The sequence below is a fragment of the Myodes glareolus genome, chromosome 14, assembly GCF_982192425.1.
Source record: "Myodes glareolus chromosome 14, mMyoGla1.1, whole genome shotgun sequence".
In the NCBI taxonomy this organism is placed as follows: domain Eukaryota; kingdom Metazoa; phylum Chordata; class Mammalia; order Rodentia; family Cricetidae; genus Myodes; species Myodes glareolus.
In genome coordinates this window covers 12,237,515-12,806,607 of record NC_142039.1, presented here as the reverse complement: position 1 = coordinate 12,806,607, position 569,093 = coordinate 12,237,515, and the positions used below count along the sequence as shown (strand labels likewise).

At 41.0% G+C, this 569,093-nt stretch overlaps 3 protein-coding genes and 1 pseudogene across 21 annotated transcripts in view; 2 read left to right on the top strand and 2 right to left on the bottom strand.

The window, feature by feature from the left end:
- Positions 1-8,871: 8,871 nt before the first annotated feature.
- Slc39a12 (solute carrier family 39 member 12) lies at positions 8,872-129,714 on the top strand. 4 transcript variants are annotated; one of them, XM_085699057.2, is made up of 13 exons: positions 8,873-9,287; positions 10,025-10,359; positions 16,505-16,786; positions 20,493-20,700; positions 31,108-31,277; positions 36,096-36,270; positions 44,273-44,445; positions 67,412-67,564; positions 68,243-68,350; positions 74,206-74,272; positions 78,888-79,046; positions 81,047-81,234; positions 128,358-129,714. In XM_085699057.2, the coding sequence occupies exons 2-13, from the start codon at positions 10,051-10,053 to the stop codon at positions 128,388-128,390; spliced, it is 2,025 nt and encodes a 674-aa protein (XP_085555183.2). In that variant the 5' UTR covers positions 8,873-9,287; positions 10,025-10,050; the 3' UTR covers positions 128,391-129,714. The 4 variants fall into 4 exon arrangements, with proteins under 4 accessions (XP_085555184.2, XP_085555183.2, XP_085555182.2 ...); XM_085699056.2 differs by lacking the exon at positions 128,358-129,714 and adding an exon at positions 82,816-82,978; XM_048461118.3 differs by lacking the exon at positions 128,358-129,714 and adding an exon at positions 104,794-105,378 and having other exon boundaries at positions 8,875-9,287.
- Positions 129,715-202,580: 72,866 nt separating this feature from the next.
- On the top strand, positions 202,581-559,826 carry Cacnb2 (calcium voltage-gated channel auxiliary subunit beta 2). 13 transcript variants are annotated; one of them, XM_048460678.3, is made up of 14 exons: positions 202,581-202,915; positions 212,776-212,868; positions 453,135-453,254; positions 529,212-529,334; positions 530,986-531,122; positions 534,419-534,495; positions 538,737-538,756; positions 542,235-542,315; positions 542,709-542,767; positions 549,965-550,074; positions 554,059-554,210; positions 555,624-555,719; positions 557,081-557,266; positions 558,090-559,826. In XM_048460678.3, the coding sequence occupies exons 1-14, from the start codon at positions 202,808-202,810 to the stop codon at positions 558,579-558,581; spliced, it is 1,854 nt and encodes a 617-aa protein (XP_048316635.2). In that variant the 5' UTR covers positions 202,581-202,807; the 3' UTR covers positions 558,582-559,826. The 13 variants fall into 13 exon arrangements, with proteins under 13 accessions (XP_048316635.2, XP_048316634.2, XP_048316630.2 ...); XM_048460677.3 differs by having other exon boundaries at positions 557,078-557,266; XM_048460673.3 differs by lacking the exon at positions 538,737-538,756 and adding an exon at positions 538,459-538,592 and having other exon boundaries at positions 202,582-202,915.
- Positions 502,156-502,333, bottom strand: LOC148119759 (Nuclear RNase P; annotated as a pseudogene).
- A 3,727-nt stretch (positions 559,827-563,553) lies between the features above and the next one.
- Positions 563,554-569,093, bottom strand: part of Nsun6 (NOP2/Sun RNA methyltransferase 6) — a 40,073-nt gene continuing 34,533 nt past the window's right edge. For all 4 annotated transcript variants that reach the window (XM_048460681.3, XM_048460687.3, XM_085699054.2 and 1 more), the window contains one exon: positions 563,554-564,075. In XM_048460681.3, the coding sequence (XP_048316638.3) occupies positions 563,851-564,075 (225 nt within the window). In that variant the 3' untranslated portion in view covers positions 563,554-563,850. The remainder of the gene's footprint in view (positions 564,076-569,093) is intronic.

The window sequence follows — 569,093 nt, the reverse complement described above, 5'->3', positions numbered from 1 at the left end:
GAGGAACTGTAACACTTTGTAAGGGGAGACTTCCTGTTGCTGGAGCAGAGAGGAACTGTAACACTTTGTAAGGGGAGACTTCCTGTTGCTGGAGCAGTTGTTGCACTTTGGGAGCTGAGCAGAGTTCTCACAACCTCACTGGGGAAACCCTCTCCTGCTGGGACAGAGTTATTATGCTTGCCTTAGGGAAACTTTCTCTGAAGCTTGCTGTGGAAACTCTTCCCTGCTGGAACAGAGCTGTAACACTTCTGTTGGAATACCTTTCCCTTTGAAGAAGTAGGTATTCCTTGGCTTCTGACTGCCAGGATACCTTTCTATCAGAGCTGTAACACTTACAATGAGGACCCAAACTATTGAAGATAATCTCTTTTATCTTTGTTTTTATCTTTGTTGAATAAGTGATGTTTTTAACCTACTCATTTTTTTTTAGAAATTTTAATTTGTAACCATGCTAATTTCTACATGGAAAAGAAACACTATTAGAAGGTCACACATAAAATTCATAGCTTTATCATTTATATCAGCTTTGAAAGGAAATGCAATTCACAGGGCAAATTCAATGCAACTTGATGTGTTTCTAAGTATTAGAAATACTATGACTTTACAATGTCACAGAGAGGTATATGTGACTGGTCCCTACCCGTGGACGCTTTCTGATTGGATAGTCCGCTCACTCCATTATAGCCTGGAATGGTTATAAAGTTTCCTAAGAAGGCATGGTTCACAGCTGACAATGCCAGTGAGATGTAACTGGATGATGAATATGCTGACCTCATCAGTGGATTGTTCTATTGAGTTCATGGCTGGATGGGGCTATCAGGAAGTAGAGCTGACTGGTGAAAGTAGGTTAAAAGAGGTGTCTTTAAAGGGTATATTTTGTATTCTCTCTCTCCCTTCCTTCTTCCTAAACATCATGATGTAAGCCGCTTCCATGCTTCCTTTTGCAGTGTTCCACCTTGCTACGTGCAGGCCCATAAACAGTGGAGCTAAGATAACCATGGACCAAGATCTCTGAAACTGAAAAATAAATATTTTATCTCTCAAGTAGCTTTCTTAATATTTTATTACAACGATAAAAAACTAGCACATACACAAAGATAACTCTTTAGAGAAAGAATAACATTCAATTTGATTAATAGTATGTAAGTAGTAATAAGTATGATAGCAAGGATTACAAATGATATAAGCCTTAAATCATATTTGTTTGGAATTTCTATCTACAAATTGTCTTTCTCTGAAAATACTTAGGTTGAAGGGGCAAGAAGACAAAATGTAAAGCATAGATTGTTATTTCCTTTGCAATGTATTCTCATGGTGCCCATGTGACCAACTAAAATCTACTTAAAACCTGAGAGGACTTGAAAAGGATTTCTAGACACAAAGATACAGGGATTAACACAACTTCTTGCTGTTTGCTGGCTGCATGCTGCAGATCCTTTAAGAGAGGTTTTTTTTTGATGCAGCAGCAGCAGCAGCAGCAGCAGAAAAGCCACTCCATTTTAAAATGCTGACTTTCTGAGCTGTGCTGTCAGTGTGAACTCTGGCTCTTTCAGGAGGCCAAGCATTTAAATGGGATTTGTAAGCAGAGTGCTACAACTTGCTTAATGACAACATAGACCCTCTGTGTGCCTAAAAATGGGGCAATGTGCATGGCTCTAAGAGGCAGAACAGCTCCACCATGCTGGACTGTGCAGAGTAAACAGGAAGTACCGTATATACTCTAGTAATGCTGCAGCTTTATTTTTTTAGAAGCGCTTAGCATTTTAATAAGTAGTCCTGGTCAGAAAATAGTTACAGATACACAATAAAGACAAATTCAGATAGAAAAGACTTCTAAATGGGTCACAGTGTTGGGTAAATGTATTTAGGCTTGGGAGAGAGAAGAAAAAGAATATAGACAGTTATAAAAAGAAGTAAATGGTTTAATAAAGGTAAAGTCTTTAAAGAGACAGAGTACAGACAGTCATAGATTGAAAGGATTAAAGAAAAATAAGCCATGAAAAGATGGAACGTTCACAGATAGTCTGGATTATGTATATTATTGTGTTTTCTTTGAATTTTTTGACTGTAAAGGAGCTAAGTACAGAGAGACATTTCATTGTTTGGCCTTCTAAGCTACCAGCATTTATATTATAAAGGTATCTTGACTTCAGAATTTGGGTCTAAGGATATGTTGCTTTGGTAAAGAGGTTCTTCTTTTGTTTCCACAGAAGATGAGAACCTGTGAATTAATTCCAGAATAATGTGGTTTGATGGACCAAGACCCCTGAAAGTTCACTGTGAACACCCCCCAAAATTACTTCACCCAACTGCTGACAGAGTTGAACCTATCACAATGATATACTATAAAAGACCTGAATGCAAGCAGAAAGTAGTCTAGAGAACTATGCCCAAATTCCCAAATACTGTTTATAAATGTTTGTTTACATTTAAAGGGGGATATGCTATAGAGATTTGCATTGCTATGGATCTTGGTTTATTGATACACATTTAAGATCAGTTTTGTTTTCTGTATATTTCTGCTCTTGATTATGGTATTGTGTTTGTGCAACTCATTAAAAATGTAATGTATAATTAAGAAATAGAGGCTAATGGATAATCGTCAAGCTTGTAGTCATGCTAGTTAGATTTTCTAGAAATACAGAGATGTATTTCAGATAGTTAGGTTTGCTTCAAATCTTTCAGAGACCTTCAGAATATGGCATTTAAAATGTTTTAATAACTTACTACTTTTTATGACAATGAGATACATCTGCTCCTGGCAGCACCAATCTACTTCAAGAGGAAGTTGGGCACTGACGAGGCTCCTTATGGAGTTTACTAGCCTTTTTGGCAAGAAATTGCTCTTGCCTGGACTGCTTGATGCTATACTCTATGAACTGGACATTCAGGACTCACAGAGAAATGACTGCTGAACTTGACTAAAGGTGAAATGGTCCTTCGGGGTTTCTGCTACAGAAAAGAGTCTGCCAGACATTCTGCACAACACAGAAAAAACTGCCAATATAGGTGGAACTGTCTTTGAAATTTTCTGCCTCATGGTAACATCTGCTGGATACTATGGGCCCATAGGCTGAAGAAGGATGCCCCAACAGAACAGAAGAACTTTGGGTGAATGTCCAGACAGCGAGATGTCTCTGTCAATTCTAAAGTTTTGGAAGTTGCTTGCTATGTACTTCATGTTTATTTAGGCAATATTACATCCTTCTGGAGTCTTTGGTGGAGTTGAAGAACAGATAGATAGTTATAATTATAGTTTTCCTTAATTATGTCAAAAGATAAAGTAGATATAAATATTGTAACTGTAATTCTTACTTGATACCTGTTTTGTTATATGTAATTTTACTATGTTAAAGTTAAAACCTTTCTTTTTATTTAAACAGAAAAGGGGAGGTGATGTGAGATTCCCCTCTGTATTCTGTGAATACCATTAGTTAATAAAGTAAATGCCTTGGCCTTTTGATAGGGTAGAGCATAACTAGGTCAGGAAAACTAAACTGAATGCTGGAAGAAAGGAGGTGGAGTGAGAGAGAAACCTCATAGCCCCCACCAGAGACAAGTGATAGAAACTTTACCCAGTAAGCTACAGCCATGTGACAATATACAAATTAATAGAAATGGGTTAAATTAAGATGTAAGAGTTAGGTAATAAGAAGCTAGAGCCAATGGGCCAAGCAGTGATTTAAATAATATGATTTCTATGTATTTCAGGAGTCTGAGCTGTCAGGCAGCTGAGAAACAAATAAGTGTCCCCCTTACAACATCTTAGCACTTTTGATGCTGTGAAGAACACCATGACCATGCCAATTCTTAGAAAGAAAACATTATTTAGGGTGACTCACTTACAGTTTTAGAGTTTTAGTTCATTTTTATTATGGTGGGGAACATGGCAGCATGAAGGCAGATATGGTACTGGAGCTGAGAGTGCTATATCTTACAGGCAACAGGAAGTCAATTGATACCCTGGTTGGTATCCTGAGCATAATAAACCTCAAAGCCCACCTTCAAAATATCACAGTTCTCCTAATAAGGCTGTACCCACTCCAACAAAGTCATACCCACTAACAATACCACTCCCTCTAAGATTATGGGGGCCAATTACATTCAACTACCACACATGGAACCATCTGTCTTCTGGATTGTAAATTTGTCTATTATCTACATGCAATTTGGGAACTTTAAAAAATATGGGTGAAAAATAGATCAGCACCCACCTATACTTGGTGGCTGATAACTATCTATAGCTCCAGTTCCAGGGGATCTGATGTCTGTTGTGGAACAATCTTTGTACATTATAAACATGTATTGCTCCCAATTGGTTAATAAAGAGCTGGCAGGCCTATAGCTGGGCAAGGGAGATTGGACAAGAGAGACAGACTAGGAGAATTCTTGGAAGGCAAAGGGTGGAGTCAGAGGAGTTACCAGGAGATACAAATGGGGTAAGACATGCTGGAGGACAGGTAAAGCCATGAACCACGTGGCAGCACATAGATTAATAAAGCTGAGTTAATTTAAGGTGTATGAGCTAATTAGTAATAAACCTGGGATATTGGGTGAGCAATTTATAAATAATAAGTTTTCATGTGGTTATTTGGGAACAACTGCAGAGTCACAGGGAGACTCCACCTACAAATGACGTTCCAATGTGGGGCTATAATTTCCACATCAGACCCAACAAAGCTTAAAAAAAATTATTCTAAGCACACAAAAATGGAGTCAAGCTTGGATTCTTGGTAACCACCCTTTCTCAGGATCTGTTTGCTGACAGTAAGCAGAGGCGGGGGTCCTTTAAGAGACAGCTTCTAGCTTCCAGGCTCAATGCTAGCAGCATAAACAGGCCTGACTCTTTTAAAAGGCCCTGTTTCCGAACACTTAAATGGGATTTATAAGTAGCAGGCAGTACATTACTTGGTGGCCCTTGACCGCATGACTCAAAACTCCCCAGAGTTGGGATGGTAGTGAAGCTAGGCTCTCAGGGAACCAAACAGGGTAGAGTAAGCCACCAAAACAGAAGCACAGGTCCTAGGTACATTGCTTAGCAATTTAAAGGCTGATGTAGTCAGAAAAAGATTACAGATATGCAATAAAGACAGATTTAGAAGAAAAAATCTGTAAATGTATTACAATGTGTTTATAAATATACATAGGTTTTGGAGACCAAAGAAAAAGGATAGAGACAGTCAGAGATTAAAAATATTTTAAAAATATTAAAATAAAGTCCTTAAAAATAGAATAAAAATTAGAATAAGTTGCATAAATATGGAAAATACACAAAAGGTCTGGATTCTGTATGTTATTTGTTGTCTTTAGATTTTCTGATTGCTAACGAAGGAACAACAACTGCTAAAATACACTGGATTCTGACAACTGCTGATTAAGCCAACTCATACATTTTAAAAATGTCTTGACTTCAAAATGGAAGTCAAAAAATATGTCACTTTGGGGAAGAGGTTATACCTTTATTTCCACAGGATATAAGCCTATGGATTCATTCCTAGATAAAGAAAACCGGGTTTGATTGGGGAAGACCCATGAAATTCTAGCTACAGACATAAAAATAAATAAACCTCGAAGAACTGCAAGACATGTAACTTATATTTTACGTATTAAACAGATATATTTTGATAGGTAGATGATCTTCAAACACTTCAAAGGCCCAAATAATATGGCATTTAAAATATTTTATTAGCATAAGACTTTTCTTGACAGTGAGATATGTCTGTTCTTCGCAGCACCAATATACTTCAAAAAAGATGATAGGCATCAGAGAAACTCCATATGGAGTTTGCAATTTTTTGGCAAATGCTAACTCTAGGCAAGAAACTGCCCTTGCTTCAGCTGCTGACAATATGCTATCCAAATTAGACAAGCAGAACATAAAAGAAAGAGACTGCCAAACTTTGCCAAGACAAGGTGAGAAGTCCTTAAAAATTCCTGCTTCATTGTAAAGTGTGTCAAATATACTAGGCCTGCAGGACAAAGTTGGATGTCCAACATTGCAGAACTTGGAGTGTCTGTCTAGAGAGCCAGATGTCCCTGTTGTTAGGTAACATTTTACTCTTCTAGGGTCTCTGATGGACTTTAAGACTAGATAGTCATAGTTAAAATTTTCCTTAGTTATGATAAAAGGTAGATTAAGTATAAAAGTTTAGATTTACAAAGATAATATAAATAATAGAGTCTTTTATCTAATTTTGCCAAATAGAAATGGGCTGGATATTGTAACTGTAATTCTTACTTGATAACTGCTTTTATTGTATATAAAATATACAAATTATTTGTATATATATTTATATATACAAATTATTTGTATATATAAAATTATATTGTATATAATTTTGCTATGTTAAAGTTAAAACCTTCTTTTTTAACTAGATAAAATGGGAAATTTTGTGGAACAGTCTTTGTACACTATAAATATATATTATTCTCCCTTGATTGATAAAGAGTTGTCTGGCCTATAGCTGTGCAGGAGACCCAGACTAGGAGAACTCTGGAAAGAAGAAGGGTGGGGTCAAAGGAGTTGCCAGGAGAAACAGAGGGAGCAAGGACAGATAAAGCCATGAGCCACTTGACAGCACATAGATTAATAGAAATGAGTTAAGTTGTAAGAGCTACTTAGTAATAAGCCTGAGATAGTAGCTGAGCATTTATAAATAATAATGTTTCCATGTGCTTACTTGGGAGTGACTGCCAAGACTCAGAGAAACTCTGCCTACAGATGCCCTCTTCTGGCCTCTGTGGCACCTGCACACACATGATTCACATACATATCATCAGGTAGGCATACACACACACACACACACACACACACAAATAAATCTTAAAAAACAAACAAGCCCTGGGTCACGTGAAAACCAGTGGTTGCTTGGCAGGGCATGGACTAACTCTGGTGCAGAAAGGCTTAGAATTCTGGCAACACACACTAACTGTGTGACCCTGAGCATTCTCAAATAGTACACTGAAGATTTTTTGACATTTATCACTTCTTCATGATGAAAGTGCTGGTATAATACTTAAACATAAATGGATGCTTGAAAAAGTCAAGAGACACCATTACAAATGACATCTAGAAGGGATAGAATTTTAGAAAGAAGAAAGGAGGCAGCACAAATGAATGTGGGGAAAAGTACCAGAGATACCTCTGTAGGGACAACTGGGTGCTCAGGAAAAGAAACATCTTCTGCCACAGCATTGAATCTAAATGTACAATGTGTGAATTATCAGAAGTCTCAATACATCTATATGTCTTAAAAATCTGTCATAAGGCTTATAGAAGTTCAGGATTATTATGGAAGTGAGACTCAATTCCTAGAGTGGCTTACATCGATGACTACATGGTACCTCAGGACTGTACCTCCAGGATGTCTCAAGCCTTGTTTGAGTCTCATCTTAAATCACCATTCTTTTACATTTTAAGAGGTCCTTAAGTTCTATCTTGTTTACAGAACATGTGTAAATACACTGTATGGCAGAGTTTGAAGCTCAGAACAGAGGAATAAGCAAAGAACTGAGCGAAAGAAAACTAGTCAGCAAGACTCAGCCCCCTCTCCACTGCACCTTCCTATGTCAGCACAAACAAACTTTTCTAAGTTAGGATATACTACATCAGATACTGCATTGGATGAGATGTGTCATAAATGTGAACCAAATATCTCACATTTTTTCAATCAAAAGTTAAACATCTCCTTTATGTAGCTAATAACCACATGAAGTTAGCTTACTGGAAATTAGTCTGGATTCCCCCCAAAACAAAAGAAAACAAAAAACAAAACATCTTTAAGCCAGGTAGTGGTGGTGTACACCTTTAGACAGAGGCAAGCGGATCTCTGTGATTTTAAGACCAGTCTGATCTACAGAGTGAGTTACAGAACAGCCAAGGCTACACAGAGAATCTCTGACTCAAAGAAAAAAATTAAAAATAAATAAAAACCAAACAAGAACAAAACAAATAAACCCAAAAAACAAACAAAAAGGAAAATGAAAACACATTTAAGAAAGATTAATTTTAGGCTGGCCGGGAAAACAGAAAGGGTGAACATAATGGGTGTCAGCCACAGCCCTGAGTCAGAGAACCAGAGGCCATGTATGACTTTCAGGCCGGACAATGGCAAAAAGGAGCTAGGGAGCAGGTGAAAATGCTCTTGCAAGGCCATAGTCTTGAGAATACTCGTCAGAGCAAAGCAGAAATTAGTCTTGGAGCAATGGGGCAGGTAATGCTATGGGAGCTTGTATACTTGAGGATCTGTTTTTTATAACTTAATTAATTAATGAGGATATTAAGACCAGCTAATTTATTGCATAAGAAGTAAACTATTATTTTTTAGTGGCTTTTTTCCCCCTCAAGCTCTTGAGAGTGGGTAGACCAAGACTTTAAAGGGTGGTTCCTCCTGCCGGGACAGCCCACTGGGGATGAGCATGTGATGTTAGGGAGTTTTGGTCCAATGTTCTGTAGTCTGAAGCCCACAGCCTGCCAGTTCCTCAACTCTTGCTGGACCCTCAGATTGAAAGTCTTTGGCCTGACTCCTTGTTTCATGGCTGAGTCCAGCCTTTAACTCCAGTTAATACCACCATGGAGCTCATGAGAAAAAGGCCAGGTCCCTTTCTTTGACATTTGAGACAAAACCCATGTACACAGTGGATAGCTAAACAGAACCGTAGTGTTTTCTGAGTACTGTTCATCCAAAGTCCATCGCCCTACAAACTTTCTCACACCCATGTGCCCAGTTTTCATATTCAATGAGTGATTAGCATGAGTTTCCCATTTGTAGTACTAATGCTGCTTTTGAAGTCCTAACATTGTATAAACATTTGCAGCTTGTGAAATGAAGTCTTAAAGGGCCAATCTTTCCGGCAACTTTTGGTTTAAGCAAAAGTGAAAGAGCGATCAGCTGGACAGGAGACTACCTTATCGAACACTAATCTCTTTCACTTTGCAATGCGGAAGTTTTTGACCTAGATTCTGTCTCTTGAAAGGCAAATGACTGTGGATAATTCTAAAATACCGTGCTAACTGTTAATATAAAAGGTTAACTCCGTAACCACATTTATTTGACTGTCCGAAAAATCTGTCAGCCAGAAACTGTCCGCTTTTATCCACCTTCGTTTTTACCTTCTGAGCTGCCCTCTCCATAGCAACTAGAAATGTCTCTGGGCTGAAATAATCCTCTCCAGCTCCCAGCGCACAGTCAAGGAATTTTAAAAACAGAACTTTGGAACCGCAAAAGGCTCTCAGAGATTTAAAGGCCCAGGGAGCTCAAGATAAATATCCATTTCTCTTTCTTGGGGTAAGTACTGGAGTTACAAAGTTTTGTGTTACCCTCTAACTTTATTTTAAATACTAACATAATAGTCTGAAACTGTTTTGTAAACCATAAAACTAATTTCAGAATCTGTTATTACCCCCAAGGTCATTATTGGCTCATTTCTGGATCCTGCAGGAGATACTGCTAACATTTTATACTCCTTGAACAGTCAACTGAGGATTTTTTTTCTCCATAAATTCTGATTGATTCGGAAATCTCTTCCCCTGCTCTCAGAGACTCTTGAGTGCAGAGATTTATCATTCTACTGGAGTCTTGAAATGCTCTCGTTTTTCTAAGATACTTCATTCTCCAGAGACTTGATTTCCATTAAGCTAAAAACTAACAAGTGTTTCCCAAATGTAACTTGTTTTTTTTTTTTTTTGAAAGATTCTAATTTGGTGTGAGACTGGAAATTTATTGGAAGTCATTTTCTCTTGAACTTTCTTCACCGACTTCACAGGATTTGTTGACAGTGGTGTGTCTCAGTCCAGGTTTTGTGCTGGGCACTGCCTGCAGACAGAGCAAATGTGCCTCTTCTCAGCATTTGACTCTGTGCATTTAGTTCAGTCCAGTTTCCTGGCTGGTCATTGGGGTTACATGCTACATACAGAGCCCCTGTTGCTGCCACTGCAAATCAGCTTAACCACCCAATTAGTGAGTGCTCTCAAATGTGCTTCAGGCACAATAATTGAAGGCTTTTCTTCTCCTTACCACCACAGAGTTTCCTCTGGTTGGAAGGTCTCCTATGCACAGCCCTCACCGCAGGCCAGCTCAAGCCAAAGGAAGAGAGAACATGTGTACCCTGACAAATCTTTCAGTGTTGATGGAGCTACTACTAGCCTACCTCCTCTGTCTTGTTTCCCCTACTGAGGCGGGAAAGGCCCTCACTCAGAACACCAGCAGTGCTGGGAGTCAAGGCCTGCTAGAAGTCCTAAGGGGCCTCTCTGTTGGTGCCAACCAGTCCCTCAATCATCCACGAAGCCTCATCAAAATTCTGCTTGAGAAGACTGGGTGTCCACAGAGGGCAAATGGAATACAACGAGTCTGCAAGCTGGTTAGTAAAATAAAGAGGGATTGGGTGCTAAGAATGGCTCCAATGGGCACAGTGGATTTCACAGAGATCCTTTATCACAGTGAATGGCATGGCATGCAAATCTCTTCATATGCGAGAGGGAAGTTCAGCCTGGTATAATAATGTCTGGGTCACTACAACTCATTCAGCATCCCGCAGGGAGCTCATCAAGACAAGGGCTTGTTTTATCATTGGGAAAATAACACTTAGGCTGTCTACACCTGATCTCCTTATTTAGAGCTGCTGACTTGCTGGCACGCATGTTCAGTCCTTCCTCCTTTCTGCTTTGCTGAGATCGTTTTTTATTTTTATTTTGTAAGCTTGCAGTGAACGTGCACAGATGTTAGACAGAGGCGATTGCCCCTTTCACCAGATAATCACAGCATTCTGACATCTGTCTAACATTCAGTCCCTGGGTGCCCTCTCCTAGGTGCCAATGGTGTTTTCTGATTTTGTGCATGCATGCGTGCATATGTGTACGTTTTGTGTGTGTGTGTGTGTGTGTGTGTGTGTGTGTGTGTGTGTGTGTAAGGTAGTTAACACCTCGATAATCATTAGCAGTAAGGAATCAGCTGCGGGAGAGCAATGCTTTAGCTAGAGCTGAAACTGGACCACGCCTCCGGAAGCCTGATCCACAGTCTCTCCGCAGTCTTTTATTCCTCTCATCTGTCAAGTGAACCAGAGCTGTCTACTCACAGAGGCGGTGGTGCAAGCCTCATGGCTACTCCATCAAGACTTCCCTCTCCCCAGACTGAATCTGGATTTGCCTAGGATGGGTTTTTGTTGGTGGTGGTTTTCTGTGTTTTTTCGAGACAGGGTTTCTCTGTGTAGCTCTGGCTGTCCTGGAGCTCACTCTCAGCTAGCCTCGAGTTCACAGAGAACTGCCTACCTCTGACTCCCAAATGCTGGGATTAAAAGTGTGTACCACCTCCCCCTTTCCCAAGGATTTTTTTTTAAATCTTCTCCGGATTGCTGTAGCATGATATTGCTGGAAATTGGTGGGTACTGAGAATCCATCCCTCATTAAGGTGTTTGGGGGTCACAGGAGAAGATCCATCAGATTCCACTATGGGTCTGTGCATATCACAGGAGGAGGTCCATCAAGTCCCACTGTGGAAGAGAGCCTGGATTTTAAAATAACTGCTACCAGAATCCCTCTTTGTCTCCCCATTCCAGATCAATAATTATTTTAATTTTTATTTTTTAAAAAATAAAACAAACTGTATTTTTTCATTATACATACCCAATCCAAGTTCCCACTCCCTCGCCTCCTCCACTTACCCCCCCATCCCCATCCACTCCTCAGAGAGGGTAAGGCACACTGCTTTGTGGAAGGTCCAAGGCCCTCCCTACTATATCCAGGCTGAGCAAGGTATCCATCCAAAGAAAATGGGCTCCCAAAAAGCTGGTACAAGCAGTAGGGCTAAATCCTGGTGCCAATTCCAATGGCCCCTCAGTCTGCCACAGCCATGCAAATATCAATTACATTCAGAGGGACTAGTTGCATCCTATGTTTGTTTCTTCCCAGTCTGTCTGGTGTTGGTGACACCCCCTTTCAAATTCATGGATAAGTAAAACTGTAAACAAGTTTAAAACGAAGCACATAACTTCTTCCAAAGTAGGTTTTGACTGGGTTTCTCAATCCACCAGAGTTCCAGGGTGGGATGAGGCAATGCATTTCCCAGCCAAATATTTTCTGGTTTTGCCCCTCTTGTGACAGAAAGGGTCTTGCACAGATGGAATTTTCCCTCTGCTCTTTGCAAATGATAAATAACTCTATAATTATGAAAATGCCCAATGGCTCCCAGAGGAGATGTGTTATAATAATAGGCAGCTCGTCTGTGATGACATTATAGATAGTAACAACAGACATCCCACTGGAAATAACCAGGAGCCATATCTTATTAATGTCCTCTGAGAATCTGCTCTGGGGCCATGTTCTCCTCTAATAACGTGACGCGCCTTATTAAGGTGATGGAATATTAATTTTGCTGGGTGAAGATAAACAGGCAAGACTGTTTTCCATGTTTGAGGCTGAGGAGTGAGTAGTTGTTTTATGTTGTATTTTAGTTATATCATCAAGGGTTTGGCCAGTTTTCCTCCACTTGAATTCTATCTATTCCCTGGCTCAGTCTAAGAAGGTTGTATGCACATAGCTACTCTTCTTCGCCCCTGGGAAACTAAGGAGAAGGGAATGTGGTAGGAGGGGGTTTGATCCCCCTGAACATTGCTTCTGTAAGGAGCCTAAGAAAGGTTTTCTTGTCTTTCACGAGAGGCTAGTGAAAAAAATCCCACAGTTTCACAGACACTCAGGTTCTTGCCCCAACCACAGGGTTTGGCTTGTTGTTGAGACTCCTCACTGATTTTAGGTGTATTCTTGACAAGTGTGGCTTGTGTGAGATGCTCTGGGATAAAGCACAAGAGCAAGAGGGCGGGTTTGCATCTCTCAGTGTCTGAGAAAAGAAAGACTGAGGTCGGTGGGGCTGTTGAATTTGTGAGGAGGAAAAATGTAAAATGGGACTAGAAAAATCACTATGAGGTATCCGAGAACTGAGACATTTAACAATAAATCCATTTATGTTGTATTCTTTAAAAATGAAGTTTGGTTCTGATCCTGGATTTCTTTATTTTTTAAAAATGAGAATAATTGCAATGTTTTTGCTGGGAAGAACTGAACTTGAGACTTCATGTATGCTAAACAAGAGCTCTGCCGACTACCCTGTATTCCCAGCCCCTAGAATGGAGTTTTAGTAGACTAACAGAGCGATTAAGTAACCCCCATAGAATAAGCCATCTCACAGTGGAAATCAGAGCCTTGCATACCTTCTTGGAGGGGAAATATCTCTCTTCTGGAAACTTCCGGCTATTGAAGCAGATTGAACCTCCTTTTCTAATCCTTAGTCAAAGTAATGAGTCTCCTCTGGGCTACCACTAGAGCAGTGATTCTCAACCTTCCTAATGCTGCAGCCTTTAATACAGTGACCCAACCCGAAACTATTCTTACTGCTACCTCATAACTGTAATTTTGCTGCTGTTATGACTCATAATGTAAATATCCATGTTTTCCGACAATCTTAGGCGACTCCTGTGAAAGGGTTGTGACCTCCAAAGGGGCTGTGACCCAGTGGCTGCTAACTGCAGCTCTATAGGATCGCATAGACGCAGAGGTATGTGCTGATACACAAAGGCTCCCCATGCCTTCAGTCCCCTTACAGTCTCAAGGCAATGAATGCTCCTTTTCCCGAGACTCTGGAACAGCACCATTCCTCATAAACCCCCTTCTGTCTACTCGAGATATTCCCCTCATCTGTTTCAGATGCTTAGGATTTTAACTCACGTTTTCAGGCAGTTATCCAGCCTTAGCTAGGTTATATCCTGAGGAATATCTGAGTGTGTAAAGTGCTTAGCATGGTGTTAGACACAAAGTTGTCCCTCAGTTATAAGTGTATGTGCACAACTATTCAGTACACAGATGAGTTTTATCATGATAGTTTAAGTCCAGCAACTTTTGATGTCTTGATTTCAGCCCTATCATCAGCCACCGATGCACATGCTCACTGTGGGACATGGGCTACTTACGCAGTGCAAAAGGGTTGCTGTGGATTCATGTAAAGCGTAGACTTTCATGTGAACTTTGTGTGTTCCCAGAAGTTGAACTGGAGAGGAAGTAGACTGCAGTGTATGAGGCTTTGGGAAGAACACCTTCGTGCTCTGCTTTGAAGATGAATGTCTGTAGTTTTTTCCTGATGTGTATGGCATGTACCATCTGTTACCCAGCCTGTCACATGAGTCATGTCATCAGACCCTCCCATTCTTACAGTTCAGAGAACATATTAAAAGATCCTGGGGTAATTATTCCCACAGTAGGGTGAGCCTCCCTGAAACTTGAGACATTCTTCAATGCTTCTGCTTGGGGTTGTTGCTAGGCAACAGAGCTGCTTCTCAGATACTGAAAGACCTATCCCTGACTGTAGTTTTTCTCTTATTGAGAAAACTTTCTAGCCACAATTTCTGTCATTTTTTCCCACTATCCAGTGATGTTACTTTGAACTCCTCGTGTCACGTGAGTCTCTCTCTCAGTTAGAGGATCTGCATCGCTATGGCTTGTGGCACAGTGCACCAGAGTGTAGGGTCTTTCCAACCAGTCTTGGAGTGTTCTGAGATGAAACCAAGTGACTTTAACAGAAAAAAAGAGAAATTAACAGGAGAAAAATGTGTAAGTTTTATTTGTATTGCTACGGTGAAGGCAGCTGCCACAAAAGACAAGGATGCCCTCAAATAAGTAGGGCACATATACCATTGTATCAACATAGCAACAACAACAACCCAAAACAATGAATTGTAGAGATGTGACAAGAGGAAGGAAAATGGCTTAAGGGTAGTAAATTGTGAGGACTTATTAGGAAATATAAAAAGGAAGCTAAAAGATGCTAGGGGTAATTTAGGAAGCCCATGAAGTTTATTAGGATTGGATCAGTTCCCTGAGATAGGGATGTTCTGCTCTTGGCACATAAAGGACACGCTTCTCAATGGAATTTTCATCCTTGGTTTCAGGAAGAAAGGGAGAGGGCAGAGGGCAGAGGGCACTTCCATCCTTACTGTTTCCCATTTGCCCTTAGCTCAAAATTGTCAACATGCCCCAGTGATACGTTTTGGGATGATATGTTCTGATTTCCTCCAATGGACACATTTTTGGCAACTCTCTTAGGTCAGAATAGAGGAGGGACAGGGGATCATTGCATTTTTAATACCCCCTAAGTACCAAGTTTTGTGCCAAGTGCTGAATGTAAGGCCTAGAAACCTGGCCAAATAAACACTTGTTCTTGTTGTGGAAAGACAAAATACCCAGGCCAACAAAAGAGTTTTATAATACAGCGCTGTGAAGAAAATGCGATTCTGGAGGTTTGCTGCCCAATACAGTGTCTCTAGCTACATGTAACTGCTAAGTACTTGGTAAGTGACTGTATGAAGTAAGATGTGCTAGCAAATGTACACTAGATTTCAAAAACTTGTGCTTACAAAAAAAAGCTCATTAAGTATCTCATTAGTCATTTTTGGCTTTTTGATTGCATTCTCAAATAATTGTATCTGTAATACGTAAAATTTTTGTAAAGTATTAAAATGAATATCATGTGTTTATTTTCTCTACTGAAAACATGGTTGTCTAGAAAACTTCAAAGTCATATGTGTCTTGCAGGCTGTTTCTACAGACCAACACTATGAGGGACAACACAGGTTGAGAGCCTTGTGCAAGGCTTTTGGAAAAATAACATTTCTGTCTGTATGCTTCCTTTTTTGTTGTTGTTGTCTTTTGATTTTTCAAGACAGGGTTTCTCTGTGTGTTCCTGGCTGTCCTGGAACTCACTTTGTGGAACAGGCTGGCCTTGAACTCACAGAGATCAGCCTGCCTCTGCCTTCTGCAATCTGGGTGCCACCACACCTGACTAAGAGTGACATTTTAAGACCTGAAAAATAGGAGACCTCTAAGTCAGTGGAAAGATCTTGATGTAATGTCACAGAGATGAAATCACAAGAGTAGAGTTTAGAGAGAAGGCAGAGAAAGAAGAAAACAAGGTAGAAGGGACAGTATAGGTGGAGAATCAGGCCAGGAGAAATCGGAGGGTTTGGGTTGAATGCAATGGAGAACGGGGCATTTTTTTTCTTCCCCCTCTCCTCCTCCCCCCCCTCCTCCCTCTCTCTTTCTTTTTCTTTTTTTCTTCTTTCTTCTTTTTTTTTTCCTCATGGTTTTTGAGACAGGGTTTCTCTGTGTAGCCCTGACTGTCCTGGAACCCACTTTGTAGACCACGCTGGCCTCAAATTCAGTGATCCACTTGCTTCTGCTTCTCAACTGTTGGGATTAAAGGTGTGCGCCACCATGCCTGGCCAAGGAGTTGATTGGTTTAATGCAAAAGAGCAAATCAACAGCTTGAGGACCCAGAGGCCACTTGTACAAAAAGGGGTCCTTAGGAAGAGATGAAGGTCAGATAACAGTCTCACTGTGACTCAATCTTTGAGTGAAGCTGCTAGGGCCGCCCGCCTTGCCCTGCATTCACAAGGCACAAGCACTTGATGAAGCTCAGGAGCTGTGTGTAAAACTCGACTTTGTCTTTCTTGCTGTCCCCCACAGTGCTTGGAGACGGATGCACTGTTGCTCACGGCTGGAGGAGATTTCGAGGATGAGCTTCGAGAGGAAGAGGTCCAGAGAGTTTCTCTCCTCCTCCTCTATTACATCATTCACCAGGAAGAGATCTGTTCATCAATGCTCAACATGAGCAACAGAGAGTATGCATTTTACCTGCATAGCCTCCTGGGCCTCAGGCAGGATGAAGACTCCCATTTCCTTTCACAGAAGGAAACTGATGACATCTTGACGCTCACCAGGAAGTACTTTGGCACTTCTGGTGGCCAGGTAAGAGGTGAGGAACTGCCGTCTGTGCAGGACATGGGTGAACTCCTAAGAGAGATAGGTATTTCTGGTCTGAACTACAGGATAGTAGATAGTAAGTGACGTAATTTAAAATTACACATGGAAATGAGATCATTAAATGGAGGATGACTTTTCGACAGAAGCTGGGTGGGTGGATGGGTAGGTAGGCAGGCCAGGTGACAGGGCAGCTTTCATCTCCTGAATAACAGTGACTCAAAAATTTGATCAGCGTGGTGGAAGGCCATGTGTCTGCCTTGGCTTCCGGCCAGGGAAGAAGGCAGACACAATTATGAGATGCATTTATCATCGGTGATTTGATTGATAAAATGGCACTTGTCAAAGCACTACTTGCAATAGTCAGCCCTAAACAGCAGCCCCTTTGCTGCTTAGTGTTTTGTTTCAATGCACATGCTTCTCAGTGCCCCCCCCCATTTCCCCCTCTCGGCAAAGGGGCCCCTGATCTTTTGTGGCCTTCATTATTGTTCTAGGAAAGCTGGCCTTCCAAGCAGGCTTTAAGTTTCAGTAGACAAAAGAATCTGAACATAAAGTTTATGCGTACTGTTCTCATCCTATGGAGCTGGGCAGAGGGCTCATGGGTGAAGCGCTTGAAGCACAAACAAGGACACCTGGGTTTGGATCCCTAGCACCTCTGTAAAAGCCAAGTGTTTCAATCACTCTTGAAGTCCTTGGGGTAAGAGGAAAACAGGCAGCTACCTGGGACGTGTGGTCAGCAAAATGGCAAGCTGCAGGTTCAGTATCAGACACAGTCTCAACAAATAAAGGTAGAGTGTGATAGAGGATGACAACGGACATTGACCTCTGGCCTCCACATGAGTACACACAGGCCACATACAAGCTTATATACCTATGCATACACCACACACATGCCCATCATCATCATCATCATCATCATCGTATTAGCGACTGAACCTAGGCCTTTGTGCATGCTAGGTAAGAACTCTACCACTGAGCTATACTCTCCAACTCAGAAATCTTGAGCCGTATTTCAAGAAGAGTTGACTGAGGATTCATTCCACACCTTGAAGAGGTGTGAATATTACTTATGAAATAATGGCCACGACTTTTCTATCTTTTGAATTATTCATTGATTTATGAAAATAAGCTTAATTCTTAGTCTCTATTTTGTTTTTCAAGAGCCAATGGTCTCTGCTGTCCTGTTCCAGCAAGCACCCCTCCAAAATGCTGCCAATGGGCTTACTATCTCCTCTTATTGGTATGCAAACTATCTCCTCTTATTGGTATGCAGTGAAGAACATATTTACTAATCACCTTGCAAAGATCTTTATGGCACCTCCAATCCTGTGAATATCAATCTTCAGCCCATTGTTTCTGTTTCTACAAAGGTTCCTTGGTGGAATTCAATTTATACCTTGAGTTAGGAGGTATCCCTATATGTAACAACTTCATTGCAAATTCTCTATGGCTTAAATTACCCACTAGGATTTTAGGCATCGTTCACATTTGCTGCCTTTTGAGGCAGATGAAACAGAAATGGAAATCCAGTTCTTAAAGTCAGATGATGGGTAGCAGTGGGTTTCTGGTTATGCCGTTCATACATACGGTCAATGTTCAGACTTGCAGTGTTTGTAAGATCAAATATTTTTAGAGACTAAGATCACAGTATATAGAAAACTACTTTTTCCATAGAGTTATCAAAAAGTAAACTACGTCGTGAACCTTTTCTAGGTTTTAAGGCAGTTGTCTTCCAGAGATGCCAGTGTCTGTGACTCCTAGGAGGGTACTGTTTACCTACATCATCTAGGAAGTCGGTCAGTCCAGACTTGGCAGAAGGCTGATGACATCTTTCTGCGGGCTGCTGCTTTGTCCTAGACAGCATAGGAGCTGCTCACCACCCTATCAACCACTCACTTTTCCAGCTCTTAATCTGCACAAGCCTTGGCTCCCACAGGTCAGCCCCCCTAGTGGCCATTCTAGTGGTCCTCAACACACCTGTAGGGGAGGTCTTTCCATCCCAGTGTCCTCATTCCAGTCACACCCCAAGACCAGAATATAGACATTACCCTGTTCCTTCCCTCTCATGTGCATGAGCAACTGTGTCCTGTTGTCTTTAATCACTTCCCAGGGCTCTCACCGCAGCAGTTCTTTCTGCTGTTTTCTGGGTCTATGGTAAATGTACCTGGATCTGCTCAGAGCGCATCCTAACCCTATCTCCTCATGAAAGATAGATATTCACTATAATCCTAAGGACTTCTTTGGCCAAAACAATGGCTGAATTTCTCCTCTATCCTCAACAGAACCTCATGACTATAATCTTTTCTTTTCTTTTTCTAAATAATCTCTATAAAAATTCACCGTGAAGATCATACTATTATATCTCAACTAGTTCCCCTCACTCATAGTACTTCCCAAATATGTCAAAAGTGAGGTAACACTGCTGGGGATGTAGGCTGGAGAAGAACTCCTGCTTAGCCTAGGCGAGGTCCTAATTTCCATCCCCATATTTCCACTTTTGCTGTAAACAAACTCCTGTCTAGAGGTTGCCACTAGACCTCAGAGAGATTAACTCCAATAGACCGTTTTATGCCTTCTCCAACATCACAAGAAGTGAATGTTGACACAATAATTTATGCTAGCATCCTCCTTTATTGAACCAGACCACCCAAGTTCATTGACAGGGGATTTATCACTGTACATGGCATATAGCAGATATTTTAACCAATGAGAGAGAACAACAATAGGTTTTAAAGCAAAATTCTGCCTTTCCACTTGTACACAATTTAATCAGAAAAAACTAACATACGCACACACACACACACACACACACAAGGTCACAAGGTCACATATCCTAGGTTCTGTAGAAATTCTAAGAACACAGGCATGATGCTCAAGGGTACCACACACTCACTATAGTGAACACACACTGAGCTTGGGACTCAAGGCGATGTAGAAGTCAAGGTGGGGTCTTGATTGCTTCTCTGCTGATGAACACCTCAACAAAAGCAACATAAGGAAGAGTTGGTTTGTTTGGGCTTATAGTTCAAAGGATAGCCAGCATGACAGGAAAGTCAGGGTAGCAGGAGCTGGAATCACTTGGCCATACTGAGTCCAACAGTCAGAGAGAAGACAGCGACAAGTACTTGTGATCAGGCTTCCTTCTCCTTTTTGTACAGTGCAGAATCTCAGCCCCAGGGATGTGTGCTGACTTTAGTGGATGGATTTTTCTACTGCAGTCAACTCAATCAAGAAAATCTCCCACAAGCACATTTAGAAACCCTTCCCCCAGGTGATGGTAAACCCTTCAAAGTTGACAATTAAGATTAATCATTGCAGATTCCAGTGTGCCACCAAGGCTAGGATGCAGAGTTGAAAATCATCTAGTTTACAAGAGTCCTAGAATCTGGGAGAAAAGTCACCAAAGCAAAGAACTCAAGATGTAAGAGCAGGGGATCCCCTTGAAAAGAGTGTATTTTAAAGACAGCCATCAGGAAGTGTCGATAACTGAGACCCAGGAGGGTGGGATTAGATTTGAAAAGTTCAGAGAGTTCATAAATTGAGTGTCCTCTGGGATAGTAGAACGGCGACTGACATTCCTACAAACCAATTCTCTTTTAGATGAACAATTCCTCATGCTTGCTGGGGAATTTCAGAGGAGATTTCTTCAGTGTAACTCCAGAAGCTGACATGTTCTCTTTGTCTTTGGCTTTAGTGTATGGACACTAAGACTCTACAGAGGAAATCTGGCATTCAGAGCAGCGATGGTGCTGATGAAAAGTCACTTCCCCAGCTGGCTGCAGCCATCATTGCCCTGTCACTCCAAGGAGTTTGCCTGGGGAGAAGAGATTTGCCTTCCCCAGATGACTTCACAGACTATATTTTCAGTTTCTTGAATACGACCAATTCCCTCCTCCTATCCGGTAAGGCTGTTTTTCATGAATTTCATTTCCACGTCATATCCGTCTAATGAATAGTGCCGAAAAAACAAAGGCTAGAGCATTTTGTTGCCTGAATTTTCTCAGGTCTGTTTTAAACACTGTTTTATCTTGGCACGTGAAAAGAGAGCACAGATGGCTTCTCAGGGCAGAAGTCTATCGGCTGACGAAGCATAAACGTGAACTTGGCCCACTGTGTACGGATGGAAATATAGAGTCAAATGGACAGATTTTAAACTAACTAAACAAAAACACTTTCTTATTTGATACATAACCTTGGTCCTGAGATGTCAGAATAATGAAATGGTATTCAAAATGGTTCATGCGAGTCTTTAGCAGCTTGAGTGTGACCATAAAAGTAAACCGTTTGTGTTTGCACATCAGTAGCTTGTGGGCTATCATTCATTTACTTTATTTCTGATAAGCAATATTTGGAGGCTCTGACGTGAAACAATGTCAGGAAGGAAATGTGAATATTCATTTTTGTATGTTTCTTTGTATTTAGTTTGGAAAATGGCTTGATAAACATCTGAAATGGTTTGACAGTTCCTATATCTGAATTCAAGTATCTGTAGGTAGATTTTTATTTCCAATCTCATTATACAATATCAACCAAAAAGTAATCACTTCTCAGGTTTGAAGAATGTTGGATCACATTTTCCTTAGTTTTAAAAATATTTTTATTTTTTAATTGAATCCGGATCCAGATAAGATCCACAAAAGGAGTAGGAAGTTGGATCAGTGGGCAATGTGCTTTCCATGAAAGCTTCAGAAGTTGAGATCCCAGTATCCAAACAGCACCAGGCATTGTAATGATCTGTGAACCCAATGTTTCTATTGCAAGATACACAGACAGAAAATCCCCCAGAAGCTCATGGGCCAGCTAATCTGACATACATAGTGGGAACAAGAGAACAAGAGACCCTGTTTCTACCAAAGTAGAGAGTAAGGACTGGCACCTTAGACTTCCTCATGTATGACATGGATGTGTGTGCCTACACCCAAACAGACACACACACATGCACACACACACACACACACACACACACACACACACACACACACACTAACTAAAATCCACAAAATGTAAAATGTTAGTAGATTTCTTATTTCCTTTACAAGTGGCATATCCCTCCCATTCTGTCTATTTTATCACAAATAATTTTGTTGTGGCGAGTAAAGGGTGTTTACCCTGAGAACTGCTGAGTACATTCAGAGTTAACTTGTACTTCTATGCATCACCTCTCTGTTGGTGCTTGTATGTGGTGGAGATTATATTGATTTTCAGTTATTCAGTGAAGAGCACCTTTTTATGGTTGGTGACCACCATTCGAAGACTTGGAATATTTGCTTCTCTTTTGTATGAGATTCATAAGCTTCTGACAGATGGGTTATTTGAAGCTTATAAAATGATGTTCTAATGCTCTCATTATGGCCTCCCCACTGCTCTCTGGTCTTTTGATCTACATTGCAAGAATTCATAGGAGAAACACATAGAATAGAAGACAAGCAGAGTTTATTTTAGAGTAGAAGAAGGTACATCCTCAAGTGATGACAATAGACAGTAGACAAAGGAGCCATTGTGAACAGAACACCCACAGGGTGAGAGTAGACAATGACCAAAGATCATTGTGGCAACCTACATTGTAGGTAAGCTTTACATTATTATTTTTGCAATTCTTTTTATTATTGTTTTTATTGAGCTATATATTTTTCTCTTCTTCATTCCTTTCATCCCTCCGCCCCTTCTGCCCTCTTCCATGATCCCCATACTCCCAGTTTACTCAGGAGATCTTGTCTTTTTCTACTTCCCTTGTATATTAGATCCATGTATGTCGCTCTTAGGGTCCTGATTGTTGTTCAGGTTCTCTGGGCTTGTGAATTGTAGGCTTGTTTTCTTTGTTTTATATCTAAAGTCACTTATGAGTGAGTACATATAATATTTGTCTTTCTGGGTCTGGGTTACCTCACTCAATATGATGTTTTCTAGATCCACCCATTTGCCTGCAAATTTCAAGATGTCAATATTTTTTCCTTTGTGTAAATGTACCACATCTTCTTTATCCATTCTTTGGTTGAGGGGCAACTAGGTTGTTATTTCCTGCCATCTAGTTCTCTGGGAGAGTTTGCTTCTTTTTGTTCTAGAGTTTTCGGGTGTTCTGTTAACTCACTAGAGTGAAAAATTTCCAACTTCTTTACATAGGCATGCAGTGCTATGAACTTTCCTCTTAACATTGCTTTCATTGTGTCCCATAAATTTGGGTATGCTGTGTGGTCATTTTCATTTTAGGAAGTCTTTAATTTCTTCCTTTATTTCTTCCTTGACCCCTTGGTGACTCAGTTGAGGATTGCTTAATTTTCCTGTGTTTGTGGGCTTTCTGAAATTAGCGTCCGTCACATTCTAATTTTAGGCCATGATGATCTAATATATATATATCATATTATATAGATATATATCATATATATCAGTATATATATAACATGAGGTTATTCCAGTTTTTTTGTATTTGTTGAGGTTTGCTTTGTTACCTAGTTATGTGATCAATTTTTTAGAAGGTTCCACGAGGTGCTGAAAAGAAGGTATGTTCTTTTATGGTTGGATCGAATGTTCTATAGATGTTTATTAAGTCCATTTGCGTCATGACATCTGTTAGTTCCCTTATTTCTCTGTTAAGTTTCTGTCTGGCAGACCTGTAGTGACTGTGGGTTGTTGACATCTCCCACTATTAGTGTGTGGGATTTAATGTGTGGTTTAAGCTTTTGAAGTGTTTCTTTTACATATGAGGGTGCTGCTGTATTTGAGAGTTCCTCTTGATGGATTTTTTTCTGTAACTGATACAAAATGTCTTCTTTTGATAGATTTTAGTTTGAAGTGTATTTTTTTAGATATTAGGATAACTACACCAGCTTGTTTTTTAAGTCCATTTGATTGGAAATTTTTTCCCCCATTGTGGAGGGCCGGACCACATTCTCCATTGCTTCTAGGAACAAAGGTAGAGATTGACCTCTGTGACCCCAAGGTGTGGCGGCACACGCCTTTAATCTCAGCGCACGTGCTTTGTAACTCTCTACCGCTGCGTCCCTGCCTACTCCCGAGGTTTCACCTGGGACTGGGAGCAGTCAGCCAATCAGAGAATGACACGTCCAGAGCGGGGTCTGTTTCCTTTATAAGGGATGGGTTCCATCTTATCTGGGTCTCCGCCATGTGGCTTATGCTCTAGCTCCCAAGAGACATAAAGTTTTACTGCAGAAGGATCCTATGTGTACCGCGTGGTTCTTGCTGGCGAGAGGTAGCGCGGGACATCTGGTGCTGATACCCGGGAAAAAGAAGAACTTTGCACCACCGGAGACCCCTTGGACACAAGGAGGATTCAGAACTGTAGGCATGCGTGCTTAGAGAGGTACGCTCTAAAGTCCAGAGAGCATATCAGAAACTGAGCAGCAGTGGGAGGTTGTGCGCGCACCCAGATAAGTTAAAAAGGACCCCCGGTAAAGAATGGGGGAGACAGAAAAGAAAATAAGTTAAAAAGGACCCTCAGGTAAAGAATGGGGGAGAAAAAAAAATAAGTTAAAAAGGACCTCCCGGTGATTTTGGGAGAGTGGAGATGGGGGAGAAGGCTGATTTACAGGGTCGAAGGTTTTGTGTTGTGTTGTTCGTGTTGTTTTTTGTGTACTGGACAGGAGAGGGATATTTGAATTTGGGAGCTGCTAAAAAAGGTAGTTTAGATTTAAGGCATGGCCTTGAGAGTGTGATGTTGTGGGGGAGAGGTTCTGTTTTCGTCTCCACGGAGGGGGAGAGCCTAAGGGTGTACTTGGGATTTATGTGGTTTGAATCACCGAGACCTCCTGAAATGTTGTAATGTATACCCCTAAAATTCAGCGGCCCAATAACAGCAGGAAGCAGCCAAAGAGACTAAACGACGCCCAAATTCCCTTAAAGATTAAATGAGGTCCTTTCAAGCCTGCTTCTCTGAGTTCAGCTTTGCTCCGTGCACCGGTTTGGGCTCGGAGTGGGTGCAGCTGGGGCTGGAGGGCGGCTGGAGCGGAGCTTTGCTCTGTGGCTATGGTGGGAGGCATATTGCGCAGGCTCAGTTGGTGCCTGGCCTGGAGGGTATCACAGCAGTACCGAGAATGAGAACGGTGCCACAAGCTGCCAGGTCAGAAGGCTTGCAATGTGCCTGAAACTGTGAGGGGCTCTGAGGCTGGAGTGGCTTCTGTTCTGCTTGGCTGAGCTGAGCTGTGCTGATCCTAGGTAACAAAGGCATAGCCTGGGGTAACGGGCGGGGCGAACAATGCTGGCTACTAGCCCGAGAGATTTTCCATCTGAATAAGGAACTGAAGAGATAGCATAGGGGTTAAGAATGCTGCCTGCTCTTCCAAGGGTCATGAGTTCGGTTCCCCAATGACCACATGGCAGCTTACAACTATTTGGTTTTAAATCTAATGTTTCAGGATCCACAGGGAGGTAGATGCAAAAAGCCCTTAGATTTTTAAAGTGATTGGGTCGTTGGCTGGGTCTGTGAGAGTTTGTTTACAGCTGCTTTTGCTGTGGCACAGGTGTTGAGAGTTGGCTAGTAGGAAAGCGGCCCTGTTCGCCGCCTCTCCCAGCGGCCCCTTGAGCCACAGCGGCTCTGGCGCGGACCTTGAGATGTTGCTGCCTGTGCCGCCACGGTCTGAGTGTCGGCTCCCGCCACACTCCCCCACCAACACAGCCGCCGTGGAGGACTAGGCTAGCCCCGCGGGAAAGGCTGGGGCGCCTGGGGATGGAGCCACCACTTCCTGGCCTGGGACACAGGGATCCCCGCAGCAGCAAGCAGGCCCAGGGCCGCGCACAGCACTTGGATGGCGGGCGGACTCTGGAGCCCGAGGCCACCGTACCAGCAAGAAATACGGGAGCCAATAAATCTTAAACCTAATATCAACAAACAGGGCCTGGGTTTTTCCTAGGCGCCACTGGGACAGCACGGCCTATATCATAAAAAACAAAGACCCTCAATCAGTTATCTACCACAGTGGCTATAGCCCTGGATCAACAGGCTACCATAGATACATCTATTAGAGGTAGAATAAAGAACAGGTGGATATCTTATGGCAGCTGCCCAATTGGGCTGTAAATGGAAAACTCCAGCCTTTTGTGTGACCAGTGTACCATATGAGAACTTTATAAAAGTGGCTAACTTGTCCCGAGAATTGTCTTTGTATCTTGCAGGAAAATTTTGATGATTTGCTGTCCTCCTTGAGATGGTCCATCGTGACAATCAACTCCACACGAGTGGACATAAGCCTGGCCAAAGGATTCCAGTCCTGGATTGTGTCCTTCATCCCCTACTTCAAAGAATGGGTGGGGGTTGGAATGTTTGGAACGGTCCTGCTATGGAATAGTGTTTCTCCTCTGGATGGTCTGCTGACTCAAATCCCAAAGTCTGAGGGACAAAGTGGTTTTTGCACAAGCGCTGGCTGCCCTGGAACAGGGGGCCTCTACTGATGTGTGGTTATTTATGTTAAAGCAGTAAGGTTTAAGCCAACCAGCTCCTGCACCCCTAGGACAATGGTCCATTGCACAGGGTGGAGTGCTTGGCTTACTAGCCCTGAAGGTTGTCGAGCTGAAAAGCATCGCACAGAGAATGGCCCTCTCTGAGAGATAAGTCGCTCTGCTTAAGGGTTTCTTGCCATATATTCCCTTTCCCAGAAAATTGGCAGAGGGCAGGCCGGATAGGTTCCAGGTGTCATGAGCCTAGGGACAGATTCCGTGTAAGCCCATTTTTATGTTTTCATTTTGGGAAGTGCGACCTCTATCTTTACCTTCCTAGGGAGTTGCCTTTCTGCAAAGAAGTAAAAAAAGGGGGATATGTGGAGGGCCGGACCACATTCTCCATTGCTTCTAGGAACAAAGGTAGAGATTGACCTCTGTGACCCCAAGGTGTGGCGGCACACGCCTTTAATCTCAGCGCACGTGCTTTGTAACTCTCTACCGCTGCGTCCCTGCCTACTCCCGAGGTTTCACCTGGGACTGGGAGCAGTCAGCCAATCAGAGAATGACACGTCCAGAGCGGGGTCTGTTTCCTTTATAAGGGATGGGTTCCATCTTATCTGGGTCTCCGCCATGTGGCTTATGCTCTAGCTCCCAAGAGACATAAAGTTTTACTGCAGAAGGATCCTATGTGTACCGCGTGGTTCTTGCTGGCGAGAGGTAGCGCGGGACACCCCATCTCTTTACTCTAAGGCAATGCCTGTTTTTGAATTTGAGGTGTGTTTCTTGTATACAGCAGAAGGATGGATTGTTTTCATGTCCAATATGTTAGCCTGTGTCTTTCTATAGGTGAGTTGAGTCCATTTATCTTAAGGGATATTAATGACCAGTGATGACCAGTTCCTGTTGTTTTCATTGTTGGTGATGTTATTGTGTGTGTTTTCCCCTTCTTTGAGATTTGCTGCTGCGAGATCATCTATTATCTGTGTTTTTGTGGTTGTAGCTATCTTCCTTGGGTTGGAGTTTTCCTTTTAGTACTGAGTTTGTGGCTAGGTATTGGTTAAACATGGTTCTCTCATGGAATATCTTGTTTTGTCCTTCTATGGTGATTGAACGTTTTGCTGGATATAGTAGTCTAGACTGGCATCTGTGGTTTTTTAATGCCTGCATAATGCTTGACCAGACCGTCTGGCTTTCATTGTCTTCATTGAGAAATCAGGTGTCAGTTTTTATATTATTTTTTAAGACTGGAATAGACACCTTTCCTGTGGGATATTTTTTACTCCAGTAAGTGAATGAAAGGCCCATTTGGATTGACCCTGACAGGAGAGGGTAGTGATCCAGCCTTGTTCTTTATCAGAATGCTTCCTGCCAGATGGTAAATTTAGGAGGTTTAGAATTCATAGAACCAGTTATAGATTGTTGTCAACTCATGACCTTGTCGGACCTTTGGAATGTCACACTCCTCTCCCAAGAATGACTCTGGCCTTGAATGAGAGTCTGTAGTTTCAGACCTTGCTGTTGGAAGCTGTTGATAATGAGTGAGGCATACACCTATGGTACCCTTCAAGTCTGATAATATCTAGCTACCTATTTCTTGTTATTATAATTCTATAATGAAAATATTTCCTTCCACATTAATTTTGTTTTGCTTGGGATCTTTATATTGCATGTGTATCTATGAGTGAAATGTACATGCATTCATGTTCACATGTGTATATACATATATGTGACACACACACCACACACACACACACACACATATAATCATGCAGAGGTCAGAGATTGATGTTGGGTACCTTCCTTGATGACTTTCCACCTTAAATGTTGATTCAGAGTCTCTTGCTTGAACCCAATATTCACAGACACAGCTAGTCTACTTAGTTAGCTTGCTCTGGAGAGTCCTTGTCTCTGCCTTCTGAGTACTGGGATAATAGGTGAGCTACTACCCTAACTGGATTTTCTTGGGTACTGAGGTTCTGAACTCTAGTCCTCATGTGCAGTCATTTCTGCACCTCTTTGCTGATGTTCTCAAAGGAAAATAATAAATTATTTTCAATATTTTCCTGGCTTGTCTGTTGATTATAACTAACATGATTAAATTTTTGAGCCCTCCTTCAAAAAAAATAGTCATGCATACATACTTATATGTGTGCGTTTCTATAAATACTTAGAGAAAATGACATTTATAACATGTTACACATTATATCCCATAATGAAATATATCTTTCAACTTGTTTGTGCTCACATGTGTGTTTTATTATTTGTATGACATAAGTTTCTAGATGCCTCTTTTTTGCATTGATGTTTAGGCAGCTCACTTTCTTCCTGGCCATCTTAAATGAGGTTTTCTTTTATGTATCTTCTGGTTAGTGCTTATATTAGTGAAAGCCACTGACTTTTATAGATTAATTTTATAACCTGCTCCATTAAAACTATTGTTTTTACATTGCTTTTCTGAGGAGTTTCAGATATATATTTTCATCATTTCCAAGCAGTTATGGCTTTGTCTCCTTCCAGTTCCTGTACTTTTGCTTTCTCTCTTACATACCTGCTTTAGTTAATAATTGAAATACAATATTAAGTAGTATTGTGGGTGACTTGTGTTTCTATGGTTCTGAGTTTGAAAGAAAAGAATGCAATGCGTTCTCATCAAATATATATTTATAAATATAACTACAGAATTTCTTTCATTAACCTACAATTTCATGTTTCCAAAGCTCTCCATTCTCTATAATAAAGTTGAACAACCTGGACATTTTACCAAAAGGAAACTTTGAGTCATTTCTTTACAGTCGGAAAAATTTCATTCTGGTGTTGCCAGGAAAGCTCAGTTGTTAATAGGTCTTGCTTGTTTTTCAGAAGACTGGAATTCTGACCCCAGCATCCATATCAGGAGGCTTGCAGATTGCTTGAAAAACCAGCTTCAGGGAACCCAATGCCATCTTCTGACCTCTGTAGGCAACTGTATACACATATACATACTTAGACACACAAACACATATATGCATATAAATATAAAAACATATTTAATTCTGTATTTTTGTCATATATGGATATTAGCAAAAAATTCTACCATTCACTGTTTACCAGGATTTTGGTGTTTTTTTTTTTTTTTTTTTTTTTTTTTTTTTTTTTGCTAATTCATTGTGAGGGACTATTTTGCTGGATATAAAACCATTGATTGACAACTGATTCTTTCAGTTCTTTGACTATGTCATCCTACTATTTGGGGGAGGTGGAACCTTCATTGTTCAGATAGGAAGTCAACCATCTGCTGCCACACATATATGAATCATTTTAGCTTGATAAAAATCTTTGAAATCAAAGATATCAGTTTGACTATAATGTGTCTGAACATGAATGTTGACTTATTTAAATTGGTTGGTGTTTAATACATTTCCTGAAATGCTAATGAAGCTTCTTATAACACACTTGAGAAGTCTTGGCCATTCTTTTCGTCAGTTTTTTTTAAATTATCCTTTGTCTCTCTTTCTATGGCTGTCAATCCATGTCTGTTGATAATAACAATTCTTTTCTAAGTCTCTGAAACTTATTCTAATTTTTCTTTCTCTATTCTTCAGAAAGGATTATTTCTGTTACCCACTCTAAATGATCAGTGATTTTTTTACCTTCTGCTTTCTCACATATATTGTTTAGTGCTTTTTGGGATTGTTTATTTTAAAACTATATAATATATTTGGAACTTTATATAATTTTATCTACTTATTGAAAAATTCTTTTACTTATTGCCATTCTTCACTTTTATTATTTAAGTATGATTTTCTTTAGTTCCTTAAACATACTTTTGCTAACTTCTTTGAGGACTTTGAAACTAAATCCAACATCCAGTACTACCCAGAGATGTATTCATCATTTGCTATTTCTCCTTAACACCAGTCACTCTTTTTCAGTTATCTTGAAAGCTCATATTATTTTTTGTTGCTGAAAATTGGTCATTTACAATAAAATTGCTTGGTATAATTTTATGTAACTAATTATACTGTTTAAGAAAATTACAAAGCTATTTTATTCACAGATAAGCAGAAGAGTAATGCCATATAGACTGACTACTTTATTTAATCATTCTTTGTATAAATAATTTTAAAAGTGTAGAAATGAATTGATGGAACTGAACTGCAATATATGTGTGACATCAAGAGCAGAATTTTAAAAAATTAGAATCTAGTGAACCTCTCTAACCTTAGCTTGATTTCACTTATTTCCTTTGTTCCGCATATGCCTCTAAAAGGAAAGTATTTTCATTGGTTAATGTACAATAAAGAAATATACAATTCTTTCTGATAAGGATGTAGAGTGCCTTCAGGGTGTAAATGTTCTGAAGATCAGGTCAGTTTCTACTTTACATTTTCTAGTTTGAGTTTTTATTACATTGTACTTATTTTATGTGTATGTGTGTGTGAGTGTATGAGTATGTTTACATGTATATGGTTGTGAACATGAGTGTGCCACAGTTTAAAAATGAGGATCAGAGGAAATCTTTCTAGAGTTGGTTCACTCTTTTCACCATGTGGGGCCTGGGAATCAAACTGAATTATCAGGCTTGGCAAACCCTGAGCCATTTCTCTCTCCCCTTCATTATATGATTTATAGCAAATAAAATACATGTCTCAACAAAATGTATGTTCTCTGGATGCTCACTTTTGCTATTTCTAGGGTATAAAACTGTAGGATTTTTTTCTGGGATGATTCACTTTTCATCCAAGTTTAATCAAGGTCTCTAGAGGGAATCAGCACCCACACTAAGTACAAATACTCTTTAGCTTTGTTCCATTATAACCATTTTCAGTAGAACCAAGTTTACTTTGTAAGAAGTCTGAGCTGTTGACTTGGAAATTGTGACTGCTCAAAATGTGACCTGTCTATTCCATGTGACACTAGATTTTATTTGAAATTTCTAGAACTAGACCAACTCCTCAACATACTCTCTACCAGAAGAGCCTGTGCCAAAAAGGATGCCCTCCATCAACACCAAAGGAAAGAAAGCATGATAATACACAGTTGGGGAGATCCCGAGACATCTATATCAATGGAGAAAGAGTCCGATGACCCTTATGTTTCCTGGGATCAGGTATTTTCATTTTTTGTGATGTCATTCTTTATTGCTGAAGGAAGTTATAGTTCCGTCAGAATTATTAAAATCTTATGAAGATAATACACATTTTTCTTTGTGGTGTGTTTATAGCTTTCTTTTTCTGTACATTGATTTCTAAAGACATAGAAATAGAGCTAAAATATTTAGGGTTTCTCTTAGGTCCATATAAAACATATGAATAATTAATTTAGAAAAGATACACTAAACATTTATTATGCGCTAGTAGTTACCTTGACAGAAAGAATGCCATACTGGGTGAAGATAGGCCTAGCCCTTAAGAATCATACAAATCAGTGGAGGATTTAAATATTACATAAGTAAGAATGATGATAAGCAGTCTAGAACATACACACTTGTTTGAGGTCAGAGGAAAACTTAAAGGATTCAGTTTTCCCCTTTCATTTTGTAGGTCTCAAGAATTGATTGAACTTAGGCCTTTGAAGCCTTGGTGGCAAGCACTTTTACCCATTGAGCTACTTGGCTGGCCCCATGACTTGTATTTTTTTTGAAAACATAAATACTTATTGTTCCTAACAATACTAGATGTTGTACCCATAGACATTTAATGCATTATTGTGGAATATCAAATATTCTTATGATTATGTCTTTGAAAAAGTCATTTTTCTAAGTTAGAGATGTCTCTTAGCAATAGATTATCTGCTTAATGCATGAGAGGTCTAGGATTCAATCACCATCATCTCTTTTTGTTTTCTATCACCTCTGCTAGGCATCAAATGCATCTGTCAGACTTTACTTTTTCAAATCATATCTATGATATTCTTCCAAAGATGACAAACGTTTACCTCCATGTTAATCTTTCCATGTACCCTTTTTTGGTAGTTTAAATGAAATGACCTCTATAGGTTCATACGGGAGGCACTATTAAGAGGTGTGCCCTTGTTGGTGAAAGTGTGTCACAGGGAGTGGGCTTTGAGGTCAAATGTTCAAGCCAGGCCCAGTATCGTTTTCTCTTCCTGTAGCCTTTGGATCTGGATGTAGAACTCTCAGCTACCTCTCCAGCACCATATCTACCTGCATGCCACCATACTTCCAACTATGATGACAATGGACTAAACCTCTGAATCTATAAGCCAGCCCCATTTAAATGTTTTTCTGTGGGTGGAGGCTGCTCAGTTGTTTCCCAACTGCTCAGACCTGAATAATCACCCAGAAACTGTATTAATTACAACACTGCTAGGCCTATTAGCTTAATTTTCTTATTAACTAAGTCTTACATCTTAAATTAACCCAGTTCTATTATTCTGTGTATTATCACAAGATTGTGGCTTACCAGGTAAAGTTTTGGTGTCTGTCTCCTTCGACTGCTACATGGTGTCTCTTTGACTCCTCCTATTCTCCCTCTACATCTCTTCCAGCCTGATTATATTCTGCCCTGCCATTGGCCGAAGCAGCTTCTTTATTAACCAATGGTAATAAAACATATTCACAACATACAGAGGGGAATCCCACATCATTTTCCTTTATGAGTTGACATGACCAGTGGTGTCTCTTCTCAGCAATAGAGACCCTAACTAAGACACCCTTAAAGGCTACTTCTGTGTCGGTGTAACACAGCACTGGTCCCCAACCAGAATAATAGGAGCATTTGTATTTCCTTGTACAAGGTCATCATTGATCATTACTCTTGGCATTCTCACACAGAATGTGATGGTTTGGAGGGTCATTGGGCCCGCACCTGAGTGTCTAGCCACTCTTCCCAGGCATCTGTATGCTTTGTTTCCTTAGCTGGATGTGTTCTGCAGTTTGGGGAAGGGGGTAAAACAAACAGGCTTTGGAAGACTAGGGGATGGGCAAGGGGATTCCATCTAGTTATCCATGGGATAGTCATCATCCAGGCGGGGTGCTATTGTAGCCCTTTCCAAAGCTTTGGACTTGTCAGCATTTATTGTTTGTATTATAGTGCATATCAATGCCCAAGTCACCTAGAGTTGTACCAGAATACTGTTCTCGTCTATGGACTTTAACTAGATTTTCTTTCATTTGATACCATATTCTGGGATCTAGAGTGCCATTTTGAGGAAACCAAGGATTATATTCTATTATTAAATCTCAGTATTCTTGCAGCTGAGCTTTAGACACTGTGACACCACTCTTTTCTATGAAATGATGTATCAACTCAATACATGGTGTTGGTTTTCCTGCTTTTAGCCACACAGTGATCCCTGTTTATCTTTCAGAGGTCCTTGCATCCTCTCTTAGCTTTTCATTCAGGTTCCCAATTCAGGCACCAGTTGTTGACTTCACAGACCTAAGTAGATCTGTCTGTGAGACCTTGGATTCGAAGACCTTAAAGAATGGGATGGAATGCATCCCATTCTTCAGACAATTTTACTTCAGTTTCAGTGTACTGAATACACTAATGGAACAAGAAAATCAATGAGCCAAGAAGGTTGATTGTGTTTAGAAAAACATGATCGTAAAAACATGTAAATGTCAATAAGCATATACTAAATAATAACAGAGCAGCCCTTTCTCAGAACATTCTCAGGATTGATCAATTTAGACACAAATGTCTGGCACGTACTGTAGATTCTATCTGGGAAAGCATGACAGCCAGGCAGAGGCCATATCCAGATTCAGGGCACACTGAGGACAGCATTAACCACACCATTTCACCAGATTAGATTCTATAGCTATGTTCTGACATCCAACAAGAATAGACATGTCTTAAAAATTGAATGCAAATACTTGTCACAGAAGGCATGGAGTCACATCCAGGAACAATCCAGGGAGCAGAATGCACTGAGATAAAAGCCCTCTGCCTTCTTTCCTGGAGCCTCTCTCACAGTTCCCCAAGGCATTGTTCACCACGTGTCATCCTTGTGACTGTGTTTTGACAGCGCTTTACTAAAAGGTCACTTTAGAGTGGGCACTTGCATGGCTATGTGTTTATAGAATAAGAGGACCATACTGGGAAAAGAAACACACACACACACACACATACACACACACGCACATGCACATGCACACACACATGCATACACACGCACACACTCACACACACATGCACATACACACACACGCATGTGCACACACAAACATGCATACACACACACACACACACACACACACACACGGAAGCATAAAGAAGAAAATACCTGGCATCCAGGAGCAAGCATGTGTGTACATCTTAATATTTTGGCATGTAGGGAAAGGCATGTATATGCGCCTTTGGGTCTTTGGGATGTAGGGGCTAGCATGAATGTGCTTCTTTGTTTCTAATTTTTCAGTTTATATTTGGATTTTTCTTTACACTCTAGGTTTTCCTTTTGTATTCATAGGTGATATTTTGTATCATTCTATTGTAGGCTCCTCTTAGTTTTCTTTTTTGTGTAGCTTTTCTTCCATGAAACCAAATATTTCCTGGCCATAGTAAAACCCACAAAGTCACCACCAAAGATTTTGATATGGGGGAAAAACACTAAGTGTTTCTTCATTATTTCTTGATTAACATGTTTTTACTGAAAACTTCTTATATCCTACACCATAGAAAATCAGGCCAGACTTGTAAGTCATTGATTTGTTTCCCTAAAAATCCTGTACTGGTTGTAATTAAAGTTCATCAAGGCACTGGTTTGTTATTTCAACAAAAATTACTCATATCAGAGCTATATTCTATTCTCATAAAACTTTTAGGACATGAGAAGATGAGAAGAAGGTGTAACATTCTTATCCCACAAATCTGAGGACTGGTGCTCAGATACCCAGAACCCATGTAAAGTCTACCGGCATCATAACCCACCTACAGTGTTGGAGAGCTGGAGATGAGGATTCCCTGGCTAAACTGTCTGCTGGACCAACTGAAATGAGGAGTTCAAGGTTCAGAGAGAGATGAGAGACCCTGACTCAGTACTAAAGGAGAGCAATAGAGAAAAATACCCAGTGTCAGCCTCATATACAACATGTATATGCTCCCACATATGTACACGTGTCTACACATTTAAACACAAATGCACTCATGCACACACACACACAAACACACACACACACACATGTCCCAAACTTTTTAAGTTGTGATTTTTGATGCATACAACTCTAGCTTTTACTTTTAAAATGTACAAATACCTTATGACAGATTTTAAAGGCATGTTGCATTTATTTGAGTTTTGTCTAAGCATGTCTATGCAACATAAAAAATTCATAAAATTGTATATAAGCCAGGTAAAGTCAAGCAAAAAAAATAACAGTTATTTCTGCTATGTTTTGTAGAGAATGTTAATAGAGGTAGGTCACCCTACTATTTAATATGCATACTGGCTACCTGGCTATCTGATATCTGCATTCCCTTCTAAATTTAAATTTTCATTTCTTTTGAAAAAAGAAAGCATGTTTCTGGCTCAGGCTTGTTAAGTGAGATGGGTCCAAAGCCAGAGATTTCATTACTACCAGGCTCCTTTCCATCATGCAAAGTCACAGCTTTATCCATACAAAGCTTCTCCCATTTTTCAATAGGAGAAAGGGAAAGTCTGAAAACTTCTGAGGGATCGCTGGCTAGAACACCATGCAACACGGTGAAAATCAGTCTCTAGTTACCAGAAAGAAAAGATATATGCCAGGAATATGGAATGAATCTCAGAATAGAATAGACGTACTTCAGATTTTTTTAAAAAAAAACCTTGGAAGGTAGCCAAAGGTTATCAACACAAAGGTAGCAAGCAAACTCATGATAATGTATCCATGAGCTGTCGCGGTCCTGTGCAGTTTGGACTCCTTGAGTGACTGCTGTGCCTGATTGAAGGCTAAGGTTTGTAACTGCGTGTTTTCTTCACACAGGCTTGCTTCTCTGCTAGGCAGCTGGTGGAGATATTTCTACAGAACCACAGTAGTCTATCTATTTCTAAGGAGGACTTTAAGCAGCTAAGTCCAGGGATTGTCCAGCAACTATTCAGCTGCTCTTGCAAAACGCCCAAGGACCAGCAAGAAAAGCCCCCACCCACCACTCTGGAGAGTAAGTCTGGGTGCCTCACCAGTGTGCACAATGCATGTGGTAAGAGCAGGAAATGCAGAACACTTACTGTGTAGAAGGAGCGGTCCTAAGCACTATGCATTTTCCAACTTATTTAGTCCTTATGTAGTGAGGAGTGGCCGCTTTCTTTCTCATTTTACAGATGAAGAAGCACAGATATGCATATGCTAGGCCACAGCTTAGAAATTACACACATGATGACATTGGAAGTCAAACCTGAGCAAGTCAGTCCTGGAGTCCTTGATTCTGTTGCACTGATGTTTTCCAGTGAATTTTTTTGACACCTTTGAGACAGAGATTTTCTCTGTAACTCAGATGGGATTCCCCCTGCTTTGTTTTCCCAAATGCTTGCTGGAATTATGAATATGTACCAACATGTGAAATTGTTTTTGAAGAATATTTAATATTTTGTATATGATTCATGTAAATTGTTTCTGTCCTTCATATTTGACTAAATCATGAAGCAACTTAAAATTCTACTATTCTTAAGGGGTCTGAAGAAAGATGAACCAGTCAAGTGCTTACTAGGGAGGCAAGGGAACCTGACTTGGGTTCCTAGCAGCCAAGCGAAAAAGCTGGTGTAGCAGCATGTGCCTGCAGCCTCAGTTCTGGGGAAGCAGAGGCATGAGTAACCCAGGGCTTGAAGTCCAGGCAAATGATGAGTTCTAGGTTCGATGAGAAACCCTGCTTTAAAAAATAATACAGAGCGATTGAGGAAGACACCGTGTTGATACCAGCCTCCACATTATTGAATGTGCGCGCGTGCGCGCGCACGCACGCACGCACGCACACACACACACACACACACACACACACTCTCATGCGCGCTCCCATAGTTTACATTCCATCATGGTTGAGAAGTGACAAGGTAAAAGAGAAAACATATCAGTATTGGAATCGGAAATGTATACTTGAGACATATCCTTTATTCTCAGGAACTGTGTGATCTTAAACAATTTCTACTTCCACTTCTTGGGATTGGCTCTTTTCAACTCACTGGGAAGTGTTATTGTACAGGACTTTCAACCATTCACACATCCTGGAACTTGTGAAACATGAGGGCATATTGGGGTAAATAAAGGCAAATGAGCTGGTCTGTGTTGGAGGTGCCCAATCCCAGGGAGATGGCAGCCTTCTAGGAATGGGTCGTGGCCTTAGCAGTGCAGGGATCAATAACTACACTCTCCTGGGTCCCACTGAGTTACTATAGCAGTGACTCATTTATTTTTATAGGGAACCTACAAGTTCAGATTGGATAGATTTTTATAAAAATGTGTGAAATACATTGAAAAGCTATGAAAAGTTTATGACCTTTCCCCAAAGTGGTGACGGAGAATAGTTATGATATAGTGAAAATATAAACCTTCAAGCACTTTCATTAATATGACCATACATTTGATATATATGAACATATATGAGTATACATATTTAAAACATGGTCTCTGTGATAGACTGCAATGCCTACAATTTAAAAACTGAATTATTCAACTACTCATCCGTAAACTACAATGGATTCTTGAGCAGTAGTAGTTCATTTTGAAGGTTTATTGTGAACAAAAGCATGCTATGTTTAAATACCTAAAACTTCATAGTTACTGGGAGGAAAAACACTTCATGAAGGCGAGAAGCCCAGAAACTCGACATGTGTACTCATTGATGCCCACAATGATGGGGACAGTAGTGTGATACTTATGAGCACCTGTGGGCATATTCAGACTCCCACCACCCAGCATGGTGCCTGGTGTATACAAAAAACCCATTATAGAAAAGCTGTAGGAACCTAAGATCTGTGAAAAATAAGGTGAATGATTTATCCTCTTTTTTTTGAACTTCTAGACTCTTCTAGGGAAATCTTCTTTAAAAATATACCATTGATAGTATACAGTAAAGAACATGTTTTAACAGCTGTCTCTGCAACTTAAAATGTGGCATTATGTAATTAACATAGGCTTTAAAACTTAGAGCAATGTAAGATGTTGCATTAAAGTGGGAGGGATACAGGGAGACATTAATAAGGAAACAGAGTTCAATGGGTTTTAACTTAAGGACCACCCTCAACTTCATTTCTAGGAAGGACAATATGACTGTGTTCAGATAAAGTTTCAGACTTGCTTTAAGTGGCTGCTCAGACAAGGCCAACAATCTAGTGTGCAGTTCAAGTTCTGTCACAATGGGAAATGTTGAGACAGAAACTCTTGTTGGATTATCAGTCACCAATCAAGATACCATGCTTGGCCTGGGGCTGAGGGCAACAGCAGTCCGTTTACAACACCTCAGACAGTTTATGATTTCTGAACTATCCCACCTGCAAGAAAGATGGCAAAATCTAACTCAGTGAGGACCTAAAGAGACTTTAAAAGCTCTAAAGTTATGGAAATGCCCATTTTCCTGCAGCATCGCTTTGTTGTTGCCCACAGGACAAAGAGAACAGGGGGATAGGATGTGAGATCCGTCCAGACTCTAATGTGCCCTATGAGGTTTTCTTGACACTTTGTGGTCTTTTTTAGGTACTATTAGAAACCTTGAGTTGCCCATGTTGAAATTCTAATAACTTTGTGTATTTAGGTGAGAATAATGGTACTTGTGAATAATGTCCTGCTGGGAATGGATGGGCTATAAAAATCTTCAAAGATGTTTTAATAGCATGGGAGTCCTTGTGTTCTTAATAAATTAGAAATAAATAAAACATCTATGTAGGTATATGACCATCCTAGCCATCCTTAAAGTTATTAAAATTAATTGTTGTAAAATATGCACACCATAAAATTTATCTTCACTCCTTTCTTTAGATACAGAGGAAGGGAGCCAGGCCCCGTGAGTTCTAAGCACATGCTGTACCACTTGGCCTGTACTCCCGGCTCCTAATTGCTTTGCTTTGTATAATTCAGCAGTGCTCTGTATACTCACAAAACTATGAAAAAGCTAAGTTTTTGTATTTCCAAATCGAGAAAACCAGCTCTTCATTGTCCCCTGGGCCACTGTGGAGAGGCGACACAGTGAAGAGGTAACAGGGGAGGTGAGAAGATTGATAACTGACAATTTCTTTCCTCTTCTTGGTACACTACCAACGCCCTTGATCCTGATAAAGTGAGAACTAGTAATATATAAAGCTCCCTCTTACCTCAAGCTTATTACTGTGTGCCTCTTTGCATCATTAAAATGATCGAATGTGAAGGGTGAGCCTCCTAGAAAACCTAAGTGTGATGGGAAAGGAACATTACTTAATAAATTTATATTTGTTCTTTGACAATTTTATGCTTATGTAGAATGTATTTTGTTTATAGCTACTTCTAGTTCTCCTCTTCCACTAACCTGAATCCTCAACACATCCCCCAACTTCCTGTTCTCTTCTTTAAAAAATGTAAACAATAACAAACAAACAAAATAACCAGGGGGTCAAGTTAGTGCTGCCCAGATGCTGATGAGCCATTCAGCTGAGCTTGGCAGAACTACCAGCAGTCACATCCCTGAAAGCAATGACTACCTCTCCATCCCCTCAGCTAGGAGTGGGGCCGCGTGGTCGCCTCCCCCAAGATTCTTCCAATATAATAAATTTGAAGAGAATATTTTGTTCAAGACTACAGTTGAGTAGAGATACCTAGGCAGGAAGGACCACGCACAGCTCTAATAGAGGACCCAGATTTGGTTCCCTGCACTCACATCAAATGACTTACAACTGTCTGTAACTCTAGCTCCAGATAATCCAACACCTTTGGTCTCTGTAGGCATCTACACAGTGATGTACATAAACATAGATGTAGTCACAGGCTGCTCGTTTGTTTCCTGGCCGCCCAGACCCCAAATAATAACACAGAAACTATATTAATTGCAACACTGCTTGGTCTGTTAACTTAGGCATCTTATTAACTAACTCTAACATCTTAAATTAACCCATTTCTATTATTTTGTGTATCGCCACAAGGCTGTGGCTTACCAGGTATAATTCTGGTGTCTGTCTCCTTCAGCAGCTACAAGGCATCTCCTCGACTACACCTACTCTCTCTATATATCTCTTCCAGCCTGACTATATCAACACTGTGATCCACTCAGAGGTCTTTTTCATCTGCATCTGTCTTTATCGTGTGCATGCATATCTGTAATTACTTTCTGACCAGGAGTGCTTTTTTTTTTAAAATGCTAAACAGACATGGCTTTGACCAACTCCATTTTCCTGTCTCCTTGCTCCACCCAGTCCAACATGACAGAGGCATGTTCACTGCCTCTGAGCCATGAGCACACTGCCCCAGCTCCATGGTCACAGTAGGTCTATGCCACCATTACGCAATTTGTAACATGCTACTCACAGACCCCATTTAAGTGCTCAGCCTCCTGAAAGAGCCAGAGCTGTTTGTACCACTAGTACAAACCAGGAAGCCCTCTCCTAAAGAAGCCTTGCAGCCTTTGCAGCCAATGCGGAGTCAGGAAGACCTCTCTTAAAGGAGCTGCCTCTGCTCAATGTCAGCAAACAGAGCCCATCTGAAAAAAAAATGTGGCTACCAAGAAGCTGTTCTAAACTCTGTTTTGTGTGTGTGTATGTGTGTCTAGAATTCCTTTTTAAGCTCTCTCGGGATTTATATGTATGTAATCATTCCACATTGGGCGCCATTTTGTAGCCAGAGACTGCTTGTTCATTTCCCAGCTGCCCAGACCCAAAATAATAACACAGAAACTTTATTAATTGAAACACTGCTTGGCTTATTAGCTTAGAATTCTTATTAGCTAACTTTCATTTCTTAAATTAACCAATTTCTATTCTGTGTATGGCCACAAGGCTGTGGCTAAAGTAAAGCTTCAGTATCTGTCTCCTTCAGCAGTTACATGGTGGCTGCTACATGGCATCTCCTCAACTATGCCTACTCTGTCTATATATCTCTTCCAGCCTGGCTATATTCTGCCCTGCTATAGGTCCAAAGCAGATTTTTTTTATTAACCAATGGTAATAAAACATATTCAATGCATACAGAAGAGAATCCCACATCACATAGACACTTGGTATCTATGTGCCTCACCTCCCTAAATGGTGGGGATTTGATAGGTCCTCTCCCCAAGGCAGGGGGTTTAATAGGTCAGTATTGACTCTGATGAAAATGAAGTTTATATAGCTCATTTCCAAATGGATGATTTGGTGTACCAAATAGGCAGGATTACAGGAGCAGAACATAAGTATAACAAGTTAGTCACAATGACCTCCTGAAACAAAGACATGATTTGCAAGATGGTCAAAACAAGATGTAGTGGAAACAAAAGTAGAGTTGTAAGATGGTTATTAACCTTTTCAAACAAAGACATGATTGTCATTCCTGAGTAAGGCCATTTATAACCATTTTTAGTTAAGTTTACAGGAAAGCATAGCCCAATCCTTGAGAAACAGAGATTTAGTCATAAACAGGAATGAACCTAGTCATCTTAACTATGAAATGTTTTTTAAGCTTAAAATGGAGGCAGGCTTGTTTCTCACCCCACCCCCAAGCAGGAGGATCCACACAGGTGGTGAATAAAGCTTGGGATAATGAAATTCAGGGCAGTACAATCTCTGTGGGAACTGGTTAAGACCCCCTAGGGACTTACCTCTTGGCTCTTTTTCTTACACATTTAAGTGTAGTAGAACTTGTGACCTGAGACCTTTATAATAGGAATGTATTCTCTTGGCTGATGAACAGAGTTCAGGGCTAGGGCCTGGAGGAAGGATCTGTGATTAGCATAAGGATAGATTCTACTCTTGATCTTAGCCAAAAGGCCGATAAGCCATACAATGGTAGATTTTATTGGTGGAGGAGCAAAGTACTGCGTTGCAGAATAAGGGTCTACACAATGCTCAAGATATTGGGGAATTCAGGTGGAGGCTGGCTCCTAATAGAATAGCAAAGAATCACCAAGTGGATTGATCAGTTCTCACTCTGACATTCCAGGTGACTAGGAGTCATTCACTTGTTCAAGAAAATAGGCCTGTGTGGTTGACAATCCTGGTTTATTCAATTCTTATGCTAAACTGTGCTTCCTACACATATGTGCACCATTAAAAACAATAAAAATAAAATCTTTAAAAGTACAATTAGTTTTAAGCATTGTGATAGCTGAAGTATTCAATTTCCTTCTTGACTTTTCCATACACATAAGTCAATTTTTAAAAATAATCTTATAATCTTGCTTTTATAGTTGCTGTGAGTAGCTTCCAAGGGTAGCATTTAAAAAAGAAAGAGCTTGCTTTGACTCAGTTCCAGGGAGCAGGCTGTCTTGGTGGTGTGTGAGGTTCTGATCACATTACATATGAAGTCAGAAAGCAGGGAGCTCAGCTTACATTCTCCTTTTTAATCCATTCAGGATTTCATTCCATACGATGGTGCTGTCTACACTTAGGATGGATCTTTCTACCATGATTCACTTAAGTTAGAGTCACTCAGAGTGTTGTCGTCTAGATGATTCAAGGCTCTGTAGGTGGATAACCAATGCAAACCAGCACGTTTCCTTTGCTGATTATTAAAACAATATTTGGAGGCCGAGATACATGAAACAAATTTTAGAGGTTATAAAAATTCTTGTAAGAGTCTAAAATATAGGCTGTTAAAATGCATATTATCAATTATTCATATTGATGGATCAGCTTTAAGCTATAAAACCATTTATTTTAGTTACTGAGAATATCATATTTTTTTCCATATGCAATAGCTTTGAAAGCTTTAGGAGAAAGTTCTGCTGAAGGGTGTGCTCAGTTTGTTCATAAACGCTGGTCCACAAAGGAGTCACACTTCATGCTCCCTCATCACAACTTCCTTGTCTCTGAAGTGTGTAAAATGAGGTAGGAGCTAGTACTGTGTCTCTCTGGAATGTTGCATTGGGCAGTAGAAGACATGCCTTTCTCTGTGGGTGGTGGGAAAACGGGAAATTTGCTTGCTTTGGAGACTTGAAATAAAATATTGGGTAACTCCGCATGAACACCTGCATCCCAGAAGTGGGAATCAGATCCTCTATCAGATCACAACAGATGGTTATGGCCAGCATGTAGTTGTTGGCGATTGCATGCAGCACCTCTGGAAAAGCAGCTGCTAGTGCTCCCAACTGCTGAGCCATCTGTAGGATCTCCATGGCTTGAGGCAGCAGCAGGATATCCAAGGGGAGTTTTGGTAAGGGTCTGGTGATGATGGTGTGCCAGGGGCCTTGAACCAGACCAATGACTCATTGCAGTCAGTGGGTGGGGCTGATTGGGCACAAGGGTACCCTGTGTGACACACTACAGCTCCTGAAGCCATTAGGATGAATGAAGAGGTGTTGGAAAGACAGAGGAGTGAAGTGGGTTTTTTTTTTGTTTGTTTTGTTTTTAATTAATTTTGGGGGGGATTGTGCTACGGGCAGATACAGAGGGACTGGGAGGTGAGTGGAGTTGGGGTACATGATATAAAGTTCCCAAAGAATCAATAAAGAGTTATGTTAAAATAAAACAAAGAAACATGGGGTGGCTTCAAAGCCACAGTAAAAACTTAGTCTTTGATGTAGCGAAATAATCTGTTGAGTGATAAACAATAGAAATGTATCTCTCCCAGTTCTGAGAGGCCCAAGATCAGTGTGTTGGTAGATGCTGTTTAGCCGTGATGATGATGGGGCCTAATTTCTGGTTCATGCAATGGGACTACCTCACTGTCTCCCTCTGCTGGAAGTTCCTTATAAAGCACTTTCCTCATTCTCTTGGACAGAGCCCTCAAGACCTAATGACCTCCCAAAGGCGTCTCACTTTCTTCATCCTGTCACCTTTGGGGGCTGGGCTGGGGCTGGGGCAATAAACATTTAGACCACAGCAAATCATAGGTGATCCCAGCAGTTCACCCTTTACCTGAAAAGGGAAAGTCATCCTTTATCCCCTACAAAACGTCTAAAATCATTGTATGTTCCAGTAAATTTACAGTAGGAGGGTGGATTTGGAATTTCTGCTAGTTGAGGCACGAGTAGACAGCCATGCACACTGACAGCCTTTGTCACCTCCTTTGACTAGAATATGGCTACAGCACGGTGGCTGTGACGATCCTGACGTTGGGCTCGATGCTTGGGACGGCGCTGGTCCTTTTTCACAGCTGCAAGGAGAACTACAACCTTGTTTTACAGCTGTTCGTGGGCTTGGCTGTGGGCACCCTCTCTGGGGATGCCCTGCTCCACCTCATCCCTCAGGTAATCGTCTCCTTTTGGTCGCAGATGGGTGCTGTCTGGTTTTCCTTTCCATTCCACAACTTGAGATATTTATGCAAATTTTTGGTGTGAACCTCAGTGAACAAATACAATGGCTGGTGGAAAGAACACCTCTTGCCATGAGTGACTTTGCACCCATGGAAGAGAAGAGATAAACAGATGTTGAGTTCAGTCCCATTATCTTTGCTTTCGAAATGAAGGTGGTAAGGATTTGGATTAAGAACAATTCAGGAGGCAACTATCACAGGCAGGACACACACACACACACACACACACACACACACACACGCACGCACGCACACACGCATGCGTGCACAGTCTGCGAGAGCGATGCTGGCTTTCTCAGCTCCTTCCTTCCACCCTCATGCATCAGATCCGTTTTTCTCTGCTCTTGGGTTCTGACACAAAGTTTGTTTCTTCGCAGATTTCTTGCCAGTTGGATTTTTGCTTAGTTTCTGCCAAGGGGAAGCACCAGTGGAAAATCAGGAATGAAGGAACAGGGGCAATAGCTTTCCTTTTTTTTAAAAAAAAAAATTTATTTATTTATTATGTATACAACATTCTGCCTCCATGTATGCCTGACACGGTAAGAGGGCGCCAGATCTCTTTACAGGTGGTTGTGAGCTACCATGTGGTGGCTAGGAATTGAACTCAGGACCTCTGGAAGAAAACAGCTTGGCCCTGACTCTGGCTCTCACAGCTGCTCCAAAAGTAGCAGATATACCATCAGGTTGTATCTGGAGGCTTCCTCCACAGCATCTCCTCTCTTGAGGTTTCAGCAATGTCATTTCGTACCTTTGCCTCGTTAGAGCTATAGTGAAAATAGGTTCTTGGATGGCTGTTCTCTGGGTGCCTTGTTCCTTGGCCCTGCGTAAGTCTCTGCCATAGTGTATTCATTAGCAATATTGTCATTGTTATTGAGCCCCCAGAATAATAGACTTCTCTTCTTCATTGTAATAATGGTGTTTTGATTTCTTCCTCCTTTTCTTCCTCTTCCTCTTCCTCCTCCTCCTCCTCTTCTTTTTCTTCTTCCTCGTCCTTCTCCTCTTTCTTCCCTTTCTCTCTCTCTCTCTCTCTCTCTCTCTCTCTCTCTCTCTCTCTCTTCCTCTCCCTCTATCTGGTGTGTGCGTGTGTGTGTGTGTCTACATGCTGTGTGTGCGTGCACCTACGCCACTACATTCATGTGTTTGGGCATGACTGTGGTTGCTAGATATTACTACCAGTGTCTTCCTCAGCCAGTCCTCACCTCACTGTTTGAGGCAGGGTCTCTCACAGAACCTGGAGCTCACCATTTGGTCAGACTGGCTGGCTGATGAGTTTCAGGGAATCCCCCTGTCTCAGCTTCCCTAGGCCTGGGATTGCACATACATGCTGTGACCCTCAGCTTTTCATGTGAGTGCTAGAGATCTGAGGTCGGGCCCTTGCTTTTGTGAGATGAATCCTTTACTGACAGCCCCTGGATTTCTTTCCTTAAGAAGTCAGAAGCACCAGGCACATGGCTGTCTGTTGAAGTCTTCTGAGGCTCCTTTCTTCATGAGAAATGAAAGGACAACGACTTGAGATGGAACCCAGGTGAGGCAGGAGGCGGTGCGAAGGAGGCCTGCTGTTTGTTCTTAATAGAAACAGTGACGGGGGACTAATGATCAAGCCTCCTGGGAAGTAGGAAATGGTAAAAAAAAAAAAATCCACAAGCTGCTGGCAATTTCCTCGAGATCACTGCTGTTGCTTAGAGATTCAACAATTATTTGGTATTCAAAAAATTGCAAAGTGAGCATTGGAGAAATTAAACAAGGCCCTATTGGTTTTAATTTCCCTCATAATCTAATTTTCTGGAACTATTTCAAGACTCGTGTATTGGCTCTAGGCAATGGCCACAGCCGTTTTCTAGGTCACTGCAGCAGATACAGAGATGTTTGTTGCCTGGGATCATGGGAAACAGCAGGAGGTTGCTTGGGTTTCCTCCAAGGAGTAGTGCACAGCTGGGGAGCAAGCCTGGACTTGGGGTGCATAGAAAATGCTACAGATCTGTGCAAAAAAAGTTAGCCTATATCCATGACATTTGAAGGCACAGTTTTGTCTTGAGGAAAGAGATGAGGACAAGAGCTACTGAACAGAGAATCTAGTGTAAAGTGCGGTGGAGAGCTAGAGAAACCTGTGGTCCCTGGATGTGATCTGCATTTTCAACCATCTTTACTCAAGTTAGAAAATACCACTGCTTGATCGACTTTAAAACTGATGAATTTGTTCACTGTGAAGATCTGTATTTTCACCTGAGATTGAGTTGTTCTTTTATTTACTTGTATGATATTATAATTCTCCTCAGTATATGAAATGTCGATTGTGTGAGTATGATACATACATTAGTGTTATTACCAAACAAATCAGTACAAGGAGACCAGCATATTCTGGGTTTTAGTTGTAACTACACATATGTGCTTACACATGCATACATGGTATCCACTGGGTATTGGTTCTAGGACTCCTGTGAACACAAAAACCCACACACATTTAAGTCCCTTTGTAAAAAATTGTATAGAACTTGCATAAATCCTATGTATAGCTTGTTACTTTAAATCGTTTAGATCACTTACAATATGTAAAATACCTGCAATACTATAGTACTCAGAAAATAATATAGTGAGGAGAAATTCAGTTAATTTTTTCTGAGTATTTTTGTTCTATATTTGGTGGATATATATCCCAAGACTATATTACATAAACATAAATGATCTATATGCATTTCTTTTTTTCTTATTTGACTCAGAAATATCTTACTTCTACAAACCACTGAGCTATTTCACAAATTGATATCTTTTGGGAAAGGAATGTAGTAGGTGATAATTACAAGCAGTTATAAAGGCAGTCAGGAACTGAGTGGATGGGATGAGCGAGTTAACTGGAGGGATGCTCACAATGCCCTTCGGAAAGATGATAGCACTCCTGGTCACACGGTAGGTGCAATTTCTCTGTGTTCAGGCAGTTCTCTGTCCCTCCAGCAGGCTCCCAAATAACTACAGAGAGTTTTTATTAGTTGCAACTGCTTGGTGGACAGCTTAGGCTTGCTTTTAGCTCGGTCTTATAACTTAAATTAACCTATTCCTATTAATCTATGCGCTGCCCTGAGGCTTGTTTACCTCAGCTGCATACTGCCCATCATCTTGCTCGCTCTGTGGCTTATGATGTCTCCCTCAAGTCTCCACCTTCTTCTCCCCAGAATTCTCTCTGCCCTGAAAATCCTGCCTAGCTACTGGCCGTTTAGTGTTTTTTTTCCTTAATTAAGCTAATCACACTGACATATATTCACACAGTATAAAGGATTATTCTGCACATACACAGCATATACTTTGTGATGTGTCGACTTTCAGGTAGATTTCTCTATTCAGGGAGAATAGAGTTAAAAGTTTAATTGCAGTGGGGTATTAGGACACATTGACATGGGGCACACCTTGCATGTGTTCCATGCAGAAAGCATATCGATGTCTTATGAAGCATTACAACACACACACACACACACACACACACACACACACACACCTCCTAAAAAGAAACCAGCTGAAGACAGAATGTGTGAAAATGAGCCAGGCACTACCATAAAGGATTGACACCCATCTGTTCATTAGTGAAGCTATTCAATGTTTGCCTTTATTTTCTATTGCTCACATTTTTTTTGATGCTAATCACTGTGTAATGCAGGTATTCACATACCCTACAATACCCTGAAATTTGAATGACTTTGGTTGTCATGGCATTTCATAGACTGAGAGTTGAACTCATTCAACTTCTAGATTTGCTCTTTGATATTTAAGTCATTGAAAGATATTTCTGTTTTCATTTTTTCCCTAGATTTTTTTCTTACATAATGCATCTTAATTATGGTTTCCCTCTAGTCTTCCCAGATCTTCCCCCATATCCCCTCTCATCCATATCCACCCCCTGCTTCTGTCGCTCCTTAGAAAACAGTCTTCTATGGGATACTAATAGAGTATAATAAGATGCATCCTTAACCATCAGAGAAATGCAAATCAAAACAACTCTGAGATTCCATTTTACACCTGTAAGAATAGCCAACATCAAAAACACTGATGGCAGCTTATGCTGGAGAGAATGTGCGATAAAAGGAACACTCCTACAGTGTTCGTGGGAGTGCAAATTGGTACAGCCACTTTGGAAATCAGTATGGCAATTTCCTAGAAAATTAGGAAAAAAACTTACCCCAAGACCCAATAATACCACTTTTGGGTGTATACCCAAAGGATGTTCAATTGTACCACAAGGACATGTGCTCAACTATATTCATAGCAGCATTATTTGTCATAGCCAGAACCTGGAAATAAACTAGATGCCCCTTAACTGAAGAATGGATAAGGGAAATGTGTTACATTTACACAGTGGAAAAAAAATGATAACTTGAAATTTTTAGGCAAATGGATAGATCTAGTAGACATCATATTGAGTGAGGTAACCAAGACCCAGAAAGACAAATATCATATGTACTCATTCGTAACTGGCTTTTAGACACAAATCAAAGAAAATCAGCCGACAATTCACAATCCCAGAGAACCTGGACAACATGGATCTAATCTACATGGGAAGGAGAAAAAGGCAAGATCTTCTAAATACATTGGGAGTGTGGGGATCATGGGAGAGGAAAGAAGGGGGAAAGGGAGGAAGAGAGGGGAGTAGAGAAAGATATACAGCTCAATAAAAGGAATTAAAATTTTTATTATTAATAGTAAAGTATAATGATTTAAAAAACAGAAATGAACACATTGGAATTGAACAAAGCAAACAGAAGAAAAAGAACTAAAGAGAAGGCACAAGAAACAAAGACTCAATCATTGTATACTCAGGAATTCCATAAAAACACTAAACTGGAAGCCATATATGCAAAATAATGTAGGATAAAGAGAGAGAGAGGCAAATAAAAAATAATATAAAATTATATAGGACATGACATTATAAGACAGGGAACCTTCAAAATGCATTAAGTTCATTTTCAATTGGCAATCTATTGCTAGGCATGCAATCTTCTCTTAAGAGTAGTTTACTTCTCCAGTGAGACATCCTTGGAGGAAATTAAACTTTTATTTGCAAGTGGTTATCATTTGGAGAATCTTCTGGGTTGGGCCATGTGACCACTTCTCCATTCAGCTCTAGGACTCCAAATGGCCCAGACCCTGTGCATGCTGCTGCAGTCTCTGTGAGTTCATATGCACATTGATCACGATGATTTGGAGGGCTTTGTTTTCTAGGTGTCCTCAGTACCTCCTCCTAGCTCTTATACTCCTTCTGCCTCCTCTTCCAGAGGGTTTCCTGACCTTGAGAGGTGAGACTTGATGGAGACATCCAATTTAGAGCTCAGTGTTCTGAGGTCCCCCACTGCATAATGTCTGGCCATGGGTCTCTGAATTTGTTCCCATCTGCTGCAGGTGGGAGCTTCTCTGATGATGGCTGAGTAAGGTACTGATCTATGAGAATAGCACAATGTCAGTAGAAGTCATTTTGTTGCTACTTTTTTTTTGTTTTCTTTTCTTCTTTTTCTTTCAGAACAATAGTATTTGATTTTATCCAAGGTCAATCCTGGGCTACCTAGTGTCAGGTTCTTGCTCATACAAGCACTGTTGGGTGTGGGTTCTAGCTCATGGAGTGGGCCTTCTGTCAAATCAGATGGTGGTTGGTTCCTCTTACAAGATTTGTGCCACCACTGTCCTAGCATATCTTCCAGATGGGACATCATTGTAGATCAAAGCATTTGGCACTGACTTAATGTTTACATTTCTCTCTTGTGGCATGGAGAGTACTTTCTTGTACCAAAGATGGTAGAACATAGGGAGGAAGACTCTACAGAGGCACCATCTTGACTTCTCCGTGTTCAATGAGTTATTTAGGTATTCTCTTCAGCAATGGGGCTTGACATTTCTTTGTGGAGAGCAACCTACAGTCTTGGCAAAATCCTGGTTTTTTTGAGGATTCCCATGGAAACTCTCTAGTCAACAACTCAATTAGATGTAACCCAATTCCAGTACTGGAAGCTTCATTTGGTGACAGAAGATGGCCAGTTGGGGCTCTGTCTCTCCCATTATTTGGCAGATTCATTTAGATCACCTTCATATATAGGAAGCTTCTTGTGTATTAGGTTTCCATGCTACCCCTCAAATGGCTCTTAATATTAGTTGTATCTTCACAAATTTCCTCCTTTATTCCCCTCTTAACCCCCTCCACTTGATACACCCATTCCAATCTGCTACATCTATCCATAACTATCTATTCTATCTCCCTTTCCGAGCGAGATCTATCTGCCTACCTTACCCCAGCCAGTCCCTTACTCTATTTCTAACTCTGTGGGTCTATAGATTATAGCTTCGTTATCTTGAGTTAACAGCTAAAATCTACATATCATGAATACAAACCATATTTGTCTTTTGGGATCTAAGTTGCCTCACATAGGATGATATTTTTATAGTTTCATCCATTTACCAGTCAATTTTATGTTTTTCAACGGATAAATGATGGTCTATTGTATAAATATTATAAACATTCCACATTTTCTTTATCCATTCTTCTGTTGAGGGACATATAGGTTGTTTCTACTTTCTGGCTGTTATGAAGAGACCAGCAGCAGTCATGGCTGAACAAGTATCTCTGCGATAGGATGAAGCATCCTTTGGGTGTATGCCCGAGAGTGGTTGTGTTAGTCAGGGTTCTCAAGGGTAATAGAACTTACAGAATAAATCTCTCTATATAGAAAGATTTATTAGAATGACTTACAGGCTGCAATCCAACAGTGGCTGGCTGCAATCGGAAAGGTTAAGAATTCAGTAGTTTTTCAGTCCAAAAGGCTGGATGTCTCAGCTGGTTTTCAGTATACACTGGAATTACAAAGAAGTAGGCTCCAATGCCAGTAAAGGAATGGAATTGCTAGCAAGATGAGGGCAAGCAAGCAAAGAACAAATTCTTTCCGCTTCCATGTCCTTATATAGTCTTTCAGATTAAAGGTTTGTCTTCCCTCCTCAAGATCCAGATTAAAGGCAAACCTTTGCCAGGCTCAAAAGATCTGGATTAAAGGTGTATTGTCCTGCATTATATATCTAATCAGATCCTAACATGCTGTAACTGTCCTTTGTACAACCATAATGCATTATAAATTTAGAACAAGTGTCAGTGTCCTTTGGGGGGATATTCTTTTAGTATCTCAAACTTAAATATGGCAGCCATTGATATTTTCTTAATTGATGTTATAGCACATGATAAAGAAATTGAGGAAAACCCACAAATATCTGTACAAATACATTTTTTAAAAAAATAGAACAGAAACACCCATGCCAATTATAACACTCATTTCTGTAACTGCTCACATGGATTTAGCCAGTATTTACAACTACCTTTCTCTACTGCCCGTTGTGTATTTCTTTCACAATCTACAAGCACCTCAGTATATCTTGACTCTTTTCCTGGAGAAGTGACCCAGCTTCATTCCTCATGGGTCTGTGTCCTTTGTTATCCTGCCTGGATTAGGCTGTGGTAGTTTCCCATTGATTTGAGTCATTGAACACGGTAGCACTAAGAGATGCCCTAAAACATCTCCTGCACGTGACATATAATTTTCCTTACCTCATTGTGAAAGGAAATCCAATTTCTCCACGGCAGTCTGGATCAATCGCCCTTCGTAAAACTGGTATTCTGTCTTTAGCCTGTTGACGGAAGGGCTTCAGAAGCCCAAAGTGGCCAGGGGAAAGTCTGAGCTTCCAGTTCAATGGGATGTTTGTTGTGGCTCCTGGAAGAAGTGCTCTCCTCTCTCGAACCCAAATCTAGGGAAACAGGATTTAGCATCCAGGAAACAGGAAATAAATATTTTCCTAGTGGGCCACTAGGGGTGATAGTGAGTAAAACCAGTCCCTTTTCCAGGCCTTCATTCCTGGATCCTTGGATCCCACCTATGCTAGAACTCATACCATGCATTGGATGCTGATTCAATGCACAGACCACTTCTGAAGAACCCTGACCCAGACTCCTGAGCTGCTGCCACCTAATTGGCACTGTAACTGTGACTTCAAGAGTCCATTCCATCTTTCTATCAGGTCAGCTCCTTCAGGATGGTAAGGAGCATGATAAGACCAATGGATTCCATGATCCTGGGCTCATTACTGTCCTTCTCGGTGTGTCAAGTGAGTTCCTTAATGAGGAGCAATACTTTGTAGAATACCGTCATGGTGTTTTTTTAGTAGAAGCATTACATGAGGGAAAGGGAACTCCATAACCAGAATGAGAATCTCTTCTAGTAAGGACAGCATGTTATCCTTTCCATGGAGGAAGTGATCCAGTACAGTCAACCTGCTACCAAGTTGCTGGCTGATCACCCTGGGGAATGATGCAGTATCTGGGGCTCAGTGTTGGTCTCTGCTATTAGCAGATCTGGCATTGAACAGCAACTGTAGGCAGGTCAGCCTTGGTGAGTGGAATACTATGCTGCTGGGCCCATGCATAAACTCCATCTCTGCCACCATGGCTGCTTTGTTCATGAGCCCATTGAGTAATGATAGGAATGACCGAGGGAAGAGACTGACAGCCCTCAGAACATCTTATATATTTGGTTATTAAACTCCTCCTTAGCCGAAGTCACCTTTGGATGAGCATTGGGCATAAGCATTATATCTTCATGTTCTTCACCTATTTTGGAGCGATCTACCCATGCACTTCTTCCCCAAATGTCTTTCTCACCAATTTTCCAATCATGCTTTTTCCAAGTTTCTGAACATCCAGACAATACATTTACTAGAGCCCATGAACCAATAACCAATTGCCTGTCTTGTCATACTTCCTTCCATATAAACTGTGACAGTGTGTCCTGCCGGAAGTTCTGCCCAATGTGAAGATTTCATTTTACCAGTGTCTTTCAGCCTCATCCCCAGAAAAGGGTTGTAAGGATACAACTTTCCACTTCTGGGTGATTTCTGCATAATGTGCATAACAATCAGTAAATCAGTCTTTTTATCTGTCCGCAGATCATAGGGAACACTCCATGACACTATCAGTGTTTACCTGGCAGCAGATAACATTGTAGTGGGAGTAGAATCCATAGGCATTTGGGTGACTTCTTCATGCAACTTACTTGTGCTAAGGCCCAGTCATGTATATACCACTCACATTTATTAATAGATGGTTGCTGTGCACCTCCTACTTTGTGGCTTTGTGGACCAGATAACACCCAGCTCATGATAGGTATCAGGTCACATGATAACTTTTGACTCATCGTGAAAGGTTCAATTTTCACTATGTCCCAATACTAGGCCAAGATCTGTCTCTTTCAACGAGAGAACACTTTTCTGCAGATGATGGTAGAGCCTTACACCAAAGCTGGGTTGAGGTAGATCAATTCTCATCTTCCTGAGGTACCAACACATTGATTTACATAGTGCTGTATAACTTTGCAGTCCCACCAGCAATGGATAAGAGTTCCTTTTACTCCACATCTTTGCCAGCATGGGCTGTCTTTGGTTTTATTGATCTTAGCCATTCTGACAGGTGTTAGATGAAATCTCAAAGTACTTTTGATTTGCATTCAATGATGGCTCAGGACATCTTTAAACATTCATTTAAACATTCTCTAAGTGTTTCTTAGACATTTGAGTTTCCTTATTGAGACTTCTCTGTTTAGATCTATATCCCATTTTTAAACTGGATTATTTGTCTTCTTTATATCTAGTGCTTTGAGTGCTTTATATATTTTAGATATTACCTCTCTATCAAATTTGTAGTTGATAAAATTTTTTCCATTATGTAGGCTGTTACTTTGTCTAAGTGATGCTGTCCTTTCCTGTAGAGAAACTTTTCATTTTCATGAGGTCTCATTTATTAATTATTTATCTTAGTGCTTGTGTTAACAATGTTCTATTTATAAAGTCTTTTCCTGTGTCATTTGTTCAAGGCTATTTTCCACTTTCCCTTCTATCACATTCTGTGCATTTAGTTTTATATTGAGGTGATCAATTGGGAGTTGAGTTTTGTGCAACGTCATAAGTATGAGTCTATTTGGGTTCTTCAACATGTAGTCCTCCAGTTTGGCTAGCATCATTTGTTGAAGATGCTGTCTTTTTTTCCCTGTTGTGTATTTCTGACTTCTTTATCAAAAATCAGGTGTCCATGGCTATGTAAATTTATGTCTGGGCCTTCAATTTGATTTTGTTAATTGACATGTCTGTTCTTGTGTTATCATGGTTGTTTTACTGGGAGCATGCTTTTTTTAATTACTTATAGTACTACTTAAAATCTGGGATGGTGATACCATCCATAGTTCTTTTATTATCCAAAGTTGTTTTAGCTATCCTGATTTTTTTTTATGTTTCCACATGACACTGAAAATTGTCCTTTTAAGATCTGTGAAGATTTGTGTTGGAATTTTGATGGGGATTGCATTGAATCTGTACATTGCTTTTGGTAGGATGGCCATTTTTACTGTGTTAATCCTACTGATTGATAAGCATGGTGATATTTCCATCTTCTGATAGCTTCTTCAGTTTCTTAAGGTTTTTATTATACATGTCTTTCATATGCCTGGTTAGAGTTACCCTAGGGTATTGTATATTATTTGAAGCTATTATAAAAACTGTTGATTCCCTGATTTCTTTCTCAGTCTATTTATCATTTGTATTTGTGAGGGCTACTGATTTTTGTGAGTTTATTTTGTATCCAGTTACTTTGCTGAAAGAGTTCATCAGCTGTAAGAGTTTTCCAGTGGAATTTCTAGAGTCATTTAAGTGTAGTATCATGTCATCTACAAATAAAAATACTTTGACTTCTTCACTTCCAAGTTATATCCCCTTGATCTTCTTTGGTTGTCTTATTGTTCTAGCTAACAAACTCATTCTGAGGATTCCTGGAGGCAGGATCGCTGTTTTGGACTTAGGTAGAGGTAAGAGCCAGTGGCTGGCTGTTTTGCTTTCCTGGCCTTCAGGTTGAACCCCAATATCTGTCTCTGGGTTTTTTATTAATTGTACTACACTTTGATTACTATATTAAATAGGTATGGGGAGAGAGTGGGCAACCTTCTCGTGTGCCTGGTTTTAGTGGAATTGCTTTGAATTTCTATCTATTTAAGTGGATGTTGGTTGCAGGCTTGCTGTAAACTCCCTTTATAATTTAAGGTTTGTCCCTGTATTCCTAATGTTTTACCATGAAGGGGATTGGGTTTTATCAAAAGCTTTTTCTCTACCAAATGAGATTATCATGTTCTTTTTTTTCAGTTTTTTTTTTAATGTGGTGGATTACGTTTATTGACTTACATATGTTGAACCATCTGTGCACCTCTGGAATGAATTCTACTTAGTCATGGTGAATGATCCTTTTGATGTGTTCTTGGATTCAATTTGCAAGTGTTATATTGAGAATATTGGCATTTATGTTCATAAGCGAAACTGGTCTGTAGTTATTTCTTTCTTGGGTCTTAAAGTGGTTTGGTTATTGGGATAACTGTGTTCTCCTAAATGAGGTTTTATGCCAAAACATTGATAATGTTCCTTCTGTTTCTATTTTATGGTATAATATGAAGAGTATTGGCATTAACTCTTCTTTGAAAGTCTGGTAAAATTCTGCACTGAAACCATCTGGGTTTGACTTTGGAGGCTGAATAGGAGACTTTTAATTACTGCTTCCATATCAATAAGGGTTATAGGTCTGTTTAAATTGCTTATCTGATCTTGATTTAACTTTGGTAAGTGATAAGCACTGAGAAAATTTCTTTTAGATTTTCCAGATTTTTGAAGTACAGGTTTTTAAATATGTCCTTGTGATACTCTGGATTTCTTTGGTGGCTGATGTTATGTCCCCCTTTTCATTAATATTTTTGCTAATTCATACATTCTCTCCCCTTCTTTTTGCTAATTTGGATAAGGTTTTGTCATTCTTACTAATTTCCTCAACAACCTTTGGAAAGCCTTGCTGCTCAGAGCTTGCAGTTTATCATGGCCTGGCAACTTTCCCCAAAGCTTGGCAACATGAGGACTCCCTCCCCACCAGGGAGACTTTTTGCTCTCTACCTGCCCTTATGTAGAGAATGTCTCTGGGCTGGGCGGACTGGCCTTTTCTGACATCTGTCTCTAAGCCTGTGTAGAGTGACTGTTGGCACAGTTTCCTGATAGAAGTCTTTCTCCTCCTGCACAGATGGTAACTAAGACTTGTACTAGGAGCTTTGCTATAGAACCCTGCTGACACATACAAAGGCTTATAATAGGAGTGCGCCACTTAATGCAAATTAGGATTTGTCTCCAGACTTCCCAATCCTACATATTTTGTATACACTGGAATAAAGTGGAGCTGGTTCACCAAAGTCGTTCTCCAGTGATTTCTTTCCGGTAACGACAGCCCTCTGAGCCCTCCTCCGTGCTTCTGCTCCCTCCATCCTTGTGAACCGACATACCAAGAATCTCAAGAAAAAAGCAGAGTCACAGAACCAAGTGTTTGTTTTATTTGTTTTGTATTGTTATGTTTGTTTTCATGTTATTGATCTTGTACCTGAATTTGATTATTTCTTGCCCTCTACTTCTTTTGGGTGTGATTTCTTCTTTTTTGTTCTAGAGCTTTCCACTAGGTGTTTAAATTAAATTTAAATTTAAATTAGAGATCTCTAATACCAGTATTGATAGCTCTAATTTTTTATGCAAGCACTTACTATCTTCATTGTGTACCATAAGTTGGGAAATGTTGTGTTTTCATTTTCATTCAATGCTAGGAAGTCTTTAATTTCTTTTTTTTTAATTTATAAAAGTTTATTAATTTATAAAAGTTTCCATTTCCGCCCCTCCTCCCAACACCCCCTCACTCCCCCCATTCCCTCTCCTCCTCCCTCTCCATCCCTAAGAGCAGTCAGGGTTTCCTGCCCTGTGGGAAGTTCAAGTTCCTCCCCCCTCCCTCCAGGTCCAGGAAGGTGAGCATCCAAACAGACTGGATCCCAAAAAACCAGTACATGCAGACGAAACAAGTCCCAGTGTCATTGTCAATGGCTTTTCAGAAAGACCCCGTGCCAGCCACATTCAGAGAATCCGGCCACATTCAGAGAATCTGTTTGGATCACGTGCTGACTGATATTCACTTGGTAGAGAACTCTTCAATTTTCAGGAGTCTGTAATTTTCTGTTGTTGTTGATATTCATCTTTGATCTGTGGTGGTCTGGTAGGATACAGGGTATTATTTCAGTGTTCTTGCATCTGTTGAGACTTGCTTTGTGTTTGATTATGTGGGACAAAGTTCTATGAGGTGATGAGAAGGCATGTTCTTTTGTGCTTGAGTGAATGTGTTTGACTTTTGTGCTTGGTTTATGACATCTGCAAACTCCAGCATCTCTCTGTTTAGTTTTTGTCTGGATGACAAGTCTATTGACAGGAGTGAGTATTGAAGTCTCCCATAATCAACATGTGAAGATCATGAGATTTAATCTGTAGTTGTGTTTCTTTTATGACCTTGGGTGCCCTTGTGTCTGGTGCATAGATGTTAAAAATTTCAATGTCCTCTTGGTGGATTTTTTCTTTGTTGAGTATGTGGTGTCATTTTATATCTCTTCTGATGAGTGTTGTTTACGTAAGTGCACCAGCTTACTTTTTAGGTCCATTTGCTTGGAATACTTTTTCCATCATTTGCCCGATGATGATGTCTATCCTTGATGTTAAGGTGTGTTTCTCGGATGCAGCAGAAGGATGGATTCTGTTTAGCATCTATTCTGATAATCTGTGTGTCTTTTTTTTATTTGGGAATTGTGGTTATTGATGTTGAGACAAATTGTCAAGGATTTTGATTACTGCTGCTTTGGTGTTGTGTGTTTGTGTGTGTGTTTCCTCTCTTCTGATTTGCTGGTCTGAGATTACTTATTTTTTGTGGGTTTTTTCTTTGGATGTGGTTAACCTATTTATTCTGGAGTTTCCCTTCTAGCTCTTTCTGAAAGACTGGAGTTGTAGATAGATATTACTTAAATTTGATTTTATCATGAAATGTCTTTTTTTCCCCACCAACTATGATTGAAGTTTTGTTGGGTATAGTGGTCAGGGCTGGCATCTGTGGTCTCCTAGAGTTTGCAGCACATCTGTCCAGGTCCTTCTAGCTTTGATTTTCTATTGAGAAGTAAGACATTAGTGTGATAGGTCTGTGTTTATATGTTACTTGGTCTTTTTCCCTTGCAACTTTTAATATTCTTCCCTTTTTTCTGTATGTTTAGTGTTTTGATTATTTTGTGCTGAGGGAACTTTCTTCCCCCATTCCCATCTGTTTTGGTGTTTTGGATGCTTCTTGTGCCTTGATAGCCATCTCTTCTTTAGACTAGGGAAATTTTCTGGGCCTGTGACATGGGTTTATTCTCCTTGGCTATTCTTATTAGTCTTGGACTTGGTTTTTTCATTGTTTTCCAGATTTCCTGGAGGTTTTGTGCCATGAATATTTTAGATTTAACATTTTTTCTCTCATATATTCAATGCTTGAGATTATTTCTTCAAATATCTTGTATTCTGTTGGGGATGCTTGTCTCTGAGGTTCCTGTTTGAGTTACTATTTTTTTTAATTTATTAGAAAATATCAATCCAAGTTCCCACTCCCTCCCCTCCTTTCATTCCCTCCACTTACCCTCCCACCCAACCCCCACCTAATCCTCAAGAGGGTAAGGCACATTGCTTTGTGGAAGGTCCAAGGCCCTCCCCACTACATCTAGGCTGAACAAGGTATACATCCAAAGAGAACAGGATCCTAAAAAGCCAGTCCATGCGGTAGAGATAAATCCTGGTGCCATTACCAGTGGCCTTTCAGTCTGCCCCAGTAATTCAACTGTCAACCATATCCAGAGGGACTAGTTTGGCCTCATGCTTGTTTCTTCCCAGTTTGGCTGGAGCTGGTGAGCTCCTATTAGCTCAGGTAAACTGTTTGAGTGGGTGAACCCATCATGGTCTTGACCTCTTTGCTCATATTCTCTTTCTTTCCACTCTTCAACTAGACCTTGGGAGCTCAGTCCAGTGCTCCGATGTGGGTTTCTGCCTCTATTTCTGTCAGTTGTTGGATGAAGGTTTTATGGTGATATTTAAGATATTCATCAGTCTGACTAAAGGGCAAGTCAAGATCAAGCCCCCTCTCCTCTATTGCTTAGTGTCTTAGCTGGGGCCATCCTTGTGGATTCCTGGGAATTTCTCTAGAGCCAGGTTTCTGCTAACTCGATAATGGCTCCCTCAATCAAGATATCTTTTTCCTTGCTCTCATTTCTGTCCTTCCTCCATTTCGACTATTCCATTCCCTCAAGTTCTCCTCAACTCTCCCCTACTTCTCTCCTCTTCCCCTCTACCCTCCCTTCTCCCTTGCCCCCATGCTTCCAATTTTATTAGGCAATATTGACTGTTTCCATTTTCTAAGTGAATCTATATCTGCTTTTCTTTGGGTTCACCTTATTATTTAGCTTCTCTAGAATCATGAACTATAGGCTCAATATCCTTTGTTTATAGCTAAGTATCCACTGATGAGTGAATACATACCATATTCATCTTTTTGGGTCTCGATTACCTCACTTGGGATAGTGTTTTCTAATTCCATCTATTTGCATGCAAAATTCAAGATGTCATTGTTTTTTTGTTTGTTTGTTTGTACCACTGAGTAGTACTCTAATGAGTAAATGTGCCACATTTTCTTCATCCATTCTTTGGTTGAGGGGCATTTGGGTTGTTTCCAGGTTCTGACTATTACAAATAATGCTGCTATGAATATAGTTGAGCAAATGCTTTTGTAGTATAATTGAGCGTCTTTTGGGTATATGCCCGAGAGTGGTATTGCTGGATCCTGAGGTAGGTTGATTCCCAGTTTTCTGAGAAACTGTCATACTGATTTCCAAAGTAGTTGTACAAATTTGCATTCCCACCAGCAATGATGAGTGTTCCCCTTACTCCACATCCTCTCCAGCATAAAGCTATCACTGGTGTTTTTGATCTTAGCCATTTTGACAGGTATAAGATTGCATCTCAGAGTAGTTTTCATTTGCATTTCCCTGATGGCTAGGGATGTTGAACATTTCCTTAATTATCATTGGCCATTTGAGATTTTTCTGTTGAGAATTCTCTGTTTAGTTCAGTACCCCATTTTTTAATTGGGATATTTAGAATTTTAATGTCTGATTGCTTGAGTTCTTTATGTATTTTGGAGATCAGTCTTTTGTCTGATGTGGGGTTGGTGAAGATCTTGTCCCATTCAATAAGCTGCCTTTTTGTCTTACTGACTGTGTCCTTTGCTTTACAGAAGCTTCTCTGTTTCAGAAGGTCCCATTTATTTATTGTTACTCTCAGTGTCTATGCTACTGTGATTATATTTAGAAAGTGGTCTCCTGTGCCCATACACTGAAGACTACTTCCCACTTTCTCTTCTATCAGGTTCAGTGTGGTCAAATTTATATTGAGGTATTTAATCCATTTGGACTTGAGCTTTGTGCATGACGATGGATATGGATCTATTTTCATTCTTCTACAGGTTGACATCCAGTTATGCCAGCGCTATTTGTTAAGGATGCTTTCTTTTTTCTATTGTATAATTTTAACTTCTTTGTCAAAAATCAGGTGATCATAGGTGTGTGGATTAATATCTGGATCTTCAATTCAATTCCATTGGTCAACCTCTCTGTTTTTATGCCAATTTTCATTACTGTAGCTCTATAATAGAGCTTGATGTCAGGGATGGTGTTGCCTCTGGAAGCTCCTTTATTGTGCAGGATTGTTTTGGTTATCCTGGGTTTTTTGTTTTTTCATATGAAGTTGATTATTGTTCTTTCAAGCTCTGTGAAGAATTGTGTTGGGATTTTGATGGGGAATGCATTGAATCTATAGATTGCTTTTGGTAGGATTTTTTTTACTATGCTGATCCTACTTATCCGAGAGCATGGAAGATCTTTCCATTTTTTGGTATCTTCTTTGATTTCTTTCTTTAAAGACTTAAAGTTATTGTCAAATAGGTATTTCACTTCTTTGGTTAGTGTTACCCCAAGATAGTTTATACTATTTGTGGCTATTGTGAAAGGTGATGTTGCTCTGATTTCCCTTTCAACTTCTTTATCATTTGTGTATAAGAGGGCTACTGATTTTTTTGAGTTGATCTTGTAACCTGCCACATCACTGAAGGTATTTATCAGTAGAAGTTCTCTGGTAGAGTTTTTGGGGTCACTTATATGTAGTATCATATCATCTGCAAATAATGAAAGTTTAACTTCTTACTTTCCAATTTGAATCCCCTTGATTTCCTTTTGTGGTCTTATTGCTATTTCTAAAACTTTAAGAACTATGTTGAAGTGATATGGAGAGAGTGGACATCCTTGTATTGGTCCTGATTTTAGTGAAATCGCTTTGAGTTTCTCTTTATTTATTTTGATATTGACTGTCGGCTTGCTGTATATTGCTTTTATTATGTTTAGATATGTTCCTTGTATCCCTGATATCTCCAAGACCTTCATCATGAAGGAGTGTTGGATTTTGTCAAATGCTTTCTAAATATCTAATGAAATAATCATATGTTTTTTTCTTTCAGTTTATTTATATGATGGATACATCGGTAGATTTTCTTATGTTGAGCCAGCCCTGCATTTCTGGGATGAAGCTGACTTGATCATGTTGGATGATTTTTTGATGTGTTCATGGATTCAGTTTTCCAGTATTTTATTGAGTATTTTTGCATCCATGTTCATCAGTGATATTGGTCTGTAACTCAACCTTTCTTGGGTGAATCTTTGTGTAGTTTTGTTATCAGGGTAACTGTAGCCTCATAAAAAGAGTTTGGCAATGTTCCTTTTGTTTCTACTATGTGGGACACTTTGAGGAGTATAGGTATTAGCTCTTCCTTGAAGTTCTGGTAGAATTCTGCACAAAAACCATCTGGCCCTGGGCTTTTATTGGTTGGGAGGTTTTTGATTACAACTTCTCTTTCCTTTTAGTTTATAGGTCAATATAAATTGCTCACCTGGTCTTGATTTAATTTTGGTATATGGTATCTAGTTAAAAAAATTATCCATTTCTTTTACATTTTTCAGTTTTGTGGAGTACAGGTTTTTGTAGTATGACCTAATGATTCTCTGAATTTCCTCATGTTGTTTTATCCCCCTTTTCATTTCTGATTTTGTTAATTCGGATGTTGTCTCTCTGCCTTTTGATTAGTTTGGATAAGGATTTATCTATCTTGCTGATTTTCTCAAATAACCAGTCTCTGTTTCATTCATTCTTTGTATTGTTTTCTTTGTTTCTATTTTGTTGATTTCAGCCCTCAATTTATTTCCCATCTTCTACTCCTCCTGGGTGAGTCTGCTTCTTTTTGTTCTAGAGCTTTCAGGTGTGCTGTTAAGTCACTAATGTGAGCTTTCTCCGTTTTCTTTATGTGGGTACTTAGTGCTATGAACTTTCCTCTTAGCTTTCATAGTGTCCCATAAGTTTGGATATGTTTACCTTATTTTCATTGAATTCAAGGAAGACTTTAATTTCTTTCTTGACCCATGGGTGGTTCATTAGTTCACCGTTCAATTTCCATGAGTTTATAGAATTTCTGAGAGTAGTAATGTTGTTAAATTCTAATTTTAATCCATGGTTATCTGATAAGACACAGGGGGCTACTCCAATTTTTTTTGTACCTGCGGAGGTTTGCTTTGTTACCAAGGATGTGATCAATTTTCAAGAAGGTTCCATGAGGTGCTGAGAAGAAGGTATATTCTTTTGTGTTTGGGTGAAATGTTCTTTAGATGTCTGTTAAGTCCATTTGAGTCATGACATCTGTTAGTTTTCTCATTTCTATGTTAAGTTTCTGTTTGGTTGACCTGTCCATTGGTGAGAGTAGAGTGTTGAATTCTCCTACTATTAGCGTGTGGGGTTTGATATGTGATTTAAGTTTTAATAAAGTTTCTTTTACATATATGGGTGCTATTGTATTAGGGGCACAAATGGTTAGGACTGAGACTACATCTTGGTGGATAGTTTCTGTTATGAGTGTAAAGTGTCCTCTATCTTTTCAGACTGATTCTAGTTTGAAATCAATTGTGTTAGATATTATGATAGCTATACACACTTGTTCTTTAGGTCCATTTGATTGTAAAACCTTTTCCATACCATTTACTCTGAGGTAGTGTCAGTCTTTGAGGTTGAGATGTGTTTCTTGTATACAGAAGAAAGCTGGATTCTTTTTCATATCCATTTTCTTAGCCTGTGTCTTTTTATAGGTGAATTGAGTCCATTGATATTAAGCAATATTAATGATCAGTGGTTGTTATTTTTCAGTAGTAGTGTTTGTGTGTTTCCCTTCTTTGGGTTATGCTGGTGGGGGTGTTATCTGTTACCTGTGTTTTTCTGGGTGCAGTTAACTTCCTTGGGTTGGGATTTTTCTTCTAGTACTTTCTGTAGGCCTGAGCTTGTGGGTACGTATGGTTTAAATCTGTTTTTGTCGTGGAATGTCTTGTTTTCTCCATCTCCACTGAAAATTTTTCTGGGTATAGTAGTTTGTTTAGTAGTCTGGGCTTGTATCCATGGTCTCTTAGTGTCTGCAGCACATCTCTCCAGGACTTTCCGGCTTTCACGGTTTCCATTGAGAAGTTGGGTGTAATTCTGATAGGTTTACCTTTATATGTTATTTGATCTTTTTTCTTTGCAGCTCTTAATATTCTTTCTTTATTCTATGTGTTTTATGTTTGGATTATCATATGGCGAGGGGATTTTTCTTGATCCAGTCTATTTGGTGTTCTGTAAGCTTTTTGTACCTTCATACGAATATCCTTCTTTAGATTGGGAAAGTTTTCTTCTATGATTTTGTTGAATATATTTTCTGTGCCTTTGAGCTGGAGTTCGTGTCCCTCTTCTATCCCTATTATTCTTAGGTTCTGTCCTTTCATGGTGTCCCAGAATGTTTTGTGTTAAGAATTTGTTGAATTTAATGTTTTCTTTGACCTATGAGTCTATTTCCTCTATAGTATCTTCAGCACCTGAGTTTCTTTCTTTTATCTTTTCTATTTTGTTGGTTATACTTGTCTCTGTAGTTCCTGTTCATTTACCCAGAGTTTCCATATTCAGAATTCCCTTGGTTTGTGTTTGCTTTATTATTTCTATTTCAGTCTTCAAGTCTTTTTTGTTTTTTGGTTTTCTTATTTTTTTTAAAAGTAATTTTATTAAATTATAAAAGTTTCCATTTCTGCCCCTCCTCTCACCACCCTCCCACTCCCCCCACTCCCTCTCCTCCTCCCTCTCCATCCCTAAGAGCAGTCAGGGTTTCCTGCCCTGTGGGAAGTTCAAATTCCTCCCCCCTTCCTCCAGGTCCAGGAAGGTGAGTGTCCAGACAGACTGGATCCGCAAAATCCAGTATATGCAGAGGAAACAAGTCCCAGTGCCCTTGTCAATGGCTTTTCAGAAAGACTCCAGGCCAGCCACATTCAGAGAATCCGGCCACATTCAGAGAATCTGGTTGGATCCCGTCTTCGTTCAGTCCCAGTCCAACTGGCCTTGGTAAACTCTCATTAGATCCGTCCCGTTGTATCAGTGGGTGATCGCATCCCTCGCAGTCCTTATTTCCTTTTTCATTTTCTTCATCCTTCTGCTCCTCATTTGGACCTTGGGGGGCTCAGTCCGGTGCTCCAATGTGGGTCTCCGTCTGTATCGCCATCCATCGTCGGATGAAGGTTCTCTCTGATCTTGCCTTCTTTGCTCATGTTCTCTTTCCTTCTGCTTCTCGTTTGGACCTAGGGAGTTAAGTCCAGTGTTCCGATGTGGGTCTCTGTCTCTATCTCCATCCATCGCCAGATGAAGATTCTATGGTGATAAGCAAAATATTCGTCAGTATGGTTATGGGCCAAGGCCGTTTCAGGCACCCTCTCCTCTGTCCAGAGAACAATCTGGGGATCTCTCCTTGAACATGGGATTCCATTTATAAAAAAGTCTCTTGTAAACCCTAAAATGACTCCCTTAGTTGAAATATATTCTTCCCTGATCCCATATCCATCCTTCCTCCCTCCCCCTCCCATCCCAGTCCACCGAGCTTTCCCCATTCCTCCCCTACTCCTTTCTCTCTAACCCTCTCCCCTTCCAACAACCCTCCCACCCCCTCAAGCACCCGAGGTTACCTGGGACTCTTGTCTATTTCCAAACTCCAGGAGGATAGCTACAGAATAGCCAAACTCAAAAACACCAATGATAGCCTATGCTGGAGAGGATGTGGAATGAGGGGAACACTCATCCATTGTTGGTGGAAATGCAAATTTGTGCAGTTACTGTGGAAATCAGTATGGCAGTTTCTCAGGAAACTGGGAGTCAACCTCCCTCAGGACCCAGCAATTTCACTCTTGGGAATATACCCAAGAGATGCCCTAACATACTACAAAAGCATTTGTTCAACTATGTTCATAGCAGCACTATTTGTAATAGCCAGAACCTGGAAACAACCTAGGTGCCCCTCAATAGAAGAATGGTTAAAAAAGGTGTGGAACATATACACATTAGAGTTTTACTCAGCGGTAAAAAACAATGACATCTTGAATTTTGCATGCAAATGAATGGAAATAGAAAACGCTTTACTGAATGAGGTAAGCCAGACCCAAAAAGAGGAATATGGTATGTATTCACTCATAAGTGGATTCTAACCATAATTAAAGGTCTTTGAGCCTATTATTCGTGATCTTAGAGAAGCTAAATAAGATGAACCTGATGAAAATCATGTAGCTATCCTCCTGGAGATTGGAAATAGACAAGAGTCTTCAAGTCTTGAACTGTTTGCTTCACCTGTTTGATTGTTTTTTTTCTTAGTTTTCTCGGTTTCTTTGAGGGATTTATTAATGCTGTCCTGATTGTTATTTTCTTTTTACACTGGTATCTAGACATCTGAGTTTTGAAGACTGTAATTCTAGGTGCTGATAGCTGGTCTTTTCTTTGTTGGTTGAGTATTTTGTTCCTTGGTTTCTGTTGCCCTCTCTGGTTTTTAGGTTGTGGTGCTGTGTGTTGCCTGGTAAGAAATCCTTCTGAGGTATGACAGGTGTGGTTACTGTGGAATCCTGGTAAAATGTGTATTAGGAGGCAACACTTGGACAGGGAGCTAGAGGGATCCACAGGAGAAAGGCAGGGTATTCCACCAGGATTTGCTTAGTCCCCTGGCAATGGGGATAGAGAGTAAGTGAGGAGATGCTAAAAACAGTCACTAAGTATCTGAAGATGAGGTGGGAGACTGGATATGAAGAAGAGGAGGGGACATAAAGATCTGAAGGCTTGCCTACCTGATTCTCTGGTAGGTTTGGCTGGTGGACTCCTAGAGAAAGCCTGCTGGAGGTGGGGCTGGAATTACAGAATGAGCGATGAGGAGGTTAGAGGAGAAGATGACTTATCAGCTGGAGATAGGGACAGAGAGAGGAGGGACAGTAGATGGTTTGCCACAGAGGTAGTGATGAAACTAAGAGTCTAGGGCATTGGATTTGGAGGAGAGGATGAAACCATGAAGAGCTCCAGTTAGGTTACCTGCTCTCCTGGCTGGAGCAAGGACTGGGATAAAGTGGTAACTGGAATGAAGAAAGGTTGGAGGAGAAGATCTGCTGTGTTCAGGTGAAGACGGGGGCAGGGAGAGACATAAGGATATGGCCTGAGGTTTATTACAAAGCTGGGGGTGCCGAAGGAGGGTTGGATTTGGAGGAGAGTAGGGAGAATAGAGTTAGTCTACCTGCTTCTCTGGCTGGAACAGCTGTGGGTTCCCAGGTACTGCCTGCTGGAGTTGGGGTCTGTGATAAAATAATGAGTAGGAGTGGGAAATTTGGCGTGGGAGATCTCCATGATCCATTGGAGATGGGGACTTGGAGGAAGTGAAGCCACAGTGTCCTGCCATGAAACTGTGGCTAAGGCTAAGGGTTAGATTTGGAGGAATGGAAAGAGAGGCGAAGCTCTGCTGTTAGCCTACCTGCTTCCCTGGACTGAATCTTCTCTCAATTTTTTCTTTTCTTTTTTTAAAGGTTCTTGGTTTACATAAGAAGGAAGCCCTGGATCTTGGACATTTCCATGAAAGCCAAGGTCCTATTTGGAAACTGTTAGGATTGCTTGGAGGCATTCATGGGTTTTTCTTGATAGAAAAATGTTTTATCCTCCTCGTGTCACCAAATACCAAGGTATATGTCTCCTTTATCAACTGCTTGAAGCTTTATTATATTCATATTGATTTCATAAGTACTCAAATAACTTAAAAGTAAGCAGTACGTTGTAGTGCCTGCCTTTCACCCCAGGTACTTGAGAGGCTCACAAGAGGATCACAGTTTCAAAGTCAGCCTGGGTTGCAGAACAATACTCTTTCTCAAAATACAAATAAATAATAAATAAAAAGGGGGACTAGGGATGTAGTTCAGCTTAAAGCACTTGCAAAGCTCTGAGCGCTTGAGCATCAGCATAGATAAAATGAGCATGATGTTACATGCCTGCAGCTCCAGCACTTGGAGAGTGGAGGATGGAGGATGAGTTCAATGTCATTCTCAGCTGTAGAGAGTTCAAGGGAGAGAACTCTCTGTAGAGAGTCTCAGCTGTAGAAAGTTCAGTTTGGGCTTTCTCTAACTCACTAAATTAATTTGCTCTCTAAATAATTTAAAGAAAAAAAGATTAAAGAACTGGGGTTCGGTTAGGGGGTAGAGTGCTTGCTCAACATGTGCATGAATCAGGATTCGACTCCCAGTACTGGGGAAAAATTCTTTCCAAAACTTTGATAATCAAAATGATGAATAGAGCATGGAGCTGAAAAAGTTTTTGTATGTATGCTTCTGGCCTCTGACTCCTTTTGCGCTGTACCCATCCTGCAGGGCCTGCCGTTGGTTAATGGACATGTGGGACATTCCCACCATCTTGCATTCAACCCTGAATCAAATGACCAATCAAGTGGAGGCAAGTCTATTTCGACCATACAGCTGGTAGGTCTTAGGTCTGAAGTGGTCTACAGTCTCAGCTGCTTTTTCTTTACTCTTCCGTGCACAGAGGACACTCAGTGGGGGAAATGAGCAGGACTTACTCCCAATTTGCCTGCTCTTGACCACGAGAAACACTGTTTGGAAAAGTTTGTCAAGCACCTCAAATCTACTTTTCTTTTCCTTTCCTTTCCTTTCCTTTCCTTTCCTTTCCTTTCCTTTCCTTTCCTTTCCTTTCCTTTCCTTTCCTTCCTCCCACTCCCTCCTTCCTTCCTTCTTTCCTTCCTTTCTTCTTTCTTTCCTTCCTTCATTTCTTTTTTATACAAAACACATTATCCACAGATTTTAGTCACCACAGTCTGCATTGTTAAACACCCATGGATCAGACTGACATAATAATTTTCATCATTTCAGTTATTTGTTTTCACAGGCCAGTTGACCTATGGGTTTTCCATTTTGTATAAGCCTCAGTTATTTCTTGTTTAATGCAAATAAATGTTGGGCAAGTGATTGGTTGATTAGTCTGTCTAGGTTGAGATTGTTTATTTTATAATCCAGGAGAGAACCAGTTTTGTCTAGGGTTGTGTGCCATAGTAACTACCTTTGATGCAAATGGATATCTCACAACATTTTCCATATTAATTTTTAAAATAAAATTCCAATCAGGTTAAAAAATATTCCCATTTCTAGTCTTAAACAAAAGCATGTAGCGACAAACCAAATGGGAAGTAGCACTCAAGTGTAAACTTGTGAGCATGGCTTTCATATGGGGTTGATGCTGAAGGAGAAGCCCTAAGAGAAGAGATGCTAGAACAAGTGTAACAGACACACAGCATGAGAAATGCAGCAGGAGGCTGCAGATCTAATGTTAACTCAGAGATAAGAAAATAAGAGTTCCCTTAAAAACGATTTTAATTCCCTCTGCGATTGTGTAGACAGCTGTGTGGCTTGGTCTATTTGTGAAACTCCTGGTAATTGGAGCAGGCAAAGTCCCTGGTGCTTTGGATGGCTCTTGGGAATTGTGTCCTCATGCTGGATTGCCATGCCCAGACCGAATACAGGGAGAGGTGCTGGTCCTTATGGCATCTTGATAGGTCATGCTTTACTGATGCACAGGAGAGGGCTGCCCCTTTCTGATTAAGTATCGAGTGGATGGGGAGAGGGGAGGAGGGAGGAAGGAGTGAGAGGAGAGAACCTAGGGGGAGGCTGGGTTGGAATATAAAATGAATGGATGAATGAATAAATGAATGAATGAGTAAAATAAAATTATTTTAAAGCTGGTCATGGTGGTGCACACCTTTAATCCCTAGCACTGGAGAGGTAGAAACAGGTGGATCTCCTTGAGCGCAAGGCCAGTCTGGTCTACATAGCTATTTAATATAGTACTTGAAGTTCTAGCTAGAGCAATCAAACATCAAAAGGAGATCAACGGGATACAAATTGGAAAGGAAGAAGACAAACTTTTGCATTTGCAGATGATATGATAGTATACATAAGTGACCCAAAAAATTCTGCCAGGGAACTCCTAAAGTGGATAAACACCTTCATTAATGTGATGGGATACAAGATTATCTCAAAAAAAATCAGCATCCCTCCTATAGACAAGTGATAAATTGCCCAAGAAAGAAATCAAAAAAACATCACCTCTCATAATGCCCACAAATGTTATAAGATAACCTAGGGTAATTCTGGCCAAACAATGTATGACAAGAACCTTAAATCCTTGAAGAAATAAATTGAAGAAGATAGAAAATAAAAATAGCTCCTATGGTCTTGGTTAGGTAGGATCAACATAATAAAAACGGCAATCTTATCTAAAGCAATGTACAGATTCAAAATCTCAACACAATTTCATAAACCTCAAAAGAACAATAATCAACTTCATATGGGAAAACAGAAGTACAGAATATCCAAAACAATCCTGTACAATAAAGAAGCAATCCCTGACTTCAAACTCTACTCTACAGCTTTAGTAGTAAAAACAGTTTATACTGGCATAAAAACAGGTGCATGGATCAATGGAATAAAATTGAAGACTGTTACATTATTCCACACATCTATTAGAATCTGATTTTTGAAAAAGAAGTCAAAATTATACAATGGAAAAAAGAAAGCATCTTCAGCAAATGGTGCTGGCATAACTGGGTGTTGACATGTGGAAGAATGCAAATAGATCCACACATTGCTGTGCACAAAACTCAAGTCCAGTTGGATCAAAACCTCAACATGAATCCAAATACACTGAAGAGAAAGTTGGAAGTATCCTTCAATGTATTGGAACAGAAGACCACTTCCTAAATATAGCACCAGTAGCATGGACACTGAAAGTAACAATTAATAAATGGGAACTACTAAAACTGAAAAGCTCTAAGGCAAAGGAAACAGTAAATAAGACAAAATGGCAGATTAAAGAATGCAAAAAGATCTCTACCAACCTCACATCTGACAGATGGCTGATCTCCAAAATATATAAAGAACCCCAGAAACTAGACATCAAAATACCAAATAATCCAATAAGGAGAAGATAAGGAGAAGATTTAAAAGTAAGGAGAAGATCTAAACACAGAATTCTCAACAAAGGAATCTCTAATGACTGAAAAACACTTGAAGAATTGCTCAACATTGTTAGTCATCAAGCAAATGCAAATCAAAATGACTCTGAAATACCATCTTATACCTATCAGAATGGCTAAGATCAAAAACACTGATGACAGTCTATGTTAGAGAAAGTGTGGAGTAAGAGGTATACTCCTCCACTGCTGGTTGGATTGCAAACTTATATAATCACTTTGAAAGTCACTATGGTATTTTCTCAGAAAATTGAGAATCAATCTACCTTAAGACTCAGTGATACCACTCTTGGGCATATACCCAAAGGTTTCTTGATCATACCGCAAGGATACTTGCTCAACTATGTTTACAGCAGCATTATTCATAAGAACCAGAACCAGAAAAAAAGCTAGATGTCCCTCAACTGAAGAATGGAAAATTAAAATGTGGTATATCTACACAATGGAGCATTACTCAGTTGAAAAAAAAAAGACAATGACATCATAACATTTACAGGCAAATGGATGAAACTAGAGAAAATCATCCGGAGTGAGGTAACCCAGACCCAGAAAGACAACCATGGTCTGTACCCACTCCTAAGTGGATACTAGATGTAAAGCAAAAGATAACAAGACTACAACCCACAGTTCCAAAGAAGCTAGGTAACAAGGAGGATCCTAAGAGGGACATACATGGAGGGCCCTAGGAAGGGAAGATAGGTAAGATCTGGGTAAACTGGGACTGGGGAGGAGAGGATTGGGGAAGGGGGATAGAACATGAGTGAACAGGATGATTGAGTTGGGGGAAGGATGAAGAGGGAGAGCTATGAAAGAAATATCTTGGAGCTATTATGGGGTTAGTGAGAAATCTGGCACTAGGGAAATTCCCAGGAATCCACAAGGATGACCCCAGTTAAGACCCTAAGCAATAGTGGAGAGGGTGCCTGAACTGACCTTCCGCTGCTATCATATTGGTGACTGCCCTAATTGTCATCATAGAACTTCCATCCAGTAACTGATGAAAGCGGATGCAGAGATCCACAGCCAAGCACTGGGCTGAACTCCTGGAGTACAGTTTAGGAGAAGGAAGAGGGATTAGATGAGCCAGGGTGGTAAAAGTCGTGATGGGGAAACTCACAGAGACTGCTGACCTGAACTAGTGGAAGCTCATGAACTCTGGACTGACAGCTGGGGAGCCTGCTTGGAGCTGAACTAATCCCTCTGAATATGCGTGACAGTTGTATAGCGTGGTCTGTTTGTGGGGCCCCTGGCAGTGGGACCAAGATTTATTCCTGGTACGTGAACTGCCTTTTTGAGCCCATTCCCAATGGTGGAATACCATGATCAGCCTTGGTGGGGAGGAGCTTGTCCTGTCTTTACTTGATATGCCAGGCTTTGTAGAGTCCTCAGGAGTCCTTACCTTCTCTGAAGAGTGGATGGGAGTGGCAGAAGGCAGAGAGGAGTAGGAAGAGGGGAGGGAGAGTGAAACTGTGGTTGGTATGTAAACTGAACAATTTTTTTTTAAAAAAATTATTTTTAAAACAATCTATTCTCATTTTACATACCAATCCCAGTTCCTACTCCCTTCCCTCCTCCTGCTCCTCTATCTTTTTCCCACCCCCTATCAACTCCTCAGAGAGGGTAAGGCTTCCCATGGGAGCAAACAAAGTCTGACACATCACTTTGAGGCTGGACCAAGGCCCTCCCTGCTACACCTAGGCTGATCAAGGTATTCCTGCGAAGAGAATGGGCTCCAAAAGGCCAGTTCAAGTACTAGGGATAAATCCTGGTCCTACTGCCCGTGGTCCCACAAACTGCTCCAGCCATACAACTGTTCAGAGGGCCTAGTTTAGTCCTATGCAGTATTCCCCAATGTTAGTCCAAAGTCAGTGAGCTCGCACCAGCCCAGGCCAGTTGTTTCTGTGGGTATCCCCATCGTAGTCGTGACCCACTTGCTCACATATCACTCCTCCCTCTCTTCGACTGGATTCTGGAAGCTCTGCCTAGCACTGAGCTGTGGATCTCTATATCTTCTTCCATCAGTTGTGAGATGAAGGCTCTATGATGACAGTTAAGACAGTCATCAATCTGATCACAGGAGAAGGCCATTTTAGGTACCCTCTCCACTACTGCCGAGGGTCTTAGCAAGGGTCATCCTTGTGGATTCTTGGGAATGTCCCTGGTGCCAGGTTTCTCACTAACCCCGTAATGGTTCCCTCAATCAAGTTATCTCTTTTTTTTTTTTTTTGCTCTCCCTCTTTGTCTTCCCCCCATCTCAGTCATTCCTTTCCCTCATGTTCTCCTCTTCCCCCTCCCAACACTGCCAACTCCCAATTTATTTTCTCAGGAGATCTTGTCTATTTCCCATTCTCAGGGAATCCATGCATGTCTTTCTTAGGGTTCTCCTTGTTACCTAGCTTCTCTGGGGTCATATAGGCTGGTTATTCTTTGCTTTGTGTCTAATACCCACTTATGAGTGAGTACATAACATTTTACTTTGTCTTTCTTAGTCTGGGATACCTCCCTCAGGATGGTTTTTCCTAGTTCCTTCCATTTGCCTTCAAATTATAAGATGTCATTGTATTCTACTGCTGAGTAGTATTTCATTGTGTAAATGTACCACATTTTCTTTATCCATTCTGTGGTTGAGGGACATTTAGGTTGTTCCCAGGTTTTGGCTATCATGAATAAAGATGCTATGAACACATTTGAGCATATGTCCTTGTGGTATGAATATGCATACTTTGGGTATATGACCAAGAGTGGTATTGCTAGTCTTGAGGTAGATTGATTCTTGAGGGGGAAAATGTGGTTGGTATGTAAAATGAATAAAAAAGTAAGAAATAAAGAGAAAGAGAGAGAGACGGGGGGAGGGGGCAGTAAAATAAGGCATTGGGTTTGCTTGGATTTTTCTCCTCTACCCAAAGCACACCATCCACTTATGGATTGAGAGATGAATCCAAGGACAGCCTTCAGAAGATGTGCCAAATTAGGTCAAGGACCATTTTCTAAACTTTTGTCTTTAGTAAAGGCTTATGTAACTTAAAGGGTTTGAATGAACTACAGGCTGGCTCAGAAGACTGCCTCTGTGAAGGATATGGTTTTCCCCTACCCATTGATACTACAAAGAATATGTTCTCCTCATAGACTTTGTTCTACTTTGTATATTGTATATGTAAGATGGCAGTTCTAGTATGTAGGTAGAGTAACAAAATTTCTTTAAAATGTCAATGTAACTTTTTAGATGTTTCAGGTTCCAACCTTATGTGACAGTTACTCACTTTTCATTAATTATATTTTAATCTGACATAGAAAGGCCCAGAAGATTCACAGACAGCTGAGCTACCCATTGGTGATGTGCCAACCTCCAACAGAAAATGTGAGTCTCAATTTTACAGTTAAAATTTAAAAGTAAAAAGTGACACAGAAAGTTATGTCTGTTTTTAAACAAATATGTCAAAACCAACATGGATTGAATAGTGCATCTCTATTTCATGATGAAAAGGTTTGCAATAAGATCTACGGCAAGTACCCATTCTTGTCTGCCTCCCAAGAATACCACAGGCCATATTCCATTCATTACAATTGATCTCTTCAATTATTTAATCTCACTTTCTGAAATCTTAAATTAGTGTATATGCATATGTATTTTATATGGTTCTTCTAAAATCAAACTTCGATGGTCTTCTAGACCTTTCATTCACTATTACTTTTGGAGGCAGGGTTACATTTTTATTTTCTTCCATGATTCATCTCATTTGTTGCACTGTCAATGAATGCAGCATCCCAGTCAGTGGTTTTTGTGCACATCTTATTTATTTGCCTGATAGTTAGCTAGCAATATTTATTTCTGTGATTTCCCCAGTTAAATTATTTCTGTTATTGGAAGAAAGATTTTATGTGAGATAGGGTCTCACCACTAGCCAAACTGGCCTGGAACTCTTTATGCAGGCCAGTTGACCTGTCACTCATGCCAACCCTCTTGCCTCGGCCTCCCAAGGGCTGGGCATACAGTCATGAGCCATCATGCTTTGTGTGTTTCTATTATTTCTGAATTTAGTTATGTACTTTATAAATTCATTTTTCTTTCCTTAGTTTATGGATAATTGAAGTTCGTGTTTGGTGTGATTTTCATCAGTTACTTTTATACCTGCCCTTCTCCAAGTTTTGTCACTTTTCTGTAACAAAAATGTCATAATGTTTGAATGCTAGCCAGTCATGACTAGTTAGTCCAATTCTACCAGAGTAAATTAGATGATCAAGTATAAAAGTTATCATGGAATGAACCCTGCTTGTATGCCAGGTACTGTGATAAACATTTAGTATGGATTATTTCACTTGACTCTCCCCTAGCACAATGAAATTCAGAATTAGTATTCTGAAGTTATAGCAATGAAGAAAGCAGTTACTGGAGAGATTACACAGCTAGTGAGCTCTAACATTCACAAGCATAGAAAATGCAGTTGTATCAAAATTTCCTTGTGGTTATTCGTGCATACATAGACGAATTCTCTCAATTTTTTTTATTCAAGATGTACTTTGGGGAGCTGAAGCTGTAGCTCAGTGGTAAAACATTTTCTGGGCATGTATACAGCCCTGAATGTGATCACTAGCATGGATGAGGTAGTCTGAAGATGTGCTATGATTGAGGCTTTGTGTATATACTGGATAATAGAATAGGCCTGAGTTCATTGTCTGTAGTTTGCCATGTAGCTTGGAATGTAAATACTAATAAGAATAAATACATATTGCCACTATCAATATTACTATAACAGTACTTGCTTTGTTCTAGCTATACTGTCTTGTAATTTACTCATTTGATTAAAAATATATAATTTAATATTCTTTACAATTCTGCTTCCAGAATGTTGTTTAATTCTTTTGTAAATATATTTTAAGTTTTTTATACATGTGAATATTTTTTTCTGCATGTATGTCTGTGCTCCTCATGAGTGAGGTTCCCTTAGTGGTCAGAGGAGGGTATCAGATCCCCTAGACCTGGAGTTAAAGATGGTTATGAGCCACCATACAGGAACTGGGAAACAAACTTGGGTCCTCTGGAAGAATAGCTAGTGTTTGTGACTGCAGAGCCATCTCTACAAGAACTCAAGGATACTATTTAATCCTTGTGTAAATTTCAGTTCCAGATGAATTTGGAATATTTGGCACCTAGCAGGTCTATGTCAGACTTTGTTGGTTTTACTTTTGAAATAAAAGAGAGTGGGGGAAAAGATATGCCAAGTCAAATTAGGAGCAGAATGTGGAAACCACACCAGGGAGCAACAGCCTTTTCATGCAAATAATCCTCCCACTGCAAGTATCATGCGTGGCATTACAAATGAACAAATCCAAATTAGAACACTCAGCTGCTGTTTGCCGGGAAAATACCGAGTTAGCTTTGACTTTGTGATCAGCTCTTTCGTATTGCCTCATTGGTAGGGCTCAACTTTTCTTTCAAAAGACAGGATGTGAAAATCCTCTCCACAGTCTGATTTAAATAAACAACACCACTAATCAGATTAGTTCTAGCCCACGCTTCATGGTGGACAATCTCAAATAGTTCAGACATGTGTGATTCTGTGCCAGGAACATGAAGAAAGGTGAAATATTACATTTTGGTGTCAAGTATATTAAACCATCAGCAAATACTATCTTCCATTAAATGCATAAACGATCTTGCTAAATGTGCATAGATGCATGGTGTGTAGTTTGTGGTTTACATGCAAATGTTTATTTGCCTTGTGTCTTCTTACATTTCCACACCGTGACATTTATAAACCTGTAACCAGAGATAATCAAGTAATAGACAATGAAAATAGGCCATACAGCTTCCTAGAAAGGGTTAGAGCACAGAAAATCTTGCATTTGTATGCATTCTATTAGGATCAAACCTGCATGTAGGCATAAGGAAAACATAATCCTTTATTTGCAGGCAGCTGTACCTTAATATATCACTTTAAATTATTTTTTAAAAAGAAATTTGTTGTTGAAAACTGGCAGGAGCGTCTAAGTGACATAGACTTTAGACGTTAAAGCCTCTCAGTCGTTAGAGGCTGAGAACTTTCAGGCAGTGTTGGAGTGAACCTCCTGAATCCAAAAATTTGGTATTTATCCTATGTGTTTATGATCACTTCCTGAACTTTCTCCAGTTTTAGCAAAGGATGAAGTAAGTTAGTCCCTGAAAAAGGTGAAAATTTTTTCTATACTCTTCTTTTTCAGACAGGAGATTAAACCTAGTCCCTCATACAGCCAGACAAGAACTCTACCACTGAACTATATAACCTGACACATTAATTCAATTCTTAATATTTACAAATATGTATGAGCTTTAGAATTAAATTACATCGGCCATCTTTGTAACACAGTCACGGCAACTGTCTCCTGCCTGAAAACAGGAGCTTCGTTCATCCCTTATTTATGTATCCAGTGTCTCATCTCACCCACTGTCCTACTGTGAAATCCAGCAGGACCTCTCGTTCCTGGGCCGCGAACGGTCATTATCTGAGAGACTAACCTCTGCCTCTTTCCACCACCTCTTCAGAAAACATTCTCGGTGATAGTGGCAGCAGCTTCTGCTTCCACCGCTTCCACAGCATATTTGAAGCAGAGGAATAAAGCTTTAGTCTGTGGTAACTGGTCAATGTCTATTCTTATTGACTAAAATAACCCTGGACAATAGAACACAACCCTATGTAAAGGAAGCTTCTCTTTATTTTGTTCAGTGTTTAGCTGGTCTGTTTTGCAGAATGACAGTACAGTGAGTAATTGCTACAAAGATAATTTGGGAGCCAGAAGAGTTGATTGTGATTCTGTTTGCAGACATGGTTGGGGAGCAAAGAAAGCAGCTTAGAAGGGTTGTTAACCCCAGTCGGGTCAGGCAGCGCAGTGATCTCATGATGACAGAAAGTACACTGAGCAGACTGGTACAGGAGCATCAGGGTGGAAGCAGCAGCTCTGGATGTTCATCAGCACACCAGTGGTACCCCACAGGGAGCCTTGGCTCAGTCCACTAACATTGCTGTGCTCTAACAGATGTCTTTATGTAGGTAATTTATAGATGATAGAAATTTCTTTTCCAGTGTCTAGAACATGAAAAGCCAAAGTCAAGGAGAGGCAAGGTCCATCATTCTGGTTCACTGATGGTATCTTCTCACTGTGCCCTCACATGGCAAGCAGGATATAGCAGAAGCCCCAGCTCAACAGCTAACGACTTCCCTAAGGCTCTACTTCCCCATAGCATCACATCAAAAAGCCAAGTTCCAGCATATGAGTCATGTGAGGGTCGTCAGCATCGTGCACGCAGCAGGGTTCTTAGGATATCTTAGAATTCTTACAAAGACCATGTCAGGAAAGGCACTGGGAGCATTTTGGGGGTTTGTAGCACTGCTTTAGGGTTCATCTTTGGCATATGTATTAGTTACTTTTCTATTCCTGGGATAAAATGCCATGGCCAAGGCAACTTATAAAAGAAGAAATTTAGTTGTACTTATGACTTCAGAGAGGTAGAGTGCATGATGGTGGAAGAAAAACATGATGGCAGGAACAGCAGAGAGCTGTAGAAGTAGAGAGGAGCACCCAGAATAAAACGAGACTATCCCCAGTGACACCTCCTCCAGTGGAGTTGTGCCTTCCAACCTTTACCAGGCAATTTCACCAACTGGGGACCAAACATTCAAGCATATGAGCCTATAGGGTCCATTCTCATCCAAATCACCATAGCTTAATTCAATTAAATGAAGAAACCAAATATCAGCACATAATATATTTTATAATTGGTCAAAGCAGCTAAAAATATAGTGGTCATTTTGAGTTTATTGGGTACCATATTTCATTTCCAGTTCTGGCTTATCTTCAATTCTGAATCTAATAGGGCTGTTTGATGAGGTGCAATGTAAGAATGTCAGGGTGAATGGGAAAGGTACTGGGATGGGAAGGAACCCATGACGTCTGTAGTTCTTTATTAATACTTCTCATTCCTTCATTTGGTTCTTTAGGCAAAACTGTCAGCTTATTGGCAATCATGATACTGGTTGGGGACAGCCTGCACAACTTTGCAGATGGCCTAGTAATAGGGACAGCCTTCTCCTCTTCATTGGAGTCAGGAGTAACCACAACAATTGCTATTCTGTGTCATGAGATTCCACATGAAATGGGTAAGTGTTCCCGCTTCTTTGGGGTGTCCTACTATATCCCCAGCAATTGTTTGCTTGGATTCTTCTCTAGACTTTAAAACATAGAAACATTATATTTCAATCACTTTCAATTTTTAGTTTATTTAATTCTTAAGCAAATCAAATCCAAACAAAAACCAACCAACTAAGCAAACAAATGCATTGACCTTAGATAAAGCTTAAGAGGGCTCCTTATCTTCTTTCCCAGGGTCAAGAATTGTGCCCCACATTCCAGCTAATTCAGTATAGAAGAGAGTCATTCAGAGAAGTCTCATTCTAAAGAACTTTGGCAAAGTTCACAAAATATTGCATGTTAATCATAGTAAACATGTTAAGAGAGAAATCATTGTGTCAGAAAATGGGCCTGTGAGATAAAACAGCATTCAAATTAAAAGAAAAACATGAGTTAACCTGATTAATACAGAATAATTAAAACTCAGCATAAAATTGAAGCAACAGTTGTATGGTATCAGATACACAGAGGACTTTTATTGTAGAAACTTAGTATCCAACCTTGTACACCAATCCCTAGGAACCAAGACTGAATAAAATAGAGATTTCAGAAACAGGTCTAGAATTAGTGGAGTGAGTGCTGCCTAGATAGATGTTCTAGAGAGAGGGAGGCCTCTACCCTATTAGCTTTTAATTGTCATTTTGACACAGCCTAGAGCCACCTCAGAAGGGTGCAAACATAGAGGGATTGACTAGATGAGGTTGGTGTCCTGTCGGCATGGCTCTGAGGGATTGCCTTCATTGATGGGCTAGGAGAGCCTAGGCCCTGGTGGGCTGCACCATTCCCTGACAAGGTGGTCCTAAGCTGTATAAGAAGGCTAGCGAAGCATGAACTGGAGTGTGTTAGCAAACGGCATCCCTCCTGCGTTAGCAAGCGGCATCCCTCCTGCGTCAGCAAGCGGCATCCCTCCAAGGTTTTGCTTGAGTTGCTCTGACTTCCTCAACGATGTATTGTGACATGGAAATATGATACAAAATAAATCCTTTCCTCCCATAGGTTTTCAGCCAGAGTGTTTAATCAGAGCAAGAAAGAGGAAACTGGGACAGGCTCATTCTTTCTGCTTTCAATTTCAAGTTCACGTTGTCCCATGGGCCAGCCATGCCCTCTTGTGATCAATCTCCGTTCCCCAAAGTCCCATTACCAAGTTATTATTGACCCACTTTAGCTAAGGTCCTTTCTGAGTCCAGTGAAATTGAGCTGTTCTGGGACTCAAAGGCTATGGTCGTGTGTTAAGCTACTGCGCTAGTGGTGTGGTACTTGACCTTCAACCTCAAATCATGGGGCCGTGTAGCAGTGTGCAGCTGGCCAGTATGGTGGCATCGTGAGCTATTTCTGGGACCGGTTATGCAATGGAATAAGTGAATAGAGCCCCACATGTTATCTCTATTCCACTTCATCCTCTGTTTGGTGATGAGACTGAACACTAGATCTTCTAGATTTGCAGGTAAAGTGTTCATCTTCTGGCACAGAAGTATGGAAAGAAGGGTATGCTCTGATTTTGATCATTGCATGAAAGCATTTTCTAAAGAAAGGGTTCAATTCTCAAATCAACCTTTGAAGGATTTAAAAATCTCTGATTCAGCCATTTCTCTCTTTCCCTACAATATGCTCCAAGTAAGTAAGTCATAAAAGCCTGTATAGCATCACGATTCTCCTAGCAAGGATCCAGACCAAAGCAACAACAGAAATGAACTGAGAAACTCCAGGCTAGAGGATAGCTTTACTTTGCATTTTTCTGAGTTGAAAATGCTGCAGGGTATCAGAGACTGGAGAATGTGTCACAGACCTTTCTGGAAGGGCTATATTTATATATTTTGAGCCTCAGCTCACCTGGGCAGCGAGCCCCAGAGGTGTAGGTGGTTGTGTTTTACTAACTGATCATAATTCAAAACAAACTAGTAGTGCATTAATTTGTCAAAAGCATCTTCAAATAAGTGGTGGTAACTTCCCCCTCCCTGTGAAACTCCAGGAGATTTTGCTGTGCTCATAAGCTCGGGACTCTCCATCAGGACTGCCATCCTAATGAACTTTCTAAGTGCCCTGACCGCCTTCATAGGACTGTACATTGGTCTCTCCGTGTCTGCTGATCCATGTGTCCAAGACTGGATCTTAACAGTGACTGCTGGAATGTTCTTATATTTATCTTTGGTGGAGATGGTAAGATTTATGGGTTTTCTATTTTGTTTTGCTAACACCGAAAATGTAAAAACCAACGAAAAACAAGGGGAAAAAAGTCAACTAAAGGGAAGAGTGGTAGGAGCCGAAGAATTAGATAGGTAGAACAGAGATAAGTAAATACTCCGTGGAAATCAAGAAGGCACGTTGTAGGCAGAGGTCACATCACTCAAGACTGAGAAAATGTTGATGTTCTGGCGGTGAGCTGAGAGGAAGGTGCCCTCTGTCATAGTCCTCAGCTGGGCAACAGACCAGTGTCGCAATGCTGCATCTGTCCAAAATGCCTAGACTTACAGCTAAAATGGAAAGTTCTCTCAAACAGCCATCCTGCCTATATAATGCACAATGGTTGAACCAACATTTGTCAGGAGATTCAGAACTGTTGGACTAAGTTAACAACCCATATGCTCAAAAAATATGATTTTATTTTGAAATATGGAAAGACTTATGAAGTAAGAAAGATTGTGATAGCTATTTGCTGTGTAAAACTGCAATGCAATTCCTTAAGAGATCTTTGTTAATAATAATGAAAACTTTCTCACTAATTTTCATTCTCTATAATATTATTTAAAAAATAGACCCTGGGAAAATTTCCCCACTCTTCCCCTGCCCACTTCCTTACTTGCTTCCTGCGTTCCCTTCTTCTGTCCACTTCTCTTTATTTTCTTCTTTTCTGTATAATTTTGCTCTCCATAAAATAGTCCATTTTTCTTTCAGGTCACTATTGATTGTATTTGTTCAGATTTTGAATATCTTTAGGATAGGACTGGTGAAGTAGCTTAGTTGGTAGCGTGCCTGGCTAGCATGCACAGAACCCCAAGGTCAGTGCCCAGTACTACAAAAAGCTGGGCATGGTGGTGCACACCTTTTACCCCAGCACTTAGAAGATGGAGGCAAATGATGAGGAGTTAAAATTCATCCTTGGTGCATAAACCTAAGCTATAGGCCTTGTCTCAAAACCAAAGCAAACGTTTTTAGAGTAAAACCTTAATTATCAACCCTTCTTGTGAGTTAGAAGACAGCAAAAAAAAAAAAAAAAAGAAAAGAAAAGAAAAATAAAGAGAGGAAGAAAGAAAAAAGGAAAATAAATGGATGTCTAAGTCAGCCTGAACAAAAGCAGCTTCTGTTATTCCCTGTATCCTGGAGAAGATAAAGCAAAATAAACAGCCTTGAAGGTGATTTGTGGAGCAGATCCCTGGGGATTGACTAGCGATGCGGCAGAACCCAGTTATTTACTGTCTAGGAAGTAAGCACAGAGAGCCGTTTCATGAGAAAAAATAAGGGAACAAGAAGTGGCGCTTCTACAACCAGAGGACCAGAGCATCCTGAAGGCAGATTTCAGAGAGGTTCCCATGGCAAGAGCCAAACTGAACCCTGTGCTTCTGAACTCTGGCAGCTTTTCTGAATTACTGAGAGTTAAGTGGACAAAGCCAACACCAGGCATGCTCTATGTTTACAGATGTTTTAAAACATTATTTGCCATGCTAAGCAAATATTTTCATTTTGGTAATGAAGCTAAAAGTGGATCAAATGCTACCTCTGACCTCTGTCTCCCAACCTAAGGTCAGTGCCGCTCCTGTGTTCCTTCTGAGACAAAAAGTCCAGATTTCCAACCTTTCGTAAGTTGGAAAACACACCACCACTTCCCAACAAATGATGTGAGCTTCCCGTTGTTCAGATGCCTCTGTTGGTCTTCAAGTTCACTTCTGAGCCTCCCTCTTCAGTGTTCCCTTTTATCCTTTATGGGGCAGTGCAGTATTCCTTTGAAGGTCACTTTGTTTCTTCACCTCGATTGAATTGCTCTTCAAGGTATGATGGATGTGTGTGTGTGAAAAAGTCAATCCCTTTTCTTTGTTGTTTATATATTCCTCCAAGAAAGATCTGGGAAGAGTATTCGTCCCATCAGTCATGAGGAAGCCTAAGCTAATGCTGTCATTCTCCTGCCATTGTTTCTACTGTATCTACATAAGGGTAAGAGAGAGAGCAAGGTGGCTGGTAGCTCAGGCGAGCACAGCTAGCATAAGTTTTGACCTTACTGCAACTTGCCATTGGCCAAAGAGAAGCCTGCTTCCTGGCAAGAAGACAGGCAAGAAAATCCTGTGAATTTCCTGGGGCGGCTTCTAAAATCCAGGTCCCTTGCTCTCACGGCCTTCAGAGCAAATCCTAAACAAATACAGCTCTTTCACATAGCGGCGACTTTAACTGTTGCTGTTCTCTGGAGCTATGCCAAAGAAAATAGTCTGCCATTTAAAAAGAGGAGAGCATGGCTCAGAGACTGTGTAGCGGCAAAGAAAATAAATGAGAGTAACAGAAGGGTTGAGGGATTATCTTAGGGTAACGTAGTTTGCTAATCCTTTATGTTCACCGGGCACCTTCCCAGGAACGTTAATGTGAAAAGAGAAGCTATGTGTTTGGCTTTTTGTTTCAAAGAAATGGAACTCCTAAAGAGACAGGACTGTGGGCAAAAAGGGGCCATTAGCAATGGGGTCAAGTTAGAAGAACGCCTTCCCTAGGGAAAACTGCCAGCCTTCATTCTCCCAAGAGGCATGGCCTTCTACAAATACATGGACTGCAAGTTGTGTTCAATCCTTTCTAAAAGACGTGAAGAGCTGCCACAGCTCTGGGTGGCCAAAGCCAGGGGAATCAACATTCTGGTAGGAAAACTGGTGTCCCAACTGGGTTTTCCTCAAAGCAAGGACAAAAACACATGAGAATAATTCATTTAGGAAAAGACCCAGAGCAAAAAGCAGGGGGAGGGAGCCAGAGAAGGAGACAATTCATTAGAATAGGGCTTCTATTAAGTTGATGGCTGCATGTTCCACCACCTAGAACCTTCTGAAGCTTAAAACATGCCTCGTAGTTCTTTATCTGAGACAGGAAGGAGGCTCTCTGTCTCTGTCTCTCCATTTCTTTCTCTATCCTCACTTTCTGTCTTTTTCCTCTCTCTGTCTGTTTCTGTCTCTCCATCTCTCTCTCTCTCTCTCTCTTTCTCTCTCTCTCTCTCTGTGTGTGTGTGTGTGTGTGTGTGTGTGTGTGTGTGTGTGTGCACATGCGGATGTGTGCTGGAGGTCAGAGGTCAACCTCAGGTGTTATTCCACAGAAAGAGTCCATCTTGCTTTTGTGGCAGGGTCACTCACTGGGAGCTGGGGCCCACTGATTAGGCTAAGTTGGCTGGATAGCAAGGCCCAGGACTCTACCTGTCTATGCCTCCCAGTGTTTGGATCACAAGTGCACACCTCTGCACCTGACTTCTATATGGGTACTAGGGATGGCGCTTGGGTGGCAAGCATTTCACCAACGAAGTTATCCCCTCAGCTCTGAAAGAAGGTGTGATTTATGGGCCTTTCTCACATTGTCCAAAGATATTTATATTGCCCTTCTTTCTCTGCACTTCGGTGCCGGAGTGACAAAGATGTTTCTGCAGGAAGCCCAAAGCCATGGCATCAAGAACCCAGAACAGAGGGAAGGATGAGTGTAGGAGCAGAGCCAGGAGCTGTGCGAGGCTGATCGTGCTCTGGGATCTCTGCTGCAGTGCTTGGACAGGAGATGGGACTGGGGGAGGATGAAGTGTGACAAGTAACATCCATCAGCAGGGTCCCCGTCCCCTTCAGAAGCGCTCATGCCCTCATTTTAACTTCAGGTTCCGTATATCTCAAGGTTTCTCTCTGGCAGCAGTCAGCCAAGAAGTCATCTAAGACTTAACACATGCACACACACACACACACACACACACACACACACAGAGAGAGAGAGAGAGAGAGAGAGAGAGAGAGAGAGTCATAAAAAGTGCAAGACATTGCTGCTCTTGAGGTCCTGTGTGCTACTTACCTTCTTAGTTTTCCAGAACACACGCTTCTTTCCCCTTACTTCCATACAGCCTGTGGGCCAGTTTGGGTTCCCTTCCGGATAGAAGGCACAATCCAGGTGTCACTGAGGGGTCTGAGCCTTTATCATTACCCTAATGGTTCCTTTAGTGACCTGCTCACTACTGCTGGGCAGAGATGGCCAAGCGATGCTCCAAGGAGTCTCCCAGTTTCTGGGTAGATTATTTCCAGCAGAAGCCCAGGCTGCTTACAGTGGTCAGCAATGAGTACTCCCATCACCATAGTAACTTCGAGCTGCTTTATGAATTCCCCAGATGTTCAAATTGTATTCATAGCTTCCAGTTCATTGGGATCTGCTGCACTGCATCCAGAAACAGTCTCTGGCTTGGTGCTAAGTTTACAGGAGCAGGAAGGACAAACCTAACAAATAGAGAAACCAACAGTAACAGTTGAGGTATGAGAAGTTGTGATTTGTGTTGCTGCGTCTGTGATAATTTCTAGTATTTCCTTCTTTATGCCTTGAATGTAATTTTTTCTTTATTTTCCTATTTTATGAGGTAGAATGTAATATCTATCATGGGTTTTAACTCCTCTTTTCTAACACTAGCACTTAAAGCTATCAATTTCCGCGTGAAGTTTCTCTTCACACTCACATGTATTTTGTACTTTCAGTGTGCTCCTTTGGAATTTTCCGTGTAATTTGTTTTCTTTTTTTGTCGCATGGATTGTGTATAAGTATATTGTCTAAGCAATATTTGGAATAAAAATGCCTTTATGTTGCCATTTTAATGAAGTGCATTTTTAGGACAGGCATGTTTTCTTATATTAGTGCAGAGGAGTGTTTGGAGACTTGTATATCACACAGTCTATTTTGATGAGATATTTATTAGATACAGGGTTCTGTGAGCATCAGTTAAGTTGACTTGATTAGTAGTATGGGTCATATTTTCAAATTAATTCCTGATTTCTCTCACTGACTTAATTCTGGATTCTCAGTACCTGTCTGTAGGTTTGCCTGCTTCTTCTCTTGGTTCTGTTGATGTTGAATATTTTCTTTGTCATTTCAGGCTGCTATGACAAAATGCTTCTGTCTAGGTGGGCCGAGAAATAGCCGTACAGCCTGTGAAGTTTGAGATAAATTTTTGGCCTATTTGGTCCCCAAGAAAGCATTCTTCTTGGTTTTCAGACCGATGTCTTCTTGCTATGTCTTTATGGGGGATGGGACATTGAATGGGAATTGGAGAATTTCAATCTCTCATCTCTCACAGTGGTGTTAATTCTACCACGATGACCTCACACTCGTGACCTAATTAATTTCTGATGTGGTTTTAACATGGTGTGTGTGTGCCTTGGGTTCATATATTAACTGCTTGGTTCACAGCTAAGTTGAATGATGAGAGAGGTGCCAGGACCTTTAAGAGGTGAAGCTTGACTCTAGGAAGTCAGATACTGAGGCATGTCTTTGAAAGGTTTAATTGCCCCATCCCCTTTCTATCCCCCATCCCCTCTCTACCATAGTCCTGTCCATCATGAGGTGAAAAACTCCATATATTGCCCACTCCATGATGTTTGCCTCAGCATGGACCCAGAATCACAGAACCATGTGTCTATGGGATCAATGCTTTAAACTCTGAGCTAAAACAGGTCTTTCCTTTCTAGAAGTTTTCAGTGTTGGATATTTTGTTTACAGTTGTAGAAAAGGAGATGATAGGCATCTCAGAACTTCATCTTCAAATACTTTTATAGTAGATATTGGGGTTTTAACCAATAAGCTCTGGGGAGACCACACCTAATTAACTCATATCTCTGATAAATTGATATTTCCACCAACTCTATCTGGGAAAATCCTTGACTTGATGTCTGTTTTCATTAACTGTTTCTGGGGTGTCCTTTCTGTCTTTGTAACTTTCATTTACCTTTTGGGAGCTAAGTGGTACAGATCAGGTAGCATGTTTGATGGGGGGGGACTATGAAAGTTTTAACAAATGTACATAATATCTAATTCTATACAAGTATATGGTATTTGACAATTTCACATACTTAACACATATATAATTATATTAGTCATATTTCTGCAGGGGAATAGAACCTATACAAGGAATTTATATACTCTGCATCTAGAATCTCTATCTGTCTGTTTGTCTATCCGTCTATTATCTATCTATCTATCTATCTATCTATCTATCTATCTATCTATCAGATTTGTTAGAATGGTTTACAGGGGTGATCAGCTTGTCTAACAGTCTAATAATGGCTATCTACCCATGTAAGATTCAAGAATCCAGTAGTTGTTTAGTTCATAAGGCTGGATGTCTCAGCTGGTGTTCTGTACATGCTGGAAGTAGGCTCTAATGCCAGTGAAGACTTGCCCATGATAGCAAGCAGGCAGAGTGAAAACCTCCTTCTTCAATGTCCTTTATGTAGGCTACCACAAGAAGATGTGGTCTACATTAAAAGTGGACCTTCCCATCTCAAAAGATCCAGATAGAAAAGGATCTTCCCACTTAAATTGATTTAATTAATAAAAATATCCCTCACTGGTTCACTCAGTCACTTGAGTTTTACTTAATTTCAGATGATGTCAAGTTGACAACCAAAAGTAGCCATCTAAATAATATTTGACAATTTCTTACATATATAATAGTTGATACTTTTAAGGATGTTTATATGACTTTATATATATATATATACATACATACATACACACACACATATATATGTTATATTATAGTCATACTATTTTTCTACCCTCTCATCTTTCTCCTACCTCCACTACTTTCCTCAAACATTGTACCCATCCCACTTTCGTTTCTTTTTCTTTTGTTTTCCCTTTGTGACCCATTAGTTTTCATCAGGATCCCTCACGTAGGCATGTGTATGAAGCTGTCCACCGGAGGATGAGTAGCTCATTAGTGGCTGTATCACTAAAGACAATGACTTTCTCTTCCCCAATAACCTTGGATAGTCATTAGGTCCCTTGGGTAGTATGGGGGCCCATGGCCCCCTCCCTCATCTCTGGGTGAATGCTTGCGGGCTTTGTTTTATGTATGCCATAGTCATGCCATATTCATAAGACGGCATTTTATAGCCCCTTCCTATTATATGGATCTTTTATTCTTTATGCCCTTTCTTCTTAATAATCCCTGAATCTTGGAGGAGGGATATAGTGTTGACTAAGACTTTTCTGTCCTGCCCAGTTCCCGCAGCCGTTAAGTCCCAAAGAAACCACACAGAGGTCTACATGCGTTATAAACTGACTGGACCATTAGCTCAGGCTTCTTATTAGCTCTTATAACTTATATTAGCCCATTATTCTTGACGATGTTAGCCACGTACCTTATTCAGCGAGGCAGTCATACTATGGGTGTCCAGTTAAATCAGGAGCAGTTAATAGTGGCCAGTTCTCAGCATCCTGGCCAGTCATAAATCTTTGCTTTAGATCCTGTTTTATACAACTTTTTAAAAATGATTTTTATTAAAATAATTTATATTCATTGGTGTTTTACCTGCCTGTGTGCCCTGTGAGAGTCATTGAATCCCCTGGAACTGGAATTACAGACATTGTGAGCTGCCATGTGGGAATTGAATCCAGGTTCTCTAGAAGAGCAGTCAGTGCTCTTAAACACTGAGCCATTTCTCCAACCCCGACTTCTATTTGCTGCAAATGGAAGTTTTTTTTTAATTAATACCTAAGATAGCACGGGTCTATTGATATAGAGACAATTTGACAATATGTCCTTATAGTAAACAATCATAGTAGGTTTACTCCTAGTACTGATAAATCTTCCCAGCTATGAGTCTTTGTGATCAGGTATTCTGTATTACACGTGAACTCCTGTGGAGTAGTACTCAGATCTAACCAGAAATATGTTGGTTTCCTCTATATTGATCATGCTATTATTGCACCAGTAAGTTCTTGCTTTGCAAGTTGGTATTGTAGCATACAAGGGCTAATATTGGGAAAGATCATTGCTAGCTCTTCTTCCCTACATGTCCACATAACAACGTCTATTACTAACAGAGGCTAGTCATAAGGCAGAAAGCTTCTAGTTCAGTTCTGCAACCATGATGTGTGATATCTTCAGAAATAGACTATAATCATCTAGTTCTGGTAGACAACTAATGACAATAACACATCCCATACAACTTTTTGTGGACAGAGGGTTCTGTGGCCTTCCTAGCCAACTACTCCTAGGGAAATATCCTATGTCTGGCACTGGGTTTTTCATTTAATAAATCATGGATTCTGGGATCAGCACTGTCTGTACATGCATGATACTGTCACAAAAAGTCTTTCTTTTAAGCTAATTGTTTTAAATTATCTTATAAGGTATGAGTTTCCATATGGCTTCTTTATACATCCTTAGTTTCTCTTCACTACCTTCCCATGCTCCATATTTTTCCCATTTCTGTTTATACCTAACCATCCCCAGTATTCTTTTCTTTTATTTTCATAGTACACATGCTCCAAATATTAATTATAATTAGATCTATTGGTTTGATGACTTTTTCACAGTCCTGTGTTTGCCACAAATATTTTATGAAGTAATATATATAATATAAAATATTATATAAAAGTCATATACATATAACTCCTCCTAATCTGGAGGAGCCTTGACTCTGTTAACTAATGCCAAAAGGGACTTGGAAATGCTATTGAGGTCGAAACATTTGAAGATGAGTCTTGGAAATAGGAAGCCATGATCTGTTATAACCTTCCATGATCAGGGGGTAAAAAAGCTAAAATGATGAAAAGAAGGTCAGAGACATGTAGCACTGCTGACTTTAAAGACAGTGGAGGAGGCCAGGAGCCCAGGAACATGGGTGCTCCCTAGTCTAGAAGGTGGAAAAGACAAGAAAATCGACTCTCCTCCAGAGTTTTAGAAAGGAGTCCAGCCCTGATGGCACAGGAATCTCAGCCTGGCAAGACTCATGCTTAAATTGGGAGTTACAGAACAATATGATAGTGCATTCTTATTGTGTCAAGGCACCCAGTTTGTGGTCATCTGTTAGTAGCAGCTGTTGAAAACTAATCCATCCCTTGGTATCAACGCATGTTTAGATGTAATTGGAAAAGGAGACAGCTTTGTAAACGCATCTTTTTCTGTCTGAGAAACTAAAATCTCTCTGAGACAATTCTCAGAATTGAAAGTGCTTTGATTTCTCAAACTCTGCATCTCTCAATTTAATACATTGCTTCGATGCGAGGAGGAGCGAACGTTTGAAGTATCTCCTTCAGTAGCTTGGATAGAGAGGCTTCATTTTTTTAGCGAATATCATGTATTCTATGTTGCATAAATTAGTGAATTTTTAAAGACATACATGGTTATGCCAGGGAAAGTTTATTTCTGGAGCAAAGTCTCAAACCTTCAGGCATTTTTCCTAAGGTTTTAGATCCTGCAGGCAGTTTCTATAGCAACAAGTGAGTAGAAACCTCAAGGGACTGCCTGCACTGTAACTGGAGATGTCCCTGGAATTGGGGGAGCTGGACCACTGCCCAGGGTCCACTATGTTAATAGAACTCCAGTGGCTGTTGGAAAGCTCAAACTCTCTGAGGTGGCAGGGCAGAAGGAAGTAAAAGTAAGAGTTTAGACCATTTCCATGAAAATCCTAGGCAAATCAGTCAAGGATGGAGTCAGTTCTTCATAGCTGTAGTTTCTGTAGTTGGGAGTCGGTTAACCACAGACCAGGGATCCCAGGAAAGAATTTCATTTGCACTGGACATTGGTATTTCTCTTGTCATTGTTCTTCAAAGAATGCAAAATAACAGTTATTTACATGTTGTCTGCTCTATGTCAGTTCTCTCTATATCTGCTTTCTACACAGTTTATTTACAGTATAGAGAAAGATATATATGTCGATAATATACAATTATTGAATTACTTAATGTAAGGGGCATGAGCATCTTCAAGTTCTGGTATTAGAGACAATTCCTGGAATAAGTGTCTCCTGGATGCTGAAGAATAACTATATGCCCAGTTTTCTATCCCAACCCCCTGCACACTCACCACCCACCAATCAATATATCACAGTTTTTAAAATCATCTTCTCTGCTCTCATCACACAATTTTTTTGGATGTTTCTTTTCAATAGTTCATCCTTCTCAAGATTACCAACAGTTTTCCGTTAAAAGTATGTCTCACATAATAATAGATGAAGAAAAGCCACAGGGAAGGGCATTGTTTAGAGGAATTTACTGGGTTACTACTACCAAACTCAAGAAAGGAAGTGTCTCTCAGCAGTGACATCACAGCCAGAGTTTGTCTTGCAACATTTTCCAGTTTCCAGGGAATGTTCTCTGTGAAAGGAAGGGACAGAATATTTTGAATTTGAAGCTTTAAACCGATGCAAAAATGTGAAAAAGGAAGCCTGGTTATTACACTCAGCTAGTAACCCGACAGCTGGTAATTTTCTAGGCTACTTCATGATTGCAACAGCTCAGCAAATGTTGCACTTACAGTGACTGTGCAAATGATACACTTAGAGTTACGGTCACCACCATTTCAACATAGGGAATCTGATGAGAGGAATATGAAGCAGACATGTCTAGTCTGCACTTCAAATCACGTGACTACAAAATTGAACTGGATTCTATGTTTTTAGGATTTTGATTTAATTGTATCCTTAACATTATTTTATTTTACTTTGTGTGTGTGTGTGTGTGTGTGTGTGTGTGTGTATTAGGTGATACATGTTCACGTTTATTTGTGTAGGTATCATATGTATGCATGAGCATATAGAGACCAGAGATCAACTTTGAATATGATTCTTCTTTTGTTTTCCTCACACACATATGCATGTGCATGCACACACAAATATATATATATATATATATATATATATATATATATATATATTTCTCAGTTAATTTACTATTACTTGTCTGTATATGATTTCAGGACTGATCCTGTGGGATTGGATAACCAATTAGAGACCTCTTCCTGGGGAACTCAATTTCTCCTATGTTGACTGAGTTTTCTGTCTCACCCCGTTCCTGCAATAGTTAAGTCCCATAGAAATCACACAGAGGTTATAACCTGATTATAAACTGATTGGCCCATTAGTTCAGGCTTCTTATTAACTCTTATAACTTATATAGTCCATTATTATCCCATTATTCTTATCTGTGTTAGCCATGTGGCTCAGTACCTTATTCATCGGGGCAGTCACATCTTGCTTCTTCTGTGGTGGCATCAAGACTGTGTCCTCTTCCCAGAATTCTCCTGTTCTCCTTGATCTGCCTATACTTCCTGTCTGGTTGTCCCGCCTATGCTTCCTGCCTGGCTACTGGCCAATCAGCATTTATTCACAATATAATTGACAGAATACAGACCATGGTCCCACACCATTCATGCTCTAAGCAGTTCTTTTGTCTATACTTCCTTTTTACTTTACTTTTTGATACAGTCTCTCCCTGGAGCCTGGAACTCTCTGAAAGGCTTGGCTGACTGGCTATGGAATCCCAGGGATCTGCCTACCTTTGATTCACCAATGCTGACAGTATACACATGTATCAGTACATAAAGCTTTTTATCTGAGTGCTGGGGATAGAACTATGGTCCTCAAGCTTGAGTGCTGATTGCTTTGCCAGCTGAGTTATCGTTCAACCTACCATCCCTTCCTTACCTTTTATTTCATTGAACTTTATTACTTAAGAGAAATGCAATGAAATTCATTTGGTATTTACTACCACCAGGTTGTCTGATATTATAAGCCCTTTCATATCTGAAAGAAATAGTAAATTATTTTTTTCTAGAAGTTTGACAGTATGTAAGTGTAATTCTATGGGCTGGTATGTAAGTGTAATTCTATGGGCTGATATTCATCAACAGAAAGGGAAACTTTAAAGGCATGTGAGGTATCCTTTATGTTGCCAGAGGTTTCTGTCCTGCCCAGTTGTGCAGCCATTCAGTCCCAAAGAAAACACACAGAGGCCCACATTAATTATAAACTGATTGGCCTATTAGCCCAGGCTTTTATTAACTCTTTCTTGCGTCTCGAATTAGCCCATAATTCTTGTCTGGGTTAGCCCATGGCTTGGTATCTTTTCTCAATGAGGCTTTCTCATTTTGCTTCCTCATTTTGCTTCCTCTGCATCTGGCTTCCTCTGGGAAGACTTCAGACTGACCCTTGCCTCTTCTCAGAATTCTCCTGTTCTTGTTGTGCCACCTCTAATTCCTGCCTGGCTACTGGCCAATCAGCATTTTATTAAAGCAATACAACATAAGTTTAAGGTTACAAGACCATTATCCCACAGCAGTATCTACCACCACCAGGTTGTCTGAAAGAAATAGTAAATTATCTTTTTCTAGAAGTTTAACAATATGTAAGTGTAATCACATTAGCTGTTATTCATCCACAGAAAGAGAAATTTTAAAGGCATGTGAAGTGGTCTTTATGTGCATGTTTTTTTTCAACAAATGTTAGACAATAAGTATTGCTACAGAACTTCTTTAGCCACTAGCCTTTAAGATACCAGCCCACCTGGGCATGGCCTCTTATACTATTAATGCTGATATAAAGTGTGCATCACTCTCCCTTCTGGCTGTTGGTTATGGCTCTTGTTTCCCTGTTGTGCAGAGGACTGTGATCTGTGGATCTACTCCTAAATAAATACCCTTTATTATACTCAATTCTGAGCTAGTGTGGAATGTCTTTATAGTGTCCATCTTTGTAGCATCACTGTCCTTGTATTGAGAACTCACTGAGAATATGTACCCAGCATTCATAACCCACTTCAGAAGCAAAATTAAGATTATTTGATGTTGATAGTTCTTTTCAGAAGAAAGAAGTATGAATCCTTTCTATCAACAACTTTGAAAGACTTCTGATATTTCTGTAAACCAACAACAAATCAATTAAATATACTTTCTACATTATCTACTGTGATACTAACATATCAAATACACTCTGTAATGTAGGGAACCCAGGTCCTGGAAATGTTGATATTTTCTTGCTTATAACATGTCTTAGTTGCTCCTTTAAACCACACTGTGAATGCCTGAACACACTCACATGTGCACACTTTCCAGAGTATCCTTTTAAAAAATAATTTTAATTAATAAATACTGGTGTTACTATTAATAGCTTATTCTGGTCATCTTAAAATATCAACTTGACTCAAACTACTGAGAGCAGTGTCTCAACTGGAGAATTGTGTGGATCAGATTTGTCTATGGGCATGTCTGTGAAGGATTGCTCATTAATGTGGACTGTCCTAACCCACTATGGTTGACACCATTACTTTGGTAGGTAGTTCTGAACTGTATAAGACAGTTAGCTAAAAGTGCAAAAATTAATGTTCAACCTCCAAGCTCCTGCTTGAGTGCCATCCCTGACTTCCCTCAAGGATAGACTCGTGAACTGGGAGTGTTAGTCAAATAAATTACCCTTTCCCTATGTTGCTTTTGGTAAGAATGTTTTATCACAGCAACAGAGATAAAACCAGAATGGTAATTCTTTTCATATTATGAGATAAAACATTTTAGCTAAATCTATCTGAGACTATATGGTAACAGATGACTTAAATCATTATATGTAGACTGGACATATTTCTAGGAGTGGAATTTCTAGGCAGTATGGCAATTTGACAGTTAATTTTATCGGGAATTGTCAGACTAGTTTCCTTTGTGGCTGTACCAATTTTGATGATCACAACCAACAGAAAAAAGACTACAATTTCTTCATATCCTCACCTACATGTGCATGTTCACAAATGTATTACTTATTTTTTTAAAAGTGATTAGCTATTATGGATTACATATTAGCACCTCTGCAAAATCTACGCTTTAACTTTAATCCCTAGAATGATGATATTAGGAGAGATGGCTCTGATGGTATCAGGTTGTGGATTCCCACCCAAAGGGACAGATCCCCTTAGATTGCTAGGATGCAAATGGAGTGCTATACTTCATTTTTAGGTTTATGTGTATGTTTTGCCAGTTAGTATGTATAGCACATGTATTCACACCCTCAGAGGTTGGAGGGTAGCTAGAGTTGATGGGATCAGGTGGATAGAGCCTGCATAACAGGCTTGGACTGAATGTCTCATAAGGAGAGAGTGAAGAGGTGCTCTCTATGCTATGTGAACATATAAGAGAAGGTAGAATTTCATAAACCATTACTAAACACAGAATTCCACAGATTCTATAGGTGACCTGGTTTTGGATTTCCCAGGCTCCAGAACTTCATGAAATACTGTTGAAGATGCCCAACCAGTTAGTATACTAGAGCTGCCCTAGCTGACCCACAGAAGAGACAGTTTGCAGATGTAGATCTGTTTTCCTGCGGTTTTCACATGCCTTTCCTTAGAGAGGAGTGACTCTAGGGAGCATTTCCTGTGGTTATTAGCCATCTGTATATCTTCTTTGACAAGTTTCTAGTCAAGTTGTCTGCCTATTCCTGCTATTACATTTTGAGCTCCTTACGTATTCTGAGTATGGTCTTTATTGAACACGTGGTTTGCAAATATTTTCCTATTCCATTGACTGCCTTTTAAATCTGCACAAAGATTATTTTTAATTTATAAAAACTGCATTTTAATTTAATGCTTTTGGGAATTTCATACAGTAGTACTATTTTTACATCATTTCCACACATTCCTTTTTCCCTCCAACTCTTCCACATACTCCAACTACCTCTTAAATTATTGTCATTTCTTCTTTAGCTATTATTTTTGCATACATACATGTACATGTTCACATGCACATATATGTATCCTAATAAATCCATTTAGTGAATGGATTATTCACATTATCCATGTGAATGTGTTTAGGGTTGACCACTTGTGATTGGAAAACCTTAAAGGAGCTCACTCCTAAAGAAGACTGGTTCTTCCCCTACCAGTCACTAATTTCCTATAGCTTTCCTTCTAGGGGTGGAACTTTATAAAATTTCCTTTATCTGTGTTCCATGTCAACTGGTCACATTTTATAGGGTATCTTTAGGGAACGGAATTTTCAGATTTCCTCTCATATGCAGAAGGTACTATTTTGCAACAGTTATTCTGTTCCTCTGGCTCTTGCAGTCTTTGTGTCCCTCTTCTAGGGTGTGCCTGAGCCCTGAGAGGAGGAGATGCACTGTAGATGTACTGATTGGGTTTGGACACCCCCTGATCTGTTCTCTGTGTTTTGACCAACTGTGGATTTCTTCAGTAGTCTCTCCTGCTGTGAAATGAAGCATCTTTGTTGAGAGTGAGAACTATAATTCCCTCTGAGTATAAGGATAAATTTTGATTATGTCCATTTTACCTACTTTTCTTGAGAAGTTAGCTCTATTTGTGAAATAACCAGGCTAGCTTAAAGATAAACAATTATATTTTTGCTTATCATAAGGGGAAACTCATGCCACACCAATGGAAGGTCCAGAGAGAGTGAGCACCTGGTTCATTCCAGTTTTTTTCTTGGGCTCCAGGAAACCACGCCTTAATAGGTTCCACTTCTTAAAGATGATCAATTAATAAAGCTTCCTCCATCATCTCCCCCTTTTGTCTAAACAAGATCGATCCAAACCCCATACAACTATCTACAATAGGAACAGATACCAAGTATAAAATTACAAACAACATAAGCAGTATTAAGCAAGGAACACATGACAAATGTTTTAATAAACATTCTATTTCAAGGAATCTAAATCTTGCATCGGAAATAAGCTTGGGTAAGTCATGAGGAAGGTAACTACGACTATCTAATTTTCAACCCCATGGAAGGCCTGAGAAGGTAATAATATTACTTGAGCAGGCAAGAGTGCAATCAAGTAGCTTTCAAAGTGAGCAATATAGATGGAGACAATTGGCTACCTGAGCAATCACCCAAAATCTCATTTGCAATGTTGAAGCAACCAACTTTGGCTAAGGCCTAATGTACCTGACAGACCATTTTCAGAGGCAGGAATTTTTTTTTGAAAAAACTGTCATACCCTGTCTTGGCAAGATTTGATAGTCTTTTTCTTGTGTCCTGCTTATCCATTCCAGATACCATGAACTTTGTCAGTGATTGAGGTATGGACAGTTCCTTTCCCAAAGGCCAGTTTTGCCAAGAAGAAAACACGCTCCACATGGAGTGTCTTTGGTGCTCAACATTCTCTCAGGAATAGATTGGTGCTGTCATGAACAATCATGTCTCATGTCAACAGAACCCTAAGTTATTTAAATACCGTGTTCTACAGAACCTTGAACAGCTGAAGATTACCTATCTAGACAGAATATGTTCTCTGTATATCTAAAGAACCTAATTGTACAACAAACTTGAATAACTATTGACCTATAATAGTTAATACCTATATAGCTTAAAGACTAAAACTTCATGTCAAAATATTAAATAATCTATAAACAAATGACAAAAACCTCAAAATGTAAACAATCTATAAGTATCTTTATCAGAGGTAGAAGTAATATATAATACAATATGAAACTATATCCTAAAAGTTGTATATACAAACTGTCCTAAGCAATATACAAATATAATATATATGTATATATATATATATATGGAAAATATATCCTAAAAGTTGTATATACAATCTGTCCTAAAACAATATACAAACTGTCCTAAGCAGAGATAAGAACATACATATATACAATCTGACAGAATAACTTTGTATAGATATACAAATAATGTAAACAAAAATAAGAAATATAATTTAAACTTGTATCAATATACAAAAGCTATACCAATGTAAATTATCCATGAATTATAGCTCACAAGTATTCACTTTATTACCCACTATTACTATCCCCTCTTTTTTTTTTAACAAACATAGTTTTCACCCCAACCATCTATCTAATGTAAGTAATAATCAGCAACCCCTAAACAGTGTTTCCAGCCCTATGAGCTGTAGAATGAGCAGCGGGTTGCGTTCCCTCCTGGATCCCAGCTAGCTTACCCCTGAAATAATTACACGGAAACTGTATTCATTTAAACACTGCCTGGCCCATTATCTGTAGCATCTTATTGGCTAACTCTCTCATATTGATTCAACCCATTTCTAATAATTTGTATCTCATCATGAGGTCGTGGCTTACCAGGAAATATTCTGCATGTCTGACCTGGCAGCTTCAGGGTGGGCAGCTCTCTGCCTCTGCCTGACTCTGCTTATTTCTCCCAGAATTCAGTTCTGTCTTCCCCGTCTTCCTATGTTCTGACCTATCAGGCCAGGCAGTTTTCTTTATTAATTAACCAATGAAAACAACACCTACATCAATGGCCCAACATTTTTGAGAGTGGAGGCCTCATCCTCAGAGGATTTATGACTTTTCTCTGACTCTGCTTTCTTTCTCCCAGTGTTCAGTTCTGTCTCCCTGCCTACCTAAGTTCTGCCCTATCACCAGGCCCAAAGCAGTTTCTTTATTAGCCAATGAAAGCAACACAAATTCGGAAAGACCTCCTACACCACTTTTCTCTTCTTGAAGTTTTATATCTTAAAAAAAAACAGTGATAAATCAGCTTTCATGAATCTTCCAAATTTGCTTTTAAGAATTTTGTAATTTTGAATCTCATATGTTTAGGTATTTGTTCAATTTTGACTTAATATCCTGACTCAAAGTCTAAATTTTTCATTAGTTTTCATTGTGAGTCTTCTGTGTCCATGGATTTTGCCAAATATATATGATGGCATGTATCCATCACTGCCATGTTATAAGGAAACTTTCACCTCCGTAAATATATTCGCACTCTCTCTGCTTATCTTCCCTTTCTTTTCTCACATATGGAAACCACTGTTATCTTTTACTTTCTCTGTACTGCTGCCTTTTCCACATCATTATGTAATTTTCTAGTATACTGCCTTGTTAGTTTGTGTTCATAGACTCAGAAATGCACATCTAAGACACTGTTCATGATAACTGATAGAACTTCACGGTCTGGGTCCAGCTAAGGAAAACAGATTCAGGTGCCTGAGAGATGCTTTTGGAAATAGGCATTATGAACCCTTTTCCCTATAGTGAATGGCACATGATTATGGGAAGAACATCATATTTATAACACAGTCATCATTTGAGATGCATTCAGAAACTTTCCTTGCATATGCATGGACATGCAGTGCATGCATGTGTACATGTGTATGGAAGCATATGTGCATCATGTACACATGCATGCGGAGACATGAAGTTGATGTTTGTTTTCTTCCTCTATCACACTCTATTTCACAAGAGTATAGTTTCTCTTTGAACCCAGAGCATAGCAACTGAATAGTCTAATTGGTTGTCTTACTGTAGGAATCACCTGTCTTTGTTTCTTGAGTTTCAAGACACAGGTAGCAGCTACACCTACCCAGGTATTATGGGAGATCTGGGAAGCTAAACTCCAGTTCTTACACTTGCATGGCAAGAACTTTATCCACTGTGTCAGATTCCCTATCTCCTATTGGTTTTCTTGATGTTAGTCATCCTAATTAGCATGAAATGAACTTTATCTCCAAAAATAAGTCAATAAATAAATTCAGGTAGTTCCAATTTGTACTTCTATGATAGCTAGGAATATCAAATGTCTGTTTCACATACCATTTCATATAGCCATTTACACACACACACGCACACTCACACACACTCACATTGAGAACTGTCTGTTCAGTTCATTTACCCATTTATGGATTAAATGATGATTTAGAGTGTTTGTTTTGAGCTCTCTCTCTCTCTCTTTTCCTCTCTTTCTCTTTTTCTCTGTATGCTTGTGTGTATGTTTGTGTGTCTATATATGTGTGTGTGTGTATGCTTGTGTGTGATATGTGCATATTTGCAAATATGTGTCCGTGCATTCATGTACATACACTTGCTCTACATCATTTCCTAGAAGCAGAGTCTCTCATTGAATCTAGAGCTATGCTGGCAGTCAGCAAGCACCACTGTACTCCATACAGTGCTAGGGTTGTGGTGTTTTAATATAGGTGCTGGGAATTCAAACATAAGTGTTCCTGCTTATGTAGCAAGTACTCGCAACCAGAGTTCTTTGTGGATTCTAGTGACTAAGTCTCCATCAATGCGTATGTCTGGCAATGACTTCTTACCATTCGGTTGGCTGTTTCTCCACAGTCAGCTTCCTGGCTGTGCAGAAGCTTTTTCATTTTACACAGCTTCACTTGTCAGTTCTTCTCATTATTTTCTGGGTTATTGGAGCCTTTTCAACAAGTCTGTGCTGGTACTTGTGCTCTGACGTCTTTTCTCTTAACAATTACATTCAGGTCTTTAATCCATTTCAAATAGATTCTTTTTTTTACAGTGACAGATCAGAGCCTAATTCCATTCTTCTACAGGTAGATGTAGTTTTCCTAGCACCATTTGTTAAAGAGGCCATCATTTTTATTTTTATTTTTGGCATCTTTGTTGAAAATTATGTGAGTTTATTTCTGGGGCCTCTTTTATATTTCAATTTTCACAAAGTTTTTATTTCACACTAACATACTCTTCTGTAACTATAGGTCTACAGTATTAATTTAATCAAATGTTGTGTTATCTCCAAAATTGCTCTTTCTGCTGCAGACTGACCTGGTTGTTCATGTGATCATTTATATTTTCATACACATTTTAGCTTTTTCCTAGTTCTGTGAAAAAGTCATTGGAAATTTTACAGAGATTGTATTTAATTGGTAGATCAGTTTTCATATCATAGACGATATGTGTTCTGCCAATCCGCAGGCTTGAGAAGTGTTATGGTATCTCTTTTAGTTTCTTTCTTCATTGTTTTTAAAGTTTTCATTGTAGAGCTGATTTATTTATTTGTTTAGACTCATTTAAGGTTTAAAATTTAAGTTTTTGTAAATGGGAATCTTTCCCTGATTTCTTTCTTATCAGTTTGGTGTTTAGGAAAGTTACTAATTTTTATATGTAGAGCTTATATTTTGCTATTTTACTGTGTTCCTCAGACCTAAGAGTTTTCTGGTTGAGACTATTGTATCTTTCAGTATATTATCACATCATCTTCTTTTCCTGTTTGTGTCGTTTTGTATTCCCTAGCTCTAGCTGCATTTTCAAACATTATATTGGGTGACTGGAAAGTGGATACCACTCTCTCAGCCTTGATTTTAGACTTAACACATCCATTTCTCCTAGAATGATGTTGGAAGAGACAGTACTTTAGGAATTGTTATATAAAATAATATTCAATCCTAGTTTTCATTGCTATGATAAAGTACTGACCAAAACCAATTTGAGGGAGAAAGGAAATTATTTGGATTACACTTCCATGTCACTGATGTGGGATGTCCTTCTGTAGATGTGTTGATTTTATTGGTTGATGAAAAAAGATGCTTTGGCCAATAGACAGCCGACTATAGCTAGATGGGAATCTAAAAGAAGAAACTGAGAAGGAAGACAGAATGAAAAGACGCTGTGTAGCCACTGAAAAAGTAACATGTCTCACTGGTAAGCCACAACCCTGTGGCAATACACAGATGAATAGAAATGGGTACTTTAAATAATTAGAGCTAGCCAGTAAGAAGCCTAAGACATTGATCAGACAATTGTGACTGATAATAAGCCTCAGAGCAGTTATTTTATAAGCGGTTGCAAGAGCTAGTGAGCGGGACCTGGAGAGAAACCGGCCCAGGGGGCCAGCAGGACAGAAAGTACTGATAGTTACATTACGCAGTTCATCCTTAAGGGACATCAGGGCAGGAACTCAGCAGGAGCAGAATCAGAGACCATGGAAGAATACTGCTTACTGGTGTACTCAGTTTGCTTCCGTATACAACCCAGGACTTACCCAGAGGTAACACTACCCACAGTGGGCTGGGCCCTCCCACACCAATCATCAATCAAGAAAATGCCTGAAATACTTGCTCATGAGCCAATCAAATGGAGGCAATTTCTCACTTTTCCTAGATGACTCTAGAGAATCTAACTTGCATCAAGTTGATAAAATTAAAAGACAAACAAACTAACAAATACAAAAAGCCAACTAGCACATATTCCTAGTATCATGTATCATAAAGGGATACTAAACATTGTCACAGGTTTTTTTCTGTGTCAATTTGAGATAATTATGTCATTTCAATACATAAATATATGTATTACTATATTACACTTAATGATTTGCATATGTTGAAACATCCTTGCATTTTTGGGATGAAGCTAATTTAATCATGGTATATGACTTTTTAAAATGTGTTGCAAAATTTGACTGACAAGTATTTTGCTGAGAATTTTGAATCTTACATCCATCAAGAAAATGATCTATATGCTTCTTTTTCATCTATCATTTGTTAATTATTTTAGAAATTCATAGAGCTAGGTTGGTAGTGTTCCTTCCTTCTCGACTGTATGGGACTTTCTTTAAATCAAAATTTTATATATACAGATTAGAATTTCACACATGAGTACCATATTTATATCATTTCTAATTCTCTCCAATTTCTCCAGGTCTTCTCCTCAAATTCATGAACTTTTCTTTTAACAGTTGCTATAGACATGTATGTAAATATACATCTAAATACATACACATTCACACATCCTGCTGAGCCCAGTTAATGTTGCTTGTATATGTGTGTGTGTTTATGGCTGACTACTTGGAATTGGATAAGCTGTCAGGGGGCTCGTCCTTTGAGAAGACTGATTCTCTTTCCTCAGCAAACATTAACTGCCTGTAGCTCTTCATTTAGGGATGGGACCTTGTGAGACTTCTCCCACCCATGTTGGCATGTAGTAAAAGTCTCGTTTAAGTGACCATATACTTGAGATTTCACTGGTGAAGCTTTCCTATTGTTTGTAGATAACATGATGTCTCAATAGACCACGTGGTCCTCTGTCTCTTACAGTCTCCGTGCCCCCTCTACCACGGTGTTCCCTGACCCTAGTCTAGGGGTTGTACTATATATTTACCAGTTGGGGTTGATGCCTATTGTTCTCTGCACTTAGTGGGTTGTGGATTTCTGTGATAGCCTTTGTCTGCTGCAAAAGCAAGTTTGTTTGATGAGGAGGGAGGAGCACCTTTTAACACTGTTATTTCCAATCTTTTGTTCTAATGCCAGAGGAGGAATTTTCACCACCGGTAAGCGTGAATTGCCAACAGAGGTGGCCTTTGTACTCCTGAAGGAGCTGACTTGGCTCTGCCCTGGATCCAGTTTCACATCTGTAGAGACGTTGGTTGCACATACAGGGCCTCAGCAATTTATCTCTCAGAGGATTGTGAGGAGTAAGGGAGGCAGAGGAAACACAGGAGCGATATTTAAATGAGGGTATGTGTAGACCAAATAGAATGTACATCCTATTTTGTAGTGTAAGCACTTTAAAGGTATATTCTATGAGGACGCTGTTCTTGGAGCATGAAGTATTTGCGGTGTTTGCTCGAGCAGAATGCCATCTGCATCGAATACAGGACTAATGAAGTCTCACTGGTGGAGGTTCTGTGGCTGATACAGACAGGTGCATTCCTCTCTGCCATGTGTTGGACACTCCAAGTAAGCAGCAGGTCCGTAGGCCTAAGTTAATAAAGAACAGCAAGAAATTAAACACCTGCTTGAATTTTTGTGACTTAGTTTTTGAGACAGTGTCTCACTCTATACAGTTGAAGATGATTTCTGATCCTACTTCCTCCACTTCCTACATACTGGGGCTACAGGCACATGTCACTAGGCCTGGAGTGTGCCGCTAATTCAGCCACATACAGTCAGTGACAACTATCTTATTTGCAATCTAAAGAAGAAAGGGAATCTTAGCTCAGTATTTGAAAATAAGTTTGTTCAAAATATAAGCCGTTAAGTGACCACGGGTGATGTAATTGAAATATTAATTATGTATGTTGCCTAGCTTTGGAGTTAACTGGCAAAAACTGTTTTAAACTATTAACATTTAAAGATGTTAGGTAAATTCAGTTAATGTTGTTAATTCTTTAAGAATACCACCAAATTTAATCTCTTATGAATAAATAATGTCCACTATACATATAAACTAATATAATCTGGATGTATATTAATTACCACAGTACCAGAAAAATAGTTTTCTATTCCTGATTGTCATTACAAGAGGCCCAAGGTGCCCATGACATCTAGACTAACTGCCATCTAGTGGAAGGCAAGGACACAACTAAGCATTCAACAGTGGCTCTCAGTGATGCCAACATTAAGTTCGATGAGTTTATATACTGACCTGAGTCTATGTATTCCAAGGGAAACAGTCTTGCTTGTTGCTCTCTATGGCCTTGTTAGGGTAAGGAATTTGATCTATACAAACCCAAACCACACTGGGCTCTTTCTACAGAAGCCTGGATGCACCTTTTCTTCCACATGGTGCTATGATGTGTGATGGGCATGAGGCTATTTCCACTTGTCTCTTTGAGAATAAAATACAGTCCTAGGAAATGATTTCTTTGTTGTTCTAAAGGTCAGGGGGACCTTGGGCTTCTCTTTGACGGTAAATAAACACGAGCGCTTTGCAGAAGCTGGCGCATTTAGATGTTTCATAAGCCTAATGGAGCAATCGGAAATTGTACCTTTCATGCCTTGTTTATCTCACATTTAAACATATTCTGAAAACAAAGGGAAAGTTGGCTTCCGTTGACAGCTGTGTCATTTTGAGACTTCTGCCAATGCGAGAGTCCTTCCAGTCACCAGCGAGTGGCTCCATTTAGCTTACATTTCAAACTAATGGCAGGAGTAGGTACCAAACATTGGGTAACTGTTTGGGGAATTTTGAAGATTATTGAGTTCTGAATAACATGTTTTCCCACCAAGCTTTTCTCAGCAGTTGAATATATCTGGATCTTATTCTGGGTTTTCGTTCTTTTTTTAGCTTCCTGAAATGACTCATGTTCAAACACAACGACCCTGGATGACGTTTTTCCTGCAGAACGTTGGATTGATCCTAGGCTGGCTTTCCCTTTTGCTCTTAGCTGCATATGAGCAGAATATTAGAATATGAGTTAAGATGTTTCAATGTCTTCCAAAATTATATCTCATTTCTTATGTGTTCTCTATGCTGATTACTAAATTCAGTATTTTTATTTTAGGCAAAGAATGCATTCTGATGTAACTTATTAATTACATATTGTAATATTTTTAGAAATATATAAAGGTAAACCTGTCCTGCACTGAACTGTTTACTTTGGTTTCTGATCCTGTGATGAACCGCAGTAATGGTCAGTGTTGTTTGTAAATTCTGAATTCTAGTCAACTCTAAAAAATGTTATTTCTCTAAAAAGAATGTTTATTTGTTGCATTTGAAACAGACAGGTGCCTGTTGGTATAAAAATCAGCTGCAACAGTTTTGTGAGTTTTTATGTTAACAATACATTTATTTTCTATGTGATCTACAAACCATAAGCAAATAGGATAATAGAAGTATAATAAAGGCTAGTTTGAAAGTGCTGGTTTCAAACACCTTCTGTTACTTTATATGCAGATCCTCTCTTCCAAGCTGGTATAGCCTGGTCACCTGGAAGAATCAAGCCCTGCTTTAGCACTATATCTGAACAGACAACTTGAGAAGCCCAAAAGATATGTCAGAGTATCTGTCTGTCCCTCTGTAAATGTCAGCACGTCTGTCCTAGGCAAGGAGAAGTGGTGATGCTCCCAGATTAGTAAGGTAACGAAGAATCAGGCAGGAATCTAATGACTCATCTCTCATAGATTATATAACAGATTCGGTCTCTGTCTCTCTGTCTCTCTGTCTCTCTGTCTCTCTCTCTCTCTCTGCCCCCCCCACGTGTGTGTGTGTGTGTGTGTGTGTGTGTGTGTATGTGTGTGTGTGTGTGTGTGTGTGTGTGTGTATGCTCTTACTAATAAGATATGCTTGCATTATTTCTGGGGTCACTTTAAATGGGAAATCAGCAAGTGAATTTATGAACAAAGAATATTACTGGTAACCTAGAATATTATTGAAATAGAAAACAACCCTAGCTTTAATCATTTTGTCCCTTGGAACACGGATGCCTGCTATTTTTCTTCGTTTTTAATGATGGGCCCTGACAAGGGAAAGGTCATTTGCTCTGACTGTGACTCATGGCACTCGGTTACATATTTCTCCCACCTCTTACTTGCCAGCTGGTAAGTGTTCTTCGTCAAGCCCCAACCCAAACATAATCTTTTAAAGCTATGTTGCTTTGATCACAAAATGAAGTGGACCTCTCTAGCTCTCTTTTGTGCTTGTTCAGAGACTTTGGACCATGTGTATGAGAACTCAGCGTACACCAGGAAGAGCTAAAGCCTCAACTACAGAGAGAATAAATGTCTGCTTTCATCAGAACCTCTGCCTCTGTGGGTCTGAGAGAGTCCTGAGATCTTGACTGAGAACTCTAAGGTATTGCTAAGGCAGCTGGCTGTGGCCAGACCCTCAATGCCACTGGTGAAAGAAGTCAATAGGCCCGGCTTTGAGAAAAAGCAGAGCACAGGTCTGTGACCCAAGAGCCGTGTGCTTTTGACTATGTTGGTTAACACTTCTGTACTTTGATATTTTTCCTGAGAGGAAAGTAGACTTGACACATAGAGCTTCAGCCTTCTGATTGCAGAGAGTAGGCTAAACTGAACAAACACTCCTTTGTCCAGGCCATCCTGGAGTAGAGGTTACATACAAGACGTCCCAGACGCTATCTGTGTTTGGTTTCAATACCCAGGTTCTGGTTTTAACATTTAGCCATCATGAATGCTAACTTAATTGGAATATCTCTGATGGATGACTGTGGCTCTGGTTCAAGGTTAGACGAGTCATGGCTAAATTAACATTTGAGCTGTGAGCTGTGTGCTCTGCAATCTTCAAATTAGAGCGATTTTGATACCAGTGGAGCTGGGAATGGTGTACAGAGGACTTTGGATGGAGCCAGCGCTTAGGACACGTTCTGAGAGCTTGCTAGCTTGTCACTGGTGTTCTCTGATAGAAAACAGAAACCCAGCCACTCACAGGGCTGTGGATGGTGGGACAGTAGCTTCCGGGGACATCTTCTTGGGTTCTCCCTTTCTCCCCTTCACCTTATCATTGATTTGTTGATAATCAAAATTGTGTTCCAGACAGCATGCCTCCAGTAATCTCGGCAGGGAGATGACTAAGTGTCAAAGGCACTTGCTACATGAGCCTGAAAACCTGAATTGGATCCCAAATCGCACATGAAAGGCCAGAAATGGTGGCATGCATCTGTAATCCCGACACAGCAAGATAGGGGACAGAGACGGGAGAACTGATTTTTGCATTCATGGGCCTTCCAGCCTGGAGTGACAGACCGAGGGAGACCTGCCCTCAAAGCAAAGTGGAAGATAAGCAATTCCTAAAATTTGTTTTCTGGTCTCGTTATGTGTAGTGTGGGAACTGTGGACTGATATTCACACTCACTTTTTACTTTACTAAAATGTTTCTATTCCTCAAAATTGAGTGATAATAATAAAAATATGATGACAATTCTGTGCCCTCTGAAAATGAATTGAATCTAAATTTGGGACTGGCTGACAGTAGTTTCTCTTTAAGGTAAATTGCATTTTCATTAAAAGCAGATTTTTCAATAATGTTAGAGTGTCTGTTTCCTAAAACTCAATTTAGGTTTCTACTGTAAGTGTGCTCAGAGATTCATTTGTTTCTTCCTCCTCCTCCTTTTCTTCTTTTTTTTTTCTTAAATCACTGAACTAGAAATGTTGCTGGAGAAAACTCAGAGTGGACCATGCAGTTTTCTTATTTAAGCATCTATCATTACTGACAGGTCTGTTTTTAGAGACAGAGGAATTGGCCCGTGGTGCTGTGATGCTGTCTGGGAAAAATGGCTTCATCACTATTGAAGGGTGAACAGTCCCAGAGTCTTAGGCAAATGTCCCTGTTAACAGGGCCACCTGCAACTCCTCTGCCCTCTTCTGCCCTCTTGTATCTCAAGACATAGCACAGTTACGTTACGTTGTTTCCTCTTTGAAGATAAAGGTCATGGTTACAGGATGCCAATTATGAATGCTATTTGGGGCTCTTCAGTTGAGTCACTAAGAATTCAGGTGTCAAAGTTAGATCTAGGTTCAAATCCTACTTATACAATGATTTCCTTTTTCCCATAAAATAATGTTATGGTGATGTCATATAGAAAATTGCTTGTGAAACACTTTGCACAGAGCCTAAAAATATTATTAATAATAAAATGTATTAAGCACCCCTCCTCCTTGATATTTTGTTTTTCTAATAGTTTCTACTCTTTCTCAGTTTTGTAACCTTCATCAGGAAAGTTGCTTTGATTTTTTGTTGGTGTAGAATGGGGATTAAACATTTCTATACACCTGTACTCCTGGGCTTGAGTCTCCACAATACAGAGCTTGTTTGCTTAGCAGATAGAAGGCCTTAAGTTCAATTCTCAGCATCGAGAAAAAAAGTATTAAAAATATGTATCCATCTATAATTCTCTTTAAAGCCTCCAAGCTGGCATTCCCCATACAGAATCAATACCATCGTGTGTGTGTGTGTGTGTGTGTGTGTGTGTGTGTGTGTGTGATATACATATAAGACGGCAAAATAAAATAAAGCAGAGATGTAGTTATGGAGGCCAGTGTTCAGACTCAGGGCTAAACCCTAAGATTTAATCCTGAGATTAAGCTGGCTTCCCTGCGCAGCATTGTCAGTACAGCCCCCATAGAATCTTAAGGGAATGCAACTGAAAATCTCACAGTTCAGAAGACTCTCCAGTGAATGGCAGAATGTGGGAGACAGGAATAACAGAGGAAATGCTCTGACAGAATGCATCTGTAGAGATGGTAGGCAGAACATAAAGCATAACTCTTGGCCAGATAACCCTAAAACCCTTCCAAAGGCCTTATCCATGCCACTTCACTTCCTTTCATCCAGTATGACATGTTGGCTCTCATCACAAAATTACAAGATGGTCAGCAGGGCAAAGAGAACATACGTAGAAAGAAAGTGCAGGCATCACAACCAGACTCAGACTGGAGACTTAAACAAGTGGAATTAATATGACTAAAGCTTATGGTGGGGAAATGGACCATCTGTAATGCAGAGAAGAGGATGCCATTGAAGGTAGCGGCACACAGCTTTAATCCCAGCACTCAAGAGGCAGAGGCAGATGGATCTCTGAGTTTGAGGTCAGCCTGGTCTACAGAGTGAGGTCCAGGACAGCCAAAGCTACACAGAGAAACCTCTTTTTTGAAAAACCAAAAATAAAAACAAAAAACAAAATAAAAAGCAGAGAAGAGTAATATAAGCAGAAATGACACTGTGAAGAATAAATAACCAAACACAGAGGCTAGAGGTACATTTCTGGAATATTACTAGCACTAAGGAAGGAGAGATAGCAAGATCACCATGAGTTCAGTCCAGTAGTAGTTCTACACAGTAGTAGAACAGCCAGCATCCAGTGTGACTCTCAAAAATGTTCAGAGGGTAACTCTTTCTCAAAAATGAGAAGGGGGGCTTGTTATAAATTTTTAAGGGAGAATCCAGAAGTGTGAAGAATATCTTGAGTGGTCCTTTAAATCAACAAACATGTCCAATTAATGAATCAGTCATCTTGAAGGAGTGTCCCTGTAAACATCCAGACCTAAATACAGAGAAAACTGGAAAATACCAAACAGAATGTCCTAGAGCTGCGGATCAATTAGGGAAGACGTGACATGCAGGTAAAATAAGATGATGCAGAGGAGGGGAAAACAAGAAGAAATGCAGAGGTGTTTGAAACAATGATGGTCTAGAAATAATAACATCCCAAGCCATGTACTCAGGAAGCTTAAAGAGCATTGCATGTGATGAGTAGTGACGTAAAAACCTACACCTGGACATGCCATTTTCATGTTGCAGAAAACCAGAGACAGAAAATACTTTGAAAAACCCTGGAGGCAAACTTTGAAAGAAGAGAACTCATTGACTCCAGACTGACAGCTGAGGAGCCTGCATAGGACTGAACTAGGCTCTCTGAATGTGGGTAACAGTTGTGTGGCTTGAGCAGCTTGTGGGGCCACCGGAAATGGGACCAGTGTTTATCCCTAGTGCATGAACTGGCTCTTTGGAGCCCATTCCCTATGGAGGGATACCTTGCTCAGCCTAGGTGGGGCTCCAGGGAGTTGGTCCTGTCTCAAGTGAGCTGACAGACTTTGTTGACTCCCCATGGGAGGCCTCACCCTCTCTGAGAAGTGGATGGTGGTGGGGTCAGGGAAGAAGGAGGGAGTAAGAGGAGGGGAGGGAGAGGGAACTTGGATTTGTATGTAAAATAAAAAAAGAATATTTAAATAAAATAAAGAAAACAGAAAAAAACTTTAAAAAAACAACAAAAAATTAAATAGGAATTATCAGATTCTCTTCAAAATCCACGTGAGGTAATGGACAAGACAGGATTTAGCTCAGTGGTAGAGTTCTTAGAATGCACCAAACCACTGCTTCAATCCTCAGTTATACAAATGAGAATTCAGTAAAATATTTTATTGTTTTAATGTAATGAGACAAGGTATCTTTATGGCCCTGGTTGGCCTTGAGCTCACAGACATCTGCCTGCAAAATCATGCACTACCATGCCCGATGCCACATATTATGCCATAAAGGACAGAAATTCTCAACATAGCTACTTCATCCAATGAAACTATCCTTAAAAGTAAAGGAGAAGTAATTTTCTCCAAAACAGATGTTGAGAGGATTCATTTTTCATATACTCTTCTTGTAAGAAATTTTCCAAAGAGATTTTCAGAAAGAAACTGTGGTTTTCAACAATAAAAAATGTAAAGATGAAATGAATAAAAGCACAGTGAAATCTTCCTTGCATTTTTGCATTTTAATTGACCTTTAACATCTGCTTAGATGATTTCCCAAGCTTACATATAAATAAATATATATATATATACAAGAGGCTAGATCAATTTTACTAGGTTTTACCAAAACCTAAAAGCAGTGAGATGTTTTCAGTTGGCAAATGAAGGAATAGACCCTGAGATAGCCATCGGATTGAGTATAACTTAGCAGTAAGAATGAATGAGTTATCAGGGCTGGAGAGATAAGTTCGTTAATAAAGTTCTTGCTGTGTGTGCATGATGGCCTAAGTTTAGGTCTCCAGCACCCATGTCAATGTCAGGTGGATGTGGGGGTCCACCTGTCATCCCAGTAGTCAGGACACAGAGACAAGGGATACACGGGATAAGCTGGTCCCAAATATAAAAATAGCCAGTCAATGAACTCTTGGTTCAAATGACTGTCAATAAATATGATGCAGTTTAATGCAAGTGGTAAAATAATATGAAGAGACCACATGAAATAAAGTCTTTCTGGTTGTGATTTTGATGTTTTTGCAAAGACGTGTTTGTAAAGGCATATGTAGAAGTTGGGTTTAAATAATAAATACTAATAAAGATTATTTATTGAATATTTGTAAGGTCCTCACTAAGTACTCTGTTATCGCACTGAAGTCTCACACAGAATACTTTCGAAATGAACAGCTTGCGTCAGAACACATCGGAAACTTTCCAAGGACCACAGAGTTAGGACACCACAGTGCCATTATGATTCTGTTGTCGCTGATGTCTCCCATCTGACATCAGGTAAGAGTGAAGGGAACAGACAGTTTGTATCCGCTTCCTAAGAGGGGTACAAGCTGCTTTTGTATGGGAGGGTCCCCCAGATGGGGAGGTTATTAAACAGATGGGAACCTGGAAATTTCTAAGGCACCAAAGTCTGGGAACAGACGCAGCTGCAAAGGCAGACTGGAGAATGAAAATCTATTTGCCCTGTGAAGACACAAACTTTGTTCTACATACAATTCAGAAAAGGGAAGTATTTTCCCATGTATTTTTGGAGCTGTTTGGGGCTTGCCAACTCTATGTGAATATGCTCTTCTGAAATATTCGCACTACTGTCTTATCACTCAGTAGAGACTCCAGTTAACTCTTGCTTGTCTTTGTCCCTAGACTTGACTTAACTTCTTGTAAACATAATAATAACAACAAACATGCCAACTCCCATGAATCTGTGTTGTCTTGGTAGTGAATGCAAAATTAAGATATCTAGAAAACAATCCAGGTCGCATGATTCTCCTAATCAAAACATTTCATTTCTCTCTGCTGCATTCCAGACATAACCTTGTTGATTTACTAACATGAAATCATGAGAGTTGTCTTCCAAGTTCTCCTGTAGCATGTCCCATCTTCTTCCTTGTGTTTTGCAGTCCCACAAAATTGCATGCCTGTTTGTTTTGTTTGCACACCTGTGGCTTCTCACCTCTGTGTGAGAAGCCAAGGGGGCCTCTTGTTTACATGATTTAGGCACTTCCTCCTCTGTAAGTTCTCTGAAGTCTGTAGCGATCACCAAATCTAGTAGGTTCCTCCCTCATGAGAACCTCCATCATGCCTTCTTTGGTCTACTATGTATCACTTTTTACACAGAGAACACACAGAACAACTGATAGCCTCCAGCTGCCAGCATTTTATTAATGTGAGAATTCAAGAAAATGTCTCAACACTGTATCATAAAATTGGCTTTGTGCCATATGATTTTGCCTACTTACGGGCTGATTACCAGTTGGTTAAGGGAGAACTGCTTGACTTATGAAGTTTGGTATGTGGGATGTGTTAAATGTACTTTTAACACATAATTTTTTCAATTTATGGATTTATTAGTGCATAAACCTATTAAGTCAAGAAGAAGAATTTATAGTCCATTTACCAGTACTGTATTTCAATTATCAGTCCCAACGTTCACAGACTGAGTAGTGAGAGAATGTAAGTCTTCAATTGTGCCTCTGATATTGCCTGTGTTGATTTGGGTAAATCTTTTTAAGTTATTGGAGCCTCAGTCCTCATTTTAGATATAAAACTTCTAATTTGCAAAATTTATATATGTAAAAAACATGTGTTAGTCACCTTTCCATTGCTGTATCAAAATAATCAGAAGGACAACTTCAAAGAAGAAAGGATTCTTTTGACTCACGGTTTCAGAGGCGTTAGTCCAGGGCTGGCTCCATTGCATGGGCACGGCGAGGAAGAGTATAGTAGAAACATGTGGCGGTAGAGAACTCACTGGGAGGCAGCCAGGAGGCAGGAGAGCGAGGAAAGGGGCTACCTTCAAAGGCAAGCCCCAGTGAACCACTTCCTTCAACTAAGCTCCACCTCATAATTTCCATCACCAACAAATAATGCCACTGGATTATGAATCTGCACGTGGATTAGTTCGTTGATTATCTTAGAGCTATCACGGTCCTATCAGGTCTCCGTGTTCTGTCTCTGAACCTCGTCCTGGGAGGGGTCTTCAACTCCTGAACTTTTGGAAGTTATGTCATATCCTTATTCTAACAGAACCTATCATGACTCTTGCCACATATCGAGCAGTTGATAAGTTCTAACTGTTGTCATTGTCATTGCAAACATCAGTGACTAAAGAATTATCGGGAGTAGTTTCAGCCACATAGCCTGAGCTGTGTGTGTTTATTAAAACAGACAGGGATGGATCTATTTTACCTGATTTCTCAGTAGGAAAAAGCAGCTCACGTGGTCCAAGTTGGTCCAAGTCATGGGGCTGGAACATCCCTCAGAACCTGTTCTGATGTTTTTCCAGACGGCCGTGATGGTAATGGGGACTGTGACTCACCGGTTGAAGGGTTACCTCTTTCCTCAAATAGTACTTTTCAATCCTCTAACGTGTAATTCTGTCTGTTCATTAACCTGGGCTTCTACTGAAATGAGCACAACTACATGGCCTTCTTTTTCTGATCATTTTGAGACTATGAAGAAGTACTGTGCCCTGTCAACCTAACTGCAGTTCAGATAGATGCCATTTCTACCCCCATTGTGAGTTGTAGATCACCTAGATTTGTACCTCTTCTTTGAGTTTCTGAAACAGTCCTGATTCTCACTTTGCAAAGATCTGTGCCTTCCTCTAGTGTCCTCGGGACCGCATTTCAGAGAGCGTGCAATTCTGTTACATAACCACACAAGAGAAGCACAGCACACATCTTATCATATCAGTCCCGTGTCCAGAGTGCCAGGTCTTGTGACAGATTGTGCTCATCTCATTAGGACGGTGCTTTTTCTTTTCATCCGAACAGCCTATATTTAGCACATTTACACAGAGAGTGTTTGTGTTCAGAGTCTATTACTTTGATCCATCTGATAAGAAGCTCACTATCAGTTGAGTACACAGCTTGGGGGCCTGCTTCGCTTTTCAAGTACGGTACGTTCTTAAACACAAGTGAGATGAGAAACATATTGCACATCCCTTGGGGACTATTTAAAATGTAAAATATAAATATTTCTCCTTTGAATGTACTTAACTTGGTGAGGCTGTCTCTGGTTTGTGTTCTCTCAGGCATCACATTGACACTGTGTTTGCTAGGCCTTCATTTAGCGGAGTTGAAATGAGCTGGGCAGCGGGCAGAAGCACCACAGCCATCAGCTCCACAGCCCTTTCCTCTCAGCAGGGTCTGTGTAGGTTGCCAAGTCTCCTCTGATCACATAAGGCCTTTCAGAGAAGGTCAGCACTGCAGTAGGCCTGGCCTCATGTTAGTGTTTTATGGTGACAGATATGCTGGCTCCAAGTTGCCTGGATTGTACAGGGAAAACTGAAAGCAAAGCAAACAATCAGGGGCCCCATATGTCCCTTCTCTTGGGCAGAACCTGGGGACTTGGGTACAAGAACTTTGTTGGGCTGACTCGACACCACCTCATACTGCTTTTCTGTACAAGCTGGGGGTTTGAAGAGGCTCTAAAGACCTGAGGAAGCATCCTCCTCCTGCATCCTCCTCCTGCCATCTTCCTCCTGCATCCTTCTCCCGCCATCTTCCTCCTGCATCCTTCCCCTGACATTTTCTTCCTACATGGATGCAGTTCTTGTCCATGCCTCTCAGCTTTCAGCAGTCACTTTTTCTGTCTTAGGATTTAGGACAAAGAACATGAGACCTCAAGGTCTGTGGCTGAGGCATTAGATAATGGGTGCTTCTGATCTAAAAGAATGAGATTTTCCAAATGTCCTTTCCTCCTCTCAAGTTGCTGTGTGTGTGTGTGTGTGTGTGTGTGTGTGTGTTCATGTGTATATGCACACATTTGTATAAAGGGTGCTCATGTACCTGTGTGTACATCCATGAATGCCGGGCATCCATTTCAGGCATCTACCTCATTATTTTTTAAGACATAGTCTCAAACTCATAACTTGTGCTAGACTGGCTGTTCAATGAGCTTCAAGGATTTGTATGTCTCTGCCTCATAGCATTGGAGCTGCAGACACGTGCCATTATACCTGGCATTTCACATGGGTGCTGAGGCTCTAAATCAAGGTTCTTTCTCATCTTTGAGCCACTTCCCTAACAATCTTTTGTTATAAAAAGTGAATTAGTTACAGAAATTTCATTGAATAAAAGAACATTTTTTCTTTGTTAAAGACTCCAAAGATAGGGTTTGTTGGGAAGGTGGCTCTTCATCTCCTGGATACAGTGTCCTTTTCTCAAACAGGGAATCATGAGGAAGCTCCATTGCTAAAGTGATTTTTCTAAGTAGCAGGCAAAGAAGCCAGTGATGTTTTGGTCCATGGTGACTTGAATCCCATGAACTTGGAAAGAACATCATGACAGTGGAAATATGTGGCAGAGGAGAGCCACAGAAAAACAGAGAGGAGGGAGCCAAGGGCAAGCCAACCCCAGGACCTGCTTCCATTCACTAAAATCCTCCAGATAAGAAGTACCTCCCTGTAGCACAAATAATAAAAACTTAGAGACAGATATTGAGGTTCAAGCTTAAGATCAGAAAAGTAAAGCAGCCAAGCCCCTAGAAAGATCTTACCTCTACCAAGTCTCAGACAAAACAATGGAGAGATTCACCAATGCTCTCCACCACCTCAGACTCCACTTCCACTGAGTTCCTGTCTCTTTTCCTTTATATTCCTGTTTCTGCCCAACCATATAACTCCTGTCTCCACCTCCCTAGTGCTGGGTGGGATTAAAGGCATATGATCCTAAGTGCTGGGATCACCTTTTTGTGAGCTGTTTCTCTTTTAGACAGATTCAATCTTGAGTAGCCCAGGTGGCCTTGAACTCACAGAGATCCATCTGCTTCTGTCTCCCGAGTTCTGGGATTAAAGGAGTATGCCACCACTCCCTGGCCTGTATTGCTGACTGGTATGACTGCTTTGCCCTCTGATCTTCAGGCAATCTTTTTTCATTAAAATACAAATAATATACCACTTTATTTCCCCTTTTTTGTCTAAAAAGAAAATAAGGTTATAGCTAATATAAGAAAAACTACATACATTAAGTACAATATATACAATATACAGGCAATAAATACATCAACAATGTCTAGTCCATTTGCATTTGACAAATTCATAGAAAATACTCCTTATCTATTCTATCTTGGGGAGTCCAAAGTCTTCTAACTAATTCACTTTCTGTCATAACTTGCTTTCTGCACCTGATAAAGAAGGAAAACTATAGCTATCTGGTCTTCAATGCCCTCAGAGACCCAAGAAGGGAATAATATTAACTGAGTAAAGAGAAAGTGTAAGCAAGTGACTTCCAAAAAAAATGTGAGAAATGACAGAAACAGCCAACTGGCTGCCTGAGCAGTCACCCAAAGTTCCACTGTAAAGCTAGGACATCCATATTTGGCCTACAGGCTTTGCATTATCTGACAGACTTTTCTGTGAAGCAGGATACTCTGAAGGGCTGTCACTCCTTGTCTTGACAATATTTTGCAGTCACGTTTTTGTGTCCTACTTGTCTAATTAGGCAGCTTATTGTCAGCTGTTGAGGCAGGGACATTTTCTTGCTCAGTGGCTCACATTTGCCGCAAAGAAAGCAAACTCCATATGGAGGTTCTTCAATGCCCATCATCTTCATTGAAGTAGATTGGTGCTGCTAGGAGGAGACATGTCTCGTTGTTATGAAAACAAAAAAAAACCTATGATATGAAAACATCTTAAATGCCATATTCCATATATCTCTGAAGTGTTTGAAGATGGCCTGTCTATCTAAAATATATATTTTTGAGCCTGAAAACATACCTAATGTGACTTCAAGTTTGACTATAATAGGAGATTAACTACTAACCTGCAGTTCCTTATTATCCCAAACAGTTGGTAATGATTATAATTTTCAAGGACTAGAAATTTATACTACATTGTTAAGTTAGTTATACAGGTACAACACTTTGAACAAAAGTAGAAATGTATGTACAGTATATTCTAACAAAATTCATCTCAAATTTATATTGATATACAAAATTTGTATACAAATACAATATAAAAAATCCAATCTAATGTAAAACATTTAAAACTATTAGCTTTTTAATGTCTACATAACACTTAACCATGACTTTCTGGCTGTCATTGTCTCCAAAGAAAAGTCAGGTGTAATTCTGATAGGTCTGCCTTTATATGTTACTTGGCCTTTTTCCTTTGCAGCTCTTAATATTCTTTCTTTATTCTGTATGTTTAGTAATTTGATTATTATATGGCAAGCAGACTTTTATTTTTGATCCAGTCTGTTTGGTGTTCTGTAAGCTTCCTGTATCTTCATAGGCATATCTTTCTTTAGGTTGGGAAACTTTTCTACTATGCTTTTTTAAAATATATTTTCTGTGCTTTTGGGTGATGGCATCTTTGGGGATCTTGAAAAGGAAAATTTGGGTTAATTTTCAAGTCCTGGGAGAGGTAGCTGTATCATTTGTTGTCCAGTCTCTGTGTATTAGGAAAATGCAGTTCTTGTCTCAAATCCTGCCTATTGTAGTTTGTTAGGCTGAATCATCTCAGTTAGCCACCTGGAAATTTTTCTGAGTAGTTTGTAGTCTAAAGCCAGTCTTTAGGTTGTGTTTTTAAGCTTAGTGGTGTTATCACAGTCTTGGAGGAATTGTTGTTGTGGGGCCCCATCCTCTTTTTGGAGACTTCAAATGTCACTTTTAGGTGTGCTCATGGTTCACTGTAGAAAACTGACAGAGGTTCAAACCCAAAATCCTGTAAAGGAAAGTAGATGAAACCTTCTTATTCAATTAGCTAGTACTGTATATGACCATTAATATTATGACAAAAATGGAATATATATGCATGTAGTAATCTTATAAATTTTATACCTTAAGAAAAACTGTTAAAGAGTCAATATAAAATGAAAGGATTGTGAGATTAGTGTCAATAAAACAGTTCTTAAATATTTGTTCTTCTTCTGTCTCATATCAGGTGGCTCTTCTGACATAAGACAGAGATTGTAGATTTTACCTTAATAAGCATGCTTGAGTTTAGAGAAGAAGAGAGCCACACTCCAACTCCAAAGAAATTAATCTTTAATTGGACTGGGGCTACAAAAAGACTACTTGTATTATATGTCTGTAGAGACTATCAGAAAAAACATTTGGAAAGATTTATTAAATTTTATCCTGTTGGAAATGTGACATACCAATAAGCCAATTTACGCTTTTTCTTGAGACCTTTTCTCTGGATGATTTGTTCTTTTTCTTCAGATGTCTCATTTGTCCAGTGGTCTTCAGATTTATTAGCTGGATACCTTTATTCTCCTGAAAAGACAGAAACAAAATCCTTCCCCAACCCTAATTTTAGGGAAATTCTCTTATGGCAAGTTATATTTGATCAAATGAAAAGCATTTGTTAGTTTTATAGGTTGGTTTAAATTGAATCATGTCTCTTGTTCAAATCAAATCTTTATCAATTTTTATGGTCTCTATAGCTTTTCCTCTCCTGTGGAAACAAAAGCAAAACCCCTTCCCCAACATAACATATGTCCTGGTTTCCATTCTGATGTTAGTACATCTTTAAAATATACCAACTGATTTAGTTATGTAATTTTTTTCTACTATCCAATGTCTCCCTGAACCTGTTGTCCATTTCTCATTAGAAATTAGAAAATTCAAACTTAGTCAAACATTATTCAGTCTATTTCTAGGGGAAATTATCATTCCTTTCTATTTATTTAATATATCCTTTAGCATTTGATTTAATCTTTCTATAACTGCCCACACTGTGGGATTGTGTGGTATACCTGTAATATACTTAATATTATAATAAGCAAAAAGCTGTTTCATTTTCTTAGAGACATATACTGGAACAATTGTTTGTTTTTATCTGTACAGTTTATACCCATGATGGTCATACATTTTAGCAAGTTTAATTACCAAATCAATTCTCCAAACTCAGAGCAGTTGCCCATTGAAAACCCGAATACATGGCACGAGAAGATATAAGTTGTATGTTATACATATTTTAGTTTTCCAAATTCTACAAAATAGAACGTATCCATCTGCTAGATTTCATTCCGTTTAGTACTCTGTAGGGTTACTTCCTGCAGGTAGTGGTGTTTGGTTGCATAAAGATCAAGTAGGGCATTTCCTTGGCTTGTTGCCACATGATGGAAAACTCTCTTTTTAAAGTTTTGGTATTAACATGATTGTTTATGAAATTCTGAGGCCTTCAGCACATTTCTAATCAATAATACATTTATTTCTGCATTACCTTGTGTTAGAGGACTTGGCAGACCCATATGAGATCAGATGTATCTTATGTATATGGAATGATGCCTATTCCTGATTGTATCTTGCAACTGAATAAATAATAAAGTCAATTTTGTATCGTCTGTTACAAATTTAGTAGTTTCTTTTTTATTTTTTTGTTGTAAAGTTTTATTTTTTATTAGATTTTTTTAAAGAAAATACCAATCCTGAATTCCCACTCGTTCCTTTTCTCCCATTCCCTCCATACATCCTTCCATTCTACCCCATTTAATCCTAAGAGAGGGTAAGGCACTTTGCTCTGTGGAAAGTCCAAGGCCCTACTACATCTAGGCTGAGCAAGGTATACATTCAAAGAAAATAGAATCCCCAAAGGCCAGTACATGCAGTAGAGATAAATCCAGTACCACTGCCAGTGGCCCCTCAGTCTGCCCCAGCCATACAACTTTCAACCATATTCAGAGGGACTAGTTTGGTTCTATGTTTGTTCCTTCCCATTGCAGCTGGAGATGGTGAGTTCCCATTAGCTCAGGTAAACTGTTTCAGTGGGTGAACCCTTCATGGTCTTGACCTCTTTGCTCATATTCTCATTCTTTCTCTTTTTGCATATTGTGAATCTGTACCTATATTGACAGGTTCTTTAAAATCCCTTAGTACCATAAGCAGAACATATAATTCTGACTTTGGGACAGAATCATAAAAAGTTTGATCCACTTTACTTAAATTTTATGATTTGTAACCCACCTTTCCTGATTTATTTGTATCAGTATAGAATATAGGGGCTCCAGTTATTGGTATGTTCCATATAGTGCTAAAAAGGAACAAGTTAATTCTCTTTATAAGTTGAATTCTCTTGTTTAAGGGATAGTTATTGTTAATCTCACCCAAATATTTACTACAAGCTCTTTGCCAGGGTTCATTTTCTTCCCATAATTTGTCAATTTTTGTCATTATTAAAAGGCATTATAATTTCTGCTGGGGTTATTCCTGCTTATTGACAAGGTGTCGATTTTCCTTTTAGAATTAACTCAGGGACATTTTCCACTTAACTTTTTAATTTTTATTCAGTTAATGTGGCAAAAAGATCATTCTAAGATAATATATTCCCTCTGTATTAAATGTCCTGTAGGGAAATACCTGGAGGGCAATATGATCAGAATGCAGTTAAGATTCAAATCCACATTATCCATAAGTGCCTTCTGTAATTTCTCTTCAATCAAAGTCAATTCTCTCTTAGCTTCATCTGATAACTCCCTGAGACTATTTAAGTTAATGTCATCATCCAAAGTTTCCTTTAAATTAATCAGTTTATCAGGTTTCATCCAAATAGTGCACCATAGATGGGAATTGTCTCCTAGAAATCTTTGAAGAGTCTGCAAATAATCTCTCCTAATTTGTACCTTTTAGGTGTCAATTTTTTGTAAACTTATTTTATAGCCTAAATAATTAATAGAATCTCCCCCTTTGCATTTTTCAGAAGCAATTAGTAATCCCCAACAAGGAAAATTTTTCTTCTTCAAACATTCTTTCTAAACTACTTACATTTGAATCAGATAGTAAAATGTCATCCATGTAATGATTAACTATAGGTTCAGAAAATTGCTTATGTATTATTTCTAATGGCTGACTTACAAAATATTGGCACAGGCTGAGGGTATTTAACATTTCCTGTTGAAGAACCTTCCATCAATATCTCTTAGCAGGTTGGAAATTGTAAGTAGGTATTGTGAAGGTAATTTTTTTCTGTCTTTTTCTCATAAAGGTATAGTGAAGAAACAGACTCATAAGTCAATAACTTTAGAGGTCATTCTTTAGGCAATAGAGACGACAAAGGAATGTCAGATTGTAGCGAACCCATTGATTGAATCACCTTATAAACGGCTCTTAGATATGTTACTATTCTCTATTTTCCCAATTTCTTTTTAACAACAAATACTGGAGAATTTCAAGCAATGCTTGATTCTTCAGTATGCTGACCACTTAGTTGCTCCTGTACTAGCTGTTCTAAACCCTGAAGTTTTCTCTGTTGTTAAAGGTCAATGACAACCAATACAGGTTTGTCTGTAAGCCGCTTTAAAGGTAGGGTTGCTGGTGCCTTTGAAATATCAGCAGCTGTTTTGCCCTGTTTTTGTACAACCTGAATGTTCAGTGACTGTTCTTTAAGATGTCTTGTAATATTTTTTCCAGAAACATATATTAATTTATGGTTTGTTTATAAGATTTGGGGAATGTTGATCAGAGTATCCCACTGCTGTAACAAATCATATACCCACAAATTCATTGCTATGTTAGCTACATATGGTTTTAATATTCCTCTCTGTCCTTCTGGCCCTATATATTTGACCCATTTCATGCACTTCTTTATCTGAGATAAAGTTCTGATCCCTAAAACCTGAGCATTTATGTCCTGTAGAGGCCAATTTGGATGCCAAGGTTCTGATGAAACAATTGTTGCATCTGTACCTGTGTCTATCAGACTTTCTATGGCAATGTCATTTATTCATATTTTTAATTTGGTCTTGGTTCATTTATAGAAGTTTGTCAATATACTCACTTTATGATTTCTCCTGAATTTTTTTGTTCTCTCTTCTATAGCTCTTCTATTATCCAAAGCAGTATGGTCTCTCATAACAGGCATTATGTTTTTTAATTGTTCTGGGAAGGAGTTTCCTCTATGATGGCAGGAAATTACTGAAACATATTTGATACAGGAGCCTGCAAGAGGCCCTTCATGGAGTTTCCAGACAGCAAAGGATTACCTGGAATATTTCTTAATGACCTTCATTCAATTGTCCAATATCTGCCTTTACCATACCTACTGCATAATCCAGAAGGTAGGGGCATTCTGAATAGATTATGCTTAGAAAACATTGTTTCCAGGATTGCCCTATTTATGATCCCTTTTAAGGTGACCTTGGTTGCTTCAACTGAAACACTTGACATTTCAACTTTTCTTCAAACCTCTGGAAATCACCTCTCCTATCCAAGTATCATCATGGTCATAGGATTCAATATTAATTTTATCTTGGATCTATTCCTCCAAAGGTGCTGACATTGCCTTTAACAGCCTAATTATCCTTTTGCATTGAGAGTTAGCATTTTCAAAAGTGAGAAATTCAATTATTATTTATCTAGCTTCTGAATTTGGTATCATTCTACTTATTGCTGAAGTCAATCTTTGTAAGAGATCTGTAAAGGCTTCCTTTGGACCCTGTATAACTTTTAGTAAGTGACTGAATTTTCTTTCCTATTTCTCCAGTTCCATCCCAAACACTCACAGCTGCTGCATGGCATAAATCCAGGGTGTGGTCATCATATACAGATTGCCTTTCTTTACTAACATACTCTCTTTCTCCAAGAAGTAGATATTGGAAATTTCCATGCTCCATTGTTCAATAATCTTTACCTCTTTTCTGAACCAGGAACTCCATTGTAATTGTGAACCAGGCTCTAAAACACCTTTAACTAATTCTATCCAGTCTTTAGGAATAATCCTATTACAAACTGACTACAAGTTTAACATTTACTTCATAGAAGGTGAATACATGTCATATGAGACTATTGCTTCTTTGAATCTCCTTAAATCTAACAGAACAGAATCCTGTTAGCTGTAACAGAGCCTCTACAATTGGCAATTACTGTAAGGCTACTGGATATATTAAGTTTGTTTGAAAACCTTAGACTGTTCCTCTCTAACCTTATAATGCAATGCTTCATTAAATTCCTATGTCTGGTTTTGAATGTCTCTGTGGTCTGTTTTATGAAGTTTTTCTAAGGACTGTATTTTAGCACTCAAATGAACCAACTTTTAGTGATGAAGCAAAAGTGATAATGCTGACAATGTTTACAATTGACATTACATTATGTCCAATTTAAATTAGTTATCTTTTCATTTAGTTGTTTCATTTGCAAACTGTCTAGCATATTATCATAAAGTGACCCAAATCCCTCCATTGTAATGGTTTTTCCCATTTTTAATGTGGGAAAAAACTCTGTCTTAAATAATTTGTCTCTTTAAGAATTCTCAATTGTCTTATTAAACCTGCTGATAATGTTGATGAAAATGTGAGGCTTATTGCTTCTGCATAGAACAGTAAAAACCTGACTGACTTTCAAGGCACCAACCTAGTTTGGGAGCAGCCTGAGCAGGGAGTTTAGGAAGAACCGCCAGGAGAGGAAAAAGAAAAACCTCACCAACAGGGCTGTGATTCTGACTGCTTATAGCTTTTTGGCTTATGCCAGTAGCCATAAACCCACAGACAAATGTTTTTGTGTGTGAATTTCTACCCCAATCATTGGGTGCCAAATTTAGAATGAATAATAAAAACCCAGACACAAATATTAGGGTTCAACCTGAAGATCCGAAAAGCAGAACAGTCAAGCCACTAGCAAGATCTTGCCTTGACCAATGCTCAGACAAAACAAACAGGAGATGTAACAGTGCTCTCCACCAACCTCAGACTCCACTTCCACTGAGTTTCTGTCCCTGCCCAGCCAAATCACTCCTGTCTCCACCTCCCTAGTGGAGGGATTAAAGGCATGTGATCCCAAGTGCTGGGATCACCTTTGAGTGAGCTCTGTTTCTCAGACAGATTCAATCTTGTGTAGCCCAGGGTAACCTTGAACTCACAGAGATCTGTCTGCCTCTGTCTCCTGAGTCCTGGGATTAAATGAGTGTGTTATCATTCCCTGACCTGTATCAATGACTTGTATAGATCTTGCCCTCTGATCTTCAGGCAAACTTTATCTATTAAAACATAAATAATATACCACTATACCTCCTAAAGTTTCCAGATTCCCAAGTAAAACCACCAGTATTCACAAGTCTTTGAAATTTGACTCTTTGGGGAGGGGTCATTTCATATTTAAAAGAACAGAGTATTACTGGTGGCTTACACAATGAAGCTGTGGTTGACAAATCTGTATATATCCCTTCCAGTTCCATGTCACTTTTAGAAAATACTGTTAAAATTATTAATCGATATGCAATATATAGGATATAGAGTAAAGCATCAGTATATCTATGCAGGTATAATGATTTTATCAACTTAATTGACAAAACCATCCCCTCAAACATGTATCACTTCTTTGTGTTGGCAATATTAAGAACACTCTATGCTACCTATTTTGAAATGTGCAATTAAGTATTGCCATCAATGGCCTTCCTACCCTGCTACAGAACATTATCAGTTATTTCTCCTTTCTAACTGCAACTCCATGGATATCTCCCAGAGATTTTGTATAAGATAGAGGAAAAAAATAAGTATCCAGAGCCCCATCTTGTATCCAACCAAGGCATATGTTAATCCCGTCAACAGAACACATGCCTACTGATCTTCATTTTGAAAGACTGTTTACTCTACTCTGTGGAAGAAACATTGCTAGTCATCCCAGAGTTTATCATCTGCCAGGGAGGTGGAGCGAGTGTGTGAGGAGCTAACACAGTGATGCCAGGTTTGCTGAGCAGTGTGATCAGTCCTGGGACTCTGTGAAGGGAGCAGGAGATTCCAGCTCTGAGATTCAGTCCCAGTTGGCATACACACCAGTGTGAACCTGCTCTTTAGCTTCCTATCTTATCTCACCCATCTGGGTTCTTTGTCAAGATGCTTTTGTTGCTGTTTCCCTGCTCTTAGTTTAACTTTCTTGTTTTAGAAATCCAGCTTTAAGTCACTTTTTCATGTCTTCCCTGTGTTCAGCCAGGATCTGACTTCTGAGCTCTAAGTTTGGCACATAATATACACAGAGAGTCCATTCTGTATGGGCCCTGCTCCAAGACACTTGTGTGGCTATCCATACTGGACTCAGTCCTTCCAGACAGTGTGGTCACTTGGTATGTGGGGAAGAAGAAGGATTTTATCAACTTCTTTGAAGGTGAATGGTTGCTAGACACGGATGGATTTCCAGGTGAAGGGAATGGCCTTTGAAAACATAGGACAGGGCAGAGGTGTAAGTTTGGGGTATGCTAAGTACTTAGGTTATGCCATAGAACAAAGAGGTGAATCTTAGATGATAACTTGGGAAAGTAGAACTGTGTGTCCTAGTTAGACTTACTGTTGCTGTGATGAAAATACCATGATCTAAAGCAAGGTGGGGTCAAAAGGGCTTATTTGGCTTACACTTCCATATTGTAGTCCATCATTGAAGGAAGTCAGAACAGCAACTCAAACAGGGCAGGAACCCTGAGGCAGGAACTGATGCAGAGGCCATGGAGAGGTGTTGCTTAATAGCTTGCTCCTCATGGCTTTCTCAAACTGCTTGCTCACTTAGACCACCAGTCTGAGAATGATACCACCCATAATGGACTGGATCCTCCCCAGTCCATCACCAATTAAGAAAAAGCCCTATGGATTTGCGTATAACCTGATCTTATAGAAACATTTTCTCACTTGAAGATCCCTCTTCTTGGATGACTCTAATGTGTGTTAAGTTGGCATGAAACTAGCCATAATACTGTGGAAACAGCAGAAATCTCAGCTAATGGTTTGACATTTCATTCAAGACAGAATATGAAGCTTCTAAAACTTTCTAAGTGAAGTTTCTTATTTTCCTTGTGAGATGCTTGCTGCTTCACATCACTTAGTGATGGTGTATAGCTTTTTTCATTGTTAAATGATTTAATGTTTTGTTGATAAACTTTGCATCTATGTTCATTACTGACCTTGAAGCTCACTAATGTAGCTGGAATGGCTGGCCAGCAAATCTCAGGCATTGATCTGTCATAATTACCCCAATTCTTGTGCTAGGTAATACTGACCTCATACATATATTGGGAAGTATTACCTCTGGTTCTATCTGCTGAATGATTATTATAGAGAATTTTCAAGATATATTTCTTAAATGTTGAGTAAAATTATCTGTTGACCTGTCTGGGACCACTACTTTTACTTTGGCAGGTTTTTAACTATGGACTCAGTTTCTATACTGGATATAGGTCTTTACAGGTTGTCTGTTTCTTTTGTGTAGATATTTAGCAGATTGTATTTTTCAAGACTTTGGTGCATTTCATCTAAGCTATCAAGTTTGCAGGCATGTAATTTTTCATTAAATTTATTTGCTTGTCTTCTAATATTTGTGAGATAATTATTTCCTCTCTTTTATTTTTGAGCCTAGATATAGGTTTAACTCCCCCCAAAGAATCAGATTTTGTTATTGGAATTTTTCCTACTGATTTCATATTTTCAATTTAATTGAGTTTTGATCCAATATTCATTATTTTTTCTGCTTAATTTGATTAGTTTTTCTTTTTCTAACTCCCTAAAACAGTAACATAGATAATCTGATTTATATTGTGAGTGTGGGATGTGTGTGCATGTATGTGTTTGAGTGCGTGCCCAGGTATATGTATATATACACATGCTTTTGTACACTTGTGTGAAAACCAGAGATTAACATTAGGTGCCTTCTTCAGTCACTTTATACCTTTTTTTTTTTTTGGAGACAATATTCTTACTGGACACGGAGTTTATAAATACAGCAAGACTGGCTACCCACAAGATGTAGAGACTTTGTTTCTGTCCCCAGTGCCTGGGTTACCGATGTGTACGACCACACCAGGCCTTAAATGTAGGTGTTAGGGAGCTGAGCTCAACTCTTCACATTTGTGCAACACTTTACTGAACCTCATCCCTTGATTTCAATTTTTCTATCTATGAATTTAATAAATATTGTGATTGCAGATATTGTTTATGATTCAAACAGAGCCAATCAAAATGTTCAAGATCTTTGAAATATAATTCTATTTCTAGCATGTATTTGGGACATATACATATATTGTTACATTTCAGGTTTTGTAGATTTATTCTCTTATCTTACCTTGGTTTATGTCTGTATACTGGCAGCAATACCAACCCAGTATAATTGATTTTTGACACTGGACATATAACATTGTATCGCGTGTTATTTCTAGGAAGCTGTACTTAGTTCTTTCTATCCTTTAGGTTTTAATAAAACCAGTTAATCGACTAGTTTTATAATAACTTGAAGATAATACAGATTATCAATAAAGAATCATAAAAGATTTTAATGTTATTAACAAGCCTTTGTATTTTTCTATTTATAAGATTAAATAATATTTTATGACAAAAAGTAATACTAACTTTACATTGAATTCCTTTTATTACTCAACTTTATTGTTTTTCATTTTTCTGAAAAGTATTTTATCTAGAGAAAAGTATGTTGCTTAATCTCCAACTATTTAGGGACTTTCCTGGTAGCTTTCTCTCTTATTTGTAGGTTAATTCCATCATAGCCTGAGAGCAAGCATTGTGTGGCTCTTAGCTTTAAAGTTTATTCATATGTATTTTATGAATATAACATGCCTGTCTTTGTGACTATTCCACATGAGAATAAAGCAATGTGCCCAGACCTGCTAGATAAAGTTCTCTTTAGATGTTGATTGCATCCTGTTGGCTGACACTGGATTCACCTTAATGATTTCCTGCCAATTGGATCTATTTCTTTTGCTGTTATTGTTCCAACTCTTTTTTTAAAATTAATTAATCTTTTTTTTAAGAAAACGATCTTTCTCGTTTTAATAAATTGTCCTGATTGGAAAAAATTACAGATACACAATAAAAACAAATTCAGATGGAAAAGACATCTCACTGGGTCACAATGTTGCAGAAATAGACCTAGGCTTGGGAGAGAGAAGAAAAAGAATATAGGCAGTTATAAAAAGAATTGGTTTTTAATAAGGTAAAGTCTTTAAAGAGACAGAGTGCAGACAGTCATTAATTGAAAGGAGTAGAAAAATAAGCAGCATAAAGATGGAATATACACAGAGCATCTGGATTATGTGTGTTATTGTGTTTTCTTTTAATATTTTGACTGTGAAGAAGCTAAGTACAGGGAGACATTTCATTGTATAGGCTGCTAAGATAAACCAACATATATGTTTTAAAGATGTCTTGATTTCAAAATTTGAGACTAAGGATATATTGCTTTGGTAAAGAGATTCCTCTTTTGTTTCCACAGAAGATGAGAAGCTATGGATTTCTTCCACACTAATGTGGTTTGATGGATCAAGACCCCCTGAAAGGTCACCTTGAACATCCCTCAAAAAATTACTTCATCCAACAAAAAGCAGGAAGTAGTTTGGAGAGAACTATGCCCAAATTCCCTAAATGATTGTTTATAAATGTTTGTTTACATTTAAATAGAGATATGCTACAGAGATTTGCATTGGTATAGATCTAGGTTTGTTGATACAAACTTAAGATCAATTTTGTTATATATATATAGTTTTGCTTTTGATCAAGGTATTATGTTTGTCCAGCTCATTTAATAATGAAATGTATAATTAAGAAATATAGCTTAATAGAGAGTCATCAATAACAGCCAAACTTGTAATCTTATTAATTAATTTGTCTAGATGTACAGAAATATGTTTCAGATAGATAGGTATTCTTCAACCACTTCAAAGAGCTGCAGAATATGATATTTAAAATGTTTTAAGAGTTTAAGACTTTTCATGGCAGTGAAACGCATTTGTTCCTGGCAGCATCAAGATACTTCAAGAGGAAGATGGGCAACGAAGAGGCTCCTTCTGGAGTTTGCTAGCCGTTTGGGCTAGAAACTGCTCTTACCTGGACTGCTTGATGAACTGGACATGCAGGTCCCATAGAAAAATGACTAATGAACTTGCCTAAATGTGAGATGATCCTTCAGGGTTCCTGCTTCATGAAAGAGTCTGCCAGACATTCTGCAGGACACAGAAGAGAGTGACTGACAAACTGCCAATATAGGCAGATGGATAACCCAACGGTACAAAAGAACTGTCCAGGCAGTGAGATGTCTCTGTCATTTCTAGAATTTGGAAGTTGCTTATTTCTTGTTTACTTAGATAATATTATATCCTTCTGGAGTCTTTGATGGAGTTGAAGAATGGTTAGTTATAGTTTTCCTTAGTTTTGATAAAAGATAAAATAGATATAAATATTATAACTGTAATTCTTGTTTGATAACTGTTTTTCTGTATGTAATTTTACTATGTTAAAGTGAAAGCTTTTCTTTTTTGTTTAAACAGAAAAAGGGGAAATGATGGAGGAGGGTTAACTGTCTATGTGTTACTTTCATTGGTTAATAAAGAAAACTGCCTGGCCTGATAGGTCAGAACATAGGTAGGCGGGGAAGACAGAATTAAATTCTGGGAGGAAAAAAGAAGAGTCAGAGAGCTGCCCGCCATGAAGCTGCCAGATCAGATATGCTGAATATTTCCTGGTAAGCCATGACCTCGTGGTGAGATACAGATTATTAGAAATGGGTTGAATCAATATGAGAGAGTTAGCCAATAAGATGCTACAGATAATGGGCCAGGCAGTGTTTAAATGAATACAGTTTCTGTGTAATTATTTCAGGGGTAAGCTAGCCAGGATCTGGGTGGGAACGCAGCCCGCCACTTTCCTTTTACATCCTTTTCTGTTTAAATAAAAAGGAATGTTTTAACTTTAACATAGTAAAATTACATATAACAAAACAGTTATCAAACAAGAATTATAGTTACAATATTTATATCTATTTTATATTTTATCATAATTAATAAAACTTTATCTACTTTTTATCTATTCTTCAACTCCATCAAAGACTCCAGAAGGATGTAATATCACCTAAGTAAACAGAAAGTACACTGTAAGCATCTTCCAAAACTCTAGAATTGATAGAGACTTTTTGCTGCCTGGACAGTCACCCAAAGTTCTTCTGTACCATTGGGGCATCCATCTTCAGCCTACAGGCCCATAGTATCCAGTAGACTTTTCCACAAAGCTAGAAATTTCAAAGACAGTTCAGTCATTATCTGCTGTGTCCTGCAGAATGTCTCGCAGACTCTTTTATGAATCAGGAACCCCGAAAGACCATCTCACCTTTAGACACGTTCAGCAGTCCTCTCTCTGTGGGTTCTTTATGTCCAGTTTATGCATCAGTTCAGGCAAGAGAAGTTTCTTGCCCAAATGGCTATCAAACTCCATAAGGAGCCTCTTCATTGCCCGTCTTCCTCTTGAAATAGATTGGTGCTGCCAGGAGCTGATGTGTCTCATTGTCATGAAAAATCCTAAATTATTAAAACATTTAAAATGCCATGTTTGGGTGCCCGCTCGGGATCAGGAGGGAAGTACTCTGAGACCATGCCAATGGCTCAGCGCTGCCCGCCTGCACCTGGGCAGTCGGCCGAATCAGGCTTAGGCGGGCGGGAGAGCATGGCGGATTTCTGCCGCCCATACACGGAGATGTTTCCAGGCTGTGCAGTGCTCTGCGTGTCAGATTTGGCTGTAACTTGGATGAAAAGAGTTTCTATGCCGCATGCTCATTCTCAGAGTTAAACTGCTGAGTGCAGCTCCTACCTGGCGGCCCCAGAGCTAGCAGAAAATGGTACGTCCACCATTTTGAAATTGGAGAGAGGTGGACCTGCAACTCAGATGCTCTGTAGCTCAGAGGAGCAACTGGTTCAGAGTCACAAGTGGTTCCACCATATTGGACTGGGCACGGCAAGCTGGCAGTACCTGTTTTTGACCTAGGAATGTCACAGTTTAGATTCTTAAGTGCTTAGTGATTTAAAAGCACAAAACAAAAAATCTTCCTGGACAGTAAAAAATTACAGATTCACAATAGAACAGATTCAGACATAAAAGACCTTTAAATGGGTCACAGTGTTAGATGAGTGTACATAGGCTTGGGAGAGAGAAGAAAAGGAATATAGAGAATAAAGTTAGTGCCTTAAAAAAGGGTAAAATCTTTAAAGAGACAGAGTACAAATAGTTATAGATTAAAAGAAATAAATAAAAATAAGCCACGTAAAAATGGAAAATTCACAGAGAGTCTGGATTATGTACATTGTGTTTTCTTTAAAATTTTTGACTGTGAAGGAGCTAAGTACAGAGAGACATTTCATTAGATGGGCTGCCAAGCTAAACCAGAATGGATATCATAAGGGTATATTGACTTCAGAATTTGGGTCTAAGAATATGATGCTTTGGAAAGGAGGTTCTTCTTTTGTTTACACAGAGGACGAGACCCTGTGGATTGCTTCTATTCCAATATGATATGATAGACCACACCCTCATGAAAGGTTGCAGTGAACACCTTCAGAAAATCCCTTCACTCAACTGCCCACTGAGATGAAGCTGGCACACAGGATACACCATAAAAGACCTGGTTAACAATGCCCCTATACAGCAGGAAGAGAGAAATAACTACGGCCATATTCCCAGATATTGTTTATAAACAATCTGACATTTGAATCTTTTAGCAAGGTTAACAGAACTATGAAGAATTGTGTGCTGAAACTGTCAACTTAAAGGCTCAGTTACTTCTATAATGTGCTGTTTTTCAGAATAACATTGGTGGGATTTAAGTAGCACATATGATGTGTAGAAGCTTACACATTGTATGGCTGTGTGTAAGTATATAATGCTTATTTTATGTGCTAGAGTGGGTCATTATTCAGAGCAAACAAAGCCAGGCACACACAGATTCAGAGTGTTAAAGGCTACAAGGAAGGCTGGACAGATCTTGAGGATTCTTCTCTTGTGTTGATAAATTGTCATTCATTTGGGAAAACTAGTATACTTGTTCCCTTCCCCTAATTTCTCAGCTGATTTTTCTCAGGATTCTGAAGAACACATCTAAGAAATTCTAGGAATGAATTCTTGCATAGTGACATTAATTAGAATAAGACTGGAGATTTCCTCCCTCCACCCCCCCCCAAAAAAAAAACCCCAAGAAAACCTCAGGAGAGAGGTTGTGTTCACATGTGGTTTATTGTAATGCATTCAATTTCTGTTTAATTAGTCATTAATCTTCTGATGTGCCTAATTTATAAATTAAATTTTATCATAGGTATGTATATGTAAAATGATATATAGTCTATATAGGATTTGGTACTGCTGAAGTTCCAGCTACTCACTAAGGATTTCGGAATGCACCCCATGTGGGAAAGGAGGTTCACCTGTGCTGTGGGAACGAATTCTGCTCCTTCAGCCAATAGTCTTTAAGATACCAGCCTACTTGGACATGGTCTCTTATACCGTAAATGCAGCTGTAAAGCGTTCTCTCTCTCTCTCTCTCTCTCTCTCTCTCTCTCTCTCCCTCCCTCCCTCCCTCCCTCCCTCCCTCCCTCTCTCTCTCTCTCTCTCTCTCTCTCTCTCTCCCTCTCTCTCTCTCTCTCTCTCGTTTCTGGCTGCTAGACTCCATTCCTGTTCCTGTTTGTGCAGAGAACTTGTCTAGGACAGAGATCTGTAAGTTTTCCCTAAAAAAATAACCCGTTATTATTCGTAATTCTGAACTAGTGTGGGATTATTTTGTGCCTTCCAACTTCACACCTGTGCTCACAAAAGAAAGAAGGAAAACATGGCATCCATGGGAGCTAACAAAGTGATTAAGTGATTAAGCATGAGACAGACAGATTCAGTTCAAATCCTAGCTCTACCACTACAATATGTGTGTGCTACTTCCCCTAAGAAGTGGGTTTATTGATCATATCTCAAAATAATGATAGACCGAGTATTGTGTGGCTCTATAAAGAAGAAAAATAAGCAATAAAATGGTGAAGATGAGATAAAACCATATATTTGCAGTAGTCAAAATAATATCACCCTAAAGATGCTCATATTTTAATCCCAGGAATCTGTAGGTATGTTATCTTATATGTCAAAGAGACTGCAAAGATTTGTTTATGTTTTGAATCTGAGAGGACGGCAAAGGGAATTTAAGTTTGCAAATAAAACTAAAGTTATGAATCAGATGATCCTAAATATGGAGATGTTACTGAGTTGCCCATTTAGGTCCCATGTAAACAGAAAATTTCTTAAGAAAGGAAGAGGGACAGAGGAAGAAACCTAAGAAGGAGTCTGTATGAGAACTTTATCTTCCAGAGCCAACTTTGGAACGGGAAGAAGAGGTTAAGGAACATGGATGGCCTCTAGAGGCTGGTAGGAAATGGGGTTTCCCTGAAGCCTCTGGAAAGAAACCATAGTCCAAATTCCACTTTCAGCCCTGCAGGAAGTGTGTCAGAATTGGAATTTACAGAATTCCTAGATATCAGAGTTGTGTTCTTCCAAGTCAAAAGGTCAGTACTTGCTGCATGTTATCAGCAATTGGTGCCGCCTGAGAGACCCCAATGAAGTCCAGATACAGTGAACTGTGGACAAATGTGATGTTTGCACCATATGTTGTACCATAACTAGGGAATGGGGATGCTGAATACTTGCAAATCTTCTAGTAACTCAGTTTTATCTAGGGTTGCAAAGCCTTTCTAGTGTCCAGAACTGAGCTTCAAACCTAAGATTGTTTCTTAAATATATACAGTCATATCCAGGGTTTTCATATCTGTTTTACCCTTAGTCATATTGCCTGAAGAGAACAGTGGTACATTATACACATATAAAATATACATTCTATATATGTATGTATGTATGTATGTATGTATGTATGTATGTATGTATATGTGATAAACCACGCCTGAATCACGGTGATTCCAGAGAGAAAGGTTAATTGTCTCACTGGTTGCCACATTTGAAGGCAGACTCCCAGTCCTTCAATCACCCGTGGATGGTGCTCTCAGCTCTCCAACACATCTCCTACATACCTGGGGCCACTGCCTTCTAGAAAACCTTCCACAATGTTCTATGGTGACTTTGTTGTTGTTATTGCTATTCTTTTTTAATTCTAATTTCAACAAAATTTCAGAATTTTACACAAGAGTACTATATTTAACACTATTTCTACACCTTAGTCTCCGCCTCCAACGTTTTCTCCCATTTTTACCTCTTCTTTATTATTGTTATACATAGACACTTGTGTGTGTGTAGCCAGCTGAGCCTATTTAGTTTTGCTCCTATGTATATGTTTATTCTGGCCACTTAGGTAACCTGTCCAGGAGCTCGTCCCCATGGCCTGTGAGAAGAACTAATTCCTTCTTTTTCAGCAACCATTTGTTGCTTAGAGCACTGCATCTAGGGTTGGAGGCTTGTGAGAGTCCACCCTCACTCACATTGGCTTGGCAACCAGTACAGTCGTTTGACAGGTCTTGTTAGATGACCACTGTGACTTCACGGGTGTCCCTTCCCTGTCAGATATGGAAGATACTACCTCACAGCCTGAGTGGAGGAGTCAGTTGTTTATGTGTCAGCTGGGGTTGGGAACCCCGCAGTTTCTGGTTATCTGCCTTTTGATTTGTTGTGTATTTCTGTAATAACATCCCTCTGCTAAAAAACAAAAACAAACAAACAAACAAGCTTCTTAGGCTTGAGACATACATCTTCATGTGGGTACAAGGATAGGAATTTCAAATGCAGTTAGAAATTATACTTGTTAAAAAAAATGGCTATAGTAGTTTCTCTTCTAGGGTTGATGACCTCACCATCCACAGGTAGTTGGCTGGGTTTACAGTACCAAGCATGAATTCCCTCCTCTTGAGCAAGCCTTTAGTCTAATTAGACAGCTTTTGGTAACCCCCAAGATGAGTCACTATTGCATCATTGTGGATAGCTTGCCATACTAGTCAATGTTGTGGTTGGTAGGCTTTACAGCTGGGTAGAACTACTGATTTTGGTTCTTTCTTGGCAGCTTGCATAGCACATTCCAGTGTGATGTGAGCTGGTTCTCAAGGAGAAGGCTTCTAAGTTAGCTCCAGCTTGATTCATCCAAGTGCTATGTCCCAAGTATATGGTGTCTTCAGCAATAGGGTCTTACTAACAAGTTCTGGGAGGCAGTCAAGGGCAATGACAAGAGGATATATAGTTTTAGGGGTCTCTTGGACCTTCCTAATCACTAACTTGAAGGGAAGATTCTTATGCCTGGTACTTGGGGGTTTGTTTCTGGCTCTTGGAGGGGACATTACTTCACCTTCCCCAGTTTTCTCAATTCTCCTCCTTCTACTATCTCCCCCTCAAGGGCTCCTCTTCCCCTTCCCCATGGTTCCTTTGTACTGTCCTGATTCCTGTGGCTACTCTAGGCTATATGCTCATTTCTAAAGATTTGGAGCTAAAACTTACAGACAAAAATTTGTGGCATATGGTAGTTTAAAAAAAAGAAGAATATGTGGTCATGTTACCTTTGTCACGAGGGCTTCAGTGATTTTCTAACACTTATAAGAAAAAGTCCCAATTTACAGGAGACTTTCAAAGGGTTCTGAAGTCAACTGTCAAATACCTTCCTTCCTAGTTTGAGATGCTACATCTGCTGTCGAACTTCGTGCTCTATCCCACCAGGACAAGTACAGAATCTCTAAGTACAGCTTGTACTGACTTAAGGGTACATCCTGCACTTAATGCCCCTTGCTTTTGATGTCCCTCCTCCCATTATCTAGCATCACAAGTCTAAGTCTTACTCATGCCCAGGCTGTGCAAATAGACCCCTGGCCAGGAGCAGTCTCTTCTGTGTTCACAGATACATCACAGAGCTCAGTTGGGGCTATTCTCATCTTTGAAAAAAAAAAAAAAGCTGACTGACGTAAGAATCAGGAATGATTTTGGTTCTTTTTGGAAAATAGAGACCATCATGTTGTAAGTGGTGTGGTATTGTGGCTTGGTAAATAATAGCAACACCTTCTGACTTGTTCACTTTATGGATAGCCAGGAAATAGAGAATTTGAATGGTCAGAACCAGAGTTAGTTATAACTTTCAAAGCTTACCTTCAGTGACCCACTTCTGCTATGTAGGTCATATGTCCTAAAGATTCCACGACTTCCCAAGACAATGTCACCAGCTGGGAACCCAATACTCAAACATATGAGCCTGTGGGGGATACTTCACATCCAAACTGAAAGTGCTACCATCTAGAGTGGTGATTCTTTTTTAAAAAAATTAATTAATTTATTTATTTGATTGTTTATAAAAATTTCCACTTCCTCCCCTCCTCCCCATACCCTCCCATTTCCCCCACTCCCTCTCCCCCCCCCCCTCTCCTCCTCCCTCTCCAGTCCAAAGAGCAGTCAGGGTTTCCTGCCCTGTGGGAAGTTCAAGTTCCTCCCCCCTCCCTCCAGGTCTAGGAAGGTGAGCATCCAAACAGACTAGAATCCCAAACAACCAGTACATGCAGACGGTGATTCTTATCCATGTTTTGGCAATCTTGAGGATGTATTGCTTCTTGTTCATGAAAGGCCATCACGTTAAACCACGTTTATTATACCCATGGAATTTACTTGATTAGTTTGTTTGGAGATTTTTGTCAGATATTTGGTACAGAGGAATTAGTGACATATATTCAACTCTCTAAAACATAGATTATTAACTGGGCCTAGGGGAGTAAGTCTATAATCCCAGGTACTTGGAGGGCTGAGAGAGGGAAATCACAAGTTTAAAGTCTTCTTGGGCGATTTAGGCCATTTCAAGAGAAAAAGTTGTAATAAAGTTTAGAATGTAGTTCAGTGACAAAGCGCTTACCTAATTTGTACAAGCCCTGGGTTCCATACCCCAACAACAACTGTAACACACACAGACACAGACACACAAACATACACACACACCACAGACATGCAGATGTATCACACAGGCACACAGACATAACACACACACATGGATATCACACACACACATACACACACGGACACACCACAGAAAAACAGACATACCACACAGGCACACAGACATAATACACACACGGACATACCACACACACACATATACGGACATACCACAGACATACAGACATACCATACAGACCACACGCACGCATGGACATACCACAAACAAACACATGCGTGCGCGCGCACACACACACACACACACACACACACACACACACACACTTACTTCATGGTAAAAACCCATGACACGTGACAGACAGGTTCTTTGCAAAACCCCAGTTTTGAAATACTCGTCTCAGTATATTTATACAAAGATCAGAATTTGGGACAGTTTGGTAAAAAGGAAAATTATCTTTCTAATCTAAGATAGTGTCAGTTGATAGGAATCATATAAGTTAAAGTGAGTTTTTCAATCCCTGAATGTGGCAAACAAGAAGCAAAGCTCAGAAACACACACAGAGTGGATATTTGGAGTGATCTATTAATAAGACGAAAAACATCTTTTAAATGAGTTCCATGGGATCAAGAGTTTTGTTGCTTTTATGTGACACTTTGAAATGTTTGAATAAAAGAACAAAATAAAGAATAAGGAAGCAAATATAGTCAGAATAAAGATTTCTTTGACATAAAAAATAATAATAAATATAACAGTCCTTCCTTCATTGCCTTGTGCTCTCTGTCCACAAATAACAATTTGATAGCCACCCAGAACTAACAGAAGATAAATGTTTCTTTGGTAATATTCCAGCATAGAAGTTTCTCTTGGTATTGACTCCAGTGATCTCCAGAGAGCTCCACTGACATGAACTGCTTGTTTCTCGTGTTGGCCTGGGTGTGAGGCAGTGGATACAGCCACAGAGAGGGACTTGTGTTAGACTTCTATGCAGAACAGGGAGAGAGGGAAGCTCTTCCTGAACCTCTTGATTGTCAACTACCTTCCGTTGTAAGCAATACCTTTGCCGCTGATGTCCTGATCTGGGGTTGCCATAATCTGATACCTTTTGATGAAATATTAGGGCTTTACTTTTTGTTGTATGTCTACTGGTGGTCCTGGGTCTTGAACCCAGCACCTTAAAGATGCAAAGAAAATCTTCTACAGACTTCCATATACCCCACGTCCACTAGGTGTTGATGTGTGGTGATGATCCAGGTTTGACGGAATCACTCATTCAGGTATGCAGTCAGTGCACACATGTTGGGTAATAGAGAGCACACAGCTCTCTGACACACTCAAACCTGCGGGGCTTAGGTATGGAGACAGAGCGAGTGAATGCAGCGCCAGCGAGCCAGAGGGTAAGAATGCATGTGATCGGAAAGGGGAAGTGAGCACAGCAGGGTGAAAGGTCTGTTTTCTCCAAGCAAAAGCTGCAATGCGGTGCTGAAAATCCTGAGCGGTGCTGTTGTTGTTTTCCATGGCTTCTGACCAATCTGGGCTCAACAGTCCTGTGACTCAACAGCCATTACTGTCAAACAACAGACTTTGCCAGCAAATTAGTCTTCACTGGAAGCTACACTCAATAAACAGATCATTTGGTGATATCCCTTCGGTTAAAAATATGTCTTTGAAAGTTTTACCAGTTCCTTGTTTTCTTCAGAAGGAGAAAAAAACCAATGGAAATTAAATTATGCTTATACCCAGTAATTTATTTCTACACACACACACACACACACACACACACACACACACACACACACATATATATATATATATATATATATATATATATATATATATGAGATTTGGTGGTTAGTGCCAGCCCATGATGGTGCATACAAGTAATCCTAACACTTGGATGGCAGGAGACAGAAAAGTCATGATGTCAAGACCGGCCAGTGCCATATAGCAAGACCCTATATCAAAACAGCAAGTAAATAAATATATAAAACAGAAAACAATAAAACTTATTGATGAGAACTATTTAGGAGCGTCTCTGAAGGCTACTACAGATTGTGATTTGTTATATATGCAGTCCCCTGGACAGAATTTTATGCGACAACATCTGTTCGCTGTGTGAAAATGCAATAGCTGGATTCGTTCAGTTATTTCGATGCCTCCAGTAAATCTTTTTCTTCGAAGTTATCCATGCTCGCATGCAAATTCTCACAAGAACTCAAACTTATGCAATAGGCTTTTGTTGACTAATTACACACAAATCTAAAATCTGCCATTTTTTTTTCACACCGCGTGATGTTCTGCACACCCATTATACCCAATCTCAAATCTGGTTCAAATAAACTTACCTTTCTTAAGCTGTCAGTCACAGACAGGATCTCTGTGAATTAATCAGTTGCCCCTGGCAACGTGCAAGTGCAGCATGTTTCGAGGAAATCAGCATGGCTCTTTGAAGTAAATGGGTAATTTTCCATTCTTTTTCAGAATGCTCGGTGCCAGCAGAAGAATCCAGCCTCTGTGATGGCCATATAAATGTGCTGCTCTTTAATCGCCTCTGACTCAGTTGTGATGAACAGGGGAGAAAAAAACTCTTTTGTGTTAAAGATCTTCCTGTGATTTTTGGGTGGGCCATCATGGGTGTGAGGGCAAATGGCAGCATGCATTCAGGACAGCTGTGCAGGTGGCCCTTGGAGAAGGGAGAGCTAGCTCTGACTGACCTTTTGTTCTGCACGTCAGGCTGTTTCTTCTGTTTGCAGAGAATATAGTAATTACTTGAAATTACTGCTGAAAATCTTATCTGTGACCTCATCTTTTCCTCTTTTAAAACCAAAGGTCATTTTGGAGCTAGTAGTACTTACAAACAGATTCCCACAATTACTTTTTATCTAGTCCCATTGTGTTTCCTGCCCCCCCAACCTGGGTCCTTCAGTCTGCACTGAGATTCTTTGTCGTGTGTGTAAGTACACATAGAGGCCAGCACAGCCTCAGATGTCCTCTGCCTACTTGATTTTTCTTGCTGTTGTTTGACACAGGGACTCTTACTAGCTCAGCGCTCACCAAATAGATGAAGCTGGCTGACCGAGAACCTTTAGAGACCCAGCTGGTTCTGCCTCCCCAAATCTGGGATTACAAGATTAAGACACCACTCCTGGTTGTCAACCTGGGCCACAAGCCCTTAACCCACTGAATTGCCACTCCATCCCTGCGCCGTGATTCTTTTGCGAATCTACTTCACTCTCCCACCTCTGCCTGCCATTTTGAAGGTAACAAATATTGGCTTCCAGCCCCAATCTTTGTTCTCACAAGACTCAAGCCTTTCTAATGACAAATCTCACTTGAAGTAGAGCTAAATATTCCTCATATAGACTTTCATCTCGACATTCGTGCACAGAAAGATACTGAAATATGATTAGGCCTCTTGAAGTATATGTGTGTCTTAAGCAGCCTATGCTTGGGACCACTGATATTTCTCTCTCTTGCCTCTCCGCCCTTGAGGTCCATGAGGACCTGTGTAGTCTGCCTTCTTTCTTTCTCTCCAAGTCTACATATCCCCTCTTCCTTTCCGGTTGCAGTCATACTCCCTTCACCCTCTGCCTCAACAGTTGCCGTGGGTCCCCAAGTGTAATTGGCTCTAATGTTGCTCACAATTGACCAGTTAGTTCATCCTGTATAATGCCAGCAAGACATAGTTTGTGCTCTAAGATTTATAAAGGGCTCTGAGCCAAGCCCCAAACTTCTGTCCACAGACTTAGAGAGGTTTACTGATATATTTTTAGAGCTCTAAACAATTTTTGTTTTCTTCTATGTTGATGAAAAGGTGTAGCATTGTATATTGAATATTCTGTGTGCTGGCAATTTCATTTGGATAAGTAGTTTGTGAATCCACAATTTGTTTCTGAGCTGATCTGTCCCCTACAGAGCCAATTAGAAACAGCGCACTTTTCTCCCCTTAAATTTGTGATTAGAGTGATAAACATGTTTGAGAGTGTAAAAATGGCTATTTAGGCAAAAAATGGACATTTTTCAGAATGGAGCCATGTCTTTACAAGCTCTATGAGGATTGACTGTAATCATTCCCCATGGTGTGGGTTTTGTTTGGGGACTTTGTCTTTTTTTTTTTTTTTTTTTTTTTTTTAGCTGTCTCCAGCATTCAGAGCCTCTATCCATTGGGTGTTAATTATATTTACCTCCCCTCCCCAGTGCAACATGAGCCAATGTGCCACATCCTATAAGCTGTCCTTTGATTTTCTGACAGCTCAGTAAGGGTGGTATTCTGTCAAAAGCACTGTGATTGATGCTTAAGGACTCGGAGCTTTATTAAACGCTTCCCTGCTGCTGCTCCTTGGTGCTTCCTCCCACTCTTGTTATCTGCTCTCAAAGTCTAGTCTAGATACACTTTTCAGAACAGTCACACACACACACACACACACACACACGTACCGCCACTCTGGCTCCTCATGGCTGGTGGCTGTGTCTCAGCTGCAGATCATCACAGTTACTTCTTTTATTTTTCCTTCTGGCTAGGAGATGGCTGATGTCGCCACTGTTTCTTTCCAAGAGCCCCAGGGCTTCAACGGGAAAGAAAGGTAGAAGTGGGAAGTGAGTTGTGGTCTGGGAAGGGGCGGGAACCTGTATAGATTTGTTCGTTCTTCTGGAATATTCTGGAGTATTTGGGAATGTCCTCATTTTTTAAGTCCTGGTTTCCTTGCTTCTTCACTTGCCTACCTTCCCTTCCTTCCTCTTCATATTTCTCTTTCTCTGCCTCAGTAAAGCAACCCTCACAGCCATGTACACACTCAGATTAGGATTTAATAAATCCTCTTGGTTTAGTTTTTGAGGCACAGCCTCATGTAGTAGAAGCTGGCCTTGAACTCCCTATTCAGCTGAGGATGATCTTGAACTTCTGATCCCCCTGCTTCCATCTCGCAGGTACTAGGGTTGTAGATCACAGCCTGTTCATCTGTTGCTTGGGACTGAACCCAGGGCTGTGTTCATACAAGCCGTGTACCAACTGAGCTTGTCCTGTCTGTCAACCCATTGCTTTTTGACTGGCTGTTTTCTCTTATGTGACAATATATGAAAAATGAAAAGAAAACAGCTATGAAATATGCAGTCTTTTGTAGTTGGCTTTTGCACTTGGCATTTGGGGGTTGTTTGGAGAAATGTTACCCTACTGTTCATGGGAAAGGGATTTTGCTGACTCCTTTCTATGTTTTAGTGCCACAGTTCCTAACATTCTAATACATTTTGATTGATACTCCAGGAATCTTTAGGAATAACAGACTAGCTACTCTGATTTCAGTCCAAATGCAAAGTAGTTGAGATTTTACATTGTCTTCACCTGAGTCTAGTACCCATCTGAGCACTGATCAACACGCACAGTGATGGGGGTATCTCTCACCAATGTATTCATTCTCTCTTGTGCATGTGGGGAAAACAAACGCAGGTAGGAAGAAAAGGGGAGAATCAGACAGGTCATCCTAGGAGCCACTTAATCAACAGTGTAGCAGATGACAGTCTCAACAGCCATGCTAGAGCATCATTACTATTTCCACTTTGCCAGTCAGAGAAAACTTGGAGGCATAAAGCTACCCTGAAACAAATGGTCAATCTCATCAAAATGAGTAAATTCCTACTTCCACTGTGGTGTAAGGTACACAATGCTTGAATGGACATGTAATAAAATAAAGAAAATTTTATATAGTTTGTATCTATACTCTGAACACCATTAAAAGTCACTAATTACAGCTGGTTACATTTCTAAACCCAAATAATATATTTAAACTACAAGGGACTCAGATGTGAACCTCTTTCTCCCAAATCCTATGAGATTCCAGCAGCCTTTGCCGTCTAAACATACCTGATTCTCTGCTCCTACCCTAAGCTCTCAGCTCTAGTTTCTGAAGAATTCTACCCGTGTTCTTCATTTTTGACCCTCATCTTTATGCTCTGGTTGTAGTATCACTCCAGCGGGCACCTGTATGATATGCAGGTGTTACCTGCTCAGACACACTTGCCCTTGTGCCAGGTTTGTCAGGATGCTCAACTACCTGAGTCCTATTGACTGATGGCTTCTCAGTAGCCCTTCCAGTTTTGGCTCCTGCCCTCTTCTCCTCATGGTGACACTTACCTCTCTACTGAGCCAAGAATAAACACTTCTTCATGTCAACCCTCTCCTACCAGTTTCATCCTTTCATCCAGCCCTTGCTTCTGTGTACTGATGTATATTTTATATAATTCATGATTCTGAACCAGTTTCCCAACCTTGATATCACTGCATAGCTTGTGTTTTTCCCTTTGTTTCCCATCTGCTGCAGGAGAAGTCAATGAAAGCACTTGTTGCCTTGAATCCTTGACCTCCCATTTTTTCACCGTCATTTGGAGTGAGTTCAACTTCGCTGTCCCTTTCAGCTTCTACACCTTGTTTACCCTTAACAGGTATTCTCATCAATGATAGCATAAGGAAAATTGAGGTGTTTATGTGACATTCTGGTGTATATTCTGTTAAACTCATACTCATTGCAAAATCAGAAGGGACGAGATGACTCTGCTGTCTGGAATTGTCTCTCAAACTTTGGATTCTATGGATTCCACTTTTTTTAAAAAAAATTGCTTCTACCTAAACTTTCATAATTTCACATATTTATCATAATTTAGAAATAGTTAAAACCACCAAAATTTAACAGTCTAGGTACCTGTCTTTCATAGACTCATTACAGATTTTCAGAATAAAATGGCAACACCTTAATAATAAATATATTTTCTCACTATGATCCTTGACCCTTAGTAGAAATATATTGATCAATGTTTAATAAAGTGACTAAATGGATGCATTACTTCAGATGTTTGCCTTGATGATAGATTTTTAAAACAGGTCAATCTGATATCACAGAAAGCTAGATTTTACTTATTTATAAATGGTAGGTGCTAAATTCTTTTAAATATTTTGTCAACTAATATTAGTATAGATATACAAATACAGTATGTATATGATTTGTTCCTTTTGAAGCATACATTCTCATAGCTGCTAAAGAATACCATTGCTCACAGATGTAGAGAGATGATTGGGGTTTAATCAAGTCAACAATTTCTCACAAGAAGTGGCTCTTAGAGAACAGCTTGCCAGTGCAGCAGCCAGGAGGATCCTTCAAAACTCTGTCATAGCATGACACTCTGTTTCTCAAAACCACCACGTGTTCCTGTCTTAATACAACACAGCCCAACTTTTCTGTTGAGTTCTCTCTGAGCCCTGCTCTGACTCCTGAAACCATGGCTCTGCTTTCCCCTGTCCTTGTGAGCACGCCAAGCTTGATCCTTGTAAGGGCTCTGCACTTACTTCATTTGTCTCAAAATCTCATGCTCAGAGAGCCGAGTGGTTCATCCCCTTACTCTCCTTCACTCAAAGACATATAGGAAGCTCTTGCTACAGATAAACGACTGTACGCTGAGTCTTCCTACTTCCATGGTCCATTTTCAAAACAACCTTTTTGATTTATTCTCTTCACCTCCACCCTTCCATCATAGCCTCTTTTTCTTCAGAGCAACTGGGTTTTCTGTATTGAATCTGTGGCTGCTAAATATTTGCTGTTTATTTGAAAGATCATCTCACTTGTTGATACAGCCAAATGTTGGATCTTAGATTGCAGAACTCTTTCTGACTGCGGAGAATCCTTTTAGGATGTGGCTCTTCTTTGGACACAGTCTAAGGTGACTGTAAAAGCACATGAATCCTTCCCTGATGCTGCTCAGGCAAGCTGTGATGTGTGAGCAATGTGCTTCCAATGCTATAAAAGGCATTTTGTTGCTACATGGAGATTATTTTAATGTTTTTTTTGTGCATGTAGGTACGTGTGTGTTGGGCACATATGTGGAAGTCAAAAGGTGCCTGATGGGAGGTAGTTCTCTCCTTCTACCATGTGCGACCTGGGGATTGAACTCAAGTTGCAAGGTTTGGTGATTAGTGCATGTACCTACAGAGCCGTCTCCTCTGCCCAGTTTTGAGATTTTAATGCTAATTATGTTCCAAATACCATCATTAGGTTTCTCATTTTATAATTGTAGTTTTTCAAATGCCTTTTTTTGGTAAAGTAAAAAAAAAACTGTTTCATTTAACTGGGACTCTTCTTCTTCTTCTTCTTCTTCTTCTTCTTCTTCTTCTTCTTCTTCTTCTTCTCCTCCTCCTCCTCCTCCTCCTCCTCCTCCTCCTCCTTCTCCTTCTCCTCCTCCTTCTTCTCCTTCTTCTTCTTCTTTTCTTTTTTTAAAAACTACCTCATTAGTTTTGAAGTGTAGAGTTTGATTATTGTGTCTGAAGGATATACTCTGTTTTTGAAGGAAATAATTTGCCAGACTAGTACAACTTCTCCCAGGCAGTCTGACATATGGGAAGCCAGCTGTTACTCTCCCAGGAACGTTCAGTAACAATTAAGGAAGGGAAACTGGCAGGGAATGGGCCCTGTGCCCTCGTTCCTGGGGCAAGACTCTTTCCAGGAGAGAGATCTCAGATGGACTGAAAAGAGATCTCAAAACCTGGTGGCTAGCCCCGGAGCAGGAAGCCAAGATACACAGAACACTTCAAACCAAGCCCAGCTTCATCCTTGAGAAGTCATCTGCTGGCCCCTGGCCAGAGGAAGATATGTGGGACTCCCGGGAAGTGTGCCCAACTCAGAATCCAAAGCTTCCTGTTTGAACAGACTCCGAGTACCAAGAGATAAAAGGCCATCCTCCTTTTAGAAGAGACGGGGGTGCTTTGCTTGGCAGCCCGGTCTTGAAAGGTTTCGGAACATGCTAGTCTTCCTGTACCTCCTCTTGGTGTCTGCTGCCTTTAATCATTAGCTCCAGCCGGGCTGTATTTGGGGTGGCCTTCACAAAGTATAATAGCTGTAGAAATTACAGAGCAGCCAGAACAAAGGCTTTATGCAGAAAGGAACAGTTGTGTTTAAGTTCTCATAATGTAAGTTGCCCTAAATGATAGGATTCTGACTTGGTGCATAGACTGATTTCAAACTGGATTAGGGGTTTGGTAATACTTCAAGTTGCGTGGGGCAGAGTAAAACTCCACTAAAATCCAACAGTAGATCTGAATTGAACCTCTGGCTTTCGTCTTCCTTTAAAGATGGACAGATTGCAGCAGTGATCTATTCTCCACTCAGTGTTTGGCTTGAAGCTTATTAGCAGCATGAGGAGGTGTGGGAGGGAGGCCAGTGTGTCCTTGATATTAACAATGGTCAAAGAATAGAAGGCAAGTGAGAGCTTTGTTTTTCAAGAATAGAAAGAATGCCTATGTTTTGTTTTGCAAGTCCTACCAGAGCTTGCAAAGCGGAAGGATTTGGAGGAGGGAGACAAGAATGGAAGAAAGAAATGAGGATAAAGAGGGAGGGAAGGAGAGAAGGAAGAAGGGAGGGAGAGAAGGAGAGAAGGAGGGAGGGAGGGAGGAAGGGAAGGAGGGAAGGATGGAGAAATGAAAGAAGGAAGGAAGGACGTCCCCTTGCAAATAAGCCTGGGAATGTACATCAAGAACACATGAACATAGCTTTGCAACCCTAGCCAAGGGTGCCCCTTCCCATGTCCTGTGTTGGTTTAGGCCTTGCTATCTGTTTTGTTAAGTCTTTACTTTGCCTATTTAATCTTGTCTAAGCTGGCTTGAACTCCATCAGTCTACCATGAATTCCCATTCAGTAGGCTCTTGAGTCCTGTCTAGTCATCTTTCTGCCAGGAGATGGAGCTGATAAACAAATCTGGATCTGCCTGCTTCTCTTGTCACCTATCCTTACTGTATGCTGGACCTGTGTCCAGCCTGACCCAGACTTAGTGATGCTGGTAGTACACGGGCATGATAGGCATGATTGGACTGTGTTCATTGAAGTGAGAAGTCTGGACAGGATCCATCACTCTCTGTGTCTTGAGTGCAGATGCAAAGGGACCAGGTCACAATGGACTGCACCCTTGAACTGTGAGCCTAAAATAAACCCTTTTACTTCAGAGTGTTTCACCACAGCAACTTAAAAGTGATGGATCCACTGATGTTCTGTGCCATTCGATCTAAGGTCTATACACAAATGAAGACTGTGAACTTCAAAAGTCACGTACTGTCAGGACCTACCCATATCTCACCGAGAGAGCTGTGAGGGTCCAGTGGGGCTCATGGAGTGCAGAATCATGGGGGAATCTCAACTACAGGTCTGAGAAGCTCAACCGGAAAGAGGAATTTCCTGGAGTGGTTTCTAGAGCCCTTGAGCTCTGAATCCATTTCTCATTGTCCTTTCCATACACTGCATTTGCCCAATCCTAAGGGTCCTCCGAAGTAAATGTTTCTATTTCTCCCCCTCTTTATATTGCATACAAAGCATTTTATTTGCTGTTAAAAACTTCTCATCCTGTGTTAAGAGTCTCCCTAGAATGAAGCAGCCAATCAGCTTATATGGATTGCCTGCTCTATGCCAAATCCTGAAAAGTCCAGACTGTATGCCAAGTCCTGAGACTCAGTCCCTTCCACAAGGGGATCATTTAACCAAGATATTACAGCCAGTATAAGGGAGCCTTAAGTACTGTAGGGATTCAAAGGAGATGAACTGTGTAAGGACTGAGCTAGGGTTTAGACATGTACCGTGAGAAGTCAAACATAAACATGTACCGTGAGAAGCCAAACATAAGACAGAGGGGCAGCAATGAGGCTGTATGTGGCGATTTAAGGATGGTGCGGCTACCTAGGGTAGTTTATGTAGCTCATGACGAGATGCTTCTACCTGACGATTGTTCAGAGACATTGTTGTTCATTTCAGTTCCAACAAGGCTTGGATGATGATTATATTATAGTTTAATATATGATATTAATATATACAATAATATATATATATATACAATATGTAAGATATTATAGTCAGAGAGGGTAAGGCACATTTACTTTGGGGAAGGTCCAAATCTCTCCCTACTATATCTAGGTTGATCAAGGTATCCATCCAAAAGGAATACGTTCCCAAAAAGCCAGTACATGCCATAGGGATAAATCCTGGTGGTCCCTCAGTCTGCCGCAGCCATGCAGCTGTCAGCTACATTCAGAGGGACTAGCTTGGTTCTATGCTTATTCCTTCCCGGTCTGACTGGAGTTGATGAGCTCCCATTAGCTCAGGTAAACTGTTTCAGTGAGTGTACCCATCGTGGTCTTGACCTCTTTGCTATTTTTCTCATTCCTCCTACTCTTCAAACTGAACTTTGGGTGCTCAGTCCAGTGCTCCAGTGCAAGTCTTTGCCTCTGTTAAGAAAACCATTTAATTGGGACTGGTTTATAGGCTCAGAGGTTTTGCTCATTATTGTCATGGAAGGAGCATGGTGGCATGCAGGTAGACGTGGTGCTGGTGTAGGCCGAGAGTTCTACGTCCAGATTGTCAGGCTGTAGAAAGTGACTGTGAACTGCTATGACGGGTTTGAGCTTCTGTGACCTAAAAGGCCACCCCCCACCACGGTGAACTTTCTCCAACAAAGCCACACCTACTCTAACAAGGCCACACCTGCTAATAGTACCATTCCTTATGAACCTACGCAGGCCATTTTTATTCAAACCACCACATACCACTCCCTGGTGCCTGAAGACTTGTACACATATCATAATGCAAAAGGCATCTGGTCCAGCTTCAGAAGTTCCCGTAGACTATCACAGTCTCCACGCTGTTTAAAAGTCCAAAGTCTCTTCTGAGACCCACAGCAATCTTGTAACTCTAGTCCCCTATAAAATCAAAATAAAAAAGCAGACTATGTATTTCCAGCATATAATGGCACAAGGTGTTCACCACTGTTCCAAAATGGAGAAAAGGAAGCGTAGTGAAGAATTACTGGACCAAAGGAAGACAAAACCCAGCTAGGCAAACTAAACTCTTCGTCTCCGTGTCTCTTGTCAAAGTGCCCCTCAGATCTCCAAGTCTTTTCAGCTCTGTCGACTGCGACATTCTTCTTTCCCTTGGGCTGGTTCCACTCCCCATTAACAGCTTTCCTCGGCTGCTGATTTACCCCAGGGCTTTGGCATCTCCAACATTTTGGGGTCTCCGGGCTTTACCTTCACTGTTTCACTCAACGGCCTCTCTAGGACTCCGTGCAGGGACACCCCTGACACATGCCTGATCTCAGCAGCTTTTCCTACATATAGTGGGAGATTCCTTAACCCCTTCTTTCCCTGACTCTAGAGCTAGAACCATGTGCTAAAGCTGCCAAGTTCTGCTGCTTGCTGGGGCTGACCCCCATTCAGTTTTATCTTTACCAGCTTTCTCTTCCTAATGGGTCCTTCACTGCCTAAACTTGGCTGTCCTGGTACTTACTCTGTAGAAAAGGCTGGCCTTGAACTCTGCCTTGTGAGTACTGGGATTATGCAGCACCACACTTGGCCCTAAGCTTTTCTTTATTTCCTTTTCTTAACTGGAAGCTTAGTTGGGTAGGGTCTTGCCCTGAGGTCACCTTGCCCTTTATTTCACTCTCTGTCAGGCTTTTCTTTAATCTGTTTATCTTTTTGAACTCAAAACTTAGCTCAATTCCACTTCCTGGTGCTTCTTTTCTCCTTGAATTGTACTTTTCGTATTTTTCCTTGCTCAGGTTGCTTCTTTTCATCACAAATCTTCCTAAAAGTGAATATAATAAGCACAGGACAGAATCAATACTAGGCTGTTTTAAAATTTCTCTACCAATGCACTTAATCCAAAACTCTCAATTTAGTCTCAGGAAGACCTTTTAGACAAGAACAAAATATTTTTTGCCAAAATAGCCTGAGATCAGTCTGTAGGCTACATATAAATATTCTTCTCCGAAACCAGGTCCCAACAGTTGAAGTCATCCTCAGCATTATTGTAGTCCACGCTCCTACGTACATGGTCCATTAAGCAACACTGAAAGTTGTCCACTGCAAAGTCCACATTCCTCCAAACAGAAACATGGTCTGGCCTATCACAGTAATACTCCAGTCCCCGGTACCAACTTCTGTCGTGTTTAGGGTTTCTATTGCATGACCATGGCAACTCTTATAAAGGAAAACATTTATCTGAGGCTAGCTTAAAGGTTCAGAGGTTTAGTCCACTATCATGACAGGAAGCACTGTGGCATGCAGGTAGATATGGTGCTGGAGAAGGAGCTGAGAGTTCTACATTAGATAGGCAGGCAGCAGGACGTGACTATGAGCCACTAGGCCTGGTAGGAGCTTCTAGGGCCTCAAAGCACACCCCTTAGTGATGAACTTCCTTCAACAAAACCATACCTACTCCAACGAGGTCATACCTCTTAAAAGTGCCTCTCCCTGTGGATCTATGGGGGCCATTTTTATTCAAACCATCGCACCATCCTCAAGTGGAAGCTAAACATTCTTCCTATCATAGTTGTAAGAAATAAGTATGTGTGATAGAGGACCCCTTTCCTCGTGTTCTTTCAGAATGTTTGTGAAAATATGAAGAACCCACTAGAGTTTAGCACCAAGTCATAGACCATGGATGGACAAAAAATAGCTGTAGACTTTATAGAAGGCATCTGTCATCCAAGTTGTAACATCATGCCACCATTTAAATGATCTGTACAGATGTATTTCTGCAGCTCTGCTTCTTATGTGTAACGTTTCTGTCTGCCCCTTGTACAGATAGTAGACTTTGAATGTAAGGAAGCTGAAAAAAAAAAACAGGAGGGACCAGGGAAGATAGGTGTCTGTAAGTGTGAAGACCCTGGAATCCACATAAAATTTCGGGTATGATAATGAGCACATACAGTCCCAGCACTTGGAGGCAGGGACAAATGGATCCAAGAAATTCATTGGCCAGCCAGACAATGCTAATTGCTAAGTGTTGATCCCCAGATCCTAGTGAGAATTTCTTTCTTAAAAAACAAAGTAGTTGGATCCTGAGGAGCAAGACCTGAAGTTGTCTTCTGGCTTCCACATGCATGTATATATGTACATGAGTCACTCTACCATTAACACATGCACACACACACACACCAAGGAATATAGATCCATATTACCTAGGAACAAATTCAATCATTGGTTTCTAGTGCTTCTTCCTTAGCCAGACATTGAGTTGACTTTCCTATTGAGTGCTTTGTATTTGTTATAATGATCCTGTAAATAAATTTCCCATTCATAAGTGAGTGTTATTTTTCCAACAGATAACAGCCAATAAGTTCTGGTGCTACAAGTTTGAGAATTTATCTTGCTACATTCTGGGATACATCAAATATATAGACATGAAAACTCAGAAACACCATGATTGAATTTCATTTTAGTTTTCTGGTTGAAATTGTCTCAGTTACCAGGCACGTTTTACATGCCTCAGCTTCCCTACTAGCAGGCTAAGAAGAGAAGACAGACTGCTGGCAGGGGCTTGGGATATGAGCTTTTCTTGCTTTGCAAGTCCTCCTGAGTAAAAGGTTAGCACACAGTTCATAATCTAGAGAGTGAATCAGAAATCAGATAAAGGTCTTACAGGGGATGGGGAAGAGAAAAAAGGGGAGAGGGCAGGAGGGAAGGAAGGAAGGTTGGTCGGTTGCCAGTTTTTGTGTTTGTCGAAACTCAAAGAACAGGAATTTACTGATGACTACTGTGTGCCAAGGGCTAAGAATTCCCAAAGAGCCTGAGCGCTTAAGTAAATGGAAGAAGCTTTTACTGTGAAAGAAGACAGCTTTGTACAGACATCTCTAGCAAGCTAGCACACCGCGCATACAGAAGCACACTCTTTATGTGGGAAAATACCCACTGGCTCTTTAGATGTGATTAACAAATTACAGAATTAGTCATGAAGTAAAAGAATGAGAGAGATTCACCTACTGTTAGAGGAGAGAAGGAAAATATGTGATTAAGGAAATCAGTGGAGGTTGCTGGAGAAGCCCTTCCAAGGCAGACCATTCTGTGAGACTCTATGAGAACCAGGCTTAATTACAGAGGACTGGGGAGTTCCAAATGAAATGATGCTGAAAATCAAGTTCTAGGTTGTGCCTAACTTTGTTTTGTTATGCGCCTACACAATATCACCTTTTAAAAAATTCTAATATTTGAATAAAATAGATTTAAAATAATATGTTTGGATATTTGGAAAACATAGGAGAAAAATATCCATTGAAATCAATGAATTTAACACTTTAGTGAGAAAATACTGTTTCTCAGTATCAAATATTCTTTGCTACTTCCACTTTCTGAGTGAGTGAGTGGTGTGTGTGTGTGTGTGTGTGTGTGTGTGTGTGTGTGTGTGTGTGTTATGGTCTGTGGTATAGGCATGATAGTGTCAACATGTAGAGATCAAAGGACAGCTTTGGGTAACAGTTTTCCCTTCCACTTTGTTTGAGACAGTGTCGTCTTGACTGCATATATCAGACTATGACATCTATGGATCAAGAGCTTCTGGGGTTCTCCCTTCTCATACTCCTATCTCCCTGTAGGATTGCAGGAGTAATAGAAGTATGTGTTACTATGTCCAGCTTTTAGTTGGGATCTTGTGGTCCAAATTTATTTCATCAGGCTGATGTGATCCAAACTTTACTCACTGAGCTGTGTTCTGCTACTTTTTCTTTTAACATACGTGGATGCTTTGCTTACATGTAAGTCTATGTGCCTGGTGCTTCCAGAGGTCAGAAGAGGATGTTGGATACACCAGAATTAGAGCTATGGAGGGTTATAAGCTGCCATATAGGTGCTGGTAATGGAGAAAGGGTCCTCTGGATGAGGAGCCCATGCTCTTAACTGCTGAGCCCTCTCTATAGTCCTGCCCTCTTTAAAACTAACCTTTTAGAATTCTGTGAATATGGAACTTGCAGTGATTGTTCTTGTTTATAAACTGAAAATCATACAGATGTGTAATTACCACCAAGTGGTTTAGACTGGCCCTGGTTTCGGCCCCATCTCCTGGTCCCCGAGGATGTGAATACATGACTGTTTATTCTTACTGCTGTGCCTTCCTCACCATGACAGGCTACATCCCTTGACATGGAAGCCAAAATAGAGCCTTCCTTCCTTCGTTGATTCTTCTCAGGTATTTGACCACAGTGACAGGAAAAGTGACAGTTATGCAGTCGTAATGTCACAGGCCCTTAGTAGAGGGATATGGAGCAAGAAGACAGAAATCAGAAGTGTCCCTGTGGCCTGGTAAAAATAGTCAGTGTGAAGCCAAACAGACGTGGCTTCTCATCCTTACTCTGACTACTCAGACTGCAATAAAAGTTCTCGCTTTCCCTGAGATGTTGCTCACATAAAAGACTAAATGAAAGTGCTAATCTTGAGGGATTGTTGGTGGATAAAAGAGACAAGATAACACATAGAACTTGGCATTTCGGTTATTGTTCACTCTTATTTCTACTTCCCTATTTGGCCAGCTCAAAAGAATGAGCTAGATCTGAGTCCTTGAAAAGGAATTTTAGAGAAAGGGAGAATGAGTCCTAAGGCTACAGTGTTTACATTGTCTCTTAAAGTCATGATGAAGCTTAATCCCCCAGTACAGCAATATGAAGCTGTAAGGCCTGCAGCGTGGGATTAAGGCCCTCATAAAGGGACCCGAGAGAATGAAGATTTTCTTTTCTGTTGTGAGAAGACACAGAACTCAAAACTCTGCCCCCTGACAAGCATAGAGCAGCCCTCAACAGAGCCCACACCTGCTGAAGCCTTGAGCAGAGACTTCCCAGTCTCTGGAGATCGAGCAGCCAGTTTCAGGGTGTTCTGTTTTCTCTGGTCTCAGAAACATCGTTCTAACTGCCTGAGGATTAAGGATTAGCAAACAACACTTTTTTTTTTAGAGATATGATAAGAAAAGATAAGGATTCAGGAGCATGGATGTTCTTGCCTTTCACAAATAGCTTTATATCCCAGATTTAATGCATGAATGAATGAATACAGTGGCAACAGACATGGTTTCATTCCTCATATTTATCTCTAGGCTATGAAAAAATCATCCTGATTGGTCAATAGTCGGCTTCCATTGCTTATTTATGACTTACGGACAAGGGGGCTGTGCTCTTGGTATTCTGGCTTTTAAGCATCTAGAATAGTGGTTCTCAAGGGGTGGGTTGCAACCCCTTTGGGGTCGAATGACCCTTTCACAGGGGTCATCTAACACCATCCTGCATATCAGATATTTACACTGCAGTTTACAACAGTAGAAAAGTCACAGTTACGAAGTACCAATGAAAATAACTTTATTGAATCGGGTCACCAGAACATGAGGAACTGTATTAAAGGGTCACAACATTAGGAAGGTTGAGAACCAGTGGTCTAGACAAAAGAATTACAAGTTGCTGGAGGATACTAGCTGTCTTTGGTCCCACTCTTCAGAAACGAGGCCCCTGAGTTTCTATCGTTGGTGGTAGGCTCAGTCTCAAGACTCTGTCACTCCCACAAGTCATCCATTTGACTCCTGCCCACAGCACTGCTCCTTGCTGGGAATAAGACCTTCTCCTGATGAGCAAGATGACTCAGCTCTGAAAGTTTTTTTCCCTGACAATTTCTGGAGCTTTGACTTCTGCAGCCTCACGTGACAGCTCCGCTAACATTCCTCTTCTCATCCCAGCACCATCTGTAAACACAGGGCTATTTCGTTGAGTGGCATCCCAAAGCCAAGGCTAGGAGAAGAATTTCTAGAATGTCCATGAGAAGGTAGCATTTTAAGAGGATTCCCAGGAAAGGCCAGGAGCACTCCGTGTTTGGGTTTCATGTGTCCTTCTCTTTAGCATTCTTTGTGAATCTTTTCAGAAGCTATTTCTGTGGGAATGACAGCCCAGGGCTGGCCTTGGGGGCTCCTGATGCTGGAAGGAAAACTTCTGATGTAGTTTCCTTTTTCTGTAGAAAACTTTACCTATTGCTTCAGTGCCCTGATTTCTAAAGCTAAGATGATTTGACTTGTGATAATGCTTTCTCCACACATGCCAGGGAAGTCTATGGAGGCCTTTGATCACGTGTCCACATAGCACCCTCATGGGCAATACCAGCATTTCAGCTGGGAAACTGAAGCCTAGAAAGTTTGACTTTTCTTGGGTCACCCAGTTTTCAACACAGAAGTCTGAATCTCGTTCAGTGGCTTTACTCTGGGCAGAATAAGATGACTCAGTGGTTAAGGGCGTGCACTATGCCAGAAGACCTCCAGAGGACCCACATTCTGTTCCTAGAAACCACATTAATTAAAGTTACCATGTCGATAACCCTAGCTCCAGGCTTGAGTTTCTGTTGACACCACCCCTACATGCAGATACTTACACATAATTAAAATTAATAAAAAGTATTTTTTAGAAATTACTTTTACTTCGCTTGTGTTTATGAGGATCAAGATGTGATCTTGCAAAGCTCGTTTTATGTTCCATACCTGCTGTTAAGTAGAAGGTTTATCAGCACAGATATTTGATTAAAATTTTTCATTGTCCCAATTTTTCATAAATTTCTAAAGATAAAGTCTATCTAAAATTGAAAAATAAGAAAAACAAAATAGCCAAAAGAGATAATTCATTTACAGCCCAATGTGGAAGAAAACATGAGCTTACTCCGGTGTTTTCTGGAGTAGTGTGAGCTTAGCCTGTGACTTTACGGTCACGGCTCCTACAGTTAAGCACTTCCTTGCTCGCGACATTTCTAGGTGACAGATTTTTTTTTTTTAACTTTAGATAACCTACATTTAGTCTGATTTCCATGTCCAGGAAGTTCATCAGACTTAAAGGTGACTTTTCTCTGTGCACCAGCCTTATAGAGAAACTTTCAGAAGGTCACATTCCTTATTTCCCAGTCCTTGGTCACTGAGTACCGAGCCTCCCATCTAGGAGGACTGTTCATTTCCCTAGAACCCTCTCAACTTTACCAAGGAACATTAGAATGCTTGTCTGTTTTGCGTCTGACTCTTTATTAAAACTCAATGATTCACCAAAGCACAAAGGAAGTTCTAGGTGGCGCGGAGTCAACCTAAATATAATTCATATTGACTTTGACCTGTGACCACAGATATTGGGCCTGAATGAGACCACTAAGCCAGGTTGAGATTTACTTTCCAAAGCAAGAGTGATCCTTTCTAGCATAAACATGAGGCATTACTAGACTGGGAAAGTCATTGAGACTGTGACTGAAATATTTCTGTTTAGTGAATCCAAGCCAGTAGTAACACTGAGTCCACAAATGGAGACTGTTTCTAGAATTCACATATTTCAAAATAGTATCAACAGTTGGGATCAGCTACATTTGCAAAACTACCTGACATGAATTGGCAATCAACCAAGTGCTGATGCTGTTCCAGTCTGTCCTCCAACAAGGGTTTGTTTGTCAGATGCAGGTCATTTACAAGAGCTTAGATACCACGGATTGAGGACCAAGCAGCAAATAGTCCTCACCTTGCAGAACTATTTATAATGTAGTTTATAGCTATGAATTAGGCAACATATAAAGTATAGTTTCCAACTCTAGCGATGTTGTGGACTCCCTGGAGAAGTGGCATGATTTAATGAAGTACCTCCTGTTCATGAATGAAAATATGCTGTGTGGTGACAGCAATGTGCCAAGTCGAGCTTTCTGTTGAAAGAAGGAAGCAAAAGCAAGATGCAGTGAAATCTCCATCAGCCTCCAAATCAGAGCACAAGAGTCAGTGTGATCTTGTTTATTTTTTTATTGATTTTATTGAGCTATACTTTTTACTCTGCTCCCCTTTCTTCCTCTCCCCTCCCCTTCCACCCTCTCCCATTGTCCCCATGGTCCCCATGCTCCCAATTTACTCAGGGGATCTTGTCCTTTTCTGCTTTCCATGTATTTTGATCCTTGTATATCTCTCTTAGGGTTCACATTGTGGTCTAAGTTCTTGGGGATTGTGAATTGTAGGCTGGTTTTCTTTGCTTTTAGTTTAAAAGCCAGTTATGAGTGAGTGCATATGATATTTGTCTTTCAATATGATGTTTTCTAGATCCATCCATTTTCCTGCAAATTTCAAGATGTCATTATTTATTTTTCTGCTGTGTAGTACTCCATTGTGTAAATATACCACATTTTCCTTATCCATTTTTCGGTCGAGGGGCATTTAGGTTGTTTCCAGGTTCTGGCTATAACAAACAATGCTGCTATGAACAGAGTTGAGCACATGTCCTTTTGGTACGATTGAGCATCCTTTGGATGTATACCCAAAGGGTCTTGAGATAGGTTGTTTCCTAATTTTCTGAGAAATCGCCATACTGATATCCAAAGGGGCTGTACCAGATTGCACTCCCACCAGCAATGGAGAAGTGTTTCCTTTACCCAACATCCTCTCCAGCATATGCTGCCATCGGTGTTTTTGATTGTGGCCATTCTTACAGTTGTAAGATGAAATCTCGGAGTTGTTTTGATTTGTATTTCTCTGATGACTAAGGATGTTGAGCATTTTCTTAAGTGTCTTTCAGTCATTTTGGATTCCTCTGTTGAGAATTCTATGTTTAAGTCTGTACTCCATTTTTTTTAAATTGGATTATTTGTTCTTTTGATGACCAATTTCTTGAGTTCTTTGTATATTTTGAAGATTAGTCCTCTGTTCAATGTAGATTTGGTGAAGATCTTTTCCCATTCTGTAGGCTGCCCTTTTGTCTTGTATCCTTTGCTTTACAGAAGCTTTTTAGTTTCAGGAGGTCCTATTTATTAATTGTTTCTCTCAGTGTCTGTGTTACTGGGGTTATATTTAAGAAGAGGTCTCCTGTGTCAATGCGTTCAAGTGTACTTCCCACTTTCTCTTCTATGAGGTTCAGTATGGTTGGCTTTATTTTGAGATCTTTGATTCATTTGGACTTGAGTTTTGAGCATGGTGCTATATATGGATCTATTTTCATTCTTCTACATGTTGATATCCAGTTATGCCAATACCATTTGTTGAATATGCTTTCTTTTTCCATTTTATATATTTTGCTTCTTTGTTAAAAATAGGGTGTTCATAGTTCTGTGGTCTGATATCTGTGTCTTCAATTTGATTCCATTTGCACTCCTGTCTGTTTTTATGTCAAATATCAGGCTCTTTTCAGTACTGTAGCTCTGTAGTAGAGTTTGAAGTCAAGGATTACTGCCTCCAGAAGTTTCTTTATTGTTCAGGATTGTTTTGGCTATCCTGGGATTTTTGCTTTTCCATATGAAGTTGAGTACTGTTCTTTCGAGGTCTGCAAAGAATTATGCTGGGATTTTTATGGGTATTGCATTGAATCTATAGATTGTTTTTGGTAAGATTGCCATTTTATTACGTTAATTCTACCTACCCATGGGAGATCATTCCATTTTCTGGTGTTTTCTTCAATTTCTTTCTTCAAAAATTTAACGTTCTTGTCATACAGGTTTTCCTCTTATTTGGTTAGAGTTATTCTAAGATATTTTATGCTAGTTGTGGCTATTGTGAAGGGTGATGTTTCTCTAATTTCTTTCTCAGCCCATTTATCATCTGTGTAAAGGAGGACTACTGATTTTTTTTATTTATTTAATCTTGCATCCTGCTTCATTGCTGAAAGTGTTTATAAGTTGTAGAAATTCCTTGGTAGAATTTTAGGGGTTGCTTATGTAAACTATCATATCATCATCAAATAGTGAGAATTTGACTTCTTTTCTCATTTGTATCCCCTTGATCTCCTTTTGTTGTTTTATTGTTCTAGCTAGGACCTCAAGAACTATATTGAACAGATATGGAGAGAGTGGACAATCTTGTCTTGTTCCTGATTTTAGTGGGGTAGCTGTGAGTTTCTCTCCATTTAGTTTGATGTTGGCTGTTGGCTTGCTGTATACTGCCTTTATTATGCTTAGGTATGTTCCTTGTATCTCTGCTGTCTCCAAGACCCTTATCATGAAGAGATATTATATTTTGTTGAAGGCTCTTTCAGCATCTATGAGATGACCTTGTGGTTTTTATTTTTCAGTTTGTTTATATGGTGGATTACATTGACCAATTTTCATATGTTGAACCATCCCTACATTTCTGGGATGAAGCCGACTTGATTATGGTGGATGATGGTTCTGATGTGTTCTTGGATTTGATTTGCCAGCATTTTATTGAGTATTTTTGCATCAATGTTCATGAGTGAGACTGGTCTTTAATTCTCTTTCTTAGTTGAGTCTTTTTGTGGTTTTGTTATCAGGATAACTGTAGCCTCATAAAATGAGTTTGGCAATGTTCCTGCTCTTTCTATTGTGTAGAACAATTTGAGGAGTATTGGTATCAGTTCTTCTTTGAAAATCTTGTAGAATTCTGAACTAAAACCATCTGGTCCTGGGCTTTTTTTGATTGGGAGACTTTTGATAACTGCTTCTATTTCTTTAGCAGTTATAGGTCTATTTAATTTGATTATCTTGTTTTGATTTAATTTCGGTAAGTGATATTTATCCAGAAAGTTGTCCATTTCCTTTAAGTTCTTCAATTTTTTGAAGTACAGGGTTTTGAAATATGACCTAATGATTTCTGGATTTCCTCTGTGTCTTTTCTTATGCCCCCCTTTTCATTTCTGCCTTTTGGTTAGTTTGGATAAAAGTTTGTCTATTTTGCTGATTTTCTCGAAGAACCAGTTCTTTGTTGCATTGATTTTTTTGTATTGTTTTCTTTGTTTCTATTTTTTTGATTTCAGCTCTCGATTTGATTATTTCTGACCATCTCGTTCTCCTGGGTAAGTTTGCTTCCTTTTTGTTCTACAGTTTTCAAAAGTTCTGTTAATTCATTGGTGTGGTATTCTTAAAGCTTTTTAATGCAGGCATTTAGTGCTATGAACTTTCCTCTTAACACTACTTTCATTGTGTCCCATAAATTTGGGTATGTTGTGTGGTCATTTTCATTGAGTTTTAGGAAGTCTTTAATTTCTTCCTTTGTTTATTCCTTGACCCATTGAGCTTTAGGTGAGCATTGTTTAATTTCCATGTGTTTGTGGGCTTTCTGGAACTAGTATTGCTGTTGACTTCTAAATTTAAGTCATGGTGATCCAATAAAATATGTGGGGCTATTTCAATTTTTTTATTTTTTGGTATCTGTTAAGGTTTGCTTTGTTACCTAGTATGTGGTCAATTTTTGACAAAGTTCCACGAAGTGCTGAGAAGAAAGTATATTCTTTTATGTTTGGATGGAATCTTCTACAGATGTTTGTTATGTCAATTTGAGTCATAACATCTGTTAGTTACCTTATTTCCCTGTTAATTTTTTGTCTGACTGGCCTGCCCAGTGGTGAGAGTGGACTGTTGAAGTCTCTCACTATTGGTGTGTGGGGTTTAATATGTGATTTAAGCTTTAGAAATGTTTCTTTTACATATGAGGGTGCACTTGTATTTGGGGCATAGATATTCAGTATTGAGATTTCCTCTTGATAGATTTTTCCTGTGACTATTATGAAATGTCTTTCTTTTCTCTTTTGATAGATTTTAGTTTGAAGTCTATTTTGTTAGATATTAGGATCGCTAATTAGGACCAGCTTGTTTCTTAGGTCCATTTGATTGGAAATTTTTTTCCCAACTCTTTACTCGAGGCAATGTCTATCTTTGAGACTGATATGTGTCTCTTGTATGTAGCAGAAGAATGGATTCTGTTTTCATATCCAATCTGTTAGCCGGTGTATTTTTATAGGTGAGCTGAGTCATTTTCAGTAAGAGATATTAATGACCAGGGATTGCTTTCTCCCGTTATTTTAGGTTTTGTTGTTGGTGATGTTATTTTGTGTGTATTTCCTTTCTTTGGGATTTGCTTCTGTGAGATCATCTATTGTCTGTGTTTTTGTGGATGTAGCCAACTTCCTTGGGTTGGAGTTTTCCATCTAATACTTTGTGTAGGCCTGGTTTTGTGGCTAGGTATTGGTTAAATCTGGTTCTGTTATGGAATATCTTGTTTTGTCCTTCTATGGTGATTGAAAGTTTTTCTGGATATAGTAGTCTGGACTGGCATCCATGGTCTCTTAATCTCTGTATAACAATTGACCAGGACCTTCTGACTTTCGCTGTTTCCATTGAGAAGTCAGGTGTAATTTTGATAGGTCTGTTTTTATATGTTACTTTGGTTTTTTTTCCTTTGCAGTTCTTAATATTTTCTGGGGTTATAGGCTCCTGCAGTCATGTCAGCTTTACAGATGCTGGGGTTTGAGCTCAAAACTTTATGTTTAATTAGCAAAAGCTCTTGCCAAGACATCTTTCTAGATCCAGCCTTACTCTTCATATGTTTTATTCTTTTTAAGTGAGTTGTCATGGTTGTGGAATTTGGTCATCAAAACCAGCAGAGCTCGGTTACAAATATGACCTCTATTTACTACATCTAGTGAGTGGAAACAGTAACAGTCATTTTAGCCACAGAAAATGTTCTCTGTGCCCATGCACATTGCTTACACTCACGTTGCTTACAGGACATTGCTTATAGATCATCTATTTTCAGAGGTCTTGAAGACCTACATCTTTCTTTACGCCTGAATAAGTGAACTTTTTGCTATGTCTTGAAAACATAAACATATTTAAATACACAGTTTTCTATTTCTCATTTCTTTTCTTTTTAAAACTTATCTGTCTATTTATATTTATCTGTATATCTGTCAGTCTGTCTGCCCATCCATTCACCCAACTATCCATTCATTCATCTACCCACCCACCTACCTGCCTATGTGTTTATGTGTCCATGCACATGTGTAGAAGTCAGAAGACAACTTGTGGGACTTAGTCCTCTTCTTCCACCATCTAGGTCCCAGGAATTAATCTTGGGTTTTCAGGCTTAGTAGCAAATACTTTTCCTACTGAGTTATCTTTTGCCTATCTTTTTCTTTATTTACTTTTTGTTTCTCCTCAATGTGGTTAAATCAGACTTTACTAGAAGTTGGCTTTCGAGTCTGGGTCTCATTACCTAGCCCATTCTGGCCTAAAACTATTTATGTAACCCAGACTGGACTTAAAGATGCAAAAACTTTCTGCCCCAGTCTCTCAAATGCTGGGGTTTTAGATATGCAACACCAGTAACATGCTGTTTTCTAAGTAACGTTTCCACTGAAAAGAACTTGGGATTTTTTTCATTGATGTGTCAAAAACTTGACCAATAACCTTGTGGTGTTCTCTCCGGGAGAGCAAAGTTTTCTTCTGACATCCCTAAATATGTTCAGTCAACAGGAACATTTCCTTTGACAGATGTGAACCACTGCTGTCTTTTTCTTGGTTCTTATTTGCTAAAATGTAAACATATCCCTAAGATGAATTCCTGCAGTGATTAAAATGACTATCATCCTTGATAGTCTAGGGAGAAGCCCTTCACAGAGATCAAACAGTCCTCATAGTAACCTATGAAGACAGTGTAAGTTCCACTTATAATGAGAAAACACAGGCTTCCTGGCAGGAAGCTACGTGGCCAGCGCAAATGCCCAAATAGTGGCTAAATTTTTGGAGAATGTTTAGACAAATAATGAAAGGTTGTGTGTGTTGTTTGTTTTTTAATTTTTGCTGATTCCACATAAAAAGACAGTAAAATGCTTGCCCATTTTCTTTTTTTTGTTCTCTCTGTAATCAATTAATGCTACCGTAGTCAAGAATGTTGACAAGTCAAGAATTTTATTGACCCCCGACTCTTAAGTGACTTAATGATATATTGATTAATTCATTCATTTAAGATTTGATTTGTACAGCCATTTTCAGATTTTTAAGTGACAGGCTCAGTTTGAGTCCACCTTTTTGTTGGTATTTGCTGCTTTTCTTTTTTTATTTAATTTTTTCATTTTATATTTCAATCCCAGTTCTTCCTCCCTCCTCTTCTCCTGTCCCGCCCCCACCTTCCCCCCTTCCTACCCCCATCCACTCCTCATAGGGGGTAAGGTCTCCCTTGAGGAGTCAACAAATTCTGGCATACCAAGCTGAGGCAGTATGAAGCCCCTCCCTCCTGTATCAAGGATGAGCAAGGTATTCCACCGTAGGGAATATTTGACCCATTTTTTTATGTAAAACCTTCCTTAGTTTTTTATTTTTCTCTACAACCACTTATCTGCAATTTCTTGGCCTTTCCCCCTTTCTCTTCTATTTTATTTATTTATTTATTTGTTTGTTTGTTTAATTTCTCTCTCTCTCTCTCTCTCTCTCTCTCTCTGTGTGTGTGTGTGTGTGTGTGTGTGTGTGTGTGCAAGAGAGAGAGAGAGAGAGAGAGAGAGAGAGAGAGAGAGAGAGAGATCATTGCTTTGTAGTCCATCCTCTGGTCTTGAACTACATAGCCCAGACTGGCCTCTAACTCCAGAGCTTCCTGCCTTAGGTTCCTGAGTATTTGTTCTTACAGGTAAGTGCCACTATGCCTGGTGATATTTGTTATTCATTTACTCCTAGAATACTTTAATTAATGTATTCCATTTATTCCATTGAGGACACATGGGCTGCTTCTAAGTGAAATGCAGGTGAATACTTTTAATAGTTTTGACATTAAATGGTTTATTTTTTTTAAAAAAAAAAAAAGCCAGCACCAGTGCATAACCTTCACAAAGATTTTCCTAACAAAGTTAAGTGTTTTTATACCAGAAAACATTAAACAAATGACGGTAGAGTTGAGCATAGTGTGTGAGTTCTGAAATCATAGAGATCTTGAGATTTATCACATGCTATGGGACCTATGATGTTTTAAAATGTCCAGTTGCTAATGTGAACATTTTATATTTTAGATAAAAAAGAGCATTGACATCATTAACACCAGATAACTTCTGTGTGTTGTACAACACACTGAGATACTTTGTTTTGAGTTTTCACTTAACAGCCCTGTGAGGTAGAGACCCCTGTAATCCACTTTTCCATTTACATTATTGCTTCTGGTGTGCTGACAATGAGCCCCAGAGCCTTCGGAATTCTAGGGAAGCAGTCCACCACCGAGGCCACCCACACCACTCTTAAGAACCCATTTACAGAGAAGAAAACCTGGACTCAGGAGAGAGTCAGAATGTGCTGCCCTATGGTAAATGATTATAAACAACACAGTCAGGTTAAAACCCAGATCTGTGAGATTCCTGAATTTATCTTCTAACCACTTCACTCTTCACGTAAACACATTTGTCAAGGTTATAACTTATTCAGAGAAGGAAGACGTAGTAGGCACAACTATAATCCCAGGACTTGGAAGCTCCAGCATGAAAATCACAAGTAAGAGGTCATTTGATTTGTTTTAAGGACCACGGCATGATCGGGAACCCATGCCTGACACTGCTCGGGCGCTAGGAGCCTGAGCCTGATAGAGCACACCAGGGTGTGCTGGTGCACACCAAATACTGTTGTTCTGATTAATAAACAGAACAACAAAACAACTCCTAACAACATTCTGCTATACATATATATACTGGCTAACCAGTATCAGCCTGACACAAGCTAGAGTCATGGGGAAGAGGCCTTGGTTGTGGAACTACCTCCATGCGATCCATGAAATTCATCTGTAAGGTATTTTCTCAATTAGTGATCAATGGGGGACCAAATGTAGGGACCAAACAATGCTCTCCATATGCGGGAGACAGGGGTAAAGCTTGAACTATCTGAAGGGTCCCTGGTAGTAGGGCCAGGATCTACCTCTAGTGTATGAGTCAGCTTATTGGAGCCCATTTCCTATAGTGGGATGCCATGCTCAGTCTTAATGCATGGGGGAGGAACTTGATTCTGCTCTAACAATGTGCCAGACTTTATTGACTCCCCATGGGAGCCCTTACCTGTTGGGAGCTGTAGAAGGAGGCTATGGGGGAGATGGGGGGTGGGATGAGGGGGAAGTGGGAGGGGGAGTGGGAAGAGAGAGGGAGAACTGTAGTTGGAATGTTAAAGTAAATTTAAAAAATAATAGAAAGAAAGATAAAAAATTTTATTTTCAATAGAGATAAATAAATAGAGCTTTCTGTTTTGTCTAACAATGCAGTACGTATTGAGAAGTACAAAGACACAGTGGCCTTCTCAGGAACTCTGTGTGGACAGAGGGGAAGTCACAGGCACATGGTTCTTGTGTAATTGTTCCCCAGAGACAGTGGTCCTTGGAAAATGAAAGGGTTCCCAATGCAATCCTTGCCCCAGCATACACACAGACAGACAGACAGACAGACAGACAGACAGACAGACACACACACACACACACACACACACACACACGGGGAGGGAGGAATTTTATCTTTACACATGAAAGTGAAAGTTCTGTTTGTAAACACTTGGGTGTACAGGCCGTGCTAGTTGGGAGCATGACTCTCTTTGAGAGCACAGTCATTCGGAGAGTAGCTGCTGATTTCCTGCAATGCCTTCATCATTCCTTTGTTCCCCCAATTCCATTGCTTGAACTAAGGCCAAGTTTCTTCCTCATTCAACAGAAGTTAAGAAACTCAAATTGCTAGATTCTGTGTTGATTTAGGAAATCAAATTTTCCAAACACTTAAAATCAGATTAACATCACTTAAAATCCTTTACATTTTTTAACAGAACAACAATCTTTCACCTTTTGTTGAGCTCTTGTAATCGGTTGAGATTCTTGGTACACAGAAATTTTGGGAAGTGATGTGTAATACCCTTGGCTATCCCAAATCATTACCATCCTCGATTTATTCTGAAGCGGGAGTACTGAGCAGTTCTGGAGTAGGTAGTCTCAGCCCACATAGATTCTCCATTCTGTTGTGAAGGACTTCAAATTCCACATACAGTTACATGTAGCCCTAGATTTTCAGGATTCCTTACAAGCTATACAACTTATAAGCCATGGCTGTGAACTTTTCAGTGTTGGGCCCATACTAAGGAATCAGTAAATATTGCTGAATTTAATTTTATAAAAGTGATATTAGAGTGACACATGTTTTTGATACCAACACTTAAGAGGGTGGCTAGTCATGAATTCAAGGCTAGCCCGAGCTACTTATCAATTTACAGTTTAGACTAGGCTACATAGACAGAAGCTGTCTCAACAATAAATAAATCATAATTTAAACATTTTCTTAGTAAGTAAAGCTTATTAGAGCCAAAGAAGCACCTGAAGAAGGAAGATGAGCAGACTCCATATCATTTGCTTGTCTGGGATCCTAGAGATGGGTCTGGCGACTCCTACCTGCTGCTTAGGCATTCTACCCCTAAGTCTGCCCTGCCCCAATGGAACTTTTGTTCCTGTACTCCATCCTTAAAGATGGATGCAAATAAGACAAGAAAGATACACAACACGCTGCACATTAGAATAAATATCATTGTACTGTGCCAGAAAAGGCTCTAGAATGCTCATCCTCATTTTTATGTAAGATGCTAAAAACATTTCCACAATTATTAAAGTGGGATGTTAGAAAAATCAAAAAAGCACCATCATTAGAAATTACCATAAATTAATAGTACTTTGAGGTACACAGATTTGAAGAATAACCTTTGAATGTGTGGAGTTTGGAGGATGTGTTCTTTTCCCTTTGCCAAAAATAACGTGAATCCCTTCTGGTGTTTATGGCAAAGAGAATAAATGACCTTCATCTTTTCCTTTGTCAGAAACATACTCAATCTTTTGGGATTGTTTGAAGTAGGTCCGTCTATTTTTAGTCCTGTTTTCTTGAGTGTGTACTCTCCTCTCAATAGGGGAACACTTTTGGTTAAAAAGATGTATTACCATATTTTATTTTGTGATTCATGTTCCCCTGCGCATCCAGCAGTCTTGAGGGACCCATAACACTTTGTGAAAGTGACAGCCTACCCTTGACTTTGGCATTCAGCCAGAAACTGGCTAACACTGAACATCAAAGTTGTGTTAAATAAAGCTAGTGGAAGCTATGTGCTCTGCACCTAAAGACAGCACAATACCTCCACTTCTGCTTTCCCTGCCTGCATTGTGATCCTACCTCTGTGTTTTAGTCATGTCTTCCATGAACACATCTCTATCATCTGTCACACTGAGCTCTGCTTGCCTGGCCTGGCCTTGCTAGGAGAGAAAATGAAAAATAATGGATTGGGACTATTTCTCCTAATGGGTATGACCCTTGGGTACAGCTATTCTAAAAAAGCCCCAGTCTATCAATCAAAAGTGTCATCCATCCAATATATGAAGGGGTTCTTGCTCCTTACTAAGCACCAATAATGAACAAACCACATGTACTGCTGCTTGAGAAATGCCCAGTCTTTCAGAATGGGCAGGGTGGGAAATTTATAACTCAGTAAGAGTGAATTTATACTCAGTGCAATACTGATCTTCTTAAATGCGATTGTGTACTAAGTTGATTTTCTTACATGCTAGAAAAGGAATTCCATAATAGTCTCTATTATTTGGCAATCTAAAAGTGGTGTAAGTCCATATCTTTGCAGTACAAGGTGTAGACCTCCTCCATGGCTTCTTTGGAATATTCTTGCTGGTAGTTCCTTGTGTGACAACCTGGGCATGCAGATTAAATGTGGTGAAGTGTGAGACCCCTCTTTTTAGTCCATAGTTAGACACTCTGAATCATTAAGATGTGTCTAGAACAGCAACCTGGTGCTCCAAAAGCCTTTGCTATTCCACACTTTCTGACTGCTATTCCTTGGTGTGGGAGAATTCTCTGTATTCTGTCAATCATATTTTAAATAAATGCTGATTGGCCAGGCAGGAAGTATAGGTGGGAAACCAGACAGGAAGTAGAGGTGGAACAAAGAGAATGGGAGTATTCTGGGAAGCACGAAGCTCCCTTCGCATTCTCGCCCAGACCACAGAGAAGCAAGATGTAACCTGCCCCTCTGGAAAAGGTACTGAGCCACGTGGCTAACATAGATGAGAATAATGGGTTAATATAAGCTACAAGAAATAATAAGAAGATTGAGCTAATGGGCCAACCAGTTTATAATCTTAAGGAGTCCTCTGTGTGATTTTCTTTGGGGCTTGCCGGCTGTGGGGTACAGGGCAAGATAGAAACCCCAACAAGCCAGCCCTCAGGTTACAATTCCTTGTTCCAACAATCCACGTAGGTGACATATTTGTTTAATAAAAACTTAATAGCAAGTTAGTCCTTTGCAATTATATTAAAGCTATGGCCATAACTTAACTTCCAGGTCTTGACGATAATCTAAACATCTAGGTAGCATAAGATCAAAATACAGTCTGATGCTGGAAAGGTAAGTATGATCTCAAATGGGCCCTGAAGAGTTTTTAAGAATCCTAAGGTGGTAATGTTTCTCTCTGGTTTATTTCATTTTCAGTTTTCATGGTTGTTTCACTCCCCACCCCCATGTGTGGATCTCCTCGTGTGTAGATGTACAAAAGGGCCTGAGGATGACTTTGGGATTCTCAACTGCTCACTTCTTATTCTCTGGGGCAAGTTCTCTAGCTGAATCTAGAGCTGGATGATGTGGGCTAGCGTACCTAGATGGCGCCGGGGATCCCTTGCCTTTGTCTTTCAAGAACTGAAACGGTAGAGGGGCTACCATGCTATCTAGCTGTTAAATGTGTTCTGCGGACCAACCCCAGGTTCTCATACTCGCATAGCTAGTGTGTTATCTTTCCCCTGTGCTGTCTCCCTACTTTATTTTGCTTTTCTGAAGTTATTGGACTTGCAGTTATCTTATGTAATATAATATTTGTTTGACTGATAGAGTCATAGAAATGGCAGAGTTAGGTTTGGGGTCATACTCCTTTAATCGCAGCACTCAGGAGGAAGAGGCAGGTGGATCTCTGTGAGTTGGAGATCAGCCAGAGCTACATAGTAAGATCCCTTGGAGACAAAAAACAATAAAAATGAAAAATATCCCTTAAATTATTCCTGTTCTACCTGTTCCATAAAAGGATTAAGTTTTTCAGAAGCTTCAATTAAAACTCTATAAAGCAAAATAGAAGGAACTTAGCTACATCATAGTGTTTCTCACGCATCTTTATTTGCATCAACCATTGCTTAGACATTTTTTGTCATACTTCAGTAGAATATGCTTGTCTCATCTCCATTTATGTCGCTATTTAGTTGGGATTTATCATATCCATGAAACTGAGATCTCTTTATTCATATCTTAATAAAAATTTCATATTGTATTTTTACATATGATTGTGGAATTTCCTTGAAAGAAAGAAAGAGAGATGGAGGGATGGAGGGAGGAAGAAAGGAAGGAAAGAAGAAAGAAAGAAAGAAAGAAAGAAAGAAGGAAAGAAAGAAAGAAAGAAAGAAAGAAAGAAAGAAAGAAAGAAAGACTTGAATGAGTTCCAGTATACTGAGAAGAGAAATTCTTGTACCTTAATTCATTCTCTAGGTTCCAAAATTATTCCTTTTGACTGCCATTTATTATTTCGCTTAGTCATAACAAGTAAAATGTTCTGTTTGAGTGTTGAAAATATAACCCAGAATCTTAAATAACAGATGTAATTAAATTGTCCTTCATTTATTTTAATGGGAAAATGTCCCTGTGTAAACAGACCATTTGTATGACCCCTGAAGAAGGTATCTGAAGATTCCCTATCAGAATAGCCAGCCTGACTTGGGGAATGGGATCCTTTTTTGGACATGGAGGGATGGCTTAAGTATCAGCACTTGCACATTCCATGATAAAGTGAAAAGGACTGAACATTTATCTGAATTAGTGCAACAAAAGGCAGAAGAAAGGGCTGTGTCCACAGAAATGATCGTCTTTCTGTTTTGAAACATTATTTTTCTTTCATAAAACAAATAAATACGGGCTTATTTATGTGACTATGACCACTTCATCAGCCTCCTCCTTTTCTAAGATTTTTTGTTTTTGTTTCTTTTGGCTGTGCTGGAATTCTCTCTATAGACTACATCTTCAAATCTTATCTTAAATACCAACATTGGCTGCTTATATTATTGTGATTTTAATTCCTTGTTTTAGTTCTTGTTTCTTATAAAGGCATACACACAAATTATACACATATAATCACACTCACATAATATGATGTGAACTTAATCTTCTTCATCCAATTGGATGTCCAACCTTATTCATTGAGGAGTAAGAAAAAGCAAGGTAAAGACAGAGGGAGACATCATTCACATGCAAATCATTTTTCTGCTACTTTGAGGTTTGACTTTTTGGAATTATGCAAGTTTCCACTTATTATTAATAATAGAAATTTAGAAACCTACAAAGTTTGTAACACATTAGTGTCGTACCTGGCCTTAGAAAAAAACTGTTTATTATTGTTGTTATTTCTGGTCCACGGGAAGGAGCTGGTATTCTGGAACTAGCATCGCTTCTGACAAGGTGTTTTGTAAGCATCTCAGAATGGAGTGTCTTCTGTAGTGTCTTCCGAAGCCTCTTGAACCCTTTATGTCTCCAGTCATTCTAAGGCAAGCTTCTGAGCATACCTCATTCACACTGCTGCCTGTAGAGTTTTACTCCCTCACTTTCCTGCTGTGGGCGCCACACAGGAGCATCTCACAATCCTGACTGTCCTTACATCTCTCGTCTCCTTTTCCACACTGTCCCTGGGTGTTCATGTTTATGCTAATGTGTTGGATTCCGACATGTTAAACAGAAGTGTCAGAATCCCAGTCCCCAGTACTCCCAAGCATCCCATCCACACTCTGCTGCCTCGTCTGACATCTGCTTTGAATGTCCTCTATGCTTTTCAAACCCAATCTTTTTAAAAGATTTTTAAAAGCTGAGCACACTTCTCATTTACATTTTCCCCAGCTGCTACCATTGTGTCTCTGAGTCCATTTCCTTGGACAGTCGTGCCATCATCTACCTTAAACATCTAGCTTAATTCTTCAGAGGCATTGTGTGAATCATCTCATCTGTTGCCCCCACAGTTAAATCAACACTCAGTTCTGCAAGTCCTTAGGAGTTGAAGTTTCTTAGGACAAGACACATTAAACATGCCAAAAAGATGTTCTTGCTCATCTTCATTTTTCCTTTGTCTAAAGCCTTCATCATCTCTCTTCTTTAATAATGGAAACTCCAAATTGTTCCCAAGCATAGTGTAGATCTGATTATTAATTTCCCACTTACAAATGGAAGTGGCCCTCCGCTGCCATGGTGATATAGTTTAAAATCTTTAGCACCATAGACTTATGTCTCCATTTCCAGCTCCAGTGCCGATGTCTAACTGCAGTACACAGAGACATGACTCCATCAAACAAGTCATCAGCTTGCCCTGAGGCTAGTCTCAACTCAGTATTTAATTAAAATTTGCCACTAACTGATTTTCTTTCTAAAGTCACTGGCTGTGTTGCTGCTCTTCCCTGGAGTCTTCCAGTAGATAAAGAAAATTCTTTGCAGAGCTCAGAAGTGTTTTCTCTCCAAACCACAGCCTTCGTGGAAGCTGTTCAATGTCCCTCTAGCTTCTGCCTGCTTGACTTCTGGGCCTTCTTCCTGTCATCACCCTGGCTTTGCTTATCCCGCTGTCCCGTTCCAGCTGGGCATCTTCTTCTTCACACTTCCTCAGATCAGAACTGCAGTTGTAACCGTTCCGTATGAGAGAGCACCGAAGTAGAAAACCAGCAGCCAAGAGGGGAGGAGGGAGGACGATGGAATGTTTGACTCCTCTTTCTCAGGGTTGAGTGTCGACTCTAGGGATGCACAGAAAAGAGGCAGAGCAGAGAGACTTGTTAGGGGCTGTCTGAGTATTTCCAAAGGAACAGGGATTGTTAGGACCATAACGGTAGAGAGTCAGATGTCTTTTGATAGCCAGAATCTGGATATATACTGAGAGCCATGCCATCAGTAATTTAAGAAAGAGAGATTGGGACATTTGGGGTTGCAGTCTGGACAACAAGGAGGAATTCTCTTTTTTGCTGAGTATAACTGTGTGGTGGATATGAATATACATATGCATGTTGTCATGTGTGCAGGCACATATGTGCACTTGGGGGCCTGAAGTTGATTTACAGTGTCTTCCTTGATCACTCTGTATTTTTATTGAGAGAGGGCATTTATTTTTCTAAAGTCAGAGCTTATTGGTTCTGTCTAGTCCAGCCAGCCAGGTTGTCCTTGAGATCCCCTCTTTTGTCCTCCATGACTACTGCCATTACAAACTATTGCCACATCTGCCCAGTATGTGGTTCTGAGGATTCTTAAATAGCTCCAGTTTATTCATCCATCTACCTCACCAATCCTATAACTTTCTATTAACTGGCAAAAACAATTGAATAAAATTAGCTTGAGATATCAGTATCTCAATGTGGGACATAATACATCGGAGAAGTCCAATTTACATACAAGAGGATATGTCCAGTAGACATTTAGGTATGGAAGTATGGAAGAGAAATTTGAACTGGAGATCAAACTTGGGCATCACTAGTACATATCTCTGTTTTTCAACCTGGGGGTGGTAACCCATTTGGAGATCAAGCAACATTTCCACAGGAATTACATATCGGATATCCTGTGTATCAGATATTTGTACTGCAATTGAAAACAATAGCAATATTACAGTTATGAATATAATTTATATTCAAGGAAAATAATTTTATGGTTGGGTCACCACAGCATGGGAACTGTGTTAAAGGGTGGCAGTGTTGGGGAGGCTGAGAGCCGCTGCTCTAGACGCTATTTAAAGCTGTGCAGTTGGAGAAAGGATCACTATGCCGACAGAAGAGGGAAGATGGAAACCAGAGGGGTCTTGGCACCTTCCATCATTACCTGGTCAAAAATACGTGGGAGAACCAGAGGGAAGGATGATGAACCAGCAAGGTGCAAGGAAACCGTAGAGAGGGTGGTGTCCTAGGAAACAAAGGAAGGGATCATCCGGAGCAAACAGCAATTACCATGAAAGAATGGAAGAAGAAACCTGATAAAAATGGATTCTGGAGACCATGGGAGAAGAGCAGTTGTGAGCCATGAGTATAAACAGGTCTCCCGAAGAATTCTGATGAGAGGAGAAGAGAAATTCCTAGAGACCAAGGTTAGAGAAAATGAATTGAGGAGAGTTTGCTGCTGCTGCTGTTGTTGTTAATCTTGTCATTTGTTTTAAGATGAGTATGTTTGTGTGCTTATGAGATGGGCCTCAGGAGGACTGGGGATTATCAAAATATGAACAGAAAATTCCTGGGTGAGCAGGGGATGATGGTGCAACGTAAGACCCCAGCACTCTGGAGCCAAAAGCAGAAAGGTAGTGAGTTTGAAGCCAGATTGGGCTATATAATAAGATGCTATCTTATATAGAAAAAGAAAGAGAAAAAAAGGAAGGGGAAAATAATAAAAATAAAAAATAAAAAGAATAAAAGAGTAAAGTTTCTGGACTACATCTCTGAGCTGGTAAAAGAACACAGAATCTGTAGTGTGTGCACTGGGTGTATTAGTCTATCTGTATTAACAGAATCATCTTTATTTGCCTTAAGTAGAGAAAGCTTTACTCATGACTGATGTTGAGTGTATAGCTAAGAGTTCGTCCTTTCATTGCTGAGGACGAGGAGGAACGCTTGTGCGTGTTTTCTGTCCTTCCCTCTCTTTATCCATAGCACACATGCTGTAGCTCTTTTCATTGTATCACTGAGCATTCTCATAGGAAAGAAAGGGGCTGAGGAAGAGATGGGGAGGACAGGTGAGGAGAGAACGTCATAAAACCATCGTTTGTTTCTATGACAGACGGAAGTCAAGCCCACCTGACAGGGTGGGGTCCAGGCAGATGTAAACATAGCCTAGCTGTCAACTGGATGGCCCTTGCCTCTTGGGGCTTCATCACTGGTGGAGGGAGCTTTTTCCCACCCACTGCTCTGATGTAACAATGTTTACTTCTCTTTGATTCTGTTCTTATGTTTCCAACTGTCTTTCCACCCACACACAGAGCAGATGATTTCTTCTATGAGACAAAAATTTATTTGCCTTATAAAACTTAAATGTGCTTTGTATTCCTAATTCACTTCCTGTCTATATAGACTATTCTATATAGTGGAGATGGAGCCTTCTTGGAAACTTCCCTTTCTAACATTGTTCTCCAAATAAATATCTTCATTATTTATTCCTTTTTTTATATTAAGGAATCAAGTGAGACCACTTCTAGCCTACCTGAAGAATACTTTAGCAGGAGTGGTATGCATTGCTGCTACCAACTGGTTGAGTTTTGATGACCTTGAGTGGCTGATAAGGGGCACAAACTGTGGGAAAAGTTGTGCTACGTCATCTGTCCATGTCCTAGGGTGACATTCCATGGGTAGGCCATGGAATTCCAGAGAGGAGCTTATCCGAGCTATTTTAAGATTTCCCTAAGCCAGGCCTCTGAATTCAACAGTCAGAGAGTACGACAACCAGAGAGCACAAGCTAGTAACGTTTCTGTGCATCTCCAACTTGCTCTAACTTGAAATATTCAGGTTCTTGCCACATTCTTATGTAACTGAATAATTAGTGTTGCATGCACTATACTTCAAAATATGACCTTTCAGCCCAATGCTGGGGACCTTTGTTGAACTAGAGATGGCAGAAGAAGCTAGTTGGGGTGTGTCCTGTGGGTCCTCCCGAGTTATGATGAAATACACAGCACAAGAACAGTTGTTTCATAGGGTTATTATGTCACCTGACACATTAGAAAGTTTGCAGTTTGAGCTTTTTTTCCCTAGCCTTGTATTTTAAAAGTGAAATGTTAAAACAATTAGCTACAAATATGAGAGAATCTGATAGTTCCATGAAGGTAGGAGTCTCCATAGGAACTGTCCTAAGCCAAGGGTACCAAGTTCACAGGGAAATGACCTCATGGGTAGTGTGAACACCTAAGGGTAGAGAAGACCATGAGGCCATAGCAGAGAGGCCTTCATATTAGGCCAAAGAATTAACTAGCTATGGGGGAAGCTCTAGTATCCAGGGCCTCAAGTGCTTATATAAGAAAAGGAAAATCATTCTGTAAATGTAAATCCACTGAAGACTCTCTCAGATCCCAGGTTAAACCCACATTGGTCATAGGCTTTGAAATTCTAATGCTATTGGGTTCATGGAAAATCAGTCTGGCCTAATCATGAAACCGTATTGGTTTCTAACAGTATCAAAAATCTTTCAAGTTGCTGAGCTTTCTCAAAATAAGCATCATCTGCTCTGTGCGAGATCTTTTACAACAGAGCTTCCTTAAAACACATAATGTGGGCTGTGGAAAGAGCTCCCTTGATAAGTAAGTCACTTGCTTCACATGTGTGCAGTCCTGAGTTCAGATCCCCAGAATCCACTCGAAAAGCCAGGTATATGGGTCATGCCTATATTCTCTGTGATGGAAGGAAGGGAAACAGAGACATAAGGATCCCTGGACCTAGATGACTCCTTAGCTTTTAGTATTTTTGGTAAATCTGGAGTCAGCTGGCTTGCCAACTTGGTAAGCTTTCAGGGCAATGATAGACCGTGTCTAAAACAAAAAGGTGAAATGTGGCATTAGGAATGACATTAGAGGTTGTCATCAAATCTCAACCTTTGTGTGCATATAGATGCACCCACACACACACACACATGAACACCCCCATGCACACACACAGTCATTATCTGATGCTCACATTAAATAGAGTGAGAGCAATGCAAGCAAATTGTATTTGTTTTTCTTATTATGAAAAGAACAACATTAAATGCACTAACAAATCTACAAATTAAAATTTGATTCTGTCTGTCATTGAATAGTAATGCAGATAGTATCCTACAAAATATCCTACAAAGCATTGAGATAATATTATGAGGTTTTAAGTTGCTTTTTATACGTCATGCATTTATTTGGAACTAGCCTGCTATAGTATTGAAGGGAAGTTACAGAGAGGAAAAAACAGTAAAAGGAGAGTCAGTAGGGAAGCGTTATGTTGAAGCTCGGTCCAGATGGATGTGAGGCTTTATCCTCATTGTATATTGTAGCTTTAGGGCTTAGTGACTTTTGCTATTGCTGTACCAAAATGCCCTGGCACAAGCAACCTAACAGAGAAAGAGTTCATTTGATTTCATAGTTTGAGGGTACCAGCCACTCTGGTGGAGATAGCCTGGTGGCCAGAGCTTGGACAACCAGTTGAATTGCATCCATAGACGAAGAGGCAGGGAGATTGATGCCCCTGCCCAGGCAGCTTTCTCTATTTTATGCAGTATAACACTTGAACCAAGGCGATGTTACTGCCCACTTTGGGCGTGGGCCTTCTTATTTCAGTTAACCTCAAAGATAAAATCTCACGTGTGCCCAGAGGCTTGACCCCTAGGTGACTAAAGATTCGTCAAAGTGATAATCATTATTAACCATTACAGTTTAATATAGTTAAGTGACAATTTTTTCTTTATGGTTAATATATTGGGATCCTTTTCATAAATAGAACCATCCCAAAGTAAAAGATCAAAATTCTTATTTTATTCTAGAATCTTGTGCTTTTCCTTTTATATTTATCTCAATAGTCTACCTTAGGACAGATTTGTATTATTATGTAAGGTACAAATCAAGATTAATTTCACATTCACTTCTTCATATATTATTATTAACCCTAGATATTTATTGAAAAACAGTTCTTCCAGGGTTGGAGAGATGGCTCCATTGGTCAAGTGCTTGCCACACAAACATGAAAACCTGGGCTGGATTGGATGAAGCCAGAAAGCTTGTCTTAAAATAAAATGGATGGTGTTCCCTAAGGAATGAAGGCTGAGGCTGTTCTGTGCCCTCCACATAAGGACGTGCATACGCTGGATACGTGCATGCTCATGCACACACGCCATCGGATCATCATACAGATGTTCGTGCCATGATCTAAATCTTATTCCCCCAATTCATGATGAAATCTAACACTCATTGTGATCTTATGAACTGGGGCCTTTGGGAAGGAGTAAGTGATCATAACTCCACTCTCATGAATGGATTGGTGCTTTGAGGGGGAGATTTAAGGAATTGAGGGAGGTGGTACATGTATGTAATCTCAGCACCCAGGAGTCAAAGGAAAGAAGATGGCAAACTCGATGACAGCCTGGACTAAATATGGAGACACTGTTAAAAAAAAAACAAAACAAAAAACAGCAAAGATCCCCAGGGAGATCACTACCCACTCCTGTAGAGTGTCAGGTTATACATAAGTCACTACCAGCTAAAAACAAGCCCTCAGCTCATATGCAAATTGCTGGTACATTAATCAAGATCTTCTTGTCCACCAGAACTGTATAAAATACTTTTCTGTAATTTTTTTCACTACCCAACTCAAGGTATTTTGCTATAGATACCCAAGTAGACTAAGGCAGTAGATCCATTTCTAGACTGTTCGTTTTGGTTTGGTTTTTTTTAGGTTTTATATATAGGGGAAACACCAAGTTTCCTGTGACTCTAATAATACATAAAAAAAGCCACAGGAAAAGGAAGGATACTTGTAAATAATATGAGAAACATTGCTTGTACCCAGAATTCTTACAAATAAATTAAAAAAAAAAACAAAAACAGAAGAAAAAAAAAACCAGAAACATAGAGAAGAGCGGAACACACACTTTTTAAGAAAGACCACACAAATGGCTATCACCATGGTACTCGTTTTCTTTTTCTTTTATTTTTTCTTCCTTTTATTCAAGAGATTTTTCTCACATAATGCATCGTGATTACAGCCTACCTTCCTCTTCTCCTCCCAGTTCCCCCCACCTGCCCTCCCATCCAGATCCCACTCCCTTTCTACCTCTCGGGCTTCCCCCATTGTCACACAACCCCTTGTTCCTTGGTATCATTTGCTTTGCCTTGCTTCTGCCCTTGGAACTTGGGCCTGGAAACATGCTATAAAGTATCAATGCTCTGATTATTATTATGAAATAGTACGCCATACTTCATCTGTAACCAAGGAGCATTTTGCCTTCCAGGCTCTGTGAAACTCTGGCAAGCTAATTAATTTCAGTGCAGGGAAAAAAATCCCAAATCCTTTTATATTTTTGATACGCTGTGCTCTCTGGACTAGCTAAAAGTAAGGAATCTGGCATCCAGTACTGGATAAGATATAAACCAGATAAAACTCCCTGCTTGGGGAATCCAGATGGACACATCCACACTAGAGAACCGGAAGGTAGTTAGTTTCTACTAAAGCTGGGCATCATCAGTTCTGTGTGTTATTCAATAACGTATCTGTATGTTTACCAAAACCATGCTCAGGATTGTTCACAGCCACAACTCTGATAGTATCCCGTGTGTTCTTCAACCATAATGACACAGGAAAATTATGCTGTCTTTGAGAATAGCATTTCTTCCTAAGAAGCTCAGGTGGGCTTAATTCAGAGAGCCGGGGTCCCAGAAATAGAACAGCCACCAAAGCCTTCCTTGGCCACTGACTTTCAGGTTGTCTCAAGAATTTAAAGAATAAAATTCACAGCCTACAGAAAGTGAGTGCCCAAAAGAAATGCAGAAGTATTTATTTTTGGGAGCCTATGGGAAAGAAGGGAGAAGAGAGAAAAGAGAGAGGGAGGGAGGGAAGGAGAGAGAGAGAGAGAGAGAGAGAGAGAGAGAGAGAGAGAGAGAGAGAGAGCAGCACATGAGAGAGCACAGTGCTTCTGTATAGCAGGAAGAATCCCAGGAAATAGGATACTATCAAGTTGCCAGGCTAGGGTCTTTATAAAGCCTTTGTGGCCTCAAATAGTAAGATATGAGACAGGAGATGAGCTTGTCAGTCTGTATGGACCACCTTGGTGTCCAAGTGCCTCCTCTAAGTGTCAGTCACATAGTCACACACAGCCTCCTAAGTGCTCATTGTGGAAAGAAAGAAACAGAAACCAGAGCTCCTCCTGACTCTCGTGCCCTTCAACACGGACATTCTCAGAGCACCTACTTTGGGGACCCTACCTATCTGACAATTTCTATCTCCTGATCTCATCAGTAGAACCAACAGATAATTCATCAATGGAATGCTAGAAGTCAATGAGTGTGAATACTGCTCTCAAGGGGAGTGTACGTTATTCCATAGATGAAGCGCCAAACTTAACCAAGAAAAGCTATGCCGACAAGCCTGCACTGTGGTATATTCTGAAACCACAAAGCTAATAGATCGTGGTAGAGTCTGGACAGGGGTTTTTCTCCTGCAGGGAGCAGCAGCAGTGAGGGAGTGATGTCTTTCCTAATATGCTAATATATTTTCTCTAGTCATGATATAGGCCAGGCTGGCATCAGATTTGTGGTAATCCCCCTGCCTCAGCTTCACAAATGCCAGAATTACAGGCCTGCAGCCTCAAAGCCGAGCACAGGGCACAGTATCTGTTCTTTGTTATTTGAAAATGCTTCACGCTGTGCTTTAAGGACTCCTGTGCTTTCCTGTAAGTAGGGCTGCATTTCAATGACCACAGAGTGGCGTGGTGGGGGGGGAGGGGACACATAACTTGGAGGCTTTTCAGAGTGCTGTGTTACTTCAAGATAGTAATTCTATCTATTTATTATCTCGTTTAAGATAAAACTGTAATTTGGAGCTCCAGTGGCTTTAGAAGACATGTTCAAAAATTCCATAAAATCCCACAATAATCACAGTGGTAAGATTGCCTTAGGTTCAGATGCTTTTATTCCTCCCCCCACCCACCCCCTATCCTTGTGAATAAACCACACTTCTCCCACTGACATGCTGTAATAGATTAGAGAATGAATAGAGAATGAATGATGACAACTCAGATTGTAGCCATGAAGACAAAACCCAGTAAGTTCACGTAGAACAAATGAAGATGCATGGATTTCGACTTCTTTTTAAAATTGTTTTACATTTGAAGCACATGGCGCTTTGGCTGCACGTATGTCTGTGCACCACATGCATGCAGCACCCTCAGAGTCTAAGAGAGGACCTCAAATACCCTGGAACTGGAACTCCTCAATGCTAGCAACTGGACCCTGGGTCTTCTGTAAGAGAAGCCAGTGTTTTTAACCACTGAGCCATCGCTCTAGGCCCATCCTTCATTTCTTAATATGCAAAAATAATAACCATTACTATGGGTTTCCTATGTTCAAGTAACTCCAATCACTGAAAAATACCATGCCATTCTTCAAGCTTTATAAGAACCCCACGGTGTTCTGGAGTCCTGGAACTCTGCACAGCCCATCCTGCAGTGGGAACAGCAGCTGCATCATTCATCACTTTAGAACATCATCATATATAACATCATCATAAATGAACAGAGCCAGAGGACAGCACATCATGTAAGGGTCTAAAAAATGAATTTCTAGTTTAAAAAAAAATGGTGAAAGCAGCTAGCATTTCTCTAACCCATTCTCCGTAGAACTCTGAAGTAATTATTCATTAGGCTTACTCATTGTGTCTGACTCATTTGCTATTTCAAACCGTTAGACAGAGGTAGCATCACAGACCAAGCTTGTCAAACTGGACAGTACAGAATTGTCTGGACTAGTAAAAAATCCTTATTTGGCAAGACTAGAACTTACTATTGCTTGCATAATATTAAATAAATGAAGTAATTAGCATTTCCATCACACTGTTTCAATGTGCTCCTTTGAGCTCCCCATTTTGGGATTTGGTGGTAGAGGAGTCTACATGTTTCTAATTATCCTTATTTTTTTATTTTGAGGATGACAACTTGACACATCTGGGAAGAGGGAATCTCAACTGAGGAGCTCCCAAGGTCCAGTTGAAGAGTGGAAGGAGTGAGAATATGAGCAAAGCGGTCAAGACCATGAGACAATGTGCCTGAGCTAATGGGAGCTCACCAATTCCAACTGGACTGGGAATGAACGAACATGGGATCAAGCTGGTCCCTCTGAATGTGGTTGACAGTTGGGGCAGACTGAAGGGCCACTGACAGAGGCACTGGGATTTGTCTCTACTACATATACTGGCTTTTTGGAGCCTATTCTATTTGGATGGTACCTTGCTCAGCCTAGATGTAGTAGGAAGGACCTTGGACTTTCCACAAAGCAAAGTGCCTTACCTGCTGTTAGGATTAGAGGGAGGTAGGGTGAGGGGTGTGTGTGTGGAGGGAATGGGAAGAGGGGAGGGAGTGGGAATTTGGATTGGTATTTTTTTTAAAGTAATACTAATAAGAAAGAATCTTGGGGTAATCTCTGTAGGTTATGTGTTAAATGATGGGGTGGATAATGTACCTGAAGTAATAGGCCTAAAGAGTTCACAATCCAGCACTGGCATTATTACAAGATGCCTAATGTGCAGAACTGGGTAAAATTTAAAAATTGCCTCTGAAAGACCATGATTCATACTTCCTAAATGCCTTCTTTATCTGTTTGAAAGACTATTAATCCCATTCTGGAGGTGCCATCTTCATGACCAAGTCACGTCCGAAAATACCTCCAAATAGTATTGCTTGATGATTAGGATTTAAGCATGCAAATTCGGGGGCTAGTACAAAAACATTCAATCAATGGTAAGGACTTCTACTCACCACCCAAACAGGCACACAGGCAAAGTAGCCATGGAGAGATGTCAGAGCCTGTGGGCCCCGTCACATGTCCTCCACGAGGTTCAGGCTGTTCTTTTGTTCCAGGCTTTATCTTACTGTGTTACTATCTCCAGAGACTTAATAACACTGACTACTTTTGCAGTTACATTAGTAACAAATTTATATGCATCTATTTTTACAATTTATTTTCTTGCAACAGCCCCTAAAATAGTGAATGTGATTCCCATAGAGCATGACTTATTACAGCAATAAAATAATTTGCCTCCCCAACATTTTAAAGTCATTCTGTCATTGCCCATATAATTTACATTTCTTTAAATCAAAGCATGAAGATGCAGGCATGTAAGATGATTCTGTGTGGAGTTTGCCTGAGTCAGCGGAGGGGGAAATGTCAAGTGCTTTTCCTTTTAGCTGGCTCCTTCACTCACTGATAAACCAGCACGTATGAGTACAACGTGACCCAAACAAGCAGAGGTGATGGCGGTGGGACCAGGGTTGTAAGGTTAGTGGATCTATAAGGCTGAGAAGACAGGGGGATGGAAGAGTGGACTGGGACTCCCAGCATCGAGCACTTGTTTCTCACATACCTTAGACTTAGCACACACACTGCTTTGTGGTGCACTGATCAAACCCAGGGCCTTGCTCTACCACTGAGGAATTTGCCCAGCTCTCATTTTAGAGGATTCTATTGGCAGGGTTTAGGTGTGTATTCTAAGAGAAGGCCTCCAAACTGCTGCATTCCAGAGGTTTCCAGATCGTGAGCAAAGGAGCATTGCTGTTGATTCAGTGACTACAGGGGAAGGCGAAAAGAATTCCTCAGGTGGTTGTAGAGGGAGAACTCTGCCATTTGCTGTCTGCTGAGGGGGCTGAGAGGAGAGAACCAGCGGAGGCCTCGGGCTGAGACAAGCCGAGAACAGCTCCTGTTGTGGAAAAGGCAGTCCAGAGAGTCTGGAAATAAACTTTATTTTAGGTATTTTCAGGTGGCTTTTGTTGTTGCTTTATTCTGATTTCACTAACTTGTCCAGCAAGTGAAAAGAAAGGATATTTTAGTTTTTAATCTGGGTCTTCTCTAAGATAACAATTAAAGTGAGTGTTATGCATTATAAATCCTTGGTGGCTGCTTTATTCTATATGTAGAGTGTAGGGCGCCAAGGTGCCACAACCCTGCTGTCATTTCCTGCCTCTCAAGCAGCTTCGGCCCTGCCCCAGGCGCTTGGCGCGCTTTCCCTGAATAGCGCGATCCAGCCGCCAATCGTGAGTCGACGCGTAAGATCAGGAGCGGCCAGAGCCATTCAGACTCGGACACGTCTCAGGCTTTGTTCTGCACGGTTTATAAGCCATGCGCGCCAGGGTCCGGGGTCATTTGCCATCAACCTCAAGTTTGTGCGCTCCCAATAAAAGTACGTTCTGAGAAGAATCCTGTTGTGGCCGTCTCTTCTGCTGGCGGATGCGGCGTGCCACAGTAGAGAAGAAAAATTAATTCTTTTATGAATGCCCCTTTCCCTACTCTAAATCTTTAAGGTTGAGTTTATGACAAGTCTGTGGTGTGTGATTGCTATGTGGATATTATATGTGTTGGGTCACTGGTGTGTGTCAGGTGTATAGTGTGTAACATAGAGGCACCGTGTTATCATGTGTGGTTAGCATCTGCAAGGTGTAAGCTGCAGTGATATTTTGTTTGTGTTTTAACAAATAAAATTTGCCTGAAAATCAGAATGCAGAGCTAATCCATTAGAAACCAGACAGTGGTGACACACACCTTTAATCCCAGGACTCTGGAAACAGAGGCAGATGGATTTCTAGTAGTTCAAAACCACCTGGGGCACATAAACCGATCCAGTCTAAAAGAGAAGTAGAGCTCACACAAAGGCGACCCTAGCACTTGGGGTCACATGCCTTTAATCCCAGCACTATGGAGGTGGAGACAGAAGTGATGTGACTGGGTGGAGAGAGGATAGAAGGCAAGAGGAGGCAGGAAACCAGTGTAGTCTGAGCCACAGTCAGTCTGAGATTGCAGTCTAGACAATCTGCAGTCTGAGAACAGGATCAACCTTTGGTCTGAGCATTGGTAGAGGTAAGAACTCTAGTGGCTGGCTGCTCTGCTTCTCAGATCCTTCAGTTTTCACTCCCTGATAGCTGACTCTGAGTTTTTATTGTTAATAACAATTAGAATTCGTGCTAGAGTAAGCTATATGTGACAGAGCATTAGAGGGACACAGGTAGATTGGAAAGCAAAGCAGGTCATCTGAGATGTTGGCTTCTTGTTCCTGGAACACAGTATGAGGAGAAAAGGCAGGAAGCACAGAGGTAGGTATCTAAGTAGGACCAACAGGGGAAAAGGAAGGGCCCAAGGACACTATACAATACCCAGGACAGTTAGTTAATTTATGTCTCTCCAGTCCTGAATGGACAAAGCCTTCCCTTTCTCCATTGTTCAGGATTCTGTCTTTCCTAGACATTCAACTATTTGTTTAGGGCTGAGCTCAGTGATTCCCTATCTCAGTGGTTCTCAACCTGTGGGTTTTGACCCTGTGAGTGTTGAACGACCTTCTCACAGGGGTCTGCTAAGACCATCAGAAAACACAGAACCTTTACATCATAATTCATAACTAGCAAAATTACAGTTACGAAGTAACATCCATAATTTTATGGCTGTGGGGTCACCACAACACAAGGAACTGTGTTAAAGAGAAGCAGCATTTGGAAGGTTGAGAATCACTGTCTTAGACGATCACCAACAGCCACTACCCCAGTCCACCCCATTACGTATGTGAGGTCTGCATGAGTGCCTGTGTTGAGTGTTAGCTGTGTATGTAAGGTAGAACTGTGTTTGTATCATGTGTGGTTGCTATTAGTGTGTGAGATGTGTGTATGTTGAAATATATGTGCTTGTATAGTTTGTCTGTTGTATGTATGGAGCATGTATGTTGTATTGTGATATATGGAAGTGTCTGTGGGTATGATTAGAATGTTTAGATTTTATGGTTTGTGTGATGTGTGTGGTTTGCCTACTATATATGATAGAAGCACACATGTATCATATATGTGGTTAGTGTTTATATTTGTGAGGTATATGGCATATGCTATCTATGTGAAAAGTATGTGCTGTATGTAAGGTAAAAGTATATCTGTGTTCTTTGGTATCTGTGTGTGAGCTATGTGGTATATGTTTAGTATGAATAATATGTGTGTATGTTGTATATGAGATTGGTATGATGTGAGATGAGATATATTTTGTATATATTATGAGATATGTGCTTGCATGAGGTATATCTGTGTGTGGTATGTTTCGCATTTGTGTCCCCATGTCACATAGACAGCTGTGAAGTCACCAGGGTTTCCTTTTTAAATCATTAGGTACAAAAAGGAATACTACTCCAACATTTACAAACAGCTTTCACTGTATAAAGAGTTTAGCATTGGGGGCCAGCAAGGTGACTGCCTGCCATCAAACCTGAGAGTGACCTGAGTCTACTCACTGGGATGCACATGGTGGGAGAACTGACTCTGCACAGTGTCCTCTGAAGACACACAGGGTGTGGAGAGTCTATGTATCTAAAGGGTGCACTGCTACAAGCCAGCCAATGATTTCAGAAAAGACAGCAAAAGAAACAATTATACGGAATGACTCACATGAGCTTACTGGCTGTGAATTTCATTTATCTCTTCACTGTTCCCACATGTAACTGAATGTTGATTATTCTCTCAATAAGAAAACAAAAGGGGAAGAATCATCTTTAATTCTTATTATGAGTGACCTCTTGATAACATGTTTCTATTCCTGCAACTTCAAAACACGGACATTGTGATCCGAATTCACAGGACCTGTGCTTCAGAGAGGTCTCGGGAGTTCCCCGACACCACAGGGAACAGGGAGGTGTTTGAGGGGACTTTAAACCCAGGCAAGAGACACTGTAACCCTGATGCAATAAGATATTTTTAAAACTAGTTTTAATTCATATGGAGGGCTTAGGTGTTTAGAGCCAGAGTTATTCATAATGAAGCCAATCAAACAGCACCATACATTAAACAATGTGGCAACACACACACCGTTCTCCCTCCTTCCCCTCTTCTCTCTTTCTCATCTTCTGTTCCCCTTTTCTCTCCCTCCCCTATAAGTCTCCATACCTGCCTCTCATGCCCCTTTGTTTCAGAAATTAAAATCCAACTATGAGGTTCAAAGATGGCCAAATTTCCATAGTTTTGTTTCTTTCTATTTTTTTTAACTAGGTGATGACACCCAGGTCTCTACCATCAGTATCAGGGATGTTTACATTACAATCAATAGGCACACATACATAAATGTATGCATACACATGTTAATATTTGTTACCAATGATCTGTTTAAGCTTTGAGCGTGATTGCTCACATTGCTAGATAGTTGCGATATTGAGATAATAGTGGGAGCATCATGCTGTCAGAGTTGTGAGGATTAGACTATGAAACGCTTGTATATAGATCCTGGCACACAGTATGGAGCTAGCAGGTGCTGTGAAATATTCAAGTTGTGCACACATTCTGTTAAATGTGTTATCTTGCTAATGTTTAATTTGTCTACTTGTTTTTGTGAACGAGTATCTCCACATTGCCAGACTGTTCTTACCTCTATGTTGCTGAAGAATTTATTACAGCAGTTTCAAATAAACACAACTCAAACGGTTATCTCATTTTGCTGTGTCTAGTCACAGGTACACTATGTTCTCGGTGAAAGGGTAGTATGTAAGCTTGTTTATTTGTATTTATAAAACCCTTGAGATATTTCAAGATGAAAGAATGGTACTTTCTGCTATTACTGCCATCTAGTATTTTATTTCTGTGACTTACTTGGCCCCAGATCACTCTTTCCAAAATCTTCGATGTGTGGTGTGGAACTTAGGTCTCAAAATTTTAAATTAATTCAATATGTAAAGTTCTTAGAAACACGTGGATTTAATGCTTTGTATCCATATACTATGTTGTTATTACTGTCTAACTATCAAACTCTTTTAAAAGATTCCTCTTTAAGTACAACTTAGACATTTCCCTTAAATACAGGAGTCAGAGAGTTAGGAATTCTGATGCCTACTTGCTTATTAGACCAATGTAAAATGCTTCAGAATGTCCTGAAGGGCTTACACATCTTAAGCCACAGAAAGAAACCATTGGGCTGAAGTCAACATTCCTTGATACTTCTACATCTGCACCTTCTTATTCAGCATTGTAATATAATTTTGGGCACAATTTGCTGGTTTATTTGCATCAAGCATAGATGCAGGACTGTAGACCCATATTTTTACATGGTATGGTGTCCAAACTTCCAGGCCATAGTTTGCACCTGCCATACAGGAAGGGTCATCCCTAACAACGGGTCAGAATATGCTAATGTCATTCTGCTCCTTCTTTGTGATTTGGAGGATGCCTGAAAAGAGATGTTAATTCGGCCTATGTGACAGAGCTGGCATACAGAGTAGGAAGCCATGACAGAGCAGGCATAGGTAGATGTGGACATGACCACAACCATTCACCTACTTACCTAGGAAACAGAATGCTAATGAATTGACCCCTCAGTTTATGTTTTGGTATAAAAGCTGATATTGGAGAATAAACAGGGAAATTTTCAGGATGTGAACTCAAGATTTCATGAGGGATCACTGAGAATCTCCTTCCCCATAAAGCCATGTGAGTTGTGTCTTTAATCCCACACCTCCCCTCTGGTTCAGAGAAATAATTTAGGGTCCCGACTGGCACCGGACCCCAACAAAGGACTAGATTGCTTTTTGCAGAATCCCCACTGTAACAGGTATCAATAAACAGGAGGATGAAAGAACAGAAAACATGGTGGTCGAGGTTGTGTTGCTGGTGGTAAGGATCTGAGGCAGGCATTTCTAGGTTTTTGGCGTTTTAGCCACAGTATTAAAGTAAGCTCACACAAATTTGCAAAACAGTAAGAAAATCTTATTAAAAACAAAGTGATAGTACAAATTAGAAAGAAGCATGTTGTCAAATTTGATGGTAGGCCACATGAGACACTCAAGGGTTCTTGTTTGGGACTTTTGAGGTTCAAACAAAAAAGAAGTTTAGTTGCTAATAAGGATAGTTTTGATATAGTACCTATTCTGCTTGACAGATTAAACTATAAAACCATTTCTCTACTCTGTATATTCCTTCCTGTAATGCATCTGATTTTAGTTTATATGTATGATTAATTGTATATAAGTATAAGATTAGTAAACAGGATATTCTCCCTAAAAGTTCGCTTTGGGAGACAATTTTGCCTTCCTTAATACTTATGTGCCTAAAAACAGTTCAGGCACTATTCCATTCTTCTACCTATACATCTGTCTAAGTCTGATGGTCATGAGAATAGAATAAACTTGCTTATAGTGGAGTATGTACACAGCTCAATGCAGATGAGGGTCCAAGATTGCTAGGTACATTGATAGAGTGAACTGTGTGGACATACTATGTGCAGGCAAGGGTCTCAGACTGCCAAGTACATTATATGAAGGGCATATGCATAGTCCACGCCAAGCAGAACCCCACATTGGCTAAGCTATTCCCTATGTTTTTCTGCCTCAGAAGGACTTCATTTGCTTTCAGCTTCTCTTTATGTAATCAGTATTTCAAGCAAAGTAGAAGCCAGAAGGGTCATGCAATTATACTATATAGTATAATTACCAACAAGGAATGGTAAACTTAAGGAGCGGAAATCATTCTTGTCAAATGTAGAATTTGCTCTTGAGCGTTTGAAGCGTGGTCAGTACTCATCATGGGGATACAGCCAAAGGTAGGTTGTTCATTCCCCAGTGGATTGCCACACACCCATGTACATGTGAGCAGTACTAATTGGAATCAGGGAGCTATAAATAACACTTGAAAAAGAGAACATGAACCTGTGAAGAAGATGAGGCAGGGTACCAAGGCAAGTTGGAGGCCAGTGGTAGGTGGAGATGATTGATTATACTGGATAAATATAAGAAACTTTCAAAGAATAAGAAATTATATAAAACTAAATTATTGTGAAATATTTTTCAATTGTTCCAAAGATACTCCTCCAAATTCAACAAATGGACACAGTAGATCTTCTTAATGGATAAAACTTAATTAGTAACATTTTTTACAATTGAATTTTTATTGTAAAAAATATACATTAATAGACTTTAATGGAAACAGTGAAAAATAAAATGCCTTCCAAGTGTCATGCACTTGAAATGCATTTTGAAATGTGATAGCAATTCTAACTATTTTTACCTGGTGAAATAATCATTAAATCATTGTATTAAACTATAAACATAAGATATATAAAGGATGTCATTTTGGTGCCAATTTTATCTTGGGACCTGAAATTAGTTTCATACCATGTTGACCAGAGATGAAAAATTGAAGGTCTTGCCTTTGGTCTCCAGCTGGTAAGTGTGAGGGCTGAAGAACTTGGACCAAAGTTGGAAGTGCCGGCTACTACTTCCAAGGATCGAGCCCAACAGTCATGTCAGTCATACCAACATTTGTTTTCCTATCATTTGAAAGATCGCATGTGATAGTTTTTAATGAGAACGACTATATAGACTCATATGTTTTAATACTTGGTCCGTAGGTGGTAAAACTGTTTAAGAAGAGTCAGGAGGTGTGGTCTTATTTGAAGAATTGTGTCATTAGGAGGTGGACTTTAAAGTTTCAAAAGACTCAAACCATTTTGAGTCTTTCTGCCTTTTGCTTGTGAATATATGTTCTCAGCTACTGCTCCAGCATTATGCCTGCCTGTTACCACATTTCCCTTTATGGTGGTCATAGACTCTAACTTTCTATAGCTGTGAGCCCAAATAACTCTTTCTTTGTAAATTGCCTTTATCATTGTATCTTATCACAGCATCACCTATGATGTTTAAGCTTGACTTGTCAGTTTGATGGAATTTAAAACTACCATGGAAACAAATCTCTAGGCAAGAATGTAAGAAGTTGTCTAGATTTGCCTAACCAAAGTAGAAACAGCCACCCTAAATGTGGGTGCTAGCCTTCTAGATATAGGGACCCCAGACTTAATAAGCAGAAGAAAGCAATTTAAGCACCAGCATTCATCAGCCTTTGCTTCCTAATTGTGGATACAATGACCAGCTTGTACTTAGCACAGTGACTGTATCCCCTAGAACTGTAAGACAAACAAACCTTTCCTTCTTTCAGGAGGTTTTGTGAGGTATTTGTGCCATGGTGAAACAAGTAACTCATAAACTGTCTCCATTTCCATTGTAAGTCTGAGACAGTTATATTGATGGTATGCTGAAGAGTTAGTTTGGACAAGGTGGTATATTTCTCAAAATCCCTTATGTTTTAAGTACAATCCTTCCCCCCCCCAAAAAAAACCACAAACAAACCCTCAACTCTAAGACTCAAAAACATGATCCTAAATTAAGCATAAAATTAAACAAGGGAACACAAATAACAAGAATAAAAAATCTTTAAAAATGGCAAAAATAAAAGAATCACAAAATTAAATTTCTCTTTAACAATGTTCTATTTGTATTATTTTACATATTTCAGAACTAGATAAAGATTCCAGCTATGTAAGAAGTAATATCAAAAATGTCACTGTAAAATGATTTCATGTGAATGTTGCCTCCAAAAATAAGGTAGCAGATTGCCTGTAACCCTAAAATGATAACAGAATGCTCAGGAGCTGGGTTTGGTTCACTAGCTATCAGGCAGCTCTACCTGTAATTCCAGTTCTGAGGGATTCAATGCCACTTGGTTTCCATGGATACTTGCCTGTATGTAGTGCACAGTAACTCACATACGTATACATAAATAAATATCTAAGACAATACACAAAGCTGGGCATGGCGGCACATGCCTTTAATCCTAGTACTTAGGAACCAGAGATACACAGATCTCTGTGATTTTGAGGCCAACCTGGTCTACATAATGAGTGCCAGAACAGCAAACACTACATATATATATAAAAAAACTGTCTCAAAAAAATAATGACCACAAACATTTCACTAAATACTTATTTTTATGGGAATGTGTTCAGAGATATAGAAACTATTAGAAGAAGTCTTAGTCTATGCAGCAGAGTTAGAACCAAACTGTAAAATTAACACTGTGACTCTGACTGCATGCGTAACATTTTGTCATAGATTGGCTTGCTAATATGAGTAGTGTGACCAGCTAAAATTAAGCATAATGAAGGCATGTTAGCTAGTGCTAGGAACACATCTGTAATAAGATAGAGTCTGAAGCAAGAAAACTGGTCTGTTTCATTGCTTACATAAACGGGCATTTGTTCCAGTCGTATTGCAATTGAGATAAATGCTTGCTTAACTTTTATAATGACTTCAATGGTTATTCACTACATATTTGGAAACAGGAAGTACCTTTTCTGAGCCTCAGTTTCCTCTACTCTAAGCAAGCATCAATCCTCCCAGGGCGAGGGGACAATTGCATGAGATGGTTTATGCAAAGCAGATTGCCTGGCATAGAGAAAACAATTATTAAACAGTAGGTCTGTGATTCAAAGGCAAATATGCTATTGTCTAAATTATCTCAATGGGGTTTCTGTTCAATAATACTTTTACATTTTTTGTGGCTTTTGGTGGTGGATACATGAAGGATTTTTTTGTTTTTGTTTTTGTTTTTTTTTCTTTTTTGTAGAGTTGAAAACAGAAATTAAACCGGAGTCCCCTCCTGTGCTCCAAGGGATGCACACACGCACATGAAACCTTATGGAGTTGAAAATTATCGTCAATAGTCATCTCCAAATAACCACATTCCTCTAACAGTTTCTCAGGAACATCATGTTCTAATTATTTAGCCATCTACAAAGACTCAAGACTGAAACTGCGAATGTTGAGTTCTGTGTTTTGACTGTGTCTGATTCATTTGAGGTCTTTATGTCTTGACTTGTTCTCCTTTCATTTATGTAATGAAGGAGCAATCCAGTTATCCCCTGTGAGCAAAATGAGAAGGGATACTTTTGTACTATTTTGAAATTAGAATTTATAAAGGGATTAAAGATGTATTGTTATGTGAGTTGGGGAGCTGGGTCAGTGAAAAAGATGGCACAGAGGGGAAGAGCACTTGTGTGAGAAACTGAGTTCAAATCCCTAACATCAATGTAAAAACTCAGGCATGGCCATGTATGCCCATGACCTCAATACTGTGGAAGACAGAGACAGGAGAATGCTGGGTCTTGCTAGCCACTGGCCTTGCTCCAGGTTTAATGAAAGACTTTGTCTCATGGGAATAAAGTGGAGAGAGATGACATAGTACACCCACGGTGTTTTACCAGGTTCTGCATGTATGGTCCCATGTAATCCCCCAACACACATATGCCTACAAATGGTGCCCAAATATTTGGCAAGAATCTCCACGTTAAGCATGAGAAAGATTAAAAAAAAAAAAGATTCTAGATGTCAAGCATGGCTTCTTGGTAGCAGTGCTGCCTCAGGTGGACTCTGTTTGCTGGCAGCAAACAGAGGCACTGCTATTTTAAGGGGGCTTCCTGACTCCGAATTAGCAGGAAAAACCATGCATCTAGCTCTTTTAAGAGGCCCTGCTACCAAACACTTAAATGGTGTTTATGAGCAGCCAGAGGCATGCTTCTTGGTGGTGGTATGGACCTAGAAACTCCACAGAGGTGGGGGGGGGGGGGTGGCAACCATCAGTACCTCCACCATGAAGCTATCAAAGCTGCGGCTTTAATTCTAGCCATGTTACTTAACAAATTAAAGATTCATGTGGTCAGAAAAAGAGAGATATACAGTAAAGACAGATTTTGATGAAAAAAAATCTCTAAATTGTTTACACAGTGTTTAAAAATATATGTAGGCTTGGGAGAGAAAAGAAAAAGGATAAAGTCCTTAGAGAGAGAGAGAGAGAGAGAGAGAGAGAGAGAGAGAGAGAATAGTTGGGTGGCACATTCCTTTAATCTCAGCACTTGGGAGGCAGATAAAGGCAGATCTTTATGAGTTCAAGGCCAGCCTGGTCTATAGAGTGAGTTACAGGACAGTCAAAGAAACACAGAGAAACCATGTCTCAAAAAACCAAAAATTAAAAGATAATAGAAATAGAGTGAGAAAAAAAAGCCATGTAAAGATGGAAAACACACAGAGAGTTTAGATAGTATATGTTATTGTGTTGTCTTTGAATTGCTTGCTGAGGAAGGAGCAACAGCTACTAAAAGACATTTGATTACAAATTAAATTTGGTTATAAATACTGTTGGATTAATTCAACCTATATATTTTGAAAATGTTTTGACTTCGAAATTTAAGTCAAAAGATATGTAACTTTGGAGAACAGCTTTTGCTTTTGTTTCAACAGGAAATGAAAGATTGTGCATTTATTCTGGGTCAAGAAAAATAAGATATGATAGTGGAAGACCCCCTGAAAGATCTCTAATAAGAACAAATGTCCCAGATGATCCATTTCAGAGAACCTCTGTCACAGTTTCCTTTGAGTTTCACATCTATAACAGTTACAAGTTGGCTGCTTGAGGTGATCCATCTTCACAGAATACTCTAGTCAGGACTTGACCATCATCCTAAATTTTCTTCAGGTCCTGATAAAATTATCAGCACCCCCAATAAGCAGACAGTAGCCTAGAAAAGTATGCCCACATTCCCAAGAGGTAGGGTGGGTGGGTTTTGGTCATTCAATGGATTATGGATGTTTGTCTTTGTTTAGAATGTTGGTTACAAGTTGTTAGGGATAATGACTGGGGAAAAAAGCTAAACAAAGGAGATTAAATTCAAAATTCTTGTTTTGAAAAGAAAAGAAGGAGAAGTGTTGTAGGATAATGCTCTTGTACCCTGTAAAGATTTGTCATTTATATTGGTTTAATAAAACACTAATAGGCCAGTAGCCAGACAAGAAGTATAGTCAGGGTGATCGGACTAAGAAAATTCTGGAAAGAGGAAAGGTTCAATCTGCAGCTGCCACCAAACACAGAGGAAGCAAAATGAGAATACCTCACTGATAAAAGGTACCAAGCCACATGACTAACACAGACATGAATTATCAGCTAATTTAAGTTGTAAGATCTAGTTAATAATAAACCTAAGCTAATAAACTGAACAATTCATAATTGATATAAGCCTCTGTACATTTCATTGGGACTGAACAGCTGTGGGACTGGGCAGGACAGAAACTTCCGTCTACACAGACGCATATATATCAAATACACAGACATGTGCACCCAGACATATTATTATGAGTTTCTCCTCTCCGAAATCACGTTGTTAGTGGGGATTCCCAAAACTAACATCTATCATTTCAATTTGAGGAAGTAAATAATCAATAACAGCAAATTTTTGGAAATCTAGACTGCCAATTCCAAAAGAATATGAAGGTACTGATTTCAAAAGTTCACAATATGGAAGGAGAGAACAAACCTCCAGTTGTCCTCTGACCTCCACATATTTTTGCATGCATTCCCTACCAACATACATATCATGTACACACATATACATAAAATAAGTAAATAAGTGCTTATTAAAATTCTAGATTACCTATGCTGAGAAGAAAAACATCATGAACTCATGTTTTAAGGTTGAAACAACCTTAGGAACAATCATCTACTGACATTCTATGTGTATATTGCAAAACAACATCTGTTAGCAGAATAGAAATGAATGTTCAGAACAGATGATACAGGAGTCTACATTTTACCCCTTATTCTTTATATGGTGGGACATTATGAAATTTCTCAACATTTTCAATGAGCATATGCCATTTTAGGATTATTAGGTGGATTAAATGAAATAATCTACTTAAGAGCTTCTTGCAGTGCTTGGTATGGTTTGATAAGGGTTTGATACTGTGAGAATACTTGAGTAAAATACACATTTTAAATGTAGAGCCCCTGCTGCCGTTGTTCACATAGGATTTCAAAATTAGAATGTTATATTTCTCTGTAAGTACTAGCTGAATTAACAACAAGTACAGCAACCTTTGTGTGGATTCTATCCAACCCAGCTTGTTAGCTCAGCTAAATAAAACTATATGAATACTATCAAGGAAAGTGATAACAAAATGAGAATTATGACATCAGTCACTGACTTAGGAAGGTGACATGCTGATCCCACAACTTAATATTCATCATGGTCTGTGGAGAACATTAACCTGTCCCATAATATTTGAAGGCAGCTTACTTTTTCAGTGTAGCTCCCTAGAAGATTAGCTGTTTGGAGAGGTTTTCTGATTTTTAAAATTATATTCAGCTTGTGTGTGTGTGTGTGTGTGTGTGTGTGTGTGTGTGTGTGTGTGTGTTTGCATGCACATGTTTTAGGACCCACATGTTAAGATCAGAGGGCAACTTTCAGGAGTCTACTTCTCCTTTTATCTTGTAGGTCCCAGGGCTAGAACATCAGGATTTGCAACAAGCACTTTCGCCTGCTAAGTAAGCTCTTTGGTCCAGTTTTTTCTGATTCCTGGACATTGAAGATACCACAAAAGATAAACCTGAGAGGAGGGGCCAGTTCAACCAGATTCCTTCTTGTCTACAAAAACCATATATATTAGAGGATCAGAATTAAGCTTTGCTGTTTTTAAGAATCCAACGTCACTTAGATGGGATATTTAATCACTAAATGATCATCGCCCCATCTTATGAAGGTCCTGAAGGCTCATTCCCCTTCTTGTTGTTGATGATTGTCAATCCTGGGTGATTTCTTTTCCTATATGTTTGGTGAACTCTGGAGAATTTTTAAGAGCAGCCTGTGTCATTGAATTAAAGGCATGACTTTGTACATAGGCTTTTCTGATATTTTTGCTGGTAACCACAGGACTAATGCCATGGAGCTAGCTGGAACCACCCTGTCCTATTCCATTCTAGTGTGGTGATAAAACACTTTATTCAAAGGCAACTTGGTGAAGGAAGCATTCATTCGGCTTAGATACTCAGGTCATTACTGAAGGAAACCAGGTCAGGAACCCAGAGGTAGGAACCACAGAGGAACACTCCTTACTGGCTCACTCTCTGGTTTGCTTACTGATTCATGTTCAGCTATATTTTTATACAGTCCAGGCCTCTAGTGCTAGGGTTGTTGTGATGCCCATGTTGGTCTGGACCTTCATCCATCAATGATCAATCAAGGCAGTCTCTCACAGACATGGCCATAGGCCAATCTGATATGGGCAGTCCCTCAATTGAGACCTCCCCCTCATGGGATTCTAGGATGTGTAAGGTTGACAGTTGACAGGCTATCTGGGATACACCCTCATCTCAGAAAAGAGGACACCTCATTTAAGGACTCTCTCAGCACTACTGAAGCACAGCCTATAATATGTGCTCTCCTGTCATCTGCATCTCAGGAAAAGACATCCATCCCACCTTAAGTTCTGTGTCTATAAAAGAGGAAACCCCAGCTTCCACTGCTGCTGTGTTACTGGGGACACATTGTACCAGAATGTGTGGAGGATCTGGTTAGTGAGAGCACTTATGTAACGGAGCAAAAGTAATTAACTTGTCACAGCCTTTCTTTCAACAGAATCGGGGAATCTGTTTTCTTGCATCCCTTTATATTCTGATTCTTAAAAATTATTATTTATTTATGTGTGGAGATTTGTTGTTTGTGCATGTATGTGTGTGTTTGTGTATGTGTGTGTATATGTGCAGATGTATGGAAGTCATGGGGCAATTTGTTGGAGTCAATTCTTTTTTACCACCATGTTTGTCTTAGAGACCAAATAAGATCACCAGACTTGGCAGTAGGAGCCTTTACTCCACTTGGCTTCTTGTTAGCTCTTTCTTTTCTAATTCTTGATTCTGAAATGTAGAAAAATGTAGACTGATGCCTGTAATAATAGTCTATGGTGATCATGAAAACTTAATAACATTAGTCAACCAAATTTGTTCTTAAATTTGGATATCTGTATAAGGGTCTATGTATAGTATACAAAATGAGAAACTAATTCTATAAGATATATGGTAAACATGAGAATTATAAAGAATTTTAATTAGAAATATTTTATCACTAAACCTCAAAATGATAAAAAGCTAGATTTTTCTAAAATATTTTACTTAGAAATTTATTGGTTAAAATTTATGCAATTATTTTTATTTAGCATGTTTTTTAATTTTAGGAGAAAATATTTTATAAAACTAAGTAAACTAGGTTTTGTATTTTAATATTTATTTTTGTAGAGAATTTTAAATTTATTGTATATAGTATTATTTAATCTTTTAACTAAATGTGGGCAATCACTCATCATTTAAGTGTTCTTAAAAATTGTTTAAATAATTTTTATTTTTTGAATATTTAATTTATTTTAAATATGCATATTTTAAATATTTAATTGCCAATAAAATGTACAATCAAAGTTAAAATAGAAGACTTTGCTAAAAGACACCAGCTAAGAACCTAAACAAAAAGAAATAAAAGATGGAAAATTGGAAGATAGATGTAAATTCAAGTGTGGTTCTCAATAAAGGGCTTTGAGACACACACACACACACACACACACACACAGAAGGGGGGAGGAGGGGGAAGGGGAGGGAGAGGGAGAGAGAGAGAGAGAGAAAGAGAGAGAGAGAGAGAGAGAGAGAGAGAGAGAGAGAGAGAAAATATGAATGGAGGACGAATGTGTTCTATTAAAAAGAAACACTGCCAGGGAGATGGCTCAGCCTGTGAAGTGCTTCTTTCACCCCAAGCATATAGACCTGGGTGTGGATCCTCCGAACCCAAGGAGAAGCTAGATGTGACCCCCTGCATCTGTAAAATTAGTTCATGGGGAGCTCACTGGGCAGCCATTCTAGACAAACGTGAGCACCAGCTCAGTGCAAGAGCTGTCTCAAAAGATAAGGTTGAAAGCAATTAGTGAAAGACACCCAGTGTCAGTCTGGAGAGGTGGCTCGGTGGATAAGACCACTTCCTGCTCTTTCAAAGGCCCCAAGTTCAGTTCCCAGCATCCCAGTTAGGTACCTGTAACTGCAGCTACAAGGAATTCAGTGCCCTCTTCTGGCCATGTGCTTACACTCACATAGACAAAAGCACATACACATAAATTTTTAAAATGTTGTTAAATCTTAAAAAAGAGATGTTGTTAACCCCCAGCAACAACACACTAAAAATAAAAACAAAGCAAAGCAAAGCAAAGCAACAACAACAACAACACACACACACATACACACAAAATCATGGGAGACCACACACCATTTGATTCTTGTTGTTTTGTTGAAACACAGGTTTGGTCTGCAGGATGGCAGCAGAAGATGGAGATGTGTGAGTAGTTCTCAGTCAGAATCTCAGTCTGTCACTCCTTTATTTTCCAACTCAATGTTTAATCTGCACTGAAACTTTCCCTTCCATTTTCATGTGTTCTGTCATTTTTGCATAGAACATTTCCCCCTGTTCTTTGAATTGTCACCCACAGTATTTTGCAATCACAGTTGTCATCCTGTGACTGTGTCTTCTTGGCTCTACTGAGTGCTACATAAGTACATAAGGCATGCCTTGATCAACACCGTTCTCCCTAGAACCCTGGACTACAATAATCCCTTTTCCTCTTCCTCTCTTTTTCCTTCCCTTCCCCGTCTCTCCTCCCCTTTTCTCTCCCCCTCCTTCTGCCTCTCCTCTCCCCTCCTCTATGTTTCCTTCCCTGCCTCTGTCTTCCTCCTTTCCTCTCGCTTGTTTCTCTCCATGTCTCCATATATGCACACACAAGTATATTACACAATGGCATAAATTGACAAAATTTCTGTACTTCAGAGCTATTTAGGAGACTAGTGCCATTTCTTTCTTTTATATGTGCATGTGGTGGGTGCACTCCCCATGAGAGCACATTTACAGGCTAGAGGTTATTAGCCTTATTTTTTCATTTATTATCATCATCATCATCATCATGTAGAGGTCAGAGAACAATTTTGTGGATTCATGTCTCTCTTACATGGTTTTAGGGGTCAAGCTCGGGTATCCAGGTCTGTGTGGCAAGTGTCTTTACCCACTAAGCCATCTCCCTGATCCAATCATCTTATTTTTTGTTTTTCTTTCTTTTTTGAGATGACTTTTACATGTGCCTGGGTAGTTTGATTATATATACTACATCTCTGCCTAGGTGCTCAAGGTCAGAAGAGGGTGTTGGGTTCCCTGGAACTGGTGGAGCTGGAATTAAGGTCAATTATGAGATGCCACGTGTGTTCTGGGATCTGGACCTGGGTTCATTGCAAGAGCAACAACTACTTTTAATCTTTGTACTACAGAGTCCTCTCTCCTGCTCCCCACTCACTTTGTATTTTGTGTCAGGGACCTCCGCTGAACCAGAAGCTCACTGTTTCAGCTAGACTGGCTTCCCACCAAGCTCTAGGGACCTCCGCTGAACCAGAAGCTCACTGTTTCAGCTAGACTGGCTTCCCATCAAGCTCTAGAGTCTAACTGTCCCTGTCCCCCAGCACTGGAGTTATAGATACTCGCCACCATGCCCAGCTGACTGTCCCTGTCATGAGAGTTACAGATACTCACCACCATGCCCAGCTAGAACTAAGGATTCAAACACTGTGTCTCTCGGCTTATGTTGAAAGCGCTTTATGCCCTGAGTCATCTCCCCAGCCCCTCAGTCCTATTTTGTAGCAATCATGTTGCTGTAGACAAGATGGAGTGCCAGTGAAATATGCATTTGTTTCAACTCTCTCCATAGGTTACCACAAGGCCTGCTGGGATACAGCAGACAACCGTTGGCTGAGAACAAAGGTGAGAATTGGGATTTAGAAGGCACCTGATTTCTGCCTTTGCCAACAATGAGTTACTGAGGATTGGTGAAGCCAGTCTCTGTCAGCTCTTCAAACCCACTCTTTCTTTCCTCCTAAGGCTCACAGCTGGACCATATTTATCAGCGTATCCACTGGTTGAATTCTAGCTAATGTAAGTGGGAGTGATGTGGACGTTCCAAGCCTGGCAAATAAGCCCTTACATACTTCACCTACTAACCCAACCCACGTTCCATCATTCTTTTTGAGCCTTCTCCTTCACCCAGATGGAAATGAATACGCTAACACTGGGAGCAAGACTAGAAGCCATTTTGGTAGTTAGTTACTTAAACCTTGGTGTTCAAATGTGAACAAGAAGCAGAACCACTTCCGACAGAGTTACCCCATTCAGAGGAATCGCTTCTTTGCAGTGCATCAAGCATTTAGGCTTCACTACTGGATTTTGACTTCACCTCATTAATGTACAATATAATAACATCTATCACACAGACAAAATAATGTCTACAAGTCCTTAACCCAAAGTCTGATACCTCTTTTATAAACAAGAGTGTGTACTGTTGTTAACAAGATTCAGTATGAGTCAATCAGATGTTCAATGAGCTGAGAAGTGATTGGCAAATATTGGATTGTCCGGAGTTCTTTTTGTAGGGTAAATCTAAGAATTCATGGAATTTAAATCCTGGGAAATCTTTTATAAGGAAAAGAAAGAAACTTTACCTTTTCCACTTGCGTATTTTAGTTTTGGTCTTTCACTCTGCCTATATAAATTTTTTGTATTGGATTTACTCGTACTATAATTTATTTTAATAGAATATTTTGTAATTCGTGGCCTTCATTTAATATTATAGCTTTAAAAACAGCCTATGTGTGACATCACAGAATCCATCCTACTAAGTTAGGACTGTGGTCAACATCGATCTATTTTATGCAGATGCTCTTCAAAATGGCAGAAATCCAGAACTTTGAGGTGAAAAACCGGCTTAGTAAAATGAGAAATCACACATGGTGAGCTTCCTTCCCCAAAAGCATTGCTCCAAGGTCTTAAATGTAGTCACAAATCTTCAGCTGGAAAAGGGGAGGTGAAGGAATTGTCATGAGGGATTCTTTCACGTACTACAGCAAAACTTATTCTGAAACTGTTACTTCCTTGACAGTGTTCTTCCCAGTGACCCTTTCCGTATTTCAGAGCATGCCCAGAATATGCTTGCACATTGAAAAGACTAATGAGCACGGGATGCTACCCAGCAGCTTGGAGAGCTCAGTCTTCTGCATTTGAATGCCTCCAGTAGTGATAAGCAGAGAATTGCTGGTGTTTCTTGCATTTCTGTAGCTTTCAATGTGATAAAGATTAGGCTTTACTTACCAAAAATCATTTTCACCTTTGGTTTTTGAACATTACACCAAGTCGAAGCATGTTAAGAATAAGAAAATTGGCCATAATTGGAGGCATTTAATGATGACTAGGAAGGGTTTTCTAAACCTTCTTATTTTGTTTTTACTCATTTAAAGGAGACACATTTTGTTATTTTTTATTTGACAACTTTTATAAGCCAGACAAAAGTCTGTATTTTATGTTCATTATATGCTGATTAAGTTAGCATGGGTTATAAAGGAAGAATTAATGTTCTCACAAGACTCATGATAAAGTAAGTGTTGTCTTCATGTGTTTATACAATGTTTTAAAACACATGAAGACAGATCATTCATTATTCATTAATTTATCTATGAATTAAGTTTTCCTAGCCACAGTGCACTGCAATTCTTGGTCATAGGGATAAAATGCAGTGACTTCAAGTAGTGTCTGCCTAGAGTTGGAAAGAAACATAAACTTAAAAAACTCAGTACCACAGAATATACAAAACAAATATAGTATGTGACATTTGAACATTTAAGCATAAAGCTATTACCAAAGTTCATCTAACATTTTCTGGTCTCTTAAAAATCTGATGAAAAGAGAAAATTCTATTTCCCAAATGGCTATAATTGAAAGAGAATGACAGATAATTAATGAAGTATCCATAGGATTTTAGGCCAATGACATGGGAAACCACTACATTGTATCAATTCTGGGGGTTTGGGCTGTTTGTTCCAGCTCTCTATGGAGCCCAGAATCTCAACTGTCTTGCCAAGAGCTGGAATTGTAGATGCATGCTAACACACCTGATAAACCCATAGTTTTGTAAAACTACTTGGAAGTTCATCCTTCATTCACTCAGTAAACATACTAATTAGCTTCTAAGTATGCATAATACTGTAAGCCCCAAAGGGCCAGCGTCCTGATCTGTGTTGGCTGTGGTCATTTGGAAGCATAAATAGGCTCTTAGTTTGTACTTTGTTAATTACCCATTGAAAGAACTTGGAGTACAACTACTGTATTCTGAGTGTACCTTGACCAACAACTAACTATGGTTCCCACAATACAGAGCTTCCAGTATGGTAGACAGAGTGCTGTCCCTGCGACTTAACAGACTCAAGAAAACTCACCAGTGAATAAAGAAACAGGGTCAGGACAGTGAGAATACTGTCGGCAGACTGTAGGTTGACTGTAGACTTTAACTGGAAAGCTTTCAAAACAATTTCTTTCCCATTTTCACACATATACATGGCATGGTCAGACATAAATATAACAATATTGCTGATTGTCATAAGTGAACTTAAACAAACCCCAAACTTGTCAGAGTGCTGGGAAAGCTTCTGGCTGGCCATGGCTATAAAACAGAATCTCATGCCCTAAATGTACAAACTCTCTACTCCCTGCCTTGTTGCCTTTTGAATTAGGTCACCCTTCAAATGAGGCAAATAATTGTAAGCTGAAACTCTAATGCTTCTACTGAACATTTAGTGAGATGTAATTAAAAACAGCATTAAGACAAAAGATTAGGAAAACTCACGGCACTTTGTATATGCTTAAATCTTTAAACATACCAAGATCTGTTTTTCTTTTCCTTTTTTTAATAAGTCTGACTGAATCCAGTGTATGGCAGACATCTGCTTAATTAAAACATCTCAGTTATCCTTAAGAAGAGCAAGTACTGCATTTCATCACTACAGCCAAACACAACATAAAAAGTTTCCCTTAGTAAAAGGTCTTTGTGTGTATTGCAGCCTTCACAACTATGGTGTTGCTACAAAATGATTGATAGACAGGAAGTTTGTAATGTAGATTTCCAAGGCAGTAAAAGTCATCAGACCAGAAGAACCTTACAAAGCGAAAAGCTATCTTATGAGGACTATTAGAATGGATTTTTTTCTCTCCTCCTCCTCTTTCGTTTCTTTGTTTTTGAATTAAAAGGTCGTACAACATTCTATTTATGGTTTCCTCTTCCATCTCCTCCCTACCTCCCCGCCCATCCTATTCTAAACATCCCAGCTTTAGTTACTTATCAAGCATTTCAGGGTCTTTAGAAATGTGCGTACTTTTGTCTCAAGGGTCCTATTAAGACTTATCAATCGCGTAGGAAAGAAAACAAAAACAAAGCCAAAAAACAAACAAACAAAAAAACAGTCTGCTAGCAACGAAGTGGTACTAGCAAAGACAACAAAAATAAAACAGGTCATCACCAACCAAAAAGCTAGGGCACAGGTGTAGTGGAACTGAGCCAACTGTCAGCTCAGGATCATGGGGGAGGAAGCCTTAGTTCATCAATGGCACTTGCTTTCTGACTCCTCAAGGGCTTTCACTGATGCTTTTTGCCGAGGCTCCAGAGTCTGTCTGCAGCCTGTTCTGAATCATGGAGACTTTCAGTTTAGAGACCAACCCTGTGGATCCTTTGCCTCTCCTGGTCCTCGGGAAGAGGAGGTGAGCTGAGCAGCTGGGCCAGTTACCTCCCCAGGGAGCCCCGGCTGGCTTTAAAAACTTTCCAGCGCGAGGGCCACGGCGACGGGCGGCTGCTGAGTCGGAGCCCACGCGGCCCGCGCCTCCCGCGAGGAACTTTTCGGAGTGGCGGTGGCTTGTCACTCTCGCTTTCAGACGCGCCTCCCCCTGGCTCGCGCTCCCGGAGCGCCCTCCCTCCTGGCGGAGACCTTCCCGGGAGACCGCCCGCCCGGCAGTCCGCGTCTCGGCGGCTCGCTGGTCCCAAGGCCCCAAAGAACGTGCGCCCCTCTCCCTGGCCACCCAGCCGAGTACCCGCGCCACCGCCCCTAGGCTTTGCAATATGCTTTAGCTGCATTCCGCGCACTGAGAGCCACCGATCATAGGGCGAAGAGGAGCGGGGGACCCGGGGCGTGGAGGAGGGGACCCGTCGCCTTGGATCCGACTTTTCGCCGATGGTCCAAAGCGACACGTCCAAGTCGCCTCCCATAGCGGCGGTGGCGCAGGAGAGCCAGATGGAGCTGCTGGAGAGCGCGGCTCCCGCGGGGGCGCTCGGAGCACAGGTAGCCACAGCGCCGCGCCTTCTGCTGGCTTTGTGAGCCTCAGGGCTTCGACCTCAGTCCCTCCCGCCGCCTCCTTTTCCGATTGCAGACCTCGCTTGCCCCTTGCTTGGGTCCCCTTCGCCACTTCCTCCCCCATCCCCGGGCTGACCGGGACCCTGCCCCTGCGCGCCTTCCCCGGTTCTGCTCCGGCTTCCATTTTTTTTTTCTCTGCTTTCTGAAAAGCCAGTGGGAAGGGGCGAGGACGACCTGCTGCTCCGCCCCGGCTTCTCCCGGGCCACGCCGCTCGGCGGTCCGCGCCCCTGCCCGGGAGAAGCACATGGAGAGCAATGGACCAGGCGAGCGGACTGGACCGGCTCAAGATCGTGAGTCCGGGCGGGCGGGAAAGGGTTTTCGCACCCCGCAGCGCTGTTTCCGGCTGCCTCTGGTGGTCTCGCTAGCTGCTGGGCGGGGAGGTGGGATGCTATGCCGGGTCGAGGTGGGCGTGGAACCCCCCTGCCTAGTGTCCGAAGAGCAGCCTCTATTCCCCCTCCGCACCTGGGACGCTGTGCCACCCAGGCAGTTCAGCTGTCCCCTTGCCAAGGTTTGCCTGGACCCCCAGTTCCTTTGCTTTGAAAGCATAGAGTTGGAGATGAGAAAGGTTTTGTTGCTGTTTGCCCTGAAATGACAAGTCATTCTAGCTGCTCCTGGCTTCCCTTCTCTGATGAGTATTAGCGGTTTCTGGAAAAATTCTGTTCCGCTGCTCACTGTGAAATAGGAGATGTCGGTTGTAGGCGTAGGGTGTGATAAGGTAGCTTTTACGTAAGGCTTTGGCAGGTACAGTTGGGATTCCAGACACCCCCAGTCCCGGGCGGTAAGGAGTTCCTCAACTTTTATTCTTGGGGCAAAGCCTTCAAACCTGACACTTGGGCTAGTTGGAGAGTCGTGGGAAGAGTGTAGGCTGAGTCCAGGAGAATGCTTCTCCTTTGCTCTATTACTTTGGCTTGCCGATTTCAAACCCACATTTGCCAGATTGTAAACTGTGATATGTGTGTACATAAATAATACATAGCATAAAGTCCGCTGAGACGAGTGTTTACTGTGTAGTTGTGGGGTGGGAGTCGAGCGTTCCGAGGAAGGTCACAAATATGTTGTTCCTGCTCTGGTCCCATTTCTGTACTGTGACAATGGTAACCCCTGTATTCAATTCAAGCTCTACTGAGCTCCCCCTGTGTGTGTGTGACCTTACTTGGGCGCACATTTGCATGGTGCTACTCATTCACGTGTGTGCTCACGTGTGTGCAGGCCGGAAGGTTTTGTGTGCCATGTCAGAGGGGAAGTTGCAGAAGGCCCCGGGGGTTGTCTCCTTTAGTCCTGTGGGTCTCCGGGTTTGAATGCAGGTCTTAGGGCTTCCTGCCTACAGTATTACCTGCGGAGCCATGTTGTGGACTGTTTATTGAGCTCTCCTTGACCACTGGAAACTACGGGTTCTAACTTAGAGTGATTAGAGATGGGGGAAAGTATGGGCAATATGGACTTGTAAATCAGAAACCCATTTCTTTTTGGTAGAACAAGTAGGCTTCAGTCTGCCTAGGTTGTTGTCTGACAAGTCTAAGCGGGGGACCTGTAATTAACCAGAGCACTCTAAGCCAGATTCTGCCAGAGGATCCGAATTTGAACCCACAGAGCTCACGTTTGTTTTAGTCTCCTGATTTTATCATGATACTTGCTCGCCACAGAGACAGGTGAAGATGTAACGCAGAGACTTCAGCTGTGCAGGGACGAAGGGCTTGACTCTTGAGAGAGGGAGGTAATTGAGATGTCTCTTCTCTTTGAAGTTTCTTTTAAAGAAAAGTTTTTATTTTTGTGATTAAAAATAGTAGTTTTTAAATCTTGGTAATCAAAGTTAGGGCTGATACAGTAAGAGAAAAAAAATGACCTGTATTCAGGTGAGAGTACTAATTTACCTGGTTGTTTCTAACTAAATGTAAGACAACAAATATTCAGTGTACAGCTGCAATTGGAAATTAATCTAAAGTGGACAGAGAGAATTTTCCCCCTTCGAAGAATTTGTATTCCTGGAGTTTCATGAATGGCAAAGGAGACGTTTGTGTGAGGGTCTGTTAGCAAGTGCAGTGAGTTAAAAAAGAGTAAAAGTCACAAGTCTCGAGTTGTCTGCAATACTTGACACGGGAGGTGGCGTTCGAGAGGACAATGGGAGGATAGCTAGATTTCAAGGACAACTTTGAGTCATGGTTGGAGCCACAATTGGACGTCTTCCCTACCGTGTGTGTCTGTAATCTCCAGTATGAGAACATGGAAGGCATTAACGTGGGTACTGCCTGGCATCAGGTTCACGAGGTTATTTGAAATCACATCTTGGAGACTTGGAACAACAGAGATCTGTGAAAAGGGTTCAGCAAAGGAACCATCTGACAGTTCCCTGGCCAGATCTACGGAGAATGTTCTCGAGGACAGTTTGCTGTATACCGCAAAGCTGCAGGAAGCAGAGGTTAATAGATACTCAACAATTTGGGCAAGGGCAATTTGTCTAAAGTCAAAAAAGATGAAGAGACCATGGCTATGTTAGGTAGGCCTGTGACCATCAGATCTTTCAAATACCAAGCCAGGAGAAAGAACACATGACTACACTGATATAGGAAAGAGATGGAAAGGGGGAGTGGATTTTATAAGTACGTGGACGCCAAGCAAGGTTTAAATGTTTATCCTCTCCTGCTTTGTTGGGCTCCTAAAAATGAAAGCAATCGTACCTCCGTGTGTTTCTCCCACGTGCGTTACGTGAGGGCACAGTCGCACTGTTTATTTTATATCTGTGGGCTCTGGCATCATGAGGCCCCTGTGAACTTGGCAAACCCACGAGCCCTCCAATCTTTGTTTGGGCAGAACAAACTGGTTATAAACTCTACCTGAGAGAGAAGGCTGCCTTTGGAGTGTCTCCCCCTCACCCTTTCCTATTTCTCATTGTGTTTGTGTGAGTGTGTGGGGGCTTATTCTTTTGCTTAAGGTGCTAAATAATAATAATTCTCCCCAGGAATGTACCAGTGGAACCTCCATTGACAAATATGCTTCTCAGCCATCATTGACTCCAGAAGTCAGCTTGTTGTTGTTGTTGTTGTTGTTGTTGTTGTTGTTCTTCTTCTTCTTCTTCTTCTTCTTCTTCTTCTTCTTCTTCTTCCTCTTCCTCTTCCTCTTCCTCTTCCTCTTCCTCTTTCTCTTCCTCTTCCTCTTCTTCTTCTTCTTCTTCTTCCCTCAAGATTACCATTTGCACAGGAGAAAAGCGAAAGATATAGATTCACAAACTCACCATTTCTTTTGCCTATGGAGATGGAATAACATCCATTTGAGCTCTGCTCTCAAGTACACGATCAGGAGCAAAGTGGGTGTATTTGTGATGTGAGAGGTTCAAGGTCATGCCAGTACAAATCTTAAAAGTTCGGATTTTTACCAGACTGCATGGGTTTTTAAGTCACGGCTGGGGGTGTGAGAGCATATGTGCAGGCAGAAAGCCATGGTTTTCCTTGGACTCTCCAAGCTCCGATTCTGATGTTCTAATGCATTAGGTGCCAAATCCCTGGGGCCTTGGGTCATCTAATATGTGGCTATCCCAAACTGAGATCTGTTCTGAATATGAAACACAAACGAGATTTCAAAAACTCACTGTGCAAATAATAAACACGACACGTTTCCATTAATAACTCTTACACTGAATACATACTGAAGTGATAGTACTTTGTTTTGTTGTTAAATACAAAGATAAATACAAAGAATGCACTGTTATAATTCATTTCCCCTGTTACTGTGGCTACTAGAGAATGTATATTACATAGGAGTTCACATTCTTCTTGAACAACATAACTGTAAAAATTGTCGCTGTTCCTTCTCTAAGGAATGGGACAGCTCCTGGGGAGGTTGGGTAGAAGGACTGGCAACAAGATAGTAGTGACACAGGAGGAAATGGACTGGAAACAGAACAGGCACCTCTGCAAATTAGGCCTCAAAGAGCCCGGTAGCTGGCCAGCATCTCCAGTCACACCTGACAATGGAGGACAGGAAGCAGAGGGCCTGTTTGTTTTGCTCCTAGCAACAGATCCCAGCTGGTTCTGCCCCAGCCAGCTCCCCAGCTGCCTTTCAGCACACCATAGAAACACAGTCTGGTCATGGCAACATCCTGACCTGCTGTAGCAAGGGCCTTTATCAGCAAAGAGTGACAGCCTTCCTTCCATTGCTCTTTAAGTTAGTCCTGGCTCCCCCAGAAACCCGCTTAGGTCCTTGCTGTGTGTAAGTCTTGCCTCCAAATGCCGCGGCCAGGTTCCCACATCGTAGGAGTTACTTGAGCCCTTATTCCTAATGATTGGTTGCTTTCCTTTTAAATGGTTCTAATGTCAAGGCTTTGGAGAAATTGAATTATCATAGCAGTCAGAAATTCTGAGTGTGTTTTTGGAATTCCAAATATAACTTTTGAGTGATGTGAGATTTAATTATTCTATAGTTTGACCCCTCTCTTCCACTGTTCTCCCCTCTCCACTCTGGTGGGGCTGGGGCTGGACCCTAGTGCTTCGCACATTCCAGCAAAGCACTCTATTGCAGTTCTACAAGCACAGCCTCGCTTCCTGTTTTATAATTTACCTGTCGCTGCCTTTGACTGCATTGTCATATGCTGTGCAAAGTCTTGACCTTTTCTAGTCAAGTTTAGCTAAGTATGCTTTAACCCTGTGGAGGAGGGGAGTGGAAACACTCTTCAATTTTGTGACACTCAGATATGTCTGTTTTATTAACCACGTATGGCAAGTACTGCACATTATTATTATTATTATTATTATTGTTATTATTATTTACAACTGCAGAGTTACAATTATTTATTATACTACTTAAAGCAACTGAGCCTTTTTAGGAATCTTTCTAAGCCTGGCATTGTGAAAAAAAAGACACATTCTGCCCCTGGCCTTTCCCCCTCTTCCTTTCCTCTTCAGGCCCTCACTAGACCTCATCCCCCAAGAGCTGTGTTGGTATTGCCTCCTGATTCTGCTTTTGTGTGAGTTGGATCCCTGTGAAAAACCAATAGTATTTCCCTTTTCCTAAGGAGGCCATCTCATCTACTTCTCACCTAGTAAAGGACCTAAGGCCTTTGTTCACAGCCAAGTGCCTGTAAACAAGGGGGTTTGATGGATCCCTCTTGAATAATTTTGCTCATGTTGACATTGTTCCCCAAATTTGGAAAGCCTGGAATTCAAAGGGATAAATGTCAGCAACAACTAATTGAGCGGAAGCACATTAATTTTAGGACAGCGATTTGTCACAGAGAGCATCAAGCACACACATCTTCCTTAAAGCGGTCCCTGGGGGCTGCCATGACAACTTTGTTTGCCCTGCTGAGATCCCCATCATTAACTACTACTCCCCCCTTTCCCTCATCCCAAAGCTAGACTTCGGCTACCCCGGCAAACACGAGCGTTTATCTGCTGCTTTCAAAATGGGTCTGATTTTGAAAATTAACCAGTGGTGCAGGTTATTCACTCAAAACTAGTATGCAGATCACCACGTATTTTGAGTGCGTTTTAAAATATGTTTGTGCAAATTTCTTAATTTTGTTCTAATTTCTGAAATCTTCGATGTGTTTAGACAGTTTAATTGTGTGTCTCTCCCTTGCTGTAATGACACAATTTAAATTTCATAGCTGCATGTCAACACCATTCTGAGTGTAAACGGGGGGCGTTCCCAGAGGAAGTCAGGGACAGCGTGTGGAGAGCGTGTATCTGTCAGAGTTCTGGGCAGCCTTTTGCACTCCAAACTCCTTTCTTTTCTCTCTCTTTCTCCTGTCAGCTGGAGCCACTCTAATGCCTAACTGCCTCAAATATTAGGTGTCATATATTTGCTAATCAGCTCCGAGAGACCGTTGTTTGTACAGATAGCTGTGCCTAAAGCAGATAATTAAGCAAATGCGGCTTCTTTTCCAAATTTAGTGAACTAAATAGTGTTGAGCTCGTCCACGCCCTCCAACTGGGGAGAACGTTCCCCCATTTTTATTTTTTTCATTTTAGCCCTAATTTTTCCAGGGTATTAAGTCGTTTTAAAAAGCAAGCCATTTCAGACAAAATGGACTTCATTTTAAATATACATAGAACTAAAGGAAGCTATTTTAGTTTTGGACAGATTCATACATGTACATGATGGTTTTAGTTTTTTTTTTTTTTCCACCTCTATTACTCTGTCTCATTCTTCCTTCCTCTCCTGGCTGAACCCTTCTTCTTCCCAAGGAGTCCCTCCCCTACTTCCTTTCTGTGAGCACTGCTCACAGAGCTTAGTTAGAATTGACTGCGTGAGCAGAGGCAACTTATCAATAGCTACAACACTGAAGAAAACGGCACCCCGCCTGAAACCGCCACAGGCAGGGAGGGGCCATCATGAGCCCATCCATTACAGGCTGGAATGCTGATGGGCCCAGTCTCACGCAGGTCTGTGCAGGTGACCACAGCTGTAAGGAGCTCATGAGTGCTTTACTAGGTCACATCCAAGAACACCTTTTTTCCAGAACTCCTCCTGAACTTCTGGCTCTTACATTCTTTGTGCCTCTAATTCTGTGATGTTCTTTGGGTTTTGGTAGTGGGAGGTGATGCAGTTGTCCCTTGTAGGGCTGAGCATGCTCCTTTTAGCAAAACAGTAGCACTGGGTTCTCCCTTAGGGCCTATGAACTTACCAGACACAGGTTCCTGGAAAGTTTTATAGTATAGTTCCTGTGGAGTAGGCCTTTAGACAGTGGAAAAAAATACACTTATGCAGTATTTATGAGTAAAATAAGAGGGTTGAGATATAATTGAGCATGTTGGTTTATTTTGACTCTAATAACTATGACATGGAATAATAGAAAATGCCTATAATAGTATAAAATTCCAAATGCTTAATGCTTTTAGTCACTCCTTAAAGATATGTAGGACTGAGGGAGAGTGTAAAATCTACTAGTGGAGTCTGGGGAGGTGGCTCAGTGGATAATGCCCTTGCCACGCAAGCATGAGGACCTGAGGTTGGTTCCCCAGAACCCATGTCGAGCTGGTGGCTCACGGCTGTAGTGCCAGCACTCCTGCAATGAGACTGGAGGCGGGAAATCCAGACTCCATAGATGCTTGTGGACCAGCTAGTCTGTTACCCACTGCAGCATAGCACAAGCGACACTGTCTCAAACAACACAGAAGGTAAGGACGGACCCCGGAGGTCCTCTTCTAACCTCTATACACACAGACACAAGCCTACACACACATCATTCACACATGAAGATTTAAAAAAATCAACAGTTTACATATACTTCAGTATGTCATATATTTTTAGAGTATAAACTGTGTATGAAACAGTTGAAAATTGAAAAATCCCGTAGTATATATATTCTGTTAAAAGCTAAGCATGCCTAAAATAATGCTTGTGAACAATATTACCAGGAGAGTTGAACAATTAATGTGAAGTTTTGAATCTGTCTGTCTGTCGTCTGTCCTCCCTCCCTCCCTCCCTCCCTCCCTCCCTCCCTCCCTCCTTCCCTCCCTCCCTCCCTCCCTCCCTCCCTCCCTCTCTGTCACTCCTTTTTCCTTCCTTCCTTTCTTCCTTTCTTCCTTTCTTCCTTCCTTCCTTCCTTCCTCCCTTCCTCCTTCTTTTCTCCTTCCTTTCTTCCTTTCTCCCTCCTTTCCTCTGTCCTTTCTTCCTTGCTTCCTTCCTTCTCTCCTCCCTTTTTTCTTTTCTCCCTCCCTCCCTCCCTCTTCCCTCCTTCCTTCTATCCCTTCTTTCTCTCTTTTCCCCTCACTCCCTTTCTCTGTCCCTCCTTTCTTTTCTCCTTCATCCCTTTTTCCCTCCCTCCCTTCATCCATCCTTCCTTTTTTCCTCCTTCCCTCCTTCCTCCCTTCTTCTCTCCCTCCCTTCCTCTGTCCCTCCTTCCTTCTCCTCTTTTTGAAGCACAGCAGCCTCCCCTGGGATTGACTGTCTTCACATTTGCACTCTATTCTCCCAGGGCTGATCGTGCAATTTTGAGTAGCCAGGAAAAGCTTAAGACACCCAAGCAGCTGAAGAACAAGCATTGTTATCATTACAAAGATGAAATAAAGAATAACAGAACTGTTGTTGTCTAGCCATTTCAGAATGGTACCAGAGGGAAAAGATTATATATACAGTCTTTTACAGTAAGATTAGATTTTGCCTTTTTCACAAAAATAACACATTCTTCATTAGAATAAATAATGTGTTTTACATAGACTTCTTGCACATATCCTAAAGAAACATGCTAGATCTTATAAAATTCTTTCAAAGTAATAAGTGATTTTCCATATGGAATAATGTAATTTTTTTAAAAAAAAATAGGGGATTTTCATACCTCATTTTAGTCTTCTTTGACCTGGTAAAATGGCTTTGTCCAAACCTTTGCAGAATAATTGGAAAAGGAGGAGTGTTGGTAAAAGAATGCTATTTTTCAACAGTTTGCCAAATAATGTTTCTATAAGCAAGAAGAATAAGCTGTGAAGTGAGGAGAGCCTTGTATGTCACAGGAAAACCCAGCCCCGCTCCTCTTTCTTTTTTCAAAGTTGGGAGTTAATCAAATGCCATGGAAACATGTTTGTATTACATAAAGCCCTTAGATACTTGGAACAGAACAAACATATTTAAGAATTTTCTCTTTAATATTGCACCACATTCTCACTGATGGCAAATCCATTTAAATGACTCAGAACACAAATGTCCACAATAGACTTTAGCCTGCATAAGTGCTACATATATTATGCTTTATAAGGTGTTCTTAGTTTTATGAAAACCTTATAAATAATCAAACGTAATCAAGTAGCATTTTCAAAACCTGAGTACAGTGATTTTTAAAAGGCAGATGGTATTACTTTTGATTATTTAGTGAAGTCTCTCTAAACCTAACAAGATTGATGTCATGTACACCCAAGCTGTCCCTTCCACTCCCCAGGCTTCATGTGGCTTTCACTCTTTGTATAGTATATGGACACTTATTGTGAGCTAGCGATTACACTAAATTCTATAAATCTCTCTCTCTCTCTCTCTCTCTCTCTCTCTCTCTCTCTCTCTCTCTCTCTCTCATGTTTGAAGAGGGTCCTCCCACATGCTAGGTAAGCATTCTACCATTGAGTTATATTCAGAGATCTTCATTAATACTTAAAAACAAACCTGCGACTTTTTTGTTTAATACTTAAAAATAATCACATTTGAAGGTAACAGTGGTGCTTGAGACTTAAAGAATTTCCTTACAGTATGCAGGAGGCAGGATTCCCATCTACATATATTTAACTCTAAAACTCAGGGTTGAAGTAGTTTTCACATGCACACGTTAGATGGCAGAGTAACCTGTTTTTCTCAGAGTTGTAAAAATGATAGTTAAGTTTGAATGTCTGACGCTTGCAGTGAATTTTCTTACTTAGTCTTCGCATCAAGTAGTGCATGGTTTATTTAGAGCTCCGAATGTGAACTCTAGAACAGAAATAGAACAGAAAAAGCAAGTTTGTTGGCAAACGTTGGCACTGTTATTGAAAGAAATCCTCTCTGTTTCTCCCGTTTTCACCTTTACTTTCTTGTTTGTCAATGCCTTTAAAAATGCTTTATCTTTAGTGGGTTTTCTTCTCGAATGCTAAACTACCGCAGTGAATACACATTGCCTCAGTCTACCAGTCACTAATGCTTTATCCTGACTCCACCCTGTGTACTTACCGATCTGAAAGAAGTTTAAAGGTTTCCCAATATTAATTTTTCAATGATGCCCATATAATAGTAAATGTATTACCAATGTGTGCTTCTGACATTTTCTTGAATGGGGTAGATTTCCGTGGAAGGTTCTGATGGTCTTATTTCTGTCTCTCTCTTTCTCTTTTCTGTAGTCCTATGGAAAAGGAGCCAGGAGGAAAAATAGGTTCAAAGGCTCGGACGGAAGCACGTCATCCGACACCACCTCCAACAGCTTCGTCCGCCAGGTAGGGGAGCTCGAGTCTGCGCTGATAGAGTACAGTGAATACAAAGTGTGATTTTTTTAAGTAGTTTTAAATTGTCACTCTGGAGATTTATGCAATATTTTTCCTTGAAACCGAAGTGAAACGCATGCAGTTTAATGTCCTAATGAAAATATTTATGCTTCCAGTGTGACTCTGAATAATAATTGCATTCTTTCCTGGCAAGCTGGGGAGAATCTGCTGCAGAATTCATTATGGGGCCTTTCTACGTACAGAAAGGCAGAACTACTACGACAGGAATGAGTTCTGGGTTTGGGTAGTCTTTGGGGAAGGGGGTATCCATGTCCGCAACTGTGACATGGTAATATGGATATTTCTTTAGCTTGTTTTCCTTCTCCTCCTCTTCTTCCTCCTTCCTTTTTGTGGCTTTGGATTGAGGAAGAGAAAACTGTCCTTGGTTTTGAATGGTTCTCACTTCTATGGTTAAATCGTCTGTAGATGGATGGCTTCAGATGTAACTTAGTTGTTTGCTGTTTCTAGAGATTGAAGCCTTTTTCATGTCAGTCAACCGTGGTAAAGTCCTGCCCAGGAGAAAGCATCAGGTTGGCTAAATAAACACTCCTGTACTGCAACAGACAGTGCTTCATGTCCCAGGGGAGGTACACAGTAATCAGTCCTCTGAGGGACATGATTATAAGCCCAGCATTGCCTCCTGAGACACAGGTGAGCCTATTGAAGCCGTGTGAAGTGTGTGGGTGAGCACACGTCTTCATCTAGCACCTCTCGGTGACGCTGGAGAGGGACAAGGATGGTAAGGACAGCATGCTTTCCTGGCTGGTTGGTGGTCAGTTTCTGGCTAATGAATCTGCGTATAATTCCTTGCGGGTGCAGCTCACTGCCTAGATCAGTGGTTCTACGGGAAGACTTGAGTGGCTTCTTTGCCTGTCACTTGTTTCCATTACCTCCTGGGTCTTTTATCAAGAGCCCAGACGCTGCTCTTGACCCATGTGTGTTTGGCAAGAGTCTTCTATGAATCCTGTTTTGATCTTTTGTGTTTAATTTTTGTTGTCGTTGGAGATCGTAACACTTGACCCTTTCTCTGTCCCAGTGGAGTCTGATGACTTTCTGAGACACTGTTCCTGAGAGTTTCATTCAGGTTTGTCAGAATAGACCACAGTTGGCTCTAAACATGTCTGCCTGCTATGTCTAGGGTTACTGATTTCATAGCAGTAAAATGGACTAGTTCTTGTATAGGCACAGGTGATCCCTGCCCAGTCATCAGTCCCTTCTCATACCATTTGAATATGGCAAAGGCGCATCCAAGCAACTTTTAGGCAAGTGGAAAAAGTTCAATCTGTACCAATTGAGAATTGTTTTGGTTATAAGAAGTCAAAAAAAGATAACAAGTTAAGAAGGAGGGAAACTTGCTTGCAAAGAAACATTTAGAAAGAAAAAAAAACATCAAGCTTGGTATGGTTCCCTAAGTGTGGTCCATCCTAGACCAGTGTTCCACTGGTGTTAAGGAACTGGGCATAGTATGGAGAGCGTATGGTACATTTCTTGTCTTATGGTATTAGAGTCCCCAGGAGCCCTGCAGGGCCTGGGATTAAGTTATTTAGTGTCGGTGAGTCACTTAAAGGGACGATAGTCAAAGCCTTTTACATGCCAAACACCCACTTTTATTTCGCCGTTGGGGTAATGGGACTGAACCTGGAGACCTCAACTGCAGAACTTTGAATCATTGCGTCAGGGTTGAGCATTGAATGCTGCAAAGCAGACAGCTCTAAGAGTTGTCCTTCAGAGGAGGAGCTGCAGTGCGGTTATAGATGACGCCAAGGGCTTGTGGAAAGTGGGTGACAACTGAGATGTGTCAAGTGAGCAGGTGAATCAAAACTAATAGTATGGAATCCATCGTTGCCCATTTAAGCTCTAAACTGAAAGGCCAGCTCCTTTCCCGCTTGTCCCTTTTGGCCACGTGTTCCTCTTGTATAAAGTTTTGAGAGCTCAATTCTCAAAGCAGAAAGGATTTCATGGATTTCTGCACCTCCCGTGAATGAACGAGAGTTTGCTTTTCCTATCTATAATGTCTTTTTTGACACTAAATTCTTGGGAAAGTATGTTCGCTTGAGACACAACTGTGAGTGACTCAGGCAGCCGTTCAATCGCTTAAATGTAGATATAGATTGTTAAATCATATGCGAGTATGTAAGAAGAAAGAGTAGAGGTCCTTTCCTAGAGTCTCAGTGGAATGAGGTACTCTGCATGGGGTAGCAATTATCTAAGCAGCTCATCAGAAACCCGCTCACCTCGTCCCAGAGAAAGCCTAGCGGCCTGGCAGTGGCTTGCAGTGGGAAATTATACTTTTGTTTTGACAATGTAATCTCCGTTGCAACAACATTCTTATTTTGCCGTCACAAGAAACTGAGCAAAGGCTACTCTGCCGTGATTAGATCCTTAATAGAAGTGGATTGGGGGGGTGTTTGCAGAAACTCGTGGCCAAAGGTAAGAGCAAGCATGCTAGGTTATTATATAATGGGAAAATGTTCTTCTTATTGTCAGTACCTATCTGTTAAACAAGTGAGTGGCTTGTGTTGGTGTTAGTTACATACCTGTCTGTGGCTGGAAGTGTTTATAATTAATATTAGAGCAGTATTTGGTCACTAGTCCTGGAATTTATTTTCTTCTTTTCATTTTTTTTTTAAAATGGAGTCTTGCTGTATTACTCAGGCTGGTTTGAACTCATGAGTGCAAATTATTCCCCTTCCTCAGTCTCCGGAGGACCACAGGCATGCTCTGCTACATAAGGGTTATAATGGCATTACTTAACAGAACTTTGCAATTAGATTCATTATGGTGTTTTATTTGAAAAATAATTTCTATATAATTTTGAAAACCTTAGAATTCTGGGGGTTTTATTTGTTTTTTAAAATGCATTATAGTGCACAGGCTTTAAAAACTGGGGAATGAGTACTTTTAGGTAGTTATAATACTGATACTTAAGATGTTTAGAAGCTGGGACTATGACAATTTAGGATAGGGAAAAATTCTAAAATCTTTCTCGTTTTTTTTTTTTTTTTTGTTTTTTTTTTTTTGTTTTTTTTTTTTTTTGAGAACTGGTGGAAAAGCAGGGAGCATGTTTCAGGTGACTTGCTTCTCCTGAAAAATCATGTATAGAATCCTGCTGAGATTTTTGCAGAGACAGAGATTTTTTCGTGGGGTTTAATAAAGTTAAGTAAGATGAGAAGTATGGGGTCCTAGTTTAATATCAGTAGCCTTAGGAGATGAAGAGACAGCAGAGAGACTGTGTATACAGCAAAAGGCCATTTTAGGACTTAGCAAGGAAATAGCCATGGGTCTTAGCCCCAGACTCTGGTAGTGTGAGAACATAATTTTCTCTTGCGTAAACCACTCAGGCATCTGGCATGGGTGCCCTAGCAGACTAGCAGAGGCAGTTCTACTTCGCAGGTGTGAGAGAGGCCTTTCTTTTTCAACTTGCAATTCTTTTTGTTTTGTTTTGTGACAGTCTCACTATGTAGCTCAGGCTGTCCTGGAACTCGCTCTGTGGACCAGGCTGTTCTTGAACTCTGCCTTCTGAGTGCTGGGATTAAAGGCACGTGTCACCACCACCCTGCTTAGCTTTCAGTTCTTGATTATTGCTAATGGGGTATGTTTGCCAAGAAGAGAGTAACTCATGTGCTCAGGTCAGTGGGCTCAGGGTCACTGTACCCAGAGAACCACCACCACCACCCACATCTTTAGTTCTGACTGCTTTCAAGCTCTGTTCTCATCTTCTTTAAAGACAACCAAGTTCTTTCTTCCTGATATGAATTCATTTTGTCTCTTTTTGAGATTTCAGGTAAACTAAAATTGCTTTATGTCTAAATTCTTACACCCAACTTCATATTGGTTATAGTCGTCCATTGTGGGCATTTCAGTACTCAGGTGATTTTCTTGCTGCATTGCATTGCACGGGATGTGCCTCAGCTAATTTATGTGGTCTGTTCTTGATAGACGCTGGTTTGTTTCTCTTTAAGCTTAATAAGACACTGCTGCCGTGTAAATTCTTGGGTGTACCCTTGACGCATATGGATGCATTTTTTTGGTCAAACAAATAGTCTGAAAGATGCAATCCTACAGGGTGTATATGCTCAATAAAATCAATAGTGAAGAACAGTTTTCCAAAGTGACTATGTCAATTCACCTTACTGCTGGTGGCATCCGGCCGTTCACCTGCTCACAAGTAGCCAGCATTTGCTGCCGATATTTGAATCTCAGTCACTCTGACAGTGAGGTGGTTGCTCACTCTGGCGTTAGTGTTGATTTGCTCTTAGTTAAGTTATAATTTCTCTGTAGCTGGGAAATATCTAGGGAGTAGTATATACAAATACTTCAATCTGAAAGATCTTCTGAGGGTTTTTAAAATCACTCTTTATAGTAAACATATCATTAGCCACAATAACTAGATGTACACACATTGTATTAAAAGTATATCATAACTATTGGAATATGGTGAAATATTTTAGGCTCTATTACAACATGGAAAAGGCTAAGCAATAAAAGAATACAGTGCATTTATCTGGGGTTAATTTTTCAGATTGCTGTTGTAGTTTTTCCAAGTTGTTTTCTCTGTGTATATGTGTGTATGTTTCTCTAACTAAGCTTAATTTTTAAAAAGAATCCTTATTCTTAAGAAAATCAATGCCTGTAAGTAAGTTTCTGGTTTTGGCTTTGAAGTAAAATTATAGTTACCATGAAGAGCAGCTTCAGGCCTAAGCATGGGCTTCATTTCTTCAGTTACCCTTTCCCCATTACCCAACCATGCACCCATCATCTTTCTGGCCTTGGGAACCTATTTGAAGTGAGTGATATTTCAGGGATTCAAGGTTGGCTCACTCCTGCCCCTGCTGAAACATATCTCTAGTACATCAGTTGCATGCTAGAGTTGGGCTGGGGTTGTGTCCTGTAGAAGCCTTTGCTGACAGGCTTCTTGACTGTCTATTACAAACTTCATTTCCCACAAGAAGATGGTGAGAGGGGGTTTCCTCTAGGCTCTCCCTTCTCTCTCCATGAGCAGCTGTGATGCAATGGGCTGCCCAATGTTCTGGATCAGACATTTCGGCACTTGTCCTGAGCTGTAGTTTGTTAATATATTAATTGGAAAGAAAGTTAATTATGTGTTTATTCTGTCTCATTTGTTTATGTTGTCGGTAAACCATTTCCTTGGTATCCTCTATGGGCACTATATTATGAACTCATAATTTTCATATTTCTCTCTTAAATCAGTTCTAATCTTGTGAGATTTGTTCCAAATGATTTTCTCCAAGAAGCAGGAAAATAGTTAAATGCTGAGTCTACATGTCACTTCTATCAATTATAATTGGCCTTCGCATGGATAACTAGGATTTTTTTTTCAAATTCTGTTTATTCTTTGGTAATTTCATCCATGACTACAGTGTATTTAGGTGATATCAATTCCTCAATGACTCTGCCATTTGATGCCTTGTCGTTTTTACGTTGCAAACAGCTCCCTCCAAAAAAATTAGGTGGATGTATTAAAGAAGTTAAAATCTGTATGCTAATTAGGAATATGCAAATAAGCACTATTTAACCATTCACTACTGTGACTTAAGAATGCAATTGTCCAGTTGGAACATTTATTAAAACATCAATAAAAAGCAAAGCATCTTCACAGAAGTACTGACAACTGTTGTTTATCAAATGTTACTGTATCTAGAGAGCTCTATCTACAGCTGAGGAAACTCAGACACAGAGAAAGAAAATAAGTCATGGTCACACATTATGGGAAGATTGCATAAAGTTTGAATCTAGGCAGCTGGCTCCAGATTATTTTCTTTTTTTGGTGACATTACACTCTCTTGTAACAAAAAGATATAGATTAGTGGAAATTTATTACAAGGGTTTAACTTGTTTAGCTCAGAAGAAAATTAATATCTTTGTGTTTAGGATGAAACACACTGTATGATCTCCTTTTCCTCATTGTGGTAACAAAATTCTTGACAGAAGCCACTTCAGTGTAGGAGGAGGGAGGCCACTCGTTCGTCTAGGCCGCTTGTTTGTTCTGGTCACCCAGAACCAAAATAACCACACAGAAACTATGTTCATTAAATCACTGTTTGGCCCATTAGCCCTAGCTTCTTATTGGCTGACTATTACATCTTAATTTAACCCATTTCTTTTAATCTGTATATCACCCTGAGGTTGTTGCCTACCAGCAAAGTTCCGTCATGTATGACTCTGGCTGTGACTCCATAGCGTCTCTCTAACTCTACCCTACTTCTTCCCAGCATACAGCCTAGCTTTCCCCGCCTAGTTCTGTTCTTTCCTGCCATAGGCTCAAAGCAGTTCTTTATTCATTAACCAATAAAAGCAACACATAGACAGAAGGACCTCCCAAACCACTTCAGGGAGGAAAGGATTGGATCACAGTCTCAGGGGATGTCAGTCCATCATGGTGGTAGGTGCCTGTGGCAGAGACTACTCATTTCTTTGAAGACAAAAAGCAGAGGACTCTGCCTGAGACCAGAAGGGGATGTCACCTACAAGTACAGCTCCAGTCATCCACCTTTGCAGCCATGCCAGTCCCAGAGACTCCACAACATCCCAGAGCAACCACCAGCTAGACCCAAGTTTCTCTCATACATAGGATCCATAGGATTCAATGAGAACTTGTTTTTCCCCATTGATTTTTTAAGATAGGGTTTCTTTGTGTAACAGCCCTGGCTATCCTGAAACTCGCTCTGTTGGCCTTGAACTCACAGAGATTCTCCTAGCTCTGCCTCCTGACTGCTGGCTTTAAAGGCATATGCCACCACCATGCCTGGCTATGGAATTATTTTATGTCAAAACCATAAAGCCTATGAAGATATCAAGTTCATCTCAACTCTGAACTTTAAGGAAAATGAGGCTGGCCTTAGTATTATAGTTTTACTCTGTGTTATCACTTTGTTTACTTGTTTATTGTGTGTGTGAGAGAGGGGGGGGGAGGGAGGGAGGGAGAGAGAGAGAGAATGTGTGTCTGTGGTATTTCTGCATATTTGCATATGCGCACATGAATGCTGGTTCATGCAGAGGCTGAAGAAGGTTGTTAATGTCCTGATCTGTCTACCTTAATCCTTTGAGTCAGGTCTGTTACTGAACCTGGAGCTAGGCTTGTGTCCAGCAAGCCCCCAGGAATTCTTTTATCTCCACCCCACACAGCGTTGGAATTCTGGGCACATGTGTAGCCATGACCAGCTTTTAACAAAGGTGCAGAGATACAGTCTCAGTTCCTTATGCTTAAGCTGCGAACATCCTTACCCCTGGGCTATCTCCCCAGCTCAGTTTCATGACTTCTTAAATGCCAGCATCCCTTTATTTCTTCCAGCAATAGTTGCTTCAATTCTCAGTTTGTCACATTTCAGTGCACCCCACCACTCCTGTTGGTAACGAGAAAGACAGACGGAGCTGGAAGAGTCTTTGTTTCTTTCTCTCCTTCCAAGAATTTGCAGGAGCATACAAATTTTAGAATTTGAGGATTCTGGAAGCTTCCATCCTGTGTTAAACAAACAAAAATGAACTTGCCTGTGAATCATCTGTAGCCTGTGCCAGTCTGTTTGGAGGGCTGGCTATGGCTGACGTGGTCCCAGAGATCATCCAGGTCATGAATCTGGGTGAGGCCAGGCAAACATTACACCTCGTTTTATGTGAGGCTACTTCAGAAATAGTTTATAGTCTGCCGCGGCCTTGTCTTTGTAAGTAAAACAAATACTTTAATGATAATGGATTAAAGGGCAAAAAGTGCTACACATGACTTATAGACACTGGCTATAAAATCAATGAGTATCGTTCAAATTGCTTATGTGCTAAAAGGCATTGAATACACAAAGCCCTTGTTAGCTTGTACTGTTAGGGTAATTGTAGTTACTGGGGTTGTCCGTGGTTCTGCTATAGCTCCGTGTAGCACCGAGGTCTCTGTGGTTCTGATATAAGTTCTGTGCTTTTTGTCCATGTTTAGAACAGATAAGTGGATGACACATCTTTATTTCTCATTATTTCCTAATTTATTGCATGGATCAAGTTTTCTTATAAACTCAAAGAAAGAAGATAAAATCTCCAAAGGCCATTGTTTAGAAAGAAAAAAATTTTCTTTTAACACCAGAACAGAAGTGGGGCAAATGAGTTTCCTGAGAGACAAAAACCAGCTGGACTAGGGATAATGGCAGAACCTACCTGGCATGGCAGGGCAGAATATTTGTGTTGTTCTTTTCCATTCGGAAACCCTAGCTGTATACATTTTTTTGTATTGCCAAGATTAAGGAAAACTTTGCACATCTTCTGATAAGGGTGGTCATGAAAATTAAAACAGCTGTAGGGACAATATGAGAGACGTTGTGAGGGATGGTGTGAGAGACAGCGTGAGAGACAGTGTGAGAGACATTGTGAGAGATAGACTATATTAATTGTAGAAAGAAGTGGCGGGCTGCATTCCCACCCGGCTCGCACACGGCTAGCTTTACACCCAAAATAACAACACACAAATTGTATTCTTTTAAACACTGCTTGGCCCATTAGTTCCAGCCTCTTATTGGCTAACTCTCACATCTTGATTAACCCATTTCTATTAATGTGTGTAGCACCACGAGGTGATGGCTTACCAGGAAGGATCTTAACCTGCGTCCATCTTGGAGAGGAGAGCTATAGCGTCTGCCTCACTGCCTTCTTCCGCCAGCATACTGTTGTATCTTCCCCGCCCACCTATATTCTGACCTATCAGGCCAAGCAGTTTTCTTTATTAATTAACCAATGAGAGGAACACATAGACCGATGACCCTCCTCCATCAATTAGTGCTCATTCTGCAGTTATTTTTAGTTTGTCTCTCTCTTCCTCCCTTCTTCCTCTCTCCCCTCCATCACCTTCTTTGTCTCTTCTTTCTCTGTCCCCCTCTTATCCCCTTCCTTTTCCTCACTCTCTCTCTGTCTCTTCTCCCACCCCAACCCTGCATTCTGTGTTTCCCTTATTCTCCCCCTATTTCTCCTCCTTTTTCTTCATTTTTCTTAAAGGCACATATTCTCCCAGCCTGCACTGATATACCTGGCAGTCTTCTGAAGATGCACACCAAATGTTCAGGGGTCCGTATACCAGAGTTACTTTGGTCTGATGGCCACACGTACAGTCAAGCCACTTTTCATTCAAGGGACTTTGCCATCAGAGCTCCGCCATAGGTTCCTGTCATGTTTGACCAGGATTCGTTAACTGTTTGTACTGATAATTTTTATAGGTCCTTGAGTTGTGCTGACCGGTGCTCATTGTGTGAGAAGTTGAGGCTTATGAATCTACATGACTTTTTTTCCCCCGGAATTCTCAAGTACCAGTATTCTCTGTGGTTGGCAGGAAAGGACTCAGGCATTCATCTGGGGTTCTGGCTCACCAACATATGTTGTGGTTGTAATTCAGTAATCCTGTAGCTTCTAAGGGCTTCCAGAATGCAAATCAGAATGACAAAATGGAATGAAGCAAATATTTAACAGAAGGTTGCATGACACTTTCAGAACATGGTATTCTAAACAAATTCCATCATCTCCCCGTACCAGTGTTCCTGGTTCTGCTTCTCTGGATCTTTTATATTCGTTCAGATTGGCTTTAAATATAAATGATTAATCACAGAGACACGCAGTATATTTTTCAGTTTTGTTTTGCAAAGGCAGATTAAACTGTGATAATGGTTACAGACTCCAGGCCTGTGGAGACTGATATGTTTAAGGCTGGATAAATCTTTCAGCCTTTAAATACTGGCTTGTTGCCTTGTTATCCTGTGTTCGTCACAAACACAGCTATAAATAAGAAAGCAGTAGATTTACTGCCTCTAATTTCCTGTAAATGTCTCTCAATCTTACAAGACATTTGCTTGCATTTTGTGAATGGCAGAATCTGTTTTGTGTCCTCTTAGAAACCATTTCAAGGCATGTTAACACAAAAATGTTTACCTTTGTAATTTCCTCGCTTTTTCTACAGAGCAAACTATGGACATGCTAGTTTTCACATGTCTGTGTGAACATGTGTGTATGTGCACATGCATGTGTGTAATAAGAATATATTATGTAAAAGTTGTGCTCACTCTCAGAATTGTTTTTGTCTATGTATTTGAACACCTACTCCATAAACTAGCCTGGATTAGATCTCTATTACTATTTTGTGAATTTGAACATTGAAAATAATTTTTACTTCTTCCCACTGAGATAAATATATCCCCTTTAAACCAAGAATTATTTTTGCAGGTGCTTTTATTTCTCAGCCTCACAGATATGTTTTGAATTATACTTGCCCTGTTTTCTTCTATTTTTACTCACGTCCAACTTGGATAGAGCCATGTGAAGTTTCAGAAGTTACATAGACTGAATGGACTGCGTGGGAATAACTGAAGTTTATTTAGATAATCTAATGAAGAGTAACTAGTCACATAGACAATCTAATGCAGAGTAACTAGCCACAGAGATAATCTAATACAGAATAACTTGTCACACAGATAATCTAATACAGAGTAACTAGTCACATAGATAATCTAATACAGAGTAACTAGTCACATAAATAATCTAATACAGAGTAACTAGTCACACAAATGATCTAATACAGAGTAACTGTTACATAAATGATCTAATATAGAGTAACTAGCCATAGAGATAATCTAATACAAAGTAACTAGTCACACAGATAGTCTAATACAGAGTAACTAGTCATATAAATAATCTAATACAGAATAACTTGTCACACAGATAATATAATACAGAGTAACAAGTCACATGGATAATCTAATACAGAGTAACTAGTCACACAAATGATCTAATACAGAGTAACTGTCACATAAATAATCTAATATAGAGTAACTAGTCATGAGATAATCTAATACAGAGTAACTAGTCACACAGATAATCTAATACAGAATAACTAGCCACAGAAATAATCTAACACAGAGTAACTCGTCATATAAATAATCTAATACAGAGTAACTAGTCACATAGATAATCTAATGCAGAGTAACTGGTCACGTAGATAATCTATTACAGAATAACTAGCCATTGTTAATAGGGAAATCGTTTTATTAAACAGTGAAATCACAAAAGCATATATGTTTCCATCAAACCTGGCTAGATTAGTTACTTTAAGTTAATTATTGATGTTCTTCACAGGTGCTCTGCCTCAGGTAGGAGTCTCATATGATCAACCAAAGGGACCTTTTCTGTCTTATACACGTGTGAGCAGGGCCAACTCCTCTCCATATGGATTGGTTTCTTGAAATATTCACATGTGATAATTACTGGATGATGAAAAAGCCATCTTTTAGATTTTGGAGTAAGTGTGAAAATTGTTTTCTAACTTTCAGCCCCACAAGAGAGGTCTGCAGTCTTACCTTGTCAGTGCTCCACACCTGCCGCTGAACCTCTGCTGTCCTGTTCCCTGTCCTCTGCTGGAGTGAGCCTTCGAGGGTCAAAGAAAACAATACCAAGTGTATCATAGGGTGACTTAGAAAACTCTGGGTCCTGAAGGCTTGTGCATTTGGGAGAACAGTGATAGCTCTTCGGGGAGTCACTGTCCTCCATCATGAGCTCACAAGCATGTTGTTGCTGGTCTAGGATTTTGCTGTTTGGGACTTTCTGTAGCTCCTTGTTTTCCTGTACACAGAGGAAAGCCCCAGTGCCTCGTCCTCCTTTTCTTTTGTACCAGTTACAGGACAGCATTGCTCATTCTGACCAGGACACTACTTTCTGACCCTGCTTCCTCTATCCCAATAGCCTTCACCACCTTAGCAGCCTTTCTCCATTAGAAGGTTCTGTCTCTCTCGATCTGGGGTCTTTATCTTGAGCTTAACATTCAGTCACATTTCCTAATCAGTGGAAGGTTTGCTGATTTCTCTTTGGGCAAAGTTTTGCCTCTTGAAATAAAAAAGTGGTAAAACTTACTTTTTCTTTAGTGCCCCTCACCACCTACACATGCAAGCAATATTCAGTTTGAAAGACGAGTATGGCATAGGTGGTATGTTAATTTTTGCTAGGGCTATTGTAATAAAGCTGCCATACTGGATGGCATCAATAAAATGGAGTAACATCATAGATTTTTACTAGCTTTATTAAATAAAATGCCTAGAGAGAAAACATAATAAATTCAACTAGTATCTCCATTAAGACCCATTTTCATTTTCTCTATCTCATGGGTTTTCTCTCTGTATTATTTTGTTTTCTCTTTATGGGGCCTCAATAACTTGTAGTTTATGCATGTCAGAAATTTACAAGACATGTAAGAGGCTTAGAACTTTTGTTGGACATGGTAACATACACCTGTAACACTAGCACTTGTGATCAGTGTTCAAGGCAAGTTTGGACTACATAGTTTTTGGATAGTATAGTCTATATTGTAAGACTCTGTCTCAGTCAAACAAAGAACACATAGAATATCTGACCTGGGGCTTTTGAGGATTGAACTCATCAGTATGGCTATGAGTTTGTTTACCTCTATAGCATAATGTCTGATAGGATAATACCTTTTGCATATGAATTGGATACGAATCATTTTAGTTGCATGGGAACTTCGAATATTCAAAACGTCTACATATATTTATATGTATATATATGCATATGAATCTCCTATCACTTTTGGATTTTCCATTTTTCTTCTATATTTAAAATGAGGTTTATATTTTAATATCTAATAATATACTTGAGTCAACATCCTTTACAGTATGAAAAAATTATTTAAAAGTGTCATATATATATATAGCATATGCATACATGTGTATATGCACGTGTGTGTAAGTACATGTGTACATTTTTATGCGCGCATATGGAGGCCAGAGCGCAACATTGTAGGTCTTCCTCCATTACTTTATACCTCATTCTTGAGGTAGTGTCTCAATCTCTCACTGGATCCAGAGCTCACCAATTCAGCTATATTGTCTTGGCCCCTGAGCGCCAGACATTTTCCTGCCTGTGACCATTCAGTCTAGAATTTCTGATGGAACCTGCATCACCAAGCTGCTCTATGGGGGTTTAGGATTTGAACTTAAATTCCATGCTTGTTCGACAGGCACTTAACCACTGTGAGTCACTTCCTAACACTTCCTTAAAATAATTCTACTTCCAGTTTTTACAGCCCATGATTGAGTCCTTAGAGTTATTACTTCAAGCTTGTAGAACTCTAGTACCGAAAGGAGTCTTCCCTATGAGTCTCACTTAATCTTTCCCCTGACAGTTACAGGAAGAGCTGTATCAGGAAGAAATCCACATCCTAGGTCAAAATGCCCTGCTATGCACTGGTTGCTCATAGCACAAAATATCCGCCAAAGATCCCATGTCACCTCTTGCTGATTTATCTGGCGATGCTCACTCGTTCACCACAGTGTAGCTCATATTCTTTTCAAAATGTTATTTCATGTTTTTTTTTCCCTTGCTAAATAGAATGTGCTAAATAGATAGCTCTATGAAAGGTCATGCAGCCCCATAGATTCCTAGTATCATGGGCTGGACTGGTATGCTTTGATATCAGTTCCTGAAGGACCTCATGTTCACTTATGATTGAGTACTATGACCTAGAAGGGCTTGGAAGATCATTGTAGGTTATAACGAAAAGCAAATGAGGTAGGAACCAATTCCCAGGAAAGTAATAAACAAAAGCACGGCTGACTAATACATAAATAGCTTTTGCTGTGAACCTGCAGGAAGTAGGTTCTAGAAGAGCAAAAGAAAGCTCTGAGTGAGTTTAAAGAAATCTGTTTATTGGAATAACAATCTGTTTATTAGAAAATAAAGAAATATATTTATTAGAATCTGTTTATTAGAAATCTGTTATTTAGAATAACAGATCCAGAAAGCACTGTATTGATGATCCCAATGATAATTTCAAACAGGGTAAATGTATGGCACATTTCTGAGATGATAAATTCCTGTGTGGTTGGCAATAGGGAACATGGGGCAATAGACGGGGCATGAGATTGGAGACTGGAGACTGGAGGGAAGGCAAAAGTTTCAAGGGTTTCTATGTCATCATGTCCCTGATGCTACATCCTGAAGTCAAGAAGGATGTTAAGAATATACAATGATAGTCAAATTTGGTCACATATGCCTGTAATCCTAACATTGCATAAACTGAGGCAGAATTGAGATTTTGAAGCCATTCTGTGTTGTATAGAGAGAGTTTTCAAAATGAACCCAAACCACCACCTCCAATAAGTAAACAAATAAAATAAAATAAAGGTAGGTCCATAAATTTGAATACTAAGGATTGTCATAGAAAATATTTGGATAAAGACATAACAATCACTACATGGTTCCAATACACCCACACTCTTGTAAGCACTTATGTTACCAATATATCTTATTGAGGTGAATACTGTGTGTAACAAGAAGGAGAGAGACCTTCATGAGCTAGTTCATTTGTCTCATTCATGCACCTAAAAGTATATTGCATTTATTATACCAAATTTGTGTGGTTTTGTCATGTTTGAGCCAAAACATGACGTGGCACAAGGCAGAGGAATTAGGGGTTCCCTGTTTCATACTGAATATAAAAATATATGTTCATAGTTAATGAATCTGAAGATTCTAAAAATCTTAATTTATTCTGTCTGTTCTTTAGGTTCAGTGTGTGTGTGTGTGTGTGTGTGTGTGTGTGAGAGAGAGAGAGAGAGAGAGAGAGAGAGAGAGAGAGAGAGAGAGAGAGAGAAGAGTTGGTTAAAGGACAATTGACAACTTTAGGTGCTTAGCACCTCCCAAATAAATAAATAATAAATAAATAAGCAATCTGTTTTTGCAATAGGGTCTCTCACCACCTTAGAGTTTACTAAATAGTTTCGGCCGACTGGCCAGTGATCCTTAGGCATCTACCTGGTTATCAGGCCAGTTTTTAAAAGTGGGTCCTTGGGGGGTTAAACTCAGGTCCTTGTGTTTGCATTGCCTGAGTCGTCTCAGCATGGTTTTAATTTTTTTTTTAAAATGAGTACTTTGATGCAGGGGGAAGCCATGGCCTGGATGGAAGTGAGCAGAATACAGGAAAAATAAAAGTCAAAAGTTCTGAGAGACAGACCAGGACCTCGGAATAGGATTTGCGATCCTCTGCTCTGTGAAGAGAGATCCCTCCACCTAGATGTGGAGGGGAAGGAATTCCGCATTCTTTGAAGGTAAACAGGGAACGTGGGTGCAGAAAGAGAGCAGTGGAAAGACTCCTTAGATGGTGCCTGCCTGCTTGCTTGTCTCTTCACGGAAGTCTGCGGGCTGACAGGCCTGGCTGGAGGAGAGACAGAGGGGAGCTGGCCTTCTACAGTGACAACGGGCCTAAACAGTTTTGCAGTTTTAAAAACATCTAAAACTTTTTAGCAGATAAAATAAAACCACGTGCGAAGTCGCATTGATGGCCTCCCCTCAGAAAGCTCAAGCTGAAGGAGGTTTGTGGGCTGCAAACAGCTGCTTGTTCTAATGCCCTGCTGTGGCCTTTTCTGTGAATTTGTGTGAACGCCTTTGAACTCAGGCTAACGGACCGTTTTCTCTGCGCAGAAGTAGTCATTAGTGGTCTTCTAATTTGAAAATCGGCCATTCTCCCTGCCTCAGGCCGTTTGTTTGGGGGAAGAGTGGTGTTCCTTGCTTTCTTTCTTTTTGAGAAAATGAGGTTTCTTGGTTACGAAGAGACACTGACCTTTGCCCCATATACTCACCATCTTTCCGACGCTTTCCTTAGTATTTATTAGACGGCTCCAAATGTAAACATTCTTTCAGGAGATGTTTGTAATATTCTCATAAACCAGACCAAAGCAGTCCTACTAGTATTTTCCTTCCTTTCTTCCTTCCTTCCTCCCTCCCTTTCTCTCTCTCTCTCTCTCTCTCTCTCTCTCTCTCTCTCACTCTCTCTCTCTCTCTCTCTCTGTCTCTCTTTTATTCAAAGCAGAAAAGTGTCTGTGGATTCAAGATTTGAAGCTGCCTTTGTTTTATTATGAAATAATTGTTTGTGTGCATGTGTATGTGTGAGGGTGTAAAGGTATGTGCTATGTGTGCATGGATAGATTTAGGTATAGGTGTGTTTATGTATGAGGGTATAGGTGTGGAGATGTATGTATTCTCATGTCTGCATGTATATATGTGTGTATTTATGTATATATGTGTGCACACACATATGAAGGTCATAGATTAGTGCTGAATGTCTTACTCAGGTTGTTCCCCACCTTATTTCTTAATATGTCATTTTAAAAAAACAGTTTTGCATATGTATGGATGTTTTGTCAACACATATGCTTGTATATCATATGTGTGCCTTCAGAGACCAGAAGAAGGCATTGGATCCCCTTGAATTGGAGTTACAGATGCTGGTGAGCTGCCGAGTGGGTACTGGGAAGAAAATCTTAGTCCTCTGAAAGAACAGCCAGTGCTCTTAACCTCAGAGCCATCTCTCCAGCCCCTCTGCCCTAGTTTTTGTTTTAGTTATCATCAAGCCATTGAACCCACCTCTCACCAATTAGCTAAACTGACTGGTCAGAGAGCTCTGGGGTCCCACTGGCTGCAGAAGCTGCTGTATTGCTGCTGCTGCTCCTCCTCCTCCTTGTTCCTCCTCCTCTTCCTTTTTAATGGTGCTGCTAGGGATATGATGTCATGAGTTCATGGCTATGCAGCAGGCACATTAGAGGTTGAGCCATCTATCTCCCTGGCCTCTGAAGCGATTACTGTATTTCGTGTGTGAAAACAGCACCAACAAGAGTTGTTCGTTGCTGACTCCACAAGGTTTTATTGACACAAGACTCTCTCTATGATCCTCATGCATCTACTCACTCATTCGTTCATTGGACACCTTGTGAAGTGATTTTGGCAGGCAGTCGGGTCGACATAGGGTCAAATGATACAAGGTATCCAGGGTTAAATGTCCATTATTGTGAGCTCTACAGTAGAGGTAGGTGGGTAATCCCAGTGTGAGGGTTCCTGGGAAAGTTGTCTTTAAGCTGGGTACCGAGCAATGGGCTCTTTTCTGGTAGAAGAATCCTGGAGGTGGGGGTGCCAAGCTGAGATAGTGCCCTTACATAAAAGCAAAAGGGCAGGTAGTTTGGAGCTCATCTGTTGTAACTGGGAAGCTGCATGGATGGCAGAGGGAGGCAGGCACGTCTAAAGAATCCAAATTTGGAAAGTGTCTGAAATCAAAACAGAGAGCAACATGGCACTGTACCTGGGGGATTTAGACAGTACACATGTGGCATCGCCCTGTTCTTTTCTGTTCAACACCACTACCACATCAGGGAAGATGCTCGTGTGCCTTTGAAAACAGTACTCACAGACTTGTGCTGCCCACCGCAGCCACAGGAGGATTGGTTGCAGGACCTCTAGGAACCCACATCTGTGTGCTTCTCTGTGGTATGAAATGTGTTGCTTATAATTTCTGTACACGTTTCTGTAAGCTTTATCATCTCTGTACCATGTATAATACCTGACACAGCACAGATGCTGTGTCTCTAGTTCTTATACCATGCCTTTCGGAAATAATGACAAGAAAAAAATTAGATATGTACACAAAAGACACATTTGGAAAATTTTACAAGTATTGTCTATATCCGGGATTCAGGAGATAAATTATATATTGGCCCCAAATAAGCAATGCAAGACTGACTTTGTCCCAGAAAACATCAAACGGGCATCTGTCTTCAGAGTTTTCTGGTAGGCTGACTCAGTTTAAGGGGCAGAGTGTTTATTAACAGTGGCCACATGCTTTCACATCTTCCCTCAACCTGACTTCCCATTGACCTTTGGTGTTTATGTGTCTGTGCTTTGAAGAAGCTGTAAGCCTCTGGGTCAAAAGTGCTGTGCTTCACTGTAGATCAAAAAGCGTCTGTTGAAAAGCTCATGTGCCTAACAAAACCCATGCAAAAACTGATCTTAGGTCAAAGCAGACACAGATTTCTCTCTCATGTGTGTGTGTGTGTATGTGTGCGTGCGTGTGTGTGTGTATGTGTGTGTGTGCATGCATGCGTGTGTGTGTGTGTGTGTGTGTGTGTGTGTGTGTGTGTATGTGTGTGTGCATGTGTGCAAAGGCCAGAGGATGACCTCAAAGGTCATTCCTCAGGTGCTGTTCATCTTGTTTCTTGGAGAAAGAGTTTCTCACTGGCCTCGAAGTCATGGTGTGGGCTAGTCTGGCTGGTCAGTGAGCCCCTAGGCTGCTCCTGGTCTTCTTTCTGGCTGCCTTTTATTCTTATGTCTTTCCATGTGGGTTCTGGAGATCTAGCTTGGGTCCTCATGCTCACACAGTTAGTACTTTACCAGACTGTCTCAAAGACCAGCTTGATATTTCCTTCCATGGATGCCTTAAGATTTGCATTATGGATGAATTTGTATTCCTTAATGACCTAACATTATTACTGTTTGCTTTGAGACAGTCTCCCTTTGGACTCCTGAATGATTAAGAATTCCCTGTGCAGCCTAAGCTAACCTTGAACTTAGCATCTTCCTGCCTCTGCCTTCTGAGTGCTGGTGTTTCAGGCATGTGGCAGCCACCACAGCCAACTAAGACTATTATTAGTGTCATCAATACTTCTTTACTATTTAGCAGTAGAAAATCTTTTTATGTGTGTGCACGTGTTTGTGTGGGTGAGTTGGTGCTCGCACTTGAGCGTGTGTATGTACAGAGACCAGTGATTGGCAGTGATTTTCCTCGATGATTCTCCAGCTTATTTTTAAAGTTGGGTCTCTCACTGAATCCAGAACTCAGTTTTTGGGTTCTACTGGCTGGTCAACAAACCTCTGGCTGTCTCCCAGCCCTGGGGTTGCAGGTGTGCCTCATCGCACCCAGCTCTTATGTGGGTGCTGGAGATACAAACACAGGTCCTGATGATTGTATACCAGGAAGTTTACCTACTGAGCCATCTCTATAGCACCAACAATGCCAAATCCTGAAACTAAAACAGTTCACATGTCAACTGATAGAGTCCATGCATTTTTGGGTTACGTTGTTTCAATTTCTGACCCCATGAATTGCCTAGAAATGCTTGAGAAACGGTTACCCACAACTGCTATTTTGAGCATGGTTAGGTTCCCGTGCATCAGTTCGTTCGGGTGGTAAGGCCTGGTGCAGAGCAGGACAGAGAATGAGAACAGTCCTGAAGGATCCATCTCTCTGTGGGATGGAGAAGAGGAGAGTGAGCAGGTCAAGGTCTTATGAGTGGCTAAACGTACTTGGTCTTAACATTCCCTTCTCAGTTGCTGAGAGCAAAGCTGGAAAGTCTACGGTGGCCTGGAGATTGGCGGGGGGGGCAGCCCCCAGTCTTCCACGTTGTCGTTCCCTATTTATTTTGTTTCATTACTTGTCATTTATTCTTTTTTAAAATTAATTTTTTTCTCTGACAATTTCATAATGTATATGGTACTTTCCATTCACAGCTCACATCTTCCTTCTACTCCTATCAATCCTTACCTCCCCTACAAATCTCTTTCCCACATTCATGTCTTTTTGTTTTGCTCTGTGACTTACTGAGATCAACCAAGGTCATTTCTGTGGTCCTTGGGTTGCAGTTATCCATTAGAACCTGCTTAGCAGTGGGTCCATAACTGGAGGCAGTGACTCTCCTTCCTTAGTTCCACCAGTTCAGCAGGAAGGAATAAGGCTCTATGAGCTCCCCCCAATCCCTGATTGACTGTTGATAGGCCCAGTCTTGGGCAGCACTGATGTAGTCAGCCTTATTTATTGTGGGATCGTGCTTGCAATGACTGTATCAAGCCCTGGCGATAGTGTTTGCCAGCCTCTTCCCAGTCTTTCAGATCTTACATTCTTTCCACGCTTGTTTCTTGATATTCCTTGGACTTTAGAAAGAGCAGTCTGAATGTCTCCTTTAGAGACATAGAAAATACATCACATTTTCTCAGCACCTTGGGTGCCCATGGGTCTCTTCATTCATTATTATTCGCTGTAAAGGAAGACTTCTCTGAGTAAGGCTGAAAAAAGCATTTATTTATGTGTAACAACACAGATTTTTATAAGACAGTTTGACACTGTGACAATTTAGCCAAACAGCAATGATAAGATTGTCCTGAGGGCCTATGGTCTCTGCTTCTTGTAACCAGGGTGTGTGATATCACCAGCAGAGAATCTCATGGTCTAATTCTGGTGGGCTGCCCGCAGGGGTGACAAGAGGCTGTGTTGTTTAGTGGGACTTCAGGGCTTCTCTGGTCAACAACTTCGGTGCAGAAGCCTCCTTCCCTCTTCCCAAAGGCTTGTGGAGCTTTTAGCTTCTTATGGTAAGTGCCACGATCAGCTTGTAGTATATATATATATATGTGTGTGTGTGTGTAGGAACAAGAGGCCATTCCATTGCTTTCTTTCTAAATTACCCAGCCTTACGACTTATCTCAGAAAGTTTGTGTTGACCGTGAGAAAAAGCTATGTGAGGCTTTACTATATTCAGTGTCTGTTGGATCTGGCACATTTATGCCGACTCTGAGACCCTTGGGGAAGTGAGGACAGTGACAAAGAAAGGCACAGGACTGGCCAGTTGGGTGCAAGGTCAGCTCTCTCATAATTACTATCATTTTCAACAAACACAAAAGTGAAGGAAAACCAGCAGCAATTCCTAGGTTCCTGCAGTCTCATGTCAACTGATTTTACAAGCCTAGGAGGCTTCTCAGTACGAGTCCCCAGGCCACCCTCTCCCAACCCTGCTCTGAGCACGATGCTCCCTCTGCACTCCTCTGTCCTCTCCCAACCCTGCTCTGAGCCCAGTGCTCCCTCTGCTCTTCTCTGTCCTCTCCCAACCCTGCTCTGAGCACGGTGCTCCCTCTGCACTCCTCTGTCCTCTCCCAACCCTGCTCTGAGCCCAGTGCTCCCTCTGCGCTCCTCTGTCCTCTCCCAACCCTGCTCTGAGTACTGTGCTCCCTCTGCACTCCTCTGTCCTCTCCCAACCCCGCTCTGAGCCCAGTGCTCCCTCTGCGCTCCTCTGTCCTTTCCCAACCCTGCTCTGAGTACTGTGCTCCCTCTACATGCCTCTGGGGTGGAGGAACCATTTGTACCAGCTCTACATCTTCAGAATTAACCACACAGATGTACATTTTCCTGTCTACCCAGAGTTGTCAGCTTTGTATTGTTCTTTGGATTATTTATTTAGTTTTTTTACACCTGTAAAATAAAGGTTGGTTGAGGTTGTTGATTACGCTGAAAGTCACTGTTGGGGGTAAGCCAAGGACCAGAAGAATTCTTAGGTCACAAGTAACTTGGCAGAGGTGATTTTGAGTAGGGTCTTAGGAGCCTTTATTCCTCACATATAAAATCATCATCATCATTTATTATTAGCATCATTATTACTGTTGTTGTTACTATTATTAGGAATGGTCTCATTCTATAGCTCAAGAGGAACTGGAACCCAGGAGGTAGTCCAGGTTGGCTTTGAAATCATGAGCGGTCACTGGTCCAGTGTTCTTTGTCCAGTCTTCTTCGTACTGAGATTTCAAATGTGAGCCCCTGTGTCCAGCTCTGGTTGTTAGAAAGTACATGATTATAAATCTGACTCTTTCCCTCTACCACATTTTGCTTTTCGCCTATTATAAAAAATCTACATTAGATGCCCAGTGGCCTCAGATTGCAGTTTTATCTTTCCATGCCCTTGATAGCTAGAGCAGTCACTTTGTCCATACAGAAAGCTTCACTTACCGTAGGATTTGAAAGCACGCATGAAGTTCCTTTAATCATGGCTCCTTCCTTTTCTGATACAGTATGCCGAGTGTGGTCTCAGCCAGTTAATGGACGATTGTTAGATCCAAAGAAATCCACTTTGAAAAGCAAAAGCATTGTTTTCCCCAATAGAAGGTCCTTGTGAGTGGCATTAACCATGGCAGGTTCACACGGGACAATGATATTAATTTGGCTGGCTTGTTTCATTGCAAAGACCTCATGAAATGTGCTCAGTCTTAGGTTTCTTTCCCCTTCCACAGTGAATACACAGTTGAGCAATTTTCAAAGCCATTGGGCCTTTTTGTTCGGTTGATTTTTTTTACAACTGTCATATTAAATGTTCATTATAAATGATAGGTACCCAGACTAACCTCAATGGTTTTATTATACCAATCACAGCTAATACTGTAGAATTTTAATGAAAGACAGGAGTGTTCAAAGTATTGCATTTTGTAGTAATTTAATGATCTGTTTCATCTTTTTATTATAGCTCTCAAGTATTTTAAAAATAAGTTTAACTTAAAGATGGTCACACGTTGTAAAGTAATGATGGTCACATGTGAATTTCTAAACTGAAAAAGTCTTGTATGTAATCAGTTGTTCATCTCTGTACTATCAGGTCATTCGATTTAAAATATCTGCCATTGTGCTTTGGGGGTTTTGTTGTTGACTTTTATTTGTTCTTGAGACAGGGTCTCAAGGTACTAGCACTGACTGCCCTAGAACTCCATATGTAGGCCAGGCAGGCCTTGGACTTGAGATCCACCTACCTCTGCCTTCCCAACTCTGGGATTAAAGGATGGCACCACTATACCCTATGCTTAGATATAGGAATTTTTATGATTATAAAATGAATATGTCAATAAAACAGTTCAGAAAATAAGTGGCCTTTCTACTTAGATTGATATAGGAAAAATCAGGATCACTTTGGGGACTTTTAGTCTCTTTAATGAGAGTGGGCTCCAATGGAAGCTCAATGACAATTTTATTAGCACTTAAAAGAAAACCTTCAGGGGCCGCGTGGGGCCGCATGAGGATGTCCCGCAGCCTGACAGCAGCCTGGAGATCTTGCCTGAGGATGACGATGGCACTGACTCCTAGCCTGTTGCACCTGATGGTTCTGGCAGATTTCCAGTCCTGAGGCCCACGTAGAAAGAAGACCTGGAGCAGGAGACCTTAAGCCGGCCAATGGAGGTTGAGGATTCCCTGAACCCGCCCACCAGCGGCCAATGTGAGGCAATAAACCATTGTTTGACTGTGAAAAAAAAAAAAGAAAACCTTCAGGGCCCTCAAGCTGTAAACCTTCAGCAGCTGCCTGAAGGGAAAGTTAGGCTTCTCTCGGGAAAACAGAAAGTCAGACAGAACTTAGGATCCTCTGTGGTTCCAGGCCTCAGGATTTTGCTGTAGAGACAAGGATTCAAGAAGGAAAAGTGCCCAGTGGTGGTGGTGCATGCCTTTAATCCCAGTACTTGGGAAGTAGAGGCAAGTGGATAACTGAGTTCAAAGCCAGCCTGGTCTACAGAACTAGTTCCAGGACAGAGTGGGCTGTTACACACAGAAACCATGTCTCAAACAAACAAACAAACAAAAATATCTAAAACAAAACAAAAGAAGGAAAAGTATAGCATCTCATAAATCAATAATTATTCCACCTATCTCTTAGCATAGCCTACAATGAGCCCACTTTTCCTTAGCCTACATGATTGAACCAACCTAGCTGGTTAGTTCCAGTGAGGTCTTCATCCAGGCCAGAGATTCTATTCTTTTGAATAGAATAGGAGCTTTCTCTCCCCTAACAAAATATAGTCCAATTTAAAGTCAAATATAGAGAAATGGGAATGAGAGACATTATGGTATGAGCCCCGTGAACGGAGTTTTCTAGTTTTGCTACCCTTCAGTGCAGAGTACGCCATGTGACTACTGAAGGCTTTTGAAAAAGTGCTTCTGTTTTATGAGGTGAAATGTACGTGAACACTTGGTGAGAAAGTCTTACCTCTGCCATCTCCATGTTGGCTTGGTGCTCACATACTTCCCAGACCTATTCCTGTCACTTTGATCCTCTTTCTTTATGCTGATATGCTAAAAAGAGGAAAACAGGTTACACCTGTTGCCAGAGACCGCACACCTGACCCAGGGTGGCTCAAGTGACAAGGACGTTTATGGCATCATTGAACTGCGAAGCCTAGGTGTCACCAACAGAGTGGCTCATATGATGTCATTGGGCACGTCGTGGTATTCCATATCTGCTCTCTGTTTTCTGTTGTGTTGGTTTTATTCCTTCCTTTAGGTGGTGGCAAGATGGTTCTCGAGAGATTGATGCCTAGGCCCTCTAAGATTTCTTCGTGCTTCAACACAAAGGCTCAATTTGGTGATCATGTGTCCATAGTCATGGCTTAAACTGGAGCTATTCATCCCCTTCTAGGCCAGGCCTAGACTGTGTGTTCACTGGGAAGTTGGTGGTATACAAGTCACATGGTCTAAATGGAAGGAAAGGAACATTTTCTAGGAGGGCTGTTTCTAGAGAAAGAATGGATGGATATAGGACAGAAGAAAAGAATTGAGATCTGTTTGACATTGAAGATGGATGAATATAGTGATGTGTTCAGTTTCCTTGAAGTGGCTTAAAGAAACACTGAGCCCTGGATACAACTAAGGGAATGCCACTGGAACCCCTCCTGGCTTCTGCAAGGTATGCAGTGCCCTTTTCTGTCTTTGGACAAATAGATTCCTAATGTGAATATGTGAGACTATGGAAATGTATCTTTCTGGATATATTGTGTATTGAAAGGATTTTCATCTGTAACAATTACCTGAGAGGATAAAAAAAAAACAACAAGGAGGATGAAAATCCACTTTGATTCATTGTTTAAGTGATCTTAGCACATGGTAGGCTAGCTCCACTGTTAGGGGTCCTAGGCCAAGCCATATATCTTGGTAGCAGGAGTGTGGCATGGTAGAACCTCTCACCTTATGACATCCAGGAAGAAATGAGGGCACAGGAAGCCACCAGGGTCAAGAACACAACCCCAGTGAGTGGCCCATTTTCTCCAGTAAGGCTCCAACTATTATTTGCTAAAATGGTGCCACTTACTAGGATCTGAAACTTCAATGCATGAGCCTCGGGGGAGACATTTCAGAGTGAAATGTTACATATAAATACATGTTTATAACTCTATAGGCTACCTTGGTACTCTGAATTATCAGGTCTTTAGTCTTAGTGGTAACACCAATACTACAGTGGAATATTTTAGACTAGCACCTGTGTATCATGAAAAAAGCCCTGTGGGAACAAGAGGACTGGCTAAGATTGCTTGTTGTGACCTTAAAGACCTGAAAAATCATTTGAGCAGTACCAGTGTGTCCCAGAAAGAACAGAGAGCTACTTCAGCTTTAGAAACCTTAAGTCATGTTCTTGATAATGGGTTTGGGGTGTTCTTTATTTTTATAAGGTTTAATATAAGATGATATTTTCAAGTTTCACCTCAATGCTAGAAGTCTTGGGAAAATTTAATAAGATGTCTGAGAATCTTACTAATTGGGGGAGATTAAATTTGAACTCTAATTTTAAAATAGTGATACGTTTGCTGGATCTTAGTTCAAAGGAAAGAAAGGGTCATTCAGGAAATGCCAAAGCGTTTGACACCGTGTGAGTTGTGTTGGATTTTGCTGAGTGTGTCATTAAAACACATGTGACACACATGCAGAGCAAATTGCCCCTCTTGTTCTTTACTGGTCTCTGAATGAGTCCTTGTGGGACAGCTCAGAACATCTTTATAGAATTGGGCAGTCCTGTCTTCTGCGGGGCATCTGGATCTTGCATGTGTCAGCATCTCATTTCCAATTTGCATAAGCAAGAGAGGATTTTGTCATGTGTGACTATAAAAGGCATGGGACTATCACGGAAGCTAGCAGAATGCTGCCAGGACTGCATATCCTGAGACTGTATTTGAGTCTCCCACCACAAACATGATTCCCCATGTAGGCAGGGACATGGCAAGCTTCAGGCCTCTTCCTTCTCATCTTTGTGTGGGGAAAAGAAAGAAAACTATTCTCTTCACTCTACCAAATTACCGATAAAAGTACAACCGAGAGTGACTTCTTTGGCTTGCTTGGTTCATTTCTTACACTTAGGACTTGCCTCTGTGGACTAGGATGAAGTATTCTTCTGGACCCATGTGCATGTCTGGAAGAATGAGCAGGCCACAGCATTAGAATAGATGTCTAGTTAAACCAAGAAAGGAGGATGGGGTAGTTACTGGAAGTCAACAGGGATTCTGAACAAAAACATTATCAGGAGGTAGAACCAGATTTAATGACGTGGCGTGCTTGTGTGACTATTATCTCTTTGACCTCCACACAAGGTGCAGAGTAAAACATACCCCATGGAATCACCACGGAGTACTTGAGTCTCAGTTAAGGAACATACCTAGTTAAAAAGGAGGTGGTAATCCATGGTTAGAGGGTCTGGCATCCTTTTGGATAGCAGATATAAGGATATCTTTGTCTTTGAGGAAAAAAAAATACTAGTCCTTCTATAAGTTTCTATAAGTTTCCATGATCAAATACCCGAGAGAAGAATGTAAAGGAAGATATTTGTTTTGACTCGTGGTTTAGAAGATTCACTTCAGGGCTGCTTGCTGCATGGGCTTGGGGAGGTCTTCAGAGTGGCTGGGACAGGGCTTGAAAGGGCTCGTCACTGCATGCTTAAAACAAAGAAGGGATCGGAAAATAGGTGACCTTTTAAAGACATGTTATCAGTGGACAACTTGCTCTTCAAGTTTCAACCCACCACCTAAAACATCACCCAGCTGAGGACCTGGGCCTCTCAGGGAGGTTCACGTATAATGCCGTCATACCCTCTTGACTGAAGCGTTGATTCATTTTCTCCTGTCTTGAGCCCTTCCTTAGATTCCATTTGCATTGGGCACTTTACTTTTGCATTCATTTTAAGACAGTATTCCTGAGAATGTGGAAATAGAGGCCAGCAAAATCAGGCCCAAATTTCCCAAGCTAGAAATTGCAGAGACAAGACTTAAAGCCTGGGTTTTGTACATTCATCCTACCAGGTCAGGCTGGCTTTGTTTCAAAGTTTTGTTAATATTAGTGTCATCTGTATTTATTACTAAAGCCCAGGCTATTAGATTTGATTTTCAAGGTGTGTCGTGACTGGACAAGATGAGCACGGCCCTGTGTGTCACTTAGTAACAGAACCACCCAATGATTAAGGGTTCAGACCCCAGAGTAAGACTGCCCGACTTCATACCTATCCACTTCTCCACTTGCCTGATTTCAAGGATGTTCCTTAACTCTTGTGAGTTTCAGCTCATAAAATGAGGGCCATTTTATGACGCTACCGTGAGAAGGAACAATGGTGTAGATGCGGTGAAGATAATCCGTTGAATACTGTGGTTTGCATCAGCGCAATGCCTGGTACACGGCAACCTCTATAACTGCTGCCCCGGGAGGTGTTAATAAAATTTTCAGGCTGGTGGTTTATCTTAGAATCATGCAAATTTTTATAGGCTTTCCACAGATGAAAGAGGAGAGAGATGCATTCTTGGCCGAGAGACCCTAGAACATAAGAATAAGATTCCTGCTTGTTTTTAGGACTGGCCGTTTGGTGCTGGATAACCAATGTGTGTGCTCTACCCTGGAGAAAACTATCTGACTCTCAGCATTCCTTAGTTGCCTGTAGATCTTTGTGTAGGGCTGAGGCCTCGTGGGCCATCCCAGGTTAGCATGTCTGTTGTTCAGCTTGGAAACAAGCAAGGTGATTTATATAGAAGGTTGTTGAGGGAGGAAAAGGAAGGGGGAAAGGTGTAATTATATTGTAGCTTGAAACAAATAAATATTTTTCAAAATAATAATGTTAAGAGTTGTGAGCCATTGCAACTTGAATGGCTTTGACATTTTGGAAGGCGGGTTCTGGATTCCTTTTTACCAAGTTTATGGTTTAAGCTGGATGTGTTGACAGCAGATTTGGCCTGCTGACGCTGAAGGCTTGAGAGTTTGAGGCCAGCCTGAGCTACATGGTCACGTTCTGTTCACCAAAGAAATTATGATTCAGATTTTTTTCTTGAAATCAGCATCATCTAATGAATTGTTGGACTTCTGGAGATGAGAATACTGCTTTAGGAGTCTTTAGCTTGTTTCCCTAACACAGGAAGTAAGAATGTCTTCTTGACATGAAGATTCTCTTTGGTGGTAAGGCTGTGTCTCCCATTTTTGTAGATTTTTAACATGCTTGGAAATTCATTGAAGCTTGGGAATATTTAGATTGTAGATGTCTATAAAGTACCACAAATGCCCTTGCCAAATTATTGAGCTTGAGAGGGAGCTGGTGGAGGCCAGGCTGGGCGGCTTGCCCCCAGAAAGCCAAGGCTGGTGAGCCAGAGATGACGTTTTCTTAAGGGATAGCTTATTATAAGAGTCTGCTTAAGGAAGCATATGGAAAATGGTAGCCTCTCTTCTGGGGTAGCTTACAAAGACTGTCTCTCCCCACTCTCCGCCCTCCTCCAGTGTACATACATGTGGATGTGTGTGTGCAGGTGTACTCACCTGTGAGTTCATGTGTGGAGGTTTGGGGTCAAAGTTGGGTGTTTTGCTCTTTTATATTTGAGCTTACTGTTGGAGATAAGGTCTCTCATTGAATCTGAGCTGGCTCTTTTAGCTGGACTGACTGGCCAGTGAGCCCCTAACTCCCAGGATTCACCTTTCTCTGTCCACCTAATCAGTGGAGTTATAGGAATGTGCCACTACATCATATTTTAATATGGACTCTTAGGATCTGAACTGAGATCTTTAAGCATTGTGCCCCATCTCTCAGTCCCTGTTGTCTTCCTTTAAATAACTGAGAAAATTGTCTTGTCTTTGCTTAAACTTACTATAATTTGGAGGAAATAATGGTTTACCATATTTGAAAATGGGAATTTTAAAAGCTTTGTTTATAATCACAGATGTGTCTCATGTCACCTGCCTGATTGAGACCCCACAGGATGTTAATGACAGTGTGCTTGGTCACCATGAGTAACAAGAGTCAGTTCCCACACTGCAAAGTAGTAAATAAATGGTAGACGGTCAGTGCTGGCTTTTGTCAGATATTGGGGTGTAATTTTTGAATACAGAGCTTAGAAACTCAGCCAAAATTCAGAAAGAGAGATCCATCTCCTCAAGCATATAATGGACAATATTTGCTCCACCAGTTTATACTGTTGCTTCTTAATAAGGTACAGGCAAGTTAAAGAATATCCATGTAGGATCAAAACAAAATTATTCTGTTTAGAAAAGAATTATTGTCAGTATTCAGAACAAAACTTTCATTTTGTTATATACATAGGTTTCTGTTAATGAAGTCTTAAGAAATCTCTCACACACACTGATGCACATGCAGATTCATACACAGGCACACATAGATACATAACATACACACACAGGCATAGGATACACTCACATATACATGTATACACATGCACACACATGAACACACATAGACATGTACACACAAACATACACACACATATATATTCCTGTTCACATATGTGATACATGTACATATATGCAGATACACACAGGCACACATACACACACACACACACACACACACACACACACTGATGGAAGACAAATAACTCTAGTACTCTGACGTTTTACAAACAGAGTCACTGTGGTGGCCGGGGAAGAAAGCACTTCGTGCGATTTTACGGTAGAAACTTGAAGCAAGGAAGCTTTTGGATTTGTACTCAATGGAGACACTTTTGTGGTGTGGGGTCTGGACTGAAGTTTGGATGCAGCACATTGCACACGAGAACACCCTTCTTCCTTCATCAGTGTTATTTTTAGCATTCCAAGGAAAGCTGAGCCCCTTAGCGCTGTGCTCCACTCTGCGGCACGCGAGTACATGTGTACTTGACTTTGAATAAACAGAGTGAGGTAAGTTGCTGTGAATGGGTCAACAGCTCTTCAGTATCTACTACCAGACTCGGGATGGATGACGAAGACTTGGAAAATTATATAGGCTGTACTTCCAGGAAGCCCACTGTTTGGTAAGAGGGGGACGCCTTACAGAAGACTGAGAGGAAGTGTCATAGAGGAAGACAAGGTGCTGGGCATGAATTACTTTAGGGGCTTCCCAAGGGAAGTGAGAAGGAAGAACATTCTAGAAGGGACCAATTTAGGCAGTGTGTTAAGAGAAAGCAGGTTTCCTGTAGAAATGTGAACCTTGAGCCTTGGAAACTACTGTTTAAGTGTAGGAGGCACTGAAGGAAATTTGGGAGAGCTAGAATAGCCAATGGGGAATTAGAACAAAATGCAGGATGGAGGCAAAATGGTCTAAAGGAAACACTCCACTCCAGAGGGCCGCAGCAGTGGTGGCATCCTGCAAGCTGACACATGTCAGAGTGGGCTAGGTATAAAGATACGTTTAAGCCTAAGAGGCAAAGGACACGAGGAAGTATATTCATCCTGATTTGGGATTTTAGGGGTCTGGTCTGGGTAGACGGCTCAATTGGTAATGTGCCATGCAAGCGTGAGGACCGTGTGGTGGGCATGCCCATGAGGGGTGGACAATCCCTCACTGTAGAGTCGGGTTGGGTGGGTAGGCAGAGACAGGCAGAGCTCTGGGAGCTGCCAGTCTAGCCAGATGGCTAGCTCTCAGCTCAGTGAGAGAACCTGACTCAAAACCAAGATGGAGAGTGTTAAAGGAAGACGCCTGGTGGCCAGTTCTGCCGCTTGCATGCTGACACAGGTGCTTATGATACGCATCTGCACACATGCGCACACATACTACATCCACATATTTACAGATACACATGTGCAGTTCCACAGAGTTGCAAGGGACAAAGGTATCCAAATAATGAGAGATTTTTGCTCATGTTACCTGGGCTTAAGGTTGTGAAAACTTTTAGCCAAGACAATATAAAGAAGTAATAATGTAAAAAAGCAGATTTGCCCTTTAAAGATACAGGATCATTTATCAATACTATATATAGAAAGTATTAAATATGTCTGACACAAAGACAATAGCATTTTTTTAAAAATTATCTTTTTTGAGACATGGATTTTCTTTGTAGCCCTGGCTGTCCTGGAACTCACTCTGTAGAGTAGGCTGGACTTGAACTCACAGAGATCCACCTGACACTGCCTCCCGAGTAAGTGCTGGAATTAAGGGCGTGTGCTGCCACCACCTGACTATTAGGCAAGCATTTTTCTTTTCTTTTCTTTTCTTTTTCTTCTTTCCTTTTATTTCTTTCTTGTAATTTAGGAGATCCATCCACACACTGAACTCCTAGCTAACACAGCAAGATGAGAGTGCTTCAGAAGGACACAGGGGTAACGCTTGGCTTGTGATGGTGTTGTGTATTTGTTTGCTCTTTGCTGGGACCAAGTATCTGACAAACAATATAAAGGGGGAGGATTGATTTGAGTTCATGATTTTAGGACATTTAGTCAGTGCTTGCTCGGCCCCATGTGCTTGGGCAGATTATTACAGTTGGGTTCTATCTTCACAATGTATGAACAGGAAGGAGAGAGAGAAAAGAATCAGAGATAGAACGTCCCCCACGGACCCAGCCCTGTGCCCTGCTTCCATTAGCTGTACTCAATACTTTAGGCTTTTCAGAATTTCAAAATATACTACCAACCAACTACCGACCAGCTTGTGGGGACCTCAACTGCAATACATGAGCCTGAGGTTGACGTTTCATATTCAGACCAAGCCATTCTGTGGTCCAAACTTACACAGACTTCTTACACTCTGTCTTTGTTTTGTTGTTTGCTTTATGTGTGTGTGGTTGGTATTAAGAACATTGAATTCATTTGGGGTAGATAAGAAATTAATATTACTGTATTAGTCAGGGTTCTTTAGAGTAGAAAAGTTTATAGAATGAATATATATATATATATATATATATATATATATATATATATGTATGTATTTGTTTTAGGATTACTCACAGGCTATGTTCCAACAAATTCAACAATGGCAGGCTGTGAGCAGAAGATCCAAGAATCCAGTAGCTGGTCAGTCCCCATGGCTGGATGTCTCTGCTGGTTATCAGTATATGCTGGGATTCTGAAGAAGTAGATTCTAATGCCAGTGAGGGAAAAGCAAGATTAATCAGGCAGAAAACAAAAGCTTCCTTCTTCCACGTCCTTATATAGGCTTTTAGCAGAAGGTGCTCTGATTAAAGAAAGGTGTGTCATCCTGCCTCAAAGGTCAGGACCAGAAGTGGATTCACCCACTTCCGACCAAGCAGCAACAGTCTCTCACAGGTGTGCCCTCCATTTCTGAATTGTAGTTGATTCCAGACGTGGTCAAGGTAACAACCAAGAATGGCCGCCACAATTACTCTGTGTCTGTTTCCCGTGGTGGCAGGTCTGTGGAGATTCAGGACTTTACCTTAAAAAGTCAATTTGCACCCCTGACTTTTATGAGCTCCTTTTCCTTTCTGTGTTGTTGGGAGAGGCAATGCTTGCAATCAGAGATTCAAAGCGGATCAAAATGGACTTGGAAACTCCAGTGTACTTCCTCAGGCTTTGCTCCTGGTTAAGTAATAAGAGCGACTCCTAGGTTCGTTTCTCACCCCGGTAACATGTGCTCCATATCTGAATTGCATATGTATTGCTGGCCTTTTGCTTGTTACAATTTCTGCTTTAGCTTATGGGTGTTGTTTGTGTGTATGTATATGTGTTTCTCTTGATTTTTGTTTTGTTTTGATCCTGTTTTTTATTTCTAGTTGTTTTCTGTTTTGGTGTGGCTCTTGCCTGTTTGTTCGCTAAAGAGAAAGAAAGAAGGTGTGAAGTTCAAATAGCGAGGTGGGGAGGATCTGGGAGGAGATGAAGGATGGGAAGCCATGATGGGAATAGACTGGATAAAAAGTAAAAGAAAATGAATATAACAATGTTGGTTTGAGGGTGGATATACCTTTTAGACAGAAGGACCAGCAAAAACAAAGTGGAACCCAAACAGGACTTGTATTTTCAGTCCATTCAGTACTGACATTTAAGGCTCACCTTGATGTTGCCATGGAGATGGAGACCTTTGGAAGAAGCCACCATTAACGAATCTGCTTGAAACCCTGGGAGCCTTTGGGACTCAGGGAGGTGGTGTTAGATATGTCTACTAATGAATTCTTGGGGGAGTCTGGGATGCTTCCAATGAGAAATTTTGCAGGGGTAGAGTTGACTATAAATCAGGAACGGAGTCTGCAGAGAGACCTCGAGTTTCTCTGTAAAGGCAGAAAGAGAGAGAGAGAGAGAGAGAGAGAGAGAGAGAGAGAGAGAGAGAGAGAGAGAGATTTGAACCTCCCAAGAGGTATGCGCTGCTGTGGGGTCAGTTGTACAAAGAGTTCCCAGTTTTATTATGCATTGCTGTAGAGCAGTCTTTAGGTAAACAAGTGATTCCAAGCAATTTCATTGAAATATTACTTTTTATTTTGTCTTAGTAAAATATAAAAAATATGACAATTGTATTGGGGATCCTAGAGGGAGAAATAATTTATATTAAGTAGCAAGAATAATGTGTGAGAGATTGTAATGGGTTAATGTGCATCCTAAGATCCTAAGGGCCCTCTGTGTTTCAGGTAGAGAGAGAGAGAGAGAGAGAGAGAGAGAGAGAGAGAGAGAGAGAGAGAGAGAGAACAGAGCACATTCCCTTTGCAAGGGCAGAGTCCCTGTTCTTGCTCCTCCTCTTTCCCCCTACTTCCCCCACCACCACCCAGTTAGCCATTGGCACTGAATATGATTTTTACAATCAGATTTTGTCTCTTTCTTGCCGCCTTAAACTCTTATTTATTTGTTTGCTTGTTTATAATTTTATTTTACATTCTAACCACAGTTCTCCCTCCCACCCCTCGTCCCGTCTCCCCATCCCCCCTGCCCACCTCCTATCCACTTCTCCCAAAGGATAAGGCCTCCCATAGGAAGTCAACAAAGCCTGGCACATTAAGTTGAGGCAGGCCAAGCCCCTCCCCACTGCATTAAGGCTGAACGAATGGGCTCCAACAAGCTAGCTCCTGTACAAGGGATAGATCCTGGTCCCAGTACCAGGGGCCCCTCAGACAGACCATGTTACACAACTGTCTCCCACATACAGAGGGCCTAATCAGTCCCGTGGAGGCTCCACAGCTGTCAGCCTAGAATTCATGAGCTCCCATGAGCTCAGAATCAAGTCGCTCTGAATACACAACAATACAAAAGTTTACCTCCTTTCGTGGAATTTTTGTGTAAAGATAGCAGCTTTCAGTATGTTTTTAAAGAGCTAATTCACAGACTCTTTTTTGCTAATTACTTTTATTTGACAGTGCATTTTTTCACTTTAGACTACCTGCACACTGGTTCCTTCTTTTTTTTTTGTTAATAAACATAGGTCTATATTTGATTTCAAATCCATTTTTAGCATGAAAGACTGACTTTAAAACTCAGTTCAGACAACACACTTAAGATAAATCTCCTCCTCACTCTCCCTTTCTCTGGCTTGCAGATTTCCGAAAGACACACTTGCCTCTTGTCAGAAAAGGTGTCACTCTTCGTGGGGTTGATACAGATACCACTTTCAAAAAAGCCGCACCCCAAAGATGCCATCCGGTGCTTGTATGTGCAAGTTGGCATAGCTACGGGTCTGCTTCCTCCGCTGGCTGGAGCTGATGCTATTTATAGTTCCTTTTCTTGGCTTCCAAGTGAGCATATCAGTGAATATTTATGCAAGGGAGAACTCTGAGGCCATATAAGACTGTAGTTTAGAAACCTAGTGGCCTCTTTTGCCTTCACTCACTGGAGAGAGAAGAATGGCCCTCTCTCTGCCAGCACAGATATGTCTCAGGATGAGGTGAATGACAAGACACATCACTCTAACCTCCAAACACCCCCAGGGCACGTGAGCAAGAGCTGTCTGCAGGGGAAGGAAACTTGTAGAAGGCTGAGCTATAGGAAAGCCTTTCCAGATGAAGAACTAGCTGAACTCTCCAGTTCCTTTGGGTTGTGGGCGATACCTTGTTGTTTCCTTTGGTTATCAGAGGCAGAACGTCTCCCTCAGGGTCAGTCAGTTCTCTTCCTGCTGCCAGGACTGTCAGGGTGATGTCATGAGAAAGCAGAGCATGGATCACAGAAAGCTGGCTTGTAATCCTGGCCATGAGTGATGTGAATGAAGGTCATCTCCTTCATCTCCCGTGTCCTTTTCTGCAAAATGAGAATTTAAATTGCCTCGTAAATAGCTGGCCCAGAGACAGAGCTGGTCAAATTAGGAAAATCAGTAGAAGAAATAAAAGAAGACAAGCTAGGTTTTTGTGAGAAATGAAACGAGGTCAGGTGTATCTTTGAAATTCATCTCTGTTTCCTTCTGTCTGTGCCTTTTGTGTCCACCGACCCCCAGGCACCTTGGTCCTGGAACCTCTTCATCTGAGAGATCGACCACAGTGATCTTTCCCAGTCCTCCTTTATTCCACAAAGCATCCCCCTCCACAACACAAGTCCAAGAATTTAAAGACATCCTCCCAAGCTGATACTCTTAATCCTTGAGATGAGTTCACAAAGTACTGGAGTCTCAGGTAACCTGCCTGGTCATTGGAACTTGGTACCAAGGTTTAGCCTTGGGAAAAAATAACATACTCCCTGATGCTGAGATGAAGGACTATTGCTCAGGGTTCTGGAATTTCAGATAAACTTCAAATGGCAAAAGAAGGAATTGAATCCTCGAGTCCTATGAATGAAGAAGACATCCTAATTGTAGTGTCGCAGGTGTTTCTGCGGAGGAGTGATGGGCCACAGAGAAAGCTCCATTTGACCTGCCCACCTCTGAGCAGACAGTGGGCTGTTTCCTTGTCTCTCTTATGCCTGATGTGCTTTTGTGTCAGTATTCTTTTTCTGCTATGTGAGGGGTGAACCCAGGGTCTCAGATATCCTCAGCAAAAGTACAACCATGGAACTGCATTGCTAAACTCCTGGTCAGTTTTGTAGTGAGGTATAGAAAAGGTAAGCACTCAGATGGAATTTGCTAACAGCTTGAGGACTGGTGTGGAGTTCAGTTGGTATGGTGCTTGTCTTCTGTGCACAAGGCTTTAGGTTCAGTCCCTAGCACTGCCTAAACTGGGTGCAGTGGCGCATGTCAATGACCCTAGCACTCGTGAGGTAGAGGCAGGAGTATCAGAAAGTTCAAGTTCATTCATGCCTATATGGCAAGATTGAGGCCATGTTGGGCTACATGATTCCACCTGCTCCTGCTTCCTAAGTGCTGGTATTAAAGGTATGTGTCACATACTCAGCCTGTTCTTAATGAACTTCTACAGATAGTTTCGAAGTTTATAGATTTGCTGCAAAGTTTTATGAAGAGCTTCCATTTGACCTAAACAAAGTACCCCCTTCTCTTGACAGCTTCGTGTAGTTTGCTACATGCACCAGGCCCATGCACCATCACGGCCAATGTGCACTTATATTGAGCTTTCCACGGTCCTTCCCCAAGATCCTGTCTCAGTCTAAGGGTCCCAGCCAGGGTACTGTGCATTAACCGTCCCATCTCCGCAGGTTCCTCTTGCCTGGGACAGTTTGTCTCACCTTTCTTAGTTTTGATGACCTCAACATTTTTTTGAGGATTTCTGGTCAGGGATTTTTACGAAATGCAGTTCTCTCTCTCTCTCTCTCTCTCTCTCTCTCTCTCTCTCTCTCTCTCTCTCCCTCCCTCCCTCTCTCTCCTGTGTTTAGGCCAGAGGTTGATGTCAGGTGTCTTCTATGACCTCTCTGACTTTGCTTTTTAAGACGCAGTCTATTACTGACCCTGGAGCTCACCAGGGTCACTAGATTGCCTGGCCAGTGAGCCCCAGGGTTCCTCAGGGTTCCTCCTATGTCTAGCTCTATAGCACTGGGATTACAGATGAGATACACACCTGTGTTTATATAGGTGCTCAGAATTCAAACTCAGGTCTCCTGCTTACACAACAGGCCCTTTACCAGCTGAGCCAATCTCTGGGCCTTAACGAGGATTTCTTTAAAATGAAGATAACATCATAGGCCATAAATTTCATACAATCTAAAATATGTGGCAAAGGCCATTTAAAACTGTTCTTTGGTAGCTTAATCCTGCCTAACTTAAAATTTCTTAAATTTGTCAGCAGGACCAGATCACTTTAATTTTATGTAAAATGCTTCCAGATAGGAAATGTGTGATTTAAATTCTATTAATACAGTGAGCCTGTCTGTTTCGGGTGAGTGTTATTAGAGCAGGGTTTAACACATTTTGGCAAAAGGAAACTGGAAGGTCATCTTGGGTTTGCTGTTGCCCGGGAAATAAATGCTGGGAGGAATGAATTTGTTCTGGCGTCCTGGACTGTTTTGGACACAGCTTCTCGCAGGGTGCTTGTTTTTACATACAGCTGAAATAGTTCTGATGTCAGAGGTGCTCGCCTGGGGACATGGAAAGTGGAAGCAGATCTTTCACCTTGATGGAAGACGGGCAAGAGATGAGCAGGATGGGCGAAAGCAGAAAGTGGGATGTGTGCTTGGGGCTCCATTTGTACGGCTTCCCACACATGCTATGCGCCGTCACTCTCTCGCCCCAGGAGTGTTTATTCTGCACTTGCCGTTTCTAGAAGCTCTTCTAGGTCCATGGGATCCAGCAAAGAACAAAGCAGACAGACACATGGTGTCTGGAGATGCGCTGATGGAGCGGCAGGGAGCAGGTACACACTCATTTGCAGAAGGGTCAGTCAGGGTGAGATGACAGAGAATGACCAATAGAAGAAGTTCCAGAAAAGCCTTCAGGTTGCCCTTTGATAGAGGCACAGATACACATGTTAGTCAGAGTGTGTCTACTATGTGGACCTTCTCTTTGGAAAAAGACATCTGTTTCTATCATTTATTCAGTGGAAATCAGTTGAGAAATGGTCCAAGACATAAAGGATAAGGTTGCTTTTAAAGAACTCTCATTGTGTTATGCCCTCCTGATTCAATAGTTAATAAAATGCAGGCTCAGAGGGTATGAGGAGAAAACTTGCTGAGTGGAGTGCTTACTATGAGTTCATACACCCTCAGCACCTACATAAAATCTAGCTGGACGTGGTGGGATGTGGAGATGGGATCCCTGGGACAAGCTGGCTGGCTAGACTAGCAGAATCATCAAGTTCTGGTTTCAGCGACGGAACCTGTCTCAGTAAATAAAGTGGAGAGTGACCGGGGAAGAAACGTGATACCCAGCTTCTGGCTTCCAGATACACAAGTGCTTGCTCCCCGACACACATGTGCCCACACGGATGAGGGATGTGTGTGCACACCCTTCACACAGACACTCAGAACAAAACCTCTTCCAGGTGGGCTGCAGCATATGATAAACAGGAATGCAGTGTCAGTAAGCTGAAGGAAATCCCTTAATGGCACACTGGAAGAACTGGGAAATGAGATTCTGGAGAACTAAGGTCCAGGGTGTGGACCTGGTTAGTCTGGGAAGGCTTCCTGGGAGAGGTGACTCAGGATGAAGTCCAGGAACTGGGGTGAACCCAGGTGAAGATGGAGAAGTAGGAAAACCATGAGCCGAGGCAACAGGAGCAAGAGACGGTAGTTAGCTGAACGCCTATGCGTAGAGCGGGAAGAGATTCTAAATCATTTATTAACGTTCATTTCTTAGAATGGAGTAGCTTTGTCATCGTAGTGAATGGGAGCAAATGAGAATAATCTGGAAAAGGTTCTCTGGTCGGCTCGCTTTGACTTTTCTTTCTTTCTTTTTGTCTTTGTTTTTTGTTTTTTTGTTTTTTTTTTAATTTTTTTTTGTTGTTTTTTTTTTTGCCTTTAAGTGTGTTAGATTTTGCTAGGTAAGCTACAGTGAGCCACTGCATAGAAAATTCCCCGTACTTTGTTCCAACAGCTGCACATGAGAAGCAGCAGCTCAGGTGCCAGCACTGATAAAATGATTGTATTAATGAGAAACAGAGCGACTGCTTTTACAAAGTGACTTCAAGATATGGAAGTTTCTTGAATATAAGGAATTCGTGTGTGTGTGTGTGTGTGTGTGTGTGTGTTTTCTTCTTTCTTTCTTTCTTTCTTTCTTTCTTTCTTTCTTTCTTTCTTTCTTTCTTTTTTCTCCAAATACTAGTAGGTGAAATTTTAGAAGAAGTATTTGGAGGAATTAAGAATTATTCAGCATGGTTCTGTGAGGCGGAACAGCCTGCGGGGAATGTTTTTTAATCTAATAAAATGAATTATCTCTGTTTAAAACTTTTCCTCTGGTACATTCAGTTACTTAATGCCGAGCACCATTGTCTAAGAGTGTTTGATATGACATCCTCGGAGGCGAATGGCTTCAGGAGGACTGAGCACTGTGCTTACTGTGGGTGTAAAATGCCAAATGCCTGACTTTGAACGTATCTTTGCTGTCTTGGCCATGCTCATACGGGACCGAGGAGGAATCTTTAATGGAGAGTTGGTGATGGTGGTGCTGGCCACTGGCACTGAGGGAGGAGGAGAAGCAGGGTGTCGTGGAACTCTGCTAATGTTCTGTTTGGAGCTTTGGGAGTAACCCTTCCTGAGGGGAGAAGGTGGCTTGGCAACAGCTATAGGCTAACATATATATTTCAATTAGCAACAGCAATACTTTCACAACCCAAGTTACTTTATTATTTAAATTATTTCCAGAGCTTCACAGCTCTACACATTGCAAATGAAGACCACTTTTTGTGCTTTTCTAATTGCTTTCCTAAAAAAATTCTTGTTTATTTATTTATTTATGAAACAGAATCTTGTTATATAGAACAATCGTCCTGCCTCCGCCTCTTGGGTTCTAGGCTTTTTTGTGTGTAACACCATGCCAAGGCTTCTGTTTTAATATTTTGTGTATCAAAAGTAATAACTGATACTTTGGACAAGTTGGACAATACATAAGGGTAAATGGAGACAATGCTTCACTTTTTCAATAAATAATTTCCATAATAGTTTTGAGAAATATTTTAAAAATTTTTAAATCTTTTATTTAATTTTATGTATTTATATCTTATGTACACCTGCAGGCCAAAATAGAGCATCAAATTCTATTATAGATGGTTGTGAACGACCGTGTAGATGCTGGGAATTGAACTCAGGACCTCTGGAAGAGCAGCCAGTGCTCTTAACCACTGAGCCATCCCTCCAGCCCGATATTTTAATTTTTAAGTTAATATTTTTAGTGTTTTCTTGAATGTATGTTTTGCATTCCTGGTGCCCAGTGAGACTACAAAGGGGATTCAGTCCTTGGGCACTGGAATTCAGATGGTTGTGGGCTGTAATGTGAGTGCTGAGAATCATACCCAGGTGCTCCAAGAGAACAGCCGGTGCTCTTGACCTCTGAGCCCTCTCTCCAGCCCCAGAAGGGATGCTTTAAATATGAATAGTCTACTATTTATAATGATAAAAATGCCTGCTTAATAGTATGAAAGAAAGATAATATAGAATGTCATAACCATTTTTGAGATTTTGGTCTGTTTGCTCTGTGTGTGTGTGTGTGTGTGTATGTGTGTGTGTGTATTTGCATGTGTGTTGTCTCTATTCATGTGAGTATGGACTTGTATATGTATACATTTCCATGTGTGTTTGCTTATTTAATATTATGGAATTTGAACTCAGATTAGTATCAGGACAGACCTTCGGAGGGGATAAAGAATGCACATTTTACTTGGATTGTGATCTTAAACGAATTCTTTTAAAGTAACTTTTCCTTGGAACCTTTGGCTCTTATACTTGGACATGTATCCCATTGTCTACACACGGGCTGATCTGATTTCTTCGCTTATGCCTTTATTTTGAAGGGGACTCTATTACTCATGGCTGCAAAAAGGGATGGACACACATTCCATCAAGCCAGACATGGTACTTCCATTTTTCCTAACACTGCAGAACACATGCATTGTGCATGTGAGTGTGTGGGTTTTCACATCAGTTTCGTTCCATAGTTAATTTTCCTCCAGATCTTGAATATTATAAGCACTTTTCCGGTCCTGGAACAGAGATCCCTCTTAGTATTTTCAGAGGCGAGTTAGTATTTTATTATGGCTCTTTTTAAAGCAGGTTTTAAGTAAGGAGGTTGGCTTGCTTACACTATCACAAGCAGCGTTGTGGGGAGCTTGATGTTGTTGCCTGGAGATGCGTCCATGTAGAAGCTGAATTGTCAGTATTCAAATGTAATTATTTTGTATTATTATTTTCTTCTTTTATTGAAAATAGATGTTTTTCGTGCAATATTTTCTGGACACAGTTTCTCCCTCTCCCAACTCCTCCTAGATTTCCCCTATCTTCCTTCCCATCACAACCCATACCCTTTCTGTCTCTCATTAGAAAATAAACAAGACATCTAAAGAATAATAATAAAATAAAATAAAAGCAAGCAAACCAGATTAGGACAAAACAAACAAACAGAAGACAAAGAACCAAAGAAAAAGCATGAGATACACATGTTCATGCACAGAAATCCCCTGAAAACACAAAACCAGGGAGCTACAATATATACACAAAGGACCTATAAGATTAAATAAAATGTATGTCAAAGCCTTCTGAGACATTTTCCAAAGAAGGCATTATGTTCATTTTATGTTGGCTTCTCCTGTTGGGCATAGAGCTGCCCTGAGGGTGGTTTGTCTGCTTAAGGTAACACTTGTTGGAGAGAACTGATTTTTCATTAGTGAGTACTTATCAGTTAAACATAGCTTCTGGTCCAGAGATGGGATTGTGTCCACTTCTCTCAGTGCTGGGACCCTATCCGATGCAGACCTGAGCAGGCTGTCTCTGTGAATTTGTCTATGTGTTGGTCCTGCTATGTTTAAAAAGTCCTTTTTCTTGGTGTCCTCCATACCCTTGGGATCTTAAAATATTTTAACATCCTTTTCTTCCAGGTTTCCTGAGCTCTGAGAGGAGAGATTTGATGGAGACGTCCCATTTAGGACTGAGTGTTTCAAAGTCTCTCACTCTCCGAACTTTGTCCAGTTGTGGGACTCTATATTTATTCCCACCTAGCACAGGAGGAAGCTTCTCTGATGATGGCTGAGCAAGAAGTTATCTGTTAGGAAAGTTATGTTCCTTTAGCAGAACAGTAGTATTTGCTTTTTCACTTGGTCCCTGACCCATCTTGTCTCTGATTCTTGGCCACACGAGCCATGTCAGGGATGGGTTCCATTTCATGAAGTGGACCTTAAATGCAGTCAGATTTGGTTGTTTTCTCCCACAAACGCTGTGTCCCTATTGCAGTAGTGCATCTTGGAGGCAGGACATTATTGTAGACAAAGACTTTAGTACCTTCAAATACATGAACATTAGTCAGAAGGAATGAAGGCTCTGGGTGGTCACCAGTTCATCTTCTCTGAATGATTTAAAAGCTTCTGTTGCTTGTTGCGCACTGACTGTCCTGGAGGAGTGCAGCAGCTCTGGCCCTCACGTCACACCTTTAGCGTGACTGAACGCTACCATTCTTTGAAACCTTTCCCACCCACTATGTAAAAAGTGTAAGCATTTTTTTTTTAAACTTGGGCGATAAGCACACATGACAGCAGGGTGATTGTGACCTCAAATTTTGATAATGGAGGAAAGTCAAGGCAGCCATGGGAATTCAGATCTCACTCCTGTGACCGGTCTCATGAAATGAGATGTGTTGTGTTCCTACCTTAGTTGACAGACAAGTTATCCAGCTTTTGACCCCATATGCCATATAAATTTAGCACTATCTGTCTAGCCCTGGAAGAAGCTATGATTTTTAAATGCTTGAGAAAACTTATGTTAACTATAATGTAAAGTTTTCTAATTTCCAAATTGAGCTTTACAAATACTTAAGGATCCTAGGAGCCCCTAGCTAGAGGGATATTTTGACTTGTCTATTTCTTGTTTATGATACAAGCCATAGAAACATAAAGTATACTTTTTAAAATCAGTGACATCCAAAGTAAATATTTTTCCCTTGTGTCTGTCTGTCAGGTATGGATGGTGTCTTAGCAGGTCTATGGTGGTTCTGTGACGTCTGCGTTTTATCAAATGAAGCTCCCATAATTAAGCTTTCAGTAGCTCTCATCAGTACCGTAGAAAACAGTTTAGGCATGATGTCTCTTCACCTTACCGTGATCTTGATGTCCAATTTATCAGAAGTTTATTTGAAAAATAGTTCCTGGTTTTAAAGATTTAGGGTTTCTTCAACATTTAAAGAACTGTACTTTAAGTGTGTTCTTAGTACGTGTACGGTCTCTAATTTTTTCCCTTTGAAATGAAAAAAAAATATGGCTGAGAATAATGAAAACATTTCTTTAAATACCCAGCACTTTTGAAGGAGAGTTCAAGACTGTCTCGGGAATACTTTTGGGAGCTTGCTCTTTTTCACTTCAGTTATTTTAGGCAGTCATTAAACAGTTGCTAGCCCGTTTAGTAAGTTTATATGAAACTACATATTTTGAGACTTTAAATGCCACGGGAGATGTTCCAATGTAAACAGAGCAGAGTAGATTCGGGGCTTCAAACGGAAGCACCCAGCACCATCCCTCATCCCAACTGAGGAAGGGCTCCCCAGGACAAATTCATGAGCACAAGTTGACCCACCCCAGCTGATAGAGAGGATCTGGGATGATTCATGTCTTCAGGTTATGAAGTGGGTTTGGGAAGGCCAGATCTCTGTTTCAAGTTCAGGGCGGGGGTGGGGGGAGCTAAATTCACTGTGTTCTGCGGTTACGGGCTGTGTCTCGGCCCTTGGTGAATGTCTCATAAATGCATTCCACTCATCAAAAGAGTGTGGATTATGAGCTGCTGGCTCCTGGCCAGAGGGACGCACAGCAATCCTCAGGCTAGTGTTCCAAGACTGTAATCTGCACAGACTGTGAGCGCCTGATGGGTAGAGATGGCTCTTTCTTAGTGTGACCCCAGCCCTTTGGTGAGGAGCAGTGGGGCTCACCCACTCAGTGTGGCAGCTGGCTCTGAGACTGGCCACACCCGGAGCTGGTGCTCCTAAAGAACTCAGGAGTCCCATTGATATTACTTCTTTGGGCCCTCTATGGCCTGAGCATTCATGCTGAGCATCAACCCTTTGGTACCCAGCGTCTTCTATGGTCTGCTAATACATCAATAAATTTTAATGTGGACCTTTGAGAGGGCTTTTCAAAATGTCAATAAGAAATAACTCTATGTCCTCTGTTTACAATTCAATTAAAATCCGCTATAGCTCTCCTAGCAGTGGCGAGGGCGTAGCCCTTATTCTAGTCCAGCAATTGTTTTGCATACACTTTGTATATCTTGTAATCACTCACAAGACTTCATAAGATTATAAACTGATTGATCCATTAGGTCAGGCTTCTTATTAGTCCTTGTAACTTATGTTACCCCATTATCCTTATCTACGTTAGCCACATGGCTCCGTACCTTTCTCAGATGGACAAGTTACATGCTGCCTCTTCGGTGGTCTGCGCAGGAGTGGTGGAGGAGCTTCTGCTTCCAGAATACTCCCAGTCTCTTTGCTCCACCCCTACTTCCCGTCTGGCTTTCCTGCCTATACTGCCTGCCTGGCCAATCAGCGTTTTATTAAAATATGATTGACAGAATACAGACAATTCTCCCACACCAAGAAGCAACAAGAACAACAAAATATTTGGGAATCTCTGGGCCATGACCTTATGAAAGCAAGTCTGCACTGTCTTGCTGTCAGTTGCTGTCCTTGCTATCTGAAGCAAACTTGTCTTCCTTCCAAAGACGACACTATAATGCAATGTCTTTTACATGTGGGCTTTTCTTTGACTCTAGGTTTGTTTAGGAAGGGCTTTAAGACAATCATCTTTCAAATAATGCTTAAGTGAGCGCTTGTCCATCTTTCTGATTATTGCAGTGGAGTCTATTGATTCTGTCCCATCTTGAGTTTCGCTCACTGTTTAGGTGAGGATGCTTCAGTGGACTTTTCTCTCCCTCATCTTGTCTCCTTCTGTCTCCCTCATTCCACTCTGCCCTCAGTTTTATCCCACAAAGCCCTACACGATGCCTCAGCCTCCTGGGCATTGGTGAGCCATGACATCAGTCGATGGCTGTCAGATCCAGGGCTCTTTCCTGGCAGGGCTGTGTAATGTTCTTCTTTTGTTTTTTTAGCATCTGCACCTGGCACATGGGACCACTCCGTAAATGTTTACTGAATGAGCAAATCCCTTCCTTCCTGAATTCATGCTCTGCCTCTGCTCATAACCCAGTCCAGACCTTTATCCTTAGTTTATGCTTAAGGTATATCAGTGGGAATGCTTGCCTGCCTGTAACAGAAAAGACCGGCTCAATCTGGCGCAAGCGAAAGGGATTTTATTGGCTGACAGACTGCAAGCCTAGAGATGAAGCAGACCTTGAGACAGGGTCCTATCAAGTGTTCCAGCCTGCACTCTTTGTGTTCTGTCTCGCTCTGGCTAATGGGAGTCCAGAGCCTCAGATTCAGCCAATGACATCCAAGGTCTATCTTAAGGAGGGTCTTTCCTGGAAGTCTCTGGGAATCTTCTCTTTGTACTTCATTGTATGACCTGAGTCACTTGTCTGTTCCAGATCCATTCTCTAGGCCAGAAAAGAAGCAATGCTCGGACAGATAAAGCTAGATTTGTATTCCAGACAAGAGACACAGAGATGAGATTCCATTGGTACATAAAAGTATAGTCGTGGAGCATTTGGCCTCTTGCAGAATGTGTTGGGAGGTCTGGATACAGATTTGGGGCACTGTATGTCAGGGGTGGGCTGCTATGACGAGACTGTGTGAAGTCTCCTCTTTCATATCTCTGCTTATGAGCATCCTGCCCTTGCCCTGTCCATGGCTGCCTCTAGACTGGAGCATGATGGGAATGACCCAGCAAGGATAAGACATACGAACCAGGCGACTTGTTGATGTTCAGAGCCTCCAACCAGTCTTCCAGATTCACCTTTGTGTTCACATACAAGTAAAACTGGGCTTGGGCTAAAGGTCCCTATCCTTACTTTAGTACTTAAATGTACCCACGTCCTCACTGCTTCCAAGGACCTCCTTAAGTCTTTCTCTGTAAGCAGTCTGCTCTGAATCCATTTCTTCTAGTGGAATACCTTAGCATTTATTAACATAACACAGCATTTTACATACGTTGCTTTGTAATGTGTAAGTGTTTCATTTCTTAGTCTCCCCAAAAGCAAAATGAATCACTTAGATGCAATCTTATCTTTCTGATGTTGGAGACACTGTCCTGCCACTGGTAAGAGCTCAGTAAACATGTCTGTCTGTGCCAAGTGTGGAAAACATCAAATAAGCAGGTTAGGAGCTTCGGCGCTATGAAGATTCTGGGCAAAGCAGGAGGACAGTTACTTATTAGGAAACTGCTCTGGACCGAAGACTGCTCAAGGTGCTGGACACTGTGACCATGAATTCAACAGTCCTTCTCTTCAGTGTGTGTCTGTAATGGAGAGACACGCTGGACATGGATGTTACTCCCCTTTCCACTGCTGTGACAAAATACCTACAAAAATCATCTTCCAGGGGGAAGACTGCATTAATTGGGCTGACGGCTCCAACGCTTTCAGTCCATGATTGGCCAAAGGTATTGCTCGCAGTTCACGGCATAGTAGAGCATCATGGCAGGTCACACATGGTGGACAGCTGCTCGCCTCATGGCAAAGAAAAGTGAAGAGATATAGGGTGAGGGTCAAGACAAGATGTCTGTCCCAAGATCTTGACTTCTTTACCTGAGTGCTACCTACAACATGGTGCTGACTTTTAAAGCTATAATCTTGGAAAATAGCAGAAATGCTTTAACATAAAACAAACCAAAATTTAAAATCCTAGAAAAATACAGTTTGAGTTTTCCTTTTTTAAATTAAGAATATTTTCAATATTATTTGGTTGTACACTATTTTCTCTACACGGGCGCGTTGGTCCAATTACTTTTCTTAATATTTTTTGTTTGCTTAACTGAAAATTTTGCTAATCTTATATCTGACTTTAAAAATCATTTAAAACTATTATAATTACAATTTTTGCAATCATTTTTATTTTATAATTAATTTTCCAGTGACAATTAGTGGTTGTTTCTACAATCTTAGATATGGGCAGTTTAAAAACTAAGGCAACAATAAAAAAAGAAAAAAATAAAAGAGATGATTTAAGTTGGGAGGGAGATATTAGGAAGGCCTCGGAGGAGTTGGAAGCTGGGCCTGGGGGTTGATATGATCAAAACACATTGTTTCCAAGTAAAATTCTCAAAGAAAAGATAAATAAAACAGGTAAGGACAAGGTTAAACAAACTAGTCCACAAGACAAATTTACCTACTACATATTTTTGTAAATCAAGTCATTAAAACATGCACAAGACTGGTGGGGCGACCGTGAGTGACATCTGGAAACTGTTTTCTTGCATCCTCATGGCTGAGGCAAATGCCACCTGGGACATCATCCCCGGGTTTTGCACAGCATCTATGTACCACATCAACTCCCTGATAAAGACGGTGGCTCTATACGATAGGATGAGAGCTTAGCTTCCATTGTGTGATACTGACAGATTTGCTTTGACTTCAGCTTTGTGACCAGCCAAAACCTAACGGATGCATGTGGTTTGGTGGCCTACCAGGAGAATTACTATTTGATTGCTTAGTACTTACCAACTAGTTCGAATGGTTTATCTTTGTGGCCCTCCTTACTTGCCAGTATCATGTTTGTTTGTTTGTTTTTTTAACTGTCTTGAGCTGTATGAACCCCCCCCCCCCCGCCCTGAAGCATCTGCTTTGACCAGCAAGGAAGATGCAACACCAGACTCTTCTCACTGTGGTTTATTCAGGAACCTTGAACAATCTTCTAACCCTCTCGCCCTGGGGAAAGCCAGCCCATAGCTTAAATATCCTCTGGGTAGCCAACCCTGGCATGCTACGTGGGGAATGCAGATAGGTCCAGATACGCAAAAGCAAGCCAGATCTCCAGCCTTAGCCTTATATGGAGTTGTTTGTGCCAGGGAGCGCTCACCTTGGGGGGGGGGGGGTGTGGAAAGCGGAAACCGGCGCCATCTTTAAGGCGCGGAACTAGGCAGCTCCCTACACCCCCCCCCAAAAAAAACAGGAGAAATTTCAAGGACTTCTATCTTTGCATCTGCTTTTGATTCCCAACATTTTCCTGACAAGTGGCAGAATCTTGTATTACACAGCCAAAGGGAGCGATTAAAATACTATGTGGGGACCGGAGAGATGGCATGGTGGCTCAGAGCTGTTGTTAGTTCTAGTTCCAAGGTATCCAATGCCTTCTTCTGGCCTTCTCAGGCATCAGACACACACTCACGGCGCACAGACATACATGCAAATGAAGTCCCCATACACATAAAATTAAGAATAACCATTTTTGAAAATGTTATTTTCTTTAAAAGGCTCTTTCCACCACATTCTACTCACTAATTCGCTCTTAGTAGACTCTGTTTTGGAGGTAGTAGTTGGTAGCTCTGGACCTCTGAAAGAGAAGACAAAATGGACTTGACTAGATGAAAGAACCTAGTAAAAACCTGACTGGCAACACAATCAAGGTGGAATTGGAAGACATCATGATGGAGTTTGGCTAAAATATAGTAACTTGTCCATTTGTGGAGCCAAAGAGAACCTGTAAAGATCACCCTGACTGATGTAGAAGCCAAGTGTCCTCTGGCTGAAAAGATTTTACTTCTAGTTTCTTTTCTAACTTTAAGTCCATACATGTTCCCATTTTCTCTGGACATCCATTTCTCCTCTTGGAAACCAGATACTGAGCAAAGGTTATGGTGGTAAGAGTCTGGAGCCTAGAGACTCACAGAGCCTTGGGTTCAAGTCAGCTCTACCACTGACTTCAAGTTATGTCTGCTTTACACCTTTGTTTCTGCAGCAGTACAATGATCCTAACAATATACATCCATCATCATAGGCTATGCTAGGCTGTGCTGTGCTGTGCTTGGGAAAGTATTATAGGGTGTACAGATTAAGGATTTAGTTCATACCTGGAATAGACTAGTTGCTCCATAAAAGGCAGTCAAGTAGATGAATTGAGACGGTTGTACCAGGGTCCGCAGTTCCAGCATCTCTCTCAGGTTCTATTTTGGGATGTTTATCTGGTCTGTGTTTTGTCCGTGCAATAGCTTCCATCTGCAGCTCTTCGCCCTGGCTGTCTTTGCTTCAGGAGACACCGACTTTGTAATCCGTGATGTTTTTACACTGAAATTTTATTTCTTGAGATCTAAACCGACATGGTAGTCTCAAGTCTATTTACTGTTAGCTTCCAGTACACAAGAAGAAGCCTGTGTTTGGATACCTTTCTTCACAGGGTCCTTAGTGAGTTGGTGCTATTTCCTGAATTAGTGCTTGATGCTTCTGTCACTCACTGTCAGATGACTCCAGGTCCCTCAACCTGCAGCAGGCAGCAGCCCGCACTGGCTAATGAAGAGGAGACAAAAGGAGGGGTCCAAAGAAATGGGTCACAGTGTTTATAGGAAAGCTGCTCCCTTTGTGATCTATGCAACCAATCAGAAATAGGCATAGTAGGGCAAATGGGTGGAAGATGAAAACTATAACCTGGTGGCATCACAGAGAAAGTGAACAGAGCCCAAGCATGATGCAGCAGTGTGGCGTGAGCACACAACCAGCAGGTTGGTGTGACCTTCGAGATTCTCTATTTTTCCTTGATACTTCACAGTTTTCTTTCTTCCTTGGTGTTTCCTTTGAGTATCACAACACAAATGAGCTCAGAAAAACAATCCCTATAATAAAATTAAAACACTTTACTATTTTCTCATGTCCAGCAGTGCTGCCATGAAAAGATTAATTCTTAAGGTAATGTAACTGAACGACCACACAAACATGCACACATATCTGCATGCCTAGGTGATAGGTTTATGTGCAGAGAATTTCAGTTGCATGTGAGTGATCATTGATTATGTTAGAGGCTGTAGAGTGAGCAGCACATTGACATATATGGTAATGGAGAAAGAACAAATCATTGTGCTGTGATTTCCCTCCTCTGCGTTTTCCTAGTGACAGCTATTATGAACAGCAGGTTGTTGGAATTCTTTAAAAGCAGTAAATAAACAAAAGACTATAGTTTTATAATAAAATTTTATAGAATCTGTCTTTTGATATATAATGCAGTTTTTCAACAACTCATATTTCTCTGCTTATGCTAATTAGCTATTGTATTGGGTTTATTCGTTTGTGCATGGGAGTTTGAAACAGAAAATGCATTCTTTTTTTTGTGCAAAGGTTAGATTTATAAGTGTCAGTAAAAACCAGCTCATTCAAATAAAGGCAATCAGATTGTGAAACAACAAATAAGAGAAGGTTTTTCATATAGGAGAATAAATATGAAATTTTAACATTATGTTTAAGTAGTCAAAGGGGCCCATAGCAGGTTTTAAGGGTGCTCATCTTGCTTCCATTGCTGCGGTTCAGCTTACAGATGGTCCATGTGATAGTTGCTATAGAAACCAAGCCTTTTTCACCAATCTCTCTCTGTTGCTATGGTGTGTTTGCAGCTGCCACATGTAAACTTTTGTATAAAGTGTCATTTCTGTTTTTCACTGCTGACCGTGTAATGAAGCAGATCAGATCAATCATGCATCAATCAATGCAATGAAATCTGGCTACTATTTCTTCACTTAGGATGCACAATAGTGGGGCCTGAAATTACTCACAGACAAGTGCTGTGCTTTGTTAATCAGGCTACTGGAAATATTAGTGTGACAAACTTGATTTAATCAACTGAAACGCATCTCTCTCATATTCTCTGTCTTTTTTTCCTCTTTTCTGGAAAGTATGATGCTGCTTATAAGATTTAAGAATCTAGAAGATTTAAGATTCTTTTCTGTAATGTTTACACTGACATTTTTTCTACGACTTTGCATAAGTCATTTACTATCTATATTTAATGAGGTAGTGAAGCTGTGACATCACTGGTTTATGTGGTAAGTTCTGTGACAACAGGAACCTTACCTGATTCATTTCCTCTTATACATCCAGAATTTGCTGAGTGTTCAGGCACAACCTAGAACATACTCAACATTCAAAACTGCTTGTTGAGTGAAGAAACACACATATTCTGTACATATGGTGTTTTGTAGTATAATTTCTATGCTAAGTCTGTTTTAATTACTAATTTCTATGTTAATTCATTTCACTGAATTCATACTAGTGGTAACATTTTTTTTTCTGGGTCCCTTCTACTTTATTAAAATAGATTTAACTTCTATTTCACTCACACTCACACACACACACACACACACACACACAAATTACCATTATCTTTAACCCAGATGTCATATATATATATATATATATATATATATATATATATATATATATATATTTCACTTTGTTTTGCTGGTGCTAGGGATCAAACCAGAATAGGGCCTGATTTGACTAGGGTCTCTTTTATGTCTCCATATCCACTACATTCCCAACTCTGCTATCATTCTGTATCCTAAACAATATTTTGTACCAATTCATTTATTGTTATTTGTATGTGTTTTATTTTGTTTGCATGTTTCTCCTGTCTTTACTATAAATTCTATTTCCTGCCAGGGTCCATCAGTAGCAAGAGAATTGTTTCCTCGATGGTTCCAACATGAATCATTAAGTCAGATATCCTTGAAATCATTCAGAAGATTACAGCCTATTACAAACCTCCATTTGCTTCCTTGTCATGGGGATAGTTATACCCGTATGTTTCACAGAGTAAATGTGAGAATTTGATGGAACTGTTGATAAAGTACTGATCAAAGTCTTTGGCAACAGGTTCTCTATAATGTACAACTGTTACTGTGTGTGTATACACGTAAGTAATATTCTTGACTCACTTGTTAAACAGCCAAAAAACAAAACAGAACAAAAAACCTGTAGATCTTGCTATTCTTTGTTCTGATTCTATGTCTGTCATGGTACTGTGTTAGCTTTACCTATCCCCTAGGTAAGGATGTCTTAACAATATTTGGGCTTTTGTTTAATTTATCATTTTGAATTTTTAAATGTCTTATACAGTTTAAAAGTTCAATCACAAATATGCATGTAATCTGATTTCCGCAATCTAATTTCCGCAATTTAACCCAGATCTTAGGGTCGGCCCTCGTTCTGTGCCTGTCTCTCTTCTACTCCAGCTCCGTGGAGTCAGATGGAGCAGAGGTTGCTTAAGAATTCCCTCTCCACAAGGAAGTCCTATTTCTTCCAGTGCTGTGATTGAGATGTGAAATCAAAGAGACCAAGTTTTTAAATAACAATCTGGAGGTGGAAAGATATCTTTTCATTTTCTTCTTGGTTGGTCGGTATCCATGTGTTGATGATGGCCTCTTAAGATGAGCCCCAGGGAAAACCACACTTGATCCTGAGGCCTCTGGCTTCTTCCATCTCGGAGTATTCTTCCCTCATTCCTTCTGCAGATGGGACAGCCAGTTGCCTGGCAACTATCCCATTGTTCAACCTGTAAATTTTACAGGAACAGTCACACCCACAGTCTCCTTTTCTCTCTCCACAGCTCACTGTTTCCTCTCCTCTCCTCCCCAAATGATACTGCCTTCCTTTCTTTTCTTCTCTGCTGGGATTGGTTGCTCAAGCTGGCCTTTCTCCTGCCCTCAGACATGTCTAAGGAAACGGAGAAACAGGATATGGGCTGTAACATCCAGTGCCCTTAAACTGCAGAGGAATATCAGTTTCTCCCATGAACTTCCCCAAATATTTCCATGCACTCTGATAGGTATACTTATTGAAGTGTGGCGGTGCCTGCTCTGTGAAATGCTGGCCTTGTTGCCAAGTGTTATAAGAACTGATTACAAATACTTATGATTCGAACTTTAAAATCTGCACTGAGACAGGGGCAAGCATATCTTAGTAGGCATTGTATCCTAGAGCATTAAAAAACACACTATCACTTGGCAAAAATTGTTTGTGATATTTTTATAAAACACGTGGCAATCAAATCAATAATGTAAGTAATGCCATAAATCTTCAAAATCATCTGCACCCATTCCCTTTATGTTTTGAGTGGTCACTTTGTTCTCCCGTCCCCCACTCCCTCCACCTTTACAATATATTTACTGTGCTCATTACAATGAACAATAACAGATCAGGTTATATATAACAATGGGAACTTTAGCTTTATTTGTTACATAAGAATATTGTTACTGAGATTGGAAAGGTGTCTCATTGAATAATGTGCTTGCTACACTAGGTTGAGGGCTAGAGTTTAGACCCCCAGAATTCAAGTAAAAGTCAGGGGAGTATTGCAGCCTACCTATACTTCCAGCATTCAGCAGATCAGAGATAGGGAATCCAGGAGTGAGCTGGCTAGCTAGACAAGCCTGTCTTGATGAGCGCTGGGTTCAGTGAATAAAGATCAGAGCACTGAACAAGGAGACTCCCAATATCAACTTCAGATTTCTTCATTTGTGTACATGCTTACCTGGACCCAGAGACGTGCAAAAACAAATGTATCATACACATACATGTGTGAAAAGGAGAATGTTATTATTCAGTACATTATGCTGCATAGTATAAACACATACAAATTTTATCTGCTAATTAAAATTAAAGCTTACAAATTAAGAAAAGGGCATTATTATGAAAAATATTGTACTGGTAAAAGAAGAATGCAAATAAATAGTTTTGATGTTATATGTTACATAGTGGGTTGATGTACGTTGTTGTGTGTGCTAATTTTCTGAAATCGTGTTTTCTTTTTAAAGCCATGAGTCTAAAAACGATGTAAATAGTAAGTGTGTCTTTCTAGTGAAGAGCACTGTAAAATAAGAACTTAACACAAATACTATGTCTCAGCAAGGAAAATGCCCGTATTCTGAACTAGAAGGGGCCATCTTTGGACAGTTCTTCTCATGGCTTTGCTGCTGTCACCCATTTTTTACTGCTTGGTCACTCCATTTGTGAAGTCCATTTTCATAGACTGGAGCCCAGCATAAAGAAATCCTGAGAGGACATTCCTAGTTGTCTGGGCTCTTGGAAAAGCAACTCATACCATCTTGGAGATGCAGTCTAAGTCATAGGTGTAAACGTTGCAGCTTGGATGGAATCGGGAGCCAAGGAATACCACAAAATCACCGTAAGCATAACAGTGTCTCTAGAGCCCTGTTCTAGAGAACAGTTTTCCAGATGCAAGTGTAACAACTCTGCTCTGGCAGGGGCATGTTTTCTCAGCAAAATTGTTACGTCTCAGCGCTGCTGTGCTCTGGAGAAGTATTACAGCTCTGTTCAGGTAACCCCTTCCCCCAGAGTATAACAATTCCACTCTTTAGAGAAGTTTCCCAGGGGAAGTGTTACAATTCTATTCCCCTCAGGTTCTAGCAAAAGTTGTTACCGCTGTCCTTTAATCCTGGGAAAGTATCACATCAGACAACAAACCTTACACAAGAGATTTATTGGGATGGAAGAATCCAGGAGGGTGCCTGCCTCTGGGTTGAGAAACTGCAGCAGACTGAACAGGGTACAGTGCCTATATAGGATTTCTTGGGCGAGGGCGGAGCTTTCCAGTGTAACTTTGGATTGGTGGATTTTTGTAACCTGATTCTGAGGCAAACTCAGGGATTGATGAGATTTTGTGCTCATGAATTGATGAGATTTTGTGTTCAGGACCTCAGAGATTGGTGGGATTCTGCAGCCTGACTCAGGGATTGGGTTTCAAGGCTGGTCCTGAGGTCTAGTCTACAGTAGAGTGTTTTTTCTTTGGCCCTTTTCACCATACAATAGGTGATACTTTGTTTTGAGAGAAGGAGCCCATGCTCAAAGTAATTTTAAAGAGTTCTCAACTTGGCAAATGAACATTCATGTCGGAACCCAGGGTTGTATTGAGTTCCCAGTAGGATTTAGTGATGTGCAACTACTGTTTCTTTGGATGACTGTGAAATCATTGTCTCTCAGCTGGAAAATGTGCCCATTCAGTGTAACTAAAGTATGCAATGCCAAGCTAATCAAATGTGGTCCAGATTGGCTGCTCGCCAACGTGACTTGCCACAGGGCTTAATTCCTTCCCTGGGCCAGGGTTTGACCTTACCTGAAGGAAATGGAAATGTGCATCTTATTCCCGCTTCTAGGAGGAGCTGCCTTGCAAGTCATTCTTCCTTACAGGCACAAGACGTGGCTTGATTTGTCATAGTTTTGTGCCCCGAGCAAAAAAACAGCTCAAAGATGTTCTTAGGTCAATGTGTGTGTTTCTTTGTGGTCTTTCTGTCTCAACATACAAATGATTGTTCAGTTTTCTGGAAAAGTCTCTTCTTAACTCTGCCTGTTTTGAAACTTTAGAGCAGGAAATTGGACTAAGCATGTGCTTTTTCAGACGGTTTGTTTGCTAGTTACCAGTTCAGCGGTTTCATCAGCTCATACCTACATTTGAACTGATTTTGAGCTTACTGCACAGACAGTGAAGAAGACCATTTGAAGCTGTAAACACGCTGTGCCTGCTGCCTTTGGAGTATGTGTGCTTTCCTTAGTTAAAAAGAACTGAGTATATTAGCTATTTGTATATTTATCTACAGCATGCTCAGACTTTCTCTTTCGAACCTCTTGTTCTTTGAGTAGAACAGTGATGTTGTTTATGGTGTGTGTGTGTGTGTGTGTGTGTGTATGTGTGTGTGTATGTATGTGTGTGTGTGTACTTGTGTGTGTACGTTGGTGTGTACATGTGTGTGTATGTGTGTGTACTTGTGTGTGTGTACTTGTGTGTGTGTATGTGTGTGTGTACTTGTGTGTGTGTATGTGTGTGTGTGTGTGTGTGTGTGTGTGTGTGTGTATGTACATCTGTACTGGCCCTTATAATGCTCCAGTCATGTCAATCAATCTCATGTCTACTGACTGAGACTAGAAACTTCATGCCACTCTTTGTACAATCATTTTGAGCAAATGTGAAGATGTTTTCTCCATAGACCTTAGGAATTGGCAGGGGTTCTTCTTGCATGTAAATCTATAGAGACAATCACAAGAGTCACATGTAGTTAGAAACCTGGGCTTACGTGTTATAGAAAATCTCAGGTTGCGTGTTGTCTCTGCTGTTGCACGTAAGCTTGATTGCTCCACTTATTATACAATTTCCTTTTTTGAGAATTCATCATAATCAGCAACATTCCCTCCCAAATTTGTTGTTAGTATCAAATATAGTAAGATTAATATGCTATTATTAAGCCCCTAAAATGTATAAGTAACTTCATTAATTTCTCCCCCGAATCTATGTTTCATTTTCATCTAGATGAGGGAATTTACATGCATTCCAGACAGCAGTATATGTGTTATTAGTCTTTTGTATCCTTGCCAAGCAGGCTTGGAGATGTCAGCGTTGGACAAGTATGCATGCTCATGTGGATATGTGCATGTATACACTGCCCATGGAGAGCAGACATCAACATAGAGTGTCTTCTTGGATTGCTCTCTTCTTTGTCTGAAACAGGTTCCCTCACTAAACCTGGTTCTCATTTGACGCCGCTAGGCTGTCTGATCAGTGAGCTTCAAGGATCCATCTGTCTCCGCCCTGGCTCCCACTGGACTCTCAGATGTAGTAGACATCCACTACCATGGAAGCTTTATCGTGTGGATGCTGAGACAGGTCCATTTAAGTGCTAATGACTACGCAGCAAACACCCTACTGACTGAGCCATCTCCCCAGCCCCAGACTTTCAGTGTTTTGTTTTGCTAACCCTCTTCTGAGTTTACACCTTGTCTTTATAGCTCTTTGTGGATTTTGTATTACTTGGTAATAGTAACCCTTGTCTGTTTTACAAACATACACTGTCAACTTATGATTCACATATCTACTCAATTTCTGATGAGGATGAGTTCTAAATAATAAGGTTGTCAACTTCAATTATTTTGTTCCAATATTTTTCATTTCTCATCTTGCAAGAAAACGTTCCCTAATAATAGAAAGCCATAAAAATTCTCTTCTATATTTACTTGTAAAGCCTTTGGAATTATTTGCTTTTTTGTGCTTAAAGAGAGGAATCTAATTTTGTTTTCTATTCAGAAAATAAATATCTCTGAAGTCATTTATCCCATGGTCTTCTCTCTTCACAAACCTTCAAGGGCAACTGTACCATATATCAAATGCCTATTTGAATTTTATTTTTAAGTTCTCTTATTAAAGTTAAAAATAAAATTGATGGGGCTGGAGAAATGGCTAAGCAGCTAAGAGCATTGATTGCTCTTCCAGAGGACCTGGATCCAATTCCCAGCACCCACATGGCTGCTCTCCACTGTCTGAAACTCCAGTCCCAGAGATTCCAGTGCCTTCACACAGACACACGTGCAGGGAAAACAGCAGTACAGATAAAATAAAAATAAACAAATCATTTAAAAAACTGAAACAAAGGAAATAAGCACCTGCAATCTCTTCCCCTCACTGCTAAATCTATAGTGACTGGTTTGAAAATCAGAGGACCTGGATCCTGTACAGCTCGGAAGATGGAGCCTCTGCACAGGCCAGTAGTGTCTACGGGTGTAGGTGAAATGTGTTTAGGCTTTCTCTTGTAGATCTGTGGTCAAACATTTTGGAAAACAAGGGGATGGAGGAACCACCTCTACAGTTAACCACCTCAGCCTCATGTAAACTGCATGACATGCAGAGCACCAAAAAATAAAAAATAAAAAACCCTGTGTGTTCAAAACTTAAAATGTATCCCTGGACGTGGGCAGGATGACTGCGCATGTGCAACCCAGCACTCAGGAGACCAAGGCAGGAAGATCCGAGTTCGCTGCCAGCTGCGGTGAAATCTACATAGTGAGATTCTACAAAACAACAAAGAAGAACAGCAATAACCGTAACTCATTCACTGATCATTGGGGACCCTATGCCAGAAAGCCTGGCAGCTGTACTGATCACTGTGCCCCTTCAGGAGGGTCTCTGTTCAGAAAAACAAGGCTTAAATCTCTTTGGCCTTGGTTTGCTCCCGGGTTGAGGAGGGAGTGGATAGATCGGCTGAGAAGGTAGTTCAGCCAATAAAATGCTTGGTGTGAGATTCTGAGGTCCAGAATTTGATCCATAGAACCTATGTGGGTTTTTTTTCTCTTTTCTGTTTTTTGTTTTGCTGTTTGTTTGATTGGTTGATTTGCTTTGTTTTAAAGCCAGGCATGATGACATTGATGGCATGTGTTTGTAATACCAAAGCCAATAAGTCAGGGACAAAGATTTCTGGGGCTTTAGCTGGCCAGCCTGCCCTGCTTGGTGGGCATCTACTCTTAAGAGTTGACTCAGGAGACAGGGGAGGGAACTGCAGTGGGGATGTAAAATAAAGGTATAAATTTAATTAATAAAAAGGGTACAGTTTTAAGAGGACAATACAAAAAAACATTCATCCTTCTTATTTGTATGTACAAATCCTAACTATAAAGACAAGAGAACTTTGAAAAATTCCTTTTCTAGTATCTGCCTTTCAATATAATAAGATACAGTTATTTACAGGGTGAGTATCCTGGAGACATATATTAACTTCATTGTTATAAGAGACGTTTTATAATTTACTGACAGGTATAATATAGTTCTGCTTTAGGGGCTCATAACCAACACCCCTCTAGCTCGTACATCAGAATGAACTTGCGAGAACATTCGTAGACACCCGTGGGGAGGCCACTGGATGGCACACTGAGTCCTGTGACTATCTTGGAAAGAGAAATAGTTATTACTCAGATTATACAGCCAAAATAAGATGGAGAGAAATCGCAACTGCACAAGTGTATGTGTAGAAGCCTTAGAGCACATTACGGAAAGTGACTTGCGGGGTTATGAGAGATGGAAGGCGGGGAAGAATCCTGTAATATGCTGTCTTCTGAATGTGACATGGCCATGGCAGTCACGAACATGCAGCAGCTGTGACCGCTTGCACAAGACCCGCACCAGCAAAAACAAACATGATGGGCGAGGAGTGGTTGGAAAGAAAAGAGCCCTCGGCTGGTGTGGGCAGAGGGAATAAGATAGAAGTGTAGTTTATACAGATAATAAACTGTCAAAAAGTTAAAAACTAATATAAAAAGGAAAGAGAAGCCAAAAGAACTTCTAACGTTGAAGCAAGTCAACCCCTCTGGTGAGAAGAATGGATTTTCAGGCTTCATAAATGAAGCCCATTTCCTGCAGGCCAGCTCTAGGCAGTTTGCATATGTGACAATCTGAGCATTGAAGATTTGATGCTTACTTTAGAAATAGTAAGTTTTGTACTAGATTTACATAGCACGTTGCCTAGTTTCCTTACCGTTAAATTTACATATTTTTTGCCGTTTTCTAAACTTAAAAATATGTATTTTGTAGGGGAAATTTTTAGGAGTATGTACAAAAGACACAAAAATCTACGTATTAAACATTAAGACTAATAGAATAGAAGTTAATTAGTTCCTGTGCTGTGGCAATGGCTCAGCAGTGAAGACCCTCTTCCCGAGGACCCAGGTGTGGTTGCCAGACCCCTCACAGGGACTCACAACCATCTGTGATTTCATATCCAGGGAGTCTGATGTCCTCTTCTGGCTTCTGTGAGTGCTGCACACATGTGGTGCAAGTACACAGGTGCAAGCAAAACACTCGTACAACATAAGATAAAAATAAATAACTGCTTTTTTAAATAAAAAGACAGATTCCTGATAATTTCCTCAGGTTATCTTTATTTTAAAAAGTATTTCTTTACACATCTATTAATAAAAATAATTGTTTTCTTCCTTTTTATTGAAAGTAGCTTTTTAAAATCTCATATAATGTATTTTGATTATGGCTTCCCTCTCCTTACTCCTCCCAGTCCCTTCCCACCTTCCCTCCCATCTGGATCCACTTCCTTTCTCATTAGAAAACAAGCAGACTTCTATGGGATAATAATAAAATAAAATAAAACAGAGCTAATACATCAGAATAGGACAAAGCAAGCAGTAGGAAAAGAGCCCAGGAGAAAGTATAGGAAACAGATATTTGTGCAGAGACCCGCTTGTTTGCGGACTCAGAAATCCCATAAAAACTCTGAACTGGAAGCCATAATATAGATGCAAAGGATTTGTGTGTTAAAAGAAACAAAAACTATAAATAAATTTAAGAAAATAGCCAGGCAATGGTGATACACACCTTTAAACCTAGGCAAGAAGATCTCTGAGTATGAAGCCAACCTAGTCTACAGCGTGAGTTCCAGAACAACTGGGGCACACAGAGAATCTCTGTCTCAAAAAACTAACTAACTAACTAACTAACTAAATAAATAAATAAATAAATAAATAAATAAATAAATAAATAATCTTTAGGAAAAAAATTCCTGACATGACATTGTGAGACAAGGAACCTCCGACGGTGCCATTGGGTTAATTTTCTATTGACCATTTACTGCTGGACAAGTAGCCTATCCTTGCGAGTACTTTGCTTCCCCAGTGAGATTCCCTTGAGGAAGACCAATTTTTCATTTTCATATTAAAGACAGTTTCTGAGTTAGGGGTGGAAGCATGTGTCTGCCTCTCCTTTCAGCTCTAAGACCCGAGCTGTGCAGCCCCATGCAGGCCGGGTACTGCTTCAGTCTCTTATGAGCTTTGTCCAGCTGATTAGGAGGACCATGTTTCCTTGGTGCCCTTCAGCCTCTCAGGGTTTCGCACTCTTTCTGCCTCCTCTTACATAGGTTCCCTGTTCCCTGAGGGGAAGGATTTGACAGACTTCCCATTCAGGGCTATTCCAAGGTCAATCACTCTCTTCAGAATGTCTGACTGTGGTCTCTACATCTCTTTCCATCTCTTGTAAAGGGAAGTTTCCCTGCTGAGAACTGAGTAAGACACTGATCTATAAGCATAACAGAATGTCAATAGAAGTCATTTTTATCTTGTTTTTATGTATTTACTCTTAGTACAGTAGTATTTAGTTTTACCCAGGATTTCTGGTCTCACTCTTTCTACAAGAAAAGGTGGTCAATTCTCTTCATACCTATTCAATATAGTGATTGACGTCTTAGCTAGAGCTAAGCAATAAGGCATCTGAAGGAGATCAAGGACATACAAATTGGAAAGGAAGTAGTGAAAGTTTCCTTATTTTCAGATGATACGACAGTATATATAAGTGACCCCAAAAAATTCCACTGGACATCTCCTACAGCTGATAAACACTATCAGCAAAGTAGCTGGATACACAATTAACTCACAAATCAGTAGCATTCCTATATATAAATGACAGACTGAGAAAGAAATTCAGGAAACAATACCTTTCACATTTGCCTCAAATAATGTAAAATATCTTGGAGGGAGATCTCTAACCAAGCAAGTGAAGGACTTTTATAAAGGACTTTTATAAAGGACTTTTATAAAGCTTTAAGATACTGAAGAAAGAAAGTGAAGAAGATGACCTAAAGATGGAAAGATCCCCTTTGCTGATGGACTGGTAAGAGTAACATAGTAAAAAATCTATCCTAGCAAAAGTAATCTGCAGATTCAATGCAATCCCCATTAAAATTCTAACAAAATTCTTCATAGATCTTTAATGGACAATTTTCAATTTTATATGGAAACACACACATACAAGAAATATAGAGAGTTAAATCAATCCTTAATAATAAAATAACGAATGGAGTTATTTCTACCCCCATCCTCAAACTGTACAACAGAGTTATAGTAATAAAAAAACAGCTGGCAATAGAAGAAAAACAGACATGTCAATCAATGGAATTAAACTGAAAACTCATAGATTCACACACCTACAGACACCTTATTTGTTGATAAAGAAGACAGAAATACACACTGGAATAAAGACTGCATCTTCAACAAATGGCACTGGTAAGACTGGGTGAATGCATGTAGAAGAATCCAAATAGGTCCATATTTATCACATGCACGAAACTCACCTCCAAATGGATCAAAGAGCTCAAAATAAAACCAGATACCCTGAACCTGATAGAAGAGAGAGTGGGTTATTTCCTTGTGTTCATTAACTCAGGAGAGAATTTGCTGAATAGAACACCATCAGCACAAACAGTAATTTATAATTTATTATAATATAGTAATTTATAATTACTATAATCAGTAATTTATAAATAAACTTAGTGAAACTGAAAAATTCTATACACAAAAGGCCTCTATCATTCATACAAAGTGGCAGCCTACAGAATGGGACAAGATTTTTTTTTTAACCAATGAATATAAGGCTAATATCCAAAGTATATAAAGAACTCAAAAAACTAAATATCAAGAAAATAACTAACCCAATTAAAAATGGAATACGGATCTAAACAAAAACTATTATAAGAAGAAACCCAAACGACTGAAAAACACTTAAAGAAATGTTCAATATCATTATCCATGAGGGAAATGCAAATCAGAACTACTTTGAGATTCCACTTAACACCTGTCAGAATGGCTAAGATCAATAACACAAGTGACAGCTCATGCTGGCAAGGAGTCACTCCTCCATTGCTGGCTAGAATGCAGATTCATGCAGCCACTCTAGAAATCAGTGCGGCAGCTCTTCAGGAAGATGAAAATTGATCTGCCCCAACATCTAGCCCCACCACTCCTGCCTGTCCCCAAAGAACACTTCATCTTCCCACAGACCCTTGCTCATACAGGTGCATTGCTGCTCTGTTCATCATAGCCGGAAACTGGAAATGACCTAGATCCCTCAACATAAGAATGGATAAAGAAACTTGAATATTGCTCAGCTGTTAAAAAATGAAATTATGTAATTTGCAGGTAAATCGCTAGGAAAAAAAAAAAAAACAAACAAAAAATCATCCTGAGGGAAGTAAAATAGAACCAGAAAGACAAACATGGAATGTGTTTGTTTATATGTGAATGGTAGCAATGAACGCAAAGACAGGAAGGCGACATCAGAACCACAGAATATTATAGAGCAAAGCAAGGGAGAGGGGGGACAGATAGATCTCCTAGGAAAGGGAAATAGAAGTTACAGATAGATGGGGGAGACTGGAACAGGAGGATCAAGTCGGGAGACAGAGGGAAGAGGGACATAAGAGGGAGTGTGGGGAGTAGGGAGGGACATTTAAAATTAGAGATCATTTGAGGGGTGGGATGGAACACAGTAGAAGCTTACACACAAACACACATACACACATTATATATATTATAGGGCATCTAAATGAAGTCTCCAAATTCAAATTATGTCACCCGATCACCCGATGAAACTTCTAGTACTGGGGTTGGGTTACATATACGCATAAGCACAGAGGAGTCCTGAATTTTTACTTTTTACCCACAGTAATGACAGAATTGTTTGCCCTTCATGTTGTTATTCATGCATCTTAGATATTTTTATTATTTCACGGGGTGCACTGTATCTCCTGCTGACAGGTACCCACACGATACTTCCAGCATATCCTAGAGTGGACTTGACCTGTTTCTGCCTGGACTAGATTAACATTCAAGGCCCTCTACTTCTGCACCCATTTATTAAAATTGCAGAGGGCTGATAGAAAGAATGCATAACAGTTGCCTAACAGCGAAAAATCCTAGTTAAGAACACCCACCACCATCCATCTGGGTCAGCCTGCAACTATACAGCTGTCAAATCATGATGATAGTTCAGGGAAGAGGTGAGGTGGGGACATATTGGGAAACATGGAACAGTAACCTTCAGCGGCATAATAAAAAGAGTTTCAGTGTAGCGATAACTGTCACTCTGAGGATAATCTGATTGATTGGGTTGAGAGTAAGGTAGAATTTTGTACTAATGATCAAAATCACAGTACTGTGTCTTGCCTAAGTGGATTTAGTTTTTATAGAACTAGCTAAAATTCCTTGGGCCTTATTGGTTGTGAAATACTAAGTCTGCAGTGTTAAAAATGAAGACAGTTGGGGTAAAAGGTACTAAGTGTACCTCCGTGTCCACACAGAGATTCGAAATAGGGCATTTCATGGGAGCAGTGGCATCTAGTGTTCCCTCCCAAGACAGCCGTGACTCTGAATGAAGGCAATGAACTTATTTCAGAAGCAGTCTATGAAGTTGATTACTTCTTCCAGGGTCTGACTCTGACAATGTTTGGAGCCCATCACATTCATCTCAGTCAGGGAGCTTAGATTATTCCAGATTTTTATAACTGCTCTGAGGGACTGCAGGGAGGCCAGACATTTTGCTTGTGTTTCTGGCCCAGCTCCAGCAAGTTCAGAGCTCCAAGGCCCCCTGAGAATCAGACATTTCTGGGACCAATCTGAGGATTTGCAAAGAATTTTAAGTGAGCACAAAACTACTTTCAATAAAAAAGAGGGCACAATCTAAACCCCAACCTTTTCTCTTAATGCACCGTGACACAAATTATCGTTTGGAATTAGAGGTAACTGGAAAGGTCTCAAGAAATCAAAATGCAGCTCTCCAAACCCCATTACGGTTGTCTGTAGACTGAATTGTGCCTTTCTAAGATAGCTTTTTCTAGTGCTTGGTATTTTGTGACTATATATGTGATGTGTGTTGCTTGGTGAATTCAGCACTAGAGAAACAATAAAACCTTTTCCAGGTGCCTGTAAATTTCCTCTATGTCTTAAACCAACACTGCCCAGTCCCAAGGCTCTATAAATATTTAAGATCAGCCTGTGTTTGGGGTTTTAGTCTAATGTTGGAGCCAAGTGTGCCCTCTTGGTTTTTTCCCCTATTTAGGTCAGTTTTTGTTGGTGGTGGTGGTAGTGGTGGCGGTGGTGGTGGTGGTTGTAGTCGTATGTGTGTGGTTCATGGATGTGAGGGTGCAGATGTACACTCATGGACATACATGTAGACATCAGAGTGGATTATTGGATGCCTTATTCTATTGCTCTCCACTTTATTGCCTTGCAATGAGTTCTCTCGTTGCTCTTTTGGCTAGACTAGCGGGACAGCGAGCTCCTAGGTTCAACCTGTTCTCGCCCTGTAATACTAAGATTGTAGACATCTGCAGTCATGCTTAGCTTTCTGTTTTGTTTTGTTTAGATGCTATGGATTTGAACTCAGATTCAGGTGCTTGCATAGCAAATGCTCTTATGCACTGAGTCATCTCTTCAAGGCTCCTTGGATCAATTTTTGATGCTCAAACAGCTGGGATGTGCGCAAAGGTGCCTCTGGGGTCCCCACCCACTGTCTTTCTATTGTTTTTTATTATTAATCTAAAACTCTTATCTGAGGTCTTGGGTATGTATATCTGACTGGCAGTCTTATAGAGAGAGAACCCTTCCATTGATCTTTTCGTTCCTTCTGTTTTAAGTATTAAAAAAAATGCTTATTTTTCTTATTGGCATTTCCTGTGATCACAGCTTTGGGCTAGTTAGAGATGGCAGCAACAGTTCTAGAATGTAGCTATCTCAGTGGTTTAAGAATTAGATTTTTTAAAGCATTTTTAAAAACAGACATCTGTTATAGTTATCAATAACAAATGCTACTCTGTTGGTTGGATTTAGTTTGTGGGGGGGGCACAAATGCTAGAGAGCCATTTGTTAGAACTGTCCCTTGCTCCCACAGTCCTATTGCAATTTAAATAATTTCCTTGTGAACCTTGGCCATTCCTTAACCTCTCCAAATTCCAAGACAGAGAGGTCTACCTGAATTGTTCATTTAAAATATCATAAACAAATAGTATAAGCTATTGATTTTTCCTGGGTGATGGGTCTATAGACAATGCAGAGCCAGACAAATTAGAATGGAGGTGCTGTCAATACATTGATGTAGTCCACTTATTAGACCTAACATCAGCTGCCCGGTAGCAGCCCCAAGTTTCTTCCTAACTGCAAATGGAGTCTTAATAATGATTCCCTTCCTCATACAACCACTGAACAGATATCCACTGTGCACACTCCCATCCTGCTACCTTATTTTGAACACCTAAGAAAATTTCCTCTGTCAATGGGGTGCATGCTTTATTTGGAAAGAACAACTATAGCTTTATATTATGGCATGAATAAGTCAATTTTTCAATATGTCCAAAGTTTGCTAATGTTTTCAGAAGTAAGAGAATGGAAGCCAGGTTAAGAGACCATGAATTCCAGCCCAAACTTTTTGGACGTCAAAAGTGTCCTCACTAAGAAAATGATATTTGAGCAAAGCTTGAGTGAACAGCAGATCAGGCGAACCTTGAAAAGAACTTTCCAAGCAAAGTGGTACGCACCAGCTCTTTGCTGGCTAAGGCCCATGGGAGGCCACTGTGGTCACATATGCTATTACCCATTTAATAGAAATACTTCAGTTTGACTAATCTATATCAAATGCAAATTCTTTGGAAAACTTTGTCTTACTGAAAGCTCAAGCTATTTTAGTCTCCCACAGTGTGACAATGTGTCATTTTGACTAATTAATTCAGTCAAACGGTCTATTCATTATGTCAGAAGAATGATTTGTTTTTCTTGATATATTGAACATCATTTAATTTAATTTAATCTTCTTGAAATAGAAAAATCATAGATTCTCAAATCTGTGTTTATCAAGTTATTTATGTGTGTGCACACATGCACATGTGTGTGTGTGTTGCATGCATACATATATACAGATATAGATATACAGATATACATACGTACTTGCCAAGACACCAGTGTGGAGGTCAGAGGATAACTGGTAGAATTTGGTTCTCGGTTTCACCATATGGGTCACGAGGATAGAACTCAGATTTGGTAGACTTGGTGGCAAGGGCCTTTGTCTGCTGAGCCATCTCTTGAACCAAGTCTTCAAAAAGTCTGTTACAACTTTTTTCCCTCCATTGCTGAAACACATCTGGGGGTGCGGTACCATCTTTCAGTTTGTTGCGTGTGCGTTTGTTCACTTGTTTGTTTTTATCTGTCTATGTATCTGCCTGATTTTGTATGGAAAGAAAGCTTTGACCCATAGAATCTCTATTCCCCCCCGAAAAGTGAAATATTTCAGCAGAACGTGTTTTTCAAGGGTGGAGACGGAAGCAGTGGTAAAATATGGGCAAGTCAGATAACCGGATGGCTCAGTTTCAAAGTGCAGTTGACAGACGCTTGACCTCTGAAAGGTCATCCTCAGAAGAGAAGGTTAAAGTATTATTAGAGACCGTTTGTATTCTAATGAGAAAGAGAAAGGATTTGGATGGGTGGGTAGAGAAGAGGATCTTGGAAGAGTAGAGGGAGGAAAAACCATAATTAAAATGTACAATGCGAGAAAAATTCTATTTTTATATTTTTTAAAGTGAAAAACAAAGAAAACAGCAGCAACAAATTTCAAAGATTAACACCAGCTTATAATCAGGAGATGTATACAAATTCATTCCCAGTAGCAGTAATATTGCATCATGGAGCAATAGACGCTTAAGATCAACTGCTGCCCACAATCGCCTGTCAGTGCTCATTCCTGGACGAGCTTGGCTATCATTGCAGTTTTCCACTTGTGGATCATGACCCGTTTAGGGTCTCACATCAGATATCCTGCACATCAGATATTTACATTACTTTTTATAACAGTAGCAGAACTACAGTTATGAAGTAGCAACAACATAATTTTACAGTTGGGGTCACCAACATATGAGGAACTGTATTAAAGGGCCTCAGTATTGGGAAGGTTGAGAGCCACTGCTCTGTTAGACTTCAATAGCTAGCTCGCAAGTTTCCGTGCAAAGAAAATATTTTTCTCAAGCACTTAAACATCTCTTTGAAAGCTATTTTTATTTTTTATTTATTATTTTTATTCCCTTTACAAAGCAATCACAAAGGGCCTTTATACACTTTCTTAAGAAGAAGTACAATGATTTAAAAAGAATGTATTCCTTCCCCTTTTAACCACTGACTCAAATTCAGAATCTAGGACTGTATTTGACACTTTATCTTTATCAAAAATTTAGAAACACTCATCATTAGCTGAGTTGTTGCTGATATAGTATACCTTTATATAAATATTCTAGCTGATGTATTGAAGTAGGAAACAAAGAATTCAAATTTCAGCATTCTGAAACCCTAGTGGTTGATTGTTTCTGGGTAGTGATGTCAGTAGTCACTGAGGTCGCCCTGGCAGGAACAGGGCTCTGTGTAGGAGAAGAACACATGTATGATCATGTGTACCCTGGGGAACACATATCAGAACCTGATGGGACCACTGGATCTCAAAAGCAAGCAGCCTATACTGATAAATGTTAAATGACATCACAGTGAGCGCAAATGCTAAATGACATGGAACTCTGTAGGACAGATGGCCACCTTTCTGTTACAGCCATACTTCACGGGGGACAGAGGGAAGAAAGGGCAGAGAGCCAGCAGAGGAAGGAAGCCCGAGATCTATTGAAAAACACAGACTTTACCTGGATCCTGAAGGATCTCACAGGGACGATATGAACTGAGCTGATACAGAAAATCACTTTGAAATTGTGGTTTGTGATAATTGACTTTTACTAAGTTTTTAAAATGTTTATTATGGGGGCTGGAGAGATGGCTCAGCAGTTCAGAGTGCGGCCTATTCTTTCAAAGGGCCTGAGTTCAATTCCTAGCAACCACATGGTGTCTCACAACTTCCTGTAATGAGATCTGGTGCTCTCTCCTGGTCTGCAGGCATACATCAGGGAGAACACTATATATAATAAATAAATCTTAAAAAGTGTTTTTTACATTGATTTATTTATTATGGAGGAATGAAGGAATGTTGCAGCGTGTGTGGGTGGGTGTCAGAGGACAGCATGTGAGAGTTGGTTCTGGCCCTTCACCTTCTGGATCCTGGGGATCGAACTCAGGCTATCTTAATGGCAAGCGCCCTAATCCTCTGAGCCATCTTGGCAGCCCAGCCAGTTTCAGCTAGGACCCAAATCTTTTACGAAATCTGGAACTTTCATGGATGAAATGCACACAGGAATGCCGAAATCAAAGTACACTGGATATAATGTTCAACTTGTCTCGAAATTAAGCGTTCAGCCCACTCTGAGCATAATTCCTTTGAGCAATCTGTGTGCTGCATAAATGACTCAGAAATGCAATCTGACACACTCAGGAACGCGGGATGGCTTGCTGTCAATCACTAATTTGCATATGTTATAGGCATGCCTCCTGGGCGGATGAAACCATGTGATTTTAATCTTAAGCATAACTAGCTTTACCTCGGAAAGAATTCTTTGATTTTGATGCTGTTTTGCTTAACTCCTACTTATTTGATCTTCACATGTGAACTGTGAACTAAACCATGTGACATACATCTACATATGTAATATTGAACACTGGTATAAGATCCAGCATAACAGCTCCACGGAACTATACAGTTCCATGTCAGCAAATAACCTAACCAGGAATAGGCATCCACCTGGTCTTGGTGAATGAGAAAATGTAATACCATTTTGTATACTTAATTTGTTGCAGGGAAAAAAAGAGTATTATTCTTGATACATTCTTGTTCTGTAAAGACTTCAGTGATGTTTTGACAAGATTCAAGAACAATTACTGAAAATGTACTCGTATCAATATTTACCCAGAAAAGGGAACAGGGCTGTGTTATACTGTTGGTTTATGTTTGCTTTGTTTTGACATTCAACTTTCTGTACTAGGCAAGGTTGCACACTCCTGTAATTATGATAGTCAGGAGGCTGAGGCTGAGGCTGAGGCTGGAAGGTTGTGAGTTGACACCAGCCTGGGCTATATAATGAGACCCATCAAAAGGGAAAAGTAAACACTGCAACAATGGCAAAGGGCTGGGGAGAGGGAAATAAGGGCAGAGAGAGACTGGTTCATACTAGGACTGTGAGCCCAGGATAGGCGGTGCTCTTGCTTCTGTTCCCAACACTGCTTTCTAAGATATCCAAACCTTCTTTTCAATATTAAAAGAGACATTTCTCTTTATAAACACACTCACTAATGAGTTCAGACTCTTAAGAAATGGTGAATTCCATCACCAGATACACTACTATCAACACATTAATTTACACACTACTATTAACACGTTAATTTTATCCCATTCTTTAAAAATCCTGTAATCACTCTCATTTTCCATTTAAGAGACAGAATCTTCTTGCAGAGATTTTCTTTGACATTTTTTCCTTTATATTAAGTTTTCCCTCTAACAAACAGGAGCTTTTGGGCGTTTATAAAACAGAGCTCATTTATCTGGTTCAGTATGTACCATGCACAGAAAATAAGCAAAGCCTTCCATCCAGTGGCCTGGAATTCACTGTGCCTCACGTGAAGGGTGGTGTTTTGTTGCTGTCTTGCTCCCAGAACAATGGAACTATTTTGTTCTCCAGAAGCAATGAAGTTTAAGCTGGATGTGGCTGCACATACCTATAATCCCATAAAGGTGAAACAGGTGAATTGTTTTGAGTTTCAGCGCAGCCTGAACTATGCAGTGAGTTCCAGGACAGCCTGAACCGCAGTTTGAAACCATGACCTCCCCCCAACAAAAAGAATCATATTTGGCTTGACAAGTACCACAAGTTATATATAAAATAAAGCACTAGTAAAATAGACCTTATATAAAATGTTTGGAATCAGAAGTATTTCAGATTTTGAGATGGTTTTTGGCTTTTAAAATACTCCCATATTCATAATACATCTTTGGGGGAGCCAAAGTTTGTTTTTATTTTTATTTTTTTTTATTAAAAATTTCCACCTCCTCCCCTCCTCCCACTCTCCCTCCTTCTCCAGGCCAAAGAGCAATCAGGGTTCCCTACCTTATGGGAAGTTCAAGGTCCTCCCCACTCCCGCCAGGTCCAGGAAGGTGAGCATCCAAACAGACAAGGCTCCCACAAAGCCCATTCATGCAGTAGAATCAAAGACCAGCACCATTGTCCTTGGCTTCTCTGTCAGCCTCCACCATCAGCCACATTCAGAGAGTCTGGTTTGATCACATGCTCCATCAGTCCCATTCCAACTGGCCTTGGTGCGCTCCCATTAGATCTGTCCTACTGTCTCAGTGGGTGAACGCACCCCCTCATGGTCCTGACTTCCTTGCTCATGTTCTCCCTCCTTCTGCTCCTCATTTGGACCTTGGGAGCTCAGCCCAGTGTTCCAATGTGGGTCTCTGTCTCTATCTCCATCCATCACCTGATGAAGGTTCTATGGTAATATTACAAGATATTCATCAGTGTGGCTATAGGACAAGGCCAGTTCAGGCACCCTTTCCTCTGCTGCTCAAGGAACAAGCTGGGGATATCTCTTTGAACACCTGGGAACTCCTCTAGAGTCATCTCTTGCCAACCCTAAAATGGCAGGGGAGCCAAAGTTTAAGCATGAAGTTAATTGTTTTTTATAAATCGTATGTCCACCTTCTGGAGGCACTTGACAATATTATACTGGCACAAAGTTAAGTTGGTGTGCCTGTTGTTGAACCATAGAGTAACATGGATCTTAAAGTTTCCAAGTTTGGTCTTTCAGATTAGGGATGCCTGACTCAAGTTACTTCTTCATAGTGTTTCCTTCCTACACCTCTTTGCCTGTAGTCTAGTGTGCTTTGTCCTCTCACGTCAGAACGGCTACCGGAAGGTACAGCAAAATCTTAACGCAGAAAATCTTATTCTAAGCATTAATCTATCTGTTTGTCTGTATGTATTTGTGTGTGTACATGTGTGTATGCCATGAGCATGTGTGAAGATCAAAGGACAGCTTGAAGGCTTTGGTTCTCTCCTTCCACTCTCTGGGTCCTGGGTACTGAACTCAGTTCTTCAGATTTGGCAGGAAGCTCCTTTACATGCTGATCCTGGCCCCAGAGAATCTTTTAAATGCAATCCTTTGTGTCATAATTTTTTCATATGTGTGCACATAAGGTATTCATGCGTATGTTTATACATGTTCATGTGTGTATATATATATGTTCAGGTTTACGTTAACATGTGTGCATGTGGGTGCCTGAGATGTCTGTCATTTTCCATTTTATCTATTGAGACAGGGTGTTTGAACCCAGAGCTCATTATTCCAGGGAGTCTAGCTAGCCACCTTGTTCATTGAATTTCCCATCTTCACATCTCAGGCACTGGATTACAGGTCGGTGTCACACCCATCTGGTTTTACACAGCTTTGGGGAGTCTGACCTTGCTCACTTGTGCCTTGCCACTGAGTCGTCTCCTCGCCCCGACTTAAATACTGAGATACACTTCTCAGTATTTCTTCTTCCAGGCTCTCCTATCTCTCTCTCCCAAATGAAGTATCTGATTGCTGTTTGTCTCAGAGCTCAGCTCTCTAGCAGTGAACAGCTTTACCCAACTAGATATGAAATCAATTTTGAGAAGTGAGTTTTGTACAGAATGAAAAGGAATTCCACTTTATTTGATAAAATTGTTTGATCATGTTATAGCTGCTTCATACATTCCAAAGACTTTTTCTCCTAACCCCTGAAGGAACGACGCAGCTGTTTGGAGTCTTCTTTGAGTGGGATTTAGTCAGAAATTTGGGTGAGGCTGCAAAGCTTGTTCGAAAATCAAGACTGAATAAGAACCAGTCTCCTGCATCTGAAAATAAGAGGCTATGCTTGGGACAGAAGTTTATGTCCCACAACCAAGACCAGTCCAGTATCTGAGATTCAGTTGGATGTAAGATCTTTCTTTCAAGACAATAACATTGTTGCAAGCTTCCATGGTGAACAAAGCCAGATTAAAATCTTGCAAAGTTTCTGGATTGTTGGGAGCAAAAATCGCTTCAGTGATCCAAGCCCTTCTGCTCTTCCACATGCCATCTGCACCCCGACACAAACCCAGCCCACCACCGTTTGCTGACTGACTTTTACCAACTGAGCTTAGCATGGACACCAAGAGTGACTGCACATCTCCCTCTCTCCCTCCCTCTCTCCTGCAAGGTCTTTGCTCCTTTCTGATATCAGCCAATACTCTGTTTGCTCAAGGACAAAGTTGCATGACTATTTCGTGAAGACATTTTACTTCCTTCATTAGTCATGACCTGCTATTTCTCGAGCTTCTGGCTGTGTATAATAAGCTTTTCAGAAAAAGGTGATTCATTGTACTTTTTTTTGATATCCTGTTGTTTTGGAAGGAGTCAGTTAGCCTGTTTTGATATTGGACATTATGAAATCCTTGGCAGCTGAGAATGGGGGAGTGAAGAGAGTGGGGATCCAGCTAGCCAACTTGAAAATTCTATTACTGACTTTCAGTGTATGAAATCCATGCTTCACACAGCATTGCATGTGTTATCTCAAAGTATTAGAGCCAAGAGTGAGTCTGGTGGTCTGTCTGTGTCTGTGGTCCTAAGACTCGGAAGGTCAGAGCAGGGGCATCACAGATTTTGAGGACAACCTGATTCAAAAGGGAAAAAAATCAATATATTGTGATCTTTTGAAATTAATGATTTATGACACCCATTTTACAGGGCAGGAAACTGAGGTCCTTAGAAGTATGACCTGAGGAAAGACTCTTCCAGGATTGGTGGATCATAGAAGCTTGTGGTACATTTTCCCTCATTCAAGTGTTTTGACTGTTGTCAGAGAGGATGGCAGGCTGCCAGTCATGAGGGATGCTTTTTGTCATCTGGTCAGTAACATTGGCTACAGCAGCAGGATTAGCCTTGAGGGCTATGGAAGTATTTCAAAGAGGACCCTCCCAGCACCCTGCGTGCTCTGCTGATGCTTCATTGTCTCTCAGAAACCAGCCCCTTGCGTCTCCATTTTCTCAGTCCTTCCTGACCTCTGGTCTTATCATTAAAAAGTAGTAGAGATGAAGCTTAGAACCTCATCTGCTTCTACCATCTGTGCTCTCTCTCTCTCTCTCTCTCTCTCTCTCTCTCTCTCTCTCTCTCTCTCTCTCTCTCCTTCTGTCGCTCAAGAGCCATACCACCCATCTCTTCTTAAGAGTCACAAATACTTTATCAAATGATTTTCAATAATGAATTAATACAGTGAAGCATTGATTGAGTGGATAATTGCTTGGTTTTCCATCACTGTAACACATTTCTTAAATAGGCAACTTAAAAAGAAGGAAGCATGGTTTGGTTCACAGTTTCGGAGTTTGCAGTCCATTGTCACTAGGCCCCATTGCTTTTGGGCCTGTGGGGAGGCACCATATCATGGTAGGATGATAGAGTAGAATAAAGCTGCTCACCTCTGGGAAGCCAGGAACAGAGGGAGAGGAGGAGGAAGGTCAGGGTCTCCCAGAATCCATTCTACTGGCAACCCATCCATGACCTTCCATGCAGGCCTCACCTCTTGGTTCCACCACCTACAATACTATGGCTTAGTACTGAAACACAGGATCTGTTTGCAAAACAAAAAGCGTAGGAGAATCTTGTGATCTGTTCCTGTCAGTGAGCCTTTAACAGCTGGGCCCCTGGGGAACATTGCAGACCCTAAGTATAGTGGAGACTTTGTATCTCACATTTATAATGTTTGAAATTTATGAAGAGTTGTGACAGGTGTAATCTTACCTAGGATACAGCTCTCCCTGAGATCGAAAGTGCTCCCCAGAGGCCCATCTACTGAAGGCCCACTGAGTGTGCTCTGGGTAATATTTGTAATTGTTGAGAAAGGAGATTGGCCACTGCCAACTGCACCGTAGTTCAAGTTACATTGTTGTATTTGTTTATTCTTAGAAAACAAGACTGTTATTCCCGTACTCAGAGGTTGAGGCAGAAGCTAAAAACTTGAACTGTATTTCTGCTTGGGAAAATAGCAGAGATCTAAAATTAGTCTTATTAGACCACAGATATGTACCCAGCCAAATTGAATGTGGGATTTTAAAAGTTCACAGAGTTAAATAGTTCAAAGTAGCACTCTACAAAGCAAATAGAAAACGCACTTTCAGCATGATTTTAGTTTTCCTTGGTAAGCAATCAACATCATTTAAGGAATGTATTTACATTTTTATGATCATGATGCTTAAAGTATTTGGCAATGTGAAAAATATAGTCAATATCAAAGTCTTAATGATTGTTTTTAAAATAAATTCTTTAGTAGGTTTTGTTACTTTTGAAAACAGTCTTTTATGGTAGATTTTCTTAATTCTTAGCTGTAAGTATGTACCCTTATAGAGGCATCTATGGTAACATGGGGGCAGTGGCTAGTGTTACAATCACGTGATTGAAGCATTTTTAGAGAGATATTTATGACTGTTTCTCTTTCGTGTAGTTGAACAAATTGAAAATTAGATTGGCTTCAGTAAAGTTAGGAGCAGCATTCATCTGGAGAGGCGAGTTTCTAGCATGCAACCCTCTTAGTGGTAAAACAAGGGATCTGTTTCTGCAAAACAGAAAACAGGAGAATCATTGGCGCGGCCCCGCACCCAGAATAGGAGGGCCATCCGAGCTGCCCCTAGCCCTGCATGCCTTCTCATAGGCAGCAATCACTTGTCACCCCAGTCACCCACGTGCTTCTGTCACTGATTGTGGCCCACAGTATTGCCACTTCATTCACCATGACACTCACCACTGGAAACTGTTGATATAATTCTTTATGTAGTTCAAAATTCACTGCCTGTAGAGTGCAGCACTGTGTGACCCCCACCTCGCGCCTCCTTCCGAAACAAACAGTAGCGTTCTACCTCCCCCCACCCCCTCCCACCCACTCCCCACACACATAGAATTGCTTTTAAAAAGTAATTGCACTGTTTTAAAGAATCTCAAATCTTCAATGAATACTTCTGAAACAATGTAAACTTTCCTTAAAGTCAGGAAAAGAAAGAAGAATAAGCCCAGCCCATTCTCCCTCGTGCCCCCCCCCATCTTTTCATCAGATTCCTTCAAAGGCTTTGTTGGTCTAGAGGAAGGTGCTCAATTCAAGTCCTTAATATCTGTAATGAGAACACAAGATTATCTTTAGTATCAAAGGTAATTTTCCCTCAGAAGTGTGCCCTAGGTTTTCAAAAAATAAAACAAACAAAAAAAAGCAACCTTAAATGAGAAAGGCAAAGGCACTGGTGTGTGTAGCAAGTACTGTAGTGTTACGAAGTGTACACAGATGGCCAGTTGGGACATTTACTGCTGATATGTAGAGGAATTTGTAAGAAATATAATGTGTGGGGTTAGCATTTTAAAAATTAAACTCATTTAAATGCAATTTTTTCTTTTATATTGTCTGTACGAACATAAGCTAAAGGAAACTTCCATCCTTGCCTTTCATTCTTGTCTGCCACATATTAGCAGAACGAACATGACTGCTTGCTTTGGCCTGCCGACAAGAACAAGAGCAGTTTAGTGAATAAAATTCTGGATTTGAGATTAGTTATGAATTCAAGTTATACACTCCTCAGAAAACAGCAGCAACAACAGAAGAAAAAAAACAACCTTCCAACTTTCCTTCTCTATATATTAACTTTTTTGGTTTGGGAATTCAATTACTTAATTTTATTAAACACTTATTTTGTAGATTTATTTTTATAATATTTTTATTGATTAATTGGAAATTTCAAATCACGAACCTTGAGCACACTCATTTCCTGTTTTTTCCCAGGTTCTCCCTCCCACCCTTGTGATCCCCTCAAAAGAAAAGTAAAACAAACCCAGTTTGTGTTGCCCATACACTCACTGGACCATGGTGTAACTCCTGGAAGGTAGCACCTTAAAGAAAGCGGGGTTCTTCCCCTCCTGCACCCCTGCCAGAAGCCATCAGTTGTGGGTGCCACACCTCCTATCCTTATCATAGTTTTTAAGAGTTCTCTTGGCCAAATCTCTGAAGGCTGGAGGACTCACCCGGGAGTTGCTTTGCTCAGAATATGCCTGGTTTTTTACCTTTTAATTCAACTTGATCTGACTTACTGCCTCAGCCGAGAAGCCTATGCTTGCATTATACAGAAACCTATCACTAATTAATCTCAACGCAGCTCCTACTCCAGATCAAAAGACTTCTTGTTCCGAAACAATGTTTCAAAGATGCCCAGACTGTCCTGGAGGATGCAATTCCTCTGCTCAGCCTCTTGGTCAGCTGAGAGTCTTGACTCTCAAGGAACTTCTCACTGCCAGCCAGGGAAGGCCACCGGCACCTCTTGCTCAGATTCTAGGCTCCTCGAGGTGAGAAATCACACTTAGGATGGGGCAATTACTTGACCCCTAGTTTGGTTCTCTGTACTTCAGCTACTCTGCATTTTTGAGTCATTTTAAGTGTTGGGCTGCAAAGACATTTCCAGGATCCCTAAGAACTCCGTGGTAAGACCTACCTGAGACCCACCCCTTAAATACTCTTGGTGAGGCAGCTAGCTCCAGGTCTCTTTTCCTAAGGGAATTGCCTGGCAGTGGTTCATAAGACCTGGGATGAGAAGGACATTAGCAGTACTGTGTGCATTTCTGTGCAACAGACACTGGTATCAATTCTCCTCCTTGCAGATTTTTTGGGGACTTAGACTATGCATGGAGAGCACCATGAAAAAGCACCATTTTCATCAAAAAAAGTTAGCCTGCTAACTTACTTAAACCCACTAAACAGGAAACCAATAATATGACTCTTAAAAAAAAATGCTTGATCCTTTTTGTATGTTAAATTCTGTGTAAAAGAAAGGAGAGAGAGAGAGAGAGAGAGAGAGAGAGAGAGAGAGAGAGAGAAGAAGAAAGAAAGAAAGAAAGAAAGAAAGAAAGAAAGAAAGAAAGAAAGAAAGAAAGAAAAGAGTTCAGTCCGATAGCTTTCTGTCTAGGCTGTTACTTTATGCAGAGTTGTGGGTCGGGGTTTGGAAAATTGTGGGTAGGGGTTGCCACTAAAGCCTCCTATGTCCCTCTTTCTCATCTGTGACTCAGAAGTCATCACTACCATGGCAAACGTAGCTTTCCTGACCTTTATGAAGGCAGGAATATGGACCTCGGACACCCACATGGTCTCCAGCGTCACCACATGTCACAGACCTCAGCACGGTCTCTGGTGGCTGTACAGACAGCAGACCTCAGTGTGTCTATCTGCTGCTGTACAGACTGTGGACACTATCGTAGTTAGCCCTGGGTGGCATCACAAGCCAAGGGCATCACCATGACTTCAAGCTGCAGCATAGGCCATGGACATCTGGATGGTCTTTGGTGGTAATCCAGATCACACTCATCAACACAGACCTGGGCCACAGCAGCACCACGGGCCTAGACATGGCCCTCAGGAACAGCATGGACCTAGATATCAACTCTTCCCTGGGTGATCACATAGGCCACTCACATCAACATCCCTGCCCCCTGCTGCTATAGGACCACGGACATCCACATGACCTCCAGGGCTTCAACATGGCCTGGGGCAGTGAGCCAGAGACACTAAAGTGGCCTCCAAAGGCACACTGGACCATAGAAGTCTTTCGATGAGGTCCAATCGAGAAAATGAACCTTTCTACTTGGGCATCCAGTTGCTGCTCAGAACCAGGGCAACAATGGGGCTGGGCAGCGTGTTGGGGGGAGGGGGCTGAGTCAGAGTGCAAGCTTTAGGCTGCTGCCCACCACCCCGTTAGCCCTACTCGGCGACATGTTCCCCTATCTTTTCCACTCCTCCATCACGTGTTTGTTCAACACAGTGGCCTTGCAAACGTCAATATGTCACATACTATATGTGTTTTCCCCGGGCAGCTTTGCATGTATGTACTCATTGCAATAAGTCATTGGTCTGGTTCAAGGTTTCTGGTTTCTGAAGCAGCGTAAATACTGGACCATTGCCGAGAGACTTGTTTCAGATATCCTGCTGTTGCTCAGTGTTGGGGTGATGTTGCAGCTACGCAGGACATCCAGGTGCAGGTTCTGTGTGTGCTCCTGGCTGTCATACACCTACCTGCCCTTGATGTCTGCTACCCACAGCTCTCTAGGTTCACCCTGATGCTTGTAGCCTGCAGACAGTACTGTTGCCCCACCTGGCGGGCTAGTACCAGTTCTATTCAGTTATGACATGTTTCCTTGGAAGCTCCAGGCGGCTCACTGCACACCATCCTGTCAATGATGACAGCTGCCCCATGGCTCGACTCACCAGGCATAACTGGGTGCAACTGATGTCTACAGTTGACACAATGCCTGCCAACTCCATCTCCCAGCAGGGCAAGCAGCACACGCTGCAGCCAGAGCAGCTCCATGTTAGTGACTGGCCAGACTGCAGGCCTAGGGAGGACCCCACTCAGCAATGACCCAGTTCTGCAGGAGCTCCCGGAGTCACACATCTCCCCATCATCAGTGCCAGCAGTCCTTCAGCTCGTCAGGAGTGACTTCTGTCCTTGCAGCCTGCTGGCTGAGATGGGACAGCAAGGAATACAAATTCATCATTGTCTAAGAGCAGCCCTATTCTGCCATCTTTCCTTCCAGTTCTGTGAATCCATCTTTCTTTTGATTACATAATTTTTTTTTTTACTGATTCTCTGGGAATTTTACACTATGCACCCCAATCCCACTCATTTCCCAGTCCTTCCATATCTGCCTTCCACCCTTGTAAGCTCCTCCCCAAAAGAAAATTAAAAGTAAAATTTAAAAAACAACCTTGCCAGCTCCTTTAGGCACAACCTGTTCTTCCGGTTCCACTGAGCATGCACCGCTCTGTTCCTCCATCTTTCCCAGCCGTCACATATTTGTTCGTTGTGGTGGCGCTGGAAGCTGCAGTGTCAAGCAGTAGACCCTTTTGCCCAAACAGCTTTACTTTCAAAGGTTCATTGCACTGAACCATTTGGTCTGGTTCAAGGTTTCTGGCCATCCCAGCTTCTACCCCATCTTTGACCTGCTGGAGTGCATGAAGGAACCAATCCTTCAGAGCCATAGCCACAGCATCTCTGTGACTCAGGATGACAGCCGGATATCCAAGAGGGGTCTCAGTGAGGGTCTACTATGGATGGTGTAGCAGAAGCCAGAGGCATAAGACCATATTATCAAAACATTTTCCCACAGACTTGCCTTTTCCTCCTTAGTTGTTCTGGGGCTACTGTGGGTCACGAAGACTCCTCTTCTGCCACCACATCACCCCTTGGAGCCCCCAAGGGTCTCTTAGATTCCTCAGAACTCCGAAGTGGGCACTGGCGGTCACCTCCATCCCCCCATCTTTATTTCTTTTAACATAGTATTACCAAACAAATGAACATCAGTTACTTAGTTTGTGGAACATATAAAATAATGGTTTACTAACTACAGCAAAATTAAAACTATTGCTGGGAAATAAAACCATACAATAACATGTGTAGACAATATGATAGTTTCTTGAGAGTTAAAAACATTAGCAGGACAAACGAGAGTCACAATGAGAACAAAAACTTCAAATCAGCAAAATTTGTTTCCTCTTGGCAGCATCTATTAATGATGTGTGAACCAAAGCATGCTTCTCTTAAAGGACCCTAGATGCTTATACCTAGAAGTATGAGTAAATATTAAAGGTCACAGAGCGTGCTTCTTGACCTCACACTGGGCTACCAAATGGAGAAAGACCTGCTAACTTGAAGTTCTCAGAGATCACTTCTCTCTATGTGAGCCAGAACTGACCACGGGGAGGAAATCCAGGATTGGGATAAGTCACATTGTGCTCTTCTAGCGTCGAATCAATGGTTATGCACGTAAAGGTCAAATTTTCCACAAATTATTTCCAAAACGATTAGAAGAGAGGAGAATTCCCACTGGTCCCCTGAGAGAATCGGGGCGGGGGGCATTACTAAGCTGAGGGAGGGGATGGATCACTCAATCCTGTGTCTTTGGTTACTCTAATGCATACTATACACTCCATCCAGTTCTCTCTGTCTCGTTTCTCTGGTGTGTCTTTGAATCATCTCTTCGGCTAGGCTTCTCTCTCTGTTTTGGGATGATACCGTATACATTCACCTACTTCTTATCCTTCATACTCAGCTATGTCTTGTCTTCCCGCACCGTAGCTTGCGCTTCAGCATGGCATTCTTCAGCCCTGTAAGGTATTAGCCGTGTTGCTACTTTTACGTGTTTAGTGACCTTTAGTGTCTTGTTTATTGTTTCTAAAACTTACCAGCACTTGGCTCTTAGGAACTGGTCTCCAGTACAAACATCTGTTTTCTCAATTACTCGTTAGCTAGCTTTCTTTTCACTGAATTACAAAGGAATGAGATCCTGAAAGAATTACACTGGAAATTAAGAATTAAGAATTTGATTGTGGGTTCTAAAAACATCTGTGGTTTAAAGCAGTTCTTCCGGTACCGTTATCTGAAGAGCCAAGCACGTTTTACGTTCCAGTATATAGGCATTGTGCTGAGTGTGTTATGCTTGCTCTCTCCTGTATCGTCAGGCATCCTTTCAGTTCCCATTATGTCTAAAAATGGACTAGGCTAAGTTCTTTCCAGCCCACAAAACTCAAAGCAAACTTATTCTTCAACTTATGTCCACATTTGTTACACTCAATCACATTTAAAAATATATCTCAGTAGGAAAGTCAATCGTGAACATCTGCATCCTCCTCCATCCGTCCCCTCTGGTGTATCAAACATGGCCAACAAATGCTTATGAGGGTCAGCAAGTGTCTCAACCACACACAGAGCATTGCTGACACTCATTGTCATGCCTCCAGCTTGCCAGTATCTTCCTTCTCAGAGCTACGAAGAATCCTGTTCTGTGAGCCTAAGACTGTGAACCCACAGTGATTCCTGAGTACTAAGATAGACCAAAGCCTCAAGACATCCCTTCCTGGAGCACAAGCTTCTGGCTTAGAGCCTGGCTTTGGGACTGATGTGTACATATTGGCTGTCCCCGGAAGATGTACGCTTCCCCCCCTTGCTTGGAGATCACCAGGGAATAGTGGCGAAATCTCGCATGTTGTTATCTGTCTCTCCAGTGTTGCCCAAGAGTTCCGTTCTGGAGCAGAAAAGGGCCACATTTCTGCAGAAGCTTGGAACAAGCATCAGGGCTAGTGAATGAGATTAAAGAGAATATGTAGTAGTCTGTGGTTGACCTAGCAAAGACCCAAAGACATACTACCCAATGAGACATGTGTTTGTTCTGTTGCAAAATAATAATAATAATAATAATGACTTTCCCCACAGGACAGGTGTGGTTTGTAGCCTACCCACTGACTACTAGTCCCCTGTAGCCACTAAAACCCAGGAGAATGTGTCAGTGATCCAAGCATATGCCCCCTTCTTCTACCCTTTCTGACCCAGGATTTTGTGACCTGAATCTTTCTTCACTTGAAGGGCTTCTTTGGAGGATTATTGTCCTCAGACATTCTCGCTCGTGTGTAGGGAAAACACTGGAGGACAAGGTAAATTCTAGAGGAAAACTGCAAAAACTTGTGTTCACCCACGGGCCCAGAGGTACGTGTGCGGTACCTGCCTCCGAGGTGGTCAGCACTGTTATTGATGTGCAGAGAGAGGCTTTCCACCAAAGGAAGCAGTTGATCCTGGAGGATGGGGTGGCAAGGGGCAGAAAGAGGCATGGCAGTATCATTGGCTGAACTGCATGCTCCTTACTTCTCATAGAAGATAGCTGTGAATGTGACCTTTCGAAGGGAGAAGGTTTTGCAGATGGAATCAAATTAATAAGAGGTCATGCCTGATGAAGGTATGAAGCTGGGCCCTGACAGTGTGACTGCTGCCTTTATCCGAAGAGAAAATAGTGACACCGATACAGAGAGGAGGCCCAAGTGAGGCTGGAGAAGCCAGGGGAGTCATTAAAATTGCAGTCCAGGGACTGTAAAGACTACCGGTAAAACCAAGAGCTACTGAGGAAGGCCTGAGATAGGTCTTCTCTGGAGCCTTCCGGGAAAGCATGGCTCTGCTGGTTCTTTGATGTTGAATTCTGGCCTTCAGAACAGAGTGAGAGAGTTTTTCTATTGCCTTAAACCTCTCCTGTTGTACCTGTTAGTGTCACCGTTTCCTAGGAAGTGAGCACAGGTAGATTTGTCTGAATACAGGATTGGACTTGAAAGAGTTACGTAAGTACACAGCCATGGATAAGAGCTGGGGAAGCCCAAGAGCTGCTCAGAGAGGAGGTTGGGCCCGAACTGGAGTGGCACACCTGTGATGATCAACTTTCTGCTGCTGTATCATACATTTGAGAGGTAATCACATTGTAAAGGGAAAGGTTTATCTTGGCTCACAGTCTGGGAGGTCTCAGTCTGATCTGAGACCTTATAGTTTTTGGTCCTGTGTGAGATAATACACCACGACAGAAATGCATGGCAGAGCAAAACTTCCACCTCACAGCCTAGAAGAAAAAGGAAAAAGAAGGAAGTGAAATTCTGATTTTCCCCATGAGAGCACACACCACAAAAATCTAAGGGTGTCGCTATAGGATTTTCCTCTTGGAGAGTCCATCACATCCTGCCGGCATCAAGGGGAGCTGCACTGGGGTAGAACCTTTAACCGCTTGGGGGCCAGTCCAGTTCTAAACTACTGAGGCATCTGTGCTGGGGTATTAAGGTCCTGTGATTTCTCTGAAGGCGCAGTGGAGTTGTAGCACTGACGATGGTCAAAGGCAGGCAGCGAAGGCCATCTAACGCTATGTGACAAAGTCTGCTCTTGATCCATAGAAACTTTCAGGGCTGAACGATACTGAAAGTTACTATAACCCTGTGCTCAACCCTCACTCTCTCCAGCGCAGGCAGAGTCTCCTGGTTTGGACCCAACTCATCTAGCTCTCTGGAAATCTTCCAGCTAGAAAGAGGGCCCGGTGTATATTGATTCTAGGATGGAAAATTATAAGACTGTTTTCTAAAACCCTCTCTCCCCATTGCATTTGACATTTGATGGCTCCCATATCCACCCCAGACACAGCTTCATGATTGGCATATCGTGTGCTCGGATCCAAACCGTGATTGGAGTCTGTTTGGATTTCCAGGTTCTTGGCACCGTTTCATGAAATCCTTCCAATTCTAACCTAGCCTCCACTTAACGAAACCAGAAATTCCGATAGCCCCTCTTCCAAGATGGCCTCAAATTGCACTTCAAGTACACTGTGAAAAGCCAGAATCTTGGAGTCTACCTTGCTGTGGGTTTTCTGTTCATACTTTCCGGCAACAAACCTGTCATTACTTCATTTTTCTCATTGTGTGATTAATGACGCTTCATGGCTTTCTAATATAGTTCCCATTTCTTGTGAATAAACAAAATGAAAACAAAAAAAATTCCTAAACTGTACAGTTTATTTTAAATTATTTGAGAATTTCAAACAATGCGTATTGATCATATTCACCCCTGACTCCTTCAGAAGACCACATCCTCAAGGATCAGTGCCTGCCTTTCCCCAATATCCTTCACCTGCCAGGAGACTCCCATCCCCCATCCATGTAGAATTCTTAATGGTCTTGATATCCTACATGTCTGTTCAGGCAACCACAGTCGCTGGTAATTCCTCCAGCCCACGGTTCCATCATGTTCAAAAGACACTGTTTTGCAGCAGTTCCCCAGAATTTCTGGCTCCTAAAAATCTTTTTGCCCTCCTTTTTCATGGTGTTCCCCAAGGTTTGGGTGGTGGGAGATTGAAGTAGGTGACCTGTCCACAGGTGAGCACACGAAGCTCAGCACTTGGACTAGTCACAAGTCTCTGCGTCATCCACTGCCTCCTTCCAGAAGGAGCTTTTTAAACCAGTGGTGGCAAAAAGCATGATCTGTGGGTTTAAACCTGAATACTAAGAAGGTTGTTTGAAACCATGAACATTTAGTGAAGCACCACCAGCAGGTTCCCCTCTAGGGCCTATGGATCCCTAGCCATGGGCTTTTGACCAGCCTTACAGTACCAGATAGGACTTCCCTCCCATGGAACGGTTCTAAAAACCAACCAAGAGGTGATTGGTTACCCCATCACCACCTTGCTACAATGTACCAGTGGGTACAACTTACCTGGAAAGGGTTGTGTGCAGGGCCCAGTGCAGGGTGTAGCACGAATAATGTATACCCAGAGACAGATATTGCGGTTCAACCTGAAGATCAGAAAAGCAAAGCAGCCAGCCACTAGAGAGCTCTTCCCTCTATGAAATCTTCAGACTGAAAGAAAGACAGCGAGTTCCTGGCTTGTCCTGCCTGTCATAGAGGCACCTCCTGGCCTCTGTGACTAATTAGTGTGGCTGCAGGATTAAAGGTGTGTGCCACCACTGCCTGGCATGTATGGCTGACTAGTGTGCCTGTTTTGTGTTCTGATCTTCAGGCAAGCTTTATTTAATAAAATACAGACAAAATGCCACTATAGCTGGGTGTGACCGTTTATATTTGTTCTCCCCCAGTGGTCTACACAGCATCTACCAGCACAATAAAAACTCACCAGCAAGAGCAGTTTCTGCATAAGTTTGAGATTGATTACTCTATGTCCTACAACTAAAGTGTATGGTATCTTTAGCAATAGGGGCTTCACTCTAGCTATGGTGGGCAGTCAAGAGCAATAAAAGCCTCTGCTGTGCCTCCCTGGCCATAGGGATATATCTCATAGGGAGCTATCTTAAAGGGCCATTTAAAATAAGTGGGCTTAAATAATGTCTCATTAGTGAATTAACAGAAAATTGTAGTGATTTCAAATTTCTGCATGAAAGACTGTTTTAATATTTGCCAGGAGCGCTTGATTCAGACAACAGTGGCAGCCACTTTGCTCCCAAACAGAGTAGAAAGGACTAAGAGAGGAGACGGCAGAGGCCTGAGCATGAGCCTGTCAGCCACTAATGCAGGAACTACAAAGCCTCCCACCGTATTTGGCCTGTGGATGCTCAAACGCGAAGGAGACTCAATTAGATTCTATCTAAAATCCATGATTGTGAAATTGTGAGTTTACTTTTTAATTATAGAGGCGAAATGGCCTCTTGGGAAGTATTTTAGGATTTGGTGCCAGCTGTAATCTAAATTCTTTGATTAGGCATTGACTCTTTAAAAAAAAAAAAGGAAAAAAACTCTTGGCAACCACTGCAATATTCTTTAGCAAAGTTTGCCACCTAGTGGCCAGAATGGTAACTAACATAAGATTTGGTTCTAAACCATCAAAAAAAGTAGGGCTCTTAAGGTGAGCTATAATATAATATAACTATACTGTATAGACAACTTTTTAAAAATCTAGTTTTAAAAGAGGAAAGTATTCTGAAAACACATTAATCTTGAAAATTAGTTGTTCTAGAAAATTTTAATTTTTATACTGTCATGCCTTCCTAAAAGATTTTCATTTGTCTCTAAGAAAGACTCCAGGGTTCTGAGACTGGGAATCTCTTCCAGGACCAACATATGATCGTAGGCATACATTTCCTCTTGCGTTTTAGCTGGCTGCTACATCTTGACTTTACCAGTCGCAACAATAGACTCAAGTTGAATGAGTGAGCGTTTTGTACTTTTTTTAAAAGGCCGAGTATCTGATTTTTACCCAAAAATCAGGTTGGCCTAACCCGTAACTCAGCAAAGACTGAGTTTGAGTGTGAAGTGTTCCTCCTGTGGGTGCCTCCTGAATTACAGGCATGAACTATCATGTTCAGCTCACATGGCCTTTGTGTAGCCTGTGGAAAAAAATTGGAAAATATTAAATGTGAGAGGCTAAATGCTTCCATTCTTCATATTTCATAATATTTTCATAAAAGGTTGAATAACTGGAATGATAGAAATAGTTTATGCTTTGAAGAAACACAACAAACACTATTTTTATTGACATCACAAAAAATGCCTACAAATGATCACAAAAATGTCACCTCCTCCCTGACATTTCATTTGGTTCCACTTGACTGTCTCTTGGACAGAGTTAGTCTATAATCCAAATAGTGTGTCGCAAACCCTTCATGGTGACTCAAGGAACTGGGCTGGTTGTTGTGTTTCTCCCCGTGTGTAGAACATAAGCCAGCCTCTGATTAAAGTCTTCTGTGGCTTGGAACTGGAGCTTGACTCCGGCGGGCTCTGGAGGAGTCCTGCCCAGCGTTAGGTTTTAAAGTCACCTGTGGTGAGAGAGCGAGGCCAGCAGGAGCCAGAGCAGACAGACACTACAGCTTTTCATCTGCGAACACAGCCTCGCACTTCTCTGCTTCTCCTCTTGAGTTTCTCAGGTGCTTCCGACTTTACACACCCCAGACTGAAATGCGACCACGCCTGTCCCTGTCCCTGTCCCTCCTGTCACTGTCTTGCTGCAAATGGAGTTTCTCTCCTTATGTCGTTTTTTCATTACCATCCTTTCTCCTTATATCTGAGGATCAGACCAATCTTTTATAAAGCTTAACAACAAATAAAAACCTAAGAATTCATGTCCGGGCATAAATTCTTGGAGTTTAAGATCACTTGGTACCTGGCAGAGTACCTGGGTTCAGTTCCCAGCACCCACACGGCCACATGGAGACTCACAACCATCTGTAACTCTAGTTCCAAGGGATCTAAAGCCCTCTTTTTACTTCTTCTTGTACCAGACTCATATGATATAAATACATACATATACACACACAAGCAAAACACTCACACACATAAAATAAACGTTTTGAAAAGACATTGGCTACTCCATAGCTGTCATTCCACAGTCGTATCGTGGTGCATCTTACCTGGTAGATCAGTACTGTGGGGTCCACTGCTGGATAAGTAACTGATGGATCCCTCCCACACCCCAGAAGCCTGCATGCACCTTCTAATGCTATTAAAGCTAGCTAGTCAGCAGGGAGATACCTTCCTGATCTCTTCAAGATTGATGTTATATTTCCTGCAGTGAAAGTGTGTAGTGTCTTCAGCACTAGGCTCTTACTATCTAATTACACTGGGCAACCAAGAGAGATGATTGTTTGTGTACATTTCTGGGGTCCCCTTGACCCTTAACTCCTCGGGAGGTATCCTATGCCTTGCACTCTGATTTTCATTTAATAACCCATGTTTTTGCCTTGTCCACCTGTGCAGGGTACCTCCATTCAAACTTCTTTTAAAGAGTGCTTTGTGCAGTTGGTTCGATGGGTCAGTGCTTGACCTCTTCCAGAGGATGCAGGTTCAGTTCCCAGAACACTCACCAAATGTCTCATGACTTGCTCTAACTCCAGCTCTAGGGGCTCCAATGCTCTCTTCTGGCTTCTGTTGGTACCTGCACCCAAATGCATGTATCCACACAAAAACACACACATATACATGTACTTTAAAATAAAATCTTTCAAAATGATTTTTTTTAAGTATCTTAAAAATATCTTTAAACTAGTGGGTTTCCATGAAGCTTTTTCACAAATCCTCTGTGTTGGTTAAACTGTTCCTCACTGATTCCTCTGCCCATCCCCCATCCCCCATCCCCATCTCCATCTCTGCTTAAACCTCTAAGCCCAAACACGCCCTCTTCTTCCATACCACATGTGTTCTGCTGGCTCCTCTAATTAACTTCTTAATTGATTGCAAGATAGTAGGCTTCCATGTGGCTTCGTCAGACCTTCACTTTAGTTAATCATCCCCTTCAGTCCCCTCATTTCTTCCCTTTTTCTAACCCCTCCCTACTTTCCAGCCTTCCCACCCCTAGTGTTCCATCTCTCCCTATCATTTTAGATAAAACTTACACATTGAGATACATATAAACATGTGCAATTGCAGTATTTTAAGAACCTAGAGAAAGATGCTAAATATATAGCTATTCATCCAAGAAAATGAATAGATTCAGCCTTATCGTTATCAACCCCAAAGGTATTCTTTATAGAAAAAAATAATTTAAAAATATGAGAATCTAAAGTAGTAGGACCGGACAGGCTTGGTGGCACATGCCCATAATGCTAGTATCTGTGAGGCCAAAGCAGGAATATGAAAAATTTAAGGCCAGTTCATACTACCTTGACATGACACTGTCTTTTAAAAAGGGGCAAAGAAAAAAAAAAGGAAAGTAAAGAAAAGAAAAGGAAAAAAAGGTACTGGAACAGGAAGTTGCCTATGTTTACATTTTAATTTGTTAATCGATAAGCAAAAGTTTGATGAGACCCTATTACAAAAACAAAACAAAACACCAAGTTGTATTACTGCTCTGGTCCTGTAAGTCTGCACACATCTGAGACAGCATATGAGCTATAATAATGCTATTGGTATTTAACAGCGTATTCCTTCTAGGTAAAGCCTAAAGGGAAAAGAAATGCTCCCCTGACTTTCTGTATGTTTCTATTGTCAAATTAATTTTGAAGTTAATCTAGGAACTTTCATGTTTTTAATTATTTTATTTATATCTAATTTCAGTGAATTTTCAATCTTTTAGCACATTTTTAAAAGATTCATTTTTTAATTTTTTTTTAATTTTTATTTTTCCATTCAATTATTTACATTTTCTTCCTTCCAATCCCCTCCAACTCCCCCACACCCACTCCTCCCTCTCCCACACTGCTTGAGATAGCACAGGGAACCCTGCCCTGTGGGAAGTCCAAGGCCCTCCCCTCTACATCCAGGCCTAGGAAGCTGTGCATCCACATAGACTAGGGTCCCAAAAAGCCAGAACATGTCATAAAAACAAGTCCCAGTGCCTTTATCAATGGCTTCTCAGTCAGCTCCCATTGTCAGCCACAATCAGAGAGTCCGGTTTGATCACATGCTCATTCAGACCCGCTCCAGCTGGATTTGGTGAGCTCCCATTAGAACAGGCACACTGCCTCAGTTGGTGGACCCTTGCGGTCCTGACTTCTTTGCTTGGCTTCTCCCTCCTTCTGCCCTTCAACTGTACCTTGGGAGCTCAGTCTGTTGCTCTGATGAGGGTCTCTGTCTCTATCTTCATCCATCACCGGATGAAGATTCTATGGTGATATTCGAGATAATCATCAGCGTGATAATGGGGCAAGGACAGTTCAGGCACCCTCTCCTCTGCTGTCTAAGGACCTAGCTGGTGACGTCCCCGTGGACACCTGGGATCTCCTCTAGAGCCAAGTCTCTTGCCAACCCTAAAGTGGATCCCTTAATGTAAGTATCTTCTTCCCTGCTCCTATATCCACCCTTCCCCCATCTCCACCCTCCCACTCCCCCAAGCTCTTGCCAGTCCTTCCCTGAATGGGGGTGGGGGCAGGGGTGGGGGTGAGTCATTTTTTAAATTTTGTGTTTTTTATTTTTTAAATGCGCTTGTGTTAGTACAGATGTCCTTTGCACGTTGGGTATCAGAGCCCTGGAGCTGGAGAGAGGGAGCTGGGAGTCACCTTGGGTCCTCTAGAAGAGCAGTAAAGGCGCTTATCAGAACATTTATAGGATAGTTTTTTGAAAAGCCAAAGAACTTACTTTTGAAATGTTTTTAAAATACAATAGCTGTTGGTTAAAATGAGCTCCACGGTTATATTTTGAAATGGAAATATCCCAAGCAAGAAGATGGGTCTCTGTATTAATACTGAAATAACAGTATACAGAGTATTTAGGAATAAATTATATTCAAATATATATCAGAGAATATCAATATTCAACACTCATTTTAAGTTAAAATGTACTTATGTGTGTAATAATAAATAAGGCAGATGCAGTTGAGGATAAACGTGTAAATAAGGGCTACCCTGTCTATTAACTGAATTCCCAACTGGCCTTCACAGTATGTGAAATATAAAAGTTTACATAATGAAAGAAAAGAGCAGTAATTATTCATTAGGCAGTATAAAATTATAGTGGTGTAACTAACTACTGAGAAATTAGATCCAGACTTTGTGTCAAGATTAATTAAAGAGTTAAAGATAGCAGGACTGAAGAGCAGCTTTGGACTTAGAGCAAATCCCGAGAAGAATAAGAATGCTGATTTCTAAGGATAATGGAAAGGGTGGAAGGTCTCTAGAAGAGGAGTTATCGGCCCCTGAGACATCAGCAGCTAAAGTGCTTAGTGTTTACTTTGCAAGCCTGGCAACTTGGGTTCACTACCCAGAACCAGCTCCAGAGTTGTGTGTGCGCGCGTGCGTGCGCGCGTGCACACACACACACACACACACACACACAGACACACACTGTGATGTGCATGTGCACACACCCAATACCAATAAATAAAATATTTTAAAAGGAAAAGAAAACATTAGCAGTGAAAAGGTGCTAGCTTTTTTAAAGTGTTAAACTTTATAACGACATAGCAAGTCAAACGGAAACAACTGTCATGAAAAACTTGATGTAGAAATATAAAGAGTCAGAATGTCGTATAAACAGTTTCTATGAACTGTAAGGCTATGGAAATAAGGTAGCTGGGTCTCTTAGTATGTGTCAGTACAGCTAAGGAAAGGCAATAAAAATTATAAAAAAAAGTATGTAAAAAAAACTTTGAGGTTGTATATGAAGATAAAGACTAAATTGTTTGACGCTTTCAAACTTGTCACTATTGTATTATTCTGTTTTCGGTGAAATTAAACATCAAGCATTCCAATAGATCTTAAAAGCAACTATTTTTATCTTTAGTGACTATTTTTGGAACACGCCAAACTGAATGCGCAAAACCTCTGTGTGCCAACAGCAATGTAGACACTTGAAGTTCCTGGTAAGATGTTTAATCAAGTTGGAAAACAAAACACATGGCTCATAAGGTTCTTTGTGACTTGGTTCAAGTACTGTGAGTCATCCTGGTAATCCTGCCCCTTCCAGGAGACTGCTTAGAGAGAGGATGCCTGAGACAGCCAGGAGAGGGTGTGCCTTTGATGCCCTGGGCTTTGAGCTGAGCCCCAACTTAGCACTGTGCAGTGTGTCCTTGACCTGTCACTGCTCTCTGAGACTCTGTTTCCTCACTTGGGAAGCTGAGTTACACCTACCACCGTGCTGGAATGCTGGGGAGAATTCAATAATTCAGTGGTGCTGGGTAGACGCTGCTGCCTGTGTAAAGCTCTCAACCAAGAGGAGTCGTACTTGTTTCTGCATAGGACAGTAACTGAAATACTTGCTGCAATGACCTGCAAGGTGGTTCTGCTCCATCCTCAGAAGACTTTTGAAGATCTCATGGGGGAGGTTCATTTTTGTTTTAGTTAGGGTTTCTGTTGATGCGAAGAGACACAGTGACCACCGCAACTCTTATAAAGAAAAGATTTAGTTAGGGCTGGTTTACAGTTCAGAGATTTAGTCTATTATCTTCATGGCTGCAAGCAGGAAGAAATGGTGCTGAAGATCTATCTGGCTGAGAGTTCTACATCTGGATCAGGAAAAAGAGAGAGAGAGAGAGAGAGAGAGAGAGAGAGAGAGAGAGAGAGAGAGAGAGAAACTGGGTCTGACTTGAGCATTTAAAACCTCAAAGGCCACTCTAGTAACACATGTCCTCCAACAAGGCCACGCCTACTAATCCCTATTCCATAGCCCCACTCACTATTAACCAAGCATTGAAATAGATGAGCCTATGGGGGCAATTTCTAGTCAAACTACATTTTGGCATCACAAATGTGAGGCTTCTTTGCTGAGATTCATAGAGAATATTATTGTTGAATTTGACAATAACTTTTAGACATCAAGATTTTACATTTCAACATAAATCATTTCAAAAGCAAAATGAGGGTCATTTGATCATCCCTTGTTTCCCAGTTCCCATGTGCCAGTGACTCCAGGTGTCCCAACGACACGATTTCTAATACTCAACATGATCTCTTATAGAAAGTCACTGTACATGTTCCGGTAGAAACTATTCCAGCTGTGCAAAGTGCACGCCAGCAGTTTTCCCCTTTAGTTTTGATTTCAGTATGCTTCAGATTTCCCAACGGTCTTGCAATTCATTCATCAGTCCTAAATGAAAGGACTGGAGACTTACGAGGGGTTGGCGGGCACACGGTCTTAGAGAAGGCATGGGACAATGTGCTGGGTTCTAAGGATGTCTCTGTCTTAATTCCTGGACCCTGTGAAGGTTACATGTTACCTTGATAGCAAACAGGATTGTGCGGACATTATGAGTCTTAAGCTGAAAAGCAATGTTATATTTTGTACAATAAGACAATGTAATCACTAGAGTTCTTCTGTGTCAAAGAATGAGGCTGAGTCAGAGTAACAGGAAATGCCAGCAGCAGCAGACATGAAGAGAAGATGCGTGCTGTCTTTGAAGGTTAAAGGGTCTTAAAGCAAGGGTTTAAAGCATTTGCTAAAACATGGAGAAGCCATGAACTTGATTCTTGCCAAGAGCCTTCACTAGGGACACCTTGACCTTTTCCTTGACAAGATTCACTTTGGACTCTGAGTTCCAGGTTGTGAGATGTTAATCAGCATTGTTTTCAGTCCCTCTTCTGATGATAATGGGGTGCAGTACCCTGCAGATGCCTACAGGCAGTGTGTAGCAGTGTCACCTGGGTCTACAGTGTGTGGGAGATGCTTACAGGCAGTGTGGAGAGATGTCACCTCTGTCTGCAGTGTGTGGGAGATGACTACAGGCAGTGTGGAGAGATGTCACCTCTGTCTATAGTGTAGAGGAGATGCCTACAGGCAGTGTGGAGAGATGTCACCTCTGTCTACAGTGTAGAGGAGATGCCTACAGGCAGTGTGGAGAGATGTCACCTCTGTCTACAGTGTAGAGGAGATGCCTACAGGCAGTGTGGAGAGATGTCACCTCTGTCTACAGTGTGTGGGAGATGCTTACAGGAAGTGTGTAGCAATGTCACCTGTGTCTGCAGTGTGTGGAAGATGCCTGCAGGCAGTGTGTAGGAGTGTCAGCTGGGTCTACAGTGTGTAAGATTTGAGAGGGGAAACACTGTAAAGAATACTGCAATACTATCCTTAGGTTATAACTTCGTCCAAACAATACAAAATGAACCTCTGGGTTGTGCTTCAGGTAGAAGGGAGAAGGGGCCTCTGTTCCTAGTCCTTCTGTTTTCTAACAAGATCATGCCCAGGGCAGATAGCAGGGTCTAAAAGAGGGGTTCAGATCTAGGTGCCTGGGGAGATGAGATGAGGGGTGGAAAGGTGCTTCTGTATTCCTTTGTATGGTAAGACCCCCTTATCTTTTATTCTGACCTCATTTTTAAGTTTTCAGAGACCCCCTCTCCAACCAGAAGTTAGAAGGAAGTCAGTAGACACAGGGTAGGGGCTGGGAGGGCCTGCCCTGTAGTGCTGGGAACAAATCCTCAGAAAGGACCCTGTTGGTACCGGCGTCCCTGAGAAAGCAGAAGTGGGTGCTGTGTTGGGATAAAGGGAGGCTGGGGAAGGGCATTGAGAGATGGACATAAACGAGCACAAAATACAGTGACACATGTGCATAGACACGCCATCATGAAAACTGTTTACAGACACCCCCTCCGCCAAAATGGGGTTGTAAAAACATGAAGTCTGAACAGCAAAGTGTTGGATTATTAAAACATTCAATGAAGATATTAGAACAACCAAAAAATACCTATTTTTCTCAAAAAGAAATATTAAATATTAAATATTTTTCTCAAAAAAGAAATATTAAAGGGCAGAGAAAATAAAGAATCCCCTGTGGGCTTTTCCATTCTCTAATCCAAAGAAGGAAGCAGTCCTCTGGCGAAAAGCCAGTGACTCCCCTGGCAACTCCAAGGTGTGGGAAGCCTCAGATGACATCTGCACAGCCTACCTGTTCATGTCATGGTTCTCTGCTGCTATAACAAGTACCCAAGACTGTTAACTCACCAAACTTCTCTTCTGTAAATAAAGGCTAGGGATGAGGCTCAGCAGACAACGAACAACTGAGTTTAAATCCCCAGCCTGTATGTAATCCGGGAAGGTGGAATGTGCCTGCAATCCTGATGCCCGGGTTGGGAAGCAGATGCATGTGGTCATGGGGATCCACGATCAGCAAATCAAACCAAGTGGCAAGTTCCAGGTACAGGGAGATGCTCTGTCTCAAAAATTACGGTGGAGAGAAGTAGAGGATGATACTCAATGTAGACTTCTGACCTCTGCATGAGTACACATGAAAATGTACACTCGTGAAAAACACACACACACACACACACACACACACACACATACACTATACAAACAAGTTCTGGTTCATGATCAGTTGCTGACCTTGCTCTCTTTGGGGACTGTGATCAGCAGTTTGTTGTGGTAGGGTCATAAGAGCAAAACTTGCTCCTTTGCCGGGCAGCAGAAGAGGTTAAAGGAAAGGGATTAGACCCCGTGAACCCTGTCAAGTGCAGTCCCAGAGGCCTGAATATGTCTTATTATGTCCTGCCTCTTAAAAATCCTGCCACTTCTAAAGAGCACCATAATGGAGCCGAAGCCTTTAGCACCGGGGCCTTTCTGGGTATTTGAGCTCCAATCTGGAGCCGGATTTAACATTCCAGCTCTGTTCAAAGGCTCTGCTCATTGGCCGCATGAGCTTAGCATCTTAGTGATACTTGAAGTATTCTCCCCGCTGCTAAATGGGCACAGAAGCACTAATTTCAAGAACTTCTGTGAAAAGTAAAAGAGACTTGCCAGTGAGAAAATACCATTTCATTAGAAATCTTGAAGACCGTCACAATTTTGGAAAGGGGAATTTCTTTCTCTTGTATTTTCTTATGTTGAGCCCAGAGTGTCCTGGAGTTCATGATCCCCTTGCCTCCAGAGTGCTAGGGCCATAGTGGCAAAACATAAAGCCTGTTCTGTTTCTATTTTTGTTAAAATAAAAGAACTGTGCTTACAAATATCATTTTCTATTTATTTCATTATTTAAAAGATAAAAAGATGGATTCTGTATTCATCTAAAAGCTCTTTTACATTTTATTGTTTTCTGAAATCTTTTCGGCTCAAAATCATTGTGAAATCAGACTCCATTTTAATTCTGTATTCCTTCCTTCCTTCCTCCCTCCCTCCCTCCTTTCCATCTATCCATCTATCCGTGTATCTGTCTGTTTGCCTGCCTGCCTTTATCTCTAGAGAACTTCATACATGAGTGCAAAAGTCAGACAGGGTCTCCATTAGTCCAGGCTGACTTCAAACTTGAAGCCACAGACGACCTGGAATTCCGATCCACCTGCCTCTGCTTTCTGAATGTACCATCACATGAACCTCCCCAAATACGTCTGAGACCATCAAACACAGTCCACACAAGTAGTCTTTGGGCTGCTTGGCCTAGAGAGCTTCTTCCCAGCCCAGTGACTTACTCAGGGGTGAGAAGCAGACCTGTGGTGGCCAGGCCCAGAAAATCCCCACTGCGTGACACACTTGGAATCCATTGGATTTCCTTCCCCCTGAAAGTTCTCTCACCTGTCTCCTTTCACCCTGCAAGGAATCTGCGGACAGAATCCTGCCCTGAGGGCCTAAGCCCTTTCTGTCACCAGAGCTGTGTGCTACTGCCATCTGGTGGTTGGATCTTTTTTCTTACCTGGTCTCCAATTCCCTCTGAGTCCCCATCCTCTTTCCAACATTAGCTCCCAGAAAAGGAACATCCCCAGGACTTCTGCCTGCGTGGGGACGCGTATAAAGCTAAATCCTACCAAGGGATGGAGCAGTAAATGTCTTCAGACTTGAACTACATGCTTCAGTTTCCCATGGGATGCTCCACTTGGGTGTGAATGCTTGGATGTAGACTGTAAAGTACCACAAATCATGAATCCTCCACGGTACCTTTTAAGAAAGTCATACTGGGATTTTAGGTCTGTCTGTTGATGATGGCAAAATAAAACTATTCTCATAGGACATCCAGGCCGTTTATATTTGAAATGTCGTTAATAATGGGGTTTAGAAACAGCTGGTGTTTCTAATAGACCCGAAGCCAGGGAAAGAAATGTAAGCTCATAGCCGATCTGACATCTTGTTAAGACCTGTTCCCTAATTTATAGATGCCATGTTGCTGTGACCTCAGACAACACATGGGATACGGACGGCTCTCTAAGGGCTCTTATTTAAAGGTAGTAATTCAGCTCTTAAGGAGTCCACCCTAAGGACCTCACCACCAAATGGTTCTTACCTTGTTGGTCATGTGAAGTCGGTACAAACACGGAGACCATTGCATCTGTCTACAGGCATAAAACTACGAACTGACTTTCAGGCTCAGTGGTAGAACGTTACTTAGTGAGAGCCTGGACTTGGTCCCAGCACTGTGAGGACTTACCAGTGTCAGCTTTGAAATTCAGTAGAAAAGTTCTGCTGCTCCAGTATCAGTGAAGCTGACGTTAAAACCCACACGAAATGCTATTTATGAAGGGGCGAAGGTATTTGCATCCAGCACAATGAGTAGGATCTTTCAAAACATGAGGATTCATAGGTTAATTATTTTGCCTTGGTGACTGTCTGCTTCATAAATGTGAATAATAAAAGGCTTCTGTGGTCTGAGTATAAAATAATTGGGCAAGCGTACTATTTTTGAGGTTCTTTATACCTAGTCATATGACTCCCCCTGGATTCTATCGTTTCTGCTCTTAAACTGGAGGAGTGTTTTCCAATTCCATTTATTTTCCTAGATGCGTGTTCATGTAACTATATTAGACAAGGAAAATGAAGTTTGCTTGCTTGCTGTCTCATCGCAGTGTTGTTCCGCTGCTAGTTAATGTGGTTTGGATGTGAAGTGTTCCAGAGACAGATGTATTGACAGCTTGGTCCTATGTGCAGCAAAATGCAGAGGGTATGGGGTCACAAGGATAGGACTTTAGAGTAACCTCTGATGAACTCACCACTGAATGGAAGTGGTGGAATTGCAGGAATCTGGGCCTAGTTGGAGGCAGTGAGTGTCTCTCTTTCTCTGTCTCTTTATCTCTCTGTCTGTCTCTGTCTCTCTGTGTTGTTCTCGCTCTGGCTTTCCTCCCTGTCCACTATAAAGCAAGTATCTTTTCCCCACCACACCCTCCTTCTGTGATATTTCTGCCTCAACACAGGCCTCAAGCACAGCCAGATCGACCACATATGGGCTGAAACTCCTGACAACTAAACTGAAATACATCCTTCTCCCCTGTGCTTGGTTCTCTTGGGTGTTGTGTCTCCATGACTGACCCACTACAACAACATCAGCAGAAGTTGGCTATCTCTGGAAGGGCTGATGGAGTCTGACTTGTCTGCTATTGCTCTCATAATTCCTCCTCTTCTGTGATTTTGCATGGTTTTTGTTTTGTTTCTCACCCCTCACACCCAGATCCACAGTTTCCTGCTTTCTTAGACCCCTTGATTCACTAGGCATCCTCCCTCTGTCGAGAATTCCTGAGAAACACCAAGCCAGGTTGAAACTGATTCTCAGTGACTTGACCCTTGAACTCCAGCAGGTGAATGGGGTGGGCTGTGTTGGAAACACCATCATGAGGACAGTTTTGCACAGATAATGACATGTATTTGATACTGCCCATTTTCTTTAGTTTATCTGGCCAGTCTACAGGATGATTTCCCTTTCACACCTTCTTTGACCTCCAATGTCCAACACTTTCCTCTCTCCATTCTCATTTAATGACCTTTCTCCTAACTTCATCTGAAAGAGGCACCCCTCTGAGAAGACCTTCTCAATGCTGCTGCAAGGAAAGCAGGTGCTCAATTCTCCGTAATTCCTTCCCATTACAGTGGGTGAATCAAGTCAGTCTCCTCTTGAAGGCAGGGTGCATGGCGCCCTAGCGCCTCTGGACCACCCAAGGACTTTCTTCTAGAGTTATCTGTGTTCTCTCTTAAAGCATCTTTGTTACTCTAGCCTGCAACCCTTCTACTTGATATAAAATACTGCTGAGCCCGCTTTGTTCCACAGCCATGTTTTCATATGTGTACTCTGTACTAAATAAAATCTTCCTGGAAAATTGTGCCTACAATATCGAGTTGTTTATTAGCTGACTCTATTTCAACAGACTTAAAAAATGTTTAATCTTAACATTTTTGGGGGGTTGGGGAGGATATGCAAGTGTGCCATGGCTTGCATATAGAGGTCAGAGGACAATCTCAGGAGTTGGTTCTCTCCTCCCACTATGCGGGTTTTGGGGATCAAGCTTTGGTATCAGCTTGGTAGCACCCACCCTAAGCTGCTGAGCCATCTTGCTGGTCCTCAACACACTTTTGACCCAAACCCTCAGTGAATTCCTCTCATCTAAATCATTGATCTTCATATGTTGAGATCGGATATTAAATCTGTAGTCTATATCATATTTAAATTCACTTTGGTTTTGAACCAAAAAAAAAAATCATTTCCTGTATTGTACCAAACTCCTGTCTACTGGAGTCAGTGTTGGGACATCTTCATTAAGAGTCTAAGGGTCATGGTTTTAAAGACTATCTGTGTGCTACTTCCCAAATTCCTGCCTGTGCCCACAGTTCTCAATGGAACCCTGAATTCATGCAATGAATATTCACCTGGTCTCATTACATTGATATCCCATAGACTTTTAATCTAATTTAATGTTTTTGAGATAGGATTTCACCAGGTAATTCTAGCTAGCTTAAACTTATCACATAGACCAGACTAGCCTCCAGTTCACAAAATTCTGCCTGTCTCTGTCCTGGAATTAAAAGCATGTGCCACCGCATCTGGCCAAATGTCCTATAGATGTTTTGTTTTTTCTCCAAACTAAGATTTCCAAAATTATTTTTGTTTCCTTTTTCAAGCCTGCTTCTCTCTAGGTGTTTCTTTTAGGAAAGAGAGCTGGCGTTCACAGGGTTGTGCAGTTCACGCGTCCTTCTCAGCCCACAGCGTGCTGCATTCTTGTCTCGTGCAATATCAGTCTGCAGGTTCTACCACCTCTGCGTTCAGATATATCCAGAAGCAAACCATCCTTCAAGAGTTTCTCCAACAAATGCCCTAGATGAATCTCTTGTCTCCCGACTGCGCTATTGTGGTAGAGTTAACCACCATCTCTTGGTCTGGCTTAGCTCCTTGCAGGGACCACACAGCATGCGTGACGCCACCACTGAGACATCAGTCATGGTATTTGCTTTTCACAAAAATCTCCCAAGGCTTTCACTCACCAAGTCCCATTGCTATAGCGATAGAATGACCCTACGTGAACCTAAGCCTGGCCATTGGATGAGATGAAATCACCAGCACCTACTGACCGTTTCCCCTGTGAGACCTATGTGCTCTGCCTCTGGCATTTGTCTAGTATTTTCCCCCTAGGTCGCATTGTCTCATTCATTTATCATATTCCACACTTACCTTCTACAGATGCCTTCTATGAGACAGAAACTTACTCTTCCTGTCTCTCATTCCTGCCCCTCTTCCCAAAGTGCAAAGGAATTGCAAGCTGACATTTAAAAATACTTGCTCCTATTTCCTTTCCCCGCAGAGCACCCTGGGAACAGAGAAGTTTTTTCATTGCTCATGTGCGCATCTCCAGCATCTGGGCCCTAGTTTGTTTTTATTGTCGACTAGGCACAGCCTTTTGTCACCAGAGAGGAGGAAACCTCAACTGAAAAATTGCCTCAATCAGATTGGCTAATCTGTGAGCTCTTGTCTTGATTGGTGATTGATGGAGGAGAGCCCCAGGCATGTGCTGCAGAGATCACTCATGGCCTACGGGCTGTGAGCTGCTCAGCAGTTACAATGGCTACAAGACACGGCTTTTGAATATCCTCAGTTTGTTTACACAGACATTTTTTTATAATAAATATCATGCTAATATAAAAATCAGACAGACATCTCACCAAGTAGGGAAGTTGGACAAGAAAAGCTGCAGGGTTCCCCTTGGAGATCTTTTCCAGTGAGGACCCTTCCAAAGCGTGAGGCCAGACTGCATCCCCTGTAAAGTCCTTCAGCTGTGGCAGGCTGGGAGGAGGCCCTAATGGAGGGGCAGAGAGTCCTTAAGAGCTTTGGAGAACTGCTAGCCCTGAAAAGCCGGCATCTGGAAGCAGAGAGACAGTGTTGAAAGTTCAATAATCACTGAAGCCAGGATCCCGCAAGGTCCCAGGTCTGTCCTCTCCCTCTTTCCTTCTCTCTCTCTCTCCCCCTCCCATAGCCTGAGGCCAGAGAAGCTGCATTTCTGCAGTGTGGCATTGTGACCCGATCCTAGAGTCTTCTCCCAGAGTTCCAATGCTTGTATCATTTTCTTGGGGTGGTCGCTTTGTGCTGTCAGGATTCACAGCTTGGGGCTAGTTCAGCACCACATTGAGGTGAGTTTCTTAGCATATCAAGGCCTGCCTTGGGCTGGCTTTTGAGGCCTAATTCTTGTCAGAGCTGCCTGGTAGCAAACTCTTATTTTACAGGCCTCAATTTATCCCAAACACACAGAATGACTTTTATGACTTTTAAATTATACAAAATGGTTTCCCTTATGTTCCTACCATGTGGAACTGGGCTGCATAAGATCACTAGTTTAACATGAACCGTGTCCCTCTGTGGTTTGTATTAGAGTTCTTTCTTGATTTCACGCTATATCTTTTCAAAGTCCAGGAATTGCAAATTTATTCATTCGTTTATAGCAAAACACCAGTTATTGAAACCTCAGTATTAACAAGGTATTTTGAAGGAAAAAAAAAAAACAATGATTTTTTTTTTTAAAGTACTATTTCAGACTTAGGACTATTAAAAAGAGAAACTGAGCCAGGCAGTGGTGGTGCACTCCTTTAATCCCAGCACTCAGGAGGCTGAGGCAGGTGGATCTCTGTGAGTTCTAGGACAGCCTGGTCTACAAGATCTAGTTCCAAGATAGACTCCAAAGCTACAGAAAAACCTGTCTTGAAAAAAAGAAAAAGAAAAAGAAAAAAGAAAGAAACCCAAGATGAAGTGTATTAATTAGTGTGGGAGCTATTTCCATGAGAATGTCGTGAAAGTCTAAGCAATATATAAACAAATGCAAAAAAGGGCTGTCATGAATATTTTCTGGGCCAGGTGTGGTGGCCCATATCTGTTATCCTAGTATGAGGGAGGCAGAGACAGGAAGATGGTGAGTTCAAGGCTATCCAGGGCTGCATGCTGAGACTGTCTCCTAAATGGAAAAGTTTGGATTGTGCCAAACTACCTGGACTCTTACTCACGTGACTAGCTTGACACAAGCTGTCCCTCCACTTTTGCCATTTGTGTGTGTGATAACATCCACTGTGTCCCATTCATAAGAGTTCTACAGGAAGCCAGAATCCACTGTAATCTAGCAAAGCAAGGCTTTAATCTTCTAAAGTATTTAAATTACTCCAAGGATGGTGGTTTTGTGTTAGGATAGACATTATCAACTTTCCTTTTAGAGGAAGATGGTCTTCAAAAGAGAATTATAAAATAAAGTGAGCATGAGGATGTGTTTTCCTGTTCTTTAGAGACCTTGCTAAGAAAATCAGGCCATCTGTAATACCACAGAAGTTTAACAGGCTCTAGCCTCACTGCACTGTAAACTGTAGGCAAGCGTACATGTGTTTTCATGTTCCATTTCAGCTCCTGTTTGCGTGTGATCCTCTGGAAAGGCATCCTGAGCTGTGCACACCACAGAACAGGCTAGTGTTAGACTGTCTTCGTGTTCTTCTTTTAACAAGCCCTGAGGCGATAAGCTTCCTTTCCCTTTTATCCATTCTCTTTTGAAATGATGCTTCTAGATTTGCAGAGCATTTCTGTGAGCAGCAGGAATAAAGGACAAATCTTTTACCTTTAGCCAAAATTCAGATAAAAGATTTCACTGGATGGTGGTGGTGAGTGCCTTTGTTCCTAGCACTCGGAAAACAGGCAAATGGATCTTGGTGAGTTCAAGGCCAGACTGGTCTACAAAGCAAGATCCAGGACAGCCAGAACTGTTAAACAGAGAAACCCTGGAGAGAGAGAGAGAGAGAGAGAGAGAGAGAGAAGGAGGGAGAGAGAGAAAGACAGACAGAGACAGAGACAGAGAGGGAAATTTTGAAGATTTAGGATAACAAGCTACTTGGAACCACCATAGGAACTGTGTGTGGGACCAAGAACAAGATGGAGTATTTGCACCAGACAGAGTTTATGTTGTACTCCTTCTGTAAACATTTGCCCTGTTGCTCAGTCTCCAGCCCTCATCTAAGGGTGCAGTGCTGTGACCATTAGCCCTATGTGTTTCCTAAGTATGTCTTACTCCAAAAACATTCATATACCTCCCCCCACCCCTGCTCTTCCCATTCTCTGGGACTCTCAAGGCCTGTAGGTATGGGAAGGGAGGGCAGAGGGGAACAGGGAGAAGTGGAGAGGGAGGGCAGAGGGAAACAGGGAGGCATGGAGAGGGAGGACAGAGGGAACAGGAAGGGTCCATTTGCTTCAACTGCTGCAGTGATTAAGATGATCTGGCCACTCTTAAATGTTCTCTGTTCTGACTTCATCCCTGCCCAGGCATATGAATCCATGTTGAATGGTCTTAAGGCCACTGCCATCTAGAGTGTATCGGGAGCTCAAGATGAGCAAGAGTATTCATTAGAACCAGTTGTTTTGGTTTTTATTCCTCCATTATTTTTTTTCTTTTTCATTGATGGATTTTTTTTGTGGGGGGATGTGACAATTTCATACATGTATGTAATGAATTCTGATTATTCTCAATCCCACTTCTTCCTAACTTTTTTTCATCACTAACAGGTATATATGTGCGCACACACACACACACACACACACACACACACACACACCAATCTTTTTCCATGACTTTTGGTTTTGTCATATAACCCATTTAATTTAACCAAGGCCAACTCTGTAGCTATTGGATTGGAAGTATCCCCTAGAACCTGGTGGGGCCATTGATGGGAACATGGCTCAGGCAATGATATCCTTCCTTCCTCAAACTGGCAGTGGAATTATTTCAAAAACAGAGACTCCCTTACACCCTAGGGTTGTAGAGATGGAGCATTTAGTGTGAGGTCCATCAGACCAGGTATGAATCCTGCAGCCTTAACCAAATCACTCAGCTCAGAGCTGCCTTCTCATTTGCCATCCAGGGAGGAACAGCGTTAGTCTCTGTAAAGGTCTCGCTGCTAAAGGAATCATGATCAGTGTCTGCCCCAGCCCACGGTCCCTCAGCTCAGTGTCTGCCCCAGCCCACAATCCCTCAGTGTCTGTACCACCAGGATCTCTCTTCTTGTCCTTATATTCCCTTTACTCTTGGCTCATGCCAAGCCTGTGAGTGTGGTGTGCAGCTCCTTCTGCCTGTGACACTGTCCTGAGTATCTTACTAAATGTCACCTGGGTGAGAGACATTTAGTGTCCTCTGAAGGTCAGTCCCAGAAGCAGCCCTTTAAAGCCCGCTGTGGCATTTCCCGTCAGGACCTTCAGGAACACCGCTTGTGCCTTTACAGGATGTTCCTTTTTATGGGACTTCAGGAGAATTTGGTGTCTGCTCTGAGTGCCAAGCAGAGTGGCGTTTCTGAGCATTGGGTTTATTTTAAGCTTATGGCCAGTAAATTATGTAACTGACCGAGTTTCCCTTTTTTGAGTTGCCTGTTAGAAAGCTTACAGCCAGATTCATCACTCATCTGGAGGAAGCGTATCGGTCATCGCAGGGTGTGTTTCAGCTTTTATTTTTGCCTCCAACCATCCCCCATCTTTGTTGATCTCTTATTGTAACTCTTTTTATATATAATTTGAACATTATTTTAAAATGTATTTGTGAGAGCTTAGTTCACTGTAGGGTAGGTTAGTTAGCATATTTGAGGCCCCAAACCCAACCCTTAGTACTACCAAAACCAAATTATTATTATATCAAATTATTATTGTATCAAATTTCCTTAAATTATTTCTCAAGTTTGTTAAGAGGAAGGAATGGAGTTGGTGAGGGAGAGAGAGACAATATGAATTGTATCAGTTTCACTTGTTATAATTCCTATAGTTAAGAGATGTCATAATTTTCTTAAGAAGGTACTGGTTGCATCTACATAGTAAGTTCCAGGCCAGCCATGATTAAACAGTGAGACCCTCTCTCTAGGGGGAGGGGGAACGTACTAGTGAGATAGAATGAATTTTCCAATGGCTAAAATTTTAAACTTTACAGGAAAGGGAAGGAGAAGTTTAGAGAGTGAATGATGCTAGCCCGTGAGAGTGGTTTGGAAATTAAAGGCGGGATGACTGTGTTTCCTGGGGGGGGGGGGGTAGTGACTGCTGGCTGATTAGATTGGTAACAAGCCATTGTGTCCTCCCCCAGGCTTTGCTTGTAAAATTCCGTTTTGCCTGGCACAGAACAAGATGAAGACAATGGCTGGGGATTTTGAAAACCTTACTTGGAAAATTAACTCGTGCTGTGGTGTGATGATAAATCTTGACCATGGACTTGACTGGACTGAGAAAGCCTTGAAGCTTAGTAAACTACCTCTTTGGGTGTGTCTCTTTATGGTTTTCTAAAATGGTCTCTGTCTGTTATAAAGAGAAGTTCCCTTGTTGATGGGTGAGGACTGCACTTATCTGTGGCTATAAGGACAAATATTTAGAGTGTAGCTAGGAATTCTGCTGATTTGGCAAAGTGGTTGTAGTTGTAAATTCTTTCTGAGACCCATGACTTTACTAGTCCTAGGTAGTTGACTGTTTCCAGTACCAGGAATGATTTTCCTTTTGTTGAGTGGGCCATAAGTCATTTGAGAACTGTTGGTGACCACTAAGGTATGCATCCCACTACCGCACCCTTAGGGTTATAGTGCCATGCTGGTCGTATTGTGGTTCATAGGAGTGAATGATGTGTGAGATCATAAAAGTCAGAGAATAAGGGGGGTTTCTGTGAGACCGTGTCTCCTAGTAACATCAGAAGTTACACCCATAAAGGCACACCAACATGACTGCCCAAACAAGAAGTGAGTAAGGCCAACAATAGGCACTTAAAGTGTTGTAAGGAAAGCCCACAAGGCCTCAACCCTACACAAAAAGCTAGAAACAATTAAGGAATTTTAAAAGCAGGAGATACAGTCTTGTCTAGGGAAGAGCAAACTCTGCTGGCTAATTTTATGTCAACTTGACACAAGTTAGAGCTATTGGAGAGAAAAGATCCTCAGTTGAGAAATCCCTCCATGGGGTGTGTTCTTAATTAGTGATGTTGGAGGGCACAGCCCATTGTGGGTGGGGCCACCCCATAGGTGGTCCTGGGTTCTATTAGAAAGCAAATTTAAAAAGCCATAGGGGACAAACCAATAAGCAGCACCCCATGTGGCTTCTGTGTCAGTTCTTGCCTACAGGTTCCTGCCCTGTATGGGTTCCTTCCTGACTTCCTTCAGTGATGAGGAGTGATGTGGAAGCACCAGCCAAATAAAGCCTTTCCTCCCCAAGTTGCTTTTTTTGTGGCGTTTTATCTCAGCAAAAGTAACCCTAATTGGGACATATGTCAACTCATTTTCCAATATCAAATTGCCATCCTTTCAAACATACATAAAGTAACGTTATACAGACTGAGTAGGTTGTAGTCATGTATTTAGGAATATATATACATGTACCAACAATTAATGGAAAAGAGGCTATGAATTTGAAAGAGAGCAAGGAAGGCTGTTGAGGGCAGATTTGAATGGAGGAAAATAAAAGGGGAAATAATGTAATTATACTATAATCTCAAAAATTAAATGGGTAAAATAAAGTGGCAAATTGTTAATTTTGTAAATGATTGTCGTGGTGGAGTTAGTGGCAGGACAACTATGGCCAAGAATCTTTATGGGAAGGATTCTAATATAAATATATACTGTGTGTGTGTGTGTGTGTGTGTGTATGTGTATGTGAGAGAGAGAGAGAGAGAGAGACAGACAGACAGACAGACAGACAGACAGACAGAAGAGGGAGCAGACAGAGACAGAGAGAGAGAGAGAGACAGAGAGGCAGACAGAAACAGAGAGAGACAGAGAGAGAGAGACAGAGAGGCAGACAGAAACAGAAAGAGAGACAGAGAGACAGAGAGAGAGAGAGACAGAGAGGCAGACAGAAACAGAGAGAGAGACAAAGAGACAGAGAGAGAGAGAGACAGAGAGGCAGACAGAAACAGAGAGAGAGAGAGAGAGAGAGAGAGAATTTTAGGGACTGTCAAGAACGTTTTGTTGCAATTTTAGAGGCAATGTGTATTTCTCTTTCTTGTCATTCCAATTAAAGAGGAAATTAAAATAACCACTTGGGAGTACTGGAAGTATTTTATGCTGTGATCATCATGGATTTGCTCATGAGATATTATAATCTGAATAGCATGCCTTTTTCCATCCAAAGACCAATATTTACTTTCCTATATGCAGGTTGTATTTCTTTCCATCGATAATGAATAGAATGAATGGGCCAAACTTATTTTCGGAAGGAAGGATGTGCTGTGGTGAATTTTAAGCAATGGTTTGGATTTGGTTTCCCTCATTCCCTTCTGATTAGCATGATGGCCTCTGCCTTTGCACAGTGTTTCTCCTTCCGCTGGAAAGTAGTGACATCCCCTCTGTGCCCTGAACTGTGTTGGGGAAAACCAGAAGTCTGGGTAGAGAGGGATTCATCCAGAGTATGAGAAGGAGGTGAATGGAAGTTTTTCTTGCTTTTTTTTCCTTGCATAGACTCCGAGTAAAGAGTGATATGAGGAAATTAAAAGAAGATAGAGTAAGCTAGCAATCCACGTCTACCCAATACATAGCAGAGGGAGGCAGCCGGGAACCTGGATGAATTGGAATGTTTAAATGTTTTACTTCCTTGTGTTACAAAGTAAGGACATGCCCTCAGGTCATTTTTGGGAGAATCAAAGGAGAAAAGACAGACATGGATCATGACATACTTTGTAAGTTTCCCTGAGCTATGCAGGAGGGCATTGGGTTTTAAATGCCTTTCATTGCAGGATTTCTCTCTTTTAGATGTGACTACATTACAAAATAAAAGGGGATTACTAGGATTATCAAGTTTTACCACACTCTAAGTGAGGTATGTATTATATAAGCTACAGCACAAAGTTTGTCTCCTGGATAGACAACCTGTGGCCAAATTCTGCATGTAAGCATTCATTAATATCAGTGTGAACCTATGCAAAATCATAATTTCATTCAAAACATTGGAGTTCTGTTTTCTTTGCAAAGGGTGGGCTTCAGTTACTTGGTTATCAAGCACAAGTTTTGTAAATTATAATGTTGAGTCAATATTAAAAGGTTGGACATGCCTAAAATTATTGGAACACCTAGCACTCAGGAGGCAGAGACAGAGGCAGGAGGATCTCTGTGAGTATGAGATCAACCTGGTCTACAAAGCAAGTCCTAGGATAGCCAGGGCTACAAAGAGAAATTATAACAACAAATAAGCCTCTTCCTTCTTTTTTCATCCTCCTTTTCCTCCTCCTCCTTGTATATATGTGTGAGCTTGTGTAGTCTTGAAAACTGAAAACAAACCAAAGCAAAACAACAATAGCAAAAACAAAAACAACCCCCCAAAAGTTTAAAAAAACAAAACAAAACTGGACAGTATGACTTCTCCCCTGACTACCTCTTTATTTTGCTAACGTCTGCTGTTATCTGAATGTAGTCTTATTACTGAAAAAAAATAGGGATTGATTTGAGAAAAATAAACATCATATTAGAGCAAAGAAGAATACAGAAACCTTGGCAAAAAAAAAGAAAATGCTATTTATTTCCATATAAGCTAAGTAAAATTGAACTGTTCTTTTTGGTGGCTAAAGAAGTAAACGTTAAGGCTGAAGAGATGACTTAGTTGGTAAATTGCTCGCTATGCAAGCAGGAAGTTCTGAGTTCAGATCTCTAATATCCGCGGGAAAAGCCGGGGTGGTGGCACACACCTATAAGCCTAGTGCTTGGGAGGCCAAGACAGGAATCCCTGGGGCTTTCTGGCCATCCAATTTAGCCAAAATGGTGATCTGTAAGTTTAATGACAGATCCTATCTCAAAAAACAAGATGGAGGACAATCAAGAAGATACCCAATATTGACCTCTGTCCTCCATGTACTCCTGTCCACACATGCTCGCACATACATGAACACATATGGAGCAGGAGGAAAAAGAAAGAAGGAAGAAGATGAGGAGGAAGAAGGAAGAAGCAGAGGAGGTGGGGATGATGGTTAACAAAGATATAGGGGCTTGACAGGGATTCTGCTTAGACTCCTACAGTAAGAAATGCTTGTCAGAACAAGACTAGGAGCAAACTGGAGCCAACATGCCCATGAAGGCATGGCAGACTATCCATCAGACTGAGCCACAATGGTGGATGGAATTGGATAGAAATGGAGAAATGTGGAAATAACATCTTTTCCTTCGAGACCTCTTTCTGTTTGGTCTGATCGTGCTTTTCTGTTCTAATCCCCAGGTTCATCCTCTTCTCTGCCCCCTCACCCCCATGTTATCAGTAGGTAACATCATCATCTTTGAGTTAGCCAGTCTCAAGGGAGTTTCCTAGCTCTTCTCTCTTTCTCGTTAGTCATCTTCCAGCCCAGCTGCACACTTACCTCCAAAGGGTACGTTAAATGTTATCTCTCCGACCATGTGTGTGGCTGCCTGAACTACTCTCAACACAAAGATGGAAGTCTAGCACAGAGGTCACGGTATGCTTGTCACCTGCCTTCCAAACCTCCTCTTGTCCCTCTCCCTCTCTTCCTTGGCCCTCCCGCTTCTCAAACAGTATCATCCCTTCCTCGACAGATGTGCGTACATGCCTCTTCCTCAGCTCTGGTCTCTCTCTTTTCGCCTCATCTCCCCTGCATTTTCATCTCAGCTCCTTCCCACCCAGCAGCCTCAGGTCAAAGAGCTCTTCCCCCGGAATGCCTTCTCTGCCTTCAGTTATTTCAAATGCCTCTTTGCACTCTATCTTCATAACACTCTTGCTTTCTTCCAACTAACTTACTAGTTTGTAGAACTGTGATTTTGTGATTAATGATTCAAATGGTTCCCCTGCACTTTGAACTCCCTATATTTAAGGATTTCAGTTATAGTATTTACTTCCTATTTTGTATCCAGTGCCTGAAAGCCTCAGGCATATACGCAACAACACTCAGTTGATAGCAACTCAATAGACAGAGATGGATAGCTGGGGTTTTGGTGGTGGTGGTGGTGGTTCTGTTTCGGGGTTGCTATTGATTTTGCATTTATGGAAAGTAGGGCAGTGATTTTCAGTGACCTTAAGAACTCTAGGCCCTGGATTGCATCACTGTAACAATGTCCTACAATGGATGAGATGAGCAGAGGGCTGTCATGGCGCTGAGCATGGAGACCATCTTTATGAAACCTTAGCCACTTAAAGAGTTGTAACAACCAGGCAGAGTCACCCCTGAGGAGAAACCTTCTGTTCTACCCTAGAAAGTATCTCAAGATTGTGGAGACTTTGGACATTTCAAAATAAAACTTGTTTTTAACTGATGTATAAAATAATACAACTGGTCTTGGAAAGATAACTCAGCAGGCCAAGATGTTTATCATCATGCCTGATGACCTAAACTCCATTCCCTGGACTGCAGGGTGGAAGATCAGATGTGACTCCTATAAGCTGTCCTCTGATGTAAGCACATAATCTGTTTCATATGCAAACCCATGTGTGCATAAAAATAAATAAGTGTCAACAAACACATGGATATGAATGCATGTTATACCTGCCAAGTACTTTTGCTATATGTGCACCTTGTAAAATTATGTCAAACTTACCTCCTTGAACATTTCTTGTTTGTTTTGGTACTGTAGTCACCCTGATGTGCATGCGATAACATATTAGAATTTCTCTCTGTGTGTATGTATGGTGTACGCATGCCTGCACAGATGTGTATATGTGCTCACCCATGTATGAACGAATGTGCTTACCTGTGCATACACATGTGGAGACCAGAGGTCAACATTGGGTGTCTTTATCTTTCCTATGGTATTTTTTTGAAAGAGGGTTTATCGCTGAACCTAGGGTTCATGAGTAAGACTAGACTGGCTAGAGAAAAAACCTCTAGGGTCCCCCTCTCTTTGCTGCCGCTCATGTTACTATGGTTTGAGTGGGCATCAAAAATATCACGTGAGGGCTAAGATTCAAGCTCAGGTGTTCGTGCCATCTTCCTACCCCTTCGTGCCAGGACTTCTTGCTTCTCTGGGTAACTAATGGCACCATGCTCAATCTCTCCCTTCTGCTGCCTCTCCTGTCGTCCTCAGCTGCGGTGAGATCATCTTTTCGCGGTTGGCTCTGTTTCTTCTAAGAAGAAACACTGTCTCAGTCACTGTGTGTTTTCTCTCTCCTCGGCAGGAGTAACCCACAACATGTAGAGTCAGATAATCCCCACATATCATAAATCAAGACGCCTGTCATTGACTTCTTAACTATGTAGCTGTGGTTATTTTAATTATTTCTACCATCCTTTCTCTGTTATCACTTTACAAAATTTTAATTTAAACATACCATAGATTATTTTGAAGATTCCTCATTGTACCACGCATTAGGTTTACAGCGAACGCCGTACATCACCAGCTACCTGGTTAACTGCATTGGATTCGATCACTTAGCAGCTGGACCAGAATTGCCAGTACATGAGCACAGCAGCTTCAGATTCCTGGCTGCTTTTGAATCATAATCTGGCATTTTTAAACCAAATTATCCAGAGAGGTTTGTTTTTCCTACTTGTTAATAAAACTAAGCAGTTATTTTTGATTTAAAGGCTTCGGCGGTTCTCCTGTCTTGCTGGATAAAGCTGAACTCTGCTGTGGAGTTTGGGATGCTCTAGTCTGCTCCAGATGAGACTGCGCTCCTAACCTGAGCTTTCCCTTCCCTTTGCTTTTCTGTCCCCTCCGTTCCCTCCTCCCCCATGTGCTCCCTTGGATGCTATGAATTAATTATTGACTCCAAAAGTAATAATACCCAGGGGTATTTTTAAAATACTGGTTTCATTTCTTTAACTGAGGTCAAAATAACAGTAGTGTAAACAGTACGGGGGTGGGGGGGGGGTAGTACGTTTCTCTTCGTATTGCCCTGCCATGACAAACCACTTCCAACCGAAAGGGCAGCTCCCAGTGAGAGACTGGAAACTAGCTGCTGTGCTTCCCAGGTGGACAGCGGGCTTCTCTGTGTTCCTTCAGCAATGCATCTATCTTAGGCAGCAGCAAGCAGCAAAGTGGAAAGGGCAGGAGGAAGGCAAGGTCCAGTCCCTCTGAGGACATCTTGGGGGTTAGTACATGCCATTTTTTTCTTCTTTCTCATTGGCCATAAGCGAGTCACATGGTTCCCCTAGTTGCTAGGGAAGCTGGAGTATTTGTCTTAGTATAAGCTCTCTGCTTCTGTTCCGCTTACTGTAGCTGAAATGGTAAAGGAATAATGAACGTGCGAGTGTGGATTTATGTCTCCTCTTCTACCTGCCGTTTACTGTGCTCAATGCCAGCAATGGACACACAAATAAGGACAGCTTAGTTTGAAGACTTTGGAGCAGTGTGGTGACGCACACCTGTAACCCCAGCTCTTGGAAGGTGGAGGCAGGAGGCTTAGGAATTCGTGGTTGTCTTTGTCTACATAGCACATAATAAATCTGAGGACATGCTGGGTGATGTGAGACCCTGGTTCAAACGCCCAGAGGCTGGAGAGATGATTCAGTAGTTAAGAGCACTCACTGTTCCTCCAGAGCATGGCAGTTGAGTTCCCTAGAGCCTATGTCATGTGATTCACAGTCACCAACACTTCCAGTTCAAGGTCGTGACACCAGCTTCTGGCCTCTCCAGGTACTCACACACATGTAGTACATGTGCACATACACACACACACACACACACACACACACACACACCAGGAAATAAAAGCACAAATCTCTAAACACACTTTGGGTAAGTCCTTGTTGCCTTAATGTATTGTGAACATGTAATCTACACACATTTTTGCTTATCTATTCTATATAAGCAGATGTATCATACATGTATGTAGTCTGCATGTAAATTTCTGTGCTGCATATACCATCTGGCATTCTTTCTCTGCCTATTGTCCATTGAGTGCCGCACTGCCTGCCTTGTCAAAGGAGCCCACATGTCCCTGACCTCACAGAGCAGTGACTGGTTCTTTAAGGGACAGTTACCAGAGAGATTTGCCTGGTGTTCCTGCCTCCCCTCTTCACTGCGTCGTAAGGTCCTGGAGTTTGGTTTAGGCAGGGGGGCACTTGCCTTATGCCAACACTTAAAGGAAGATGGTGACATGGACTCCCTGTTAAAAAACCAAGAAAGTTTCACAAAGGAAATGGACGTTATTATTTCCTGTCCCTAGCATGTTAGCCCAGTGGCAGAAGGATAGAAGGTCCCCAGCAAATATTTGCAGAGCCCACTTAGAGTGCTCAGCATTCTTTCCTGGGTTCTTGAATGGCAATGTGGGTGGAATCTCTAATGAACTGGGGAATCTCTTACATACTGTGCTTAAAATTATCATACTTAATAAAAAGTTAAGTGAATTCTGAATCAAATTCAGAATCCACCAAGAGATCTCTCTTTCCTCCAGTATTTTCATCTTAGTCTATCTTTGACTTCATTTTTATTCTTTGTTTTTATGAAATGTGTTATAAAATAGCTTTTTAAAAACCTTGATCCTCCCTATGTTCCTACCAATCCAACTTTATGTTCTCTTTCTCTTTCTCTCTCTCTCTCTCTCTCTCTCTCTCTCTCTCTCTCTCTCTCTCTCTTCTCTATTTGGAAGGAGTTGAGAGAATAGAAAGAAAATGATCAAAATATCTTAATGAAAACCTTGACTTTTATGTTTTATTATATTGCTATACTTCTTGCTAAAGTTTCTTCAAAAAATTCAAACTGAAATCCTATGGACTAGGAGCAAATCTTGCATAGTTCAAAAAATGTCGATCTTCTTTATAACACTTAATTTGAAAGTCAATTTCCAAATTAATTCAAAAAGACCTCTGACTTAATCAAAACCTAGTTGCTCTAGATCAGTTTTCTCAGCCTGGGGGTTGCGACTTCTTTGGGGGTGGAATGAGTCTTTCACAGGGGCTGTAGAGCAGATATCCTGCATATCAGGTGTTTATACTATCACTGACACTATCACTGACAGCAGTAGCAAAATCACAGTTATGAAGTAACAGCAAAAATAATTTTATGATTGCGGGTTGCCATGGCATGACGAACTGTATTGAAGGATCACATCATTTGGAGGTTGAGAACCCCTGCTCCAATTAGTCATATTTTACCCTTAGATCCTTCAAAAACATGGATGATTAGTATGTGAAGGCCATAGAATTTGGAAGACTGTGTCAAGTCCAAGCTATTAATTAGACTACTTCTATGCTGCCAAACACTAACCATTTGGGGCCTCATCCCTTTGTCAATCATGTAAGAGGTTTGAATTAAACCAGAAACGTCTTCCAGTTCTCAGTTGTCTCGGAGATGAATGAACAACAATGTAGGATTGTTACCCAGGCTCTAAAAAATAATTGCAAAAGGTTACAAATTAGTAACTTTTCACTTTCCATGGGCCTAAAGAACACGATGATGGTTGAGGCTCTTAGACTATGGTGTGCAATTAATTCATGTACCTACTTAAGTGATATAGAGTTACTTGGTTGTGGGGGCAAATGTGGATCAATATGTGTGGCGTAGTTAAAGGTTATATGAATCATGGCTTATTAGCATGGTTGATATCATCCAAATTAATAGCTGAGTCCCCAGTGTATTAATGATTCATCTTCCATTGGGCGACATGTACAAGGCCTTAGACAAAGAATGTAAAGATCGACTCCCAGTCAGAAAACCGTGTCCTTGGGGAGTGGGATAAATAAGAGTCTACATGGAGTATTGACTTGCTGAGCTCTCGGGTTTGTAAAACATTTGGCTTATTATGTCTAAATCATAGATGATATATTATTTAACCGATTAATTAGGTCTGACTCTGATCACGTTTGCCTGCCAGAGCTGTGTTTATTTAACATGCTTCAATGTAGAAAATGAGTCTTTGGCAACAAGCAGGAAAACACTGTACAGCCGCAGTGGTTGAGTGAGTCAGGTCCTGAGGCTACTCCAGCAATCTCCTTTACAAATCCTTTGCAATACATACTGCAGGACAAAGCCTCTCACAGCGTAGAGGGTGGCTCCGGAGTCCTAAGAATCCACAGTGAATTCAAGTCTAGACTCACTCATTTGTCAGTGAAAGGGGAGGAGGGAGAACGAGCAAATCAGATATGCCCAAAATGTTACAGAGGTACCAGTGAATCAAGGATGCTGTTGCCAGTCTGTGCATAGCGAGAAGGGCGAAATAACAGCCAAGCAGCGGCAGGAGCAGCGCTGTTCTCAGACACAGTCACATAAACAGCAGCCAGGGTAGGCCTCCTCCCTTCCGAAGCAGCAGACTGCAGCCTGGTGAAATGCAAGGCTCTGAGGTTTGAAAATCTCTGGAGTAGAGCATGGCTACTGTAAAAGCCTTGCTCAGAAACCCCGGCGATCTGGACAGGCGAAACTCCACATTAGCAAGAGTTCCTTTGGGAAGAGAAATGCTACCTTTTCTAGATTTCTGCCAGTAGGCAGCCCCCTTAAAGAAGATCTCAAATTACCTGTAAGACATTTTTAAAAGGCAGACAGAGAGAACAAAGTTTTGGCATGCCTGCAGAAACAGCAGTGTCTGTAAAAACTACCTAGAGACAGAAAGAAGCTAAGTGATCATTTGCCCATGGCTCTTACCTGGGAGTGGAAGGTGGGGAGAAATGGACAGTGGCCGTGACGAGAAGACGAGGCACGGTGCAGCTTGGTGAAGCCACGCTCTGACTGCGTTCTGCCCCCTCTTCATGCAGTGCTGCGGGCTGGTGCATCGCCGGCGAGTTCGGGTGTCCTATGTAAGTTTCTATTGCTGTACGGCTGCTGCTAGGAGCTGAAAATGTCACTAGTGTCTGTCTGGTCTATGTGGCTTCTTTTGGATGCTTTCATCCCTATGCTGAACCAAACAGAAAATCAATCATTTATGCCATGAGTTGTCAAGGCACCTGAGGTTGATGAGATTCTGAGGTCTTTCCAGAGATGCTTTTGTATGTTTATCTTTTGTGCCAGGTTACTTTCACAAGGTTGGGAATAACTTGTGGAGGGATTGGTCTGGTGTGTCTATGTGTGTGAGGGAGTATCTATTGTCTCAGATATCTGTGTCAGTTCAAACCAGTTGATAGACTCTTTTGCTTGGAGTTTTCACATTTGAATCATGGCATGGGAAAGAAGATTATTTTCTGGATACGAAATAATACGGAGTTCGTCAAATCCCAGACCGTCATTGTCTGCTGTTAAATCCTATTTTGAAGGGCTTCAGAAGAAGGGTAGATGATAATCGTGTGATGAATGACACAGCGGTGGCAGTCATGCCAGCGTTTCCAACGGCTTCGTCACTCCGACCGTCACTTGGAAACGGCCCTGATTTCGTGGACCTGCTGTGTTTTCTTTTCTTTTCTTTTTTCTTTTTTTTTTTTTTTTTGCAAAATGGCTGTCTGAGTATTAAATTCTAAAAGGCAGGCTCTCGCAGATACTGAAGTGTCACTGTTGGAGAGGGTTGGATGTTAATTGAAATCCACTGCACTGCCACCCCGGCGACAGGCTCCGAGGAAGCGCCGGCTTCATTTTCACACTCCCGTGTGCAGCCCCTTTATTTTCACGGAGCGATGGGAAAGGGAGCAGGCGATTTATGCAGGCTGGCCAGACTGCAGTACTGACTGGGTTAACACTGACTTGAGATTCCTGGATGCAAAGCAAGTAGAAAATGGACAGTGGGCACTCATCAAATCTTCAGGGGATCACTTGGAAATCTGTGACCTTGGGGGTTGGGCTAGCAGAAGAGATTCACCTGAGACCTCAGGACAAGCAAGGTCAAAATCAGCCGTGTTCTAAAACACAAAGTTGAGGATTAAGGGTGGCAGGGGGTGACGGATCACTACGTTCCTGTCAGAGTTGGAAGATTTCTCCTTTATTAAATAAATAATTAAGGCGTTTAAGAGCCTCTTAATTGAATGGGTTTTAGAATTGTCGTGTGCTCGGTGCTATTTGTGTTTTGAAAGCAACAGCTGACCCGTCAGGAGCAAACGGAGTTGTGAGGTAGGCAACCAAGAGTTTTTTTTTTTTTTTTTTTTTTTTTTTTTTTTTTTTTTTTTTAAAGACGACATCTACAGGCAGAGATGGATGAATTTTTCCAGTAGAAAAATTAATTGATTTTTAATAAGATTTGGGAACAAGTACCATAAGTCTTTCATGTGCAAAACTGCCTAAAAATAAAAATTTTAGATTAACTTGGAATTAAAGACCTCTATTTTCATGAATTAACGAGGACTCTGACTTCTGTGGCTTTGTGTCTTTCTGTTGATTTTGCATTATGAATTAGGAGAAATCTATGCTATATTTGCCTCCTGTACAGGAGGTTTCTGAACAAGGCTATAATTTATACTCTGCTTGCTTTGGCCCCTTTTCAGCGCTGTACATGTAAATAGGTAGAAAGAACAGACGCTACATCCTGGTTTTGTATTTTTGGAGTCATGACTAAAAAGTGTGAGCACTTGTTTCTTTATAGTTATCAAACTTTTTACCCCATATTTTGGGTAAGGAGCCACAATAATAGCTTGTGTATGTTTTAAAGACATTGTAAAATCATATATTTTGATCTGGTGTATGTTTTTTTTTTTTAGAATATTTAGTCTTGAGGCTCTAACCTGTTACCCACATGTAATTCTTCCTATTAACTGAGTGCTGTTTAACCTCTGGCTTTCAGTTCTCTTCTATAGATGGCCAACACAAAGCTATAGGTAGGTGAACTCTGAAACATACAGAGTTCCCTTAGAGGGGAAGATCCGGCGGTGATTACATCTGTGCGTGAGACCTACTTTGCATGCAAAATTGTCAGATCTGGAGCTACTCATTGAATAATTGGGTATACAGCATTTCAAAAGGCAGCCCAAACCCCAGTATTTATATTAATGTATGGGGTATTCTATTGTCATTTCTTAAATATACTTTCAATTTTGAGAAATGATAATGTAGGTCATACCAGTAATAAATTCAAACATTTGTATATAAAAATAAATCAGATATCTAGTATATATGTAACATTGTAAATTACATGTGTAAATAAGATAACATACATGCTCAATCACCCATTGACTGACTGCATTTCAGTCAGTGATGGATTACACAGATCATAGAAGTTTAGGCAGATTAGAATACCTGGTGATTTACACATCTTAGCTTGTAAGCACTGTGATGTTTATACAGCTACAGGATTGCATGGTGATGCATCTTCTGATGGGTTATTCACTGCTAAGTGGTGTGTGTGTGTGTGTGTGTGTGTGTGTGTGTGTGTGTGTGTGTGTTCAATCTTCTGGGAGTTTTTCTTTCTTTTTTAACCATTTTCTTTTAAGTATGACAGCTTTGTTAAGGATTCCTCCTACTCTGACACTGTCTTTTAGAAAGAACAGTGAACATTATGTGGGCAGCAAAGAAAGTTATACGCACGTGCCACCTTCCTGCATTTCTAGTTCTTTACCTTCCAGAGCCGTTGCTTTTATTTGGCTCCCTTCCCTCTCCTGCTCCACATAGGCTTGATATCCTACACTTGTTCTGTGAACAAAAAGGCCTGACTAGGGGCTGGAAGCCCTGTTTTCCTCTTTAAGACTTGGGACATAAGGCTCTCATTTTGACATTATTATTTATTTTTGAGCTCTAGTCTTCATTATTTTATTTATACCTAGCAGTACTTCTCTTTTAGAATCTGGCTTTATACATCAGGAGATCCTTATGCTTACCTAAACCGCTTTGCCATTTTATTAAATGATATAAAAACATGTCAACTGAATAACTATTATTAATTTAAACATGGAGAGCTCTACTGTGACTTGAAAAGCATTAACATTTGCATCCTTTGGGAAAAAGGGCTGCTTCCCATTCTGCTGAGGTTTAGTTGAGGTTCAGGTGGCCTTCCATGCTCATAGGTTCCACATTTGTGGATTTCACAGCAGGATCAAAAGCCTTTGAGAGAAGTCACATCTCTATTGAGCCTCAACAATCTCTTGTCTTTCTCCAGCAGCACCGTATAACAGTACCAACATTCATATCACACCAAATATTAGATCATCTAGATATGACTTAAAGTTTGTGAGAGAATGGGCACAGGTTGCATGCAAATCTTATCCCATTTTATATGAAGACAAACTTGCATCAATATTGGCACTCACAGGGGGTGTGGGTACTAAGGACAGGTTGCATAGATGTATAGATTGAATGTGCCCTGTATGAAATGCTTAGGAGTACAAATGTTTACGATTCTCGAGGTTCTTGGAGGTTTTTAGCTTTGGGAATATTCTCATAGACTTTTTTTCTTTGACTGTGCATCCCTCATCTGAAATTCTGAAATGCTTCAAAATCCAGACTCAAAATATATGGATGAATAACCTGCAAATCAAACACGTAGGAGAGATGGTACTAAAATTTCAGGTGCTGAGTTGGGAGAATGTGGTCAGTACTCAAGTCCAAAAGACCAGTTTTGGGGCTGGAGAGGTGGCTCAGCAGTTAGGAATGGGTACTGCTCTTCCGGAGGACACGAGTTCAGTTCCCAGCACCTAAGTCGGACAGCTCACAACCACCTACACCACAAGCCCCAGGAATCTGATCTCTTCCGGCCACATCACACATGTGCACTCACGGGTGCACAGAACCACACATGTGAAGTTGGTCTGTTGTTGTTATTTTCGTGTTGTTTTGTTTTGAAGAAACCGGTCATCGTCAACACCTCTTGTGTTCACCATTGCCCACTTCCCTCAGTGGAATCATTTACCCGACAACGTCATGGGCTCATTTTTCCTGTTTCTGAGTCTTGTAGAAATGAGCTCATAGACTAGTTCCTCATCGCGTTTACCTGGGTCACTTGTCCTTCATTTATAAGACCGCTCTTTGTGGTCATAGCTATAATCTTATTCTTGTGGCTATATAGTATCCCATTGTGTACTAAACCATGATTTAGTTAGTCATTCTGCTATTGATGGGCCTCTGGGTAACTTCCAGTTTGAAGATATTATAAACATTGTGGTTTTTAAGGGTTGTGATATGTAATGTTTAGGCATGTAATTCTGTTGGATTTCAATCTAAGAGCAAAAGTTTCACGTCAGAGGTTACAGTATACCCATATTTGTCTTAAGTGGGTACTAGTAAGCATTCCAAAACATTCAGTCAATTTATTCTCCTCCTAGATGGCCATGCTCTATGAGGGTTTGCTTTTCTGTTGCGCCTGAGCTAGCCTGTAAGCAGAAGTATCCCCTGAGGACTCTCCTTTGCATTTCCTTAATGACCACCAAAGTCAGGCTTTTGAGCATTTGGCTAACCTTTGTGCAGTACCTGTTGCAGTATCCTGCTTCGTTTCTCTTGGGTTATCTGTCTCTTGAGACAGTTTAGTGAATAAAAGAACTGATTTTTTAAAAAAAAGCAGCAACTGGCAATTAGCAAATAATACAGCATTGGGTGATGGTGTCTATGAAGAAAACTCCTTAGACTGTAGAATTAGACTTGGCATAGGTTGGGATTTTGATGAGATTGTTTAGTGACTGTTATAGCAGAGAGTTTTCTTCTTTTGAGCCTGATAATTATCCTATAGAATCAGGATCCCAGTAGAATATTGAAGATTTGAAAGTTAGAATAAAATAGTTTGTCAGCACCTGCATATCAACTACTGTATAGTTATTTTGGGAAAACCTGTAGCACTACAAGTGAACCCAGGTGGTAAAACCATACGAGAGCAGCAGAGAAGGGAGGGAGGAGAGGAGTAGATGATTGTCCTGGGCTTGGTGGCTGCCTGTATTCATTGGTTATTACTAGTCATCTCCAAAAGCTTTGATAACAAAGGAGACAAACTCATCCATACATAATGAATCTCTGATGAGACAACATTTTTGTTAGGTTCTAATAATTATTTTAACCTTTAGAGCTTTGATTTAACTGAGATCACCATGGGTGTTACTTTTGTGCCTTTTGCATGACTGAGTCATTCAGAGCTTCATCTATGATTAATACGGTTGCCTCATGCACAGTCTTTTAGAGTTAACAGTTGTTGCCTGCTTTTTCGTGTCAGGTTTAAGAATGGGTAACGGAATTGTGGAATATACTCACACATGTAATTTTACACAGCTGTAAAGAAAAGCTAAATTTGCAGGAGATGGATGGACCTGGAAAGTATTGTGCTGTGTGAGATGGCCCAGACTTAGAAGGACAAGAATTGCACTTTCTCTCACAGGCGGATCCTAACTTTGAATGTCTGTATGTATAAGGATAGGGTAGTAGGAGCATGAGCACAGACTGTGAAGCTAAATAGGAGAGCAGGAGAAGGAGAGTGGTTTGGGGTTAGGGGAGGATTCCCGTGACACAAAAGCAGAAGGTAACAGGGAGAGGGAGGAAACAGGGGGTGCAGGGGGGGGGGGGACGACAAACAACAAACCAATTATGTTGGAAAAATGCCAGAATCAAGCTTAATTCTTTGTATGCCAATAATAATTTGTAAGATAACCTCAAAGGTAGTCAAGGTGACTTGTCATGTCACAGGGGAGAAGCCGTCCATCGAGACAGTGAGCTAAGTGTATTGCTACAGGGCTCAGCAGCTGCTGGTAGCTGAGCTGCGCATCGAAGTGAAGTGATTCCTTCTCTAGGTGCAGTGTTGGGTTCATCTTGCTTGGAATGTCTTCTTATGGTTAAATAATTGGATTATCATTAAATTTAATTAACATGAAGATTTTATAATGCTTTGGAGCATAAAAATCAATTGTAATTGAACTTGAGAAGAGCTCGTGTGCCAGATGATAGCGGTTGCTGGTTAGTGGGTCTGTCCAGTTTGCCTTGCAATTTTCCACTTGTGATTCATGCTTTTCTCCAAATCATACCAATTTAGGGAAATCCTAAGGTGGTCTTAAGAATGGCATTTGACTTCTAAGATCCGCCTTTTAAATCATGTTTAAATTTAAATCATCTTGATATCCCAGCAGGTAAAGGCACATGCCACCAAGATGTATGACCTCAGTTCAATACCCAGAACACACATGGTGGAAAGAGAGAACCAGTTCCACAAGTTGCTCTCTGACTTCCATACATGTACTGAGATACTCATACCACATAAAATATATAAAATTCTATAAAAAATTTAAGTCATGTTTATATATGATAAATTTCTGACTTTCTAGATTTGAGACATGAGTTTTAATAGCTTTTAACTTTGTCCTTATAAAGAACCTTTTGTTTGATCCTTCAAGTTTTATTTTTTTAATATTGCATTTATTTATTTGTATGTGGGAGAGTTACACACACCATGACACTTATTTTTTTTAAGTTGCTAAGTTTTTTTTAAAAAATCTGCTTAGTGATCACAATTTATTCTTTTTCTTTTAAATGTTTTATTCATTTTACATACCAACCACAGGTCCTCCTCCCTCCCCTTCTCCTGCTCCTCCATACACACTTCTCCCCTACAACCCCCCATCCACTCCTCAGAAAGGGTAAGGCCTCCCATTGGGACTCAACATAGCTTGGCACATCAAGTTAAGGCAGGATCAAGCCCCTCCGTCCTGCATCAAGGCTGAACAAGGCATCCCACCATAGGGGATGGACTCCAAAAAGCCAGCTTATGCACTGGAGATAGACCCTGGTCCCCCTGCCAGGGGCCCCACAAACAGGTTAAGCCACACAACTGTCACCCACAAGCAGAGGGCCTAGTTCTGTCCCATACAGGCTCCTCAGCTGTCAGTCCAGAGTCTGTGAGCTCCCATGAGCTTGGGTCAGCTGTGTCTGAGGGTTTCCCATCGTGATCTTGACCACCGTTGCTCCTATAATCCCTCCTCCCTCTCTTCGACTGAACTCCAGGAGTTTGGCTCTGTGCTTGGCTGTGGATCTCTGCATCTGCTTCCATCAGTTACTGGATGAAGGTTCTATGATGGCAATTAGGGTCGTCATCATCTGATTATAGGAGAAGGCCTGTTCGGGGCACTTACATGAAAGTCAGAGGACAACTTTCAGGAGGTGGCTCTCTCCTTCCACCATCTGGGTCCTAAGAATTTAACTCAGATTGTCTGTCCTAGCAGCAGACACCTTTACCCACTGAGTCAGCCTGACCTTTCCATTTTTGAAAGTTAGAACAATGTCCTACTTTTTTATTTGCTAACTCATGTCCCTATATCTTGGAAATAAGACGATCCTTAAGAAGGTATCAGTCTACATGGGAGCGATGTGTCTCAGCCTCAGGAATTTCAAACCTGAGCATTTAAATGCTGTGCAGTACAAGTACTGTTGAATGATTTAATCTTTTTTTCAGAGCTTTATAATTTGCTTGGTGATGTGAGAGTCCCTTCTGTATACTCTATATGAATCTGTTTTATTACCATTGGTTAATAAAGAAGCTGCTTTGGTCTATGGCAGGGCAGAATAGGTAGGCAGGAAAGCCAAACTGAATACAGGGAGAAAGAAGGCAGAGTCAGGGATACACCACGTAGCTGTTGAAGGAGAAAGATGTCAGAACCTTACCAGTGAGCCGCAGCCTTGTGGCAAAATGCAGATTAATAGAAATGGGTTAATTTAAGATGTAGGAGCTAAACTAGGAATACGCCTGAGTCATTGGCCAGATAGCGTTATTGTCGTTGCTATAACTTTTGTGTGATTATTTGGATCTGGGTGTCCAGAAAATGAAAGTAGAGTTTCTGCTTACGTCTTGAATTAGTAGCTTCTCTCTACCGACATTCCAATACTACAGAAGATTCTCAGTGAACGTTTCATGACCATTTCATCCCAGATGGAGAAATGAAATTAGGTCGACAGCTAGCCTCTTCTGAACAGGTGAGAAGACAAGCGTGCTGGAGAATTTTCTGGGACCTGGAACCTCCAGTTGTTTTAAGTCCTCCTCAACAAGTCCTGGGTCACTCAGCATTTTTGTCTTCTCCTGAGAGAGACAGGTCCCATACATGAATAAAATCACGCTCAGAGCAGGTATCTACATCTTGTACGCTGAAAAGGATTGGGGAGACTTGCTGCATTACTGCGGGACTCCAGGTCCTTTCCATGCAATGAGTACTGGCGAGGGAGCGTTGCCTGCTGGCTTCCTGGGACTGTTATGCATGGTGAGTGAGGCAAAGAGTTGCACACCTTCCCTCCAGTGTGCCTTGCTCTCATCGCATCCTCCAGCCATCCCTGCCACAAGCCCCTTCACCTGTGCTGAGCATAGGCCATGCCTTTGGATAGTGTGCTCCCTGCTGTAAAGAGAGGCAGTTTTGTCAAGTTTGTAGACTTATGCAGACCTGCCCAGGCCCTACCTACCTGTTCATTCATGAGGCAATCACCATGTTCATAATCTTCCATCTGAATGTCTCTGAAAGTTAATAGCCTCAAGATGAAGTTGACCCCGAACTCTGTCCTCAGAAAAGCCTACTTCAGTGATGGAGATACACGTGCTTGTGAAACACCAATGTGGGTTTAGTGTCACAAAATCTGACAGCTGGAGAAGCCAGGGCATGCCACCCACAATGAAGAATACCACAGTGGAGAAGCCAGGGCATGCCACCCTCAGTGGAGAATACCATGGTGGCACTAAAGATCTTACAAAAGCTAGAATTGACATGCAGAAATTCCAGACATAGACAATATTTTATGTGAAAAACCAAGCTTCAGGACCATATGTATAGTCTAACAATGTCTTTCTTAAAAGTACTATACTTATGTGGCTACTGATATCCACATGAGAGGCGTTCACAAAGTCTACACTGATGTGTGGGTGGCTCACAGAAATGGGGCCAGGCAGATACAAAGGAGAGCTGACTTTTTACAGGATCAAATGTTTGTTAAGTTTTATTTTGCGGTAAATATTTGGCGTGATAGATGACTTTATTGCTCATCTTTTCCCAGAAAGCGTTCGTTATAAAATATGAATTTGTAAAGTTGGAGATGTGGCTCAAGGGTAGACGGACATTGTAGAATGCACAGGACCCTGAGTCCAGTTTCCAGTACCACACAAATTATATATATATATATATATATATATATATATATATTTCTAAAATATATATTTCTTGTATAAAACTGCTTATATCATACATTTAATACTTGTTTTTAATTAATATGTATGTGCTGATGCATTAGAAAATGCTTAACCTGAAGTGTATTGGGTGATACCCTTACTTAGAAATCGCCATGTGTGTTCAGAATGCACTGGAGTCAGGAGTGTGTTAGGCAGAATTCCTGTGTAACAAGTGCAGATGCTCCGCTTTACACACTAAAATTGTTTATTTGTACCCTCGCATGGTGTTCTGTCTTAGTGTACCCCTCTCGCCGCTGTCATTTCCACCCCCACCACACTGGCAGTTAAAATGGCCCCTTTGACTCCTGCTTCTATCTGGTTCAGGTGCGCAGTCATTGTCTCTGCGCTCTGACTTCAGTTCTTATGCAGCCCCTGTTATTTCACTCCCAAAAGACCACAGCAACGTTCTGACCAGTCTCCCCACCTTCCTTTTCATTCTTCACCAGTATGTTCCCAACAATACTAGGCTCGCACTGGTGTATTTCCTCCTCTTAAAACTCTTGACCGGATGCCATTGTCTGAGAATTTCAGGGCAGTCTAAGCCACATACTCCTGGACCCTTCGTGATCAAGCCCCCGTGAGCTTCCTTGGCCTTAACCCTGAGGACGTTGACAATCTCGAGTCCCAGCAATGTTGAATACTAGGCATTCTCAAGGCCCAGGGCTTTTTTACTCTCAGACCAACCTCAGTGCAAGCTTTCACCCATGCCTCATTAAGTAGCCTTGTTGGTTTTACTCTTAAAGGCACCCATTCTATATATCATACTGGGCCTTTTATTTATCTGTTCCCCTCTGAACTCCATGCTTTCTCTGCTCCTTTTTCACTGCTGTATCCCAGCAAAAATATTCAGCCCTGAATGTGTTCTCAGTAGACTTAATGAGTAAATATAAAACTAATACCAGGGAGAAACTAGCAAATTCTCATTTTCCTACTGCCCCCTCTGTTCTCATGTGTCAATGTAATATGACATTTTCATTTTATATTATACCCATACAGAATTCATCAGAGATTTGTATGTTATAAACATGCAAGAGCTTTGTTATAATATGCTGTTCTTGGGAATGTATATGAAATAGAAAAAAAAAGGTTTGTGGCTGAAGTTTTAAACTATCTAATCAGTTTATTATAGTCTCTTTACAGTCTATTTCTTTTAAAGATTTAGATGAAAAGAACAAGATTCATTCCCAATAACAAAAGCCCTTCAAATCCAGAAAAGACCTTAGTTCTGATTGGAATGATGAAACTTAAAACCGCAAATTGACTTTATTTAAATACTGCTTACAAAGTAGGCAAATACTTTAAAAACAAACAAAAATTTGAATTATCTTTAAGCATAACCATTTAAAAATAAAAGCACCCAGGCTTGAGAGATTGCTCGGTACCTAAAAACATTTGCTATGCTAGGATAAGTACCTGAGCTCATCTCCCCAGCACTCACAAAAAACTAGGCGTGGTTACAGATATCTGTACCCCAGCACCAAGGAAGAGGGCAGACACAGGAGGAACCCAAGAGCTCACTAGCTGCCATCCCCAAAGCTATATCCTTCCAGTTCAGTGACAGATCTTGCCTTAAGGCAACAAGGTGAGGAAAAATGGAAGAAGACACTCGGAGCCCTGTTCTGGCCTCTGCTTGTACACACTTGGGTGTGTGCACCCGCCCACTCACAGACACACACCACACATACACCATACAGGAATAAATAAATGAGCCCACCACTGGGTTTCTTATACAAACCCTTGAAGCAGAGGCTTAAAAGCTGCCTGTATTAAAAGCGTCCCTGGTATCCTTATCACGAATAAAGCCAGTAGCTCCATTTTTAAGAGCCGTGTCATTCATCACTAGCCCCCTCCCTTACAAGTCCAGGCTCAGGTAGGTAGCTGCCTTTTGTGTAGATTCGCAGCCTTTCGGTCACAGGGTGACCTTTCTGCTGAAAAGATCTGCTTCCCAGGACTCCTGTGTTCTGTGTCTTTCTTGCTATTACATGCAGAGAAGAGCCACTTCTCTGTGAATCACCAACAGCAGCTTCCTTCTGTGGTCACCGTCTTCTGTTCTTCCTTGCACTTTTGTGATATGCCTGTGGCCCTTCTCCTCCCCAGGAGCAAAGGAATAAAGGATTTCTGTAACCTCTGACTTCCAGACAACAAAACTTAACAAAAGAGTGTGAGCAAAAAAGCTCCAGGCTTTTCCCAAAGCACATTCCATCGCTTGACTTCTTACTTTTCTTTTGTTTATGTTTTCTCCCTTCCCTTTCTCCCTCTCCCTTCTTTCTTCCTTCCCTCCCTTTCCTTTCTTTCTCCTCCTTTGTTTCTATAGTAACCATGTCACAGTGAGTCCATGAGACTTCACCTAAATTCCCCACTGCCTTCCCTATGGTCTTTCACCAAAAGGCTTTTTCCCACCGTGATGTCAAGAGGCAAGAAACACATTGTTCTTCCTCACAAAAATGGATCTCAGTCACTGTCCTACAAAGATGAGTGGGGAACAGTCTGAGTAGATGCACCGAGGTCCTAGTGATTGTGAAGTGTCCTCACTGAGGGACACACAATAGGATGGCTGGGGAAGAAGTAGCTAAGAACGAATCCTGTGACTGGGTAGGACTATGACTCAATGGTAGAATGCTTGTCTACCATGCATCAGGCTCTGGCCGGGGTTCAATCCCAGCCCTACAAAAGTCCATCATCATCATCATCATCATCACCACCATCACTGCCACCACCACCACCACCACCATCACCATCATCATCATCATCATCATCACCATCACCATCACTACTGCCACCACCACCACGATCACCATCATCATCATCATCATCATCATCATCATCATTATCATGATGCAACTGGCATCCTCATTTGTCGCCTACAGGTTTCATGCTTCTGTATTTGTAACAACTCTCTAGAGTTTTATAGTGCTTAAATATCATAAGATATCCTGGTGGTAAATGATAGAAATAACCTTTGTAATTTAAACAATGAAATCTGTGGGCAGCTTGTAGCATTGTTTTCAGTGCATTCCTCATCACCAACATTGAAAACCCTTCAGAGTCTTCTCAGGAAGTAAAGGAGTGAACTGCATCCCTGCAAAATGTGAGTCATAGTGATGACACCTCTCATTTTGTTTTAATTCTCTGCCCATGTGATGTGTGTATTTTCCCGTGTTATACATGCATACATGAGTGCATATGCACATATTCACATGCACACATTCATGGAGAACAGACAATAACCTCAGCTGTCATTCCTCAGGAGCTATGTGCTTTGCTCTTTTGCTATCCTGGAGCTCACTGAGTAGAGTAGGCTGGCTAGCCAGCAAGTGCCAGATTTCTTGTATCTGTCTCCCCAACTCTGAGACAGCAAGCATGCTATGCCCAGCTTCTTTTCGCTTCGGCTCTGAGGATAAAACTCAGGTCCTCCTGCTTACAAGACAAGTACCTTCCTGACTTAGCATCTCCCCAACCTTGAGTGGTTGTGATGTACACCATTAGTGGAGGTCTATAGGCCAATGGGAAAACTCAGAAAAATCACAGGAAGTCTGGGAATTGGATTCAAGGTGACTCTGAGCATCTGGAGTCCTTCCTATGTGGGCAGCCAGCCTACTGTAGGCCAATTCGTGTACAGTTAATCAAAGTTCAGATTTCTGAGAAAGAGAGGAAAGATCCGAATCTTCTCTGGTACAAGAGGAAGAGCCCCTTGAGTGACACCTTCAACAACCCTGCAAACCATGGAGGACAATGGTCTCTGTCCTTTGCAGAAAAGAGGAAGCATGATCTGTGTGAACACACACTGCAGAGGTTCTTCATGTAGAAGTAAAATATAATGAAGTCATGCTTTTAATGCAGACCTGTTTCCTGTGTGGATTAGTTTCCTTTACAGTTGCTGGGAGAGATATCCTGCCAAAAACAACTCAAGGAAGGAAACAAAAACGGAAAAGCAGTCTCATTTTACATAATGACGCCCAACATTCGGCAACGTGTATCCACATAAGCCTAAAAACCTTTTTTTAAAAATTGCTTCTAGACCCCTCAAAAATGGGAGTCAATTGGAGCTTCTTGGTAGTCTTATTTTTTTCAGATGGGTTCTGTTTGTTGGTGGCGAGCAGAGGTGAGGCTCCTTTAAGAGAAGGCTTCCTGACTCAGCATTAGCAGAAAAAACTGCATGGTTTCTTTAAGAGACGACAGCTTCCTGGTTCCTGCTGGCAGCATTAACTCTGGCTTTTTTGGGAGATCCTGCACCTAAACGGGGTTTATGAGCAGCACGCTACTAGTTGCCTAATGGCAATGTAGACCCACTGCATCCCTGGAGCTGGGGTGGTGAGCATGGCTCGTGGAAGCAGTGAACATACTTTCACCATGTTGGATGGGATGTGGTTTGATGGAATAAGACCCCGCCCCCGCCAAAAGGTCTCTGTAAAGCCTAAAAATACTTCACGAAATAAATAACAGGAAGAAGTTTGGAGAGAACAGGGCCCAAATTCCCAAAATTATTGTTTATAAGTGCTTATTTTCATTTAAGGGGGGGTTGATTATAGGTGATTAATGATTGCAGTCAATTTCTAAAAAAAAAAAAAAAGAAGAAGAAGAAGAAGGGAGATATGATACAAAGATAATACTTTGGTTTGGTGTGGATCTTTATTTATTGATACAAATTGAAGGTCAATTTTGTTATATTTATACAGCTCATTTAAAAATGTAATATGTAATTAAGAAACACAGATTATTAGCCATTTATTATAGTCAAACTTGTGATCATTTTAGCTAGGTTGTTTTTAGATATATAGAGATGTATTTTAGTTAGATAGATAAACTTCAACACTTCAAAGACCTACAGAGTATGACATTTAAAATGTTTTAAGAAATTTGATTTTTCTTGACAATGAGACATGTCTACTTCTGATAGTATCAATTACTTCAAGAGGGTGACGGGCATTGAAGAGGCTCCTTATGGAGTTTGCTAGCCATTTGGGTAAGAAACTACTCTTGCCTAAACTGCTTGATGTTATTCTATATAAACTGGACATGCAGAACCCACAGAAAAATGACTGCTGAACTTGCCTAAAGAAGGTGAGCAGTCCTTCAGGTTTCCTGACTCATAAAAGAGTCTTTTAGACATTCTGCAGGACACAGGAAAGTGACTGACAAACTGCCAGTACAGGTTAAACGGACTTTGAAATTTCTTGCTTCATGGAAAAGTCTGCTAGATACTATGGACCTGTAGGCTGAATATGGATGCCTCAATGTTACAAAAGAACTCTGGGTGACTGTCTAGGCAGCAAGATGTCTCTGTCAATTCTGATGTTTTGGAAGTTGCTTACAAAGTACATTCTGTTTGCATAGGTAATATTATATCCTTATGGTGTCTTTGATGGAGTTAAAGACAGATAATTATAATTTCCCTTAGTTATGATAAAAGATAAATTAGATATAAAACTTTAGACTCACAAAGCATATTGTAACTGTAATTCTTGCTTGATATCTATTTTGTTATATGTAATTTTACTATGCTAAAGTTAAAACCTTCCTTTTTATTTAGACAGAAAAAGGGAGATGATGTGGGGAATTCCTCACTGTATGCTGTGAGTATGTTTTATTACCATTGGTTAATAAAGAATCTACTTCAGCCTATAGCAGGGCAGAATAAAACCAGGCAGGAAATCCAAACCAAGATATACAGAGAAAGTAGGCAGAGTCAAAGAGACACCATGTAGCTGTGGAAGTATGACAGGAAAGAGTTCATTCATATCTTCTGAAGGTGTATGTATCTTATTGAATTACAATGTTGAATTATTCCAGAAACATTTTTTAAAAAAGTATAATGATAAGAGTCCAAAGCCAAGCAATTTCTGAATTCCTTTCCAGGTCCAACCTTAGTTGCTAGTTTATATATGTAAGTCTACAGGGTGCATGATGGGAATGAACTCAGCTGGGGAAAGTTCAGCCTAGACACGGCAACTATGACAGCTCCTTTCTAAGATGTCTTAGTAGCCTGCAACTCTGAAGGGGTTATAGGTGGTGAACAATGACTAGGATTACTTTCATAGGTGTCTGCTGGATTGTGCTTTTCCAAGACTCAGTGGTAACTTTCAATAGATCAATATCAACTTTGCCTCAAATTTACTGACTAGCATACTTTTACAAACTTTTGTTTGTACGTGTGTTTGTGTGATACATGCATGTGTTCTGTTTATATGTGCATGTGCATACATGTGTGTGGAGGCCAGAAGTCTGTGTCCAGTATCTTCCTCTATTGTTTGTTTGCTGTTGTTCTTACATTATTTGTTTTGTGAGGGACACACATGCCACAATATGTATTTGAAGGTTATTGGCTAGCTCACCATAGTTGGTTCTCCCAGGTCTCTGACAGAACTCAGGTTGTGACTTCTGGCAGCAGTCACCTTCATCAGGTGAGCTGTGCCCCCAGGATTTCCACCATTGTGTGTGTGTGTGTGTGTGTGTGTTAGAATGGATCTCACTATGTAGCCCTTGCTAACCTTGAAATCACAGAAACTGGCTTGCCTCTACTTCATGATGGCTAGGATCAAAAATATACACTACCATATGCAGCTTCTATCTAGTGCTTTTGGTACAGAGTCCCTCACTGAACCTGGGGCTCACAATTTGACAGGATTAGCTGTCTCTCCAGCTCTAAGGATAGAACAATAATTATGGATGCACAGCTCCGTGCCAGCTTTTATGTGGGTACTGTGGATTGAACTCAGGTCCTTGGGCTTATGTGACAAACACTTTACCCACTGAGCTGTCACCCCAATACTACCCAGTTACTTTAATGAAAATAAATTTCAGTCTTCGAAAGAAGGCAGGCAGGTGAAATAGGACTATTAGGACCCTCTGGAATGTTTTCAGAATATCTGCGAGCACATCTCAGCACCTGTGTTGTTCTGAGAGTTGCTGAAAGTTAATTAAATGATGATTTTTAAAATATTCCATTTATTTAGTGTGGGTATCTGTGACTGTGTATGGGCATGTATGTGCCGTGCCATGGATGGGTGTTCAGAGGACAGCTTGCTGGAGTGGGTTCTGTCCTTCTACCACGTGGATCCCAGGGATCAGGCTTAGAACAAACACCTGTACTTACAGAACCATCTATATTGATTTAATAACATAAAAATTCCACAACCAGCCTCTTTATGCCTGTACCTCAGATCTGATAAAGCAACAATAGACATTATTATACTGTATTAGCTCTAGGCATGGTTGGCCTTTGAAATTTTGTCTGGTTGAAAATAGTGAGACACAAGGTCAGAACTTCCCTGCGTCATAACGTTTCCTGGTGAGTCACAAATATACTAAAAAAGAAATCCACGCTTTGTTTTGTTTTTCCCCTCGTACAGTACACACCTCCACCTTAATTGAAGTCATGTGGTTGTTTTGTTTCCCTCATACAGTATACACCTCCGCTTTAATCAAAGTCCCGTTGTTTTGTTTTTTCCTTTACAACTCTTGGTCATTCTTTGCAGAGCAGTCAGTCTAAGAAAATATCCATCTCTGATTGTCATCTACTCTTTACCATTTGGAATCGATAAAACTTTAATTTCTGCAACTTTAAGGCACAAACATTTTGAAATGAATCTCTTAGTTTCAGGGTCAAAGCCAACCCCGCTACAGAGTACTTCTCTGATGTTTCTCTTTTTCTTCCCTGGGAGATTTATTGTACTCCTTTCCCTATCAACCTTAACTGTGTCCTGGTGATTGGCAGTATAGTCATAGCAAGGAACACACCTATGAAACACATTGGTTTGAGTTCCGTTTGCTCTTTGTCTTGTGAAAATAAGATTCCAAGCTGGCATTTCCCCCTCTCCGCCCTACTTTCCTGGTTGATTGGGTTTCGTGTTTGCCTGTGTTTTTCAGGACTTGATGAGAACCCATCTTCTTGGGTCATTTTATACAGGCGTTAAGTTGGTCAGCCAGACACATGATCTCTCTGACAGCTCTGCTCCACAGCTGTCTGAGTCAAGGCTAGTGGCTGAGATATGCTAGCTTCCATCCATGTGACTGCATGTGCTTCTTACCTGCCAGACCTGAGATGATTCGGGTACACACATTGATGAGGTATCTACTAGCTCCTGTAACTCATTTGGCAATGTTATCCTCTGGGTAGCTGCACATCTTCCTGAAGGAATAAAGCTAACATCACAGTCCAGTAGACTGCAGACATGATTTCTGAATGGCAGACTCTCGTTGGTGGTTCTCAACCTGTGGATCGCGACCCCTTGGGAGTCAGACAAGTCTTTCACAGGCGTCGCCTAAGACCATCTGCATATCAGATATTTACATTACAATTCAAAACAGTAGCAAAATTACCATTAGGAAGGACCAGCAAAAATAACTCTGTGGTTGGGTGTCACTGCAGCATGAGAAACTGTATTAAGGATCCCGGCATTAGGAAGGTGGAGAAGCCCTGGTTTAGATGATGATGTAAGAGTGCGCATGGGGGATTATGCTCGGTAAAACAGTTGGCATGCAAAGCCAGCATCATGTGTGTGTTCTCACATGCAACTCATTGTGATCATAAATGTCTCTTCATTTTAAATAGTGGCTCTTTGTGTAAATACAGACTGTCTTAGTAAGGACTTTAGTAACAGCTTTTAAGTGGCTTGGTAGACCAGCACACCCCAATTGAGAGTAAAGTTATATCATCCATTGTATTAATAATATCAGTCAGTATGTCTAGTTTCAAAATAAATTAACTACAACTATACTGTGAAATTTTGCTCAGATTAAATGAAGGACTTGTGTTTCCATTTTTGCTTATTATTTGCCAGCCCTTCAAACGTTTCAATGTCAAAGTGTCAAGACTTATTTTGTAGTGATTTCAAACAATAAATCAACAGTTCATGGCCTCTGCATTTCATGCATTGGTTTCAGCTTCGTATGCTATAAAAGACTAGAACTGTGTAAATTCTGAGCAAAAAGGCAGATTTCAGAGAATTTCACAAGAAGTCAACTTAGAAACAAAGCATGAAGCCGTTATGAGCAATGTGAAGTACATGGCTGTCAGTCTCATTGGAAATGTCAGGTCACTTTCTATCACATATGATCTCCGGGTTTTTTTGGATTCTCACAAATCTTTAAATAAGGTCCCTTCACTTTTGAGGACTTCAGGGTTCTACATTCTCTTCAACCAGTGGGACAAACTCTATTAAGCCAAGGCAAAAGAAGAAGGAGGAGGAGGAAGAGAAGGAGAAAGAGGAGGAGGAGGAGGAGGAGGAGGAGGAGGAGGAAGAAGAAGAAGAAGAAGAAGAAGAAGAAGAAGAAGAAGAAGAAGAAGAAGAAGAAGAAGAAGAAGAAGAAGAAGAAGAAGAAGAAGAAGGGTCACCTGAGGAGATGAGAGAGAATGCCCACTGTTAACATGAATCTAAGTGATCTAAGTGGTATGTCATGGCAAATAAATACAAGGCTGAGATAAAATGCAGAATGGGAGACTCACCCAACAAGAACAAGACAAACATTGAGATTGAGGGATTTCAAGAAAGGGCTTGGTTCATTTGTAACTTAATGATGTTTGTGCTTATTCATTTAATCAATAGCTACTTAGCACCCGGCCCGTACCAGACACAGTTTTTCTTGTGACTTTGAAAACCATGATAGCTTCCCCAGGAAAAGCACAGTGAGAAACCACACTTCAGTGACCCTGACTATCTTGTTTCCTTTCTTTTTTTTTCCAAGATAGGGTCTCACTATGTAGCTATGGCTGTCCTGACTCACTTTGTAGACCAGGTTTAACAGAGCTCACTGCCCCTGCCTCCGCAGTGCTGGGATTCAAGGCAGGTACCCTATGCCAGGAGATAATTTTGTTTTCAATCCATTTCCTTTGAGTCCTGAGTAGAACTGTTAGGCCGACATATAGGCGAGATGAGAAACAGTTTCCTATAGCCAACTGTAACATGGAAGTCTTTTCACATCTAATTTTGCCTTAGGTCTTAGATTTAAGTTGGGTAATCATGGTATTATCTGGAAAAGGTTAGATTCTGGAATCAAAAGATCACTTCCTTTCTTGTTATTCTTTGTGTTTTTAAATTTTGTTTATTTTCTTTTAGTTTTTCTTCTTTCCTTTTTAGTTCTTTGAAACATGGTCACATATGTAGCCCAAACTGGCCTCAAATTCATTGAGAATGGCCTTGAGTTCATCATCTCCATGCTGACAGCCCGACTCTGAGCACTAAGGTTACAGGCACATAACGCCACGTTCTGCTGAATATTGCTGTTTCTATACAGACTCATTTCAAGCTCGGCTATATTACTAATATATATATATAATATAGTATATATTATATATATGTTTATATATTCAAGTCACAAACTCTGGGTTATGAATAGATGAAATAAGAGCTACCCTCTTCGCGAACATTGTGAGTGTGAACGCGAGCATCCCTTCATCTTCATGTCCTTCCTGCTTACATGCAGGTTATGAGGCAGCACCGAGTCTCACATGTTCCCAAGGTAAAGTTCAGAGCAATGAGAGTCCCAACGACAGGAGCCCTTGAGAGCAGGGCAGAGCCTATGCAATAAACCTGGCGATGTGGCTTTCTAGTTTACATCTAAAAAGTGATTTAGGCCAGCACTCGTCATGAAAGCCATAATGCTCAAGCTGTTGAAAATAGCCGAAAAAACTCCATTAACTTTCATATTACTTTTGGGTCTCTGAGTTCTAAAAATGATCTTATAAAGAAATTGTAGTAGAAATGAAGGGATTTGCAAAGCTCTCAGTCGTTGCTTTCTTAGCAAGGATACTCTTATTTAGTTGCCCAGCCAAACTAACCAAATCTGGAAGGATATGCCTATCTTTTTAAAAGCTGTCCTAGAAATGGCCCAACAAACGGTTTTGTTCATCTCATAAACAATTCAAAGTACTTCTCCCACCTCTCTGGCCTCTTCCACCCCTTACCCCATCTCCAGTGGTCACTGTAAAAAAGAAGCAGATGGATTCTATGAACATTATTAATAGTGGTAAGTTACTATGGCTTCCTCCCTCCAAGGGACAGGATGTGGTTAGATCCTTGCTTTAAAAGCCACCGGTTAGTAACATAACTCGCATCCTTGTCTTTCCTGGGTTATATTACTACCGCATGTCTTAGAAGTTCACTGGGTAGACATTTGTATTAATTTGTGTTATTTTAGCCCACAGTCTTTGTACATTGTATGGTCTCACACTGCATACCAAAGTGATGAACATGTTTCTTGTCCTTGAGGAATTCATAATCCAGCAAGGGTCAGCATTTTAGTTGGTACATCGTGAGCATAAGAAGTTTGTGAACTAAAGCTGGGTCGTGGCTCAGTCGGCACCAGGACAGGTCGTAAATACAAGGACATGAGTTTAAGGTCCACAACCCACATAAGAATACCCAGGCATGCTGTAATTTCAGTAGTGGGGAGGCAGAGATGGGCAGTTACTGGGACTCTCTGGCCAGGCAGCCTAGCTTACTTGACCTGAACACTTACAGGCCAGTGAGTGACTCTGTCTCAAAAAACAAGACAGGCAATTCCTGAGAAATGACACCTGTCCTTTACATGTACCTGTATAAACATAGGCCCCCATACATATGAACACACATACACCTTACACATACATACATACATACATACATACATACATACATACATACATGCGTCATGACCTATTGGCAGAATTTTAGGCAACATAAATTGAGATTTCCCTAAGCAAATAAAGAGTTCTTCGAAATCATTGATATCAATTAACTTAAGATGAATAAAACACCTTTAATCCCAGCTCTCTCAGGAGGCGAATTTCTGTGATTTCAAGGCCAGCCTGGTCTATAGAGCAAGTTTCAGAACAGCCAAGGCTACCCTGAGAAACCCTGTCTCAAAAAACCAGAAGAAGAAAAGAGAAATATGAGTGAAACAATTTCTAGTCTAATAGAACAAATGCTGACAGTTATTTCAAATCATCATGGCTTAACTTTTCTAGCATGCATGTTTTGGGAGTACCTTGAACAGAGTTCATCCATGTTTCCATTGCAGATCTCAGAAATTCTGACACAGACTTGGACATTATTAGATGACGTCCTTCAAAAACATATGCTTATGTAGATTGGCTTTGAAGGATCCAAAAATCTACCTCAGATTGTTAATGCTGCCTATGTATCAACACCATAGTCTCAGGTTGTCTTGTACATCATGAAGATGCCATGTGCCTCTGGGATTCCTATCATTTGGGAGGACTGTAGAGGCCTTTTACTCTATTGATAAGAAAAAGGAGGCAGAGAGGAGCCCATGGTTGTATGATAAAGATGTGCCTGAGGTAGGACTGGAACTTCATGAGTCTGGCTCTGAAGTCGTCTATTAGATTTGCATACATAAGATCTGCACTGGGCACCAGGGCCCCTTGGTGTACATTAGACAAAGGTCCTCTCTTTTTTGAATGGACAGACTAGGAAAACACATCCCACTAGGAGGATGCAGCCTTTGCCTTTTGTCTGTAAATGATCCCTTGGCTGGAGCCTTTGAGCAGTACACAGAACGCACAGTGCTGCATGGGAGGCCCAGATCTCATTGGCCTCTGCTTTTAAATGACTGCATTTGCAAATTGCAAGTAGTGTTCCCTCCTTCACTCGGATGCCTGCATTTGTCGTCACTGTGTCTTTACATTTGCTACAGCCCCCTTACAGAAAGGAAGCCTAGCCTCAAGTGGGTTTGGGTGCTGAGGCACTGTATTTTATACATAGTTCCATTTAACATTCACAAAAAGGCCTTCATGGGAGGAGTCCGAGGCCTGTAATATCAGACGAATTGCATTCTAGTCTCTATGCTTTCTAAGTATAGGGGTTTGGATCTAATCCTGGTCTGACTGACTCCAAATCTGTTCTGCTCTGTTGACTTCACCTCTATTTAAATATGATGTAAAGACACGTTGTTCATACGAGACAATTAGAGTTTAGGATAAGCGTTGTTTGGAAGGAGAAACTGTCCCAGATGACACCGCCTGTCTTATTAATAGGTAATGCCTTGTGATACTTAGTACTGACTGTCAACTTGACAGGCCCTATCATCACGGGAGAGACAAGCCTCTGAGCCTGCCTGGGAGAGGTTACCTGGATTAGTATAAATGAGTTGAGAAGACTCTTTAACTGTGGGTAGCACCATTCCATCGGCTAGGATCAGGAACTGAATAGTAAGGAGGAAGTGGATAGAGAACCTGCATTCATAGTTCTTTGCGTCTTGACTGAAGATGTAATGTGCCCAGCAGCCTCACACTCCCCACAATGAAGGACTGCACCCTCAAGGTATGAGCCAAAGTAAATCCTTCCTTCCTTCCTTTCATTCTTTCTTCCTTCTATCAATCATTCCTTCTTTCTACCCTTCCTTCCTTCCTTCCTTCCTTCCTTCCTTCCTTCCTTCCTTCCTTCCTTCCTTCTTTCCTATGTTGCTCGTTGTTGGGTATTTGATCATACCAACAAGAAAGTAATGACTATAGAGCCCAAAGAAGTGACACTATCTAGAGGAAGAAGGGTTTCCTTGGCTAAAGGAGCAACTGCAGGGCCAAGTAGTCAGTGAGGTGCTATGTGAGGAGCAGAGCTGAGAGCTAAGCCCCTGAGCTTCAAGAGTGTTGCATTCTCATTGTGAGCTAGCCATCACGTTAATGTGAAAAGTGCAGCGAGTCGTTTTGAAGACCAGCTTCAGTAGACACTCACAGACCAAATGGACAACAGCAAGAATGTTCTCAGATTGGGAAAGTCCACTCCATGCTCCTCATGGACATTGGTCCCCGAAAGCAGAGCCTGAGACAAGGATTCAGTGCAGGCAGTATGTTGGGCCAGGCTAGTTCCTGATAGACAGAAGGAAGGAAATACAATATAAAGAAAATAAACAAAGGTATGGATAAAGTAAACTAAATTCAACTGCTGCTCCCTCCAAAAATAAACTACCAAAACTTTCCCAAAATGTCCACTTTGGGAATGGCAGGTGCAGACTTTCTCACCAGGTCTTGTCCCCTGCTCATTGAGAATTATGTATAGGGACAGTCCCTCCTCCACATTCCTGTGCATAGTAGATGCTACAGACATCTACTAAGGTCATGAAGGCCTGGAGTGAAGAGTGAGAACCACATGGCTTAGGCTTGAAGGAGGACACAGAGTGTCCTGAGATGCAGATGAAATGGAAGGTGGCTTGCCAGAATGTGATGCTGAGTCAGAGGAGAACGGGCTACAACCCTGTTGCAGGTCTGTCTGCTCTGGCAGCCCTGGACAACTGTTCTTACAGCTGCAAACAGAGAAGCCATCCAGACAGGCACTGAAGTTGACACTAGAGGACCAAAGTTGGGTTTGAGCATTGGTCACTTAAACCCTCAGAGTGGCCACCCCTAAATGGACATAGTAATAGTACCTGCCTCATAGGCTGTTGCCTAGCATATAGTAGGTGTTCAACCTGTTAGGAAACAGACCCCAGAAAAGGTTATATTGACTGAACAGCGGGGAGAGGGGGTTTCAAGTGTAACCCAAGGTGAACTTGGACTCACCATGTAACCATGGTTGGCTGGAATTCCTGATCCTTCTTCTTCCACCTCCCAAATGCCCAGACTAGAAGTGCACATCATTGCCAGATCAGGATCAAAAGGCTGATGCCTGATGAGCAAAGCCTTTTTTTCTGGCGTCTCTCACAGTTCCCTAAGGCATTCTTCATATGGGGGCATTCTTTTGACTGTGTTGGAACATACCATGCCTGGCTTCTCTTTATTTTTATTAATTTACATTTTTAAGTTTTTGATTAATCTAGGTTAGCTGATTCCGTGTTTATTTGTTCCTCTTATCCTCTTCTTGGTTTTCCTTTGTGGTGCGGTTAAAAGTGTACCATTTTAAACACTCTACTAAGTGGTTAAGGTTAGTTAACCTCTGCTGAAATGTCCTTGATCGATGGGGCAATTTGCTATGTGGTCAGAATAAAATTCAGTTCTTCTATTGAAAACAAATGCATTATACCAGCAACCCCATAATTGTTGCAGGGCTTGGGGGTAAAGACAGATACACAGTGCTCAAGCTTGCTTGCCAGACAGCCTCACTCCGATCTGTGAGCTGCTGGTTCAGTCAGGCCTTGTCTCAGGACAAGACAGGGGGAAGTGACAGAGGACAGAGGATAGCTCTGGCCTCTGCGTGCACACATCTGCATAATCACATATGTACACCACAACCTACATACATACACATATGAAGGAAGGAAGAGCCACATACTACACACAAAACAATGTGAAGGAAGGAAGGAAGACACACGTACATTAAAAGGCAAATGCTAAAAGTCTGAACTTCCGTACTCCGTCTACAAACTGAGTCCAGAAGAGCTGTTGTCATGTTCTCTGCAGTAAAGCTCACAAACATTAATTTGAGTTTTGCTCCTCCAACCCACTTCTAGTATAGCTTTGCACATATTATTTTTAAGATGATAAAAATCGTTGGGTTTTTTTTTGAGCAACTGCTATGTATAAGGCCATTTGTTTATTGATAGAAACAGGAAGGGTACAGAAAGAGAAAGTACACATATGATGCATTCATCATCTTGAAAAAAGTCACTTTTAGCCAGGCGTGATGAAACATGCCTTTAATCCTGGACCTCAAGACACTGAAATGGTGGGGGGGGCACCAGTGTGAGATCAGCTTGGACTGAAGCTCAAGGGACACCTTTGATATGCAGAGGAGTCCTACCCACACCTCTCTGCCCCATAAAAATAAGGGGGACAAGTCACTCATGTTGGATGACTTGAATGAGAATGACTGAAATTTCAGAGCTAATGGGGGGGAGCTGAGTGCTTGCTCCTATTTTTCCCTACTGAAGGTCCAAAGACACTGAGTAGAAGGGAACTCACCGGGGCTCCTTGAGAAAAAAGCTACAAAGACTGTGTTGAAGAAGTAAGTGGCTAGAACTCGCCATCAAGAGTCACCAGTCACCAATCACAGTGCTCCACTCCGCCTGTCAGAGATGTGGGGGGCGGGACTCGCATGGTTGGGCGCTGCATGGAGTGCTTGGTCTCTTTGAATGCCCTTCCTGCCTGCCATAAACCATACAGCCAATAGTCATATGTCAGTGTGGCCCCTCTGACTCTGAACTTGCCCTCTGACTCACTTTATAAAGCATGACTTGATGCTGTATGACTCTCAAGGTTGGTCAAGAACTTTGAGGCTCCCTCGTCCCCGTCAGGTTTCTGGTAATGCTTAGTCTGAGAACACAGTCTCTAGGTATCTAAGTGGCATGTAACCGGAAGCTCATATCACACAGAGAATTCTCACATTTTCCAGAAGCTACCAGCTCCAGCTGATCTTCCAACTGACAGGCAACATTTCCTGCCAGCGAGGAGCATGAGCCTGTGTGGATGTTCACCCAGTACATCCACCCAAGGCTTTACTAAGGCTCCAAAACTCAGCCCTGGTAGCTCGCTGGCCACTAATGATATACCAGGGTTCCCAAATGCAAACTGTCCCTTGGAGCTCAAAGAACCCACAGAAGTATAATTGCTTTGTGAAGTGATTGTGTTTGAGATTCCTTTACAAAGCAAACTGGCACAGAACTCGGTAGCTGACATCAAATTCAATTCAGCTCTCTCACAGATATCAGCAAAGGTTTAATACTGTACAGATATCATGTTGTAGCATGATACCTCAAATATGTAATTTTTAATTATTTCACCCTTTACTAGCTATAAAAAGGCTCTTTTCCTTTTCCACAGAGTTCTCTGGAGTACTATTGGTGCTCCTAGCTGTTTTCCATCAAATCTTGTAAGTGAAATTATTGTATTTATTTTGTCAGGGACTCTCTGAGACACTAGTGGAGCCTAGAAAAGTCTCCCTTGGAACATTTTTACAATCACAATGTGAGTTTTTGTAGGATTATAAGTGAAACTAATATATGAGAATATACTTTTTAAACCACCATAAAAGGGAAGTCAGTGGCATAGTCATATATGTCCATCTTGTTATTGCAATAAATGATAAGACTAATGGATATAATTATACCATCACTGAAGTACTAGCAATGGTGGCCCTTTTCTAATATACTCTCACAAGCATTTTTAAATATAAAGTTAATAGTTTTAAGGGGCATACCCATGTGCTCAGCTCCTCTACTCTCCCGTGAAGAGGTTCTTGATGTATCTGCTCCAAACCTCATTGAGCAATTTTTGTGTTTTTCTACATCTCAACTAAAATCCTAAACAGTGTGTACATCATTAACTAGAGATATCTGTGACTTCATTATTTCTGAGGAAAATCTGTAGTTAAAATACCTCCAGTTGCTCATTTTTTGTCATTGGTGGTATCAGTGTGCTTTGCTCATTTTTTGTCATTGGTGGCATCAGTGTGCTAAGACATGCTGCTAATATTTATAATTGAAAATAGTAATAAATTTCAGTAAGAGGGTTACTGAGAATAAGAACATGATTTTTTTTTCTCTTTGAGCTCATAAACCTAATCTGCATTCTCCTTGGAATCTGAGAGCCCCACTTTGTGGAGACCCAGTATATGAACTGTGTAGAAAAATCCATGGACAGCTTAAAATGTAAGCCAAGTGTATACTATAGGTGCACTTAAGTAGTTACATTTTTAAAAAGTGTGACAGTCTTGCCTATTGGATTTTGATGTGAAATTAATGGGAAAAAAAAGAAAGCAAGACCAAAAACTTTGAATATTTACAGGTTATAGAAAGGAGAAGCCTTGGCCTTGCGTGGGTGTGCTGGGGTGGAACTATTAACCATGGGAAGCCTAGGGCAGCGAAATGGACTGTATTGTAGTCCTGGAGACTAGAGCCTGCAGACGGAGGGTGCTGCTCTTCCTAGAGGTTCCACAGTAGAATTCACACCACTTTCCTACTCAGGCCCTGGGGTGGGAGCGATCCCCTGCTTTCTTGGGGCCTTTCATGTAGCCCTGTGGTAGTCTTGTGCCTGTCTTTACCCTGGGATATTCACAGCATCCAGCTTCTGATTCTGTGCCCAGTGTCCTGTTTTATAAAGGGACAGTCATAGAGGACTGAATCAGCCCAAGGATACAAGATTTAAAGGAAGAGCTGTAATCAAGTGTGTCTGGAGTCCCATGGTCTGGTCTTTTATAGAAAACAACTTCTAGAATATTAAGCTTGTGTTGATGTCCCTTCATGGCTTTTTGAGATATTTAAATATAAGAAAACAATCCAAATATGAATAAGCAATGCCTAATATTTATATTTTAATGAAAACATCAGACTCCAAGTTGTTTTATGCATTTTCAATAGTATTACAGTACAAAATTGTTTGACCAATAATTATATTTAAAGAGTTGTTGAAGCTACATAACATCACTGTATCCAATTAGTCAACAATGGTCATTGAGCAACCTGAAGTGACTGTATTCCCCAAGGAGAAAGTGTAGCCATCAGGGGCCATGTCCTCAGGAACTTACAACAAAGCCAGGCAATGAAATCTACGTACACAAACACACCCACACACCCACTCACATACACACACACACACACACACACACACACACACGTGACACAAAACAGCTCATGTGGATTCAATTCAATCCTTAATTTAAGCAATATTTTCTATCTACTGCAATGTTGGTTTTATTTTCTAATTTTGAAATAACAAAAATTATCAATATCTCTAAGTTAAAGTATAACATCATGGCTTTTCTGTTTTGAAATAAAAGCTGATTAATTCTGTCTATACCAAAAAGTCCAGTCATTTGAAAATCAATCTCGTGAGGTTGTCAAAGTATTGAGTATTATGTAAACTACTCAGCATAGAGACCATTTTCAATGCATGTTAGTGATTACTCTTTTTATAGGCAGTGAATGAATAGCACCAGAGTCATCAGGGATGTGAGCCCTTGGCAGGCAGTGTTCACACGTATTCTGGGAACTCTGGGGCCCTCTTTATTTTATACTTAATAAAAATTTATCCTGTTAGATTCTTATAAGGAGTCCTAAAACATAATATTGAAAATAAAAAAAACAGCATCCTATGAATAAAGGAAGAAAGGGCATGGACAGGAAGAAGGAAAGAAAAAGGGGGAAAGAAAGAACAGATGAAAGAAAACCGGCTCTACATTCACAGCCCCCGTCATTTCCCATGACCTCAGTTTGTATACCAAGGAAGCCATCCTGATAAATATATAAATTTTTAATAACATCAAAACCCACTGTGCATTTGTTTTATAGGGATTTTACTTCCAACCCAAGAGGCCACTAGACTTTGAAAGGAGAAGAACGTGACAAATGAATGTCTTTCCCCCTCTGCTGTGGCTTTGTGGCTTCATTTGCCCGGGTTTCCTTCTATCAAGCTGCAGTGTGGTGCTGAGATGGAGGGAAGGCTTGGTGGCTGTGTGGCCTTGTACCGCAAGCAGGCCCACGCTGCCTGAATAATCCGATTTCGTCAACTCACACTAATCACTACTGATAGTAGCAAAATTTAGCCTGGATCTGCTTAGTTAATCTGGACTGACAGGGACAGAGGGAGGGGACACAAGGACACAGGAATAGAGGGACAAGAGCCCACACTCGCCTCTCGCCTGACTCCTGTAGCTAGAGCTTCTTCTAATTTGATCTCCTTGGGGATTTTCTTTCTTACCTTGTAAACAAACACACACCTGGTTGTCAGGACACCAGCCTTTTCCAGAGCGGCTGCCTCAACAACAGGTACCCTGCTGGATCTGGGAGAAGCAAGGACAGCAACGCCTACCTCCTGAGGCTGCACAGAAGGCTCTTCCAGGTGCGTCGTACCTGAGACTGTGTATTATTTATTGAAACCGAGCCCTCCTTTCTCTTTAACCTCCAGGCAGCCCTTGAGTCTGGTGCTCCTAACATGGAGCCTCGGGCGGCTGAGCTGCAAGGACGGGTAGATGTTCCTAGCTTTCGTTCTCTTTCTGGTCAGTAACTGCAAACCCGTGCCTCCCAACTTTTTCAGCAAATCGTGGAGAGTACCCGGAAATGAGAGTCAAGCATCTGGCAGAAGAACAGCTCTCTGATTCAGGGCTGCTCCACAAGGATTCAGGTTTTCTCTAAGGGACTTCTCCACTCTGGTGCATATAAGGATGGAACTCAGATGGCAGCCGTGGCCCCTTTGGACTGCGTGGCCGGACTGGTGACCTAGCTGTGATGTGCGCCTTCACGTGCTTTGTCCCTGACAGCAAAATGGGGTCTGCGAAAATGACCTTTCTTGTTACTTATGACATCTGTGTCTGGCAAACCAGGGGACTCTTTGCATTTGGGTAACAAAGACATTTGGAATATATACCACTTGATGTTCCATGTTGGTGAAACTGCTGTTGGTCACCTCCAGTGTCCTGCATGTTGCCATGCCAAAATCACCTAAGGGTAAAAATGTCTCCTGGGTAAGTAGATGATGCTTTGCTATCTCTTAACATATTTTAAGCCCCAGCGCAGAATGTGAGCGCACAACGGCATTTAGTGGCTCCATGGTGGTAGGAGTGTTTGGAAGGACTCAGGAGCCTTTGCTTTAGAAAACAGTATAAATATGGACTAGCAAGCTTCTGCCAAGTATCACGGCATGCTTGCTAAAATATGAACCGGAAGACACGAGAGCTCTGGGCTGTTTTGGCATTTTTAAGTTGCTTTATCTTAGTGTGCACAGGCAGAATTTAAAATGCGTTCATAGAAAGTTAAGCCTATGATTTTTAAATGTTTTCAGCTCCAAGGCCTGATAGCACAGCTTTTGAGTGGAGCCAGGGGTAAACAGATGTTAGGGGTGGGCTGAGGGTTTCAGTCTCTGAGATTATTGTCAATACATTCTGTTCCTTTGGGTTTTTTTTTTTTCTTAGAAACATGCTAACAAACAGTATTGCTTAACTTTGCATGCGTAAGAAATTCTCATCGGTGAAGGAACAAGTATGTCTAGAGAACACTGAATATTTCAGGAATTGCTGGCATGCAAATCCTAATCAAATTTGACTGTGGAATATTGTCTTAAGGTAGTTTCTTACCAACGACAGAAAATAAGTCAGATTGAGCTCCGAGTAATGAGTCCCATATGTGAACTTGAAAAAAATGGTTTGACTTCTAGCTTCCAGGGTTAGTAAGCTCAGTACATGGAAATTAACTAGCAATGCATGCTCTCCTAGTCTCTAGATAAAGTTGTGAATCCAATGCCACCTGGGCAAGTTGTTACCACACAAGTGTGGCCACACTCAATGGGGAGTTGGTATGAAGTTGACTATGGTTTTCTTAAGGTACTCAGGAAATATACACAATTCCATTCAAAACACAATCTTACCGCATCGCCTGAGATTTACCAGCTATTACCAACTATTCTTCATTCATGTGAAATAGCAAAACAGTTGTCTGAAAGTGGTAGTTGTGGCTTTTTCTGTAATGGAAAATGTTTAGATTGTTTCCACTTTTCTTTGATTTTTGAGACAGAGCCTCACTATGTCAACCAGGTTGGCCTCACACATAACAATCTTCTTTCCTCGGCTACCCAAGTGCTGGACCAACATAGGAACACTACCACGCCTGGCCAAGTTATTCTTTATAATACTCACCTAAAAGAGATATATCTTAATTTAAAACATGATTCTCATCATTATTTCAGACAAACTGAAAAAACACTTGATATTATTCACGCAAGAAAGCCTACTTTTGATAGGATTGCCGTTTCAATTCTTCCTTCCTATTATAATTAATTAGGGCCGAGGTTCAAAGTTCCTCTAGCCAACTAATCGATTTGTTTGCATTCCTGCATGGATGACCTCAAGCTTAATTCTCATGCCCACATGAGCTTCAGCACCTTCCCTTGTGCATAGACACTCAATAAGAAAGGGCTGGTTTTCGAAGACGATCTCCCCTTCATCTGGTTAATCTTCCTAAAAGATTAATTCTCCCAGCACAGCAGCTACACGATGGAGAGCTTCCCCCTGAGGACTGAACTTGAAACATTTTACAGGCTTGGACTATCCTTGGTTTGGCTTTACTTCAGCTCAATGATGTTACTATCTTTTGAAAAGTTCAAATTGTTCACTAATGATTTAAAGCCTATTATTCCAAGTAGTATAAAATACTCCCAGCGGTGGAGATAAACACTCTGCTCTCCCCGCTTTGCTACAAACAGCAAATTTGAAATTATGTGTTACGTGGGGACAGGAAAGACGGCTTAGCTGGTAAACAACTTGCTACACACACATAAAAACTTGAGTTTGAATTTCCCAGCACTCACATCAAATGTAGGGCACAGTGCCTCTTGCCTTACTCCTACAGTAGGGAGGTGAAGACAGGAGGGCCCCTGGGGCTTGCTTGCCAGCCCATGAGCTCTGTGTTAATCACTCAGCTCTCTATTCAGTGAAAGACCTCTCTCCCAAAGATGAAGAGTGACTGAGAAAGATGCCCAGTGTCAACATGTGACCATTGCGTATGCAAACATATGTATTCATGCACCTGTATCTATAAGGGTGCCTCAGACAAACACACACACACACAAAATAATAAATTTATTTCTTATAAGTAAAACTTAGGAGTTTAATTACTGTTGCTTTACAGGGAAGACAGAAATAGGTAGGCTTTTGTGTGCTGATTGTATAACGAACCCATAATTCTTATTACTATTATAAATTGACTTAGTTTGAATATTTAGGTACAGAGAGCCTCCCAAATGCTGACCGCTTGAGATGATTATTTTTCATTAGTTATGGTTGTTCAAAGTTTGAATGCTTTTCCAAGTTGTTCAACTGTGTGGACTGGAAGGCATCCAAGCACTTCTGCTTGGTCATTGGTCAGTTCCCACTAGACAGATTTCAGCTGTAGCGGAAGTAAGTGCAATGACAGCTCTCGTGCCCCTAGCCATGAGCTGGATGACACCGTGTTGAGGACAGGGCAGGCTCTCTTTGTCTCTGCAGCGCACTGTGGCCCTGAGGTAAGCAGGAAAAGTCTTGGTACACAAGTACCTGAGGAGATGCCACCTCCACTTTCCTTGTGCATTCCTGTCAGAAACTGATCACATTTTCCCTGACAGTTGTTAATAGTTTCTACTACATATTGCTATAGGAATAAAGGCAAGAAAAGGTCTATAGATGTTCAGTACAGGTAGGATCTTGTTATTTTTGATCTGTGGTTGAATCCACAGATGTAGAAAGAGAAGATGAGGCAGACCAATTGTACTTACAGATCGACTGGTTTTCCCCTTTTGGATTCAAAGACAGGTGTGGATGCCTCTGCTCAGTCGCCACAGAATCCTTTGTTGTGGAGACATCATAGTTGAGCAGATAAGACTTGGCAAATCATGTTACAGAAGACAAGAAGGAAGCAGGGGAGCTCAGGGGAGAGTAGAATGGGGGTCCCTTCTAGAGCCTGGTCGTCATGCTGTATCATGTGCTTCAACTGGTGATGACTCTCAAGGGGTAAGAAACTGGTTATTTTTAACATTATGTAAACAACTTTTCACATCAGAATGGTGGTGTTTTGTATGTAGTAGAAATTAGAAGAAAAGTCAATGCAATATTAAAGATCATATTGAACAATAAGATGGTAGGGGTAAATGTCCATGCTTGCAAAAACGATCTTTCCAATAACTACCTAGGATCTAGTTAAGTCCACCAACGGTCATCATAAGTCCTCTGCTTCTTGAGCTACGGTCTTACTGACACTTAGTGGGGGCAGCTGTATAGAACAGTTGAAAACGTGGCTTTGACTTCATACCAGGCTGACCTACTTTGTGGAAAAGTCACTTAGATTTGGAAATGCAAAATTAATGGAACTCCTCAGGTTCCTGACTCTGCCAACTCTCTGCTGCTCTTGGACTTCTCAAGAGCCGACCTCAGACGTTCTGAACCTCCCGATATTCCAAGCAGATAGTCTTACGCCTAAGTTTATAAGTATACGGCGAGTCCTCTGCTAGGGTTTTCTTTTTACTATAAACCCCAAGAAATTAATACAGTTTATTTAAGAAAATGAAGAGGAATTGTGAAGAATACAAACAAGCACGTTGGCCATAGCAAAGAGACTTAGTAGGGACTCAGAACCTTGGGAACTGGTTTTCTGTTTTTCATAGGGATACTAAAGCAGGCTACCATCAACATCCACCCACTATTGAAAAACGCGTGCTACTAAAACTAGCTAAAAGCCTAATGTGCTTGTGAAGCATACTGCCCAGAGCCTGGAACACTGGCGCCTTCCTTAAGCAGAAACTGTCCTCAGGGACCAGAATCCCCCACCGTCCTTGGTCATTTGAATTCATGCACGCATTGCAGCATGAAAAACTAGCAAATTGTGAAAGTTCGCTATCTTCTGAGTTTTTCTTTATATTCTAACTCCTGTGATCTCGAGGTCTATCATGGTCGATTTCAGACTGAATGGCCTGAGGTCATGAGTTACTTGAACAATGTTTGTCTTTGATTTTGATTCATTTCATATGCATATTTCTTTTCTTTTCTTTCTTTTCTTTTTTTTTTTTGAGACAGGGCTTCTCTGTAGCTTTGGAGCCTGTCCTGGAACTAGCTCTTGTAGACCAGGCTAGCCTCAAACTCACAGAGATCCTCCTGCCTCTGCTTCCCAAGTGCTGGGATTAAAGGCGTGCAGCACCACTGCCCGGCTCAAATGCATATTTCATAGCACTTACACTTTCCTGGTTTTCAGACAGTAACAGTTACAGAAACTCTGCAAGGGCAAATTTTTACCTCGTATGCCATGAGCATAAGACATTGTCATAAAGAATAGCACCCTATTATTGGAGCTGGAGATAGTTAAGAGCACTGACTTTTCTTCCAAAAGACCCCAGTTCAATCCCAGCATATATGGAGTAGCTTATAATCATCTGTAACTCCAGTTCCAGAGGTATCCAAACTCTTCTTGCTTCTGTGGGCACTAGATTTGCACATGGTCCCCAGACATAAATGCAGGCAAAGCACCCCATCACATAGAATTGCATATGTTTCCTGGTAATTTTCCTCTCCTCTTCTCTTATTAAGATGCCAGATGAGATGGCACATGCTTGTAATCCCAACTCTTGGGAGATCAGTGCAGGAAGACCATAAGTTCAAGGCTGGCCAGGGTTACATAAGAGAACCCTGTACAGAAAACAAAACAACAAAAGGAAGACTTAGAAGTAAATGTTCTTCAAATATACATGCAACATTGAACTTTCCCAAACCTCACTTAACATGGACGAACTCACAGTGAGTCTGGGGACAAAGTGGGGACAGACAGACACTAACTTTTTTCCAAACACTCACAGATGGAGGCATTTTTTCTTTCTCCAATGAAGGTTCATTTTGGTCCACGTAAACTATTTCTATTATTGGAAATGTGAGAGGTTAAATACCAGGTTGGCATCGGGGAACATGAATATGTAGCATTTTATAGAGCCAGCAAGAAAGCATTAAAGCTGTATTTGTTTACAGCCTGCCACTATTAATTTTTACTATCTATTACTTAAATTTGTATGTTTTCAAAACACTCACAGTGTTCTTAGACATTTTAAAGGAAACAAGTCATTCCCTGTCTTATAACTAACTTCTTTCTTAGTCCGGGTGACACCCTTCTACCCTATACACAAGCTCCGTGCATAGCTGACAGGGACCCCAACAGGAAAATGTCTGCTGCCGAGACTGACTCTAGGTCTAATCCTAATTTTGCCGCCAGCTACGTAATCTTGGATATACTCCTAACCATTTGAATATTAGTGTCTTCATCTGTCAACGAGTGCAATGAACGTGTCCTCGGGGAGTATTTCTGTATGTACGTGCGTACCCAGCATGTGTGTGCGACCTCCTGCTTCCTTCTGCTTCCTTTTCCAGCTCTACTGCTGTGACCCTTACCTTGGGATTTTATTGTCTCTAATGGAACAAGCTGTACACCAACCTCTGTATTGACTGTGACTTCCCACCCTTCCCCTTTCCTACCCATGCCAAGTGCTGCTTCTCTCTAGTAAGCTTCATTATGCCTAGATCCTCATCAGTTTCTAGGTAGATTAAACGGCTCTCACATTTCCTCACTGTCCCTGGATATAATTAAATATTTACAACCCATCTGAACGGCCTGCCTAGCACAGCAAAGTGAAGCAAGCACCCAAGCCCAGAGGCCAACTGCTCCTGCCCCCCACCCCGGGTTATCAACTCTCACTTCAGAGCTCTGGATTTGCGGTTGCGGTTCTTTTCTTCTTGTTATACCAGGCAAGAAGCAAGTTAAGGGAGAAAGGGCTTGTGATTTGATGGCATCGTCAATCGTGGTGGGGAAAGCATGCTGTCAGGAGTTTGAGGAGGCTGACCACATGTCCACAATGTGGAAAGTGAAGACAGCAGGAAGTGAGAGAAGGCTGTGAAATCTCAAAACTTAGTTCCCTACTTTGTTCCCTACTTCAGAAGCTTGACTTCACCTCCTACAGGCTCTGTTAATGCCCCCAAACAGTTCCACCACCTGGGGACCAAGTATTCAGGCACAAGTAGCCTTAGGAGACATTTCGCCGTATTAATAGAGCCCGGATGTTTCAATTAGAACAACTTCCAACCTGTCAGAGTCTCTGGCCTCCAGGAGTCTGCAATGATATCCCTAGCGCTTGTGTCTGAGATTAAGGAGAGAAATGCAAGTGCCTTTGAGCAACCTTGTCCTTCTATGAAGATGCCTCACACTGGGAGGCTAATTCTCTCTGGGACCAGTATCTCTGCCTAGGAGTTCATCTGCGCTGTCACATTCATGTTTTAGGGCACAGGAATGGTAAGACCAGTTGTGACTTAGTCCCTGCGTCTGAGAGATATCACAATTTGCATTGTGTTCACAAATCACAATTGTGTGATCTAGGGCACTGCTTAGTGTGGGGAGTTTGTGCCTATTTACCAGGGGTTGGTGCAGGCAGACCGTGAGCTGCCTCAGACATCCGGGACTGCAGAGAGGATGTGCCACTTCCTGCTGTGGAGATGACATATCTATGCCATACACTGTGTGGAAGAAAAGCTTAGGTATGATGGTCGTTCTTTTTTTTTCACTTCTAAAATTAATACATTTTTATTTTTTTATTGATTTTTCTTGAACTCTACATTTTTATTTGCTCCCCTCCCTGCCTCTCCCCTCCCCTGAAACCATCCCCCAAGGTCTCCATGCTCCCAATTAGTCAGGAGATCTTGTCTTTTTCTACTTCCCATATACATTAGATCCATGTATGTCTCTCATGGGGACCTCATTGTTGTCTAAATTCTCTGGGATTATGATATGTGGGCTGGTTTTCTTTGCTTTATGTTTAAAAACCATTTATGAGTGAGTACATGTGATACTTGTCTTTCTGTGTCTGGGTTACCTCACTCAAAATGATGTTTTCTAGTTCCATCCATTTTTCTGCAAAATTCAAGATGTCATTATTTTTTCCTGATGTGTAGTACTCCATTGTGTAAATGTACCATATTTTCCTTAGCCATTCTTTGGTTGAGGAGCATTTAGGCTGTTTCCAAATTCTGGCTATAACAAACAAAGCTGCTATGAACATAGTTGAGCACATGTCCTTGTGTGGCATGATTGAGCATCCTTTGGATATATACCCAAAAGTGGTATTACTGGGTCTTGAGGAAGCTTGTTTTCTAATTTTCTACTGACATCCAAAGGGGTTGACAGCTTGCATTCCTACCAGCAATGCAGACGTGTTCCCCTTTCCCCACAACCTCTCCAGCATAAGTTGTCGTCAGTGTTTTTGATCTTGGCTATTCTTACAGGTGTAAGATAGAATCTCAGAGTTGTTTTGATTTGCATTTCTCTGATGACTAAAGATATTGAGCATTTCCTTAAGTGTCTTTCAGACATTTTAGATTCCTCCATTGAGAATTCTCTGTTTAGATCTGTACTCCATTTTTTTTATTGGATTATTAGTTCTTTGGATGACCAATTTCTTGAATTCTTTGTATATTTTGGAGATCAGACCTATGTATGATATGGGGATAGTGAAGATCTTTTCCCATTCTGTAGGCTGTTGTTTTGTCTTGTTGACCGTGTCCTTTGCTTTACAGAAGCTTTTCAGTTTTAGGAGGTCCGATTAATTAATTGTTTCTCTCAATGTCTGTGCTGCTGGGGTTATATTTAAGAAGTGGTCTCCTGTGCCAATGCACTCAAGTGTACTTCCCACTTTCTCTTCTATAAGGTTCAGTGTGGCTGGTTTTATGTTGAGGTCTTTGATTCATTTGGTCTTGAGTTTTGTATATGGTAATAGATATGGGTCTATTTTCATTCTTCTACATGTTGATATCCAGTTATGCCAGCACCACTTGTTAAATATGCTTTCTTTTTTCCATTTGATATTTTTTTGCTTCTTTGTCAAAAATCAGGTGTTCAAAAGTGTGTGGATTAATATCCAGGTCTTTGACTTGGTTCCAATAGTCCTCCTATGTCTGTTTTTATGCCAATACCAGGCTGTTTTCTGTACTGTAGCTCTGTAATAGAGTTTGAAGTCAGGGATTGTGATGCTTCCAGAAGTTCTTTCATTGTACAGGATTGTTTTGGCTATCCTGGGTTTTTTGCTTTTCCATATGAAGTTGAGTACCATTCTTTTGAGGTCTGTGAAGAATTTTGCTGGAATTTTGATGGGCACTGCATTGAATCTGTAGATTGCTTTTGGTAATACTGTCATTTTTGCTATGTTAATTCTGCTTACCCAAGAGCATGGGAGACCTTTCCACTTTCTGGTGTCTTCTTCAATTCCTTTCTTCAAAGATTTAAAGTTTATGTCATACAAGTCTTCCATCTTTTTTGGTTAGAGTTACTCCAAGATACTTTATGCTATTTGTGGCTATTGTAAAAGGTGATGTTTCTCTGATTTCTTCCCCAGCCCTTTTATCATCTGTGTACATGAGGGCTACCGATTTATTTTTATTAATCTTGTATTCTGCTACATTACTGTAAGTGTTTATGAATCGTAGAAGTTCCTTGGTAGAATTTTAGGGTCGCTTATGTAAACTGTCATCAGCAAACACTGAGAGTTTGACTTCTTCTTTTCTTATTTGTGTCCCCTTGATCTCCTCTTGGTGTCTTGTTGCTCTAGCTAGGACCTCAAGAACTATATTGAATAGATATGGAGAGAGTGGACAACCTTGTCTTGTTCTTGATTTCAGTGGAATTACTGGGAGTTTCTCTCCATTTAGTTTGATGTTGGCTGTTGCCTTGCTCTATATTGCCTTTATTATGTTTAGGTATGTTCCTTGTATCCCTGATCTCTTCAAGACCTTTATCATGAAAGGATGTTGTATTTTGTCAAATGCTTTTTCGGCATCTAATGAGATGGTCATGTGGATTTTATATTTCAGTTTGTTTATATGGTAGATTACGTTGACAAATTTTCGTATGTTGAACCATTCCTGCATCTCTGGGATGAAGCCAACTTGATCATGGTGGATGATGGTTCTGATGTGTCCTTGGGTTCGATTTGCTAGTATTTTATTTAGTAATTTTGCATCAATGTTCACGAGTGAGATTGGTCTGTAATTCTTTTTCTTAGTAATGTCTTTGTGTGGTTTGGGTATCAGGGTAATTATAGCCTTATAAAAAAAGTTTGGCAATGTTCCTTCTATTTCTATTGTGTGGAATAATTTGGGGAGTATTGGTATTAGTTATTCTTTGAAAATCTTGTAGAATTCTGAGCTGAAACCATCTGGTCCTGGGCTTTTTTTGTTTGGGAGACTTTTGATGACTGTTTCTATTTCTTCAGCAGTTATAGGTCTGTTTAATTTTCTTACCTGGTCTTGATTTACGTTTGGTAAGTGATATTTATTCAAAAAGTTGTCCATTTCCTTTAAGTTTTCCAATTTGGTGGAGTCCAGGTTTTCGAAATATGACCTGATGATTCTCTATATTTCCTCCATGTCTGTTGTCATGCCCCTCTTTTTATTTCTGATTTTGTTAATTTGGATATTGTCTCTCTGCCTTTTGGTTAGTTTGGATAAAGGTTTGTCTATTTTGTTGATTTTCTCAAAGAACCAACTCTTTGTCTCAGTGAGACTTTGTATTATTTTCTTTGTTTCTATTTTGTTTATTTCAGTTGTCAATTTGATTATTTCCCTCCATCTAGTTCTTTTAGGTGAGTTTGCTTCTTTTTGTTCTAAAGTTTTCAAATGTTCTATTAATGCAATAGTGTGGGATTTTTTTCAGCTCCTTTATGTAGACATTTAGTGCTATGAACTTGCCTCTTAACACTGCTTTCATTGTGCCCCATAATTTGGGTATGTTGTGTGGTCATTTTCATTGAAATTTAGAAAGTCTTTAATTTCTTCCTTTATTTCTTCTTTAACCCATTGATGATTCAGGTGAGCGTTGTTTAATTTCCGTGTGTCTGTGGGCTTTCTGGAATTAGTATTGCTGTTGACTTCTAGTTTTAAATGATGGCCAGTTCTTTAGAAGTCAAAGACAAAACTGAGTAGTAAGGATGAGGTTGTTCCTGCCATCTGAGGAAATGGTTCTCGGTGACCCCGCTGAGCTCTCAGCTGGAGATAAGTTCAGGGCTGCCACCTCCCGATGGAGAAAATGGTAGAGAGATTCCATTGTAGGAGATTGTTAAGTTAGTAATGAGTAAACTTTAAAAAAAAAATGTTCCAGGGATATAGTAAAACCAGGGTAGTATAAAGGAATGCAGCGCCATGGTACACGGCCTCCTTAGAAGCTTGAGGACCCAGGTTTCATATCTGAGAGTGGAATGGTGGGGAGAGGAAATGCTGGGCCTGGGAAGACTGAACTTCCTCTGGAAAAACCTCAATTACAAGTACTCTAAAGTTGGAAGGGAATCATGGCTAAGACTGTGGAGGTCACTGGCATTAGACTATGGAGCATTTACTCCTGGCTATGGTAGCTGCAATCTCTTCAAGGATCTCTTTCTTTACATGCCTAATGGGGATCATTATAGCCAATTTGTTGATGACTGAGAAGATCACTCACAAGAATGCAAAGAGTATTAAAGAATAAACAAACAGTATTTGTCCTGGTCCCGCTGCTAACATGCCTCTTGGTACAGATCTGGGTTCCTAAGACTGACCATTAAAGAGATTATCGGAGTTACCCTTATCATATGAATAGCTGTAGCCATGGCTTAAAGTAAATTCACATTTAAATTACTAGAAACAGCAACCCATGTTACGATGCACATCACAATACGAGGTGTTTTTCTTGACTTTGAAAGTTAGCACGAGCAATGCAAGAAAAAAGCAATGATACAATAACCTGGGGGAATAAACGAATAGAACACCCAAAATTTCTGGGGGAAAGATAAAATTTTCCTGGAAATGAGTGCTAATCCACAGAAAAATGAGTCAATTAATTTAAAAGTACATGATTTTAGCCTTGATTCTTCTAAATTAAAAAAAAATGAGATGGAAACTCATTTTAGGCTCTCTCAACGTACAAGGTGAACGCCCACTCCTTTCAAACCCGGGACTAATATATTCAGGACTGCAAACATATCAGGGCTGCTGCCACCACAGAAGGTGGATATTTTTACCTTAGCACGGTTTGCTAGCTCTTAGCTTTTAAATTTATGATCATCACCATTAATTTCCCATATCAAACCAAGAGAGCGAAATTAGCTGGATTTGTTCTCTGGAAACATGAAAGCATGCACCTGCGCCAAAAGCTGCATGACAAGGTTCTTGGGTCTAGTGTGCCTGGTTAACCAAGCTCCACACAGTAAATCTACTGTGCCTCCTCTTTAAACACAAGAAGAAATTGGCTAGTTCACCTTTCCTGGCACCCAAGAAAGTAACCCAAGTTATATATGGTATTTCAGTTTGGAGGACTGGGCACAAAAATGCTACCAACTTCACCGAGTAGAAGGCAAAAGGAATAAAGCAATAGAATACTCAGACTCAGTCACACCAGGTATCCCAGCCTGACACTAGGTGACTGAATGAAATCAGTGCATGGACCATGAGTTATGGAACAGAGGTGTGATCTGGTGATACTGCCCATTGAGGTCCAGAGTCTAACTGGTTTGATAAGATGTTTATCTTAGCAGGCAGGCTTTGTGCTAGCTGTCTGCATATCTGAGCAGCTGTGACAATAGCAGAAACACCACGTATTTTTAAACATGAATGGCAAGCAGACGTGAGATAGATGTTTCCAACCTAACAGGTGCAGTATAACTTTATGCAGACTGAGCTGAACAGAGACAGCCCTCTCTCACACTGATCTGTGTCCATAAGCAAGCAATCTTTCAGTTCTAAAGCTTGATGTCTGTGGTCATTAGTCTCATATTTTAACTTGCACTGGATAAGGTCTAGTTCAAACTGTCTTTGACACTAATATCCCCTCTTGAGATAAATAAAAGAGAGACTTTATTCTCACTTTTCTGTTTCCCTAAAGTCTTTTCCAGCATGGAGACTAAAGGGCCAGACCTTATAACGATGAAAGGAAGGAAAAGAAACACATCTTGTTGCATGTCTCCGGTGTCACAATTACATCCTAAAATCCAGTGGTGAAGTTTCCCCATTGGCGAGAGATTCTATAAGCACCTTCATTTTCTGCCACTTTCGCAAGGATCGTATAGAACTATACAAGAGGCCGGAGGACTGCTTGTGTAAATGAGCTATCCTTCGGGATACACATTCCATCTCTGTCCTTAATTAGCTGTAGCTCTAACTGCTTAGTTTCCTGAAGCCAGGTTTCTCCTCTCTTCCATGGCATTTTACCTGCCTTACCCACTCCTGACAGAGAATTGCAGACAAAATGGTCTCCAGAAGGGGTTCTTGTCAATGCAATATTAAATAGTGTTCTCGTTTATGAGAATGAGATTTAACTTTATTTCATTTCTGAACTCACAACAGCCGTGGTTACCTGTGGGAGAGCTGCACAGGGACAAGCTACCAAACTCCTCTCATAGCTGGGGTAGATGGTCTCCAGGTGTTCCTCCACCCCAAACAAGGAGCTGGCTAAGGGCAACAGACGGTTGCTGAGGAAAAGAGAACATTTTTTGGAGGATGTGACCACTGACAGGTTTTCTATATTCCAGTGCACAGCCCTACAACCATGCACCAGGTGAACTTAGTGGATTATCAAAAAATTAACGAAGCTTTGTGAGGGGGGGGGAACACAGGGATAGAGGGGCAAGATGGAAGTCGATCTTATATACATATATTAAATTCTCAAAAGTAAAAGTAAAATAAAAACCCTGCTTCCATGTAAACAGGGAGGAGATATAGATGGTGTAAAGCAATGGTAAGCTGTTCCTCACGGCTTATTCCGCACTGTAAAATCGCCTCTGATGGGAGTGGAGAGCAGGAAGCTTGTCCGTGGGGAAAGAGGTCTCCATCAGGGACTTCTGCATCATTGCATTGTTGTTTGCTTCCTAGTTGATTTCTGGGGTGCATGACAATGTCACATTATTGGCTCTAGCTATTAGGCTACTCCAGCCCCCTCTGCTGACTACAGTAGGAACGTGGTAAACTCTGAGTCAGTGAGGTGGTGCTCCCTAACTGCTACTTCTACTTGCCAGTCGCTATTTGTTTACCTGCATTTGCTTGCTACATACTTAACAAACTCACTCATAGAAAATAAGAAATAGAACCTGCCAGTGTTTTTAAACACAGAATTGCAAGTCACAGTGACATAAATAAGTGTATTTCTCTATATTCTGTGGCCAGAAGTATTACCTAAAATGAGACACTGAACCACCTTTGTCCCATTGGAGAGTTGCAGAGTGTAATGAAAGATATTAAATACATTTGCTTTCAAATATTTAGTTTATAGGACAGCTTGTTTCTCCCAGATTTTCAGATGTGAAATACATCTGCCCTCATTTCCAGTCTGTGTTGTTTTCTTTTTAATTTTCTTTCCTTTTATTTTTCCAGTGCAACCTAAACCTGTTAATAACTATATTCAGAGAAGCGGTCCTGGTTGCCTAGCAACCAAGCTTGGTGGGTTAGGAGGCACCAAGGCAAGCTATCAAATGCAGCCAACACAATCTTGATTTACACTGTCCCCATGCAGACAGACATTCATTCTCTCGGCATTCTGCATGGATTTTTATTTTCAAAACAAAAATAAATCTTTCAAAGATGTTAGCTCAGTGCCATTAGGAATTTAAAAATGACAGTGCACGGGGTAACATTTCAATGTGGTTGAATAAGAATGAGGGAGAAATTGCTTTCTGCTCCTTCTTAATTAAAGCAAGGGTAGTCCTTTTGCTTGTAGGTCATACTGTTCTTTCCACTCGTGCTTTTTATTTCCTCTGCAGAAGGATGTATGCCATATTCCTGGAATAAGATGGAACTGCAATTGGAATGTCAACACTGAGAAATAGAAGTTTTAAGACTAATCACGGCAGAGCATATATTTCTGTATCCTATGCAATGGAGTGAAAAGGGAAATGAAAACAATGGCTTCTTGTGCTCAGATACCTCCACCTTCCCATCTTTTTCTCCTTAGCTTTCTTAATTTCCTGCCGTACAAAGTCCCTTAGAAATTAGGAATGAGAAAGGCCTCTGGGATGAAGGAAGTAAATGATGTCTACCTCAGGCAATTAATATACTCTGACCAGAAAAGCATTATTGATTTAAATTTTACATATCTCCTTCTAGTATTTTATTTGTTTTGCACTTTTATTAGGTAAATTCAGTATTGAGAGGAAAAAAGACTAAAGGACTTTGAGTCGAATTCTTTTGGAGAAGCAAATCACAGGGACTGTGTTGAAGCAAACACATAAAAAAAAAAACATGAAAAGTAGAGGGGCAGAGCACAGGCTGTAAATTCCGTGTTGGCATTAGCTATAGACCTCCTTGGTTAATAGAGCTTTTGAATCTTAGGTAATAGAAAACACCAGTATTTTGTTACTACTTTGCCACCAAATAGCCATTTAAAAAGTCTGTTTTCTTTTATCCTTATGCCATAGTGGGCATGAAGAATGACTCCTTAAGGCAAACTAGTTGTTCAGTTTTTATGTAAGATCTCCTAATTTTTAAGTGTTGACTTCAGTATAAACTAGAGCGCTGGCTTCTGTTGAGAAGCACCGAGAAGAACTCAGCTAGAACTCCAGATACACTAGTCATCCTCATTTGTTATCCTCAGTGTGCACGAGGGTTGGTGTGGGAAATTCCAAAGAATTGTCACAAGGGGCTCTCAGGGAAGAGGACAAGAAACCAGGTCCTTGTTGGTGTCTGCGAGGTGGAGGATTTCAGGCAAGAAAGGAGAATGTACTGCAGGTCAAAACTCTACTCAGCCATGGGACACCTTATTGTCACCTTGGAAGAGCAATTTCCTGGTGTTGGATAGCATCCAGCAGGAGTGTAATGAGGTGAAAAACAAAAAGTTCAAACACCAACAAATAAAATAAGGGATGTATGAATAACAGAAGTAAAAATAGGCAAGAAGGATAACAAAAGAAGGATGATATCATGATTCGAGAGGATGATGGTTGAGCAAAGATGGAGGCATAGTAATGGATGGAAAACAAATTTCTGTTAGAGGTGGGAGCCAAAGACAGCAAAGGTTTCTAGATGCTAAACAGCGCTCTCTGGAAACACTTAGAAAGTAGAGCATGAGAAGTGAGGATTCTGGGAGGAGGTTAGAGGATCAGACACTATTCAAACATTCAAAGACATAGGAAAAATTTAACGTAGCTTCATTAACAACAAAAATGCATGGGACTAGAGGGGTAGATCTTGGTTAAGATTGCTTCCTGCTCCTCCAGAGGATGTAAATTTGGTTTCCAACACCCATATCAGACTATTCACAACCACCTATAGCCCCGTTCCAAGGGATCTGACAGCCTCTTCCTTCTATATATTCATACAGGCACATAAATTAAACAACAACAAAAACGTAGACAATATAAGAGGTTATTACTGGAGACGTGTCATGATTTGAAGTGTTTGCTACCTTTGGGATGAAGGCAAGAAGATTTACAAATTGTGTATGTGAATGGCTAGTAAGAAAGTAAGTCTGTCTATGATAGGAAATCCCAGGACAATGCTCAGCACTTGTCATATGACATCCTGGGTGATACTATGGGGGAGAAATTCAAGCCAGGTGAAATGGTATTTTTAAAAATCCCATGAAATGCTTCCCAACCCAGTAAATGGACACTGTGGTCAGTGCTGATGGTGCCAGCCATAGTTTGCAGTCTTGCATCCGTTTGTGTGTCTGAGCCCCCTCTTCTCTACACACTTGGAAACAGGGGCTGTGCTGTGTGTGCTACACCGATCACTGCACACCTTGTTCCCAACACAGTGCTGCGCACACTGTCCTGCTCAGCAGTCACTGGGCCACGAGTTCAATGACAGGAAAGGAATGGTGGGGCATGGATGTGATGCCATGGATGTAAAAACAGGAAATGCCCGGGTAAACGGAACAAGAAATAATCTAGAACTTTTAGTGGAAAACATCCCTTCAAATCAATGATGTAAAACAATATGACAAAAGCATTTCCTTTGAAGCAGGAAGTAAAAGGAGGTGCATTGATTCTTTGCTGCCAGTCGCATTGCTTCAATCTGATAAACAAACAAAGATGAGTTATGTCTAAATGATATTCATCAACAATTCCATGTCTCACACTTTTTGAAAAAAATTATAAAATAACAGGATTTTTTTTTTAAACTTGAAGCTGGGAACTGAACCCAGGAGTCTTACATGTAAACAAGTGCTAGACCATGGGCTAACATTCCTAACTCAAGTATTTTTTAAAAATGGAACTCTAGAAGTGATTTCTTGGGTTGCCATTCAGCTTCCTACAAGGTCACTTTCAACAGTTCAGCCATGTTGGGGCTCTAATAAATAGTAAGTTGGATATACATCTGCCTGCCAAAAACAACCTTTCGGTATGCCAAGTGCTGGAGCAGCCAAATTATGGAAGGCATAAGGTATGCTTGACACCTTTGGCTCTTGGCAAAATAAGTCAAGGATATGACTTGGCAGCTTCTTAGGGTGAACATATTGTCCCCTATTGCATAGGAATGTCATTGGCTCGCTGAGGTATATTTGCTGATGTCAGCCAGAAAACAAAGTCCACGAGTTAATGTTTAAATACGTTGTGTGTTGCCTTGTAAGTACTATCATCGTCTCTCTGTTCTGGTTGCCTTTTCTCTCCATTAAAACATTAAAACAAACGTTTTCTGCATTAAAGTAACGAAAGCTGTTGTCTGATGTGGATTTAAAACATTAATGAAGTGATTGGTATCTCTCCAGATGCAATAATTTATACTTATTATGCAGAAGGATAGATATCAGTGGGTCTTGGAGTGATGGGGACGGGCAAGGCATGACTTGGAAACTGAGAGGGAGACATGAAGAATCAAAACATCTCTAGCCGGTGCACAGGCTGCCACGGAATTTTATAATGAAGTCTGAGAAATAGGTATTCCCACAGAATATACCTCATCCATCCTGTCATTCCCGGTATTAGACAAGACGGAGACCCTAAGGACATGGAGGCTTACGAGGGCATGGTGGCCCTTGCACTTACGGGCAGTGCTCAAGAGGGAAGGGCAAGAAGAGGCCGCTAAATTCAAGAGCAGTCAGAATTGCATAGACTGAAGGGAGGGAGGAAGAGCGAGGAAGGAAGGAAGGCGGAGGAGGGAAGATGGAAGGGCTGGTTTCTTTTATTGGATCCTCTGTGTGTGCGTTTATTTTATAATGGATTTTCTGATAATCCTAGGAATGGAAAAATGTGTGTTTTCCAACATGGACATCACTGAATTAGTTAGACAGTTGACGGGAGATAGAAAAATAATTGGACATTAGGCTGGCCAGTTTTAAATAAATCAAACAAAGACAGTTTCTGGGACAAGTTATGTGAAAAAAAATTGTAGGAGGTCTTAGTTTACACATCCAACTAATAACTATTGAGAACCTGTCACGTGTGCTGAGGGTTAATGAGGAATAAAGTTCTCTACAGAGGGGCTGGCATTCTGAGAGCTGGAGAAAACGCAAAACAAACACCCAGTGCAAGAGACACTGAGGGAAGAGAAGGAGGCAGGTGACAAAGGGGATACAGAGCTTTCTGTGAATGGAAAGTGGGCCTCTCTTACAGACACGAGCACTTGTTCTAGCAAGCAATCGTCCGATGTATGATTCTAGTCTTTCAAAGTGACAGTGTTGCTGTTTGCTACAAGGCTGTTTGCAGGTACTCGGCAGTGTAGCTGTGTATTTTATGTTCAGATAGCTTGTTTCTGTTTGGGGTAGTTCTTCAATGCTTCCTCTTCTAAATTCTAGAATTTGCCTATTGAGGTTGAATTTTATAATTCCTCAGCATGGTGCATGTGTGCGTATTGAGTGTAAGTGTGTGTGTGTGTGTGTGTGTGTGTGTGTGTGTATGCATGTTGAGGTTCGAGAGGCATGTCCTGCGCTCTCTCTCTCTCTCTCTCTCTCTCTCTCTCTCTCTCCTTATTCCTTTGAGAGAAACCACATGTCTCTGACGCCTATAGGACCAGAGTGACAGGCACCCACGGCTCTGCGACATTGTTCACACAGGGGCTGGGAGCCAAACTCCTGTGCTCAAGCTTGCACGGCGAGCATTTGCCCCCACAAGACCTCTCTCCAGCCCCGTGTACTGAAGTCTAAGCTAATGGTAATAATTCAGTTTATTCTGCTGGAAAACCAAAAAAAGCATGCGAAAAAAAATTATTTTAAAATTAAGTATCATGTATAAAATATGAGAGATATTTGTTCAATAAAATTTTAATTTTTTACCTCAATTTTTTGTTTTCACTATACTTATTTCTTAATTTTAGCAAATAATAACTATTATTTTGTTAAAGGATATATTTTTAATAAAATAAAATCATGACTTTTTTACAAAAGTTTAAAAAAATATCAAAATCCACATTGAAAGAATACTGTGTAAATAGAACAACTGGATATAAACCACAAATTTCTTCCCTTCCCTGTCCAGTCTCTTTCAGAAATGTATTTCTTGGGGGAAAAAAAAATCACCTTTAGAAGCATTTACATGTTAAGTCAGAAGATGGGTATCAGAACAGACTTGAGTATTATACTTTGGAACTTATTAATTTTGTATTATGAAAGATGAAAAATTTGGAACATACTAATATATAACAATAATAATAGATTTCTTATTTACGTACATTGCACACTTCTGTAACTGATTAATCAGCAAGTATGATACAATTTAAAAGCTGATCCCATGCAGAAAATAAAATTCTCTGATATCATTAAACTCGACACTCAATGTGATGGTGCCAATCTCCAAGCCATCCAAGTCATCACTGTCACATTCTACCATCATCTGCCGCGTTCTTGGGCTTCTGGCTCACATTTAACTGGTTTCTATCTTGTGAAAGTTTCAGTAGTTGATTCATTTTTTTTGTTTTGCTGTGAAATTTTTGTATTATTAATATATATGTGTGAATAGATGTATGTATAGATGTACATGCACACATATATGGTATTTACTGTATTTGCTATACTTTCTGAACTTTTATTGTTTCTTTTTTATTTTATTGATGTTGTGTTTAGTTCTTATTGATGTGGAATTTTACTTTCAGAATGTATTTTGCACTCTGACTTTTCTTCATTATCTTTCTTGCACAATGTTAATTAGTGATAAGAAGTATATCGACCTATGGTTTGTAAGTAATTTATTCCTTTTATTTACCTCTTGTTTATTAATTTTTACTTCTTTTTTCTAATTCTTACTTGAGTTTCCTATTTTTATTATGATAAATATAGGTGACTCTTTTTATTAATCCTCTTGTTTAGTATTATATAGAATTTCCAACTTAAAATATCTATATTCCTACATTTTCTCCATTTCTTTAAATACAAACATTGGAACACTTGAACAGATCCTTATTTCTTGTTATTTCATATAATCATCTTTTTTGTCTTTTGTATACATCTCCTCTAGGCTTCAAATATAACTATTAAAAATATTGTCCTCTATGTTTTATGTTTGCAAGTATATTTCGATGTCTAAAGACATTGTCATTGACCATTAGTACTTTCTCATAGGTTCTTGCTCTTGTTTTATAAATGCAATTTGTTTCTTGACTCTCCTTGAAGTTACTAATCTTGCCAATGTATTTAAGTTTGTCGTGTTTCTTTATTTCTAGTTCCCCAAGTATCATTTTTGCTCTTTATTTTGTATCTTCTTTGTTAGTCTTTACCTTGTCTTTGTTGTTCATGTTTACTTGAAGAATGATTCTTCAAAACACAGCTTCCTGAGTTCCGAAGGCTATAAGGCTTGGGAATAGAGCAGTTTGGTTTGGGTCACTCACCTGCCCTTTCTTCCCCTCTACCACACCCTCCCTCTGCACTTTGGAGTTTGCCAGTATTTCCTCTCAACTTCTTTGTTTCTCTAACTGTCCCAGGATCCTTTGAAAGGGTATTTATATGTTTAATACTTGCATCTTTTTGAAGTATATACATTATAAAATATTCTCCAATAAAGAAAAATACTGGTGGTGTTAGGGATGGGACCCAGAATTCTTCCTAGGAGCACTCTTTACCACTGAAGGATTGCACATCACCAGTCTCCCAAGGAAGCCAGTCTTATGTAGTCAATTAAGCGTTCCATAAAAAATGGTACAGCTAAAAGGTTTCTAATTATTCAATAAAGCATATAAACTTAATACTTTTCATTTAAAACCCCCAATTTCAAACAGTTATTCAGTTATATATTTTAAACTATGATCAAAAGACTGATCTTCTTTTATTGGACTAAATTCTCTTAATTATTTAAAGAGTATACTATATGAACAAATTCCTTTAGTTAAAAAATATAATTACATTTCATGGGTCACAACTTTTATGTCTTAAATTCTGCATCTTCCTGGATTTTCCTACAAAAGGGTAATTCTTATCATCTCACCCAGTTAAGTTTATCTAAGAAGAAACCCTGACCTTGGATACTGAAGTTTTTATCAAGGTCAAAGACTTGATATGCTTAGCGCCTTAAAGTCATCTTATCAATGTCACTCACCCTCAGCCTTTGAAAGTATTCGGCTGTTTTGAATGGGATGGAGGTGAGTTGTAGCCCAGTACAGTTAACTCCTTCATCTGTCTTTCTTTCTAAGTATTCAGCGTTAGGTTGTGATATCTTTCTTTAGCCAAAACAATGCCTGTGCTCCTCTTCTGTTTAACTCAAAGGCCTTTGATAAACCCTGTCACCTCTCCCTGTATTTTCTAATGCTAATATCCTAGAGCCCTTAGGGAGTCTTTATATAATATCCTTTTGAGTTACAGAGCATTTCTAAGATATTAACTCATTTTGTCCTGACATTCAAGGTCATGGTACTGACAATCACTGAGAGACAGAGCAAGTGACTGCTGACCCCTAGAGGAAATTCGACATAATAAATGATCACTTTCAGTGCTAAGATGTCAAGGACACATATGGCTACAAGGTATTTAGATCAGGATAGTGCAGGCAGAGCCCGGAGCTTAGCATTAAGAGCTCTGTGGCTAGCACCATGTAGTTAGAGGCTGGAATGGATGAAGAACTGTCACTAAAAAATAAATTTAATAATATTATTCATAACTTGTCAGTTGGCATTATATATGCTGATCATCTTCCCATTTCTTATGATAAATATCTCATTGATCTAATGTTCCAAACAGTTTAGCTTTGTTTCAAGTTCTCAGCTTCAGCAATATTGCTTGGCTAGGCTGGATAGTTTCTGCAGTGCGTGTAGATTATCTAACAACATCCCTGGCTCTGACTCCTCATCTGCCAATAGATGCTTTCTCCAGTGCCACGGCCCAGAATGTCTTGAGGCTTTACCATATGGCCAGGATGAAGGAAGTCCCAAGAGGAACATGGAACCACTGTTTTTAAGCTAGACAAGTTTAAATACACGCACTTAACATATACACTTAAATGTACTAACTGTATGTCTGTCTCTCTCTGCCTTTGTTTTTTTACACGACACACCAATGCTCCTACTTCCTCCCGTGTTAAGGATGAGAATAAATTTAACACTTTATTTAAATGAATAAGGAACAATTAGGGAGAAAATGTAAATTCAAAACTGGTCAGTCATTGCCCCTCTTAAGAGCCTTAGTTTTGCTTCTGTTTATTGTTGGTTAAGAGAATTGCAGATGTATCCCACTGAGAAAAGTGGTATGTTCCCACACGAATGCAAGACACTGTATTCTTCTGCTTAATCATTTTCAAAGAGCTGTTGCTATTTGTGGCCACTACCAAAACAATGACCCAAGGTCATCTATTTCGGATAAAGTAATTCCTCCCTACTGAAATATTCTAAACTTTTGCTGAAAGGAACCAACTTATTAGAGGCTTCTGGGTATTAAAATTGACTTGTATGAAACATCAAGTTATTTTTCAGCAACGTTGGAGTATTGTTAAATTTTTTTTTCTTTTGAGTGGTGCTGGGGATAGAATCCAGGGCTGTGTGCATACTTGGTGAGCTCTCTCTCACTGAGCTCCACCCAGTTCCTTCCAGGCCTATTTACTAAGTGAATAATTGAAGATAACTATAACTATAAATATAAATATAAATGGATGTCTGTCACATTAGAAATTCACTCTTTCTAATTCCTATATAACAATCCCAACATTGTAGTCATCAGCATTCTAGAAAAGAAGATTGTTACACATGACAGTGTTACAAATGACAGAGATGACAGTGTTTCAAATGATAGTGTTACAGATGACAGTGTTACAGAAGACAATGTTACAGATGGTGACACTGTTACAGACGATGACAGTGTTACAGATGATGACAGTGTTACAGATGATGACAGTTTTACAGATGACAGTGTTACAGATGATGACAGTGTTACAGATGACAGTGTTACAGACGATGACAATGTTACAGACGATGACAGTGTTACAGACGATGACAGTGTTACAGATGATGACAGTGTTACAGATGACAGTGTTACAGATGACAGTGTTACAGGTGATGACAGTGTTACAGATGATGACAGTGTTACAGACGACAGTGTTACAGACGATGACAGTGTTACAGATGACAGTGCTACAGACGATGACAGTGTTACAGGTGATGACAGTGTTACAGATGACAGTGTTACAGATGATGATAGTGTTACAGATGACAGTGTTACAGGTGACAGTGTTACAGGTGATGACAGTGTTACAGACAACAGTGTTACAGATGACAGTGTTACAGATGACAGTGCTACAGACGATGACAGTGTTACAGATGATGACAGTGTTACAGATGACAGTGTTACAGATGATGACAGTGTTACAGACGATGACAGTGTTACAGATGACAGTGTTACAGGTGATGACAGTGTTACAGATGACAGTGCTACAGACGATGACAGTGTTACAGACGATGACAGTGTTACAGATGACAGTGTTACAGATGACAGTGTTACAAACGATGACAGTGTTACAGATGACAGTGTTACAGATGACAGTGTTACAGATGATGACAGTGCTACAGATGACAGTGTTACAGATGATGACAGTGTTACAGATGATGACAGTGTTACAGATGATGACAGTGTTACAGATGACAGTGTTACAGATGACAGTGTTACAGACGATGACAGTGTTACAGATGATGACAGTGTTACAAATGAAGATGACAATGTTACAAATGACAATGTACCCATAGGGAAAGTTGGGGCAGCATTGAAAGGGCCATTTCATTTCTCATCCTGTCAAAAATCAATTCTCAAGAGAATTTCTATCAATGAATTTGAGGATTAGTTCAATTCTTTCATTTGGATGGGGACGTGGAATATGTTCAAGTCCTTGCCCACATGGCAGAAATGACTGCACTGTTTGGGACTGACGTCTCCGTCTTACGCTCATCCTAGACTTGTTAGCCCAGGAGAGTTGGTTTTCTTACCAACTCATGTCTGAGAAATTATGAGCAGAGGAGTGAGAACATGTTTAAACAATCAAATGTGACAGTTTATCTCTCTACATCTGTGGATAGGTGTGAGGGAAAAGCAAGACATTCTAAAATAACAAAAATGACCAAACCTATCTCTCACCATTGCCTTTGGTTACCGTCTAGGACTGACTCCCTGGAGGCATAAAGCTTTCAGCACCTACTACAGCAAACACAGTAAAAATTATGGCTTATTAACAAAAAAACTTCCCAGGCTTCAATGTCAGAAGAATTTTACTACAATAGCAATTCCAATCCGATAAAAGAATTCTGTTTAATCTGGAAAAAACCCTTAGAAATTGTTTCAAGAGATTAAAAACAATAAACACACAAAACTTATTAGCGCACAGGAACTCATGAAGGAGGTAAATATTTTTTATTGTTTTGTTTTCTAAAGATTCTCATGCTTGGAAATTCTCACACTAAAAGTTATATAAAAGTTAGGCCTGGTGGCGCAGGCCTGTAATCATAGTTTGCTGGAAGAATGAGGCAGGAGAATTAGAAGTTTAAGGCCTGTCTAGGCTACAGAGTGAGTTTGAGGCCAGGCTAAACAGCTTAGTGAGCGCCTGTCTCAAGAAAAAAAATAAGAAATGAGTAAAAAGAAGGCTGGATATACAGCTCAGGGGAAGAATATTTGTCTAGGATTCACAAGGCCCTCAGTTCAATGCCCAGGTCTTTATATACATATAAAAAGAAAAAACATTTGAAGGCATGCATAGTGGCCATTCACAGATGAGTGGGATATTTCCTAGCAAATGTTTAACATCCAATTCTTTTAAAATATAAACAGAACCGTTTTATTTGTGGTGCTCACCAGTTCCCACGTAGTGCAGAATTTCCCACCACGGATGAATTTCTACTCCAGCATGACCTCAGGGGACACAGAACTAGGAGGCAGTGACAGTGAGCTCAAAATACAATATTTTCAATATGTGGATACTGTAGACTTGAAGAATCTCAGGGGTAGGAATGCAAATAAAAAGCAATAAAATAATTAGCAAGAATATCAATATTATCTTTGCCTTAATGTAATTGATTTAGCTATAAATGTATCATTTAACTTTTAGCAGCCATTGTACTTGTCCGGTACTCTGCAGTGTTTGCCCTCCGCTGGTTTCACTCCAAAAGCGCACCACTGATGTTTCATTTGCATGTAGACTTTCTGAAAGGTTAATAGGTATTGAGAACATCAATTTCCAATGTATTTTAAAGTAATTTCCTGGCTGGATTGATGTATATTCATTCACTTCTATGGGTCAGGTGGCTTACAGAAGCTAGGCCCTCAGCATGTGACTCAGGGATAGAGCACTTGTCTAGCATGCACACGGTCCTGGGTTCCTTCCCCAGCACCAAAGAAAGACTGAGCAAACTAAACAAAATAGGAGTTTTGTATGCCAAGTCCCTGGTAAATTTATTGTATTATTTTATAAGTAGTTTGCCTATACATACGTCTGTGTGTCATATGCAGGCTTGATACTCACCAGGCCAGAGAGTGTGTTGGATCCCCTGGAGCTGGAGTTACAGATGGTTATGAAAGACAATATGAGTACTGGGAGTCAAACCCAGGTCCTTTGGAAGAGTAGTAAATGTAATATTCGTAACAACCGAGCCCCCTTGGGGATTATTTTAGTATGAAACAGGACCAAAGGGAAGTTCAGGACTGCTTGTTGATGTTGTCAACGCTGAAAATCTTTATGAAAGAATGAAAATCACCATGGCCTACATAAGGACACTGGAAGGATCAATAAGGAGCCCACTCTAGGTGGTAGGTGCTGAGCCTCCTAAGAATCATATACAGTCAAAGGATGCTCTCAGCCCTGACAGATCTTCCCAACTACATCTTTCCAACAATTACTTCATCACCTTTTATGAGAAAACACGGAAGGAAAAACCTGATCCTTTGACAAGAAATGATGTTTTTTGCTTCTGTTTGGTTTTTCTCTGGGACTAAGAAAAGGGAGCATGAACTTGCCTTCCTCGCCTAATCCAAGTCCATTTTGGGATTCCATGTCTTTCGCAACCTACCATATTATTGACATTCTCTCCAAGTCTTCCGCGCAGAATATATAACCTACAAGTCTCTGTATTACCTACTTTTCAATTTCTGTAATAAAATATCATAACCTAGGAAACTTGTAGACGAAAGAGTATATGCAGGATTCTGGTTCCAGAGGGACAGTGTACAATGACAGGAAAATCATAGTGGCAGGCAGCCAGAACAGGAAGCTACGAGATCCCATCTCTGGCCAGAGAATGTACTGGAAGTGGGGCAAGGCTATAAACTCTCAGACTGCACCTCCAATAATATCCTTTCTCCAAGAAGGCTGCACCATATCCCGAAACAGTGCCACAATCTGGAGACCACCATCATCATGTATTCAGACACATGGGCCTATCGGGACATTTCTCAGACCACCATAATCTCCTTGTTAATCACATGTCTTCATTTGACCTTTCTTCTAACAAACATTTTTTCCTAGCTTTTTCCCCTCAGGAAACCCTTTCCTTCTTGAAAGTATCCTACTATTCCTCAGCTGCTAATATATTTATTCAACAAATATTTATCGAGTTCTCCTCTGTGTCAGGCACTGTTTTTGACTTTGAGAAATTAGTCATAAAAAGTTTCATTTCTTTCCTCTATTAAAGAATCAATTTTTATTGAAAGATATTGAAGAAAGATAGTAAATAAAGAAAAAATGAACAAATCAAGGAGAAAGGTGTGCATTTTGCAACAGAGCAAAGTCACTTCCAGATGACCTCACAAGATGACCTTTGAGGTGAGATTTGGATGGGTAAAGTCTCACAGTGGACCAAAGTAGAGAAAGAAAGAAAGAGAGAGAGAGAGAGAGAGAGAGAGAAAGAAAGAAAGAAAGAAAGAAAGAAAGAAAGAAAGAAAGAAAGAAAGAAAGGCCAACTCTAATTTCCTTGATGTTAGAATATTGACTGCAGCTCTGAAGGCAAACAGGAAAGGCAAGGGGTTTCCTTCTAAGGAGATCATTATTAAATTCTTCACTCTCCGCACCACAAAATGAAGATTGTCTCGGCACATATTCTGTCACTGTCCTAATGCACATCTGTCATCTGTATACTTTTAGAACTACCACAATACCTTGAGGATTTAGTTTCTTCGCTAGTTCCTGACAATATGCAAACCAGTACCCAGATGCCAGCTTCTGTTTGATGCTTTAGTTCCCTCGCTACGTCAGGTGTATGACAGTCACGGGCATCTTTATATCATTTTATAATAATTTTCTAGTTATTCTGAAACATATAGTAAATCACTGTGTATTATTATAATTGCATTACTGTACTTTAGAACACTGGAGCTAGTTCTCCCCACTATGTCTCAGTGTCTGTTCCCCTGTCCTCCTGTGTCCCTTCCAGGCAGCCTTCCCAGGCTCTATTGACTGCTCTTTGAGCATCTGCTTCTACGAGACCAATGTTCTTAGTGTTCAAAAATGTGAGAGAACTTGTGGTGTTAGTCTTGCAGATCACGATTATTTTCAGTTATTGATTTCCATCCCTGCTGCCACAAATGACAGAATTTTATTGATTTTCGATGGGATGGCACTGTCTTCTGTATAGAATAGAAACTGATCCCAATGGAAAAGAATAGAGGATACAGAAATGGATTTCTAGACTTATATCCAACTTGTTTTCTACAAGGATGAGAAAAAATTCTTTTTCTTTTCTTTTTTTGTAGTACTTTTATTGAACTATACATTTCTCTCCACTCCCCTCTCTTCCCCCTTCTACCCTTTCCGTGACCCCCATGCTCCCAATTTACTCAGGAGATCTTGCCTCTTTCTCCTTCCTATATAAATCTATGTATGTCTCTCTTAGGGTCCTCTTTGTTGTCTAGGTTCTCTGGGGTTGTGGAGAGTAGGCTTTTTTTTCTTTATGTCTAGAAGCCACTTATGAGTGAATACATATTATATTTGTCTTTCTGGGTCTGGGTTACCTTACTCAATATGTTTTTTTTTAGATCCATCCATTTGTATGCAAATTTCAATATGTCATCATTTTTTACCCCTGTGTAGTACAAGCAAGTGATGGGGAATTGTGTGTGTGTGTGTGTGTGTGTGTGTGTGTGTGTGTGTGTATGCTAGAGAATTAAGTGGGTTCCTAATTCTTACAACTTAAAAATCTTACTAAAATACAATGAAACCTAAATGTAGGATTTGAAATGATTGAACTACTAAGAAAAAGCAAACTGTAAGTACTCCAATGTGTGGGCACTGACCAAGAGTCTATGGATAATAAAAACAAAAATCAGCAGATGAGATTATATCAAATGAAGGAGCGTCTACCCAGCACAGGATATAATCACAGAGGGAATAGAAAACACGCAGAATGGAGAACTATTAGCATATATTATATAATAAAGTCATAAGTTTTCATATACATGTAATAACTTTGATCATATTCATCCTCCAAGCTGTCATTTTTATACCTTCCTCCACGCATGCTCTTCCTTTTAACCGTCTCAAACAGTCCTCATCCTTCTCATCATTTTTCTGTCTGTATTCCACATAGAAATTTCAATATTTGAGTTTCTGGTTCAGCATCTAGTTCCATCTATTTTCATATAATTATATTATTTCATTCTTCATTTTGGTTGACCCAAATATTCCATTAACTATGAACATCACATATTCCTTATCCATTCATTTGCTGGTGTGTACCTAAGTTAATTCTAGGTCTTGGCTATTGTGAATAGTTCCATAATAAACACTATGCAAACATCTTTATGGTGCACTGACTTAAGAGTCCTTTGGGTCTACGGCCAGAAGCAATATTGATGGATCATATGGTAGTTCTCTTTTGAGATTTTTTTTTTTTGAAATTCACATAGTGGCTGGACTATGTTACATTCCAACCAAAAGTATATAAGATCCTTTCCCCTGTATTCTTACTAGAATTTGTTGTTTGTTTTTAGTAACAGTCATTCTGTCAATTAAGCAGGGTTCATAGGTACTCCCAGAGATGAAAGCAGCAATCACAGAGCTTGCATGAGTCTGCACTTAGGTCCACTGCATATGCTATGGTTGGTTACCTTGGGGTCTGTGGGACTCCTCACAGTGGTAGGAGGGGTGTATCTGACTCTTTTGCCTCTCTTGGAACTCTTTTCCTCCTACTGGATTGCCTTGCCCACCTTGTTTATGCCTAGTCTTATTGCATTTTCTTATGCCACTTCAGCTGACACCCCTGGGAGACCTGCTCTTTTCTGAAGGGAAATGGAGGAGCAGCAGATCGGGGGAAAGGGGAACTGGAGTGAGGACTGGAAGGAGTAGAGAGAGAGAAAACGGCAGTCAGGATACCTTGTAGGAGAGAAGAATAAATAAAAAGAAAAAGTAGCAGGCATTCTGATTAGAGTGGGGTAGAAATCTCAATGAATTTTGTTTTGCATTTTCTAATGTCTAATAATACTAGATATTTTCCCACTTTCTACTCATTTGTACTTCTTTTCTGTTCCTTTGCCCATTTGTTGGGTGTATGATTTCTTTTTGATGTTGAATTTGTTGAGTTCTTTGTATGTTTTGGATACTAACCCCTTTTCTGGTAATTAGTCTACACACTACACAGTATGTAGACGGACTCTGAACCCTGCTGACTATTTACTTTTCTTTGTAGAAGCTTTGTAAATTTTACATAATTCTACATGTCAATTCTTGGCATTATTTCTGGAGTTACTTTTCAGAGAAGCCTTTTTCTGTGTCTATGTATTAAATGAAGTGTTTATGTTTTGTTGGAGAAGTTTCTAAATTTCAAGTCTTGCTTTAAGATATTTGATCCATAATGGTAGAAAAGACAGAACTATCCATCTGAAAAGAGACTACTGCTTAGAGAGAGAGACAGAGACAGAGACAAAGTGTGTGTGTGTGTGTGTGTGTGTGTGTGCGTGTGTGTGTGTGTGTGTGTAACTTCGTGACCAAACTATAAATTAAAACAAATCAATTATTCTTGTTTCTGTATACACAGTAGTAATAAATTCATTAACTTAAAACTTTTAACATCTTGTCTAAAAGTACTAAAGAAAATCTTAAAGATTTTTTTTTAAAACAAAACACAAGTAGATGGCTGGTCAGCACCTTGACTTCCCAGAGAACTGCTTTCCTTGGCTTTGTCATTCATTTCTCAGCATGTTCAAAGTAATACAGTTACATGTACACTTTGTACTTTATAAATAAAATGATACTCCATATTTATTCTCTCTCATGTATATGTTTCTGTGAGTATGCATGTGTGTGTGTGCCTGTGTATGCATGTCTCTTTCTGTTCAAACTTGTACATGTGCGTCTCTGTGTACGTGTTATGGGGTTATTTGTTTTTCATTAAGTTATCCACCTGTCTAAGATTGTTCTGTGATCTTTGTATAATTTGACTTTGAAGCATGTACATTTTAATTTGTTAACTCTACTGCCTGTGAACATCTGTACTTTTTCTAGTATGGAAGCTAACAGAATCAATCATAGTTAATACTCATACTGTAAGTATGAAGTTCATGATTAAAATATGTAGATTTAGAGATTTTTGCCACCATAATGCATATATATGTGAAATTTTTGAGCTTGACAGATAAGGGAATGAGCTTCAATATAAGAAAAACTAAATGATTTTATGATCTAATATAAGTTATTATAGCACTCAATAATTATATTGAATGGAAAAGCAAAATCCTAAGTAGATAAGACATTTCCTTTCATTCTTAATGAAAATATTTATTTTATTTTGACTTGTGCATGTCAGTGTATGTGCTAATGTGCATGTACATGCAGGTGCACTTGGAAGCTAAAGGTTCCCCTGGAGCTGCAGCTGCAGACCATTGTGAGCCACCTGACATGGGTGCTGGGAACTGAGCTCTCCGAGAATAGTGCATGCTCTTAATCAGGAAGCCGTGTCTCCAGCTTCTCTTGTCTGTTCTTCTAGAAAGAAGGAAATAACTGAATAGCAAGTTTCTTTCATGTTTTTAAGGAATTACAATTTATTATAGTTCTTATGAAATAGTCAAATGAGGCAACACAAATTCATTCCTCCGAATCTGAAAACCACTTGCAGAAAACCTGACATTGTATGCCATGAGTAACCTGCTCACATCCAACCAACAGAACATCACGAGAAATGGGAAGTACCATTTTAAACATCTGTCTGGTCACATAAATGAGAACAACAACAGCCAGGAGAGAAAATGAAATTTGACTAATCCAACTTGCAAAAGTAAGTTGGATTTAGTAAGTAATCCAACTTACTAAAGAATTAGTAAGTCATGCATTCATCCACCAAATATTGATACGGCACCATCGGTGTGTTACAGCCCAGGGATGTAGAGATGGCCAGGCCCAGCACCTGTTCATGGGGAGCTCTGAGTGACAGGCAAGAGAAGGATGCTATAGACAAATATTTGCATCACAGAGTGGCTGGTGCTATAGAGAAACAGTCAGTGGATAATGAAGGGAGGGTTTCTCCCTGAGAAAGTCAGAGACTACTTCTGAAAGACAGGAAACTGGGATAGGGACTCAATATGGTTGGAGTTAGCCAAAAAAAAAAATAGTAGAAAGATTTCAGGCTAAAATGGAGAAGTGTTCCTGACATGGCCAGTCACAAGTGTTTATTAAGTGTAGGGTGACAGAGAAATATATACACAGAGAGATTATTGGGAAGTCAGTGAACCAAATGCAGAATGCTTTTAAACGTTACTGTTTATCAGGAGACACTGTTGCCTTTGATACAGGTTACCTGTTTGTTCTTCACACACTGTTAAAGATGTACTGCTTGCATGTGAGGGGTAACTTCTGTGATTGGAGAGTCCTACATTTGGTCGAATGCTCCACACTCATCATTGTAAATCCTTAGTCATTCCGAGCACGAGATGCCACGTTGTTGTTGTGCACTTGTTCCCATAAATCTGAGAGAGTTTGGCATTTCCATTCCTTCATTGCAGAAGTCAAGAACTGGAGAGCAAAACAACACACTGTACATCACTTGGCTATGTAGTAAAGATGGAGCCCAAACATTTCTTGATACCAAAGTAATCAAGCCTGACTGCTTTGTCTCCAGTGTTCAAGGTGAATGAACAGAAAACAAGCACTACTACAGTTAATCAGAGTCAACATACAGACATGGTGATGCACACCTGTAATTCCACATGTGAGACATAGAAGCAGAAACATCAAGAATTCAACGTATAGTGAGTTCCAAACCATTCTGGGCTATATGGGACTCTCTTGCAAAAGAATAAACACACACACACACACACAAAAAAAGCAATCTGAGGTAGTGTACTAAATTAGAAAGAAAAAAAATAAAGTAGCACAAAAAGAAAGATATGGATTTAATGGGTAATTTAAGAATAAATAAAGTTTGGTTATGGCGAGCCTGATTCTGAGCAGGTAGGGAACCCAAATCAGTCACTGTAAAGTCATCTTTTGAAGAAAATGCTGCTCTGACCTCAAAATTGTCTCAAGGTGAATCTGTCATCTTTGTACAGTGCAGGCCAACTCAGTGCAAATCTAACTCTTCTTTCGTAATTTATGCAAGAGAAGCAAAGGGCTCTCGCTTTGTCCAGGAACAAGGACCAGACAGAGGGCTAGACATAGCTACCTCTGTGTGAGGCTTCGTTAGAACTGCTCTGTCCTCTGAGCATGTTCCTTACGTCTGCATCTAACTTGGATTCTAGCGCCTGCTGCAGAAGCGTAGCCTACTCAGAGGAAGGGTCACCTTTAGCTGTCCGCATAGTCTTAAGGCACAAAGCTCACTCCTTGAACGAAGGGAATGTCTTCACATTCTCGTGCATACTTCGTGTAAATTTGGAAGGAGAAAGAAAGGTTTTAAGTACTTGCAAAGTTCACCCTTCTTGGAAAACTAGCAAGTCCAAATTCCATGATGTTAAAGAATAACTTCCTTGAACATTCCTGATTCGTTCATTCTGTTTGAGATGAAGCCTTGAGGTTATCCCAAAGCACCTGTGGATTTCAGGAGCCAAGCAGAGACCACAAAAAAGCATGCCTATTACATAAAGGGCGTGTTTTTCCTAAGTATATCCATTACATTTTTATAATAAAAACAGCATAATTCTCTTGTGATTCATTTCTTCAGCTTCCAAAAATATCAGCTGCACCTAAGTGCTGTTTTGTGGAAATAGGCACATCTGGAATGAATAAATGGGTCCAGTGGTAGTGTTAATGACCATATTTGTGCACAATAGTCCCCCAAGGCAGAAGTGTGGGACAAAATCTCATTGTCCCCTCATGGTAGATGGGCAAGGTTTGACATACTAGGGCCAGGGCTGAGATGAGACCCAGCAAGCCTGCTTCACGCCTTTAGAGCAAAAACTTGAGTCAAAGACGTCAATAAAGACAGAGCAAAGGTTGAGAGCAAGTCAGAAACGCCACGTGTTTAAATTCAACATTTGGACTCCACACTAAAGGGAGCAGCACATTCAGGGTCACTTAAAGATGTCCTTCTAGAAAGACAGCTGAAGAGACCCAAGGTACATGGAGGCAGGGTCTATTAGGTCAGCCTCCGGCATCAGTTAGTCACTGTTGGGTTTTGTGGTATACATTCAAGAGGTAGAATTCAAAGTCCATACAATGATGAAGGCTTCAGAGGAAAGAGGACAGTTTACTAACCCTAAAGTCATCTTTCTCTACCTTGACTGCACATCAGGATCACCTGGGGAGCTTTTAAAACTCCACATGCCCGAGTTGTATCCCATAGCAATTACGGCAGAGTCTCAGGGGTTGGAGTCTAGTCATTACTATAACTTTAGGTTGCCCCTTGGTCCACTTTACAGCAAGACTGAGAACGGATGGTTTGAAGATGTTTACCGAAGTACTTGTGGCTTGTTTAAGCCACTTAAGAAGCATACACTCACATTGGTAATAACTCACTCATCCACTGCAGTGTACTTGAGCAGGCTTGTACTCAAGTTACTCAGAGTGTGTGCAGATAACTGAGAAGCCTCGCATTGCTGTAAGGATTCAGTGCACACCACCAAAGCCTGGGACCCCTAACCAAGAGCTCAGGCTGCCACTCCGAGAGCCACAGGGGCACAGCGAGAGGAGATAAGGGTGGAGATACACAGGTGCAAGTGTGCATTCTCAGAGTTCATTTGTATAAAAATCTTGGTTGTCATTATAAGGATTTTCTTTTTATTCTAAATTGCCTTACTAATCCTTCCACTCAGCCATGGTCTGGATTAAATATGTTCATTCTTGGTCATGTGTAAATAAAAGACTGAGGCTGGAAAGATGGCTTGTTTGCTAAACTGCATGCCATATAAACATGGGGACCCGAGTTCTGATCCCTAGCAAATATAAAAATGTCATGTACAGTGGTGCACATCTGTAACACTAGAATTAATGAGGAAGAGACCTGCATGTACATATGTGCATACCTGCATGAGCACATACATATGACATACACACACAAATAAAATCTGTATGTGGATATTTAAATGAATACTTCACAGAAAGATGATGAACACCCAGCAGAATAATCCCCCAGGTCAAGCAGTTGTGAATCACATCTTAAAAACTTGAATAAAGGTCCCGTGCTTATAATAGAATTCAAAAATTCTACAAGAAGTAAAAGCAACAGTCTCAAGTTTGTATTCTTAAAAAAAAAAAAGGAAAGGGTAAGTCATGCCTGTAGTGTTTTCATAATTTTGATTGTGAATGGATATTTCCTCCAGAGTTGATTCCTAAAGCATTTCTTAAGAAAAAAAAAACTTCAAAATATGCTACTGTGGTCAAAATCAGGGAGCAAACTGTCATGTTTTCTGGGGTTTATTCTGTTTACATCTCGAAAGCAGGACTGATTCACTGTCATTGGAGACATCAGTCAAATGAAATCCCATAGTAGGAACCTCTCTCTTTCTTAGATCACGGCCTTACTTTTTGTGATGCTTTATGTCCTTGTAAAACTAGTTCCTTTGGGGATGGAGAGATGGCTCAGTGGTTCAGAGGACCTGGATTCAATTTCCAACACCCACATGGTGGCTCACAACCCTCTGTAACCACAGTTCCAAGGGGCCTCAGCAAAGTTCCTGGGTCTCTGCACCACCAGGCATGCATGCAGTCCACACATATATATGCAGGCAAAATACCATACACATAAAATAACAATAAATAAATCTTTAAAATATAGTAAAAATAATACCTTTATCACACAGTCATTATTTTCTCACAGATATTTTCTTGATGCTTATTTTATTCTATACATCAAGCTAATCCATGCATGATTTTAAATTTAAGAATTTCTCTGCAAATACAGCACAAGGACACCGTAAAAAATCACATTTGTTGTTTGGTATAACCTATTGGACAGGCTGAATGGGCTAACAACACTGTGGTTACATACAAGGATACAAAGCATAGACCGCATCTGAGTGCCAGCGCAGTTATGGAGTGTGCTCTCCAGCTCACTACATAGCCAGGCTTCGGTGTAAACAAATACCAAACGAAAGTGCAGTGAACCAGGCAAGCTTCCCACACCAACACTAGCCAAGGTATTATATACCAACACTTACTGTGGACTCGGAGATGATGACATTAACTCTCTCCCCCGTCACACACACCCAGAACTAAGTTATCACCCAGGCCTCTCAGGTGTCTTTCTTGCCCCACCTTTTCCAACCCCCAGTGGAACATCTCTTTATGCTAAAGAACTCTGAAGTTCAGGCAGATCAAACGGCTTAGCCAGCTAGGCTATAGGCAGCCAAGCCAGGACCAACTCAGATCTCCAAATTTAAGCCCACTGTACCTTTTTACTTAATGGATCAAAATTGCCTTACTCCCAGAAAAATAATTCTGTTCACATTGGTAGCCCTAAAGCTGAAATTAGCATGGTGGACAAGCTTCAATTTATTTTAATTAAGGAAGGTAAATATTCATACATATGCATCATATAACTATTTATGAACATTAACTGTATCCAATATATTAAATATACTTAATCTGTTTCACATAGATATTAAAAATGTACCTTCAAGTATATGTTATTAAAGATAAAAGAGTGTGGGAATAATAATTTTACTTTGGTTAAAATGTTTAAGACTCCACTGAGAACACAGAGTAGAGGGTGAAATCCAAGACTATGGTTCTGTGGGGATTTTGCTGTCAGTTGATTGGCTGCTTTTCACACTGCCTAGAATAGAACCCAGGCCTCATGCAGGCTAAGAAAGATCTACACAGGCTCCAAAGTTACACAGAGAAACCCTGTCTCAAAAAAAAAAAGCAAGCAAACAAACAAACAAAACACCCTTTTTGTGTCTTCTGTAATCCGCAGCATCTGCCTCACACTCCACTGGCAATCTTTTTAGAGGAAGCACCCAAATATTATATCTACAACGTCTTGAATTACTTAGGTCTAGTCACTTACTAGGGAAAGTCATTACTGGTTCTAAGACTAGCTCAAGAAAGATGTCTAACTAATTTTAGTGGCATGAAAGGAAAACTTTGCATGCTAAATGTGGGTTCTTCAGGAATTCTGAGCTATGCTTTTCAGGGTCAAACCGACAGCAGGAACAGATCCTTGAAGAAATAACGAGGCCAAAGCATCCTTGTCCCCACCTCTTCTCTTGTTTTTCCTAGGATTGCTTAAGTGGAAAGTTTTATATATGAAGATAAAGTTACTCAACTTATTCACCCATTGCGGTATTCTTTTTAAGTATATGTCATCCGATAGTGGGCTATGAGAAATGGAGGTTAGTTTCAATTTTTTCAGTTAGTTGACTGTGATATGCTTGAGTTTAACATCCCATCTCCAAATGATGTTTTTCTAGGGACAGCCTAAGCCCTTCGGCAGGGATAAAGAGCACAGGAATTGTTACATGAAGTGTAAAAATGTACAATTTAGTGTCAGCCTAGATTCTTCAGTGGAAAGAAAACTTAAGCGTGTGTGTATCTATTTCCATTTTTTTTAATTTTAACTTGGCATATCAAATTGGTTCCTATTTTTATTTCTTGAGAAAATAATGTGTTTGGCTGTTATTTACTAAAGCCACATGTGAGCCTTTGCGTGTGCATACACGCTAGCATTCTGTTTGGCAGTTCTGATTCACTGTCTGGCTCACGCATACCATAATTACCCATACTCATACACATATCACAGTCTTTGTAATCAAAGACAACACTACTGATGCAGAAATTCCCAGCTGGGGTGTGAGCGAAGGAAGTGTTCCACAATCCTGGCTGATTGGATCACCAGTCTGGACTTTGAAGTCTGAACTGGCCACTTGGAGTATGTGGCCTCCAAAATTCTGCATTTTTTCCTGTCTCCTGGCAACATCATGTATTTGTACTCTGGCTACCACATCCCTATCCACAAAGGTCTGCTGCTGTTTTAGAGTTTAAAACAACAATTGGCCAAGCTGTCTCTGTTTTGAACAATCAGAATGACTGAAGGCCTTCCCTGCCTCTGTCTACACAGGCGGTCACAGGACTGCCTACCCCCTCTGGTAGCAGAATGCCTTCTCTTCTATGAGAGTTTGTGTCTTTCATTAGGACAGCCCTCTAGAGTTCTAACAGTGTTATCTTTAGGACTGAACCCACATAAGTTGAATCTGGGGCTGGGAGAATGGGGTGGGAAGCTGAAAGGAACTTGGAAAGTAGTTAAGGCAAAAATGTTTTTGGTGTGGCAGTTTCCAGAAGATCAAGGCACTTCTGTACTCGGTTAAACTCAGACGGTCAGCGACTGCATTGGCTCCCGTAGATGTCACCTCCTTCTAGACGACAGTACTCTTCTTAATCCCCGCACATTCCCTTTCCTGTCCCACCGCCCGCTCCGAGGCAACCTGCAGGAGATCTAGAAATGGTCAGAATTTCAAGGGCTGTTATCTTTGGTTCTGACTGAGAGCACCTCTCACCGACAGCTGATACGAAGAGAACCTTCTGTTGGCTGGGTGTTTTGATCTTAGCACTGTGGACGTACTGACCTGGATCAATGCTATTGTGGATTGCAGAACCTTAGCAGAATTCGCAGCCTCACCCACCTAAATACCAGTGATCTGCCCACCCTTCCCGCTAGTAGCAATCACAATGGTTCTGGACATTGCTCAATGTCTCCCAGGGAGTAAACTCGCTAAAAGAAACTAACATTTATTTGGAAACTCTGATATGGCAGATGTGTGCTAGCTGCTCTGTGTAATCTGGCAATCATCCTTTGGAGTCTGACCCCATTTTTGTACATTAGGGACCTGGGGGAAGGCAGAGATAAGTATTTTGTTGCTGCTGCTGTTACTTGTTATTTTTGTTAGCTTCTTTTCGACTGGTAAACAATAAAAATAAATTATAACCAGCAAATTGAATTTATTCCTAGAGGAAAAAAAGGCCTTATTTTTCATGCACTTATTCTATAAAATGTCTGTATACTTTTTGTATTCTCCTAAATCATGGATATCTAAATTGAAATTTTACCAGAAGTATGAAAAGCCAACAATTACTATTTGGTGGAGATTTATTTATCTGAATTGAAGTTTCTTTCTCCTTTTGATTCCTATAACATTGGAAAGGAATCAAATTATCTTGAATTTTTTTATTCCTGTAGTTTCAGGAGCTGCAAGCCATCTCTGGGCTAATACCCATCACTTGCACAGTGCAGGTTCCTTGAATAGCCAGTTTCCTGATCTATTTCTTTGTGTTCATGTGCCTGCTGTTCTTAGCTTTTTTTGTTTATGATCTTCCAACCAACTCAATACAATGTCTCTCAATCTCATTTGAAAGCAAGAAAAGCAGTATCCCACTGAGCACACAAAAGAAAAATAATGTTGCTTAGTATTAGAGTATTTTTGCAAGCTTGGGAAAACACTGATATTTCATGTAGAATTTTCACCCTCATCCTTATGAAACCATAAATGTTTTTCTTTTAAAACCATTTTGAGTTATTAGCTTTTCTCTATTTTTATATATCCTGGTAGCACTATAAATCAAGGTGGACTGGGCATGGAAAACTAACAACCATATATGTTAGTGTCCAAAAGAAAGACACTATTTTATATTTAAGGTTTATCGCCAGGTATAATGCTTCCAAATTTTCAGGGTATTTCTTTATTTAACACAAAATTTATGCCTTTAATCCCAGCACTTAGGAGGCAGAGGCAGGCAGATGTCTGTGAGTTCAAGGCCACCCTGGTCTACAAAGTGTGTTCCAGAGCAGCCAGGACTACACAGTTCTGTCTACACTGTGTCTACTACACAGTTCTGTCTCAAAAAATAAAAATGTAATAAATATAGGCTGAGGGGTTTGGGCTTTTGTTTTTTGCAATAATTATTTGTGTGTAGCTCCCCCAGGCTTGCCTTCAGTTTGTTAACCCTTTGCCTCCTCCTCAGGAGTACTGGTATCATGGCTAGTTGCCAAGATCCTTGTCTCCTAAAAACACTTTGGTGTTGCCTGGTTGTTTGGTTTTGTTCCTTGAGGGAATGAGCAGAGTGATAAAGCCAGTTTGAAAGATTTTTCAGAGAAACATACTACTTGGAATCATTGGAAGAATGAATGCTTGGTTAAGACTATTATTTTTGAACTGGCTAATCCTCTGCAGAGCAATAGAACCATAATTTAGAGGTTTATTTTTCACATAAGACTGAAGACGTTTGTATTCTACGAGACAGACTCATTCTATTGGGCAAAGTCATTTGCATTTCTGTAAGATTTCTGCAGGCTGGTGTCTGCTTTCACAGAAACACAAACATCCTCTCCAAAAGAAAAGGGTGTCAAAACTGAGCGACGATCATATGGATGGGCAGAGTCTGGAGCATCTATCTTGGGGCCTACGTGGGCGTGCACCAGGTCCTCTGCACACACTATAACTCTCGGGGTAGTGCTTCCGTGGGACTCTGGTTCCTGTGCCCTCTCTTGGGCTCTCTTATTTTTCTGCTGGCCTTCTTAGTCCAACTTCAATATGACGAGTTTTGTTTTATCTTACGACATTTTATTTTGTTATGTTTTGCTATTATCTCTTAGAAGCCTGTTCTTTTCTAATAAGAGACAGAAAAAGTGTGTATTTAGATGGGAGAGAAGGTGGGGAGAAACTGGGAGGAGTAGAGGGAGGGAAACCTTATTCAGATTTTAGTGTATGCGGAAAAACTATGTTTAATACAAGGACAAAACAAAAACAGTCTCAAATGTATTAAATGAAGATTTCCAGCTAGGCTGTACCTTGGTGATGGAGCCCTTGTGTATCATATACAAGTCCTTTTTTTCCACCCATCACTACAAGAGAAAAACCAAACAGTTTCTCTAGAAAATTGCCATGATTGCCTGTTTGTTACTACAAGGGAAAAAAGTTGACATTGAAAAAGTAACACAAACCCACAGTAGAAAGTTTTGAAATGCACTAAACTTTTGAAAAGAAATCCTCAAGCGACTACCAGCAAACCACAATCACAGTGAATTGTCACAATTTCTTGCAAGTTTTTTTTCTAAAATTTTAAAGTAGAATTCTTGTTGTGAAGGGAAAAATTGGTTTCTTATTTTCCCAGATTATCTAATTAAAATATTAAATGACACACAATATTGGACCACAACCTTACTACCAGTACTACCCAGGTGGAGGCACAAGTTTCTCAAGTTCCAAGCTACTTAGAAAGTTTCAGGACAGCCTGGTAAACCCAGCAGTACACTTTCTCATTGCTATGAGGTGGGGAGGAGAAGCAGAAGAGAGAAGACAGGAAGAAAAGAAGGGAGGGGGAAGGAGAAGGAAGACATGCACATGTTAATGCTCTAGCAGTTTATATGTCATGAGTCTTTAAATGATGTTTCCTAACTTTCTGCTATTTGTTATATATTATGTTAGAATACAAAGCATCGAAAACTATATATTAACCGATGGTATAATTTTGGCCTAATTAAAAGAACATAAAAACATAATAAAGTTTTCCCTCACTTACCCCAAAATATTCCTCTTGAGATGTGACCACTGTCCTTTCACTGTGTGACAAAACTTTTCCTGAGGAGACACAAGACTACTCAGTTCATCTAGCAAGCCTGCCACAGACCAAAGGATGGCTACCACCAAAGTCCAACTTAGTGAACCAATGAGTTTGATTGAGTTATTTACAGAAGTATGGCTGAGGGATTATTTACAGGAGCAGAAATGACTCAAAGATAGCTGCATAAAACAATGCCTACTCCAGTATGGGTGACAGTTCATAAAAGCTGGGAACCTGGAACACTCTGTCCATTCTGATGACAGCTCAGAAGGTTGGAAAATGTCCCTTCAAAGTGACAGTAAGTGAAGTTTTTCTTCTGGACCACAAGCTCTAAAATAACCACAAAGAGACTTATTATTGATTTCAAGTCCTCAGTCAATAGCTTAGACTTATTGCTAACTAGCTCTTACATCTTAAAGTAACCCGTATTTCTTATTCACGCGTACTACGCTACTATGTATCAGTACCTTTTTTTCAGCATAGCATATTCATCTTTTGCTTTCTTTGTGTCTCCTCAGTTTGACTCTCCCAGCTAACTTCTTCCTGCCCAGCTATTGGCCAGTCAGCTCTTTATTAGCAATGAGAACAGCACATCTTCACAGTGTACAAAAGGATTATTCGACAGCAGGGACTCTCTTTTAAACCTCTTACAGACTGGTTGGCTGGCTTCAGCTTCTTACAGGCAGTTTGACTGGTCTTAGTTTTCTTTGCAGCTTTTGTCCTCTGAGAGTCATCTTTTCAGCTCAGCTTTGTCAAGCTGAGAGATGCCAGCTTTTGTTGTTTACTCTGGCAGGGAGGGGCCTAGTGAATCTGTGCAGTTTCAGGGACTTCTTGAAGCTATTTTGAATTGTTGACCTTCTTGTGTAAGGACCTTCTATTAGGCAGGATGAAATGTTTCAATCTATAAGAAAACTGTTACACAAATCTTGGGTTTGGTATTCATTACTTTTCATATTTATCTTTATAGATATGTATGTTGTATTTTTACAGGTTCTTTGATTTCCATATAAATATGATTCATTCTTCCTTTCTCTACTCACACAAGTTTATGAAAATCATTTTTTTAAAAAACCATTAAGACAATTTTGTGAGGAAAAAAAAAGACCAGTTTTGTGCTGCGCAGATATTCTTGGATTTGTGGTCTTGTACTGGAGAGTGTTCAACTGCCCAAGGGCTGCACTCTTAGAACTCTTTCCTTCTCTCAGTGGTCAGCAGTTGCTATAGCTCCACAGCTTCAGGTAGAATTGGATGTTCACCTCTCTCCTTGCTGGAATTTGGCCTTGCTTGGACTTGCTTGGATCTTTTACACACTGAGTTATTTTGTAACCACTTGCATAAAGTACATACTATTTTTTCATACTTTGAACTTTATACGTAATTTGCTTATAATAAGATGAAACAAAAACAACCATATCAAAGTTGAACAAGGCAAACCAACAGGAGGAAACGAGACATAAAAGAAAACAAAAGAATCAAAGATGCATGAATTTACACACTCAGGAGTCCCATAGAAATACTAAACTGGAAGCTATAATACATACACAGAAGACTTGGTACAGACCCGTGCAGGCCCTGTGCTTGCTGCTTTAGTTTCTGTGAGTTCATACAAGCTTCTTTTCCCAGCTGATTTAAGGGCCTTGTTCTCCTGCTGTCAGTCATCCCCTCTGACTCTTACATTTTTCCCGACTCTTCATCCACAAGTCTCACCGAGGGGAATAATTTGATGGAGACATCACATTCAGAGCTGTATGTTCCAGAGTCTCTCTGTGTAATGTCTGAATGTGGGTCTCTGTATTTGTTCCCATCTGCCACAGGAGGAAGCTTCTGTGCTGATGGTTGACTAAGGCACTGATCTATGGTTATACACAATGTCGTTAAGAGTCATTTTATTGACACATTTTTTTTTTTTAGACCCATAGTATTTGGTTTTACCCGAGGTCTCTGAGTCAAATAAGACATTGGTTGGTTAATTCCACAAGCTTTGTGCCACCATTGCTCTAGCATATTTTGTAGGCAGGACAGATAGTAAGATAGTAGATCAATGGTTTTCTGTCTAGGTTGGTGTTTTTTTGTTTCTTTTTTTAATATTTGAGAGTATGGAGATGAGAATCAGGACTTACGAATACTTACTAAATGTAACATGAGGGCCAACTTGTTGGGGTATCTGTTCCCGCCCGGTACCCCAAAGTCAACAAGTCCCAGAGAAAATCAATGACACAGAAATCTCTATAAGTTATAAAGCTGATTGGCCCATTAGGTCAGGCTACTTATTAGCTCTTATAACTTATGTTACCCCATTATCCTTATCTACATTAGCCACATGGTTCCGTACCTTTCTCAGCTGGGCAAGTTACATGCTGCCTCTTCGGTGGTCTGTGCAGGAATGGCAGAGGGAGCTTCCTGCTTCGTAGAATACTCCCAGTCTCATTGCTCCACCTCTACTTCCTGTCTGGTTGACCCACCTATACTTCCTGCCTGGCCAATCAGCGTTTTATTAACATACATGATTACAGAATACAGATAATTCTCCCACACCATTTCCCTCGTCCTCTCCGGTGGTCTGGGCAGAACTGCAGAGGAGCTTCCTGCTTCCCAGAATACTTCCAGTCTCTTTGCTCCACCCCTACTTCCTGTCTGGCTTTCCCGCCTATACTGCCTGCCTGACCAATCAGCGTTTTATTAAAATATAATTGACAGAATACAGACAATTCTCCCACACCAACTAAAAGGACAAGTATCAGCACAAGACACCCCAAGACGAACTTCTTAGCACAGAGGATATTTATTTGCCCTAGAGGGACAAAGGACAGGAAGTAAGAAACAAAGATGGGAGGCAGAGGAATGGGTCTTGAGAAGGGGAAAGGGACAAGAGAAGGGGCAGGGCTATTTACCCTGGAAGGTCAAAGGACTGCTTCTGGATAGAGAGGACACAGATGTGGCCCATGGGCAAACAGCAATTTTTAAAGGGAAAGGGGGGGCGATGTGTTGGAATGAGTGTTTTATTTTGATTGTGCATGTTAATTAGATGAGCCGAAAGGGGAGTTTTGATCACTCAACTTCAATACCTTGAAAACTGGACCTTGGTAGTTGATGTAGGAGTCCCCTCTGTGTGCTGTAATTACCATTAATGAATAAAGAAACTGCCTTGGCCTGTTGATAGTGTAGAACTTAGGTAGGCAGAGAAGATTGGACTGAACACTAGGAGAAAGAAGGGCAGAGTCATATAGATGCCATGGAGCCGCAGGAGGCAGACATGCTGAAATTTTAGCTGGTAAGCCGCTGTCACGTGGCAATACACAGATTACTAGAAATGGGCTTACGAATTAAGATGTAAGAGTTAGCCAATAAGAAGCTAGAGCTAATTGGCCAAGAAGTGATTTAATTAATATAGTTTCTGTGTGATTATTTTGATTCTGGGTGGCCGGGATGAACAAGTAGCCCCATGAACAAGTGGCCCCTTCCCTCTAATAGGTAGACAGCCTCAGGAGAAGGAAATGTCCAAATAAGGGACTAGACCTTGGTGGCTAGTTTTAGGAGTGTAATTTAAAGATTTTTAGAAAGGCAGAGGGAATAGGAGAAGGGCAAGGCCTGCCAGAGCCGGGTTTACCATGCTGAAGCCTGCCAAAGCCCCTTCACTTTTGTCTTTGCAGAGCAAATGGATTCAATTCCAAGAACTCATATAGTGGCTCACAACCATCTTTGACTCCAAGTGTAGGAGATCCAGTGCCTCCTTCTGATCTCCTTTGGCATGAGGCTCATACATAATGCACATCCATACATGGAGGTGAAATATTCACATACATAAAATGAATTACGTCTAAAAAAATATTTAAATCCTTGTGAGAGGTTAGAGTATAGATTGGTGATAGAGGACCTGCTTTGTGGGTACAAGGTTCTAGATCTCACCCTCCACACTGAAAAAAATGAAGATGCACCGCATAATGTTTGATGCACATTATGTTTTGCTGCACACTTACACAGTGAAACAAAAGTAAGCCTTCATTTTCTAACACACAGAGAAGGCAACTAAAACTGAACTTCAGCACTAATGGTGTGTGACCTGAAATCAGAAGCTAGAAGACAGCATGGGGAATGAGTTTCTTCACACCGGCCTTGGTGGTGATTGTTTTGAGTCTCACACCAAATCTTGGAACAAAAGCAGGAGTAAGCGTGAGGCTACAGCAAGCACAGTAACCTCTTCACTGCAAGCGGAACAATTGCCTACCTGGGAAGACCCTGTGGGGAAATACATAGTCGATAAAAGGTTGACATCCAAGACATGCTTAAAAAAAAATCACAGGATTCAACAGAAAAAAGGCAACTCAAATGAGATATAGGCAAAAAACTATGAATAGATACTATAAAGACATAAAGATGACCAATGGGTGCTTGAAAAGGTGTTAGATATCACTTCTCAGAGAACTCCAAGTCACAGTATATGAGGTCACAAGTACCTCATACTTGTGAGGGTGGCTGATTCCAAGAGACAATTTGGGTTGGCTTGAGAGACAACAGCACCGCTGTACATAGTTTGGTAGGGTTGCACTCCTTGTATTCAGTAACTTTATGTTCTGGAGATTTGTCCGTGTACTTAACCTCTGGAATTTAGGTCACTGGCTCAAAATTTTCTTACCCATTTCTCACTTTCAGTCATTTCCAGTTTTTACTAAAACCGCACTGCAGCTAAGGACAGTCTATCTATCTGCTCCCTGGGCAATGGGTGCAGTGTCTCTGGGGGTGCACAGTCAAACCTCAGTATCCAGGGGAACTGGCACCAAGAGCCTCCTGTATACCAAAACTGCATGAGCATTGAAGTCCCTTGAGTAAATAGGCTTCTGTTGCCTATGACATTTGCTGTCCTGTTCAGCACTTGTGGAAATACATTCTAAACATTGCTGGTAGCTTGTATACTGAATTATATAGAAGAGAAAAGCTATTTTAAATATTTAAAATGACTATCTTAAAAGCACATGTTCAGTACAGATGCAATATTCTTCAAATAATTAGTGGACCCCTCAGAAGCCAAACCAATAGACAGGAATATCTGGCTACTGCATTGTGGGAGTATAGAGTCCAAAGCATGAGCCACTACAACTTCAGGTCCAGCGTGCCTCTCAGACGACAGCTTTAAAGTTACTCCTTAACCCTCCATGCTGGCAGCCACGGGACTGTCCTTCAATTCAAGGACTTTATATAAATGGACTGGCACAGTACAGAGCTATGGCCCACAAATGCACCAAAGCGGCCTCCCCGCATAGCTGTTGTCGGGACTGACAAGTTTCTTCGGAGAATCACTAGGAAGTACTGAAAGCTTTTAGGTCACGTACTGCCTGCCACAACTACACAATGATCCCACTCTGCTGGAAGGCCGTGATAGTGTGAAGAAAGAGTGACTGAGTTTTCATAAATCTTTATGAGGGAACGAAGACAGAAACTTCATCATGTGTCACAAAACGCCCTTCTGCTTTGGACAACTTTGCCAACCATTTGAAAGTGTGAAGCATCTAGTTTGGTGACCCAGACCTATAATTCCAACTATTTAGAGGCTGAGGCAAGGCCTACCTGGGCTAGGGAGTGAGCAAATGGCTAGCCTGAGAAACAGGTTCTCAGTCAGAACCTGTCATGAAATTCAAAACTGAGCGACTAGAAAACATATACCCTTAGCTAGGAGGTTGACAATTGGCTTTGTTACTCACCACGCCCCTCTTTTGGCATGGGTTTGCTCAGTGGAGCTGAGCTGGTGGCCAACAGAGCCTCAGGGATCTGCCCATTTGCATCTCTCCCCTCAACTGTGCTGGGGTAACAGGCATACAACTGCCACTGGCAACCCTTGCACAGGGGGAGGGCTTGGGATTTGAACTAAGGTTGTCACGCTATACGGCCAGCACGTTTACCCTTGGGCCGTCCCTGTTTTATATTTTCTAGATATTAACCCTTTGTAATATGCATTGTGCCAAAGTCCTCGGGGCCCAGCAGGAATCACTTCGGTTTTGTAAAGTGTGTGTGATTTCTTGTGTGGTTGGTTGGTTTTTCTTGTTTTCAGTGTTTGAAGATAGGGTCTGGTTTTATAGCCCAGTCTCTTGCTCGGTAGTCCAGGCTTCCCTTCAACTCAGTCCTACTTCAGTCTCTGAGTGTTGGTATTTTAGGCCACTACACCTGGATTGAAAGTGTCTTTTGAAGACACGTTTTCAATTTTAGATAAAATAAATTTAATCAAGCAGTACTTGACTGGGAATGTAATTATGTCCTCGGAGAACTTGGAAGGCAACAAAAGAGAAAAGAAAAAGATTACTTTCCTGCCTACAAAAAAGGAAAGTCTGTCTTCATCGGGTGGGAGCAGAAGGAAGTTCTCACTGTTCTCCGAGACTCTTCAGGACAGTAGTTGAACGCAAACGGCGTATCCGGTTGCGCAATCCATTGTTCTATAGTGCAGAAAGTAGCTTTGAAAGCCCTGCTGTGGCCAGGGCTGCCTGGAGGCATGCATCTGATATTAATGAAGTGTTGCTCTGCTTTGACAAGTTTACAGGCGTCTCTCTTCTGAGCCAGCTGACGTAATTCAAAGTAGGAAAAGACCCTCCCACTTGGCATTTGTTCACTGGCTGTGATGGGCTCCTCTGCCTCGCTTGAAGTGGTCCCGGAATCAGAGAAAGCTCTTGACATCTGAAGAACTTTAGAAAGTCACGAAGTCATACTGACTAAGGATACACATCTCAAACCAGCAGGGAAAACTGTAGCGTGTGGTATTTTCCTCATCAGCACAGCGAGACTCAGCCACCTTTAGCTGGTACCTGGTTCTTGCGCCTGTCGACTATTTCTCCGAAGTTCTGCTCACTTTTGGAACTGGTCTGGAATGCTTGACAGGCACCTTGTGTCTTCTCAAACTCAATGCAGTATTCCTGGGGTAAGCGGACGGGGGCTGGGGGCGGGGGCTGTCCAGACGAACTGTGTGCTCTGCAGAGAAATGGGAATGTACCGTGCTTTTAATGACACTAACTGCTGTGCTGTGTAAAAAGTTTCCTGCCTTGCCAAAATATCACATGCATTGTGCTTATTTGAATACTGAGGTGGGTTAAGTAATAAAAACAGTAACTCTGGTTTTAAACAGTCTTTATGAGATTCCATTAGCAGCTCGGGCAGGGAGTTACGGTCAGGCGAGCTTGTTGGAGACAAAATATGCTTTCTGTCTGCAAGCAGGTACTTGTTGAAGACCCCTCTGACAGCTTGGGCACTGGACTTTTAACTTCTTTCTTCTTGAGACCTTCCTAAAAATCCCGATGCTTTAAATTCAAGTGTTAAAAACAAATTAAGATTGTATTTTAGTCTATCTTTTTTACATTTTGAATATATAAAGTTCAGACAAGAGAGCCTACTGTTTAAGACACTTAAAAGTGTGGCACCTTACCACACAAAGACTGTCAAGTGTTTTAGATTCAGGACTTTTACAAAAAAAAGTCATATGTTATTAGTGACATTTTAAGCAAGTTTTTATAGTGTAATCTTATAATAATCATCAAGTTATTATGCATCAACAGCATCATCTGAGACTGGGAATAATGACATCTGTGTTTAAGGAGAATTTTCAAGCAAATTGTATTATTGGTGATGTTATTATTTTCCTTTTTCCTGAGAAAAACTTTGGAAAAACAAACAGCACCAACAATTAAATTAGAGCTCGTAAATACCAGCCATGAGCTTACAAATACATGTTAATAGGATACACAAATATTTGATAATCAATTAAATTCCGATTGCCTAAAAGTTCTTGCTAGATTTCCTTATTGTTTCAACCTACACCTCTCTTGGTTCAAGAGGGAAAAATACATGTTAAAAAAAATAGTTGTGTGGTAACCATTTGTTCTGAACTCTGTCACATAAAAGTACCAGCACAACCACCAAAGTCGAGGGCCCTTGGCTTCATTCTGTGTGATTCATAACTAGATTACTTTTTATGTTTTCTAAGGATACAGAGCTTGCTCCTTCTGTTGGCACACATTCAGTTTTGCATATGTGCAGGTTGGGGATGAAATTCAGTGGTAGAGTCCTTGCTTCACTTGCACAAGGCACTGGGTTCAGTCCCCAAGGCTAAAAGTAAAATTGTCTGTACTGTGACTTATATTCCTTCTGGCTCTGACGTGGCTGCCAACTTATTCACCAATACAAAGGGTTTCTGGATGTTAGAAATAATTCATTTACCAATTTTTAAGATGTTATGTCTGATAGAAAAATTAGTCAATACTTCTTTTGCTGTTCCTACTTTCAGTGACATCTGGAATTATTGTCGCTAGTAAGCTTCCTTGCTTTCTAAGAACAGTCTCAGAAGTGAAATAGCTACTTCATTTTTTCCTACAGGGAAATATTAACTAGGAAATTAGCACTAACAAGCGATAATGAACTTTTACAACTTATAGTCTGGACTCTACGTGCGTTCCGTTTGTACTTAGAAACTGGGACGATGGTGTCATGATTATTTAACAGTAGTGGCGATCTGTGTGACTCTAAATGGGTAATTTATCTTATAGTTTACTTCACTCTTGTCTTGAAGTCCTGATGAATCGGCCTGAGGAGGTTTGTCCTTTTAAACTTCTTTCCCAAGCCCTGGATCTCTGCTCCCTAGGTTTTTATTGTTGTTTGGTTGATTTAGGGGGCAGCATCTTTCTATGTAGTCCAGGCTAGCCTACAACTCACGTTCTTCACTTTTCAACCTACCACATACTGGGATGACAGACAAGCACCACCACACCTAACTTGTTGATTTTTGAGGCAGGGCCTTACTGTTTTGGCCACCTTGGCCTGAAACTCACAATCTCCTTGCGTCAGCTGCCTGAGTCCCTGAAATCTTGTTTGATAGATATGTTGACATATGTGTCATTATGTGCATGTACGTATATGTTATAGAAAAGCTTTGAGACTGTCAAATGAGCTGCATGCTCTTTGTTTTTGCTTTAATCCATGTATGATTTGTGTTATATCTGGTTCTCCTGAAGATTTCAAATCCCAACTACATAAAGACAGATTTGAAAAACATTTAATTTTCATCTCACATTGAAATGAAATTGATAAATCAGTGCCTTTTATAGAGATACCTTTTAGTACAAAACCCTACAAATGTATGTATGTATGTCAGATTCAGTGCACTTGCTGTTTCTCATGTATTCTGATCTTGCTGGTGTGTAAGCTACTTGAAAATGACTTATCCAGTGGCTGCGTACCGTCATTGTTAAAGCAAGAAGGCTACTTCTTCTGTGTCTTTGCATGCTTCCCTCCATGGGACAGTCACCTCTCAGACATGCGCAAGCCTTTCTGACTCATTTTAAACAGTAACCAGAATGGTTTCTCTGACTTCAGTTTACAGCAAGTGTTTGCACCTGGTCAGTCTTGACGCTGAATTCTATATATTCCCCTTACTGTATTTTGAGATTTGCAAGTATTTTGTCCGCATTTATGTCATCTGTAAAATTAAGAAGAATAATATACATTTGCAAGAGGATTTAAAGAAAATCAGAATGCATATAGACCCTGATTATACAGAATGGTGTTTGCAGTTATGAAAGGAATACAAACGTTCTTCCTGCATCTTCTGAAATGACTTGGAATGAAGGCACTTTCCTCTGTGACACAAACTGATATTCATGATAGGAAACAAGGAAAGTTAGGTCTTTGCTGGCACAGAGGAGTAAGGGACCCCTGAAAAGGGGACTCTTCATTGGGTATCTGTGGCTTGTTTATCAGAGGGTAGGGCTGGGAGGGCCGTACAACCCTCTGAACCCGTGTAAACACATCAGCATATCAACCTTGGCCATTTACTGCTTTCCACTGATTTGCAAAGTTATCTTCATCCCCCGAACGGTGAAGAACAAGAGCTTAGGTATGGAACAAAGAAAATAATGGGAGTTAAATATTCCAAGAGAACTGGCTTTCTAGAATAAATTTTCTTTCTCTTTCTTTATTCTTTTATGATTAGAGCAACTCAAGCAATCACTAGGGACAATAACGTCACAGCTATTCAACTGTAAGGCAATGTGATGGTTCATGTTGGAGGTTTTACCCTGTGGTTCCGTTCACTCCTGTTGCAGCATTATGGAGAATCTACACAGGGACATTTGTTCTTTTAAACATCTTTCAAAAGCCAAAACTTTTTGTTCCCTTAGGTCTGACTATTGCCCACTTTAGATTTTTATTGATTATTTAGTTTAGATTTAGGGAACATTAGCGCATGAGCATGCATTTCCCTTTCTTTATGTATTTATGAAGGCATCTAATGGCTTAAGGCTACAGGTTTCTGTGTCTTTTTACAAATAAACTTTGAATTTAAATGCAAGCATGATGTCAGTAAGTCTTCATGGATTATAGAGGTGCCCAAAGATGCTGGCCTATTGCTGTCACCTTGTGACATTAAGTAATTGTCTTATGGGAGTGATGGTTTTGTGCACTCCTGACAGATTTGCCAAATTATTTTATTACTAAAGATTATAAACGTGAAGAAGCATTTTCCCCTTCAGAAATTACTTAAGTTACTACAGTTAAAAGTGGAAGAAATCTGAAGGAGATGCCATGGGTGTGGGGACGCCTCACCACAGCACAGTGCCCAGGCAGGCAATTAACACTGGCATGCTGCTGTCTAGTCCCGTTCAATAGCTGTGTGCATTTTGACAGTTGTCTCTGCAGTGCGTACGCTTTCATGGACTACCTTTGCCCTTCAGCCTGACATTGACATCACAGTTCAGTCACAGCGTGATATAATATTGAGTAGATTAGCCATTGTTTACCCAAATAAAGTTATCATTTTTTGTTGAACTTTTATATTTATGTATGCATACACAAGTGTGTGTATGTGCACATGTGCAGGCTCACGTATAGAAAACCGAGATTCGATATCGAGTGTCTTCCTGAAATTTTCTCCACTTTAGTTATTGAGACAATATTTGAGAGATCATTAAACCTCGAGTAATTATCAGTTCAACTAAACTGGCTAGCCAATGAGCTTCAGGAATTAGTCTTCATCTTCCCGTACCCCAGAGCTGGAGTTAGGGACACATACCCCTGGTCTTTTGTGTGAGTGCTTGGGGTCTAAACTCAGGTTTTATGGCAATATGACAAGAACTTTACCAAATGAGCCATTTCTCTAGACACAGTTATTGGATTTCAGACCAAATCTGTAATTTTGTTTTTGTAGACAAACTTGTAGTAACAGTTGTAACTATATAGTTGTTGACCCCACTGAATAATTTCTGTGGGCTTAATTCTCAGATATGGGTGTATTTGCATCAATTGGTAGGTTTAAATGTTCTTATTCTCTCTGGCTGTGCCTTTGATATTTCTTGTTGAAATGATTCTATTGACAATGCTACTATCACAATATATTATCAAGAGTCTGAAGCAAAGGAACGTAAAAGCAGCCTGGGCGATATGGTAAGACCTCATTTAAGAAAGTAAAATAAGTCAGTCTTATAAAACTCTTGACATTATTCAAATAGCAAAATCATTTAAATGATTTAGAGAGCTGTTAAGTTTTACACAGAATCAGAAAAAAAGCTACTTCCAACATAAGATGTAGTTAAATATGAGAAGTAATGTTGCCATACTTTTATGTTGTAGTTTTTCATTGTCAAGTACGGCCAAAGCCAAGGAAGCGTGCATACTCTGCACTGATTAGGGGCTAGCAGGGCTTGGCAAAGGGACCGTGTGTTCTGGTGAGTGTTCTCTTTTCTACTGGCCATTTAGAGACCTGCCTCTCTTCCGGTTAAGAGCTGGAAGCTCTTTTCGCTGTCTGGTTGAACCTGTAGCCTCCTGAATGCTGGCCAAGGGCTCTGTCACAGCTTTGCCCCAGCCACGAGAACTGGAATTTCCTATGTTGTTTCTTAGTAAGGGAAATCAAAGTTGTTGCTGTTTTGATCTTTGTGTAAATTATGCCATTTGCTACCCTTACAAAAGATAATGACCTGATTTTAGTCTAATTTCTTCACTTCGTTACCTAACAGTGGCATTTTACCTATCAAAGAAAACAAAATCTGCCTTTCAGAATCATCTGAGGTCCTCATCTACACTACCAGCACACACAATAGGCAGACTATTGTTTGGAAGGTGGGTACCATTGATGCCGGCATCAACTCACATCAAACAGGGCTCGGAGTTCCTGTGTAATAACTGAGCAGACTTCAGTAGACTTAAAATCAGAAAAGCATGTGATTTTATTTTTGATACATTCCCTGGTCTCCTAATTTGTAGCTAATAATTAACAGTGATAGGTGTGTGCGTGTGGATGTACGTGTACATTCATATAGGTGCTGGGGGTGGGAGTGAGCGTCCATTTATCCTGCTCCATCACTTCCCACCTCATTTCCTTAAGACAGGCCTTCATGCTAAACGTGGAGCTCAGCTGTGGCCTGATTGAGCCTTCTCTACTCACCTCACCACACTACTGAGGTTATAGACACATTATATACTGTTGGGGTCCAAGTTCAAGTCCCCATACTTAGGCAACAAATCCTCTCATTCACTGAGCAATCTATCTAGTTTCAATCTATTTGTTTTAAACATAGTAAATGAATTTAGTTTTAATCTTAGTGTTCTTTACTCTTACTTTCCCCATTGTCCTGCCTAAGGGGATCAAAAGGCTCAGGAGCTGACACAACATTCTCAAAGCACCTTGGGTGGGATAGCGATTTCTCAACTAGTTAGTCTTTCAGGCCTAGGAAATACTTGAAGAAAGCATATTCAATAAAAAAAAAATATACCATTTTCATTTTGTTTTCTGTAGCAGTGTAGACATTTCTGTGGCATGAGAAGTCCTGAGACTGAAATTCCCATGTGAGAATCATGCTTTGGGCTGCTTTGTGACCTGGTTTAATAAGGTTGAATGTTCAATAAAAATACTTGGAAGACTTCTCCGAAAGCAAAGTTCCACATTGGGAGGGTTTGTGCATTCAGCTCAGCTTAGCTTCCAGGATTTTACAGTGGGCTGCGAATAATTTATGCTAATTTGACTTTTGGGTATTTTTGAACAGTGGTTGTGTAAGCTTTCAAATGCAACAATGTAAAAAAGTAGCTGTCGTGTAATGGCCAAGAGTATTAATCACCTACACATGACACATATCAACAACTAAATGAAGTTAAATGAAGGTGAGGAAATTACCTAGTGCTCCGACAGCAAGATAAAAAGATAGATTTGGGCATATGCAAATTCTGAGGACAAAAAGCCATGAATCTTCATATTATAAACATGGCAATTTAGGTAGAATGCTCAGAATAGAAATCAATTGAAGATTTAAAACTTGTAGAGTTCACTTTAAATGAACTTGTTTGCAGAGTGGCAACAATTCCTGAGTCAATTTACCAACCGCCCCTTTAAAAATGATTCAATTAAGATACATATGTTTCACATTGTAGTTGGAAGGGGAAACCCAATGTAGCTCTGTGGACTCAATTTGAGCATAGTAAAAACGTATATTTTTAAGAGACCCCAATGCTGTTCTTTCTTTGTGTTCATAGGAAAGATGGCGATTTACAGGACTCTATGGGGCTTTGGTAGGTTTGGACTTCTCACGAGAACCTCCAGTTCACTGTTCCTGTGTGACTTTTAAGGGGTGAGAGAGAGACTACCCCTGGGACAGCTAGTTGGTAGAGCTGTTTTTGAGAGGTGATCATTTAAAGAGACACCAAAACAAAACAAAGGCAGTTTCACTGAGATGTGGATTAGTAACACTTCCCAAGTTAACAAGGGAAAGTACGCGTGAATAGCAATGACTGCTATGCTAATTCAATATGTACTTAGGACAGAGAAAATAGATGGCATTTTGGTTTCTACAGCTAAGTGGAATGCTTGACCTCTCTAGGACATTTTTCCACTCCTGAAGTATAAACTTGACTTTCCAAATGCTGTTAAAGCTAGGAACCATGGTGTATATTGTTATGCCCAGACCCGCGAAGGCCCCCCCAAAAAGGAGACTGAGCCCCATCTGTAAAAGCAAAGAGCCTTTATTTTATACAAGTTTGCAAACTCGGTCTCTCTGTGTGTCCAATGTATTGGAATAATCGGAGATCCCCGTGCTCAGTTAGAGTTAGATTTCTATAGTGGTAAAGGTGAAGGTGAGGTCTAAGGTTCAGGACCCCTGATTAGCTGATAATTGTCAAGGGGTGTCCTGGTGAGTGTACTGTCAGGTGATCCTATCTAGAAATTTCCTTTGGATGGTCTGTTCTTGAATGGTGCCTGGGTAATCTTAGTTTATGGTTCTTCCCGCAACCAGACATTGCCTCAGGGTAAATTACTGAGACTCAGGCCTCCAGTAAGATTATCATGGCTGGGCCCGACATATATCTGAGATGCCAGGACTCAGAACTGAGGCACGGGTGTTGTATGAGGTCGTTTGTTAGTTCCTGGCTGCTCAGCCCTAAAATAACCACACAGAAACTGTATTAAATCACTGCTTAACCCATTAGCTCTAACTTCTTTTTGGCTAGCTTTTACATCTTAATTTAACCCATTTCCTTTATTTTATATTTACCATGAAGCTTTTGGCCTACTGGCAAGGTTCCAGTGTGTCTGTCTCCGTAGGCTTCCGCCTGACTCTGCCTCCTTTCTCCCAGCATTCAGTTTAGTTTTCCCCACCTAGCTCTACTCTACCCTATCACAGGCCTAAGACAGTTTCTTTATTAACCAATGATATTCACAGCATACAGAAGGGAATCCCACATCACAGGGGGACTAAGGGCTCAAGGCCTGTAAGCAGCAAACCTTAAGACCAAAGGAACAAGCCTCATATGAAGATCAACTCAAAATTAAAATTCACTTTTAGTCCCCTGTAAACAAGCTATTATTCCTACCATAGTATTTGATATTTTGAGGCAACCAGTACTTTCGTTGATCATCACCACACACCTGTTTTTCAGAAAATAAGAGCCTACACCCATACCCCGGGGAATGGCTATCAGTGTGGAGATGTGTCTGCGGAGATTCAGTGTACTCTACTTCTCTTTTTCCCTTCCCACGGAGAAATATGCGCTAATGACCAGATTTCCAAACAAAAGCTCTTTTCTTGGATGTTACTTATAATTATTCATAAAACTACAAATATATTCTATCCAGTCTCCAGCTGGATTATCAATCTGAAGAGGATTCTGTGAAAAGACAGGCTTTGTCCAGGGAAGGTGCTTAGGGAGGGGCTGAGCTGAGCCCAACTCTTTCTTTGTTGCCCTTGCTGTAAATGGACTGTTACCTCCTGCCTTAAATCTCTCCACCTACACTTTTAATTAGATGATAAATATACTCTAAACTATACCTGAGAAAATTTTTAAATATTTTTCAGAATTTTCTTGAGAACATATCTTGTCCCTCTTTTTATTGCAGAGCGACAAACCATGTGGTTTGCATGAACTGAGAGAAATAACTTGCAGCCTGGTACCTTTGCATAATTTCCTCTGTCCTTAATGCAGCACAGGGAAAAAAGATTAATGGATTTCAGTCTAATGCTACATGAAACTCTAAATTACCAAATTAAGAAAAATTACATAATTTATAAATTAGTGGTCATATTTCTTTCAAAGTTGCAAGCCCCTTCTAAAATGTGGAACGTATGAAATACATTTTGCTGATCATTCACCAGTTCAGCCCATTAAAGTGGATGACAGTTTATACAAAGCTAAAAAAATAAATTAGCTAGTGATGGAGCTGGAGAGATGGCTCAGCATCTAGGAGGACTGGCTGCTGATGCAGGGTGCTAGGTTCAGTCCCCAGCACCCACATTACAGCTTAGCACCTCCTGTAATTCCAGTTCCAGAGGATTGGAAGCATTCTTCTGGCCTCTTCCGGCACTAGGCACACACACACAGGATACACAAACATGCACGCAAACACTCATGCACACAATTGAAAAATAAAGATTTGAAAAGATTTGAAAATATTTGGCATTGAAAATACCAGTCTTGACTCAGAGGATATCAGCTCGACTCCCCTTCTGGTGATTTCCCAGGGCTAATTTGGAACCTTCTGAAAGGGCATGTGCCCTGCTGGTCAGGCTCTGACCAATGATGCTTTTACATCCTGCTGATTGTCCCTCTGTTATGCATAAGCGTTCTCTAGGAGTGGACTGGATCAACTTGACTGTGTTCAACTGTTAAGTGCACTTTAGGGCTCACACCACCTCATTCTAGTTTATTTTTACTCTGATATAAATTGATGTCACCTTGTTTAGTACTCATGTTACCCTCCAGATGACATAACCAAGGTACCTTCTCCACATCCCATCCTGTGGTGGGCTTCTGTGTGAAGCAGAAAATGTATGACATCTGGTCCTGATTATTGCCGCAACACCAGGGAACATGATTGCTCTATCTCACCGGGCTGTGAAGATAGAGCATGTCAGTGCCGTGTGAATGTTCTTACGCAGTGGAACTTGGCCAGTAATGTTATCACAGGACACCAAAGTAAAGAACAGTGGGATTGAGAAATTGGGACGGGAAAGAATAACTCGTAGTAATCTACCTGATAAGCAAGTGCATGGCTTAAATGCATTCCAGGAGTTTCGTCATAAGAACACACTCACTTTGATTTTCTGTCTGCTGTGTCTTTGGAAGAGTATCGTTTTACTAGGCTTAAAGGTTTTAAATACATACTTAGTTTATTATTTGAATATAAGAAGCTACATGGAATTAGTTGCAGAAGTACTTTATGCATAATACAGGAAACAAGCCTATAGCATTTCATAGTCTATGATGTTCAAAGGGAGAAAGTTTTACAAGGAATGTTTAGCACTTTGGAAATCACTGACTAATATGTTGGATTTTCTAATAGATAACTAGGCATCATAAACGTTATGTGTGGGATATCAAGAATGTGTTTTGAATTCACCAGACGCCTTATGTCCTTGCCATTCTTGTGGGTTTATAGGATATAGTGTACTGTATTCATGAGAATGTGTGGGCATGGGTGAGAGGGTGGAAGTAGGGGTGTGTGTGTGTGTGTGTGTGTGTGTGTGTGAGAGAGAGAGAGAGAGAGAGAGAGAGAGAGAGAGAGAGAGAGAGAGAGGAGGAATAGCTCAATTCACCTTTTAGTTTGACTTTTCTTTTGTTTTCCCTATTCTTTAAAATAGCATCTTTCATTGGCTTAGAGCTTCCTGTGTAGCTGATGCAGCAGAACACCTGGGTTTCTCCTCTCCTCTCTTGTCCTCCTCTCCCTCCCTCTTCCTCCTATGTCCTCTCCTCTTTCTTCTTCCTCTCCTGTTCCCTCTCATTGTTTGTGAAATTTACTGGTTGAGCTATCTTCCTGGCCAAAGTTATAGGATATTTTAGTGGACTTATTTTTCTTAGTGAAATGCAATAAGTCATTTGGCAATAGGAAAGTGTGGCCTTTTCTATAAAAAGTAAGTAAAAGACAGAAATCTTGGACTCTTTTGCGTAGAAAAATATGATTTCTAGACAATAATATGGCTTGGATTTTAATTTTAAATGATATACTTTAAAATAAAAATTGAATGTCAAAATTTTATCTGACTTTTACATAAAATCTAAATTTTTCATGGACTTGAAGAAACAAGTTAGGAGCATGAATCTCCTCAAGTACTTTTAGCTCACTATCCTTGATTAATTGTTTAAATTTACTTATTTAGTTTGTGTGTGCACATGAATGTGGATGCGGATGTTGACCAGTGTGATGTGGCAGAAGACAACTTTCTGAGTCAGTTCTCTCCCTTCACCTCGTGGATTCTGAGGATGGAAATCAGGTTGTCAGGTCTGGCAATCAGTGCCCACTATTCTACTGACTCCAGCATCGTTTTGTGTTGTTTTGTTGCTTTGTTTGGTTGGTTTTTGTTGTTGCTGCTGCTGTTTTCAAGACAAGGCTTTTCTGTCTATCTCTGACTGTCTAAGAATTCACTCTGTAGACCAGGCTGACCTCAAACTCACAGAGATCAGCCTGCCTCGGCCTCCCTGAGTGCTGGGATTAAACGTGTGTGCCACCACTGCCTGCCTCCAGTATCTTTATAAACTAAACATGTAAGTTTTTCCTTTCTTCATGGTCGACTACTCTGTGGTGATTCGGTAAATGATAGATGTCAAAATAAAATGGGCCGCTGAAGCATTCGGAACTAACTGGCGGGAACAAGAAAACAAATATTTGATAAGACTGAAGGAATGATCTGTTGACATTCCTCATTCACTGAAATCTCGTTACCTTCTCTGCTCTGCGGGAGGAAAGCCTCACTGCTAACCTCGAGCATCTGAGAATACCTGTGCAGTGTCCTCATGCCAACATAATCCGAATCTGTTTCTTTGGTGTTAAAATGCTTGAGCAGAGCTTTATTTCTAGGGTAACAGTAGTGTTGCGATTCCTTTTGTCATTTATTAAAACATAAACTCATGGATAAATATTAGGGAATAAGCCTGGGAGATCTACAGAGTGACCAAAATACGGTCCCGTCCCATCCCTGTCCCCGCCCCCCCCCACCTCGTTAACTTTCCAGATCGAAAGGGCTGAACAACCCCTCGGCTCCTCCTCCTTCTTCCCTATGTGTCCTTCTGTCTCCCTCTGGGTCCACCAGGAGACTCTTGGGTCCATCCCAGCCAGCTAAATGTGGACTCCACTCCACACTGAGACCGAAATGGGACTCTGCCAGTGGTCTCGACAGAGCAATCAGCACAAACAGATCTCCCCAACACAATAGTTCCTCCTAGGCTAGTTCAAATCCATACTCTAGTTTACCTATGGATTTTCATCTAGTTTATCTATGAATGATTTTCATACATAAAATTATGAACAAGTATGAGACTACAGAGGTGGCTGAGTGGGTAAGAGTGCTTTCTCTGTTAGCTGAGGATCTGAGTTCCAATCCTCCACACCCATGTAAAAGGTTGAGTGTGACCATAAGCACCTATAAACCCAGCACTGTGGGGGATGGAGACAGGAGGATTTCTGGGTCTTGATGGCTACCAACCAAGTCACAGGTTCAGCGAGAGACCCTGTCTTAGGGGAATGAGGTGGAGAGAGTCCTAGAGCAAGACGTCTGACATCATCCCCTGGCCTCCACCCAAAGGTGTACCCCATACAAATGCATAGACTACACACATAACCAATAACATGTAAAATACATGTAGGCAGCTGTCTAGAGCTCTACCTCGGTGGCAGAGCACTTGCCAAGCATAGACAGGGCCCTCAGTTCAGTCCCCATCAGTGGAAATCATAATAATCCAGAGCAGGTTTAACTGGCTGAGTAAGCAGCTCACCCACTTTCTCCAAAAGATACGGCAAAATTCCATATTTTAAAATTTGAAGTAATGATGATCCTTTGCTGTGGACCTCAAGGGTCCAATATAATATGAAAACTTATAAGGAAGAGAATCAAATATATGTTAGTGAGAAATGAATTATTTAACAAATACTCGCTAAGGATGCTCATGTTCTTTTCCTTCTAATCTGAACGGTTTCTTTGCCAGTTTGGTAATCTGACCCAGCCCCAGATGAGTCTCTTGGTGAGGTCCCAGTCAGGGCTGTCCAACATTTTGCTCTTGTAATCACCCCAATACCTGCTGCTTTTCTTTCCGCCCCATATTGCTTGTTCACACGGGCTGCAGGCTGGACTCTGTCCACCGCTTCCACCTTTTTGCTCCAGGTCAGAAGGCTGTGGGAGTCTTTCTGCGGAGAGAGAAACACCAGCTGATCTAACCCGCTTGTGTTCCGGCAGAAAGCCAGATGGAAGTGGATTAGTCAGCTGCTTAGGATTCCACGGAGGACACCGCCGAGGCTAGGAGGAAACTAAGGTCACTGTGTTTTATTTGTATTTGGCTGAAGTTGGTTTTGCTTGTTCCTTCAGCGGTGGCTCGGGGGCATTTTCAGGACAGTATCGCGACACACTAGGGCAAAGGCCTAAGAACAGAGTAATGGTGAACAGATGAGAAATAAGGTAATGAGTAGCTGGAAGAGCCTGCCCTAGAACGTTCTGAAAATAGGTTCAACAACTGCACCGTGTATGCAGATCGGCAGGGTCTGGGTGTTAAGATACAACACCACTATTGAGCCGCATGGGGCTTCTCTCTTTAGAAGTCACTTTGAAAATAAAGCAATTCCAGAGTGCCAGGTGCTAACATCCTACGTCAACTGCCCCTCTTGGTGACCTTTCTAGATATGTGTCTGCTGAATATAGACATTTTATTTTGTAAACCTTTCTTGTAATTTTTCTTTTCCATATGTGTATATATATATAATTTTAAAACTTAAATCCTCTTTTTGGAAATTGGGTTTCCATAAATGACTAACCTTTTGGTGTTATTTTATACATGACTTGCTCTTGAGATAGGAAGTGATATCGTGTGAGTGATGGTAACACTTGAATAAATGGGACCTCTTTCATGCTTCCTTCATGCTGTGCAGAGCCTCTGCCAAACACTCGACTCATGGTGTCAACCAGAAAGGTCATGGTGGGAGCCCAACTGGTCAAACTTCCTACCACTCGCCTGCCTCTCTCCTCTGATGTGTCTGGCTCAAATAACACCCAGGTTAAATATGCCTAAGGCAAACGTAGTTGGTTTTGCATGAAGTGCTGGACTTCAGCACCACACAGATGCCAGGAGTTTTGACTGCTGAGGCATCAGCCCCATCCCATAGCCGCTGGACCATTTGTACCTCCTTATTCCTCTCTGATGGGAGCCCCTGCAACAGGAAGTCTGAGCCTCTACTCCATTTCTTCTGAAATATTGATGTTGCCTTCACCCAAGTCCTTGAAAACTATTCAGCATTCGCTTTGCATTTGCTCGTTATAGACCCACCCACCAGGAAATCTACCCCGCCTCCTCCCAGGCTGCCTCCTGCTCAGCACCTCCCTACTTATCCCTGTGTTGTTTTTTTTTTTTTTTTTTAATTCCTCCAACAAGTCAAGTATTTTCCCTTTTCACAGCTCTTGGTTTGGGCTTGAATGTTCTTCCCTGACCCTCCAATCCAATCTCTTTTTAAATTATTTTCTTTTATCTGTATGGATGCTTCGCCTGCATGTTTGTCTGTGTACCACATGTGGGCTTGGTGCTTGAGGAGGTCATTGGACCCCTAATTAGAGTTACAGATGGTTTTGAGCTGTCCCAGGGTTGCTGGAAATCAAGCCCAGGTCCTTTGGAAGAGCACCAAGTTCCCATAATGGCTGCGTCATCTCTCCAGCTCCCCTTCCTCCGACTTTTCGTGTCCTTGATGGCCTTTCCATCCTAACACCCAGCAGAGTCAACTCTGCTTATACAGCATATATTTCAATATGTTTGGCATTGCCAAAGCAGGGGCTGTGGTAAAGTAGGCAGAAACGTCTCTCTGTGGAGCCCACCATCTCTGATGAGGCCCCATCTAAATGCACATCAGTTGGTGACGTGTGGCACAGGTGTGGCCATTGGTGGCAATACGTATCCATTCTTCGTAAAATTCTAAACACGTCTTCAATTGGTTTACAACAGAAATTTTGTTTCTAGAAAAGCAGGCATATGTTATACCTAGGCCAAAAGCTTTGTGCTTTTGTGAGAAACTGATCTTAAAGTCTAAGATCCAGTAATTGTACAATCCTCATTGCTTTTCATAAGACACACATTGGGCATGTGGATTCATACTCCGCCTGCAGCTACCTGGGCGGCCTATGTACCGTGAGGTATGTTTGCGTCCCCAGCTGCTCTTCCCAAATGGTCTGTAAAGCTCTTCAGTTGCCGAGCTAAGCCCAAGGGCTTCAACAGATTTCTAAAATGCCCGTTAGTCCTACCACTCCACAGATAAGGTCCACTGAGGACGAGAACCCCATTTGCCTTAAAAATAATAGAGGCCCTAACGTCTAGCATATTACCTTCATCAGGATGGCAAACGTCACATGCTTAAGGCATTAATAAATAAAATTTCCCATGGAGATACCTGGGAACAGACAAGCATTTTCATTCAGTCAACAAATATCTGCTGTGTGCCAGGTGCTGCTGGGGAAGAGCCGGGAGTGAAACAAATCCCCATTCTAATGAGCTTCCTCCCTCCGTATGGGGAGCGATCTTGTGACCACAATGTGACACCTGGATTTCCATAAAAGGTGACGATAATCTTGGCATGTAAAGTCTTCCTCAGTTTAGAACGCTTACTATATATATTTTTAGGCAGCTGATTACAAAGCAGAAGACAAGCTAGGAGCACAAAACAGCAGAAGGAGAGGGAGTTGTGCCTGAGAGATGGAAACTGTGCTTAAGAAACAAACAATCAAACAGCAATGGGAGCCTGGAAATAGCCTGGCTATTTATAGGTCCTTTATGTCTATCAAAAAATTTTAATTCAGACCTTTTCTGTCATACACAATATGCATGATGGTATCAGCAATGCTTTAGGTAACTTTTTTCTCTTCTGTGCATTGTGTGTGTGCGTGTGTGTGTGTGCATGTGTGTGTGTGTGATCGTGTGTGTATGTGTGCATGTCAGTGCTCGCATGGCTGTGTGTAGGTGTGAAGGACAGAGGGTGACTGAATTTTTTTCTCATTTGTTCTCAACCATATTTTTTTTGAAGCAGAGCCTCTCGCTGAACCTGTCCTAGACAGTAAATACAGACGTCTGTCTGTCAGTGCTGAGGTTACAGGTGCTCAGCTGTTGTATGTCAGTGTTGGGAATCAAAACTCATGCTGGGCATTGGTGGCACACACTTTTAATCCCAGCACTTGTGGGGGCAGAGGCAGGCAGATCTCTGTGAGTTCAAGGCCAGTCTGATTTACAAAACGAGTTCCAGGACAGGCACCAAAGCTACACAGAGAAACCCTGTTTCTAAAAACTAAAAAATTAAAATTAAAATTAAAAAAGCCTCATCTCTTTGGGTTTGCATAAGAAGCACTTTACCATCTCCCTAAGTCCCTGTGCAGTCTTCCTAAACTTTACCCTAGCCTCTCTTTCCTGCCTGCTATGTGTGCTGTGCGTGTAAGATTCCATCTTTACCTTTCTGTAGCCAAACCTTGAATACTCTTAAAAATATCCTAGTCCCAGAAGGTTGGTTCCTTGCTCAACAGTCATTGTGGGTGTTCCTCTGCCATTATCAGTTCTAAGTCAAAATTATTAATTGCTCTTTCTCAAACCAGGGTCTATTTCTAACTTCCACAAGAGGACTCCCACACATTTATGCCTACATAGACCACTTTGGCCAACAGTCGGTGGACACCGAATGTCTCCTCACATTCACCTACATTTGGACCCTCTACATGAGTCTATGGATGTACTGGGTCCTTTGCAGCCATTTTTTTTTCAGTTTTTTTTTTTTACTTCTTATTTACAATTCTTCCTCCTCTGTCTCTTTCTCTACCTCTTTTAAAAGTAGGACGTTAACTGCGTAGCCTTGACTAACTTGGAATATAGGCCAGACTGAGCTCACACTAAGAGATATGCCAGCCCCTGACCTTGAGATGCTCACCAGAATGTAAGAAATCAGATAACCACCTTTATTTCTATTTTACTTATTTTGTGGGATGTGAGTATGTGTGGGCACATACAGTCACAGTACACACAGGTCAGAGTACACCTTGTAGGGTCAGTCCTCTCCTTACCCACATGGGACCAAGGAATCAAACTCAGACTGTCAAATTTAGCAGCAAGTGTTTTATCCACTGAGCCTTCTCACTAGCTTTATAGCATTCTTAACATTTTCTAATTTCCTTTGTGGTTTAATTTCACAATTATTTGATGTACAGCTGTGTGTGAGTGTGAGGAGATGTGAGCTGTCCTAACTGCTCAGCTATTGTGTTGTTGGTCTTCTCAAAAGCACCTGAGGTTGCATCTCTTGTGCACACTGCCTGGCCCTTGTATCTACAAACTCTCAAGTCGCGCCATATTTGGTCAAATTATTTCTAATTTAAACATGGTGGCTTCTTTGGAAGAAATCCCATCTTTGAAGTACAAAGATGTTTGGCAAGGGTTTTGTCATCATTTTTTAACAGGCTATAGGAAAATCAAGTCTTCTTTTGAAGTATTTCTTTGTACCATAATATTGAGATCAAATGTAATATTGTGACATTCTTGCTATATACATTCCCTGAACTCTGACAGAGCCACATTCCTCCTCATGGAAGGCCAGTGTCTCAACTGCTCAAGAGTTTCCTTGTACAGCCTCCCACGCAAAATACTCATCGAAACCGAAATATATGTCTTTGTTGCAGCTTAAAAAAAGATTGCTAGCCTAGCTCATGGAGTTTATGGGAACCAGTAAACTACAAAATAATTTACTTTTATAAATAAACATTTCAAGTTCCTTTAAAACAGTCTTTTTATCCATTGAAATTTATCTTTCTTGGCTTGGGCATTTTGCCATCTACCTACGCCACTAAAATGTTGTGCAATTCTCCATGGAATTGTAGAATCTTATGTGGGGGTGGTATATGTGCACACATGCATGCATGCGTGTGTGTGTGTGTGCATGTGTGTGCGCACACGACACGTGCAAAGGAGATAAGGATATCAGATGTCTTTTTCTATTGCCCTCTGCCTTATTGCCTTGAGACAGCATCTCTTACTGCGAAGTTAGCTGAGTGGACCAGGCTGACTCATCAAATTTCTGAGATCTTCTGTCTCCACCCCTCAGTGCTGGTATCACAGGAACATCCCTGACTTTTATATGGGTCTTAGGGATTTGAATTCTCTTTTTATGGAACCATCTCTCTAGTTCTGAAATGTAGGAGCTTTTGATATATATATGGTGCGGGAGAATTGTCTGTATTCTGTCAATCATGTTTTGAATAAACGCTGATTGGCCAGGCAGGAGGTGTAGGCGGGGAAACCAGACAAGAAGTGGAAATGATGCAAGGAGAGCAGGAAAATTCTGGGGAGGAGGAAGTTGATTCCTCCCACTCCTGCCCAGTCACCGAAGCAGCAGGATGTGAGTTGCCCCACTGAAAAAGGTACTGAGCCACATGTTAACAGATCAGAAAAATGGGTTAATCAAGATGTAAGAGTTAGTTGATAAGTAGCCTGACCTAATAGGCCAATCAGCTTTATAACTTATAGAGATTTTTGCGTGATTTTTCTTTGGGGCTAAACAGCTGGGGGAACTGGGCAGGACAAAAACCCCAGCAAGCAGGCCTGGCCTTCTCATGTTATATATGTGTGTGATTACTTAATAGAACCTTATATATGTGTGATTACTTAATAGAACCTTGAATGAAGGTTCACACATACTTATATATGTGTGATTACTTAATAGAACCTTGAATGAAGGATCTAGTTGATTTTCCTCTATGTGTGTGTGTGCGCACAAGCTCATGTGCACACACACACACATGCAAGCATGCATGCACACATACATGCACATATGCTTATGCACATATCACATAGGTGTCTGTGAAGGCCAGAAGTCCAGCTCCAGTCTTGTCCCTCCGATGCCATCCACTTTTTTTGCTTTTTGCTTTTTTGAGACATATCTCAAGGCTGGAGAACTTCTGACTAGACTAAGCCTACTGGTCAGTGAGCTGTGAGGATCTGCTCATCTCCTCTCCCGACAATGGGGCTGCAAGTGCACACCGCCACGCCCTGCGTGTGGCCTCTTGCTGAAGCAGCAAGCACGCTACCTCCTGAGCTTGCCGGGCCCTCGTTAGCTTGCTTTATGAGACCGATGTGCGGCCCACTACACTAGGAAGGCAGTAGCTCTTTTAATAATTATCGGCCATGTTCCATGAAAACCAGTTAGGACAGCACTCGGCCATAGTCCCTGGAGAAGGTTGAAGCTAGAGATTCACTTGAACTCATGAATTTAAGCCCTGCCTGGGCAACGTGATGAAAACTTGTTTAAAACAAACAAAAAATAGGGAAACAAACCAATTATTATTACATTGAACTGATTTCGTCTGGCTGTAGAACTTTCTATAGTGATGTTTTCTGAAGTGAACGCAAATATTGGTCTAGTTTTTCTATTTGTTTCTGGCACTGAGAACCTGTATTAAGAGACTGCAAAGTATGGGAAGCCGATTCATCTGCGGAAGGTGGGTCTCGTTGGCCATGCCCTTTGCCCTCAGTGGAAATGCTGGGAATCCATCGGTCGTGCATGAGATATGACAGTGTTGGTGGTGGGGGACATTCTTTAGTGTTTAGTTGAATTTTAATTTTTCAATTTAAGTAAAAACTGCTCCAAAGGAAATGCTTAGGACATATGTCATGTCTGATATCTGTTAAGTTTTTGCACTTGGTTTTAGTTTTTGTCCTGAACTCAGATTGGAAATAGTTTTCAGTATTTTTAACATCTTCTCAAAAGATGATTCTTGAAGTTCTTATCTTAAATTGTAAGTGAGTTGGAGTTTTAATTAGGTTTGTGACTTTTTCAGTGGAATAATATTTGTCAAATAGAGTTGAAACTAATGGAAGTGAAAATTAGCCCAGGACACCTGATTTCCCCTAGGTCCTTGTGATTACATAGGTGTTAGTGAAATTGCACTGTGAGCCATGCTGTCCTTAAACATCTGATAGCTTATAACTAAGGAGAAGTTTGCATTTCGATCTACTCTATATAAATTATATAAAAATTTATGTTAATGCATAGAGCTAAATGAGCAGGATACAGTCACCTGTAGAAGTAAATATATGATGAAACTAAACTTAGTGAATTATGGATTTTAGAAGTTGTGCTAAGAATTTTTTTTTGTTCGTTTTTTTTTGTTGTTTTGTTTTTCAAGACTGAATTTCTCTGTAGCTTTAGAGCCTGTCCCAGAACTAGCTCTTGTAGACCACGTTGGCCTCAAACTCATGTAGATCCACCTGCCTCTGCCTCCCAAGTGCTGAGATTAAAGACATCTGCCACCACCATCCATGTGCTAAGACATTTTAAAACATAAATTTTAATGAATATTAGATTTGATTAGAATTTAATAATATTGCTTACTCTTTCGTGTCTAAAAAAAAGTCAAATGATTATTTGATCTGATTTCAGAAATAGAAATAGTTCTAAGTTCTAAGTTAGCTTAATACCAAAGTGAAGCCACCAAGAAATAAACCTGTATTTAGTGAGTGGTATAGTCTTTGAGAATGGTTAATTTGGTTGCGTGATTTTTTTTCTATTTGCCACGTTTTTATAATAAAGTTTAAAATGAATTTTTAAAAAGAGAAAAAAGATAGTAAAAAATGAAGTAAACCTAGGGAGATGGCTCAGGTGCTTAGAACACTTGCTACTCCTTCTGAGGACCTGAGTTTTATTTCCAGCACCCACAAGGCAGTTTATAACCATCTGTAACTTTAGTTCCAAAGGACCCAACGCCCTCCTCTGACACCAGGTATGAATATGGTACACATACATTCATTCAGTTAAACCACTCGTACACATAAAATTAAGTTTTTAATTTAATAAGAAATTTTTAAATTTATATATATTTAATTTAAAAAGAAATAAATTTGTATAAACAAATGAATTCCAAAGCCAGGTGTAGTGGTGCATACCTTTAATCTCAGCACTTGGGAAGTAAAGAAAGACAGATCTCTGTGAATTCAGTGCCAGCCAGGTCTACAAAGTGAGTTCCAGGACAGCCTGGGCCACATAGAAAGACCTGTTTTCAAAACGTACACACACAACAACAATAACATCATCATCATCAAAAAAATAAAACGAAACAAAACACCAAACCAAAACAGAGTGCATTTTAGCTTTCTGGTCATTCTCCATGAAACACAAATCCTTGGTTTAGCAAGATGGCTCATCACCTAAGAGTGCTTGGCACCATGCCTGATGACCTGAGTCTGAAACCCAGAAGCCTCAGGGTGGAAGGAGAATACTGACTCCTGAAAGTTGCCCTCTGACCTCCACACAGTTGCAACAGCATGCAACCACACCGACACAGTAAATGTAAAACAAATAACTAAGCAGCTTGCTGATTTAGGTGTGTGGGTGTGATGGGAGGGAACTTCTGTGTTTCTTGTCCTATGGAAGGAGTGAAATATCCAGTAAAGTGATGGCCTGGATCACATGCTTTCTTTATTCCTTGAGCTTCTTCATCCTGGCCATTGGAGGGAGATGTGAACAGTCTCCACAGTTTCTGCAGATGAACAAGTTTTTACAATAAAGTTTATTCTCTAAGAACATGGCCAATAATAAAAGAGTAAGTCTCTTGATTTTTGCTCTCAGGTCACGATCAAAATGAACAACAAAAGAATCATCAGAGCAGTTATTACTACGTCCGTATGTTCACAGGAACTTAGGCTGCAAAAACGTTTTTTAAAAAAATATTAAAAAAATTGTTTTAAAGAGTATATATTCAACATAACTCACAGAAAGCTCTATAATCCACACAGAAAGCTGCCAGGGTCTGTGTCTCACTGTGGTTGTTGTCTAGATTACTTGTGGTTCACGCAGAACTTTCAAACTATGTAAGAGTTGCCTTCAATCATCTGTTGCAAACAGAAAAACTGTGTAGACAGTCCACTCAACTGTGTGTGCCAGAGGCTGACTTTTGATTATCCACCTATATTGCTCTCCATCTTGATTTATTGAGGCAGGGTCTCTCACTGAACCTGGAGCTCACCGTCTTGGTTGGGCAGGCTAGCCAGTAATCCCCTGTGGTTTTCCTGCCTCCAGGTATCCAGCGCTAAAGTTACAGGCACCAGCTGCAAGATGCAGGCTTTTGTTGTTGTTGCTTTGGATTATTGTTGAATATCTTTAATAATTCCGTGAGGATGCCATGCCATGTATTTTCATTATATTTATTCCCCGATAACTCCCCCTTATCTCCTCCCAGATCCATGCAGCCCTCTCTCCCTACCCATACTCAACTTTATATCCTCTTTTTCTTTTTAAACCCATCAACTTCATTTCAGCTGCCCATGTACTTCTACATGTGGGACCATCCTTTGGGTCATGACCAGCCTGACACTCACTTTCTGAGATGCCATCGGCTGTCCCTAGCTCCTTCATTAGAAGTAGGAACTCAGGAATCCCTTCCTGCACCATGCTGTGATGCTGACTGAATAGATCTTGTACAAGTCTTGCCCAGGCCACCACAGCTGCTGTGCGCTCATGGGTGCAGAAGTCTTGTCACTCCCAGAACATACTGTTTCTCTCTGGTCCTCCCTGATTTCTGGTCCTTACAGCTTTTCTGCCCCCACTCCCACCTGAGCCTTTGGAGTGAGTGTGGGAAATAGAAGTCCTATCCGTGACTGAACATTCCGCTGGCGTTTATTCTCTCGACTTTGAGTAGTTGTAGCTTCTACATTGAACAGCCAATCACTGAAGAAGGGAAGCTTCCCTATAAGGTCTGAGAGTCATACTAATCTTTGGATAGAAAGAAATAAATTTAGAGGCGGTTTTGATGGTGTGTCCATTTAGCAGAATAACTCGTGTGGTTTACACTTGGGTCTTGGGAGCTCCCAAACCATGAGTTCTTGGTAAAATATAAAGTTACCAGGCACCAGGCATGTGTTTTCTTCTGTGGAATGGGCCTTTAATCCAACCAGAAAGAGTTTGATTACCCTTACTTTGGTTACCCTCAGTCGTCAATCCGACCCAGCCCAGAGTCATCTGAGAAGGGAAGCCTTAATTGAGGAATTGTGTAGTCACATTAGTCTGTGGGCATGCGTGTTGAGGGATTGTCTGATTATTAATTTGATGTAGGATGGCCCATCACACTGTGGGTGCCACTATTTATTAGACACCAGAGTAGGCCTGGACTCTATAAAAAATAGCAAATATGCAAGTCAGGGCATTTTATTACCCCATGCCATTCTGCCACAATTGTACCAATGGATATATCTTCCATGCTGGCCATTATTGAAGTTTACAGGATTCACACCTGAGTAAGACTGTGTATGTGTCTTCCCCTCAGCAGTCTACTTAACACCTTTGAGGTGCTATGTGCCAGAAAGAAAGTTTCTTGGTCAGAACCAACTTGATTTCTCCATATCTTGTGACCAATGCATACGGTATCTGTATGAACGTAGCCTGCCAAAAAGTTCTGGTGGGCAGCCAAGAGCAATAGCAATAACCTATATTGTTTCATGGTCTCTGAAACACCCATGAACTAGAAGGGAGATATGCCACATCTGGCAGCGAGCTTTCTATTGGGCAGCCTATGATATGTAGTGTGTGTGTATATGTGTGTGTGTGTGTGAGTGTGTGTGTGAAAAATAGTCAGCTTCAACAGCTTCAGTAAGGTTTATTCAATTATCCTCATTTTAGTTGCCTCTCCTCTGCCCTCCTCTGACATCTCCTCTCCCCATTATCTCTCTTTTCCTTGTCACAGCTGCCTTGTTCTACTATTCCACCTCTCTTAGGGTTTTTCTTCCTCTTCCACCAACTGTTCTTTCCTAGTTTCTTGGATTCTATTGGTACTCCACATTAAAGATTCTAAAAACCACTAATTTCCCCAAGAGTGAAACTATTTCATTTTTATTTACAGCTGAATAACATTCTATTGGAAATAGCTATCACACTTTCATTATCAACTCATTAGTTGATGGACATCTAGGCTGTTTCCATGGCAGAACCATTTTGAATAGAGCAGCCATGAACATGGATAAGCATGTGTCTCTGTAGCAGGAAATAGAGTCCTTTGGGTATGTGCCCAGGAGTGGTATAATTGGGTCATATGGTAGATCTATTTCTAGTTTTCTGAGGAACTGCCACACTGATTTCCACAGTGGAGAAGTTTGTTATTTTCTTACACGGATGCTGGCAATCTGAACTCAGGTTCTCATGTTTGTACAGCAAGCACTGGACCATTCCAGCCATCTTCCTGGCCCAGCAAAAGTATTTTGAGGAAATCTGTCAATGTTGCAAAGAGAGCATCCCTGAAAATGAGTTCCAGGTTTTCATTGTTTTTTTTAATAAATTCTATGAATGTCCTTAAAAATGATTTCCTAGAATACACCCCAAAGAATATTTTAGGAATACAAACATTCATTAGTTAGTCCTAGTGTGTTTAAAATAGACACCTGTTGCTATGATTATGCACAGGAACCAGTTTCTCTTGAATAATTTGCATCTCTTTTACATAATTTGAGAAACCATATGCTGTGGTTATAATGAAGGAGGAGGAGGAGGAGGACTTAAAGACTGCTCTCATGTTATACAATTACAGAGCCGATCACTGCACCCATGTTACACAGTTACACAACCAAACACTGTACCCATGTTACACGGTTACATAACCAATCACTACACCCATGTTACATGGTTACACAACCAAACACTGTACCCATGTTACACGGTTACACAACCAAGCACTGTACCCATGTTACATGGTTACACAGCCAATCACTGTGCCCATGTTACACAGTTACACAACCAATCACTACACCCATGTTACACAGTTACACAACCAAACACTGTACCCATGTTACATGGTTACACAGCCAATCACTGTGCCCATGTTACACAGTTACACAACCAACCACTGCACCCGTGTTGTAAAGTTACACAACCAATCACTATATAAAGAATGTGCTGACCTTGCTTGACATGACTTCAGGAAGGACAAGGGCCTCACATTTATTTGAAGTCTCTGTGAATTGATTGTCATCCTGGTTGTGAGACCAAATTTGAATTATTCAAGAGGTAAAGTCCCTAAAAATCAAAGTGAACAGAATTAAAAAGTCTGAGTATGTTTGTTTTATACAGTCAATCCCGATTAAAAACTGTGGGTTTGGTATTTCTTTTAGGATTTATAGGAAAACATACCAGACTTACGTTACTGATATTGAAATTTTAAATATTAAAATGCAAAAGTAAATTATTTTTTACTTCTTATAGTTCCAAAATTACTTTTCTATTTTATATCCATGAATAAAATATTATTTGGGCCACTTCTCATTCTTTGTGCTGACTGGTCATTGTTCTAAGAATTTACTAAGGATGTCCTGTATTTTGCACTTACATACAACAGAACTATAATGTTAATGTTATATTTTTGTGTGTAGACAAGCTTCTGATTATGCATATGTATATACTTGTGTAGAGGTCAGAGATAAACATTAGATATCTTCCTTACTTTATTTTTACCTTACTTTCTTTGAGACAGGTCTCTCACTGAACCTGGAACTCACAGATTAGATCAGGCTGTCTGAGCAAAGAGCCCCAGGTAGTATCCTGTCTCTCTGGCTCTGTGACACTGGGATGAGAGGACCCACCACCTTTTTATTTGGATTCTGAGTGATTTCTCAGGTCATTATGCTTGCACACCAAGCACCTTATCTGACCCAACCATTTCCTCAGCCCTGGGGTGCTATTCTTAATATATCCATTTCAACGTTCTCATTTTTGTGGAAAGGTAATCACTTTCCTCTAGAGATGGTCTTATTTAAAATAAGAAATACATATTAATATTTCTGCTCCTTGCCAGCACCCAGTGAGGACAAACAAATGCTACTCTTATCCTTAATAAGAAGAATCTCTGCAGTCACCAGGAAGGAGTGCAGAGACTGGGGCTGCTCAAGATGCTCAGAATGATGTCCTTAGTCCTAAACAGGACATGTATTGCATACTTTCTAAGGCCTGGGAACATTAGAGAAGAGAAAGTGGGGAGAACAGCAGAACTAGAAGGTAGGGTGAAGGTCTGGGAAATGCTGTCTTCTGGGCTTGGCACAACCGTTGCAAACATGATTTTGAGTCAGCTGTGGTTTCCTGCTCTGGGCCTGCATAAGACTGAATCTTGGAGAGGCTCATTGAGCCTCAATTACTGCTGAAGTATTAGTCACCGGTAGATTCTGTCCTAGAGATCGTCACTTTCTTCAGTTGTGTAAGCAACATTGAGTCTACTATCATAGTGCTAATTTAATCAGCAAAAATAAAAACTGTATCAATAAGCAACATGCTACATTTCAAAGGAATATCTTATTCATTTTTGCAGTATAAATATTTATTGAAAAAGGGAACAGGTGGAGTGGGCTATGCCCTTGGCCACAGCCTCCCTCAAGACTGGCAGGACTTGGTTCCTCTTAAGTCAAGCGATGCTAAGGTAGCTGTCTTTAACGGACCCATGGTGGTTAGGGTATGGAAACACCACACAGCAGCTCACAATTTTAAGCACTTGGCTCCCAGCAGGTGGCACCATTTGGAAGACTGTGAAGCCTTTAGGAAGTGGAGCCTCACTGGAGGAAGTGGATCAGTGGGGGTGGGCCCGCTTCCTGTTTGCTTTCTGCTTTTTGAGTACGGATGCCATATAGCCACCCAGCTTCCTATTCCGACACCGTTCCTGCTCTGCCTGCTACATCTTCCTGCTGTTGGTGGACTGTGTCCCTCTAGAACTCTACACCAGCATCAACCCTCCCTCCCTTAAGTAGCTTTAGTCAGAATATTTTGTCACAGCAACAGAAAAGTAACTAATAAAAGACCTCCTCCTGCTGGGAAAGGGGGTGATGGTGATGGTGATGGTGAGACCTCCCCCTGTTGTGTAAGGGTGTTAATGGTGATGGTGATGGAGATGGTGATGGAGATGGTGATGATGGTAATGATGGTGATGGTGATGGTGAGACCTCCCCCTGCTATGTAAGGGTGATTGTTGATGGTCGTGATGGTAGTAATAGCAGCTATTACTCAATGTTATGGTAATGTATATATGAGTATTGTATACATTAATTATTAAAAATAATTTTATCACAAAAATTCTATTCAAGCAGTCTAAGATCTAGGAAATGTTAAAAATGAGCTCAGATCACATGGACAGTTGTAAAAGCAGAACCCAAACTTGGGGCACTTGGCTGTTCAGTTCCAGTTCTCTGCGGCTGCTCGCTTCTCTTTTCATAAGGCCATTTCCAGGGCTCAGTTTCCTCTCTCGAGTCCTTGATGTTGGTACATTTTCTTCAGATTTTTGAATCCATTTGGTGGAGTTGGTCTTCTTTATTAGACTTTCTTTGTGACTGCCAGCTTCCCAATAATGTCACAGAGCCTTATTATTAATTATGGAAGCTCGACCTTTACCTTAGGCTGTTCCCAACTAGCTCTTAAAATGTAAATTAACCTGCTTCTATTAAACTACATTCTACCATATGACTTTTTACCTGTCCCCTTTTCTGTATATCCAACTCCTTCCATGTCTCACTGGTGTCTCCTGCTGTACCAGATACTAACACAGAGTTCCTATCTCTACCTGAAAGTCCCACCTAACTTCTCCTGCCTAGCTCTTGGTATTCATCTCTTTGTTGAACCCGTCATAACTATATATAAAAAAAGCATTTCACACACTGTGATCAAATATCCTATAATGACTGGTATTTTGTTTTGTTTTTGTTCAGTAAATAAGATACTACTCATTAATAATAGTGATCACTTCAGCTGACATGGTATTTACTTGGAAAGAACTACTTCTGGGCTAGATCTCTTCGGCAGTCAGTGTGTTATGGGTCTGGATTTGTACCAGCTGTTTTTCCAAAATGATGCTGATGTTGGCTCTTGAGAGTATCCACAGTTACAAAACAAAGTAAAGAGATTGATACAAGGTCAAAGTTGTGAGGAAATTGTATTATACCTGCGCATGTATCTTAGGGTATGATATGATGAAGGCTACGCAGAATGGCACAGAAGGGAAATAGGTAGGTAGGTAGATAGATAGATAGATAGATAGATAGATAGATAGATAGATAGATATAGATAGATAGATATGGGGTGTAAAGTGATGCTGTGTTTCACACTAGAAAGGCCGCAGAAATCAACCAGAAAGCTGCAGTAAATATTTCTCTGTTTTCAGTGACTATAATAAGTACGTGTGATAAGTCAACCATTTTTTTAAAAAGGAGAAGAAAGAAAGAAAAAAGGTAATGAGCCAAACACCCTGGTGCATGCCTTTAATCCCAGTTCTCAGGAGACAGGATCAGGCAGGTCTCTATGAGTTTCAGGTCAGCCTGGTCTACATACTGAATTTCAGGCTAGCCAAAACTACTTAGTGAGACCTGGCCTCTAAAAGGAGTGTGTGTGTGTGTGTGTGTGTGTGTGTGTGTGTGTGTGTGTGTGTGTGTCTGTTCTATCCCACGGTTGTATAAGTTCCAGTTGTCTGTTGCTTTGGGACTGTGGCAGTCCAGTACATGTAGACAGGAACACACTGTGAAAGAGACGCATTTACCTCATGATCAGCTGTGCAAAAACATGAGAAGCCAAGATCCTGGGACCTCCCATTTCCTTCAAGGGAATGCTCCCAAAGAGTTAAAAATAACCTGTCGGCTCTACATTTCAAAGTCTACATGACTGCTCTGTGATGTGAGGTGGGGACCAAGCCCTTACCACATGACTCTGGAGTGACATTTAAGGCCCAGGTAGATGAGAGAAGGCAGACGTGAAGATGACTTGTGCTTTCTGAGATTTCCAGGACGGTGGAGAAGACTGGAGGGGAAGGCGAGTGGCTGCAGGCTTCTCAGGTAGAGCTTTACTGCTTTCTAAATGTGAACTCAGAAGACCTGGTTCTGAAGGAATAGAAGGAAATGCTTTCTGGGGAAAAGAACCTTAGCGGCTGGAATAGAGGCAACAGCAAGTAGGAAAGCTGATATTGCCACCTGAATAATAACTATTTCTTAATTTGTGTTTTAAAATGGACAGTGATAGAGAGAAGTTTAATTTCCAAGTCCATCGTCTCTAAAGGTCCCCTCATTCTAGAGTTTCAGGTGCAGCTCTGAGCACCTGGGAACCAGGATTTCTGTCTTCTCATCTTGAGTTGCTTTACCAGTCAGCCATCAGAAGCTTCCTAACTCCAGGGCAAAGTTGTCATGTTTCACTTGGATGCCAGTTTTCCAGCAGTCCACATCCGCTTGCTGTGAAAGGGGCCTCCACCCTCTGACTCCTTCCCTGCCCACTGAGTCCTGTGAAGTTAAGGATCCCAGGGACCTTCTCCACATCATGGCCAACACTAGCTCAGGATGTCTACTAGATCGGCCTCCTGAAGAAGGGCGGCCTGCTAACAGACATGGAGAAAAGACGGGGTCTGAAAACTCCTTCAGTGACCCTTGTCACCAGGATTGCTGTCTTAGCTAGGGTTTCTATTGCTGTGAAGAGACACCAAGATCATGGCAACTCTTATAAAAGGAAACATTTCATTGGACGGCTTACAGTTTGGGGTTTAGTCCGTTATCATCATGGTGGGACAAGGTGGATGCTGGAGAAGGAGCTGAGAGTTCTCTATCTTTGATCTGCAGGCCACAGGAAGTGAACTGGGACGCCCCCACAGTGACACACTTCCTCCAACAAGACCATATCTATTCTAACAAAGCCACATCTCTAATAGTGCCACGCCCTATGAGCTAATTACATTCAAACGGCCACAGTAGGTTTCCCCTTTTCTGTGAAGTATCTTAGTGGAATTTCGTGCAATAGCAGTCATAAAGTAGCCTCAAATAACACACAGCCGAGTGCTCTCACGACAGTGTGGACCTTTCAAGTGGCGTTTAAAATCTTTTCTCTGTGCACCATTTCTTTATGTGTTCCTAGGTACTATCTCCTTCTTATTCCCCAGATTAATCAGCCTTAGTATTGTTACATAGCTTGGCCAATGTTTCTCACTTAGGAAGTACCAGACTATATATTTATTCCATGACTGTATAAAAACAAGATAAGTGTTGTTTGTTATTTAATCTCTTGGGGGCCCACCACCCAGCTCCCAAATAAATCACACATGGAAGCTAATTCTTACTTACATATGCCCGACCTGAATGTGGCTTACATCTAGCCAGCTTCTCTTAAATTAGCCCATCTATCTTTTGCCTCTGGGATTTTCCTTTTCCATTCCTGTATACCTGTCTTTGTTTCTTACTCCGTGGCTTGCTTTGTCGCTGGATAGCTGGCCCCCGGATTCTCCTCCTTCTCAGGCTACTTCCTTCTTTTCTCCCAGATTTCTCCTTCTATATATTCTCTCCCCATGCCAGCCCCACCTATCCTCTCTCCTGCCTTGCTACTGACCGTTCAGCTCTTTCTTTATTAGACCATCAGGTGTTTTAGACACACAAAGTAACACAGCTTCACAGAATTAAGCAAATATGGCATACACAAAAGTAACACACCTTAAAATAATATTCTACAACAGACAGGAACTGGGAAGATGAGTCACTGGGTAAAGTGCTTACTGTCACCCGTGTAAACACCGGCTGTGGCTCACGCACCTGTCACACCAGTGCTGGGAGGCAAAGACAAGCAGAGCCATGGTGTTTGCTCACCTGTCTCGTCGAAATGTTGAGCTCTAGGTTCACTAAGAAACTCTGTATAAGAAAAAGTAGTAGAGAAGTAAGCAATTGAAGAAGACACCTGATATCAGCCTCTCGTCTCTGCGTATGCTAGCAACAGTGAACATACCTGTATATGTGCCTATATCATACATGCAATAAATTAGTAGCAAATAGCTAATGGATTTTTCTTCAAGACTAGTCCAAAAACATTAGCGATTGTTGCAGTTTTGCTGTGGAATGTGAATTGTCACTACGGTAATGGAATGAAGACTCTAACAAGTAGATACAGGGGAGGGTGCTTTTAAATCACTGAGGATGTGTCCAGATGGGAATTATAGGACACTGGACTCATCCTTTTTTATTATAGTATTTTGATTACCATCACTGCCTGTGCATCCTCCCCATGTTGATGAACTCTATCACCATAGGCATGAAACAATGGAATCTATGGGTGTCTTTGACAGAAACTTCCAAAGTTATTTATTCCTTTGAAGATGAGTTTATCTTATGTAACTGTTACAGTAACCAAAATCTCACTGGTGCAGAGACCCAAAGTGATTGGGAGCTGAGTGTTTTGAAATGTTTCATTTTATTGTATCCTATGAGTTCAGCTTCTGCAGCCTGAATGAATGCCACGGAGAGAGAGATTCTTGCATTCTTATTAAGATAATCTCAGTATGATCCTGGGGATGAAGTTCACTATTGTATTGATCATTCTTTGACTCCTCCAGTAGGTCTTATTTACCCTTTGACTTGTGTCTTCAGATTTATGCATTGGGAAAACATCAGGTCATCTAAGCTTTAAAAAAAAAAAAAGCATTTATTGAAAAGACTTTTTCCCTGCTTCCCTAAATAAGATTGTCCCTTAAAGCTCAGAAATCAAAGGTGGTATTTGTTGCAAAATATAACAAGCAAAAAATAGAAACTTTAGCCCTCTTGGACCCTTCCTTAGTGGCAGCCTGCAGCACCCTGAACTCTGAGTGATGGCTGATATTCATAGGCTTGACTGTGGCCACCAGTAGATAAGAAAGCTGAATAGTGAATATCTAAATACTGTTGTTGCTACTGTGTGAGTGTGTGTGTGTGTGATTTATGCACTTGTATGTGTGCAAGTGGGTATACCTTTGCATGTGTGTGTGCATATAATATATGCACATAGGCATATCTGTGCATACGCTGAAGCCAAAGAAGAATGTCAGGCATCCTGCCAGCTATGGCTGTATATGAAGCTCAAGCCCAGAATGGTCAATATAATAAGACCCTGTCTCAGAAAACAGAAATTAAAAAAAAAAATGGACCTATCTCTGATGCTTGTGGCAGCACACTCCTTTAATACCAGCACTCAACAGGCAGACAAAGGCTGATCTCTGTGAGTTGGAGGCCAGCATGGCCTACAAAGTGAGTTCCAGGACAGCCAGGGTTACACAAAGAAACACTGTCTTGAAACACCAAAAGGAAAAAAATTTGATTTATCACAAATATTGTATAAACATCATCGACAAGCATTATGCTGAAAACCATCAATGTCTGCAGCCTCAAGTTCTCCGTGGTAACTGCTCAGTTCTGCCCTTGTAGAGTGGTAGCCACCGTCGTAACTCGCGTGAGTGTGGCCATGCTCCCCCAAAACAGAAGGGATTCCTAGAATGCTCGCATGTCGCGAGATAGTATTCTTTTTGATTTTTAACTTTTTTTTAAATGTGAGCATCATTCTTGTGAGTTATACAAAAAAGTATCTATACTGGACTAACTCCTAGTAGGAGATAGGTGATCAAAACTTTGATGGTTATTTTTTAAATAAATATTGTACATTTTTGTTGTTTTAATTTTCATTATTTTATGTGTATGGGTGTTTTGCCTGCATATTTATCTGTGCACCACCATCATGTCGGGTGCCTGTGGCAGACAGAAGAAAGCACTGGATCCCCTAGAACTGGAACTAACAAAACTTGTCAGCCACCATCTAGATGCTGGGAACAGAGCTCAGGTCCTCTTCAAGAGCAAACAGTACTCTTAACTGCTGAGTCATCTCTTCAGCCCCCCTATGGTATTTTTTTTTTTAATTAGTAAACATGTCGTACTTTCTGCAGGAGCCTCCTATGTAATCTGCAGTTCACTGCTGATGACACTTTGGAAGCTGACTGCACCCACAGAAACACAAGCAACAGATAACTTCACACCAGCATACCCCAAAGAAAGGAAACGCACAAAAACTACCACCGAAAAATAATAGGAATTAACAAACACTGGTCATTATTATCTCTTAATATCAATGGACTCAATTCATCTATAAAAAGACACAAGCTAACTGAATGGATATGGAAGCAGGATCCAGCCTTCTACTGTATGCAAGAAACACACTCCCAACCTCAAAGACAGACATTACTAAGAAATAAGCAGTGTAGCTATCCTAATATATAACAAAATAGACTTCAAACTAAAATCAGTCAGAAGAGATGGAAAAGGACACTTCACACTCATTACAGGAAAAAGCCATCAAGATAAAGTCTCAACCCTGAACATCTATGCCCCAAATACAAGAGCGCCCACATATGTAAAAGAAACATTACTAAAGATTAAATAGCACATCAAACCCAACATACTATAGTAGGAGACTTCAACACCCCACTCTCACCAATAGACAGGTCAACCAGACAGAAATTTAACAGAGAAATAAGAGAATTAGCACATGTCATGACTCAAATGGACTTAACAGACAGAATATAGAACATTTCACCCAAACACAAAGAATTTATATTCTTCTCAGCACCTCACGAAACCCTCTCTAAAACTGACCACATACTCAGTAACAACGTAAACCTCATCATATACAAAAAAATTGGAATAACCCCCTGTATCTTATCGGATCACCATGGTTGAAAATTAGAATTCAACAACAACACTAATTGCAGAAAGCCTGCAAACTCATGGAAATAGAACAATGAGAAATTGAATCACCCCTGGGTCAAGGAAAAAAATAAAGAAATTAAGGACTTCCTAGAATTTGACAAAGATGAAGGCACAACATACCCAAACCTATGAGACACTGTGAAAGCAGTGCTAAGAGGAAAGTTCATAGCACTAAATGCCTACCTAAAAAAGAAGTGGAAAAATATCACACTAGCGACTTAACAGCACACCTGAAAGCTCTAGAACAAAAAGAAGCAGACTCACCCAGGACGAGCAGATGATAGGAAATAATCAAATTGAGAACTGAAATCAATAAAATAGAAACAAAGAAAACAATACAAAGAATCAATGAAACAAAGAACTGGTTCTTTGAAAAAAATCAACAAGATAGATAAACTCATATCCAAACTAATCAAAAGGCAGAGAGAGAACACTCTAATATAACAAAATCAGAAATGAAAGGAGGAACAACCGACACTGAAGAAATCCAGAGAATCATTAATACTACAAAAACCTGTACTCCACAAAATTAGAGTATTTTCTGGATAGGTACCACATACCAAAATTAAATCAAGACCAGAGGAATAATTTAAATGGAAACAGCATTTTACTGAGTATTCTGAAAAGTCACACATGCCAACAGGAACATTAACCATCTCTCCTTTAGCCCAAGGTTTCTTTTCAATTTCTCCCTGGGTCTAGAAATGGACTGGAAACATCATAGCTCTGAAAGGTCCTTGAGCTCTTTGGAAAGGTCACTGTCTTTTCATTAATTGGGAGCATCAAGCTTTGGTTGCAACAGGTCCTGCCATTAGGGAGATGGTCTAATTAGGAACTCGGCTGGAGAGAGTCAGGCCTAGAGACAAGGAGACCTGGGAGGGACTAGCAAACCTGTAACCACCATAAGCTCTCTAGCTGTGAATGCGGTCTTGAAATGTGTCGCTGTTCACATTCGGATTATTGTACTCAGCTAATATCTGTCTATGTGATGATATGTCAACATTGAATTCTGAATGAGTGTTAATTAGATGTTTTAGTGCTGAAATGATTTGTAACCTAAAATACTCACACACTGTGAAATTCCCTCAATGGTATAACTTGATGGCACATTCAGAATGTGTTTCTCTAGGTCTGACTGCTTAATTCAAAGTATATAAATCCATTAATTACTGTCAGACTTGTGATATCCTGGTAGCTGGAGTCTGCCTGTCCCCAGCACAGAGCCTGGGAACTAGGCTAGTCTGTTCCTTTTGAGCTTCAAAATAAACATCAGAGCGTACTTTGCTTGCTCCCTTCTGTTCCCAGCTCCCCAGAACCAGAATTTGAGTAGCTGCAGTGCCTGCTGTCTCTCTGACATAAGAGCTGGGGCAACGGGCAAGCTCAGTGCACCGAGGTGCCCTGGATTTCACCAGAAAGCTGTTGTTAGCTAGCGCGATAGGCCTGCTTTCTTTCTGATGATTATTTTTAATGATGCTTCCTCTGGTTTTAATACCAGCAGTTTTTATTGAATTTTTATTTCAGTGTTTTTAATCATGATCATATGTGGGGTGTGTGGGTGGGGGTCATACATTTATCATTTTTACTTCTTTTGTGTGTGAGATGCTGGGGATAGAACTCAGGGTCTCTCACATTTTAAACCAGCTACTTCTTTCTGAGTTACACTCCCAAGCCCCAGACAGGTTTTAACCATTTTAATGTGCACAACTCCAGGGCATTAAATATGTTCATGTTGTTGTATAGTCATTGCTTCCACACATCTGCAAGCTTGCTTTTCTTATTCTGATGACCTCCTGCTCCATTCAACACTGTTTTCCTGTTCTTTCTACACTGCCCACCAACCCCAAGCAACCAGCATTCTGCTTTGTCATCCATTCAATATATATATACTGTGGCATTATACTGTATTTATCTTCTTGTGGCTGGCCTGTTTCAGTCTATATGATATCCTCAAGGACAATCAGAAACTTTTAATTTTGAAAATATTTTGTTCAGATTCAATCAGGTTAAAGCTACTAACTCAAGAATCAATAGTATTCCTAATTCTGTTTAAAAGCATTTTTGAATGTCAGCTGGACAACCAGCAGGTTAAATTCTCATTTTGCTTTTATTTTAGCTAAAAGTCAGTTTCAGGTCTGGGATTGTGGGTGAATTGCTGTGCAATCATGGGGACCTGAGCTCAGATCCACAGTGGCCACACAAAAATCTGGGTATGATGTCAGGTGCCCCGGCACTAGAGGCAGAGTAGTGAATCCCGGGGTTTACTGGCAGGTCAGTCTAGCCTAATACAGGGTGAGCGAGAGAGCCTTTCTCAAAAAATAGATTGGAGGGGTAACTGAAAATGACACTTGACGTCATCCTCTGACCTCCACAGGCACTCGCAAAAGATGAGTGCGTGTGCACACACGTGTGTGCACGCACACACACATATACACAGGCACACATGTGCATGCATACACATGTACACACACGTGTGCACGCATGCATGTACACACATACATATGCACATACTCACAGAGAGAGAAAGAAATGAACGACTCATTTGATTAAAATCATCCATTATTATAAACTAACTAGGGAAACCCAGGTGCTTTCTTTGCATGGGAATGTGGAGTTCGTGAAAGCAGGCTAATTTCTGACTGCTTTCTAAAATAAACAGGAAAATGTATTTTAAAGGTTAGGTTTAGAGAAAAAAGTATTGCAGTATTTTTACGCGTTTGCAATCGCTACAAAATAAAAATGGGAGAGGAAACAAGACACCAACTGGGAATCTTACTACAAAAAAAAGTATAAACTTTCTTCATGCAATTCAAATTTTATGCTAATTAGCACATTCCCCTCTGCACAAAGAAAGCTGTAGCGTCCCCCCTCTGTGGTGCGCTGCTCTGCTAGAAGATGACCCCAGGAGCCAGTCTGAAGAATAAGAGCAGCTGGTTTTCCAAAAGTAGAAAGACGGGAGCTCAATGGAGTTCTTACTACTAATTGCTGAGGGCAAATCTGCAGATGTAGTTCCAGCTGGGAAATTACACTCCCGACCACTATCCATTGGCTCTGTTGTCAGCAACAATAAGCAGGAAGGCCTGCCTCTCCTACATAATAGACAGTGCATTCTAATATGATTTAATTGATTGCAGAGCTTGGTGTGTGGAGGACCAGTACTGTATTAGCGAGTGTTGTGTTAATGAAAATTAGAGACAGAAATAGCTCCTGAAATACATAATTTCCTAATGGTCCTCGTTCATCGGGGGCGTTGCCTAGAACTCCAAACTCCTGTCGGCACTAGGCAGATAGCTGATCTCAGGCCCCTCTCTGAACATCATACAACAACACTGTTAGGCTGAATTCTTCATGCAAAGGACAACACAACCCCTACAGTACTACCCCTCCCCCTGCACCCCCACTCTTCCCCTGCACACCCACCCTCACGCTGCATGGCACTCTGGAACTGTGACCCAGGGTAAACCCTTTCTCTCCTGCGTTACTTTTGTCTGAGTGTCGATCACGGCAAGGAGAAATTAAGACACCTAGTTTCAAATGCTCCTTAAATAACTGAATAAGCCAGGCGGTGCTAGCACATGCCTTTAATCCCAATACTCAGGAGGCAGAGGCAGGTGGAGCTTTGTGAGTTAGAGGCCAGCCTAATCTATGGTGCAAGTTCTGGGAAAGGCTCCAAAGCTACACAGAGAGTCTTGTCTCGAAAAACAAAAACAAAACAAATAAATTAAAAAAAAAACTGAATAAAAACTAAAACTAAACAAAGCCCCGATTTCAGGTATTTCTGTGTATCAAATATCTATTTAGTGGTTGTTTTCTCCTCTGTGAGACGAAAATAGTACTTGAGTTATTTTACCCAGTTCTACGGATTCCGTGTTTTCTGAAAGAGCTTCATATACCCTGGATCTTACATCATGAATATTACATATCCGTGACCCATTTCTAGCTGACTAATCTTGACTGTGCAGCCTATTAGTGTACCTAGCTTCATGTGGCCCAGATTGTCTTTCCTTGAGTCAGTTCCCAAAGGTAGCTAAGCCGCTCAGAGGATGAACTAACTCCTGTAGGTCGGTCACTAGGGCTCTCTGCCGTGCTTTATTACTGAACACGCCACACTGGTAGTGTTTTTCTAACCAATTCCCTGATCAGGTAACCTCTTTTTCATATTAAAATCTCTCCGACCCAAAGCCCTATCTTTCTGGAAGGTCAGAATTTTAGAGCAGCGTACTAATAACGTTCTAAGGAACCACTGAGTCGTTCTGCCTGCTGAAGTACCTCACGCGGTACCGACGAATCACCTAATTGCTCGCGTAAGAAAAGCCTGCTGCTTGCAATGAAAATGTAAATAATTAGTTTTTTTTATTTTAACAGGAAATATAAATTATTTTAGAGTGTTATTTTATTTTACACGTAAGTCCTTTTTTTCAACTCGAATTCCTTACCTGACTTGCACATCAATCTTTACTTTGTTAGTCTGTTCTCAAAGTGAACAGAAAGTCTTTGAGGAGACTTGCTCATTAGGTTTCTTCATTACATGAAAAACAATATGAAGGTTAGACCAACTATTTAGAGAAGAGTGTGTGTATGTGTGCATGCATGCATATGTATGTACAAACTATCTGTGCTACATCAAGGATATGTTCAAAATTGAAATTGGCATGACGGTGCAGGCTGGTAACCTCAGCTACTTAGAAGGCTAATGTAGGAGGATCCTCAAGTTTCAGGCCAGGTGGTACCATAGACTGACTTCAAGGGTGGCTTGAAATTCCAACTGAGTTCAAGGGTAGTGAGGGTAACCTAGAGAGACCCAGTGTCAAGTAAAGTATTACTGAAAAGGGTTGGAATGTAGCTCAGTGGTAGAACATTTGCCTAAAATATGCTAGGCCCTGACTTTATTACCTAATAGTGGGGAGGAAATCACAGTGTTGATTTAGACTTAATACCAGTCAGAAGAGCTTTTCATTCTCATTCATAGAATCATTAACATTATAATTTTTAAATATGAATCACTTATTTAATCATAAGTTTAGTATTTTTACGCACACGAAAAGTAAATGTACTTACAAGTAGACATCATCAATGTTTCAGTCTTTCCTATCAGTGTCCTCATAAATATTTGCCTCTACACAATCCTTTTGAGACTTTGTCATTGTTTTTGAGGGTTTCTAATAACCTAAGTTATGGCAAACCATAACTTATGAGTGTTATTAAACTGGTGCTCACAAGAATAACTATTGATACAGGTCTTGAGACAAGGAAATGGAACTTCACAAACATTGTTCTAGTCAAACTGTTGGCAAGGTGTGTGATATCAGTGAATTGGTTCTTTATAAAGAGTGTCACTAAGGAAAAGGGTACTTTGTTTAAGGTAGCAAGATGGCATACTTTCTCCCGGTACCTGGAATTGTTGGTTTCTTTGGTGAATTCTCTATTCAGATCATTTGTCTATTTATGCCTCTTCATCTCTTACTGGTTTTCTCACCAGTTAATATGCCTCGAGTATGTGCCAAGGAAATGTTAGATGAGGTGAACTGTTTAGGACCAGAGCCATTTCTCTTCACAGCAGTGTGCAGGGAGCATATGGTGGCTGTACCTCGTATCTGTGGGAAAGCGCATCTTGGAAGGAAAGAGTAAAGATTCCTATGTCTGACTGATTTGCAGCTAGAGAGAAAGCCTCACATGTCATGTACCGTCTCTTTACATGACTGTTAGTTATTATCTAATAGAGCACACATTAAGATATTACAGAGTGTTGTATTTGTTCAGTGAAGGGCATTCATAGGGCCTGGGGTTTAGTTCAGTGACAGAACACATATTTAGTATGCTCAAGGACCGGGGTTCACCACAATATGAATGTATGAATATGTGTATATATATACACATGTATGTAAATTATGGTTATATATTTTACACGTTCAAAATTACTTGAAGAGCTATTTACTCCTTATATAGTCTTGATGTTTTATTTTCATTAATAGTATATACTAGTTATATAAAGTGATGTTTTCATGACATTTTCATGCGTGTGCATAGTGTACTGAGTCATGCATGTGCATAGTGTACTGGGTCATACATGTGCATAGTGTACTGGGTCATGCATGTCTGTAATGTTCTGGGTCATCTTCACGGTTCTGATGCCCTGTATCTCCCCTTGGTCCTCCCAAAAGATGCCCTACATCTCCCTAACTAGTACCAACTCTACATTCATGCCTTGCAGTTTAGGTTATTAGATGTTTTGATGTTGTTTTATGTTCATTGTTGTTGTTTTGAGCCCAGGTCCGGACTATAAATTAGGGTGGCCTTAAACTCCTGCCTCCCGCCTCGTGAGTGCATCATCACTCTCAGGTCTGGTTTGAGCTTTTAAACGCTCTGTTTTCATAGGTGTTATATGGGTAGGCACACTTTCTACTGTGAATTTAAGATCCAGCTTAATAGGAATGGAAGGGACAGTGCCTGGGGACGACCGTCAGCAAATACTCAGCAGCGTAATATTTTCAGTGTGTTTTGAGTCAACAATAAGAAAATATTCCAGCATGTTCTTTCTAGCCAACCCAGTTCAGTGTGCTCATCAGACAGGGGTAAGTTAGCCCGGGTCGTGGGGGGCGGTTTATATGAGCTGCCTTTGGGTGTGCTATGAGTCATTGTTAGATTTAGGGTTGGAGCCTTTCGTTCCTAAAGGGAGGAAGTGAGAAGAAGTCTTGCACACTAATAAACTTTAGTGATGGTGTCAAAGTATGAAATGTCTGACTGCTGGGAAAGAGGGTGAGGTAAAAATTCTAAGTATAATAACTTCTTTCTCACTTGGAGTGGCTAGCTTGTTATGCAATGTGGTTTTTCCATCAGCTGACCTGTGGTCAACATTTGCAGAAAGTTAATGGAGTTGGTATTTACTGAGGCTTAGATAAAGCATGAGGATAAATGCAAGCTGGAATCTTTGTTTCAGTATTTTACTCGTCATAAGTATATATCGCGGGCAGTCAGGTTTCTGTTGGTGACTGGTTATGAAGAAAGAAACATGGGCATGTTTAATAATGTTTTAAAAGGTTTAGAAATGTTACCACTAAAGAAATTTTAAGATGTGAGGAAGAATCTCTCTCCCTCCCTTTCTCTTCCTCCCTCCCCCTCCCTCCCCCTCCTTCCCTCTCTCCCTTTCTTTCTCTCTCTCTCTCTCTTTCTTCCTCTCTCTCTCTCCATTTATTCATTCAATAAATATTTATTTATTCATTAAAAAAATATTTATAGGACATACCTCCCATTACTCGAGACACTTCTGACATATGAACCAACAAAACAGAAGGAAAACAAAACCTTGTAGACTTAGACACCAAACAGTAACTACAGTAAGTTGAATCATGTCTAAGAAGGTAGAAACATTGTTTCTATAGTAAAACAAGATAAATGAGATTGGAATCATTGACAGGCAGGAGCAGGTCACAGTTTTTTAGATGATATGTTTTCAGAAAACGTAATTAAAATTTTTGAGCAAAAAGTAAAGGGGGGCAGTGATGTTTCCATATGGAAGAATAGAAGAAGGTTCCTGGTGCCTGCGACAATGAGCCTGAAAAGATGGGACTGAACGATATCTTTCAATGAGGAGCAGTCCTAGGAAGAGTGAGCATGGAGAGGCGGGGTGGCAGAAGAGATACTAGAAAGCAAAACTTAGAAGGTGCAGCCGGCGAGTAAGAAATGTGGAGTAGTAGTGGAGAGAGGGCACAAGCAGGCTTAAGAGAAGTAGAACTGGATTCCATGAGCTCAGTATTTTCTGGAGTAATTTTTTTTTCTACAAAGAAGAATAAAACAGACCGAAGTTGGCAGAGCGAATAGAGTGAAAGGTAGAGAGAGAGCTGTCATGTGTGAACAGAAGCAACAATAGTATCCATGTGTCTTAGTTACTTTCTCATTGGTGTGAACAAGGACCTGAGAGTAAACAACTTTCGGGGAAAGGCTTTATTTTGACTCTGGCTTGAAGAGATACTGTCCATCCTGGCAGGAAAGGGGTGATATCTCCAGACTCTGCTCATGGCGGTAGGAGTTTGCAGTGTGCTTTGTTGGACCAGGCAGCAGAGAGAGAGGTTAGCTTACCTTCTCCTTTATCTTCCATGGTTCCATCAGAACCCAGAGTCCGGGTTCATCTTACTCCTCAATTAATCGTCTATGAAACACCTTCACAGACACACCAGAGCTCATGTCTCTGAACTTGAAGCCTGCCATTAAAATTTGTGATAATTTCAGGTTTAATGCTAAGAGGTGCAGTGTTTCCTGGTGAACAGAAAGGTTACTCTGGTGGTGTTGAATTCTTGCCCATTCAGTGCAGGCTGGCTGCCACCAAGGCTTCTGAAGGCCAGCTTGCCAAAGTTACACTCATTTCCAGAGAGGAGAGAAACATTTTAATACCGGGTTTCCTGACTCCCATTGTTCTCCTGTTCTACCATCTACTTTTTATCATAGAGAAGGGACGAAAGAATGAGTCACCGCTTTGGATACTCTGAGGAAAATTTCAGAGGCACAGCCAAATCTGCAAAATAGCATTGCATGAATAAATGTGAAATTATCTGTTTGATTGGATCCTCCTTGTTTGTTCATCATGCCCTTTGGCAAGGTGAAATTTGGAAAATAATGAAGGTGCTAAGTGGGGCACACACACACACACACACACACACACACACACACCAAACTTAACAAAGATGACATTACTAATTTAGGAGTCATTAAGGTGCCTCGCGACTGTTAGAAATTGCAGCACCTGTGGTGGGGAAACAGAAAAGTCTACCTTTGACTAGTAGAAATGTCAGTGGAATACAGAGGTTCATTCTGCCTTACGTTTGTATACCAGCCCATGATGGGACATGGATTCATTTTGCCACTCGATTGTGAGCTGCGTAACTTCGGATGACCTCACTTAACTTTGTGGTGCCTCAATAAAAATAAAGATGATTAGAGATTCATTTGGTCAAGACTTGTTAGTACAGTGCCTGGTGCTATTATCAACACTCATAAATCAGCAATCTCTCTGTCAATCACATACCAAGCCTAACTTTCACGGGTAGATTGCCCTACTCGCATAACCCAGAACAACCTAAAAAACATACATCTTGGCTTTCAAGAAGCAGTGAAGAATTTGAAAAGAAGAAACTTAAGAGCCCTGCAAAAGTCTTACAAGAGGTGATGTTTCTAACAATGGAGATCGGGCTGATAACAACACACCACTCCTTTAATTAAGAATAAGTGTGCAAGTTCAGCAGGATGAGAGCATGTATGTAAGAGTCTCAAGATATTTCATGTATTTTTTAAAGATGAATCTACATGAGCCAGAGGAAAATAATATAAATGAATCTTTCTGAAAATACAGCTTGTCAACTACACAGATTTCTTTGCAATTATGGTGGCTAATCTTGGTTGTGAACTTGACACACTTGGAAAGAGAGACCTCAAGTGAGGAATTACCTTCATCAGATTGGTCTATGAATGACTGTGAGGTATTTTCTTGATTCCCAATGCGCAACTCTATTGTAGATAATTCTTTTCCTATATATGTGCCTAGAGACAGTCACTTTCCTATATAGGTGACTGTGGACAGTCCCTAACGTACACAGGTGACTGTGGACAGTCCCTAATGTACATAGGTGGGCCCGGATTAATTAAAACAGTAAGGTACCTGGAATGTGAGACTGGGAGCAAGCCAGTAGGCAAACTTTCTCTATGGTTTCTACTTCAGTTTCTGTTCATGTTCCCCTACCCTGACCTCCTTCAGTGATGGACCATGACCAGACATATGAGCTGAGACAAACCCTTTCCTTTCTGATGTTGTTCTTGGTCAGTGTTTCATCATATCAACAGAAAGCAAACAGCAATGGCAGCGAAGATTCCAAGTACATCCTGTCCTCAGTCTTAGCATGTGCGGTTACGTCTGTCTTTTCTCTCCACACAGCCCTGTTTGGATTAGTTCCTTTTGTTGCTTAGATTTTGGCTTAGTGTCATCTAAGATTGTCGTCGTCCTACCTATCCACCACACCTCCATCATCATTCTATCACCTCAGCCTTCTTAATGCTCTTCCATGGCAGGTATTTTCCTTCTAATCTTTAAAAAACAAAAAACAGCCTCCTTCACAGTCAAGTGTAATGATAGCAGGGCACTTACATCTTTTCCAAAGCTACATCTTGCATCATGGGTTGGTACAACAACAGTCTCAAAGTAGTATGTGTTCAGTAAGGTTTGGTGCTGTGTGGGATTTTTAACTTTAAAATGTGAGCTCTTCATCAGTGTGTACTATTGTGCTACAATGTTTATAAATTTTCATAATCCCTTAATAAAATTGAAACTAGTATATTGACTTTTATATAATCATAAAAGGATCACCCAGAGGTGACCTTGCAAGAATTTCTTATTGCCATGTCTGTTACTGTTTTGACATTGAGCCAAATAATAGCCAATCATGTTTGAGATGTTTATCACACGAATTTGAATAGTGTTATGTGACATTTGCAACTAAAGTATACAGTAGTTAAGAAAATATGCCTCATCTCAACATCTGTCATTCTGGATGTTTAGAGTCAAGATCTGTCATTGTTGATAAATAGTTCATGGTTGTATCTGTGAAGAAATCCAAGAATGAGGCAACTGCCAATAACGTTACTTTAAAAACAAAATAAAACAAAAAACTACATCACTTCTTGAACCAAAAAAAAAAAAACAACAATTCTAAACTACAGAAAAAGATAAAGATAGTGACGAAGACAATACGAGAAGTGAAAGAATTCCCTCCCCTAGTAGCAAATGGTACAAACTAACCTCCTTCCCAGTGGTTCCTGTCTATTTCCCTCCTGACCAGTAAGGTGACGAGATGGCACTATCCCATGATGGGTCCAAGCAGGGAAACAATTGGAGTCAATTTTAATGTTGAGTTGGTGTTGTCTTAAGTAGAGGAGGTTTGCGGTGTCCAGGTGACTCTAGAAAACCGAGAGGTTAAGTTGATTTTGCTCAAAAGCATTGCTTTTGATTTCATAGGAAGATTCCTACAGAAATAGATGGTGCCACTTGCAGTTCAGATTGCCAGTCTCATATAGGTTGAGACCTCTTACCCTTTTGACTTTAAAGAAGAAAATACAAGAAGGCTAATGCAGGGGATATTTGAGATTGTAAAACAGTACAGCTTCCGTTCACACATAAGAAAAACATTGAAGAAAAAGGATAGTGTTTTGTGATGGGCACATTTGACATAAAAGCAGAAAGAGAAATTGAAGAACAGATAAATTCTTTCAGAATTAGCTCAGTTTTCCTGAAAACAAGAAACACAGATGTACAGTGAGACTCTTGGGATGACCTACTGGTAGACATTAGGCACATCTTGCATTTTGTAGCAATGCGAATATGAGGAGGTAGAAGAGGAATATGCATAGCTGAAGGTGTGCTGTATCTGCAAGGACAAATGCTACAAGCAATCAGCTCATCACAGATACATTTTATAATGAACCCGTCCAATAGTTATGGAAATGAATGCCAGATGTTCTCAACTCAAGACTCCTCCCAGCATCATGACCCAGAAAGTCCATATGGTACCAAAGGCAAAAGCTTAATTGGATAGCTCACCTTTCTCTGCGTAATTCCCTGCTCCCAGAAGGAAGGAGGTTAGGTGCAAGGCTTCCGTTAGAAGTGTGACTTTCAAAAATGCAGCAACTCTGGACACTAAACATTGTACTATTCAACACTGGCTGTTCAAGGATCGGAGAATTTTAGGACATGGCCACATATCTCATTTCACTATAGGTACATATGTTTGCTCTGACAACCCTTTTGTGAGTACATAGTCGTAGACATAGAGTGCGCTCTCGTGAAGAGGAGCTCACAGTCTCATTTTAGAAGGCAGTCAGAGGTTAATAAATTGCTGCAAATATTCCAAAGATCGTTGACAAACATCAGTGAAGTGATTTTTAAAGACTACTGAACTCTTTAAACTTGGAAACACCAATAAAATGATTAGTCTGTGCAAAAGTTACAGCTGGTTGCCAGAAATAAACTCTACTTTGCTTAAAAGAGAATGAAGTAACCACGAGTTCATGTCTCCCGAATTCTCCCTGATGACATGAGGGTCTTAATGACAGAAACTCTGTCTTTTAAAATATTTTGAATTATTTATTTAATGTTTATAGGTGGTTTGTTTGCATGTATTTCTGTGTGCCATGTGCATGCCTGGTGCCCAAGGACGCCAAAATAGGGCAGCAGATCCCCTGGGACTGGAGTTCCAGAAGGTCATGAACAGTCATGTGGGTGCTAGGATTTGAACTCGGGTTCTCTGAATGAAAAGTTAGTCCTATTAACCACTGAGTCGTCTGACCAACCCATATTAAAAACATTTAATAATGAGTTCTTTTTGTAGAGTGATAAATACATTAGTTATTGTTAATGCAGAAGAGTTTCATGTGTATATATGACTTTGACAGCCCCCCCCCATGCACACCCTTTCACCCTCTCTCTCCCATTGATGATTTCTTCCTATCACAGCTCCCTCCTACTTTCATCCCCCCCTCGTGTGTGTGTGTGTGTGTGTGTGTGTGTGTGTGTGTGTGTGTGTGTGTTTCACTGAGTTTAACTTTAGCTGCTTTCCTGAGCATAATCCAGGAAGAGTTATGTATTGGTACATGGGTAACATATAGGTGGCTTACTGCTGAAGAAAATGACACCCCTCTACCCCAGTGAACATTACCTTCTTCTAATCCCTCAGTGGGGTGCGGAACCTCATGAACTCTCCAGCATGCATGGTGAAATGGCGTTGGCTCTAGTCTTACGGCGTTCTTGTTCAGGTCCCCAGAACAGCAGTGAGTTCATTTGCAGCGGGTGGTGATTAGCACAGAAACTCAAAATTGATCAAAGTCCAGAGGATGAGTGTGACTTTGGAGTCCTGAGTCTGAAAGGAGGTCTTGTGAAGCTTCTTTGTCACTGTTTCTAAGGTCATGGGAACAATGGAGAAGAAGAGCAAGCAGAAAGAATATAAGGGCTGGAGGATAGACAAGCGTTCCGTGAGACTGGCGTTCTGGATGGACATGACTATTACAGCAAGGACAGAGTCTTTCTCTCTGCACTGGGATGTGAACTGAACCTTAGCTGTTTGATTTTTGGATGCCCACACTGGTAACAGCAGGGACCCAGGGTCCCTGCGGAGTCTAGCTGTGCCTCTTGATTATTGCCCAGTTGGATGCGACCGTTGTGAGGAGTTTTGGAAGACTAGAAACCCTCCTGTGTTGGGAATTAATTTCTCCTTTTTGTATTTTGCTTGAACCAAAAAAAAAAAATTGCCAGGAATTTTTAAGTCCCTGACACTTTACATTAACTTCATAACAATATAAATAAACCATTACTTTATGTCATAATATTGAGTTCAGATTCAGTCAGTTTTTAACGATTACTATGCAGTCCCTGCTTGATGTATTTCCTAGCCTTTGGCTCCTGTAAAGTAGTATTAGCTGAGTGTTTAAAGGAAGGGAAGGGAGGTAAATAGGTTGTTATTATTATTATTGTAATTAATTAATTAATTTGTTTATTTATTTTGAGCCAGCATCTCATTATGTAACCCAGTCCAGTAAAACTCGTGATCCTCTTGCCTGTGCCTCCTGCGTGATGATGTAAGAGGTGTGTATGCCTCTTTGCCCCGCTAAGATTTTCTTAATAACACATTTCTTATTTGTATGAGACTTTACAAAGCAGTCCCCTGCCATACTCAAATAGATGTAATTTGTTCTCAAACTTTGTGAAACTTGGCAGCATGCATTTCTTCATAAGGAAACATTAAAGATGTAAGAACATTCACCCAGGACGTGGATTACCTCCATCTTTCCCCTAAGTCCCAGTCCCCTTCTCCACAGGAAGAATTTGGATTCAGTGTATTCTGTGGATGTTAACACTAGCTAGTAAACCAGCAGAGCTTTGGAAGGTCCTTATCTGCAGCACTACAACAATTCCCACACTTATTCGGGTGATGGCTTCTCACTGTGAGAAGCAGGCCAGTCATTTTGAGCTCCATCAACTCCATTGCTTTATTAAGCTGTGATTACTATGTGCCCTAATTAATTGGCCACAGCTCTGTCTTGCATCTTGTTTATAAAAATAGTTTCAGATAGGATATATTACAATATTCTATTTTGGCTGTTTAATATTGTGTGTCATGCTAATTGTGATGATATGAATTATTACTTATGGCATGGCAAATCCTGTTTATGGCAGGGAATGGGAAATGATTATTCAGTAAAAAGATGGTCAAGTTTTGTCTTTGAGACGTGGCTTCATCTGGAACAGAAAGCTGATGGACACACCCCATGCCTGTTACGGTAGGAGCTGAGAGACCCTCCCAGCTGTTTACACTTCCGATGGAAAATGGCAGTTTGACATAACCCGACAGTATGATGCCAGCATCTGCAAAGAATCTTCATGTGGAGCATGCCCAGTGCAGGGAGTGCATCCTCCCTCCCCCCACCACCCCTCTCCAGATCTCTAAAGATAAGGCTTGAACTTTACACTTGGAAATACCAGGGCATAGTTTGGGGGGTTTGTTTGCCTTGTTACTTTTTTTTTCTTTTCTAAATGTCCTCTTGAAACTAATTTCCTTTAACGAGCCAAATGCAGGAAAGAGATTATTTAGAGTAATCTAATGCATTAAGTTTAAACAAGTTGAAGCCGGTCTCTGCACTTGGACCTGTCTTTATTTTGAAAGCAATAGAAATCATTAGAGTGTGGTGTGTGTGTGTGTGTGTGTGTGTGTGTGTGTGTGTGTGTGTGTGTGTGTGTTTTCTTTCTTGAGATGGGAAAATAAGAAGATTCTCCTCAGACAGGAGTCAACTGGGGCTGGGAGTGAGAGCCCCAGTGGAGAGGGGGACTGAGAAGAGGGGCTTCCTAGAGTATGGATGGCAAAGGTGCTGGGATTCTCCAGGGCTCAGCGCGCTCTGAGAATCTGTGCCCGGCGCTACAGCTGCGGACGCTAAAGGCTCTACCCGGCTCATGAAGGCCACCTGGATCAGGCTTCTGAAAAGAGCCAAGGGAGGAAGGCTGAAGAATTCGGACATCTGTGTAAGCGAGAAGGCTTTTTGTTCGGGGGCGACACTGTTTTCTTTGCTTGTCTGTTGTTGCAGCAAGTGCCTGCGGAGAGGGTGGTTTGATTTAGTTAATACGCTCATGATTGCATGAGAGGGAGCTCGGGAGATTCCTGTCATTTTTTTCCGAGCTCCCTTGCCTGCGTTGTGATTTATTACCAGAGGAAATCTCTCGAGCAGGTGTTTTCTGTAGCCAGCTCTCACTAAATATCTGCGTGCAGGTATTTTTAAGTATGTTTCTGAAAGTGGGAGGGAAGCAGGCTGGAGAGTCTTACCATCGATCGAGTCGGAGAAGGTAGCAGGTGAAGCCGAATGCTGAAAGCATCTTTAAGATGATAATGGAAGTTGTATCATAGCCGTGAGATCGTGGAAGGTTCAAGTTTGTAACTCGTCAGATTGCCTTGGGTGCATTTTGTTGGTCTCTCTGGCTGTAAACACTTGCTTCAGCCCTCAGGCAGTTCTTGGAGTTATCCTTGAAACACCTCATTGCCCTTCAGATCCGCACTGCACCACGGAGTCGATTTAATGATAAAGGAACAAGGAGAGGCTTCCAGAAGGGCTCGTTTCTGGTAAATGAGCCTGGGAAGGAATGTTGTGTTGGTACACATTACTACCTAAGTGAAGAATCTACAGAGTTAAGTGGGGTTTTCTAGGCGGGATGCAGCAAAATGCATCATTTGCTCCTCTTTTCAGGAATTTACTGCACACTCAGGAAGCAAACCGACACACCAGCGAGGCTTCTCCAGTGCGCCCATCACATGCTGGATCTATTTTAAAAATATCCATTCTCCTCTTCAGGGTTCGGCAGACTCCTACACCAGCCGTCCATCCGATTCAGATGTGTCTTTGGAAGAGGACCGGGAGGCGGTGCGTAGAGAAGCTGAGCGGCAGGCCCAGGCACAGTTGGAGAAAGCAAAGGTAAAAATATATATTTTGAGGGGAAAGGCACTGTGTCCCTGAGGGCCTGCCTGCGAATGTATCCCCCTAAGCTCACACCTGGTCCACTGGAGTGTTCCATCAGCTGACTTAACACAGTCATAATTAAAGGGAAATGTGATATTAATAATAATCTTTAATGTTGTTTTATAATCTAAGCAACTTGTTTCCGTGGTGGGAGGTCAATTTAAACACAAATAAAAGGATCTCCGAATACTCAAAGAGGAAAAAGTGAATGTATTACCAAAATAGTTTGCTTGATCTTGCCATGAGCCATCTCTGTTTACGAGTCTTGATGCCAATGTTTATTTCCCTAGCCTAAAACAAGTGTTCTCCTAACGTTTACCTCATAGGTGTTTTATAATGCTATCTCCGTATGTGTTTACTTATGCTGCTTTTGAGAAATAAAGCAACAAGGGTTTCGTTGATGAAAGGACGCCTTCCCCTGGAAAGTGTTCCTCTTTTGTTCCACGATGAGGAAGTGCGTGCTAGCTCACAGAGGAGAAACTGCGAAATCAGTTCTGAGATCAGTCTGTAAGGACTTGATTTCAGGCTAGATTTCACTCAGGCTGTGAAACGAGGACAGAGTCATTACTGATACAATTGGAATTTTATTAGCCCCTGCAGTCATTTGAATCCTAGCAAATTTGAAAGCATAGATTGTTGTTCAAGTTGAAGGTGTCTTGGTTTGTAACTTTTGAGTGGACGTATTCCAGCATGGTTATTGGCCGCCTTTTGGGGAAAAAAAATTACTACGAAAAGGAGTAAGTGAGACACTGCTCTTGCTAGGAAAATCAGGACATGATCCCAGTGTTTCTGCTGGCTACCCCGTCCCTAGGAGGAGGGGAGTCCTCGTGTGTTGCTATGGGAATGGAGGCATGGCTTGGGTGCGTGGACAGACCTTGTGCAGTGTGGTCTCTAGCACAGCTGCTGCAGTGGTTACCAAGCTACCTCGACTTCTGCAGAGCAGCGTTTCTGCCTCAACAGCTGGCAGGGAAGCTGTCTCCAGGTCTCCCAGCTTTAATTGCTAGACACACCTTAAGAGCAGCCGCAGAGAGGACTTTCTGGCAGTGGAAACTGAAAAGCAAAGTGAGGCCCAGTTGCCGTCAACTTACCTCTTCACCCAAATTAGCCGTTGGAAAACACTGTGGAGGCTGAAGTTAAAGAACTCCAAGTAGCGAACATTTGGTAAAGTAAATCTGCCACAAGAGAACACTGTCATAGACGTGCTGGTGGTTCAGAACCCAATCCTACGTTCCATCTTTTGCACCTGAACCGAAAGAAAAGGCAAAGAAAAACATCAGCACTGTTCATGTCAAAAATAAGATTTTCCTGTTTGCAGCTAATAGATGCTCACACATTTAAACCATTGTTCAGGGTCATCCCCATTTTGCTACAGTGACTTATAGACCTGGCCATGGAAATCTTTAATTATCTGACTGGGATGCTTTTGTCCACGGTTGTGCCCTGTTAAGTCAGGGACTCACGGGCGTAGCTACGGAAAGGTCTAAGTCTAGCGTGCATCCAAGTGTGACTTCAAAGTCAAGCCAGGCTCGTGTTCTTTCTCACACTGCCCGAAGACACTCTAGAGCAGAGGTCCTCAACCTTGCGAGTGCTGCAACCCTTAGTACAGTTCCTCATGCTGTGCTGACCGCAACCAGAAAATTATTCCATCGCTACTTTATAATTCTGTTTATAATACTGTTAGGACTTGTAATCTAAATATATGGTGTATGGGATACCTAATACGCTAGCCCCCGAAAGAGTTGCGACCACATGTTGAGAACCTCTGCTCTAGATGAAAATAATATGAAATATGAAAGAACGAGGAAGGCAAAGTCATGGAAAAAACCCTTTCCTATGTTTGATCAAAGTAGTTTATTTATATCCATGTGTCTGTCAAAGTAGGTCAATACCTTAAACCTTTGATGTGTTCCAATGACTAAATCTGGGGTGAAAATTTGAATTTGTTCTGATTAAAGGTGGAAGGACTGGGATTGAAGCTTTTGTTTCAAATCATGGCTTGGTGGGCTTTGTGTTAGCTCTGGTCTCCTTGCAGACAGAATGCCTAGCAGAATTAGAGCTAGGGCTTCCTCTTCACTCGGCTGTTTTTCTGTAGCCTCCTTTGTCCGTCCGCCTTCATGCCCTTGTGGGACCTTTTCAAAATGAGGCCTTAGCGTTTAAAAATGAGTATATTACAGCTGCAGGGTGTGACTCAGGTAATAGAGTGCTTGCCTAGCATAGAGAAAGTTCTAGGTTCCATCCCCAACACCAAATAAACTAGAAAGTAGAGGCAGGAGAAGCTGAAGTTCAAGATCATCCTCAGCTACATGGATTTTGAGGCCAGATACATGAGCCCCTGTCACAAAAGCAAACAAGTCAAAATAAAGACACATGAATTAATGACCTGATTTAAAATAATCTAAACATGTCCATATCTGCTCTGAAAGAATCAAACATTTTCTACCTTTATTGTATAATCACCCCCTCAAAAAGAAAGGTATTACAAATTGTTATTTTTAGTTGGCCAACAGATCACATTAATATATATGTGTGATGTCTGGAGTAGACTTCAGCTGCTTTTGGTGCCTGGCCCGATATAAAGATGAACTACATTGTCCATTAACTGCCATAATTATACCTATGAAATAAGGCAATTGGAAAATAGTAAACCTAAAAGTACTGCCTTCTGAAATTAAGTGACTTACGAAAGGTTATGTAACTAGGCAGCCACGCAACCACTAGAACCCAGAATTCTCCTGCCGTTTCATCATGGCCTCTCTGAAATAGTATGCATTAAGTGGGCAGAGGTCAGATCAGTGTTTGAGGCATTAATATCTGTGGATGACCTTCTCTTTTACCTTGATGTTGTTGGGTCCCGGATGTTTGATTTGTTCGGTTCTGGCATTCTTTGCTCGCGCTGCCTAGATAAAGTTCATATGCTTTGAGGCTGCTTTAAAGACGAGTGATGTGATTTAAGGGGTTCTCTTTTTTACAGTGAGACATATGGAGATGTAACCCCCATTGACAGTTAGCTTGACGTACACTAGACACCAAATCAGTGTTTACTGGCTGAATCAGAGAAGGGATGGGAAACTGAAAACTGTGACACTGTGACAAGGGTGATCTTTTAGTTGGGTGCTGCAGTGACCTCTAGTTCTGTCCATTGGTTGCTAACACCGGGACCTTCTTTGTGCTGTGCTTCAAGCTTGTTCCCAAAGTCCATGTGTTGAAAACTGAATCCGCAGTGCAAATGTTGGAAGGCGCGGTCTAATGTAAAGTGTTTAGGTTATCAAGACTCCACCCTCATGAAGGTATTAATGCTGCTTCTGTACAAATAAGGTTTTTATTTAAGGTTTAGTTTCACAGAGAATTTGGCCTCTTCATTTTCTTGCCTTGTCTTTGTTCCTCTTCTGTGTGCTATTAGAGAGAGGAGACCCTCATCCTAGTCACTTTTTCTGTGGTTGTGATAAAATACCCCGACAGAAGCAACTTAAGGGAGAAGGGTTCATTCTGGCTCAGAACCCAAAGGTGCATCATCATGGTGGGGAAGCCAAGGAGCAGAAGCATGAAGCATCTGGTCACAACACACTACATCAGGAACAGAGAGAGATGGATGCTGTGCCAATGTTCAGCTCTCTTTCTCCATTTTAGGGAGTCTAGGATCCCAGCCAGGGAATGGTGACACCCATAACAGGTGGGTTTAGCCACTATAGTCATTGTAATCCAGATAAACTACACAGGCATGCTCAGAAGCCCATCTCCCAGTCATTCTAGATTATGTCAAGATGACAACACTAACCCTCATAGTCCTCAACTGACGAGGACCCTAATCTCTCACTCCCCAGTCTAAATAACTGTAAGAAATAACATAATCTGCATTTAATAAGCAAATTAAGAGAAAGTGTTGTGGAATATTAATTTAAGATATATTAATTTATGTTGTGGAATATTTGTGTAATAGTACACAGATGTGTTTCATTCTTTTATGTCATACTTGTTTAACTTGGTAAATCTGTGTTACTTTGCCTGCCTAAAACACCTGATTGGTGTAATAAAGAGCTGAACAGCCAATAGCTAGGCAGGAGACAGAAACAGACAGGGTTGGTAGGCAGGGAGAAATCTAGAGGAGAAATCTAGGGAGGAAAGCAAGGAGTGAGAAAGGAGAAGGAGAGGAGGACGCCAGGGACCAGCCACACAGCCAGCCACAGAATAAGAAGGAAAGAAAAGATATGTAGAATAAAGAAATGTAAAAAGTCCAGAGGCAAAACTTAAAGAAAAACAAGATAATTTAAGTAAGCAAAGCAGTGTAGAGACAAGACAAGCTAAAGTCGGGCATTCATAAGTAATAATAAGTTTCCACGTATTTATTTGGGAGCTGGGTATCAGGCTCCCAAAGAGAAAAAAACCAACCCTCTACAGACAAGTGAAAAAATACATTCCATAGCTAGACACAGTAGTTCATGCCTATAGCTCTAGCACGTGGGAGGAACATGGGCACAAACTCTGCTCATATAACATTTGGAGAGCCTGTCTCCAAAAAATAAGATGGGAAAAAACCTGATACTTATTTAGAGTTGTACTATCAAGACTACAACCAAATTTAGGACATTTCATTTCTTTTATAAGAAATCCCAAGCCCATTAAGTTAATTTTCATCCTTTGCCGCTCCCCTGCCCTAGAAAGCTTTCGATCAACTTTCTCTCTGGGCATCTCTTCTGGGTGTTGAATATGTTTCCACTGAATCAGGTTGTAACTGTCATTTGTGACTGTCTGTACTCTCTAGCCTAACGTTTTTATTGCTTATTCAGGAGCATCTATCATACCTTCATTTTTTTGTCAAAGAATATATCATGAACATCTGTATTTCACATTCGACAAGTTCATCAATTAGGAGGCATTTGGATTGTTGATATTTTTCAGCATTGTGAATACTCTATGAACATTTGCATACCAACTTTTTCAAGGATGAGAAATATTTGAATTCATCAAGTGTTGTCTTAGTCTTGTTGTCAACTTGGTATACCTGGGGAAAAAAAACCTCAGTTCAGAGAAATTGCCTCTATCAGATTGTCCTGCGAGTGCCTATAGGGAATTGTCTGATTGCTGACTAATATAGGAAGGCCCAACTCATTGTAGACTGGTAATATCATTAGGCAGGGAGTCCTGTGCTGTATAGAAAAGGTTGCTGAATGCAAGCCTGGGAGCAAACCAGTATGTACCATCCCTTGTGGCTTCTGCTTCAAGTTGCCTTGATGTGAGCCTTCCATTTAACCTATAGGTCAACAAACCCTTCCCTCCCAGAGTTGCTTTTATCATGGCATTTGATCACAGCAATGAAAAACAAACTAGGACATGTATTTAGTTTGTGTATATGTCTAGAACTGAAATTATTGCATCAGACAATCACTTTTTTATTGAAAGAATAATGTTCTTTTTTTACCCTCCATGCTTGTCAAAGTGATGCCATCTGCCCTGTAGGTAGAGACTATGTCAGGAAATCTGGATGTAGGGAGGTGGCGGCACACAGATGTAATAGTCTCGAAGTGATATTCTCAGTAGAGTAGACTGGCATTCTGTTTTGACTGCTCTTTTCAATACGTGTGTCTACTATGTCAGAAGGGCTGTGCTTGGTATAGTTGATATACAGGAGGAACTGTAGAGTCAGAGTTAGAGGACAAGGGGGCAAGTGAGGTCTTTTACCTACTGAAGCGTCTTTAAAAGTAGAACAGAAATACCTGGTGGAGTAGAAGGGTCTGCGAGCAGGAGAGGGAAGCATGCACCCAGATGGCTGGGACAGACAATCCTTGGAGGAGGTAGAAGCTTAAAACTAGACCTGCCAGGATAGACAAATGAATCTTTGTGCCTGAAAAAGAAAGCAAATGCAGCATGAAGCAACGGCTACCTCACACAAGGCCTGGGGTGCAAAGTTTCCAGAGGTTGTTGAAACTAAGGGCGGCAAGACGACATAGAGCTTTCGAGCAAATGGTTAAGTTTTTGAAGCTCTTGCCAACTGGAAATGTCTTTGTTGTAGCCTCACATTTAATTACTAGTTTGTCTGGGTATAATATTCCATAATGAGAACCACTTGCCTTTGGGTTGGCGAGGCCCTGGTTTGTGGTTTAGTTTCTAGAGCTGTCAGAGCACAGCAGTATTCTACTGCCGAGTGTGATGTGGGCACGTTCAGTTCTCCCGCACTCTGAGAATTGTGATTCCTCTGCTGTTGCCCAGCTTGGCTCAATGTGCCCTGCTGTGAACTTCTTTGTCTATTGTGCCTGGCTTGTGTGCATTGACAAGGGTCAGTCACTTGAGTTGTAGAAATCTCAGTCTGTCCTTGAATATCATCTGGTTCTCGGGTATCAGATGTATGAGGAAGAAGTGTGTTCCCCTCACTCGTTTTCTCGTTATTGTTTTGTTCTGAATTTTTTTAGCTTATTTTGAAACCCATCAGCTGAAGCTTTTATTTACTGTTGAAATTTTAATTTTTATTAAAATGTCTAATTTCTAAGAGTAAGAAAGCTGGCTAAATTTGTTTGCTAAGTATTTGCACATTTAGCTTATTTTGAAACCCATCAGCTGAAGCTTTTATTTGCTAAGTATTTGCACATTTCCATCATTCTGAATTTGTTTATTGTTCAAAGACTTGTTAGCTTAAATTGCCTTTTCTCTTCCTCTTCATGAGGAATACGTGTGCACACACCTCTGAACCTGTGTAATGCTGCGTGGGTACAGTCACACATGCCAATACTATTGTTCTTCTTTTCACTTCTGCTGTTGTTGGCAGTAAAAGTGATGGCAACAATAACTTCTGATTACTATCATGATAAATAATACAAAATGTATTAGTTTCTTTCCTGATAAGATGCCTTAAGAGAGAGGTTTGGGACAGCCCCTGCTCCTATTTGACTGGCTCTTGAGAACCTATTCCACATATTGGATTGCCTTGCCCAGCCTAAGCACAAGGGAAGGTGCTTAGTCTTACTACAACTTGATAGGCCAGGTTTTGTTGAACCCATAGAGTCCTGCCCCTGGTAGAATCAGAGGAGGAGAGGACCGAAGGTGGGGGAGTATAGGTAGGGGGAGGGATTGGGAAGAGAGGAGGGAGGGGAATCTGTGGTCAGGATGTAAAATAAATAAATAAGTAAACAAACAAACAAATGAATAGAAGGTTTGTTTTGGCTTCTAGTTCTAGAAGGCATAGAGCTGCCATGGCAAAGAAGACAAGGTGACATAGCAGCATGTGTAGGAAGCTGGCAGACCCCACCGTATCCTCATTCAGAAAACAGACAGAGAACATCCCAGTAGGACCAGGCTATAGGGCCTCAAAGGTGACCCCCAGCAAGGACTTCCTCCAGCAAGACTCCACCTCCTGCAGGTTCCATGACCCTCTCAAACAGCACCACCTGCTGGGGACCAAGTGTTCCAATACATGAGCCTGTGGGGCATTTCACAGTCAAACCACTGCACAAAATGTATTTTTAAAATCCTGTATTCCTTTCAGCTTAAATACTGTTGGGCAGTCATGACCTTGCAGACTATATAGCATGGATTCTTACTCTGCTAGCAGAATCCTCTCTCTCTCTCTCTCAGTAAAAACATGAGCAAAACCCTTTGAGATTTGCTATAATATGAAGTAATCTTTAGCTTACTACTTGACAGTGGATTTTGCTACCCACCCATCCCTCAAGGCCGTGCAACTTTGTCTAGCTATTAGATAAGCTGGTGGCAAGGTGATCTAGATCCTGGGCAGCTTCCACCTTCAGTCGACACCTCCACATACTAATCTCAGAGTTGCATCAAGAGGAATCTGGGAATTTGACTCAGTGGTGGCGTGTTTGCCTAGTAGAGGAACAGAACCAATCAAGTGACCCTATGCTAAGGAAGGATTTATTAGATTGGTTTACCTGTCATGGTCTGGATGGTCCAACAATGGCAGTCTTCACACTGGAGAGGCTGAGAACTGGTAGTCTCTTGGTGCACAAGGCTGGCTGCTTCGACAGTCTCAATCTAACACTCAAATCCTTGAGGCTCCTGGAGAGACTCTGGTTTTCAGTGAATACTGGAAGACTGAAGTCACTGGGTTCTGTTGTCAGCAGAGGGTGGCCAGCAGTAGCAATAGAATAGATGGTTTGGCCTAAAGGCTACAAAGGCAATTGTCAAAATGTAAGAACCCTCAGACCTCCTTATATTTAGGCCACCCCTAGAAGGAAGGTACTGCCTATGTTCGGGGGTGGAGGAGGGGATTTCCCATTTCATTTAACCTGATGAAGAAATTCCCTTATAGGCATGCCCAGATGCTGACCTACCCTAGTTAGTGCTTTATAGGGGTCTCCAGTGGCTTGTCTCATGGGCGATTCTAGATCTCGTCAAGTTGACAGTTCGCACTAACATCACACCTAGCAGGTGCATAGCCCTGAGCTGTGTCCCCCGAACCTTAAGGACTAGAAAGAACAAGCTCCAGGGGGAGATCTGCAGTCTCCTCTGTGTCACACTTGCTAGTACTGTGTCAGCTGAAGCAAGTCACAAGGATGACATCAGACCAGTGCAGATCAGGAGCTGCCTAGCACACGGACCTATGCAGACCATTGCCCAGGCCCTCTTTTCTTCCTTCCTCTCTTTGGAAGAAGAGATGTCTCTACCTGTGAGGAGCCACAGTGCTGTCACCTCTTCCATCCTGCCATTTTTTCCTTCTCACTTTCCTTGTACTACCAACCCTGTCACCCAAGCTCTACCCTCAGTTTCTTTAATTCTTCTCTCACTTGACCTTTAACCCCTTGAAAATGGTTTCTGTATTTCTTTGCTGATGGTCTCTGATGGTTTTCTGTCACCATGTTTATTGACCTTTGATTAAGCTTGCAATGGCTTCTCAGCATTTCCCCACACTTTTTTCCTTCCCTGGTGTTCTAGTTAGGTTTTTATTGGTGTGATAAAGATGGGAAGTGAAAGCAGTCTGGGAAGGCTAGGATTAATTTGGCCTTACAAACCTTATTAAGGTCCATCATTGAGATAGGGCAGAGCAGGAACCCAAGACAGGAACCTGGAAGCTGGCACTGGAAGAGAAACCATGGAGTAGTACTTATCAATGGTTTTCTTCCCAAGGTTTGCTCTGCTTACTTTCTTATACAGCCCAGGACCACCTACTTATGGGCAGCACCACCCACAATAAATTGGGCCCTGCCACATCAATCATTAATCCAGAAAATGCCCCACAATCTGATGGTGGTAGTTTCTGTATTGATATTCCACCTTCCCAGTGGGTTCTACCTGGCATTCATTCAGAAGCTCCATCCCCAGGTTTATATTGAAATTGCTGTCTACCTTTCCTTTGGCTCTTGTTTGTTCAGTAACATGAGTTTCCAGCAGTGGCTGTCTGGTGCTTCTCGAGACTTCAGCCATCACTGAGTCTGAAACTTTGCTTCTGATTTCTCTACCCATCCATGGGTGTCTCAGATCTTTTACTTGGCATCTTCCAGTTCTGCCACTCATCAGAATGGAGCTACCCACTTTCCCCTTCACACTCACTCTTCTCCACATGTTCTCATGACCTCACCGCTGTCTCCACATGTTCTCATGACCTCACCGCTGTCTCCACATGTTCTCATGACCTCACCGCTGTCTCTACATGTTCTCATGACTTCACTGTGGTCTCCTCATTTGCTCATTACATCACTATTGTCTCCATCTTCCCAAGGCTGAAGCCTTTGTACAGGGATCAAAGACTTCACAGCTGTTTTTCCTGTAGAGAAATGGATAGAAAATATTTTAGGTAGCTTGGATATCTGTTGCAGCTCAACTCAGACAGATATGAATTTGAATTCCAGTTCTGCCATGAACCAGCAGATCAATCTGTTGATATATTGATAATGGCCCATATAGGTTCATAAATTTGAATGTTGGATTCCTAGTGGTGGGCTTTTTAAGAAGGACTAGGAGGTATGGCCTTCTTCAAGGAGACATGTCAGTGTGGGTGGGGTTTTGATGTCTTAAAAACCTACCCCAGGTCCGGTTTCTCCCTCTCTCTGTCTTTATTAAAGAATCTGATATAAGCTCTCAGCTACTGATCTATACCTTATATCTTGCCTGCTACCATGCTTCTGGGCCATAATGGTATCAACTCACCCACTTAAACTGTAAGCAAGTGCCTCAAATAAATACATCCTTTTATTGGTCATGGTACCTCTTCACAGCAATGATACAGTAAGTAAGACATTTGTAAAATGACCCCGAGGCTTGCTTCCCAGAACTGCAGTGCTATCTGAATGATCTTGTGCAAGTCAAGCACATGACTCCTGAACCTGCTTTTGTCTTGGACCTCTTGAGATGGCATAGGAACTAGTGTGTGTGATTCCTCTCATGACTCAGCCTGGTGTCTAATGGGGAGATGTGTCAGAAGTTAGAAAGTTCTGTTCCCTTTGAATGAAGTACTGCTATAATGCACTACATACAGTCACTCTCCCGTTAGCATGACTAGTTTCTGATTTGGGGGTGAGCGCTGGGAGGCAGATTTGTGACATTTGATAGTTGCAGACTTGAGTGGGATATGACTGTCATGGGCACTCACGTGTGATTGAATCGTGGGTCACTGTGACAGCTCAGGCACATCCCTACCCATTCCTATGCCCAGCACATTCTTCCTCCCTGGAACTGTGACTGAGTTCCCACTAAAGCTGTGCCTTCTACTTCACCCCGCAGAGCTGATTGCTCCTCCAGAAATCAAGTGCAATTTAATATCCATGCTCTTTTCTGAGGACATTGGAATAGTTTGGGAATCAACTCAAATACTGTCTGCTCTGCTTTAGGATTATATTTATTTGGCATTCTGCTATGAGGATGTGTTAAGTTTCTTGCTGGTAAGAGTTCCATAGTTTAAAAAGAACCCAGTGATTTATCTAATTAGAGAAAGTCTGATACAGTAAGTCCCTTGCAGTGCATAGATGACTTTTATTAACAGATGTTCTAGAGGACTGGCTGAAGTTTTCCTGTATTAAAAAATGGCTGGTGAGGTGGCTCAGTGGGTAAAGTCCTTGCTGTACAAGAGTGACCACAGTTTGGATCTCAAGAACTCTAGTTAATTTGATGTAGACATGGTAGCCTGAGTGTAATTTCAGCACTATGAAGATGGAAAGGGGAAGTCCCTAAACAAACTGGTTAGGTAGTCTACCTTTATCGATGATCTCTGGATTAATTAAAAGACCCTGCTTCAATGAATAAGGTAGAAAGTGAGGAAAAAGTCGCAAGTCCACCTAAGGCCTTCACACATACATATACAATCATGCACACTCTCTATATGTTGTCCATATTCATTTTAACACAGGCATGCATACACACACACACACACACACACACACACACACCGTATGTATACAAGCAAAGCAAAAAAAAAATCTGTATCCTGGATTAAGAATCCTTATAAGGACTGTTGTTACTATAATAGAGACTTCTTGCCATTTCAAAACCATAAATGGATTGAGGATCGAGAATTATAAACTTTGTGGCTCAAGCCTTTTCCTCTCAATCTCTTAAAGAGCTATAGCTGAACGTCTTTGCTGTATTATTGTAAACAGAGCTATAAATACAAACTCACTCCCTTGTTTCTCCCCTTCCGGATATGAACAGGGGTCAACGCGAAGACCCGATGCAGAGCTAAGTGGGGTCTCCTCTTTGTTTTCCCGAGTTTTGCCCCACCACAACTGAATGAAGAGTACCAGAACTGTCATAGAGTAGATTGATTAGCCACCACTGGATGAGTAGTATTGTGTTGAGAAGAGCAGGGCGAAGTCTAGGTTAGATGTGGCTTCTTCTTCAAGAGGCTCATAATGCATTTCTACTAAGTAACGTTACAAGCGTGAAGCTGACAGCCTTGTTACAGACCAAATGCTCTAAGGTGCCAGTCAGCTAGACCTCAGTATTACCATGCTGGAGAAGGCCCACAGGACAGCATGGGTTAGGGATGGCCCCACTGTCGTGTGAACTTTTCTGTGGCGACACAGGCTTTGCGGCTCAGCCATGCGCTTCTATAAGGGGAGCAAGAGGGCTGTTAGCTGAAGAGGCAATGCAGGCTGGTATTTTTTATTTAACGTTAAACTTCACTTAATTTTGAGTTTGTCTTCAACTGAAGTGTTGTTTTTGCTCCCTGAACCTGTGTGTGTGTGTGTGTGTGTGTGTGTGTGTGTGTGTGTAGGGGGTGTTGATGTTTGTGTGTGCAGGTTCATGAGCACACCATTCACACAGAAGGCAGAGGTCAACTTTGATATCCTCCCTTAGAACACTGTCCACCTTTGGCTTCTGTTTGAGATTTTTTGAGACTGTCTCTCAACGGTAGCTGCTGCTAACTGATAAAGATAGATTGATCGTCAAGGGAGCTTCTCAAATCCTCCTGCTTCTGCCTCTCTAGAGCTGTAGTTACAGACATAGCCAACTTTTTACATGGTATAGGGGACATGAACTGTGTGGGGTCCTAAAGTTTGCAACAAGCACTTCACCAGCTGAGTCACCAATAGGTAACAATTACTGCGTGCGCTAATACAAAATCTCTGTGTCTAGCTTCTCCCTAGGTAACTAACCTCCCTTGGTCTGTGTGACTACTTCATTGGGGGAAGACAGAATCTAGAGCAATCCCATGCTATAAATGAAGAAACTGTGACATTAAACTATCTTGCCCAAGGTCACTAAGCTCCTAACTTACAAAGTTATTGTAAGAACTCCTAAGCTCTTTTCACCTAGCCAGTGACTGCACTCCCTTCTTACTAAATACTCTGTTCTCTAATGACCAAGTTGAAAATAAAACAGAGCAGCCATCAAAATAATTTTCAAAGTAAAACCAGCACAATGTTGTTTTTTTTTCCTTTGACTTTAGGTCATAAAAATGGAGTTTGCAAGCAGAATACAATTTTATTAAAATATATGAGGCTAACATGAAATAATTGCATATTTTACACTGTAAAAATTGACTACATGCATATGCCTGCCTGCACAGGGCAAGTGCACTTATATACGTATGTACTGTGCTGCTTGTGTGAATGTCCAAAGACAACTTGTGAGAGTTCTCTCCTCCCATCTTGTGAGTCTTGGAAATCAAAGTCATGTCGTCAGAGTTGGAAGCAGGTGGCTTCCCCGCCAGAGGCAGCTCTCCAGCCTCCATCTTCACATTTTAAACAAACATCTTGTGCTAAAATTTCTCGTGCAGTGAGTTGTTAAAGAAAGGGATCGGAGCATATGCATAGTCTATTCTTGGTCAGAGGGAGATAGAGGCAAGTGCATGAAGCTGCGGTGCTGGGACTTCTGTAGCAGGATGGGAATGAGACCGGCTCCACGGGGATTATATAAGGGATGCAGAAAAAAGTATATCAGTATGTAAGGGAGAGAAGATTGCAATTTATAAGGAAATGATTGGAAGACATTTCATTGTTATCTGTCTCTAAAGAAAATAAGATGAGAGAGAGTCTAAAATTATTGCCCATGAAAATGAAAATCTGTTTCACCACTGACTATTATGAGAAGAGAAATGTCATCAAGGAGGCTGGGAAACTGTCATGATGATTTTAAAAGAAATATCTATGGCTTTAGGAAAACCAAGCCCTGCTTTTGGAAGAGGATGAATCACACCATTAGGTATCAAAATTATTTATATTCCCATGGTTTCCTACCAAATACTCTTTGTACTGATACTTATTTGCAAAGTAAACATACATTAGTTTTTAATATCAATTCTTCTGTATTTGAGAACCAACCCGTGGTCATCATGCCCTCCCTAGACACAGTAGGAAGTGGGTGGGGACGAAGCTAGACAAGAATGTAGACAGTCTGGCCCTTAGTATTAAAGTTGTATACTCTAGATTTTTGATTATTGCCTTTCTTCCCAAGAAAAGCTATTCTCATCCTTACTGAAAATTTTACAGCATCAACTGTTTCCTGCATTTAAGGCAACCAAGACTCCTTACACAGGAGTTGTTACAGGCTCCCGTAGAGGAACCCAGAGTCGCACTCAAGTTCAGTCCAACTAAAGGGTGATCCTTGGTAGTGACTAACCAAACAAGGGATGTGACAATAGCCAGGCAGCGGATTGCTTGCTTACTGGCCCTGAGTGTCTGGCTCCCTACTTCATTCGTTATGTGATAGGTCACATGACGGATGAATAGAACGAAAGGGACCTCCTTCGAGTAGATCAAGGTCTCTACGTGCTGTATCAACGTAGTTTATGGATCACACCTGAAAGAGGTGCCCACATTGTGGTGCTGTGTGGTAGTCTAAGGGAAGTAAAGTAGCAACCCTTGACTTTGATCTAAGAGCAAATTTAACATAGCCATGATATTCAACTCCTCCGTTTCAACTGAGAATGTGTTGTGGATGTGACTCCATTGGTAGAGTCCTTGTTCAGTGGTCGTGAAGCTTTGGGTTCCATCCCAACAACACCTAAACCAGGTGTGGTGCACATGGCTTTAATATCATTACTCTGGAGGGGAGGGCAGGAAGATTGTGATTTCAGCATCCTCTTTGGCTACAAAGCAAGTTAAAGGCCTCCCTGTAATATAACGGACCCTTTCCCCTACCCCTGCCAAGCCACATTCACTTTGATTTCTTGAGTAGAACAGCATCAGCAACATGGCTCAGTAGGTAAAGGTGATTACTACCAAGTCTAAAACAGGAGTCCCATAGATAAGGGGAGAATCTACTCCTACAAGTTGTCTTCTGACCTCCATACACCCACTGTGGTAGTCACATAGTCCTCACCCCACAACACACAAAGTAACTTAAGGGAAAAATAAGATGAGTGCTAGAATGAGGCCATTAGATAGATAGATACACACACACACACACACACACACATATGTACACATACACTCCCCTGTGTATCCCAGTTACCACATGGTAGAACATTGAGTTGCCATTTCAAAAGTGACTGATTACTTTATAACACTGATGACCTGAGTTTGATACCCAGAACCTACAGTGGAAGGGGAGAAGTGACTCCCAAATGTCAATTGTTCATCTTCTGACTTCCACGTGTGTCAGCTGATATGCTTTCTCCCCGCCTCCTCCATCACCCTCTCGCTCCCTCTGTCCCCAATAATAAACAAACAAACAAACAAATAAATAAATAAGGAAAACTGTCAATTTGAGTTGATGTTCTTCCCAAGACCCAGATTTAGGTTCCAGAAACTACATGTCCATGATCCTCACAACCCTTTAACTTCTTTTCTAGAGGATTCAATGTCCCCTTCTGACCTCTATGGATATCAGGCATGTACTTGGTGCACCATATTCATACATGTAGACAAAACACTCATACACATAAAATAAAAATAAATAAAACTAGGCGTGGTAGCACATGCCTTTATTCCTAGTTCTTATGAGGCAGAGCCAGGCAGATCTCTGTGAGCATAAGTCTAGCATGTTCTATACAGCAAGTTCCAGGCCAGCCAGGGGTGCACAGTGAGACCCTATCTAGTAAAATAAAATAAAATAAGTAATTAACTTTTATAGTCCTGGGAAATGTATGTACTGTTTTCTTGGTTCAAAAAATCATACCATAGCAGCCCAGAAATGGCACTCTTGTTTCAGAAACCGTGTTACTGCTGATTTCTCTTGTGTTCTGTATCCCAAATAGCTTTGTATATATGATACATCTATGGGCTTTCTCCAGAGGCACAGTCAGCTTATATTGCCACAGCTTGGTTTGTGTTTTCAGCGTCTTCACAGATCTCCTAAGGATACATAAACCACAAGACACTCATGGTAGTAATCCAGCCATCTTTCAGCCAGAATGACTGATGTCAAAAGACGATGGGTCATCACCCTAAGTACGTGGAGTGTTTTCGTTTGCTCTTAAATACTTGAGGAGATTCCCACATGGGTCCCAAGCTCTGGTTTCAGCTCTAGTGTTTAGTCTAGCATGGAAGTGGAGGCTGGGTAAATACACACTACTCTAAATACTTTCATGTTCTATAGCTGTTGGTCGTGTTCTAGTTTAAACAGTTGTCAAGGATTAGGATTTCAATGTTTTGGTTTTGAGATTTTTAATGGTCTGTAGGAAAGTAAATCAAATGGAAACATCCTCTCCAGTTTAAGAAGCTGAGCAGAGGGTGGGAACTAATGTTCTCTGTGGTTTTGGCTGGCCACAAGCCAGCACTGGTTTACTGGTTCGTGGCTTCTGAGTTGCTTTATCTTGTGTTAACTCACATACAATGTAATTGCCATATTTTTCCATTTATTCTTGCCTAGATTATCTGTCTGACTCAGATAACTCCATGGTTAACTGTACAGAGGAGATCATGTCTGCCTATGGTCTTAGAAGGATGGCTAGGGCACTCTGATTCCCTGTTGTCTTTCCTCCTGGATTACATGGACATCTTTCTGGCTTAGTCAACGACAACAAAGGACATTTTGTGACAAAAGGTTAAAGGTACTGATGACACATTCCCTGCCCTTTAGTACCTCTGTGCTCTGTAACCTAATGATCTATTGCTCTGGTCACCTCTCCCACCTTCAGAAAATTATTTTAGACTTCACCCACCCTTATGATGTCATTTGTTTATCTCCCCAAGCACACACAACTTTCAGCAACTGAGATCTTTCTTGATATTTGTAATTAATTCTCTTCTACGTTAACATATAATCAGAGAAGAAATGAACCACGGTATCTACTAAGTAATCGGGAATGTGTACGTGAACACTAAAACTTTGGATGTAATCATATTTCTGCCATCATTGTTTTATAATGCAATGATGTTGTTGATTTTTAAAATTAAACTTGTTTATTCTCTCTCCCTTCCCCACCACCTGTGTGTGTGTCTCAGTATGCGTGTATATGTATGTTTATGGATAAATGAGTATGTCTGTGCCATATCATGTATGTGGAGGTCAGAAGAGAGCTTCCAGGGGTTGGTTCTCTCCTTGTAACATGCGGGTCTTGGGACAAAATCAGGTCATTAAGCTTGCTGCAAGAGCCGTCATCTGTTGAGCTAATCTCACTGAGTCTAAGGTTATGTCTTGCCTCACTACAAGTGACCTCAGGGAATATTGAGGGCATATTGCTAATTCAGCCTTCTTCTCTTCAGCCCTTCTTCTCTTCAGAAGGATTTGTAGGCTGACTCTTAGTTTCATGTATGTATGTCCGTATTTGTACTAACAAGTGTTCTGACTTCTCAGTTCATGTGAGGTTTTGTTGTTGTCATGTAGAATAAGTGAAGGGAATTAGGAGACATGTAAGAACCGACTGTGCTGTCATGAGAAAACCATTTGATGATTGACTCTGGAGAAGAAAATGTGATGGCCTGAACTATAAAATGCCACTGTAGAATTTCGTGGCTGCTGGAAAGATTTCTTCTCTTACGTGTGCCACATAAGCTCTCTTTGCAAACTGGCATTCACTGGCACCATTTTACTACAAGTATTAGTTGAGAATACATCACAAAACAAAAATGTATTGAAACAAGGTGTCAGGTGACTTTTCCATTATACTTCAATAGCTTAATAAATGGGGTGACTTATAATAATCTAGCAACCTCTGTGTCATAGTCATAATTAAAGATTGTTTGTGTGTGTGTGTATGTGTATTGTATCTGTGTATATATACAAATATATAGTGTGTGTAACAGTAAAATTGCTGTGAGGTATAGTCACATCTTTACCTCTTGTGATGATTAGTTTTAATTGTGTCCTATTGACCAGCTGAGACACTCAGCCTCGTGGACTGAATAACTACTGGGTGTTTGACCTTCCATTGGTAGACAGTCATTGCTGAACTAGCTGGGCCACAGTGGTGGGCTGTAATCTGGACTCCTAGGCCAAATAAAGTCTTTCCCCTTCAAGTCCGTTTTGTTGGGGTACATTGTCACAGCGACAGAAACAAAGCTAGGACACCAGTACTAGGAAAATTGTATCCATGATACCACGATAGAAATGTTCATTTTGCTTCATGTTCTCCTCCACTGACAGCACTTAATCAGATTTAACATCCTTGCCTACCTAGCAAGGGTAAACTTTAAATTTCATTGTGGCCTAAATTGTGTTTTCATGGCTGCCTACGAAATTGGGACATATTTTGTTGTTGTTGTTTTTAACTTTTGCTTGCTTCTCCAGTTAAATTGCTGTGCGCAGCTTTGGGCTAATTGGCATTCAAATTGTGTTTTCTAAGAACTGATACAAGGACTTTCTCTATTCTTGTTCTCGCTATTTTTGCTGATCATTTGATGAAAACCCTTGAGACACAGCTGCTCTTGTCTCATTTCTTTACCATGCTCAGTCCAGCCAAGTCCTATGTAGCTCTTTCTGTTTGATGTGGAGGATTTGGGAAAGAAATGTTTACTACCTGTGTTCATGAAGAATTCTTCTGTCTTTATTTCTAATAGTTTAAAATTTCTGTCATCTGCATTTAATTCCTTAACCTCTCATAAGTTAGTTTTGTGTTTGCTGTGAGGTAAGGTTGTGATTCACACAGAATGCCCATTTCTTTTATGGATATTTCTATTTAATGGCTTCTCTCTCTCCAGCCTGAGATGCCTACTCAGTCGTAAGTTACTTCTACGTCACGGAGTAGTTGGCCTCTGGCCTCCTTTTCTTATGTTGGTGCTGCAATCACTGCTGCCTTCATCTCTACAATATGTAAATAAACCCTGATAATATTTTCAGCATTTCATCCCACTCTATTTATCAGGATAGAATCAATGGTTCTAGTACATTTCTATTGTATTTAAATTTTAGATACCATATTTTTAATTCAACCAAAGAGAGAAAGAGGGAGAGGAAGAGAGAGAGAAGTAAGAAAGGAAAAGAAAGATTCAAACATTGTTCTGAGTTTTGGGCATTACAGTAGGTCTTTATATCCACTGGGGGTTGGGGAGGAATGCCTTTTTTCTAGCATTGAATCATTTTATTTGTGAATAAGAAATGGTTTTCATTAATTTTGATCGTAAGTATTTTGCAAGTTTTCCTATAAAAGCTGAAGTGAGAAGAACATATTTGCTAAATCCTGACCCAACCTCAGGCTAAAACTGAGGTCAGTCAGGTATGCATAGTACTATATGGGAACCATAATTCGCCTGCCATTCTGTAACCTCAACAGCTAGCCCACATTTTTGTAAAAGGCTCATACGTTTTCAAGTTTGTCACCTCCCTGCACCTGCATCAAGGAAAAGCGCCCAGCTTGTAGTTTTTACCTGTAGAAACCCCTGCTTTGCCGACTCAGACCACCTCTTTAGACTTGTAGTCACAAGAGCGCATGCCCCAAGTCAGGTCTATGCAGCTCAATAAAAATTGCAAATTCCTAAGTGGCTCATTCTGCTCGCCTTCTCTTAGGTGAGAACCGCTCAGCTACAACAAAAACCTTGCAGATGGGCTTAGGGTGTGGCTCAATGGCAGAACATTTGCTCATCACACATGAGTATCACATTTCTTCCCAGTACCCCTCTCCCCTAAAAAGCCCTGCTTGCCAAAGGACACGGTCAACAAGAAAAAAAAAAAAAAAAAAAAAAAAAACAAAAAAAAAACAGCAGCCTACAGAGTGGGAAAAGATCTTCACCAACCCCACATCAGACAGAGGGCTGATCTCCAAAATATACAAAGAACTCAAGAAATTGGTCATCAAAAGAACAAATAATCCAATTTAAAAAAAATAGAGTACAGACTTAAACAGAGACCTCTCAAGAGAGGAATCTAAAATGGCTGAAAGACACTTAAGCAAATGCTCAACATCCTTAGCTATAGAGAAATGCAAATCAAAACTCTGAGATATTACACCTGTAAGAATGGCCAAGATCAAAAACACTGATGACAACTTATGCTGGAGAGCATGTGGAGTAAAGAGAACATTCCTGCATTGCTGGTGGGAGTGCAAACTGGTACTGCTCCTTTGGATTTCAATATGGTGATTTCTCAGAAAATTAGGAAACAACCTTCCTCAAGATCCAGTAATACCACTTTTGGGTATATATCCAAAGGATGCTCAATTGCACTACAAGGACATGTGCTCAACTATATTCATAGCAGCATTGTTTGTCATAGCCAGAACCTGGAAACAACCTAAATGCTCCTCAACCAAGGAATGGATGAGGAAAATGTGGTACATTTACACAATGGAGTATACACAGCAGAAAAAAATAATGACATCTTGAAATTTGCAGGCAAATGGATGGATCTAGAAAACATCATATTGGGTGAGAAAACCCAGACTCAGAAAGATAAATATCACATGTACTCATTCATAACTGACTTTTAGACATAAAGTAAAGAAAACCAGCCTACAACTCACAATTTCAGAGAATCTAGACAACAATGAGGACCCTAAGAGAGACATACATGGATCTAATGTACATGGGAAGTAGAAAAAAACAAGATCTCCTGAGTAAATTGAGAGCATGGGAACCACGGGCGAGGGATGAAGGAGAGGGGAGAGGGAGGGAAGCGAGAAAAATGTAGAGCTCAATAAAATCAATAAAAAAGAGCCCTGCTTGCACTTTTTAGATTTTTTTAACTTGATCTGTTTCTTTTTAATGTTGTTTGTTTTTATATCCTTTTATTTGTCAATATTTCTAATCTTCTTAAGTGCTCAAAACTGTTCTGTAGATTTTAAGTTTTCCGTCAGTCACAGATATGTGTGGATAATGAAATCCTTGCTCAGGTTGAATTTGATCTCATCTAAGTGCACTGGCTGCAGCCGATAATGTGGTATTGGCTACACCTCGCATGCTTGGTTTAACGAGCCCTTAGCGATGTAACATGAGGGCCAGCTTGTTGGGGTTTCTGTCCCACCCAGTACCCCAACAAGCCAGCAAGTCCCAAGGAAAATCACATGGAGATCTCTATAAGTTATAAAGCTGACTGGCCCATTAGGTCAGGCTTCTTGTTAACTCTTATAACTTATGTTACCCCATTATTCTTATCTATGTTAGCCACATGGGCTCAGTACCTTTCTCAGTGTGACAGCTTACATGTTGCCTCTTCGGTGTTCTGCGCAGGAGTGGCAGAGGAACTTCCCTGCTTCCCAGAATTCTCCTGTTCTCATTGCTCCACCCCTACTTCCTGTCTGGCTTTCCCACCTATACTGTCTGCCTGGCCAATCAGCATTTTATTAAAATATGATTGACAGAATACAGACAATTCTCCCGCACCATTTCCCTCTTTTTTTTTTTTTAACAAAGAAAAATACCCATAGTCCATTTGTTGGGAATGTGGGCGTAGTATTTCAGGCTACTTCCTGCTGGTTGGGGGCGCTGATGATCTTATGGGGACCTAAAGAAAATTTAGAGTTATAATCAAGTCCTGACTGGAGTATCCTGTGAGTCTTGATCATCTCAGGCAGTAGTCTTGAATCTGTTCTGGATGTAAAACTCAGACATCTGGGCCATCTATTCCTGTCAGAGATTTTTCAGGTGGCCTCCCTTGGTCAAAGGTGATTTTTCTTAACTCTGAATAAATCCAAAGCCTCTCGTTTTCTGTGGAAACAAAAGCAAAATCTCTTCTCCAAAGTAACATACCTTTTGACTTCAATTTTGAAGCCAAGGTATTTTCAAAATACCTATCTTGGGTTCGTTCAGCAGCATTTAAAAACAAAAGTCTTTCAGCAGCTGTTGCTCCTTCCTCAGCATTCAAACAATTCAAAGAGAGCATAATAACACACAGTATCAAGATTCTCTGTGTATTCTCCATCTTTATTTTAAACTCTATTTCTTTTATTTTTACTTTTACTTTTTGAGACAGGTTCTCTGTATATCTTTGTCCTGGAATAACACTGTAGACCAGGCTGTCCTTGAACTCACAGAGATCCTTCTGTCTCTGCCTCCCCAGTACTGGGCTCAAAGGTGTTTGCTACCACACCTTGAACTCACAGAGATCCACGTGTCTCTGCCTCCCAGGCATTGGGATTAAAGGTGTATGCTACCACACCTTGAAGTCACAGAGGTCAACTACCTCTGCCCCTTGAAGTCACAGAGGTCAATATGCCTCTGCCTCCCAGGCATTGGGATTAAAGGTGTGTACCACCACACCCTATTTCTCCCTTTCTTTCTTATTTTTAATAACTTTAACCTTTAGCCTGCATGTATTTTTAACACATAGTAAACCATTTAGAGGTTTTTTCCTCTTTGAATCTCTCTTTACTGTATCTCTCTTTTTCTGACTACATGAGCCTTTAATTTACTAAGCAATATGGAGAGCCGTGGCTTTGACGGCTAGATCCATCTCATTTCTTAGCTCTCCAGCCTCATGGCTGAGATACCAGCCAGAGCTGTGTTCACTGCCACACTCTATGGCGTTTCAAGGTCCTTGTCAGAAAGCAAGTTGCAGCATTCTGCTCACAGACCACACTCAGTCGGACTGCCTGCCTGAAAGAGTCAGAGTTTGCCCTGGCAGGACAGCCCAGAAAGCTGGCATTTTAAAACAGCACAGCTTTTATCCTGCTACGGCTGAAAACCAAAAAGCATGCGTTTAGCTTTTCATCAACACCGTTTAAGTGCTTCGTGGCAGGACCTCTTAAAAGAGCTGCAAGGTTTCGCAGCTAAAGCTGAGTCAGGAAGCCTCTCTTAGATGAGAGCACTTGCTTGCCTCTAGCAAGCAGAGCAAACCTGAGAAATTGCTGCTACCAAGAAACCATGCATAATGTTGTTATTTTGTTCTAGAATTACTTCCCAAGCTGTCTCAGGCTTTATGTGGATACAGTTGTCCACACGTTGGCGCCATTTGTAACATGAGGGCCAGCTTGTTGGGGTTTCTGTCCCACCCAGTACCCCAACAAGCCAGCAAGTCCCAAGGAAAATCACATGGAGATCTCTATAAGTTATAAAGCTGATTGGCCCATTAGGTCAGGCTTCTTGTTAACTCTTATAACTTATGTTACCCCATTATTCTTATCTATGTTAGCCACATGGGCTCAGTACCTTTCTCAGTGTGACAGCTTACATGTTGCCTCTTCGGTGTTCTGCGCAGGAGTGGCAGAGGAACTTCCCTGCTTCCCAGAATTCTCCTGTTCTCATTGCTCCACCCCTACTTCCTGTCTGGCTTTCCCACCTATACTGCCTGCCTGGCCAATCAGCATTTTATTAAAATATGATTGACAGAATACAGACAATTCTCCCGCACCATAGCGAGACTTTAAAAACATGTTCACTTTTACCCTTTAGAATAATACTTGAGGTGTGCTCTCTGTAGACACGCCGAGTTGAGGTAGGGAAGCATTTATCTATTCAAAACTACTTTATTTTAAAGGGTGTCATTATTCAATCATATTAAGTTCCTATCTTTGTACTTTTCCAAAGATTGCTATGTGCGTGTGGTATGTGTGTGTGTGTGTGGGGGGGGGGTTCCAGGTATTCCCCAGTACATAGTACATGTGAGTGTGGAGGCCTGAGACTGCCTTTGGGAACCTCACCCCTACCCCTTACTTCTTGAGACAAGTTCTCTTGATGAAAATGGAGCTCCTCACTCCTGCTAGACTGACTGGCTTGTGAGCCCTTGGTAGCCACTCATTCCCCCTCCCCCACCTACAGGGTTAAATCTGAATTTACCTCATCTGCAGTTAGAAGTTATCTTCTATTTTAGAACTGTAGTCACAGGTCATACGACGGTTCAGTCAGCAGTAGACTACATAACCCACAGTGGACCCCTAAGATTACAGACCAGCTGAATTCCTTGTGACATTGTAACCATTATATAGTCATATTCCGGGCATTATGTGAGGGATAATGCAGGGGATCGTTGTGCTGCAACTCATACCAAGGTGTATTACAAACACTGTGTACAGTAAACACACCACAGAATGTGATAACACCGACCACAAATGGCTGTTGTTTACTGACTCGATTATACTTCTTATTATTAACGTAGCTCAGACTCCTACCTATTAAAGAAAAAGCTTGCTGTGAAATACAGTTTAGTTTTATACTTGCTCCATCCTCACATATATCACATTTACTGTGCCCCTAGATTGTGTCAGGAGTCCTCATAGAGTGACTGACATAGTGTGACACAAAGGAACACGAGAAGGAAGTCAAAGTTGTCAGCAAGAAACTTTTACATTTGCAAAAAAAAAAAAAAGGTGTGTAATGGCTCACACCTTGTTAGCATGTAAGCCAGCCGTGGAAGGTGGTTGAGTTTTAATCCTGAAACAGGATGATGATGGAATCTTACCCCATTGGTGAGAGCTCTACTTCATAGTCTTCATAGTCTTAGTTGATTGGCTAATTCATAATCAGAGCCCAAAGGGAAGGATGTGGTTGAGTTAAGCCATAAGAATGTCTGTTAGTCAAGAATAATCTTGCAAGAACACAGGGAAAGTATCTGTCATTTATACCACCCAGCAGCCCTGTTGGAATTGCATTGCTTTGTCTCAAAATGACAAGCACATCTAAGACCCTAAAGGCATAGGTGCTCACTGATGCTGGGAAGGAGAAGGGGCTGTAGCTCTAGCTGGGAGGTAGAGGGTTTGACTGGCATTCATATGGCCCTGGCTTAATCCCCACATTTCAAAGAGAAAGAAAAGGTCTTTCTCTTTCAAGCACTAGATGTAATAAGGTAACGTATCTAAATTTTATAAATAGCATTTATATGAAGTTTTTAATTTAAGGATTATATAAATACTATGCGCAGTATTTGTTTCAAAGTTTGACACTTTCCAGCCTCTGCACCTTTTTCTCCGAAATTAAAACTATCCTATTTAATCAGTTTTTTTTTTAATTTAATAGCTTAGAGCTTCTTGGAACACAAATATCATGTCAGGACAGAGTATGTTACAGTGCTCATGTTAATAAGAACAGTGGTGGGATTCATAGAAAGCTTTTGTAGTTTTGAACTTTCTCTGAAGGCAGATAGCATGTTGTATATGGAATAACCTTTTTAGAATGTAAAAAGAAGATTTTAGGGCATTAGATAAAGCCAGTGGCTTGGGGGTAGATTTTTCTAATTGGTAATAGAAGTTAGGAGGATGTTTTCCACATGGTATGATTTTTATGGTAAACAAAATGTAGTACCCTGTTTTGAACACCAACTCCACTCAAGACTTTTCAGGAAAACAAGACCATTCTATGTATTTCAGAGAGGAAGGGGAAACGAAGTGACAAAACAATAAGGGACTGAAGGGACAAAGTCAGGCGAAGACCTCAGTTCTCGTATGCCATAAGCCTTTGAAGATCCAAGATGGGGGAACTGCTGTTAACTGACACTGGCCATTACAGCTTCCCGAACCTCTCGGCGGCTGTTTCTCAGGACATAACTGAAAGAAGCTTCTCCCTAGCTTTTGGTCCTTAACACACTTCATATTGTTAAAAGTTGCTGAACACCCTAAAAAAACTTTTGTTTCTATACACTGTACCTCCTGATATTTACTACATTAAAAATAATAAGAAATGTTGGAGTCTTAAGACTCTGCAAGTAGACTTTCCCTCAGTCATGAGATTAAGAAGTTCATTGCAGGTCAGTTATAGCTTTGGGAAAATTTCACCGTGTAATCATGAGGGATTGGGTATAGAAAAGGGTCAGTGATGTGTTAGTACAGTCGTAATGGGTATGACCTTGTGGCATTCCTAAAAGGGTCTCGGTTACTTCTAAGGGTTTCTGAATCAGCCTTAAGTACTTCTGGTCTAATGCAACTGAGGAGTCTCTTGTCTCTTGGTGCCCACGTGCCTCCCTTCTGCTGGAGATGGGGCAATAATTTGGCTTCTATGTCTCATACACGGTAGTCCTCACTGAGCCATCCAACCAGAACCTAACTGGCAGAGATTCTATAGGTATAGAATATGCCAGGCACACATGGGCTGTAATATACAGAAAAATATGAGGCTGATAGAAGCACCATGCTGAACTGGCAGTGAATAAGCCAGTGCACCTTATCAAACATCTACGAAAATCTACCCAGTTGGTGATTCTGCATAGACACAGAGTGAAAATTATGCTATTTCCTAAACTCCATACCTCTTTCCAATAACCGCCTCCTCTTCCCAATCAAGAATAGGAAAACAAATAAGAACCAACTTCATCTTTGGCTACTTTCTCCAAAACTTTTCAATATGTTTACCCTAAAGTTTGTGCATGCAAGCACACACACACACACACACACACACACACACACACATCAGAATTTCTGGCATCTGCTTAGAGGCTGGCAAAGTGTGGTTCTCTTCATGGAATTTCTGGCATCAGGGAACTCAGAACATTTACATGTTCACTGTGGACCCGGCCTTGGGAAGAAAACTACTTAAGTATTACCCAAATGTGTAGAGTGATGTTTAGATAAATTTTAAACAGTGTAAGTTTAATAAAGCAAGGACTTCATAAGTAACTATTATACCTTCTATAAAGAATATTTAGTTATTTAGCTTTTGAGGCAAGGTCTTACTGTTGAGTCCTGACTGACTTGAAACTCTTTATGTAGACTAGGCTGACTTCAAACTCACAATGCTTCACCTGTCTCTGTCTTCCACGTGATAGGATTAAAGGTCACACCACTATGCAGGCCTGAGACTGTTTTAAAAGATAAAGATTACTAGGTATGCACATTGGAAGATGAATAAGACAGATAATGAATTTACTTATATTTTATGAGCAGTATCGTTGGTTGTCTGGTAAGTGCTTCTTTATGTGAGAGTTTTGAAACTTCTGTTTAATTTCAATTTTCAGTAAAATCTTAGAAGTCATTTCAAGTATACTTTGGCAACCCATCAGTTTTGACAGGAAAGTATAAACTTGAGCCTTCTCGCATGATTTTGCCTTGTGGTGCAAATCTGAGAACAGCATTTTTGTTTTTTCTTAAGTGAAAAGCACATTCAAAACTACTCAAAGAGCCCAAACTCCTCCCTTTAGCCATTTAGCCTTCCTATTATATTCTCTTCCCTGCTCTCTACTGACAAGTTTGCTAAAAATAAGAAAGCACTTAGGTCTTATTGATTCTTGGACTTGTTTGTGAATTATCCTTTAATTATATGTGATCCATAATTAAAAGTGCTTTTGCGTGCATAATATCGTTGACTTCTTTAAACCTCAAAACGTGAAGAAAAGAAGCAGAGATTCTCATATATACACAGTGTTCCTAAGTTCCCTCTCCACATGGATGTACAACCCAAATGAGCTTATACAACTGAACAAAAATAAATCATGTTTATTTTTTCCATCTGCACTTTAGAAAGAGAATGTGCAGAAGTAAACGTTCAGAAACAGGAATTTGCCAAAGATTAGCACGCATGCCTGAATATAAGATGAGGTTCTTTTCCCCCATGAAAGGTGTTCTTTAGAAAAGAGAGCGTTAGCTTACTCTTGAACCCTCACCAATCTCTAATGGTAAAAGGAGGACATAGTCTCAGTTACTGTGTGCTGTTTACCAAAGATGACATTGGCTAAACGATCTCAATCAATCTTGCTTTCATGTGTTTATGTAAGTCACCTGGCAAATCTATCTCAAACACTTAAGTAGAGATTTAGCATTCATTTCTGGGAATATGGGCTCACAATGGTAAACACCGAGTATTATGGTAAACTCAACATTATTCAAACAAGCAACAGTCTCAACAAGTTGGATGGAAGTGTCTTTTAGAAATGGTTTGGATAGCCTGGTATCTCTACTAACGTCCACAAAGGGGTAGAAGCAATTGCAGAATGTTCCTTTGTAAAGTCATGTTTACACACTATGACATTTAAATGGTTTGTATATGAATTTTAAGGAGACATGTACTCTGGGACATGTAATATCGTTTGTGATAACAATTCTAGATGCTCACTGGTCTGTCCCAGTAAGACTTCCTTTCTGAGTGACTCTTCTCTAAGTGGTGCTTGGTATTGCAGGCTTTGTCTTCTGACCCCTCCATGTTTAACACCCAGCCTTCAGAGCTGCCTTAAGAGAAGAGACAGGACAGAGGAACAATTCCTCTGCTATTCTGTTGCCAGGCTGAAAGATGGTGGGTAGCAATTTCAGATGGTGGGGTGGCTAAATTCCAGTCGTTTGGACGAAACTTCGCTATAAGGAAAACTAAAACAACTTAACATCTGTAGCCCAAGGAGGAAAACGGAGTTAGTAAGCAAGGAATGTCTCTACCACAGCATCTTCAACCATATTTGTCGTTGTCGTCGTTGTTGTTTTTCAAGACACCATTACCACAGCAACTCTTATAAAGGAAAACATTTAATCGGGGCTGGCTTAACGTTTAGAAGGTTATCATTATCCTCATAGCAGGAGGAGGTACTGGAGAAGTAGCTGAGAGTTCTACATCTGGATCGGCGGGCAGCAAGAAAAGAGAATGATGCTGGGCATGACTGGGGCTCCTGATACCCCAGTAATACACTTCTCCCCAAAAAAGGCCATACCTCCCGATAGTGCCACTCCCTATGAGCCTATGGGGGCCAGGTTCATTCGAACCATGAACAGTCAGCCACCAGTTTAACCCACCTTACTTGGTTGGCGAAGCAATGCCCAAATTTGTCATTGGCAGCAAAGTGCCCACAGTTGGTGAGTGGCAACTGGGTCTGTGAGGTCCCAGGCCCACCTGAGCTCTGCTTGTGTTTACAATGAGCGCTGCTGGTGGTGATCCAGTGTTAAAGGGGCTACATACATATTCTACAGCCACCGAGAAAGGCCATGTTTCCTCTTCCTGTGCCCTCTGCCGACCACTTCTGGGTTATAAAGACAGAGATTTGCTGTTCTGCGCCATCAATTCTTTGATGCAGGTTCTGTTCCCTCTGGGCCTGGTGTTGTGCCTGAACATTTTTTTATTTTTCTCCTCAGATTGTTTTTCTCTTGACCTCATGATACCCAAGAACTTATGTACTATCTGTGACCATCGCTTTGTCTTTTCCAGTGAGAATGTAATATAAATAGAACTCTAGCAAAATCCAGCACATGCCAGATTAAACACTTGAGATGTGATGTGGCCAAGCACTGGATAGAACTAACTAGAAGGGCGTGTGAATTGGTGGTGAAATAGCGTGTCAGGGAGGAAAACCTTTACCTTCTGAGGTTAGTGGAGAATGGTCTCTGAGTTAAATTAACAAAACCCAGATGAATAGGGAAGAAGAGGAAGGAGTTCACCAAAAAGAAGTGTATCTTGGGCTTGAGAGATGTAAAGCATCTCTACTGGTAAAGCCCTTGCCATGCAGTTATGAGGACCAGCATTTAGATTACTGGCAACCAGCAGCCAGGTAAATGCCAGACAAGCCAGGTGCACTTGTAAGCCAAGCACAAGGTCGGCAGGGACAGAAGAGCCCCACAGAGAGCTACATTGTCTACACAAGCCACCTCGAGAGTGATTGAGGAAAATATGGGATGCCAACCTCAGGTCCCCACATGCGTTTGCTCACACACATGTGCATACATGTTTTCATGCACAACACTCCCAAGAACACATAAAACGCAAAAAGTGATAAGCTTAGGAGCTTACATGACGTTTTTAGCAAAGGAACTGGACTTGAACTTTAAGACAGGATGCGTTGTAGAGTGGTCCCTTGGAAACACATGGGGAGCCTAATGGAAGGTGAGGGGTGTCTTAGTTGGGTGTCGATCTGCATTCTCAGTGCCAACTTTTCATAGCCAGTAACTGGGATTGCTCTCCAGTTCCAGGAATAAAAGGGAGTGAGGGGAGGAACCAGGAATCAGTCAGTGGCCTGGGTCCTGGTGGTGGTCAAATGAGGGGATGGCAGAGATCTCCTCTGGTTGGGTTTTATTTGGTTTCAGGTCAAAATAATCTTAATGCCAAAGTGACTTTGGGGTAACATGAGTCAATCCCTTCAAGGAGTACTCAGATACCTGCTCCCTCACTTCAGTCATCCTTAGTTGCTTTCCTCTGGATGCTTACATCCCCCAAACCCACTACCACTTTCAAATCATATTCTGAGTATCTCCTCAGATGATCCTACTGTAAATCAGGATCTTGGGGGATTAGCTATTTTAAATAATTTATAAAGGAGCTTGCTTATTTATCTACGCAGCTCCTGCTGTTCTCTGCATAAGGTAAGATGTCTTGTTTGATTCTTGGCTGAAATGAAGATAGATCTTTTCTCCCTTTCTTTCCTCCTGTTCTGTTTTCCTTCTCTTTCAGCAACCAGGAGTAAGCGCCTGTCCTTGGAAGGACTATCATCTAACTGGAGGGAAAAGGTTATACCGAAGTCTGTGCATCTATAATGTAACATAGCGGCAGTAAATGATGAAAAACTTCGTGTTGGTCATGGTGGCTCATGCCTGTAATGTGTTGAAGGCCTCTCTGGTTTGCATAGTAAGACCCTGTATCAAGGGAACAAAACAGAGCACCAACCAATCGCAAAACAAAAGAGCCCCATATTGTGTTGGTCTGCTCCTGCCGCTACAACAACACAGCAAGGTCTGAAGAGTCTATCCGGAGTGCCAGTTTAGTTCTCACAGTTTGGGGAAGGCCAAGGTGCCAGCAGATTCGATGTCTAAAGACTCAAGCTCTTCTTCATGAATGGCACCTTCTTGTTGTGTCTTCATGTGGCAGGAGGGACAAAGGGGAGAACAGGGACAACAGGCTTCCTCAAGCCCTTTTGGAAAGGCACAAATCCCAGCACTCTCCTGACTTGATCACACCACGAAACTTTACTCCTTAAAACTGTTGTGTTGAGAACTTAGTTTCAACACATGAACTTGAAGGTGATACCTTCAAACTAGGGCATAAATTAAGAACAGAGTGAGGAACTGGGGATACCAAAAAGGGGTTCTCTACCCAGGATCAGGATCCTGAATGAATGGAGAGGGAAGGAGAAGGGAAAGAAAGGAGGAGAAAGGAGTGAGTATGTGGGTTGTTTATAGGATGGAGTGTAGTATTCTAGGTAAGATGGATTAAAGGGCAAAGGTTCTAATGTATATTCTATCAGTCCAGAAACCAACCAGCATGTCTTGAGTGCAGAAGTCAGGGAAAGGGAAGCAGGCTGAAGACTAGACAGAAGTTTATAGACCAAGTAGAGCCTTTAAACTGGACTGGGGACAGCAGAGTGTTAGGTCAGAGGCAGTGAACTAGAGTAATATGATTCAATTTTTATCCTGAGAACATTCAAAAAAGAAAAAAATGGAAGCGAAGCCCTTAGTGCTTATGAGGCAGGCCCACCATTAGAAGTCAGTGTTGAAACCCAACAGTGAATCAGATGGCCGTCCTGACCCAGAATATCTGCATTAGCCATGGATCCAGCTTTATAACCAGCCAGATGGGGCTAAGGCCAGCAGGATGGAGTTTGGGTTCTGTGGGCATCTCTTGTCATCCTAGTAATCCCCCATTGCCTCTCTGTGCTTTCTCTCCTCCCTTCTTCTCTTTCTCTAGTTTATATTTCTCAACCACTGAAGAAAATCATTATCTCTTTTGCTTTCCTCTAGCTTCGCTGAGGTATTATTGGCCATTGGAAATCATATTTATCATGTTGAATGTGGCGCTTTGCTCTATGTAGGCATTGTTTACAAAGGAAGTAGTACAACTTGTTTTATTTTCAAAGTACATTCAAGCTGTTCTCATAATTCCTTCTACAATGTTCCGTGATTAAAAGGTAGTCCTCCGAATGCGCTAGGCAAACAGAGACAATAGGAGGGGGCAGAAAGGGCCTGTGTTTGGTAGATAACACACACCTGCTTTGAACCTGACTCTGTATACACACTGCAGCTGAGTAATATGATCCGTCTCTTTGTGCAGAATATGTGACCACACCTCTCCAGGAAATAAGGGAGCCAATTAAAGAGACAATTATACCTAGAAGTGAAACTTAGGGGCTCCACGATTCCATTATTTTTCTACTTGATTTTATTGGATTTGGGAGATACGTGTTATCTGATCATGGAGTATTAAAAGGAGTAAATATGTTGTGTGCATTTTGACAGCTCCAGCACACAGCTTGGGTCATAGATGCTATGTTTAGAGGGGGTCAATGAGTCTGTGCGATAAACGCCAAGTTAGTAAACTCCAACAGCAGAAAAATTTCCTTTTTAGGTTAGAGCCACTAATAGGAAGTCATTACTTTACTAAGAACAGGAGGTTTCTAGTCAGGTTGACTCTGTGCAGACGGTGGATTCTGCCCAGGAGGGTAGTCAGGGAGAGGACAGCAGGAGCCCAGAGGAATTTCTGAGCCCATTGTACCTCTCTGCGGGGGTCTTGGCTGCTGTTTGCTTCTTGTTTTGTTGTTGCCTGAACAACTCAAGAGGAAAGCACAGGCGGTTTTCCAGGTCATCTGAGAGGGCATTAACCCATCTGAGCAAATGCTGCTCTCTCACGGAGAAAGTCTCTTTCTACCTCTTCACACAGGGCCCCTCAGCATATCCATGATTGTGTTCTGCTTCCTGTCTGGCACGGAGATGATTCTGTTTGTGTATGCCCCTCATTAGCCCATCCCCTGCAACCCATCTTTCTTCTCGTCCTTGCTGGCCGTGAGCTCATTTGCTGTGGTTGTTGTGGCCTACTTGGATCTGTGCTTGTCCCCTCTACTTCATAGGTAAAAATTATAATTCCCCAGTGCTGAAATTAGAAAGTGGTGTTTGTGGGAGGTGATGGTTGTGGGAATAGAGCCCTTATAAATGGGATTAGCACCTTCATAAAAGAGTCCCCCATCCCCAAGAGCTCCTTTTCAGTCTACCCTGTGAAGGCAGAGAAGGGAGGCCCCTTGCCGAATCTGCAGATCCCCAGCACACTGGCCCTAGATTTCATTGGCCTGCACTTTAAGCCAGTACATTTTTGTTATTTAAACCACCCAGCATGGGATCATTTGATATAGCACCTTTAGCCACCTAATACAGGCACCGCAGAACCTTTAAGCAGGCTTCAGGACCTAACTGTCCTAGGTTTTGTTGTCAATGTTGTTTGTGCTCAAAGATTATATTCTCACCATAAGAACACACTGTGAACTCGGGTGATGGTCTCATTTTCCTTAAAAACTTGAAGTGCAAAAGCAATGAGAAGCTAGGACTGGTTCCTTCTGAAGGCCAAGAGTGGGGAGTCTCATTGGGCCTTTCTGATTTACCTCTGAGTGGTCATTTCTTCCTTTTGTCTTCATAGTGTCTTCCTTTTATATATGTCCCTGGTGTTCAGATTGCCTCTTTTCTCAATGTTCTCCATTGTTCTGGGACCCATGACTCATTTGAACTTGATGACCAACCTGTATGTGGTAGTTATTCCTATCAGCTCTGTGCCTGGATGCCTGCCATAAACAATGTAAGAGTGCAAAGGTTTGTTCTGGTTCATGGTTTCAGAGGGTTCAGTTCATGGTCTTGGTCCCATGTGCCTGGGCAGAAGAATATCATGGTGGCAGGAACGTGTAACAGAAGAGAGATGCTTTCTTATGACATAAAGGAAGCCGAGGGTGATGTAGGAAAGACCCACAAGTAATAGACACCCAAGAACCCATCCTTGGTGACCTGCTTCTTTCAGTTAGACCCTACTCCTAAAGTCTCAGAACCTCCTAAGAAAGTGACCCCACACTGAACATGTGAGCCCCTGGGGGATAGTTCATAATTAAATCATAACACACTATAAATGTCCTATTCTAAGGGGCTCTGAGTTAAGAGTTCAGCATCAGAACTTTGTGGGAAACAGCTCAATGTATGATAGACATTTTTTCCTCAAAGAAAGATGATGATATGCTTTCCTTCAATTTATGAATATGTATAACTATAATAGCTTATATTTTATTTTGTAAATAAAGCATAGTTATTGTTTCCATTGAGCATGATGGAGTGGGTTGAAGTCCATACGCTAAGGCTTAGGAGTCAGGCTCAGGGACAGAGAACTTGTCTAGCATGAATCAGCCCTTGGGTTTGATCCCCAGCTTCCCCTCCAAAACCAAAACCTATATTGTGCTATTGATTCATATGGTCTTCAAGTATTTAGTAGTTGATTACATTTTCTGTTTACTTTAAAACATATTTTCATGAAGGGCTTGCCATGACTAACACTTTTCTAAACACTTAACAGATTCTTTAATATTTGTAACAACTTCAGAGGAAATAAAAGCGATTAGTATCTTGGTTTAGGGGCAAGGAGTGTTATTGCTTAAAGCTACATGACTAGTAAGAAAAGAAGAAACACCAGGACTTGAAATTATGTTCTGATTACATTGTGATTCTCTTTATATACCCTCTATAGTCCTCAGGTTTTGCTAATTGGTAACGTAATCACCACCTATCAAAGCTTGCTATGGTGAGGAAACAAGACCAGGATGTGACTCAGTGGCAGAATGTTTCATACCTAGTATGTCTGAGACTAGACTGGGCAGAAATGGTTCCTGCCTTCCCTTGCTGCTCCTGTAGAGAAAGAATTAATACTGCTGGCTGCGATATTAGGGAAAGACTGGAGTGTGTCGAATTGTAAATTGGGGGTAGAAAACAGTAAATAATGGCATAATAAAGACACGTGGAAAAAATAGGTTTTAAAAATTACTATTTTGGGTCTTTGTATAATTGTTTTGTCCCTTGTTTTCTAGAAGGGTGAAAAGTTCTTGTTGAGAGAGTCATTTTACTGTTTTGATTTCATTTTGTCAGTGTCTGTTGCTAGTGCTTATAAAACAAAGCGGACTCATCTGGCATTTCTTTGACAGACGTATACCACGGATGACAACAGGTCTCCTCCTCATGCCCTATTCATGCCCCTTGATATTTTTGCTAAAAACTAATGCTTCCATATCATTCTGTGGTCCTTCAGTTCAGCATTAAAGTTTTATTGGACATTTGACCCATCTGATGCCTCTTGGGAGGAAGAGGTACTACTGGAGCAGCTGCCACCCTGGACCTGGTGTAAATCACTGTGTATGGCTAATCTGGAGCTCTGGTGTTTATACTGACCCCATGAAGTATCAGCTGAACCACATTATAGCACTCAGTTTTAAAGGGAACGTGCACCTGAAGGAAGAATCCTCAGTTTCCGTTCCCCCTTTATGGGCTTTCCAGAATGGCTGGCTCTGAATCAAAGGGCATGTATGCCCTCCTTTAAGAACAAACCAACAAGCCAAGCTTTTCATCCAATATCCAGGCTGTTTCCAGAGCTCTCTGAGCAAGCAGCAACGTGAGGTAGAGCTGACAGCATCAATATGAATGAGACAGTTGGTGTCCTCAGCATGCCTCTTTCGGAAGGAAGACAAAGGCTCAAGATTCCCAAGGGGTGGGAATAATTTATAAGAAAAGCATCAGGGAGCCCTGTAGGAGGGGTGGGAGCACAGCTGAGCTGTCGAGAGCAGCTAAGGCTGAGAAGTCTTGAAAAGGGGCTGCCTCGCATAAGAACAAAAGCTAGGCTGGGTGGTGGTGGCACATACCTTTAATCCTAGCAGTTGGGAGGCAGAGGCAGGGGGATCTCTGTGAGTTTGAGGCCAGTCTGGTCTACAAGAGCTTGTTCGAGGATAGCTAGGGCTGTTACACAGAGAAACCCTGTCTTGAAAAATCAACAACAACAACAACAAAAAAAACCCAAACAAACAAAGAAAAAACCCAACAACAACCAAAAAAAAAAAACCCAAGAGCTAGAGCTGGGTGTGGGATCCATTTTAGATGAGACATCGGGGCAGGAAATGGAGTGGTCCGAGATCAGCCCGGGTTAGAAAGGACACCCCCTCACCCCCTGTTTATCTTCTGCATGCCAACAGTTATTCTTTCACTGAATGCAGCTTTTGAACCAGGGAGTGAAAATGATCAGAGCAGCACTTGAGGCAAATGAAGCTGACCTGAAACTTATTTTGCTGGGTTCAAGTTTTAGGAGAATGAAGAAGAGATGCTTAGCGGTAATGTTGGCGCAAGGGCAAACAGTGGGGGGCCTGGAGCAGGATGCAGGGGCGGGGACTGAAGCAGGATGCAGCAGGGGGCCTGACGCGGGATGCAGGGTGGGGATGGGGGCGAGTGTGTGTGTGTGTGTGTGTGTGTGTGTGTGTGTGTGTGTGTGTGTGTGTGTGGCTGAAGCAGGATGGTGAACCGGACACAGATGCTCTGCAAGGAGAAGTCAGTGAGACAGACAGATACTGGCTTTGAGAGGAGAGGTGCAGGGAAGCAGGTACTTCCACAGTCTCGGGACATGATTTAGCCTTTTCTCAAATCCACCTGCAGTCAGAGCTTTATCATTTGGTACCTAAGACTTCTCAGAGCCGTTTCTACCCAGAGTGGACATCGAAGAAGAGGGCACATTTCTCAAACTTCCTTGTCCTTACAAAGCTTTCCCCCGCTGTATTTGTAAATAGTCTATGGTATTCTGCAAGTTTATTATGAGCACACTGCAGAATACTGCAGGATATATCAAAGTGGTGGTGTCAGTAAGAAACACTAAAAGACTGAAATATAATTTGGTATGAGCTGAAGATGTTAGGCCAGCTTCAGGAATTACTAAATGTGAGGTACTGTGAGCCATGAGTTGGGAGCATTGAGAAGCTTTCTTTTACTACAGAGCTACAGCTTAGCCCAGAGGTTAGGACAGTAAGTGAATGTGTAGTTTGTATGTGAATGGAAGTCAGGAAACATCTCTGTGACACAGGAGAACAGACAAGCAGCAAGGTTGATACAGGAACAGAAGGGCAGCAATGCCGGTTCAGGGACAGGCGAGTAGCTGCAGCCAGGCTCCTGCAGGAAGAGGCGAGCAAGCAAGACTGGAGGAGCCTGCAAGCGGTGAGGCTGATGTAGAAGGGCCAGGGAGAAGGGCAATTTATCTTTGCTCTTTAAGAAAAATAGGACCGGCTTTCAGATGTTCAACTGGAAGGCTGAGGACCAGAAGTACCTTAAAGTTTGGGGATTTAAGAACTTATCGCTGGGCTGCAAGGAGAACTTTTAATAGAATTGGAAAGTGTAGGGATAGAAGCCTGGTTTAAGGAATTTTAGGGTGATTGTGTAAACAAAACACACCATGCCCCTTGCTTAGGAGAACGTTGTCTGTGAAAGAAATATTTCACAGACGTTCCAGAAGGAACAAGATTCGTTTTTTTTTTGTTTTGTTTTGTTTTGTTTTTGTTTTTGTTTTTTTCAGATCATGGTTAAGAAGAAGGCGCAAAAGGGATCAGTCGTGGAGAGCTGTGATTTCTTACTATTGAACTTCTGTATCCATAGTTGCTTAAGATTTTCTTATTTGTATTTATGCATGTGTATGTGTGCACACATGCAACATGCACACATACAAGAGGGACTTTATGTGCACTTCATATGTGAAGATGCCCACAGAGTCTGAAGAAGAGTGTCAGATTCCCTGAAAATGGAGTTGCAGGCAGGTGGCAATTAGGAGCCATCCAAGTGGGTGCTGGAAACTGAACCCAGGTCTCATTTTTCTCCTGTGATGTTCAGGATATCACAGGTTTCTCCTGTCTCTGCCCCTGTCTTACAATGGCAGCACCGCGGTTACAGATGTGTGCCACGGTGCCCAGCTTTATAAGAGTTCTGGGCACTCAAATTCAGGTCCTACATTTGTGCATCAGGTGCTCTGCTCACAGCATCATCTCCCCAACCTGGAACCACAGTTCTTTCTCGAGTCTTCATTGACCCCCACGCTTGTTTTTAAGAGTTGCTTGTCCAGCTCCAGGGTTGCTGGGCCCAGGATTGAGGAGCCCAGTAAGGGGCTTTCCTAACAAACCCCCATGCATCATGGCTGACCTCTGTTGACCTCAATGCTACTATTTGAGAACCTCTCCTCTGAAAAAGGAAACAGGCAAGGTTTGGGACAAAAAAAAAAAATTACATTTATTTATTTATTTATTAAAAAAAAGAAACAAAAACAGAACTGAGGGAAAGATACACTGGATAAAGACAGTTAACCTTTTGAAGTGATGACACAGTGGCACAATCATGGTGGCAGTCTGTGGCAATGGAGAATTACATACCATACCAGAGAGTGGAACACTGTCACCATGGATACCATAGTTCTGACCATGATGATGGATGGAGCGAAGTAGAGGGCAGTGCTGTGGACCCGGTGCTGACACCACCTACAGGCAGGGAGAAGTAGGAGGATTGGGGTTTTGATTGAGATTTTCCATGATTGTCTGTCTTGCTGAGGCAGCCAGGACTGTAGTCAACTGCCTATGTTAAAAAACTCAGAGTACAGGTCCTGAGATGGCTGAAGCAGGAGGATTGTGATCTCAAGACAGCATGAACTGAAAAATGAAACTGTATCTTCCTTTTTATTAAAGTGTGGGAGTGGTGTGGGAGGTCCTTCTGTATATGTGTTGCTTTTATTGGTTAATGAATAAAGAAACTGCTTTTGGCCAATGGCTTAACAGAATATAGTCAGGTCAGAAAAGATAGAGAGAGAGAGAGTAGGCAGTTGTCATCCAGTTGCAGAGGAAGCAAGATGAGAATGCCTCACTGATAAAAGGTACCAAGTCACATGGCTGACAGAGACAAGGATTATGGGTTAATGTAGGATTTAAGAGTTAATAAGAAGGCTGAGCTAATAGGCCATCCAGTTTATGATTAATGTAGATGTCTGTGTGTTTCTTTGGGACTGAAAGGCTGTGGGACCAGGTAGGACAGAAATCTCAGGCAGCATGGGAGGGGAAGAGGTAGAGAGAGACAGAGAGAACGGTAGCTCATAAGGAGCCCATTCTTACAGCGTATATGCAGGGTACTGCAAAGAGCACCTCAGGCTCTGTGGTACCATTATCATCACTTTACAAATTTTGTTGTTTCTCTGCGCTTCTCTAGGGTCTGCTATGTAAAACACAAAGTTGGACTATAATGCACAGCCCAGAATCTTAAGGAGTAAACACTTTGTGAAACACCCTTGTGCTACATTCATTTTATATTTGTCTTTTAAAAGTAAGAATGCTATGGTACTAGATTATAGTGTTTGATTTGACATCATAAAGCTAAAAGCATCCTCAAGCAAAAGCATCTTTTAGTTTCTTGCCACATCCCTTCTATTTATTTTTATCTCATCGTTTCAAACTACTGCTGTTCCTTATGGGAAGAAGGAATAAACATGATGGGGTGACCATGTGTAGTTTCAGATGAAGACTGAAATTGTGGTTGATTTAAAAAGTGGCAGGAGCTGGATGCTCCATCATGCTTACTCTTCAGGAAGTACACCCGAGCAAGCAGGCAGCTGTAGAGGAAAGCGTGTGAGAATGACCCTCCCTCCTGCCACCAGCAACAAAGAATCACTGCTGCAATTTCAAAATCTTACATGGAACACGGTCCATCAGCTACCATAATAACTGGAGAAAGACAGATAATTTTGCAATTTGGACCATAAAGTGATAAAGTGTACCTAAGGCCACAGAGCTGATTGGCAACCTGTATCGGACTTGAAGGGAAGGAAGTAGTGCAGATGGAGATTTGAAAAATGGCTGTGATGTGGTAATGTCTGAGCATTTCCGCTCTAGCTCCTGTTCTCAGCCAGTTATGTGAAAAGCCTCTCGTGTGTGTGTGTGTGTGTGTGTGTGTGTGTAACCGTTTGTACATGCTCTTGTGCACCTACGTATGCATGCGCTTCAAATGTAATTCCCAATCACTTGGCATCTAATTTTTGAGGCAGGGTCTCCCACTGAACCTGGATCTTGCCTACTCTGACTGGCCAGTGAGCCCCAGAAATACTCCTGCCTCTGCCTCCAGGGCTGAGTATACAGGCATATGCCACCAAGCTCAGCTTTTTCATGGGTGAAGACTGATCTCAGTTCTCATGGTTGCTCAGAAAATCCCCACACAAACTGAGCCATCTCCCTAGCCTTGAAGAACAACATCTCAATAGAAGACCCCAAGCAGCAGCCTTCTAGATGGTTTAGCTTATGAACATCCAGTTGTAATCCCAACTAGATTAGAATCATTCTCATCTATTATCATACCTAGACCAGGCAGACATAGAAGGTTCCCTCTGTCCTGTGGTTTGCTTCAAGTCCTGTGCATGTACATTTTAGTCATGAGTAGAATGTATCATTAGAAGACATCACCCTAGCACCATTCTAAACTGGATGGTTGCAGAAGTACCTAGGGGGAAGTCTTCTGGATTTCAGTATATTAAGAAACCAGAGCCAGATGTGATAGCATGTGCTGTAATGCCACCTTTCAGGAAGTGGGGACAGGAAATTCACAAGTTCAAGGTCAGCCTGAACTACATAGTGAGACCTTGTGTCAAAAGACTCTAACTGGCTTTTCAGCTGTTATCTTCCAGAAAGCAAATCTTCCCCCTCTGGAAAATGATTATCATCTTTGTTACTCCCACCTATAGAAAGAGAAACGTTAGACAAATAAAGATTTCTTGACCCCACAATTTCCTACTACAGAGACCATGTCACAACTCTACTGAGAGAACTTCATTACCCAAAGGCACAGAAGGTTATATCAACGTCTACAAATGTAAACACGCTGGTGAATTATAAACCTTCAGTGTATTGAATTCAAAGGCATGTGTATAGTGGGTTAGATTATAACTCTGTAAGTCATAGTCCAGGTCTCTATTGGACTCAGTTACTTATGAAATTGTGCAGTCTTCATGTTGCTCCTCCTGGCAAACCACACCCATTCCATTTCCTTCAGCTAAGAGTGCTCATGTTTGTCTTCCTGACTTGATCTTGCTATTACCACGGCAGTCTGCTTCATGTCCTACCTCACAGCTTTCCTGCCTGTCTCCTCCCTCCACTGTTTGTCTCTCCATCATCCCACCTCTGCACATCCACTGAGATTGCCCCCACATGTGTCTGGGTCCTATTTCTAATCTGCTTATTACCAGCCAGTCTGGGTGCTCTGCGGATATATCAGGTCTTACTGTGGTTTGAAGGTGGTGTGTGAACTCTCTCTTTGGCATGACTTTTCTGTGTCGCTTCCTCCAGACGCCTTGCTTAACACATGCTTCTGTCTCCTGCCCCCTTGAGCTTTTTCCATTTCTGTCTCTTGGACTTGAGCTATCTCCCTGGCCATTGTGTAGCTGCCTCCTGATACCTTTTTTGTACCAACTAGTTGTCACCACCTCAGTGATTTCTTCTTGACCCCTCATGTGTCTTTCTTCGAGCATATTTCCTACTCAGAACCTTCATGAGATCCATATACAGATAATGGTCTCTGTACCCCAACCTTCAACATTATAGCACATACAAAAAAAAAATTCCATGCTTGGCTTCGCGGCTGCAATCACAGTGGAAATGCGAGTATACTAACAATGTTGTGTAAAGTCACCTTCTGGCACTATGCAGAAGGCAGATCTTCAATAGATGACTTTTGTAGTTAGGTTTATATGACATCCTAGAAATATTACATCATGTATATATAAATATTCTAAAATTTAACAATCCAGAACCTGCAGTACTACCTATGATATTAAAATTGTCACTTTGACAATCTAAAATACATAGGAAACGAGCCTCTGTGCATAGCTTTGAGGGATTGTCTTGATTTACAAATTGAAGCAGGAAGGCCTCTGCTCACAGTGGATGAGGCCGGTCCCCGATTGAGCCTCAGGACTGGGTAAAAGCGGAGAAAGTGAGCTGAGCAGGAGCATGCAGGCTTTCATCTCCTGCTCTCTGCTCAGGACTGTGGGTGCCGTGAGACCAGCTGTTTCACGTGTCTGCCTACTCGATTTCCCCACAGCGATGGGCTCTCGCCGGGACTTGTGAGCCAAGTCAACCCTTGTGGAAGTTGCTTTTTTCAATCTGTTTTATCACAGGAACAGGAAAAAAAAAACTAAGACACTAGCAGTCCCCCAACTTCTTAGATAAGGGGTGATGAGCCTATTGTGTCTAGATTGTTCTACATATTATTTGCCTACTTTTCCCCATGAGTATGTGTGTGCATGTATTTGAGTTTGTATGAGCACATATGTACATGTGCTTATGAAGGCTGATATAAAATTTTATGACTTAAAGACATTTATACTCTTGTATCATCCTGTGCTATATCTGGCTCTTTAGATACTAAAAAGTAACATTGCCTTTTATCTCTTAATCAAATTTTTGTTTCCTTGGGGGGTGACATTTTCCATGCCAAAATTTCTATACTAAGCTTTTATCTAGTTTGTAGGACCATACTTTGAAATACAGCCGAAAACCACCATAGCGCTTGCTCTTTTAACCTTAGTGGTGGGACTGGGTGGGATGAATCAGTGGGTAAATGATTGTTGAGCAAGCATTAAGACCTGAGTTTGAACCGCCAGCACTCAACTAAAAGCTGCATGGTGGTATACACATTTATAACCTCAGTCCCAGGAGCCAGAGGCAGACATGTCAGGGACTCAGTGGCCATCCAGTATAGTCAAAACTGTAAGAGAAATGTCTCAACAAGTGAGATGGAGAAGTGCCTGAAGAAGACATTCAGTATTGGCCTCTGGCCTCTACTCATACACCCAGGAAGCAAGCACACACATACACATTTGTACACCCACACCGAGTCACTACATCAGTGAATCACTAAGCAAGCAAACAAACATCAATGGTATGTAATATTTAAAGCAAAACAAAGCACTGAGAGGGATGATGGTGACTTTTGTTCTTAAAAAAGTGACACCATACTCACTAAATTTAAAAGTCACCATCCAAGTCATAACAACCGATAACACAAAAATATCCTCCAGTGTGGCATGGGGCACTGACCTGCTAAAGAGCATGAAATGATGCATTGCGGGCTCGTGTATTTTAGGAGAAATTGTGAGAGGCAAAGGCAGGGTGACCAGTGCACGGTGCAGAAAGGAGCACAAGTGGCCTCCTTGATTCCAAGAGTTCTTGGCGCTGTACAAAGGAAGTGACTTAGTGCAGGAAGTGGAGCCTAAGACTAGGTTTAGAAATGACAACTATGTGAGTAGGGGAAATGGGTGCTGGTAACGCTGCCTGGAAGAGGCGGAGCAGGAGAGAATTTGTAGCTTCCTGGAGCCCAGGAAACAAGGCAGAGAAAGGGTGACTTAGTGACCTTTCCTTCCCACCAGTGGCTGCAGGTCAGAGCAGAGGCAGCACCTCAGTGAATACCCAGGGCCCTTCCTTGGTGGCCCTGGGAATGCTGCTGAAGGAGCTTTCAACAAAGGAGCTGAGCCCAAGGGCAAACTCTATCACTCAACACTTGCTTATCTTTCAGGAATTTTAAGAAGGTTAAGAAACACAGCTCTGCTCCCTGGTTTAACTCCACAGGCTCCAGTCAGTATAATAGCTGGTATTTGGCAGTAGGAAATGGATAACACTTCCTGATAACAGGAAAAGGATGGCACAAATGAGCTTCCGATTCTGTGCTTTGAGCAAAAGTTCATTTCCTTACCCAAGGAGAAGTGAGCATTACCGATGTGCAGTGATGTGAGACGTGGCCTGGCTTGACGGTCCATGAAGGATGTTTAGGGAGGGCGACATTTAGTCCTGTTAAATTAGCTGGCATCCCTATTTATAGTGAGGGTAGATCGTGCAAGAACAGGGAAAATAGAGCAGACACATGCTTGACTCTTCAACCATTTACCCTTAACCAGGCTCCCTGCTGCCAATTCTTTGTTTTGTTAATGTATCATCATTTCAAAGACAAATTAATGTAAATCATCACTTCTTAGTGGCTGCCCTGTCAGACATGTCGGACCTTTGTATGTATTTCCTACAGACTGCTAACGTCTTTTGTTTCTTAGCTAATCCACGTTATCCTTCAATTTTCTTTTTTGCTGTTTATTCCAATCGCAAACTTTGACCGGTAATCGCCTTATTCTCTTTATCCCTTCAGCCCTTCATTTCTTGTTCCTGATGTCACTCTTCCCAACAGGGCCATCACTTCTGCCTCTTACTACCGTGCAAACTCTGTTTGACCGTGACCTAAACACCCCCGTAAAGGCTGTCACTCTCACTGCAGACAGGTGGGAGCCCTTTATTACCGCTTAGGCACGATTTCCTACTTGCTTCACCCCTCCCTTAACATTGCTATAAGTGGCTCAGGAACTCACCCACCCAGACTCAGTATGTCCTGTTGTTACTCAACCGCTGATCCAGCAATGCAGAGATTCTGTAATGGCCACCGTGTCCTTTGATACATTGGATAAGTGTAAAGATGACTATTTGCAAAACAGGTATTATGTGAATTTCTTTTGTCGTTCAGGCTTCAAACAATAAATGAGAAAAGGTATTTGATAACTATTGTTTGTATGGGTGTATAGAGGTTTTATGTCTTAGAAAAATTCTCATTAAGATTAAGTTATGGATTCTTGTCATGATGTACTACCACTAAAATCTTATTTTAACACATTTGTGACAGATTCCACATAATATAAAATTAATTTACATTATTAAGAATACAGCCTTCATAAGAATGCTTGGGGTTGGGTTGGCCACCTGAGACCATGTTGGTGTCTGAGGGTCATGCTGCTGTCAGGGCCATACTGATCTGGATAGCTTATACTGCCACCTGAGACCCTGGTAACTTCTGGGCCAAGCTGTTACCAAGGACCATGTCTGGGTCTGTGTTGATGTCCATAGCCTATGGTAACATGGGGGCGGGGGAGGTCATAGGAACCATGTGTGTTGAAATCCAAGGTCTATGCTGAATCTGTCCTGCCCTTTGCTGGTCCTGGGATAGATGTCCCTGCCCCTCCCTGGATACTACAACAGGAGAGCTGCCTGCGCCTCCCCCACCCCCAACTCTACCACTTGGGAGAGATGGCCCCTATGGCCACTGGAGAGCTGTCTCTGTCTTTTGCCTAAGGGGGACTGTCCCAGTGGCCCATACTAACCAGCTCAGCTACCACCTAGGCATACATCCTGGACCTTGGGTTGGCCCACCCTAACATCTACCCCCATCTATGATCTGCTGAAATACAGGAAGGGACTGGTCCTACTGAACGATACATGGCTTAGGCCAACGGTAGGATAGATGAGAAGAATTTCAGTGACGGTCCAGTGATGATGATGTACCAGAGGCCTTGAAGTAGACCAGTGACTCATTGCAATGAACATTTGCGTGTGGGACTGTGTAGACAAAAGGGTATGCTACATGACACACCGCAGCTTCCAATGCCACTAGAGTGAATGAAGAGGTGATAGAGAGGTGGGAAAGATGGAGGAATGAGGTGCATTTTTCATTTGTTTAGTTTTTATATTTTGTGGGTTTTCTTTGGTGGGGGGATTCTGCAGGGGTGAGGAGAGGATATGGAGGGACTGGGAGGCAAGCAAGATTGGGGTGCATAATGTGAAATTCCCAAAGAATCAATAACAAATTATGTTCTTTTTTTTAAAAAGAAAAAAAAAACAGCCATAAGACAATACAGTGTAAGCTCTTCACAGACTAGTGCAACCATCCCCATCATCAATTTCCAAGATACCTTATTTTTGAGATTATGCTATAGTTATATCATCTACTTCCTTCAGACCATCCTGTTCTCCCCCACCTATTTCTCTCTTTCAAATTCATGGTCCCCTTTTTCTTAATTGTTAGGTGTGTGTGTGTTTCTGTGTGTGTGTGTGTGTGTGTGTGTTTCTAAATACATGAATACAACCTACTCAATCTGTTAGCCTGTATGTATATGTTTTCAATACCAAATGATATTCTGATCATTTGGTATCAGAGAACAGTCGGTATGTGCATCCCTGGGGAAGAGTATTTCTCCCCCTCCTTTGCTGTTTGTTGTTCTTTGCCTGTGGGTGAAGCCCTGTGAGCTTTACCCCCTCTACATTATCATGTCTGTCAGCATCATCAAGGTCATGTTTAGGCAGCCATGTTGCTGAGAGTTTATGGGTGTAGCTTTTCTGATATTTCTAAGAGACACAATCTCACAACAAACTCCCTGTTCCTCTTGCCCTTACAGTCCAATCTACACACAAGTCTTACACCTAAGACTCGATGATCTAGGACACTCTTTTGTGAACTAGGACACTGAGCTGCATGCCAATCAGGAACACAACTTCACCCCCTCCATCCCGAGACGTCATTGTTCTACTTTCTGGGCTTCTGACTTTGACTATTCCAAGGGCATCATATAATGCTTGTCCTTCTCTGAGATGCTCATTTGACCTATCATTGTATTATCTCGTTCTGTGGGTATTGGAGCTTATCTGTGAATTTCTTTTCTTTAGGACTAATTTTTGTGAATATGCTACTTGCTTTATTTCTTTATCTGTCGGCAAACACTCTACTTCTGCTCTTTAAATGCTTCTGTGAACATGGGTGTCCAAATAACCCCAAGAACCTTCAAATAATCCTATTAGTTAAATCAGAAAATGTACACTGCTTCTTAGATTATACACCATCATTATACACTGTGTTCAAACATATGCAACCCCCGAAGTGTGTTTGAAAATAACTAATTTAATCTATTAAGATTCTTGGTAACAGATGAAACCCTATATTCCCATATAATACTCATTGGAGATAAAAATATTAACCTCCCAGCTGAAAAATAAAAACTAATTTGGCAAATCAAGTATCATGCAAGTGAGAAACTATGAAAATTTGATTCTAATTATTTTTTACAGCTCATCTTTCATGTGCCTCTGGGAAATTACTGCTTGTGGTGATTCTAACACATTGTATAAACTCTATGAAGATCGTATTGCGTATCTTGTCTACTGCAAACAGTAGGTACTTGATACATATTGACTGTACTTAAAGGAGTAATTATAATGTTACAATTTGGGAACTTTTCTTTAGTCTTCTTTCATGACTAAATATGAAATTAAACAAAATTTAAGACATTAGTGAGACAAAAATTTCACACTTAAGTAATACCCATAAAATAATAATATATATTTTTATTCATTCTTTGACTTCAAACAGATGTGTGCTGTCTATTGGTTCTAACCACCCACAGTTCTCCCTTTCCACATTTTCCCTGAACACCCCAAATACATTTCAGGGAGACTTGTCTCTTTGACAGAACACGATGTTTTTGAAACCCTCTGCTCGCAAAGGGATTCCTCCTTTCTGTGCTGATGCCTCTTCTGCAGTTATCTTCACTTGGAGAACCTTCCCCTTGTGCTTCTGGGGTTTCTTGCCCTGAGGTTTTGAATTTTGTCCACAATGAACTTGTGACAGACACATCGCTCTGGACAGACCTTGTCCTAGGAATTCCCTACCTGTGCGATGCTGTTCACTCTTACACTTCACATCCAGAGGACTTCCCCATGGGTCTACTAAAATGTATTCTTTATTTTGAGATTATACTTCTGCCAAAAGTCTGTGACTCTTCAAACATGACATGTTACTAGCTCCCAATCTGCTCTGTGTCACCCCAGGAGGAAGTTCCTCCAATCCTCCAATAGCTGCCTACACATACTGAAATCTTTCTGGAGTTCTGGAGAGATGTCTGGTGTTTCTTATTCTTTCCAATTTTGGATATATACTCATTACAGGAAATGACCCTCCTCTGCCATCACCAAGCAGAAATTTACCAGTTCTGTAGGATGTGAAGTTCACCTTGTCCCCCTTCTCCCTGCAGGGATTATTTATATGATAGTCCCAGTAGGCTTGATTTCCCAATCTTTTTGTTTGCGAAATTTCTAAGGCTCCTAGGATAGAATATTTGATATAAAAAATCCTCAGTGTGCCTAAAAATATCCTTCATGGTACCCTCCAAATGGACGAAAATAGGAGCTGTTTGCAAAGCATACATAACCAATGTTTACATCCATCTAATCTGAGATAACTCTCTTATCTTCTCTTCAAGCTTAATCTCTGACTTCTACTTACTTTGCCTCTTTGCGGGGCGCCATCCTGTCCAGCAGGAATGAACCCCACCAAAAACGAGAATTCCTTCTCTGGTCACATCTTTATTTGGAGCATTCCCTTGAGGAAAATTGGGGGAAGGGACGATAGAGCAGGGACGAGAGAAAGCTTAGAGAGAGAGCGTTGGGCCCCGAGGCAGCTGCTTTTAAACGGTGGAGCAGCTTGAACGCTGTCCTGATTGGTTAATGCCATTCTGCTGGTCTGAGCATGTGCAGGCAAGGGTGCAGGCAGGGTTGTTCAGCCCCACATGGCTACCTCCAAACTGCAGGACCACCTGTGCCTCCAGGTGGCTCCCAACATCTCCCCCTAATTATTGTCTTTAAGAGCAATAAGGCAAAACTATTTTCCAATCTGGTCCCCACCTAGACGCAGCATGCCAAGGATATCTGCTCCCACCCATCCCCAAGGAGGGAAAAGGCAAAATAGAGTCAGAGATAAGAGGTTGCACAGGGTGTTGCTCAAGTCGATGGTGTGAAACAGCTGCTCTTGGCACCGCCCAGAAGGTCATCTCTGCTGTCTCCGCACGAATCTTTTACAGCAGGACACTCAGCATCCACTGGGTCGTCTTCTTTATCTCTCTGGTCGGTCTCGCTGGCATCCAGATGTATGTCAGCATTCCTAGAAAAACATAAACAAAACTCTCCTCCCAAATTAAACATTTAAGAGTATTAAAAACTCTCAGTGTAAAAATTCAGCACAATCAGTACTGGAAGTAGGCTGGTTTTGAACTTAGAGATCTGCAGGTCTCTGCTTCAAAAAGCAAATCTTGTTTGCCTGTACCAGCAAAATTTTGAATTAAAAATTAAGTGTAAAGAATGCAAGAGAAATCCTTTCTCTGGGGGAAGCTGTCACTGGTAGTGTAGTCCCCCTCTATTGTTTAAAAACCAAAGCAGTTGTCATTGGGAATTGAACTCATAACCTTTGGAAGAGCAGTCAGTGCTCTTAACCTCTGAGCCATCTCTCCAGCTCCCCCATTTAGATGGAAAAACCTCTAGGTAACATTGTTTATCTCACCAGGTGCCTCAGGCAAAAGGTCCGCCTCTCTTTGTTACCTAGGATACGTTAACCAGGTAAACATGCCTTTATTATGATAATCACGACCAGTTTTTTAAGGGAGAATGGGCGTTGCTCATCAATCTGGCTACTTCCTGCTGACGAAGGGGCGATGTTTGGGGGATAAATGTTTTTATCTGACTGAATTTTTGGCGACAAATGTTTTTATCTGACTAAATTCTTAGCGACCTTGGCTGAGGGCGGCAGCAGCAGCGGACGGTGGCGGCTGCCACAGCTCCGCCTCTGAAGCCCATTATGGCGCGCTCCGCATGGCCCAAAGGCATGGCTCCGCCCCGGGCCGTGCGCGGGCTCGCCGTTTCACCTCAGGCAATGAACTCGCACCGCCGGCTGTGAGTCTTTTTCAAGCTCCGGCGAGGGGGGGCATCCGCCCACCCGTGGAGGGCCCGGTCTGCCCGCGCGCGGAGCCCCGTTCTCTGGGAACTCATCTCCGCCCGCCCATGATGCTATGGAAACACAGTTTTTCCGCAGAGCCGATTCAGCTCCTCTCTGCCTTCTATGGCGCCGCTGCTCACCACACAGCTTCCGCCTCAGTCAGGCGAGTCCGCTCAGGTGTTGAAAAAGTCCTCCAAAAACCATAGCCCCGCCAGAAGGCCGGGACATATAGCCTCTGATGTCACACGGACTTTAGCCCGCCCGCGACCTGGCTATTCGCAGGCCTCCAGCAAACTCCCCGCCAGCAACTGGTTGCGTCTCCCTCCTGAGTAGCTGGGATCACAGGTGTGCACCACCGTGCCTGGCCCACTTCCGTGTTTCTAATCAGGCATTACCGCTCAAAGGCGGGCCGGCTGCCGCCAGCACTCTCAGCACGATCAAGCAGCTTGTCTTTCTCAGTCAAAAATTAAAGTTTTTTGTACGTGAGAGCCAGAGACTGAGCTCTCTTATCAAAATTAGGCGAAAATCACCTCCAAAAGCTCTGTGGCTCTTTAAGAACAGGGAAGGCAGTGATCAAGTTTGCCTCCCTACGAGACTGTTGCCTCCAGTCTCTATCAGCGAGTATGCACGGAGGAAGCCGCGGATCTCCCAACCGTAAACCTCGCTTTTTCTCAGCTCCACCTGCACTGAACTTAAGGGATTTTTCTTCCCCGTTGCTTTTTGTACCTTCTTTCAGATACCTTAACTTTGATTTTTTTTTTTTTTTTTTTTTTGTATTTTCTTTTCTATTTTAGGCCTATCCTTTGAAATTCCTTTTTACATTTCTTTTCCTCCCCTTTCTGGGGATTTCAACCGACGTCACTCACCGCTCCATGTTCTCAGAGTTCTGAAATTCAAGGCTCTCTGTGCTGGTGTCTGATCTTGGCTTTTTCTCCCGGGCTTTCTCAGGGTCCCCCGGCGTAGTTGTCAGGGTCCCTCAGCGTCCGGGGTTTCGAGCACCAGTTGCGGGGCGCCATCCTGTCCAGCAGGAATGAACCCCACCAAAAACGAGAATTCCTTCTCTGGTCACATCTTTATTTGGAGCATTCCCTTGAGGAAAATTGGGGGAAGGGACGATAGAGCAGGGACGAGAGAAAGCTTAGAGAGAGAGCGTTGGGCCCCGAGGCAGCTGCTTTTAAACGGTGGAGCAGCTTGAACGCTGTCCTGATTGGTTAATGCCATTCTGCTGGTCTGAGCATGTGCAGGCAAGGGTGCAGGCAGGGTTGTTCAGCCCCACATGGCTACCTCCAAACTGCAGGACCACCTGTGCCTCCAGGTGGCTCCCAACACCTCTTCACTTTAAAATTGTGACAAATGACTCACTCACACTCCGTTAACATCCACTGTTTGATTTCTCCACCCAGAAAGTGGGTTCACAGGTGGTCACACTCTCACCACGCCCTCATCAACTGTGTACTGTCTTCCTCTGCAGTACATTCTCCTCCTCGTCTCTGTAGTTACAGTAAGAGCACCTCCAGCTGTGAGGATCTTCTCTGTTCTTGACCTTCCTGGATTCCCTACTCCAGTCGTGTTCCCTCTCCTGCAGCATCCACGCCTAGCATCTCTTCTGGACAATCCACACCCTAAAGTGTACTGTGGTGTTCTCCATTCTAAAAGTGTAAAGCCCCCGTATCACAGCTTCTCTGATGTTGATTCAGCATCTCCACTCTCTCCCAGGCAGACTTTCCACAGTAGAATGGCCGTTTGCGCTTCTCCCTTTCTGGCCTCATCATGTCTAGATTCTATCCCAAAACTCCAACGGAAGGTTCCAAGCAAGGTCACCAAAAGTCTCTGGGCTTGTGAAATAAGTCATAAATTAGGCCTGATCTCACTCAAGCTGTCAGCAACATTCAAAATAGTCAATTGCTCTCTCCAGCTTGAGATGTTGTCAGCTCTTGACTTCTGTGACATCATGTTCTCTGGCCAGCCCTTGCCAGATTTAAAACAAAACAAAAAGCTGGGGAGTAGAGGAGCACAGGCTCTCTAACCTCTGTTTAATCTCCTAACATTATGATTCTTTCTTTCTTAGAACTTAGCTCATATATTTTTTTCTATTGCTGTATTTGCCATCCAGAGTTTCACCTTTTATGCCTAAACTGCCTATATGGCCCTGATACTTGCGTTATAGTCGTATGGACCTCAAAATGAACTTGCGCTCATCAGAGCACTTGATTTACTCTAAATGTGTTCATTCTTGGTTTCTCCTTCTCAGTAATGGTCCCAGCATGAATACGTCCTGTCATCTTATCTATAAAATGTGACATTAATGCCAGCTACCTCATCTCTCAACTGAGCTCTACTTTCTTCTTCATTTACAAAATAGTGGAGAAGTAAAGTAGGAGAAAATGGACCTTATTTGTATTTTGTTAAGGGACAATAAGGACTAGGGGAGAAGGGATGCATTCAAAACAAGTGGCGAGTAGGTCACACAACTGTGGCAATCAGTGGACAGTAGAAAGAACAAAGATGACGTCAAACAAAATGGGAAGGATATGAAAATTAGGCCTTGGTAGATCATTCCTGAATGCAAGCTTTGGGATCCCCAGGAGGTGCTTGGAGGTATTTGGATATAAACAGCTGGAACCAAGATACCCAGGTTAAATACGTAGACACTAGATGAATACGTAGACACTAGATGAATATGTAGACTGCATCATTGTGCCTGAATCCATGGAAGAACATGCAGGTAGTGAGGAAAAATGCATCCATGGAAGAATAAGAACGTCTGCTCACTGGCCTCAGGTTGTCATCTCCTGCCTCTTCTCTGCTCTTCTTCCAGCCCCGGGCATGGATCTCTTGTCTCTTCACTGTTTCATACCACACTTAATAACCATTCTCAGGACACACAGAGAAGGAAGCGCAGTGCCTTGTCCCTTTCAGTCTTGTACGCAAGATAAACATTCGTGTCCACCTTCTTTATAAAGGTTTCATTGTTGAACATCTTGGCACTTAATCTTCAATTATCTCAACCCAGAGAAAAGAGTGACAACCCTTGACAGACAAATCCGCTCGCACCTGCCTCCCTGGGCTTTGCTTATCTCACAGGCTCCTTGAGAGTGCTTGATGCCAAGAATTCCAGAGCAACAAATAAAACCTCCCAGCCACTCACGTAGTGGAACCCATAGGCACTGAAGCAGGGCTCCATTTCATCTGTCTTCCCTGTTCTTCTAATGGGGTTTGTTGTTCTGACTATGGCTGATAATTTTTGAGTTATACGAAAGTCCTCCTAAAAGGCTCGGGCCTGGTATTTTGGCAGAGAAAAAAACAAACAAACAAAAGAAAATAAAAAATAAAAACAAAACCCAGATCCCTTTGTAGTCAGTAATTGGATAATCCATTATGCATATTACCAATTGCCCTCATTATCGTGGGACTTCATGATTCTTCATTTCAAAAACCTAGCTCAGTGGTGATGGAATACCAGTTGACTAGCAACAGTTAACTAACTAAAAGTTGACTAACAGCAGTTAGAAATACATGTAAACAAATTAGTGCCCAGACTGCAGCAAGTCTAAAGAAACTGCAAATAATGTCCCAGCTAGATGGAAACAAGGCCGGAAGCGGAATAGAATTAAACAGAAAGAATTTCTATTTTGTAGAGTATGGAGTACGATATTTGTGAGTCTCCCAACTGAAATGGTAAGTGTGTTCTGCGGTCTCCTTTTGTGATGGCATTTCAGTAGTTACTGATTTGGGCCAGCACTGGCATTCGGACATTAGTGCTGAATTCTTCACACCCAATTTCCATCCGTATTCTGGAAAACCTCAAATCTACCTTTGAGGTCAAAACCATCTTGTGTCCAACATTCAAGTACTAGGAAGCAGTGAAGAATGTGAGACGGCTCCTGCTCACACAGCTCACAGCTGGGTGAATCTGCAGTCTGGCTATTTGACCTGCATAAAATGTGCAAGGTAATATGAAGTAGTAGATTTCATATGCCAACTGAGCAGCATACACATGAAGTGAGGTCCTCCCTGTGTTTCAGGGGAGGAAGAATGGGAAGGATGCTGTAAACGTAACCAGAGAATAATTTGCTGGTGTTCACTCACTAGCAGCAGCTTGGGGGCTGGGAACTCTATTTATTTGTCTTTTCCATCCATCTCAGATGGCTTCCAACTTAGGAGAGGTTTGTGGACTCTTAGGTTAGTTCTTCTAAGCCCCTTCCTCTGACACAACCCACGAAGCCCTCTTTGTTACACTTCGGCTCTTCTTCTGTGTTTTACGTCATGGTTGCTTGAGTGAGTATATCCCCTACAAGACTTTGGCTTCCTTCTGGCTGCTTTGTCCCTTCCCTGTTTGCATATATTGAGCCTCGTGGGATCCCGACAGTATGCTTACAATGTCCCCTTCCATGTTTCTTTTATAAGGAACCAAAGGAATCTGTGAATTCACACACTGTCAGGAAGGCTGTAAATAACATCACTTTGACCGGTACATGGTGACCGGCGTTAGAGAAGTAAGTGAAGTCAGGTATGTGGCGCATGGCTCTAATCCCAGCACTTGGTAGACTAAAGCAGGAGGAATTTGAGTTAGTGATCAGCCTGGTGTGCATAGCCAGACTCTGGGTAGAAACTGACAAACAAAACCAACCTCAGGGACAATGGTCTTTCTGGTTTTAAAAGAAGTGGCTGCAGACGTTCTAAGTTACTTTTGCTTCCTTCTAGTCAGTTCCTAGAACTCTCACAAACCTGGAAATCCGACTCCTGTGATTGGCAGGCTCATGGGATAGCTCACTGAGAAGCAATGGCATTTGAAATTTTACCACCCTACTTTGCATTTAAGCAGTGTGAGTCACAGAGACCTGCAGGCTTCCCTGAGGTGGAAGTTGTGTTAGTTCACCAAGGTCCGTAGACCTGACACTGTTTATACCAGCAATCACATCAAATCTTACTCACATCTCTGCCAGTGATATATGGCCACCAAGAAGAGCAAGTTTAATGGTTGACTGCATTTTACTAACTCCCTTCTATTCCGTTTTGTTACAACTGTCCTTCTGTAGATTGCTCCACTCTGACAGGTCACAGGGTCCTGAGCTTGAGGGGCCTGGTTCCATTCATTGTTGTTAAAAACCAACAATGCAAACATGCTTGATCTACTTTCATGTCATCTACCGTATTTTTCAATTAATAAGATGCATGTAAATCAACCACAAACATTTAAAGATTACATCTTAAAAATAACCTTAAAAAATGCATTTCTGTCTTCAAGGAAGTCAGATACCTGAGCCAGGCAAAAGAGATTAGGTTAAAAAGAAATGAATTGGGGTAAAGAACTTCAGAATATCACAAGTGGATTTTTATAATCATAAAAATATAAAAAGTAGCTTAAGATTTTTAATAAAAAATAACATCCTCTTGGCTGAAATGCCACCTGTACCTCAGAGTCCAAAGAGTTATGTCAACACACTTCTTAGTTGCTAAGTTTTAATTTTGATGAATTAATTTAATGTTAGTTTTTAATACAGGGTCTAACTATGTAGCCCTGGCTGTCCTGTAATGCCCCATGTAGACCACCAGGCTGAATTTGAATTCACATTGATCAATCTACCTCTGCCTCCTGAGTGCTGGGATTATAAGCACGCACCACTACACCTAGCAGATGTGTGTATGCATATGTATATACAGACACACACATATAAATTTGCTCTACTCAGTTTCATTGTTTCAAATGCTCTCTCAGTTTCTGCATGTGTGTATAGTATGTGCATGCTTATCATTTTTCATAAACTAAACATAAACTTTTTCAGTGTTCCAAAGAGCCTGCAGCAATACCGTTTACAGTATTTGCTGCAAGCCTTTCTTGTTCCTTGGATGTGGATCTGTTTGTTCCTACCAGAATTACTCGCTCCCTGAATCCTAGGCACCTGGTCTGTACAGTTCTTTCAACGGGTTTTCAGAGCTCTTCCTCTGCTCAGCTTTCCAGTGTTGGGCTATTGAATGCTTAGAATAAAAAGATGAAAGGAATAGCCTTTATAAATAAAAAGATAAAAGGGAGCTTGCTATCTTCTTCCCCTAATGGACCTGCATCTTGTCACAGAAGCACACCTGCAAGGCCGGAATGGGGTGAGTACCTGAGCCAAGCAAACATCATAGGCATGACAGCAGGTGCCACCTCAAGGCCTGCCCGCACTGCATGGTCACATGACAAGAAGTTATAGAGAATGGAAAGGTTCTTTAGACAGCTGTTTCTAGAAGGTTTACACATGATAAAATCCAACTACATTTTTTCACTAAGTCTTATTAAAATATATCCCTTGATACATTAAACATTCATTTCTTTTATAACCAGTTTTGCTGCAAGGGTTGAAGTCATTATCACTATGCAAATGGTGGTGGTCTTTACTAAGCTGCCCATGGTTAAGATTTTGGCTTTTTCCACTTCCTCTGGTGCACGAGTTCACCAAAGCCTAAAATTGGAGAAGAAATTATGGGGTAGGGGAGTTGAAATTACAGGCTAGCCTCCCTACCACATGCGACCATCTGCTTTGGGGCTGCCATCTGACTTTTCTCATTTGCCAAATGAGAACAATAACATTCAATGTCCCTGTCAGAAGGGTTTGACTTTGTAACTCAGAGGGACCTGAAAATGTTTAGTTTTATAATTTACATAAAGAAGAAATGGTTAAAGCCAGTGGCGTGGTGACTGGAGACTGCAAGCTCAGTACTCAGGAGGCTGAGTACTCAGTACTCAGCGGGACTGCTGTCAATTCTGGACAGCCTGATCTAAAGGACACGTCCAGGTGGTACAAAGTGAGACTATATCTCAAAAAGTCTGAAAGAATGGGAACAGGAATAAGAAAAGGAAGGACTAGCTAGAGAGATGAGCATAGTTACCAAGTATCTTACAGATGTTTCCCGATGGCTAAACCCCTGTTGTGCACCTGCCACACAACATCATGACAATACCACACATGCACTTTCTGATGAGCTGCTCTTCAAGGACATCAGCGCCTAAAGGAAGAATCGTGTCACACAGAATGTCTGAACTCCAGCATCTCCTGTCCTAGTCAATCCTCTTCCTGGCTCCTTTTTGGCACTCAACCCATCTCTTGTAGAGCTCTTATGACCTTACATGTTTAGGCTCCTACTTTCAGCCCATGGCTTCCTGGTATCAGCTCTGTTCTTGCTTCTTTAACCCTAGTTAACCAACTGAATATGTGAGTCTCAGTTCTGTTGACTCCCATCTTCCTGCCCTGCCTGTCTAACTTTGTTCTTAAACTGTAGCTACTCCTTATCCTAATGCTACCCTTGGGAGTGGGGCTTTGCAGAATTTATAGGGGAGGGTTAGGTCTTCTGTTAAACTTGGGTCTAGATTAAAATTGTGTTTAGCATGAATATATCTCCCAATTAAACTTCCTAATTTACTCTTCTTTGTTCAATCTTTAAAAACTGGGTAGACTTTCAAGCAAACCTCTAGTAGTTTTGATCAGTAGGGTTTGTACACTTCTGAATAGTGTATGTAGTTTTATTTAGAATGCAGCTGCCTCAGTCTACCTTTCTGTAGGTAATCTCAGCTTATCAGGTTGTGGTGGGACCTGCTTCCTCATTTTTGACAACTTCATTGTACTGGTCAGATTTTCTGTACAACAGATTTTGACTGTCATTGTGAAGAGAGTAAGTTCTGAGCCAGGAGTGGTTTGCATGCCTCTGGTCCCAGCACCTGGGTGGTAAAAGCAAGACGATTAGGAATTCAGAATCTTCCTTCCCTATATAGTGAGTTTAAGGCCAGATAGAACTATATGAGATTTTGTCTCCAAAAAAGTAAAAGAAGGAAGAGAAAGATTTAGAAAGAGAAGAAAATATGGGACTGCAAACACATCCCACATCTTAACCTGCAGTCCTCTATTTCAGAACTTTGTGAACTGTTAAAATGGCTCAGCAGCATCTGCAGGGCTAGTAGTGGTATCTGGCTCCTACATACATCAATGAAAATCAGCTGTGATGTTTTAATACCCATCAGTGTTGGGCATCCATGCTTTTGGATCCACCCATTCCAGGGTAGCTCTCTTCAGGTGGGGTCCAGCTCCACTTTTTAAAAATTTCTGTGGGAGTGAGGAAAGGGGTGAGCGGCTAAGAGCGCCTGTAACAGAAGCACGGTGCCTGGGTTCAAATCTCGAGTGCCTGGGTTCAAATTTCGAGCTCCCGCCTAACAATGTGGGCCTGACTCAGTGTAGCTGTAACTGCTGCCCAGCAAACAGAGACGGGCAGATCCCAAGAGCTCGTTAGCCGGGAAGTCTAACCAGCAGGGTGACCTTGCCATTCGGCAAAAAGCTCTTCCTCGAAGCAATAAGGCAAAGAGTGATAGCGAAAGACACCTACTGCAGGTACACACATAATGGTGCACACGAACATGTGGACTGTGTACTCTAATGTGTGTACTTCATACACACACTGCCCCTCCCCGCACCATAGACCATTTCCATCCATTATATGTGTTAATCAGCTTTCAGTTGCCATAGTCATGAACAAGACCCAAGAGAATCCAGGAGAAGAATGGTCTAGCTGGGCTGCAGGGCGGGTACATGGTCTGTTGGCATTGGTTTGGGGACTGGGTGGGACAAGACGGCATATCAGGGTGGGCTCACAGGGAGTTCTCACCTTCTGACAGCTGGGAAGTAAGGAAATGTGGCAGGATGGCGTCCATTTCCTTCGAGGGCACGCCCTTGATGACCTCACTTCCTCTTCTGTATCTCACGTCTTCGAGCTTTCACCATCTCTTGAAAGCCCCACAGACTGAAGACCGCTGACTTATTGAATCCATAGTAGCCCGGAATGGTAGGCTCTATCTGCAGTCAAAATAAATAAGGGATTTAGACAGCAGTGTTTCTATTTAGTCAAATATGAATTGGTCACTAGAAAGGTAATATTTGGGTTATCATTCAACGGGCTTGAAAAAGTCTTATAAATGCTTAAAAAATGTAACGCTGCCTTTAAAACATATTGTCAGCTATCCAAACCCTGAAAATACTGTTCACTTTCTCCTCCCCTCACTGCGATCCCATTTAAATTCAGACTCACCAGTGCTGGTTGACATTCAATTCAAGACAGCAAGGCTGAAAATAGCCTTAATGACGCATGCAGAGCGTTTTCCTAGGAACAGACTCTGGACTTATTAGTGTCTGGAGCCATCAGTCAATACTCATCTGGTGCACGGGTGTGTTGGGAAGCCATGCCAGGAATGTGTGCCTTTCCCTATCATTCACACGGAGAATTAGCATGGCTTGCTTTAAATAGCCAAAGTGGGGAAGGAGGATCGACTTTGCAGTCATGCTTGCCTCGTAAAAATATCTCTTTTTTCTCTGGCTGTAAAATAGCAGTAAAAAACTACCACCTAAAGGTAAAAGAGAATTTGCTGAGGTTTCGGTTGTGTTTTTGCATGTATCCGAACCAGGATTGGTGTAACTGGAGACGGCGCTGCAGGAGCCAGGAGCCCAGGTGCAGCTCTCAGCCACGCTGCTCTCCGTGACCTTGAACAAGACATGAAATTGCTGGGCTTCGCGTTTCATCTTTAAAATGAGAGGGTTGCTTTCTCTGGCAAAGGGCCCTGCTAACTCTAGCAGGGAAGAGTATGAAACATGATAATGCAAGATATTTTGCTGAAACTGCTCACCCAGAAATGGGGCCTTTAAAAAAAAAATAAAATGATAGTTTGGGGTAGAAGGCTCTTTCATGGTGGAGTAGGGGAACTTCACCGATAGAAATATGACAATATGTTGGGACAGTTGAGTTCCTGTTGTCTTATACATAAAGAAGCCAGGGTCCCAAAGGACGGTTGGCTCTCTGGGACCATGGACTGTGTAGTCTTATGGCATATGAGGCCTGGCAGCACTCCCAGCTCTAGTTGGGCTAATGAAGACGGCATTAATCAATAGTGTTCATTGGTAGAATCTACAAAGGTAGAAATATCAGGTACTTCCCTGCCTCCTCGGAATTGTGACCTCCTTGTTCATGCTCTTGGTAAGAGCTCACGTCTCCCCAGGAGAAGGCCTTGCTGGATAAGCTGGTGGCTGGGAAGCACAGCAAAACACCTGATTTGCCTTTTGAAAGATCAACGTCAATGCTGACTACATTAGCCCTGTGGTAAATGATGGGACGCTTGCAGGGAAGAATCCTTTCTGCTCCCTTACAATTCTCAGCACTTCTAATACCAGATAAGCTATTTTTCTTACTATATGTCAAGAAATTCTTCCATTTTTTTTTACAAATATCTTATAATTTAATTAATTTCTGGTATTCTGACTTAGAGTTTGTGTATACTTTCTTGGTAAAAGGCTCAGTCCTACAGAATTAGGCCTACTTCAGACACCCGTCTGAAGCAGTGGGTCCCCAAGTTACGCACTATTTATCTGTTCTGACTATGCATTGGAAGCAGTAATTGTCTTTTAATAAATAAAGCTTGCCTGAAGATCAGAGAGTAAAACACCCCGCTGGTCTGTCTTAAAGACCAGGCAGTGGTGACATACACTTTTAATCTCAATAGCCACATTAGTTTGCCATAGAAACTGAGCGGTAGTGGTACACACCTTTAATATTGACCCTACAGAAGAATATAAGATAGGAGGAGACAGCTCTCAGACACAGTCTCATTCTGAGATTCCTGGAGGCAGTATCATCATTTTGGACTGATGTAGAGATAAGAGCCAGTGACTGGTTGTTTTGCTTTTCTGACCTTCAGGTTGACCCCCCCTCCCCATATCTGTCTCCGGATTTTTATTAATCATACTATACATGGAGGGCTGGAGAGATGACTCAGCAATTAAGAGCCCTGTCTGCTCTTCCAAATGTCCTGAGCTCAATTTCCAGCACTCACATGGAAGCTCACAGTTTGATGCCCTTTTCTGGTCTGCAGTCATACATGCAGACAAAGCACCTGTATATATAAAGTAAAAATAAATAAATAAATAAATCTTTAAGACAAAGTAAAAAAAAAATGATGGCTCAGGAACTCATGAGCCAAGTTTACTGACAAGATGAGCAATTTATTTTGGCAAAGCATTGCACTAAGTAAGAATGGAATGGTAGAAGGGCATAAACCCAGGCATTGGGATAGGAACAGAGCCTCCTTGTTTACCAACCTAGAAGTTTCTTTTTGGTTTTATGGAGGTGTTATTACTTATGTATGAATGATTGAATCTTTGGTAATTAAGGTAGTCTTAGTCCAATTTTTGGTTTTATGGAGGTGTTATTACTTATGTATGAATGATTGATCTTTGGTAATTAAGGCAGTCTTAGTTCACTTTCTCTACTGTGGCTACCACTGGGTGAGGTCAAAAACTCGGACCCCCTAATCATTGGTTAGATTGCCCTAGTAGCTCTGATCCTGAGTTTAGCCAATAGTTTATGTCATTAGCATACATGAAGACTCTTCACTCTGATGAATCTAAGAATTTTAGAAATTGTGTTCTAGGGAGCAGGGGCATGTACCAAGGCTGCATTCATTATAACACGTGCTTACCTGTAGGTCACATTCTTAGTGTGGCTATAACTATTGATTTATCTCCATGGAAAGCTTATTGCTTTCCCTCCAAATAATGAATCTGTTCATCTGCCAGTACTAACCCGGCAGACTTCCGAATGGTCGTAATATATTGACGGTTACTCTTTGTTGTGCATACCCCCTTGACCAGGTAATGCACACCCTTGCTAATTCCATTCCACTGAACTTTTACAAAGTGGCTTAGAACAGCTGAGGGGCAGTGGCTTGCTCACACACCAAGTTCATAATCAAGATTGCATTCTCCAAGGATTTCAGTTCAAAGCAAAACAGGTATGCAGTGAAAAACATATAATGCTAATAAATTTGCGATCCATAACTAGAAATCTTGTTAAGCTCCAAAAGTAAGAAAACAATGGTAGCTGGAGCCCCAGCATGGTGGTATTCAGGACTTTGCCCATGTTTGACCCACCTGCGATATTCCTCTTTCTAGTGAGCGAGGTGGAGTATGGGCACAAAGGTGGCCAGTTTTGAGCTTAAGGGAGACCAATAGCAGTTGAACCTAGACGTCTGAGACCGGAAGTTTTATACTGGATCAGTATAGAGATGCTCGAAGCCTTCCTATAGCAAGGACAAGTGGCAGTTAATCTCAAGCTTGCAATAAACCACTTGTCATCTGTGTCTGATATACTCCTTCCTGTGCTGCTGCAGAGTCGGTTGAGTGCAGATTTCCTTGTGTAGCAAGGGTTCCACTTTTCTCCATCCTTTTCTTGTGTGCAGATACAGGTTGAACACTCCCCCCCCCACATCTGATTCTGCTGCACAGAGGGTGACTATCGCTAACAATAAGGCATTGTCTGCTTGAAAGCAGTTACAGAAGAGGATTTTGAATGTTCCCCCACAATGCAATAAATGTTCCAGGTGATGGGTATAATTACCCCTATTGTTACACAGTGTGTATATGTATCAAAACATCACACTGCGTTCCATAAATATGAATAGTTATAAGTCAATTATGAATAAATACTGAAAGAAGTCAAATATTTTGCTAGTTTTTTAAAAGATTCTTTCAGTACTATCAGTAGCTATTCAGGGGCTAGGCATGTATTCAGAGGCAGAGCACTTGCTGGGCCTCATGTTCAATTCCAGCATTGAAAAAAAAAAGCTTAACAATAAAAATAGATATTCTGGAGCTCAAAGGGGGCCTATCCATGGGGCAGAGACATTTGGGGGAAAGATGTTCTTCAAAGCCTTTTCCTGCTCAAACACACTACAGATTCCTTAGGTTTCAGCCTAAACAGTCATAGGCAGCTTAGATGACACCTGCCTTTAAGTTCAGGTCACAGGATGTCTGAAAAGAATGAGGAGTAAATTCTTTATCCTGCTTTTGTTGCTCTGCTCCCCAAACTCTTTTTTCATACATCACAGGGGCATTTCTTCTTTAAAGAAATATTTGACATTTCTTTAAACGAGAAGAAAATGCATTTGGTGTGACATCCACGTGTCGTGAGCATGCTATATCATAAGCATAGATGGATATGTTTGTCTCTTTCTACAAAGTCAGATTTTAGTAAATGGCACAGTCATAAGTTATCTGGGTTTCACTGGTTATGATTAAATTGGGATTGATGTAGGCAACTTGGAAATAAACAAAAGCAGACAGGCAGCTCCAGAATCTTTTCATCAGAACACCTGAAGAGCTGCAGTCTCTCCGAGGGAGTGGTCTGTGCACGCAGGGCACAGGGGACTTGGGGTTTTATAGGATGGAAAAGGGGGACCTTGGTGATGGATGAGTCCATCTGCAGGTCAGTTCCCCTGCAGTCTCAGAGTGGTAGATACCAGCAGGTTCAGTATGTGAATCTTCTTATCAGAGGCTTCCACAGGAGTTGTGAGTCAAGCCAGCGTCCCTGTCCAGAGCTTCTCTGTCCACCTGCGGCTTTGAAGTCATTAACCTTTCTGCTCCATCTTTCTGAGAATTCACATTTCCCTTGATAGCTGGTCCTTGGCAAACACAAACTTTTACATTCTAATCTTAACCATTAATATTAACTCTAAAATTATATATCACATATTAAATAGTAACTATACGAGTCTGCATATGTACTATGCATATCCATTCACATAAACATGTAACAGAATGGCTACAATAGCCTTAAAGAAGCCACAGCACAGTTCAGAGTCCTAGAGGAAGAGGCAGGAGGATGACAGAGATGCAGAGTATCTCTGTGGTAGGTTAGTTAATCAATCATGTACGGAAAACTGCCATATGAGATGTCGAGATGTTGCCATGAATTTAAGCCACAGGGATGCAGGTTTGAGCAGAGCCTCAGGCTTGAGTCAAAGTGCATGCTTTATCAAGTATTCTCTAGAGGGACAGAACCAAGGGAATGTAACATACGTATGTATGTTTTACAGCAATTTATTAGATGAACTTTAAAACCATTCCTGGCATGCTGAGACCCTGTCATTGGTCCTAGAAGCTGGATGCTTCAATATTTGGAGTAGTTTCAAAGTAGCTGTCTTTCTCTGAGGGGGCGTTACCAGTAGCCACTCAACCCACAAGATAGGGTTCATCAGTAGCGCTACTTCAGCACTAGGGGCCCAGTGGTTCCTAGAGAGCCACTGGCCCCCAAGCCCATGCGGGAAGCTCAGAAATACTGATCTGCTGTCAGCAAAGAAAACAGCAGCAGCAGCTGGGTAATCAACTCTGCAGCAAGGGAAGGCCAAGCAAGCAAAAAGAGAGACAAACTTCCTTCTGAAATAACGCCTTTTAATCGGGGACACTACCAGAAGTTGCTGCCCATAATCGGGGTAAGAGTTCCCTCATCAGTCAAGGCAATCAGGACAGTTTTTCAGATGATACTCCCCATTCAGGCTAATCTGATTTGTGGCAAGCTGACATTAAAAGCAACCATAATAATGCAGGAGTGTGAAGGCTGTAGAGGACTGAGCTCAGAAGGACCAATGGGGCATGAGGGTGGGAGGTGAATGGTAATTAAGGTAGGCCATGTCAGCAGTGGTACTGAGCCAAGCTGAGGTCCCTCAGTCAGTGGGCAGTTTTCTACCTGTCAGTCCATTTGTCGTTAACTGCATGATTAGATGTCAGAGTGGTAGAAGCCATCACCTCTGTGGTCTAGGCGTCCTCTTCTTTGCGGAGACCAGGTAAAGGTGCTGTATTGTTCCTCGGTCTGCTGTGTTTGATAAGTTCTCTGGTGATACACCCATGCGCTCATATTCTCCCTGTCTATTTTTTATTATTATTTTTTTCTCCCTGTCTATTTTGAAAAGTGTATAGGGTGCTACCCCCCTTTTTTTGTGCTTTTAAAAATAAGTTATTTATTGCTCTGTGCCTTATGGGTGATGCCAGACAGATGGCTGTGTTTACAGGCAGCGTCATTCTGTTTCTGTGTTTACACGCACAGTGGGAGCAAATGCTGCACAGCCTGAAAAATCTCTTTTACAAAATAGCCAGATATCAATACTACTGATTTTTGGGATTATTTATATATGTACTTCATGTGAAGTCATATGTGTGTATATGTATGTGAGATGTGTGTGTGTCCCAAAGCCCCATTCTTGATTTTTTTTTCCCTGTGAGGAGTAAACACAAAGTTCACAGATTTTGTGATCCCATCTCTTGACAAGCCTGTGCTGAGCAATCATGGGATCCTACTTGAGAATCTTAGGAGGAATTCCAGCCAGGTGGTTTATGATAACCAAGGAAATTAAGAAAACTTCTACCATAGTAGGACTGACATTCTTTCATAAAAATATTGTTAACCAATTGCTAAGACTAACTTCTGAGATATACATTCAGTGTATAAGGAAAATACCCGTGACTTCTACTCTAGCGATATTTTTAATTTACTTCTCTATTTTATTTCGTGCATATATGTGGCATGGGGTGCATACACATGAGTGTGGGGCCTGTGGAGGTTGAAGAGGGTACTGGATTCCCCGGAGCTGGAGCTGGTGTTACAAGGTCTTTGTCATGCGTGCTGGGAATGCACCTGGGTCCTCTGCGGAACGAGCACAGGTTCTTAACTGCCAAGCCATCTCTCTGAGCCCCTCAGGCAATGTTTTTAATTTAAAAACTTTATCAGTCAAATTGATCATCTACTTGTTCTATCCATTTAACTTGGCCTTGAATGGCTCCCGGCTGTTTCAGAAAGGTAACTTGTTCTCAAGGGAAAATGAGTTACCTACGTTAAGGGCATGAAAATGTTATGCCTTTGGTTCTGTTGGTGCTTTCCAACAATGAATTTTAAATGGCTCCCAAGCAGTGGAAGCCAATCTAGAATGCAGGCACTTTTCCCCCAAAGACATTGTCTGTAGGACCCACCTCTCACTTTGATAAGTTTATGTACATTTGCCAGTTTTAAGCAATACTTCATTTATTGAAAGATTATAAATTTTAATGTTAGATTATTAAAATCAGAAATGTTAGAAGTATGGGATTTTATTTTCTCTCTTTAAGTTGCCAGCCTAGTTAGCAAACGATTGGTACTCCTGACCTTGGAGAGGAAGGTGTTTGTTACCTATACACATTAATCATTTAAAATGTCTTCCTTGGGAAACTTACACACACACGAAGAATGAACAAAGTTCATTGTTCTCTTCAACAGAGTACCGGCATGTAGAGCAAACCCATTCTTCTCTCTGTGTTCCCAATGCCAAGAATGTGCCCGGTATATAAGAGACACTTAACAAGCAAATTCTGAAGTTCAGAGGAAATGAGTTAATAACTGCCCTGATTCTGTCAAGTGTTACAAGCTCAATTACAGAAAATAGAATTCACAGATTTTACCTATGCCATTATTTCATGCCCCAAGCTTAAGAACTATGGAGAACATAGATACATTTATCCTCTGCTGGTGGGCGTGAAAATTAGCAATTTTTTAAAGGGGAGTTTGGTACTTCCTAGCAAACTTTTTCAGATATAAATACCATTTGATCTAAGAATTTGTTGAAGGAAGCAGGAAAAATACTTTAGGTTTCTTTTTAGTAGGGTTTTCAGATTTCATACATGAGGACTGAGCTGAACCACCCGTCTCTAGATCCTTCTACCTCTTCCCTCCCCCATTACTGTCGTATGTGCACACACACATACACACATGTGAAAGAAGCTGAGACTTTCTTATTTTGTTGTTTGCGTGTCTGTGTGTGTGTGTGTGCTACATGAGCATGTGTTTATAAAAACACATGACCTGGGTCATCACCCGAAGAGATCACAGGCCTGTGTAAGACTTTAGCTATCAATCCTTCCTATTTCTTCTCTGATTTCTTAAGGCCTATTATGTGTCATAGCATCTCCTTAACATACAAAATTTGCTACAGTCTCTTGTAAAGTTCTACTAATTCTTAAAAATAACATTTGGTTTTATTTGCTATCCTTTGGACATAGAACTTCTGCATTGAATTTTTATTTTTCCCAGTTTTTTTCCAGATTTTCATTCTTAATTATGTATGTATGTGCATGTGGGAGAGGTGGCACATGTGTGCAGGTGTTAATGTAGGCCAGCAGAGGGATTAGATTCCGTGAGGCTGAAGTTATCGGTGAGCTGTCTGATATGAATGCTAGGAACAGAGCTCACATCTTCGGCAAGAACAGCAAGCATCCTTAAGTGCTGAACCATCTCTCTCTGGTTCTCCAGCTCAATTTTTCATAGCATATGCAGCTGAATTTTCTATCTGAATATCACCTACAGAAGCGAAATAGTTAGATTGCTATAAGCTCTAAAAAGGAAATGTTGTTTATGAATTCAGCATCTACCCAATAACTTAGAGATTATATGCATACTTTTGTAAAAAAAACACACAAAAATAAGGTTATATTAGAAATATAATTTTTTAACCTTGGTCCCTTTAAATAGCGGCTGTCTTTCTGTGTGTTTTTCAGTAGTTACACACATCTATATCCACTGAATACATAACACAGCTTGTTTGCCCATCTAGATACCGTCTCAGTTTCCTAAAAAGCAGAAGAGTTTATGTGGGGGAATGTAACACCAGCAGAAGATCAAAGCAAGAGGAGGAAGGGAAGAAGGAAGGAAAGCCAATGTGATGGATATCCTTGACTTGACTGGCTCTCAGGGTGACTGATTGCTTCATCCTTCAGACTGTCCCCTGAGGCACTGTGCAAGCCATGTCTCAAGACAGTCAGAGTGATGATGGTACTTATCACTTTCAGTCATGCTTGTTTTGAGGTCTGCCCTGTGGACATCATGTCTGCGCTTCTTCTACTCAAGCATGATGGAGAGGATCCCATACCACTCAGGAGCTTCATACAGGGGGATTGCCAAGAAGACGCTTGGCACAAGAGGCAGGTAGAGACCAAACAGATCTGTAGGGGTACTTGAGAGGTGGCTATGCTATTAGATATTTTTTTACTAGACATTATTATTAGACATTAAAAATATTTTTGTTTACTTCAAATTACATATAATTTATAGTTTAAATAAGTTATGCCGCTTGGGGTGATGATGTCCCCCCACAGAGCAATAGACTATCTAACAAAAGTCCAGACCATGGAGGGAAATCTCCTCTTGTGTTGTTGATCAAGGGAACTCAAAAGATGCACCCAAACAATATGGGCTGTTGCCATTGGCCTTGGTTGCCTCCCAGAATTTGAAGGTGAGTCCCTGTGGCTGAAGGTACCATGCACTTCAAACACGAGACTTGGAAGTATCAAGAGGGAACTGAGCTGAAAGCCTCATCTATCTATCTGTTCAAGCTCTGGAGGGAGAGAAGTCAGTAGTGTAGTCCTACCCAGCTGTAAAGTCCATGAACCATGGGAACAACTGGACTTGTAAGATATCCACAGTGGTGGAGTAGTGGCATTTTACCCTGGTGGTAATCCGCAGCTGTCTAATTAGCCCTAAAGGCCCTCACAGCCATAGAGAAATCGTGCCTGGTAATGTAAACCTAGTCAACGACGTGCAGCTGAGAAGTCATCGAGCCCAGAGACCTACTTCTGCCAGTTTACTAAAGCAACGTCATAACTGTTTTCTGAATACCTACCCTTATACGCACAGATAAGTGGGCTCTCACCCCTCATCAAAGAAGCTCCCTTTTTGGGGGCAACAAATGGCGACCATAACAGAGATGCACATGTGATCAAAATGCATAGAATGAATGACTGGGGCACATAGATCTGAAATGCAACCCTTAAACCCAAGGCTTAAGAAAAATCATGGAAGAGGGAAAGATTGTAAGAATCAGATGCCCAAGACACCCGATGATAGATTGTGTCTCCTGGACATCATAGGGAAAAGGCATCTGTCAGTCTCAACATTAAGTTTGCCTGAACAAGACCAGTGTCAGTAATGATAATATCAGTTGATATGCCGATGCAGACAGGTGAAATTTCATATGATCCCACCCATAGATGAAGGGCTACAGGAGGCCAATGGCTGCTGAGAGAGGGAGAATGGGTTTCCTCCACATAGGTTGTCCCGTTCCAAGTGGTCAACCCTGGACACATACATAATACAAGCCAAGCTAAATGAACTCTGTAGACTATACTTACGTGTATGCACATATCTGTCAATCTAGACATACATACAGATATACAAATACACACACACACACACACTTTTTTATATAAAAGACATGCCTCTTCTTTCTAGGAAGTAGAAATAATGCCCTATCTCATGCTTCTCTCTCTCTCTCTCTCTCTCTCTCTCTCTCTCTGTGTGTGTGTGTGCGCGCGCGCATGCGCTCACACACTCTTGTGTGTATTTAATGAGGAGTAACTGAGATGATTTACCAAGCATGTGATTTCTATGGTTAGTATTCAAATTAAGCTTATTATCTATTGTATTCTAAAAGTATTTGGAAAAAAGAAGTCTGTGTTTCCAGTTAGGTCATGTTCACAGCCACTGTAGATCTGGTCCATGGAAACTGAAGGTGATGCCACAGCATTAGCCACTTGGTTTTGGTTTGTACTTTGTTTTCCTTGATCTGGTTTTGATGTTTTTTTTAGGAAAACCAAACTTTGGAGCTCAGGATGTCTTTGAACACATGCTCTTCCTGTCTTGACCTCCTAAATGCTGGGGTCACTGGAATGTGCCACCATTCCCAGCTGCTAATTATTTTTAGCATTTTGCCCTCTGAGATTGTAAATATCCGGGCCATAGAGATTGTAAATATCCAGGAGACTCGAGTGAAGATGTCTTGAGTGATTATTTGGGACATCTTTGACCCTTAAAGACATTACAATATGTTTAAACACTTTAATGATGTGTATGTGCATTTGTGTGTGTTTTGCTACATGCACGACTATATCACATGTGTATTCCTGGTGCCTGTAGAAGCCAGAAGACATAAATGGTGGAGGCCTGCCATGTGGGTGCTGGGAATTGAATCTGGATTTTCTGTAAGGGCAGTCAGTGCTCTTAATCATTGGGCCGTTGGGCCGTCTCTCCTGCCTCATGTTACCAGGGTTTTTGTTTGTGAACATTTAAAGGATACCTTGGTCACACTGAGTGTCCCTCATTTCTAAACACCTTTTATCCACAACAGAGATTTATACCTTCCCCTGGTGTTCACTTCTTTGGACCCCATCCCACCTTCTCCATCGGGGCATCTGCCAGCCTTAGAGCCTTGCCTTAGAAGGCTCACAACAGCAAAAATAAGGCAAGAAAAAAGAAGATAAAAAAAGCTCTCTACATTTCTACAGAGTGAGCCATGAAACAGACTCTCATGTGTTTGGAGCTGGCTACCCATAATTCTCTGTGCTAATGCACTCTGCAAAAATGTTTGGTTTGGTCATGGAGGTAATCTGCTCAGTTCTTTCAGTTCAAGAAAAGCAAAACAGTCATAGTGAAATGGGAAGAGAGATGCCCCAGTAATTGCACACCTTTTGATCTCTAGAGCTTACAGACTCAGCAAAGACCACAGATGTTTGCTAATTACTACAAAATATAATGTGTTTGCCTGTTCTTGTCAGAATGGACTTTAAAATGGGTTTCTCTTGCATTTGTTTAGAAGGCTTCTTTAGAAATTCCTTGTAGTGTATAATTTTCTAAATAAGTATAGAATAGACATTTTATAATAGTTTAAATGCCAGGCAGTCATTTAAAGAGACCCTGCTATTGATTCCACTTAAATCCTTCCCTCCCATCCTTGTGAAAGAGAAAAATACTGACTGGAACCATGGTGGCCAAGGTAAATGGAGGCAGTGCCTCGGGCCTGAGTTTGCTGGGCCACATGCTGGACTGAGACCCCTCGGGGAGTCTGATTGCTGTTTTCTCGAGAGATAGTCCCACATCCTTCCACTTTTTGTGTTTTGTTTGTTTTTGTGCTTGAGAAAGAGACAGAAGCAATGCTGGGAGAAAGTAGCTAAGAAATAGGATACGCAAGTGGGTGAAGTATAAGCAAAGAATATGAATAAAACTGTTTATTTGAGATTTGGACGAAGCAAGTACACAAAAGATGCAGCCAGTCACTAAAAGTCCTAATGATTATGTCTGAATCTATCCACATGGGAACCCAGGCATCTCCACGGCTTAGCTTCTGTCTCCTGTCTTGGGTCAGCATGAGCTCTCCCACTGGGATCTCAGGCAGCATGCAGAATCAAGCCCTGTGTCCTGAACTACCCTCTCCAGTCAATTACACAATACTGAATTAAAAACAAAAATTCAAATAAAAAAGAATGCTAAGTGCATGATTATCAGCATACATAGCAGATTCCTATTGGCCAAACATTTATCAATTTTTTTCAATGCATATAGGAATATTTGAACAAAGAAATAATATTTGGCTATGAATGCCTTTGGTATAAAAAATACTATAGATTATGCAGATTATGTAGATTACAGATTACTGTAGATTATCACTGATGCATAACTACAATCCTGGCCATCTAGAGGCCGAGACAGGAACATACTGAGTCTAATTAGTCCACTCATGAAGGCTCAACCCTCGTGATCTGATTGCTTCCTAGAGTTCCTCCTTCATGCCATCACTTTGGGAAGATTTTACCTTTGATTATTGGAGCATAAACATATAACCTGAAGACGGTAGTAACTGATGTTCCAGTACACATAAGTGGGTGGCTGTGGGTCCGAGTGGGTACTCTGAGAGTAGAAATGTGCTACAATTTCACGTATTTCTGTCATCACTGTTACACTAGCAATAGGGGTCTCTAATTCTGAGCACTGTCCTGTTTCATATTCACGGATGTTACCCTAGTTTGCCTTTCACGTAAGATCTTTAAGGTGGTTTTTTAGGAATTATTATTTACTTTATGGAACTTTTATAGGTCTCTCACTTTAATTATCTGTTTTTAAGATAACAAAGATATTCCATACTTTTGTTTGTTTTTAATTTTTTTAAAGATATATTTTACTTTAAGACCCTGCCTTAAAGTAAAATATAAAAAGAGGATTGAAGCTGTAGTCAACAGTATCATGCCTGTTTAGAATGTTTGAGATCCTAGGTTCACTTCATAGTAATACCAATATATGAAAACCACCACACACACACACACACACACACACACACACACACACACACACATTGTGTAATTCGATTATGTAAACACAGATACACTTGCGTTTACAGATATGTAACTAAAACTTAATCCTGATGAGACTCGAACCTGCTGTCTGTAGTGATGTTACCATCCCCTACGCAGCCCTGTGTAGAGGTGTAGAGTATCCGCTGAATATCTGATTCCTCTGAAGGAAAGAAATCCACTTGATTTCTGCAGCAGTAACTAAAGTATGGCTAGTATTATGGGAAATACATGAAACATTTAATCAAAATAGGAATTTAAATCACGTGACTGGTTAGTCACTCATTTCTGAGATCCATAGGTAAGTAAACATGGTGTGTGTATCATATGTATACATATTCATACATAGGTATGTAACATATGTGTGACATGCACCATGCATGTACATGCATATACCTATGCTGTGTGTACATATGCACACATATATGTATGTATGTGTGTGTACATATTAAATATATATTAAATTGTGTAACAATGGTGAAGGCAGTTTTAAAGCCATTATATTTTGTTAAGGGGTCAGACTTTTTTTTTTTTTAGGAGTCAGACTTTTAACTCAATTCCCTATGTTATGATTTTCCTTATATTCTAGCACGGCAGAACTAGTTTACAAAGAGCTTAGAAATCAATTTCCTGGACTTTACAGGAGCTTGCTCCAAAGCCCACCACAACTGTTTACTCCATTCACCTAACACATTCTTAGATGAGCCAAGGATTAGGCCATCTGTCTCTTTTTAAACCCCTACCTGTCTCTTCCCCTGCCTGAACCCCACCTTGCTATTTCATGGAGAAAGTGTGTCACTGAGATAACATTCTGTCACCGAAGCCACAGTGTTTCTACGTGAATTCTCCACCTTCTTGCCTTTGTCTGTGTGGAATTCATTGCTTCTGTCTAAACCTGTGCCCCTACCTAAGCAGGGAAGTGTACTAGCAATTCTTTCTTCATTTTTACGTGTCGTCGTATTTATTGGCATCTACTGAAAGGGAAATACCAAACTGGGACATTCCAATTCCTTTCCTTTCACCAGGTCAGGTCAGCAACTTGAAATTTTTGAAAAGGTTTATTTGTTTATTTTATGTGTTTGGCTTGTACTGTGTGTGTGCCTGGTGTCAACAGAGGTCAGAAGAAGGCATTGGATCCTCTGGGACCTCGGTTACAGATGGTTATGAGCCACCATATGGACCTGGGCACCAAACCCCGGATAATCTGCAAGAACTGGTGCTCTTAACCACTAAGCCATGGCTCTCCAGCCCCTTAACTTCTCTTGCTGATGGGAATTGGGTTATATTTTTATTTAAATTTATTCAAAGATAGCAAGTTGGGAGCAGTTCATATTTAAGACAAACCCATTATAACCATTAAAAGAGAGAGTATAAATTTCATCTTACGCTATTTGCTGCTCCTAATGAAAAGTGTATGCTTTGCTATTTAACATAATGTAATACATCTTTGTAAGACTAAATAAAGAAGTCCACACATAAAAATCTACATAATTGTACTAATCATGATTGGAAAGTTTTAATCTTCAGGGAATACCCTTTGGCCTTTGAATAGCATTGTGCAACTGGCATGCTTTAGTAAAATTCAAATAAACATTATGTTGCCCTTATTTAAACTATCAGTTTCAGTATGACCTCATTAGGTCTGGGAAGAAGGCTGGAGCTGGTATCATGGGTCTATGATGGTCTATTCATCCTACTCCGTGACCAGGGGTGTTCATAACATAATTATCTTCTACTTAGGATAATTGTTATGATAATTGCTCTCTGACAGTGAAGCTGACTGACTGCAGGAGGCTGTGAGGACGAGCGAGCTGCTCCTATCGGGAGCCTCAAGCTCATCTGTGACAGGCTTCCGTAGAATTTTTGTAGAGCCGGTGGAGCATCCGTTAGAGACCAACAAATAAAAATAAAATAAAATAAAATAATAAAGAAGTCCTTTGGCCACAGAGCTATCCAAGACCATCCTCTAGGGCCTGCCATGCTAGTTTTCTTTGTACGCATCTGTCAGTGGCTGGCTCTCCACAGACTGTATGACTAGGGTGAGGGGTAGAGAGCTGGAGTGAGCAGAAACAGCTAAACAGAGACAGTTGGAGCTATGTTAGGAGATATTTCTGGAACCCTTTTTGGTCTCTAGGCCAAGTAGGCTTATGTTAGAGTGAAGGACCAGAGGGTGGTGGTGACACCCAGTAGCTTGGCTCTTTAGCAGTGAGTCCAGTAACTGCATTGCTCGCCTTAGAACGAAGTGTATTCATCTCCAGAGGACGTTCATGATGAAAGCCACAAACCGATGAAAACTGCGTAAGGAATCAGAATTGAGGCATACGGATGAACTGCAGAGGTCTATGGGACTCTGTGGAGGGCGCTGGGCCAAAGGCCTGTAGGGGCTGCCACAGCAAAGGTACACAGAAAAACAGTCCTGAAAAAAAAAATAATAATAAACTTGCAAAGTAAAGCTATCATTTTCCCAAACTAACTTTCAGGCCATTAAAAACCCTTAGAGTTAACCCTTTATGGCTGATACTTCATCCCGAGGAATTTTTCATTGCTTTCTGCTCATTTGTTTTTCCAGAGTGAACGTAGCTATGTCCTTCCTCACAGTCTCCCTAAGTAACTGTGGTACTTTTTAGAAGCTATGAAGCCACAGTATTTTAGTATTTCAATTCTTATTGCATGAAATACTGCTTTTTATCTTGAGAAAAAAAGAGGTAAAAAAGAAAGATATTCAAATAAATGAAAATCATTTACCATTGCTACTGACATACTACTCGGCCTCGAGTTGGTTCAAGCAAAACAATCAGAAAGTGTATGACGTTCCTCATGAACGGCAGCAGCGTTCCCTTGGGATCCTGATCGGCTACTATGAGAATCAGTTACTCGTGACTTTTTTTTCTTTGGGGGGGGGTACCAGTTAACTTTTTAACACCATGTAAAATATAATTTTCAGGTCTTCAAAATTCCATACAAACATACTGGTCTGAAACTACCATGCAGCTAAATTTACTAAAAGAACTTGGACTTGGGGGGAAGGGTGGGCAAGGTCGGGTTTGAGTGACCACTCCATTGCTTGTAACCTGGGACAGTTTTGGCTGTGGTGTGTTCTGCTTTTATGAAGTGGGTCTTGCTCTTTAGCCCGGGCTGACTTTGAATGTGCTCTCACCCTGCCTAAGCCTTCCAAGGGCTGGGGATACCTATGCGTGCCACCACGCCAGACTTCTGACACAGCTTCTGGAGACGATTTCCCCATCTAGGATAAAGAGCCATTGGTGACTTAGTGCTCTGTGCACAGCACTCAACCCACTGCCTGCCAGGTGCCACATCCCTGGTCTCACTTTTATACTTTACTGTAAACTAGGTCAGATACAAGGTGGAGAGCCACCAAGAAAAGAATGGGAGCTTTTAACGTTTGCATCATGGGTTGATTCTTATCTCCTTAAGTACTGGAAACAGGCTGAAGACAGGGTAACTAAGGCATGGCTTTTACATTCTTAAAACACCTCCACTTCATTACCTGGAGGGGGAGGTGCTCCTCTCTTGTGAAGTAGTGTTTATTGCTTCAGCAACCTGTTTAAATTCACTTCACAAGGTAATCCATAGTCAGACTTTAATTCTGTGTGTCCAGGCAACAGAGCACGGACAAGTTACTAGTCAACCTTAAGCAATGTGACATATGCCCACATGGCACCTTGGTACAGAGTTGCAAGAAGGAAAACTGGGCTGAATGATTCACGGTTACCTTGGGTGCCTTGTACCTTATAGCTAAAAAGCAAGTTAGAAAGGGATGCAGGACTAACACACTGGGGCCCTGGGAGGGGTCTGAGGATGTAGTCCTTGGAGCCATAACAGAGTTCAGTGACCATGGAATGACCACATTGATTCATGGGTATCCTGATAATGACTGTGAAAAAACATGGATGTAAATATAATGAATTCTACAACAACCAGCCCCAGAGTTCCCGCTACTGATGTTGGAACAGGACTGCGGGCTGGCCCTGTGTCTATGCAGTCTATTTTCCCGGCCACCTTACCTTAAGCCCTGACGGAGCTTTCCTGGTAAACCTGGAAGGCCCACGAGTCTGAGGCTGGGAGCAAAGCAGCTTGAGCTCAGTCTCAGAGCTCATCCTGATTGTTGGTCTAGAAGGCTGACCTAGCTTTGCTGCCCCCAATGTCTAGATCATCTCTTGGGACACACTGTGTCCCAGATTTTTGTCTATAACTAGTCTATAACCACATGCTTGCCTTCTACAAGGCCAAGGTGCATCAGATTCTGTTTGATCTTGCCCCCAGGATAGAGGAAACATGGGAAGGCTGAATAGCCATGCCACAAATAACGGCCTCCTTCACTTATCCATCTCCTGAATCTGCATGTATTGCCAATGAGAACAGATACTTACCTGTGCACTTTCCGAAGCACCGCACAGTGAAGGATGGCTAATTAGTGAACCCGAAGAGGGAAAAAAGGGTAGGATAAAAAGGTCATTGCTTTCACAGCTCCCTGCAGCCACAAATAGTGGTTGCTAAGACTGGAGCATATATTCTCTAGTTATTTTTCCACTCCAAATACTATACCATTGGGAATCAATCATTAATGATTCATTGAAGGGAATGTTCAGGGTAGGGAGGCAGTTTCTATGTTTTGTTTTGTTTTGTTTTTTCCACTCAAACCAAATTAGACCACGCAAAACAAATGTGCGTGTGTCCTGGTTTCCGGTTGTTGTCTGCTACAGGGTTTCGCTCGTCTATCTTCACTTTTATTACTTCAGTGCTTGCACAGAGAACAATAGCTTTTTGTTTTCTAGTTAAGACGAGGGTGGGTGTGGCTGAGGGCCACCACATTCACTGAGAACCCTAACAAGTTGCCTTGTGATGAGGAACCAGTGAGGAGGACAGGATTGCAACAGCTTTTGAGTGTGTCTTTGTAATTGACCGGGAGAAGGGAAGGCCACCTTTATTTCTTTTTTTTCTGTTTTTCCTCCCATCCCTCTTTAGACAAAACCTGTTGCATTTGCAGTTCGGACCAACGTCAGGTACAGCGCAGCCCAGGAGGATGACGTCCCGGTGCCAGGCATGGCCATCTCCTTCGAGGCAAAGGATTTTCTGCATGTTAAGGAAGTAAGGAAAACTTTCAGCTTTCTTCGGTGTGAAGGTGATCTTCTTGCCTTCGACTCTCACTGCCTTCTTACTGCTGTGAGGAAGCATCCGGTCTAGCTGCGGCCGTCTAAAATACCGCTAAATCCGGGGCTCACAGCCTTTTCTGGTATAAATAAACTTAATGAGGAAGGAGGCAGAGGCTCATGGTAGGAGCTGGGGCCCCTCTGGGCTTTGTGCACTAGAAATTAGGAACTGTTTTGTTAGATAGTCCATTTTTATGTGTGACCTGCACTTTATCGTTAAATGATTAACCTTGATTAACTGCGCAATTTTCCCTGATGTGTGAACTTGGAACTATGCTAAGGAAGAGGTTTTTTTTGTTTTGTTTTGTTTTGTTTTTCTGAGACAAGACTTCACCCTGTGGCCTAGGACTTTCTATGAGGCCCAGGCTCTGAAACTCACTATAAACAGGCTGACCTCAGACTTGCTATATTCCTCCTCCTATCGCTGCTCCACCTCATTCACCTGAGAGCTAGAACTGTCGTGGTGAGTCACCATGCCTGCCTCCTGGGAGAAGGTTTTGTGGCATTCCAGCAGAGGAACATAGTTTCTGCAGTGGAAAGGGATAGCGGGAACCAGAACAAGTGAGACGAGAAGCTGATGCCAAGGAATTTCCTCTTCCCCTGAGATGACAATGACAGTCCGAACATTGGGGAAATTCACCTTTAATTAAGTTTTATTAGGTGTTCACATGTCACATACTTATTCTGTGGGCTACCACAGTGACAGTAAGTCTTCCTAGATGACAGCCTGTGTGCACACAAGCTTTTTATTTTTTGATTTTTTAATTTGCAGTTGGAGGAATTCACGGGGAGCTTATGGAAATTAACTGACAAGTGAACTAAAGGGCGAGAGGGAAGGAGATGCTGACTGCCCATTAGGAGAGCTCACAGCTTCAAAGCACATAAACGCACACATTCAGAAATGATGGTGAACCACTCTACAACAGGAAGTTGCCTAACATAGGGACTTTCTTGATGCCAATACTTTGAGCAGGACCATTTCTTATTATGGAGAGAAAAACCAGGAGCAGCCTTTGAGATGTTTGAGAATAGATTTAATTGAGGAAAATAAAATTAGATTGCGAAGATTCAAGATAAATACTTTACCTGCAAGAGATAAACTGCCACCACAACATGAGAAAAAACATGTGTGAACACAGTACTATATGATTATAAAATTGCACAGAAGTACACTTTGCTGGTATAAAATATTTCAGGTATGCTTAATATCTCTCTCAATATTAATACTTTGAGTTAATCCCATATTATAAGGGAAAGGGCTCCATAAGGCTTTCCAAGTTCCTGTCTTTTGCTAGGTATGGACAATAACCTTGGAAACTTAGCACAGACTCAGCCTGGTCCGAAAGGCAGCACTGGGAAGGGGAATGAACACAAGGGAACACAAAGCCTTCATTGAACTGCTGGCTGTTAGCACCAGGCATACCTCACTCTTTTGAGCTGAACCCATGAAGCCAAGGGCTTCTTGAATTTTCGTATTAGATGCATGCTTCTAACTGCCATGTTTCCCTCTGTTGAAAAAAGTTATAGACAAAACAATTCGGATCTTTCTGTGTACTAATTCATTCTAATACTTTTGATTTTGTGTGTAGAAATTTAATAATGACTGGTGGATAGGACGATTGGTCAAAGAAGGCTGTGAAATCGGATTCATTCCAAGCCCGGTCAAACTAGAAAACATGAGGCTTCAGCATGAACAGAGAGCCAAGCAAGGGAAATTCTACTCCAGGTATGAGGAAAACACCAGCTGTTTATGTGTAAATGCAGACAATGCCCTCTCTTCTGCCCTGTTACTGCTAAGAGTGGCCATCCTTATGTGTTAAGCAGATGCTAATACAATTCATGGACAGCATCGCGGTTCCCTTTAAAAACACTCCATCCCTGCTTCTGGTTTCTAGCCTACTTGAGAGAGAATCAGATTATGGTCATTAATAAATGAAGCTAAGGTCACAAAGCATTAAGGTTTGCCTTCAGCGCGGAGACCCTGAAGTTCTAATCATTTGCTGAACATACTCAGGCACGTAGCAGCCACGGTGACTAATTCCAGTGTCTGACTGTAGCTGTCCTAGGAGGCTGGGAGATTCTTTAGGGATATCAGTCCCGGACATCACTGGCCAACAGCAGCTTCTGTGGTCTGTTAGTTTCATTTTCACCCGACAGATTCAATTTCCAGTTCTCCTAGCTGTTGAGCGTGTAAAAAGACACTATGCATAAAGCACATTAAAATGGCCTTTGCAAATAGGAGTTAGCTGAGTTATATAAGAGGCCAGGCCTATTACTCTGACTGCACCTTCCTGGGAGGCTTAAGCTTCCCCTCCCTTCACTAAGATACTCCTGAGGTGGGCTTCTCATCCCTGTGGTGAACACAGCATGCTTCTTCTCACATGGATGGATGGAGGGGGATAAAAAAAACTTTACCTTCGTGTAGATAACTGAGTTTCTGTTTTCACTCCTTTCCATCTTGCTCATTTATACAATGATGTCATAAACTATGTTGTTAGTGATTATATTTTAATGTTATCAGTATTTTTCACCTACTGTCAACAGAGGAGTGAAATAGAATATACCCAACCTAATTAAGAGTAACATTTGATCATTGTTACACTCCCAATATCTCTCAATTTATTCTACTGAACTGGTTAGTTTTTCTTATAACTGTATACTCCAACTTTGATGATTTGATTTTACTGTATTTCTTTAACAACCTTTCTCTAGTTATGAGTGAGTAGTGTTTACATTTGCCTCTTAACACTTTGGATATTTTGTGAGGACATAATCAGAGTCAGTGGGGTTTTTTGTTGTTGTTGTTGTTGTTTCAACAACAACAGGGTTTTTCTGTGTAGCTCTGGCTATCCTGGAACTCACTCTGTAGACCTGACTGTCCTCGAACTCACAGAGATACGCCTGCCTCTGCCTACCAAGTGCTGATATTAAAGGTGTGTGCCACCAGGCCAGGCTCAGACTCAGAGTTTATATATATGATATATAATAATACATAATATATTGTATATAATACATATTTCAGAAATATATTGAAATTTGTGTATATATGCACACATATGCTTATCTGTATACTTATCTGTATTATATATACACATATATATGCATATATATAGATATAGATAGATATTCAAAGATTTCAAAGTCTGACAAAAATCAGGGACTGGAGAGCTGGCTCTGTGATCAAGAGTAACAGTTACTCTTCCAGAGTACCCATGTAACTGTTACCCACATGGAGTCTAACAGTCTGTATCTCCAGTTCCAGGTGATCAGATGCCTTCTTCTGGCCTCCAAAGACATTGCATACAGATGGTATATTTACATATGTGTAGACAGAACACTCACAAATAATAATAAAAATGTTTTAAAAGGCTAACACACATCAAAGGCAGTGATATTGGCACACGGTTCAAGAATTTGGCCTGTGGATGACATTCAAAGGACCCCTCTGCCTCTGAACAGTTTAGGGCTTAGCAGCACCTGTCTAAAAGTAAAGCAAACTCATGCTTGAACTAAGGTGGGACTTAGGATTGGGGAAAATACAAACCAAAGGTAAAAGGCACAGCAAGGAAGTGCTTGGTCTTAACCATCAGCATCTTTGTGGAATTGCCAAAAATGATGATGCTGTAAGTTCTACTTTTTATGAGCTGTATACACTCCTGTGTGTCCTTATTGGATGTGCACAAGTATTTAAACCCTTAGCAACACAGAGTGAAATGCTTGGGATTGGCTTTGTGTATTAAAATGCTAGAAGACTAAAAAAACAAACAAACAAACAACCAATCAGTGAGGGCAGATGTCTTTCCTGCATGCCAGTATCTAGTTTTGTCAGCAGCACCCTTGAGGCACAGCCGTGGTCCACAATCCTTTCTAGCAGGACCTGGTCCATCCATGCTAAGAAGCATTGGGCACTGCAGTTATCTTGCCTGAATTCCATGACATTCTTATTCTGTCAGCACGTTTCTGGGATCTTCATGTGTTAAGAGTTGACACACATTTATATGGACTGGTGAGCCATACATTATACTAGCAACTCCAAAGTACCTAAGACTTAAGCATAGGCTCCATCTCATCAGAATCTTGTAATTTATATTCTTTACTTTTAAAATTATCATACAACATATCAGATATCATTATGACATTTTCTTACAAGTATGTTTTAGTAGATACCCCTTTGCCCAGTTCATAAGTGTTGAATAAAATCTTCACAATGCAATCAAGTTGAATCCTTCTTGTTAGTCCTGTTCTGAAAATGTTCACTATCAATTTCTAGTTAATTCATATTACAATCTGTATTTAAGTTTCTTCTTTTGTCTTAAAGGTTGATAAATTGGGGTATCGTTATGATTTTCATAACCATTATGAAAATGATTATGCAATTGCCATGCAAGGTATACTTTTAATCTTAAGATACTAAAAATAATCAATCTAAGTCAAAGGAACTGGTGTTAGTCTTGAGGTCTTATATCTTGTCTACAAGTTCTCTAAATATAAAGGCAAAGGAAATCTCTTCTGTCTACCCATCTGTCATCTGGGCATGGAACTAGAGGGCCGTAGAAATTATCCAACTCTTCCCCCTAGGGACTTTAAAAAATTAATCCCTGGGGGCTGGAGAGATGGCTCAGAGGTTAAGAGCGGTGACTGCTCTTCAAAAGATTCTGAGTTCAGTATCCAGCAACCACATAGTGGCTTACAACCATCTATAATGAGATCTGGTGTCCTCTTCTGACATGCAGGAATACATGCAGGCAGAACATTGTATACATAATAAATAAATAAATAAACCTTTTTAAAAAACCTATTAAGCCCTGAACTTCAAAACAGAGACTACCATAAAACTGTTTCAAGGACTTCAAGAATCTCCATTGGGAAATGACTGTTTGTTTCCTTGTTAGAAATACACATTTTTGGTTCTTTTAATTAAAAACTCAATAAATTTCTTGAGCAATACATTTCTTGAGCAATACAATGTTTTAGCATATAAAACAATTGTTAAGTTTAATCTGAGTTTTTGCTTTACTTCAGTAAATCAGGAGGAAATTCTTCATCCAGTCTGGGTGACATAGTACCTAGTTCCAGGAAATCGACACCGCCATCATCTGGTAAGTAGGGGATCAGTGCTGACCACTGCATTTGCCTTTAGAACTTCCCCAGACTCCAGTAGTTATGTGGATTTCAAACCTGCAAATGTGAAAGTGTACCAGGAAGAAAAAGGTCCCCATGAAATTAGGGACAGAATGGGCTGGGCTTTTTTTTTTTCTTGGTATTGAAAATCAAGCAAGGAAATAGCCTGTGCTGCACTAAGTTATTACAGAAGTGACAGCTGTAATCTAATTGCATACCTTAGTCCTACCATGACATGTTGTCAAGGGAAGAAAAGTTTTATGTGAGCTGAAATTTAAATTTCAGTTTATTTTATTGTATTTTGTCTGATAAATCTGTCATTGCAAAGTTGAAGTTCTTCTATAAATACTTCCTGAAAGTTGAAACCATTTATCAAGTAAACATTTAGCGAAATGTTTAAGTGAGCAAAATCTGAGCACAAAAAGAAACGTCAGTTTAGGACCTATAGTGGTTGGAAAAACTCACAGCAATTTGAAGGCACTGAAAATTAAGCCAGTCTGCTCAGAGTAGACACTGAAGACCTTGCCGTGATAATGCAATGCGGGGCATGGCTGCCACGGTGGAGGAGGTGTTGGGAATCCCTGCAGGCACAAGGGAATACATCCATTCCTGCCCTTGTTCAAATGTGAAGTTACAGGGATTCCTCTCTAGCCATTACAGATACCCTAACCATCTAAAAGCTGTCTCTGAAGACTTGTAGGGGCCCTAACATGGAAGCAAGTTACATCTGATAAAGCCCTACTGGAGACAAGTAAAGTTCTTCCATGTTCTCTAATAACACAACCTCGACTTGTGTTAATGCAATGCTGAAAAGCACCTGTGTACTGGAGAACAAGCAAGGCAGTGTGAACGTGAAATAATACTTAATTTTGGAGTCACGTGTTATCATCACTAAAAGCCAACATAGAGACTGATTGACCTGGAAATAAAACCAAATGTAAGCTGTCCTAGCAGACTAAAGCTTGGGCTCTGTGATGAGTTTCATATCAATAGCTCAATGGATCTAACGGGGATTCTCACAAAATCCTAGAGAAAAATTTCCCAGTCCACTTCCAAGCACAACTAACCGTTTCAGAGCAAATGTAGACCGACCTCCAAGGGTAACCTTTCATTTGTTTTGCTTACCAGAGTTCCTAACTATAATTTCCAACTCCCTGCTAGACCAAGGAGTAATTTCAAATCCCCATGAAATGGGGTAATCTCCAGCTGCACAACACATAACTCACACTGCACCTGTGCATAGACTTCATCCCCAAACTTGGTTTCACTTGATCCAAGCTCTAAGAGTAAGCTAAAATGTGTTTCTGAGTTTCCCTAAATAAATAAGGGATGAGACAAGAAAGTAAGCAATAGTGAGGAATAATCACACATTTATAGTATGTGGAAGCACTGCTCCCATGTAATGCTAATGTGTGCTAAGGGGTGGGAATACAGGTATGTAATTAAAGGTTGGTGGCATCTCTCAGGAGAAGAATCACTTGAGTTCAATGGCATGTATAGAAAACAGGGAAAAGTTGAAAAGCGTGTTTCTTAATGTGTTCTGAATATGATATTTTAGAAATCTTTCAGAATGAGTCGAGACACTTCTAGACCTAAGTTGAAGCAAAAAGTCACCAAGTACTAAGCTGGAAAGGGATTTGGGGCCCTTAGTGTTGAGGTGTAGGTGAGTTTCCATCTGGAGCTCAGGGTTTGCACGGGTGGCTGAGTATCTCATCCTTGTCAAGGCTAGACCTGTATGCATCCCATTCTTTATGATTTTCCAGTTTTAATTCCTTTAATTTCCTTTTAAACAAATCCATCTGATGACCATAGCAGATGAGATTCAGTGGAGAGATCCTAAAATCCAACTCAGAAATGTCACCATCCTGAAGGGCTGTGAGCTCTTGTGTTTGTCGGGGTTTCCAGCCTCAGGTCCAATCAAGTTCTAGGAGGCTACTGGTCCTTGAATGTGGCTTTCATAAACCCAGTAAAAGGTAGGGAGGATAAAGTATAAGGGAATACACCACCAAAAAGGAAACATATTTGATGTTGGTTAAGACTTACTATTAGAAGAAGGAGATAGTAGCCTAGATCCTTGCTTTCCTATCTGGAAGTTGTTAATAGCAAGCTTCCTTATTGGGACTCATAACCTGCTTCCCATCCTCCTCAGGTTAAAACTACTCCAGAAGCTCCATACAGAAACCTTCCAACATGAGCAATGCTATAGTGTGGTGTGAACATCTAGGTTGGTTCCAAACACCTGAAAATTTCATGACTATGACATTCCTCTGCAGATCAAGGTCTGAACCTTTAACTAATTAGTATGCAAAGACTGAAGACAAAGAAAATCCCTACTCATAAAATAACAGAGTTGGTATTGCAACATTGTGCAGATAAGTCAGTTGTTCACTTCTGTACAGACTTCTGAACTAATCAAACAAAAAGCACCTAAACAGGAAATCCCCAATATTCCAAGTCTGAAGCCGCTCAGACCACGGTAACTGCAAAACTGCAAAATGCTGTGCCAACATGAGATGATCTCAGATCCTTTGAAAAGGTCAGGGGAGGTTTCTGTAGGCCTCAGCTCAGCTTGTATATCACAGGGCAAGGTAGCTGAACCTAAGCACCAAACTATAACTGGTTTTTTTGTCCCCTCTATCAACACATTATGGGATTTGTTAACATATTCTGCCCCAGGCTTACTGGGGTGAATAAGGTTTCCTTTCTTCTGCTTGACCTAATCTCAACCATAAAGTAATTACCTAGCAGGCTCAAATCTGATATCGTTCAGAACCATGACCCCAAGGACATGACCAATGGGGAAATAAAAGGAATAGAAAGAAGGCCTTCAGAGGGTACCTCACCTACTAGGTGGTGCAGGAATGGGTACAACTCTAAGGCAGGACGGAGCGTTGGGTCTGCAACCTGGTACTGCTGGACTTCTGCCAAAAGGAGGCCACTTTCATTCTGTGGGTTCAGTTTTTAAGTCTTAAAAACCAAGACTGTTTGAATTGATCTTTGAAACTTACTATTCTGTAGTTGATAAAATTTTACAGTAATTTCATGTAGAAAAATTTCAGGAACTTGAAAATGAAATTACGCATCCTTTTTTCAGTGACTAGTGTTAAAGCTGTATTGTCAGGCAAAAGGGTTTCAGAAGAGACAACAGGTCAAGCAACCAACCTAGAACCTTTACTCATGAGGAAGCAAGAGGCCTGTTACTTGGGCCTTTGGGGTCTTGCATTCTTCCTCAGAAGCTTGGAGACCACCTAAATCTTAACTGATTTTGATATGATGATTTCATTAATTTGGTGTTTCCCACTGGTCTTCAATCAGACTCTCGGAGGGCACACACACACTTCCTTGAAACCACTGCAGCCCTGCCCATTCCAGATCTGCCTAGCAACCAGTTGCCTTCTCTATGACTTCTTGGATATTGCCTGGATTAAGGGATTTATATTCTCTTGTCCTGAAATGTCTGTTGTAATTTTCATGAAACTTTTTATGTGGTTCCCTTTCTCCTAACATTAAAATCCAACAAAATGAGAAGACTGAGGCCTATTGTATTAAATGTGTCCAGAGTACTTATCTAAGAGATAAATGAAGACATTGCATTGAGATCAAATGCTTTGTACCTTACATTTATAAGCTAATATGGAGAAAAGAAACATTTGAGATGAGACAGTGAAAAAAAAATGTTTCTCCAAAAGTACTCAGGAGATCAAGCACAAAACCGACTTCTGTGAGAAAGAGCTATTACAAGGCTATCTTTCTGTCTAGTTATATATGATGGCATTGTATCTTAACATGTCTTACATTTATATTTTACTCTGTAATGTGCTGCTCACTCGTGACAAATCTTCTACAGTGGTTAGTTTATTTGCTTTCATTTTATTTTCTTTATAACCTGCTTTTCCTCTCCCATTCACCTGACGACTTTTGAATTGTTTGTCTGTATATAGCTGTAGACATAGATGCTACTGGCTTAGATGCAGAAGAGAATGATATTCCAGCAAACCACCGCTCCCCTAAGCCCAGTGCAAACAGTGTAACGTCACCCCACTCCAAAGAGAAAAGAATGCCCTTCTTTAAGAAGGTAACACAGATTTCCCAGCTCCTGTTGTCCACTTGCTCAGCCGCACTGCGTCACAGTTCCAGTCCTGTTGGTTGTCTGTGTCCTTTGACAAGTCAATAACACGCATGCTCTGTTATTCTTTGTTTCTTTTCCACGCTGCTGTAGCTAAGCAGAAGCAGAAATCGGTAAGTCGACATTGACATACCCGTGTTTTTCCTGCCGCTGGCATCATTAGCATCAAGCCCTTCAGTTTTATTAAGTACAGTCTTCCCAGGCCTAAGACAGCCTATCAATAGATAACTGAATCCATATATCTTCCACCACCACCATTCAGTGAGTGGCCTGTTGAAATGCCGTCACAGTACTTATCCTTTTTGATGGAATAAAAAGGATCTTTTTGATCTGCCACCAGGGATTTTGTTTAAATCCTCGAAGATGTCCAACACTGGCCATGCTGTACAGCACACCTCAGTTGTACATGCTTTTATTGTCTGTCTTTTTGCCAGAAGCATAATTTATAATAAAGCATATTAAAGCAGTTATTGGATTCTGATTTATAATATCCAGATACATTGCTTGTTCTTTAAACAAGAGGTTATTCAATTTTGAATTCAGTCAGTTTTTAAACTTCTAATCCATTAGGTGCAAAATCTGCTGATGAACAAGACCAGTGGAAAACTACAGGCTTGTTTTGGCGGTTTACTGTGAGTTTTTCCTATTGTCATATACAAACACTCTCCCAATATTCTTGCCTTCTCCATCAGTCAGATTTCAGCATCTCACCTAGTAGACAATATGGCTGCTGGCCACATGCAGAGCCTTTTCCCTTGGCCAGTCGAAATGATATACCGATGCTGTGCCCTGACTGGAAACTCCAAGGAATTCCCAAGACATTTTAATACAAGTTTCCTCTCGGCATGTATCATTGCTTTGTAGCACTATTTTTAAAAGACCTCTCTATTTCCATTTTTTCTTCTCCTTTGACATAACACCTTCCATAGTCATTATGCTTTTAGACTTATAGCCCCCATTGTTACCAAGTCTGGCACAAGCATGGGTATTTTTTGTTTGTTTGGTGTTTGGTTTTTTTGAGACAGGGTTTCTCTGTGTTGCTTTGGAGCCAGTCCTGGAACTAGCTCTTGTAGACCAGGCTGGCCTTGAGCTCACAGAGATCCACCTGCACCTGGATTAAAGGCGTGCACCACCACCGCCTGGCCATGGGTATTTTTTTTTAACTTATACAGGAAGCAAAATTTGTTCTTCCCTAGACTTTCAGCAAATTAAGTCTTACCTCCACACACAAAATCAACTGATTGCTCTATAGATGTTAACAATCAGTTATCATACACAAAAGCAGAAGCTTGTTTTTTCTTTTTAAATAATCATCAAGAAGAGAACTCCAGGCAAAAATTTAAACACCTGGACTTCTGTGTTGACACAGAAAGCCACAACTTGACGATCTTCCACAGGACCGGGCCATCTCTCTGGTCCGACTTTGTCATCACAACTGAGGCTTGCAGCTAGGTAACTGCAGGCGTTTCTTAGACAGTCAATACACTCAGTCATTCTGGACTTCAAGTGGAAACAGTGATATGACCATGCTCATCAGAAAGTACTTTGCAGCTCACCTGCCTGTAAATTTCAAAACATTAAAGAAACTTATCCTAATTTTTTCCACTAAAGAAGTGAAACAAAAAATGGCTTAATCAAAAAGGACAGATAAAAATGTTGTCATTAGCAATACGGCACAGAGTATCAATATTCCATCAAATAAGGTAATTTCTAATGCTGCCCCTCATGGTAGAGAAGCTGATTGATGGCCAGCATGGGTAACCCTTTCCTAGGCTGGCAGTCACAGACTGAAGGAACCAAAGTCCTATCTAATATTGGGCCACTCGGATTTCTTAACAGCTGCTCTTTCGTTGCTTGCAATGTCTGTCTCCATAGGTAATGGTGACAGTGGTGTTCTCACGGCAGTAGCGGAAGGATGTGGCTTCCAGGCACTTTCAGTACAAACCCAAGCGCTATGAAATGCAATCGCTTAATAAATATGCTTCTGATGCCTGCGGCACTGGTGCTTACTCTTGTGTTCCTTCTTCTGTGATAATGTAGACTCAGATGAGAGCTGGCTGTGTGAGCGCCTACCCCAATCGTCTTGTGTCTTAGGCTGCTTTTGGTGCGCTGTTTGTCTGGCTTTTGTGCTGTCAGTGGACTGTGTCTAATTTTTATGCTTTCATTCAAATATGTGTTTATCTTTATCATGTCTATTAAAAGGAAGTTTGGATTGCTAGAGAAAAATTTAAACAGTAAATGGTGAACAGCCCATTGGCAGTAATAGATTTTTCCATTTGATTATATGGTCTATAACTACTGGTGAAAGCTCATATGGACGCTGTTGAATTTGATGTGTGTCTAAATAGCCACGTATGCAAAAGAAAGAGGAAGACAGCAAGTCTATGATGGGTGATTTGAAACATCAGTCAAATGATTTTTAGTGACAGAATGGTGCAAATATTACATGCACACCACTTGATCAAATTCTTAAAGTTCTTTTGTTTTGATGTATGTCATGTTTAAAATATATTTTTCAGATGCTCCTCAAGGGATGATGCATCTCACAGAACTCACAAGTCACTAATAAGAGTAAATTATTTGCTCATCCATTGTCCAAAGCCCAATCTCCTTCCTGCCCATGCATTAAGAGAGGTTATTTCTGCATCACTTTACAATTGCCTGTTACAAGAGCTTGTTTAAATTTCATCAAGCAAATTTATGTTACCTATGTTTCAAATTTTTATTTGGAAAAAAATCAAGTTGAAAATGATAGTTTTAGAAGTGACAGTAAAATTTAGCTCCTACCCTGTTTTTCTAAACAAACAAATTACCCACAGAAGTGTAAAAATCAGTTATAGAACAGAAACTAGCTAATACATGCTTCAGAAACATATTATATATGCAAGGGAGAAAGAAACATTTTGAAGCCACTGAAGCATGGTCAGATAAAATTATGACAAATCATTCACCTTCCTCCAATGCACATAAATCTTGGTTTGAGAAGTTTATAAATGTCAAAAAAAAAACAAAAACAAAAAAACCAGAGGTCAAAAATTCCAAAGCCCTAGTCCTAAAGCTGTGACCAGTGATGATAATCACTGTTTGGGCACTAGCATGCCTGCCAATTTCTGCTCCCTCAGAATTTCAGTGGAGTTCCAAGCATTTGGTAGTGAGAGGCACAATGTTTGGAAACTAGGATTTATACAGGTAAGACCAACATATCATATGCTAAGCTGACAGGGATTTATTTGTCATAATTAACCATGATCTTTTGAAGTCTTCAGAAAGTCCAAGTGTTCCTGAAGAGCAATGGAGCACTGGCTAGTTGAGCCTGGTGTACCTAGTATACATTGGGCATGTTTCTCTTTGTTCTACCAAGCAGTTTATATGCAAGGAAACTAGAGACTATTCAGTAATTTGAACCTTAGAAAAAGAAACCTGCCAATCTTTCATTGAGTTGATTTACTTGGAAAAGAGGCAATTACGGAAATATTTAAATGTCTGAAAAATCAGTGTCTTGTATATTAGAGTTCAGAAGAGTACCTTATGCACAAAATATCTCAGACCCACTGTGTTTGAGAAGTCTAAAGTTGCCTTATCTCTCTGCAGACAGAACACACTCCTCCTTATGATGTGGTACCTTCCATGCGACCAGTGGTCCTCGTGGGCCCTTCTCTGAAGGGCTATGAGGTGAGTAGGAGTTGAATTTGAGCGAGGCTCACAGCAGCCAAGCAGGTTGTTTTTCAGGCTGTGGTGTGTTTTGTTTAGTGTTCTGATTTCCTGAAGGTTGCCATGGATACTCCTGCTAGCTCTAACGCACCATATCCAGGAAACGATATCAAATGGAGAATGTCTGCAAGCCGTGGCAAAGGAATCTCTTGTCACTAAAACATCCTAAGATCAGAAATTTTATCTTGTCATTTATTAGGGCTTGGAGACAGGAAACGTGGTAACCACACCTCTTCCAAATGTGACGTTCAGGTTTTCAGCTGTTAATGATGAGAAGTAAACTTGGTTCTCATAATCAGTAACAATTATTTATCCTCAGGTTTTCTCACATTTTAATTTATTATCCAATTACAGGTCACAGATATGATGCAAAAAGCACTGTTTGATTTTTTAAAACACAGATTCGAAGGGCGGTAAGTATTGCACAATGCTGGTTTTGTGTATGTTTGTTTTGAAGATGGTCAAACTCTGTGGGGCAGATAGTCGATCCCAAGGGTAAACTGTTTTGTCCTCTGGACAGGAAGTGGGCTTCATTTAGTGCAATCTGATCTCATGTTTGCACTGTGCATCCTCATCCCAGGATAGGCCAGTGTGTCCAGCACGTGTGTCTGTAAGCTGACTGTGGCCCACCTCTGCTCACCTGCGGTTCACAAAGCCGTAGTTACTTGACACTGCCCAGATATCAAAAACGCACCCTCTTCTATTCACTTTCCTACCCTTCCAAAAGACTTTGCTATTACCTCCTCCCCCATCACCCTTTAACCCCTTCTCACAGTGCTTTCCCACAGTGAACTTATATCCTTGCTGCAGGGAGGAAATAGGCAAGCTGGGACCGACACAGGCCTGTAACTCTAGCACCTGACCTGAGGCAGAGGAATATGGCAAGACTAGGTCTCTTTCTGGAGGTAGGAGGGTTAGAAGCCAACAGAAGGCATGAGTTACCCCCACTACATTTATGTCTGCCTCAGTGTTCTGCATTTCCCCTTCCGAGGGTTTTCTTAGCAATGGTTAACTTAACCCACAACCACCTAGGTTCTAGACCACATTCCCCATTTCCTTCCCATTTAACTACCCAGACAATGTCCTCACCGTACATCCCTCTCATCAGTATTTCCTGTCCTAAGGGAGACACCATTAGCTGTAGTTATCTCTCTCCACACTTAGCCTAACATCCTTCCCACCTATCACCCAGCTCCCTAATTTCCCCCTTTTTCATAGAGAACTCACTGGGTTGTTCATACTGTGGCTGTTCCCCTGCTTTCAAATCCACCCCAGTTAGATTTTCCCTGACACCCACTTCCTCAGCATGATGGGTGCTCCAGCCAGCTAGGCCCATGTCCACATCAGCGTCTGTTCCTTGCTCTTCCCTCTGGTAGGAACTTTTTCTTCAAATCTTTCCTGGTGGCACAGCCTCTCTCCCTTCTCCACTTTCCTGGTGTTCTTTTATGTGTATGACTCTCTGTTATCCTCTCCAACAAGAATGTGAGGGCGGGGTATTCACTGGTTAGTGACTTCTGGAACTCTCGGTGCCTGCAGAAGCACTCAACATGAAAAGGACAGCTGAGTAGGGAAGTGATGTTTGCTGTGTTTTCTCTGCTAGAGAAATGCAGACACATAGAAGCCACTGTCCCTGACTCTTGAAGAGCCATATGGAAATTTTAACTTGAAACTTGTACAGCAAAACAGAATATAAATACAAGAGCATCCCAGCGTGTGTGTAGACAATGGACAGGTAGCACAGAGAAAGGAGGATTTGACAGATTGGAGGATTTTCCTATCCAGCAAGGGTTTAACTCTTCTAAAATCTCACCAACCAAATAAGACGAGGACATAGCCAACAGACGATGGAAAGGGAAGGAAAGTACTGAGGCATGAGGCAGCATTGTGAACAAAGCAACCCAACAGGAGAACTGAGGACCTACCAAGGAAACTGCCAATAGCCATGGGACATACCTCAAAAGTTCTGGCCAAGAGATGGGACTCAATCCTTTCCCTCCTCAACTTAAAAAGAAAAAAAAAGTAAAAAAGAAAGGGACCTTAGCTTTACATTAGCTTTACAGAGGGTAAAGGCCTACAGAGAGGGGGAATGGAACAAGTCTTTTGAAAGAGGGGCAAAGCGAATACGAGACACAGTTTGTTGGCGAATGATATGGCCAGTGGATCAAACAGAGAGTGGGGCTGGTTAGTAGGGGTCAGGCCAAGTTTAGCTTATAGACACTGGTACAGGAACTACAGTATCCCAGACACAAACACACTACACTGACATGACAGATATCTACTTAGATCAAAGTGAGCTGTAGGATACTATTTCCTGTAACCACAGACAACAGAAAGCCTGTGTAACTACTGGAAGACTGGTGAATCAAATAATCAATGGGTATTACCCATTTACTCAATAATTTACTACTTCTGTTCAACCTTGAGCGTTTATGAATCTGGATCTCAGACCTATTTTCTATGGAATCACATAGCCCAACTTATTTTATCTGGGAAGAAAATAAGTGAAATAATAGATGGTAGGGTCAATCTATTGTTTCTAGACAAAAGTATTTTCCATGGGCATCACTGATGGTCTTGCCTTGCCCATCCTGTACTGCACTTCAACAGTCTGGGCCTGTGGCCATGCATTAAGGATTCCCAAGGGATGTCAGAACCCATACTGTAGCATTTCCAAAGACATAAAAATTTCACCTCTACTCGAGAGAGCATATCCAGAGTAATTGTCTCATTAAATGTCTTTAATGTTGGCAAAGCAAAACAGAAGCAGAGTGGGAACAGAAACAGAGACAGAAGCCTCTGGGGTATGTACACACGGCAGTCTGAAAGAGAACTGGAGTATTCTTTAGAATCCACAGAATGAGTTATATTTTTTAAATGTTAGGGCCACAAAGGAGGAGTGTGGCGGGAAATGTCAGCAAAGGTTCTAGGCTATCAAGAACTGTGGTATTAAGCCCCCACAGTCAAGAACATTTGTGGGTGCTCTGGAAACAATCAGAATCACTGTGCGCCACGAAACAGTGTGTGACACTCAAAGGAGACCCGCCTCAACCCTCTTTTTTCAGTCACTAGACCCAACTAGATTTTCATGGAAGCAAAGCAATCACTGTTACTTTCAGGATAATAACAGGTACATTAACAAGGAAGTGGAGAAGAAGGGAAGCTATCATCTTGGGTAGACTTGGCTCTCTTCCCTGGTGACTTTCAAAATGTCAGTTGTCAGCCCTGAAATGTTTGGACTAGGCACTGAATTGCTACAGGAATATTAGACACTGTTGTCAGAATGTTCTGTGAAGGAGTCTTATTGAAAATCAATAATCCTGGGAAACATTACATCACTTTATATTCTGGTGTAGGAAATTTACTTATGCGTGAGACAATGTCTTCAAAATTAATAGTTTTCTAACCAGGCTGCAGAACAGAATTACCTGAAGTACACTTGGTGGGGGTTGGGGACAGACCAGGCTTAGTGACACATACCTGGAGTTCCAGTACTCAGGAGGTTGCAGCAGGAGCTTGTTTGATGCCAACCTATATGACACAGAGTATATCTGTTTTATTTTGTTCTCTCATACATTACATCCTGACTGCAGTTTCCCCTCCATCCACTTCTCCCAGTCCCTCCCTGCACCTCCTCTCTCCCCCAGATCCACTTTTCCTCCATCTCTGATAATAATAATAATAATAATAATAATAATAATAATAATAATAATAATAAAGCAGGCCTTCCTGTGACTTCTACTGAACATGGCCTAAGCAACAATACATACCAAGACTGGATGAGGCAACCCAGTAGGAAGGGTCCCAAGAACAGGCAAAAAGGTCAGAGACACCCTCACTCCTACTGCTGGAAGTACTACTTGGGAGTTCCACAGGAACACCAAGCCACACAGCCATAAGGTGCATGCAGAGGACCTGATCAGCCCCATACAGTGTCACTCTGCGTTTGTCACTTCAGTGTCAATGAGCCCTTGTGAGGTCCACTGCATGTTTAGCATGGTGTACTTGACCCCTCTGGCTTCTTCCTACCCCTGTTCTGCAGGGTTTCTCTGGCTCCACCTAGTGTTTGACTGTGGGTCTCTGCATCTGCTCCCAGAGTTCACTGGATGACATGATGCCCCTCTGATGACAATCAGGCCTAGGCACCAGACCATGACTATAGCAGAATATCAGGAAGAATCATTTCATTGACTTTTTTTTTTTTGCCATTCATGCTTGTTTCTATCCTGGGTCTCTTGGCTGTCTGCCTCTGGTTCCTGGCCTTCCAGGTAGTGTCAAATATGGGCTCTCTCTTGCAGCATGGGCCTCAAGTTGGACCAGTCATTGGTTGGCCACAAGTTCTACACCCCAGGCCACCTTACAGGCAGGACAGATTGTAGGTAAAAGGTTCTGTGGCTGGATTGATGTCCCAGTTCCACTGCTAGGAGCCTTGCCTGATTATTAAAGATAGCCAGTCCGGGCTCTTTATTCCCCATTACTAGATTTCCATCGCATTAGTTTTCTTCATCTCCCCTAGTTGTTCCCCACCAATTCCAGTAAGATATCTTTCCCAGTACTCTCTCCCTCTGTCCTTAGGTCCTGTTGACTTGGACAAAATTCAGGGGCTAAGATATGGGAATCTCTCTTATTACCTGCTTATATGATGTACATGCAAGGGTTGAGGACCACTACTCTAACCCAATTATCCCCAGAAATTTTACCCTTAGAATTTGAACTACTTGGGGAAAGAACCAAAGTAATGACAGATATGCCACCTAAAAAGCCTACCACACAGGTAGTTCATGTGCCACTGCTGTACTTCCATGATGGGCCCCATTATAGGGCAGCTGCCTCCCTTTGGCCATCAGCCTTACGTGGTACTAATGCTTATCACTTGGGTACTTGCTTTCCCTTCTGCCTGGAACCCTCTTCCCTTAGTATCTACATGACTCCTTCCTTCCAGTCTACAATGCCACATTAATGAACTGTTCAAACTTTCTGAACACTAAGATGATATCTTCCATGCTGTTCCATCTCCATCCTCAGTCATCTCCCTTAAATTTTAAGTGGCACTTGTCACATTTCTCTGCCACCTTTACTCCTCCATAAAAGTTTAAATTCTATAAAATAACGTTTTATGAGATGGTGGGGAGTCAGGCCATCTTACTATGTTGCCCAGATAAACACATCCGGCCCACACGAACTTACAGTAGGTATTCTGAAATATGCACTGTAGGAATGATGACTTGAGTATCTGGGTTCTCTATGCTCAGTATAAAAGGAATCCTATTATATGACGTACAGTGGAGCTTCCCCAAGGGTACCACTCCACCTTCCCATCTAACCTGAGAGGGGAGCATTTTGTGCTAACCTCCTGGTATACTGCACACTAGCCTTGGGGATTTCTTCCAGTTGCTGTTGGGTTGGTGGTCCTCTATCCTCAATTCCTTGTCATCTCTCAGCCTTCACCCTTCCATTTCAGACAAACACACCGTTCATTCACATCCCTAAAATGATTTTTCTGAAGTGTCTAAAAAGGCCTTTAATCAAGCTATTTAGCTGATGGTATGATGGCTAGGGTCTTGTTGTTGTTGAGACGGGATATCACTGTGTAGCTGAGGCTGCCCTAACTGATGATGTGATGGCTAGGGTGTTGTTGACAGGATCTCACTGTGTAGCTGGGGCTGCCCTTGAACTTGACACCCACATACTTTGTCTTGCCAAGTGCTGGGAAGACAAGTGTGCCCTATGGTACGAGGTCATGGTCAAGGGATTCTGAAGGCTTTTGCTTTGTTACCTTCTAGCTCCACTATTGCACTTGAGAAGTCTAAAGCCCTGATTTCCTCCGGAAGTTTCTTGTTCCTAGTGTAATGAGATTTATGTTGAGTATGGATTTTAATCAGTGCTAGATGCTTTCAGTATAAAAATCCAGACTCTGAATGTGGAATTAATTCTTTAGCTAATAACTATCTGGGAGTTGAACTGCTGGTCAGTTTTTTAACTGTCAAACTTTTCTTTCCTACTTTTTTGTCCCTTTGCTTTTATTTTTTTCAGAAATGCCCTTAAAGTCATCTTTTCACTTCTCATTTATACTGTCATTTTTTAAATTTCCAAAAGCCTTCTTATTCTGAGCTTTAAAAAAATAATGTTTCAGTTCTCTGAACATAAGTTAGCCTTCAGGTGTATTTGCTAATGGTTGTTTCTTCTATAGCATCTTGTGAAGGACATTTACAAAGATGTCTAGTGTTGCTCTTATCTTTAAGAATGGGGCAAACAGGCATGGGCAGGAAGGTCTGCACTCATAGGTGGGGCTTGGTGGCTGCATGTTTCCCTGTAAGACATTCCTGACGAGTATTTTACGGAGGAGACATCCGATGTACACATAGTTTGGTCATTTGGCTGCTTGTCCGGAGAAGCAGCCTCTTTTCTGATACCTAGAAGATATAAAGCAGTAAACATAAGCTGGGATTCCAAAAGACAAAGATGGAGAAGTAAGTTGAGGCTTCAGCATTAAGAATCATTTTTCCCTCTTGGCTCCTGATATTCCCAGCTCCCCTTCTCTGCCTACAGGACCTGAGTCAGTGGTCCTCTGATTTACTGCCTATAGCTAAGTCTCTGGTTTTATACCAAATGGATAAATAATCCTTATTAGGCCACTTGATGCTCTGGGGGTGGGGGCTCTGACTTTGGGACAGACTTTTAAACCAAGCCTCTTGGTTGTAGTTCTCATCAGCTTCTTCAGAGATACTGCAAGCCTTTCATTTTGTCTCACATTTTTTCTCCTACCTATTTGAATATTACCTGAACTTTCCCACAAACAGCTGCTTCCAATTTCCAGCTTCCACGTACTACCACTATGTTAGTTCTGCCCCGTATGTAACCTTGCACTTTATTACCGCTGTCGTGATGGCCTGTATGTGGTCTGCATGCCATTCTGCCACCATTCTGAGTCTGCACTCACTCTCCAACCCCGGCGGTTCCCTCAAGTCAGGCTGCCTTCTTCATGCATGTCACAGCACTGCAGAGGCACTGAGACTACAGAATTAGGAACCACAGTTCAATTTATTTAAAGAGTAATTTTTGGTTCTGTTTGTAGTAACACAGGGTTTTAGATAAGGCTGCTTGTAATTTCTTTATTTTCTATCAGTAAAGTTGAGTCTCTTAATCAGACTTGGTAAGTAATCAGTAAGTGCCAGGAAAAACAGGTACATAATAAATGACTGCCTGTCCTTTAAGTCTGTTTTGAAACATGTATGTTTCAAAATATACACACACGTGAAGGTAGGTGTATGCTGATACTTAACACATGTGTATTTGAAGTTTATGTCTATTGAATGTATATGAGTGTTTTGCCTTCATGTATATATGTACATCATGTGTGTACCTGGTGCCCATGGAGGTCAGGAGAAGACACTGGATCCACTAGAACTGGAGCTACAGACGGTTATGAACTATCATGTCAGTACAAGGAGCCAAACCTGGGTTCTCTGCAAGAACAACAGATGCTCTTAGCTGCTGAACCATCTTCCTAGCCCCTCATGTGTATATGTATATATCAGTCATCCTTTAAGTTCTAGACGTGACTTCTGTTTTATTAGATTAAAAACTTTTGGCTTTTCTCTTTTCTCCAACAGGATATCCATCACAAGAGTCACTGCTGACATCTCCCTCGCCAAACGTTCAGTATTAAACAATCCCAGTAAGCATGCAATCATAGAAAGATCCAACACAAGGTCAAGCTTAGGTAAGTCAGTCAATACCAATGAGTTCAAGCTATTTAGACATGTCTTATCTAACAGTAACAGTGAGCAGATCTGAATAGAGAATGATTCCAGGTACTATATGGTCCTAATGACTTCAGTGTAAATTATTATGATAGCTTAAGCCAAAACATTCCACCTGCCATCAGCACTGTGGTTTGTTTCAGAAATGTTCACGGAATAGTTACAGCAGTGATGAAATCATTTTCAAAACTATGTTTTACCGCTGAGGCTGATAACAGAGGAAACGAGATAACAGGAGTCAGTTCTTGTCTGATCTCTGAGTTGCATCAGTATTTTTCTTTGTAAAACTAGCATGGGGACATTGATGTATTTACAGAGAGGTGATTGGAAATTGTTCATTAACATACAATGATAAGATAACATCCAGACCTCCCAGCAGCTACTACATGTCCTTGGTGTTTTAATTACTGGTATACTTTTAACTAATATTGTTAGGCTTTTGGTTTTATACATTTCTAAAAGTTGTGGGACATGTTTAAGTTCACTTAATTTTTTAACTTATGCTAAATATGTAAAGTCTTTGGGAGGCAGGGTTTAATTTTACAAGTATCCCAGTTACTCTGAATTATAATTATATAAATAGAAACACATAATAATAACATTTTATCTTTTAGTAATACTTCATAAAACTCTGTTTTGGGTGCTGGAAGGATAGCTCAATGAATTAAGGGTACTTGCTGCTCTAGCAGAGAACTGGAATCCAGCTTTTAGTATATACTGGAGAGAAGGGATCCAACACCCTCTTCTGGCCTCTATGGGCACGTGCATGCATGTCAATATAACACATAAACTAAACTTCCTTTAGTCTCCTAATAAGCCCTCCGCGGTAACTCTCCAGTGGCACAGGTCTGGAACTATACTAGAAATGTAGGTGTGGCTACACCTCTCAGCCCAGCACCTTCAGAGGACGGGGCAGTAAGAGTAACGTTCAAAAGCAGCCTGGGCTACACAGTGATACCCCATCTTATAATTTTTCTTTCTTTCTTACGAAGAAAAATGAGATAATTTTTACTCAGAGTAATCTCTTATTTTATCTAGTACTTAAGAAAATCGTTACAAAATTATCATTTCATAGATGTAACCAATTTAAAAAGTCAAGCAATTTATTTACAGTGGCCAATTAAATCAACAGCAGGATAGACTGGTTTAGGCTGCCAAAACCTTTACAACTACTGGTTGTGTAGTTTTTTAAATGCCTCTTCTAGCCATATATCTTATTGAGCACGTACTAGGTACAAAACAATGTGCTAAAGTCTGAAAGACTTGATGCAGCCCCTGTGCCCAGGAGCTCAGACAGCAATAAGGTAAATAAGAGACACTTGGGTGCGGAGTGAGCGCAGTGTTCCTGAGCGGAACCCTGTGCTGAAGAGCTAATGCTGCAGCAGGTATAGGCCATGAGGAAGACTCCACAGGGGGTGTCCTGAGCTGAGACTTGAAGCTTGCAAGCATGAAGAAAGAACAAGAGTTGAGAAGGTGATGAGGTGATGTTCTGAGACAGTGGCAATAATTATAAGAGGCTTCTGGAAAACGTGTCACTTTGGCTGAAGTGTATCGTTTAAAGAAAAGGGAGGTAGAAGGCAATAATAAAGAGGTAAAGTAAAACATGGAGCTTGCTAAAGAGCTTGTTCCTAAGGCATTAAGGAACTGTTGCTAGGAAGTATTCTAGGTGACAGGGTCATAGAAGCAAAGAAAGCAAAATGTACATATAAATGAACTGAAGATCACAGAGTTGGTCAGTGGCTCATGAGCCCAGGGAGCAGAGAAGAAATTGAGGAAGACATCAGTAGACACAGGGAAGGCCCCTGGAAGGAAATGACATTCCAGCCGGGGCACCTGCAGAATGTTTAATGCTGGGGACACTTGCATCAGGAGTTGCAAAGCTAAAGAACTATCTGCAGTCAATATTGTTTTATGCACAATCTTCATCTTTCCACCCACAGATTATTGGTAAGCAAATCGTAGACATATTTTACCAAACTTGTATCTTTTTTTTTTTTTGAGACAAGGTTTCTCTGTAGCTTTGGTGCCTGTCCTGGAACTAGCTCTTGTACACCAGGCTGGCCTCGAACTCCCAGAGATCCACCTGCCTCTGCCTCCCGAGTGCTGGGATTAAAGGCGTGTGCCACCACCGCCCGGCCCAAACTTCTATCTTAATATGATAGAGTCCATATATTGCAATTCAGCCTCTCAAATCTCTCATGTTTCATAAAAAAACCCAACTTTTTCTTGAAAAACTGGACTACTTATTCTGAAGGTTTCTGGCAGTCTGAATTTCTCTGACTGTGTTACATTATCATTTATCCAATTCTGTTTTCTGTATTTCTGATAAATTAGCAAACTTAAGAACCAGATCAGATGGCAGATGTAGTATTTACTGTAGCAAGACTGTATGCATTAGGGGTGCTGTATGACCAAATATTATTTTGAAGTTAGTATCTCAAGTGACTAAGTTACGGTTTCTCAACGCATCCAAGTAAAGAATTTAATGCAAACAGTGACTTGCCTACTAGGTGAGTTAAAATCATCTTTGGAAAAGCTCTGTCATTAATACAAATGAATCAAAGAAAGTGAAGGCATTCCTAGGCCTCAGATGGCTGGTCTGAAGAAGTCTTGTGGACTTAACCTCTCACTTTCAGTCAGAACTACAAGCTCCGTGATGCGCTTTACAGTTCAATACTAAATTATTAAAATTTAAAACTTCGGGTTTTTTTTTTGTTCAGACTAGCTATATTTTATTTATTTTTAGTTATTATTATCATTTGTTTGTTTGTTTATTATGTATACAATATTCTGTCTGTGTGTATGCCTGCAGGCCAGAAGAGGGCACCAGATCCCATACAGATAGCTGTGAGCCACCATGCGGTTGCTGGGAATTGAACTCAGGACCTTTGAAAGAGCAGGCAATGCTCTTAACCTCTGAGCCATCTCTCCAGCCCCTAACTAGCTACATTTTAAAGCTGAGCACCCCATGGCCAGCAGAAGGCACACTAGAGTGTGTGGAGCACCCCCATTATCACAGTGGGGAGTGCCGTAATGGGATCCTTGCAGAGTGTATGAACTGATGCCATTTATGCGATTTTGCGTGATGCTGCTTCTAGTGGGGAACTGCCCTTCAAACATGAATGTTACAAGACCACTTGTTTAATTTTTGAGATTTTAATTTAATTACATTTTCTCTTACCTTTCCTTCCTCCACACCCTCCCACACACCCCTCACCACTCACCTTTAAATTCATGCTCTCTCTCTCTCTCTCTCTCTCTCTCTTTCTCTCCAAATTCTTATGCATGCATATACGTATATATATTCCACGTAGTGTCAAAAGCTACACCTGTAAAGTCTCACCACCATGACTGCCCAAATGTGAGCTGAACAAGGAGGAAACCAATGAACATGACAAACTGGGTGGAGAAAAGTTCACAAGGCCTCAACCCTACCCAAAGAACTGTAAGCAACTGAGGAAAGCTAGGGATAGGAGAGGCTGTCCTCCCCAGGGCAGAGCATGCCAGTTCATCGTCCAGTACCAAATGGTCAGCCCTGAAAACATATATCCAGGTAGCACTGTATGAAGTGAAGAGGTTATTATACTTAAGATGATATTATGTCCTCACTGGTGGAAAGTATGAGTATGGCTTGGGCTAAATCTCTAATGGGCACCCTCCCTCTCTCTCTCTTTACGTTGTGCATCTTTACATAAGGGATGGTCCATGCACATGCGCAGGGAAAGGTGGTGCATTTGGTGCTGGCTGAAAGAATAATTCCTAGAGGACCAAAGGTGTGAGCAAGCAGCCCTTGCCAAAGGACACCTTTCATCATCACATTGACTATAATCATTAAAATAGCAGCTGACTCTCTGGATAAAGAAAGAGTGTGCCATTTTACTCCAGCTTACTGTAGTTTAAAAACATGTCCTTTTAAATAAGTTACCTCTGTTTAACCTTTGCAGCTGAAGTTCAGAGTGAAATTGAAAGGATTTTTGAACTTGCAAGAACACTACAATTGGTAGTCCTTGATGCAGATACGATTAATCACCCAGCTCAACTCAGTAAGACCTCTTTGGCCCCTATTATAGTGTATGTAAAGATTTCTTCTCCTAAGGTAAGTGGGGGTTGACATTGTTTTTCTATATTCAGACATTACTGCAATGTGCTTTATGCTCTGATTTCCAGTAGTCACAGGCTAGGCCTTTATTACGAACATGGAGTTTTGAGAACACCCAATCACTAATCAAGAAGTTTTAAGAGAAGTATGAGCATGGTTAGTTACTGTTACGGCTGGCACCAGTGGTCTCAAGTGTGGATCATAGGTCACTGAAATGATTTCAGGGAGTTCACAGAGTGGAAGCTGCTTCCGTGACAAAATTAAGATGTAGCTTCCTTTCAACACACTTGGCATCTACATACATGGTGAAAAAGCTGCTAGTAGTCCAAGCATGAATACACGTAGTAGCAAACACATCTTTGTGGCCTACCAGTTACAAACACCAGTTTCACATAACAATGTCCTGATGCAGTAGTGATAAACTGCCTAACACTGTGTGTAATGAACTAAAGCGTTCAGCTACTGTCCAGAGCAGACTGTCTCAAGGAGGGATACCAACGCCACTGTGCAACTCTCCTTCTAGGACTAATGACAGGATGCTCATTCCAACTCACATACTTAGGTCTTTCTTTAAGCAAATCAATCCAACATTTCAAAAGAACCGTTTGTTGCCGTCAACACTAATACTAAACAATGAAGTATGTAAATGTGCAAGAGATACAGAATGTCATGAATGAGCTTACACGTCATGCATGGTGAAGGGCCCTGGCAACTTTCAGTACAGATCTTAGGACTGTTCCTACTCTGGTACATTACACTGTTCTCTGGCTACTGAGTCTTCATGGCCACAGGACTTTATGGGAATAAACTTGCTGGTCTTCAGTACAGTATCACAGAATGCCATCAAGTCTCTGAAGAGGCACAACTGGCACATCCCTCTTTATTTAACTGTGTATCTATAGTGGTCTCTTTACAAATATCAATGGAACTGTACACTATAGCAAATTAAAGGTTTCTTAAAAGTGATTTATATAACATGGGCCAGATTTATTTTTGACTGAATTAAAAGTGCTAAGATTTTTGATAAATACTAGAAATATTTCCTACAAACAATGGTGCTTTGGGGTTCATAACTTTTTAAAACTTAAATAAGTCATGAGGCATAAAGTTTGAGAATTGTTAGGCTAGAAAAAGAGTCCACATCAGCCTTATACTAGTGTTTAAGCTTGCAAGAGACTTGTGCAAGACTGTTAATTTTGTGGTTTATCTCTGTTGTATTTTATTTCTTAATGATAGATGCCTTTCATCCATGTATATAATGTATTATATATATTATGTATATGTGTGTATTGTATATTCTGTATTTATAAAATACAGAATAGTATTGTACTATTAGAATACAGTGTGGTAATGTACCCTGTAGCTTACCCAAGTACAGATATTCCTGTTACAAATGCCTACCATTTCCAGGTTTTACAAAGGTTAATAAAATCTCGAGGGAAATCGCAAGCAAAACACCTCAATGTCCAGATGGTAGCAGCTGATAAACTGGCTCAGTGTCCTCCGGTAAGTTATCTATCTATATGGTGTAAAAGCTGAAAGATCAGACCTACATTTTAAAAAGCTGCAGTTACATACTTGTGGGAAGACACTCCTCCTCACTTACAATGGTATTCATTCCAAAAGCATAAAGTATGCCGCAGTCTGGGTGACCATGCATTCTGAGCATCCTTAGGCCAGATCAGATCAGATCACCCTTCCAAAAATGCCACATGCACCCTTTACAGGCCTCACTTCCTAATACTGTGGTGTGTAAGATGGACCTATTTGGATTCTGGTTCTTATTCACATCTAGTCACAGGGAATAAGTTGTTCCCTCTTAACACGTGTTTGAGAAATTGACTTGGGACCATGTCAAACTGTTGTCAGTTTGTTGTCAAAATGTTGACTTCCGTATAGAAGAATGCAGACGTGAGCTTGCTTACCATGGCATCCATGGAGGTCAGAGGACAACTGTAGCTGTTGGTCCCCACTTTCTATCTTATAGGAGACAAGTTCTCTTGTTGTGGTCCAGTGTATGCCTGGTTAGTTGGCTGGCTGATTTCCAAGATTCTCTTGCCTGTAGCCTATATTCCTGTAGAAGTGCTGGGATTACAGAAACTCTGTGTTATGTACCTTGTTTGGGCATGGGGTCTGGAGATTCTAACTCGGGCTCTCACAGTTGCAGAGCAAGCACTTTTACTCAGTGAGCTAGCTCATCATCCCAAACCAACTTTTAAACACCAGGTTTCCCAGAAATACATTCCTAATTTTATATATTATACTTTGGGACAATAGATCCCATCAAGTGTTCATTCAAGTACAATGATTTCAAAAGTTATGAAAGATGTAATTCTGGGTTTGATTGGTTTAAAGTATGTTAAATTTCTAGATCAATGATTTTAAATATTCAAAAGTAAAGAACCTCTCCTCCCACTGAGCTGTGCAGTTTGGATCATGTCAAAATGTCAGTAGTTTGAGCTACTTCTGCCAAAGTGCATGACCTAATTCTGCCTCATCAGCTTCCAGAACTTCCTGCAGTCTGTAACAAGAACAAGCCCCCTTCTAAATTGTTTGGATTTGCCGTGTGTTCCTACCATAGTATCAGCATGCTTTTTCCACCACTGATAATAACCGCCCTGCATTGCCCTTACCAATCATGCTGACAGCTGTCCACTTTCGGGCAATTAGTTAGCCATTCAGTGTTTTAATTAGCAATTTGAAGTGACACATGCATAAGCTAAGAGACTCAGCTAAGGGAAAATGGAAAAACAGGGCAAGAACAAATACAATGGGCAAGGCCTCTCCTCTGCTTATAGGTTTGGGGAGGGGAGGGATCTTGGTCCTGGGTTGCATTAATGTACTATCTGAAATGCTTCCTTTAGCAGGAGTCATTTGATGTGATCTTGGATGAGAACCAGCTTGAGGATGCTTGCGAGCATCTCGCCGACTATCTGGAGGCCTACTGGAAGGCCACCCACCCACCCAGCAGTAACCTCCCTAACCCTCTCCTTAGCCGAACGCTAGCCACTTCAGCTTTACCCATGAGCCCCACCCTAGCCTCTAATTCACAGGTAAGAGGGCTTCCTTTTATGGTGGTCTTCACTGAGAATCTAAGCTGCCTGAGCTATACCCCTGGGACTCAAGCCCAGAGAGGTAATTCAGTGCTTGCTCTACTCTCCTTTGCTCATCAAACTAAGATGTGTGCCATTTAACCAAGTCTCTCTGAGTTGTGCACCTATGAATAAAGAACTAAGTCCAGTATGAGCTGTGTACCTGGAAGCAAAGAACTGTAAAGAGAACACACTACAAACAACTCAGCCTCTGGAGCCCACTGACAGCACAGGCACTAAGATGGTAGATCGTGTTTACAACCTCAGCCGGTTCCTTGGCTGTCCCTGCTCCAAAACCATAATAGGGAGCTAGCTCAGATGGCTTAATTATTGACTCAAAGGAGTCATATTTAGCTCCATATTATGCCACTTGCTTATAACATTAGCTTTTTGGGAGGCTGAGGCAGAGAATGAAAAGTGAGCAACAAACTTAAGGACACCCTCTTTTGTGAGGGTTCTAGAATAGTACATGTCCCATTAAATGCCCCATCTTAATGAATTTTAATCTACTCAAGCAGATTAGTTAAAACTATGGTATAGACACCTGCATCGGTACTAGAATCACCAAAGACTATAAAAGAACATTCTTTCCCTATCCTTAAAATGAAATGTAACTATGAGCACAAGTCCAATTTAAGCAGTGCCTCTAGGTGTTTCAAAAAGTGCCTAAGGTGGTCTAGGCTTCATTTCAGCATTCTGGGTATTTCACGGTGCGGCTCTCTGTACACTTTAAAGTTCCTTAGCTTCTGTCCTTAGCTGATGCCCTCATGTGTCCCTTCTCCAGGGTTCTCAAGGTGATCAGAGGGCTGATCGCTCTGCTCCCAGGTCTGCTTCCCAAGCTGAAGAAGAACCTTGTCTGGAACCAGTCAAGAAACCCCAGCATCGTTCTTCCTCCTCAGCCACACACCAAAACCACCGCAGTGGGACGGGTCGCGGCCTCTCTAGGCAAGAGACATTTGACTCTGAAACCCAGGAGAGCCGAGACTCTGCCTATGTGGAGCCAAAGGAAGATTATTCCTACGAACACGTGGACCACTATGCCCCACACCGCGAACATAACCACAGAGACGAGACCCACAGCAGCAATGGCCACAGACACAGAGAGTCTCGTCACCGCTCTAGGGACACGGGTCGAGAGCAGGACCACAACGAGTGCAACAAGCAACGGAGCCGGCATAAATCTAAGGACCGCTACTGCGACAAGGAAGCGGAAGTGATATCCAAGAGGAGGAACGAGGCTGGCGAGTGGAACAGGGACGTCTACATCCGCCAATGACCGTGTGTGTCCCTGCCCCCAGATTTTGTGTAACATCATCCTTAAGCAAAATCTCTGGGGGCTACACTGCAACCATCTGTGACCTGTCCTGTATATTGTATCGCTGTTGCTTCAGTAGCAACAGCATGCAACCAAATATTAATATACATTCTTTTGAAAGTACCACATAAATTGGCCTAGTACAGCTACAGTCCTCCATCTTTATCCGGGACTCTCCAAATACGGTTTGGGGCAGCTGCCACTTAACAGAGTGGCTTCAGAAATGCAGTTAATGTATCCAGTGAGCCAGATGCAGCACAGATAACGAGTGGAATTTCTCCAGATTTTTAATACCCAGATACCTGACCCGTCATTCTTTCATGGACCACTGTTTCTTGCTTGTACCTCTGGCTGACTAAATTTGGGGACAGATTCAGTCTTGCCTTACACAAAGGGGATTATAAAGTTAGAATCTATTTTCTATGTACTAGTACTGTGTACTGTATAGACAGTTTGTAAATGTTATTTCTGCAAACACCTTATTATAATTATATAATATATATATATATCAGTTTGATCACAATATTTTAGGGTATTAATGCCAAGTCAGCAGATTTGCTTTATGAATCACAGGGACTAGAAATGGCCACATTCAGGAAATTTCTAATAACATTGTCTAGACTCCTCTCCCCATTCTATAAGCGATCCTGTACATATTGTAAATAAGTGTGACTGTTTGACTTGAGGTTTGATTTCTGAATGTTAGCCCATCCGTTTAAGTTTTTAATTTTAACCATAAATTATGGTAATTATAACCAAACTCCAGAGGATTTTCTACTCCATACAGTCCACACTGAGTGTGACAAACACGTTTTTAGCAGCTAGTGTCTGTGATAGTCACTGCACTGGAGTAGCCAAGCCGAACCCGCCGTGTGCACGCGTGTGAGTGTGTGAGCGACTGGAGAAGTGGAATGCAACCGATCGACGCAGAGACTAGAGGCTGCCGGCCGAGTCCTGCCCGCCTGGCTTAGGATTTCATTATAAGCAGCCAGGGAATGTGAAGAAGCTTGCTGCCAAAGGTAACTAGGGAAGCACTTATCTGCTGACTTCTTGCTGTAGCTCCTGAAAGAGAAAACACGGGCATCTTGGACTGTGCGTGTTCCACTGGAAATGTACAACCTTGTGTGTCAGAGTATTTTGTTTTAGTAAGAAATGTTTACACAGCTTGTGCAATTATTTCGTAGGGAAATAAATTTTTATAACGTATCCCAGTTCACTTTCTAACCTTGCCTATTGCTCCTGTTGTTTATCGCCAGTTGCCTGCTGGTCTTCTCCCAGAATCAACCCCAACAGTTTCACTGTCTATCAGAACCCAGAAGTGCTCCTTATAACCAAAGTTTCTGCTAAATCATTAGAGCCTATCAGGGCAAAATGGAATGACTTGAAGCAAAAAAAAAAGTTAATATTTTCTTACATGAGACACTTACCCTGAAGGAAAACCCAGAAGACACTTTCTTCATGCTTCAATTTGCCTGCTCTAAGAAGTGTACTATGCTCTCGTGCTAAGGCTATGAAATCTCTGTATCTCTCAGGAGTCCAGTGCTGATGGCTAGGTTAGACTGTATTAGTTGCATGGGCCCTAGCATTTGAAGTTTTTCCCAGGAAAACACTTATCTGTGATTATCCAACCAGATCCCTATATTACTACAATAATCGTCCTAATAAAAATATTTTTTGATTAGTTTCCTGGATATTCCAGGTTCTTCCCAAATACTCTTAGGCATTTATGAATAAAGCAGTTTTTTATTTAAAGCAGTTTTATGCTTAATACTTTATCCTATACTCAAGAAAACAAAAGTATTTAAAATATGAATTGCATACACTATTTTACCAGTGTTTAAGCAGCTTGTCAAATAAAAATTTCCCCTTAGAATCAGCACTAACTATAGTACTTACAGAATTTACAGACTATACCCGAATTACTATCTACTCAAGGTGAGACTGTTCTCATAACATCAAATGTCAGCAGTTGTCACAGGTGTTCAGCAGTGAGGTAATCCGTTCCCGTGCGTTATTTCATCCCAAGGAATGGCTCTGAGGCGCTCAGACGCGAAGGACAGCGTTTCTCACTTGCTGTCAGTCACCATTCATCCCTTTCAAAGAACTGTTCTAGAGGTGTCCACCTGGTCAGTTTCGCACCCAATTTGTAGGTCCTCGCTTTACTGTGAATATGTTTGTGCACATCAAAGCATTCGTCTGTTCTGCCGAAGGAGCTGACAAAGGGCACGTCTGGAATGTAATGCCAGGCTTTCCACAATCAAAGGCTCAATTTTAACGTGCTCAGTTGTAGAATCCTGACTTCTTTTTGCTGCAGTCAGGCCAGGAACGACGGAAATGGCGCTAACGGTGTTATTCTCCCGCTAGTCACTTTGGCTTTCCCTATGCGCTCTCTACTGCTCTTTTACTTAACTTACTGATTCTAAAAAAGGTGCTGCTAAACGTAGGATGTCTATAGTCATACTGTACTTCGCGACAATGCCACATCTTAACAAGGTCTGCTCTGCGTTCCTGCTAAACAAACCCTCATTGTCACGACTCTGCACTGTTTAACGAACTTGGTTTAAAGTCATAGAAACAAATAGCTGGCATCTACACTGTTTACCAGTGGTGTTCATGGCCATCTTAGGAGCGAATATGTGAGATCCCACACTTACCATATCTTTATCCAGCGAATGCCAATATCCTGGTGTTCTTTTGGTAATCTTTTCTCCGTGTCTAATTTAAGAAAAAAATAAATAAAAAAACAAAGGTAGGTAGAAAATTTTTACAGTGTGATCCAGAGAGGCGTCCTCTTCCCACCTTATTCAACGCTGTAGAGTAATTCAGATTCATACTTAGATTTATTTCATGTTTAAGAGGACCCACAGCTTCCCGTCTGCTCAGCGAGGTGCTGCCACTCCTCCTTGATGCTCTGGTCTTATTCCAGCAAATGTCGTACTGCTGGCGCTTGGTCTTACTAACTGCTTTACTTCACTTTGCTATATAAACTAAAATCTAACATAGGATTTTCATTAACATGTATTTACCACTGAATTAAATATTTTCTGTTTTCATAGAAATAATCTATATTAAAACTATGTTAAAAAGATACGTTAATATCCTTCCACGTGTCCCTGATTTTTTCCATTTATTGCACCTTTTTCTAACATTTTTGTGTCCTTGAAGAATGTGTGGTTTGTTTTCAAATTTGAGGGAATAAATCCACTGACAATTGGCCCATGTTAATAGGAAAGCTGTTAACAGTATTCTGTGTCCTTGATGTTTTAAACACAAGCAGAGTTGTCTTTGTTAGCTCTGCATGTACTCTGGGCTTACTAGAATGGTTAAAAGCTGACACCATGCAAATTTGGAGCTAGGCTATATCTCTCTCATTCTCACCCCAGCTTAGCACATTAAGCATGTACAGAGAGCAGGAAAGAAAGCAATGATTATGGCATTGCTTAAAATAGTCTTTTAAAACCAGAGGGGTTACACTGAGTCCCAGAAACAAATACCACAAGGAGATGGTGTTTCTCTTTAGTCAAAATAGCATCTACTGGACACAGGCAGAAGGAAAGAAGAAAAGGATTTGTTTATATACTTGAATCTTAGGAAATTCAATATAAATTTTCATATTCAATAAACACCTATTGACTATCTACTCTGAAGCAGTGACTGTAAAGAAAAAAAAAACTAGTTTTTCTGCTCTGGTACATTTCCCACGTGTATGAGTGAGCTCAGGTTAACCACAGTAAAGTGGCATTATAACGTGCCGTGAGCCGTGGATACAGGCACTTGGATGTAGAGCTCAGAGCTGTTCAAAGACATGTTCTCCAGGAAGAAGCCACCAAAAGCTTTACTGACCCAAGAGCTGCTGCCGTCTTCATGGACATGGTAAGTTGTTGAGAGACCTTCCTACAGGAAACCTACGAGGAAAAGAAACCAGCAGCAATTGGTTTCCGTTGTCCATTTGACACGACGAAGTCCAGTAATTTGGAAGGATGTAAATGGAAGATAACACATTAGTCTGGTGTGTTCCATGTGAGACCTTTCAATTGTTGCTGGGTACTGGACATCTTTCACAGAGTTTATCTATGCAGCAGGTAGAATGAAGCCAGTCTGAAGATATGACGGAGTTTTTGAAAATCATAAACTTAGGCCGCTAGTGTGGCCCAGGCAGACTGGATATATTATCCAAGGAAGACTAGCTACAGTGGCAGGATGCCTGGTCACTTCTGCAGACTGCCTGAGGTTCTTGTGTTTGTCTCAGGTCAGTTAAGATTTGATTAAGAACAGCTTTCATTTTGTCTTATCTATCAGACACAGTTGCCTGGAGCCTGTGTTCTATGAAGCTGCTTACGTTCTTCAAGAGAAGCCAAAGCCCAGCAGAAACGCCAGGCCAGGTCTTAGCTGTCAGTCACTGTTTTCTGCTCCTTACCAAGCATGTTTTTTTTTTTATAATTTCTGTTCCAGAAAATGATAAAATACAGCCAAAATATGGACCACTTTTAATTGTTTTTTAGTCTACAAAGTAAAAACCTATATTTTACTTTTTAGATTATTATCTAGCACAATTCCAAATTTCATTTAGGAGAGCAGAGGCTGATGAAATGACTTGGCAGGTAAAAGTACTTGCCACACAAACCTGATGACATGATTTCAAGCAGAAGGGGGCAAGTGACTCCCAAAGTTGTCCTCTGACTTCCGTGTGTGCCATGGCATGAGCTGAACTTCTACACAGAAACCATACACAGTAAATAAGTGAATAAATCTTTAAAGTAAAAGAGCCTGACCTAGAATTAGTAAGCAGAGGGGGAGGGACAGAACTCAGGTGACACGCCGCCTTACCTCAGTCATGAAGCACGCAGTGTTACTACAGCCCATGGTCTGAGTGCCTACTGAAATAACTACTGCCAGATTTGGAACAGAAAACACACTTTTTCATAACCACATGAAAAATTCAGAGTTTTATTCTTTTGTCTTTGAACTATTTTTTTCACATTAGAAAAAACAATATGAGTTAAAACTGACAGTATACTCCAGACCCAAAGGGAATTCCTCCTTTCCTTTTGGATCATATAAGGCAGAGTATACTTTCCCAGCCCCACATCTGCAGGGCGACTTATACACACTGCTCCTTCCATTAGCACCTTCCTGTGTCCTGAGCAAACATGCCATCACTCCACTGGCCTGAAAACACTTAGGTGTAAGAAAAAGCAACACATGGAGAAAATCTTCTGAATTTTCAGTTTCAAGAAACCTCCTCTGTGCTTTTACATTTTAGAAACTTTGCAATAAAGAAGCCTATACAGTCCCTGTTGGCTAGCCAGATCACGTCTTCTCTCTTGGCATCTTGGAGACAATCAGGGTCCACGCTCTGAAGTGGCACAACTGATGGATCAAATCTCTGCAGCTGTCTCAGCTGTTCCAGGGACAGGCCAGCGCCCGCCATTCCTTCTCCTCCGATCTGTGGGTCCTGTTGGAAAGAAATGAACAAATATGGTTGAATGTCCTATAATTAGTAAGTTGCCTCTTTATAGCTTAAGTTACAAAGGCAAACTGGTTGTGCATTTGACCCCTCCCAGAAGCATACATAGACGTAAATATTCTTGCTTTTATGGGATGCACACGCCAATCTGAGGGAAGTAGAGAAGCAGTGATCTGTGGTCACCTGATGGAGGAGTTCTTTCTTATTTAGGATCCTCGATGATTATCAAGTACGACGATTTTATGAAAGGAACTGAAGGTTATGATTAGAAGCCTGTAGATGTAAAAATGCAGTCCTAACATACATCAGCTATAAGACCAAACAAGCAGCTTTACCTAACTCCATTTATTCAAGTATACAATCGGTAAAATGCCCAGCTCCTTTTTGTTGTTTTTATCATTTTATAACTCTTGAAGCCTGTTTCTTAACCATGTAGTACATTTCTCTTCTGACTATGAGTAAAGAACGGTGAATTTCATTGACTTTTAATTGTTAGTAGAGACTTTAAACTCAGGTTGATAAAAATGGTCAAGGCTGCTATTGATGGCTGTAACAGCAGTGGCAGCAGGCGCAGTCCTGCTACCTGATCTGCTATTGATGGCTGTAACAGCAGGGACTGGGCGCAGTCCCTCTACCTGATCTTTTAGCACACTGTTCTCAACCTTCCTTGCTGTAGCGCTTTAATGTAGTTCCTCATGTTGTAGTGACCCCCAGCCAAAAAGCTTTTTTTTTTTAATGTACTCACTCATAAGCGGTTTTTCGATATAAAGCAAAGAAAAACCAGCCTACAATTCACAACCCCACAGAATCTAGACAACCAAGAGGACCCTAAGAGAGACATACATAGATCTAATCTACATGGGAAGTAGAAAGAGACAAGATCTCCTGAGTAAATTGGGAGCATGGAGATCATGGGAGAGGGAAGAAGAGGAAAGGAAAGGAAGGGAAGGGAGGGGTGCAGAAAAAAAATATAGCCCAATAAAAACAATTTAGATTTTTTTTCATACAATCTTGTGTTATTTTACATAGTTCCCACTTCCTTCCCTCCTCCTGCTCCACCTTTCTCCCCTCATCCCCCAACCACTCCTAGAAAGGGTAAGGCTTTCCATGGAGAGTCAACAAAGTCTGACATTTCACTTCAAGGCAGGACCAAGGCCTTCCCCACGTATGTAGGCTGAGTAAGGTATCCCTTCACAGTTCAAGCACTAGAGATAAATCCTGGTCCCACCGCCATTGGCCCCAGAGACTGTGCAAGCCTAACAACTGTCCCCCACATTCAGTGGGCCTAGTTTGGTCCTGTACAGATTCCCCTGCTGTAAGTCCAGAGTCGGTGAGCTCCCACTAGCTGTTTCTCTGAGTATCCCCATCATGGTCTTGACCTGTTTGTTCATATTCTTGCTCCTCCCTCTCTTGGAGGGAGTCCTTCACTGTAGATCTCTGTTTCTGCTTCCATCCGTTGCTGGTTGAAGGTTCTATTATGACAATTAAGGTAGTCATCAATCTGATTGTAGGGGAAGGCCAGTTTGGGTGTCCTCTCCACTGTAGCTAGGAGTCTTAGCTGGGATCATCCTTGTGGATTTCTGGGAATTTCCCTAGTACCAGGTTTCTCACTAGCCCCATAATGGCTCCCTCAATCAAGGTATCTCTTTCCTTGCTCTCCCACTCTGTCCTTCCCCCTTCTTGTGCATCCCATTTCCTCACATTCTCCTCCTCCCCACCCCTTCACCCCCCCCTCCCCAACACAGTCCAAGTTTTTTTTTCTGGAGCTCTTGTCTGTTTCCCCTTCCCAGGAGGATTCATGTATGTCTCTCTTAGGGTTCTCCTTGTTACTAGCTTATCTGGGATTGTAGACTGTAGGCTGGTTATCCTTTGCTTTATGTCTATTATCCATTTATGAGTGAGTACATACCACACATACCACGTTTGTCGTCTGGGTCTGGGTGACCTCACTCAGGATGTTTTCTTTCTAATTCCATCCATTTGCACGCAAATTTCAGGATGTCGTTGTTGTTGTTTTTTTTTTTTTTTTTTTTTTTTTACTGCTGAGTAGTAATTCATTGTGTAAATGTACTACATTTTCTTTATTCATTCTTCAGTTGAGGGGCACCTAGGTTATTTCCAGGTTCTGGCTATTACAAATAATGTTGTTATGAACATAGTTGAGCAAATGTTCTTGTGGTATGTGTGTGCATCCTTTGGTTATATACTCAAAACTGGTACTGCTGGGTCTTGAGGTAGATTGATTCCCAATTTTCTAAGAAACCGCCACATTGATTTCCAAAGTGGCTTGTACAAGTTTGCATTCCTACCAGCAATGGAGGAGTGTTCCCCTTAGTCTGTATTCTCTCCAGCATAAGCTATCTTTGGTGTTTTTGATCTTAGCCATTCTGACTGGTGTCATTTGATTTGCATTTCCCTGATGGCTAAGGATGTTGGGCATTTCCTTAAGTGTCTTTCAGCCATTTGTAATTCTTCTGTTGAGAATTCTCTGTTTAGATCTGTATCCCATGTTTTGATTGGATTATTTGGTAATTTGATGTCTTGTAGATGGAGGCTGCTCTTTTGTTTCTGGCTGCCCAGACCTTAAATAATCACACAGAAACTGTATTATTACAACACTGCTTGGCCTATTAGCTCATGCTTCTTATTGGCTAGCTCTTACATGTTAAATTAACCCATTTCTCTTAATAAGTGTATTGCCATTGACTATGGCCTACCAGTGAGGTTCTGTCCGGTATCTGGTGTCTGTCTCCTGTGTCAGCCTCATGGTTTCTCATTGACTCCTACTCTCTCCTCCTCTATCTGCTTGGAACTCCTGCCTTGCCCTACTCTGCGGTGCAATAGGCCCAAAGCAGATTCCTTATTAACCAGTGGTATTCACAGCACACAGAGGGGAATCCCACATCAATGTCTAGTTTCTTGAGTTCTTTATATATTTTGGAGAACAGTCCTCTGCCAGATGTGGGGTTAGTGAAGATATTTTCCCATTCTTGAAGGCTGCCATTTTGTCTTAGTGACCGTATCCTTTGCCTTACAGAAGCTTCTCAGTTTCAGGAGGTCTCATTTATTAACTGTTGCTCTCAGCATCTGTGCTACTGGTATTATATTTAGGAAGGGGTCTCCTGTGCCCATGCATTCAAGGCTACTTTCTACTTTCTCTTCAATGAGTTTCAGTGTGGCTAGATTTATGCTAAGGTCTTTGATCCATTCGGACTTGAGTTTTGTGCATGGGATAGATATGAATCTATTTGCATTCTTCTACATGTTGATATCCAGTTATGCCAGCACCATTTGTTGAAGATGCTTTCTTTTTCCCATTGGATAATTTTAGCTTCTTTGTCAAAAATCAGGTGTTCATAGGTGTGTGGATTAATATCAGGGTCTTTGATTTGACTCCATTGGTGAATTTGTCTGTTTTTATGCCAATACCAAGCTGTTTTCATCACTGTAGCTCCATAGCTGAGCTCGACGTCAGGGATGGTGATGCTTCTGGAAGTTCCTGTATTGTAGAGGATTGTTTTGGCTATTCTGGGTTTTTTTGTTGTTTCCATATGAAGTTGAGAACCATTCTTCCAAGGTCTGTGAAGTATAATGCTTGTATTTTGATAGGGATTGCACTGAATAAGTAGATTGCTTTTGGTAGGATTGCCATTTTTACTATTTTGACCCTACCTATCCAAGAACATTGGAGATCTTTCCATTTTCTAATATCTTCCACAATTTCTTTCTTCAAAGACTTAAAGTTCTTGTGGTACAAGTCTTTCACTTCTAAGCTAAATAAAGAATCGATATTGGGCCTAGGATATCACAGACTCTCGGCAAGCGGAACTCTATCAGCGAAGGAAATGAGCAGTCAGGCCTCGCATGCTCGAACAGCAAATGGAGTAGCCCCTGAGACATTTAAAATACCTTTAACTGACTCTATCTAATGGTAGAAGTTTTCTTATTTTACACACACTAGAAAAATACATGTTAGAAAAGGATATGGAAACCATGGCTACATCAACTAGGTTTTAAGGAATATAAATAAATTCAGTGATTTTTGAAAATCACTAGTGCCAAATATTCATAAATACCAACAAGTCATCATTCCACATCAGGTGTCTGCTGGTGGGAAAATATTGTCATCATGTATGGCAGTGAGGGGAGAACCTTCCATTAATTACTCCTTTATAGAGATTCCCATAAATTCTGGAGTCTTGCTTTCATTTACATGTAATTGTCTTAATCTCTCTGTCTAGGGCCATTTCTAGATTGTTTTATCTTTAACCTTTATCTTCTGCCTGTTAGAGTTCTGCATAGGAAGCCACAAAGTCAGCTGCCCAATTTCTCTGAATGTTAGCATCCCTATAGACACAGAATCAGCTTTATAAAAATCATAACAAAAACTCAGATTAGTGTTCACTGAAACAAACAACAAAGGGTTTTAAAAATATCCTATCTTAACGTAAAAGTGTAAAGGGTGACACTCCTGAGCTGCGGCTTGTCCCCGTGGCTTTTTTTTTTAAATATCCTGCAGCCCACTTTTGAAAAGGTGTGTTTGATGTGGCAGGAAGCAAAAATGTTCAGTTTTTTTCCAAATCAAAAATATGTAGAACTGGGAATAAAGTAAAAGTATCATATGGGGATGGAGAAATGGCTCAATGGCTAAGGGCATGTACTGCTCTTGCAGAGGACCAGATTTGGTTCTTAGCATCCCAGTATGGTTCACAACCATTTGTAACTCCAGATTCAGGGGACTTGATACCTTTTCTGACCTGATGGGCAACAAGAATGCACAAGGTATATTTACAAACATGTGAGCAAAATACAAATACACATGAGTAAATCAGGAAAAAAGAAAAACAGGAAAGCATTTTTTGGAGATGCAGTGTTAATACCAACAAGTGGAATAAACGTCAGAAAGATACCCAAGCCCATCCGGTTTAGTACTGGCAGACTGCAGAGAGCGGATGCTTTCTCATTTGGTCACGTGAATCCCCATGGTCAGTCAGAAAACACAATCA

Excerpts from the sequence above, each read along its gene's own strand:
- Slc39a12 (XM_048461118.3), top strand. The coding sequence starts at position 10,051 with ATGCACAGCCCTCACCGCAGGCCAGCTCAAGCCAAAGGAAGAGAGAAC. Across the intron at positions 20,701-31,107 it reads CAATTCCCTCCTCCTATCCG|AACTAGACCAACTCCTCAAC; the intron begins GTAAGGCTGTTT and ends TGAAATTTCTAG. Across the intron at positions 31,278-36,095 it reads CTTATGTTTCCTGGGATCAG|GCTTGCTTCTCTGCTAGGCA; the intron begins GTATTTTCATTT and ends TTCTTCACACAG.
- Cacnb2 (XM_048460672.3), top strand. The coding sequence starts at position 202,808 with ATGGTCCAAAGCGACACGTCCAAGTCGCCTCCCATAGCGGCGGTGGCG. Across the intron at positions 453,255-529,211 it reads CACAGTTGGAGAAAGCAAAG|ACAAAACCTGTTGCATTTGC; the intron begins GTAAAAATATAT and ends ATCCCTCTTTAG. Across the intron at positions 554,211-555,623 it reads TAAAGATTTCTTCTCCTAAG|GTTTTACAAAGGTTAATAAA; the intron begins GTAAGTGGGGGT and ends TACCATTTCCAG.